This window comes from Heptranchias perlo, chromosome 5 (assembly GCF_035084215.1).
Source record: "Heptranchias perlo isolate sHepPer1 chromosome 5, sHepPer1.hap1, whole genome shotgun sequence".
NCBI lineage: Eukaryota > Metazoa > Chordata > Chondrichthyes > Hexanchiformes > Hexanchidae > Heptranchias > Heptranchias perlo.
The window spans coordinates 73,893,651-74,321,641 of NC_090329.1; the positions used below are offsets into that span (position 1 = coordinate 73,893,651).

The window sequence follows — 427,991 nt, forward strand, 5'->3', positions numbered from 1 at the left end:
CCATAGCTGCCGATGATCTGTAGCTGCCTACTTGGCAGACAATAGATTGATTGTGGGTGAACTTATATATTTGTTGGCTATATTGATGTTATGTATGTAAACTGTTCTGTTATGTGCCTGTTTTTTGCTGAGCTAAGCCACCTGAAGTGAGATTTATGTACGTGGAAAACTCTGAAGCTAAATAAACAAATAATTATTTAAATAAATCTATTCATTGGTGTGGTTAACCATACTCGAGCCTAAGGCACAAATCCCCTCTCCCTGGCTAGTGAACTGCAGTCTGGTTCACCAGACTAGCTTTCAAGAGAACAGCGTCCACGACGCCACACAACCCTGCCACGGTAACCTCTGCAAGACATGCCAGATCATCGACACAGATACCACCATCACACGAGAGGACACCACCCACCAGGTGCATGGTTCATACTCCTGTGACTCGGCCAACGTTGTCTACCTCATACGTTGCAGGAAAGGATGCCCCAGAGCATGGTACATTGGCGAGACCATGCAGACGCTGCGACAACGGATGAACGGACACCGCGCAACAATCGCCAAACAGGAGGGTTCCCTCCCAGTCGGGGAACACTTCAGCAGTCATGGACATTCATCCACCGACCTTCGGGTAAGCGTACTCCAAGGCGGCCTTCGAGACACACGACAACGCAAAATCGTCGAGCAGAAATTGATAGCCAAGTTCCGCACCCATGAGGACGGCCTCAACCGGGATCTTGGGTTCATGTCACGCTACACGTTACCCCACCAGCGAACAAATGTTATCTGTTTTTAATATAATGGGTCATTTGCTGGCTCTCTCTGCCTTCCGGATGTTTCTGCCTCTCTCTGTTTTTTTTCTCTGTTTTTTTTTCCCTGTTTGTTTTTTTGTTGAATGTGTATTCGGGGGTTCTGCAGGTGACACCTCTCTGTCTGAACACGGTGATTGCCTTGGCAACGGGCAGTTGCAGGGGCTGTCTGTAAACACCATGTATTGTTCTATATGTATAAATGCGTAGGCTTCAAGGAGCTCCTGAAACATTTACCTGAGGAAGGAGGAAGTCTCCGAAAGCTTGTGAATTTAAAATAAAATTGCTGGACTATAACTTGGTGTTGTAAAATTGTTTACAATGGTTCACCAGAGATAGCGGTCAGTAGAGAGATACTTGAGATAGAAGTTCTTAGATCCCAACACTATCCGTCATGACACACCAGAAGGGTGGAACTCTTTAACACATGTCATTCAGATTGGTCAATAGAATTGAGGAGTTTTATTTGGAAATTAAGGATATACAAGATGATATTTTGACACTAAGCTCAGTCTTCAGTTCTTAGATCTTAGTTTAGTTCTAGTTCTTTTAGTAGTTCTTGCAGTAATCTTTGACATAAACTTTATTTTATATATGTAGAAGGGTGTCTCTGTAAAATCGAAAAGGAGAGAGAGGGAGAGGTTACAGAAGTTAAGGCTTTATCAGCCAGATACAGGCAGAAGGTGTCACTTAGATATACAAGTTTCCCTGAGATCAAGGGAGGTGAGATTTAAGCCATCTGGTTCAGATACAGTTACCAGAGGGGAAGGTGAATTTATCCCGGAGCAGAAAATCCAAGAGGAATGGCTGGCACTTCTACTGACAGGTTCATCACTCTGACGTTTCAGAAGGCTAACACTATCCTCTAAGAGGAAAGCACGGCAACCAGTTCATCCACACCAGCTCATATAGATGAGGTTGTATAAACTTTGGAAACATTGCTAACTACGAGCATGTAGACTTTAAAGTATTCAATAGTCTGGCTATCTAAGGTTGTTAATTAGTAGCTCTCTAAGGAGTCTAATACCAATTTATATCAATCTCAGACACTGATCTCAACTATAAATTTATAATCAGCAAGCAGTTAATGGTGGATTACCGTGACCTAACTGAACTGTCTTTGGAACCTCTGATATTTATTTCATCAATTAACCCTATCTATGAATTGTTTGCATACTCAATGTTTAAGTGCTGCTAACTATGATTCTAATGTTAATGAACAGTCATTATTTCATAACTTTGTTGTCTGACTTCTTCTTTGATAATTAACAAGAAAGGATTAAATTCATTCAGTTAGTAGCTTGTGTGAATCCTGAAGGGAGGTTAGTAATGTAAATGCCAAAATAATCCAAGCTGGTTGATATAAAACAGCTCGGCGAGCCAAATTTAGGCGTTATTAACTCCTAGGCATAAACTGGGGGGTAAGTCCCAGATGGTCCCATGAAGAGGAGTTAAGGTGAAGGGTTAAAGATTCGTTTGGTGCCTTGGATGAATCTTCTTGTCTGGGTATCGATCCCAGTGTTTTTACAGTATATTCTTTAATGTAAGTGAAAATGCAGTTTACAGCAAACCTACCTAGTCCAGTTTATTTTCATTTATGCCAAAGTACAGTGTAAATACTTTCAACTTGGACCCAAGAAGGTTAAAACTCAAACCCAACTAAGAGATTATTTTTCGGGCTCAGTGTGGGCGTTGCCCTAATTGTTACTGCCAGAATGTTATTTCAAGACCTATCAATCAGCAATGCTTACATACGGTCCTGTAATGTGATACTATACATATTCTGACCAGCTTCACTTCACAGCCTTGCTTATGTCAGCAATTAATAGCAAAGTGGCATTGCTGCATTAATTCGTTATGACGTCTTCCTCCTGATGTCCAGCTAACCACGTATGTATTGCAAAAGCAGTGTTCTAAGTAAGCACCTTTATTGTCATCAGTTGTACATTCCTCAAATCGCAGCTAAGTGCTCTGCAGGCTGCCAATGCAGCCAAATAAGAACACAAGACTTACTTTGAGCAAAACATTAGCAACATGTGTCAGAGAATGGGCAGAAAATCTTCCTATCCCCTTAATTGTGCACATGGGAGTAGATCCAACCCACAGAGGAAGGAAAAATCAATGCAATGTTTCTGTTCAGTCATTTCCATTATAGGGAAAAAAAAACACATAGACATGGACTCAGGCCAGTTCAGCTACTGTAACATGTAAAAATTCACCTTAACCTCTTTCAGACATGCTGCCACTTACAATGAGCATGATGAATGCTAAAGTAGTTCTTTGTAATGACCTGTATCTCTACGAAACACACTTCACATCATAAATTTGTATCAGCTGTTTCCTGTAACTATAATATTTTTCAGTTTTGTCTTCTCTGAAAGACTATTTAATAAAGCCATACATCTATAAAGGCTTACCATAATTGCAGTTTGCTGTTGTTTCTTTGCCAGCAGTTTTCACAAAGCTAAATGTTCTCAGCGTGCATAATGTACAGTCAGTCTTTCTTTATTAACCAATTTAACCAGTTGTAAAATCGGAATAAGAAGAGTAATGGAGTTTGTCTGTGTCTGTCTGTCTAAATAACTACTCAGCAGGTTATACATTTAACTTTTGTTTAATTGTTAATAATGCACTGGATCTCACCAATAATACTCTGATGCAAATTTACACATAAGCTTTACAAGAAGACTGAATATTTATAAGACAATTCTATGTATCCAATTTAGCAATTGCAAGGAATGCATAAAAGAATATATTTTCTTGATAAGGTGAGCATAAGTTAAAATTCAACAACCATAATCCACTAAAGAGAAAGTGATTGCCTATCTTAAGAGATCCATCTCTAACTACATGGCCATTGGATGCACTATCTTTTCAATCATTTCCACCAGCAGTTTTTCACACCTCTATCTTACCAACCACCATTCTCCATCATCAAAGCAGTCATTGTTAAGTTTATCAGGAATGTTCCCAACATATATTCTCTGATTATACTTCTAATAAGGCCATAATACCGTAAGAGATAGGTGCAGGTGTAGGCCATTTGGCCCTTCAAGCCTGCTCTGCCATTTAATGAGATCATGGCTGATCTGATTTTTACCTCAACTCTACTTTCCCATCTTTTCCCTATATCCTTTGACTCCCTTGTTGATCAAAAATTTGTCTAACTCAGCCTTGAATGTATTCAATGACTCAGCCTCCACAGCTTTTTGGGGTAAAGAATTCCAAAGATTCACGACCCTCTGGGAGAAGAAATTCCTCTTCATTTCCGTCATAAACCGGCGACCCCTTATTCTGAGACTATGCCCCCTAGTTTTAGATTCCCCCAAAAGGGTAACATCCTCTCAGCATCTACCCTATTGAGTCCCCTCAGAATCTTGTATGTTTCAATAAGATCTCCTCTCATTCTTCTAAACTCCAATGAGTATAGACCCAACCTGTTCAATCTTTCCGCATAAGACAACCCTTCCATACCCGGAATCAACCTAGTGAACTTTCTCTGATCTGCCTCCAATGCAAGTATATCCTTCCTTAAATAAGGGCACCAGAACTGTACGCAGTACTCCAGGTGTGTGGTCTCACCAGCACCCTGTACAGTTGTAGCATGACTTCCCTGCTTTTATACTCCATCCCCCTAGAAATAAAGGCCAATCTTCCGGATTACCTGCTGCACCTGAATGTTGACTTCTTGTGTTTCATGTACGAGGACACCCAGATCCCTGTGTAACGCAGCATTTTGTAGTGTTTCTCCATTCAAATAATATTTTGCTTTTTTATTTTTCCTCCCAAAGTGGATGACTTCACATTTTCCCACATTATATTCCATCTGCCAAATTTTTGCCCATTCGCTTAACCTGTCAATATCCCTTTGCAGACACTTTGTGTCCTCATCGCAACTTGCTTTTCCACCTATCTTTGTATCATCAGCAAATTTGGCCACAATACACTCTGTTCCTTTATCCAAATCATTGATATATATTGTAAATAGTTGAGGCCCCAGCACTGAGCCCTGCGGCACCCCACTAGTTACAGATTGCCATTTTGAAAATGACCCTTTTATCCTGACTCTTTGTTTTGTGTTAGTTAGCCAATCCTCAATCCATGCCAGTATATTACTCCCAATACCATGAGCTCTTATCTTGTGCAGTAACCTTTTATGTCGCACCTTATCGAATGCCTTTTGGAAATCCAAATATACTGCATCCATTGATTCCCCTTTATCCATCCTGCCCATTACTTCCTCAAAGAATTCTAATAAATTTGTCAGACATGATTTCCCCTTCATAAAGCCATGCTGGCTCTCCTTGATTGTATTATGAGTCTCCAAATGTCCTACTACTACTTCCTTAATAATGGATTCTAGCATTTTCCCAATGACAGATGTTAGGCTAACTGGTCTATAGTTACTTGCTTTCTGTCTCACTCCCTTCTTGAATAGGGGTGTTACATTTGCAGTTTTCCAATCCGCTGGGACCTTTCCAGAATCTAGTGAATTCTGGAAGATAACAACCAATGCATCCATTATCTCTATAGTCACTTCCTTTAAGACCCTGGGATGCAAGCCATCAGGTCCAGGGGACTTGTCAGCCTTTAGACCCATTATTTTACCTAGTACTTTTTCTCTAGTGATAGTGATTGTTTTTAGTTCCTCCCTCCCCTTTGCCCCTTGATTATCTACTATTATTGGGATGTTATTAGTGTCTTCTACAGTGAAGACAGATACAAAATATCTGTTCAATTCCTCTGCCATTTCCTTGTTTTCCATTATTATTTCCCCAGTCTCATCCTCTAAGGGACCAATGTTTACTTCAGCTACCCTCTTCCTTTTTATATACTTATAGAAGCTTTTACTGTCAGTTTTAATATTTCTTGCTAGTTTACTCTCATAATTTATTTTCTCCCTCTTTATTATTCTTTTAGTCACCCTTTGCTGGTTTTTAAAGTTTTCCCAATTTTCGGGCTTACCAGTAATCTTTGCCATGTTGTATGCTTTTTCTTTTAACCTGATACCATCCTTGACTTCCTTAGTTAGCCATGGTTGGTTCACCCTTTATGTGGAGTCTTTCCTCCTCACAGGGATATATTTTTGATGTGAGTCATAAAATTGCTTTTTAAATGTTTGCCACTGCTTATCCACCATCATACCATCTAATCTGTTTACCCAGTCCACTTTAGCCAATTCCACCCTCATTCCTTTGTAATTGCCCTTATTTAAGTTTTCTAGATGCCTTGCAGCCATATTTCCAATCTTCTGCTGGATGAGTGCACAGTTCTTGGATAGATTAAGGAGTTTACTTCCTTTTTGCACAAACAATTGTCTTGAGTAAATTGTAGACTTCTTGATATTATATCTCCAAATAGTCCCTTAGAGTTGATTGCAGGTCTCATTCTTTCAGCAAGAAAGCCCTACATCAACTGATTATACCACTGCACATATCATGATTTTACAAGCATAGGATTACATTCACATCTTGACAGAAAGACAGGGATGAACTGTTTATAATAGTCTAAACAAAACTAAGAAACTGCAGCACAATTACAACAAAATAAGACATAAAATTAGAAATAAATGATACCACAGAATAAAAAGGATGAAAATTACAGTCTTAATAAACTAGTCACAAATACGGGAACATTGGAAGAATAATTGACAATACATGAACCTTTAAAAGAGTGTAGATTTCTTGATATTAATGGATATTGAGTGGGTTTTCAGCTTTATATAAAAATGAATGGAATTAATTATTTGTTCTACTGAAAGATGTTTAATTTGAGTCTGATTTTTTTTTAATAAGGCCAGTCAGGGTTGATAAAGTAGACTTTGATATTAGCTTGATATCCTGCAGTTTTTTCTTGAATACCTTTGGGCATAAGGGCACATTTCACTGATTTTGGAGCTGATTTTCCTGTTCACTTTCCTCCACTGCACCCCCCCCCACCACACGCACCCCCCGCCTACCCCCCGCCCCGGGTGCTGGACAGACGCAGTGGCCTATAAATTGGATTGCTCCTGAATTGGGGTGCGATTCTGGTGCAATGCACACTGCATGCACCTAATGAGGTCAGTGCCAGGACCACATGAAATTGCAATATGCAATACAATATTGGAAAATGTGAGGTTATGCACTTTGGCAGGAAAAATCAGAGAGCAAGTTATTATCTTAATGGCGAGAAACTGGAAAGTACTGCAGTACAAAGGGATCTGGGGGTCTTAGTGCAAGAAAATCAAAAGGTTAGTTTGCAGGTGCAGCAGGTGATCAAGAAGGCCAATGGAATGTTGGCTTTTATTGCTTGGGGGATAGAATATAAAAACAGGGAGGTATTGCTGCAGTTATATAAGGTATTGGTGAGACAGCACCTGGAATACTGCATACAGTTTTGGTGTCCATACTTAAGAAAAGACATACTTGCTCTCAAGGCAGTACAAAGAAGGTTCACTCGGTTAATCCCGGGGATGAGGGGGTGGACATATGAGGAGAGGTTAAGTAGATTGGGACTCTACTCATTGGAGTTCAGAAGAATGAGAGGCGATCTTATTGAAACATATAAGATTGTGAAGGGGCTTGATCGGGTGGATGCGGTAAGGATGTTCCCAAGGATGGGTGAAACTAGAATTAGGGGGCATAATCTTAGAATAAGGGGCTGCTCTTTCAAAACTGAGATAAGGAGAAACTTCTTCACTCAGAGGGTAGTAGGTCTGTGGAATTTGCTGCCCCAGGAAGCTGTGGAAGCTATATCATTAAATAAATTTAAAATAGAAATCGACAGTTTCCTAGAAGTAAAGGTAATTAGGGGTTACGGGGAGCGGGCAGGAAATTGGACATGAATTTAGATTTGAGGTTAGGATCAGATCAGCCATGATCTTATTGAATGGCGGAGCAGGCTCGAGGGGCCGATTGTCCTACTACTGCTCCTATTTCTTATGTTCTTATGTTCTTATGGTCCACTGGCCTCATTTGTTTTTTTACTGACGAGCTGCCTATCATTGCCTCAGATGCAGCTTGCCAGTCCAAGGAAGAACGAAAATCTGCCGGCTCTGACGCCAGCCGAGGTGGTAAGTAAAGTCCGGGGGGAGGGAGGGGAGATGGTAATCAGGAAACAAGTGAGTGGTAGCCGGCAGCGGCCCGCAAATTTAATGTGGTGCTGGGAGGAGCACTCCTGCTTCTTCCGGCTCCACAACAAGGAAAGTAAAAAAATAAGAACTTACCTTTCAAGAGGCAGCCTCCAGCAGTCCTTATAAGGACTGTTCGTTTGGCTGCCAAGTGCCTGAAATAGATGTTAGGCCACCTATTTGCAAATGAAAAGGGACTAACGCCTGGTTCAGGCTCCTGTTACAAAGGACCCTGCCATTCTGGACACTTGGGTGCTCGTTTTACGTCTATAAAACGGCGTGGAACCAACGAATTTCTATGCCAGCATGCCCAAAGTGCACTGCATTGTCCAAGCCTTAGAACATCCAAATGTGATAGACTAGTCATTTGAAAGGCCCAGTCTCACCCCCTGTATAGGCTCGCATCCTGGCAGGGCCTAGTGCCTGGAAGTAGGGGGAATGGTTGATCACTGCTGCAGGCCTGAAAGGTCCAAAGACAAAAGGCCTCCATATGATCTGTGGCCCAAATTCCCTGAAAATTGGGGCTGGGCACAAGGCCCTAAGGCCTACCACTTCAGGAGATTTTCCAATTGGACACTAGGCTGGTGATGGAACAGGAAAATGAAGCGGAGGCCCATGAGTGTCCCATCCTGCCTTATTTGAATGATTGCTCCAGTCTGTGCCAATTGTGGGTGCAAGCAGCCCACAACTCCCTTAGATAAAGGCCCCAAAATCCTCGAGTGACATCAAGGGGCTGGAAACTTAGCATCAAATGTCAGTCCTGTTTCCTGTGTTCAGTGCCCTAAAAATAACCATTTCTTGGTGCTGATTACAGGAAAATTGGCCCCTTATTCTCATGGAAATTTCCATATGGTTATTTACCTCCTGCAGTAAATTTTTTAAAAGTTGGTGAGAGTATATTGCAGTTGACTTTACTTCATCGGAAGAAGCAGGCTTGAAATGCCTTTTCCCATTCGCTTAGCTCTTATGCTCTATATGCTCTGTAGAACAGACTCAGTATTGAACCATAGAATTCATTTTCAACTGTGTATTAAAAAAACAACTGATAAATTCTCAATCCATATTCCCCCGTCGAGTAGCCTCTACACCGGGAGTAGAGCCATGCAAAACTTACCCTATAGTTTATGAGAAGAACAGATACATTAATGAAATCAAAAGCAAAATACTGAGGATGCTGGAAATCTGAAATAAAAACAGAAAATGCTGAAGAAGCTCAGCAAGTCAGGCAGCATGTGTGGAGAAAGAAACAGAGTTAATGCTTCAGGTCGAAGACCACTATTCAGAACATTACATTAATTAAATAGGGCACTGGGGCTCAGCATCAGGCGACTGGAGGGAATATGTAAAAATAGACAAAGTGCTAAAATAAAAGTTTTCAAAAAGCAAACTGTAAAGTTAAAACAAGAAATTTCACCAGAAATATATGATATATTCCACTTGAAACTTTGGGACTACAAACAGTAAAAGTAAAAAGCCGAGTTAATAAAGATGGACATTTTAACTGCATAGTGCAGAGGAAAAAATGAAGCAAGAGTAAGGAAAGAAAATCTGTCAGCTAGCCAAAGGCCTTGAGTCACTACAAAGAAGAAATATGTTCTCTGGACTGAATTTTAAATGGAACTTGATTGAACTGGGCCAACTGAACAGAATACTCCAAACAAAATTAAATTCCAAAGAATATTGCTTTCCTGAAACTAGTAAAATCCAAAGTACATTTCTAAACTACTTGCATATTGTTAAAAATATTTACATAATTACCACACAATGTTGCCTGATAAAATGAGTCTGATGATTCTTACTAACACCAGCAGGGAAAGAATTTGCTAAATCGTGGGTTATTTTTTTTTCTCCTATTTATTTTAACAAACTGCAAGTAAAGCACAAGGTTGTTCCATGTGCCTTTTCTGAATTCTACTGCTTTGCAAGTAAAGTGCAATTGAACAAGCATTCAGAAGCACTTTTGTCTATGATGGATTCTTTACCTGTTTCTTTCTTGCTGGGCACAGCATACACTGGATTAAAGTCAGTTAATGCTATCTATTTCACCCCACTAATTCAGATTATTAGAAAGTACTACAAGATGCCATATTTGCTTACAGGTCAGGAGAATGTTTATTTGAATCTACTATTATTCACTCACAGAACTGAAAGGACGAATTTACTGTCAGAATTTATTCGTTCAGCTTTGATAGTTATTCTAACGGTACTGCATTATATATAATTTGAGAATTATTCTCGAGATTTACTTTTTCACTCTGCAATGGAGGTGCTGCTCTCATTCCTTGCAGAATAAGCCTGTGTCCAACAGGTGAGAGATTCAGCAGACTGGTGGTGATATGCAGCAATTAAAACTCCTCAGCTGTTTCAACAAAGCCATTTAGGACATCCTAGAAAGTAAAGTTGTAGAATACCTAGTTATGGCAGCAATTGGAGACTGTGATTATGCTCCTGCTTTGTGCAATTGTGCTGGCATAGTTGAGGCTAAAATTGTAACATTGAACAGTTTGAAAATAGTGATTGAGAAGCACCGAGGTATATATCATGCGCACACACAATGTTCCACAATGTATACTAGTTATATGCCAAAACAAGAAGTTCAACACCATCCAGGGACAAAGCAGTCTGCTTGATTTTCATCCACTAGCCTAAGCATCTACCCCCCTTCACCACCAGCGTACCATGGTTGCAGTGTGTATTATCTACAGGATGCACTGCATCAACTCAGCAAAGCTTCTTCGACACCACCTCCCAAACCCATGACCTCCACCATCCAGGAGAACAAGGGCAGCTGGTGCATGGGAACACGATGGTCTCCAAGTTCCCCTCAAGCGTTAACATATTATTCTTTGTGATTACAGGGCATCTGCATGTTAAGAAAGTAATATCCTTTTCAATTTAGGAAGATTCATTTATTTTCTACAAGTGCATGAATTCATGCAGAATTATTTAGTAACAAAGACCCTGTACTATGAGGCTGCCACACTAATTGAAGAGTTATGTTTGCCTCTCCTGTTGATGCTGCCCTGTTTTGACAGGGACCTACCTTCTGGTGTGCCAAAATTGGGCAGCAGTGACTTCAGCAATGTAGCAATGCATCAGCATGTAGAAAACTGGCTAACACCTGTGATGTCTCCTGCACATGACTGAAGTAACATCTCCTGCTGGTGACATAAAAATTTGAAACAACCTGAACTTTCACTGCCAGCGGCAGGGCTGTTCTTAAACTACAGCAGCAACAACAACTTTATATTGCGCCTTTAATGTAGTAGAACGTCCCAAGGCACTTCACAGGAGTGTTATCAAACAAAATTTGAAACCGCTTCTTCCCACTACTTCTGGGATAGAGCTCTCCTACCAGTTCCCCTACTGAAGATTACCCTCCATAAATAGTGCTATGGCATGAGTTACAGGAAGGTGACTTGGTTCCAGTACCTACGCTACAACAATTAGGACCAAGTCCTAATGCCCTCTAACTTTGTGGACTCTCCTTTCCTACAGCTGCTGTTTGTCTTTATCTAAGGTTTACATCAACTAAGTGCTACTTTCCATGAGAATCAATGCTCCAAACCCAGTGCAGCAAGATCACTTACTTGTACTAAGGCCTGTGCAGTATCTGTAGCAGCTTCCTTCACTGTTTTACCCCTAGTTTTATTTCTGAGCAATTAATGCAAAATGTATGTAGAGTGAAGAATGAGTAATTTGGGGAAGAAAGTTCCAGATTTCCACTACCCTTTGTATGAAGAAGTGCTTCCTGACACAATCCCTGAATGGCCTAGCTCTAATTTTAAAGAGATGCCTCTTTGTTCTGGACTCCCCTACCAGAGGAAATAATTTTTCTTTATCTACCCTATCAACTCCTTTAATCATTCTAAGCACCCCAATTAAATCATCCTTTAATCCTCTATACTCAAGGGAATACAAGCCTAGTCTACGCAACCTGTCTTCATAATTTAACCCTTTTAGCCCAGGTATCATTCTGGTGAATCTGCGCTGCAAGGCCTCCAAGGCCAATATATCCTTCCTGAGGTGCGGTGCCCACAAGAAACTTTAACAATTAATAGCAAAAACACACATTAAACTGTTTCACACCTTCCCTCCTCCCCGAAGAAATTTCATCTACATTGACAAAATTATGGACAGTTTGGTTGCCATGAGGGCACAAAATTGCCAGACCTTAATGCACATTTAGCATATTTGCTACTATAATTTCTCCCTATAATATTTTAATTTATTTTCCCACATTTTGAAATCAGTAAAGAGGAATGAATTTCATTAAGTTGAAATGATAACATTTTGTCACCATATCGCATTAAAGTAAAGATTAATTTTAAGTTTAATAATGGCATATTGAATAGAGTTCTGTTCATTTTCTTCCATAAAATAAATAATGACTGTCTTCTATTTTAATTTGTAATACTTTTATTACTAGCGCCTTATACAAAATTTTGAATTAAAGGCAATGCTTAGTTTTCAGACTTGTATAACTGTACTTTGGCATTTAGACTCAGGTGCTACTTTTATCAGAATCATATAGAAAATGTGATCAGCAAGTTTATTTTTTTCAATCAAATTTACTGCAACTAGAAGTAGATAATATATAAGCGTGACTTAAATAATGGTCCATTCAAGTACTTTTCTGATGAAGTGTAGTTCACCAAAATCGCTCCAAATTACACAAATTGGCTATGGTGTGTTTACCAATCTGGGGATACTTAACCACAATCAACCACAGTATAATGGTTGATAATATAATTAAGGTTAATATTGAAGATATATATCATTTGCATCATGATAGGATCATCGGATAAATTTTATGAATTCGCACTCCTGATGCAGAGCATTACCTGCTGAAAGACGTATTGTGAATTCAGGTGCGGAGGTCTGTGAGCCACACAGGGTTTCTGTCCGTTTATTTTAATTTGGGAATTAATGTGATTTACATAAATGACTATAAAAGTAAGAAGGAATTTCCTTCACATTTCCAAAAATCCCACCATAAACCAGTAGGTTTTGTTTCTTCTGTAACTATAAATAGCCTTGCGGAGTCTATAAGCAGAATATTTCAGCATCTTGTAACTACATAAAACTCCAGGTCCTGGTGATTCATAAAGTTTGTTTAAAAATTATGATTGGAAAGGTTTTAATTTGTGCCTGGGACCCTGCACCAGGATATTGATATTACTTAAGTAGCCATTCTTCAAACACACATCTGTGTTATTAATGACTCAAGGAAGTAAGTTCAGCATCTGGTCAACTGCCCTTCCTTCTAAAATAAAAAAAAAATGTTTGCTATATCTAAATTAAGCTCTAATGCCAGTCATTGGGAGGATGCAGAAGGAAAGCTATTTCTTATTAAACTGAGAAAAATAATATATGTACAGAAACGATTCAATGACTAATCTACAGCACTTAACTCTCCAACTACCCTTTTACTATGTACTGAGGAAAAAATCAATTTAGAACTGAATGCCAAACTGATGCACTTAAATGCATTTTTATTTTCTTGTAGTGCTAGATAAAACTTGAGCAAGTCTGCCCTACTTTCATCATTTCCACATCGTTCACCTGAGGAAGGAGGTAGCCTCCGAAAGCTTGTGAATTTAAAATAAAATTGCTGGACTATAACTTGGTGTTGTAAAATTGTTTACTACTTTCATCAAGGCATTAGTAATATACTTAGTTCTCTGCTTAGGGCTTTTTTGATGGACCAATAAGAGTAACACTGGGTTGCCCCAGGGTCGCCAAACAAGAATCATCACAACAAGTGCCGCTTTTAGGGCACCACTAATATAGAAAGAACATATGGTCCAATCAAACTAAAGGAAGCCAAAATTAAGCAACAAAGTCCCAACATAAGCCAAGGGATACCTTCCCCCAACTAAATGAAAATGTTGTTATCAGTGTACACTCTATACCCTGTGGTGCCCTCTGGTTGCGGAAGGCATCAAGCATACCGGTAGACACTGCATGCTCCCTCTCGAGGGCCACCCGGGCATGGACAAGACCGCAGAAGATGGGCAGGCAACCAGAGCGACCTCCCCGCACCCCCCCCCCCGCCCCATGAGCCCCACCCATCCTGGACCTACAAATTGCTGTTTTAGCCAGGCCCAAGAGCAGATCCACGAGAAGATCCTCCGACTTACTCACCGCCCCCCCACTCCCACACCGGGCAGTCAAACATTAGGAGCGTGGGACTGAATTGTAACCAAATGTTGAGGAGCAACCCCTTCAGGTAACTATACAAGGGCTGCAAACTCTCACACTGCACGTATACATGGGCCATGGACTCCTCTAGGCCTCAAAAATCACATGCGGTCTAGGAGACTGTGAAGGTGCTTAAAGGCATTGCACTGAGCAGCAGTTAAGCAAAAGTCTAAAACAAAGTTAGGCAATAAGATTCTGTTATCATTATTTTAATTTGATGTGTCTTTTTATTTTATAAAAGATGTGTAGAATAAAACATGATTAAAACTGCAAAGATGCCTTAAAATTGTCTTTTAAATTCACAAGCTTTCGGAGATTTGCTCCTTCCTCAGGCAAATGTTTCAAGAGCTCCTTGAAGCCTACGCATTTATACATATAGAACAATACATGGTGTTTACAGACTGCCCCTGCAACTGCCCGTTGCCAAGGCAATCACCGTGTTCAGACAGAGAGGTGTCACCTGCAGAACCCCCGAATACACATTCAACAAAAAAACAAACAGGGAAAAAAAAACAGAGAAAAAAAACAGAGAGAGGCAGAAACATCCGGAAGGCAGAGAGAGCCAGCAAATGACCCATTATATTAAAAACAGATAACATTTGTTTTTTTTTCCCTGTTTGTTTTTTTGTTGAATGTGTATTCGGGGGTTCTGCAGGTGACACCTCTCTGTCTGAACACGGTGATTGCCTTGGCAACGGGCAGTTGCAGGGGCAGTCTGTAAACACCATGTATTGTTCTATATGTATAAATGCGTAGGCTTCAAGGAGCTCTTGAAACATTTGCCTGAGGAAGGAGAAAATCTCCGAAAGCTTGTGAATTTAAAATAAAATTGCTGGACTATAACTTGGTGTTGTAAAATTGTTTACAATTGTCAACCCCAGTCCATCACCGGCATCTCCACATCATTAAAATTGTCTGATTGTTTTGACAATGCGCATACCTTTATGACATATAATTTCAGATCCTCCACAGTACAGGTGCAGCTTTTTATATACACAAATAACAAAGGACTTTGACAAGTATTCAGTGGCTATAGACTAATTGTCGGTATACAAGAGAAACTACTGAAGCAAAATGTAAAAAAGAAAACCTGAATTTTATTTTTCTTAAGGTAGCAGAAGAAAATAATAATATCAGCGTGTGCACTAAACTGATAAGCTTTCATAAAGACAACAAAGTGATAAAAATGAATGTCCTGAAGCCAAGTTCTAGATTGGCCCAAATTATACTAAAGTTTGTATGATTTTGAAATCTGCATTTCAGTTCAGTTGTGGATCAGGATTAATTTAAATAAATACACAATGCACATATGGAATGGAAATGTTATTAATTTCATATTTATGTGCATGCACATCACAATTTTAGGTATCCGGGGAAGCCTGCTCTGGACTGATGTTGGTGGAGGATGGAAAGGAGTGAGCAGGAGTTGCTTTTTCTCCTTCATATTTTCCGACACTGGGGAGACATCTGCGTTTGAGGTCCCTATCACAATGCAAGACGGTCTATGCCTAAGTTCCTGGTAGTCATGATGTGGAGATGCCGGTGATGGACTGGGGTTGACAATTGTAAACAATTTTACAACACCAAGTTATAGTCCAGCAATTTTATTTTAAATTCACAAGCTTTCGGAGACTTCCTCCTTCCTCAGGTAAATGTTTCAGGAGCTCCTTGAAGCCTACGCATTTATACATATAGAACAATACATGGTGTTTACAGACTGCCCCTGCAACTGCCCGTTGCCAAGGCAATCACCGTGTTCAGACAGAGAGGTGTCACCTGCAGAACCCCCGAATACACATTCAACAAAAAAACAAACAGGGAAAAAAAACAGAGAAAAAAAACAGAGAGAGGCAGAAACATCCGGAAGGCAGAGAGAGCCAGCAAATGACCCATTATATTAAAAACAGATAACATTTGTTCGCTGGTGGGGTAACGTGTAGCGTGACATGAACCCAAGATCCCGGTTGAGGCCGTCCTCATGGGTGCGGAACTTGGCTATCAATTTCTGCTTGACGATTTTGCGTTGTCGTGTGTCTCGAAGGCCGCCTTGGAGTACGCTTACCCGAAGGTCGGTGGATGAATGTCCATGACTGCTGAAGTGTTCCCCGACTGGGAGGGAACCCTCCTGTTTGGCGATTGTTGCGCGGTGTCCGTTCATCCGTTGTCGCAGCGTCTGCATGGTCTCGCCAATGTACCATGCTCTGGGGCATCCTTTCCTGCAACGTATGAGGTAGACAACGTTGGCCGAGTCACAGGAGTATGAACCATGCACCTGGTGGGTGGTGTCCTCTCGTGTGATGGTGGTATCTGTGTCGATGATCTGGCATGTCTTGCAGAGGTTACCGTGGCAGGGTTGTGTGGCGTCGTGGACGCTGTTCTCTTGAAAGCTAGGTAGTTTGCTGCGAACGATGGTCTGTTTGAGGTTGGGTGGCTGTTTAAAGGCGAGTAGTGGAGGTGTGGGGATGGCCATAGCGAGGTGTTTGTCCTCATTGATGACATGTTGAAGGCTGCGGAGAACATGGCGTAGTTTCTCCGCTCCGGGGAAGTACTGGACGACAAAGGGTACTCTGTTGGTTGCGTCCCGTGTTAGTCTCCTGAGGAGGTCTATGCGATTTTTTGCTGTGGCCCGTCGGAACTGTCGATCGATGAGTCGAGCGTCATATCCCGTTCTTACTAGGGCGTCTTTCAGCGTCTGTAGGTGTCCATCGCGTTCCTCCTCGTCTGAGCAGACCCTGTGTATTCGCAGGGCCTGTCCATAGGGGATGGCCTCTTTGACGTGGTTAGGGTGGAAGCTGGAAAAGTGGAGCATCGTGAGGTTGTCCGTGGGCTTGCGGTAGAGTGAGGTGCTGAGGTGCCCGTCTTTGATGGAGATTCGTGTGTCCAAGAAAGAAACTGATTCTGAGGAGTAGTCCATGGTGAGCTTGATGGTGGGATGGAACTTGTTGATGTTATCGTGTAGTCTCTTTAGTGATTCCTTGCCGTGGGTCCATAGAAAGAAAATGTCGTCGATGTATCTGGTGTATAGTGTTGGTTGGAGGTCTTGTGCAGTGAAGAAGTCCTGCTCGAACTTGTGCATGAAAATGTTGGCGTATTGGGGTGCGAATTTGGTCCCCATGGCTGTTCTGTGTGTTTGGGTAAAGAACTGGTTATCGAAGGTGAAGACATTGTGATCCAGGATGAAGCGGATGAGTTGTAGGATGGCTTCCGGAGATTGGCTGTTGTTGGTGTTGAGTATTGATGCTGTCGCAGCGATGCCGTCATCGTGGGGGATACTGGTGTATAGTGCCGAGACGTCCATCGTGGTGAGAAGTGTTCCTGGTTCAACTGGTCCGTGGGTACTGAGTTTTTGTAGGAAGTCTGTAGTGTCGCGACAGAAGCTGGGGGTTCCCTGTACGATGGGTTTCAGGATGCCCTCGATGTATCCAGAGAGGTTCTCACACAGGGTTCCGTTGCCTGATACGATGGGACGTCCAGGTGTGTTGGCTTTGTGTATCTTTGGGAGGCAGTAGAAGTCTCCCACGCGGGGATTACGTGGGATGAGAGTGCGTAGGATGCTTTGAAGGTCTGGATCGAAGGTCTTGATCAGTTTGTTGAGCTGGTGGGTGTGTTCTTTGGTCGGATCTGCGGGTAACCGTCTGTAGTGTTCCTGGTTGTCCAGTTGTCGGTATGCTTCTTTGCAATAGTCTGTTCTGTTCTGTATGACTATGGCTCCTCCTTTGTCCGCTGGTTTGATGACGATGTTGCGGTTGGTCTTGAGAGCGTTGATGGCGTTGCGTTGTGCTCGGGTGACATTCTGGACTGTCTTCTGAGTGCGGCTGATGAATCTGGCATTGACGCATTTCCTGACAGCTTGAGCATACATGTCCAGCTGAGGGCAGCGACCCTCCGGAGGAGTCCAGTTTGACTCTTTCCTCTTCGGTTGCTGTACCGCGGATCCCTCTGTCTGCTGTTCCGGATCGTCGATTGTCTCATTGGGTTCGCTGCTGAAATCTTGGGGTTTGTGGTAGAATTCCCGGAGCCTCATTCTCCTGATGAATTCCTCTGTGTCCGCCGCGAGACTAGTGGGGTCCATTTTGGTAGTGGGGCAGAAATTGAGCCCTCGGCTGAGAACTTCGATTTCGTCTGGTTGAAGGGTGTGGTCGGATAAATTGACAATAGTTCCTGGTAGTGCAACAATGGGAGATGTGTCTGTTGCTTTATGTCCTAGAGGTTAGTAACGCACCAATGTTCTGTCTCTACACTTCCATGCTGTACTACTTTTCAGACTTCAATTTCTAATTTGGACCATTTGGGGTCCAGGAAGTCCAAGATATTAATTTTTCTGAATGCTGAAAGCACAGTGGATGGAGTAGTGGAAGGATGATGTCTAATTTATTTATTTATCTTTTCTTCATTTGTCTGTACTTTTTTCCATTTTTTCCCTCCATCTCCTATCCCCCACCTCAATGCACCAAACAAATTTGCCCTGTGCAGGAAAGTAACCTGCTCTCAAGTCTCTGCCAATGCTTGGTGCTCAAGTCTGGTAAGATTGAGTCACCCTTTGATTTTCCCTATTTGCTGAAATGTCTGACCTTTATTTGACCCTTCTCCTGATGATCATACTAAGATCCAGAGCTCATCCTCTAGGGAATTGCAGTTACAAACACACTAACCTCTTTACATTCTGAACCACAGCAGTTAGTACACAAAGCCGTTATGCCACAGGACAGCTCAAAGATTGTTATTTTGAGTTTAGGGTTGAAGTGACCTGTGGCAGAAACTACCTTTAATACTAGCATAGGGTACAGTGTAGAGGACAATTCTTTCTGCAGCTTTCCTTTTGCAACTTGTCTTATTCACTGCTAAAGACATCATGATATCATCTGCATTCCGAGGGAGAAGTCAGATGGTGTCTTTATGGCAGCTGTCCAGAGTACATGTTGAATGCAGCAAGCAACATCACTACGGAGTATGTAGGGAATGAGTTAATGAACACAAAACTCTTTAATAATAGGGAAGTTAATCTGTCACTCTTTGAAATATGTTGTTTCTTTACTTTTCAATGAAAGTTGGATCAGACATGAAACTGAATGAAGTTTAGTCTTTGTTTCAGTTTAAATTTATATGTATACGTTCATTTTATGGTCTTGCAAAGTAATGTGCTGTTTTAAACAACGGCCATTTGTTATACATTTGGCAAAATCATACGTATTAATGAATTCTCCAAATTACCAAGCTGTAGCTATTTAATCCATCTTCATTCGAATTGCCAGCGCCACTTACTATATTTGCACAATACCACATTTGTTCTACCATCCAAATGAGCTTGTGGACAGAGTGTTGATTTTTGCAAAGGGGATATTTGCCAAAGTATTTCAAAACAGTGCTAAATGAAAAAGAGGAAAACGTAAAGCTGGAAACTGATAGTTGAAAATTGAATCACTTTATTATTCTCTCAGGTGGAAATATATTAATTATGTATTCTCTGCTGCCAATGTCTAAAAATCTTGACTAAATATAAGATGACTACATCAGTCTTTATATCATAGTCTTTATATTGTTAGGGTACATTAGCCTGAGTAATGACTATTCTGAGTAATTTCATCGATTAAAATATAAAATTCTAACAAGACTAGACAGACTAGATGCAGGGAAGATGTTCCCGATGGCTGGGGAGTCCATAACCTGGGGTCACAGTCTCAGGATACGGGGTATGCCATTTAGAACTGAGATGAGGAGAAACTTCTTCACTCAGGGTGGTGAACCTGTGGAATTCTCTACCACAGAAGGCAGTGGAGGCCAAGTCATTAGATGTATTTAAGAAGGAGATAGATATATTTCTTCATGCTAAAGGGATCAAGGGATATGGGAAAAAAGCAGGAACAGAGAACTGAGTTAGACGATCAGCCATGATCCTATTTTTTATGTTTCTATGTCTATGTTTCTATTATAAGTTGGTTACAAACTGGTGAAATCTGTTAACCCAAAACAATAGAGAGAACACTGGATTACAAACACTTTAACATACTTCCTTTACCTTTGTAATGCTGCTGCTATTATTGTTACAATTGGTGACTTTTTTTCTGTAGCATGAGCACTTGTGCAACATGCAGTCTGTTTGGATTCTAAGTTATTATTTTCCAGGAACATGAATCCTTCGATATTAAAAAAAAACACAAAAGGACGAGTAGCCCATTAAAATGAATCAGACAAATTACTGGATAGCTTCAAATATGCTGTGGATTCTATTGACCATTTCCAACCAGAATGACATGAGCTTAAGTCACCTGGACTGTCTGTCACTTAAACATACTTGCCTCCACTAGATGATGCTCATCAGTCTTTACAGGGCAACTAAATGGAATACCATACAACTGAGAGATTTTTCACTTTGGGACAGGTAATATCCCTGACCACTTGCCCTCTCCATAGCAACCATTAATGATAGCCTGTGAATAGCTGGTTCCTGGCATTAATGGTTGCTATTTGGAAGTTTGTATCTCAGATGGTCCTGCCTTCAATGAAGGACTAGCAATGATAGCAAGGAGATAAAATGGCATGGTAGCACTCTCACATCTGGGTCAGAGATTGTGAGTTCAAGCTACTTATCAAGAGACTGAGCTCACAATCCAATCTGATTGTCCAGAATAGTACTGGAACAGGATCTTTTCTTAAGATAAGATGTTAAACCAAGGCCTTTTCTGCCTGTTCCAGTGATTCAGGTGACTATTAAGATAGAAAGAAGAAAGAAAGAACTTGCATTTTTATAGAGCCTTTTACGAGACACTTTTTTGAAGAGCAGCAGGGAGTTTCCTCACACAAAAAGATTATATTAATTAGGTCACTCATTGTTTTTATTTTCCTCCTCAGTTGATATACTTTTGATTTAGTCTCCTTACCATTTGCTTTCATCAGTAGAGTAGACTGCAAACTTATTCAGTTCCACTTAATGTGGCCCAATGGACTGATCAAAGTGTGGCATTTATCACAGACAGGGATTAGTGATATACCACTTTCTTTCCATATTGATCTACCTGGTGAAATGACAAAACTTCATTACACATATTTGGAAAATAGATTGAAGAGTCAGCTATTACTGGGAACTCAAGCTGTATCTTTGAAATATGTGGTAAAAGTTTAGTCACAGAAGAAAAAATGATTACAGGTCGTTCTAAATAGGGATCTGGATTCATATTCAGAGGATTAAGTTTTGAATCCCAGCCTCATCTGCCATTCAGACAATGCTACTGCTTCTTTTAAACATTGAAAATGCTGATCACCTTACGTATTAAATACTGGATATCTCATAATATTATTCCATGTATTAGAAACTGAGTTTCCCAAGTGTCCTCTACTGGCTGTACACAAATTTTATTCTGAAGTTCTTGGGATTGCCACAGTATCATGGGAATGAAAATATGTGGGAAGAATGATAAAGCCTAACAGCAAGAAGAGACCAAAGCCAAATGGAAAACTGGAATTTGCAGAGCAGCAACCACTGGATGACCAAATGGGTGTGACATTATTGGTACAAAAATAAACTTAACCACATCATGTTATGCTGACCGAATCCAGTTCAAGATAAAAATATCAGACAGGACATCTTACTCTCTGAGCTCCATGAAATACCTTATTGGTGGCAAAATGGCAGCACACTCCATAATGTGTGCAGGCAAACAAATCAGCCCAATGTGTCCTTTTAATATTTGTAAACAATTTTACAACACCAAGTTATAGTCCAGCAATTTTATTTTAAATTCACAAGCTTTCGGAGGCTTCCCCCTTCCTCAGGTAAATGTTCAGGAGCTCCTCGAAGCCTACGCATTTATACATATAGAACAATACATGGTGTTTACAGAATGCCCCTGCAACTGCCCGTTGCCAAGGCAATCACCGTGTTCAGACAGAGAGGTGTCACCTGCAGAACCCCCGAATACACATTCAACAAAAAAACAAACAGGAAAAATATCAAATGGCTTTACTGCAGTGTATCTAGATAACAGCTATTTCCGTAATTAATCCTCTCTGAAATCATTTTCCACAAGCGGAAAACTTTAGGAACTATCTTAATGAGCCTAGCTTTGATTTGTAACTATTCCACCCCATTAATGTTCGTATTTTGTATTGATATACTGCAGCTTAATTACTGATTTGACATTGTACTGCTTCTAACAAAGAGATTGAATAAACAAGTATTTTCTGGTTTATGGATAATCAATCTGCTATTTGTCTCTTTTTTGAGTTTAGCAATTTTGTATTTATAATTTTATATTGCTTTACAAGTGAAAGAAAAGCCCATCTTTTACTTTATATAATTTACCAATCATTCTCCACTCAATTCCCAAGGAAAATCTCACTTTTAGAGGGAAAGTATTGTTGCTGTTCGAATCTTGTAGTACCAGTTCAAGCTCCTTTCCTTAGAAAGTAAACAACACTTGAACTTTCAGAACAACCTCTTGCCAATTTCTGCTCAGACCATAAATATAACACAGCAGCATTGCATCAGAACTCACAGGAATGTGCACATACATGTTTACACTGTGTTGGAAAATCTAAATCAAGAAATTCTACTTGATTGAAGCAAATGGAAAGTGTGTCATTCACAGGAAGGAAATAATTGGAATCTCAATTGTGATTCAGTGAGGAGAAAACCTGCAACATAAACACAGAGTGCCTGTGAAATATTGTTTGTGCCACTTTGTACAGGGTTATGAAATAAAAATGGTTTATATTCTTAGAATAAATAACTTAGCAAAATATTTAACGTACAATTATGTGGCGCATAATTAAGAGGGTAGAAAGTAGGGTTGCAGAGTGTGAATTTAATATACTGACTTGTTAACGTTTAGACCATTATGATGTGTTTTGTTCTGTACACACTGAACATCCACTGACAAATATCAGTCCTGGATGGTAATTATATGGTACGCACACGCCATAAAACAAATGGAATGTATGGGTGGTATGAAAAAATGAAAGGTGCCATTTTGGACCAATGTGTATGTTAATTGTTTTACTGTATGCACAAATGTAAAAGTGTTGCAGACATGTAACTCCAATGTGTTAGACCGTCCAAGTATGTAAATTGCACTGTCAGCACCACAACATGCTAAAGTGCTTGCTTCTTTAATCATTTTTATTTTGCTAGCAACTAATCAGTTCCACATTTAAAACACTGCCCCTCTGTTGATTCTATCATTTAATTTGTTGCACAAGTTTTCAAACTGGCATCTACATTTAATCAAAAGAGTATAATTATCGAGAACATTATCTTCTAATAACAGCCCGCAAATGGAACCAATTCATCTGTCTCTGCCCAGCTCCAGTGCGCTGCAGATTTGTTAGCAGCAGGTCAAAGGCATAAAAATCAATCTGGTCAAAATCAGTGAGATTTTGTGTTATGTTTTAGATATAGTACAGTGTATTGCTTGTGAATGTTTATCAGATTTGTCAAGATTTATATACATTAGAGGACTGCAGTGGACTACAGAACTTATGGTACCCCAAATTAACACTTACAAAGATGAGAAAGTGGGGCTGATTTTCTTCTCCGTTGTGCTTCATGTGCACCTATTTCTAGGCTATAATGTAGGGGAAAAAGGGGTGAAGACTCTTACACCTGACCTTCATCTCCATTTGCACATCACACACACCTCTGGTCATGGTTTGGGCAGGGAACAACTCAAAGTACCTGAAGCAGGTGATACAGGGCTAATGAGGAGCACTACAATGTGGCATATGCCTGTATAAAATTGGTCATCAAGAGAACCATCAGAGTTTTAAAGGAACCCTTTTGATGCCTAGGCAGGTCAGTAGAGGTTCTGCAGTATGCTCCAGATCATGTGTCGCACATTGTTGTAGCCTGATTTGCCCTGCACAGCTTCACCACACAGAAAGAATTGGATTCTGGCATTGTTGGCGAGGTGGCCCTTGCTTTGTTGGAGCCAGAACTACATGGAAGAAAACATCACAGTGACCTGTACTCAGCAAAGTCCTCACGGACAGCTGCAAGGGACAGCAGAGCACATCTCATTACTCAAGTCTTCTCTTCTGTGTAATGCAATTTACCTTTGACACCAGAGCTTTATCTCCTTCTCCCCTACTTTCAAATAAAGGAACATTCCCTCACTCCAATACTTATTCAACAAATGGCAAAACGTCAGTCCTCTGCCCCTATATGAACATGCTAATAATCATCACCTGATTGAATGACGCAGCACTACATAAGAGCACCCTTTCCTGAATGACTCTAAATTCTATGAATAACAAAGCATGACAATATAAAGTCCACGGTGAATACAAGTTAACCTACTGTTTCCTTACACCATGCTTCCCCTGGTTGGTTATACGTGTTTTTCTTTCACTTATTCTGGTGCTTCACCTAGGTGCAACCTGAAGGGCAGTATCATGAGAGGGGGCTGGCTGCTCATGTTGTGCAAAAGGGCCGTGGACTGAGGAGGCTCTCCTTTCATGGCAGCTTGTTCCTGGCAGGGAGCTGCTGCTGACCGTATCTCTGGAGCTTGTTCCTTGGCAATCTGGTGTCACCAGACAAATTCCACTGGTGTGGTGCTCTGAGGTGGGTGGCCAAATGCATGGCATGTGCCCTGAGAAATGGCAGCATCAGGTTGGTGGTCTCCAGCCATCACCATTCCACTGGGCCCTGTATCTGTGGCCCCACTGATCATGGGGATGTCTGGTCTAATGGCAGCTATCAGATCTTGAAAGCCCTGAGAGACAGCATCACGCATCGCGGCAGATGTGGTCTGGAAGCTGGTATGCTGAGTCCTGTCTATTCTCTCCCCTATTGCCATCAGAACTGCAGTCTGTGCTTCCGTGGAGGTGGTCTCTGGATGCTTTTGAGGTTCAGATCTGTTGCAGATTCCAGTGAAGTTGCCATATGCTCCATTGGTGCATGCAATAAAGACAAAGCTTCCCCGATGTTACGGCAAATGACAGGTGTAGACTCAACACATCTTAGATACTGAGCTCAGAACCTTCACGTAGGTGTAATGCTCCTCGAACATCCTTCTTTTCAGGAGAGTACTCATGCATTCTGGATGACTCTGAAGCCATTGGTAGCCTTCTTCTCAGCCTCTGTTGGAAAGATGGCTCATCCTCAGCCATTTTCTCCTCCTCCAGTTCCCTCATGCCCTGTGAATCCCCAGTGGTACATGCCCACTAACGCTATCTAATACTTCCAGATGAAAGTTTCTGAGCTGATATGTGGGAGTGACAAATGCAGGGGATGATATTGAGGGAGTTGCAGTCGAGGAGCTGGTGTAGGATCGTGCCATATAATCGCTAACAGTATCTAATAACCCCAGGTGAAAGCATCCCAACTGGTGCGTGGAAATGAAGAAGCAAGTGACATGGGGGTGAGTTCAAGTGGGTTAGGGCAGAGGAACATGGAACAGGAGGTGTCTGCAGCAACTAATGGGTGGGTTTCAGTCCAAGTTCATCTCCTTCATCACCCTGTTCTTCATCATCCTCGTCCCCTCATCATAGTTCACAAGGAGATAGCTGTGGCTCTGTTCTTGCTCCTCCTCTGCTGCCCATTGCTGTGGTAGATCTGCAGGAAAGGAGCATAGAAGCTAAGAATAGGTGACCTTGGGGTAAAGGGTTGGACACTTGTGACAGTGGGTTGCTTCATAGGGATTCAAATGTTATTTTCAGCCACTAACCTGATGCAGGCAATATGGCCCCAATCTCGCCACCTTCCACAGCAAGAGCAGAGTGCCTTCCATGAGCTCCATGTCCTACTCCTCATTGTGCATAAAGAATTTAATCTTGGAGGTGCCCTTTTGGTGGCCTGTCTCTCACTGATATAGTAGCACCATTTTCTTTTGCAACAAAATTGAGTTAATTAGGAGAAGGCTAGCAGTTAAGTGGCATGGGAGAGCTGAAATAAGAGATGTGATGATTTCACCAGGTTAAATGGGGTTTTAAGGTGTAAGTAATTGTTGTTAGGGGAGATGGGTAGCCATAACGTAAGATGCCGAGTTAGTGCCCCCCTTAACCACAGTGCATTGTGATAGGATAGTTGTACAGCTGTTATTTTTAGAGGATGAACAGAGTGCTGGTGCCCAGGTTAGCCAAGTAAGAAAAGGGAGAGTTGTAGGTGTGTTACCTTGCCTGCCCTGGTCAGATAATTGAACTTCTTGGGCAGTGGGTGAAAGAGTGGGCAGTAAGTGCCAGTGCTACTTCTCTTCATGTGGTACGATTGACATTTTTGGCAGGTTTCCTGCCATAGAAACCCAGCAGTCTGCATCTCCTGAACTCAGTTTCATTGATGAGAGTTTGCAGGTCAGACTCAGTGGAATTTTGGCGTCTTCTTCTTTGCCTGTGCGTCAGGCCCTGGTCTCTTGTTTGGCTGCCTGTGTGTCAGTTCCCTGGTCTTTTGTTTGGCTGCCTGTGTGTCAGGCTCTGGTCTCTTGTTTGGCTGCCTGTGTGTCAAGCCCTGGTCTCTTGTTTGGCTGCCTGTGTGTCAGGCCCTGGTCTTTTGTTTGGCTGCCTTTGACACCAAGCCACGTAAGGAGTTATTAGCGCAGGAACTTGGTCAAAGAGATAGGTTTCAAGGAGCGTCTTAAAAGAAGAGAGAGGCGGAGAGGTTTAGGGAGGGGATTCCAGAGCTTAGGGCCTAGGCAACTGAAGGCACGGCCGCCAATGGTGGAGCAATTAAATCGGGAATGCGAACGAGGCCAGAATTGGAGGAGTGCAGAGATCTCGGACGGTTGTAGGGTTGGAGGAGGTTACAGAGATAGGGAGAGGTGAGGCCATGGAGGGGTTTGAAAACATGGATGTGAATTTTAAAATCGAGGCGTTCCCAGACCAGGAGCCAATGTAGGTCAACGAGCACGGGGTGATGGGTGAACGGGACTTGGTGCGAGTTAGGATACGGGCAGCACAGTTTTGGATGAGCTCAAGTTTATGAAGGGTGGAAGATGTGACGGCCAGGAGAGCATTGGAATAGTCAAGTCTAGAGGTAACAAAGGCATGGATGAGGGTTTCAGCAGCAAATAAGCTGAGGCGGGGCGGATACGGGTGATGTTATGGAGGTGGACGTAGATGGTCTTGGTAATGGAGCTGATATGTGGGTGGAAGTTCATCTCAGGGTCAAATAGGACACCAAGGTTGCAAACGGTTTGTTTCAGCCTCAGAGGATGGCCAGGGACAAGGATGGAGTCGGTGACGGGGACTGAAAACAATGGCTTTGGTCTTCCCAATATTTAATTGGAGGAAATTTTTGCTGCTCATCCACTGCTGGAGGTGGACAAGCAGTGTGACAAATCAGAGACAGTAGAGGGGTCGAGAGAGGTGGTGGTGAAGTAGAGCTGGGTGTCGTTAGCATACATGTGGAATCTGACGTGTTTTCAGATGATGTCGCTGAGGTGCAGCATGTAGATGAGAAATAGGAGGGGGCCAAGGATAGATCCTTGGGGGACTCCAGAGGTAACAGTGTGGGACCGGGAAGAGAAGCCAATGTAGGTGATTTTCTGGCTATGACCGGATAGATAAGAATGGAACCAGGCGAGCCCAGTCCCACCCAGCTTGACGACGGAGGAGAGGCGTTGGAGGAGGATGGTGTGGTCAACTGTGTCAAAGGCTGCAGACAGGTCAAGAAGGATGAGGAGGGATAGTTTACCATCATCACAGTCACATAGGATGTCATTTGTGACTTTGATAAGAGCCATTTCAATACTGTGGCAGAGGCAGAAACCTGATTGGAGAGAGTTGCGGGAAAAATGGGCACGGATTTGGGAGGCGACAACACGTTCAAGGACTTTGGAGAGGAAAGGGAGGTTGAAGATGGAGCTGTAGTTTGCAAGGGCAGTGGGGTCAAGGTTGGGTTTCTTGTGGAGAAGGGTGATGACGGCAGATTTGAAGGGGAGTGGGCAGTATCTGAGGAGAGGGAACTGTTAATAATATCAGCTATCATGGGGGCCAGGAAGGGAAGTTGGGTAGCCACATTAGTCAGGCTCTATGTGTTACTGAATATATTCCTTTTGGTGTGCAATCACAGTCTGGTAGGTGGTGATGTAGCTTACAACATGATTCTGCTCATAAGAATCACATGAATCAGACAGGTCTTGTATTTTGAAACTGGATGGCTGCACAATCTTCCTTTCGTTAATTTAATAAAGACGTTGAGACCTACTAAACTCTCCTGTTAAATGATCCTACATTGTTATAGTTAGAGTGTAAAATATACAAATGTACATCAAAGACAAAGTAAAGACATGTATCTTTCACTGAACTGCAAAAATGCAGCAGCAATGCGAGGTATTTGTTGGTTTTGGATTTCGAATGCATTCTTCTCACATAATAGACATAACAGACATTCGTGACAAGGACTGAACATTCTGTAATTGAAGGTTAATATAAAACAGAGATGTGGATCCGTCTGAACTTCATCAATTATAACAAAATAGAACTGGGACAGGATGGCATGCTGACTTATCTCAGTGGACAGTCATGATATTCATACATTATTTCATTTTGCTTTAAGAGTAATACCTCATCTGAGATAATGGGGACACTTTTAACCGAACCCATCCAGCAGGAAAGGGATGGCTCCGGGTTGCCCGCTGCTTTAAACCCTGCCCTATTCTACACTCCAGTGAAGTCAAGGGTGGTATGTAAAAGAGGCGTCCAACCCGGCCCGGCATATTCCTCACTCTATCATTACCAACAAGCCAGGGGGTCAACCCTGGTTCAATGAGGAGTGTAGAAGTGCATGCCAGGAGCAGCACCAGGCGTACCTAAAAATGAGGTGCCAACCTGGTGAAGCTACAACTCAGGACTACATGCATGCTAAACAGCGGAAGCAACATGCTATAGACAGAGCTAAGCAATTCCACAACCAACGGATCAGATCAAAGCTCTGCAGTCCTGCCACATCCAGTCGTGAATGGTGGTGGACAATTAAACAACTAACCGGAGGAGGAGGCTCTGCAAACATCCCCATCCTCAATGATGGTGGAGTCCAGCACCTGAGTGCAAAAGACAAGGCTGAAGCGTTTGCAACAATCTTCAGCCAGAAGTGCCGAGTGGATGATCCATCTCAGCCGCCTCCCGATATCCCCACCATCACAGAAGCCAGTCTTCAGCCAATTCGATTCACTCCACGTGAAATCAAGAAACGGCTGAGTGCACTGGATACAGCAAAGGCTATGGGCCCCGACAACATCCCAGCTGTAGTGCTGAAGACTTGTGCTCCAGAACTAGCTGCGCCTCTAGCCAAACTGTTCCAGTACAGCTACAACACTGACATCTATCCAACAATGTGGATAGATGTCCTGTCCACAAAAAGCAGGATAAATCCAATCTGGCCAATTACTGCCCCATCAGTCTACTCTCAATCATCAGCAAAGTGATGGAAGGTGTCGTCGACAGTGCTATCAAGCAGCATTTACTCACCAATAACCTGCTCACCGATGCTCAGTTTGGGTTCCGCCAGGACCACTCAGCTCCAGACCTCATTACAGCCTTGGTCCAAACATGGACAAAAGAGCTGAATTCCAGAAGTGAGGTGAGAGTGACTGCCCTTGACATCAAGGCAGCATTTGACCGAGTGTGGCACCAAGGAGCCCTAGTAAAATTGAAGTCAATGGGAATCAGGGGGAAAACTCTCCAGTGGCTTGAGTCATATCTAGCACAAAGGAAGATGGTAGTGGTTGTTGGAGGCCAGTCATCTCAGCCCCAGGCCATTGCTGCAGGAGTTCCTCAAGGCAGTGTCCTAGGCCCAACCATCTTCAACTGCTTCATCAATGACCTTCCCTCCATCAAACGGTCAGAAATGGGGATGTTCGCTAATGATTGCACAGTGTTCAGTTCCATTCGCAACCCCTCAAATAATGAAGCAGTCCGAGCCCGCATGCAGCAAGACCTGGACAACATCCAGGCTTGGGCTCATAAGTAGCAAGTAACATTCCCACCAGATAAGTGCCAGGCAATGACCATTTCCAACAAGAGTGAGTCTAACCACCTCCCCTTGACATTCAACAGCATTACCATCGCCGAATCCCCCACCATCAACATCCTGGGGGTCACCATTGACCAGAAACTTAACTGGACCAGCCATATAAATACTGTGGCTATGAGAGCAGGTCAGAGGCTGGGTATTCTGAGGTGAGTGACTCACCTCCTGACTCCCCAAAACCTTTCCACCATCTACAAGGCACAAGTCAGGAGTGTGATGGAATACTCTCCACTTGCTTGGATGAGTGCAGCTCCAACAACACTCAAGAAGCTCAACACCATCCAAGATAAAGCAGCCCGCTTGATTGGCACCCCATCCACCACCCTAAACATTCACTCCCTTCACCACTGGCGCACAGTGGCTGCAGTGTGTACCATCCACAGGATGCACTGCAGCAACTCGCCAAGGCTTCTTCAACAGCACCTCCCAAACCCGCGACCTCTACCACCTAGAAGGACAAGAGCAGCAGGCACATGGGAACAACACCACCTGCACGTTCCCCTCCAAGTCACACACCATCCGGACTTGGAAATATATCGCCGTTCCTTCATCGTCGCTGGGTCGAAATCCTGGAACTCCCTTCCTAACAGCACTGTGGGAGAACCGTCACCACACGGACTGCAGGGGTTCAAGAAGGCAGCTCACCACCACCTTCTCAAGGGCAATTGGGGATAGGCAATAAATGCCGGCCTCGCCAGCGACGCCCACATCCCATGAACGAATAAAAAAAAACGCATCCACCACTTTGCCACCCAGTGGGTTAGGTTAAAATTGTTCCCAATGACTTTCAACAGAGATCAATCTGATACATTGTCAATTAATAATTTTGGTTTCAATTTTCTTCCTTACTTGTGCTAGAATTATTTGTATAACACGTAAACTGTTGGCAGTTCAACTGCAAAATAATAAGCAAACAATTCAAAGAAGGTGCAGCATGATTTTCATATCTTGGCATTTGTGTTTTCTTTTATCTGTTAATTTGAATGTATGGAATATTCAAAAAGAAAGTTTCTTATTTTATAATTTTATTTGTTTAATATTCTAAAAAAAATCAATGCATTTGAAATTCAGGCCAGGTTTGTACTCCATGATGAAATAGGTCATTCTATCGTAACATACTTGTTTTGTGAATGCCCATTTGCTGAATTAAAGACATTTAGACAGGATATTGGCTTATTAGGGCCGATGTCCCGAATTTGTGTCGCTACAGGGAGATTCATCCATTGGCAGCTCATATTTGGAAATCGCAGGCATTCTGCCTACAATTTCCAAGTAAGTATTGATGAACTCGAAAAATTACCCCAGTTTGAATTTGTACTAGAATCGAGGATGTGAACGGTCTTTTAACCCATCCCTCTAGTACCCTAAATCTCCAGTCTTAGCATTCACGGATGACGCCTCTATTACCTTGCCTGGCAGGTTATTACAGACATTTACCAGTCTGGGTAAGGATAATACCTTCCTGAACTTCTATTTCCCAGGTAAAGAGGTTGAGAAAATGGAGGCTGAGACCCATTTCATCAGGTCTCTGATTCCTGAATTCCTTGGGCTTTCCCCAGGGACAAAGCAGAGCCTGTGCCTATAGTAGGCGCAGGCCCAGTATACTCAGACCATCCCAGCTTCCTGCCTTAATTTCCCCAGGGGCATCTAGACGCAGGAACAGACCATGAAGCTGGCTGTGGGGCCTGTGCTGGGACCCTCCTCAAATCAGAGCATCTGAGGGAAATTGGTAGCTAGCAGAAGACTGATAGTGAGACGGCTTTTTTTCCAACTTGCAGGACAATTTTCGGGCTCAGAGACGGTTTGGCTGCTGTTCTTACGATTGCTCTTTCAAACTGCTAACTGCCTTACCTTAGGCCTCCATTCGCCATGATACTTCTGCAGCTGTCAATTTGCTCAACCATTCCCTTAACTCCACTTTTAAAGCCCTTGCCCCCAGCAAAACTTTCACTGTCTCCAATCCCAATCATTCCTGCCCATCTTTATTTTCTCAACTCCAATGAGCTCAGACTTAAGCATTTCTGGCAAGAAACTGGCTTTGTTATCCATCACCGGATGTGGCTGGGTCACATTATTCTCTACCAGGTTTCACTCTCCTCTGCTGAAACCATCCACCACTCCAGGATTATCCTGGATAGCAAAGATAACGTCTAGCTTCTTTTTTCCACCATCAATCATCTTATTAAACCTCTGTGCTCTGCCCCCTCCACCCTTATCTCTAAGAACAAGTGTGAGGAGTTCATGGACTTCTTTGGCACCAAAATAGATCATTCAGCTGCATTCCCCCACCCCCCATGCTCTCTCCAAACTCATTTCATCCAAGACAACCACCTCACACTCCCTCAACCCCATTCTCACCACACTGCTGACCACCCAATTTCCCTTCCTGGCCTCCAAGCTAACTGACATTGTAAATGGATCCCCCTCCTCAGGCACTGTCCTGCTTTCTTTCAATACCATGGTGATCAGTACCTCTTTAAGAAACCCACCGTTGGCCTTTCTGTCCTTGCAAACTACGGCCTCAATTCCAACCTCCCTATTCTGTCCTTCAACATAGGAACATAGGAATTGCTAGACGAAAAAAGACCAAGGTCTATCTAGTTCGCCTTCTACCAACCTGGTAGTTGCATGATACAATGATACTGATCATTACAATACGATTATCATTAAATAGGTGGGCTGCCAGCCTGACACCCGCTGGTCTGGCTAGAAGACAGGACAGATTGAGGACGCAGAACCCCTTCCTGCTTTAAAATATGGCTGGGTCTCGTTGGGCATAATGCAGGACAATGTGCCGTCAATGAGGCCTTGCAAATGGAGAAACCCAGCGCTGCAGGAAAATCCAACAGCTCTCCCCTCCTGATCAGCAGCCTCCATTGGGAAAGTGATGTATTGCTCTCTCCTTGCAAATAGGGCATCTCTCACCTACTTGATGACTATATGGAGAGAAAACGACTGATGTTGCTGGTGTCACGTGTTGCGGCCTGGAGTAAGCCTGTGGCATAGAAGTTGAGGGCCACCGTTAATTTCACAGCCCCAGGCGGTGCTGCTCATGCCCCGGTGTTTGGCCCCAATTCCTGCTGCAACCGGTGGCAGAGGTCATTGATTGCCCACCTGCTGTAGCGCAGCCTCCTCATACACTGCTTCTCTGTCGTGTTAGAAACACTGAAAATTTACAGCACAGAAGGAGGCCATTCGGCCCACCGTGTCTGTGCCGGTCAAAATAGAGCTACCCAGCCTAATCCCACGTTCCAGCACTTGGTCCGTAGCCTTGTAGGTTATGGCACTTCAAGTGCCTATCCAAGTACATTTTAAATGTGATGAGGGTTTCTGCCTCTACCACCCTTTTAGGAAGTGAGTTCCAGACCCCAACCACCCTCTGGGTGAAAAATTCTTTCCTCAGCTCCCCTCTAATTCTTCTACCAATTACTTTAAATTTATGCCCCCTGGTTATTGACCTTTCTGCTAAGGGAAATAGTTCCTTCCTTTCCATTATATCTGAACCCCTCATAATTTTATACACTTCAATTAAATCACCCCTCAACCTCCTTTGTTCCAAAGAAAAGAACCCCAGCCTATCCAATCTTTCCCCATAGATAAAATTCTCCAGTTCTGGCAACATCCTCGTAAATCTCCTCTGTACCCTCTCTAGTGCAATCACATCTTTCCTGTAATGTCATGACCAGAACTGTACAGAAGCTGTGGCCTAACCAATGTTTTATACAGTTCTAGCTTAACCTCATTGCTCTTATATTCTATGTCTCAGCTAATTTTTTTTTTATTTGTTCATGGGATGTGGGCGTCGCTGGCGAGGCCAGCATTTATTGCCCATCAATAATTGCCCTTGAGAAGGTGGTGGTGAGCCGCCTTCTTGAACCGCTGCAGTCCGTTTGGTGAAGGTTCTCCCACAATGCTGTTAGGAAGGGAGTTCCAGGATTTTGACCCACGATGATGAAGGAACGGCGATATATTTCCAAGTCGGGATGCTGTGTGACTTGGAGGGGAACGTGCAGGTGGTGTTGTTCCCATGTGCCTGCTGCCCTTGTCCTTCTAGGTGGTAGAGATTGCGGGTTTGGGAGGTGCTGTCGAAGAAGCCTTGGTGAGTTGCTGTAGTGCATCCTGTGGATGGTACACACTGCAGCCACAGTGCACTGGTGGTGAAGGGAGTGAATGTTTAGGGTGGTGGATGGGCTGCCAATCAAGCGGGCTGCTTTGTCCTGGATGGTGTTGAGCTTCTTGAGTGTTGTTGGAGCTGCACTCATCCAAGCAAGTGGAGAGTATTCCATCACACTCCTGACTTGTGCCTTGTAGATGGTGGAAAGCTTTGGGGAGTCAGGAGGTGAGTCACTCGCGGCAGAATACCCAGCCTCTGACCTGCTCTTGTAGCCACGATATTTATATGGCTGGTCCAGTTAAGTTTCTGGTCAATGGTGACTCTCAGGATGTTGATGGTGGGGGATTCGGCGATGGTAATGCCGTTGAATTTCAAGGGGAGGTGGTTAGACTCTCTCTTGTTGGAGATAGTCATTGCCTGGCACTTGTCTGGCGCGAATGTTGTTAATAAAGGAAAGTATTCCGAATGCCTTTTTACTACCTTATCTACCTGTCCTGCTACCTTCAGGGATCTGTGGACATGCACTCCAAGGTCCCTCACTTCCTCTACACCTCTCAGTATCCACCCATTTATTATCTAATCCCTTGCCTCGTTTGACCTCCCTAAATGCATTACCTCACACTTATCCATATTTAATTCCATTTGCTACTCTTCTGCTCACCTGACCAGTCCATTGATATCTTCCTGCAGTCTACAGCTTTCCTCCTCACTATCAACCACACAGCCAATTTTTGTATCATCTGCAAACTTCTTCATCATGCCCGCTACATTTAAGTCTAAATTATTAATATATACCACAAAAAAGCAAGGGACCTAGTACTAAGTCCTGCAGAACCCCACTGGAAACGGTCTTCCAGTAACAAAAACACCCGTCAACCATTACCCTTTGCTTCCTGCCACTGAGCCAATTTTGGATCCAATTTTCCACTTTCCCTTGGATCCCATGGGCTTTTACTTTTTAGACCAATCTGCCATGTGAGACCTTGTCTAAAATCCATGTAGACTACATCAAATACACTACCCTCATCGACCCTCCTTGTAACCTCCTCAAAAAAGGTATGATGGTAGACAGGCAATGGCTAGCATTTAAAGAATTAATACATAATTTCCAACAAATAATATTCCTTTAAGCCACAAAAACCCAACAGGAAAAGTGGTCCAACTGTGGCTAACAAGAGAAATTAAAGATAGTATTAAATCAAAGGAAGAGGCATGTAATGTTGCCAGAAAAAGCAGTAAGCCTGAGGATTGGGAGCATTTTAGAATTCAGCAAAGGAGGACCAAGAAATTGATAAAGAAAGGGAAAATAGAATATGAGAGTAAACTAGCAAGAAACATAAAAACGGACTGTAAAAGCTTCTCTAGGTATGTAAAAAGGAAAAGACTGGCAAAGGCAAATGTGTCACTGTCACATTACTTGCTGCACCTGCATGTTAGCTTTCAGTGACTCATGTGGTTCAAGAAGGAGGCTCACTACCACCTTCTCAAGGGCAATTAAGGATGGGCACATCCCATCAACGAATAAAAAAAAAAGAAAACAGAGAATTGGAATAAACAGGTCTTTTCCAGGTTGGCAGACTGTGATTAGTGGGGTACCTCAGGGATCGGTGCTTGGGCCCCAGCTATTCACAATCTATATCAATGATTTGGATGAGGGGACCAAATGTAATATTTCCAAGTTTGCTGATGACACAAAACTAGCTGGGAATGTGAGTTGTGAGGAGGATGCAAAGAGGCTTCAAGGGGATGTAGACAGGCTAAGTGAGTGGGCAAGAACATGGCAGATGGAATATAATGTGGACAAATGTGAAGTCATCCACGTTGGTAGGAAAAACAGAAATGCAGAGTATTTATTAATTGTTGAGAGATTAGGAAATGTTGACGTTCAAAGGGTCCTGGGTGTCCTTGTACATGAGTCACTGAAAGCTAATACGCAGGTGCAGCAAACAATTAGGAAGGCAAATGGTATGTTGGCCTTTATTACAAAAGGATTTGAGTACAGGAGTAAAGACGTCTTACTGTAATTATATAGGGCCTTGGTGAGACCACACCTGGAGTATTGTGTACAATTTTGGTTTCCTTACCTAAGAAAGGATATACTTGCAATAGAGGGAATGCAACAAAGGTTCACCAGACTGATTCCTGGGATGGCGGGATTGTTATATGAGGAGAGATTGAGTAGACTAGGCCTGTATTCTTTAGAGTTTAGAAGAATGAGAGGTGATCTAATTGAAACATACAAAATTCTTACAGGGCTCGACAGGGTAGATGCAAGGAGAATGTTTCCCCTGGCTGGGGAGTCTAGAACCAGGGGTCACAGTCTCAGAATAAGAGGTAGGCCATTTAGGACTGAGATGAAGAGAAATTTCTTCACTCAGAGGGTGGTGAATCTTTGGAATTCTCTACCCCAGAGGGCTGTGGAGGCTCAGTCATTGAGTACATTCAAAGCAGAGATCGATAGATTTCTGGGTATTAAAGGCATCAAGGGTTATGGGGATAGGGCAGGAAAATGGCGTTGAGGTAGAAGATCAACATGAACTTGTTGAATGGCAGAGCAGGCTCGAGGGGCCGGATGGCCTACTCCTGCTCCTATTTCTTATGTTCTTAGGTTCTTATGTAAAAAATTCAACCAAGTTAGTCAGACCAGACCTTCCCTTGACAAATCCATGTTGACTGTCCTTGATTAACCCGTGCCTTTCTAAATGATGGTTTATACTTTCCCTCAGAATTGATTCCGATAATTTGCCCATCACCAAGGTTAGACTGACTGGCCTGTAATTACTCGGTCTATCCCTCTCTCCCTTTTTAAACAACGGTACAACGTTAGCAGTCCTCCAATCCTCCGGCACCACGCCTGTAGCCAGAGAAGATCGGAAAATGATGGTGAGAGCCTCCGTTATTTCCTCCCTTGCTTCTTTTAACAGCCTGGGATACATTTCATCCGGGCCTGGCGATTTATCTACTTTCAAAGATGCTAAACCCTTAATACTTCCTCTCTCAATATGTTTATCCCATCCAATATTTCACACTCCTCCTCATTAACTACAATGTCTGCATCGTCCCCTTCTTTTGTGAAGACAGACGCAAAGTATTCATTAAGAACCATACCCACATCTTCTGCCTCCACACACAGATTACCTTTTTGGTCTCGAATAGGCCCTACTCTTTCCTTAGTTATCCTCTTGCTCTTTATGTATTTATAAAACATCTTGGGGTTTTCCTTAATTTTACTTGCCACTATTTTTTTCATGCCCTCTCTTTGCTTTCTTAATTTCCTTTTTAATTTCACCCCTGCACTTATTATACTCCTCTAGGCTTTCTGCAGTATTGAGCTCTCGGTGTCTGACGTAAGTTCCCTTTTTTGCCTTATCTTACCCTGTATGCTCCTTGTCATCCAGGGGGCTCTAGATTTGGCAGTCCCACCCTTTTTCTTTGTGGGAACATGTTTGCTCTGAACCCCTTGAATCTTTCCCTTGAATGCCTCCCACTGCTCTGACACTGATTTACCTTCAAGTAGCTGTTTCCAGTCCACTTTTGCTAAATCATTTCTCAGCTTAGTAAAATTGGCCTTTCCCCAATTTACAACTTTTACTCCTGTTCTATCTTTGTCCTTTTCCATAACTATGCTTAATCTAACTGAATTATGATCACTACCACCAAAATGCTCTCCCACTGATACTCCTGTTAAGGTAAAACATCCTGTGGCGATACACCCGGATGCTGTAACGCCTCATTTGCCTTTGCCTCCTTCACCATCTTTTTTGACCCTCCATAGGTCAGTGCTGCTGTGCTTGCTGCTGCTGTTCTCCCTGGTGCGGCAACCTCAATGGCAATCCCAGCAACAATCCCATTTTCCTAGTAAACCTTCAGCCAGTCAAGTGACGTAATACATCTGCAGACAAAAGACAGCTTTGCATATTAAAGACTTTCCAAACTCAGCCAATGCCAAAAAATGGCTTCAAAAATCCCCGGCAGTCAAAAACATCTATCCATAGATTTACCTTAATGGAGTTGGGGAATATCTTTAAATATCGCTGCTTCAGCCTGCTTCCTAAGTGTTCGCACCATATTTTTCTGGGCGGGCTTAAGAATGATCGAATCAAACTATCCCAGGCACCAATTTCCCAAATGGGTCCCAATACAAGCACGGAACCCCTATTTAACTATTTTATTGGGGCCAGCATTCATTTCAGACAGCTATCAAGGACGCCTAAGGAGCTTCTTAACCTATATGGTAGCCATTGTATTTCATGTGCACTTCTGGCATGGGACGTCCCACCAAGAAATTGGTATGTGGAACACCGATTTACTGCCCAAAAACTGGATGAAACACAATCAAATTCCTACCCTTTATGTTTGGTAAAGGCTTACACATAATATATATATATATATATATTAATTGTATTCAGGAATGTTATTACAACAATAACATGAACTAATTCAGTATTGCACCATCCCTAAAAATAATGGCTCTGAAATTCAGTGGGGGTTCATCAGTCTTGCTCTGTAACTCGTGGGGAACCCCCAGGGAAATGGCATACATGGCCATTTTCAGCCATTTCCCAGGGGTTGGTCCGATCACCAGCCAGAGTTACAGCAGGAGACTGGGATAATCCCTGCAGAATTTCAGGGTCAATGTGATTTGTATTTTCCACTTCTATTACAGTACGTTATTGTAGTCCACGGACCTTTGCTGTCACTGGATTTTATACTGTTCTACTTTATTTTTATTTCAGAGAAATAAATTGTTGGAAAACACTTCACAGACATAGCCAGATTCATTTGTTCCTCAAAGGATCTTGCAATGCAATAGCAAAATACAAGCTTTAACTCTGAAACTTGATATTTTGTGATCTCGCAGTGCAGCAGGTGGCTGGGAGCCAAATTTCCCAATGATTCTTACAGTTACCATTACTTTGCTAGGCAGAGTTGAAGGTTTGAACACTTCAAAAATTGAATAATGTATCATTTTAGTTTATGTAACATGATGTGACTCTAGAATACGTATGTTTCTCTTACAACATGCCGAGTAATAAAGAAGTATTTACATTTCCTGCATCTAAGAGCACTTAGCCTTATCTTTAATTAAGGAAAGATTGTTGGACTATGTTTTATGCATTAACTAACATTTTAAACTGGTTTAAATTTAAACACTGTGATCATAGAGCCAAAACTTAATAAGGAATGACATCTGAATCAATTGAATATCCAAGTAAAGTTGTCATTATTATTAATATAAGTAGTTCATACTGTCAGCTAAACCTCTTGTTGTGTTACTACTTTTAATACGCTCCTTCCAATGTGTTACCCCATGTATAATAATGGTGTCAGGTCAGGTGTTAAAACCTGCTACTGTAATGACAGTAGACGGCACTACCTGTGACTGGTCAACACCGAGTGCTAGACGGTTATATAGCCCCGCCACCTCCAGAAAGTGTCAACAGCATCCATCGGATGAGCTCCTGGAGGAAGGCAGTGGGACCCTTGATGGAGGAAATGGCATCAAAAGGGGGATGTGCTAATCCTTCAATTAGCCATCGGCATCCACAACCTGCAAGCTGTGACACAGCTGCAGTAGATAACAAGTCAATGAAATAACAACCCTGGACAGTCTGAAGCACAACGTGTGGAGGACAGTCACAGGGACTTCAACGATAGTTGGCCGATGATGATGTATAATGTCGGAGAAACTGTAATAACATTTTGTTGAATAGAATAATTCTCCTCTACTTCATCAGTCATTGTAGGATCAGGAGAACTATGATTATTTGTGTAGACAATATAAAGACACTTTAAATCATCTTCAGTGCAAAATTGGGTAAATATCAATGTTCATATAATGAAAATGTTATGTCCTTAGAATCTTTTCAAGATCCTTTTTGTAGCATCAAAATTATTGAGACCTTTAGTATATTGAATTACTGCTTTATTTTGAGGGAGGGGAAATCTCTGGTATTGTGCATAACCACATGTCAGAACTGAAGGGATTCGCAAAATTTCACATGTCCCCCCACCCCCCGAAGATTTATTGGAGTTATTAAAGAAACCCTGGTGTGACTGTGTTTTAAAAAATCCAGGGTCTTTCAAAATGGCTGCGGTCAGACACATGGCCAAGGGCCTGCAGCATTTGAAATTGGATTCTCTGACAGCTTGGCAGGCTCCGTGTTTCAGACAGGTTTCTTTGAACAATGCAGTTGCATTCACGCCCTGAGGCAAGCCATCAACCTTGCTGGCCTACACAATCAAAATTCGAGCAGGAGTGATCCCAGGTCTAAAGTGACCCATTAAGGAACATTCGGAACAATGGAAAGCAGTTATGGAACAGATCAGTACAGGTACCGGCCATTAATGTAAATGGGCCAAGATCGGGGCCCTATTGTCTTACGTTTTCACGCCCAAATCGGATAATGGAGCAAACTAATGAGGCGTGAAAATAACCTGTTACCGGGAGGGTATAACTGGGGCGTCCCAGAACCTCTCTCTCTCTTTCTCTTCACCTCGGCCCGGCGTACTGCTTGCCTGCTAGCAACCAAGAAGGAAGGCTGTCCAGTAAACATCGCAACCACGTGTCGATGGCAGCAGCAGGACACAGGGGCCAGGCCTTTTCATCTGTTTCATCGGTGAGCATTATTTTTTTTTCTGGCCGCCACAAGACAACCTAGCTAGGTGTAAGGGTGGGAGTTAAAGGGGTATTGCTAAAATTGTGATTTTAGAATTTTCCCTTGATGTGTCCGTTTCTTCCACCCCGTTAAGTGTAAGACTGTATTGCATCCATAGTGATTCCTTTTATCTTCTGTATAATACTGTTTACCTTGTAGTTTTACTTTTCTTATTAATAAACATTGGTTTTCCTTGCACCAATCCACTGGTCTGTTCGTCTGTCCTTATTACCGCTCGATAAGTCCTGAGCTCAGAATCAGGAAGGGGAAGGCGATTCGAAACCGCACAGCGGGCAGGGCAGCTCAGGAAAACATAACTGGCTGACCTACAATAAGCCCCGGAAACAAAACCCCTTACAGAACATGCAGTAAGATATTCCTATATTTGTATTCCTCAGATGTACTATGCCATCACTGATTATTATAAGTTATTTGGACAACTGTGTATTCTACTCATTTTGACATAACAATAACCATGTTTTGAGAAGAGCATAAAGTAGCCTAAACAGGTGCGCATACCCGTTCATAAATCAATTAGTAGCTATGAACTCACAATGGGGCTGAAATTCCTTTAGGCCCGCTTTTGGGCCTGAAATGGGTGCCCCAACCGGGAGGCCCAAGGCTGGCTCGAAATTGGATTAATGGCATCATTAATATTGATTGGTCAAGCAGTTGGCACCTGTCGCGCCTCCACAAGCAGCTCGCCCATTTGCCACAAATGAATATCGGGCCGTTTGCCTTGCCGGCACCAGCCCGTATGTATGTCCCAGGACGGGCGTGGAGCGCAACAAGGGGGGGCACGATCAGGCTAATGTGAAGTCAAAGGAGCACGCCTGCTCCTCCTGACTCCACAGGAACATTTTTTTTAAATGTAAACTTACCTTTTGGTGGCGGTCGCTAGTTAGGTCGTAGCAACCGCTTAAGAATCTCAAGCGGAGCAGGCCCGGCCCTTAATCCAAACCAATTGCTGCAAAGTCACGTTTACTAATAAGACGATGCTCATAACACAGATGCAGGTTGGGCACGGGACGTTGCGTTCCAAAATTAGTCCTTTTTCCCCCTGTTCCACCCGGAAAACAGGCACAACGAGGAACAATTTTTACCCCAATATTCTATACGGTATACAGGCTAATCCATTTAAAAACAATTCTGCTAACAGCAAGTTCTTCTCAAAGGCAAATCTCAGGAAGTCAGTCAATGCTAGGCCTAAGTAGGGATGGACAGTAATCCAAACCAGATGGATGAGATCAGGAGCAATTGCAAGAGTGCTGGAAGGATACGCTGGTCTGTTTTGTTTGACTATTACCCAATCTTATTCAATTACTGATTGACTAGGTAAACTATAAAGGGTTTTCTTAGTGAGATTGTTTGTGATCAAATTAAAGTACCTGCGGTCGAAATTATTATGCATTGTGCCCATTTCTCGAGGGTGAAACTACTAAATTCATGTGGACCATTTTTTAGGCGTCCCGGGCATGTGCTAAGCCCCTTAAATATGTTAATGACAGGCCTAACATCTGGAGAAGGACTCCTGTACAAAATTTGTTCCCGATGAGCGGGAGTGGGTGTTGGGACTTCCCTAGTCAGGATTCTTCAGTGGCCCCAGTAGCCATTAACTAATGGTAATTTTTTTTAAAAAAACCTTTCTGTGGAGCCAGGAGGAGCAGGAGTGCTTCCCCCAACACCACAGTCCTGGCGATTGCCACCCCACCCCCCAATCATTTCCTGATCCAACCCCCTTCCTGGAACCTTAAGGCCACTGCCGGTGGCCCAAAATTAATTTTTCCCATGGGATGAGCTGCCTGTGGAGGGGCAGCAGGCGCTGGCAGCTCGCCCCAAAGATGTAGATTTGGCCCGACTAATTTCCACTTCCCTGAGTACAAATGCTTTTGTGCAACTTATGTTTGTGTACATTTAACTTACGCCAAAATGTCTCTCTCACAGATTGTGTAACCCCAAGAGGAATCACTGCTCCATAAATAAATTTCATCCTTCACTTCAGTTGGACTAGGTTCCTTCTGAAAATAATTACCAAATTTTGCTTTATTTCCATTCAGTGCATACACTGAAAGCAAGGAAGTGACAATCATCTGAGTAAAATGTTTAAACTTCAAATCAGTTAATTGAGCTTGCTGTACCTTTCCAATGGTTATTCTCCTCTACATTGTGGTTTTAATGGCTTACAGGAAGTCCTACAAACTATTTCTCATCCCAGCGTGAGCTCTTAGGGCATGATTTTTATCTGGAGCTGGGAAGAGAGTGGGCGGGAAGATTTTTGCGCTTGAAACCCGGAAGTGAAGTGAGTGTGTCGGAATCTGCGATCGCAACTTAATTGATGCCAATAATTTTTGCTTCCAGGTTTCCGTCTCCAAGCTGTGCAGCGGGCGTAATGCGCACCAGCATAATGTGATCTGAAGTCCACTATGTACAGGGCCAATACAAAAATGGAGTTTGGAGGAGAAAGGAGGAAATGAAGAAATGGCTTCCCGGGCAGCAATGTGCGTGGATGGTCTGGCGATGGGTGCCCCATCTTAATATTCCTCCTCCTCCTCTTCCTCTTCTTCAACATTGTCGCCATCAGAGGACGATGGACGAGCGCCTTTGTACTTCTCCGCCTCTAAACCTCTCTGCTGCGCTATGTTGTGCAGGACACATCACCCCACGATGATTCTGGACACCGTCGCTGGCGAGTTCTAAAGTGCGCCTCCAGACCTATCCAGGCACCTGAAGCACATCTTCAACATGTGGCTCTGGTTATAACGCTCTTGCGCCTCATTGGTGGGGTTCTTCAAAGGTGTCATGAGCTACGTTTGAAGCGGGTATCCCTTGTCTCCAAGAAGCCGGCCATTAAATTTGTCTCCAGTTTGGAAGGGGCCTAGAATTTTGGACTGGCGCAGTATAACTGCATCATGACAGCTGCCAGGGAATCTGGTGCACACCTGCATAAATCTCTTCTTGTGGTCGCACACCAGCTGTGCATCGATGGAGTGACAGCCCTTTTGGTTTTTGAAGACTCCTGGCTCATGTGGTGGTCCTCGGATTGCCACGTGTGTGCAATCGATTGCATCCTGCACCTGTGAGAAGCCAGCCAGAGAGGTAAAACCCACTGCCCGCGCATTCTAGTTATTGTCGTCACAGGGAAGCTCACGCAAGTGGACGTCCTGGCAAACAACCCATCCATCACCTGCCTCATACATTTATGTACAGACGACTGAGAGACCCTGGAGATGTCATCGGTGGCGCACTGGAAGGAACCAGAGGCAAAGAAATTGAGGGCAGTGGTGACTTCTACTGTGACAGGCAATGCGTGGCCACCAGGTCCAGCAGGAAGCAACTCTTCTTCAAGGAGGCTGCAGATGTCTGCGACCATCAGCCGACTCAAACTGAGCCTGTGTAGGCATTGCTGTTTAGAGAGGTCCAGGAAGCTCACCCTCGGCCTGTAAATCCTCTCATGTGGGTAGTGATTCCCGTGACCTCGGCCCCTCTGCTGCTGCCCTCTCTGCTGTAATCCAGATATTTGTTGTGAACCTCGTTCTTGTGCACCTGCAGATCCCAACACAGCAGGAAGTGGCTGCCATGGATGGTCATTTCCCTTCTCCTCAGATGTCCTCTCGAATACATCCATTGCTCCCCCCATCCTGATCTTGTCAGTTTGAAAGGCTCTAAAGTTTTGCAAAGGCTGTCTTAGCACAAGAACTCTCTGTCAAAAGTTTGCCAGAGGGAACTAAGACACCAGCTGCAATAACTGAGCTTTTATTCAGATGGCGCAATTAAAAGTTTAAATATCCCCATGAACTGCGGCTCAATCTCGCCTTCCTTTCACTGGTGAGATTGAGAAGCATCAGGAAACCCATGCTGGAGATGTTAAATTTGAATCTGGGTGACATTCAATTTAAAAACAGCTACCTGACATTTACTAACTACGTTAATTGCCCCGCTAACGACCTGCCCACCGGCACTAATTGGGGACGCGACCTTGGCTAGTATGTTGTGTGCAAGCATCCAAACGCACCCATGTTAAACCTGGAAGTGGGCACGTTGGAGCCGGGTTGTGGTCGCGACCAAAATAACAATGATTTTCACCTCCCACCCGCCCCCCAACCCACCCATTCTTGGGGATTAAAATTCCCCCCTTAGTGCCTGACTAAATTGTTTTTTTTACCTACTCTAGTGTTTCTTCAGAGTGCTCCCCCAGTGGCTGCAACATAAGATGAGGAAGGCTGCTTTGGTTCATGAGATGCTCGTGGTCAGTGACCTCTAGGAGCTCGGACCTGAGAGGGCTTTGCTGTAGACTCCAACTCAACATCTGCCAGGGTAATCTGCTCCAGCTGATTTTCTGGCACCAGGGTGGGCATTGGTTCAGGGTGCTCACAAAGATACAGATGTGTTGCCATCCAGAGACTTGAGTACAAAATCTAGGCTGACATTCCAATACAGTACTGAGGAAGTGCTGCACTATCAGAGGTGCCGTCTTTCAGATGAGACTTTAAACCAAGGCTCTCTCTGCCCTCTCAGGTGGACGTAAAAGTTCCCGTGGCACTATTTTGAAGAACAAAAGCGGAGTTCTCCCCGGTGTCCTGGCCAATATTTATCCCTCAACCAACATCACTAAAACAGATTATTTAATCATTATCACATTGCTGTTTGTGGGACCATGCTGTGTGCAAATTGGCTGCCGTGTTTCTTATATTACAACTGTGACTACACTTCAAAAAGTAATTCATTGGTTGTAAAGTGCTTTAGGATGTCCTGAGATCATGAAAGGCACTATATAAATGCAAGACTTTCTTTTAGTAGAAATGGCGTCATATTCCATTCCCATTCCACAACTGCCTCTGCGGCTCAACACAACTATTGATATGCAGGACAGCAGCATGTGGAAGATCACTGATTCAAGTGAGTTCCTATCCATTTGACCTCCTATCCTGTCCAAGGTGAAGGTGATGGTTGAGCCTAGATACCTACCTGCAACTTAACAATGTTGCTTCTCTGCTTTGACCATACAAAGAATACTGCTCCTCCTTAACTGCAGCAGTGGCCAAGTTTCCATCTCCTAATTGGCAAGCTGCCTATAGGAAGCACGTTTCATACCAGCAACTCGCCTATTGCATGCAAATGAGGGACAATCCGGAAACTAGGACGTGTCTCCAGCCAGGTTCCCTGGACAGCCATTGTTCTTGCCCTGCCCACCTCCCAGTGGTTTCAAGCTGCGGGATCAAAATTACCTCAAAGTCATCTATCAGTCATCTATTATCCTAAATGTATTTGTTTTAAAGCTACAGTTAAAGAAAAGGGAAACCAAAATGGATTGTTATATGTGTACATGTATGTGTACATCCAATTAAATTAGATTTTGGTTTCCAATAAACTTGACGCTAGTAGTATTAAACAATTCTCGTTACTGTGTTTTCATTGCTAATAAACAAGTAAAGTATATAGAATTTTTAAAATTCTATCTTTTCACATCTTTTAATAGGTCCTTCGGCTTTTGAAAACATGCAGTGACATGCTTAAAGACACAATGTTGATAAAAGGGTTTTAACATCTTCAGTATTCTTTGATTCCTACAGTAATTAGTTGCAGATCCATGGTTTACACTATGGATAAGAAATAGTTAGTTTTGAATCGAACTTTGGATCTTTATATGGCAGGTTCAGTGGAACTTAGTTTAATAAAAACTGCATCCTGTCAAACATGGAATAGGTTAGAATGCAGATTCTAACCTATTAGCACTAGATCAAAGACAGCAGATTTGAGTTCAAAATCCACATGTGGTCAAAAAATTTTTTTCAAACATATGCTTTGTGATGGTTTATGTAAAGGTTCAGATGACGAGTGTGGATGCAGAAAAGTGATACTCAATTAAGTGGATTGATTGATTCCTGTGTTCCAAAACCACATACAAGATTTTTAAGAACCGTAACAATTATTGTGGAACAGTTATTTGCAATCAACAGCAATGAACTAAAATATAATCAAATATATGACTTTCTATTAATATTGATACATTATATATTTCATCAAAATGACACTTATTGGTTGTTGGTTTGAAGTATAATAGCCTGTTGCAATATAGCTCACAGGCTTGTCAAACACAAACTGAAAGGATATCTGATTTGCAAAACTTGAAGAATTGCATTTTATGGTCATCATAAAACATTTCCATACAACATTCGCTTCTGTTTTTCTCCCGTTGGTCACTAAATGCTATCTATTTTATGCTGTGCTTATACTGTAGATACTGGTCTGAGACGAGTAGCTACAGAATCAGTTCCAGCCTGACAGAACTTGATTTATGCTGCCTAACTCAAAATCAAATTCTCAGGGTCTGGAGAGAGTTCTGCACTTGTTTACTTGCATGTATGTGCAGAGCTCCACTCCTGGCTGCTAAATTTTAAATGTTTTGGAAGCAAGAGCAGGATCATTGACATTCTCAAAACAATGCTTTGTAAGTTTATAAAGTAATCAGGAGATCCAAGCCATCTCACTTTTTAAAATCAGGTTTGACTTTCTACTGGAATTATAATTAGGTGATGTCAAACTTAAGCAGTGCAAAACTGCCTTCTTCACGTGATCTCACATTGTTTCTCTCCAGAGTCCGGGCAGGACTTGAGTCCAGAGTTATGCCCATTTTATGTCTCTGCAAAGTAGAAATTGCTTTGTAGCAACGTAAAAGTGGCAGTATAACTGCACTCTTAAATATGCACCTTCCTTTGTTGTAGTATTAGTCTACTAATATAAATAACGACTTTTAATTTAATTTTTTCAGCACTGTTATAAAATGCATGGCAGCATTCCAACATTTTTGTTAAAACTTAATATTGAATGACCTCTAAATTTCTAAAAGACTAAGAAGAACTTTTGTTTAAAATGTACTTTCATAGTGTTGAAATTTTGTCTAGCAGGGTGTCAAAAACAAAGAAAGCTGGACTATTAATTAAAAGGACACATTTGCCATTCAGACCCATAGTTTCCTCTTAAGAAAATTTGGGTGTAAATAGCAATCTATTTTTCTTTGTCTGTGGTGATGAATTCTTTAAATGCACTCAGCTAAAAGCAGCCAATTAGGATACATTATGCTGTCATTATGCTGATTTCATTTTTTGAGCAGCTAAACAAATTGTTTAACTAGTACAGAAGCAAAAGAAGAGTTATAGATAAGCAGGAAGGGTCAACAAAATGTAAGGGAATATAATATTGCCGGTAGGAAATTCTCATACATTCTGGTTGACTACTGAACACATGTATGTTCTCTTTCATGTAAATGTGTACAACCTTCATCCAAATTCCACTATGTACCCGCAACACAGTTGCCTATAACAGTCGTCAACAGAACCCTTGATGACAACCCTCAGCCAATCACCAATTAATGAAGTTATGCCTGGGTTGACAGTTATTTCATTTTTATGAGCGAGTCATTCATGGATCTCTTTCATTCCTATGTTTCCGAAACTAATACTTTTCAATAAATATTGTCAGCTCATCAACAAGTCAATCATTCTAAATATGGAGAGGTTGGTCGTACATGGGGGATGAGTATTATGTTTCTGAAACATATAAAAGGAAAGAAACTACTGGAAGTAGTGTACTTTTTCCCACTTAACATCTGGTCTTAGTTTACTGAAAGGAATATTATACCCTTGAAGCATGTAACACTACTTGGCAACTTGTAACACCTTTCAGCGTCATTGTGTTGTAAGCGCCATGTTAAGAAAATACACTGCAACTGCACCAATATGTAAACCAATGCACAATCTTTCCTTAAAGAATTTACAAAAGAAAACCATGCTTACATCTTAACTGTTAGTTGTTAAATGTTTGAATGTTTTCCTGTTTGGATTTGTGATTATTCTTTTCAGGAAATAAAATTATTAATCTAAATCAGCACAACTTGGACAAAATTTTACATTAACCAGGGAATAAGAGGCACTACCAAGCACTAACAAGATTATTTTTCTTATTTTGTCATTTTTCTGTTATTTGACTTTCACCTTTTAACACTTTGGGAGATTCCTGTGAATATTGCTAGCAGAACACTTCATGAATGATTCCTAACATGTACAAAAATGTAATTTGCCTCAATGCCATGAGGAAAATATGAGTCCCAGGTGTTTATAATATGTTTTACTGGCTGAAAACCATAATTTATCTTTAGAAGAGGCAAAAAAATATTATAAAAGAAAACCAGACCAAATGAGGAGATGTGAACAGGTTTTGAACCTCTCAATATCAAGATGTGAATCTCACACAAAAAAAACTGAGGGTTTGAACATCCTTAAAGTTGAAGTCATAAAACAAGATTGACAAAGAACCATTTAGGAAAATGTCACTTTATTGTTTTAAGTTATCAGGTTTTAATGATCAGGAGATTGCTCACATGCATGGTAACAACATTTGTATAGACTCAGTACAGGTGGGCTGCTTGTCAGTGATTTAACATGGAATGTTAAATGAGAAATTAGAAAACACCTTAAAATAATAGTTCAGGTAAGAGGGAACATCACTGTTTCATGTCCTTTTATTTATGGATAAATATCAGCTCCCCCTCCACCCCACCCCCACACAAAATGTTTACAAGTAGCACAGTGACTCTTTATAGATTGTTCTGTAGAGATGTGCCTGACAGCAAAAACAGGTATCAGGCAACAACTTCACCCTATGGCATTCTGAGCACAAATTAATGAGGTTTCCCAGTTATTTATGGAATGGTCACAAAATTTGGGGATTTTCTAATAATTACCTTTGAAGATAAATGCAACTGAAAATGGATCCATCTGTGGATAAGTTTTTTTTAAGTAATTTGGATAAGTTATTGAAAGGAGACATGTATCTCCTGCTGCAAAATAAATTAGTTGCATGCACACTACTTGACAACTTGTAACACCTTTCAGCGTCATTGTGCATTCTAAGCAAATATAAAATTTCAGTGCAAACGCCATTATAGCTAAAGTAATAAACAAAACTTGAATGCATGAGGACCAAGTCAAACCTTAGAGCTGTAGTTTTAGAACTGCTTATGTGACATTATGAATAAGCTATTTAAACGATCCAAATAATAGGGTTTGGTGAACGTGGATATTTGTGGTGCTATATTGGCGAATACCTTTATTATTTGTTGACTAAATATTAGTCCAGCACTAAGCACATTGACTATAGGTTTCTCATACTACTAATAACTTCACCTCAAAAGTACTAAAACAGTACTACAACCTCTATCACAGCAATGATTAAATATTTTAAAATTCTCATTCACACCAAGGATAAAGTTACTATTACTTAGCACAAAATAGCAATCATTCTTACCTTTCTCAAATAAACCACAGTATCCTCCCTGGATACAAATTGATTCATATTACATGATTAAGACAATGGAACTAGACATGCCATATTTGCACAGATATTTTAAGATATAAACACCAGATAGGCTCTACTGTCTCACAAATTCCCCAAAACATACAAATCCTTGGGGATACATCACCATGCAACATTTTTTTCCAGAATCTTTTACTTTTACTGTTCATTAGTTCTACATTAAATAAAGGATGTTTGAACAAAATAATTGATGATTTTGTTAAACGACTATAAAACTGCTGCGGTATTCATTTGATCTAATTGCACAAAGATCTTGTGTTTTATTCAATCCCCTAAGAATTAATCATGACATTAATTGTGCTAACTATATGAAGTTCCTCTTTATTCAGCTGAGCACGGTTTTTTTTTATAATCAAGTCAAAAAACATGGGCAAAGTATTGGTAAAGTGTTCAATCAAATTTGTGATTTGATACAAAGTTAGATAAAATATCAAACATTCACTTAGTCAAGAAATATATGAAAGTACATCTAAAATTATTTTACTGGATAAATAATTCCAGATGCAGATTGAAGAGTCTGATACACATGAATTGGAACAAATCTCCAAGGTTTCTAATTGTTCTTAAACTCTGCAAATTATTTTGAAGTATGTCCAGAATTTAAATATTTTATTGTGTTAAACCGTTGCTGCAAAAGAGGAATGGAGGAAAACTTCAAAGTGCAGGATGGTATCTTGGAATGTTATTACTGGGCATAGATATTACATAAAAGGTCAAATTTTAAAGGGACTTAGAAGGAATGCTTTGGCAAAACGCAAGAATGTGACAGAGAATGTATAAGGTTGGCAAAACTTCTTCATTGTAAGGATTTATGGCATTTTTCAGCTGGGCTTTTCTTAAATGATTTTACTGGAGTGCACATCCTCAAAAATAAGGTATTTTTTGTGCCTTAGCGTGGTTCCATTTAAAAAGTGATGCCACTGAATTGTTAGTTGATATTGAGCATACCTCATAACTACTTAGTACCAACATCTGGGGTGCACTCCCAGAAACATAATGTATCTATTCATAACTGTAGAAATGAGGCAGTGTCTTGAATGAATAGACCAGGCTAGACCTCAAGGTCATCAGGTCGCGGCCTGCTACTCCCTCTGCTGCTGGATCTACTGGGTGGTCTCTGCTCTGTGAGACCAATAGGCTGCAACTCATTTACTGATGGTAGCTTTTGTATGGTTGGACGTTCACCATGAAAATCAAATGCCTGCGCGTGGCAGTTGGAAATGGTGCTACCAGCCTGGCCCATCCTGTTTTGTTCTGTGCTGTAATTTGCCCAGTTCTGTTCATTAGCTTGCTTATTGTAGCTTCTGGAAGAGGACATATTCCTGTCCCCGGTAGCAAGCTTGTATCCAGGAGGGGACATGGGAGCTGTCGGTGGGGAGCAGCCATTATAATAGGCATACTTTGAAGAGGAGCAGTCTTTGAGAGGATTCAAGTTAATTTTTTGAGAGCCATGAAATAAATGACTATTTTGTTTAACACGATCTGCTAAATTTTTGAAGATAATGTAGAACAGCTCTGTCAAGTTCAGCATAGCTGACGCAACGGACACCACCAACATGAATATGATAAAGACGGTTTTCTCTGTGGGTCGCGAGAGGAAGCAGTCTACTTTGTGTGGGCATGGATACCTCTCACATGTGTAAATAGCATCCAGCATGAATTTGAAACCATAAATGCTCCATTGAATTAACATAAAGGTCACTTCAAAAATGATTTTAAAGATTATACTGACTGCATAAGTATGCAAGAGAGATCCTTTAATTTTAATTCTGCCTTGCTCCTCCAGACCATACTTGATTTTCTTTAGTTCTAATTGTTTCAAGGGAAGGCCCACATCTTCACCTTCTTCTTGGAGCATCTTTAAATGTTTTTCTTTCTTAGATATTCTTTTCTCTTTATGAGAGATAAGAAAGACATGGGCTAGGTAGATCAGAGTGGGTGTTGAGACAAAAATAATCTGAAGGACCCAGAGTCGAATGTGGGAGATGGGGAAGGATTTGTCATAGCAGACATTATCACAACCTGGTTGCATAGTGTTGCATTTGAATGCAGATTGTTCATCACTCCAGGCAGATTCTACTGCAGTCCCCAGCACTAGGAGACGAAAGATGAAGAGCACGGAGAGCCATAGTTTACCTCCCGGAGTCAAGTGAGACTGTGCTTTATCCAGTAGTTTTCCTAGAGCACTCCAGTCACCCATCCTGCTTTAACTTTAGCTGTAAAAATAAGACAACAATTGTGTAAGAAGAATTTAAAGTTGCTTAAGTTTTCACATGGATTTTTTGTGAATTTTAAAAGAAAACTTACTTTACCTTTATGTACTTTCTTTAATAATGCTCTTAGCTGAGAGTTATGTGTGTTACCAGTTCTTGACTACAACAGTGCTGTGTCTCCAAACCCCATTTATCATCTAGGATAGTCTATGTACAAAGCTGTTTTAATGCACTACAGTATAAAAATTATGGTTAAGTCTAATTAGGTGAGATCAAATAAATCAATATTTTAAGACAATAGTTTTAGTGCATGGTCTTTTATGACCAAATACCTTGCCCACTAGAATAATTTATAAATCACATCACACTGTAAATAGTTGGGAGACTCTTCAACATGTCAAATCAATTAACAATGAAATAAAAGGTAATAGGATAATGTTCCTAATGTTTTGATAAGTAATATGTAATGGCGTTAATGTCTAGACAACTGACAATGATTTAAAATGGTGCAGTACTCCAACAAGTTTTCCTGTTTGGGCCATTTCATATTCAGGAAGAATAAGAGCCAGGTGATGTAGTGATGAATTTTGGTATATATTGCTTTATGAAAGGGTTTGCAAAACGATTGCATAAAGGTGGCCCTCTTTTAATTTTTACAACTACTTCATTATTATTTCAAAACTGTTAGAATCAAATCAAGTTTCCTCTGATAAATAACCAGTCTTAAGATCTTTATTGTTAAAACAGCTAACTTGCTTTTCTATAAAGTTCAATATGCACAAGTAGTTCAGTTGAAACTTGTAGCATGTTGTAGTCAGTGTGCCAGTGTGGAGGCAGCAGCCCTTCCTAGTTTGATATAAAAACATGTCAGAAATTAACCTGACATATCAATCATTAGAGCACTGGCATTCAACTGAAAAATGTACCTTTGTCTTAAAATCAGCTCCAATCAGAAACAAGCTTTCCAGCATTGGGTCCCACTTTAGAAGGCATAGGAAATAAGGTAAGCAAGGTGTATTTAAGTTTGTGAAAAGAAAGGTGAGAAGGAATAATTGGAATATTAATGAGATATTGGGAAAAGTTAAAAAATAAAACTGCCGGAAAGTGGTCAAGAAATAATGAGGACAAAAGGATGCCAGGGTGATAATAAATTGTTATTTTAAAATTTAATATTGTTCAACTGTTTATTTTTGTGGTGTAATTACAGCACATAATAAAGCTACTCTTGATATTTGTTTTAAGAAATAGCATGCAATTTCTGCGGATGTGTTGTTAGTCTAAGGGTTAAATAGAATTACTTGGGCATGAAGCAGAATAAAATAATGAACTACTTTCCTGATGTATCAGCTGGCTAGTCCAGGGAGTAGATGACCCAGGCAACCCAGGGAAGGTCTTAGGTTCGATCCCATCTGCACCAAGTTGGCTGATCTCCGCTGAGCTGGGGACCGTAAAGTCACCACATTTAGCCTCAGCACCTGGGGGAAGGGGAGGGGGGGGTGGAATGATTTTTTAAAAATCTGCCAGATTTTAATTAACTTCTAATTACCTCAGTGACATCAGCTGGAAGTGCATGTGTTTGATATATAGGGTGAGGACAAAATGGCTCAGCCTAAGATGCTTCCCCCCTTCCCATGGTCAAATAGCCTGCTGTCATTCACCATCTAAGCTCACATATAAAGAATGTCTACTAGGGTGATGTGCTGAAGGGCGATCGTGCAAGTGGAACTTCACCCCAGTAAAGGGTCAACACCTTCAGAGAAGAGCAGGGAAGGGGACAAAGTTGGCAGAAAAAGGAGGAAATAAAAATGTTTAAAATAACTATCTGAACAATAAGTTTATTATGATCTTCAAGTATGTCATTGGGAAGATGGAATAAGTAGGTATTTTGGAAATATAACATGTTCCCTTAATGTAGATAACAGAGACAATACGAATTTTGGGATAATCACAGGAATTTAAGAATAGGTACGAATCGTGTTTATCAGGTCTTGTCTGGGCATGGTGACCTGATTGTATTAACAGAGGCAAACCATAAGGAGCAAGTGACAAGATTAAGACCGTGCATCATTATAATTAAGCCTAAATGTTAATATTGTCATATTTTATTACTCCACCTGATGTTCTGGAATTTTCACATCAAATGGGTAATGCAGTTTATTTGATTGTAGTTTTTAATGTGCATTAGTAGAATTAATGTTATGGACATTCAAACCAATGCATAAATGTAGCCCTATCACAAGAATCCATTCTCAGATTTTGACTGCTCAATCTAATAGCCTGGTAACATATGCAACTATGATATTACTGAGGACAATTTTGAAAGTGAAATAGTTCACTATTACATAAAATCATTTAGATAACCCAGATTTATATTAGCAAAAGTGTCAGCCTTGGCTCAGTGGTAGTACTCTCACTACTGAGTCAGAGATCTTGGGTTCAAGACCCTTTCCGTATACTTGAGCACATAAACTAGGCTAACACCTCAGTACAATACTGAGAGTGCTGCACTATCAGAGGTGCTGTCTTTCAGATGAAACATTAAACCAAGACTCTATCTGCCCTCTCAGGTAGATAGAAAAATAATCCCATTTCAAGAACAGCAGGGGAGTTCTCCGAGTGTCCTTGTCAACATTTATTCCTCAGCCAACACTGTTAAAATAGTATCGGGGGTCAGTTTAAACATCGGCAGGGCAGAAAATTGGCGATACAAAGTCGTATGTATAATGGGAGTCTGATCTGCTACCACCAGTTTCCTGCTCTTGCTGAAATTCAAAATTATCCCCATTATCTGGTTATTTATTTTATTGCTGCTTGTAGGATCTTGTTGTGAGCAAATTGGCTGCCACATTTGCCTGCTTTACAAAGTGACTACACTTCAGAAGTACTCAATTGGCTGTAACGCACTTTGGATGTCTCAAGGGCGTGAAAGGTGCTATATTAATGGAAATTTCTTTCTTTCTCTCTTTACTTTCAATAAAGCATGGTTGGTAAATTGTCTTTTCTCCTATAAGCTTACTTTGTCTTCCCAGAAATCTCCATTCATCTGTCTCCAGCTTCTTGTGCAGCCATCACTCCCTCCCTTTGCCCCACCATTGGTGGTTGTGCCTTCAACCGCCTAAGTCCTACTTCTTGAATTGCCTCTGTAAACCCCTTCAACTGTCTCTCCTCCTTTATGACTCCATCCGAAAATGTTTCACCAAGTTTTTTGCCATCTTTCCTAATCTCTCCTCCTTTGGTTTGATGTGTATTTCTCCTCTTGCCTCTGAGAAGCACTTTGGGACATTTTTCTATGTTAAAGACATTATTTAACTACAAGTTGTTGTTCTCTAAATTTATCCTGATGGCGCTGTTGGCTTGTGCTGAGTTAGAAGTGCTGGACACCCTCTGGGCTCCCATTCAAATGGCCATTTTTCAATTGTTAATTTAAACAGCAAGTCTAGCAGGCTATTTTGTAGGGGAGACATCGCAGTCAAAGTAGACCTTGTCCTCACTAATGTTAAGTGATCCCTGTTAGAAAGTGTGGACAGCAGCAGTCAGTAGTGAGAGCTCTGGCTCATTTATTCTTCTTTCTGGCCAGTAATGTTAACACCAATTGTACTACCGTACCATCACCCCAGTTGAGATCAATGAACTCAACTCAAGACCAGGGTCCTTTCCAGCCCAAATGACTGTTCTACACAATGAGACATACATTTGCCAATTGAGCCATTGGGGAAGTCTTAAGATGGTAATTTTCTAATTAAAATGTAACATCGGGAAATTAAACAAAACTAATCATTTGACTTGTAGAAAGATCAGCAAAACAATAATGATAATGTACTTTGGTGCTTTTTCTACATGTTACAGATAGTTTCCTAACAGCATGTAATATGGCAGATAAAGTCCAATCTATTTGGACTTGAGGAACTATAATACCCATGGAAATTCCTAACCAGAATAGGTTCAATAGACAAATATAAGTTTAGTAGAAATGTATAATCACAAATCATTTGGTGTAAATGTAATGTTCAAATGCAGAAAAATGATGGTCAGGAAGGGCGGTTGCTGTGTGTTCTTTACTGAAAGAATTTCATGTTAAGTGTCATTCATGCACAGTAACTATGAGGTGGCAGACTGACTAAGACATTTGGCTGAATTCATGATGCAAAAATGAAGGAATCATTGCAGAAAGTCTGTGGCTATTATAAAGTTACTTGTCACGATAGCCAAAATGTCCATCATGTAATTGAATGTGTTTTCTTAATCAAAGACTTTGTGCAATGATGTTTTTGGTTGTAAGTTCAAATATGAATTGGGAATAAATGATTGTATTTTCATAAACTGACAGTTTATGAACTGTTGGAACCCAGGGCTACAGGGAAAGAGCAGGGGAATGGGACCAACTGGATTGCTCTTACATAGAGCCAGCACAGGCTCGATTGGCCGAATGGCATCCTTCTCTGCTGTAACGATGCTATGATTTTATGTTTTTGGTTGTAAGTTCAATTATGAATTGGTAATAAATGTTTGTATTTTCATAAACTGACAGTGGAAACTTCTGGGCATCCTTTAACAGCAACATTGAAGGAAAAGGTGTGTGAAACTTAACACCCCTCCCTTTATTTGACAAACCAGGAATCTCTTCATATCATCAATGGCGCTTTAAAATAGGATGACAGTAAATCAGAGCTTTGGTTGGGGGGGGGGGTCAACTGACAGGACAAGTTGTGTTCTGTTGTATGGAGGTATAACATTCCTATGTACATAAAGGGCAATTGGGAGAGAATTATAAGGACTGCTATATAAATTATATAGAGTCATCAAAACTCTCTGGATTGCATTACAGCCTTTTATTTTGATTTTTACATACTTCGGGGATTTTTAGTTGAAATTTGTAATTCAGTGCTTTCTCTTGACCTCAGTCTTGACCTAATCTTGCTGCTGGTTTCTTCAATAATTATCGTTTTATGTCCTCTCGAACAAGCGACCATACTGTATCTGCCCTGAAAGATATTTTCAGTATGCCCCTGTGAAAAATATAATTCTAAAAGTCCTTCTTGGTTTTTTTGATATTCAATTACTATTGATGTGAAAAGATGCAAGTGTACAATGGCATAGGGCAGTGCCGTTATTAAAACCGAATGATCATGAGGCGGTGCCCGATACCCGATACTAATCGTTTAATTTATAAAATAAGTTACCAACATATATTGTATTTTTTTAAAGGATAACACCTTTTGAGTTCATACAAAAATAAGTTCAGCGACTTTGGTGTATTTTTCAAAAACAAAATGTGGAGTTTTACAATCTGCACCTAATCCCCAGTGAAGTGCCCATACCTCCCTCCTCCACACCTGCTTTAGTCTGTACTGGATTCTGAAGTTAAATCCGCGCTGGCCGGTTACTAAAATCAACCCATCCATGGCCTGTCTGTCACTACTGTTCATAATGTGCTTTGTATTCCTGTTGTGCCTTTGCAGGTAATATGTAGGTAACAAAATAAGTATATAATTATTTGGGTAATTTGAATACTGGTTATTTTTTATGAACATACTAAAATAACCAGGGCTTCATCAATATTCAGAGGTCAATTCTTTGAAAATGTATTTTTCTTCTTTGAATTTATCGCTTCACTGAAATGACGATACATTGAACTAATACACCTGCTGACCGCCCCTCCGCTGGGACCCGGAGAAGTTTCATTTCACTTCAGTTGCAAGTGACAAATTCGGCTTCGACTCACCGAGGTTTTCTTTTTTTGAGGTGGGGTGAGGTTAAGGGGTTGGTAGCATAGATAAGGCTGCCAGCTAATATTTTAGAGCTAAAATAAAGCGACTGGTTAGCTTTACAAGGTCAGGAATGGTAGTTTAAGATGAGAAAGCTGCGTTTTCAAAGTTTACAAACTGAATATCGCTCAGAGAGTTAAGCGAATTCATACTGATTTTACAAAACATTTCAGTTCATGTAACGATGCTGCAACATGGAGCTAACTGCTTAAAGATGACAGGAACTAGCACACTAAGTTTAGTTTTCAAACAGACACGTTAGTTGGGAAGAGTGAATACTGAAGTGTAAGTTTTGTATATTCAAGAGTGTGGGAAGACCAACAGTCTAAATTGAGATGCGTTACTCTCTCGATATGGGAAGATCCCCCTTGTACAGACGGAGTGCAATCTGTTGTACATTTCACTTCGACATCCCTTTACTGTCCCATGTGCAGAGCTGTGTTCAAACTATTAATCTCTATTAAAGAGAACGGTATCACTTTAAAATGCAAGCTACGTGGACTGGAAAGAGTTGCTTTCAATAGTTCTACACTTCGCCGTTCAAATCCACAGCGGTGGAGCTAAACTCTAGCAAATTGCTTTTTTCAAAAGAAAAGTTTTACAACTTACCACAGGGCCAGCAAAGTCTCGGGAGAAATGTGGAAGATGATTCAAATTGGTCAGTTCGGAAGGAGCAAAAAGTAATCAGCCGAGTCCTTGAAAGTTGCTCCACTTCTAGGTGAAGGGGGAACCTTTCTCGAGCCTCTTCAATCACTGCTGCTCGATTTAAAGCTATTTTAGCTCAAAAAAAGTTTTAGTCATCTGACTTTGACGTCACGGGTTCCGATGAAACTTTCAAGGATTCAAGGGCCGTTTGTCACTTACCTCACGGCTCATCCCGGAATTGGCCCCTGACAGACTTCGCCTGTACGGTTCGTCTAACTCAGATGTAGCCAAAGAACCTTTATATATGGCAGTCGTTACCAGTATATCCCACAGTGTGATCATGGAAGCTGTTAAGCATGTTTTTAAAACGTTATTGCTGTGATTCCTTAGGTGTACAATGTAAAAAAAAAGTGTATTAACTATTAAAGTACACGTGATTTATTTATTCCTATTTCTCATCAAGTGATTTAGAAAACTGCAAAACCACCTACTATAATAACACGGATGGATATGTTTAATAATGTTTACTAATACAATGTTTTCCAGCATTTTCTGTTTTTTTATTTCAGATTTCCAGCATCCGCAGTATTTTGCTTTTATTTTAATACAACAATTGCAATTTTAATCCACGGTGATAATTAAAGTGAGTCCCCCAGCAAAACACCGCACTGTAGGGGATACAAACTTTTAAGCATTATTCACTAGCATTCCCAATAAAAGGATTATGCCATTTAGAATCATTATTTAGATTGAATGGATAGCCGACACAGTACCGGGACAATCCAATCGTACTTTAAAATAGAAAACTTTAGGATATAGTTCAATATATAAACTGAATCCCTCGCGGATTTATCTTTAAGTCGATAATTTGCTGACAGAAATATAAATGTGGTTAACGTTAAACGGGATATTGGTGTGATCCGGGCCAGAACCCACTATAGTGTGTACAGGAGCGGACAGAGTCTACAAAGATAAATAGTTTAAGGAAAGACAAAACAAAGTCACCCATTTGATTTCACCAACGTAAGTTAGACTTTATCATCAAAAAAAATTTTCGACTCAGTTGTGTTCCTATTAAAATACAGACTTATCAAGAGTTTTTTTTTACAAAAGAAAAAATGTTTCAATTACACTCTGGAACATCACAAGTTGACTTTAATGCACTCTTACATATTTTGGTTTAAAATCTCCACGACAATAAGGGGACCTATAAATGCCAACTAACGATTGTAAAGTGTAACTAGGTGTGTGTAGCGCTTCTTATTCCAGATAAACTGGAGATAGCAAAAGAATAACAGACAAGTTATAATTCCAAGAATTCTTCAAGATGCACCCTCCCAAAATATTGTAAAGAATTACTTAAAGCTCTCGACGTCAATTATAGCATTCAATTGCGTCTTAGGATTGTTAAAAGGTTCTTGTTAAGACGATCAATAAGATTTCTAACTGATAAGTGAAGGAATTGCTCTGGTCGCTCGTTGTAACTACCATGGTAAATGCATTCTGAAAGAATATGCTTGCAAAGTCGCCATAACGACCAGAACGATTCACCTCCTTGTGCGCTGTGTGGGGCTGATTCCACCAAACACATGGAGACAAATAAATATTTCTTAAACCCGGATGAAGGTAATTAAATAATTTTAAAACTTTGTAAATGCTTTAGCTTACTTTCAATTATATTTGCCCTTCCTAAGCTCAGAACATGCCCAACTCTTTAATAACCCTTTGGCTGGTTTATTGGAAAGCACAGCTGGAATATCATCTGCTGGGGAAGGGAGGGATACTGATCATCGAAACGGTATTAAAATATCCATCCCAGTATATTCAGGGCTGTGATCTGTCTTGTTAAATCCTGCTTGTTGAGCTCCATATATTGTAAAGTTGCTGGGCGTATTTACCCGCTTAGGAAACACTTTTCCACCTTTCTGGGACGTCATCCCGAAAATGTATTAGGCCTCGGTAATGGATCGTGTCTTCTTGCTATTCGAAGATTGCCTGGAATAAGCATTAAACAGTTTATGCATTCGGAATACTCAGGTATTGAAATGGATGTGAAATGGACATTCTCACGAATTGTGGTGTTATTGCGCCCTCTCGTTTAAAACCTGTAAAAACGTTGGTTGATTTAAAAATCTCGTCTGGAGTCTCAGTTACAAGCTCAACATTTCCATCACACTGACACAAGGATTGTTTTATCTCTTAATGTGAAAGGTGTTATTCCCAGAGCAATAGTTTTTTTCGCACACGGTTTTAATATTGAAAAAATTGTTAAAGTTTGTGAAGTGAAAGTGAAGATATCAGGAAGGGACTTAACTAAAGTCCACTTAACTTTCGCCACGCCGCAGGTTCTGTAGTTACGTGGCATACAAAATAAATCAGCTTCGAAGATATGTCCTGATCTATGCTGGTGGAGCAAAGTCAGGAGGACTGAAGTCAACTTTAAAAAATCGTTCTGAATACTTCAATGATCAGCAGTGTGCATATCGTCCTAGCGTCTGTGGAGCGATCCAACATTAAGACTAATGTCTATCGCCATATTGGTGCACTCCGCTGTGACAAGCCCTCCCTACAATGTATAATATTACATTTTCTGGATCTACATATGGGTAGAATTACATTATATATGTGTGGAAGAACTATAATTAAGTACTCTGTTGGAAATAGCACCGATCAAAATATCTGTGCCATGAATATATTAATGTCCCAGGAACCACAGGATGACAGAGCATCACATTCCAGAAATGGTTGTACTGTAGTTACTCCTGGGGGGATAAACAGCCATTATTCTGAAGGGTCCAATCTACATATCAACAGGGACTGAAAGATGGTAAGAAAAGAGACACTGGAAACATAAGTGAGAAAAACAAACATCTCTTACTTTGACAACTGGAAAAATGTTAAATAGCAATAGGGAGAACAAAAGTTAAAAATGATTGACTGCAGTTATTTCTACTACAATGTTTTAATAATTGATAAATGGTGATGATGGAACTGTAATATCACTATTAATATAATTTTTAAGTATGCAGAACTAAACCTTAGTTATCCATAGCTATTGATATATGTAAGTAAATTGAAAGGGCTTTGGGAGAAGCTATCTGTCAAAGGGCCCTCCATGGTAGTGCTCTAAAAAGTGGAATGACTGCCTCAGCCACATGCTGACACCAGAATATCCATGCAAAGGTTTTCAGATGATTTAATGTAGCTCTGAACAATTACATCCCAGAGCAACATGGTGGGCAATTGTGGTCCTTGAATTATGTTGTAATAATTCACGTAGATGTTGACCTTTTTAAATTAACATTTTGCCACCATTCCTATGATAACATTTGTTTATTTTCCATCCCACTAAAAGTAACATTGCAACTGCAGAGTCTGAAGTTCCTTACATGGATACCCAGCATCTGAGGGAGAGGAGCTTTTAACTGTAGTTCTACCGCGAATACAGTTGGTGGAGCAAGATGAAACCTGTATTTTAGTATTAAAAATTAAGCTAGTTTAAAAATTGAAAGGACTATATATCAAGCAAATAAAGGAAAACAATCATGCCTTTGTTTTCAAACAACATAAAAGGAAAATACTGCAAAAGCTGAAAATATGAAATAAAAACAAAATGTTGGAAAGAGCATCTGAATGAAAAGAAAGGATAATGCTTTGGGTAGAACCTTACATTCAGCTCTGAATGAAGTGACACATCTGTAATGTGACCAAAATAACTCATGGCTCTTCTCACACCCAAACCTTTTTCTTCCCTTTAAAAAGCACTGATCCTTTAATGAAAAAGCAATTTGTTTTTGATATACATTAATGACTTGGATTTGGTGTACAGGGCACAATTTCAAGATTTGCAGATGACACAAAACTTGGAAGTGTAGTAAACAGTGAGGAGTATAGTAATAAACTTCAAGAGGACATAGACTGGTGAAATGGGCGGACACATGGCAGATAAAATTTAACACAGAGAAGCGCAACGTGATACATTTTGGCAGGAAGAATGAGAAGAGGCAATATAAACTAAATGGTACAATTCTAAAGACAGTGCAGGAACAGAGAGAACTGGGGGTATACGTGCAAACTAGTCAAGCAACAGCCTGACATAGCCATACTCACAGAATCATACCTTTCAGTCAATGTCCCAGACTCTTCCATCACCATCCCTGGGTATGTCCTGTCCCACCGGCAGGACAGACCCACCAGAGGTGGCGGTACAGTGATATACAGTCAGGAGGGAGTGGCCCTGGGAGTCCTCAACATTGAATCTGGACCCCATGAAATCTCATGGCATCAGGTCAAACATGGGCAAGGAAACCTCCTGCTGATTACCACCTGCTGCCCTCCCTCAGCTGATGAATCAGTCCTCCTCCATGTTGAGCACCACTTGGAAGGAAACACTGAGGGTAGCAAGGGCACAAAATGTACTCTGGGTGGGGGACTTCAATGTCAATCACCAAGAGTGGCTCGGTAGCACCACTACTGACCGAGCAGGCCGAGTCCTGAAGGACATAACTGCGAGACTAGGCCTGCGACAGGTGGTGAGTGAGCCAACACGAGGGAAAAACTTACTTGACCTCGTCCTCACCAATCTACCTGTCGCAAATGCATCTGTCCATGACAGTATTGGTAGGAATGACCACCGCACAGTCCTCGTGGAGATGAAGTCCCGTCTTCGCACTGAGGACACCATCCAACGTGTTGTGTGGCACTACCACCGTGCTAAATGGGATAGATTCAGAACAGATCTAGCAGCTCAAAACTGGGCATCCATGAGGCACTGTGGGCCATCAGCAGCAGCAGAATTGTATTCCACCACAATCTGTAACCTCATGGCCCAGCATATTCCTCACTCCACCATTACCAACAAGCCAGGGGATCAACCCTGATTCAATGAGGAGTGCAGAAGAGCACGCCAGGAGCAGCACCAAGCGTACCTAAAAATGAGGTGCCAACCTGGTGAAGCTACAACTCAGGACTACATGCATGCTAAACAGTGGAAGCAACATGCTACAGACAGAGCTAAGCAATTCCACAACCAACGGATCAGATCAAAGCTCTGCAGTCCTGCCACGTCCAGTCGTGAATGGTGGTGGACAATTAAACAACTAACGGGAGGAGGAGGCTCTGTAAACATCCCCATCCTTAAGGATGGCGGAGTCCAGCACGTGAGTGCAAAAGACAAGGCTGAAGCGTTTGCAGAAGTGCCGAGTGGATGATCCATCTCGGCCGCCTCCCGATATCCCCACCATCACAGAAGCCAGTCTTCAGCCAATTCGATTCACTCCACGTGATATCAAGAAACGGTTGAGTGCACTGGATACAGCAAAGGCTATGGGCCCCGACAACATCCCGGCTGTAGTGCTGAAGGCTTGTGCTCCAGAACTAGCTGCGCCTCTAGCCAAGCTGTTCCAGTACAGCTACAACACTGGCATCCACCCGACAATGTGGAAAATTGCCCAGGTATGTCCTGTCCACAAAAAGCAGGACAAATCCAATCCGGCCAATTACCGCCCCATCAGTCTACTCTCAATCATCAGCAAAGTGATGGAAGGTGTTGTCGACAGTGCTATCAAGCGGCACTTACTCCCCAATAACCTACTCACCGATGCTCATTTTGGGTTCCGCGAGGGCCACTCGGCTACAGATCTCATTACGGCCTTGGTCCAAACATGGACAAAAGAGCTGAATTCCAGAGGTGAGGTGAGAGTGACTGCCCTTGACATCAAGGCAGCATTTGACCGAGTGTGGCACAAAGGAGCCCTAGTAAAACTGAAATCAATGGGAATCAGGGGGAAAACTCTTCAGTGGCTGGAGTCATACCTAGCACAAAGGAAGATGGTAGTGGTTGTTGGAGGCCAATCATCTCAGCCCCAGGACATTGCTGCAGGAGTTCCTCAAGGCAGTGTCCTCGGCCCAATCATCTTCAGCTGCTTCATCAATGACCTTCCCTCTATCATAAGGTCAGAAATGGGGATGTTCGCTGATGATTGCACAGTGTTCAGTTCCATTCGCAACCCCTCAGATAATGAAGCAGTCCAAGCCCGCATGCAGCAAGACCTGGACAACATCGAAGCTTGGTCTTATAAGTGGCAAGTAACATTCATGCCAGACAATGACCATCTTCAACAAGAGAGAGTCTAACCACCGCCCCTTGACATTCAACGGCACTACCATCGCCGAATCCCCCACCATCAACATCCTGGGGCTCACCATTGACCAGAAACTTAACTGGACCAGCCATATAAATACTGTGGCTACAAGAGCAGGTCGGAGGCTAGGCATTTTGCAGCGAGTGACTCACCTCCTGACTCCCCAAAGCCTTTCCACCATCTACAAGGCACAAGTCAGAAGTGTGATGGAATACTCTCCACTTGCCTGGATGAGTGCTAGTCCAACAACACTCAAGAAACTCGACACCATCCAGGACAAAGCAGCCCGCTTGATTGGCACCCCATCCACCATCGTAAACATTCACTTCCTTCACCACCGGTATACAGTGGCTACAGTGTGTACCATCTACAGGATGCACTGCAGCAACTCGCCAAGGCTTCTTCGACAGCACCTCCCAAACCCGCGACTTCTACCACCTAGAAGGACAAGAGCAGCAGGTACATGGGAACAACACCACCTGCACATTTCCCTCCAAGTCACACACCATCCCGACTTGGAAATATATCGCCGTTCCTTCATCGTCGCTGGATCAAAATCTTGGAACTCCCTTCCTAACAGCATTGTGGGAGAACCTTCACCACACGGACTGCAGCAGTTCAAGAAGGCGGCTCACCACCACCTTCTCGAGGGCAATTGGGGATGGGCAATAAATGCCGGCCTCGCCAGCGAAGCCCACATACCATGAACGAATAATAAAAAAAAATTTGAAGGTGGCAAGACAGATTGAGAAAGTGGTTAAAAAACATTTGGGATTCTAGGCTTTATAAATAGATGCATAGAGTACAAAAGCAAGGAAGTTATGCTGAGCCTTTATAAAACACTGGTGTGGCCACAGCTGGAGTATTGTGTCCAATTCTGGGCACCACATTTTAGGAAGGATATGAAGGCCTTAGAGAGGGTGCAGAGAAGATTTACTGGAATAGTTCCAGGGATGAGGGACTTAAGTTATGTGGATAGTCTGGAGAAGCTGTGGTTGTTCTCTTTAGAGCAGAGAAGGTTAAGAGGAGATTTGATAGAAGTATTAAAAATTCTGAAGGGTTTAGATAAGGTAAATAAAGAGAAACTGTTCCCAGTGACGGGAGAGTGATCAACCGGAGGACACAGATTTAAGATGATTGGCAAAAGAACTAAAGACGACATGAGGAAAACCTTTTTTACGCTGCGAGTAGTTATGATCTGGAATGCGTTGCCTGAAAGGGTTGTGGAAGGAGATTCAATCATGACTTTCAAAAAGGAATTGGATAAATACTTGAAGGGAAAAAATTTGCAGGGCTACAGGGAAAGAATAGGGGAATGGGACTAACTGGATTGCTCTTACAAAGAGCCGGCACGGTCTCGCTGGGCCGAATGACCTCCTTTTTTGCTGGAACCATTCCATGTTTCTACGATTCTAACTATTCTTCCCTACATTATGACATTGACTCCACTTCATGAAAGTAATTAATAGGCTGTGAAGCATTTTGAGACATCCTGAGATCATAAAAGGTGCAAGTTCTTTCTACTTTTATTCGATAACCTTGAAGAGTTGATTCACTTACATTAATTCTAGTCTATCCAAATATTTATGTTAGGCACATTGTAAATCATGGGGGGGGGGGTGATTTCCTCTGTGTGCTAAATAGTTAATGTGTTCATTACAAAGAGGTTAATGATTCCGTTGCGCATGGCAGACAGAGGAAATCTCCCCCTCCCATATGTTTCCTCTGAACCTGCTATTTAATTTTACTTCCATAGGAGATGTATGCATCTGTAAGTAATGCAGAGCAGGAAGAAAGGAATTTGTCTTTGTACTCATCCAGGGATCTTTCCAATATACAAACTGAAACATTATTGGCAGTACCGATGATTACATTTCTCGGTTCTAATAGTGCTAAGTCTCTAAACGATCATCTATTAAAACTATGTGAGTCATAGAATCATAGAATCTTAGAAATTTATGGCAGAGAAGGAGGCCATTTGGCCCACCGTATCTGTGCCAGCCGAAAAAGAGCTACCCAGCCTAATCCCAATTACCAGCTCTTGGTCCGTAGCCTTGTAGATTATGGCGCTTCAGTGCATATCCAAGTGCTTTTTAAATGTGATGAGTGTTTCTGCCTCTACCACCCTTTCAGGCAGTGAGTTCCAGACCCCCACCACAAGCTAGGTGAAAACATTTCTTCTCCACTCCCCTGTAATCTTTCTACCAATTACTTTAAATCTATGTCCCTTGGTTATTGACCTCTCTGCTAAGGGAAATAGGTCCTTCCAAACCACTCTATCTGGGGCCCTCATAACTTTATGCACCTCAATTAAATCTCCCCTCAGCCTCCTCTATTCGAAAGAAAACAACCCCAGCCTATCCAATCTTTCCGCATAGCTAAAATTCTCCAGTCCTGGCAACATCCTCGTAAATCTTCTCTGTACCTTCGTTAGTGCAATCACAACTTTCCTGTAATGCGGTGAGCAGAACTGTACGCAGTCCTCTAGCTGAGACCTAACCAATGTTTTATACAGTTCTAGCATAACCTCCCTGCTCTTATATTCTATGCCTCGGCTAATAAAGGAAAGTATCCCATGTACCTTCTTAACCACCTTACCTACCTGTCCTGCTACCTTCAGAGATCTGTGGACATGTACTCCTAGGTCCCTCTGTTCCGCCTCACTTCTCAGTATCCTCTCATTTATTGTGTATTCCCTTGCCTTGTTTGCCCTTCCCACATGCATTACCTCACATTTCTCCGGATTGAATTCCATTTGCCACTTTTCTGCCCACCTGACCAGTCCATTGATATCTTCCTGCAGTCTACAGCTTTCCTCCTCACTATCAACCACACAGCCAACTTTTGTATCATTTGCAAACTTCTTAATCATGCCCCCCTACATTTAAGTCTGAATCATTGATATATACCACAAAAAGCAAGGGACCTGGTACTGAGCCCTGTGGAACCCCACTGGAAACAGCCTTCCAGTCACAAAAACACCCGTTTTCTTTACTTCCTGCCATTGAGCCAATTTTGGATCCAACTTGCCATTTTCCTTTGGATCCCATGGGCTTTTACTTTTCTGACCAGTCTGCCATGTGGGACCTTGTCAAAAGCCTTGCTAAAATCCATGTAGACTACATCAAACGGGTTACCCTCATCAACCGTCGTTGTTACCTCCACAAAAAATTCAAGTTCGTTAGACACGACCTTCCCTTAACAAATCCATGCTGACAGTCCTTGATTAATCCGTGCCTTTCTAAATGTCGATTAATACTGTCCCTCAGAATTTTTTCCAATTATTTGCCCACCGTCGAGGTTAGGCTGACGGCCTGTAATTTTTCGGTCTATCCCTTTCTCCCTTTTTAAAGGACGTGCTGTTCTCCGTGACTGGCCTGTTTGAACAACAACGACACCTTTTGATTGGTGTCATGCTGTCCCAGCCTAATATAAGATATGCGATTTGAGAACCTTCCACTCATTCACCTGACGAAGGGGATAATCTCCGAAAGCTTGTGATTTTAAAATAAAATTGTTGGACTATAACCTGGTGTTGTAAGATTCCTTACATTTCCCTTTTTAAAAATCATTTTAGATCTGATCTCTCAACAACTCTTCCAGAAATTGCTGGTAACTTAATTATTGAATTTATGGATCTTTTCTGACAGATATCCATTGCAATATTATGAACTGCCTTTCTTTAGCTCAATTGCAGGTTGACACTATGTAGGCAAACTCCAGAGTAATTCCAGCTACTCATTTTTAAAAGGTTCCCTGATATCCGCCTCCCAAGCGGTTTTCCTCTGCAGCTATATTGCACCAGTAGCTGCAGGATGTGAAATGCAACTGACGAGATGAGTGTTATATTGTGGATTGCGAATCGCACTGTCTGCTAGGAGAGAGCTCGGCCGCACTTCCTCAGTCAGTAAATTTTTAATATTTTGAGAGCACAAGCAAGAGCATCAGTTTTCTCAAAGCACTGAAAAAACGCACTGCTTTTCATTGCACTGGTATTATACGCCACATGATTTCAAGCCCACGCAATGTGAGATAGCCTCACTGAAAGTGGTTCAAACTATTTGATTGTTTTACAGATTGGTACAACTTTATATCAATGCAAAAGCAGGAGTATAATTGCAATCTTAATTAAAATAGGAATGTAAGTTTTTTTTCGGAACAGTAAAATCTAGTAGGCCTACAGACCTATTCCCTTTTGATAGATCTCAACCCCACCTACCCATCTTATCACCACCAACTTCATTCTGTTTTCTCTCCAGAAACACATCTAATTCTCTCATAATATCTTTCATACCGTCTGCTTCAAAGGTTTTTCCTGGTCACTTATTCCACAAATTTATTACTCTTAACTTCCTAATTGCATCAATTCAAAATTGCTTCTTTTCCAACGCGAACAACTTCCTTAATATTTTCCTCACATATAAGGGCACCACATCATATCAACAGAGACTATTTTATCTTTCAGAATGATTCTGGTTTACATCAGATTTACAAATGGAGCAAATATTAGCAAACTGTTTGTAACAAAAACTAGGATGAGCGTTGGGAGTATAAATACCAAAATGTTATTTTACACCTGCTTGGCATCTTTTTACTTAAAATAAAATGCTCATCAGAGTTTGTAGCGCTGTATTGTAATGTCCACAAAACCTACTCCTTAACATGTGAAGAAGTAGGCAGAAGAGTCTGACCCACCCATTCTCTATTTAGCAAGTTTTGCATTCGTCTGCTGTTTTTATGGAAGAAATGCTGCTTCTATATGTTGTGCTTATTAACAATTTTACATTTAAGTAGTTTACTAACAAACAAAATCATATGCCAAATGATTTGAACTATGTGCTATAGTTTTGTAGAAAAATTTAACTTGAAACCCAGTTTTCACCATTGGGGGGCGCCATTGCTTGTCCTTCAGCCTGTCATTCTGCCTGGTGTTGGACAGTAATGTTCAAGCTGCTTATTCTTCAATAACTTTCACAAAAGTTTTGTTCATAAAACTAACATATATTTTGACTAACAAAACTGTACACAATATTCCAATTGCAGTCTAACCAAGGTCTTGTTCAAGTTCAATATTGACACCTTGCTTATCTATTCTATGGGCATGATTTTAACTTGGAGCTGGGAACCCAGCCCATCCCTAGATATTCACGTGGGGAACCCGGAAGGCGAATGAGTGAGTCGCAATCTGTGATCGCAACTCAATTGAAGGTGAGTATTTGTGCTTCCGGGTTTCCCACACGCCAGGCAGCCAGATTGACATCAGAGGGTAGGTGGAAAAGAAAGTTGGTTTTGTATCCAGAGACATTGGGGGTAATTTTAACTTCCAAGAATGGGTGGGTTGGGAGCGGGTGGGAGGGTAGGCCTGTCAGGAGGGAAAGGAGCTGCGAATTAGAGAGGGGGAGGGAGGGAAAGAGATCGTGGGCCCTGGAAAAAAATCAGAGGTGGTGGTGAGGTGGGGGGACATGGACAAAATCGGGGGGTGGGGGATTGGGGTCCAGCCAGCATCAGGATCAGGGGTGGGGGGTCAGCCAGCATCGGGGTCAGGGAGTCCAGCACAGGGTGGGCGGCTGATCTCGGAGTCATGTCGCAACAGGTGAGCTTGTTGGGTCTGGATGAATCACTCCTGCTCCTCCGGGCCCACAAGCAATGCAATAAAGGCACTCACCTCATGGATCCAGCCCTTCTCACCTGCTTTCACTTGACGTGAATTGGAAGCGATGGGAAACCCGAACAGGTAAGGATAAATTCATTTTACTTTTGCAATACAAATAGAATTAAGTAACCTCAACTATTTCAATGAGGTATATTGCCTTTTTAAGTATTGGCCCGTCGGCTTTAAGTTTGGGCGGAACTTCCTGGTGTCTGTTGTCCGCATGCATCCTAACGCGCCTGAGTCAAACCCGGACGGTCCAGCTTCAAAAATCTGTTATTTTAACCTCCCGCCCACCCCCAACCCACCTGTTCATGGAAGTTAAAATTACGCCCAATGTGTCTGGATACAAAACCAACTTCCTTTTACTGCTATCCTTTGCTTTCTACTCTCTGACCATCTCTCTATCCATGTGGAGACATTCCCCTTAATTCCACGTGCCATTATCTTTGGCGTAAGCCTCATGTGCCAGAATTTGGGATGGGACCCAGTTCCAGCTGGTCTCAGCCTCTTCTTATCAATGAGGAAAAAAATCCTGATATTACTTCCGCTTCCTCTTCTATCCCACAGAGAGTATATGATGCAGATATATTTGCAATTAATTTAGCAGAAGTGAGGCCCACAATGCCATTTTTCTATCTGTAATCAAGAATGATCAATTGCCATTAGGAAAGTGACAAATTCCATATTGACGCCTCCATTAAATGTGCGATTCTTTTTAGCCTCAATGGCCTGCCCCATCCCCAAAGAAGCAGCAAGGTGGCTCTCCCATTTTCTTGGACCCCCACGGGGTAGACGTCCAGGGAATGGCATTAATGGCATCAGTCCGGTCCACTTTCTAACTTTATGCAAATGACCCAGTCCCTGGAACTGGGGACATAATCAATGCCAGAGGTCCAATCCCACAGCACGTCCAGCTGCAGAGTGGGCCTCAAGGAATTCACACCAAGTATTTATCAACAGCTGAAGTAAGGCCTGTCATTTCCTGAATTATCCCTGTTTCCTTTTTTGAAGAATGGGGCCATATTTGCCCTCCAATTGTCTTCTGATACAATTTTACTTCCTACAGTGTTTTGGACAATTTATAGTCAGAACTTGCACTATTCCTTCCCTAGCTTCCATCAGTATCATAGAATCATAGAATCATAGAAAATAGGAGCAAGAGTAGGCCATTCGGCCCTTCGGCCCTGCTCCGCCATTCAAAATGATCGTGGCTGATCGTCTAACTCAGTACCCTGTTCCTGCTTTTTCCGCATATCCCTTGATCCCTTTAGCATTAAGAAATATATCTATCTCCTTCTTGAATATATTTAATGACTTCGCCTCCACTGCCTTCTGTGGTAGAGAATTCCACAGGTTCACCACCTTCTGAGTGAAGAAATTTTTCCTCATCTCGGTTCTAAATGGCATACCCCGTATCCTGAGACTGTGACCCCTGGTTATGGATTCCCCATCCATCGGGAACATCTTCCCTGCATCTAGTCTGTCTAGTCCTGTTAGAATTTTATATGTTTCAATGAGATCACCTCTCATTCTTCTAAACTCAAGTGAATATAGGCCTAGTCAACCCAATCTCTCCTCATACATCAGTCCTGCCATCCCTGGAATTAGTCTGGTAAGGACATTCTTCCTCAGATAAGGAGACCAAAACTGCACACGATATTCCAGATGTGGTCTCACCAAGGCCCTGTACAACTGCAGTAAGACATCCCTGTTCCTGTACTCAAATCCTCTTGCAATGAAGGCCAACATACCATTCGCCTTCCTAACTGCTTGCTGCACCTGAATGCTCGCTTTCAGCGACTGGTGTACAAGGACACCCAGGTCTCGTTGCACCTCCCCTTTTCCCAATCTATCACCATTCAGATAATAATCTGCCTTTCTGTTTTTACAACCAAAGTGAATAACTTCACATTTATCCACGTTATACTGCATCTACCATGTTCTTGCCCACTCACCCAACTTGTCTAAATCACATTGGAGCCTCTTTGCATCCTCTCACAGCTCACATTCCACCCCAGCTTTGTGTCGTCTGCAAACTTGGAAATGTTACATTCAGTTCCCTCATCCAAATCATTGATATACATTGTGAATAGCTGGGGCCCAAGCACTGATCACTGCGATACCCCACTATTCACTGCCTGCCACCCGGAAAAAGACCTCAGAAGTAAACTAATAGATCCTAATGAATTTTCCACCTTTAGTCTGAATAACTTCATTACAATCATTTCTCTTTGAATAATGACCTCAACTAACTGCTTTACCACATCTCTGATGGTTCTACAATTCCAGTACATACCTCCTCTGTGAAAACTGAGGCAAAATACTTATTTAGTATCACTGCATCCCCTTGCCCTCCATTATAAGCTTGGCTCCTTCACTTTGTAGTGGTTCTATCCCTATCTTGACTATCTTCATATATCTAAACAAAGCCTTTTTATTATTTTTTGCTTATTTTCTCTCATACTCCTACATAGCTTTTCTAATCTTTCTTCTAATTTTCCCACATGTTTTATATATTAATCCTGCGTTTCTTTTTTATTGTCTGACCTTTGAGTTCTAAGTGCTTTTTTAGCTTCAAGTTTGATCTAATCTCCCCGTTCAACCATGGAACTCTAACTTTCGATGCACTCCTCTTCTTTTTCTTTTTTTCCAACCCTTTCAATCTCCTGTTTAAATATTTTCAATTGCCAGTCTATAGTTCTATTTGCCAGTTTTTTTTCCATTTAATCTGGACAAGGGTCTTTTTTAACTTACAAAGATTTTCACAATCATTGCACCAGACCATTTAAACATCTACACTAGAACTATTTAAATATGTACTTCAGGGTGTTTAAACATCGAGTCCAGAGTTTTAAACATCTAGTCCAGAGTGTTTATATATTTGTTGCAGAATGTTTGTCTGTGATAATTTTCTAGTTGTTCGAGTGAAAGAAGTTCATTCTTTTCACTATGGCTGTAGGGTCCTCTTTCTTCCTCCAGTTGTTTTAAACTTAGTTCAAATGTAGAACATGGTGACTGCACACCTTGCTGGGCAGAACAGCAACTGCTTCTGGCATGTTTGACCCCATTTGGTGCTCTTTTTTCCAGTTATTAAATTGCAATTATATGTACATATAGCACTTACATTAATTCATTCATTCATCCTTTCATTCAGTATGCATTGAAAATAGTGCACCACTAAAATGAGTTTGCAGTAAATAAAGCAGCACGCAGCTTTGTGTTTCCCATATGCATCAATATAGCATAACCACTGTTTCTCAATGAAACATTTTGCATGATGGTAAAAAGCAACTTTCGTTGCACCGACTTTCCTCACTCTGAGGCCTTAAGTGTGAATTATAACTCCAGATAAGTATGTCACATAGCATTATGGAAATTGCAATCTTGATGAATTTAATTTGATCCACATCAATAACTTACTTAATTGTTATATTTTGTCCATTGTCTTCAAAATTTTGCTGCCTACTTTACTGGCCTGTAAAGCCTATGCTATGAAATGCTAAGTGTCATTATTACCACTCATCTGCACTTTAACACCAAAATGGATATTATGCATGTGGCATCAGATAGGTATTAGAATTACTGCCAATGTTCAGAATGGATTGGGTTTTATTAGTGAATATTTTAGTCAAATGTTACTGTGATGGAAGCAAAGCATTGTCATGTGTCAAATGGGGAAAATTTCTATTTTATATCATTATTATATGACTTTAAATAAACATAACAATTTGAATTAAAGACTGGTGTTGGATTAGATGTATCTCTAAAAAAGTATCTTTGCCTGCTGCAGAGTATTTTGTGAGTGAAAACTAAAAGGTTTAAAATAGGTTTGGTTTAATCCAATAAAGACTGTAAAGTGTATTGCAACGCTTAATTTAATATCTTAAGCTGATAATAATTTAATAGTGTAGAGAGAAAGGAAGGATGGAAGAAAAATGAAATATCTTACAGGAAAAATGAGATTGCATTCGAGACGGTACAGAGGAGATTTACGAGGATGTTGCCAGGACTGGAGAATTTTAGCTACGTGGAAAGATTGGATAGGCTGGGGTTGTTCTCTTTGGAACAGAGCAGGCTGAGGGGAGATTTGATTACGGTGTATAACATTATGAGGGGCCTAGATAGAGTGGATAGCAGAGAGGTCAATAACCAGAGGGCATAGATTTAAAGTAATTGGTAGAAGGATTAGAGGGGAGCTGAGGAGAATTTTTTCACCCAAAGGGTGTTAGGAGTCTGGAAATCACTGCCTGAAATGGTGATAGAGGCAGAAACCATCGTCGCATTTAAAAAGTACTTGGATATGCACTTGAAGTGCCGCAACCTACAGCGCTAATTGCTGGAAAGTGGGATTAGGCTGGAAAGCTGTTTATTGGCCGGCACAGATGCGATAGGCTGAATGGCCTCCTCCTATGCCATAAATTTCTATGATTCTATGAAATAAAGAACTTACATTTATATAATGACTTATCATATCCTTAGGATGTCCCAGTGTGTTTTACATCCATTGAATTAGTTTTGGTGTAGTTACTGTTGGTATATAGGCAAACATTGCAGTCAAATTGAATACAGCAAGATGCTATAAACAACAAATGAAATGAACATCTAGGTAATTTGTTTTTGTTGAATTTGATTGAGGGAGAATTTTGTTAGAGGACACCAGGGAGATTCTCTACTCTTCTTCAAATAGTTTTGTGGGATCTGTTTCATCAATCTGAACAGACAGATAGGATCTCAATTTGACATGTCTCTCGAAAGATGCCATCTCCGTCAATGCAGCACTGCCTTAGTACTGCATTAAAGTGTCCATTTGGATTCTGTGCTGAAGACCTGGAGTGGGGCTTGAACCCCAACCATCTGACTCAGATGTGACCAACCGAGTCTATATGATGTTTTAAAGTACACAGTAATAGCAACACAGAATTATAATACCCAGAAAGTTAGCTAAGCAAGAGAAGAAGATGACTAAAGACAGAAGACAACAACCAGGGCTAACAACTTCCTGCAGACGTCTCCAGAAAAAAAGCCAGCACATTGCAGAAAAAAGCAAGAACTACCTGACATCTATACATAAATGATCTGGACTTAAGAATTGAGCAAATAATATCAAAATTGCTGTTAAGCTTATTTGGTGCATATGGCAAATTGTGACAAGGCAAAGTCCTTCACTCTCCTTTCAAGCTCACCTCCTTGATCTCTTGGCAGCAGTGGTTCAGTTCTATCTTGCCTATCTACTTACTACTAATGATCTTATAGAAAGTCTTTTTATATTGCCCTTTATATTTTAAGTTAATTCTCTCTCATAGTCCTCTTAGTCTTTCTACTATCTATTTTTCGTATGCTCTTTATATTTGTTCTGACTTTCATTTTTAATAGCGGTCCTGTAAGGACTAAATCCTTCTTTTTTTAGGTCCAAATTTTATCTAATCTCTTAATTCATCTATGGAACCCCAACCTTCAATGCACTCCCTTGGTCACCTTCCTCTTGCTTTCAAAAGCCTTCTTAAAAATCCTTCTCTTTGACCTTGCTTTTGCACCCTCCCCCACCCTTAATTTTCCATTGTCTTTTTCTCCTGTTCAATTTTCACCTTTCTCTGTCCTGTGAAGTGTTCACAGATGTTTTTATTTACATGAGATTAGCTGTTGTCCAATGTATTCTTCTTCTGTATCTTTCTCAAAACATGAATAAAAAGACATTTTTAATAAAAATTGAACATTTATTTATCTTTCATTCTCATTACCAGCATTGAAACATTATTTTAATGAACTTATAATAGTTCATTAAATAACATTAATTGACAATGACAATATTTGTGTGTTCTTAAGTTATGAATAAGGCTAGTAATATGACATGGAATACATCTCACAACAAATCCAGTGATTTTATAACCTACCATGACAAGCATGATTTTGCCTATAACTAGAATGATTCTTATAAATTTCAAGATCCAGCATGACTTCCATGCAAGCATTTGTTTCTGATATATTCAGATGGTAAAATTCAATCTAAAATACAGCTCTCCGAATCATATAAGTTGTCATTGTCACTTGTTTATGTGATTGTATAAGTGCACTGTCAGCTTGGCCAATGGGTAAACAGTGCACCAGTTTTAAAAATGCTCTCACTCCGGCCACCACCTATGTGCTGAATGATTTTTTGGCAAAATTTCCCATAACAAATTACTATGAGATCGTCAGGGATAACAGAGAAAAATTGACCTAGTTGTCAGAAAGTTATATATTTTGGTTCAGTTGTCTCCTGAAGTAACTCATCTAGAACTACTGCCCTCTTGTAGTGGCAGCAGAAATTGCTTTATGATAATTGACTGCAAATTATTTTATCCACTTGAAACATCTAAAACAAGAATGTAATAATTGTTATCTTTGTCTACCCTTGTTCCTGTGTCGAGTTCTTGACACTCTTTTGGCTACCTGTTCTCTGAAATGGAGTCGGATTAATCTTTTTTTTCCTAACATCATACTCTCATTCCTTCTTAGGAGTTTTTCCTAGATCATCCTTGTCTTTCCCTTCGCTCTTTTCAATCTTATAATTAATGCTGTTCTGAGAATTGGGATCCTGGCTCCTATATTGTTCAGGTGCATTCAATAGCTCCAATTTAGAGCCTGATGGAGTTGCATCTGCAGCCAGAACTGATTTATTGGAAGGGTCAAGGCCAAATCTGGGATTGATTTCATGCCGATACTTCTTACGTGTGGCAACAGTTATTTGGTTGCAAACAAGGTAAATTATTTCAATTAAATTTAGAATAAGTGACAGACAAGACACAGCCAACATGAAAATAATGAAGATGGTCTTTTCTGTTGGACGTGAAATATAGCAATCTACATGATGTGGACAGGGATTTCTGTTACATACATATACGGGCTCCAACGAGAAGCCATATAGATACCATTGACCCATAATGAAAGCAACTTCAAATATAATTTTACACAAAACATTTAGTAAGTAGCTGAATAATAGGATCCCTTGTATTTTTACTTTTCCATTATTTACAACATACTTTGTTTCCTTCTTGACCATTCTTAACATGGTTTTGGGTTCATCGGTTGCTCTTGTTTTTCTTTCTATGTGGATTACATGTAAAGCATGCCCAAGATAAACCAAGGTAGGGGCTGAGACAAAAATGATCTGAAGAACCCAAAAGCGAATGTGGGAGATCGGAAAAGCTTTATCATAGCAGACATTTTCACAACCAGGTTGGCGTGTGTTGCAAACAAAACCAGACTGTTCATCACCCCAAACCTTCTCTGCACCAGCCCCAAGTAGTAAGATCCTGAACACAAACAATACAGTGAGCCAGATTTTTCCAACCACTGTAGAATGTGACTGAACTTTATCCAGTAGTCTTCCAAGAAATGTCCAGTCTCCCATTCTTCAAAAATAATATCTGTCAAATTAAACACACACTGAATTATAAATTTGAAACAAATCACCTAAGTTATTATCTAAATGATAATGTTGTACTGCTTCTTATGGTCCTGGGGGGTGAATTTCTGCAGGAATTGTCTCACTCATCCGTCATAACTTCAGCAGTGGAGCTACGGAAACTCTGGAAAAATGGGATGAACAGAGAACCGAGAGGCTCTCTGTGAAAATTCATCCCCCGGAGTACTTTCCACACAAATGTAAACATGCCTTTGAATTCTTAAAACCTTTACAATTTATATGTAACCTTTAACGTAATATCAAAAGCAATTTTATAGAATTAAGAGATAAACAGTCAAAAAGTTTGATCTTAGGAGGAAACAAATACCATTAATGCATCAAAACAATCAACAAACAAAAAACAATTTAACGACAAATAGTTGTTGTTAAAATAAAAACACCCCTGATGTGAGGGAGACTTTCAATTGCTGGCCATCTGTTTCTCACCTGAAAAACAGTGGGAGATCAGGAGAACCCCCACAGAAAATCTACCCCAACATTGTTTTCTGATCTGTTTTTGACTGAACATTGTGTTTGTGCCATGATTTATGCTGTATCAAACTATCACCTCTCTTATACATTGTGCTATTTGTATTGAAGCAAAGGGATATGTTAAATGGAAGAAGCATTTATTATTAACATGACATAAGGTAATTTCCCTTCAGTATCTCAGAGCTAATCCCCACGATTAATAAAATTAAGTTTTGCCTGGTTTTAATACTGGCAGATATCTAAAAAGCAAGGGAGAAAAATTATGCCTGAGTGATACACAGTGATCAAAGAATAGTTGCATTCAAGGACAAAAGACAAAGACACTTTTTGCAAATTAATATTAAAAATGGGGCTATAAATTGGGCCATGTAACACCCATTTTGTAGGCGCTACATGGCCTCCACTCTTCTAGCGTGATGTGCGCCGGACACCATCTTGGTAAAGGTGTTTGCGCACATGCAAATAATGAATGCTGCCAGCATGTAAAGTAAGGAGAATATGCATTAGACCAGTGTGCAACACTGACTTAAAGGGACAGATGCAATTTTGGAAATCAACAATCCAGCCAATGCACTGTCTTAACTTTGCACAGCTGACCAGGTCGTAAGCAGCCTGGAGGACCCCCACCAACGCTTCTTTAAAGGGATCATGCAGGATTTACAGGTTTGTTGCTGGATTATTGCTTCTGGCTGCTGATGCATTTGTACTTTTTTTTGGAGGTCTCCTATACTTGAATGCTAGGACTAGGGGACATAGCCTAAAAATTAGAACAAGGACTTGCAGGAGTGAAGTTAGGAAACGTTTCTACTTGCAAAGGTTGGGAGAAGTTTGGAACGCTCTTCTGCAAACAGCACTTGATGCTAGCTCAATTGTTAATTTTAAATCTGAGATTGGTAGATTTTTGTTAACCAAAGGTATTAAGAGATATGGGGCTAAGGCGGATATATGGAGTTAGGTCACAGATCAGCCATGATCCCATTGAATGACGGAACAGTCTCAAGTCTAAATGTCCTACTCCTGTTCCTATCTCCCTATGTTCCTATAATAAAGATTCAATATTCTACACGGAGTGGGCTGGCTAGCAGGGGTGGGACAGGAATACTGTCATCCTGAGAGAGGACAGCAGGTTCATGTGCCATGGAGCCACTCCCACTTGCTGCCTCCTGTTTTGCGCCACTTTCTCCTGCAAGAAAGCGGGACGTGTGTCGGTGAGTCTCCTGCAGGATGTTTGGGTGATGTGGCTGTCATGATTGAATAGCTGCCAGTGTGTACAACCTGTGAGTTGTGGGTGTACAGCTTGCAACAGTGATGATGGGCTCCATTTTAGCACCCGCTATCGGGTGCGTTCCTGACGGGGGGGGGGCTCCGAAAATCGGGGATTCCCGGGGCGGGGCGGGAGCCCGGCTCCAACCCGCCCACTTCCGGGTTCCCCACAGACGCGCCGACCTGCGCGCGCAGCCCCCGCATGTGGGACTCCCGCAGGTAATTAAAGCCAGTGGGGTGCCACTTGAGAGTATTTACCTTGCTATTTCAGGTCATTAACAGACCTGATTAAGGGAATATGTCAGGAGGGGTGGGATTTTAGAAACAACTGGGACTGTTTCCTGTACTGGGGGAAACACTCCCAGTTGAAATGGACGTGCTGCAGCTGTCAGCCTGTGGCAGCTGCAAAGGTCTATTTGACAGGTGGGGGGGAGGGGAGACCCTCACTCATTGCAGGAGGCCACTCTGTCACTTGGGACAAAGTTTGGCCTCCACCACCCTCCTCCTGACAATCAAATTCACCAACTTGCACACTTACCCCAGGGTCCAGAGACATGTACCTACCTTGCCGACCTCCTCAGATGTACATCTTCCAGATAGGGGCCGCCGTAGCTGCAGTCATGACCTCCTCAGAGGGCGAACAGCATCACCGGCCACGCCGTCCACCTCTGACACGTGGAGCTCCACAACACAGTGCTGTGACACATCCACCTGCACAGCAGGAGGGAGGGCAACGGCAGAGAGAGATGCGTCGCAGGGGGCACTACCCTCGCCACAGGGTCCACAGACCGAGGCTCAGCTTCCTGGACCTCTCAGAGCAGCAGTGCACATGGAGGCTCAGAGTCACTCGACATATAGTCGTGGACATCTGCAGCCTCCTTCATGCCGAGCTGCTCCCGGCTAGCCCGAGCATCATCTTCTTACCTGTCGCTGTCAAAGTCACCACTGCCCTCAACAACTTCTCCTCCGCATCCTTCCAGGGTGCCACCGGGGACATCGCCGACGTCTCTCAGTCGTCTGCACAAAAGAGCCCTGCAAATACACCTACACCCACTCTGCAGTGACACAATGGGTGGCATCAGGTGTGGGTCTTCATTGTGATCCTCAGGAAAGGGCATTATTGCACAAACCAGACAAGATTCGCAAAGATGTGGCAGTAGTGGTGCCAATATAATATGTAATGTGAGTTGATCAGAAATTAAATATAAGTAAAAACCGTGACAAACCCTCAAACACCCTTGTGCATCCCCTTCATGCTCACAACACATTTGCCTTACGTTTCCTACTGCACATATGTCATGCATGCCCTGTGGCTGCAGCACAGGTACTGGCAGGTTGAGTGAGGCTGACTGTGAAAGAGATGCATGAGAGGGGGAGTATGAGATAGAGCCATGAGATTGTATGAGGATTGGGTTGAGTGGAAGTGGCGGGATGAGTACTGGTGAGGTGAGTAAGTGCAGGTAAGATTAGGATGAGATTTGAGTGGGTGTGAGGGGTGATGTGACAGAGTAGTGTTGGCAGTGCAGAAGGAGATGTGGGGTGGGGGCTGTGATGTGGCAGATGGAGTGTAGGGGAATGAGTAAGTGTACTCACTTTGGCTGACCTACTTAGGCCATTGCAGCGCCTCCTGCACTGTATGCAGGTGGGCGATATGTTGGTGGTGCAGGTGACCTCCTCTGCCACCTCAAGCCAGGCCTTCCTGGTGGCAGAGGCAGGCCGCTTCCTCCCGCCCGCCGGGGGTAAAATCTCTGTCCTCCCCCTCCTCCTCACCCCATCTAATGATACCTGGAGTGAGGTATCATTGAACCTGGAAGCAGCCTTCCCCCTAGGCTGCTCCATGCTGTATTTTTTCCTATTTGTTGCAGGGAGGGAGCGTCCGATAAAAGGCGGGATTTCAGAGCGCTGAGAACAGCTGAGAGGAGCCGAGCCGAGCGGAGGGAGCGTCCGATAAAAGGCGGGATTTCAGAGCGCTGAGAACAGCTGAGAGGAGCCGAGCCGAGCGGAGGGAGCGTCCGATAAAAGGCGGGATTTCAGAGCGCTGAGTGCAGCTGAGAGGAGCCGAGCCGAGCGGAGGGAGCGTCCGATAAAAGGCGGGATTTCAGAGCGCTGAGAACAGCTGAGAGGAGCCGAGCGGAGCTGCGACCGAGTTCGAAGTGACGTCAGGAATCAGATCGGGACGCGACACAGGGGAGGCACCTGATTGGTGAGTAGGTTCAGGTGAGTATTTCTACTTATCTACAGTAACTAAAGTAAAAGGAAAGGGAAGGTCTGCAGGTCTTATAGGAAGTAGCGTTTATTTTTTAGTGAATCAAGGTCCCTAGTGTAGTTAACATTCTCTAAATTGAGAACAATTTAAAGGAGTAAACTCCTTAAAGGGAGTGGTAAGTAGTTTTTCTTTCCTTTTTTTTTCTCTTGACACTGTCGTTGTTCTTAAGCTAATTTAAGGGTTAAGTCATGGCAGGAGATCCCAGCGCCGTGTCATGTTCCTCTTGTGGGATGTGGGAATTCAGGGATCCTTCCTGTATCCCTGATTCCTTCACCTGCGGGAAGTGTGTCCAGCTGCAGCTATTGTTTGACCGCTTGACGGCTCTGGAGCTGCGGATGGACTCACTTTGGAGCATCCGCGATGCTGAGAAAGTCGTGGATAGCACGTTCAGTGAGTTGGTCACACCGCAGATAAAAATTACTGAGGGAGATAGTGAATGGGTGACCAACAGACAGAGGAAGAGTAGGAAGGCAGTGCAGGGGTCCCCTGCGGTCATCTCCCTCCAAAACAGGTATACCGTTTTGGATACTGTTGGCGGAGATGGCTCACCAGGGGAAGGTGGCAGTGGCCAGGTTCATGGCACCGTGGCTGGCTCTGCTGCACAGGAGGGCAGGAAAAAGAGTGGCAGAGCTATAGTGATAGGGGACTCGATTGTAAGGGGAATAGACAGGCGTTTCTGCGGACGCAACCGAGACTCCAGGATGGTATGTTGCCTCCCTGGTGCAAGGGTCAAGGATGTCTCGGAGCGGCTGCAGGACATTCTGGAGGGGGAGGGTGAACAGCCAGTTGTCGTGGTGCATATAGGCACCAACGATATAGGTAAAAAACAGGATGAGGTCCTACAAGCTGAATTTAGGGAGTTAGGAGTTAAACTAAAGAGTAGGACCTCAAAGGTAGTAATCTCAGGATTGCTACCAGTGCCACGGGCTAGTCAGAGTAGGAATGACAGGATAGCTAAGATGAATACGTGGCTTGAGAGATGGTGCAAGAGGGAGGGATTCAAATTCCTGGGCCATTGGAACCGGTTCTGGGGGAGGTGGGACCAGTACAAATTGGACGGTCTGCATCTGGGCAGGACTGGAACCAATGTCCTAGGGGGAGTGTTTGCTAGTGCTGTTGGGGAGGGTTTAAACTAATGTGGCAGGGGGATGGGAACCGATGCAGGAAGTCAGTGGGAAATAAAGTGGTGACAGAAACAAAAGGCAGTAAGGGAGAGTGTACAGAACATGACCGGACAGATGGTCTGAGAAAGCAGGGCAAAGACCAAGGGAAGACTAGATTAAACTGCATTTATTTCAATGCAAGAAGTCTGATGGGCAAGGCAGATGAACTCAGGGCATGGATGGGTACATGGGACTGGGATGTTATAGCTATTACTGAAACATGGCTAAGGGAGGGGCAGGACTGGCAGCTCAATGTTCCAGGGTACAGATGCTATAGGAAAGATAGAGCAGGAGGTAAGAGAGGAGGGGGAGTTGCGTTCTTGATTAGGGAGAACATCACGGCAGTAGTGAGAGGGGATATATCCGAGGGTTCGCCCACTGAGTCCATATGGGTAGAACTGAAAAATAAGAAGGGAGAGATCACTTTGATAGGATTGTACTACAGACCCCCAAATAGTCAACGGGAAATTGAGGAGCAAATATGTAAGGAGATTACAGACAGCTGCAAGAAAAATAGGGTGGTAATAGTAGGGGACTTTAACTTTCCCAACATTGACTGGGACAGCCATAGCATTAGGGGCTTGGATGGAGAGAAATTTGTTGAGTGTATTCAGGAGGAATTTCTCATTCAGTATGTGGATGGCCCGACTAGAGAGGGGGCAAAACTTGACCTCCTCTTGGGAAATAAGGAAGGGCAGGTGACAGAAGTGTTAGTGAGGGATCACTTTGGGACCAGTGATCATAATTCCATTAGTTTTAAGATAGCTATGGAGAAGGATAGGTCTGGCCCAAAAGTTAAAATTCTAAATTGGGGAAAGGCCAATTTTGATGGTATTAGACAGGAACTTTCAGAAGTTGATTGGGAGAGTCTGTTGGCAGGCAAAGGGACGTCTGGTAAGTGGGAGGCTTTCAAAAGTGTGTTAACCAGGGTTCAGTGTAAGCACATTCCTTATAAAGTGAAGGGCAAGGCTGGTAGAAGTAGGGAACCTTGGATGACTCGGGAGATTGAGGCACTAGTCAAAAATAAGAAGGAGGCATATGACATGCATAGGCAGCTGGGATCAAGTGGATCCCTTGAAGAGTATAGAGATTGCCGGAGTAGAGTTAAGAGAGAAATCAGGAGGGCAAAAAGGGGATATGAGATTGCTTTGGCAGATCAGGCAAAGGTGAATCCAAAGAGCTTCTACAAATACATAAAGGGCAAAAGGGTAACAAGGGAGAGAGTAGGGCCTCTTAAGGATCAACAAGGTCATCTATGTGCGGAACCACAAGAGATGGGTGAGATCCTGAATGAATATTTCACATCGGTATTTACGGTTGAGAAAGGCATGGATGTTAGGGAACTTGGGGAAATAAATAGTGATGTCTTGAGGAGTGTACATATTACAGAGAGGGAGGTGCTGGAAGTCTTAACGCGCATCAAGGTAGATAAATCTCCGGGACCTGATGAAATGTATCCCAGGACGTTATGGGAGGTTAGGGAGGAAATTGCGGGTCCCCTAGCAGAGATATTTGAATCATCCACCGCTACAGGTGAGGTGCCTGAAGATTGGAGGGTAGCAAATGTTGTGCCTTTGTTTAAGAAGGGCGGCAGGGAAAAGCCTGGGAACTACAGACCAGTGAGCCTGACATCTGTAGTGGGTAAGTTGTTAGAGGGTATTCTGAGGGACAGAATCTACAGGCATTTGGAGAGGCAGGGACTAATTAGGAACAGTCAGCATGGTTTTGTGAGAGGAAAATCATGTCTCACGAATTTGATTGAGTTTTTTGAAGGGGTAACCAAGAAGATAGATGAGGGCTGTGCAGTAGACGTGGTCTACATGGACTTCAGCAAAGCATTTGACAAGGTACCGCATGGTAGGTTGTTACATAAGGTTAAATCTCATGGGATCCAAGGTGAGGTAGCCAATTGGATACAAAATTGGCTTGACGACAGAAGACAGAGGGTGGTTGTCGAGGGTTGTTTTTCAAACTGGATGCCTGTGTCCAGCGGTGTGCCTCAGGGATCGGTGCTGGGTCCGCTGTTATTTGTTATTTATATTAATGATTTGGATGAGAATTTAGGAGGCATGGTTAGTAAGTTTGCAGATGACACCAAGATTGGTGGCATTGTGGACAGTGAAGAAGGTTATCTAGGATTGCAACGGGATCTTGATAAATTGGGCCAGTGGGCCGATGAATGGCAGATGGAGTTTAATTTCGATAAATGTGAGGTGATGCATTTTGGTAGATCGAATCGGGCCAGGACCTACTCCGTTAATGGTAGGGCGTTGGGGAGAGTTATAGAACAAAGAGATCTAGGAGTACAGATTCATAGCTCCTTGAAAGTGGAGTCACAGGTGGATAGGGTGGTGAAGAAGGCATTCAGCATGCTTGGTTTCATTGGTCAGAACATTGAATGCAGGAGTTGGGATGTCTTGTTGAAGTTGTACAGGGCATTGGTGAGGCCACACTTGGAGTACTGTGTACAGTTCTGGTCACCCTATTATAGAAAGGATATTATTAAACTAGAAAGAGTGCAGAAAAGATTTACTAGGATGCTACCGGGACTTGATGGTTTGACTTACAGGGAGAGGTTAGACAGACTGGGACTTTATTCCCTGGAGAGTAGGAGGTTAAGGGGTGATCTTATAGAAGTCTATAAAATAATGAGGGGCATAGATAAGGTCGATAGTCAAAATCTTTTCCCAAAGGTAGGGGAGTCTATAACGAGGGGGCACAGATTTAAGGTGAGAGGGGAGAGATACAAAAGGATCCAGAGGGGCAATTTTTTCACTCAAAGGGTGGTGAGTGTCTGGAACGAGCTGCCAGAGGCAGTAGTAGAGGCGGGTACAATTTTGTCTTTTAAAAAGCATTTGGACAGTTACATGGGGAAGATGGGTATCGAGGGATATGGGCCAAATGCAGGCAATTGGGACTAGCTTAGTGGTATAAACTGGGCGACATGGACATGTTGGGCCGAAGGGCCTGTTTCCATGTTGTAACTTCTATGATTCTATGAAACCTTGATCACATTAAAAAAATCAACAACAGTAAAGCAATGTAATAAACCACTTAAAACAGTCTGCTACACTGCCCACTCACTATAACAGCAATTGTTTTGAACTCAATTTTGCATATTTTCTGATTTTTATTGTTTCTCTTTACAAGTGATACAGCACAAAAATCAAAGCACTTGTTCACAATGTCTGTATAAATAAGTAACTTAAATCACAACTTTATTCCACACCCATTAAGGCCCGAATGCTGTGTGTTGTAATGCTATTAACCACTGATTGTGCTGTTTTGCCATCAGCAGTAACCCAACACAGATGCATTTTCCATGTAATATTTAATTGAATCATAACAGAGCACCTCACATTGAATTAATCAACAATAATGTTAAGAATTAGTTGGCAGGAGGTGAAGATGAAAATCTGACCCTCATCTCAAAAGAAGTTGAATTGTATCTACGCAAAAACAAAAGGAAGCTCCTAATTTAAGCTCTGAACTATTTTAATAAACAAGAGAAATAAAAAAATCAGTAGAGCATCAAACAGGGAAGTCAAGACAAGAGTGCTGCAGGTGAGTTATTGTCAAGACATTTTAAATTGTGTGTTAAATGTCTGGCTAAACTAAATATGACAGAGGCTGATATCTCTGTAGCTCCTCCACTGAAATTGAATTTTTTCAAGCCTGAGGAATGGACAAACTTGAAAAAGCTTTGGGAATGTGTCAAGTATAGCAGATAGAGTGGAAAATTAGACAAGTATACACAATGATTTACTGCACAGATGATAAAGCAGACGATATTCTCACAGGAATCAACCAGACAGACAGTGACAGTGAAAACCATGACACGATGATGGGAAAGTTTAACGGACATTTCATCAGCAAGAAAAATGTGCTTTATGCAAGGGCTAAATTAAAGCAGCAATGTCCTTGCTCAAAACAGTCGATTCACCATGAGCACCACAAACTGCAGCATCATTGATACAAACACAGAGGGGGCAATTTTCAACTGTCGGACACACATTTTTTGCCTGGAAAAAGAGAGGCTAGCAGTTGAAAAAGCGCAGGAGCTGGCTGATTTCCCGCCCTCTCACAACCGGCGAGCAGCAGCGAAGTGCTTGTTTGGCACCCATGGTTTACCGGCTACATTCAAATGAGGCCCAAACCCGAAAATAGTTCGGGCCTCCTGGCGTCAGCTTTGGGTGGGTAATACAGCTGCATTACCGAGTTTGAACCCTTTTCGGATGCAACTTGAAAATCCACCCCTCTCCCCCTCCCCCCCCCCCCCCCCCCCCCGTAGACAAGAAAGTCCACAATTCAAGCGCAAGAAGAATTATAGTACATCTAGCAAATATAATAAATGCAGGTGACTGGCCCACAGCAGGGAGAAGTGACCAGCCATAAATTCTGGTCTCAATTTTATAAAAAGAATATAGAGGCACTGGCAAAGGCGCAAATAACATTCACAAAGATGATACCTTAACTGAGAGATTATATCTATCAGGAATGACTGACCAGGCTGGGGCTCTGTTCTCTAGAAAAGAGATGGCTGAGAGATGACCTGATAGAGGTCTTTAAAATTATGAAGTGGTTCGATAGGATAGTTGTAGACAAGGTATTTCCACTTGTGGGGGAGACCAGAACTGGGGGTCATAAATATAAGATAGTCACTAATAAATCCAATAAGGAATTCAGGAGAAATTTCTTTACTCAGATAGTTGTTAGAATGTGGAACTTGCCATCACAAGAAGTAAATGAGGCGAATAGCATGGATGCATTTAAGGAGGAGCTAGATAAACACATGAGGGAGAAAGGAATAGAAGGATACGCTGACAGGGTTAGATGAAGTAAGGTGGGTGGAGGCTCGTGTTGAGCATAAACACCAGCGTAGACCTGTTGGGCCAAATGGCCTGTTTCTGTGCTGTAAATACTATGTAATACTATGCAATAAATGCCACAAACGTGGAAAAGTTGGGCATTTCACAGCTGTATATTATTCAAGCAAATGATTAAAACAAAATGCCGCCAATTCTATCATTTGGCACAAAACGGGCAGTCAACGGGCAAAGCGGGGCTGGCAATGGGCCGGAGTATTTGTGTGGGGCCAGGAGGAGGATTCCAGCTCCTTACAGCTTCATAAATGAAAGATGGAAATGGTATTGGGCCGTTTTTGAGCAGCTTCCAGTGGTCACTCACTGCCTGGTACAAATGGGCGGATGTGCATGGCCATTTGCAATCGGGGTCTTATGTATCCATGATTTACACGTTAGAAGTGGCTTCCCTCCTGAAACAGCTGGATGATCCGGCTATCCATCTGAAGGCCCCTACCAAAATGGGAGCAGCTGGATCGCCAGTGTACTCGGGGCGGTAAGTGACCTGATCCCATTTTCATGGTGCTGCCACCCTGCTTACATCAAGATGGAAAATCAGCCAGGCTTACTTATCATCCACACTCGATTTTTCTCTATGCTCTGTACCCAGGCCATCCAATATGCCCAGGTGCAGAAATAGGCAAACAGAATGAGCAGTCACAGTGCAACAGCAGACTGTGAAATGAAACTCTAGTAATAGTGATGCAGGTGCACAAAACAACCAAGGTGTCAAACCTAGATCTAGAAAGATTAGATATTGCAAGATATTCTAAATAAGAGCTTATGTTCTAGCCCAAATGATTGGATGATTATGTTACAAGGGGATTTTGTAAGGTTGCAACTAAAGCTAAGAGTAGCAAACTTCCATCTTTAGACAATATGTATACAGTCTGTTATTACAGTGAGTGTTTAATATATTTACAGTATGATATTTTGGTGTTGTCGCTGCAGTTGTTTATGGCGAAAAGAGCTGAAATTTTGTGGGAACGTGCCTGCCCAGGACCTCTGCCACTAACCTAACCAACATTCGCAGGGTCAGGGATAGGTCCCTTGTTTTGTATGTGAATTGTGGGAGTTCATGCCATTAGGAGCGCATCGAGCGCATTTGCCTGACCCATATGCTGGAAAGTCTGGTGCAACTTATCCATTCCAGGATGGGGGTCCAGTCTCCCGGTAAATGTGCTCCACTGACCACCTTTGTAAGAGGCTGCTATAAAATATACAGGGGGAAAAATTGGATAGGGGCTGTTTTTGGGCGTTGGTAGCGTGATATGCTATTACCCCACGCCCAATGACCCCTGCACGGGCAGGACGCAAGTTTCGGCCCACCCGAGGACTTATGAGGCCTTGCAGGTGGAATCAATGCAATTCGCAGTTTCCACCACGAGTGGGAGCTCAATCTCTTAAAGGGAGGATGTTTCTTCGAAATATCTTAAAGGTAGCTGGTACCTGTTATTTGCTGAATATAACAGCCTGCTGTCTGCATAAAGTTTGAATGGAGATCAGACATCACACATGTAAAACACAGATGCAGGTCCCATCCCTATGTTTACACACTGTTGAGTTATGTTAAAAACATTGAATAAAGGTTGCACACTACTAAATCCCACATCCTCCAATCTGCACGCCAGACCTCACCAATCTACCGATCTGAGTTGGTACCAGGCCTGCGAGAGTGTGTGCACCAAGGTTCTCTGCTGATGGACTAGAGACCCGCCAGGCATATATCCAAAAGGCAGTGGGAGGCAGCGGGGGACGAATTCAGTGCCAGGCACACTGCATCATGAACATGGATGCAGTGCAGGAAGAAGTTCAATACTTTGACATAAGTGGTCAAGGTGAGTGAGGTCAACTGTCAAGTGGTGTCTCCTACCAACTGCACCACGCACTACACCCCCCATCACCCACATACCAACAAACTCTTTTCATAAGTACTCAACTCTTCCAACCAGATGCTTCCTCTCACCCTTACACATTACCACTGTTGCGAGCTGTCCACTCACAACTCACAGGCCACACACACTGGCAGCTATTCAACTGTGACAGGAACATCACCCAGACACACATCCCGCTTTCTTGCAGGAGAAGGTGGCGCATATCAGGAGGCAGTGGCATTTAGCCCCTCGAGCCTGTTCCACCATTCAATGAGATCATGGTGGACCTGTGAGCTAATTCCATATACTCGCCTTAGCCCCATATCCATTAATACCCTTGGTTCACAGAAATCTATCAATCTCAGATTTAACATTCACAAGTGAGCTAGCATCAACTGCCGTCTGCAGAAGAGCGTTCCAAACGTCTCCCACCCTTTGCGTGTAGAAGCGTTTCCTAACTTCACTCCTGCACGTCCTGGCTCTAAATGTTAGGCTATGTCCCTGCATCCTAGTATTCAAGTCTTGGAGACCTCCAAAAACAGTTACAAATGTCTCGGCAGCCAAAAGCAATAATCCAGCCACTAACCTGTAAATTCTGCATGGTCCCTTTAAATAGAGCTGGTGGGGGGTCCTCCAGGCACTCTGAGACACGTTCAGATGGTCGGGGTTAAGACTGCGTTAAGTTGAGCGTTAAGTCCCAAATTGGTGTCTGTCACTTTAAATCAGCGTTGCACACTGATTGAAGCCATTGGGCCCGATGTTACCAGGGCTGCGGGTTCTCGGCGGGGGGGATATCGGGCGCGTGGGTAACGCGCCCGGCGAAATCAGTCAGCTCCCCGCGCGATCGTAGCATAATTGGATGCACTTACCTGCTCCTCCGAGTTCCCCACTGCTGATCTGCGCGTCGGGCGGGCTGCACATGCGCAGTAAGATCTGTCAGCTGGAGGAGCTCTATTTAAAGGGGCAGTCCTCCACTGACTGATGCTGCAACAAACAGAATAAATCACAGCATGGAGCAGCCCAGGGGGAAGGCTGCTCCCAGTTTAATGATGCCTCACTCCAGGTATCAATACATGGGATGAGGAGGAGGGGGAGGACAGAGATCTTCGCCCTGGCGGGCGGGAGGAAGCGGCCTGCCTCTGCCACCAGGAAGGCCTGGCTCGAGGTGGCAGAGGAGGTCACCAGCACCACCAACATATCGCCCACCTGCATACAATGCAGGAGGCGCTCCAATGACCTCAGTAGGTCAGCCAAAGTGAGTACACTTACCCTTTCCCCTACACTCCGTCTGCCACATCACCGCCCCCACCCCACATCTCCTTCTGCACTGCCAACACTACTCTGTCACATCACCCCTCATACCCACTCAAACCTCATCCTCATCGTACCTGCACCTACTCACCTCGCCAGTACTCATCCCGCCATTACCACTCAACCCAATCCTCATACAATCTCATGGCTCTATCTCACACTCACCCTCTCGTGCGTCTCTTTCTCGGCCAGCCTCAATCAACCTGCCACTACCTGTGCTGCAGCCACAGGGCATGCATCACATATGTGCAGTAGGCAGCGTAAGGCAAACGTGTCGTGAGCATGAAGGGGATGCACATGGGTGTTTGAGGGTTTGTCATGGTTGTTACTTATATTGAATTTCTGACCAACTCACATCACATATTATATTGGCACCATTACTGCCACGTCTTTGCGAATCTTGTCTGGTCTGTGCAATAATGCCCTCTCCTGAGGATCACTATGAAGCCCCACAACTGATGCCACCCATTGTGTCACTGCAGAGTGGGTGTGGGTGTATGTGCAGGGCTCTTTTGTGCAGACGGCTGAGAGACGTTGGTGATGTTCCCGGTTACACCCTGGAAGGATGCGGAGGAGAAGTTGTTGAGGGCAGTGGTGACTTTGACAGCGACAGGTAAGAAGATGATACTCGGGCCAGCCGGGAGCAGCTTGGCATGAAGGAGGCTGCAGATGTCCACGACTACTTGTCGAGTGACTCTGAGCCTCCGTGTGCACTGCTGCTCAGAGAGGTCCAGGAAGCTGAGCCTCGGTCTGTGGACCCTGTGGCGAGGGTAGTGCCCTCTGCGACACATCTCTCTCTGCGGTAGCCCTCCCTCCTGCTGTACAGATGGATGTGTCACAGCACTCTGTTGTGGAGCTCCACGTGTCAGAGGTGGACGGCGTGGATGGCGAGGCTGGTAATGCTGGTGATGCTGTTCGCCCTCCGAGGAGGTCATGACTGCAGCTACGGCGGCCCCCATCCGCAAGATGTACATCTGAGGGGGTCCGCAAGGTAGGTACATGTCTCTGGACCCCGGGGTAAGTGTGCAAGTTGGTGACTTTGATTGTCAGGAGGAGGGTGGTGGAGGCCAAACTTTGTCCCAAGTGACAGAGTGGCTTCCTGCAATGAGTGAGGGTCTCCCCCCACCATCTGTCTAATGGACCTTTGCAGCTGCCACAGGCTGACAGCTGCAACAGGTCCATTCGAACTGGGAGTGTTTCGCCCAGTGTGGGAAACAGTCCCAGTTTGCTCTAAAATCCCACCCCTCCTCACATAATCCCTTAATCAGGTCAGTTAATGACCTGAACAACCCAAATAAATAGGTTCAAGTGGCATCCCGCTGGCTTTAATTGCCTGCGGGATTCCCACCAGCAGGGGCTGCGCGCGCACGCCGGCGCGTCAGCGGGGAACCCGGAAGTGTGCGGGTTCGAGGCGGGCTCCGGTCCCGCTCCGGGATTTCCCAATTTTCGGGGCCCCCCGTCAGGAACGCACCCGATAGCGGGTGCTGAAATGCTGCCCATTTTCTCCCTACTTTACATGATTCCAGCATTTGTTATCTGCGCCTGCGCTAACTCCTATACCAAGATGGCGTCCGGCACACGTCATGCTGGAAACGTGCGTGCACATCCAAGACGCCATCTTGGATGACAGAGAGGCCGTGTGACGCCGAAACAATGGGCGCTACATGGCCCAATTTAGCGCACATACTTTTTAAAACTCTATTTTTCATCACCATTTGATGGCATGGAACACCCGGTCCTGGGAAGCGGCAATAACAGCCCGGAAGTTTCCGTTATGTAGGGTAAAGGCCATATAGCTGCCTGCTCGCCCTCCAGTCTGGCCCGCAACACATACCCTTTAAAGGCACCAATCTCGGCCTTCAGTAGGATAGCTGGTCCAATCTTCAAGGTGCTTTTGCCCCTTTTAAGTCACTTGACGGTTCTTCTAGTACTGTAGTTGCGTCCTCACTGCAGCAACATTGAGATTTTCCTCTTCACACTGGTGGGCTCCTTCTTAGCAGTAGGAATCATGCCACGGAGGCCGTTGTGCATCTCTGATGAGCTCCAACCTTGAGTAATGGGTTGGAGTCACGGTGGATTCTGAGGGATTGGCAGAAGCCCTGCACCATGCAGCACTTTGCCCCAGTTTACTTTGCTTTCTTTGGTTGTTATTTCCTGCTGGTTTAAAGAGAAATTGCATTCTAACCATCTGGGTAATATTTCCTAAGTGAGATCATGGTTGCTTTAAATAGTGTTTCCAAAGTGTGTTGTAACAGGCTCATTTGCTGCTAAATGATGTTTGTCCAGTGAGATCTGGTACTGTGCTTTCATGGTATATTTTATGCATTATTTATTCTAGATCATTCATAGACAATATGGAGCAGGTGGGCCAAATCTGACCTAACAGACACCAATCTGCTGAGCAATTCAATCATTCCTAAAATCCCAGGCTGGTGTACACATGCTGATTCTGGGCACAGAGTCTTAATGGTGCTACAACCTGTGACACAGAGGAAGGTTGCTCCATTAATATCAGATGTGTGATTATACCTCAAATTACCTCGGTACGTCCTCACAACAGTCCGTAATCTTAAAACTCACCTGTTTTAAAACTGCCACAGATGCTCAGACATCAAAGAGGGTAGAAACTTAAAGAAAAACTACTGAGTTTAACACAATACAGTTGTGCTTTTATTTGTGCCTTTAGAATATTGATCGTGATATGAAGAGGTAGTAAAAAGCGCAAGCAAAATGTTTTGCTACAGAGTTGCTACTGCAGGGAACAGGATGCAGGGAGTGAAGCTGCACCACGTGACTTGAGATTTGAAGAGTGGTTGTTACACAAAATTAGTAACAGGGAGGAATTTAACGTTCGAGAAGACTATTATTTCATGGGTCTCACGCTAGAGGTTAGAGGAAAGTATTTGCAGCTTTGACTATTGAAAGGTACTTCAGTGAAACACAACTGCATGTATAAGCCAGACTATTTTTCTAATGTTTAAGGCAGTTTGGATACTTCTATATAAATTATTTAGATATTAATTTGTACAGGGGTGGTTTTATTTTTTTAAAATTTTTTAAATTGGACTTAAAAGAATATCCAATTAGGTAAGTGAATCTCTTATTATCGTCACTGTTATTTTGTCACCGGTGTCAAGCTGCAGATGTCTGTCGATGTCTAATTAGAATCTCCTCAGCCTGTTTAGGTACAAAATGATGATCATGTATTTGGAAGTAGAATTTCAGTATTAGCAATTCCAGCACATACAATACCAAATTAAAGCCGGCTAGTCTCAAGAGTCAAGCTACACAGTTCATGCTGAATTTATTATTCACTCTGAGCCCCATCTCATGCTAAATATTCTGCAATGTTAGCCTGTACTTTTAACCCATGAAACTCTGAAAACGAATTGGTACCTTACTAACAGCTGTTCATAAATTATGTTTGCCAAAAAAATAAATCTTTCCCAGGTAACATTTTCTTTTACCTAACCAAATATTTTCCTGCAATAAATTTGTCAGAGAATGTTTACTTCTCCCCAATATGAACTCTGATTCTCCTCACTTGCACGTGCCAGACAGTGTTATGCTGTGCATTTGAAAGATGATAATGTGGAAACAACTAGATTTTACGTTTGTTTATTTATGTATGCAGTCCATGGTATCATAGGTCAAGTTAGAGGTGACAGTTTTGCAACTGAATCATTATTTGAATTTGAAGAAACTTTCTGGTTTTCACAGTTTTGCAAAACATTGTCTCCTAGAGTGGATACTGTTGAAGGTGAGCGCAATTAATTTTAACCCTAGAAGGAGTACAGTAAATTTTTGAGCAAAATAAAATTGGAATTTTTGTAAAGAGACAGCCTTGCCCCCTGTAAAGTTGTTGGGACAATTTTTTTGCTTTTGTGTTAAAAAAAAGCAATATAAGAATAATCCACATGACATTACTGTGACATTAATGGCACCGAGTTCATTTTTCCCTCATTTTCTCCCATTCTTCTTTCTTTACTTTTGCTGGGTTACAGTTCCATGGATCCTTGTAGCCCTCCAGTAACTTCCCCAGCCATCCTTCTTTATGAGTGAGCCATGATAGTGTGTGTCAGAAGGCACTCAATTGTGGAGGGAATCACAAACGAACGCAGTCTGGTTCTTACCCGTTGTCCGCACACGCACATTATCCCGTGTAGGTCAACAGACATAAATCAGGAGTGGAAATCCTGGCTGATTTTGCCCCCGCCCTAAACCAGGCAATTAACCTATTTCCTACAGGCTTGTTCCCTCCACAAAACAGTGCCACCCTTCAATCTTCTCTTTGCAAATGTTTCCTAACTTACAGCCCTCCCCCGCCCCCGCCCCCATCTGCATCCATATTATGCTTCTTAATCAGAAGGATCCAGCCTTTGGACAACACTGTAAGATGGCCTCATCAATATTCACTGGTCAACCTGTCCGTTCTTCCTCTCTCTTCCAGGTAATTGGTAAACTCATCCCTTTAGGAAGCTTCATTGTAAATGAAAACACTACAATTTTAATCCAGATCACTTAGCTGGATGTCTGGCATTATAGTGCTTGGCAAGCCCTGTTCACTATAATTTATGCCAAAACAATGTTATATTCCACAGTGTTTATTATTTTAATATACAACAAAACATTTAATTTCCAATTGACACAGTGTATGACTTGTTGAAAACAGTGCTATGTTACAAACTAAACTCAGTATAACATTGCTAAATTGAATTGTTTGGAATAAAAACAAAAGCTAAGCTTGTCGTTGCTTGTGTCGGGAATGTGGCACAGCATTCTGAAAAATTACAATGCAATTGAAATGAATCACAATTGTAACTGTTAATTGGATCATGTGATTTTTATCAATTAGTGTTAATTGTATTCAGGTGGTGTGTGTCATTTGGGGACTCTCTCGTATCCTTTTTATATGAGAGCTTATCCAGGGTGTGGTGTGTGTGTAAGGGAAATCTCTGTGAATAAAGGCTTGGAAGCAACTGAAAACTGGGCTCTAGTATTCTATCCATCACCACCTAGCTGTCCAGTTTATTACAGTAACATCTACACAAAAATGATTGTATTCACTCAAAAACTTTATTTTTAATATTTGATTATTGTATATTGAATTAATAAGCATTCAATTCTTGAGTTGAAGGGGAGAAAGAGCAATACATTTCAAGGATCAAGGAGGTGGAATTAGAATGCGATTCTGGTGGAAGGATCTCAGTTGGGGCAGAACTTGGATCTGCCAGGGTTCCACCCCTTGTAATTTTCCAAATGAACTGTGCTTTAGGGGAGCTGGGCACTTCTGTCCACCCTGTTGTAACTAAAACCAACTCTGGACTCGTGTCTGGGAGTTTTCGTGGGCTATTCTCGGAATTCTGCCCAGCTTGACTCTGATAGGCCCAGCAAGACAGTCCTGTTCTGGGCCTTAAGAAAGCCCCATGAATGCAGAAGACAAAGGTATTCCACCCCTCAGTTCTGCCAAACCCAGTTCCCCCATGAAGTGCAGCCAAACTGCAGGACTCCCTCCATTAGTCCCAGGCACCAGGACACACTCTCTAGTGCTACAATACTACAATACTTAGAAAGCAATGGAAATGAAAATTGGGAGAGATCTATAACAGACAGCTGAAACAATATCGTCCGTTTTACACTATCACCCAAAGTTAAAATTTCCCTCATTAAATCTTCCCAATGCGTTTACAATGTTGCTAACACATAGCAAACAGAGGATCACTTTCCATTTACATTGCACGCATAACCTTTTTTAAAGATTGTATTTTAAAGGATGGCAAGAATCTGCAGCACTTTGGCACTTCAACATGTGTAGCGAGTCGCTCTCAGCCACTCTCGTGCACTGTGTAACAGCTGAAGCAACAATGGCAGTGACCTGGGGGCAGATTGTCTGCCACACTCTTAGCTGGTGAGGTAGTGCATGGAGTGAGGAGAGGATAGGAACATGAGTGGGACATTCAGCCCCTCGAGCCTATGCTGCCGTTCAGTTAGATCATGGCTGATCTGTATTTTAACTCCATTTACCGCCTTGGTTCCATATGCCGTAATACCACTACATAACAAAAATCTATCAATCTCAGTTGTGAAATTTTCAATTAATCTAGCCTCAACAGCTTTTTGAAGAAAAGGAACATATAAATAAACAACCTATTTTGAAAGGTACAGTGTGGTGCCAGTTTTTTCATTTATGCAACTATAGGGTTGCTATGGTACAGAGTCTGTGCTAATGCATATCAGGTCGGCCTAACGTCGGCTTAGCAAAATGTACAGTGTAATCTGACAGTAAGGTCATGCCATTTTGGCTTCACCCATGTTGCAATATAACTGCAGCTGGTGTAAAGCAAAGCTTAAATGTTACCACCTAAGAACCTTTTAAAGATGTTTGAATTTTTCTAATGTTGGCACAGAGCTGATGTTCCTGTCAACCCTCTGATAATAAATCCAATGTCCAGTGAGCCATCTGATAACATTTACTGTTCTGCCAACTCAGCCAACATTAGAATCCAACTGGCATTTGGATTCTGGTGAGCAGAACTCCGCATATAAGTGTGAATGCATAGCACTCCTCTTCCAGATGAGAGACTGACACTGTTTGACTCAGTGCTGATGGCCTTTCTCAGTAGGCACTAGTCTCAAACTAGGGCCTGTAGCATAATGGGATGTGCAGTACAATTTATATCAGGTTAATTTGAAAGTGATTATACAGAACAGATTTGATCCCCAGTCTATGCTGAGTTAGGTGATCTCATTTGGGGCAGTGATAGGAGCACCATAAGATGCTACAATTGGCCTCAGTGAGCCAGGGTTAGGGGAGGGGAAAACCGGCTAAGATTGATCAGTATCCAGAGACCATTATGGAAAAGGTGAACATGTGTGCTCCGGGCGAGGACAGGATTAGGGTCGGTTGTAGTGCCCCCACCATTGAGTGGCCTGCCGACACTCACAATCATGATTCACACGTGGAACAGTAAACCAGCAAGGGATCAACATCTTCAGGAGAGAGAAGAAAAATGAAAATGACTTGATTATGAATTTAGTAATATAATTAATACCCACAGTACTTTTAAAGATGCATGAATTGCCCTTACATTTAGAACAATGTCAAATTTTCCTTAGAGAGAATGTTGAAATTCAAAACGACCAAAATAATATTTTCCACTTACTAAATAAAAATCAAGTCAAAGAACATGGTTATTTTAATATTATCAAATTATAACTGAATCACTTACCTGTTTTAAATATCTCCGAGTAAAACAAGACAATCTGCTTACAACAGCATAGAATGATCTAAGCGGTGCAGGTGCTCAAATATAATGCGAGGAAAAACAGGGTATTACACAAGAAATTCAAATGTTTACTATTCCAAAATATTGTAATCACAAGGTTTATTTGCCTTTGCTCGACGGAAACCAAGGTTACATTCTTGGTCATCCATAGTGATAGAGCATCTGTTTCAATAAGTATGTAATAATAATCCTATTTAAGAATTATAAAATGCAACATCTGGATGATTTTAGTTTTGTTTATTGGGTGAAGAATATCGGTGACCATATAAAGCACTCCCAGTCACAGAGTGAGTAAACTTTCCTTTATACTGTTATAACATTTCCGAAGAGAAACCCCAACTACACCAGACTGACATTTTAATTTTAAACAGTAGCTAACCTTGAGACCTTTCTGGCAAACGGATAAATAGGAAGTCAAGAGTCATTTAAACTAGGAAGGAAGGGGACAGGGAAAATAAAAGCAATCAGATAGAACAAGTAGAGAAGGTTGAAATAAATAAGGTTGGTGTACAAATAAAAAAGAATTTAGCAAAAAGAATAGCATGCAGAAGAAATAATAGAAGAGGAAAATAAAATCGTCCAGTTATAAGCAAGGAAAAGACCAAGATAAAGGAATGAGGTGTTAGTGTATACAAAAAAAAAGAGTAGCATTAAACAAAAAATTTACTAGCACTAACAGAGACTTGGCTGCAAACTGGACAAGAGTGGAAAATAAACATCACAGGATGTTATGGCCCGGAATTTGAGAAAATACAAATATGAAGAAAGACCTGAAAAACTGGCTGTTTTCAATAGGAGGTTGTGGTATAATTTGATAGAGGTGTTTAAAATTATGAAGCATGGGACAGAATAACTAGAAACAGAATGTTTCCAATGATTGAAGGGACTAAAATGAGAGGACATAAAAATAAGAGATTTAGGACTGAGAGCAGGAGAAACTTTTTTTAAAGACACAAAAACCATTGAAATGTTGATTGATAAACACCACACATTAACTTGGCAGTAAAGTGACTGGCCCAGCTGTAGCATATCTCCATGGCTGGAATTCCGCACTGTTCTTTCTCCTCTCTCACTCTTAAGTAACAGCGTGTAAAAGAATGTTATTAGGGCCTATCCCAGGAATCACAGAGCATGTGAAACAGCTCCTTTAAATGTACAGGACCTACTTTTTTAATAGATTGATCAGTCCTGTATATTTTTTTCCCTTCCTTTAGTGAAGTGCCTGTCTTCAACTCAGCAAATGGCCATAATGGTGGGCTCGATTTTAAAGGATGGAGGGATGGCAGCTGGGGGGGGCGGGGTGGTCAATGGGAATGCGCAAACCTGAAAAATAAAAACTTACCATTCCCCACTCGATCGCAACATAATTGGTGCCGCTCAACCTTGATTCCGGGTTTGCTGTCCGAAAGCTGCACAGCGGGCGGGCTGCTCCCACATGACAGGCTATCAGCGGGAGCATCTAGATTTAAAGGGCCATTGCTCCAATGGATTTTGCTGGATCAAAGAGCCAGAAGACCCAATGAGCAGCACAGGGGCAAGGCTGCTCCAAGATTCAGCGATGCCTCACTTCAGGTGCTACTGGCCAGGGTGAGGAGGAGGAAGGAACTATTTTACCTGGCCGACAGGAGGAAGCATCCTGCCTCTGCCATCAAAAAGGCCTGGCCCAAGGTGGCAAAGAAGGTCACCAGCAGCAGCAACATCTGTCACACTTGGGTCCAGCGCAGGAAGCATTTCAGTGACCGAGGGCCCGATTTTACCAGGGGTGCGGGTTCTCGGCGGATGGGCAAGCGGGCGCGTTGGTAACGCGCCTGGTGAAATTAGTGGGTTTCCCGCGCGATCGCAGCAGGCAACGCACTAATTGGATCCACTTACCTGCTCCTCCGGGTTCCCCGCTGCTGATCTGCGCGTCGGGCGGGCTGCGCATGCGCAGTAAGATCTGTCAGCTGGAGGCGCTCAATTTAAAGGGGCAGTCCTTCACTGACAGATGCTGCAAGAAATAGCAAAGATGACTGCATGGAGCAGCCCAGGGGGACGGCTGCTCCCAGTTTAATGATGCCTCACCCCAGGTATCAATACATGGGGTGAGGTGGAGGGGGAGGACAGAGATCTTCCACGCGGCGGGCGGGAGGAAGCGGCCCGCCTCCGCCACCAGGAAGGCCTGGCTCGAGGTGGCAGAGGGGGTCACCTGCGCCACCAACATATCGCCCACCTGCACACAGCGCAGGAGGCGGTCCAATGACCTCAGTAGGTCAGCCACAGTGAGTACACGTAGTCTTTCCCCTACTCTCCGTCTGCCACATCACTGCCCCCACCCCACATCTCCTTCGGCACTGCCAACACTACTCTGTCACATCACCCCTCATACCCAATCAAAACCCATCCTCATCTTACCTGCACCTACTCACCTCGCCAGTACTCATCCCGCCACTACCACGCAACCCAATCCTCATACAATCTCATGGCTCTATCCCATACTCACCCTCTCGTGCATCTCTCTCACGGCCAGTCTCACTCAACCTGCCACCACCTGTGCTGCAGCCACAGGGCATGCATCACATATGTGCAGTAGGCAGCGTAAGGCAAACGTGTCGTGAGCATGAAAGGGATGCACAAGGGTGTTTGAGGGTTTGTCATGGTTCTTACTTCTATTGAATTTCAGAACAACTCACATCACACATTCTATTGGCACCACTACTGCCACGTCTTCGCGAATCCTGTCCGGTTTGTGCAATAATGCCCGCTCCTGGGTATCACTATGAGGACCCACCACTGATGCCACCCAGTTTGTCACTGCAGAGTGGGTGTAGGTGTATTTGCAGGGCTCTTCTGCGCAGACGACTGAGAGACATCGACGATGTCCCCGGTTACACCCTGGAAGGCTGTGGAGGAGAAGTTCGGGAGGGCAGTGGTGACTTTGACAGCGACAGGTAGGAAGATGGTGCACGGGCCAGCCAGGAGCAGCTCGGCATGAAAGAGGCTGCAGATGTCCACGGCTACATGTCGAGTGACTCTGAGCCTCCGTGTGCACTGCTGCTCAGAGAGGTCCAGGAGGCTGAGCCTCGGTATGTGGAACCTGTGGCGAGAGTAGTGCCCTCTGCGACGCATCTCTCTCTGCAGTAGCCGTCCCTCCTGCTGTACAGGTGGATGTGTCACAGCACTCTGTTGTGGAGCTCCACGTGTCAGAGGTGGACGGCGTGGATGGCGAGGCTGGTGAGGCTGGTGATGCTGTTCGCCCTCCGAGGAGGTCATGACTGCAGCTACGGCGGCCCCCATCCGCAAGATGTACATCTGAGGGGGTCCGCAAGGTAGGTACATGTCTCCGGACCCCGGGATAAGTGTGCAGGTTGGTGACTTTTCTTGTCAGGAGGAGGGTGGTGGAGGCCAAACTTTGTCCCAAGTGACAGAGTGGCCTCCTGCAATGGGTGAGGGTCTCCCCCCCCATCTGTCAAATGGATCTTTGCAGCTGCCACAGGCTGACAGCTGCAACACGTCCATTCGATCTGGGAGTGTTTCCCCCAGTGTGGGAAACAGTCCCATGTTGATCCAAAATCCCACATAGTCCCTTAATCAGGTCAGTTAATGACCTGAAATAGCTAAGTAAATACACTCAAGTGGCATCCCGCTGGCTTTAATTGCCTGCGGGATTCCCACCAGCGGGGGCTGCGCGCGCACACCGGCGCGTCAGCGGGGAACCCGCAAGTGGGCGGGATCGAGGCTGGATCTGTTCGGGATCCTGGATTTCGCTATTTTCGAGGCCCCCCCGCCGAGAACGCACCCGATAGCGGGTGCTAAAATCGGGCCCCTAATGTCAGCAAAGTGAGTACATTTACTGATTCTCCTGCATTCCAAGGTACACATCAACCATCCCCCTAGTTCATTCTGCACTGCCAAGACTACTCCATCACATCACTCCTCACACTCACTTAAGGCTCATCCTCAACTTACCTTCACTTCCTGAGCACTTCCTCATCTTCCCATTTGTGACCCCACCACAACCACTCACCCCAATCTTGATCCGAGGTGATGTCTCTGTCTCACACTCACCCTCTGGTGCACCTCTTTCACGGTCAGCCTCACCCAAACCAATGCATTCATTGGTTGGCCACTTCACCATCACTCACTCACACGTCTGTACTTTCTCCCCTTCTAGAAGAGAATGCAAAATGCACACGAGAGGATGAGAACTGGAGGGGGGCCACAACAAATGGTGGTCCTCACAGAGACGGAGGAGGAGGCCCTGGAGATCAGCTGCACCCTCGAATGCCTGACAATCGGGGATGCCGAATCTGGCACCCCACAAACGACTGGTGACACAATTTTAACACTCATCACATACAACATGAATTGATGTTAACAATGCTTGGCATGTTGAACACCTCAGTATGCTCATCGCAACATGACGCATCTGTGATGATGCTTAATATTGCCTTCTGTTCTCTTACAGGCCCTTCAAAGACCGCAGTGACGGCAGAGGGCGATTTCTCAGAGGAGCTCCCTGCCTCTGAGGGCGCACCATCACATCTTAGTGATCCATCCCACCAGCGCAGATACTCACACCTTGGTGGGTCCTAGTACTCAGTTAGTTGGGTTGACACCTGGTGAATCACCACACACAAGTGAACACGAGCAGACACTGGTGGCAGGGGCAGTTGTGGAGAGTCCGCATCGGTGGGCACACTCCTCTCCAGGGTCTGCTCATCTGGGCGCAGATGCTGAACCCCGAGGGCCATCTTTTAAAAGGAGAATTATCAAGGCACAGTAGCACATTTACGAGGTACTGGAACAGGTGCCACACACACTCTCCACAATAGCGCAGAGGTTGAAAGGTCCAACTCATGCAGTGGAATGGTGGCACAGGTACGTGAGGGAATCTCTGAGATAGAGTCACAGGGACGTGAGAGAATCTCTGAGATAATGTCACAGAGACGTGAGCAACTGTCTGAGAAAGTGTTGCAAGTAACTGCTGAAACGTCTGAGATAGTGTTGCAGGTAACTGTGGAAATGTCTGAGATAGTGTCGCAGGTAAGTGCGGGAATGTCTGCGATGGAGAGAAGGCTAGCCTCCATTGAGCTTCAAGCACGGTTCACAAATGAGTCCAATCAGGCCCTGACAACAGCCGTTTGGACTCAGGGTGAACAACATTCTGCCACCTTGAACAGGCAGACAGAAGCTTTACAACTGGGATTCCAAGGCATCAGACATGTCCTTCAAACTGTTCTCCAGCAGGGTGGTAGGAGTGATGTGGGTCTGGTCCAAGAGAGGAATAATGGTGAAAGGGGACATGGAAGTGGGGACACAACTTAAAACGCTCCTACGTCTCACCCGTTGCCCCCCCTCTCAACCAGTACCCGCAATGCTGCCTCCTCTCCAGGTGGCCAAGTCAGCCCTTGCACAGGTGCAGGTGGAGCAGTCTTTGGACGGGCCCTCACGGGCTCCCAAACCCAGAGGGCATAGGCCTAAAGATCTAAGCAGTCCGGCCATGGACATGAGCAACCTGCCACTACCTCTGCTACAGCCACCAGAGATGCACCTCGTAGAAGCAGCAGGAAGAGAAAGGCTAAGGATTTGTGATCACAAAGGGTATGTACAAGGATGTCTGACAGACTGTCACGTTTTTCATTTATATTTGGTTTTTGTTAAAGTCACATTAAATGTTATCATTCTCACCACTACTGCCATGTCTTGCCCATTCTTGTGATAGGGCCCTTTCACGTACTTCATCATGAATGGTGACACTTGATGCCACCCAGTGGATCACTTTACAGTTGGTGTATGTGTAGTTGCAGGACTGTTTCGTGCAGGAAGTGGGGGAGGGGTGGGTGTTGGTGTTGGCGCTGGTCTTTCTAGGTGGTGTGAGGACTGGACTCTTCTCACTTTCTGATCTTAAGAGAACCGTTCACAAAAGAGTGACTCCCTGGCCTCACAAGCAGCCAGGTGAGCCGTTGCTCTGCCCATGGGTTTGTCGTTCTCCTGCTCCTCCTCCTGCTCCTGCTCATGGTAAGCCCAATTTCTCAAATCATGACTTTCTTACAAAAATGAGTAAAATTGCAGTATCAACAAACTAGGGTTCATTTAAGTGGATCATTTATACAAATGTGGCCCCTTGCCTAAATTCCCAATTATTGGTGAGGGACTACCCACAGTGTGCAACTTGTCCATTTAACATGATGCATCAGAGATCCTGAGGCCTGGCAAGTTCATGTCCTGGTCATTTAAAGCTTTTCTGCTGAATGTTGCCCCAAGCCTTTGTTCTGTTTGCTGGGAACTCAGTATTTTTTCATTTTGGATTGTTTACTTTTGCTGCCAATGCTTTCATTCATGTTTTCCTGGTTGATGCAGTCATTTAAATGATACAATTCAAAGAGCTGAGCATGGGCATTCCTTACGGGATTCTGAACATGCTGGATGCTTCTGATGAGAAAGAGGAATTCATGAGGGACCACCAAATGTAGATGCAATGACACCTATGGCGATCTGCCACTCCACTCACTACCTGGGACCCACGTTTGAAGAACCCTCCATGTGTACCTGGTCATATTGGGGGTGAAATTGATTTTTAGCAGTAACGTAAAGTGGGATATAATGAATTGGCAGCCTGTTTTACACCTCATCCCGATTATCTTTTCCATTTCCAAGAAATTCGCTGTTACCTGTTTTACGCTACTGGTGAAGACTATTTTCACCCCCATTAGGTTATAGATGACCAGCAGACAACATTTGGAACAGGGATAGCTCTTTCCACAAAGTGAAGATTAGCACAGCTTGAATGTTTAACTGTCCATCAAAACAAGTCATCCCAGGCAGTCTACAGTGCACACCTATATCACGCAAGTGACAAATGTTGTGCTTGCAAGATGCAGCACCTTCATCACTTTCCCTGTGAAAGGAGACTTCATCTGGACTGGGTGCAGATTTCACTGGGTAGCAAGATGGTAAAGAGTGTAAAATGACACACATGGGCATTAGGGCTCTTTCTACCAGCAGTAATGGCCAATAGCTGAGGGGTTTTCAGGCTACTGTCCAAATCCAAGAAAGCAATGAGGAAAGAAAAAACACTTACCTTTTTAGGCCCCTGAAGGGACTGGGCAGAAGGGCTAGCAACATCTTCTTCAATAAACAACCAAGCAGTGTTCACAAAGGAAAATGAGAAAGGAAATGCTGTTAGGCCACTCTTCTCTCATTTGCATATCATTTCAATGCCTATGCCTGTTGTAAGTGCAAGTCCTTCAACTTCCCCTCAGGGAGCTCCAGAAATCCCTGGGCAACATAAAGAGTCGAGCAGAAATTGATAGCCAAGTTCCGCACCCATGAGGACGGCCTCAACCGGGATCTTGGGTTCATGTCACGCTACACGTTACCCCACCAGCGAACAAATGTTATCTGTTTTTAATATAATGGGTCATTTGCTGGCTCTCTCTGCCTTCCGGATGTTTCTGCCTCTCTCTGTGTTTTTTTTTTCTCTGTTTTTTTTCCCTGTTTGTTTTTTTGTTGAATGTGTATTCGGGGGTTCTGCAGGTAACACCTCTCTGTCTGAACACGGTGATTGCCTTGGCAACGGGCAGTTGCAGGGGCAGTCTGTAAACACCATGTATTGTTCAATATGTATAAATGCGTAGGCTTCAAGGAGATCTTGAAACATTTGCCTGAGGAAGGAGAAAATCTCCGAAAGCTTGTGAATTTAAAATAAAATTGCTGGACTATAACTTGGTGTTGTAAAATTGTTTACAATTGTCAACCCCAGTCCATCACCGGCATCTCCACATCACAACATAAAGAGGGCAGAGACCCAACAGCATGAGTCTCTGCCACTTTTTTCTTCTGCTTTGTACCTGAGAACTGAGTGTCCACCAGGTACATAGAAAAGGAATATCAGGGCCTATCTATTTAATAAAAGAGAAATGATAGACTATTGAGGGTGCATCTTATATTGATGCAGAACATAAAAGTGGAATATGGGAGTTGTGAACAGTGATTCAGCTGATAAGGTGGAAGTTCAGATGTGTTTCTAATGGTATATGGATGTTCTGGCACTGAAAGTCAGTTATAAGATTGTGAGGGATAATATTGTAAGAATAATTTGTTGGACCATATAAACAGTCTCACTGTTGTAAAAACGTAACACGAGATTGAATTACAGTAGGACAGTTTTATCTTATGATTTACTGGAATTGTCCATTATGTAATTTTCTGGGTGTTTTTTTTTCTGATAATAGTGAGTGATGCAAAATTATATAGTTCCTGCATTAAAATTTAGAGGTAATGGAAAAGAGTGTGGAGATAAGTGTCAGTCATTAGTATTTTAAAAGTGCTTTTTTTGTGGATGCACAACAGTGCGTATTCAGCTGGAACAGGTGTCGGTAATTCTACCGCTGTTACCAGGTATGCTGTAGTTATGTTCTGTAGATTCCTGTGTCCTACGATCTGCATCGGATGAGATGTTAAACCTAGACCATGTCTGCCCTCTCAGGTGGATGTAAAAGATCCCATGGCACTTTTTGAAGAAGAGCAGGGGAATTTTTTTGGTATCCTGACTAACATTTATCTCTCAACCAACACCACCAAAAATAGATTATCTGGTCATTCATCTCACTATTGTTTGTGGGACCTTGCTGTGCACAAATTGGATGCTGCAATTCCCTACATTAAAATAGTGACTACACTTCAAAAGTGCTTCATTGGCCATGAAGCACTCTGGGACATCCTGAAGTTGTGAAATGCTCTAAATAAAAGCAAGTTCTTTATTTCTTTAACTTGTGTCAGTGGGTTAGACCTCATTACTCTGCTGTTCTCTAGTTTACTCCTAACTCCTGGTTCCCTGGCTTCCTCACTGCTCTCCTGCACTCAACCTCTGCTTTTATCTTTAGTGATTTGGCTATATTTGCTTCTTCTTTGGTCTTCTGAACTCTGCCGCATCTTTCCCCTACTCCTGGGCTGGAATTGCTTCTGGTTTTATTGGGTGCCACTTCACTTCCCCATTGCATTTCTGCACCATTTTCTGCTCCATCACTGGCCTCCTTGATCAACCTCCATTTTTCCTCAATAAGCCCCTACTCCTCCATAGGCCTGTGGATCAACCTCAGTTGACTCCTGGCCCCTGTCAATGTTCATAGATGACTCTGGTTTACTCCCACTCCTCCTCCATTGGCTACGTCTGGATGTCATGATTTCCTGAGCTGGACTCTCGCTCGTCCTGAAATTTGTTTGCATTTCAGCATTGCTTTTCTTAGTGGGATGTTTAGCCACTAAGTTTTTGTATAAGATAATTCTGCACAGAGTGGCTTGTTGGTCTCTTTTATGTTAGGATGATTGCATTTTTATTATCTTTCTTAAGTATTGATCAGAATTCATCTCTTTTTGGCAATTTGTCCCATTGTTTTTCTTTTGAACCTCTATGTTCTCTGTGTACGTTATATATGGTTAGCAGATCATATTCAAGCTTCATTTTACTGCATGTTCTTTTCTGATGCTTCTGTGATTTTCATTGGTTCATGTTGTAAATGTGGTTTAATTATTCATGACAGATTGGAGCGAGTAAGAGTCAAGTAGTTTGTGTTGATAAAGTTGATCAATAACACCTTGAGACAGTTCATCTGCAGCATTGATTTTGTGCCTTTTCCAATTTGATTCAGCTGGTTTTGTTTTCTGTATAAATATCTTTAGCTTTTCATCTAATTGTTGTCATTTATTACATGGTTGATTTTCTTTGGGTATCTTTCCACACTGCATAAATTTCCTCTTTGGGGTAATTTGCTCATGATTAATTCCATTTTATTTTCTGATTTGAAGAAAAAGTTGTAATACTCTTTTCATGTGATAATTCCATTGCCATGTTCTCATTTAGTATTTGTGACTCCCTGGAATTTCCATGGGTGTTTTTTTGGGTCCGCAACTTAATGCATTGGGTCACCTGGACATGGTGTGTTTCAGAACATCGGCCAGGTCAGAGTGCATGCCTGTAAAGGAACTCATCAGATTTTCCCATTTGCGCTGCACCAGGTGATGACCAGCAGTTTGCAATGGTGTCAGCTAAATACCTCACGTGTTTTGCAGGCATGAGCACATTATATTGGCTGCAACATGACTGAGTTAATTTCAATTAACCACTATCTTCTGACATATATTCTATTTATACAATAATTATAACCTGAAGATGTTTACTGCAGTGATTTGATATTTTTTGGTTATTTTACTTGTCATTCAGAAGCATCCCTATGATTTAGACATGGAATGAGGTATGTAGGATAAGACATCTTCTGGTTGTTATGTGTAATGTCAATGCAGTTGAGAAGATTTCCTCAGCTCAGTATTACTGACAAAATTGTAAGCATGGGGGTTAAATTCAACATCAGCGGGGGCTCAAAATGGGTGATAGTGGATTGGCTGTCCATTATGCACCCTGTCAATGGAAAGTAAAATCGGATGGGGTGTGTAACGGGCAGCTGATCCGCCACCGCCCGTTTGAATTTCACCCCCATGTTCTCTTAGAATTTTTTTTGCTATAAATGCTGACCAGAAAAAACTTTATGAATACATTGATAATGTCACTACACATAGCTACCAGAGCAATTCTTCTCCCATGGTGACAGCCATGTTTTGTTTCTGAATGTGTTTTCATCATGAGTTGGAGGCTGCAGGTTGAAAGGTAAGAAGGTAGCAGGAGCAGACTGGGAGATTTCCTGATTGACCCTGTGAATGGTTCCATAGTACTGTATTATCAACACCATCTTTTTTCCATAAGAATCCCGAAGAATTCTGCGCCCTTTCAGGGGAGGCAGCCTATCCCTGGGTGGTAGAACAGAGAAGGGCACAGAAAAAATCAGGGCAATGGCATTTCATAGGCAGTTATTTCTGAGAAAAGATTTTTGGATTTTGATAATTTGATAAATAAATCTTAGTTTGAAATCATAGAACCTTACAGTGCAGAAGAAGGCCATGCGACCCATTGTGCCAGCTCTTTGAAAAAGCTATCCAATTAGTCCCATTCCCCTGCTCTTACCCCACAGCCCTGCAATTTTCTCTCCTTCAACTTTTTATCCAATTGACTTTAGAACATTACAATTGAATCTGCTTCGACGACCCTTTCAAGTAGTGCATTCCAGAACATAATAACTCACTGCTTAAAAAAAATTTTCCTCATCTCACCTCTGGCTCTTTTACCAATTACCTTAAATCTGTGTCCTCTGGTTACTGACCCTTCTGCCACTGGAAAAAGTTTTTCCTTATTTACTCTATCAAAACCCTTCATGATTTTGAACGCCTCTGTTAAATCTCCCCTTAACCTTCTCTGTTCCAAGGAGAACAACCCCTGCTTCTCCAGTCTCTCCACATAACTGAAGTCCCTCATCCCTGCTACCATTCTAGTAAATCTCTTCTGCACCCTCTCCAAGGCCTTGACGTCCTTTCTAAAGTGTGGTGCCCAGAACTGGTCCATTGGGGCACAAATTGCTCGGAGTGGCGAACCAACAGTGCTCACCGCTCTATAGATTTACACTAACCCACTAAGTTATCAGGTCTTTACTGGGTGCAATTCCTTGACTAGGAAGCAGAGTAGAGCCCAGCGTCAGTTCAAGTGAAGCTAGGACCTGTGGGAGAAGCGAGAAGATCACATGTTCCCCTTAACCAATCAGATTGCAGCATTTTTGACCAGCTGCGTAACTCTCTGCAGGCTTCGAACGTGAAATCCAGGAAGTGAAAGGTACAATAACAAATTTGTTGTAAAAACAGTTACAGACAGCGAAAAAAGAGAGTGTAAGAAATAATCGAATTAAATAAAAGAGACCGAAGGGAAAAGGAAAAAAAATTATTTTACATTTTTGAATTACATTTTTTTTTAATGGTCAAAAACTATTAAAATATGGAGTAATGAGAGTCCACATTTTTAAAAGTTAATTTTTAGTTGTTTGGTAGTCATTAAGACTTATCACATTGTTAAAACTTAGTTTAGACCTGGTATTTTTGAGGCGATATAAGTTACTTTCCCACTGGGCAGATAAGCAAGTTGGCGCTGGTTCAATGATTTCCCTGATTGCAGCCAGCGATGTCCCTTTAATTCAAAGCTGTCATATCACCGGCAAACCAGTAGGAGCAAGTTCCAGATTTCCATGTTTCACTGCGCATGTGCGAACGCTGAAACTTGCTCCACGATTTCGCCACTAACAATGGTGATAGCGCTCACCGTTATTTTCTGAGCGATTTCTACTCCAATACTTCAGTTTAGGCCTAACCAGTGATTTATAAAGATTTAGCATAACTTCCTTGCTTTTGTACTTTATGCCTCTATTTATAAAGCCAAGGATCCCGTATGTTTTTTTAACAGTCTTATCAACTTGTCCTGCCACCTTCAAAAATTTCTGTATGCAAGCCCCCAGGTGTCTGTTCTTGCACCCTCTTTAAAATTGTACCATTTAGTTTTTATTGTCTCTCCTCATTCTTCCTTCCAAAATGCATCACTTCACACTTCTCTGCGTTAAATTTCATCTGCCATGTGTCTGCCTGTTTCACCTGTCTGTCTAAATCCTCCTGAAGTCTGCCACTATCCTCCTCAATGTTTAAATAAGGTACAGAAGTTAATAGCATTTTCTTTCTTTTCTGGTTAACAAAAAAAGTATTGACAATTTTTGTTTTTTTTTCACTTTGTTGGTAGGTTTGTCATCTTTTAATGGGAAAGAATCCACATCTGCTTTTTTATGTGTGAGTGTGTGGTGTGAGTGGAGTGTTCTGTTTTGTAGGTCTTGAATTAAATGTTCCAGCAGTATTCCACAATTAGAAAAAACTATGCTGCTGGGTCAGTGGAGTTTATATCTTTGAAATATTTTGTGAAACTTTGATTTGTGATATATTGAGATAATCAGGAAAGTGTGCCCCAGATTTTCTTTCACTGGTTGTTACATATTTTGCTATATGAATTTATAGTGTCCAGTAACTTCACAAATTGATTTTTAAAAAAAAATATGAAGTGCTTGTGGGCTAAATGGTTTGTTAGCTTTTTGTTGGTATAGAATCATAGAATGATACAGCACAGAAGGAGGCCATTCGGCCCATCATGCCTTTATTCTAGAGTGCGCTATCATTGTTATTAGTAGGTTATTGATTTTGTTCAACCTTGTAGGTAGTATCTTACACTAACATTTAGCAATACGCATAGATTATCACTGAGATTTTGGTTGCATAGTGCTGGAGGTTTCACTGTTGTTACTGGGTCTCTAAGTTTATTTTCTATTCGGAATGTTTGTGGCTTGATTGCATGTGTGTATTTTGGATTTGAGCCACAGGTCAAAAAACTACCATGTCAGCTTAATTCAGCCACCCAAACATTTGTCCTGGAATCTGACTCAGTACATGGTGTACTGTTCAAGGTAATTCTCTCACCCACTTTGTTAACAGGTAGCTAATCAACCCTGTACGTGATAAGAACATAATAACAAAAGTTTGAAACCTGTACATTAGGGACACCTATGGGACTTGCATCACGTGTATTTTTTTGCAGGTGTCCTTATTTTCAAAATGGTCATTGTATGTGCAGTAAACTGGATGAGCCAAATATCCCGGGATTGGCTCTATCTCCTGCAGCGTTCCTTCATTTTCTCGCCCTCACCTGGGATCGTGCCTAATTCTGGAGCCCTGCCGGCAGGATGCGATTTCAGTTCATTTTCAGTTTGTTGGGTTTCCCAGTTCATTGCCATCCCAGGATCCTTTGAGGGAGGGATGTCATGATCCTGGGATCTGCTACATTGGCAGCTTGCACAGGGCGAGGTGGCTGCTGTAGGGCCAGAGTGCCTGGGAGATCCCAGCCAAATTGGAGGGATTAATGTCCTGCAGACTCCTGTCCAGGGCTTCCTCCCTCTGTGTGCTGTAGCTGCTAATGTTTGAAGTGCTGTAGGTGGGTAGGGGGATGTTAGCGGCTCATCAGTACCTGATGTACTGGTGGGGTGAGATGTGGTGTTGCCCAGTGCAGTTCCCGGCTTTTGTCGAATGGGGAGTTCTTTACCCAGCATCTATAATGGCAGAGAAACCTCTCTATTCCTGGGATTGAGCCTTGCAAGCATTCAATCCCAGAGATAGAGTGGTTTCTCTGCTGCTATGGATGCTGGGTAAAGAGCTCCCCATTCCACAATAGCCATTTCTTTCACCCGTTGCCACCTCACGCTGACCTGCATGTCCTGTCTGTTAAGTTGTAAACAGACTTGTGCATTGGAGGCAGTCCGTAGTTTGTAATTTGCAAGTGTTCATGGTTTCAAGATGCCGCTTGTATCCGTTACAATGTAAGTTATTTGGGACTGTCAATAAGTGTCCGTTTTTTGCAGGGTCTGTTTTTTGGAAATGTCCGTTTGCACGGGTTTCACTGTATATAGCACCTTCAACATAAAAGAATATCCCAAGAAGATTCACAGAGGTGTGAGGAAAGCAAATGCCGAGGCAATGAAGGAGAGGTAAGGCAAAAGCTTAGTTAAAGAGGTGGGTTTTAACGAGAATCTTAAAGGAGGAGGGGAGATGGAAAAGTGGAGGCATGAGTTTAGGGAAGGAAGTCCAATGAGTAGGATCCAGGCAGCTGAAGTCACGGCCGCCTTGGTGGCGCAAAGGGAGGGGGTGTGCACACGAGGCCGGAGTCAGAGGAATTAAGAATTCAGGAAGGGGCGCTGCAGGGGGTGAAAGAGGTTAAAGAAATAAGGCAGGACAAGGCCAAAAACAAGGAGGCATTGAATGAGACATATCCACTCTGCCCATAAAGCCCATTCCTTCCATGTACTACTTAAATTCATTATGTCTTGAACTCTGCACAACCTATTTAATCTCCTGAGGGAAGGTTCTGCAAAGTCTCTCCCTGGCCCCTAAATCAAACAAAGCTGGATCCCCCAAAAGTAAAGCAAGTAAAATTCCACAAGCTCTATCTACCCGTACATATTCATCCTTGACTGGTTGACATTGGAGAAATGGAGTTACAAGGTTATAAAGCTATGGAAAGCATTTCGGTAGCAGAAGGGAAGAGGCGGGGGTGGAGGTTGGTGATGTGGAGATGAAAGAAAGTAGCCTTTGTAATTTATCAGAGGTGGGGGAGAAAGCTGAGCTGTGGATTAAATGATACTACAAGGTTCTGCACTTAGTCTGAGGTAGCAATTGGGAAGGCTGATGGAGTTGAGTTTTTTGAGCGTACAGGGTAAGCAGGGTCTAATCTCTGCACCCCTGATATTGGGCATCAGACCACATTTCCATGAGTGAGAGGTTTAAACTAATGTGGCAGGGGGATGGGCACCAGGATGTAGCATTAGAAACAAGAAGCAATGTGCACAAAGGATTGGGAGAGTCAGACAGCACTAGAGTAAGAAATAGTACAGTATTAGGTGGGATCAGACTAATAGAGAATACGAGAAGGTCTGAGATAGGTTTAGAGTGCATGTGTGTAAACGCACGAAGCGTGGTAAATAAGGTTGGTGAACTGCAGGTGCAAACAGACACATGGGAATATGATGTGGTGGAGACAACGGAGACCTGGCTTAAAAAAGGGCAGGATTGGGAACTAAATATTCCTGGATACAAGGTGTTCAGGGAAGACATTTAAATTTATTAGAGTTCTTTGAGGAAGTAACAAGCGACATGGATAAAGGGGATCCTGTGGATGTGGTGTACTTGGATTTCCAGAAGGCTTTTGACAAGGTGCCACATCAAAGGCTACTACACAAAATAAGAGCTTATGGTGTAGGGGGTAACATATTAGCATGGATAAAGGATTGGTTAGATAACAGGAAACAAAGAGTAGGCATAAATGGGTCATTTTCAGGTTGGCAAGATGTAACGAGCGGAGTGCCACAGGGATCAGTGCTTGGGCCTCAACTATTTACAATCTATATCAATGACTTGGATGGAAGGACCGAATGTATGGTTGCTAAATTTGCTGATGACACAAAGGTAGGTAGGAAAGTAAGTTGTGAAGAGGACATAAGGAGTCTGCAAAGGGATATAGATAGGTGAAGTGAGTGGGCAAAAATTTGGCAGATAGAGTGTAATGTGGGAAAATGTGAACTTGTCCACTTTGGCAGGAGGAATAGAAAAGCAGTATATTATTTAAATGGAGAGAGGTTACAGAATTCTGAGGTACAGAGGAATCTGGGTTTCCTGGTACATGAATCACAAAAAGTTAGTATGCAGGTACAGCAAGTGATTAGGAAGGCAAATGGAATGTTGTCATTTATTGCAAGGGGAATGGAATATAAAAGTAGAGATGTTTTGCTACAGTTGTACAGGGCATTGGTGAGACCACATCTAGAATACTGTGTGCAGTTCTGGTCTCCTTATTTGAGAAAGGACATAAATGCTTTGGAGGCGGTTCAGAGAAGGTTCACTCGACTGATTCCTGGGATGAGGGAGTTATCTTATGAGGAAAGGTTGGACAAGTTGGGCCTGTATACACTGGAGTTTAGAAGAATGAGAGGTGATCTTATTGAAACATATAAGATCCTGAAGGGACTAGAAGGGGTAGATGCTGAGGGGATGTTTCCCCTTGTGGAAGAGACTAGAACAAGGGACTACAGTTTAAAAATAAGGAGTCTCCCATTTAAGATGGAGATGAGGAGAAATTTTTTCTCTCAGAGGGTCGTGAGTCTGTGGAACTCCCTTCCCCAGAGAGCGGTGGAGGCAGGGTCATTGAATATTTTTAAGGCTGAGTTAGATAGATTCCTGATTAACAAGGGAGTCAAAGGTTATAGTAGGTAGACGGGAAAGTAGGGTTGAGGTCACAATCGGATCAGCCATGATCTTATCAAATGGCAGAGCAGGCTCGAGGGGGCGAATGGCCTGCTCCTGCTCTTAATTCGTATGTTCATACATATGTTTGTACGATAGGGAAGGAAAAAAAAGAGAGGGGTGGCAGTATTTATTAAAGAGAATATAACAGTGCTTGAGAGAGAGGATCTCCTTGAGGGGTCAAAGACAGAATCCATTTGGTTAAAGTTAAGAAATAATAGAGGCGCCATTACACTACTGGGTATATTCTATAGACCACCAACTAGTGGGAAGGACACAAGCTTTCGGAGGCTTTCTCCTTCGTCAGGTGAGCAAGTGTGGGATTCCATGGAAGGTTGCCGCATTTATAGTCAGAGAACAATACCTGGTGATTACAGATAATCTTTCCAACTGCCCATTGTCAAGGCAATCAAAGTGTTCAGACAGAGTAATGTTACCTACAGGACCACCGAATACACAAACGGCCAGAACAAAAAAGACAGAGAGAGAGAGAGAGAGAGAGAAACATCCGAAAAGAAGAGAAAGACAGAGAATGACTCGTTGTGTTAAAAACAGATAACTTTTTTTCGCTGGTGGGGTTACGTGTAGCGTGACATGAACCCAAGATCCCGGTTGAGGCCGTCCTCATGGGTGCGGAACTTGGCTATCAATTTCTGTTCGACGATTTTGCGTTGTCGTGTGTCTCGAAGGCCGCCTTGGAGAACGCTTACCCGAAGATCGGTGGCTGAATGTCCTTGACTGCTGAAGTGTTCCCCGACTGGTAGGGAACCCTCCTGTCTGGCAATTGTTGCGCGGTGTCCGTTCATCCGTTGTCGCAGTGTCTGCATGGTCTCGCCAATGTACCATGCTCCGGGGCATCCTTTCCTGCAACGTATGAGGTAGACAACGTTGGCCGAGTCACAGGAGTATGAACCATGTACCTGGTGGGTGGTGTCCTCTCATGTGATGGTGGTGTCTGTGTCGATGATCTGGCATGTCTTGCAGAGGTTGCCGTGGCAGGGTTGTGTGGTGTCATGGACCCTGTTCTCCTAAAAGCTGGGTAATTTGCTGCGAACGATAGTCCGTTTGAGGTTGGGTGGCTGTTTGAAGGCGAGTAGTGGAGGTGTGGGGATGGCCATAGCGAGGTGTTCGTTGTCATCAATGACATGTTGAAGGCTGCGGAGAACATGGCGTAGTTTCTCCTCTCCGGGGAAGTACTGGACGACAAAGGGTACTCTGTTGGTTGCGTCCCGTGTTGGTTGCGTCCGATGGACGTCTCGGCACTCTACACCAGTATCCCCCACAATGACGGCATCGCTGCAACAGCATCAGTACTCAACACCAACAACAGCCAATCCCCAGACGCCATCCTACAACTCATCCGCTTCATCCTGGATCACAATGTCTTCACCTTCGACAACCAGTTCTTTACCCAAACACACGGAACAGCCATGGGGACCAAATTCGCACCCCAATACGCCAACATTTTCATGCACAAGTTCGAGCACGACACTGCGACAACGGATGAACGGACACCGCGCAACAATTGCCAGACAGGACAGTTCCCTCCCAGTCGGGGAACACTTCAGCAGTCAAGGACATTCAGCCACCGATCTTCGGGTAAGCGTTCTCCAAGGCGGCCTTCGAGACACATGACAACGCAAAATCGTCGAACAGAAATTGATAGCCAAGTTCCGCACCCATGAGGACGGCCTCAACCGGGATCTTGGGTTCATGTCACGCTACACGTAACCCCACCAGCGAAAAAAAGTTATCTGTTTTTAACACAACGGTTCATTCTCTGTCTTTCTCTTCCTTTCGGATGTTTCTCTCTCTCTCTCTCTCTGTCTTTTTTGTTCTGGCCGTTTGTATATTCGGTGGTCCTGTAGGTAACATTACTCTGTCTGAACACTTTGATTGCCTTGACAACGGGCAGTTGGAAAGATTATCTGTAATCACCAGGTATTGTTCTCTGATTATAAATGCGGCAACCTTCCATGGAATCCCACACTTGCTCACCTGACGAAGGAGAAAGCCTCCGAAAGCTTGTGATTTTCAAATAAAACAGTTGGACTATAACCTGGTGTTGTAAGATTCCTTACATTTGTCAACCCCAGTCCATCACCGGCATCTCCACACACATAGTGGGAAGGATATAGAGGAGCAAATTTGCAGGGAAATTACAAAGAGGCGCAAGAATTGTAGAGTAGAGATAATGTGTGACTTCAACTATCCTAATATAGACTGGGATAGTAATAGTATAAAGGGCAAAGAGGGGGAGGTATTTTTGAAGTGTGTTCAGGCGAACTTTCTTGGTCAGTATGTTTCCAGCCCAATGAGGAAGGAGGCATGCCTGAATCTAGTTCTGGGGAATGATGTGGGTGAAATGAAGCAAGTGTCAGTGGGTGAACATTTAGGGAACAGTGATCATAGTATCACAAGATTTAGATTAATTATGGAAAAGGACAAGGAGCAATCTACAGCAAAAATACTTAATTGGAGGAGAGCCAATTTCATTGGGTTGACAATGGATCTGGCCCGGGTAAATTGGAATCAAAGATTGATAGGCAAAACTGTAATCGAACAATGGGCGGCCTTTAAAGAGGAGATGGTTTGGGTACAATCTAGGTACATTCTCACGAGGGGGAAAGGTAGGGCAACGAAAGCCAGAGCTCCGTGGATGATGAAAGATCTAGAGAGTAAGATGAAGCAGAAAAAGGGGCATATGACAGATGTCAGGTTGACAATACAAGTGAGAACCAGGCTGAACATAAAAAGTACAGAGGAGAAGTGAAAAAGGAAATAAGAGGGACAAAGAGAGAGTATGAGAATAGACTGGCGGCTAACATAAAAGGGAATCCAAAAGTCTTCAACGGGCATATTAATAGGAAACGGGTAGTAGGAGGAGGGGTGGGGCCGATTAAGGACCAAAAAGGAGATTTATGCACGGAGGCAGAGGGCATAGCTGAGCTACTAAATGAGTACTTTACATCTGTCTTTATCAAAGAAGAAGATGCTGCCAAAGTCACAATAAAAGAGGAGGTAGTTGAGATACTGGATGAGCTAAAAATTGATAAAGAAGAGGTACTAGAAAAGCGGGCTGTACTTAAAGTAGATAAGTCACCTGGTCTGGAAGGGATGCATCCTAGGTTGCTGAGGGAAGTAAGGGTGGAAATTGTAGGAGTACTGGTCATAATCTTCCAAACATCCTTAGATATGGGGGTGGTGCCAGAGGACTGGAGAATTGCAAATGTTAAACCCTTGTTCAAAAAAGGGTGTAAGGATAAACCCGGCAACCACAGGCCAGTCAGTTTAACCTCGATAGTGGGGAAACTTTTAGAAATGATAATCTGGGACAAAATTAGTAGTCACTTGAACAAGCGTGGATTAATAAAGGAAAGCCAGCACAGATTTGTTATAGGCAAATCATGTCTAACTAACTTGAATGAGTTTTTTGATGAGGTAACAGAGAGGGTTGATGAGTGCAATGCAGTTGATGTTGTGTAAATGGAACTTCAAAAGGCATTTGATAAAATGCCACATAATAGGCTTGTCAGCAAAATTGAAGCCCATGGAATAACAGAGTCAGTGGCAGCATGGATACGAAATTAGCTAAGCGACAGGAATCAGAGAGTAGCGGTGAACGGTATACTAATGACTTGGACTTGGGTGTGCAGGACACAATTTCAAAATTTGCAGATGACACAAAACTTGGAAGTGTAGTAAATAGTGAGGAGAATAGTAATAGGCTTCAAGAGGACATGGATAGGCTGGTGGAATGGGTGGACACATGGCAGATGAAATTTAATGCAGAGAAGCGTGACGTGATACATTTTGGTAGGAAGAATGAGGAGAGCCAATATAAACTAAATGGTACATTTCTAAAGGGGGTGCAGGAACAGAGAGACCTGGGGGTATATGTACACAAATCTTTGAAGGTGGCAGGACAGGTTGAGAAAGCGGTTAAAAAAGCATACGGGATCCGTGGCTTTATAAAGCAAGGAAGTTATGTTGAACCTTCATAAAACACTGGTGTGGCCACAGCTAGAGTATTGTGTCCAATTCTGGGCACGGCACTTTAGGAAGGATGTGAAGACCTTAGAGAGGGTACAGAAAAGATTTACTAGAATAGTTCCAGGGATGAGGGACTTTAGTTACGTGGATAGACTGGAGAAGCTGGGGTTGTTCCCCTTAGAGCAGAGAACAGTAAGTGGATATTTGATAGAAGTGTTCAAAATCATGAAGGGATTAGATAAAGTAAATAAAGAGAAACTGTTCCCATTGGCGGAATGTCAAGAACCAGAGGACACAAATTTAAGATGATTGGCAAAAGAACCAAAGGCGACATGAGGAAAAACTTTTTTACGCAGCGAGTAGTTATGATCTGGAATGTGCTGCCTGAAAGGGTGGTGGAAGCAGATTCAATCGTGGCTTTCAAAAAGGAATTGGATAAGTACTTGAAGGGAAAAAATTTGCAGAGCTACGGGGAAAGAGCGGGGGAATGGGACTAACTGGATTGCTCTTATAAAGAATTGGCAGGGGCTTGGTGGGCCAAAAGGCCTCCCTCTGTGCTGTAGCCATTCTATGATTCTATGATAACTTTCCCGGCGAAGCGCGCTGAAGATTGGGCCGCCGCAGCACTAGCAGTGGCCCTCGCATAAGTGATGATGTTGGGTGACCAGGGGGAACGATCGCTGACGTAGTGGGGGGACGACTGCTGGCCAGGGGTGATCGCTTGCACCCTTGGCCCCCTCTTATTTCTCATCTACCTGCTGCCCCTCGTTGACATCATCCGAAAATACGTCAGGTTCCACATGTACGCTGACAACACCCAGCTCTACCTCACCACCACATCCCTCGACACTTCCACCGTCTCTGATTTGTTACACTGCTTGTCCGACATCCAGTACTGGATGAGCAAAAATTTCCCCCAACTAAATATTGGGAAGACCAAAGCCATTGTCTTCAGTCCCCGCCGCAAACTCCATTCCGTAGCACCTGACTCCATCCCTCTCCCTGGCCACTGTCTGAGGCTGAACCAGACTGTTCACAACCTTGGCGTCCTACTTGACCTTGAGATGAGCTTCCAACCAATATCTGCTTCATCGCCAAGACCCCCTACATCCACCTTCGTAACATCACCCATCTCCGCCCCTGCGTCAGCTCATCTGCTGCTGAAACCCTCATCCATGTCTTTGTTACCTCTAGACTGGACTATTTCAATGCTCTCCTGGCCGGCCTCCCATCTTCCACCCACCATTAACTTGAGTTCATCCAAAACTCTGCTGCCTGTATCCTAACTCGCACCAAGTCCCGTTCATCCATCACACCTGTGCTCGCTGACCTACGTTGGCTCCCGGTCTGCGAACACCTTAAATTTAAAATTCTCATCCTTGTTCTCAAATTCCTCCATGGTCTCGCCCCTTCAGCTGCCCAGGCCCTAAGCTCTGGAATTCCCTCCCTAAACCTCTCCGCCTCTCTACCTCTCTCTCCTCCTTTAAGACACTCCTTGAAACCTACCTCTTTGACCTCACCTGTGCTAATATCTTCTTATGTGACTCGGTGTCAAATTTTGTTTGATAACACTCCTGTGAAGCACCATGGGATGTTTTACTACATTAAAGGTGCTACATAAATGCGAGTTGTTGTTGTTGTTGGGGACGTCAGTGGAAATAATTTATTTAAATTAAGGTCTTGTGCTTCGAGCAGGACCCCGTTCACGATTTTTGAACACTCCAGCGCTTCATTCGCTGAACTCGCACAACATTTTGTGGCACTAACCGGCAGTAAGCCCCCCATACTTATCTGAATGTGCACAGGAGTGCTCCTCCCGACCCCACATTAAAAGAATGCGGGGCAACCCCCCACCCACCCCGCTCCGGTTACTGATCCCCCGACCCGGCCACCTATCATTTTCCCCCGCTTGAGGCTTGATCACTCCCCTTCCAGGCTAGCGAATCCTCCCCCAACCCCCCAAAAATTTGGGAGATTATTTGGGAATAAATACAGCAACCTCTTGTCATCGCTTCAGCATCCTCTTTACCCATCTGGGCACCATCAAGTCCTGGGGTTGTTGACTAGGTCTCTTGTTCAACAGCCATCTTCCATAAAATTACATCAACAATTAACCCAGTCACCTCATAGATAAACAGGCACATGATAGATGTGACCAGGTCAACATTTAATGTCTGGGCCTCAGTGGGCTAATAAATGGCCTCTTAAACAGTTTTCGGCCAATGAAATCCCCAAAAAGCTCACTTTTTTTAGGTTTAAAATTGCTGACAAATAATAGGATGGGCTAGATTAGGTAATAAACAGGAAGAAAAATAAGGCAGAGAGAGAAAAGGGCAATAGGGTTGACAGGGTGCGTCTAGATTGCGCACCTTATGCCAATGTGCGGGTGGCACACTTCCAGCTGGAAATGTGCACGTGCTTTCTGCCTGCCATATTGGAGACTTGGGAGGATGTTTAGTGCCTGAAAAACGGGTGCTGTATGGCTGGATTTCTAGGCCAATGTCTCTGAGAATTATGATGTTCAACGCAGCATTCACTCACAGCTATGTGTACTTATCTTTATAGCCCTCAATCCCACTCATAACTGGATAAAATCCGACTCTTTTCAAAGATGTGTATCAATACAACATTAATTGTTTTTGCTGGGAGTCCATTCCAGATACCTAAAGAAAAGTGAGGAAAACAAATCCACCTAACCTCAAGTCCTGCTTGAGGTGTGCTAATTTTATATTCATTTTCTCTATTTTTTGTGTTCATAGTAATAAAATAGGCTTTGGCCTTTCACATTTAAAAAATGTCACGTGTCTTTCTGAGACCAAAAGCTGTTGAAGTAATGAGTGTCATGTGTGTCATGCATACACTATGAATGTAAAGGTCAAGTTGAAAGGAACCGACTGTGATAATATATTCAGGACTTAGCTGATCTAATCATCTGGAGCACCAACAAATCAAGTGAATAGATTGCTGAAACATCTTGCTGAATCACTGGAGCGTATGTCTGCAAATGTCATGCTTGAAGTGTTTGGCGCACATGTCAAAAATCACCTTGAGATCTGTGTCCAATTTTGACCATCATATCATTAGAATCATTCAGACCATGGAGATGTGGCAGAGAAGAGCCACAAAGTTGACCCCTAGGGCACATGTTGTGGACTGGGGGAGGGGGGGGGGTGCGGGGGCAAAGAAAATCGTGTTTTTGAGGAGCAGGCAGAATCCCGGCTCCAACACGCTTAAGAACGTGCATGACCCAGAGCCATCTGGGTGCGCCGCCGTTCCCGAACCCAAAAGTCCCGCCAGCAATTAAAGCCAGCGGGACGATATTTAAAGCATCAATTCAACGAGTTAACCTCGATAAAAACCCAAAGGTACAATTAGGTATGAAGGCAAGCGATTTAACGTTGCCTCAGCATGTTTCCTGTGCTGTGTGAAACACACCATGGTGAAGGAGTCGTGTTTCAGCCGGCAGCCATTTGGACATTTAAATGCCTGTTTGACAGATGGGGATAAAAGGTCTGTTATTGCAGAAGGGCACTCACTTCTCTCAGACAAATTTTTAGCTGGGAGTTCTTTGTGTTTAGACTGAAAGTTCTTGGTTTCCACTCAGAATTGTTCTGTTCACACAAATTTACCAACTTTTCGGACACCCTCAACATGCCCTCATCCAGCATTCACATCTGCTATCCGCATTGAGGAGGAGCAGGAGCAGGAGCGGGAGGAGGAGGACGAACCCATGGGCAAAGCAATGGCTCACATAGCTGCTCGTGAGGCCAGGGAGTCACTTGTATGTGAACGGTTCTCATAAGATCAGAAAGTGAGAAGAATCCAGTCCTCACCCCACCTGGAAAGACCAGCGTCAACACCAGTGCACCCCCACCCTTCCTGCACAAAACAGTTCTGCAACTACACGTACACCAACTGTAAAGTGATCCATTGGGTGACATCAAGTGTCGCCGTTCATGATGAAGCACATGAAAGGACGCTATCACAAGAATGGGTAAGAAGTGGCCCTAGTGGTGAAAATGATAACATTTAATGTAACTTTAACAGAAACCAAATATAAATGAAAAACATGACAGTCTGTCAGTCAACCTTCTGCATACCTTTCATGATCACAAATCCTTAGCCTTTCTCTTCCTACCGCTTCTATGTGGTGCATCCCCCGTGGCTGCAGCAGAGGTAGTGGCAGGTTGCTCATGTCCATGGCCGGACTGCTTAGATGCTTTTGGCCTACGCCCTCCGGGGTTTGGAGCCCGTGAGGACCCCTCCAAAGACTGTTCCACCTGCACCTGTGCAGAGGCAGACTCGGCCACCTGGAGAGGAGGCAGCATTGTGGGTACTGGTTGAGAGGGGGGGCAACGGTTGAGACATGGGAGCGCTTTGAATGGGGACCCCACTTCCATGTCCCCTTTCACCATCATCCCTCTCCTGAATGAGGCCCACATCACTCCTACCACCCTGCTGGAGAACAGTTTGGAGGACTTGTATGATGCCTTGAAGCCCAGTTGTAAAGTTTCTGTCTGCCTGATTAGGGCGGCAGAATGTTGTTCACCCTGAGTCCGAACGGCCATTGTCAGGGCCTGACTGGACTCATTTATGAGCCGGGCTTGAAGCTCAACGGAGGCTAGCCTTCTCTTCATCGCAGACATTCCCGCACTTACCTGCGACACTTTCTCAGACATTTCCACAGTTACCTGCAACACTATCTCAGACAGTTGCTCACATCCCTATGACATTATCTCAGAGATTCCCTCATGTCCATGTGACACTATCTCAGAGATTCCCTCACGTCCCTGTGACACTATCTCAGAGATTCCTTCACCTACCTGTGCCGCCATTCCACTAATACAAGAGTTGGACTCTTCCATCCTCTGCGCTATTGTGGAGAGTTTCCGTAGAACCTGTTCCAGTACTTCACAAATGTGCTGCTATCCCTTGCTCATTCTCCTTTTAAAAGATGGCTCCCGGGATTCAGCATCTGCGTCCAGCTGAGCACAGCCTGGAGAGGAGTGCGCCCACCGACGCCAACTCTCCACAGCTGCCCCTGCCACCAGTGTCTGCTCATGTTCACTTGTGTATGGTGACTCACCAGTTGCCAACCTAACTAACCGACTACTAGGACTCACCGAGATGTGAGTATCTGCGCTTGTGGATAGCTCGCTAAGATGTGACAGTGTACCCTCAGAGGCCGCAGGTCCTCTGAGGAATCACCCTCTGCCGTCACTGCAGACGTTGAAGGGTCTGTAAGAGAACAGAAGACAATATTAAGCATCATCACAAGTGCATCATGTTGCGATGAGCATACTGAGGTGTTCAACATGCCAAGCATTGTTAACATCCATTCATGTTGTGTGTGATGAATGTTAAAGTTGTGTCACCAGATGTTTGTGGGGTGGCAGTCTCGGCGTCACCGACAGACAGGCACTCGAGGGTTCGGCTGATCTGCAGGGCCTCCTCCTCCATATCTGTGAGGACCACCATTTGTTATGGCCCCCCTCTAGTCCTCGCCCTCTCGCGGCATTTTGCGCTCTCTTCTCCCAGAAAGGGAGAAAGAGCAAACGTGTGAGTGAGTGATGGTGAAGTGGCCAACCGATGAATGCATTGCTTTGGGTGAGGCTGACCATGAAAGAGGTGCATCAGAGGGTGGGTATGAGACAGAGACATCACCTTGGATCAGGATTGGGTTGAGTCGTAGTGGTGGTCACAAATGGGGAGGTGAGGATGTGCTCAGGAAGTGAAGGTAAGTTGAGGATGAGCTTTAAGTGAGTGTGAGGTGTTATGTGATGGAGTAGTCTTAGCAGTGCAAAATGAGTTGGGGGGAGGGGGGCGCGTTGATGTGCACCACGGAATGCAGGAGAATCAGTAAGTCTACTCACTTTTGCTGACCGAGTTAGGTCATTGAAATGCTTTTTTTTTCATTAGTTCATGGGATGTGGGCGTCGCTGGCGAGGCCGGCATTTATTGTCCATTCCTAATAACCCTTGAGAAGGTGGTGGTGAGCAGCCTTCTTGAACCGCTGCAGTCCGTGTGGTGAAGGTTCTCCCACAGTGCTGTTAGGTAGGGAGTTCCAGGATTTTGACCCAGTGACGATGAAGGAACGGCGATATATTTCCAAGTCGGGATGGTGTGTGACTTGGAGGGGAACGTGCAGGTGGTGTTGTTCCCATGTACTTGCTGCTTTTATCCTTCTAGGTGGTAGAGATCGCGGGTTTGGGAGGTGCTGTCGAAGAAGCCTTGACGAGTTGCTGCAGTGCATCCTGTGGATGGTGCACACTGCAGCCACAGTGCGCCGGTGGTGAAGGGAGTGAATGTTTAGGGTGGTGGATGGGGTGCCAATCAAGCGGGCTTCTTGAGTGTTGTTGGAGCTGCACTCATCCAAGCAAGTAGAGAGTATTCCATCACACTCCTGACTTGTGCCTTGTAGATGGTGGAAAGGATCTGGGGAGTCAGGAGGTGAGTCACTCACCGCAGAATACCCCGCCTCTGACCGAGGAACATAGGAACATAGGAACAAGAGTAGGCCATTCAGCCCCTCGTGCCTGCTCCCCTATTTGATAAGATCATGGCTGATCTGTGAACTAACTCCATATACCTGCCTTTGGCCCATATGTCTTAATACCTTTGGTTGCCAAAAAGCTATCTATCTCAGATTTAAATTTAGCAATTGAGCTAGTATCAATTGCCATTTGCGGAAGAGAGTTCCAAACTTCTACAACCCTTTGTGTGTAGAAATGTTTTCTAATCTCGCTCCTGAAAGGTCTGGCTCTAATTTTTAGACTGTGCCCCCTACTCCTAAAATCCCCAACCAGCGGAAATAGTTTCTCTCTATCCACCCTATCTGTTCCCCTTAATATCTTATAAACTTCGATCAGATCACCCCTTAACCTTCGAAACTTGAGAGAATACAACCCCAATGTGTGTAATCTCTCCTCGTAACTTAACTCTTGAAGTCCGGCTATCATTCTAGTAAACCTTCGCTGCACTCCCTCCAAGGCCAATATGCCCTTCCGAAGGTGCGGTGCCCAGAACTGCTCACAGTACTCCAGGTGCGGTCTAACCAGGGTTTTGTATAGCTGCAGCATAACTTCTGCCACCTTGTACTCCAGTCCTCTAGATATAAAGGCCAACATTCCATTTGCCTTCTTGATTATTTTCTGCACCTGTTCATGACACTTCAATGATCGATGTACCTGAACCCCTAAGTCCCTTTGGACAGCCACTGTTTTTAACTTTTTACCATTTAGAAAGTACCCTGGTCTATCCTTTTTTGATCCAAAGTGGATGACCTCACATTTGTCTACATTGAATTCCATTTGCCACAATTTTGCCCATTCACCTACTCTATCAATATTGCTTTGTAATTTTATGTTTTCATCTACACTGCTTACAATGCCACCAATCTTTGTGTCATCGGCAAACTTAGATATGAGACTTTCTCTGCCTTCATCTAAGTCGTTAATAAATATTGTGAATAATTGAGGCCCCAAGACAGATCCTTGCGGGACTCCACTAGTCACATCCTGCCAATGTGAGTACCTTCCCATTATCCCTACTCTCTGTCGCCTTTCGCTCAGCCAACTTCCTAACCAAGTCCGTACTTTTCCCTCGATTCCATGGGCTTCTATCTTAGCTAACAGTCTCTTATGTGGGACCTTATCACATGCCTTCTGGAAGTCCATATAAATAACATCCAGTGACATTCCCCTGTCCACTACTTTAGTCACCTCTTCAAAAAATTCAATCAGGTTTGTCAGGCACGACCTACCTTTCACAAATCCATGCTGACTCTCTCTGATTAACTGAAAATTCTCGAGGTGTTCAGTCACCTTATCCTTAATTATAGACTCCAGCATTTTCCCCACAACAGATGTTAGGCTAACTGGTCTATAATTGCCCGGTTTCCCTCTCTCTCCTTTCTTAAAAAGCGGAGTGATATGTGCAATTTTCCAATCTAGAGGGACAGTTCCTGAATCTAGAGAACTTTGAAAGATTATAGTTGGGGCATCCGCAATGTGCTCACCTACTTCCTTTAAAACCCTGGGATGGAAACCATCTGGTCCTGGGGATTTGTCACTATTGCTATTATTTTCTTCATTACTGTTGCTTTACTTATGTTAATTTTATCGAGTCCCTGTCCCCGATTCAATATAAGTTTTCTTGGGATTTCCGGCATGCTATCCTCTTTTTCGACTGTAAATACTGACGCAAAGTAATTGTTCAACATGTCCGCCATTTCCCCATTGTCAATGACAATATCCCCACTTTCAGTTTTTAAGGGGCCAACACTGCTCCTGACCACCCTCTTTTTCCTGATATAACTATAAAAGTTCTTCGTATTGGTTTTGATGTCCCTTGCGAGTTTCTTTTCATACTCTCTTTTTGTAGCCCTTACTGTCTGTTTTGTGAACCTTTGTTGATCTTTGTATCTTTCCCATTCGCCAGGATCTGTGCCATTTTTTGCCTTTTTGTATTCCTTATGTCTTATACTGCCCCTTACCTCTTTAGTTGTCCATGGCTGTTTTTTTTGGCAAGTAGAGTTCTTGCCCCTCAGGGGTATAAACCGATTCTGTATCACATTAAATGTTTCTTTAAATATTTCCCACTGATCATCAGTCGTTTTACCCATTAACAGATTTGCCCAGTTTACTGTGGTAAACAATTTTACAACACCAAGTTATAGTCCAACGATTTTATTTTTAATCCCACAAGCTTTCGGGGGCTTTCCCCTTCCTCAGGCGGTGTGGAGGACCGCACCTTCCCGCCTGAGGAAGGGGAAAGCCCCCGAAAGCTTGTGGGATTAAAAATAAAATCGTTGGACTATAACTTGGTGTTGTAAAATTGTTTACAATTGTTAACCCCAGTCCATCACCGGCATCTCCACATCAGTTTACTGTGGACAGTCTCTGTCTCATCCCATTGAAGTCGGCCTTGCCCAAGTCTAGAATCTTAGTAGCTGATTCACTTTTTACCCTTTCAAACACTACATTGAACTTGATCATGTTATGATCACTATTGGATAGATGTTCACGCACAATTAAGCCGTTAACTAAATCTGGTTCATTACTCATTACTAAATCTAGTATGGCTTGCCCCCTTGTTGCCTCTAGGACAAACTGCTGCAGAAAACTATCCCAGACACACTCAAGAAATTCACTACCTTTCTGACAGTTGCTAGTCTGCTTTTCCCAATCTATGTGAAGGTTAAAGTCCCCCATTAAGACCACTATACCTTTCTTACACATTTGACTAATCTCTGCATTTATACAATCTAGCACTTCAGAGCTGCTGCCAGGGCTCCTATATACAACTCCCACTATAGTCTTATATCCTTTCCTATTTCTCAATTCAATCCATAAGGTCTCTGTTGGCTGCTTACCTCTCGTTATATCCCCCTTTATCATTGAAGTGATTTCATCTCTAATCATTAAGGCTACTCCTCCCCCTCTTCCATTTTCCCTATCTCTCCTGTAGACCTTATAACCTGATATAATTAGTTCCCAATCCTGACCATCCTGCAGCCAAGTCTCAGTAATAGCTATCATGTCATACCCTCCAGTTTGAATTTGAACCCGTAGTTCATTTAATTTATTCCTTATCCTCCGTGCATTTGTATATAGAAGTCTTAGTTGGGCCACACACCCAGCCTGACCTTCAGCTTTGATGCTGGGTTAATCGCCTTCCGCCTTCTAGTTTTTATTTTATCTGTCGTGCCTAAATTACACTTTCTTTCCGCTGCTCTATGCTTTTCCCTTTCACTTGTTCTTGAACAACTGTTTGTACTATTTGTACTGTAGATTTCCCTTGGGTCTTCCCCTCTCTTGCTGCTCTCAACTTTATTCCCTTCTGACTCCCCGCTCAGGTTCCCATGCCCCTGCCACTCTAGTTTAAACCTTCCCCAACAGCACTAGCAAACACCCCCGCGAGGACATTGGTCCCGGTCCTGCTCGGGTGTAACCCGTCCCGCTTATACAGGTCCCACCTTCCCCAGAACTGGTCCCAATGTCCCAGGAATCTAAATCCCTCCCTCCAACACCATTCCTGTAGCCACGCATTCATCCTGTCTATTCTCCTGTTCCTATACTCACTAGCACGTGGCACTGGTAGTAATCCTGAGATCACTACCTTTGAAGTCCTGCTTTTTAATTTACCTCCTAACTCCTTAAATTCACCTTGCAGGACCTCATCCCTTTTTTTACCTATGTTGTTGGTACCGGTATGGACCACGACTACTGGCTGTTCACCCTCCCCCTCCAGAATGCCCTACAGCCGCTCTGTGACATCCTTGACCCTAGCACCAGGGAGGCAACATACCATCCTGGAGTCACGTTTGCGGCCACCGAAACGCCTATCTGTTCCTTGTAGCCACAGTAGTTATATGGCTGGTGCAGTTAAGTTTCTGGTCAATGGTGCCCCCCAGGATGTTGATGGTGGGGGATTCGGCGATGGTAATGCCATTGAATGTCAAGGGGAGGTGGTTAGACTCTCTCTTGTTGGAGATGGTCATTGCCTGGCACTTGTCTGGCGCAAATGTTACTTGCCACTTATCAGCCCAAGCCTGGATGTTGTCCAGTTCTTGCTGCATGCGGGCTCGGACTACTTCATTATTTGAGGGGTTGTGAATGGAACTGAACACTGTGCAATCATCAGCGAACATCCCCATTTCTGACCTTATGATGGAGGGAAGGTCATTGATGAAGCAGCTGAAGATGGTTGGGCCTAGGACACTGCCCTGAGGAACTCCTGCAGCAATGCCCTGGGGCTGAGATGATTGGCCTCCAACAACCACTACCATCTTCCTTTGTGTTAGGTATGGCTCCAGCCACTGGAGAGTTTTCCCCCTGATTCCCATTGACTTCAATTTTACTCAGGCTCCTTGGTGCCACACTCGGTCAAATGCTGCCTTGATGTCAAGGGCAGTCACTCTCACCTCACCTCTGGAATTCAGCTCTTTTGTCCATGTTTGGACCAAGGCTGGAGCCGAGTGGTCCGGGTGGAACCTGGCGACCAGGTATGTTGAGCATCATGAGCAGTGGGAGATTCATGGCTTTGATGTGTGGCAATGCTGGCGGAGACATCACACAGGGTTTCTTCACTTCTTATCCTCTTTTTCTCTTATTCTCTGTTCTTCCTCTGCATTAAAAGCTAACCCTTGTCTCTGTCTTTCATTTCAGGTGCTGAAGATGTGGACATACCTTTGGCACCTGAGTAAGTTGAGGCCAGACTGCCTGATGCAGCGTCACTTGATCTCACCCCGCAAGCAGTAGCTCAGATACTGGCATTACGTGTACTTTAGAGGCTACGTATGAAGAGGGGTCTTCACACTGTGAATCATTGGGCACAAGTGTGCTGGAGCCAGGGCAGGTAGATAGAAGAAAGCTGATGGGCATCTATCAGGAAATGTTAGGTACACTGGGCAGCATGCATGTCAGTTTGCGCACAATGTCACAGAGCATGGAGAGGTTTGGCTCCAATTTGTGCCAAAGCTTCGCGCAGAGCATGGAGATATTTTGTCCAACATGGACCGAGCAGTCAACTCCATCAACATGAAAATGACACCCTCTGTGATTGGGTCTCTGCCGACAGCTCTGACATCGTGGCCATGGAAGCTCAGATGACTGCCTGCTTGGCTTTGGGGGTCAGTGTTGACAGGGGCTTCCACAGCACCACGTCACTCCCGCACTCTGTTCTCACACAGAACCATAGAAATGCTGAGGTGCAGTCCCAGGAGAGTGGCTTTGGCTCCATAGAAGAGGTATCTGCTGTTCTCCCTCAGGATGACTGCATGCCTGCTCCCTCACCACCCACTCTGCTTGTTAGTGCCACACAGCCAGCTGGGCCAGACGGCCCTGGCCCAGGCCCGAGATGCCGCAGTCTGCAGCCAAGCCCTCAAGGTCGCTCACCATGGCCATGGGAAGTCCTTAATGAAAACCCAGCAACCTTCCACCTCTCAAGCTGTAGCCATCGGGGGAACGTTTTGTAGGAACACTAGGCTTGGTAAGAGTTAAAAGACAGGCACTAAGGACTTGTACAAGGGTGATTCTTAATTATTTCTGTTAACTGTTGGATTGAGATGGAATTGAGTTGTTTGATAAATTTGTTTTTTGTTCTGGATTTGGTGTTGATTTTTATGTTTGTAGCAAAGTGAGGGCAAGACCCATAAGGCTGGACTGAAGGAACACAATTGGATGGTGGTAGTAAGGATTGTGGTATGGATTGTGGGACTGCTGGTGTTTTGGGGATGGGAGGGATGGTTTAGGTGAAGTGCCCTTCGATGAGCTGCTCTCTGACGGCTCTGGCAGCCATGAGCACAGGTGGTTGATACCTTTCCTGCTCTTCCTCCTCTTTATAATCCTTCTCCTGCTCCACCAGTTGGTGTTAAGGGATGGTCCTTCATTATTGCAAAAGTCATAGATGACCACAAATCTGGATACCCGCTCAGGGATGTACTGCAAAGCTCCTCCAGAACTGTCCAGGCTGCGGAAGCGTTGCTTGAGCATGCCATTTGTTTGTTTGATGATGTTTCTGGTGGCGGCATGGCTGTTGTTGTATGTCAGATCTGCAGCTGTTCCTGGGTTCCTGACAGGAGTCATGCGCCATGTCTGGATGGGATAGGTCTTGTCGCCCAGTAGCCAGCCTCTAACTTGATGGCCTTGCTGGAATAAAGGCGGCATAGAATGAATGAGTCATGACTGCTGCCAGGATACCAGGCACAGACCTGCATGATACGTTGCCTGTGGTCACAAACCAGCTGGACATTGAGGGAGTGGCATCACTTTTAATTGATAAAGATGCCAGGCTGGTGATTGGGAGAAATGTGGGTACTGTCTATGGCACCTTGCACCCTGGGGAAGCCTGCCATGCGGTCGAAGCCTCGTGCTCTCTCATCCTGCTTCGCTCTGTCCATGGGGAACAAGATGTAGGTGTTCGTCCTGATATAGAGAACCTCGGTGACCACCCTGATACGGCAGTGGACTGCAAACTGTGATATGTCACTGATGTTACCTGCTGCAGTCTGAAACGAGCCCATGGCATAAATGTTAAAGGCCACGGTGACCTTGATAGCCACAGGCAGTGTTGTTCATGCCCTGGTGTGAAGCTTGTGTTGTGGCTACAGCAGGTGACATAGCTCAGTGACATCCTCCTTTGTGAAGCGAAGGCGCCTTATTCATTGTTCCTCAGTGAAGTTCATGTTGGAGAAGTGGTTCCTGAATACCCACAATGGCTTCCTGAACAGTGCCCTCCTCCTCCCTCTTGTCGCAGCTGCTCCTACTCTCTGCTGTCTTCCTTGCTGCTCCCCCTCTTCCACCAGCCCTGAAGGCAGCCCTCTCAGTTGTTTAGAAGGCAGCCAAAAAACAGTGCAACACCAGAAAAATCTTTTTCCCAGCATCAAAGATAACTTTTCTGAGTCAGAAAACAGTTACCCACGTGGCAGGCTTCCCCGGGGTGCGAGGTGCCATAGACTGTACCCACATTTCTCCCACTGAAAGACAAACCGGCTACTAACCTGCAAGTACTATATGATCCCTTTAAATGCCACTGGTGAAAGGTCCTTCCTGCCTGTTAGTGCCATGAGTTGTTGGGTTTAGCCCATGGCGAGTCAGGCGCTGGGGCATACCAAAATCGGAAAAGGGTCCTCCAACAAGTGTAGGACTGTTATTTGTGTAAGTTATTCATTGGTTTAAATAATTCTGGAATGCACTCTTGTGGCGTCTATGGAGAAGCTCGATCCAATATGGCAAGTTGCGCACTTCTGGCTCGAAATGAGCACGCTTTTCCTGCCCGCCATATTGGAGGCTTATGCGCCCATTTAGTGCCTGAAAAACGGGCATGGCGCAATTAAATTTCCAGGCAGAAGTCTTCTGAATTTTTGCCAATTGTAATTCACTGTTGTTTTCCAAGTATCCATGCCCATTTTCAAAGGAATGATAAACCCAGTAGCTATGGACCAATTAGTCTAACTTCAGCTATGGGCAAACTCTTAAGCCCCAATTTTAACCTGGGGCGGAAGTGAGGTGTGCGGGGGCTGGGGCAGGAGGGAAATGCCCATGATGGAGTCAGCATGAGGACCGGACCATTTTAACTCCCGGGCCTAATTTGCATTTGGCAACGCTGACTCTCACCTGAAGCCAATGGGAATGATGACTGGTTAGCGGAAGTGAGCATCTGTCGCCAGAGAGCCAAGGAAATAGTGATAGGAGGGAGCGTCGAGGCAATCACGATGCTGGGAAGGAGAAGGAAAGCCCAAGGTAGGGGAGATCCAAGGTTTCCTTGTGGGGTGAAAAACCTTCTATTTAAATGAAAACCTTCTATTTAAAAGTGAGAATCCATGGAGAGAGAAAGCACGAGAAAACTTGCACATCTCAGCCAGATCAATTGTGAAAAAGAGAAAGAGGGAAAAACAATGATAGAGAACAAAAAATGCATTAATACCACTTTTCCCCCCAGACCATGTGACCTATAGTTTACCACTTTTAACCATGTTTATGATTTCTGTTGTGAATGGATGGCTCAAGTATGACCGATAATCTCATCTGGGATTTGTTTGGTGCTTGGCAGTTCTGAGAGTGAGACAGACTGCATACACATTTAAATAAATGGAGATATTTTGTTTCCAAAATGTATTAAAATAAGCTACATTTTTAAAGCAAAATGAATGAGTCTCTTTGAATAAATGAGACTTGGCAAGTCTGGACAATTGCAGCAGACAGAAGATTTTAGTTTTAATCTGATTCCCTAAGAGACAATAATTAATCACAAGACAAAAGCAAAACTAGAAGCATGTATATTTCAATGGAATTACATTAAATTGATAGAAATATTAATTACCCGAAATTTTCTACCATTTGTCATATCAAATAAAATTAATAGGTTAAAGGATTTTTTTTGTAAGGCATAGTATTGAACACCTAAATTCTGTAAGCTCCTCCTGAACACTCCAATAGGGGACCTTTAGAGGTCAGTGTATGCAACTTCCGAGCAGCAAGCAGTGTTCTGTCAGCTATTCAGTTACAGCAGGCCTGTGAGCTGTATTCAGGTAGAAAGTATTTCAGTAGTTCTGTAAAAGTGTGCAGTAGGAGCTGTTTAAAAGAATGAAGAAGCACACAGGTGCATTAACTGTCTAAGCCAAGTGCAAGCCATATCTGAGAATAAATCTTTGTAAACAATTTCTATACTCTGTAATAACCAGTCTTGTTTGTTTGCTTACAGCATATAAAGAGAACAGAAACTTTGCAAGAGGATTAAGATAGACTATCAAGGGCTGCAGCACGACAAAATACCATTCCAAAACTAACTGACAGTTTTTACATCTTAAAGTTTGTTACCTAGCTTGGTCTCAAAAGTGTTGGCATTTCCACTGCTGACAAATAGGAATTTCTTGTGTTGAGTGATTTTCCAACAAACTGTATTTGGCAGCCCATTCTGAAAGTCAGACAGTTGTCCTGGAACGCTTGCACGAGTTGCACTGAAGTGAAACCATAAATTCATGCTGTGACGGATTACTAAGGTGCCGCATAGTCCTTCTAGGATAGAGGTCGTCGTTACTGCACACCATGGCAGCGGTGGACAGCTTCCAACTACTGTACAGACAGATTGCCAGGACCTGTAATACCTACATAGATGCACTAGCCATTGTGGGAGCGTGGTACGTGACGAGGAAAAGCATCTGCCTTGTCTGTGATTTCTACAGCTTAGTTCGACTGCATTTCATCCCCAGACTGGTAAGCAGGAGAGACCTGCTCAAACACTATGGCAAATGGGCCTTGGTGACTGGTACGTTCCTTTTCTCTGTCTTTATGTGAATATCGCTAACTAGATACATTCACGCTATAAATGTTTACATTTGCACCAACGCTGCACTTATACTGTAAATACAGCTGCAACAACACTCGAAGCTCGACACCATCCAAGATAAAGCAATCCACTTGATCGGAACCCTATCCACCAGCTTAAACATCCAACCCTTTTTTTAAAATTTCAAAATATACTTTATTCATAAAATTTGTAACGGTTGATACAATGCAATTCAAGTCATGCTTCAAACAATTCAATACAAGTCATACAATTTGCAAAGGTACATACAGAACAATTCAACAGTCCCGGTACAATCAATATAGTTATGCACCATACATTGTACATACAGTTCATGCTATACAATACAAGGTGGGGTGGCCTTAAACGGCCTTTCCCAAAGGGCCTTTGCGTAGGTCGAACCTCGCTTCATTGCGTCCCGCAGCACGTACTGCACCTTGGAGTGTGCCAGTTGGTAACACTTGGTCGTAGACAGCTCCTTCAGCTGAAAGACCAGCATGTTTCGGGTGGACCAAAGGGCCTCCTTCACCAGTTGATGGTCTTCCAGCCGCAGGTGATATCTGTCTCGGTGTGCGTCCCGGGGTACAGCCCGTAGAGCACAGCATCCTGTGTCACTGAACTGTTTGGGATGAACCGGGATAGATACCAACGCATCTCTCTCCACACCCTCTGCACAAAGGGGCAGCCTATCAGGAGGTGGAAGACGGTCTCCCTCCCACGACAGCCTCGAGAGCAGCTTGTGGTGGCGCTGAGGTTCCGTGTGTGTTGGAAGGACCGCACTAAGAGGGCCTTTCTCACCACCATCCAAGTTACATCCTGGTGCCTGTTGGCCCGATGCGGCGAGGAGACGTTCTGCCAAATGACATCGACCATCTGGTCGGGGAAGAAACCAATCGAGTTCACCCTCTCAGTTCGTTGCAGGACTCTGAGAATGTTTTGTGTCAACCAGTGTCTGACGGCATTGTGGTCAAAGAGGTTCCTCCTTAACATTCAACCCCTCCACCATCGCTGTACCTTGGATGCAGTGTACTATCAACGGATGCACTGCAGCAAGTCGGCAAGGCTTCTTCTGCAGTACCTCAAACCCATGACTGCCACCACCTAGGACAGGGGCGGCAGGTGCATGGGAACACCATCACCTCCGAGTTACCCTCAAAATTCTTGAACCATCCGGACTTGGGCATAGTTCGCCATTCCATCATCGTCACAGAGTAAAATCCTGTAACTCCCTACCTAACAGCATTGTGGGAGTACCTTCACCACACGGACTGCAGCTTTTCAAGAAGGTAGCCTAACACCACCTTCTCAAGGGCAACCCTGGATGGGCAATAAATGCTGGCCTTGCCAGTGATGCCCATATCACCAGAATGAAGAGGAGTGAGATTCCCTGGAGGAGATGGTCTCGCTCTGTTTCAATTCAGAGTCAGTTTGAGTCTTGACATGTGATTTACACCCTGCAAATTTAGTGTTGGTGCAGAGTCAAAGCAGTCACACCGACATTAAACTTGTAATATGAATGCGCCATAAAAGAGGCAGCAGCTCCTGTTATTTTTCTTTTTTTTAAATGGTCTTTAATTAATATTCTATTTTCTGTGTGAGACAAAAATTGCCTTAGTGGTCTACTGCTCAAAATGCTTTTGTCAGACATAACCAAAATTTGGAGGGAATACACTGCCTGAAAGGGTGGTGGAAGCAGATTCAATAGTAACTTTCAAAAGGGAATTGGATAAATACTTGGTAATTTTAACCCCCAAGAACAGATGGGTTGGAGGCAGGTGTGCAGTAAAGGTGTGCGGGATCGTATCCCGGCTCCACGTACTCACTTCCGGGTTTAACCAGGTGCGTTTGGATGCGCGCGTGCAACAGAAACCCGCAAGTCCCATCCTCACTGAAAGCCGACGGGCCGATACCTAAAGGGGGCAATATACCTCATTACGATAGTTGAAGCACTTAATTTTTTTGTGTATTAGAAATTGGATAGCTGGATAGGTGGAAATTGGATAGCTCTTTCAAAGAGCTGGTACAGGCACAATCATCTGTAATTTCACTACTGGGTTTGTCAAATATGAAAATGTTACACACTCACCACAACTGAAATCCTAATAATACTGTTTACCACTTTTTAAAACTTTATTTTAAATAGTATACAACGTAGCAAACACAGTAATATCAAAGTGTCATTAAAAAATCAGGAGTATGATCAGTCTATAAAAGTTGGTAGCAACAGTTCAATATATGTGGGGGGAGGGGGAAAGCAGTCTGGCCGAATTGATCGAAAAGCAAATTTCTCCTGCAGAAATGATCCATCCTTTAGTTGCCACTTTCCTAGCAGCAGTCAATCGCTCTTTGATCAACTGTCATTGGGAAATAGCATTGTGGGCTTCACTTACGCTTCTTTACAGCAAGTACGTCTGCATCATGCAAGCTTACAGGATTAGTTGGCCACAAGGTAGGTGGAATTGGTGGGATCCTACCAATCCTTCCTCTTACAGTGATATCAGATCGGCAGGTGGAAGGCATATGGAATTCTGCAGTGGAATCAGAAAGAGGCAGAGACAAAGGAGGTATTCCTCCACCCACTCATACTGCATAATTTCTGTGCCAGAAAACCGGAGGAATTTTGCGACCCATAACTGCAGAAATATGACCAGATTTAACTGTGTAAGATTTTTAAAAAATATACATTATATGTTTTTAATCTTCTATTAAAAAGCAATAGTAAAGGGTGAATTTTGCTTACAGGCAGATTTGAAATGCAGATTTGTAACATCTTTATGACAAAGCAAACTTTTTTTTTATTTACAGACACTTGATTTAGTGATGTAACTTAGATTGACATACATCATTATTACCTCAATTTCAGGTGATATAGACAGCATAGAAACGTGGGTACATTTTGTGAGACCCTATGCTGTCAGTGGTGTGGGAGCTTGCAAGATTTACCTTGCGCTTTTTTGGCTTTTTTTTCTTGCCATATATTTTTGCCTGGAAACAGTGTCCTTTTAAATGGTCCTATCTATGGTCGGCATTGCTGATTAGCCCACTGGATGTATTGGTTGAAAATAAAAAAAAGCTAGGTTTGTTGTTGACCTAATAGATATCCAGTTTATTTTTTTCAGAAATTCTCGCTTTTTTGTATTTGTGAATGTCATTTTATTGATGAAGTTAGATGCAGCCTGCAAACCCCTCTATAACAGTAATGTACTTGCTGCTGCGGGCTCAGTACATCAGCAGCATTGTGCCATCTTACAATGTGAGCTTTGGGTTACTTTCTTCATTTTAATATTTTTTTCAAAAAAGAAAATGTTAATGGCAGACGCGATTATGTTGTCATTTCTTATGCGTTCCCTTAATTTCTTAAACTTGTGAATCCTTGTGCAGACAAACCCGATTTTGTAGATCAGTAACCAAACTTGGCAAGTTACGAATTTCATAGAAAGTTGTGGAAGTTTGATATTTTACTGGTGTAGGCCCATTCATGTTTGGTGAAAGAATACTCATCCTCTTGTTTGCGGTCGCTTAGACTGAACAAATGCAATTGTCTGTTAAGGACATTTATGAGCATTTTACACATGCTCTGGCTCTGTTGCCAGGTAGTGAGCTAAATTTAATATTGTGGCTATTCATTATCTATTTTTGTTATGTTTTCATATTACTGCAGTACATACTGTCTATCGAAACCTGTGGTCATGAATTTATTCCCTTTCGCCCGCCCCGTCCCGCCCCGCCCCGGCTTAGTGACATTGAAACCAATTGCACACCCCATCATTGGTCTGGCTAAGGTCTATTAACGTAGAATGAATAAGGGATGAAATCTGGGACCTTCTTCATTGATTTGGCTTATTTATACACTGAGTTATTGAGGGAGCTTGTATGTTGAAATGTTAAAGTATTCCTAGAGAATTCTTTTCATCAAGTGTTATAAAACAGATCAAATGAATAGTAAACTTTGGTGCAACGGGGGGAGCACTTGCATGGCCAGCATAAGTGAGTTGTATAAAACAACTTTGACTCATCCACAAAGCATTTAGAGTATGTTGTGCACTTCCAATGCATTTGCCAAAATTGCTAATTAAGTTTGTTTTATTTTACACTGTAGACAAAGTTTATACCAGCAGTGTTTTGAACAACTTAAGGCATCTACAACCAGAGTAATACCACTGTTGTGATGTGATAAATAACGTTATTTGCTTACCACGGAAACAGCACAAATTGGAACACATTTCCGGAATATTTTGAGCTGTACTCTGCTTTTGTGGAACCCAGTACCTGTACTAAACTTTAAAGAAATCATTGTACAGTAAAAGTCCTGAGACTTTCATTGTATTGAGCGAAGCCACAAGCCGTATTTTTGTCATGGGTAGTCTCTGGACACTTTAAGTAAGTTTTGTGGAAAGGTTTTAGAAGCATTCGTACTTTGCTGTTCACATGTTAATGGGTAACACTGAGTTAAACCTTGATGATTTCAGTCTCTATTGTATGGTAACTAAAATCATTTTGATAGTGATAGATTTATCATTGTTTCCTTAGGTGGAGCAGATGGGATTGGTAAGGCCTATGCCGAGGAGTTGGCGAGCCAAGGCATTGATCTGATTCTCATTAGCCATGACCGAAGCAAGCTGGAAGCCACAGCCACAGCCATTACAGAGATGTTTAATGTTGAAACCATTATTATAGAAGCTGACTTTACTAGAGGACGGGAGATTTACCAGCCAATCAGAGAAGCTTTGAAGGATAAGGAAATAGGCATTCTGGTGAATAGTATGGATGTGCCCTTTGAGCAGCCACAGTTTTTCTTAAACGTATCTGAGGACAAACTCTGGGATCTCATAAATGTAAATATTGCTGCAACCAACATGATGGTCCACATTGTGTTACCAGGAATGGTACAGAGGAAGAAGGGAGCTATTGTTAACATTTCGTCAGGGTCTTGCTGTAAGCCCACACCACAAATGACCGCATATTCAAGCACTAAGGTAACCTCTAATGACTTCTGCAATTATGATTTGCCCTATAACTGTGTTAGTGTGCCATCAGAAGAGTACATTACTTCAGGAAGCTCCAGAACGATGTAGTATAAAAACTGCCATGTTGATAGCCCTTCTGAAATTTTAACTCTAGATGTTATACCTAAAATTGTATGTATGCTCTCCATATAAATGAATATAACATCAGTTATAAGTCCTAATTGTTTAATTATATTGGGATTTTGCACAAGGAATGCTATAGTCATTGATGAGCTATTTCGGCTGTTCTGTGGGTCTGTGTCACCCACAGAATTACGTATTTTTAATGAGGGTGAATGTTAATTGCAAATTATCTTTCCTTTTTTAAAAAAATATTTTCCCTTTGCAATTAGCCTCCCAGGGCCTACATTGCTGCCTAGCTAAGAATGCAGGCAACAAACCTGGTGCAAATATCTGACAAACCATCACAGCAACTTTATGGCAGGGATGGGTGGGAGAAGACTCACTTGCTGAACTAACAGCTGCAAAATTAACTGTTTTTCATTAAAAGTCATGATGACACCCCTAGAATTAGTAGAAGCACTATAATTTCTAGCAGTTTATAGCTCTAGTCACCCTTAGTAGGGAAAAAATAGTGCTGGCAGAAGGTCAAGGTTGACAATAAGGCTCACTCTTATAAATTATTAGGGAGAAGTCTTTTTTTCAGGAATTATGTATTTTGCATTTTGAGATGTAACTTTGTTGTTTTTCAGACTTATTTGGACCATTTTAGCAGAGCTTTGCACTGTGAATATGCATCCAAGGGAATCTTTGTTCAGAGCTTGTTGCCATTTTACATAACAACCAACACAGCTACACACAGTGATGGTCTTCTCGTCTACTCCTGGCTAGCACCATCAGCTAATGTTTATGCACGCCATGCAATTTCAACCCTTGGAATATCCACCAGGACTCCAGGTTACTGGATGCATTCAATACAGGTGATTAGAGTGCGGAGTGTTGGAATTGTTGAGATTCGAAAATGACATTAGAAAGAGTAGAAAGAAAGGATTTGAATTTATATAGTGCCTTTCACAACCTCAGCACATCCTGAAGTGTTTAACAGCCAATGAAATACTTTTGAAGTATAGTCACTGTTACAATGTGGAGAAACACTGCAGCCAATTTGTGCACAGCAAGGTCCAACAAACAGATATAAATGAAATGAACAGATAATCTATTTTGGTGATGTTGGTTACATGGAATGTACAGCACAGAAACAGGCCATTCAGCCCAACTGCTCCATGTCGGTGTTTATGCTCCACATGAGCCTCCTCCCACCCTCTTCATCTAACCTTATCAGTGGATCCTGAATTCCCTATTGGATTTATGAGTGACTATCTTATATTTATGGCCCCTAGTTCTGGTCTCCCCCACAAGTGGAAACTTCTACTCTACCTCTACCTTATCAAACCTTTCATAATGTTAAAGACTGCTATCAGATCACCCCTCAGCCTTCTCTTTTCTAGAGAAAAGAGCCCCAGTCTGTTCAATCTTACCTGATAGCTATAACCTCTTAGTTCTCCTATCATCCTTGTAAATCCTTTTGGCACCTTCTTCAGTGCCTCCATATCCTTTTTATTATATGGACACCAGAATTGTGCACAGTACTCCAAGTGTGGTCTAACCAAGGTTCTATACATGTTTAACATAACTTCTCTGCTTTTCAGTTCTATTCCTCTAAAGTAGAATTTAAATTCTGGTTGAAGGATAAATGTTGGCCAGGGCTCCAGTGAACTCCCCTGCTCTTTTTTGAATAGTGCCCTGGGATCTTTTACGTCCACCTGAGAAGTCAGAAAGGGCCTCTGTTTAGTGTCTCATCCAAAAGACAATGCAGTACTCCCTTAGTATTCAACTGCAGCATCACCCTACACTATGTGCTCAAGTTTCTGGAATGAGAATGACACCTTAACGCAGTGGTAGCACTCTCGCTTCTTACATCACATAAATGTTTTTAGCCAGAGTGATGATAGCCATCTCCTGCTTTTCTGAAGGCAGTGACTCATTCTGGGGCAAAGTTCCCCGGACTAAGCAGCCCTCTGAGGAGCCATTCTTTATGTGGCAATTGGTCGTACTCTCATCTCTAGGTCAGAAGGCTATGGATCTGAGCCACACTAAGACCTGAAGTATACAGCCTAGATTGATACTGTAATGCACTACTAAGAAAGTGCTGCATTGTCAGAGGTGCTGTCTGGTAAAGAGGTGCTGAGGTAAAATGCTAAACCAAGGCCCTATATGATAGTTTAGGTGGGTGTTAAAGAGAAGGCAGTTTTTCTAAGGCCCTGGCCAATATCCTCCCTTCAACCACTACCATCAAAAAAAAATCAGATTATTTATTTATCTCATCAAAAGAAAGCAGCCAGGTAGTGAAGGATATCAGATGTGCTGATGTCAAATCCTTGGTAACAAGTACTACAGTTGTTAATAGATAGGCTGAATGCTGCAACAATGGATTATGGAATGAAGATCAATGTGAGTAAAACCAAAGTTATGAATGTTTCTAGGAATGCAGGTGTAAGTGTTAGCATTTTAATAAACAAACAGTTGGATCAGATGAGACAATTTAAATATCTGGGAAGTATATCTGAAGATGGCAGATGTGCCAAGAAGGTGAGAGCTAGGATTACAATGGGAAAAGTTGCATTTAATAGAAGTAAGAGGATATTGACTGGACAACTGCATAGAGATCTGGAGAAAAGATTAGCAAAGAGTTTGATATAGAGAGTGGTGCTGAGACATGGACGCTGAGGAAAGTGGATAGATAAGAAAAGTAATGAGAAGATATTAGCAATGATACAAGAAGAACATTGGCTGATGTCATCAGAAAAAGTCAAATGAATTGAATTGGGCTGAGAGGGGATGGGATGTTGGAAGAGGTGTTAGATGCAAGGAAGGATGGATGGCAAAAGATGAAGAGGGAGGAAAAGAAGGTTGCTCCTGGACCACATGAAGAATGGGCAATAGTATGGAGAATTGAAGAGGGAAGCACAAGACACAATGATTTGGAAAAGGGAGAATTGAGCCAGAACATGCCTTACGCAGACCACTCATGATGATAATTATTCACGTTCATAGTCAATGCTACATTTTCTTTCAAAAATATGAAATTATTTTCCTTAACGATCTTAAGCTTTTGCACTTAGGAGTCAGTTTATTAATACAACTAACTTTATTAGGCAGCTAGAAAGCGTTTTGCTACAGAGGTACAAAACATCTTTAAGTGAAAGGAATCTGTTGTATGAAATTAAAAAGGATTATTGATTGTGTGAAATTATTTTTATGTAACTTTCTTTCTTTTGCAGTTTTTATTTGCCCAGTACATGCCTGAATGGCTGTGGGTATCGGGAGCTACACTGATGAACAACAGATTGCGCAGACAGACAGCACACAAATCATAAACCAAAGACATTTCGGCTGGCAGAAAACCATGTTGGTGTACAATACTATCAACTCCCCATGAGCAGGATGAAATAATATTCAGTATTGTTTGTGGTTACTAAAAGATTTCTGTTGCACTCTGAAACTGACTTAACGGGAAGAGAAATGAATAAACTAAAAAAAAAACAAATTGCCTCACTGAGTTACTCCAGTAAACAGGTGAATCATACCCATTAATAAAGTCCCAGGTTCTAAGTAGTATACCTAATCAAAACATGAATTACTTTTGGGTCAGAAAACCCCCCAAAAGTTTTAACTATGCCCTGCCATAAAAGCAGTTCTGTATGGAATAACAGTAATCAAACGTCTCTGAAAAAAACAAAATGCCATGTATGACTATCAAGAAGATTGAAGCACACTCCATGCTTCCAATCATCTCAGTAATATCCAATTTAAAAGATATATTTTAAACTCGTGGTTTGAAAATACGAAGAATTACAGATTAGGATGTATATTCTGCTTGTGAAGAAACATGAATTCATGAATTTCATAAAATGTATTTCATAATTAACTATTGAGTATACTCTATAATGCAGATTTAAATACTTGTTACATTTATTTAACACTATTATGTAGCTACATATAGAACAAACAATGCCAAGAAATTAGTTTTTAGGCTGTAAACTATCAAAGCTTCACATAATATTTATTCACTGGCTTTATTTATAGGCTTATATGTGAACTTCAGTTTGTTTACAATCTACTAACTCACTTCTGGATATCATATGGTATGTATGGAATTTTATATATATTTTGAGTCTTTTTGCGAGTCAACTTTCTTGAATGGCAAAGCAGGCTCGAGGGGCCTTATGGCCTACTCCTCCTATTTCTTATATTCTTAAAATTTGGGGAATGTTTCAGTATTCAAGTGCAGCTGTATAGTGTTCACAGAAATGTATTGCACTACTATTGTCGTATTGTTATGGCAGGTTTTGAATATAAGCAGTTAATACTGCTGTGGGGCACTCGGTAAGCATTACATAATTTTAGCTTGTTATAGTTTATTACGTTATCACAACTGATTTGGATGAAGAATGCCCGTCAGCCCCTTTGATCAAATCCTTCCAGAGTACCAACCTTACTGGCTTCTCAAACAGCTTCTATCTTGTTGCCAAGTAAATACTTGTACGTGCCCCTTCAAGACTTACTAAATAGGCTTTGAGTGTTGATTTAAAAGTGAAGTGATGGTAAGATGCTCTAATTATGGTTTAAGGGTTTATTGTATGTGTGTGTTTTTTAATTGCTATGCTATTCTGAAAGGTTGGCTGCAACTCTTTATTAACTATTTATGCTGAAACAAGTCTTGTGTAGTATTTGTAGCAAATAGCTGGAATATATCAAAATATGCATTTTGAACGCAAAAGTGTGCAAATTTGGTAGTGTCTCAATTTGGTGATTTTTCCTATTTGTATAAGTCAATTGAAAAGACCTTAAAAGCCACAATGTTTTATTTTCAATAGTTTAAAAATAAATAAAGAGGAACACAAAATTGTAAAAACAAGGGGCCAATTTTCTTCTTACCCCATCACAAACCCATCCCCCCCCCCCCCATCCTGGGTGCTGGTCAGGCAGAACACGTCCGAAATTTGCCTCTTCTTTGTATTTCATCTTAGCTGATGACACAAAACTAGGTGCGAATGTGATTTGTGAGGAGGATGCAAAGAGGCTTCAAGGGGAGATAGACAGGCTAAGTGAGTGGGCAAGAACGTGGCAGATGGAATATAATGTGGAAAAATGTGAAGTTATCCACTTTGATAGGAAAAATAGAAATGCAGAGTATTTTTTAAATGGCAAGAGATTGGGAAATGTTGATGTTCAAAGGGGACCTGGATGTCCTTGTATGAGTCTCTGAAAGCTAACATGCAGGTGCAGCAAGCAATTAAAAAGGCAAATGGTATGTTGGCCTTTATTACAAGAGGATTTGAGTACAGGAGCAAAGATGTCTTACTGCAATTATATAGGGTCTTGGTGAGACCGCATCTGGAATATTGTGTACAATTTTGGTCTCCTTACCTAAGAAAGGATATACTTGCCATAGAGGGAGTGCAACAAAGGTTCACCTGCCTGATTCCTGGGATGGCAGGATTTTCATAGGAGGAGAGATTGAGTAGACTGGGCCTGTGGTCACTCAAGTTTAGAAGAATGAGAGGTGATCTTGTTGAAACATACAAAATTCTTACAGGGCTCAAAAGGGTAGATGCAGGGAAGATGTTTCCTCTGGTTGGGGAGTCTAGAACCAGGGGTCACAGTCTCAGAATAAGGGGTAGGGCATTTAGGACAGAGATGAGGAGAAATTTCTTCACTGAGGGTGGTGAATCTTTGGAATTCTTTACCCCAGAGGGCTGTGGAGGCTCAGTCATTGAGTACATTCAAAACAGAGATCGATACATTTCTAGATATTAAAGGCATCAAGGTATATGGGGATGGTGCAGGAAAACAGCGTTGAGGTAGAAGATCAGCCTTGATCTTGTTGAATGGCAGAGCAGGCTCGAGGGACCGGATGGCCAACTCCTGCTCCTATTTCTTATGTTCTTCACACCAGGCAGCATCTTAGTGAATCTGTGTTGTACCCTCTCTAGAGGCTCAATATGTTTCCGAGAGTGTGGTGCCCAATACTGCACACAGTATCTTAACCAAGGTATAATTAAGGTTATATATTCTAAACTTCATGATAAAACCCAGAATTCCATTAGCTTTTTTTTAATACAGTCCTATGGCCCTGAGGTGCTGCCTTTAACATATCCCCCCTAATTTGCCTGCTCTTCCACAGCACCAAACCTACTTTGATTCAGAATATAAATTACTTTTTTTTGGCCATTTTCCCATCTTATCAGTATGCTAATGCAGCTTCCTTTGGTCTTCTAAAGAATCAACTACATCTCCTATTTTGGTATTTCGTATCATCTGCAAATTTTGAGACCACTCTGGCCTATATTCAAATAATTGATGTATACAGTGAATAGAAGTGGCCCCAGAACTGAACCCCATGGGACACCATTACCAACTTCCAACCACTCTGAAAAGCTGCCCTTAATGCCTACTCTTCATTTTCTCCCTTCTAACCAATTTTTTAAAAAATCCAGTTTGCTATCCTCCCTGTAACTCCATACCCCTTAATCTTCTCTAGAAATCTCTCATGTGGTATCTTGTCAAAGGCTTTCCTAAAGTCCACCCACTGCATTTCCCCATCCACCATGTCTATAACCTCCTCAAAGAATTGTACCAGGTTTGTCAAATACCTTTCGAAATCCTTGCTGGCTGCTTCTGAACTATTTTCTCTTTATCTGGATAGGTGGTAAATTTCATCCTTAATAGGAGACACTAAATTTTTCCGAGCCACAAGTGTTAAACTAACTGCCACTACAATTACCTGAATTAGCTCTGTCTCCCATTTTAGAAAGGCGTTATATAAAAGCAAAGTTGTGGTCGTTGTAAACACAGCCCTTTCAATCCACCTCGCTCACGTTCAATGCGCATGTGCAGAGACGGCGAAACGGAGCGTGCCCGCGCATCCCTCCCCCCCTGCCTGCGCATCCCTCCCCCCGTGCCCGCGCATCCCTCTCCCCGTGCCTGCGCATCCCTCCCCCCGTGCATCCCTCCCCGCATCCCTCCCCCCCGTGCCCGCGCATCCCTCCCCCCGTGCCCGCGCATCCCTCCCCGTGCATCCCTCCCCCCCGTGCCCGTGCATCCCTCCCCCCCGTGCCCGTGCATCCCTCCCCTCGTGCATCCCTCCCCCGTGCCCGCGCCCGCGCATCCCTCCCCTCCCGTGCCCGCGCATCCCTCCCCTCGCGCATCCCTCCCCCGTGCCCGCGCATCCCTCCCCTCCCGTGCCCGCGCATCCCTCCCCTCCCGTGCCCGCGCTCTCTGCAGATCGCGGCCTGGTCGCTAGTTCAGGAGCGCTGCCGCCATCTTAGTTCGGTGCGGCACCTCCTGAAGTTTCGCTGCGAGTGCGCTCTCATCCGGGGGGAGGCCAACTAAAAAAATCTGTTTCTGTGCGTCCGATTTATGTTTGCAAAATCTGCCGGAATCGTTGTGCAGATTTTGTTTAAAACTTTCGCAGCTCTGCAGCAACTAGTGTTGGAACGCCGGTCTGGTTTCTATGGTTACCGTTACTCAGGCCGGGGGAAGAGCAGCGGAGAGCGAAAGCAGATGAGCGTCAGGTGAGGAGCGACTGAAACTGACACAACCCGGGGAACTGCAGCCGTCAAAGGGTTAATAGAATTACACCATCTGCTGGGAAAGTGGATGAACATCTGTTCAGGGCCATAAGGATAAGTAGAAGTGGAGCTAATTAAATGCTGTGCACAACCAGAGACCGTGAAAGTGGCACCTTGTCTGGGATCCAAATTGTGTGTGGTATTTAGACAAGTTTTTTTTTAATGTTCGGGAGCAAATCATTTGGCACTTGGAAAAATATGGGTTATTAAACGAAAGCCAGCACCAATTTGTTAAAGAATTGTTTTTCACTAACTTGGTTAAGTTCTTTGATGAAGGGTAGTGCGGCTGATGTGTACGTGGACTTTCAAAAGACGTTTGATAAAGTCATAGGACCATAGCAATTTACGGCACAGGAAGCGGCCCCTGTGAGCAGGGAATGACTAACGACCAACACAGACAACTGGCCATTGTCAAATAGAGCCAGGTAACAACAAATTGAACGATTTTAGAGGAAAGCATCTCTTTCCATTTCAGGCACCCAATGTCAGCATCGAGCACTTCCACGTGAGCTGTAATCAAGTTAGATACAGCGTAAAGCTCTAGCAGTATTTTTTTTATTCGTTCACAGGATGTGGGTGTCGCTGGCAAGGCCGGCATTTATTGCCCATCCCTAAGAGGGCAATTAAGAATCAACCATATTGCTGTGGGTCTGGAGTCACATATAGGCCAGACCGGGTAAGGACGGCAGGTTTCCTTCCCTAAAGGACATTAGTGAACCAGATGGGTTTTTACGACAATCCGGTAGTTTCATGGCTATCATTACTGATACTAGTATTTTAATTCCAGATTTTTATTTAATTAATTGATTTAAATTCGCCAGCCGCTGTGGCGGGATTTGAACTCGTGACTCTGGATTTTAGTCCAGGCCTCTGGATTACTAGCCCAGTAACATAACCACTACGCTACCGTACCCTAATGTATGCTCCAGGCACAATCTATGAAGCACATTCCCACTCCACCATTGTGACATTTTCCATTTCCTATACCAGCTATCCATCTTGTTGTTTCTATGATTGAGACTTTTTTTAATATTAATTCTTGGGACGTGGGCTTTGCTGCAAGGACTGCATTTATTGCCCATCCCCAGTTACCCTTGAGAAGGTGGTGGTGAGCCGCCTTCTTGAATTGCTGCAGTCTGTGCGATGATGATACTCACACAATGCTGTTAGGTAGGGAGTTCCAGGATTTTGTCCCAGCGACAATGAAGGACTGGGGATATATGTCCAAGTCAGGATGGTGTGTGACTTGGGGGGGAACTGGATGTGATAGTGTTCCCATGCACCTGCTTCCCTTTCCTTCTAGGTGGTGAAGTTTGTGGGTTTGGGAGATGTTGCTGAAGAAACCTTGGCTTTTTGCTGCTGTGCATCCTTTTAGATAGTGCACACTGCAGCTGCAAGATGCCGGTGGTAGAGGTATTGGATGATTAAGCTAGTGGACAAGGTACCGATCACATGACTCTTTTGTCCTGGATGGTGTGAAACTTCTTCAGTGTTGTAACAGCTGCACCCAAGCAGGCAGCTGGAGAGTATTCCATTACACTTCTGTCTTATGCTGTGTAGGTGGTGGAGAGACTTTGGGGAGTCAGAAGGTGAGCCATTCGCCACAGAGTATAGAGCTTCTTTCCCGCTCTAGTAGCCACAGGATTTATGTGACTGATCCAGTTAATTTTCTGGTCAATGGTGATCCCCAGGATGTTGATGGTGGGGACTGGGTGATGATAATGCCATTTGAATATCAAGGGGAGGTGGTTAAGCTCTCTTGTTGGAGATGGTCATTGCCTGACACTTGTGTGGCGCGAATGTTACTTCTGTTACAATTATCAGGGCACATAGCCTTTGCTGTGTCCAGTGCACTCAGATGTTTCTTAATGTCACATGGTGTGAATCGAGTTGGCTGCAGACTGGCTTCTGATGGTGGAGAACTCAGGAAGTTGCTACAAAGGATCATTACTCAGCACTGCTGACTGAAGATGGTTGCAAACGCTTCAGCCTCGCCTTTTGAACTCAGGTCTGGGCTCTGCCTCATTGAGGATGGGGATATTCGTGGATCCTCCTCCTTCCGTTAGTTGCTTAATTATTGACTGGATATGGCAGAGTTGCAGAGCTGTGACCTGATCTGTTGGTTGTGGGATCACTTAGCTCTGGCTATGGCATGCTGCTTTCACTGTTTAGCATAGATGTAGTCCTGTATTGCAGCTTCACCAGGTTGGTACCTCATTTTCAGGTATGCCTAATGCTGCTTCTGGCATGCTCTTCTGCACTCTTAATTGAACCAGGATTAGTGATTTAGCTTGATGGTGATGGAGGAGTGTGGGATATGCCAGGCTATGAGGTTACAGATTATAGAGGTATACAATTCTGCTGCTGCTAATAGCTCACAGCACCTTATGGATGCCCAGCTTCGAGCTGCTAGATCTGTTAATCTCTACCACTTAGTATGGTGGCAGCGCCACACAACACGATGGAGGGTGTCCTCAATGTGAAGCTAGTACTTGGTCACCACCAGGACTATGCAGTGATTGCTTCTACCAATGTTGTCATGGACAAATGCAACTGTGACAGGTAGATTGGTGAGGATCAGGTCAAGTAGTTATTCCCTTGTGTTCATTCTCTTAACACTTGCCTCAAACCCAGCCTGGCAACTATGTCCTTCAGGACTCAACAAGCTTGGTGAATGGTGATACTACCGAGCCACTCTTGATGATGGATATTTGAGACCCCCACCTGGAGTAAGTTCTGTGTCCTTGCTACCCCTAGTGCTTCCTCCGTGGTGTTCAACATGGAGGAGTACTGATTACCACCTACTGCCCTCCTTCAGTCGACGAATCAGCAGGAGGTTTCCTTACCCACGTTTGACCTGATGCCATGAGACTTAATGAGGCCCACAGTCAATGTTGAGGATTTCCAGGACCACATCACTCGACTGTACAGCACTGTGCCCCTACCTGTGGTGGGCAGGTCGTACCCAGGGATTGCGGTGGAGAAGTCTGAGATGTTAGTCATACTCACAGAATAATATCTAGTAGCTATCAGGCAGCTGCTTGACTAGTCATAGAATCATAGAAAGTTGCGGCACAGAAGGAGACTATTCAGCACATCGTGTCCATGCCGGCTGAAAAAGAGCTATCCAGCTTAATCCCGCTTTCCAGCACTTGGTCCGTAGCCCTGTAGGTTACGACACTTCAAGTGCACATCCAAGTACTTTTTAAATGAGTTGAGGGTTTCTGCCTCTACCACCCATTCAGGCAGTGAGTTCCAGACCCCACCACCCTCTTGGTGAAAAAATTTCTCCTCAGCTCCCCTCTAATCCTTCTACCAAATACTTTGAATCAATGCTTCCTGGTCACTGACCCCTCTACTAAGGGAAATAGGTCCTCCCTAACCACTCTATCTAGTCCCATCATAATTTTATAAACCTCAATTAAATCTCCCCTCAGCCTCCTTTGTTCCAAAGAAACCAACTCCAGCCTATTCAATCTTTTCTCATAGCTAAAATTCTCCAGCCCTGGCAACATCCTTGTAAATCTCCTCTGTACTGTCTCTAGTGCAATCACTTCTTTCCTGCAATCTGGTGACCAGAACTGTACGCAGTACTCAAGCAGTGGCCTAAACAATATTTTATGCAGTTCTAGCATAACCTCCCTGCTCTTATATTCTATGCCTCGGCTAATAAAGGGAAGTATCCTGTATGCCTTCTTAACCACCTTAAATACCTGTCCTGCTACCTTCACGGACCTGTGGACATGCACTCCAAGGTCTCTTTGTTCCTCTACACCTCCCAGTATCCTCCCATTTATTGTGTACTCCCTTGCCTTGTTTGCCCTCCCCAAATGCATTACCTCACGCTTCTCTGGATTGAATTCCATTTGCCACTTTTCTGCCCACCTGACCAGTCCATTGATATCTTCCTGCACTCTACAGCTTTCCTCCTCACTATCTATCATTTGCAAACTTCTTGATCCAGCCCCCCACATTCAAGTCCAAGTCATTAATATATACCACAAAAAGTAGGGGACCTAGTACTGAGCCTTGCAGAACCCCGCTGGAAACAGCCTTCCAGTCGCAAAAACACCCGTCAATCATTGCCCTTGGCCTCCTGCCACTGAGCCAATTTTGGATCCAACTAGCCACTTTCCCTTGGATCCCATGGACTTTTACTTTTTTGACCAATCTACCGTGTGGGACCTTGTCAAAAACCTTGCTAAAATCCATGCAGACTACATCAAATGTGTTACCCTCATCGACCCTCCTTGTTACCGCCTCAAAAAATTCAATCAAGTTAGTCAGACACTACCTTCCCTTAACAAATCCATGCTGACTGTCCTTGATTAACCCGTGCCTTTCTAAATGACGATTTATGCTGTCCCTCAGAATTGATTCCAGTAATTTGCCCACCACTGAGGTTAGACTGACTGACCTATAATTACTCAGTCTTTCTCTTTCTCCCTTTTTAAACAACGGTACAACATTAGCAATCCTCCAATCCTACGGCACCATGCCTGTAGCCAGGGAGGATCGGAAAATGATGGTCAGAGCCTCTGCTATTTCCTCCCTTGCTTCTCTTAACAGCCTGGGATACATTTCATCTGGTCCTGGCAATTTATCTACTTTCAAAGTTGCTAAACCTCTTAATACTTCCTCTCTCACTATGTTTATCCCATCCAATATTTCACACTCCTTCTCCTCCTTAACTACAATGTCTGCATCGTCCCCCTGTTTTGTGAAGACAGACACAAAGTATTCATTAAGAACCATAGCCACATGTTCCGTCTCCACAAATAGGTTACTCTTTTGGTCTCTAATAGGCCCTACTCTTTCCTTAGTTATCCTCTTGCTCTTGATGTATTTATAAAAACATTTTTGGGTTTTCCTTAATTTCACTTGCTATTTCACTTGTTCCAGTACAGCTACAACACTGGCATCTACCCGACAATGTGGAAAATTGCCCAGGTATGTCCTGTCCACAAAAAGCAAGACAAATCCAATCCGGACAATTACCGCCCCATCAGTCCACTCTCAATCATCAGCAAAGTGATGGAAGGTGTCGTCGACAGTGCTATCAAGCGACACTTACTCACCAATAACCTGCTCACCGATACTCAGTTTGGGTTCCGCCAGGACCACTCGGCTCCAGCCCTCATTACAGCCTTGGTCCAAACATGGACAAAAGAGCTGAATTCCAGAGGTGAGGTGAGAGTGACTGCCCTTGACATCAAGGCAGCATTTGACCGAGTGTGGCACCAAGGAGCCCTAATAAAATTGAAGTCAATGGGAATCAGGGGGAAAACTCTCCAGTGGCTGGCGTCATACCGAGCACAAAGGAAGATGGTAGTGGTTGTTGGAGGCCAATCATCTCAGCCCCAGGGCATTGCTGCAGGAGTTCCTCAGGGCAGTGTCCTAGGCCCAACCATCTTCAGCTGCTTCATCAATGACCTTCCCTCCATCATAAGGTCAGAAATAGGGCTGCTCGCTGATGATTGCATATTGTTCAGTTCCATTCTCAACCCCTCAAATAATGAAGCAGTCCGAGCCCACATGCAGCAAGACCTGGACAACATCCAGGCTTGGGCTGATAAGTGGCAAGTAACATTTGCGCCAGACAAGTGCCAGGCAATGACCATCCCCAACAAGAGAGCGTCTAACCACCTCCCCTTGACATTCAACGGCATTACCATCGCCGAATCCCCCACCATCAACATCCTGGGGGTCACCATTGACCAGAAACTTAACTGGACCAGCCATATAAATACTGTGACGACAAGAGCAGGTCAGAGGCTGGGTATCCTGCGGCGAGTGACTCACCTCCTGACTCGTCAAAGCCTTTCCACCATCTACAAGGCACAAGTCAGGAGTGTGATGGAATACTCTCCACTTGCTTGGATGAGTGCAGCTCCAACATCACTCAAGAAGCTCAACACCATCCAGGACAAAGCAGCCCACTTGATTAGCACCCCATCCACCACCCTAATCATTCACTTCCTTCAACACCGGCGCACTGCAGCAACTCGCCAAGGTTTCTTTGACAGCACCTCCCAAACCCGCGACCTCTACCACCTAGAAGGACAAGAGCAGCAGGCACGTGGAAACAACACCGCCTGCACGTTCCCCTCCAAGTCACACACCATCCCGACTTGGAAATATATCTCCGTTTCTTCTTCGTCGCTGGATCAAAATCCTGGAACTCCCTTCCTAACAGCACTGTGGGAGAACCTTCACCACACGGACTGCAGCGGTTCAAGAAGGCGGCTCACCACCACCTTCTCAAGGGCAATTAGGGATGGGCAATAAATGCCGGCGTCGCCAGTGACGCCCACATCCCATGAACGAATAAAAACAAAATATTTTTTCTTGCCTTCTCTTTGCTTTCCTAATTTCCTTTTTAATTTCACCCCTGCACTTTCGATACTCCTCTAGACTTTCTGCAGTATTGAGCTTTCAGGTCTGACATAGGCTTCCCTTTTTTGCCTTATCTTACCCTGTATGCTCCTATCGGATAACTCTCCCAACTTTGGCACCAATCCCCAGATGTTAGTGAGGAGGACTTTGTAGAGTCTACTGGGTTGGTTGTGCCTTTGTTGTGTCTTGATTCGATGACTGACTAGGTCACATCTGAGTGGTCCGGCCGGTTTTATTCTTTACATTTTTAGTGGTTTAATCTGACTGAGTTCTTTGCTAGGTGACTTCAGAGGGCAGTGAAGAATAATTCACGTTGGCGTGAGACTGGACTCACATATAGGCCAGACCCAGCAGGGAAAGCAGGTTTCCTGCCCTAAAAACATTAGCGAACCAGTTGGGTTTTTACGATAATCCAACAGCTTTATGGTTACTTTTATTGGTACCAGATTTTTATTTATAGATTTTTTTTTTGAAAACTGAATTCAAATTCTCCTGGCTGTCAGTGAGTTTTGCGCTGAAGTAAGAAGTCATGGTGTCTGACCCTGAGCTGACCTTCCTTCCCTACATCCAATCCACTATCAGGCTTGCTTCTTACATCTCTGAATTAAAGCCTCTGCTGTTACCTCTCTCCCACTACTGACAAGCTCCAAGGCCATGCGTTCATTATCTCAAAGCACAACTTCTCGAATATTCACCCTGCCAGTATCTCTGCCTTCACCCTCCAGAAACTACAGGTTATCCGTAATGCCCACATCCGTAATGCCCAAATATAGCCATATTTGCCAAGCTTTGTTGACTTCTTGTACCCTAATGGATTGACTCTAAGGTCTTGTCCTCATGTTCAAATCCCCCCACAGCCTTGCTGTATTCTACCTTTGTAACCTCCTCTTGCTGAATTTCCCTCCACTCGCCCTCCACTCCTTGGACGCAGGTGTACTTTTTATTTTTCCTCCTGCTGCAGTACCATTGGATCTTCTAAGCATTAAGTCCCTGTCCATTGGAATTCTCTCCCAAAATCTTTCCATCTTGTCACCTCACCCTCACTCTCACTCTCTGCTTTCAAAGGCCTCTTTAAAATCCTTTCCTTTGACCCCGTGCTGTTATTTCTGCTGCATATGTCTACCTTTTGCGAAGTGCGCAGAGACGCTGTCTAGATGAGAAGTGCTATATAAATATAAGTTTTTGGTTATCATAGATCATAGAATGATATACCACAGAAGGCGGCCATTTGGCCCATCGTGCTTATACTGCCTCTTTGAAAGAGCTATCCAATTAATCCCATTCCCCTGTCCTTTCCCTATAGCCCTGCAAATTTTTCCCTTCAAGTATTTATCGAATTCTCTTTTCAAAGTTATTATTGAATCTGCTACCACTCTTTCAGGCAGTGCATTCCAGATCATAACAACTCGCTGCGTTTAAAAAAAAAATTCTCCTCATCCCGCCTCTGGATCTTTTGCCAATTACCTTTTTTTAAAAAAAACCTTGTATGTTTTTTAAAAGGAATCCTGACGTTAGCAATCCTTATTCAACACCTTTGATGCTTTTTCTCTTTGAAAGGGTTATGGTCTTAGAAAGGAAGGTACAGGAACTTACAAGAGCAGACCAATGTAAGGGTATTATTGAGGCAAAGTGGATAATCCAAGATTCAATAAGTGTTTCACCACAGCTCAGTGAAACAATTGGGTTAGCTTTAGATTTTGAGAGTGAAGCATCAGGGATCGGAGTTGGAGAATGGTATAGCCGGGGTCGGGGATGTCGTGAAATGGAGAGTAACCATGGTAATAGGAATACTATTAAGATTGGTAAACATTGTGAAAAAGGTGAGGAAGCCTGTGAAGCTGCCCATGAGATTACATTAACTAATATATTTCAAGCACTGTCCAATAATGCAGTTGGAAATAAAGTCTCAGGAAAGAGGAAGTTGGAAATTCAGAGAAGGTAGCTTGGGTGAAGACACAGTCTACAAGTCACAGAGAGATTGTAATTGTGGAGGATTCCTTGCTGAGGAAAGTAGATAGCCATGTGTGTTGCAGACAATCCCTGAAGGATGATGAGTTGTCGACCTGGAGTGCACATATTGGGGAAAGGATAGAAGAGATATTGAAGGGGACAGGAAGAGACCGAGTCATCACTTACCTGAGGATTGCCTCAAAACTCATAGATGGAGGGTATGCGATGGTGGTCTCTAGTATATTTCTAATGTTTGAGAAAGGATTAGAATTCACCAAAAAAATTGAGGACATAAATGAATGACTGGCATGGTATAAAAACAACAGGATTGGTACAACAACAACAACTTGCATTTATATAGCGCCTTTAACATAGTAAAACATTCCCAAGGCGCTTCACAGGAGCGATTTTCAAATAAGATTTGACACTGAGCCACATGAGATATTAGGACAGGTGACTAAAAGCTTAGTCAAAGAGGTAGGTTTTAAGAGCGTCTTAAAGGAGGTAGAGAGGCTGAGAGGTTAAGGAAGGGAATTCCAGAGCTTAGTGCCTAGGCAGCTGAAGACACGGCCGCCAATGGTGGAGTGATTAAAATCGGGGATGCACAAGAGGCAAAAATTGGAGGAGTGCAGAGATCTCGGAGGGTTGTAGGGCTGGAGCCGATTACAGAGATAGGGAGGAATTTGAAAACGAAGGGAATTTTAAAAAATAGAAACATAGAAAATAGGAGCAAGAGTAGGCCATTCGGCCCTTCGAGCCTGCTTCGCTATTCAAAATGATTGTGGCTGATCGTCTAACTCAGTACCCTGTTCCCGCTTTTTCCCTATATCCTTTGATCCCTTTAGCATTAAGAAATATATCTATCTCCTTCTTGAATATGTTTAATAACTTGGCCTCCACTGCCTTCTGTGGTAGAGAATTCCACAGGTTCACGACCCTCTGAGTGAAGAAATTTCTCCTCATCTCTGTTCTAAATGGCATACCCCATATTCTGAGACTGTGACCCCTGGTTATGGATTCCCCGTCCATAGGGAACATCCTCCCTGCATCTAGTCTGTCTAGTCCTGTTAGAATTTTATGTTTTGATGAGATCACCTCTCATTCTTCTAAACTCTAGTAAATATAGGCCTAGTCAACCCAATCTCTCCTCATACGTCAGTCCTGCCATCCCAGGAATCAATCTGGTAAACCTTCGTTGCACTCCCTCCTTGGCAAGGACATCCTTCCTCAGATAAGGAGACCAAAACTGCACACAATACTCCAGATGTGGTCTCACCAAGGCCTGTACAACTGCAGTAAGACATCCCTGCTCCTGTACTCAAATCCTATTGCAATAAAAGCCAACATACCATTCGCCTTCCTAACTGCTTGCTGCACCTGAATGCTCGTTTTCAGCGACTGATGTACAAGGACACCCAGGTCTCGTTGCACCTCCCCTTTTCCCAACCTATCACCATTCAGATAATAATCTGGCTTTCTGTTTTTACAACCAAAGCGGATAACCTCACATTTATCCACGTTATACTGCATCTGCCATGTTCTTGCCCACTCACCAAATTGTCTAAATGTCATGTTGAGATCCTCTTTGCATCCTCCTCACAGCTCACATTCCACCCCAGCTTTGTGTCGTCTGCAAACTTGGAAATGTTATATTTAGTTCCCTCATCCAAATCATTGATATACATTGTGAATAGCTTGGGCCCAAGCACTGATCCCTGCGGTACCCCACTAGTCACTGCCTGCCACCCGGGAAAAGACCCATATATTGCTACTCTCTTCCTGTCTGTCAACCAATTCTCAATCCGTGCCAGTATATTCCCCCAATCCCAGGTGCTTTAATTTTGCACACTAACCTCTTGTGTGGGACCTTATCAAAAGCCTCTGAAAATCCAAATACACCACATCCACTAGTTCTTCCCTATCTATTTTACAAGTTACATCCTCAAAAAACTCCATTAGATTTGTTAAGCATGATTTCCTTTTCATAAACCCATGCTGACTTTATCCAAGTGTTCTGTTATCACATCTTTTATAATCGACTCTCGTATTTTCCCCGCTAGGCTAACCAGTTAGGCTAACTGGTCTGTAATTCTCTGTTTTTTCTCTTCCATCCTTTTTTAAACAGTGGGGTTACATTTGCCACCCTCCAATCTGTAGGAACTGTTCCAGAGTCTATAGAATTTTAGAAGATGATCACCAATGCATCCACTATTTCCAGGGCCACTTCCTTTAGTACTCTGGGATGTAGATTATCAGGCCCTGGGGATTTGTCAGCCTTTAGCCCCATTAATTTCCCTAGCACTTTTTTTTACTAATACTGGTTTCCTTCAGTTCCTCCCTCTCACTAGACCCTTGGTTCCCTAACATTTCTGGCAGGTTATTTGTGTCCTCCTTTGTGAAGACAGAACCAAAGTATGTGTTTAATTGTTCTGCCATTTCTTTGTTCCTCATTATAATTTCTCCCATTTCTGACTATAATGGACCTTCATTTGTCTTCACTAATCTTTTTCTCTTGACATATTTATAGAAGCTTTTACAGTCAATTTTTATGTTCTCTGCTAGTTTACTCTCACACTCTATTTTCCTCCTATTAATCAATCTCTTTGTCCTCCTTTGCTGAATTCTGAACTGCTCCCAATCCTCAGGCTTGCAGCTTTTTCTGGCAATTTTATATGTCTCCTCTTTGGATCCAGCACTATCCCTAATTTCTTTTGTAAGCCACGGTTGAGCCACCTTTCCTGTTTTATTTTTGCGCCAGACAGGAATGAATAATTGTTGTAATTCCTGCCCACGTTCTTTAAACATTAGCCATTGCCTGTCCACCGTCATCCCTTTTAGTAAAGTTCCCCAATCTATCATAGCTAACTCGCACCTCATACTTTCGTAATTTCCTTTATTTAGATTCAGGACCCTAGTTTCAGATTCAACTACTTCACTCTCCATCTTAATGTGGAATTCTATCATGTTATGGTCGCTCTTCCCTAAGGGACCCCGCACAACAAGATTGTTAATTAATCCTTTCTCATTGCACAATACCCAGCCTAGGATCGCCTGTTCTCTAGTTGGTTCCTCAACGTATTGGTCTAGAAAACCATCACGTACACACTCCAGGAATTTCTTCCCCACACTATTATTGCTAATTTGGTTTGACCAATCTATGTGTAGATTAAAGTCACCCATGATTATAGTTGTACCCTTCTTGCATGCGACTCTAATTTCCTGTTTAATGCCCTCCCCTACATCTCCACTACTGATTGGAGGCCCATAGACAACCCCCACCAATGTATTCTGCCCCTTGGTGTTTCTTAGCTCCACCCATACAGATTCCACATCGTGATTTTCCGACCAGTATCCTTCCTCACTATTGCATTGATTTCCTCCTTTACTAACAATGCTACCCCACCTCCTTTCCCTTTTTGCCTGTCCTTCCGAAATATTGAATACTTCTGGATGTTCAGTTCCCATCCTTGGTCACCCTGCAGCCGCATCTCCGTAATCGCAACTATATCATAACCGTTCATATCTATCTGCGCTGTTAATTCATTTACCTTATTGCGAATGCTCCGCGCAGTAAGACACAATGCCTTTAGACTTGTCTTTTTAAGATTGCTAATCATCTTAGGGCCATAGTGCAAAATAAAACTATTTGTTTTTCGCCCTTGTTTTCTCTGCCTTCCACGATTGCTTCTTCCCTTTTCTTTCTTTTGTTTCTATCCTTGTTTCCCCCTCCTTTGTCTCCCTGCTCAGGTCCCCATCCGCCTGCCATTTTAGTTTAAACCTTCCCCAACAGCACTAGACGTGCTCGGGTGTAACTCATCCTGCTTGAACAAGTCCCACCTTCCCCAGAACCGGTCCCAATGTCCCAGGAATCTAAATCCATCCCTCCTACACCATCCCTGCAGCCAAGCATTCATCTGGTCTATTCTGCTGTTCCTATACTTACTAGCACCTGGTACTGGTAGTAATCCTGAGATCGCTACCTTTGAGGTCCTGCTTTTTAATTTATCTCTTAACTCCTTAAATTCACCTTGCCGGACCCCTTCCCTTTTTTTACCTATGTCGTTGGTACCGATATGTACCACAACTACTGGCTGTTCACCCTCCCCCTCCAGAATGCCCTGCAGCCGCTCTGTGACATCCTTGACCCTAGCACCAGGGAGGCAACATACCATCCTGGAGTCACGTTTGCAGCCGCAGAAACACCTATCTGTTCCCCTTACAATTGAATCCCCTATCAATAAGCCCTGCTACTCATTCCTCCCCTCCTGTGCAGCAGAGCCACCCGTGGTGCCCCGAACTTGGCTCTTGCTGCTTTCCCCTGATAAGCCATCTCCCCCAACAGTATCCAAAGAGGTATATCTGTTTGAAAGGGAGATGGCCCCAGGTGACTCCTGCACTACCTGCCTAGTCTTTTTACTCTGCCTGGCGGTCACCCATTTCCATTCTGCCTGCGTAATCTTTACCTGTGGTGTGACCACCTCATTGAACGTGCTATCCACGATAATCTCAGCATCGCGGATGTTCTACAGTAAATTCACCTGCAGCTCTAGCTCTGAAATGCGGTTGGCCAGTAGCTGCAGCTGGACACACTTCCTGCACACATGGTCGCCAGGGACACCTGTAGTGTCCATGACTTCCCACATAGTGCAGGAGGAGCATATCATGGGTGCGAGCTCTGCTGCCACGAATTGCCTGAGGTTTACACTGCGCTCACCTCTCGGACTCTCTTCCCACTCTCGGGACTCTCCTTTTACACTGCGTTCACCTCTCTGAACTCTGCTTTTACACTGCGCTCACCTCTCGGACTCTCCTTTTACACTGCGCTCACCTCTCGGACTCTCCTCCCGCTCTAGGCTTTCCCAGACATGGAGCCAATGTAGGTCAGTGAACACAGGGGTGATGGTTGATCGGCACTTGGTGTCAGTTAGGATACGGGCAGCAGCGTTTTGGATGAGCTCAAGTTTATGGAGAATGGAAGATGGAAGGCCAGCCAGGAGAGCATTGGAATAGTCAAATCTAGAGGTAACAAAAGCATGGATGAGGGTTTCAGCAGCAAATAAGTTGGGGCGGAGACGGGCGATGTTGCGGATGTAGAAGTAGGCAGTCTTGGTGCTGGAGTGGGTATGTGTTTAGAAGCTCATCTCAGGTTCAAATGGATCGCCAAGATTGCGAACGGTCAGGTTCAGCCTCAGACAGTGGCCATTCAATGAGATCATGGCTGATCTGTGACCTAACTCCATATTCTTGCCTTAGCCCCATATCCCTTAATACCTTTGGCTAACAAAAATCTATCAGTCTCAGATTTAAATGAACAATTGAGCAGGCATCAACTGCAATTTGCAGAAGAGAGTTCCAAACTTCTACCACCCTTTGCATGCTCCAGAAAGTCCTGGCTCTAGTTTTTAGGCTATGTCCCCGAGTCCTAGATTCCCCAATCAGCGGAAATAGTTTCTCTCTATCTACTCCTATCAGTTCCCCTTAATATCTTGAAAACTTCGATCAAATTACCCCTTAATCTTCTAAATTCCAGGGAATACGTCCCTAGTTCGTGTAATCACTTCTCGTAATTTAACCCTTGAAGTCCAGTATCATTCTAGTAAATCTATGCTGCACACCCTCCAAGGCCAATATATCCTTCCTAAGGTGCGGTGCCCAGAACTGAACACAGTACTCCGGATGTGGTCCAACCAGAGCTTTGTATAGCTGTAGCATAACTTCTATTCACTTGTATTCTAGTCCTCTCGATAGAAAGGCCAGCATTCCATTAGAATTGGAGTTTGTGGCAGGGACCAAAGACAATGGCTTCGGTCTTCCCAATATTCAGTTGGAGGACATTTTTGCTCATCCAGTACTGGATGGTGGACAAGCAGTGTGACAAATCAGAGACAGTGGCAGGGTCGAGGGAGGTGGTGGTGTGGTAGAGCTGGATGTCTTCCGCGTACATGCGGAATCTGACATTGTGTTTTCGGATGATGTTGCTGGGGGGCAGCATGTTGATGAGAAATAAGAGCGGGCCAAGGATAGACCTTTGGGGGACTCCAGAGGTATCTGAACAGGAACAGAAGCTATTGCAGGTGATTCTCTGGCTACGACTAGATAAGAATTGAAAAGGGAAGAATTCTTAAATTGCATTCAGGAGAACTTTTGTAGCCAGTACGTAGGGGTCTTTTTCGGGGTGGCAGGCAGTGACTAGTGGGGCACCACAGGGATCAGTGCTTGGGCCCCGACTATTCACAATATATATCAATGATTTGGATGAGGGAACCAAATGTAATATTTCTAAGTTTGCTGACGCCACAAAACTAGGTGGGACCATGAGTTGTGAGGAGGCTGCAAAGAGGCTTCAAGGTGATTTAGACAAGTTGAGTGAGTGGGCAAATTCATGGCAGATGCAGTATAATGTGGATAAATGTGAAGTTATCCACTTCGGAAGGAAAAACGGAAAGGCAGACTATTATTTAAATGGTAATAGATTGGGAAATGTTGATGTACAAAGGGACCTGGGTGACCTTGTACACCAGTCACTGAAAGCAAACATGCAGGACTAACAAGCAGTTAGGAAGGCAAATTGTATGTTGGCCTTCATTGCAAGATTGTAAACAATTTTACAACACCAAGTTATAGTCCAGCAATTTTATTTTAAATTCACAAGCTTTCGGAGGCTTCCTCATTCATTGCAAGAGGATTTGAATACAGGAGCAAGGATGTATTGCTGCAGTTATACAGGGCCTTGATGAGACCACACCTGGAGTATTGTGTGCAGTTTTGGTCTCCTTTCCTAAGAAAGGATATACTTGCCATAGAGGGAGTGCAGCGAAGGTTCACCAGACTGATTCCTGGGATGGCAGGACTGTCGTATGAGGAGAGATTGGGTCGACTCGGCCTGTATTCACTCGAGTTTAGAAGAATGAGATGGGATCTCATTGAAACATATAAAATTCTGACAGGGCTAGACCGACTGGATGCAGGGAGGATGTTTCCCCGGGCTGGGGTGTCCAGAACGAGGGGGTCACAGTCTCAGGATATGGGGCAGGACATTTAGGACTGAGATGAGATATTTCTTCACTCAGAGGGTGGTAAACCTGTGGTATTCTCTACCACAGAAGGCTGTGGAGGCCAAGCCACTGAATATATCTCGGAAGGAGCTAGATAGATTTCTAGACACAAAAGGCATCAAGGGGTATGGTGAGAGAGCGGGAATATGGTATTGAGATAGAGGATCAGCCATGATCATATTAAATGGCGGAGCAGGCTCAAAGGGCTGAATGGCCTATTCCTGCACCTGTTTTCTATGTTACTATGTAGCAAGGCCAACAAGAGCAGGGACGGTTCTGGATTTAGTTTTAGGGAATGAAGCTGGGCAGATGGACGAGTATCATTGGGAGAGCATTTTGGTGGTGGTGGTGATCATAATTCAGTTAGATTTAGCATAGTTATGGAAAAGGACAAAGATAGAACAGGAGTAAAAGTTCTAAACTGGGGCAAGGCCAATTCCACTAAGCTGAGAAGTGATTTAGCAAAGGTGGACTGGAAACAGCTACTTGAAGGCAAATCACTGTCTGGACAGTGGGAAATGTAAGGAATCTTACAACACCAGGTTATAGTCCAACAGTTTTATTTGAAAATCACAAGCTTTCGGAGGCTTTCTCCTTCGTCAGGTGAGTGTCGCGATTCATTGAAAATTACCGCATATATAGTCATAGAACAATGCCTGGTGATTACAGATAATCTTTCCAACTGCCTGTTATCAAGGCCATCAAATGAATTGAATAGTGTTCAGCAGTCAAGGACATTCAGCCACCGATCCTCGGGTAAGCGTTCTCCAAGGCGGCCTTCGAGACACAAGACAATGCAAAATCGTCGAGCAGAAATTGATAGCCAAGTTCCGCACCCATGAGGACGGCCTCAACCGGGATCTTGGGTTCATGTCGCGCTACACGTAACCCCACCAGGGGAAAAAAAAGTTATCTGTTTTTAATACAGCTGGTCATTCTTTCTCTTTCTCTTCCTTTCGGATGTTTCTCTCTCTCTCTCTCCCTCTCTTTCTTTTGGTTCTGGCCGTTTGTATATTCAGTTGTCTGGGGTATCTAAGGTTTCTCTGTCTGAACACTATTCAATTCATTTGATGGCCTTGATAACAGGCAGTTGGAAAGATTATCTGTAATCACCAGGCATTGTTCTATGACTATATATGCGGTAATTTTCAATGAATCTCGACACTCACCTGACGAAGGAGAAAGCCTCCGAAAGCTTGTGATTTTCAAATAAAACTGTTGGACTATAACCTGGTGTTGTACGATTCCTTACATTTGTACACCCCAGTCCATCACCGGCATCTCCACATCATGAACAGTGAGAGGCATTCAAGGAGTTCAGAGTAAACATGTTCCCACAAAGAAAAAAGGTGGGACTGCGTAATCTTGAGCCCCCTGGATGACAAGGAGCATACAGGGTAAGATAAGGCAAAAAAGGGATGCTTATGTCAGACACCGAGAGCTCAATACTGCAGAAAGCCTAGAGGCATATAGAAAGTGCAGGGGTGAAATTAAAAAGGAAATTAGGAAAGCAAAGAGAGGGCATGAAAAATACTGGCAAGTAAAATTAAGGAAAACCCAAAAAAGTTTTATAAATACATAAAAAGCAAGAGGATGACTAAGGAAAGAGTTGGGCCTATGAGAGACCAAAAAGGTAACCTGTGTGTGGAGGGGAAAATGTGGGTATGGTTCTAAATGAATACTCTGCATCTGTCTTCACAAAAGAGGGGGGCGATGCAGAGATTGTAGTTGAGGAGGAGTGTGAAATATTGGATGGGATAAACATAGTGAGAGAGGAAGTATTAAGGGGTTTAGCATCTTTGAAAGTAGATAAATCACCAGGCCCAGATAACATGTATCCCAAGCAAGGGAGGAAATAGCAGAGGCTCTGACCATCATTTTCTGATCCTCCCTGGCTACAGGCATGGTGCTATAGGATTGGAGAACTGCTAATGTTGTACCGTTGTTTAAAAAGGGAGAAAAGGATAGACCTAGTAATTACGGGACAGTCAGTCTAACCTCAGTGATGGGCAAATTATTGGACTCAATTCTGAGACAGTATGAACCGTCATTTAGAAAGGCACGGCTAAATCAAGGACAATCAACATGGATTTGTTAAGAGAAGGTTGTGTCTGACTAACTTGATTGAATTTTTTGAGGCGGTAACAAGGAGGATCGATGAGGGTAACACATTTGATGTAGTCTACATGGATTTTTGTAAACAATTTTACAACACCAAGTTATAGTCCAGCAATTTTATTTTAAATTCACAAGCTTTCGGAGGCTTCCTCCTTCGTCAGGTGATCGTTCACCTGACGAAGGAGGAAGCCTCCGAAAGCTTGTGAATTTAAAATAAAACTGCTGGACTATAACTTGGTGTTGTAAAATTGTTTACAATTGTCAACCCCAGTCCATCACCGGCATCTCCACATCATGACTACATGGATTTTAGCAAGGCTTTTGACAAGGTCCCACATGGCAGATTGGTTTAAAAAAAAGTAAAAGCTCATGTGATCTAAGGGAAAGTGGCAAGTTGGATCCAAAATTGGCTCACTGGCAGTAAGCATAGGGTAATGGTTGACCGGTGTTTTTGCGACTGGAAGGCTGTTTCCAGTGGGGTTCTGCAAGGCTCAATACTAGGTCTCTTGCTTTTTGTGGTGTAGCTATTAATGATTTGAACTTGAATGTTGGGGGCTTGATCAAGAAGTTTGCAGATGATGCAAAAATTGGCCGTGTGGTTGATAGTGAAGAGGAAAGCTGTAGACTGCAGGAAGATATCAATGGACTAGTCAGGTGGAAAAGTGGCAAATGGAATTCAATCCAGAGGAGTGTGAGGTAATGCATTTGGGGAGGGCAAACAAGGCAAGGGAGTACACACTAAATGGGAGGATACTGAGAGGTGTAGAGGAACAAAGGGACCTTGGAGTGCATGTCTACAGATCCATGAAGGTAGCAGGACAGGTGGATAAGGTGGTTAAAAAGGTATACGGATACTTTCCTGTATTAGCCGAGGCATAGAATATAAGAACAGGGAGGTTATGCTAGAACTGTATAAAACATTGTTTAGGCCACAGCCTATACTGTGTACAGTTCTGGTCACCACGTTACAGGAAAAATGTGATTGCACTAGAGAGAGTACAGAGGAGATTTACGAGGATGTTGCCAGGGCTGGAGAATTTTATCTATGAGATAAGATTGGATAGGCTGTGGTGTTTTCTTTGGAGTAAAGGAGGCTGAGGGGAGATTTAATTGAGGTATATAAAATTATGACAGGACTAGATAGAGTGGATAGGGAGGACCTATTTCCCTTAGCAGAGGGGTCAGTGACCATGGGGCATAGATTTAAAGTATTTGGTAGAAGGATTAGAGGGGAGCTGCTGAGGAATTTTTTCACCCAGAGGGTGGTGGGGGTCTGGAACTCACTGCCTGAAAGGATGGTAGAGGCAGAAACCCTCAACTCATTTAAAAAGTACTTGGATATGCACTTGAAGTGCTGCAATCTACAGGGCTACGGACCAAATGCTGGAATGCGGGATTAAACTTGGTCGCTCTTCGGCTGGCACGGACACAATATGTAAGGAATCTTACAACACCAGGTTATAGTCAAACTGTTTTATTTGAAAATCACAAGCTTTCGGAGGCTTTCTCCTTCGTCAGGTTCACCGAAAGCTTGTGATTTTCAAATAAAACAGTTTGACTATAACCTGGTGTTGTAAGATTCCTTACATTTGTCAACCCCAGTCCATCACCGGCATCTCCACATCACGGACACAATAGGCCGAATGGCCTCCTTCTGTGCCATAACTTTCTGTGATTCTATGACTCTATGAACCAGGTGAGCGCAGTCCCACCATGTGAGCGCAATCCCACCTAGCTGGCCAATGGAGGAGAGGCGTTGGAAGAGGATGGTGCGGTCAACCATGTCAAAGGCTGCAGACAGGTCAAGAAGGATGAGGAGGGATAGTTTACCACGGTCACAGTCACATAAGATGTCGTTTGTGACATGAGACAGCTGCACCTAAACTAAATGGGGACAAAGGGATGTGTAAGTAACATTGCAGCAGCTATTGAGAATCATTTAAAGTAAATGGGTGGGGCAAGGAGGAAACAAGATCTCAGACAAGACTGAACATAGGGTAGAAAGTAGTCAGCAGATGAGCAAAGAGTCAGTGGGACATGTGCATGAACTGGCGACCAGGAAAAGGCAGATACCAGGAGCCGTGAAATCAGTATTAAGATGTTATATATGCAAATTCTAGAAGCATTAGACATACAATGCTGAAGCTTGGAGGCATCCTAAATATATTCAGGAATATAGAGTGTTCAGTAAAAGAGTTGGTGTAGTTACTCTGGGTAGACATGTCTAACTTTAAGAAAAATCCATGTTAATACTATAGGCCTCCAGGTAAGCAGAAGAATGCAGATAGTTTTTTTTTATTCGTTCGTGGGATGTGGGCGTCGCTGGCGAGGCCTGCATTTATTGCCCATCCCTAATTGCCCTTGAGAAGGTGGTGGTGAGCCGCCGCCTTGAACTGCTGCAGTCCGTGTGGTGAAGGTTCTCCCACAGTACTGTTAGGAAGGGAGTTCCAGGATTTTGACCCAGCGACGATGAAGGAACGGCGATATATTTCCAAGTCAGGATGGTGTGTGACTTGGAGGGCAACGTTCAGGTGGTGGTGTTCCCATGTGCCTGCTGCCCTTGTCCTTCTAGGTGGTAGAGGTCATAGGTTTGTGAGGTGCTGTTGAAGAAGCCTTGGCGAGTTGCTGCAGTGCATCCTGTGGGTGGTACACACTGCAGCCACAGTGCGCCGATGGTGAAGGGAGTGAATGTTTAAGGTGGTGGATGGGGTGCCAATCAAGAGGGCTGCTTTGTCCTGGATGGTGTCGAGCTTCTTGAGTGTTGTTGGAGCTGCACTCATCCAGGCAAGTGGAGAGTATTCCATCACACTCCTGACTTGTGCCTTGTAGATGGTGGAAAGGCTTTGGGGAGTCAGGAGGTGAGTCACTCACCGCAAAATACCCAGCCTCTGACCTGCTCTCGTAGCCACAGTATTTATGTTTGCTCTACGAATAGTAAATAAGAATAGAAACGTTATTTTAAGGATGACTTCAATCAACCTAATATAAATTGGGAAAATCCAACTCGTCCAGAGCTGTTAAATATAATTCATTACTGCTTCATGACCCAGTTTTTGGGAAGTCATGGGAGGTAATGCTTATCTTGACTTGGTATTCATAAGTGACCAAGAGAGAGGAGACTTTTTCATCCTGTCAATTTGGGCTGCATCTCAAACCGGGTTCAAGACGTGAAAAGCCTGTGTGCTAACCTACTGGGCTACTCTGTCCTCCATTTTAACTTTTTCCATTTTTAGCACTGACAGGCCATTCAGATATTGTTTTTTCAGTATTTATGATGGATGCAAATTCACCCCAAAGCCAGCCAGCTCATCTCCGCATGTGTATTCACACATAACTTCAATTTTAGACGATGAAAGTCCAGAGTTAATGTTCTAATACAAATGCTTCTACAGTGAGGGAAAATGCTTCATCTCTTGACCAAATAACATTAATATCAACTTACTGAAGGAAAGTAAAGGGCAATTTTGTGATCCTGGTAAAATGTAAATGTGAAAATCAAATCAAAGTCAAGGAATAAAAACTTGAAAGTGCAAAAGCCATGAAACACAAATATAAATCTTATTCCTTCTAACATTCTGTAGCTGAGAATGATGTTTTTGATTCTCCGACTTCAGTTCCTACTACAGACACAGAGGGCTCGATTTTACCACCCGCTATCGGGTGGGTTCTCGGCGGGGGGGCCCCGAAAATTGCGAAATCCAGGAGCGGGACCGGATCCCGCCTCGATCCCGCCCACTTCCGGGTTCCCCGCTGACGCGCCGGCGTGCGCACGCAGCCCCCGCTGGTGGGGATCCCGCAGGCAATTAAAGCCAGCGGGATGCCACTTGACAATATTTAGTTTGGTATTTCAGGTCATTAACTGACCTGATTAAGGGACTGTGTGTGATTTTTGATCAACATGGGACTGTTTCCCACACTGGGGGAAACACTCCCAGCTCGAATGGACGTGTTGCAGCTGTCAGCCTGTGGCAGCTGCAACGGTCCATTTGACAGGTGGTGGGGGGGAGACCCTCACCCATTGCAGGAGGCCACTCTGTCACTTGGGACAAAGTTTGGCCTCCACCACCCTCCTCCTGACGGTCAAAGTCACCAACCTGCACACCTACCCCAGGGTCCGGAGACATGTACCTACCTTGCGGACCCCCTCAGATGTACATCTTGCGGATGGGGGCCGCCGTAGCTGCAGTCATGACCTCCTCGGAGGGCGAACAGCATCACCAGCCTCGCCATCCACCTCTGACACGTGGAGCTCCACAACAGAGTGCTGTGACACATCCACCTGTACAGCAGGAGGGAGGGCTACCGCAGAGAGAGATGCGTCGCAGAGGGCACTACCCTCGCCACAGGTTCCACAGACCGTGGCTCAGCCTCCTGGACCTCTCTGAGCAGCAGTGCACACGGAGGCTCAGAGTCACTCGACATGTAGCCGTGGACATCTGCAGCCTCTTTCATGCCGAGCTGCTCCTGGCTGGCCCGTGCACCATCTTCCTACCTGTCGCTGTCAAAGTCCCCACTGCCCTCCCGAACTTCTCCTCCGCAGCCTTCCAGGGTGCAACCGGGGACATCGCCGATGTCTCTCAGTCGTCTGCGCAGAAGAGCCCTGCAAATACACCGACATCCACTCTGCAGTGACACAATGGGTGGCATCAGTTGTGGGTCCTCATAGTGATACCCAGGAGCGGGCATTATTGCACAAACCGGACAGGATTCGCGAAGACATGGCAGTAGTGGTGCCAATATAATGTGTGATGTGAGTTGTTCTGAAATTCAATATAAGTAACAGCCATGACAAACCCTCAAACACCCTTGTGCATCCCCTTCATGCTCACGACACGTTTGCCTTACGCTGCCTACTGCACATATGTGATGCATGCCCTGTGGCTGCAGCACAGGTGGTGGCAGGTTGAGAGAGGCTGGCCGTGAGAGAGATGCACGAGAGGGTGAGTATGGGATGGAGCCATGAGATTGTATGAGGATTGGGTTGCGTGGTAGTGGCGGGGTGAGTACTGGCGAGGTGAGTAGGTGCAGGTAAGATGAGGATGGGGTTTGAGTGGGTATGAGGGGTGATGTGACAGAGTAGTGTTGGCAGTGCCGAAGGAGATGTGGGGTGTGGGCAGTGATGTGGCAGACGGAGAGTAGGAGAAAGACTACGTGTACTCACTGTGGCTGACCCACTGAGGTCATTGGATCGCATCCTGCACTGTGTGCAGGTGGGCCCCTCTGCCACCTCGAGCCAGGCCTTCCTGGTGGCGGAGGCGGGCCGCTTCCTCCCTCCCGCCGGGTGGAAGATCTCTGTCCTCCCCCTCCTCCTCACCCCATGTATTGATTCCTGGGGTGAGGCATCATTAAACTGGGAGCAGCCTTCCCCCTGGGCTGCTCCAAGCAGTCATCTTTGCTATTGGTTGCAGCATCTGTCAGTGGAGGACTGCCCCTTTAAATAGAGCGCCTCCAGCTGACAGATCTTACTGCGCATGCGCAGCCTACCCGACGCGCAGATCAGCAGCGGGGAACCTGGAGGAGCAGGTAAGTGGCTCCAATTAGTGGTTTGCCTGCTACGATCGCGCGGGAAACCCACTAATTTCACCGGGCGCGTGACCCACGTGCCCGCTAGCCCATCCGCCGAGAACCCGCAGCCCTGCTAAAATCGGGCCCAGAGTGTCTGTTCCAGACATGTCTTTGTGATTTAAGAATGTCATCCCCATCACTGAAGGTTGCTTCAGATTGGTATGGGGTGGTATGAATATTTATAATATTAGTGATAGATAAATCAATGGTGAATTAGTATCAGAGAAGCTGTTCAGAAAAGTCTGAGGAATTAAATTGTCATCTTTTGTCAAGTAAAAAAAAACACATGCTCGATTTTGATCAAATTTGGAAACATGATATTTTTCCTCCCTTGCTGAACTCCAAGTTCGTTTTTGAAATGTACACACTGGGAGTTGTCTATCCATCCAGTATAAGTACTGTTGTCATCTCATTTAGTAGAAAACTGTGGGACTGAAATTCCCATCTCAGTTAATCATAGCAAAAGAGTAGATGTGAGTAAAAAGTGGTGAAATGCCACTTTTCAGTCTTGTGTACTCTCACTAAAATGAGCAAAGGTCGGATTTTCAGGATCCATGTGTTTTATTTAAATTGGAACCCGCACCAGCTCCGGGAAACCGGGAGCAGCAACAATGAGGAGATCCAACCGATCGAGGATCGCACGGGCTCTCCGCCCGACACCACACCGCCGATGTCACCCTGGCGGAACGACGATCCCTCTGAGGCAGAACAGGACTCGTACCTCGGCTCAGGGAGCGTGGAACACTTTGCACAGATCACCTGGATTTAGGGACACAGCCAAGAGCTGGAAACAGCAAACGGACTGTTGGGTGAAACTTTGAACTGTTGTTAAAATGGGTCTGAAAGTCGCATCCATTAATGTGCGTAGCGTTAAATGCATTACGCGATGTGTGTCAACCTTGAACTACCTGGCCAAGGTCAAGAGCGACCTGCTGTTCTTGCAGGAGTGTGGCCTGCCGCACCTCAACAATTACCGGCAGTGGTTGCAGCGGTGGGCCCACGGGCCGTCGATCTGGTCGGGTGGCAACGATTGCCGTGCCTCCGGCCTGGGGATTCTGCTGCGGGGAGGCAACTTCACTATCACCGAAGTAAAGGAGGTGGTAGGGGGTCGCCTCCTCGTGGCAGACGTTATGTACAAAAACGCTCCGCTCCGGTTGATCAACGTGTACGCCCTGGCTCTAAAGAACGACCGGCCGGCCATCTTCCAGCAGCTCCCACTGCTGCTGGCGACGTCCAGGCCGATCATTCTCGGCGGTGACTTCAACTGCATCATCGATGCTGCTGGACAATCCGGCAGAGCCGGCAGCAAACTGGACGCCACGTCCAAACTCCTGATGGAAGCGGTGAAAGACGCCAAGCTGTGCGACGTCTTCCGCAACCCTGTAGACGGAGCGGCGCGTCGATACACCTGGTCCAGACCAGACGGGTCCGTCCGTTCCAGGATAGACTTCCTGTTTGCGTCCACGAAGCTCTAGGTCAGATCCACCAAAGTCACACCGGTATTCTTCTCTGACCACTGCCTCCTCCTGGCTGACTGTCACCTACAGGACGATCAGAGAGTGGGCAGGGGGATATGGAAGCTGAATGTGAAACTGTTGACCCCGGGAAACATTGAGGAACTGAAGAGGGATTACAAAGGTTGGAGAACCGTAAAGCCCCTCTTTGATTCCCCGGTGCACCGGTGGGAAGCCATCAAGACGAACATCAAGAGGTTCTTCATCCTCAAAGGTGTTCAGAAGGCGAGAGAGAGGCACAGGGAAATGTCCCGACTCCAGAAAAGCATGCAGAATCTTCTCCTGCTGCAGTCGATGGGGATCGATGTCGGGGAGGAACTCAGAGAGGTGAAGGACCAGCAAGCCTCGCTCTTTGCCTCCGAGGCCTCCAAGATCATCTTCCGGTCTAGAGTCCGCTCCGTGGAGCAGGTCGAGACTTGCTCGCGTTTCTTCTTCCAAAAGGTGCAGAGAGAGAGCTCTGTGATCAGCAGCCTGAAGGAAGAGGACGGCTCGGTCACGTCCTCGCAGCCCGACATACTGAGGATCTGCAAGTCTGCAAATCCTTTTACGCCGGACTGTACGACGCGAAGTCCACGGACAGCGAGGCCTCCCAGTCCTTCTTGTTGTCTTATCGCCGAGGTTCTAGACGACAGCAAGCGGGAGAGTCTGGATCACCCGCTAACTCTGGACGAACTGACAAAGGCCGTCCGTTCCTTCGAGAAGATTGAGATTCCCGGAAGCGACGGCTCTGTGGGACTGGATAGGCCCAGACCTGCTGGAAGTGTACGGGGGAATGCTTCTGGCAGGCAGCATGTCAGACTCCATGAGGAAAGGCATTATCACCCTCATCTACAAGCAGAAGGGGGAGAGGGAAGAAATCAAAAATTGGCGACCCATCTCACTACTTAACGTGAACTACAAAATTCTGTCCAAGGTCATCGCCAATCGGGTCAAGTCAGCCCTGGAGGTGGTGATCCACCCCGATCAGACCTGTGCCATAACCGGCAGGAAGATCTCTGATAGCCTGGCGCTACTCAGGGATACGATCGCCTATGTACAGGACGGGGGGTGAACACCTGCCTGATCAGTCTGGACCAGGAGAAGGCCTTTGACAGAATATCCCACACATACATAATGGACGTGCTCTCCAAAATGGGGTTTGGGGAGGGAATCCGCAATTGGATCCAACTGCTCTACACAGACATCAGTAGCACAGTTTCAATCATCGGGTGGGAATCAGAAAGCTTTCCAATCAAATCTGGAGTCAGGCAGGGCTGTCCTCTCTCCTCTGTCTTGTACGTGTGTTGCATTGAACCCTTTGCCGAGTCCATCAGGAGGGATGCGGGCATAAGAGGGGTGACGATCCCAGGCAGTGGAGGCACTCCGATCAAGCCTCCCTGTACATGGACGTCTTTTGCTCTGATCAGCTGTTGGTCCGCAGATTGATGAGCATCCGCGACCAGTTCGAACTGGCCTTGGGGGCCAGGGTAAATCGTACCAAGAGCGAGGCCATGTTCTTTGGGAACTGGACCGACTGATCCTTTGTCCTCTTCACCGTCAGGTCGGATTACTTGAAGGTGCTGGGGATCTGGTTCGAGGGGACCGGGGCGTGCACCAAAAACTGGGAGGAGTGTATTGCCAAGGTCAAGCACAAACTGGGGCTGTGGGATCGATGATCCCTCTCGATCGTGGGCAAGAACCTGGTCATCAGGTGCGAGGTGCTCTCAGTGTTGCTGTACGTGGTGCAGGTCTGGCCCATACCTCGCTCCTGCACCGCGACAGTCACCTGAGCCATTTTCCATTTTATCTGGAGATCAAAAATGGACCGTGTCCGCAGGGACACAATGTACAAATCTCCAGAGAAAGGGGGGAAAGGCGTGCCCAACGTGGCCCTCATCCTGATGGCCACCTTTGTGTGTGGCTGCATCAAGCTGTGCGTAGACCCTCGGTATGCAAACACAAAGTGTCACTATGTGCTGAGGTTCTACCTGACCCTGGTGTTGAGAAGGATGGGCCTGGCCACGCTGCCACGGAACGCTCCATCCAGTTGGACCGTTCCGCCCCACCTGTCTTTCCTCGAAAAGTTTGTGCAGAAAAACACCTTTGACCACAAGGCGATCAGCAAGTGGTCTGCACGTAACGTCCTCAAGACCCTGCGGGAAAAGGAGATGGTGGATCCCCGAGCAGACTGTCAATGTCATTTGGCAGAACGCCTCATTGCCAGAGCTGTCAAACAAGCACCAAGACATAGCTTGGCTGGTGGTGAGAAGGGCCCTTCCCGTCAGATCCTTCATGCACTCCTGAAGTCTCAGCACCACCGCGCGCTGTCCCTGAGGAGGCTGCGGTGGAGACGAGACCGTCGCCCATCTCCTTCTGGAATGTGCCTTTGCAAAGAAGGTCTGGAGAGAGATGCAGTGGTATCTGTCCAGGTTCATCCCGAGCAGTTCCGTAACACAGGACTCTGTGCTCTACGGGCTGTTCCCGGGGACGCACACCGAGACAGACATCAGCTGCTGCTGGAAGACTATCAACTCGGTGAAAGACGCCCTTTGGTCTGCCTGAAACTTGCTGGTCTTCCAGTGCAAGGGGCTGTCCTCGACCAAGTGTTGCAGACTGGCACATTCCAAGGTCCAGGACTCTGGGATGCACCGAGGATGGGTGCAGCCGCCGCTAAGGCTCTGTGGGTAAAGGCAACCGTTTAGAGCCTTCCCGCCATTGTATACCCAGGGGCTGCAATCAGGGAAAAACCTCCTCGGGCAGAATGTAAAATTCAAATTGATGAAATGTACCTGTAATGAATCTATAATGTACCTTTAATGAATCTGTAACGTACCTGTAATCAATAATCTGTATTGAGTGTAATGCAGTGAGGCACCCTAGAGTGTCATGAACTGTAATTATGTACAATGTGTTAATTGAACTGTACTTGATGTAACCTGCAAATTGTATAATCTGTATTGTGTATGTTTGGAATGTGATATGACAACTGTATTGTTGCAAATTTTATGAATAAAGTATATTTTTTGAAAAAAATTGGAACCCACTTTCTTGCAACCAACTGTAGCATATTTTCTAGTGTATATTGTCATTTATATTATTTTTGCATGTTTGGTGTTTAATAATTCTGAAGTTTACATGCAATCTATTCCTCAATTCAAAGCTGTTTAATTCAAATTATCTGATCATTGAAAACTTTTTTAGGATTCAATTTTTTTTTTAGCACGAACGCAACTTTGAATTATCGGGAGTAGACTGTACTGCCACATTCTGAAGTTTAATTGTTATTATTTACAGCAAAATGTCCCATCTTTCTACCGAGGATGAGTCAGAGCTTCAATCTTTGCTTAGGCAGCTGCTGAAGAACATAAAGGAGAGAATCTTAGGAGCACCATCAGTCGAATGTGCGGAGGAGATCTTGCTACACTTGGAGGAAACTGATGAAAATTTTCACAAGTATGTTGAGAAAATGCCACTACTGAGTGATTTAGGCACTAAATTTATGTAGAGGTTGAACCTCAATTAGGAGGCCTGCAGTTGAATTCTAGTTACAACTGGCATTCACACTCTGGCTGACCTGGAATGAAATCGATCTAGCAGTTCCTCTGGGCAGGGGGTAAGGAATGACTAGTAACCTTCCCATGTTGCTTAAGTATGGCTTCTGGTAAGGGGACCCTAGTACAGAATTGTTGACTTCCATACTGACCTTTTCAGACTGGCCTCACCACCTCACCCTCCCAACTATGGAGGATAGCATGGATCAGGATAGGAGGTGTAAAATTACAAAAATAAAATGGAAGGACATTATCATAGAATATGGGGAAAGCCAAAAAGTTTTATAATGAAGATCAGTGTTATTCTAGGGTTTGAATAATGACATGATTGGAACCATTCTCATTCACTTTCTGCGCTGTCACGCACCACTGGAGTGACTTTGGCATTCAGTGTTGCATGTCAGAGAGAAAACTATAAAGGGTGACATTCCTATCTCCTCTGTAGAATTAAATTGAATGTAGTAATTACTTATCGTCTTGCAAAAGACCTTTTGTGATTAACTTAGACGATTTGTGTTTGTTCTATTGTCTGTCTGATCATTTGGTCTGTTTTTAAAAAAAAAATAATCTAGGCTTTAATGCAGTTTGAAACAATTATATTTTATATAATTATATTATATCAGCACTTCTGTGCAGAAACAGCCGTAACACTCAATATGTTGCATATTTTGATAATCGCTCCTGTGAAGCACCTTGGGAAGTTTTACCACGTTAAAGACACTATATAAATGCAAGTTGTTATTTCTCCGGTGAATTAGGGAGAGTGGAAGATAGATTTGGAAAGGTCTCTACAGCTTCAGTTACCTGGCCTATTAGTGATGTAAGTGTAGAGTTTTAGCAGAATACAAAGCTCTCCCATCAGAGAAACAAATGAAAAAATGCAAGAAAAACAGGACGAAAGTAATAGAAGCAAAAACCTAATCTAAATAATAATACAAATAAGATATATGAAACTTACAATGAAAGTGAAAGAAATTAAGAATGCAGTGAATCAATAAATTTGGCAGCATAAAAATATTCACAGCATATTTACATTAATTTCAAAATTATTTTTTGTCCTCCTCTGAATGTTCTCCACTCTATGCACCATTTCCCATTTGAGAAAAATGGCTGGTGGCACGGCTTGTATCTCTCAACAGTTCAGTGGGAGATCCTCAAAAGTTGCATTCCTCCTCCGATAAGGAACCACTTGGGTTTTGCTTTTCCTCTCTGGCATCCCTGGTGAGATCAGGAGCTCAACATGTTCTAATTCAAAGATATAAGTCTGTGTTGCTTTGGTTCTGCCTAAACTTAATTGACTGGTTTATATTTTTATGCCTAGTGAAGGATGGGGGAGATTTCTTCTATTTGTAGTGAAATTGTAAATATATTTGTTATAAATTGATTTATGATTCCATGGAAAATAAAGCACAGAGGAAATCTTTGATCCCAGATGTTTCCATTATCCCAGATGCACTGTAAGGTTTAGTCTTTAGCTGGGTGTATAGTTGAGCAATGAAATTGACTGCTACTTTATTCACTTGTGTTGACTCGGGGGGGTGGAAATCATGTTAAGAACTAAAGCTTACAGACTGCACTAGTTGCAGGAACAGCACAACTTTTTTGTTTTGATTGGAGTGAACAGATTTGTGAAGAAAAATTGACTGACAGATGGGACTTTTTTTATGTGATCTATTTTGTTCAGCTTATAATTTTAATCAAAAAACTTTTTCAGCAGACTCCTGTAAAATGACACAAATTAAATTGGAGAAAGCATCACTCTTGAGGTTAGAATGTTAATTTCTACCGTTTCAAATTTCTGTCTTTCTATGATTTTAGTTACGAGTTGGTGAAGTACCTACGGAACTATATAGACACTGCACTGGGCTCTGTGATTGAGGAGGAGACTGAGAGATGTACTTCTGCAGAGGGCTGGACTCTAGGTTCTGGCCAAAACACACTTGTTCAACAAATTACAAGAAAGGCTCGGGAATCCAAAGAGTAAGTTGTATGCAGTATGGCCCGGAGTTTCCTTGGCATTTGTGCCCAGAGAGACCTGCAATCTGGGCGCAAACAAGTTACGCAGCTTAAAAGATTGCAGATACTTGGGCCTAAGTAAGTTACGCGCGTAGACCTGCTCCGAGATGACCTGAAGCCTCGCTCCACAAGTGGAAATGAAGGTAAGCATGGCTCTCAACTTCTACAGGTGTGGATCATCCCAGGCAACCACGGGGGAACTCTGTTGGATCAGTCAAGGGGCAGTGAGGGACAGCATTTGATAGGTGGCTGATGCACTGTTCTGTAGGGCCAGAGCGTTGATCAGATTTGGACTCTCAGCAGTGGAGCAAAGGCAGAGGTCCCTGAGCTTCTATAGAATGGCTGGCTTTCCCAGAGTGATTGATGGGATGCATGTGACATTGAAGGCTCCCATTTAAAAACCCGCTGTTATATGAACAGAAAGGGATTCCCCTCCCTCAACGTGCAGATAGTCTGCATGTTAATGCGGAGCACGCAGGTGCCTGCCATGACAACTTCATCGTACGTAATTCAGTGATAGCACGCATACTGGGAGATGGATGATGGCAATGGACGGATAATTGATGACAAGGCCTGTCCCCTGCTTAGATGGCTGATGACACCCTTTCACGTGCCACAGAACGAGGCGGTGGAGAGGTTCAACGAGGCTCATGTTTCCACCAGGCAGGTCATCTAGAGAACCATTGGGGTGCTCGAGCTGCTTCATGTGCCTGGACAGGTCTGTGGGTGTACTTCAGTATTCTCTACAGAAACAGGCTAGGATTGTTGTAGTTTGCTGAGCCCTCCATAACTTCACCATGACTCAGGGTCAAGACCTTAACATCCCGGGAGAACAGTGCACAGGAGGCATGCTTCCAACAGGGCAGGGCCATTACTGCACGACTGGTGGCACAGTCTTTAACCCAATGAGCCCCCTCCCCCCGCAGAGGTCACAAGTAGAAAGATTCGGACTCTGAGACATCTTCAAATTCAATTGAGATTTATTACAAAACTTTTAAAGTGCAAAATAGTTAACAATAAACAGAACATTTATATAAAAAAGTTAAATCTTTATTGCAACTTTCAAGAACTTTTCAAGTATCGAAGCATAACAAACATCTTTAAATAACAAAATTGTTTAAATAAATTTTAAAACTCTAGAAATATCATAGTAGTTACAGCACAGAAGGAGGCCATTCGGCCCATCTTGCCTGTGCCGACTCTTTGAAAGAGCTATCCAATTAGTCCCATTCTCCTCTTTCCCCATGGCCCTGTAAATTTTTTCCCTTCAAGTATTTCTCTAATTTCCTTTTGAAAGTTACTATTGAATCTGCTTCCACCACTCCTTCAGGCAGTGCATTCCAGATCATTACAACTCGCTGCGTAATAAAATGTTTCCTCATGTCACCTCTGGCTGGTTTACCGATCACCGGTAAATCTGTGTCCTCTGGTTACTGACCCTACTGCCACTGGAAACAGTTTCTCCTTATTTACTTTATCAAAATCGTTGATGATTTTGAACACCTCTATCTCCCCTTAACCTTCTCTGTTCTAAGGAGAACAACCCCAGCTTCTCCAGTCTCTCCACATAACTGAAGTCCCTCATCCCTGGTACCATTCTGGTAAATCTTTTCTACACCCTCTCTAAGGCCTTGACAGCCTTCCAAAAGTGTGACAATATATTTTGAAATTATGACTATTAACAACTGCAAACATTTTAAGATTTGCAAAACTTAATGCAAACAATGTAAACATTTTTCAACTTTGTGCAAAATTTTTTTAACATTCAAAATTGTTAATAAACAGTAAATATTAATATGGTTGTTTTATAAAATTTAACAATAATGACACATTCCTTCCAGCCTAACATCTTCAACCTTGACCATAAAGGGGAGAAAGAGGAGGTAGTAGAGACAGGCTTGAAATTCCACCTACCCTCTCAAAGCACCTCTCTTGGCCCCCAAGCTCTTCTACCAGCTGCTCCCCTGTGTTGCCTACCAGCACTGTGGATGGAGCGGTTACTTGGGGTGTGATGAGTCTTATGCCTGCGCTTCATCGACTCACAGCCATCTGTTCCTTGATCAAGAATGCTGCTGCCTGCGTCCCAGGATTGAGATCCTAATCTGCCTCGTGCAGCGTTCCATGTGCGGGTAATGATGTGCCTGCTGCTGTAAGGCTTGGATATAGACTATCTTTATCAACTTGATTTTAAATTTAGGCCCCATAGATAGTGTTCCAACACATCGAGCCATCAGGATCAGCTTTGTAAAATTACTAAAAGATATTACAGAAGAGTATTGTCAGTTTAAGTAGTACAAGTTCATCACTTGGTGAGCTGTTATTTTGTCCCCTTTGTTACAGATACAAGGAGATGATGCAATCATTAAAAAATACTATGATGATTGTAGTTGAATCTCTGATTAATAAATTTGAAGAAGATCAACTAAAGAAAGAAGAACTACACAGAAAAAAACAGCATGAGCATGCTAGTTACTGCATGGACAATTGCTCTGATAGTGGATCCTCATTCAATCAGGTACATTACTTGCTACTTATTCTTTGGGGCTTTTCTTTGGCCTTATGAGTATTGAGCTGAGTGTTAACCTAGCAATCACACCACTGCTAGATCGTTGGATAGTTATCAAGTGCAGGAACGCTGGGGAGTTTTGTCTCTCCAACTGGGATGATAAAACAAAATTTAGTATTTGATCGTCAGCACATACTGATGGTTGAATTTGGGACGTTTTTGGGTGTATGTATTGACCGCATACTATACAGTGCACTGATCTGTTAAGTGATTAAGGAGATATTTTATTTAAAAAATCCTTTAATCCATTATTGTTATTCCATTTTATCTTTAAAGATTTTAAATTTTATTGTAAATCATCATGTTTCTCTTAATTAATGACACCTTTTCTTGAGTAAATATACTAACAAGGATTTTATATCATTCAACCTATCAGCTGTTAGCTGCAAAAATCTGCTCAGGAAAAAGGGAACTTTAACAGTAAGTTATAAAAATATAACTATCTTGAAAAGACCTCCATCCTGGGTGAATTAGTTTTCTTTTAATAAAATGTCTCCCAGTCATTTAGCAGGTCAGTATAATATGTGGTATGTCACCGAGCCATAAAGATTGTGGAGGTCCCAAATTCAAGTCTTGGTTTGTGCTGAGTTAGATACTTTCAGCTGGGTTGCAATGGGAACTACAGGTGATTTCTTCTATGTTAGTGAGGAGGAAATTTGCCTATTCCTGATAACTATTCAGCAGCTGTTGATAGAAGTGCACCATAGTTGATGCTGCGTGAGGGCATAATCTGCCTCAACCTGACATCCCAACAGTTAAATAACCTTCCAAACATCACTGTACAGGCTTATGTATAAACAATAGCCAACTGGGAAAGCTATTAAGGTTGTCCCTGCTTGTGAAACTGCAGTGGAACAGGGATTTTTGCTTTAGAAGAACAGTTAAGAAAATTGGAGAAAAATATAAGAGTGGGAGAAATTTTTGCATGCATGTGTTTTGTGTACCTCTATTAAATGGTTATAATTTTTCAAAAGTCTTGGATATTCCTGTTAGCTGACTCTATTTAGAGTAGAAGTTTTTACACCCTAATAAGTACCTGCAGTATTTGTTACTCCTATAGGTGCTGTGACCGGTCTTTTCATTTTTAAAGTGTCACACTGTATAGCACATAAAAGTTTGGGCTGTTAAGTGGCAAGTAACATTCGCACCAGACAAGTGACAGGCAATGACCATCTCCAACTAGAGAAAGTCTAACCACCTCCCCTTCATATTCAACGGCATTACCGTCACCGAATCCTCCACCATCAACATCCTGGGTCACCATTGACCAGAAACTAATCTGGACCAGCCACATAAATATGGTGACTACAAGAGCAGGTCAGAGGCTGGGTATTCTGCGGCGAGTGACTCGCGCCCTGACTCCCCCAAAGCCTTTCCACCATCTACAAGGCACAAGTCAGGAGTGTGATGGAATACTCTCCACTTGCCTGGATGAGTGCAGCTCCAACAACACTCAAGAAGCACGACACCACCCAGGACAAAGCAGCCCACTTGATTTGTACCCCATCCACCATCTTAAATATACACTCCCTCCACTACCGGCGCACCGTGGCTGCAGTGTGTACCATCCACAGGATGCACTGCAGCAACTCGCCAAGGCTTCTTCGACAGCACTTCCCAAACTCGCGACCTCTACCACCTAGAAGGATAAGGACAGCAGGTGCATGGGAACACCACCACCTGCACATTCCCCCTCCAAGTCACACACCATCCCGACTTGGAAATATATCGCCGTTCCTTCATCGTCACTAGGTCAAAATCCGGAACTCCCTACCTAACAGCAGTGTGGGAGAGCCCTCACCACACTGACTGCAGCGGTTCAAGAAGGCTCACCACCACCTTGTCAAGGGCAATTAGGGATGGCCTTGCCAGTAACGCCCACATCCCATGAATGAATTTTTAAAAAAAGCTGCTATTTTGTAGTTAAAGTATATCACCTTGTGGTCATCATCAAATGACAAGGGTTTCACTGAGATTTTCCACAAATTGCTTAACTAGTTCTCTGAATTTTTTTTCTTCATTTTCCATTTTTCTCAGTAACTGACATATTTACTGTCCAAAATCTTCCCTCAGCCTCCTTTTATTACAAAATAAAATTTGCAAGAAGTGATAAAATTTACTGGATACTTTCCTTTATTAGCCAAGGCATAGAATATAAGAGCAGGGAGGTTATGCTAGAACTGTATAAAACATTGGTTAGGCCACAGCTTGAATACTGTGTACAGTTCTGGTCACCACATTACAGGAAAGATGTGATTGCACTAGAGAGGGTACAGAGGAGATTTATGAGGATGTTGCGAGGGCTGGAGAATTTTAACTATGAGATAAGATTGGATAGGCTGTGGTTGTTTTCTTTGGAATAAAGGAGGCTGAGGAGAGATTTAATTGAGATATATAATTTTATAACAGGACTAGATAGAGTGGATAGGGAGGACCTATTTCCCTAAGCAGAGGGGTCAATGACCAGGGGGGCATAGATTTAAAGTAATTGGTAGAAGGATTAGAGGGGAGCTGAGGAGAAATGTTTCCACCCAGAGGGTGGTGGGGTGTCTGGAACTCCCTACTTGAAAGGGTGGTAGAGGCAGAAACCCTCAACTCATTTAAAAAGGAGTTGGATGTGCATTTGAAGTGCCGTAACCTACAGGGCTACGGACCAATTGCTAGAAAATGGGATTAAGCTGGATAGCTCTTTTTTGGCCGGCACGGACACGATGGGCCGAATGGCCTCCTTCTGTGCCATAGCTTTTTACGATTCTAAGTCAAAATTACATATTTCACAATAACGATTACATTTATCCACTGAATTGTCTATTCTGTCTTTTAATGTCTTTATTAAAAATTTTGCTTCTAGGCCTTATTTTTGCCCAGAGCTGTAACTCTGCGAGCTTAATTTGTATTCTACAGTCCAAGCATGTAGTGTGCCTAATCTCCCAGGATGCATCAGTACCTTTCAGGCAGCTGTACTGATGGGATATCTTTCATTAGTTTTTTCCACTTGCTACTCAGTAGCTTTTCATCAAATAATTTTGCAAAATAAGAGGACAAATTTTAAAAGGTTTTTTTTGAGGTAAAATTTATGTTGAATGCTTTTTTAAAGAAAAATAGAGGCTGTGTCTGTGTCAGAGAGTGAGGAAAAAGTGACAATTGTGATTACATGCCAGTGTATTAAGCTGAGAGAGAGGGAGAAAAATAGAGATACAGGGGTCAGGGGGTGTTGCGAGAGAGAGACTTTATATTAATGTTAAATCAATGTTCAAAAAAGGCACCCAGTTGAATTTTGAAGCCGATAACCTCACCTGTGTTTTGTTAACAGTTAGGAAAGATAATTGCTAATTCCTTACACCTGTGAAACAGAGTTCCAGTTGCGATAGAGATAGAAAGTCAGAAAGACCGACTGATGTAAATATGAGAAAAGCAAACAGGAAGTATTTTTATTCATTCTAATTTGATTTCTTTTTTAGAAAAAAAATTAAATTTTGAAAGCAACCAAGGCCTCTTAGGAAAGCAGATAGAAAGGGAGGTTAGGAAGGAGGTAAACAAGTTGAGAGCGAGGGGGCCTCTTGTCACGTGCTTTTGGGGGGAGCAATTGGTAGTGGAAGGAGGGAGTGGATGAATGATTAAGTGTGAGGTGTAACAGTGGAGCAAGGGGGAATGGGAGAATATAGGGGGTGAGCAGGTAGTTCAAAGGAAAGGAGGTGAGGGTAGTGATGGGAGTAAAGGGGTGATAGATAACACTCCTCTGAGAGTGTAATTCTAATGGAAGGGATATTCATCATAAGTAAGGATCTCTTATTATTTTCCTGTTCATAAAATATAAAAGTAGGAGAAGAAAATAAATGGTATTGGAGATATGTAAATCATTCCACATTATTAACTAAAGTGATTTCTCACTTTAGGAAACTTGGAAACTATCATCTACACTTAAAAAATAATTGAGAAATTAAGGTGGAAGGCCATTAGTGTAGGACACTACATAGTTTGAAAATAGTAAGAGAAGAGCAGCTAAATTAGGAAATAGCAATTAAATGATTTAAAAAGCCTGAAGGTTGGCTGTAGAAGCAAAACTGAAGGAGGTGAGGAATTCTATAGTTTGAAAATCCTGGGACAGAATTAATTACCAACAGAAGACTGTTTAATGAGTCTGGAATTCAATACAGTGGAAATGATTGGGGAGGGAGGAGAAGAAGAATGGAAGAAGTCTTTAGGCCAGTATACTGAACTGACCAGGATCATAGAAGAAACTATAATAATGTAATAAAATAGACAAAGGCTGTAATAGAGCATGGTTTATGGGTGAAAGAGGGAATGCTTATCAGAAAACAAGCTAGCATAGGCAGACAGGTGAAATGGGCAGGCACATGGCAGATTAAATTTAAGAGAAGTGTGAAGTGATGCATTTTGGGAGGGAGAATGAGGAGAGGCAATATAATCTAAATGGTATAATTTTAAAGGGGATGCAGGAACAGAAAGACCTGGGGCTTCACACACAAATCTTTGAAGGTGGTAGGACAAGGTAATAAAACTGCTAAAAAGCAGATGGGGTCCTTGGCTTTATAAATAAAGGCATAGAGTACGAAAGCAAAAAAGTTATGCTTTACCATTATAAATTATTACAGAAGTCATGTTCTGATAAAAAGGGAAAGATGCTATTGCAGAATGCTAATTACATATGAAAATTAGATCAGATTGACTTTAAAGCAAACATTTCCTTTAAAGCACCATGGAATTACTATGTTAAAGTTATATAATATAATTTAATCTGAAAATAGGGAATTTACACAATGCAGACATACACATATGTACAACATTTTTACAGCTTCATCAAAAAGCCACTTTTTTCCAGTCCTAAGACATAAGAAATTAATTTTAAATTCATTACAATAATTTTGTGATTCACTTTTTTGTTTCAGTGAGTAAAAGCAGTTAATTGCCTTTTTATGCTGACACAGAAAGGATGGAGTATTCATCGCACGGTGTCTGACTCTCCAGTCGTGCAAATGAGACAATATGCGTAAATGTAGGTGGCTACTTTCCGCAGACTCATTTAATCGTCTCAAGGGTAACTGTTTTATCCTTTTGGGTAATGAATGTTCTTTGCACCTTACAAAATAGGCACATTATGCATCATAGCACTGAAAATCATAAAGTATAATTATAAAAATGTAAAGTACTACAGAACATTTAAAAGTTCTGCAGTAGCACATAAATCTGGTAAATCTGCTGGACAATTTAGAACTGAGTTATATTATCAAAAATGTCAATTTTTAAATGCATTTCATTTTTAACTTATCTAATTTTATTTGTGATAAAGAGCCCTACCACATACATATAGTTTGGAAATTACAATCATATTGGTTTAGCAATTTCTGAAGAGATGTTTGTGGCCAGACCAATCCTTTGAGCTGTTTGGAAGATGGTACTATTCATTCTTGGGATGTGGGTGTTGCTGGAAAGGCTGGCATTTACTGCCCATCCCTAGTTGCCCTGAAAAGGTGGTGGCAGTCCTTCTTGAACCGTTGCAGGCTGTGTGATGAAGGCACTCCCACAATGCTGTTAGGTAGGGAGTTCTAAGATTTTGACCCAGCGATCGTGTCGGAACAGTGATATATGTCCAAGTGAGGATGGTGTGTGACTTGGGGGGAAATTTGGAGGTGACGGTTTTCCCAAGAACTGGCTGTCCTTGTCCTACTTGGTGGTGGAGGTTGCAGTTTGGGAGGTGCTGAGAAGAAGCCTTGGTGTGTAGGTAGTACACACTGCATCCATGTTACTCCGCTGATAGAGGGGGTAGATGTTTAGGCTAGTGCCAATCAAACGGACTGCTTTGTTCTGGATGATGTCGAACTTCTTAATGTTGTTGTAGTTGTACTCATTCAGGCAAGTGGAAAGTTTTTCATCACACTCCTGACTTGTGCCTTGTAGATGCTGGAGAGGCTTTGGGGAGTCAGGAGGTGAATACGCAGAATACATAGCCTCTGGTGTGCTCTAGTAACCAGGAACTGTTTTGTTATCTGAGGAATTACGAATGGTGCTGAACACTGCAACTATCAGTGAACATCCCACTTCTTCCCTCACATGGAGGGAAGCGATCAAAAAGAGGGTTCAAAAAAGTAGTTGTGATTAATTATGGACATTTTTGTACTGTGGCCTTGCACACATTAGAACTTGGTTTGGGACTGCCCAAATTAATTTAAGACAGGATACTTACAGCTACCAAAGAAAGAAGTCTTGGCTGCCTTCAACCCTAATTCCTAGAAGTGAAAAGATAATGTGCTAATCCACTGTAACACTTAGTCTCCCATATTTGCATCTATCTATCCAGGTATCCATCTGTTTGTCTATTCATGTATCCTTTACTTATGAACTTTACCATTTACTGTCCATCATAATTCAGATGTTACACGTCATTTACTGTTTAAATCAAATTTCTATGTCACACTTAAATTTAAAAAAATATAAAGCAACAAAGGCAGTCATTTGCAATGTACAGAAAAACTCTTCAGGAACACAAAATACTAGTGTCATAAGTCTGAAGCCTCTTAGTTCACTTTCTCTTAAACAAACTGGAGTTCTGACCTCCAGCCTAAATAGCAATTAATCTGTATGAATTCATTCAGTGTTTACTTAACTTAGGTTAGGCTTTGTAGCATTAAAGAGACGTGCACCTACACGTTAACAGCATAATAAGACATTTTGTTTGCATGATATAATGTTCCTGTCTTTTATAAAACAGTGTATCTTCTAACTTGCCATTAGCAGCACTAGTAATGAAAATGGCAATACTGTGCACATTTCCTGTTGTGCATCTTTCTTTTTGTGTCACAATTCAGTATCACACTACAACTCATTCAAATTTCTAACATACGTAAACTTGATTGGTTGGTTGAAATTTGAATTTCTATAACAGTGACTATTCACTACAGCACAGTACTGATAGAGTACTGCATTATTAGAGATGCCTTCCATTGGATGAGATGTTAAACCAAGGCATAGCCTCCCAGCCACGAGGTGACCTTTCCCTACTCCGCACTCAGCACCCTGGCACCCAACAAGCCTGAAGGTAGCCATTCTCTGCTGCCTCTGTGGTCCCTGTCGAAGTGCCCATACCTTTCCATCCCTGAGAAAAACGCAACAGTCATGTTCCATGACTTGAGAGTGGCTTTAATTTCTTTTACTACGATAGCAGTAGGTGCTTTAAGAAAGTTAAAACAGATTCTTGGGTCATGACCAGAAATGAGGCTAGTTACTTTTCCCTGTAGAGTGGAACAGGATTCCTAAATGGGAATACACCCATATTGCAGGAGTGCTGCACCCCCTTCCCCAATGTTCAAGCTTATTGTCTTGCTCACAAACCCCACCGTTCACCTCTCATTAATCCCAGATGCCTGACACACTACTTTCACTGTTATCAGACCCGGCAACCATCTGCCCACTGATTTTACCCCCAATATCATCCTCTCAGTACATCCCACAACCAGCAACCCCCCCATTCCCAATGCTTCCTCACCTTGCACTGCTATTCCAGTGCCCCCACTACTCCCCCACCGTGCTCCTAACATATCACTCCCAGACCCCAGAAGCCCTACTACTCCTTCAAAACCCAATGTTGCCCCCCCTCATTTCCCCCACACCATACCACGCACTTACACTGCCCCATGACTATCCACCCAACATTACCACACAATAGACCTCCACTACACTCTCCATACTGCTACACTCCCACTGCTTACCTGCATCCTTCATAATCTTCTCCTGTGTACCCTGGACCATAAACAAAGGTAAGGCACAACAGTGAATACACAGCTAAATAATAATCAAGGCCATTATATACAATTTTCACAAAATAAAGTTGATATAATCATATTATTTGAACTAGAAAGTACCTCTAACACTCCCATAACGACTTATGATAAAAACATAATTTGACTTATTCAATCTCCATAAATCAGTGACACTGTTAATATATTGCACCCTATCTAGCACTGGTCCAGCCCCATCTGGAGTACTGTTTACAGTTACGTAGCATAAAACGGCATTTCCTCTGACTGACCAAGAGCTACTTACCTCTAAATGGTACATCTTGCATACTATCTTGCTCTGTATTCTCATCTTTATAAATGGTGTAGGATAAAAATTAAGTACATATAAGTACAAGAATAGATAGAAAATAAAGGGCATTTGTTTACAGTTTTCACAGAATAATGGACAGAGTTGCAGAATTCAATCCCCATAGCACTTGTAAAAATCAATTTAACTTAGTCACCGTAAATCAGCAGCCCTGATCATATATTGTGTTACATGGCAAAACATACTTATTGTTATAAAACAGTGTATTCTATTCATTTTGAGCAATGCCATAGGAGATCTACTGGTAAAATATAGTGTGCAATTCCTGTATTTTCAGGAAGAGTCACTTGCGAAGTCATGCTGTGAAGCAGGCCGTGTACCCAAAAGCTGGCACAAGTGGGACCCATCTATCACATTTAAATTATATATGGATACTTGCCATGTCTGCGGTCCCCCATCATTCCTGCTCATCAATGATGGTTTGTGACCCTGGTCAGATCTCCTCCAGCCTCCAGTTGTCGACCAATGGTCCTGAATGGATCCCCTCCCTTGACCTGAAAGAATATATAAATAAAAGAGGAGAGAAAGATAAAGTAGGAGAACAATACAGAGAGGGGGAGAGAAGCAGAGGAAAATAAAGAAGCAGAAGGACATGAGAAGTGAGACCCCAAGTGGGAGGCATGAGGCTGGCCTGAATTTGGTCCTCATTATCATCGTTTGGGAGAGCTGCTGGCACCTGCACAGGCAGCTCTCCCCTTTTCTGAAGATGAATGTTGGGCCACTTGCCAGGGCAGTGGGCGATCGTGAGTGCTGTGGAGTCGGGGGAGCACGTCTGCTCCTCCTTGTTGTACAGCAACAATTTCTGAATTTTAAAAATTCTTAATGGTTTTAAACAAAATAAACTCGCCTTTCATTGGCAGCCGCTGAAGAATCCCGCTCATCGCCAACCAATTTTGGCAAGGAGACCTAACACAGGTGTTAGTCCCTTCATTTACATATGTAAGGGGCTTAACACCTGTTTAAGGTGGGTGGTAGTGATGCCTGAAAAATGAGCTTGAGGAATATGTCAGTGACCCGAACGTACGTGTAGATTGGATGTGGGCAGTCACACTGCTAAAAATAACGTGTATATATAGGTACAAATTAACAGATGGAAAGAGAGATTGGGACTGTGCTAGAGAGAAAGGGAGATCGGGGAACAGAGCGAGTGAGATTGAGTGACAGAACAAACGAGAGAGAGAGATCGGTGCAGAGTAAAAGCTAGCGAGAAACAGATATCGGGGGTTGAGAGAGAGAGATCAAGGAACAGAAAGATGTAGAGAGAGATCAAGGGACAAAGAGAGAGAATCGGGGATTGAAAGAGATTTAGGATTGTGCTAGAGAGAGCACGATCAGGGGACAGAGTGAGAGATTGGGGGATAGAGAGATTGGGGACAAAGCATGAGAAGCAGATCGGAGACAAAGAGAAAGATAGCGGAACTGTGCTGGAGTGAGAGCGAGTGAGAGTGATCGGAGGACAGAGCGAGAGAAATTGGAGGGAGAGCAAGAGAATGAGATCAAGGGTGTGTGAGAGAGAGAGATTGAAAGACAAAGTAAGAGAGAGAGATTGGGAGAAAGACAGATTGGGGGATGTGTGAGAGAGAGAGGGTAATTAGAATCATAGAAAGGTTACAGCACGGAAAGAGGACATGCGGCCCATCGAGTCCGAGCCGGCTCTATCCAAGAGCAATCCAGCTAGTCCCACTCCCCTGCCCTTTCCCCATAGCCCTGCAAATTTTTTCGTTTCAAGTACTTTTCCAGTTCCTTTTTGAAGGCCATGATTGAATCTGCCTCCACCACCCCCTCGGGCAGTGCATTCCAGATCCTAACCACTCGCTGTATAAAAAAAGTTTTTTCTCATGTCACCTTTGGATCTTTTACCAATCACCTTAAATCTATGTCCTCTGTTCCTTGACCCTTCCACCAATGGGAACAGTTTCTCTCTATCTACTCTGTCTAGACCCTTCATGATTTTGAATACCTCTATCAAATCTCTTCGCAACTGTCTCTGTTCCAAGGAGAACAACCCCAGCTTCTCCAGTCTATCCACGTAACTAAATCCCCTCATCCCTGGAATCATTCTAGTAAATCTCTTCTGCACACTCTCTAAGGCTTTCACATCTTTCCTAAAGTGTGGTGCCCAGAACTGGACACAATACTCCATTTGTAGCCGAACCAGTGTTTTATAAAGGTTCATCATGACTTCCATTCTTTTGTACTCTGTGCCTCTATTTATAAAGCCCAGGATCCCATATGCTTTTTTAACCACTTTCTCAACCTGTGCTGCCACCTCTAGTTTATATTGTCTCTCCTCGTTCTTCCTACCAAAATGTATCACTTTGCATTTTTCTGTATTAAATTTCATCTGCCATGTGTCCGCCATGCCACCAGCCAGTCTATATCCTCTTGAAGTCCATCACTATCCTCCTCACTGTTTACTACCCTTCCAAGTTTTGTGTCATCTGCAAATTTTGAATTTGTGCCCTGTACACCCAAGTCCAAGTCATTAATATATATCAAAAAAAGCAGTGGTCCCAGCATCGACCCCTGGGGAACACCACTGTACACCTCCCTCCAGTCCGAAAAACAACCGTTCAGCACTGCTCTCTGTTTCCTGTCCCTTAGCCAATTCTGTATCCATGTTGCTACTGTCCCCTTTATTCCATGGGCTGCAATCTTCATGATAAGCCTACTGTGTGGCACTTTATCAAATGTCTTTTGAAAGTCCCTTTAAACCACATCAACTGCATTGCCCTCATCTACCCTGTTACCTCATCAAAAAACTGTATTAGCTTAGTTAGACACGATTTGCCTTTAGGGAAAGCCAGCATGGATTTGTTAATCAATCCACTCTCGTCCAAGTGACTGTTAATTCTGTCCTGGATTATCATTTCTAGAAGTTTCCCCACCACTGAGGCTAAACTGACTGGCTTATAGTTGCTGGGATTATTCTTACATCCTTTTTTGAACAAGGGTGTAACATTTTCAATTCCGCAATTTCCACCCTTACTTCCCTCAGCAACATAGGATGCACCCCATCCGGACCGGGTGACTTTTCTTCTTTAAGTTCAGCTAGCCTTTCAAGTACCTCTTCTTTACCAATTTTTAGCCAACCTGTATTTCAACCATATCTTCCTTTACTGAGACTGTGGCAGCATCTTCTTCCTTGATAAAGACAGATGCAAAGGACAAGGGCAGCAGGCACATGGGAACAACACCACCAGCACATTCCCCTCCAAGTCACACACCATCCCAACTTGGAAATATATCGTCGTTCCTTCATCGTCGCTGGGTCAAAATCCTGGAACTCCCTATCTAACTGCACTGTGGGAGAACCTTCACCAAACGGACTGCAGCGGTTCAAGAAGGTGGCTCACCACCACCTTCTCAAGGGCAATTAGGAATGGGCAATAAATGCTGGCCTTGCCAGCGACGCCCACATCCCACGAACAAATTTTTTTAAAAAAGTACTCATTTAGTACCTCGGCCATCCCCTCTGCCTCCGTGAGTAGATCTCCTTTATGGTGCCTAATTGGCCCCACCCCTCCTCTTACTACCTATTTACTGTTTACATGCCTGTAGAAGATTTTTGGATTCCTTTTATGTTTGCCGTCAGTCTATTCTCATACTCTCTCTTTGTCCCTCTTATTTCCTTTTCACTTCCTCTTTGAACTTTCTACATTCTGCCTGGTTCTCACTCGTGTTATCAACCTAATTGAGGATAGGGAGAGAGAGAAACCAGGTGAACGAGCAGCTTTTGGAGCAGCTGGCTGGTGGGGTGGGTAAACTGATGACTTCACCCTGGAGGCCAGTCAGTCCAGGTAAGTTAGGGGGAGGCAATCCTCAGGGAGGTCTGTAGTGAGTTGGGCATCAGGGGACAGCAAGGCAGAGAGATTGTGGGCAGAGAAAGAGAGATCTTTGAAACTGAGAAATTGGGAAGAATAAAAGAGATTTGGGGACAGAGAAAAATTTTCAGCAACAATCAGTGATTGGGAAATGGAGAGAAAGAGAATGCGGGGCAGAGAGAGAGTTTGAGGGACAGAAAGCGAGAAATTGAGGACAGAAAGAAAAATTGGGTGATTGAATGAGATGGGGTAGAGAGAGAGACTGGGGCAGAGCCTTCCTCTCATCCTCCCAAACAGATATTCATGGATGCTATTCAGTTGCACTGTAGCAAGCAGACTACAATTTTTGGAATTCTTATGTCCCTTTTGCCATTCATGTTTAATGCAATTATCAGTGCTGTTTTCCAAACCTGAATTACCTTCGCAGTTCTTTAGATTGTCTTGCTGATTCTGAGCTTTTTAACTTCAAGGCGCGCCTCTCCACCATCACCCCCCAACGCCCCCATCTCTTTTTAAGAACCTCTCAGCAGTAATTATATACATGTGTGAGGCTTTTAGTCTCTATCTTTATTACTGTCTGTTCTACATCCAACAACATACTTTCTCCTGGGAGCCTGGTCTTGTCCCACAGAACTGACTTCTTCCTATCTCGACTCTATTTTCTCTCCCCTTGTCCAGTCTCTTCCGACTTACATCCGACACTCTTCCGAAGCCCCTCCGTCACTTTAACAGTTTCCAGTTCCCTGGCCTTAACCGTCTTCTTTTCACCATGGATATCCAGTCCCTCAACGGCTCCATCCCCCACCAAGACGGCCTGCAGGCTCTCCACTTCTTCCTTGAACAGAGGCCCAACCAGTCCCATCCACCACCACCCTCCTGGCTGAACTTGTTCTTACATTGAATAACTTACCCATTGACTCCACTCACTTCCTCCAAATAAAAGGCGACGCTATGGGAACCCATATGGATCCCAGCTGTGCCTGCCTTTTTGTGGGCTATGTGGAACATTCTTTGTTCAAGTCCTACTTGGGTCCCCTCTGTCACCTCTTTTTCCGGTACATTGATGACTGTATCGGTGCCATTTCCTGCTCTTGCCCCGAACTGGAAAATTTCATCAACTTTGCTTCCAATTTCCCGCGTCCCTTGCCTTCACATGGTCCATCTCTGACTCTTCCCTTCCCTTCCTCGACTTCTCTATTCCCTTTTCTGGGGATAGGCTGTCAACCAATATCTACAATAAGCCCACTGATTCCCACAGCTTGATTACACTTCCTCCCACCCCGCTTCCTGTAAGGACTCAATTCCATTCTCCCAGTTTCTCCATCTCTGTCGCATCTGTTCTGACGATACCACCTTCCATACCAGTGCTTCCGATATGTCTTCCTTTTTCCTCAACCGAGGATTCCCCTCCACTGTAGTTGACAGGGCCCTCGATTGTGTCCATCCCATTTCCTGAACTTCTGCTGTCACCCTTCCCCTCCCTCCCAAAACAACGATAGGGTCCCCCTTGTCTTCACCTTCCACCCCACCAGCCTCCACATTAAACATATTGTCCTTCGCCAATTCTGCCACCTCCAGCTCGATACCACCACCAGACACATCTTCCCCTCCCCTCCACTTTCAGCACTCCCTCTGCCACACCCTGGTCCACTCTTCCATCACCTCCAACACCCACTCTGCTCCCCATGGCACCTTCCTGTGCGAGCGCAGGAGATGCAAAACCTGCCTTTTTACCTCCTCCCTTTTCACCGTCCAGGGCCCAAACACTCCTTTCAGGTGAAACAACGATTTACTTATATTACTTTCAATTTAGTACACTGTATTCGCTGCTCACAATGCGGTATCCTCTACATTGGGGAGACCAAACGCAGATTGGATGATCGTTTTGCTGAACACCTCCGCTCAGTCCTCAAGCGTGACCCTGACCTGCCGGTCGCTTGCCATTTTAATTCCCCATCCCACTCCCACTCTGACCTCTCCGTCCTCGGCCTCTTACACTGTTCCAACGAAACTTGACGGAAACTTGAGGAACAGCACCTCATCTTTCAATCAGGCATTTTACAACCTTCCGGCCTCAACACTGATTTCAATAACTTCAGATCACAACCACTGCTCCCACTTTTTTCGGACAGCAGGTGCTGATAATGGTTCTGCTGTTGCCATTTACACCTCCTCTAGACCCATTTTTTGTTTGATGTGGAGATGCCGGTGATGGACTGGGGTGGACAAATGTAAGGAATCTTACAACACCAGGTTATAGTCCAACAGTTTTATTTGAAAATCACAAGCTTTCGGAGCTTTTGTCCTTCGTCAGGTGTGTGAAGGTTTCCATCAAAGCACCGCATATATAGTCACAGAACAATGCCTGGTGATTACAGATAATCTTTCCAACTGCCTGTTATCACACCTCTGCATGGATGGTGTTCAGACAGGGGAACATTACACCTAAGACCACTGAATACGCAAGCGGTCAGATTACAAGACAGAAAGAGAGAGAGACAAAGAATGGCCAGTTGTATTAAAAACAGATAACTTATTTTTCCCCCCCGGTGGGGTTACATGTAGCGTGACATGAACCCAAGATCCTGGTTGAGGCCGTCCTCATGAGTACGGAACTTGGCTATCAATTTCTGCTCAACGATTTTGCGTTGTCGTGTGTCTCGAAGGCCGCCTTCGAGAATGCTTACCCGAAGATCGGAGGCTGAGTGTCCTTGACTGCTGAAGTGTTCCCCGACTGGGAGGGAACCCGCCTGTCTGGTGATTGTTGTGCGGTGTCCGTTCATCCGTTGTCGCAGTGTCTGCATACTCCTCAGAATCAGTTTCTTTCTTGGACACACGAATCTCCATCAAAGACAGGCACCTCAGCACCTCACTCTACCGCAAGCCCACAGACAACCTCACGATGCTCCACTTTTCCAGCTTCCACCCTAACCACGTCAAAGAGGCCATCCCCTATGGACAGGCCCTGCGAATACACAGGGTCTGCTCAGACGAGGAGGCACGCGATGGACACCTACAGACGCTGAAAGACGCCCTCGTAAGAACGGGATACGATGCTCGACCCGCCGATCGACAGTTCCGATGGGCCACAGCGAAAAATCGCATAGACCTCCTCAGAAGACAAACACGGGACGCAACCAACAGAGTACCCTTCGATGTCCAGTACTTCCCCGGAGCGGAGAAACTACGCCATGTTCTCCGCAGCTTTCAACATGTCATTGATGACGACGAGCACCTCGCTAAGGCCATCCCCACGCCTCCACTACTCGCCTTCAAACAGCCACCCAACCTCAAACAGACCATCGATCACAGCAAATTACCCAGCTCTCAGGAGAACAGCGTCCACGACACCACACAACTCTGCCACAGCAACCTCTGCAAGACATGCCAGATCACCGACACAGATACCACCAAGAGACGAGAGGACACCACCCACCAGGTACATGGCTCATACTCCTGTGACTCGGCCAACGTTGTCTACCTCATACATTGCAGGAAAGGATGCCCCGGAGCGTGGTACATTGGCGAGACCATGCAGACACTGCGACAACGGATGAACGGACACCGCACAACAATCGCCAGACAGGAGGGTTCCCTCCCAGTCGGGCGAACACTTCAGCAGTCAAGGACACTCAGCCTCCGATCTTTGGGTAAGCATTCTCGAAGGCGGCCTTCGAGACACACGACAACGCAAAATCGTCGAGCAGAAATTGATAGCCAAGTTCCGTACCCATGAGGACGGGATCTTGGGTTCATGTCACGCTACATGTAACCCCACCGGGGGGGAAAAATAAGTTATCTGTTTTTAATACAACTGGCCATTCTTTGTGTGTCTCTCTCTCTCTCTCTCTCTCTGTCTTTGTAATCTGACCGCTTGTGTATTCAGTGGTCTTGGGTGTAATGTTCCCCCGTCTGAACACCATCCATGCAGAGGTGTGATAACAGGCAGTTGGAAAGATTATCTGTAATCACCAGGCATTGTTCTGTGACTATATATGCGGTGCTTTGATGGAAACCTTCACACACCTGACGAAGGACAAAAGCTCCGAAAGCTTGTGATTTTCAAATAAAACTGTTGGACTATAACCTGGTGTTGTAAGATTACTTACATTCATCTTTTGTTTCTTTACTTGATCCATTACCACCCTCCTTGTCTTGCACCATCATCCCTTTTGTCATTTAATCATTCTTGCCCTCCATCCTATCACAGACCTTCCCTTTTGTTCTTTTCTCCCCCCCCCACCCCCCCCCCCCACCCCCCCCACTTTCTCTGGCTCTGTACTTGCTTAAAAAACGGTTAAATCTTCAACTTCTTCCAGTTCTGACAAAGTGTCATCGACCTGAAATGTTAACTCTGTTTCTTTCTCCACAGATGCTGCCTGACTTGCTGAGTATTTCCAGCACCTTCTGTTTTTATTTCAGATTTCCAGTATCCACAGTATTTTGCTTTTGAAGATACTTTCTCTCTTCACTTCTCTTGCTGATTTAGCCAGCTCTTCAGGTAGCCCTGTAATATTTCATATCTTGATGTGGATCATAATCTGAAGAGTATCAGATGGGATTTTTAAAAATTCATTCTCGGGATGTGGGGATCACTGTTAAGGCCAGCAATTTATTGCCCATCCCTAGTTGCCTTTGAGAACTGCTGCACTGTAGCAGTTTGATGTAACTCAGTGGCTTGCTTGCCCACTTCACAGGGCAGTTAAGAGTCAACCACATTAGTGTGGAGCTGGAGTCACATATAGGCCAGACCGGGTAACGATGGCAAGTTACCTTCTCTAAAGGACATTGGTGAACCAGTTGGTTTTTTACAACAATCCAACAGCTTCATGGTCACTTTTAGAGTCATAGAGTCATAGAGTTATACAGCACGGATAGAGGCCCTTTGGCCCATCGTGTCCGCGCCGGCCATCAGCCCTGTCTACTCTAATCCCATATTCCAGCATTTGGTCCGTAGCCTTGTATGCTATGGCATTTCAAGTGCTCATCCAAATGCTTCTTGAATGTTGTGAGGGTTCCTGCCTCCACAACCCTTTCAGGCAGTGAGTTCCAGACTCCAACCACCCTCTGGGTGAAAAAGTTCTTTCTCAAATCCCCTCTAAACCTCCCACCTTTTACCTTGAATCTATGTCCCCTTGTTATAGTACCCTCAACGAAGGGAAAAAGCTCCTTAGTATCCATCCTATCTGTGCCCCTCATAATTTTGTACACCTCAATCATGTCCCCCCTCAGCCTCCTCTGCTCCAAGGAAAACAAACCCAATCTTCCCAGTCTCTCTTCATAGCTGAAGCGCTCCAGCCCTGGTAACATCCTGGTGAATCTCCTCTGCACCCTCTCCAAAGCGATCACATCCTTCCTGTAGTGTGGCGACCAGATATCAGTTTTTTATTTTCAGAATTTTAAAAACTGAATTCAAATACTCAATCTGATCTTCCAGTTCATGAGTTTCCTGAAACTCCTGGTGCCAGACACGCCTCCTCATACTTTTCTTTTCTGCCCTTGTCCTTTACTGGTTCCATTCCAGTGATTTTCCACTTCTCTTTTCAATTAGCTCACTTAAGAGTTGCAAAGTTTCTTGCTTGTCAGATTGTCTATTTGTCTTTTCCATTTTTACTGCCTTTCTCATCTGGAACTCTTCCATCATGTTACAAGTGCCTTGACAGTTGGCACGGTCTTGTCCAATTGAGCTTTTACAGTGTATAGGTTTTGGAATCACCTGTATAATGGTTGTTCAGACTACACAATAAATCAAAAACTTACTTGAGCTATTTTTCTTCTAGGGAGTGACAAATGCACCCATTATCTGAGTCAGCTGTAGATGTAATACAGATGAATTTCTAATTTTCTTTCTTTCCTGTTTGCTAACTCTTTTAATTAAAAGTAATAATCTTTGTCAATCTTTTAACACTTTTGTTAGTGGAAAGTAAAATTCTGAACAAAATGCTTTTGTCTGAATGGCTGAAAGTATAATGGCCCAAAGTAATGTTTCATGAATTGCTAAAGTCTGGAAATTGCTGTTTGTGCGCTATTAAGAGGTTCACTGAGGGTTCGTTTTGGTTTCTAAGGGCTACAAAGACTGATGCATGATTTTACTGTTTTCAGTATGTGGGTTAAAAGGTTGACGATAACCCTGCCACAGAGTGGGTCAGCCAATGAAAAGGAATTAGTAAAATCCAGCTTTCAACATTCACAAATCACACAGTAGTAAAATTAAATGCACTTCACTTCATTTAAACAGTGTTGACTATTTGTCATTGCCTGTAATAAAGCTGGAAATGGCAGTACATGGAATTGGAAGAATCGAGCCTGAAAGAGTAGGAGACAATGGTTTATGTTTTGTTTCTTTGCAGATGTGGTTTGCATCTCTGGCATACATTGGAAGTCATCATGAAGTAGTGCCTGCTGCACTCGTGTCATTTGTTGCATTGCTGGCTCCACAGCTAACTTCTTGTCAGCATTTTCAGCCTGTTGCTCTGCCATGCTGGTTGTTGACCTGCACGTTGAGGCCTCTTTTCAGGTTGAATTAAGGAGCACACAGATGGGGAGTTCTGCAGTAAGGTGTTAACTCCCTCCCACCACCGATTGGGCGCAACATCTGAATTTATGCTTCAAGCTACCAGTCGTATGTTTGATAATGATTCTGTTTGTAGCATGAATCTTGTTGTACCTATGTTCTGCATCTGTTCAGGTTGATGCAAAAATGCCTTGAGCGATGACTACATAGCATAACCTTGGTCTCTTAGGAGCCATGTTACTACTTGAGCTTCCCCTTCAAGTAAGAGAGGCAGACATGAAGACATTAATAGGAACCCTCAGGAAATGCACCATAGCTGCATGTGTTTCACCTACAAGATGCACTGCAGCAGCTCACCAAGGCTTCTTCGACAGCAACTCCCAAACCTGCTCCTCTACCACCAAGAAGGACAAGGGCAGCAGGTGCATGGCAACACCACCACCTGCACGTTCCCCTTCAAGTCACACACCATCCCGACTTGGAAATATATCGCCGTTCCATCATCGTTGCTGGGTCAAAATCTTGGAACTCCCTACCTAACATCACTGTGGGAGAACCTTCACCACATGGACTGCAGCAGTTCAAGAAGGCGGCTCACCACCACCTTCTCAAGGGCAATTAGGGATGGGCAATAAATGCTGGCCTTGCCAGTGACACCTACATCCCATGAATGAATTTTTAAAAAATCCACTGCATTATTCTATTCTGGTTGTATGCCAGCTGGAGATTAAGGCCCCAATATTAGAGTGGAGGCGGGATGGCAGCGGGGTTGGGGAGGGTGAATGGGCGCGCAGGTAACCCTCCCAATAAAAAAATGTCCGCTCCCCATGTGATCGCGATTCAATTGATGCCACTTAATGTGGCTTCCGGGTTTGCCATCCGAAAGCTGCGCAGTGGGCGGACTGCACACCCACATTACAGGCTGTCAGCTGGAGGAGCTCTATTTAAAGGGGCGGTCCTCCAATGGCTTTTCCTGGAGCAAGCACCCACATATCACAATGGAGCAACACAGGGGCAAGGCTGCTCTCCAAGATTCAATGATGCCTCACCCCAGGTACTACTGGATGGTGTGAGGAGGAGGAGGGATCTGTTTTACCCGGCGGACGGGAGGTAGTAGCCTGCCTCTGCCACCAAGGAGGCCTGGCTCGAGGTGGCAGAGCAGGTCACGAACAGCAGCAACATCTCCCGCACCAGGGTCCAGTGCAGGAAGCGCTTCAATGACCTAACTAGGTCAGCCAAAGTAAGTACACTTATTGATTCTCCTACATTCTGTCTTCCACATCACCGCTCACAGCCCCTAACTCATTCTGCACTGCCAACACTACTCTATCACATCACTCCTCATACCCACTTAAGGCTCATCCTCTACTAACTTGCACTTCCTCAGCAAATTCTCACCTCCCCATTAGTCACCCCATCACTACCACTCAACCCAATCCTCATCCAGTGTCATGGCTGTCTCATACTCACCCTCTAATGCATCTCTCTCACGGTCAGCCTTACCCAAAGCAATGCATTCATCGGTTGGCCACTTCACCATCACTCACTCACACGCCTGTTCTTTCTCCCCTTCTAGGAGAGCGCAAAATGCATGGGAGAGGGCGAGGACTGGAGGGGGGACTGCAACAAATCGTCATCCTTATGGACGCGGAGCAGAAGGCGCTGGAGCTCAGCCGCACCCTCGAGTGCCTGTCCGTCGGGGACGCCGAGACTGGCACCCCACAAACATCTGGTGACACAACTTTAATATTCGTCACGCACAGTATGAATTGATGTTAACATGCCTTGCCATCTTCAACACCTCAGTATGCTCATCGCAACATGACACGTCTGCGTTGATGCTTAATATTGCCTTCTGTTCTATTACAGGGCCTTCAGTGACCACTGTGGTGGCAAAGGCCGATTCCTCAGAGGACCTGCTGGCCTCTGAGGGTGCACCGTCACATCTGATTGAGTCATCCACCAGCACCGATACTCGCGCCTCAGTGAGTCCTCGTCTTCAGTTAGTTGGGTTGGTACCTGGTAAGATACCACACACATGAGCACGAGCAGACAGAGGTGTCGGGCAGCTGCGGAGAGTCTGCATCAGTAGGATCATTCAACTCCAGGCACTGCTCGGCCGGACGCAGATGCAGAACCCTGGGGGCCATCCTTTAAAAGGAGAATGATCGAGGGACAGCAGCACGTTTGCGAGGTGCTGGAACAGGTGCCACGCGCACGCTCCACAATAGCGCAGAGAATGGAGGAGTCCAGCTCCTGCATGAGTGAAATGGTGGCACAGGTACGGGAGGGAATCTCTGAGATAGTGTCACAGATAAGTGTGGGAATGTCTGCGATGGAGAGAAGGCTAGCCTCCATTGAGCTTCAAGCACAGCTCACAAATGAGTCCATACAGGCCCTGACAATGGCCGTTCGGACTCAGGCTGAACAACATTCTGCCGCCTTAAGCAGGCAGACAGATACACTAGCATTGGCCTTACAAGGCATCACACATGTCCTCCAAACTATTGTCCAGCAGAGTGGTAGTAGTGATGTAGCCCTGGCCCAGAGGAGGGATGATGGCGAAAGGGGACATGGAAGTGGGGACCCACTCAAAGCGCTTCCACATCTCACCCGTTGCCCCCCCTCTCAATCAGTACTTGCAATGCTGCCTCCTGTCCAGCTGGCCGAGTCTTCCTCTGCACAGGTGCAGGTGGAACAGTCTTTGGAGGGGCCCTCACGGGCTCCAGAACCCAGAGAGCGTAGGCCGAAAGCATCTAAGCAGTCAGGGTATGAACATAAGCAAGCTGCCACTACATCTGCTGCAGCCACAGGGGATGCACCACGTAGAAGTAGTCGTAAGAGAAAGACGAAGGTTTTGTGAGCACAAAGGGTATGCACAAGGGTGTTTGACAGACTGTCATGTTTTTCATTTATATTTAGTTTTTGTTATAGTGACATTAAATGTTATGATTGTCATCACTGCTGCCACGCCTTGCCCATTCTTGACTGTTTTTTATGATAGGGCCCTTTCATGAGGTTCACCATGAATGGCGACACTTGATGTTACTCATTGGGTCACTTTACAGTGGGTGTATGTGTAGTTGCAGGACTGTTTTGTGCAGGAATGGTTGGGCGGCTTGATGTGGGTGCTGCTCTTTCAGGTGGTATGAGGTCTGGATTGTTCACACTTTCTGATGTAAGGAGAACTGTTCACATATCAGTGACTCCCTGGCCTCACGAGCAGCCTGGTGAGCTACTGCTCTGCCCATGGGATCCTCCTCCTCCTCCTCTTCCTCCTCCATGTGGGTGGCAGATGTGCATGGGGCCTCCTCAAGCGTCACCTCTCTCTGTTGTTGCCCTCTGTGCTCTTGTGCAGGTGCCTGTGGCGCAGCACTGTGTTGTGGAGCTCCAAGTGGCGCAGGTGGATGCCGTGCCTGGCGAAGCTGGTGATGCCATGGCACCCCCCCCATCCTGACGGTGTGAGTTTGAGGGGATCAGCAAAGTAGTTAAATATGTGTGGATAGAAGAATTTTCAGTGAAAACACAAAGATCTTGCAGTCAAAACTTTATTTGAAAGAACTGAGTGCCCTTCTGCAATAAGCGACCTTTTCTCCCCATCTGTCAAATAAGCATTTGAATGTCCCACTGGCTGCTGGCTGAAACAAGTCTGTTGCAACATGGAGTGTTTCCCACAGCACGGGAAACATTCTGAGGATGCTTCAAAATCGCACCCCTGCCTCAGTGGAGAAAATTAAGTAGTTCAACTACTTAAACTAAACAACTGTGTCAAGTATCATCCCGCCGGCTTTAATTGCCGGTGGGACTTCCACATTTGGGAGTTTGCTGGTTGGAGCGAGGTTCCGAACCGGAACAGGATTTCCCCGATTTTCGGAGCCCCCCGCCCCCAATGCACCTGCAATTTCCCTGGAAAATTGAGCCCTAAGAGTTCAAAATCTATAATGTGCACAGTAATGTCCACCAGGGGCCAAATAGCAATGTTGGTGCAGTCAGTGACTCTCCTCAAACTCTGGGAAAGCCATCATGTCTTCAGAATTGTCTTGCTGTCTCGTGTTGCTGCTGTTGGTCAGTAACGAAAGTGATGAGGTTAAGTGTGGTCTTGGGGTCTTCCCGAAGGAGATGGCACAGACTACAATCTCTTCAGCAACACTGATTCAGTATGTGCTAGCCATGCATCACGTGCTCTGCTGCTAATGAGGCTTTCTGCTGAAAACAACAAGCTTAATTACTGTAATTGATGTAAAGGTGCTGTAGTGCTCACAAAAATAATTGCAGCCATTAGTAATTTCCAATGATATGCGAAACAGGCAGGGAGTGCATGGTGGCTGGCAGTCCCTGAATTACAGGTAATGCTTCATTTTCTTTAATCTAATCAGTGTTCCTTGAAAGAAGACTAGCTGAAGGCATCCTCATTAATTTTCTCACAAAGATTTCTTGGTTCTTAAAGAATACACTTCTCAGTCTATAACCACCTATAGCTAAGAAATCATCACTGTAATTAAGAAAAATATACAAATATATAAATAAAATATATATCAATCGCCTGTTGCATTGTACATGGGGAATTGAGACCAAATTCAGCATTCAGGTCAAACAGGGTTAGGGGAAAGCGAAGAGGGAGGAGAGACGAGGGAAAAGGATAGGGAGAGGAGAAAGGGGAGGGGGAAGAGTAGAGTTGGGATGGAGAGCAAGGAAGGGGTAGGGGAGAGAGAAGGAGTGAGGATGGAGGAAGGGGAGCAGGAAGATGGGGAGGGGACAGGAGAGATGGGTAGGGAGAGACGTGCAAATCCATCTAAGCTTTGAGAAAAAAAACATTGTGCTCGTAATATTTAAAACCCTACCAGCATCTTTTTGCCACGGTGTATGACGCAAGGCTGTGTGTGACAGGCAAGGTGTGACACCTTTGACATTGGAAACTCCTATTATGACAGCACCTACAGGGGTAGCCGGTACTACAGGCAGAATAATGGTTTGTCCATTGGTACAAGATTACCAAACAAAGTTTTTAAGGAAACAAGCCTTATATACCAAATTTATGTATTAAAACAGTAAGTAGCACACAACAGCCAATTGGTATTGCACCTGTAATTAGCATTGTAAGGGTCACGTTATGTGACTCATTTAGTAAGGAGAAAGTCCACATAATGATATGTGACCATAACTCAACTGATGTTGATCTGTTTATTGAACTTTAACTATAATTCCTAATGTTTGCTAGCATGCCACAACCCAACCCGCTTGGCTAAATTTTATGGTTGGGACTCCCGGCTTTGTAGTGAATTGGATCCTTTTGTCCCCCTACCTCCCACACCAATTAGTATTTTGCACATGGTGACTAGATGTTCACCAACCACCTCAAAACTCTTAGCTAGGGAGCGCATTTCTTGTTGTCTCCTCTCCTCCTCTTTCCTCCTTCACCCTTGCCCCTCCCCCTCTGAATCTATATAAAACCTTAGTAACACCACAGTTAGAGTACTGTGTGCAGTTTTGGGCTCCACACTATTAAAGGATGTCGAGGCAAGAGAGGGTACAGCACAAATTCACCGAGATGCTGCCTGGTGAGAGGAAATACAAAGAAAGACTAGAAAAATTGGTGCTGTTTTTGTTAAAACAGGGAAGATTATGGGATGATTTGATAGTGATGTTTAAAATTATGAAGGGATGGAACAGATTAGGTAGAAACATACTGTTTCCAGTGTTTGAGGGATCTAGAATGAAGGGACATGGATACAAGATTAATTGTAAGAGATTTAAGGCCGAGAACAGGAGAAACCTTTTTACACTGTGGGTTATGGGGATGCACCAGAGTTGGTAATTGAAGCAGGGATCATATCAACATTTTAAAAATAGATTAGATAGGAGGATGAAGGAGAGGAGGTAAAGGGCTATATTATATGGAAAATGAACAACAACATGGAGTGGTCAGGCCAAATGGCCTGTTTCCCAGTTGTAATTTCCATGTAACTCTCACCACCCCCCTTTCTCCTTTTCCTTTCTTCTTCTCTGCCCTCAGTCTCTCTCCCCACCTCTTTCCCTCTTAACCGTCTCCCTTTCTCCACCCCCACGTTAGTCCAATTATCCCTTTGCCATACAATGCTGTTTGACCTAAATACTGCACTTGGTTTTGACTCCCTCTGTGCAGCATTATGGAAGAATTCTTTTTGGGTGGGTGCTATGGCATGGTGTTGTGGGGAAAGGAGCCTCCAATAGCTGCAAGCTGCATTTGGGCTGGTGGTTGTAGTGAAGATGTGGTTTCAGTGTCTCCCTTCCCATCTCCTCTTCAATCATTCATGTTTTCTCCCATCCCCCTCACTCCCATGATGTCTGCTACCCCTCTACCTTCTCAATACTAATTCCCCTTCCTAGTGCCTCCTCCCTTCTCCTAACTCTTTTGGATGAGACGTTAAACCATCTGCCTTCTCAGGAAGATGTAAAAGATCCTATGGCCACCATTGGAAGAAGAGATTGGGGGGTTTCCCCAGTGTCCTGGGCCAATATTTGTGCCTCAAACAACTTCACTAAAAACAGATTATCTGGTCATTTATCACTGCTGTTTGTGGGACCTTGCTGTGCGCAAATTGACTGCCGCGTTTCCTACATTACAACAGTGACTACACTTCAAAAGTGCTTAGTTGGCTGTAAAGTGCTTTGGGACATCCTGAGATTGTGAAAGGCGCTATATAAATGCAAGTTCTTTCTTTTTCTTTTCTTCCTCTTTGACCCACTCAACCCCTTTATTCTTCTCTCCCCTTTGCTCCACTCACTTTCTCCTTACTAAATGAGTCACACAATGTGACCCTTACAATGCTAATTACAGGTGCAATACCAATTGGCTGTTGTGTGCTACTTACTGTTTTAATACATAAATTTGGTATATAAGGCTTGTTTCCTTAAAAACTTTGTTTGGTAATCTTGTACCAATGGACAAACCATTATTCTGCCTGTAGTACCGGTTACCCCTGTAGGTGCTGTCATAATAGGAGTTTCCACTCAGCTCACCCTTAATCCTCCATGCACTTTCACCCACTTCCTCCAAGGGTGGATGCCAAAGGCTAGAGAAGCTCCATCACCCCAAACTAGTTTCTCTCCTAGAATGAGGAAAAATATATACCGTGGTCTATCTTTCTCTGTATTTGTGCCTTTCACACAAACACAAACATTCTCTTTTCAAAAAAAAACTCAATAGGCAAGAAATTGCTGGTAAAATAATGAGGCATTAATGGCGCTTGTCATTATTAGTTCACAAAAAGTCCAGCAATTTGTGGCGAAGAAGATACACCATGAGTTCCGATTCTCTGCAAATTGCTGGACGATTATGCGCTGCTCCGCCGTTAGCATCAACAAAACCAAAAAAAAGTCACTGAAATTCATTGTGTGTCATGAAAATGCTGGATTTACGATGCTAATGCGAATTAATCTCGTTGCAGTCATTTAGGGCTGGTAATTTATGTTGTAAGGACCCTGTAAATGACGTAATTTATTGTCCTGGCATGACATTCAACCTTGGAAGCCCAGGATTTTCAGGATGCAAAGCTGTTTCGACACTCATAAGTGCAAATTTGATAGATTTCTTTCAGAAAATAACATTCTGGGATGCAGTATGTGAGTAATTTGAGACATGACATGATAAGTGTAGTGTGCTTGGGAGGAAAAAGATGGCTTTGGTCCTATGGTTCCCAAAGCTCCCCATCACTAAGGTTTTCCTTGTGTCATTTCTGTGTCTGTTGTAGACTAATTAATAGAGATTGATTGCTATGATTAGTCAACAACTCCATCATCATTGTATCATGCAACTACCAGGATGGTTGCTGGCGAACTAGATGGACCTTGGTCTTTATTCATATAGCAATTCCTATGTTCCTATGAAAGCAGTTCCAATGTTTGTAATCATGATGGATAGGGCCACTGGTTCTATACTTCATGGGTCATGAATGTTTTTATATTTTACACACCTACCCTGCCGTTCACTCATTAACTGCTCAAGGACCAATACAAAAATTCCTAAACACAACTGGGTTATAATGCCCTCTTCTTCTGCTTGTTCTTTTTAATCTTTTAATTACTTTTCCTTTCTGTCTCTTCCCTCTCTCTCTCTTAATCCACTCTCTTTCCCTCTCTTTATTTCTCTTTCTGTATCTAAATTGACTCTAATTCACCCTATTTCCTTCTACATTGTTCACTCTGTTTCTTTCTCTATCCTTTTCTTTAATTGGTTAAGGAGATAGACCATTGGGCATGACGTTCATGAGGTCCCAGATGCGACTTTGACATCTTTGGACCATTATTGTTTCGATGTTCCAACAATTTGCGGCGCAAATATAATGTGATGTGAACGGTGAGGTAAAAAGGCCAATTAACATGGTTCGCCATGAGATGCTCCATTGCAGCAATTTCTGGCCCATTATAAATATTACCTCATAGTTTTTGAAACTTGTTCTCTTTTTGAAAATTATTTGACAAGAAGCTACTGGGCAGAAAGTACTAGAAACTAAAGAGAAATATCCCATCAGTAGTGGTGACTGAACAATACTGATATGTCTCAAAATAGGGTGCACAAACTGCACAATTCAAATTGAGCTTTGAGTCACAACTCTGGGCAAAATTATTAGGTCCAAGCCCAGGCTTTTGAGAGAGGCTGGGGCCTTTTACTTATCAGTACAAATTATAATGAAGGCAATAAAAGACACAAAAGACTGTTCAAATGTAATAATATGTGAAACATTTAATTTTTAAAAGGTTGTTTAAATCTTACTTTGGATATTAGAAATTTCAATTACTGAGAAAAAATGGCAGCTGAATGACAGTATTTGAGTGATTTGTGGGTACCCGGTGGCCAGATTGCACAATTTTGGTGCAACGTACTCTAGCTTAAAAAATAGCAGTCAAAATGTATCTCACAGTGTGACACTTTTAATGTTGAAAGTCCTTATCATAGCACCATTTACAGGAGTAACGGATACTGCAGGTACTTATAAAGTGTTTTCGATTAAATGAGCACCTCACATACTGAATTAAATTTTTTATTTATTATATATGTATTTACTTATTTTTAAATAAGCACATTAAATCCTGATACTGCATTTATGCAAAATACTGTCCTGGCTAGATACCCAGTAAACAAGTATTACGAGACCCTTAAGGAACAAGAATCTGAAATGTCCAATAAATTTGATACCTATATAGATACTACAGAACCTTACAGCATATGAAAGTTGCCATAATGAGACCCCGGTGTAAAAGTATACACAAAGGGGTGATGTACTTTTACAAGTGTACTACTGGCTAAAAATTTTTATCAATATGAGCAAAGCATCTGGAAGGCCTTTACTGGTGAAGGAACCAATGGTTTCCATGTTTTTTGGAAGGTTTCTTTGATGCATCACGTAGTCAATAAAACTACTTTATAACATTAAGCACTTGCAAACTAAAGCCTTTAACATGTAATTGTAAGTAATAGAAAATGTTGTTAAGTATAATTTAATATTTTACTACAGAGCTACACATTTATGAATCAGGAACAGTTGCAGATTATAGTAGGACGAATGGATCCCAGCCAGCCGAAGGAGGTGAGTTCTTTTGTGGGATTTATTAAATGTCCACTATTTTATTGCAGGAGTCAATATTTCTTGAGTACTTTTCTGTTGTAGTGGCAGTTGAAGAATAGACTACATAAATTAATGTTTCAGCTGTCTTCAGCAAACAGAAAAAAAAACTAGCATTTCATAGCACTGGAATAAGCTGCCTTTTCTTAACAAGCTGCATCTATTCTCAGTCTGAATAAACGCTACTTTATTTACACAACCATTCAGTTGCACATATAAATGCATGCAAAGCTACTCTGTGAGATCTTAAGACTTTAGTTGTTAATATATACATACAGGTTTAATATTGGTTTGGTTTGTCTTCATGGTTAAAATTTCTAATACTTTATTTATCTTATCAGAAATTGTTAATTGAATTTCCCTTTGTTTTAGATTCGACGGGAGGCTTTACAAACTCTCTGCTGTGCTCCTCCATCTGATGTATTGAACTGTGAATGCTGGGTTACTCTCCGCAAATATCTTGCAACAGCTCTTTCAGATCCAGACCCTACGCTGAGTGTAATTAATTTTAAAAAATACTCCCAATTTACTAAACATTGATAAGTAACTATTAGATTTAGGAATGCAATAACATTTTTATAATTAAATCTTTGTCTTTATTGATCAATAACTCTCTTTATCATACTAAGATAACTCTAAATGTATTAGATTTATGCAGTCCTCCTGCATAGGCAATCCAACTATTAAAAACTTGGATGTTTCAGAAAAAAAATGTATCCCTGGCCACTCTTTCTTCCGTTCTTAAAGCAAGTCATCAGAAGAAGGAGGAAACTCTAGGATGAGAAAAGGCCGTTTGGCTCACTGAAGCTTGTCACTAAAGTATTCCAACTCCAGCTTAGCATCCATCCGCTTAAATGTCACTATAGTCTGTGCCTTTACTACACTGCCTGGTAGATTGTTCCAGACATTTATCACCTTTTGCATGGAGAAATTACTTTTACTATCTAATAAAAACATAGGAGAAAAAGCTTTGGCTGCATGCACATTTGAATATTTGCCTTAATGCAACGTTCAGTGATCTGTAGTAAAATGGAAGTTTAGAAATCTACAAGAATAAGTTGTCATTGTAGAGAATCCTGGAAAATTAAAGCATTTGGAAGAGGGCAAAAAAGAGATGCAATGGAATATGAAGGAAGCAACAGCAGTGTTAAATTGTAAAACAATGTTGGATTTAAGAAGAAATTTAGTTATTTTGTAATCCCATTTCCATGCTACATTAAAAAGAATTGGATATTGTGTACAGGGTCACAAATGTGCAGTGCCAAGCTTGGAGAGATGCATGTTCAAGACTTGCTTTTTGTTGAGTTACTGATCTCTGCCTTATGCTAGTAAAATAGTGAGTAGAGGCAATTGGGGTGGCAAAGAAAGCAAATTAGAAGAGTTGTTGCCACAGGCTTCTGTCATGTCACCTGGGCTAAGATCAAAATGGCTCAGGAATAAAGGTATTTGGAGTGACGGTGCATCAGGCCTAAGTGGAAAATTATTTACATTTAGCAGAGTTTTTATAATGATACTCGAAAGTGAGAAGAGTTGTCATTGTGTACACCATCAAAAAAGGATGAACTTGTAAAATGTATTGTTATATAAATAACGCTCATTAAACCTTCCAAATTATCTTACATTTGTCAAAATTCAAGTTTCTGCAAATTCTTGTGTGGTTGCTTATTGTTCAGAGCAAGTTTAGTTTATTAAAGAAAAAAATGCTTATGTCAAGAATTGTTCTTAATAGGAATTCTCTTTTGCACTGTAGCTGATTGATTTGAAATTGCTTTTAAACCACATACCTTTAAATTGAGAATTCAGTATTGCCCAGCTTTCATTGTTCAGTGTTGTGAAGTAAATTCAAAGTATTCATGTTTTACTGGCTAGCTAGTAAAATTCATATATGTAAGGAAAGGAGATGGAATATTAGATGATTTAAAAAGACAAACCTTTGATGCATTGTACTCATTTTCTTTAGGACAAAAGCCTACGATTCTATGCAAAAACATTTTCATCATCAACATTCAGCACTACAAGAGAAACCTACACAAGTCTGGGTATGGATTAAAAAAGCTTAAATTTTTAAATCGTTATTAGAATTATTAAGTTTGAATCTGTTCTTTGTAGCTTGATGATAAGAATGTGTCTTGCTGCAGTATTTTAAAGGGATATATCTAAACGTACAACAGCAAACTGTGGTGCCCAGGGTTATGAAAGAGCTGTTCATTTCCTTGATACACTGTTCTTAGAAATAAAATGAAATCCAATTAAATGTTAACAAGCTAATACAATAGCATCACAAAACTGGCACATCATTTGGTGCACATTTGAATTTTAGTGAACACTTAGAGTATTTATATTTATTCTTGTTTTATAGTTTCAATTTGATGGTTTACTTAAGCAGATTAATAATTTTGGATGGTTATAATAAATAGTTAATTTGTTCTACATGCAGCTAGTCTTTATATAAATTAATGGATAAATGAGTTGAAGCCATTGCACAGTGTGATTACAGCATGACTTGCTTTTCATAATCAGAAGAAATTTCTGTGACTAAAAAATACACATTGTAACATGGACTTTAACTGAATATGTGGGGATGATAACTTCCTCAGCTTCTTAAGTGTATTTGGGTAGGTTTTTGATTTATAGCTGTCACTTGATTTGTTCTTTAGCTAGGGAAGGGTATTTCAATAATCTTTCAGTTGTCACAATAGTTTTATTTGGAAGCCATACAATGCAACTCTGACTTACGGGCACCTCTCTTGCAGCCGCTTTTTGTGGCCCTGAATTTGTTTCAATTACAACCAATGTAAAATTTCTTCTATAAAATGATCATCTATATACTCCTTAGTTTGGCCAATTTGTTTGGTCACTTTATATATACTGCCTGTATAATGAACCTTTGTGCAAAGGTCAACCACATAAAAGAAGCATGCAAAATGGCAGCAGTGTTTACTGCACAGTGCTTTATATATGGCATTTTTAAAACATCTATTTTGATTTTATATGTTTTAACTTGCTCTTTTGAATCCTTTATTTGCTATGTGTGATTTTAGGCATTCTCAGTGACTGTTACCTTTTTAGAGTTGTTGCATTTGGTTAACTCACAGATTTTGATGACCTGCATTAGTTCCACTTGCTTTATTAACTTAGTTTGGCCTTCCTCAGTTTTGCCACTTCATTTGTTCAGGTTTTTAAACATGTCCAGGGTTTGAAGCATTTGATGTACATTTGTGTTGCTCTCAGTTTGGTGACAGCACACATGGAGTGCACTGTTCGTACAATAACTTCTGAAACTCTGGAAAAATGGCAAAGAGGTTTAATAGAGAACTAGTGATTGGTGAAGGCCAATGCAATCTGGAACTGACAGGAAGAGGAATAAGCGGATGTCTGGAAGGATGAAGACATTTGTTCTAAACATGATAAAAATGTGACATAGAAAAGAAAACTATCATATAGACAATATTTAGTAAGTGTCAGCTTCTCTTAATTGGCAGCATGGTCTCCTCAGAGTCAGAAGGTTGTGAGTTCAAATCTTGATCCAGGACTTGAGCACATAATCTGAAGTTTTCAGTGCTATACTGAGGGAGTGCTGCATTTTCGGAGGTGTCAACTTTTAGATGATGCATTAAACTGAGGCCTTACTTAGGTGGAAGTAAAAGATCCTGTGGTGCTATTTGAAGGGTAGGCAGACCTCCTGGTGTCTTGGTCAACATTCCTTCCTCAACCAGCACCATCAAAAAAAAATTAGCTGGCCATTCATCTCATTCACTGTTTGATTCGATGTGGAAATGGTTCAGCTTACTAGGTCCAAAAACATTCCATTGTCAAAGTCACATTCACTCAGCAAACTAATGCAAAACTGGTTAGATTCTTTTAAGAAATGCCATAATATTGAAAAGAAGTTGCATTTATACGGAGCCTTATCACATTCTCAGGATGTCCAAAGTGCTTCACAACCAACTATTTAGTTTTCAACTGAAGTCACTGTTCTTATGTAGTATAATGTGGTAGACAATTTTTGCATAGCAAGGTCCCACAGTGACAATGCCGCTCTCCATCACTAGCAGCCTTAAACATGAGGTAGTCTACATACTTTGGTTTGAAAATCCTCAAGCTCTGATGGCTTCAGTTTTTTAAATTATAGAATGTTAAATATACAGTACAGTTAAAGAAAAAAGTTGAACTTACCATTAAAATTAAGGTACACTATCATGAAGTTTCATTTTGAAGTTAGTTGTGTTGTTAAACACTGTTCTAGCATGATTTCTTTCCATTACCTGTTTATTCTAATATGATTGCATCTTTTCGGAGTATTATAGCCTATCAAGTTGTTCCCATGGATTATGGTTATAGATTAGTTATCCCCTGCCTTTACTAACTTGTGCCATATTTTAAAATGTTGTTGGGAGGGGGAGAGAAAGGAATTGTTGTTAATGAGATATTTTGCAAGTACTGGTATCTTGTTATTAGTACAGTATTGTTGAAGGTGGTTTGACACCAGTGTTACAATTTTGTAGGTCCCTATTAAAGTTAGTGCAGTGGGCCTGCGACCTAGCCTGCCCCTTTGCACTGTGTCATCTGGGACCCATGAAACACACACCATCACACACAAGTATCACTAGCAACCAAGCCAGTTAAAGAGAAATAAGCTCCAAGTAATTAAACAATTTAACTAAAAGTTGTAATGGCTGTGAGAGAATTTTACGAACACTAGATTAAGATGTAACCACCGTTGAAAACAACTACAGCACTTGAATGACAAAGATGCTAATTAGCTTTAGTTGGACTCCTTGCTACACAATTAACATTCCTTCTAGTTCTTCTGGGGCTTAATGTGCTGGAATTGAGCTACTTTCCCTGATTACCAGCAGATCACAACCCGAAACCCTAGGAACTGCAGCGCAATGCAGCTCCATTCCTACTTCTTAGACAATGCAGCAATGGCTTCTCTTTTTTTCCCCTTACCATTACCTTCTTGGTCCCTTCCACTTCCTTATCTACATACTGACCTTCAGTGACATTAACCGCAGGCACAGACTAGTTGTTTGACTTGAAGTCCTGGATGAGTTACAACTTCCTCCAGCTCAACATTGGGAATACTGAAGCTATTGTCTATGTCTCTTATCTACTCCTTTGCTACTGACTCCACCCCCCGGTCACTGTCAGGCTGAACCAAACTGTTTGCAATCTTGGCATCCTATTTTAATCAAGTTCTTTGAGGAAATGATCAAGCATATGGACAAAGGGAATGCAGTAGATGTGGCATATTTAGACTTTTGAGAAGCATCTGATAAAAGACTTGTTGCGAAGATTAGAGCCCAAGGTCTTAAATGTAACATGTTAGTATGGCAAGAGGAATGGCTGAAGATAGAAAGCAGAGATTAGAAGTAAATTGATGTTTTTCAGATTGGCAAGATGGAACTAGTATTGGGTTATCTTGTACTAAATATACATAAATGATTCGGGCATAGAGGAAATAATATCAAAATTTTGTATTACAGTCCCCATGGCTTATAGCAGGTGCATTGATGTCAACGCAATTTACCCGCTATATTCGGTGGCCGGTGTAACCTAATGACTGAGAACCTGGAGGTGACTGGCAACACAGTGTGGGATAACAAGAAACCCATAACAGTAGTTAAAATTTGCACATTTGGGGAGGATATAGAATAGACAGCGAAGATGGTGGTGACTGTGCACCTTAAAATTTTATTTCACTATAACTGGCTTCTTGTTACCTAAAAGAGCCACTGTCTTGCTGGATTGTATTTTAAGCATTATTCATACAGTTTCCCTTTTATCTTCCAGCATGGAAACAATCAATTACTTTAATACAATTATACAGTCAAGTTACAAAGAAAATCATAAGTTTCTAACAATAAAAACAGGAATGTCTACGCTTGGAACCTGGAAGGTTGAGACTTTCACAACTTAGTGACCCTGTTCAGATACTTACTCGCGGCTTGTTATTCGGGCAACAGAAAAGTTTGTAATGTAGGAACAACCAAATTTAAACCTGATTGTATAGCAGAGTGCAATTTGTGACAGGAAATAGGGAAAAACTGGGATTGTAAAGAAACCACACTTTAATGAGTTGCTAACAGCTGATTGTCGGCACGCTTAATACGGTTTAAGTGGTGCCTTTGTAATTGATGTCTATGGTAATGGAAAATGGTTAGCACCATTTGCTTGATATAGGCAGCTGTCCGGGATAAGCGGGGGCGGTGTAAATGGTGGTGAATATAATACCACATAAAGAGGTATGGCAGACTGATGAAAAATTTGTGAGACTGCAGGAGGACATAGATAGGTTTGGGCAAACATGCGGTAGATGGAGTTCTTTGTACATAAATGTGAAGTAGTACATTTTAGGAAAATGAACACCAAATATAAATATACCATAAACAGTAGAATTCTCAATGGAGTTAAGGAACAGAGATATCAAGGGGTGCAGAAACACAGACATTTCAAAGTAGGATTACAGATGGGAAAAGCCATAAATACATTGCTGGGTATTATACATAGGGCATTGAATACAAAAGCATAGAAGTGATCATTAATCTGTATAAGACATTGGTTAGACCACAGCTGAAATATTGTATGCAGTTTTGGGTGCACCCTTATAGAAAGGATATTGAAGCTGTGGAAAGGGTGCAACATAGATTCACTAGGGTTTTTTTTTGGGCAGCCAGGTTTAAGATTCTTCAAACCAAACTACTGAGAAATCTACGCACAGAATTTCCATTTACTTGAAATGGAGTAAACACTCTGTCCCAATAAGGATACCTCACTTACCTAAATCCAGAAAGCTAGGTGCAGGTTGGCATAGCCAAGGCTTCGGATTCCCAAGTGTGTGCAAGGCTGTTGCTGCAGCTTAAGCAGTTAAAACCACAAAGCTTCCCAATACAGATCTTTCTGCTACTTTGCTAGCCAGGATCACTTTACCCATTAGTGTATTGGCTTGCAAGGTTACCACACTTACATGTTACCAGTTACTTAATTTAGGTCCTTTGCTTTGGCAAGAAGACATGCCCAGCGTGAGGCTGACTTTCTCCTCCAGGTTTCTCAGTAACACGGCATGGGTCAGACCCCTCTCGCCCTTCTTGCATCTGCTTCCCCTCTTTTACCATAAATCTACGTTACATCATGGTCTTGGATCTTGCACAGGAACCAGAGGAAGCCCTTCCGTTGCATGACTCGGAGCTCTGAATTATGAAGGACACCTGTTTGGATAAATGTCTAATATGTCAGAAGCTTAACCTGCATTGCTACTTTTCTGTCAGAAAGATGAGAGAGTCTAAAGTGCCCTTCGGTCCTTCTCAGCGCGGTCCTAAAGGACAGTGTGCCGGCTAAAGCTGGCATTAAATAAGGCTCTTAGGTGCCGATACTAACCAACAATTGGAACAGAATCTTTTTGTATCTTCCAGTCAATACCTTTTGAGATTTCCTTTTGAGCTCTGCAAAGCCGTAATACCACACATGGGGGAACCCATCACTTTATCCAGTAGTTAGCTCATTGTTCAAGATGATGGGTAGGATGCACTTTAGCAGTGATTCTGCAATCCGTGCAATTCCAGCAAGGAGCCACACTCACAAAGACCATGCATTAGAGAATTGAGGCTACAATCCTGTTGCACTTTCTTCAATCTGAACTTCCTCTGAGTGCAACTTCCCCGCTGTAAGCACAGAATCACCCTATAGATCTCTAAATGAGCCCTGCCACCAACGCAATGTCATCTGCAAAAAAGAGTGGAGTAATACTTTCAAAAGGCCTAGAATGGATGCTCCATCTCTTACAATGTCACATCATTAATGAGCGCATGGATTTGGATTGGTAAGAGTGGGCAACCTTGCCTTTTTCAAGAAAGATGAATATGTACCTTTACAAGGATTTTGGAGGTTAAGTACACATCTTGAATAAAATCCAAGGTTTGACCATGTACTACCACACCTTCCAGCTTCACGAGGACTGCGTGGGACACTAGATAAAAAGACACTTGAAAGTCGACTAAAGTAATGTAAGTAGGTTTCCCCTGACCCTAATGATGCTTTGTTATCATGTATAAGACCACAACCTGTCCTACACATTCTTCATGAGCAAAATTTAGGCATTTCCTTTCTGATTACTCCATGAGCCTTCAGAGTATCTGATATGCATGCGGCAACAACCCAAAGAGCCACCTTAAGAGCTACTGATATCAGTAAGATTCCTCAGTAAATTTTGGGCTACTAAGGTCTTTTTTTGTGGACAGAAACCACAACTGGATTCTGGAATGCTGACGATATCATGAGTATGCATGTCTCAAACAGAACCCTATTCAGCAGTTGCAAAAAGGCAGGTGTAGTTCCTGGCACTCTTCCCCAAGATAATTATTGTTGCGCTCTTTCCCCCTCCCCCATTCAGAACAACTTTTAGTAACTCATAATGTAAACTGTCTACATTTGCTGCTCTACCATTGGCTCGGTGATGCAGTGCAGAGTCTGCTTCCATTGAATTGGTTCATTAAGGCTTTCAACCTGTGTTGCGTACTCCACTGACTTTTCCAACCTCTATGCCGATGGCTCTTTACTATGGTCCATTGAGCCAGACGTCAACTTGGTATAGTATTCTGTCCAGACCCTGAGGATAACCTCACTGATATTAGGAGAGCACTGGATTTGATAGTCATTTGCCAAGATGAACTATAATTGGCAACAGACTTTAACCAAAGGAAAAGCAATTTGTTATAATTTTTCTGTAATTGTGCACCATTACAGATGAACACAACTCTGATCTTGCTTCATCTTCCTAAAGGTGGTTCTGACCTCTCACTGCTCATAATCTACCTTTGCTGAAATTTTTATGATTCTGTAATTTAATAGACAAATAGGCAAGTTTTGGTTTAAGCAGGAGAAGGAAATTAAAATGAATGAAAATTCGGCAACAAAAACAACTTGCGACTAATAGTGGGAGGGGAAAAAACTTACATAAAAATATAATTAGCATTTTTATATTACACTACATGGAGCAAAGTGTCTTGCATTTCTTTGTGATTATGGGGCAGATATTCCTGGGCATATTGGATTGCCTAATGTTAATTGGGCGAGGCAGATTGTATACTTGGTAGGGAGCTTGCCCAATTTTCCGTCCAAGCATTGGCCAGAAAATCTGCCCTGTTTTAACTTGCACTATGGGGAGGAGGAGTGGGGCGGGGGGGGGGGGTGGGGTGTGGGGGGGGGGTGCGGGGGGGTGTGGAGACAGGAAGAGATAGCGAGAAGAAAACTTCACAGTGGCCAATAGCAGAACATGGTCATATTTAAAATAATTCTTGAGAGTTTTCATTTTAATTACTTAAGTAACATACTATAGAAACAAAATATATAATATGTAGATATGCAATACAATTTGTGTATCAACTGAGTGGCAAAATGACTAACTGTATCTTGCTTGTGAATTACTGAACCTGTCCACTTATAGCATTTTCATTATATATCTTGTATGTATGTTTTGTTTTGTTAGGGTGGGAGTAAGAAAAAAATGATTTGTAGTGATGTTGACAATTATGGACAGTCCCTTAGGTATTCATTTATAATAGTTGATGTTATGGGTCATTCTTGTAGGATAATTGTGACAGAAAAGAACTTAACTTTGTATAGGATTAGCTTTCCTTATAAATTAATTGAGTTTATAATAAGTTGCTGGCAGGAACCTTTTGTACCGAGCTAAACAAAAGGTTCAATTGCCAATAAGCACCTCCTGTTCATCCAGCTACAGGGTACTAACGTAGCTTCCTTTCGCTACCATTTTTGTATAATTATCAATATTTTAATCCTTTCTTTATAACTATAATCCCTTATTCCCAGTATCATTCTAGCGAGTTTTATTTTGGACTTGCACCAAGTATCACATAACATAAAAGCCCCAAAATTCCACAGGGACACGATCCTGGCACTTATACCAGGATTGTGCCCGCCGATGCCCTCCAGTGCTAACCCCATCAGGCTATACTGGGTCAGGGGAAGGACACCTAATTAGCATGTGACCACATTAAGCAATCAAAAAAGTCTTCAAGAGTCCAGGCCTCTGCCCTGGCCTGGATCCCCATGGTAGTCCTAACTTGCGCCACTGAAGAGGCTGGTTCATGTCTTCTCACTTGGCGTAATGGCCTCCAAAGCTACGAAGATCCCTTTCTTCCTCAGGACGTAGAAACTCCCAACGTGTGAAACGTCTGCCCCTCCCCTCCAGCAGGGGTACGCATGTATACTGGCATTGCTGGCCTGGACCCATTATATCCAGGTACCAGCCTGTTTTTTTGACTTGTGTGATGCATTCCAGCTGAAATTGCTAAATTTTAGGAACAGGAAAAGGTCATTAAGCCTAACAAGACCTTTTCTTTTAGATGGATGAGTCTCATCTACCCTCCTTTTCACCATATCACTTAATCCCTTCTATCTCCAGCAACTTACCTAATTGCTTCTTAAGCCCATTTACACAGTCCACTTTAGTGGCCTTTCTTGGTTCTGCCTGATTTCGCTTCTCATTCTTAATTTCCTAATTTAATGAAAATTTGGAATTTCTAACTATTTATTTACTTGTGTATATATTATATATTTAATTTTAATAATTTGCCTCAAATAACACATTGTAGTGCTGTTTTTATATTATCTGTTAATGTTACATCTGTTTTCTTGTAGCTAAGCATTTGGAGTCCTGCTTTACTTCCCAGCAAAGTCCAATTCCCAATCTTTTGGCTGGCTTGGATATAACAAGTCCTGATATTGTACGGTTACTTAAAAAGGTAGCCTTAATGCTTGTTGATGCACATTGTAATCTTTGTATTTTGCACAAGTAATTAATTTATTGTCAGCCTTTTTTTTAATTTAAAATCCTTAATATTGTTTACAGTTTCGCCTCCTTAATGAGTTTCAGAAAGAAGTTCCATCCTTTTGGATACGCCATCCAGAGAAGTATATTTTTAAACCTGTTGAGATTTTATGGATTAGAAATAACTTAAAACGCTATCCGTTATCACTAAAGTTTTAATCATTGTGTGGCTTATCATGCTGGGTAGCAGAATACTTAATCACATATATCTGAAAAAATTCAAATCACAAAAATTTTGACCGATGAAAAACTTTGAAATACTCTACTTGTGGAGCTTTTCCTGCAAAAGCAAAATATGTTGCTTAGCTTGTCACCTTAAAAAATAATACTGTATTGCATGTCTGAGAGTCACAGCTAAGAATTTGTCACAGTGTTAATAGTAGTTGTAAATCTTTGATTTTCAATTTTCTAAAGGTTTATGGAGGAGATAGTGGAGAGCACTCTGTCATTGCTGTCAGCAACTCATGAACGGACTCTCAGAGCCGATACCTCAGACCACGTACTGGAGCCTGTCTATTTCCTGGCATTGTTGGATATAAAAGCCTCCTGGTTCAAGAAGTGGATGGTAATAATAATGAGTATAGAAGAACCATAAGGATAGCAGATAGTAAACCTTAAAACAATATAGTAGAATTTTTTTTTAATACTATTGTGCAATGTTGACAAATCAACAGAATCATGTAATTTACACACACAAGTGAGGCCATTCAACCCAGGTGCTTTCTTGTCAACCAGAGCAGTCTACCATAATCTCATTTTTCTGCTCTTTTCCTGTATCCTTTTATATTCTTCCTTTTCAAATACTTACCCAAAAAGCTACATGTGGTAAAGCATTCCATGTTCTAATAACCAGTATGAGAAAAAACTTCTAATTTCTCCTTTGTTATTCTAGTAATACTCCTGAGTCTAGCTGCTGAAATTAGCTCATTTCCAGTCCAATACCTTTATCTTGGACTGCTCTTTTTATCCATTTTCAATGCAAGCCTAATTAGGTTTTAGTCACTATTTCCCAAGTGCTGTCTGGAGTTCAGGTCACTTACTTTTCCTGCTTTATTACCCAGAACTAGATCTAGTACTGCACCCTCCTTTTTGGATGCATTTTAAGAACCCCTCCCAATTTTAATCACAATTTTTTATATCTCAATCTACTATTAAGACATTTACAACTCTGTTACCACTGCAAACCTCTATAAATTGCGTACAAATCTCATTCTCGATTTTCTTTTGCACTATTCTGTGTTCTATACTGTACTAATAATATGGTAATACATCCTTTTTTATTTCTTACCTCTCTCCAAACAGATTTAGTCTGCACACCATCAATTAATGAAAACTTACCGTTCTATGTGTGTAACTATGTCTGTAATTGTAATAAGACCATGCCTTTTTTCTTTTCTATCTTTCCTAAAAATGGAATATTTAGTCTCTCTTAACATTGTCTTTCCATTCTAATTAGTGCTTCTGAATGCTTGTCTTTATTTCTAATACTGTGCACATTCACCTATAAATATTCAACACTGACACCTTCTGACTCCTGCATATCCTTTTCCTTTCTATTTTTCTTATTATTTCCTTCACTAATTCTCTCCTTAACCTCTGTCCTACCTGCCTAACATGTCTCTCCATAATTCCCTTTTGAGTTTCCTATACTTCTTAATCCCTTATATACTTTAAGATTAGCTCCTCTCCACTGCTCTAATTAGCATCTGTGCAAAACATTAGTAAATGTTTAGTTTAGTTGAAACCGATCCCGTCTGTAGATCTTTCCTGTGGCCCAGACCTTTGTCCTGTTCTTCTTTATATTGTATGTTCCAGCGTGAACCATGACTTCAGGCTGCTCACTCACCCTTTCCAGAATCTTCTCCATTGGCTGTTACCCTGGCACCTGGGAGGCAAAAGTCTACTCTGGACTCCTGCTGCTGAAAAACTTATCAATTCCTTTATCCACCACTTGTTTTTTCTCTATACTATCACTTCTTCCTTCGGATAATGATTTACTTGATGGTACCTTGTGATTTTCCTTGTGATTCACCATCCTCTTCTGTGTCATAGATAACCAGGATGTGGAGATGCCGGTGATGGACTGGGGTTGACAATTGTAAACAATTTTACAACACCAAGTTATAGTCCAGCAATTTTATTTTAAATTCACAAGCTTTCGGAGGCTACCTCCTTCCCTCCTTCCTCAGGTGAACGATGTTTTCCACATCGTTCACCTGAGGAAGGAGGTAGCCTCCGAAAGCTTGTGAATTTAAAATAAAATTGCTGGACTATAACTTGGTGTTGTAAAATTGTTTACAATAGATAACCAGCACAGTGTACCTGTCAGACAACTTCAAACTCCCAGGAGTTTCGGAAGCTTCTGCTCTGAGTCCTTTTTTTCTCCTAACAAATGGTCACCCACCTCCCTGTATCTGCCTTGTTTTTTTTCTCCATTATAATCACTGCTTCTTGGTGCCTGACTTTATTTCTAATGCTGGTCACAAGCGGATATTAATACTGCAACGTTGACACCTTCTGACTCCCCTTTAGTTTTCTCCTGTGGGGCGGCCATCTCCTGCAATGTGCGTTTCAGGAGCCCTTTCTCCTTCCGTATAATGTGGACTGTTTCCAACTGTTCCTGAAACTCACCACCTTTTGAGTTCTTCATCAACAGCAACAACAACTTGCATTTAAGTAACAGTTTTAACATAGGAAAATGTATCAAGGTGCTTCACAGAAGCATTAAGGAAACAAAATGGACACAAGCCAAAGAAAGAGATATTAGGAGGATGACAAAAGCTTAGTCAAAGAATTGGGTTTTAAGGGAGGGGCTTAAAGGAGGCAAGGGAGCTGGCGAGGTTTAGGGAAGAAATTCTCTTCAGAGAATGTCAAGAAAGGCACAGAGGGTAGCTTTCGGCTTATTCAAGGGGGAATTTAAGACTGGGATAGTAGCAAGACAGTAGGAAGGCAGAAGGCTAGAGATGGGTTGGGTGAGGGATGGGGGTGGGGGGGGGCGGGAAATACCTTGATGGGGAAAAATGAAAAGCGGTATGGATACATGAAGAGGAGGAGAGAGGAGACAAGGGCCTGATAGGAGCCAAGAGGAAAAAAGAAGATGGTAGTCATGGGCTCGGGTCCAGAGCAGCAGCCGAAATGCGGATACGGATGGCCACAAAGGAGCAAGTCCAACTGCAGACACTTCTTATATCTGCGCTTCTCCTGGACACTCTTGGTTTCCAGAAATTCCCACAAGTTCTGAACAACACTGTTTTCCACTGTCCTGCCACAATAAGTGACTCAAAGGACTCAGAAACTCAAATGACTGAAAATAGTTTTAAGTTAACTAAACTTCAGTGCCTAATTGCAATTCTTAGATCATATAGTGTTTCCTCACTGCCTTCTCTACTGACCTCTTGCAGCCTGACTGCTTTTGCTTATGGAATTTACTTAAATCCACTCAAGACAACAATCAGCACACACATTTAGTCAATTAAAACAAAGGCACTACTTTCAAAAAGGCCACTTTTTAATGAAAAATATCACACCCAGCTATCAGCTAATTAATACTTTAAGTAGTTTGTCAAGAAAGCTTATCTTTAGGAATTATTAAAGTTACTGGATGTTGCAGTGATTAGAATATTGTTCATTCAACTCTGGGATCAGGTTGGAACCCATCCTGCTGGGATGAAACTTGGGATACAAGAATCCTACATGAATTGAGTTTCGGCAGCCTCGGCCTTGTTCTTAATGGACACACGCCCATAATGAAAAAGTTGCCTTTCACTTGAGTCTCTATTTTGAATCTCATGCCAAGATGTCATAAGACTAGCTGCTGCAGAAAATAGAATTGTTACAATGGTGAAGTATGGAGTGTTGTACTTTGGTTGGGAATTTGGCTCATTGTTCGGGCAGTGTCATGGAAGTTTTTAATCAGCTTTAATGTTGACCCTGGTTCAGAAATAAGAAATGTTTCATTCCTCAGCACTGACACACTCCCTTGGTGAAGTCAAAGCTCACTAAAAATAACTAACACTTATTTTTTGAAGAATTAATCTTCTCACCTCTGCTGCTGAAGCTCCTATTCTTGCTTTTATCATTTCCAGATTCAGTTATTCCAGTGCTCTCCTTGCAAAACTCCCATCCTCCTCCCTCCATAATTGTCCAAAATTGCCCTGTTATGCCCTGTCTTGCCCCAATTCACCCCTCATCTTCATTGTCTTCATGTCCTCCAACATTTTAAATGTAAAATACGCATTTTAGTCTACTTATTCCTTCTCACATTTTTGCCCCACCGTATTTCTGCAAGTTCCACCAGTCCTGTAACTATTCCCGAATGTTTTGCTGCTTTGATTCCAACCTTTTCCTTCCCCATCCCTCTGCCCCACCATTGGAGATAGACCCTTCAGCTGTATAGGTTCTGTTCTTTAGGACCATCTCATAGACCTCTCCACCTCTTCTGCTTTCTCTACACCTTTAAAACACTTGTCAAAACACATCTCTTCAGCCATATTCCCAAATACCTCTTTCTTCACAGCTTGGCATCCATTTTCAGTGCCAATCTACGAAGCACCTCGGGACATTTTTACGTTAAAGGTTCTACACAAATTGAAGTTATAGTTTTTGTTATTGCAGTTGCACTGTGGATAGAAATTTTCCAATATATAGGGCCCGATATTACCAGGGCGGCGGGTTCGCGCGGGGTGGGGGGTGATTGGGCATGTGGGTAACGCGCCCGGTGAAATCAGTCTGCTTCGCGCGCAATCGCAGGCGAATTGGATCCACTTACCTCTTGTTCCGGGTTCCCCACTGCTGAGCTGTGCGTCGGGCGGACTGCGCACGTGCAGTAAGGTCTGTCAGCTGGAGGAGCTCTATTTAAAGGGGCAGTCCTCCACTGACTGATCCTGCAAGAAATAGGAAAAATTACAGCATTGAGCAGCCCAGGGGGAAGGCTGCTCCCAGGTTAATGATGCCTCACTCCAGGTATCATTGGATGGGGTGAGGAGGAGGGGGAGGACAGAGATCTTCCCCCCGGTGGGTGGGAGGAAGTGGCCTGCCTCTGCCACCAAGAAGGCTTGGCTCGAGGTGGCAGAGGAGGTCACCTGCACCACCAACATATCGCCCACCTGCATACAGTGCAGGAGGCGCTGCAATGACCTCATTAGGTCAGCCAAAGTGAGTACACTTACTCATTCCCCTACATTTCGTCTGCCACATCACCGCCCCCACCCCACATCTCCTTCTGCACTGCCAACACTACTCTGTCACATCACCCCTCACACCCACTCAAAGGTCATCCTCATCTTATCTGCACTTACTCACCTCGCCAGTACTCATCCCGCCACTACCACTCAACCCAATCCTCATACAATCTCATGGCTCTATCTCATACTCACCCTCTCATGCATCTCTTTCACGGTCAGCCACACCCAACCTGCCACTACCTGTGCTGCAGCCACAGGGCATGCATCACATATGTGCAGTAGGCAGCATAAGGCAAACGTGTCGTGAGCATGAAGGGGATGCACAAGGGTGTTTGAGGGTTTGTCATGGTTTTTACTTATATTTAATTTCTGATCAGCTCACATTACATATTATATTGGCACCACTACTGCCACGTCTTTGCGTATCTTGTCTGGTTTGTGCAATAAGGCCCTTTCCTGAGGATCACAATGAAGACCCACAACTGATGCCTCCCATTGTGTCACTGCAGAGTGGGTGTAGGTGTATTTGCAGGGCTCTTTTGTGCAGACGACTGAGAGACGTCGGCAATGTCCCCGGTGGCAACCAGGAAGGATGCGGAGGAGAAGTTGTTGAGGGCAGTGGTGACTTTGACAGCGACAGGTAAGAAGATGGTGCTCGGGCCAGCCAGGAGCAGCATGAAGGAGGCTGCAGATGTCCACGACTACATGTCGAGTGACTCTGTGCCTCCGTGTGCACTGCTGCTCAGAGAGGTCCAGGAAGCTGAGCCTCGGTTTGTGGACCCTGTAGCGAGGGTAGTGCCCTCTGCGACGCATCTCTCTCTGCCGTTGCCCTCCCTCCTGCTGTGCAGGTGGATGTGTCACAGCACTGTGTTGTGGAGCTCCACGTGTCAGTGGTGGACAGCGTGGTCGGCGAGGCTGGTGATGCTGTTCACCCTCCGAGGAGGTCATGACTGCAGCTACGGCGGCCCCTATCTGGATAATGTACATCTGAGGGGGTCCGCAAGGTAGGTACATGTGTCTGGACACCGGGGTAAGTGTGCAAGTTGGTGAACTTTATTGTTAGGAGGAGGGTGGTGGAGGCCAAACTTTGTCCAAAGTGACAGATTGGCCTCCTGCAATGAGTGAGGGTCTCCTCCCACCCGTCCTCCCCCCACCTATCAAATGGACCTATGCAGCTGCCACAGGCTGATGGCTGCAACACGTTCATTTGAACTGGGAGTGTTTCCCCCAGTACGGGAAACAGTCCCAGTTGTTTGTAAAATCCTAACCCTCCTAAAATATCACTTTAATCAGGTCAGTAAACGACCTGAAATACCTAAATAAATACTTTAAGTGGCACCCCGCCGGCTTTAATTGCCGGCGGGAGTCCCACATGCGGGGGCTGCGCGCGCATGTCAGCGCGTCTGTGGGAAACCCGGAAGTGGGCGGGTTGGAGCCGGGCTCCCGACCCGCCCCGGGAATCCCCGATTTTCGGAGCCCCCCCGCCAGGAACGCACCCGATCGCGGGTGCTAAAATAGAGCCCATAGTGTTTGTACCTCAGTCCATATAAAGTTACTTTGGCATCAAAAACTGAGTTGAAATTTGTTTCCATCAAGGTAAACATTGTCTGTGATGGTAAACAGAAGACTTTTGACATTCTGAGCCCGTTTCAGTTATTTCCAGACCTTGGAATTCATACATTAGATGTATGATATTGCTTCCTCTCCACTGATTCTCCAGTGTGGCATTTCAGTTTCCTGTGTCAGTCATCCTTATGGACAGTCTAAACAATATAAAAAGGAAGAGAGTAGCTAAAGTAAACATTAGAGGATGAGACTAGTGAAATAATAAGAAGGAAATGGCAGAGGAATTGAACAGATATTTTGTATCTGTTTTCACAGTAGAAGATACTAATAACATACTAATAGTAGATAATCAAGGGGCAAAAGGGAGGGAAGAACTAAAAACAACCACTATCACTAGAGAAAAAGTACTAGGTAAACTAATGGGTCTCAAGGCTGACAAGTCCCCTGGACCTGATGGCTTGCATCCAAGGGTCTTAAAGGAAGTGTCTACAGAGATAGTGGGATGCATTGGTTGTAGTCTTCCAGAATTCACTTGATTCTGGAAAGGCCCCAGCGGATTGGAAAATCGCAAACGTAACACCCCTATTCAAGAAGGGAGTGAGACAAAAAGCAGGTAACTATAGACCAGTTAGCCTAACATCTGTCATTGGGAAAATGCTAGAATCCATTATTAAGGAAGTAGTAGCAGGACATTTGGAGACTCATAATACAATCAGGGAGAGTCAGCATTATTTTACGAAGGGGGAAATCGTGTCTGACAAATTTGTTAGAGTTCTTTGAGGAAGTAACGGGCTGGGTAGTTAAAGGGGAACCAATGGATGCAGTATATTTGGATTTCCAAAAGGCATTCGGAAAGGTGCGACATAAAAGGTTACTACACAAGATAAGAGCTCATGGTGTTGGGGGTAATATACTGGCATGGATAGAGGATTGGCTAACTAACAGAAAACAAAGAGTCAGGATAAAAGGGTCATTTTCAAAATGGCAATCTGTAGCTAGTGGGGTGCTGCAGGGCTCAGTGCTGGGGCCTCAACTATTTACAATATATATCAATGACTTGGATAAAGGAACAGAGCGTATTGTGGCCAAATTTGCTGATGATACAAAGACAGGTGGAAAAGCAAGTTGTGAGGAGGACACAAAGTATCTGCAAAGGGATATTTATTGACAGGTTAAGCGAATGGGCAAAAATTTGGCAGATGGAATATAATGTGGGAAAATGTGAAGTCATCCACTTTGGGAGGAAAAATAAAAAAGCAAAATATTATTTGAATGGAGAAATACTACAAAATGCTGCGGTACAGAGGGATCTAAGTGTCCTACAAACATATGAATTAAGAGCAAGAGCAGGCTATTCGGCCCCTCGAGCTTGCTCTGCCATTGGATAAGATCATGGCTGATCTGATTGTGACCTCAACCCTACTTTCTTGTCTATCTACTATAACCTTTGACTCCCTTGTTAATCAGGAATCTATCTAACTCAGCCTTAAAAATATTCAAAGACCCTGCCTCCACCGCTCTCTGGGGAAGGGAGTTCCACAGACTCACGACCCTCAGAGTAAAAATTTCTCCTCATCTCCGTCTTAAATGGGAGACCCCTTATTTTTAAACTGTGGCCCCTAGTTCTAGTCTTTCCCACAAGGGGAAATATCCCCTCAGCATCTACCCCTTCTAGTCCTCTCAGGATCTTATATGTTTCAATAAATCACCTCTCATTCTTCTAACCTCCAGTGTATACAGGCTCAACTTGTCCAACCTTTCCTCATAAGATAACCCCCTCATCCCAGGAATCAGTCGAGTGAACCTTCTCTGAACCGCCTCCAAAGCAATTATGTCCTTTCTTAAATAAGGACACCAAAATACTGCACACAGTATTCTAGGTGTGGCCTCACCAATGCCCTGTACAACTGTAGCAAAACATCTCTACTTTTATGTTCCATTCCCCTTGCAATAAATGACAACATTCCATTTGCCTTCCCAATCACTTGCTGTACCTGCATACTAACTTTTTGTGATTCATGTATTTGGGAACCCAGATCCCTCTGTACCTCAGAGTTCTGCAATCTCTCTCCATTTAAATAATATACTGCTTTTCTATTCCTCCTGCCAATGTGGACAAATTCACATTTTCCCACATTATCCGCCATCTACCAAATTTTTGCCCACTCACTTAACCTATCTATATCCCTTTGCAGACTCCTTGGGCTCTATTTTAGCACCCGCGATCGGGTGCGTTCCTGGTGGGGGGGGCTGCGAAAATCAGGGATTCCCGGGGCGGGTCGGGAGCCTGGCTCCAATCTGCCCACTTCCGGGTTTCCCACAGACGCACTGACATGCGCGTGCAGCCCCCGCATGTGGGACTCCCGCAGTAATTAAAGCCGGCGGGGTGCCAATTAAGCTATTTATTTAGTATTTCAGGTCGTTTACAGACCTAATTAAGGAGATATTTTAGGAGGGTTGTGATTTTACAAACAACTGGGACTGTTTCCCGTACTGGGGGAAACACTCCCAGTTCAAATGGATGTGTTGCAGCCATCAGCCTGTGGCAGCTGCAAAGGGCCATTTGACAGGTTGTGGGGGGGAGACCCTCACTCATTGCAGGAGGCCACTCTGTCACTTTGGATAAAGTTTGGCCTCCACCACCCTCCTCCTAACAATTAAATTCACCAACTTGCACACTTACCCCGGTGTCCAGACACATGTACCTACCTTGCAGACCCCCTCAGATGTACATCTTCTGGATGGGGGCCGCCGTAGCTGCAGTCATGACCTCCTCGGAGGGCGAACTGCATCACCAGCCTCACCGGCCACGCCGTCCACCTCTGACACGTGGAGCTTCACGACACAGTGCTGTGACACATCCACCTGCACAGCAGGAGGGAGGGCAACGGCAGAGAGAGATGCGTCGCAGAGGGCACTACCCTCGCCACAGGGTCCACAGACCGAGGCTCAGCTTCCTGGACCTCTCTGAGCAGTAGTGCACACGGAATCTCAGAGTCACTCGACATGTAGTCGTGGACATCTGCAGCCTCCTTCATGCCGAGCTGCTCCCGGCTGGCCTGAGCACCATCTTCTTACCTATCGCTGTCAACAACTTCTCCTCCGCATCCTTCCAGGGTGCCACCGGGGACATCGCCGACGTCTCTCAGTCGTCCGCACAAAAGAGCCCTGCAAATACACCTACACCCACTCTGCAGTGACACAATGGGTGGTATCAGTTGTGGGTCTTCATTGTGATCCTCAGGAAAGGGCCTTATTGCACAAACCAGACAAGATTCGCAAAGACGTGGCAGTAGTGGTGCCAATATAATGTGTGATGTGAGTTGATCAGAAATTAAGTACAAGTAAAAACCATGATAAACCCTCAAACACCCTTGTGCATCCCCTTCATGCTCACGACATGTTTGCCTTACGCTTCCTACTGCACATATGTGATGCATGCCCTGTGGCTGCAGCACAGGTAGTGGCAGGTTGAGTGAGGCTGATTGTGAAAGAGATGCATGAGAGGGTGAGTATGAGATAGAGCCATGAGATTGTATGAGGATTGGGTTGAGTGGTACTGGCGAGGTGAGTAAGTGCAGGTAAGATGAGGATGAGGTTTGAGTGCGTATGAGGGGTGATGTGACAGAGTAGTGTTGGCAGTGCAGATGGAGATGTGGGGAGGGGGCGGTGATGTGGCAGACGGAGTGTAGGGGAATGAGTAGGTGTACTCACTTTGGCTGACCTACTTAGGTCATTGCAGCGCCTCCTGCACTGTATGCAGGTGGGCGATATGTTGGTGGTGCAGGTGACCTCCTCTGCCACCTCGAGCCAGGCCTTCTTGGTGGCAGAGGCAGGCCGCTTCCTCCCGCCCGCCGGTGGGAAGATCTCTGTGTTCCCCTCCTCCTCACCCCATCCAATAAGAGCTGGAGTGAGGCATCATTAAACTGGGAGCAGCCTTCCCCCTGGGCTGCTCCATGCTGTAATTTTTCCTATTTGTCACAGCATCTGTCAGTGGAGGACTGCCCCTTTAAATAGAGCTCCTCCAGCTGACAGACCTTACTGCGCATGCACAGTCTGCCCGCCGCGCAGCTTAGCAGCGGGGAACCCGGAACAAGAGGTAAGTGGATCCAATCAGCCTGCGATTGCGTTCGGGGCAGACTGATTTCACCGGGCGCGTTACCCACGTGCCCAATCGCGCCCCCCCCCCCCCCCGCCGCCGCGAACCCGCTGCCCTGGTAATATCGGGCCCATTGATTACATTCAAGGCTGAGTTAGACAAATTTTTGATCAGCAAGGGCGTCAAAGGATATGGGGAAATGGCGGGAAAGTGGAGTTGAGGTAAAAATCAGATCAGCCATGATCTCATTGAATGGCGGAGCAGCTCGAGGGGCCGAATGGCCTACTCTGGCTCCTATCTCTTGTGGGCAATCTGAGTGAGAGTACCAGATCTCAGCCATTTAGTTTTGTGCTGCAAATTCACACCTAATAAGGTACGGTTTGAAGCTTCTCAAATTTATTTGACATTGAAGCTTTCTAGTTTGCAGAAAATGGACTTTTTCATCCTATTATACTGGGCTGGATTTAAACTCAGATCTCAGATGATTTACTTTAGTCCCTGCACTAGAAGCCTTTAACTAAGTCTCCTGACATTAGAAGCCTTTAACTAACATGTCCAACATCTATGTGCAAACTTACACATACACATAGATACATACGCTCAGCAGCTTCTTGCAACTGTATTTCAGCAACCAATAGTGTTTAGTTGTTCGGAAACAAAATGATCTTTTACAGCAAAGTGTTAATGCGTAAAATCAGATTATGTAGGTGAAGCTAGAATGTATATTAAGTATAAATCACAATTTGCATTGCAAATGTGAATATTAGGAGAAATCATAATTAAATTGTCATAGTCCAGTTGTGAATTAATATGTAATAGGAAGTAATTTTGTGGATCAGAGTTGCTGGGAGCAATGGAAGTCAAATGTGTCTATCATTGTTGATAACCCAAAGTTGTCTTTCACTAATGATTTCTCATATGTAAAAAATTATTTACATAAAATAATTCATAGCAAGTAACATTGTCTTAAAGTAAATTGGTTTCTATAGGATCAGTTATAAGACCTTTCAGGAGATTAATACAATTTGTTCCCATTTCATAGCACGGTTACTACAGCAGAACAGTGGTTCTAAGACTTCTTGAAAATAAATACAAGTCCTTGGTAAGTGTTCCAGAATTAAGAATTGGATTTCTTCTCGCATCTGATATAAATTACAACTATTCCAGGTATACATTCAGCTGGTCCTTGTTCTTCTGTCAGACAAGATTACTGTCTTTTTTCTGTATTTTTTATTGGATTTATGCAATGAACAGAGTATTAAATTGGTTTATTTTATAAACAAGAAAATTAAACAAGTAAAAGGGGACCCATTGTATTAGGTTGGGCAATGCTAACTCTCTAAACATACAGGCATGCTCCAAGGGAGACTCGTAATAAGAATATTCATGAGCCTTCTCCCAAGCACTTCCAGTAAATGAGACATAAACTAAAACCAAAGCTAGCCTCCAATAACTTTCTGTTTTAGTATTCCACCAATTGTCCCTTGTGTCAGGACAATCACAGCAGTTTTTCAGCAAGTGTAGAGCTCTAAAATGCGCATGGAAACTAGGGAATGGCTGCAGCCATAGTGATACACATAACAGTCATTGGAATAGAAAATTTTGAGAAATTATGTAATCTACAAAAGGACCAGGAGAATCAAGAGGGAATGTTCAAAAAAAATAAAAGGCAATAACAGCTGTTTTTACATGAAAGAGAGAAGCATTATGGAGGGAGTGAGGCCACTCAAAAATGAGTATGATGAGATTATAATGGTAGATAAAGAAATGGGAGAGTTGTTTAAGGAATAATTTGCTTTAGTATTTACAGAGGGAAGTGAAGGGAGCCTTCAAAGGCTTGTGGATGTGGAAATAGAAGAGTAAGCAATAGACATATGCGTAATAAGGAAATAGTTCTTAAGGGGCTGAGAGCACTAAATATTGATAAGTCTCCTGCTCTAGCTGATATGCACCCCAGTATACTGCAGGAAGTTGTGAGGAAATAGCAGAGGGACTAACCATAATTATGCAAATATACCTCCTATGGCATTGCTCATAAATCAGAATAAAAATGGTGTCTCTTTGTCTTCCACTGACATACTTTCTTTCTGTCTAGGGCGACTGTGCTGTAACATGCATGGATGTAAGAGAAACTGGCAGGAAATTGGGACCTGGTCTGGGAAAGGAGTAGAATGGGGTACAGAGGATACTGGGATCTGGCTGGGGAGGGAGTGGTGGATGCTGACTTACAGTTTTGCCCCAGATGGTCTTCCTGTTAATGCTGTGGATCCAACATCGTTACCGTCATTGGTACTGGTGCACATGTGGTTCACGAAGAAACTAGGGCATGGGGAGTGGTGCTGAAGGCTGGGGTTGTGAAACTGTTTTTTCTGATGGTGAAGAGGGGATGGAGAAGGCTCCAGTGTTGGAAGGGATGAGGCCTTTGATATAACGGGAGGATATGAATCAGAGTGCGAGGCCTGAAATGGAGAAGGGAGCACAGTAGGCCCCAAAAGTTTGAAGGTGGAACAGGAAGTAATTAGAGTGAGGACCAAATGCCAAACGTGGAGGTAAGATGGAGTGAGAGGGAGCTTTAATGACGCTAGCCTCTTTTTGTTTAATACGAACATAAGATATAGGAGCAGGAGTAGGCCATATGGCCCCTTGAGCTTGCTCCACCATTTAATACGTTCATGGCTGATCTCCTATGTCAACTCCACTTTCCTGCCCTATATCCATATCCTTTGATTCCCTTTGTGTCCAAAAATCTATCAATCTCAGCCTTGAATATACTCAACGACTGAGAATCCACAGCCCTCTGGGGTAGAGAATTCCAAAGATTCACAACCCTCTGAGTGAAGAAATTTTTCCTCATCTGGGTCCTAAATGGCCGATGTCTTAATTTGAGTCTATAAGAACATAAGAAATAGGAGCAGGAGTAGGCCAATCGGCCCCTCGAGCCTGCTCTGCCATTCAATAAGATCATGGCTGATCTGATCCTAACCTTAAATCTAAATTCATGTCCAATTTCCTGCCCGCTCCCCGTAACCCCTAATTCCCTTTACTTCTAGGAAACTGTCGATTTCTGTTTTAAATTTATTTAATGATGTAGCTTCCACAGCTTCCTGGGGCAGCAAATTCCACAGACCCACCACCCTCTGAGTGAAGAAGTTTCTCCTCATCTCAGTTTTGAAAGAGCAGCCCCTTATTCTAAGATTATGCCCCCTAGTTCTAGTTTCACCCATCCTTGGGAACATCCTTACCGCATCCACCCGATCAAGCCCCTTCACAATCTTATATGTTTCAATAAGATCGCCTCTCATTCTTCTGAACTCCAATGAGTAGAGTCCCAATCTACTCAACCTCTCCTCATATGTCTGCCCCCTCATCCCCGGGATTAACCGAGTGAACCTTCTTTGTACTGCCTCGAGAGCAAGTATGTCTTTTCTTAAGTATGGACACCAAAACTGTATGCAGTATTCCAGGTGCGGTCTCACCAATACCTGCAGCAATACCTCCCTGTTTTTATATTCTATCCCCCTAGCAATAAAAGCCAACATTCCGTTGGCCTTCTTGATCACCTGCTGCACCTGCATACTAACTTTTTGATTTTCTTGCACTAGGACCCCCAGATCCCTTTGTACTGCAGTACTTTCCAGTTTCTCGCCATTAAGATAATAACTTGCTCTCTGATTTTTCCTGCCAAAGTGCATAACCTCACATTTTTCCAATATTGTATTGTATCTGCCAAATCTCCGCCCACTCACCCAGCCTGTCTATATCCCCTTGTAGGTTTTTTATGTCCTCCTCACTCTCTACTTTCCCTCCCATCTTTGTATCATCTGCAAACTTTGATATGTTACACTCGGTCCCCTCCTCCAAATCGTTAATATAGATTGTAAAGAGTTGGGGACCCAGCACCGACCCCTGCGGAACACCACTGGCTACTGGTTGCCAGTCCGAGAATGAACCATTTATCCCAACTCTCTGCTTCCTGTTAGATAACCAATCCTCCACCCATGCCAGAATATTACCCCCAATCCAGTGAAACCTATGAACCCTAGTTCTAGACTCTTCAGCCAGGGGAAACAGCCGCTCAGCATCTACCCTGTAAAGCCCTCTAAGATTGTTATACGTTTCAATAAGATCACCTCTCATTCTTCTAAACTCCAGAGAATATAGGCCCATTCTACTCCATCTCTCCTCATGGGACAACTCTCTCATCCCAGGAATCAATCTAGTGAACCTTCGTTGCACTCCCATTAAGGCAGGTATATCCTTCCTTAGGTAAGGAGACCAAAACTGTACACAGTACTCCAGGTGTGGTCTCACCAGAGCTCTATATAATTGCAGCAAGACCTCCTTACTCTTATACTCCAACCCCTGTGCAATAAAGGCTAACGTACCATTTGCCCTCCTAATTGCTTGCTGTACCTGCATGTTAACTTTCTGTAATTCGTGTAAAATGACACCCAAATTCCTTTGACTACCAATATTTCTTAGTCTCTCAATAAAAATATTCTGCTTTTCTGTCCTTCCTACCAAAGTGGATAATTTCACATTTCCCCACATTATACTCCATCTGCCATCTTCTTGCCCACTCATTTAACCATTCTATATCCCTGTGCAGCCCCTTTGCATCCTCCTCACTGCTTACTTTCCCACCTGGCTTTGTATCATCAACAAACTTGGGTACATTACACTCAGTCCCCTCATCTAAGTCATTGATATATATTGTAAACAGCTGAGGTCCAAGCACTAATCCTTGCGGCACCCCACTAGTTGCAACCTGCTAAGCCAAAAATGACCCGTTTGTTCCTACTCTGTTTTCTGTCCGTTAACCAATCCTCAATCCATGCTAATATATGACCCCCAATCCCATGAGCCCTAATCTTGTGTAACAACTTCTTGTATGGCACCTTATCAAATGCCTTTTGAAAATCCAAATATACTACATCATAGGAACATCGGAACAGGAGTAGTCCATTTAGCCCTTCGAGCCTGTTCCTCCATTCAATGAGATCATGGCTGATCTGTGACCTAACTCCATATACCCGCCTTAGCCCCATATCCCTTAATACCTTTGGTTAACAAAAACCTATCAATTTCAGATTTAAAATTAACAATTGAGCTAGTATCAACTGCTGTTTGCAGAAGAGAGTTCCAAACTTCTACCACCCTTTGCGTGTAGAAATGTTTCCTAACTTCACTCCTGAAAGTCGTGGCTCTAATTTTTAGGCTATATCCCCTGGTCCTAGACTCCCCACCAGCAGAAGTAGTTTCTCTCTAGCTATTCTATCAATTCCCCATAATATCTTGAAAACTTTGATCAAATCACCCCTTAATCTTCTAAATTCCAGGGAATACAACCCTAGTTTGTGTAATCTCCCCTCGTAATTTAACTCTTGGAGTCCAGGTATCATTCTAGTAAATCTACGCTGCATTCCCTCCAAGGCCAATATATCCTTCCTAAGGTGCGCTGCCCAGAACTGAACACAGTACTCTAGGTGTGGTCTTGACGATACCGGATTCTTTACTCTTAGTCTGGTTCAGCAAAAACTGAAAGCGAATACACTTGAAAGTTTTAACACAATTTATTAGCTGCAGCTGACCCTATCTATAGAATTGATTTCAACTCTTGACAGAGTCTGGTCAATCTCATAGAACAGGCAAATTACACAGTCAAAGTTCACACAATTATACATTTTCAGAGTGGGGAGGGACATGAGTAGCAAGGGGTTAAAACCAATCATAAGCTGAGTCTGGGCAAGCCATACTAACTGACATAATGACCGACCACTCACAGGTGATACCTGTTCATACGTAGGTCACAGGAAAGGGAGTCTCACTTATCTCAGGCCTGGGATGTTTTTCGACCTTGTCCGAAATAAGGATCCATTCATTAGGTAGCTGCAAAACAACACTCCCTACACCTGCTTACCCCAGAATTCAGCTTATCATATCGCTTTGCTTGATTCATAATAAAGCATACATTTTCATACAGGAAATTAATAACATAAACGAATGATCAAGGATAAACTCATTTGAAAAGCTCATTGTTCTAATTCTAGCTAGCAAAATGGGCCAGTTATATTAACCCTTGGTTTACCATACTGCCATTTTGTTATGGAGGCATCTTATTGAGCTACTGAAAGCTTACTACATATGCATTTCATTAGAGGGGCACCTCGTAGGTATTCTCAGTCTAACCAGAGCTTTGTATAGCTGTAGCATAACTTCTACCCCCCCCCACCCCCCCGTATTCTAGTCTTTGAGATATAAAGGCTGACATTCCATTAACCTTTTTGATTATTTTCTGCACCTGTTCATGACATTTTAATGATTTATGTACATGGACCTCCAAGTCTCTTTGTACCTCCACTGTTTCGAGCTATTCACCATTTTAAGAAGTACTTTGATCTATCCTTTTTAGGTCCAAAGTGGATCACTTCACACTTGCCTACATTGAAATCCATTCGCCTCAGTTTTGCTTAATCTATTAATATCTCTTTGAATTTTTATGCTTCCATCTATACTACTTACAATGCTGCCTATCTTTGTGTCGTCGACAAACCTGGAAATATGGTTCTTTATCCCGTCATCTAAGTCGTTAATAAATAAATAGTTGAGGCCCTAACACAGATCCCTGTGGGACACCACTAGTCACATCCCGCCAATTTGAGTATCTGCCCGTTATCCCTACTCTCTGTCTCCTGTCATTCAGCCAATTTACTAACCAGATCAATAATTGGCCTTCAATTCCATGAGCTTCAACTTTAGCTAACAGTCTCTTATGAGGGACTTTATTGAATGCCTTCTGGAAGTCTATATAAACAACATCCATAGACATTCCCCTGTCCACTACTTTCGTCACCACATCAAAAAATTCAAACAGGTTGGTCAAGCATGACCTACCCTTTACAAATCCATGCTGGCTCTCTCTGATCAGCTGAAAATTTTCAAGGTGTTCAGAAACTCTATCCTTAATTATAGACTCTAGTAATTTCCCGACAACAGGCTAACTGGCCTGTAATTCCCTGGTTTCCCCCTCTCACCTTTCTTAAATAGCGGATTGACGTGCAATTTTCCAACCTAAAGGAACAGTTCCTGAATCGAGAGAACGTTGGAAGATTATTGTTAGGTCTTCTGCAATTTTCTCACCTAGTTCCTTTGAAATCCTGGGATGGAAACTATCTGGTCCTGGGGATTTGTCACTCTTTAGTGCCATTATTTTCTTCATTATTGTTAATTTGCTGGTACCCCCTTATCTACCCTGTTAGTTACACCCTCAAAAAACTCTAATAGATTTGTCAAATACGATTTCCCTTTCATAAAACCGTGTTGACTCTGGCTAATCATGTTATGATTTTCTAAGTGCCCTGTTACTACGTCATTAATAATAGATTCTAGCATTTTCCGTACTACTGATGTCAGGCTAACTGGCCTTTAGTTCCCTGTTTTCTCTCTCCTTCCTTTCTTATTAATTTCAATATTAAACCTTCAAATTGTACTTAATTACAATTGTTAGACCAACAATTGTACAGGCTCAATGGGCCGAATGGCTTCCTTCTGCATTGTAATGATGCTCTGATTCTATAACTGGGAGAGAGGAGATGAGGGAAGGGAACCAATGACAAGAACCTAGTATGGGGCTTGAGTCAGGGAGAGGGGGAGGTTTGGTTTTGAGGGCAGGATGGTGTTTTAGGGTTTCTATCCGAACGGGGCCTGCAAGTTTTGAAGCCGGAGGTAGCTGGGTCAGGATTGAGGCTAAGAGGTAGCACCAAAGTGTGGGAATGCTGAGGGATTGAACGGAGAGATTATGGACGTCCAGGACCTGGGACCACACCATAGCTTCTGCAGGTTGTAATATGGTTACTTGGTTAGGTCACACCAGCCTCACAGTACAACTATGCTTTTCGTGCATGCTTTGTGATAGGGATGGAACCACATGGCTTAGGGGAGTGGTAGAGGTTTGGCTTAGAATGTCAGGGCTAAGCTGGGCAGGCTGGGCTATAAACTTTGGGAGGATGATCTATTTATTACGCTGCAAAGGTGCAGCGGCCATTTGTGAGGAGGAAGTTGTTGGAGCGTTTGGTAGATAGGATGGGTATGTTTTTGGGCAAGTTTGTGTTTTTTTAATTGTGTTACAAATTTTATTTTTAAGAGTATTTAGGGGGGAATTGTCATGGGAACTGTACCTTGGAGAATTTCTTTTGTTAGTATGTTATGTATATAATGTAATTGGGAAGAGAGGTTTGGCATTCATGATTGCTGATTAACATAGTGATCAATTGGAAAGTAGAAATATGAAACCTTCTTTTAAAAAAAAGGCCTATTTTCATTGGAGTATTAAAATAACTATGTTAAAATACAATTTTATAAAGAATCACTCCATTTCGTTCTCAAAAAGCTGGAGGCAGAGTATTGACTCATTTTGCAGCACTTTCTTTTCCAATTAGAGACCCAATTTGTCTCCCACACAAGCTACTGCTGGGAAAACTTGAAATGTAATGACATAAGTGCATCAGTGACATCCCTTTAACTGATGGAAGAGCCTTGATTTAGAAAATGTTTGTGTGGTACTATCACCTTAAATATTCTAGAAAGATTTCATTGAGATAGGAAAAACATCCACTTTTTTTTGTCTTCAAAAAATGTTCAGAATTAGGAAATGTGATGTGGTTCCAGTTATATTTGTATAATTTTGTTTTATAATTGGCATTAGAGAAGAAAATATCCTCATCACAGTTTAATATAAGTGTGTGTGTTATGATAGCCACAGAGGGAACATTCAGTACTGAAGTGGTAAAGTTAAAATGAAGTGTCATAGGAAAACTTAAAACTTTCATATATATTTTTGTACAGATAACTGCATCTGTTCACCAGTGCTTGGATTACTTTGATTCGCAAAATTTAGAGGATGATGGTACTGACAATTTATGTACCATGCTGTATCACCTAAGTAAGTAGCTTTGTTAGCTATACTCATATATTGAGAATAATGCAATAAAAAAGACTCAATCTAATAATTATGTATAGTTTTAAATTTATTAAGTCATGAGATAAAGCATAAGCTGGTAAAAAGATTGTTTTATAACTGGATTTTTTTCCAAACTTAATGACATTGAGAAAACTCATTCTCCTTCTTTGTGTACAGATTGCTTTACAGTAGTCCTAATTTTTCTTTTGTATCTAAAGACAGTAATCGGAGGACATACTATACAGGACATGAATTGCAATATATTTACTTTGTACATTCACTTTGCCTTCTGGGAAGACTGTTGATGTACACGCACGGTAGAAAACTATTTCCTGTAAAGGTGAAAAACAGAAAAGGTAACAAATATTCAAGTGTTTTACTGAAACCTGAATTGTATAAATATGACAGGATGGTCTCTTCTGAGCAGCTTCAGCACACTTTCCCTCCCTCATTATTCCTAGAGTTCAATTTCAGCAACATTAGCTTACCATTTTCTACTTTTTGTCTGATTTCTTCTGCTATAGCTCAATGTATTCAGTGCACACCTGTCTTGCCCACATACAGTTTTCTGTTTTTTAATATGCATATTTATCAATCTATATCTGAAATTTGAGATACAGAAATGTGCATATGGTTGTAGGATGGGCACTGAAGTGTGATATATAAAACTTGTACTACATGTAGAATTGTTACTATAGTAATAGGGTTGCTTATGGTAAGGCGGGAGGATTCACTGTTAAGGACAGGAACATTATGCAATTTAAAACACAATATATTATTGTAATACTAAAGCATAAGTGTGTCTCCCTTTACGGTTACACAATCTAATTTATAAATAAGATTGGGTGAGTTCACGCACAAGTCAATTAAGATGCTGTAGACATTGTAGCCTTGATCTGGGTGAAAAGTGCTCAGGGACATCATGTCCCCACCTCCTTGTGACTGTTCTCCCCAGTCCCCCCCCGCCACCCCCCCCCCAACAATTTCTCAGTGCCCTGGCCCAGCGATAGAGGGTACATATATATGGATGATCTTATTGCATTGAGAAGCAAATCCTCTGATGTATTTCTTTGATGCATCCTTTGAACAATGAATGCAAGGGATACTTTCTAGACTAGAGTGTCAAGCCTTCTCCTGATGCTGATGGGGGTCCCAATTTTTTTTTCCAGGGCACCATCTTTCTCTCCATGCAACCTAATCCAGCCCCCCTCCCCGCATGCTGCCAGACTGTGCCACTCTCCTCAATGTCCCCAGTTCCCAAGACCTGCTGAACACTGTGACACCTTTCCCTGCTCCCAGATCCCAGGACCCCTCCCCCAACGCTCCTGAATCTTCAGTGTGCTAGACATTGCTTTCCTGCATATCCTGGGTTTTTAAAAATAAAAAGTAAAATTGAAGATCTATTATGTATTAAAAATGGTAGGAAGGTGAACACCATTTCATTTCAAAATATGTATGAAACTTTTATGTCAACCATGTCCTATGGAAAATCCTATTATAAAAGTGCCGACATTTATCTGCAGTACATGTTATACCTGCAGATGGTGCTATGTTAGGGATTTTCACTTAAATTTTGCTACCATTAGAAGAAAGAATTTCAATTTATATAGTGCCTTTCACATCCTTAGGGCGTTCCAAAGAGTTTCACAGCCAATTTGTGATGCAGAGGATGTGGGGCCACAAGCTCAGTTTGGGCTCAAACAGGACGCAAGGTTGTGAACAGTCAGATTCAGCCGGAGATAATGGCTGGGGAGGAGTAATCGAATTAGTGGCAAGGGTACGGCGATTGTGCGGGGTTAAGTGTATTCACGCAAGTTTTTTTTAAAAAAGCAGAAATATAAGATGATTGAAATACTAATTGGCTAGGCATTGAAGTTGCTTCCCCAAACACTGTGAATAATAATCTGGCAGAATATAGAAAGTTCAGAGGGGAAGTGAAAAAGGAAATAAGAGGGGCAAAGAAAGAGTATGAGAATAGACTGGCGGCCAACATAAAAGGGAATCCAAAAGTCTTCTACAGGCATGTAAACAGTAAACAGGTGGTAAGAGGAGGGGTGGGGCCGATTAGTGACCATAAAGGAGATCTACTCATGGAGGCAGAGGGGATGGCCGAGGTACTAAATGAGTACTTTGCATCTGTCTTTACCAAGGAAGAAGATGCTGCCAGAGTCTCAGTAAAGGAAGATATAGTTGAGATACTGGATGGGCTAAAAATTGATAAAGAGGAGGTACTTGAAAAGCTAGCTGTACTTAAAGTAGATAAGTCACCCGGTTCGGATGGGATGCATCCTAGATTGTTGAGGGAAGTAAGGGCAGAAATTGTGGAGGTACTGGCCATAATCTTCCAAACATCCATAGATACGGGGGTGGTGCCAGAGGACTGGAGAATTGCAAATGTTAGACCCTTGTTCAAAAAAGGGTGTAAGGATAAACCCAGCAACTACAGGCCAGTCAATTTAACCTCGGTGATGGGGAAACTTTTAGAAACGATAATCCAGGATAGAATTAACAGTCACTTAGATGAATCTTGATTGATTAGGGAAAGCCAGCACGGATTTGTTAAAGGCAAATCGTGTTTAACTAACCTGATAGAGTTTTTTGATGAGGTAATAGAGAAAATAGATGAGGGCAATGCAGTTGATGTGGTGTATATGGACTTTCAAAAGGCGTTTGATAAAGTACTGCATGGTAGGCTTATCATCAAGATTGCAGCCCATGGAATAAAGGGGGCAGTAGCAACATGGATACAGAATTGGCTAAGGGATAGGAAACAGAGAGTAGTGGTGATGGGTTGTTTTTCGGACTGGAGGGAGCTGTACAGTGGTGTTCCCCAGAGGTCAATGTTGGGACCACTGCTTTTCTTGATATATATTAATGACTTGGACTTAGGTGTACAGGGCACAATTTCAAAATTTGCAGATGACAAAAAACTTGGAAGGGTAGTAAACAATGAGGAGGATAGTGATAGACTTCAAGAGGATATAGACAGGCTGGTGGCATGGGCGGACACATGGCAGGTGAAATTTAACGCAGAAAAATGCGAAGTGATACATTTCGGTAGGAAGAACAAGGAGAGACAATATAAACTAGAGGGCACAACTCTAAAAGAGGTAAAGGAACAGAGAGATCTAGAGGTATATGTGCACAAATCATTGAAGATGGCAGAGCAGGTTGAGAAAGCGGTTAAAAAGCATACGGGATCCTGGGCTTTATAAACAGAAACATGGGGTCGATTTTAGCACCCGCGATCGGGTGCGTTCCTGGCGGTGGGGTCTCCGAAAATCGGGGATTCCTGGGGCGGGGCGGGAGCCCGGCTCCAACCCGCCCACTTCCGGGTTTCCCACAGACGTGCTGACGTGCGCGCGCAGCCCCCGCATGTGGGACTCCCGCCGGCAATTAAGGCCAGTGGGGTGCCACTTAAAGTATGTATTTTGGTATTTCAGGTCATTTACAGACCTGATTAACAAGATATTTTAGGAGGGTTGGGATTTTACAAACAACTGGGACTGTTTCCCGTACTGGGGGAAACACTCCCAGTTCAAATGGACATGTTGCAGTCATCAGCCTGTGGCAGCTGCAAAGGTCCATTTGACAGGTGGGTGGGGGAGACCCTCACTCATTGCAGGAGGCCACTCTGTCACTTTGGACAAAGTTTGGCCTCCACCACCCTCCTCCTAACAATAAAATTCACCAACTTGCACACTTACACTGGTGTCCAGACACATGTACCTACCTTGCGGACCCCCTCAGATGTACATCTTCCAGATGGGGGCCGCCGTAGCTGCAGTCATGACCTCCTTGGAGTGCGAACAGCATCACCAGCCTCGCCGTCCACCTCTGACACGTGGAGCTCCACAACAGAGTGCTGTGACACATCCACCTGCACAGCAGGAGGGAGGGCTACCGCAGAGGGAGATGCGTCGCAGAGGGCACTACCCTCGCTACAGGGTCCACAAACCGAGGCTCAGCTTCCTGGACCTCTCTGAGCAGCAGTGCACACGGAGGCTCAGAGTCACTCGACATGTAGTCGTGGACATCTGCAGGCTTCTTCATGCCGAGCTGCTCCTGGCTGGCCCGAGCACCATCTTCTTACCTGTCGCTGTCAAAGTCACCACTGCCCTCAACAACTTCTCCTCCGCATCCTTCCAGGGTGCCACCGGGGACATCGACGACGTCTCTCAGTCGTCTGCACAAAAGAGCCCTGCAAATACACCTACACTCACTCTGCAGTGACACAATGGGTGGCATCAGTTGTGGGTCCTCATTGTGATCCTCAGAAAAGGGCATTATTGCACAAATCAGACAAGATTCACAAATACGTGGCAGTAGGAACATAGGAACATAGGAATATAGGAACAGCAGTAGGCCATTCAGCCCCTCATGCCTGCTCCGCCATTTGATAAGATCGTGGCTGATCTGTGATCAAGCTCCATATACCTGCATTTGGCCCATATCCCTTAATAACTTTGGTTGCCAAAAAGCTATCTATCTCAAATTTAAATTTAGCAATTGAGCTAGTATCAATTGCCGTTTGCGGAAGAGTTCCAAACTTCTACCACCCTTTGTGTGTAGAAATGTTTTCTGATCTCACTCCTGAAACGTCTTGCCAATAGTGGTGCCAATATAATATGTAATGTGAGTTGGTCAGAAATTAAATATAAGTAAAAACCATGACAAACCCTCAAACACCCTTGTGCATCCCCTTCATGCTCACGACACGTTTGCCTTACGCTGCCTACTGCACATATGTGATGCATGCCCTGTGGCTGCAGCACAGGTAGTGGCAGGTTGAGTGAGGCTGACTGTGAAAGAGATGCATGAGAGGGTGAGTATGAGATAGAGCCATGAGATTGTATGAGGATTGGGTTGAGTGGCAGTGGCGGGATGAGTACTGGCGAGGTGAATAAGTGCAGGTAAGATGAGGAGGAGGTTTGAGTGGGTGTGAGGGGTGATGTGACAGAGTAGTGTTGGCAGTGCAGAAGGAGGTGTGGGGTGGGGGCGGTGATGTGGCAGACGGAGTGTAGGGGAATGAGTAAGTGTACTCACTTTGGCTGACCTACTGAGGTCATTGCAGCGCCTCCTGCACTGTATGCAGGTGGGCGATATGTTGGTGGTGCAGGTGACCTCCTCTGCCACCTCAAGCCAGGCCTTCTTGGTGGCAGAGGCAGGCCGCTTCCTCCCGCCTGCCAGGGAGAAGATCTCTGTCCTCCCCCTCCTCCTCACCCCATGTATTGATACCTGGAGTGAGCCTCATTGAACCTGGAAGCAGCCTTCCCCCTGGCTGCTCCATGCTGTAATTTTTCCTATTTCTTGCAGCATCAGTCAGTGGAGGACTGCCTCTTTAAATAGAGCTCCTCCAGCTGACAGACCTTTCTGCGCATGCGCAGTCCGCTCGCCGCGCAGCTCAGCAGCGGGGAACCCGGAAGACCAGGTAAGTGGATCCAATTTGCCTGCGATTGTGTTCGGGGCAGACTGATTTCACTGGGCGCATTACCCACGCGCCCAATTGCCCCCCTGCCGCGAACCCGCCGCCCTGGTAATATCGGGCCCATGGGGTACAAAAGTATGGAAGTCACGATGAACCTTTATAAAACGATGGTTCAGCCACAACTGGAGTACTGTGTCCAGTTCTGGGCACCGCACTTCAGGAAAGATATTAAGGCCTTAGAGAGGGTGCAAAAGAGATTTACTGGAATGATTCCAGGGATGAAGGGACTATAGTTATGTGGATAGACTGGAGAAGCTGGGGTTGTTCTCCTTGGAACAGAGACAGTTGCAAGGAGATTTGATAGAGGTATTCAAAATCATGAAGAGTAGATAGAGAGAAACTGTTCCCATTGGCGGAAGGGTGAAGGAACAAAGGACATAGATTTAAGGTGATTGGTTCTTTTGCCAAAGTGGACATGAGGAAAAACTTTTATACAGCGAGTGGTTAGGATATGGAATGCACTGCCCGAGGGGGTGGTGGGGGCAGATTCAATCATGGCCTTCAGAAGGGAACTGAATAAGTACTTGAAAGGAAAAAACTTGCAGGGCTACGGGGAAAGGGCGGGGGAGTGGGACTGACTGGATTGCTCACGCATAGAGCCGGCGTGGACTCAATGGGCCGAATGTCCTCTTTCCGTGCTGTAACCTTTCTGTGATTCTATGATAAGGAATTTGTTAATCTGTTTCAGTAATTGATAAAAACTTCACAGCCACCACATTGGGAGATCCCTGGTCCCGGGTGCTCGCGGGTGATGTTTGGCATAGGTCCTCCCCTTGGGCTATGAGCACAGGGCGATAAAAATTGAGATAGAAACATTACTCTGTCATTGTGGCTTTAAAGCAGAAAATTGTGAGGGCGAGTTTTAGCATGGCTTAAAATGTTTTCTATGCTTCCCATCTCTCCCATTTTCTCGCATTTTTCTTAGGTTTCCCAGTGTCTTAGGTATTCACATGGCCCTTGTTTCATTAATGTCTTTCATTTGTTTAATGCTTCTTTTTCTTATTTCACTGAAATGAGCCATTACATCATCCAGCAATCATTCAACTGATAATTTCTCTTTGTGTTTGTTTGTTTCCCTCCCCTTTTCTGTTTTACTCATTTCATTAATGTGCCTGACCATCTCTCACTTTTCTGAAGAAGAGCACCAACCCGAAACATCCACTGTCTGTCCTTTCCACAGATGTTGATTGGCCTGCTGCATGTTTCCATCTTACTATGTTTTTGTTTCTGGAATATATGGTGTGTTTTTTGCTGTGCAGTCAAGGAGAAAAATGTTTTACTTGTATAAAATATAGTGCAAGGTAACTTTTTCAAATCAAAAAATATTGCAGATTTAATGGGTTTGAAAGAGTGTTTTTGACGTTTTTAGTTAGATTTGCAGAAAATCAGTCATGCTTGGCATATCTTTATGGACATGCCCCTAAAGGTGTTTGGGTTGAGGTACTGCATCTCAGTACACCAGCCCACATACTTTCCACGCCAGAGCTCCATTACCATGGGAAGCTTTGCTGTCTAGGTATGAATCAAAAAATCATGTTAGTATCAGTAAGCACCTGTTCAGTGAACCTGACTGAAAGTGCTCCAGGGCATAGAAATGTGTTAAGAAGTAAAAGACAGCAGCATCAAAACAATTACTCCCTAACAAAGCACATAAAGGTCTGAGCTCAAACTGGACATTATTATAGCTGACACCTCAGAAGTAGATATATTTCAGCAATGACATGCTGCTATTCTGTCAAATTTGTCCAAGTCTAAGCACAAAGCGAATGTTTTGAGCACTGAAGCTTTCTTTTTGTCTTGCATTCCTAAATGGCCAGATTGGAAAAATATTAGAGATAAAAAAAAACTTTAAAGGGAATAATGAAAGATGATTTTGTAGCCAGGCATCAACAGAGTAAGAAGTTAGCCAAAAGAAGTGAAACTTTGATACATACCACAATGAAAATATATTCCATTTTATTTTAAATTAAAATCAACAATTTTGCCAATTGATTACCAGAAAAAAGTAACTGTTAATATTAACTATGTAAAATATCTTGTTTATCTCCCCATTTCTCTTTCCTTTCCTCTCCTGCAGATGAATGTTGCTGTGACATCGTTATCAATTAACTGAATGATTTGAATCCCATATTATGTTAAAACACTGCAGTTCTTTTGCCTATCTGTAAAAATAATTAAGTACATCTGATATCTTAATTACGTACATAAATAATTAGCTCATAAAATGTTTTTATTTTGGACATTAGGTTCCCAGAAATTCTGATGTGTTAGAAATAATGGCCTAATTTTTCTCATTGTAACGCTGTTGGAAGCCATTTAAAATGAATGGCTTTCCATTGTCGTTACGATCAGAAAACCTGGATAAATGTGTTTGATTTTAAAAAAACTTTTGATTTTTTTTAAACTGTTTCTTTTCTCTTAACCTGAGAAACAGTATTTTTCACAACTGATGCATAGATATTTAGGTTCAAAATCCAAGCATTGCTAAGTAGATGTGTTATGGAAAATTTATAAAAAGTAGCGTCTTGTATTATGAAGTGTGTTGGAACGATATGGGATTGAAAAGAGAGGCAGTACTGAGGATAAATGTGTTTTAATATGTTAGAAAAGCCCAGGGCTGAACATAAACGATAAATGGTGTGTTTCTAATTTAGTAGTGACCTGTCCGAAAATTTTGTAATAGGCTAATGATTTTGTGTTAGTAAATGTCGCCTATTTGAAAGTAACATTATGGTTAAGAGCAGCTTTAAACAGTACCACTAACATCCCCTTGTATAGAGTCTTTACAGTCGTGGAACGTCCCAAGGTGCTTTACAACGGTGATGGAGGGTGAAATCAGACACCAAACAAGTGTTAAGGGGGTGATCAAAGGCACGATTGAAGAAATAGGTTTTGAGTTGAATTGAGACTGTACATCGTTGACACACAGGCGAGTTGAGAATATTCAAACCCATTCCACTGCCATAAGCACGGCAGAGAGCAGGACTTCTGCTATGCACTGATCTCTACTTCTGACTGTGCCGCAGTATTCGGGGTCAAGACAGGATGAGGCATTTTAAATACTGCTGGTGGGCACCTGCATCATTATGCATGTGAACTTTGTCACCTGCTGGGGAGGGGGTAGTGGGCAGGAAGATCAGGTGCTGGATGGCTACATGGAGATATCACTGATGGGCTCATACCAAAAGATGGTGCTATGCAGATAATCGGCCCACTTTACAAGAGTAAAAAAAGTGTAAAACTCAATTCTGGGGTCTTCCAGGCCATAACTGTGGCACAGAGACCTCGATGGGTCTGTTCCAAAGACCTGGGCTTCCAGATCGCGGGGTGCTCAGCAAGCAGGAGCCTTAAGGATTCCAGGGAGGGGGGAGGCCATTATGTCAGGCCTCCATCCGATATCATGGGCCGCCTTTGGAGTGGATTGAACTTTTGCCAACCCATGCCCCAGTAGGAATTCATGATTATTTGGGGAGGGAGAATGGGGGAAGAGACCTGGCTTTTCTGAGTTCTGTCTAATTTTCCATCCTCACTAGCCTCTTCTACTCCTTTTACCCCTGTATTGTGCACCAGGCCCTGAGGAAATTTTGGGCTGCTATCTTTTTTTGCATCCTTGCAGTTGTCTCTGCAGTGGCTAGGGAGAAGCAAAAATAAAGATAACTTCTAATTACTGCCTTAATACAGCATTGTTTTCCCTCTGAAATGGATAGGAAGTGAGCCTGATAAGCTGAATTGTAACAATGCCATGATAACATCACAACATAAAATACTACATTCAAGACTTTTCTAGGCAGCAGCAGCCTCCTTCTTTATCAAAGGGAGTTTAATGGAACAATTTAGTAGCTGTAATCAGGAAAAGAAAGGCTTTACATTCCTCTTCAGCTTTCATTTTGCTTCGTGCAGACTGCTTTACATTATAGCCTACGAATATGTTACTTCAGCCCATTTACCAGTGACACTTTTGTTAGTAAAATTTGATTTTGGCCTCTGAAATTGCATACCTCATCAGAGTCTGAGATTGTATTGACTTAAATACCATTCTGAGGCACAAATTAAACAAAGAGCCATGTGCTCCAGGTAAGGCTCCAATTAACAACATTCTATGCACTTTTTATGATAGATATCTCATTTATAATGAACTAAGGAATGAAGCCAAGAGCCATGTATTCAATCAAATTAATAATTATAAACTGACAGATCATTTGTTTTTTTTAAATTAGAACCAGTATCTCTGATGGATTTATTAGTACTGTTAATCCGCATGATGTACCAGCACCCAAACTCAGCACAGAATGGAAATGTTACAGAAACAGGTAATAACCAACCACTATGATATCTTCTTTACAAAAGGTCCGTACAGTCAAAAAGAAAAAGACTGCAACTGAAAATTGGAAATAAAAATAGAAAATGTTAGAAATCCACATGGGGCCTGTCAGTATTGGAAAAGAGAAGATATTTTAATGTTTTCGGTAACAATTCTGACAGAGGATCTCTACATCAAATGACAAGTTCATCACATTGATAGAAATCCATTTGCTAGAACTTTGTTAGAAATGACAACCTATTTCTTCCAATTTCAAATGCTACTGGGCCTGCTGTGGTTTTCCATCAAATTTTTAAAAGTCTGCAGTTGTTAAATTCAATATGTATCAAACATTTTTCTTTCAGAATCCTATGCCCCTGCAAATCTTGTGATGGAAGTATTGCGCATGTTATGTGGCCGAAAGGAATGTGCTACCGAATGCCTCTACAGAAGCATCGTTATTGATTCCCTTCTCTTTCCAATATCCACATTGCTAAAAGGAAAACAGGTGGGGTAATTTCAACAAATTTAATCAGTGCTTTTGCTTAGGAGCTTAGTTATAAGTATAACTTTTTCACTTATTATTTTAACTTGCATGTAGCCTGCACATTTTCAGACTAAGAGAAAGGCACTAAAATATTTTAAATTTTCAGGGGCTAAACGGCCTACTCCGTTTCCAATATGGCAAGCAGGAAGTGCGCACACATTTCTGGGCGGAAGTGCACCTACCACCATGTTGGATAAAGTCGATTCGCTGCTGGCAGGAGTGCCCGTTGGGAACATATTAAGTGCAGAAAATTTTATTTAAAGTGGGGTTCAGCTTGTCTTAGTGAATTCGTTTTCGAGTTTTGAATGCCCCTGCACTTAACTTGCCATGTGCTGAACTCGTACAACACGAGGCACTAATCAGTAAGAAGGCCGCAATACTTAATTGAATGTGGAGTTGAGAGGATCAGGAATACTCCTCCCAACCCCACATTAAAAGAGCGCTGGCCACTTCTCCCCCCGCCGCCAGCCACCGATTGCCACTCCTGGCCATCGTTACCTCCCCCACCATCAGCAACCCCCTCTGGCTTCTGACTGCCCCCTTGCCCCCCTCGGCCACCAGTCGCTCCGGCCCAAGGCCTGATCACCCACTCTACCTCACTTGCCTGAGGGCCGCTGCAATGCCAGCAGTGGCCCGATCTTCGCTGATGATTCGCCTGCAGCTCTGTGCAGCTTGCTGGCTACAGGGAAATTAGGTCTGAGGTGTCTCTAGCCTCACCATTCAGGCACGGGGATTGCACCCTGGCGCGCCCGAATTTCTAGGCTTATTGCAGCGAGGTCGGTATCTTTCGATATCGGTAAGGTATGTAATATTTTTAGTTCTAGTCAGTCATGATATAATGCTACAGTAAATTTGCTGTATTACAGAGGAGCATCCAATACAGAGTATAATACCCAAAAATGGTTTCCTTTATTTATATTTAATTTTGAAATAGAGGAATCCTGCTTGGTGCTGCGGTTTTCACTTCTGAGATGTGAAACCAATGGGATGAATGTTTCCTGTTTTTATCAGCTGTCAGAATCCTTTGTGAAAGGTGTTTAGGAAATTGCAACATAGTTCCATGCAGGTATGAGTATGGACAGCATAAAATTACCTGTAATTTGGTCAGTAATCTCACTAGATGCCACAAGAATAGCTCATGTAAGAAATGGAAAGTTACATCCACTCATATTATGTCAAACATGGCATTCCCAGCACTTGCATCCCTCATCTTGATAAGCACAGCAATTCAGTTATAAAAAGTCACAAAATGTTAGAGCAATATTTTCTTGGAAACAACACTTGGGAAAAAAATGTGTGAAAATGCTACACCAGTTTTTGTAAGATTAATTTTAATTTTGCGTTATCTTTTATTTATTTTGCTGTGAAAAGTGCAACAGTAGGAATGATTTTAATGTTGATTTATTTGTATTGAATAGGTGATAGTTCCCTGTAATGAAACAGTGCTGATAAACACAGCAGATATTTTGGCAAGGATAGCCTCTACAGACCGAGGGCTTAAACTGCTCCTTTTTGGTGAAAATAACAAAATTGCTGCAAGGAACTGGTAAGAACATACATAAAGCTGAGAGAAAATACAAATAGCATAATTAACCTGTGGTTAAAATATGTGCCTATTATCTCATGGACACAAATTCAAATTATCTTCTGACAGCTAAACTTCACAAGTGAAATTAGTCATGTGCTTTCAATCTAGTTCCTAAAAGACTGTAATCCTTCTTTAGATTTCTCCCATTTATTCTTGCCATTCATTTTAAACAAATAGAACATGTAGCTATGTGATACTCGTCGCCTTGCATGTAGCTTGGTGTCATCTGCAATTTTTAATATATAATCTGTACCCTCCTTCATGCCATTTGTATGAATAGTGGGAACTGAAGGATACCCAGAAAAATTCCCTGCAGAACTCTGCTGTTACCTTCCCCCAAGCAGAGTTTCCCTGTTCATCATTACATTATGCTTTCTATTGCTAAGTTAGTTTTCAGTCGAGGTAGTTAATTTGCCATTAATTCCATGAATTTAAATCTTCCTTAAAAGCTTCACAAGTAGAATATTAGGGAATGCCTTCTCAAAATTGTGTGGACCTATCAGTGACAGCCTAGGAATCGTACCAGGATGTCTTGGGTAATCTCAATTCAGTCAACCCTCTAAAGTCCTCCTCACCAACATTTGGTGGCTGGTGCGTAAATTGGGAGAACTGCCCCACAGATTATTCAAGCAACAACCTGACATACTCATTCACACAGAATTATATTTACCAGCCAACATCCCAGACTCCTCCATCACCGTCCATAGGTATGACCTGTCGCACTGGTAGGGTAGACCCACCAGCTGTGGGAGAACAGTAACATACAGTCATATGGGAGTGGCTGTGGGAGTCCTCAACATTTGACTCTGAACCCAAGGTCAAGGAAACCTGATCATCACCCATCTTTCCCCCTCAACTGAAGGATCATTACTACTCCATGTTGAACATTATTTGGAGGAAGTTCTGAGGAAAGCAGGGGCATAGAATGTACTCTGAGTGGAGGTCTTCAATATCTATCACCAAAAGCAGAATTGGCAGTATCAACGAGTTAGCCAAGCCCTGAAGGACATAGCTGCCACCACACAGTCCTTATGAAGACAAAGTCTTGTCATCACTATAAAGACATCCTCTATCGTATATTGTGGCACTACCACCGTGCTAAGTGGGCAAGGACAGATCGAGCATTCCAAAACTGGGCATCCATGAGGTGCTCTGGGCTATCAGCTTTAGCAGAATTGTATACCTCCGTATCTGTAACTAATGGCCCAGCACTTCCTCACTTTCTAATCACTATCAAGCCAGGAGACTAACCCTGGTTCAATGCAGAGTGTGAAAGGGCATGCCAGGAGTAGCACCAGGCATACATTAGAATGAGGTAGAAACCTAGTGAAGCTACTACACAGGGTTACCTGCGAAACACGAAAAGCAGCAGACTATATATACAGAGCTATGCGATCCCATAACCAGTGCATTAGAGCAAAACTCTGTAGCCCTACCACATCCAGTCAAGAATGGTGGTGGGCAAGCAGGCAACCAACAGAGGTTTAAGTTAATAACGCTTAACAAATTAAAAGATTAATTTTGAATAAGCCGTGTATCATAAGAGTTTTTTTTATCTTGCCAGTCTGTCTGCTGCACAAGTCATTGCTGAGTTTACCAAAAGGTTACTTGATGGGGAGCTTCCTACTTTAGCTTCAACTGAACCATCCTCAGCTCTGAAGGGGGCTTTCATTTTTGTCTGTCGTCAGATGTACAATACCTGTGAGGGTCTAGAGGTACTGATGCCTTATGGTTTACATGAATCCATCTCCAAAGCGTGGAAAAAGGTAACGATTAATGGCTGCACCTTACCTGGTTATGTTTTTTTTATTATTATTATGTCTAGGCCTTTTGGAAAACAGTAATGAAGAATTATGATTACTCTTTTTCACTTCATATTTTTTATTTTGTTTTGTTTAAACTGTGTTTAGACATTGTGGGAAAACTGGGATAAGCTACTGATCAGACTGTGGGAACTGAATTAACTTCAGTAGGTAGTCATTAAGCCAGGATTCTTTGGCATGTCATTCCCAACTCTGTGCACTATTTTTATTCTTCTGTGTGCTGGTTAATGCATTTGGAACAAAAACTTCCTGCAGGAGCTATAATAAAGTTGTGAACTAGCTAAGCTAAACAGGTTAACAACTTGTTAAAATAGCACACAGAAAAAAATGATGCAAGTGTATTATCCAGTGTGCCAAAATGGTGCAGAGGAACTCCAACCCCATATGTCTAATGGCCTTTTTTTTATTAAGTTGTTTGCAAAGTTTGTATTATCGCACCTTCTGTCTTGTCTATTGGTTGCAACAGTACAAAAGCCACTTCTGCAATTTTTACACCGGGTAAATGATAAAATATCTATATCTTACTTAAAATCTTATGCCTGCATGCAATTCTGTCTATAAAATCTTACTTCCTGTTGTCACTCTGACACACTTTTGTGTCAACTTTCTGCCATTATAAATTCCAATATTTTCCTATGTAAACTCATCACCCAGCAATTGCACAATCTGGACTTTTCCCCACAAATTGTTCGAAATACATCATTTTTTTCTCAGCAATTGAGATCTCTACTATCCAAAATAAGGTTTAAACAAAATAAAGAATTTTAAAAAATTACATATTTCATAATAACTTGATTACATTTATTATTTGTTTCTTTTCATTTTAATACCTTCATTTTTTTTTTATTTGAAGACCCTGGCCTCTCCTAAAAGCCTGGGCTTGGACTTGATATTTTTATCCAGAGTTGTGGCACTTTGAAATAGGATTGTGCAGTTTGAACGTGCGCAGTGTGCCTAATTTCCCAGGATGCATCAGTACTGTTCAGTCAGCTATAACGATGAAATATTTTCCTTTAGCTTCTACCACCTTCTGCTTGGTTGTTTTACAAACCATTTGAAAAGCTGGAGGTCAAATTTCAAAATCTTTATTGAGGGAAAGTTTAAATTGAGTTTTTTAAACTCATTGATTTGCTGGAGTGCCCTGGCATATGAGTTTAAGACTCTGGTGGTGCTCACTGCTGTCGGTCTTTACTTAATTTGCTGGTACCCACTATTATTATGAATTTGTTGATTGAATGCTTCGTGCCGCTCCATTAATTTATTTTACTAGTGTCTCTACTGAGCTTTGCTGTAATATTCAGCAGTATCATTTTGATGTCAGTGAGTTGTGAAGCATGCAGATTGTGTTGGTATTTGTGAATTCAATATTTCTGTTGCTATTGTATGGTGTCAAAAAAATATTTGGCTCTAACTTAGGTTCTCACTTTATTCTGTTTCTTTTTAATCTTCATGTTATTGTTGTAGCATTTTCTGTTATCCACTGTTTTAGGGTGTATGGTCATTATATTGTCTGTGAACATTGAGCTAAAATGTTTCCATACTGTACAGGTCTTGATTCCCCTTGTACAGTGCTACATCCAATTAACTAGTACATCATTAAAAATGTTTCATATGTGTGCAATTCTGTACACAAAACTTATTTCCTATTTTCATAATTTTTGGAGATAAGAACATAAGCAATAGGAGCAGGAATAGGCCATACGACCCCTCGAGCCTACTCCGCCATTCATTCAGATCGTGGCTGATCTTCAAACTCAACTCCACTTTCCTGTCCGATCCCCATATCCCTTGATTCACATTGAGTCCAAAAATCTATTGATCTCAGCCTTGAATATGCTCAACGACTCAGCATCCGCAGCCCTCTGGGGTAGAGAATTCCAAAGATTCACAACCCTCCGCATGAAGAAATTGTTCCTCATCTCAGTCTTAAATGGCCGACCCCATATCCTGAGAACATGCTGTCTAGTTCTAGACTTCCAGCCAGGGGAAACAACCTCTCAACATCTATCCCGTTAAGCCCCCTCAGAATCTTATATGTTTCAATGAGATCACCTCTCATTCTTCTAAACTCCAGAGAGAATATGCCCATTCTACTCAACCTCTCCTCACAGGCCAACCCTCTCATCCCAGGAATTAATCTGATGAAACTTTGTTGCACCACCTCTAAGGCAAGTATATCCTTCCTTAGATAAGGAGACCAAAACTGTACACAGCATTCCAGGTGAGGTCTCACCAAAGTCCTGAACAATTGTAGTAAGACTTCCTTACTATTGTACTCCAACCCCCTTACAATGAAGGCCAACATGCCATTTGCTTTCCTAATTGCCTGCTGAACCTGCATGTTAACTTTTTGTGTTTCTTGTACCACCCAAGTCTCTCTGGACACCAACATTTAATAGTTTCTCACCATTTAAAAAATATTCTGTTTTTCTATTCTTCCTACCAAAGTGAATAACCACATATTTTCCCACATTATAGTCCATCTGCCACCTTCTTGCCCACTCACTTAACCTGTCTATATCCTGCTTTTACATCAACATTTTATAATGGTGCTTCCCCAAGTAAACAGTTGTCATGATTTGTCGATCAACAAATCGAATCAAAGTGTTTTTTGAAAAGTTTTTGGCAACTATTTTTTCTTAGTAACTGAAATTTCTATTCTCCAAAATAAGGTTTTAAACAAAATTCAAAAAGTCTAAAATTGCTTATTGCACAATATCATGATTAAGTTTATCTATTGAATACTTTTATTTAAGTTTCTACTTAAAGGCCTCAGCCTTTCTCAAAAAGATGGGCTTGAATTTGATATGTTTTGCCCAGAGTGGGGATTCTATTTATTGAGGCAGATCCTACAGTCTGAGCATATGAGAAATTTCTCATGATGCATCAGTAGGATTTAACCTAGTTATGGAATGCTTCTCTTAGTTTCTGCTAAAATTTGTTTGGTTGTTTTTAAAAATTATTTGTAGAAAAGCTAAGGGTAAAATTTCAAAATCTTTATTCAGGTAAAATTTATGTTGTGTCGCTTTTTAAATAGGGAGTCTGTATATGTCTTTGAGAGAGGGAAACAGAAAAAAAGCAAACCATGTTGATTGAATACCTCTTATAGTTTTGGTTGATGTTCGAATTATAAACACACTTGAGAAAAATAGATGCGAAGCACATGCACAAGCACACACAGACTTTCCTTATCCTAATTTGATTCTTCTTTAAAGTTTAATTTTGAAAGCAAACCGAAAGCCTATAATGATCATTTGACTATTACCTGTGTTTTGTTGGTAGAAATGTAAACATTTTGTGTTTTGCAGATATCGCTAATTAGAAAGTAAGAGATGAGAGAGACAATGGGGGTAATTTTAACCTAACCCGCCCACCAGGAAACTGACTGGATCAGATCGGCCAATGAAAAATAAAATCAGGCAGCATGTAAAGGGGGTGGTCAATCCGATCCTGTCAGTTTCCCGCCATGCGGATTAGGATTAAATTATCCCCAGTATCTTGTGATTCTAATTCCTTTCCTATTTTCAAAGAAACAAATGAGTTAAATTTTGATAGCAAATAAAGTTTCTGATTCTCACCTACACTTTACTAATAGTTTAAAATGTACACATTCCAATTGCTGACACGTGTGTTACCTAGAGTTACATAGCGTCTGCAGCACTGAAACAGGCATTCAGCTCATCAGTGTGTGAGTAAGATGAAACGGAAAAAAGGGGCGTATGACAGGTGTCAGGTTACTAACACAAGTGAGAACCAGGCAGAATATAGAAAGTTCAGAGGGGAAGTGAAAAAGGAAATAAGAGGGGCAAAGAGCGAGTATGAGAATAGACTAGCGGCCAACATAAAAGGGAATCCTAAAGCCTTCTACAGGCATGTAAACAGTAAACGGGTATAAGGAATCTTACAACACCAGGTTATAGTCCAACTGTTTTATTTGAAAATCACAAGCTTTCGGAGGCTTTCTCCTTCATCAGGTGAGCGAGTGTGGGATTCCATGGAAGGTTGCCGCATTTATAGTCAGAGAACAATACCTGGTGATTACAGATAATCTTTCCAACTGCCCGTTGTCAAGGCAATCAAAGTGTTCAGACAGAGTGATGTTACCTACAGGACCACCGAATACACAAACGGCCAGAACACAAAACAGAGAGAGAGAGGGAGAGAAACATCCGAAAGGAAGAGAAAGACAGAGAATGACCCGTTGTGTTAAAAACAGATAACTTTTTTTCGCTGGTGGGGTTACGTGTAGCGTGACATGAACCCAAGATCCCGGTTGAGGCCGTCCTCATGGGTGCGGAACTTGGCTATCAATTTCTGTTCGACGATTTTGCGTTGTCGTGTGTCTCGAAGGCCGCCTTGGAGAACGCTTACCCGAAGATCGGTGGCTGAATGTCCTTGACTGCTGAAGTGTTCCCCGACTGGGAGGGAACCCTCCTGTCTGGCGATTGTTGCGCGGTGTCCGTTCATCCGTTGTCACAGTGTCTGCATGGTCTTGCCAATGTACCATGCTCCGGGGCATCTTTTCCTGCAATGTATGAGGTAGACAACGTTGGCCGAGTCACAGGAGTATGAACCATGTACCTGGTGGGTGGTGTCCTCTCGTGTGATGGTGGTGTCTGTGTCGATGATCTGGCATGTCTTGCAGAGGTTACCGTGGCAGGGTTGTGTGGTGTCGTGGACGCTGTTCTCCTGAAAACTGGGTAATTTGCTGCGAACGATGGTCTGTTTGAGGTTGGGTGGCTGTTTGAAGGCAAGTAGTGGAGGTGTGGGGATGGCCATAGCGAGGTGTTCGTCGTCATCAATGACATGTTGAAGGCTGCGGAGAACATGGCGCAGTTTCTCCGCTCCGGGGAAGTACTGGACGACGAAGGGTACTCTGTTGGTTGCGTCCCGTGTTAGTCTTCTGAGGAGGTCTATGCGATTTTTCACTGTGGCCCGTCGGAACTGTCGATCGACGAGTCGAGCATCATATCCCGTTCTTACGAGGGCGTCTTTCAGCGTCTGTAGGTGTCCATCGCGTTCCTCCTCGTCTGAGCAGATCCTGTGTATTCGCAGGGCCTGTCCATAGGGGATGGCCTCTTTGACGTGGTTAGGGTGGGAGCTGGAAAAGTGGAGCATCGTGAGGTTGTCCGTGGGCTTGCGGTAGAGTGAGGTGCTGAGGTGCCCGTCTTTGATGGAGATTCGTGTGTCCAAGAAAGAAACCGATTCTGAGGAGTAGTCCATGGTGAGCTTGATGGTGGGATGGAACTTGTTGATGTTACCGTGTAGTCTCTTCAGTGATTCTTCGCCATGGGTCCATAGGAAGAAAATGTCTTCGATGTATCTGGTGTATAGCGTTGGTTGGAGGTCCTGTGCAGTGAAGAAGTCCTGCTCGAACTTGTGCATGAAAATGTTGGCGTATTGGGGTGCGAATTTGGTCGCAATTGTTCCGTGTGTTTGGGTAAAGAACTGGTTGTCGAAGGTGAAGACATTGTGATCCAGGATGAAACGGATGAGTTGTAGGATGGCGTAAACAGGTAGTAAGAAAAGTGGTGGAGCCAATTCGTGACCATAACGGAAATGGCTGGAGTCATACCCAGCACAAAGGAAGATGGTAGTGGTTGTTGGAGGCCAATCATCTCAGCCCCAGGACATTGCTGCAGGAGTTCCTCAGGGCAGTGTCCTAGGCCCAACCATCTTCAGCTGCTTCATCAATGACCTTCCCTCCATCATAATGTCAGAAATGGGGATGTTCGCTAATGATCGCACAGTGTTCAGTTCCATTCGCAACCCCTCATAATGAAGCAGTCCGTGTCCGCAGGCAGCAAGACCTGGACAATATCCAGGCTTGGGCTCATAAGTGGCAAGTAACATTCGCGCCAGACAAGTGCCAGGCAATGACCATCTCCAACAAGAGAGAATCTAACCACCCCCCCTTGACATTCAACGGCATTACCATCGCTGAATCTCCCACCATTAACATCCTGGGGGTCACCGTTGACCAGAAACTTAACTGGACCAGCCACATAAATACTGCAGCTACAAGAGCAGGTCAGAGGCTGGGTATTCTGCGGCGAGTGACTCACCACTTGACCCCCCCCAAAGTCTTTCCACCATCTTCAAGGTACAAGTCAGGAGCGAGATGAAATACTCTCCACTTGCCTAGATGAGGTGGAGCTCCAACAACACTCAAGAAGCTCGACACCATCCAGGACAAAGCAGCCGCTTGATTGTTTCCCCATCCACCACCATAAACATTCACTCCCTTCACCACCGGTTCACCGTGGCTACAGGATGCACTGCAGCAACTTGCCAAGGCTTCTTCGACAGCAACTCCGAAACCCGCGACCTCTACCAGCTAGAACAAAACCACCTACACGTTCCCCACCAAGTCACGCACCATCCCGACTTGGAAATATATCGCCGTTCCTTCAATGTTGCTGGGTAAAAATCCTGGAACTCCCTACCTAACTCCCTCCCTGTGGGAGAACCTTCACCACACTGACTGCAGCGGTTCAAGAAGGTGGCTCACCACCACCTTCTCAAGGGCAATTAGGAATGGGCAATAAATGCTGGTCTTACCAGCGACGCCCACATCCCACGAAGGAATAAAAAAAAAATCTACTCATGGAGGCAGAGGAGATGGCCGAGGTACTAAATGAGTACTTTGCATCTGTGTTTATGAAGGAAGAAGATGCTGCCACAGTCTCAGTAAAGGAAGATATAGTTGAGGTACTGGATGGGCTAAAAATTGATAAAGAAGAGGCACTTGAAAGGCTAGCTGTACTTAAAGTAGATAAGTCATCCGTTCCGGATGGGGTGCATCCTTGGTTGCTGAGGGAAGTAAGGGTGGAAATTGCGGAGGCACTGGCCATAATCATCCAGACATCCGTAGATACGAGGATGGTGCCAGAGGACTGGAGAATTGTAAATGTTACACCTTTGTTCAAAAAAGGGTGTACGGATAAACCCAGCAATATAGGCCAGTCAGTTTAACCTCATTGGGGGGGAACTTTTAGAAACGATAATCCGGGCCAGAATTAACAGTCATTTGAACGAGTGTGGATTGATTAGGGAAAGCCAGCATGGATTTATTAACTGCAAATTGTGTTTAACTAACCTGGTAGAGACTTTTGATGAGGTAACAGAGAGGGTAGATGAGGGCAATGCAGTTGATGTGTATATGGACTTTCAAAAGGCGTTTGATAAAGTGCCATATGGTAGGCTTATTATCAAGATTGCGGCCCATGGAGTAAAGGGGGCCGTAGCAACATGGATACAGAATTGGCCAAGGGACAGGAAACAGAGAGCAGTGGTGAATGGTTGTTTTTCGGACTGGAGGGAGGTGTGCAATGGTGTTCCCTAGAGGTCGGTGCTGGGACCATTGCTATTTTTGATGTGTATTAATGACTTGGACTTGGGTGTACCGGGCACAATTTCAAAATTTGCAGATGACACAAAACTTGGAAAGGTGAGGAGGATAGTGATAGACTTCAAGAGGATATAGGCAGCCTGGTGGCATGGACGGACACGTGACAGGTGAAATTTAACGCAGAAAAATGCAAAGTGATACATTTAGGAAGGAAGAACGAGGAGAGGCAATATAAACTAGAGGGCACAATTCTAAAAAGGGTATAGGAACAGAGAGATCTGGGAGTGTATGTGCACAAATCATTGAAGGTGGCAGGGCAGGTTGAGAAAGCGAATAAAAAAGCACACGGAATCCTGGGCTTTATAAATAGAGGCATAGAGTATAAAAGTATGGAAGTCATGATGAACCTTTATAAAACACTGGTTCGCCCATAACTGGAGTATTGTGTCCAGTTCTGGACACCGTACTTCAGGAAAGATGCGAAGACCTTAGAGAGGGTGCAGAAGAGATTTACTAGAATGATTTCAGGGATGAGGGACTTTAGTTACGTGGATAGACTTGAGAAGCTGGGGTTTGGAACAGAGACGATTGTGAGGAGATTTGATAGAGGTATTCAAAATCATGAAGGGTTTAGACAGAGTAGATAGAGAGAAACTGTTCCCATTGGTGGAAGGGTCAAGGACCAAAGGACATAGATTTAAGCTGATTGGCAAAAGAACCAAAGGTGACATGTTGAAAAACTTTCTTACAGTGGTTAGGATCTGGAATTCTCTACCAGAGGGGGTGGCGGAGGCAGTTTCAGTCATGGCCTTCAAAAGGGAACCGGATAAGTACTTGACAGTAAAAAATTTGCAGGGCTACGGGGATAGGGCGGGGGAGTGGGACTAGCTGGATTGTTCTTGCATAGAGCCGGCATGGACTTGATGGACCGATTGGCCTCTTTCCATGTGTGATTCTATGATCAGGTCTATGCCAGCATAAGCCTCTTCTCACCATGCTTCATCTAACCTTATCAGCATGTCCTTCTATTCCTTTCTCTCTCATGTGCTTATCTAGCTTCCCCTTAAATGCATCTATGCTATTCACCTCTGTGATACACAGATAGAGAGAGAGGAAGGCAGGCAGGCAGACAGAGGGAGATATACAATAGAGATACACTTCCAGGAACTAATCACAAAATGCCAAATTTAATGTTTGGTGAGACCTTAGAGATTTACAAATCCACCAGTGAGCCAGACCCCACCTTTCACCCCTAATTCTGCTAAATCTCAGGTTCCCCCTCCATAGTTCTGCTAGACCAAAGTAGTCCCAGCCCATGCTGCCAAGCCCCCAGCAGCTCCACCCCAGTTTGAAACCCCATTTCCCTTACCCAGCACTGCTAAATACCAAATATCTAGCTCCAACTGGTACATTTTGCAAACCATCTTGCTGTGTATTATCTTTTAGACTGATAAAGGATAAAATTAAATACAGAGGTAATGAATACTAATATATGTCAAGGTCCCTCATTTACTGTTTTCACAGAATAATAGATGGAGTAGAGGAACTCAATTCCCAAAGCACAGGTTTAAAAAGAAAACCAGAATGCCATTTAATAAAAATGGAATTTGACTTATCCAGTCGCTGTAAAGCAGTGGGCCTGACCTTATCGCCTACATGACATAAACACCCCTATTGTTATTAAACAGTGTATCCTTTGACTCACTGGCAGCATTATCATGGGAGATCTGCTAGGAAAGAAAAATTTGCTTGTTGCCTACCAAATTTAAGCTAACAGTATATTTTATGGTCTCTCATTGGTGATTTTATTTCAAATTTAAAAAAAAACTTGTGCAGTTTTAAAACAACTAGAACACAAATATAGTTTTTTGTTTTCTGGGACATTGAGTTTTCACCCCTATCTGTCTTGTGGTGTTGAATATGACTTCAGATTAAAATCTGTTTTATGCAGTCTGTCCTTTTTTTCAATATAGATTAAACTCAATATTAATGTCATTATGTAATTGAGGAGCAGATTCTATTGCCATGGCTCAGTTTTAACTTTTTTTTGTGACCAGGCCAGTTTACTTTCAGAGCGAACACCTACTCCTGTAGCAGGAAGTGAATCAGGCTCTTCAACAGCTCAGGAATTGCAAAACACGTAGGTATTTTCTAATGATTTCTAAGCCCCGATTTTTATCTCGCAGCAGGCATGTCCAGGGTGTGGGGGGTGGGAGGAAAAGCCCTGCGGTGAGTTGAATGTGAGACCAGAGCCTTTTTAACTCCTGGACCTTATTTGAATTCCGCAGAACTGTGTCCTGCCCAAAAACGACGGGAGTGACATCAGGGCCAGCAGGTGGAAGCATAAATTCATCCATGAGTCCAACGCCGCCGGGTACGCCTGGGAACACTCCCTGACATAAGGATTACTGCTGAGAAGGGGTGTCTGATAGGAGCTGCTGGTTGTGGGAAGACCAGGGCTGAGGAGGCCCAAGGACTCCTTGCAGGCTCCAGGGGAGTACTGTTACTTCTCCGGGCCCACAAGGAATCCGCATCAAAAGTTAAAAAAGTTATTTATTTAGTTTCTTCTGGCCATGCTGCTACCTCTTGCCAGATTTCATTGGCGAGTTTGGCGCCGTGTTGGATTCCCGTTTTCCCCCATTAAAATGGAGTTATGGAGCCATCGGGCTGCAACATTAGTGTGTTAAGTAGGCCCATGCCTGCCTGGTGCATAGTGGCCCTCCAATGCCGGAAATGTCCCTGGTTAAAATGGTGGGTATGGGGAATGCAAATATGTCACACTGGCGCAATATGGGGAGAGCGCCAAACTATTGTTTTTGTGCGCAGCATAGATGTGTACCATGAGCCTCAGAGGCCAAGTACAGAGGGCAAGATTTGAACTGTGAAAAATGGGTGGATTTGGGGCAGGGGGGCATTGAAAATTGCAACAATTTCAGACCAGCCTCCAACCTGCCCATTTCTGGTTTTCACCAGGGAGGGACGAGAGGCGGGCGACCAGCCTACTCTCAGGAGGCTGCAAGCCTCCATTTTTTCAGGTTTTGCGATTTCATCCCCTGGGGGCCGGCATTTCCGGGCCTTCTCCTCCACGCCATATGAGAGGAGGCGAGAAGGCCCAAAACTACAGGTAAGTGCCTTTGTGACACAGTGAGTGGGCCCGGAGGAGCAGGAGTGCTTCCCCCAGGCCCAACAAGCGTACCTGCAGTACCCCCCAGCGATTGTGGACCCCCCTCAAGAATCATGGACCCCGCTTCCCCAAGCGATCGCGGACTACTGCAGTGACCACCCCCCCCTTGCCAGTAACTGACCCCTGATTCCCCCCCCCCACCGTGACTGACTCCCCCGGTGACTGACCTCCACCCCCACCCCCACCCCGATGACTGACTCTTGCCCCCCCACCCACATGCCCATCAATGCGCCCCCCCCCCCCCCCATCCATACAATCTAAAACTTACCTGAACACATCCTCTTCCTTGCTCGGCTCCTGTTCAACTGAGGCCGGCCTGTCAGAAGGCAAACTGACGAAAAAAATAAAAGATGTCCTTGCGTCAAAATCGTAAGGACGGCTGGGAAACCCGTACTTCTGGGTTTCTCGTCTGTGATTCGACCCCACCCCGGCCTCTTCCCGGCTTCAAGTCAAAATCCTGGCCATAAAGTTTGAATCCATGCTCCCATTAATGTACATACCTGTCAGGTTGCTGACACTAACAGATCTTGGGTGTTTTGATGTAGAATTAATCCACCAATAAGGCAAAAGCACTAAAAGTGAACACAAATTTCCGACAGGGTGGATTTTCAACTTCACTGCCTGAGCAGTAATCTTGCAGAGCTGATCGCCCGCCCGTTATAGCACTCGCCTGATTTTCATTTTCAGTGGAATGAAAATCCAGAAGCTGTGGTTGTTTTCCTCAGAGGAGCGAAAGTTGAGAGGAGATTTGATAGAGGTGTACAAAATCATGAGGGGTCTAGACAGAGTAGATAGAGAGAAATTCTTCCCATTGGCGGAAGGGTCGAGAACCAGAGGACATAGATTTAAGGTGATTGGCAAAAGAACCAAAGACGACATGAGGAAAAACTTTTTTTACGCAGCGAGTGGTTTTGATCTGGAATTCACTGCCCGAGGGGGTGGTGGAGGCAGATTCAATTGTGGCTTTCAAAAGGGAATTGGATAAGTACTTGAAGGGAAAAAATCTGCAGGGCTACGGGGAAAGTGCGGGGAGTGGGCCGCTGACGCTCACGGTACACATCCATGCTGCGCACAAAAACAATAGTTTGGCGCTCTCCCCACACTGCGGCAGTGTGACATATTTGCATTCCCCATACCCACCGTGGATTGCTCTTGCAGAGAGCTGGAATGGCCTCGATGGGCCGAATGGCCTCCTGTGCTGTAACCATTCTATGATTCTAATCAGGCAGGTTCTATAACTGGTGGTTACCACGCAGGTGATGAAGACAAAAATCGACTTCCACATAAAAAAAAATCAAATTCTATTTTTTAAATTTTTCCTGACCTTGGAATGTTGTGTGTTTCTGTGGAATCCTAAGGAATAATGCAGCAGAAAAAGTTTTTAAAAAATCCCTCAAAATTATCTAAATTTGTGAAAAAGGGCCTGCAGTAAAGGAAATCAGACCTATTTCTACTTAAACCTACTAGTTGGTGGTGCTGATACTTACTGGGAAAAGAGGTTTAGAAATTCATGGGCATGATTTTGACTTTGAGCCAGGAAAGGGGCAGGGGAGGTCAAATTGCGGACGGGAAACCCGGAAGTATGGGTTTCCCAGACGTCCTTATGATTTTGACGTAAGGACGTCTTTTTTTTGTCGGTTTGCCGTCAGACTGACCGGCCTGATTGACAGGCTGGTCTCAGTTGGACGGGAGACCAGCCAGGGAGAGACGTGTTCAGATAAGTCTTCAGGTAAGTCTTTGTTTGCATGGATGGGTGGGGTGGGGGGGGGTGAGCATGGGAGGTGGTCATAGGGGCATTGGTTGGCACGGGGGTCACCAGGGAGTAGTCAGTCATGGGGGGAGGGATCAAGGGTCAGTCACGGGGTGGGGGATGTCGAGATCGGGGGTCATTGTGGGGGTCATCACGGGGTCCACGATAGTTGGGGGGGTCGGAGATCGGGGACGGTGGGAGATTGGGGTGGGGGTAGTCCGCGATCTTTGGGGAGGTCACTGCAGGTAGGCTTGATGGATCTGGGGGAAGCACTCCTGCTCCTCCTGGCCCACAAGCTGTGCCAGAAAGGCACTTACCTGTTAGTCTCAGGCCTTCTCGTCTCCTTTCACGTGATGTGAAAAAGGCCCGGGAGTCCCGGCCCCCCGGGGTTGAAATCGGAAACTCTGCAAAAATGGAGGCCTGCATCCTCCTTGAAAGGTTTAAATCACCAACCCACCTCCTGGGAGCGGGTTGGTTACCCGCCCTCGTCCCGTCCCAGTGAAAACCGGAAATGGGCGGGCGGATCCGAACTGGTTGCGATTTTGAATGCCGCCCATCCCCAACCCACCCGTTTTTCCCTTTTGAAATTGTGCCCCATAAGTTTTATCCCTTTGTATGTTTTACTGTTTGGTCATTTTTTTGTTGTCTTCAATAGCCTAGTTAGGAGGAATCCTATTCCTGGTATGTTGCTTGTTGGAACTACTGTTGCATAACTTGCCATGATTTCTCAGCTACCATAAAAATGAAACCCTATAAATCTCTTGTCAGGATGATCTTGGAAGAAATGCTGCTTGACAATCTGCTAAACTTTGCTGCCACTCCAAAAGGATTGTTACTTCTGCAACAAACAGGAGCAATCAATGAGTGTGTGATTTACATGTTTAGCAGATTCACTAAAAAGCTCCAGGTATGTGTAGAAAGTGTGGCTATCAATATTGTTTTTCATAGATATTGATTATTTGGGAATGAAGGGATCTGTATTTCGTCCCTTTTTATAATAAACTATTATTGTATCAGCTCCTCTAGTTCGTGTCCAGGATTAGGGACAGTTGACCTTTGACCATTCTTCCCTGTATCACCCTGAACCCAATGTTAGCCCTAACCTTGGCATTTTATTTCTTCTTGTCTTCTTTAACTTCTCTGACATTTGACATGATTGACTACTCCAGCTTCACATGGCATCTTCTCCATGGTCCAACTCTGTGGAACCACCTCTGCATCTTTACATTCCTATCTGTCCCAATGTAGTTTGAAAATCTCTAGCAAAGGTTTCTTCTCCTTCCCTGCATGGTTATTGTGGGAGAGCCCCAATGTTTTAACCTTGGCCCCCTTCTCCTCCTCGTTTACATATTGCTTCTTGGCCGCGTTATCCATAGGCATGGTGTCAGCTTCCACGTGTGTGCTGATGACACCTAGCTCTATTTCTCTATCACTTTCGACTCTATAATCAACACTGTGTTATCAGGCTGCTTATTCAATATCAATTCATGAATGAGCCTGAACTTTCTCCAAATGTACATTGGTAAGACTAAACCCATTCTATTCAGCTCCTGTCATTATCTCAGCGCCCTTGCCTTGACTCCAGCTCTTTCCGCATCTGGTCACTTAAGATGAATCAGACGGTACACAACGTTGGTGCCCTGTTTGACCCTGAGTTGAGCTTCAAACTCTATATTCTGTCCATTATCATGAGCACATACAGTGCCATCCGATTCGTCTCTGACTTAAAAGGTTGTGGGATTAGGGTCCATTCCAGGTCTTGAACACATAATCTAGGCTTACACTTCAGTGCAGCACTGACAGAAAGCTGCATGGTCAGAGGTGCTGTCTTTCAGATGAGACATTAAACTAAAACCCCACCTGCCTGTTCCAGTGGTTTGGGTGGTTATTAATGTTCCCACAGCACTACATGAAGAAGAGCAGGGAATTTTCTCAGTCCAACATTTCTCACTCAGCCAACACCACCATAAAAAACAGATTCATGAGCCATCCGTCATCTTACTCATACACATGGGATATGCATGTGTGAAAAATGGCTGCCTCTTTTATTCACATAATAACAGTAACTGAACAATGCAATTCATTTGGAACATTTCTGAAATGTGATCAGGCAAGTGCATGAGATTTTTATTAAAGCTCATGCACCAGAGGCTGAGGACAGATGAGAGATGCTTATGTAATGTTATTTTTATTTCAATTATCTTTTGTTTCTGCCTGCCAAATTTATTCTCTTTTCCCCCCCCCCCACTTCCTCAAAAAGTGATGACTCATTGATGGGATATGGTCCTATGTGGCCTGTTCCTCACCCAAGTGGCCATGTTTCATGCTTAGACGGTGAGTATCAGCGGGGTATTCAAATACAAGAGGCACCAGAGCCGAGGCCAATTCTATCCTCAACCATCATCCACAAACAGGGATTCCAGCAGGATAACCTTGGCTGTTTCCCGCTCCCTCTGAACCCAGAGAAGCTGAGGCTAACTAGCATCCTTTTTGGCTACTGGTCTTCACGGACTAGTTATTCGCTCACTTAACCAGCTAAACAATTGGGAGAATATGGCAACCTCTTACTTTAAAGTCATTTTCGTTTTATGATCTCCTTACACATACAAGGGTAAATTTGTGTTTTTGTCTTGTCTCTATGTCTGCGGATGAGCAATATTTTGTCATCTTCCGATACCAGTTAACGGAGATTTCCCTGCCCCTGTAGCCATTATAATGGTTTGAAATTCCAGAATAATGACTGATAATTACTGGTTTGTAGTGCGCACCCTGAATTCTGGTACTAACATTCTTAAGCAGAAGTGCACTGGAATTCCAATTACAAATCAGCAGACCTGTTTTCTTCAAACAATCATAGATTAACATGACATAGTTAGATTCATCAATTTGGTAAGCGATATATGGCAAAACAGGAATAATATGCAGAGAGTTTACTTACTTTGTCTTTTCTTTTAACTTGGCAGGTCAGCAAATGTGAAAAGTTTGGATATGGAGTAATGGTTACGCAAGTAGCTGCAACAGCTCCTGGCATTGTGGCTCTGCAAAGTTCAGGTAAATAACGATTGAAGAAATGTCTACCAAATTAGATTTTCTACCTAATTGAAAATATATCACCATTTAGAACCACTGGATGTTTTAGTATATCACCTTTGCAACCCAAACTAAAATATACATTTACTGTAAATAATGTATTAATCTTTCATATTCGATCATAAATGTTTACATTTTCATTTTTAAAAAAAACCTTTCTCCTTTAGGTTATTTTCACGCCATTCCTTGGTCAAATAAGTGAGCCGAAGGTCTGTTTACACACTTCAGCCACTGTTTCTCTAACTTGCTGCTAGGAGTTTTGTGTGGCAGTAGAATAATAGAAATTACACCTCATTTGACCTGTCACACCTGTGCTGTTGCTAACTCTTCAACTAGAGCCATCAACTCTAAAATCATTTCCCTGTCCTTTCCCTCTATCCTTTTATATTCTTCCATTCTAAGTAGTTATCCATTTCCATTTCAACTGATGTTAGAATGTCTCTGGCTCAATGGCCACTTGTGGTAAAGTATTTCATATTCTAATAATTATTATAACTTCGTCCTTCATTTTTTCATGATAATTCTCAGCCTATGCTCTCTTGTGATCATCATGTCAATCAGTGGCAACAAACTTTCACTACTTACCCTCAGAAAACCTCTGTTAGATTCCCCCCATAACCTTCCAAGTTCAGTGAAGAAAATACAATTTTTTGAGCCTTTCTTCATAATTATAACTTCTAATTTCTATTATAATTTTAGTGAATCTTTACTGTACCCTTTTCATGGCTCTAATATCCTTCCTACAATGGAGTGCCCAAAAATCATACAATACTTCAAGTATGAATTCAACATCACTCTGTTGCGTTTATATGCAATGCCCCTCTTTATAGAAGCTAGAATCTCATTTGCTTTTTATGGCTTTTTCTACCTGCATGGGTGGAGAGGGGGGGGGGTTTAAAATCAGGGCCTCTGTGACTACAGAGAGAATACACTTTCTCTTACTCACTCAAATTTTTCCACACACCACAGAAGTAAGCCCAGGTTTCTGTGGTAGATCATTATAGATCGGACCCTTCTGAAACATTCTGACAACGTAACAACAGCCAGTATAAAGGCCACTACTTTAGCTAATGCTTAGGGTCTTTTCTCTGTTGGCAATGTGATAGCTGCATATGCCACTTAATGATTTCTCTTGCTTTTCCTTAGGAAAATGTTTGTGTTTGAAGCACATTTTGTGTCTTTTTTTCTATTATCATTTTACTTCATGATATGACAACATTTTCAGGACTCAAATAACAATGCTTTCACTGTGATAGACATCCATTCCTCATATCTGCAGTAGAATGATTCGTTGTCAACATACATGGGTTTATATGCAGATATATACGGGAAACAAAGGGTTGTGGTAAATGTGTGCTGCTTGGATTAGAGAAGGGTTGGAAGACCCAAAAGTCAGTGCTGGGTCTTTTTTTATATAGATAATTTGGATTTGGGTATAGGGAGCATGATATTCAAATCTGCGGATGACATAAAAATAGAGTGTTTGGCAAAGAGCGAGGAGAACCGTCAAAGACTTCAGAGGACATAGACAGGTTAGCAGATGGGCGACAGATTTGACTTAATGCGCAGAAATGTGCGGTAACATATTTTCAGTGGCAAAGCAATAAATGTATTGAGTATAGACTCAAAAGTAAGTTGCTGGAGCGTTGAACAGACCAGTTCAACTACATAATTTCCTGAAAGTGCAAATGAAGGCAGATAAAGTTGGGAAAAAGGCCTCTAGTTAGGGGCCTGTAGTACAAGAGCAAGGAGCTAATAATATTTTTACAGTGAAATAGTTAGGCCATAGTTAGAGTACTGTTTACAGTTCTGAGCACCCTATTACAGAAGGGCATTAAAACCATAAAAAATGTACAATGTAGATTCACCAGTATAAACTTGGTTATCAGGAGAGACTTGAGATACTGGAACTATTTCCACATTATGGAGAAGGAAATTTACTAGAGATTTTTAAACAGGATAAATAGTGGAAAACTATTTCCTATGGTTGCAGATTCGATGACAAGTGTTCATCAATTTAAAATTGTCACTGAAAGAGTGAGGAGCCCACTTCTCTAACTCTCATAGATCTTTCCCCTGTCTCTGGGTCTCCCACTGTTGGATGATTAATGGGCTGCTTTAAGCCCTTCTATCCCTTCTCTCACCTACTCCTGTTCCACCTCTCACCCCGTTGTCTGCACTTTACTGGGCTGCTTTAGGCCTGCTCCCCTTCTTCTCGCCCAATGCCACCCTTCAGTTTAGCTTTGACACTGCTCTTCAGCTTCCAGTGCCATTGTAAAAAAAAAAATTCCAGCAGCACTTATTTTGCCTCTCACCCCTGCTCTTTGGCCTATGGTTCTGCAGTGATCCTTCTCTTCAGCAGGGTAGGTGAAAAGGGAGCAGAGAATGGGAGAATGCAGTGGTTGAGGGATCATGTAAAGGGATGAAGCTGGCAATGGAAATGAAAGGGTGGTGGGAAGGGGTTGTGAAAGCGATCAGAGTGAGTGGGTTTTGACCGCTTCAAGCCCACACCCCAGGGCTTCCCAACCCCCTCAGCAGTTGTAGTTCCCATCTAAATTCTCTAACCTCACGGTTCCACATTGCTCCCACACCCCAGCCCACCCCACTTTTCCCATACAGCAGCTCCAACACCCCATTGTTCCCAGTCTCTCAGGCCCCTCCCTGACTGCCCACATACACCAGCAAACCCCCGCCCCTCCATCCCCACCACCAGTCTCCCAAAACCTAATCTATCAGTACTCCCATCTCCAGACTTCCTCTTACTACCTTCCAAATACAGGTGCCAGACTTTTCAACCCCCATGCTTCCAACAGATATTTCTACATCCCATAATTTATGGTTGCAGCTGAAGACTTGTCATACAACTTTTCCAATTAAAAATAATCTACAAATTTCCATTGTTATTCCTTTGAGCACATTTATGTGCCTCCTTAAATTAATGTTGCCAAACATTTCTTTCCTACTGTTGATGATATTAGATTTTCACACTTGAAAAATGTATGTTGTAGGTAGTGAGATTACTAGTCTTGGCTACAGGATGAATAAGTATACAAGGTAGTAAGTCATAAGTGACTAACTTCAGCTGTGCTGACAATCCATTTGATATGGAATATCTGATTAATCAATATGGTATATGCTAGCTGTCAGTTTTCAATGTACAGTATTTATTTTCTGCATGTCGTCATTTAATGTCTGAATAATAGAATCTATTTTTGCTGTTAGGTTTCATCAAAGCCATTGTAATGGAGCTGTGGTCTGTTCTGGAGTGTGGAAGAGATGATGCTAGAATGATCAACCCTAAACCAACACCGGTAGAGCCCATAGACAGAAGTTGTCAGAAGGTAAGAGGGGAAGTTTGAAACTGAACCCTGGATTTTAAGCCATCCAATGACGTCAGTGCTAAGGAATGGAACCCTGGATTTTAAGCCATCCAGTGACGTCAATGCTAAGGAATGGAATGTTTTACATATTAGGTGATCCATGTCAGTGCCAAAAAACTCACAAGTTACATATAGCACGGTAATAAGTTTCCTCTGGTCAGAAGAGCACCCCATACTATCCCAGTTTTCTGTATCTCAAACCAGCCATTTTGTGGCCTCTCAAATTGCCAATGTTGGATCAGGGAAATTTTCTGCTATATGCACCTGATTTAGACTGTCCAACCTCATTTCACAAAAAAACCCCGCAGCCAGATAAGGCTATCTACAGTTTTCTATTTCCTGTTTCTTATCGAAAGTACTTTATCTTCGTTAGTTTATCCCAATAATCATCGTGATTTGCAGCGAAAAATCTGTCACTGGTTTGCTTTCCTTTTTATTAAATATTTGTGTACAATCCTGGCCTCTGCTGCAAAATTGCAAGTCTTGCAGGTTGTGGGTTGTGCTTAAAATCAAGTAGCAAATAAGCAAAAGAGCAGTTATTCTTAAAGTAGGTAGAAATGTATATCCTCATCACCTAAAACAAAACAATGTTACAATGAAACATTTCCATAGCAGTTTGATTTATATTTTAAAGAAGTTCTGATGGTAAGTGACTCTAAGATCAACATTTTTAGGACCTAATTTTAGTTTTCACTTAAGAATACGTTTTTCCGAAGGCATTTTTGTGGCATGGAGGCTCACCTGCCAAGAGTGCAAATCATGGATTTATGATCATGCAGCCTTTTTTTTAATCCATTAATTTCCCAGTGGGTGAGAATCTGCACCAGGAGTGTGCAATCAGAAAGTTTACCCTTTAATATTGCATTGGCCTGTTCCTGTAACTTGTTCAGCAGATCACTGTGTGAATAGGGAACTTCATAGTTTAAATTTTAGCTATGAGAAAAGATTGGATAGGCTGGGGTTGTTTTCTTTGGAACAGAGGAGGCTGAGGGGTGATTGAGGTGTATAAAATTGAGGGGCCTAGATAGAGTGGACAGGAAGGACCTATTTTACTTAGCAGAGAGGTCAATAACCAAGGGGCATAGATTTAAAGTAATTCGTTAACATGTCATCCAAAAGACGGTACCTTCAACGGTAAAGTGCTCCCTCACCTAGATTATGTGTTCAAGTCTCTGGAGTGAGGCTTGAACCTACGACCATCTGACTCAGGTGTTGAATGTACTGTCAACAGTAAACAATTTTACAACACCAAGTTATAGTCCAGCAATTTTATTTTAAATTGCTGGACTATAACTTGGTGTTGTAAAATTGTTTTGCATAATAATGTTTTAAGATACATTTATTTACCTTAAACTTTAGCAGCTAGAGTTTTCTTTGACAAAGAGGAAAGTGCCAGTTTTTCTTTTTAATTCATTCTCGGGGTGTCGGCGTCACGGGCAAGGCCAGCATTTATTGCCCATCCCTAGTTGCCCTTGAGAATGTGGTGGTGGGCCACCTTATGCTACAGTCCATGTTGTAAAATTTTTTTTAAATACAAACTGTCAACAGTTTGTATTTAAAAAAAATACTATGTGCACTATGCCCCTTCTAATCACTGTACAAGTATTTATGGTTTCTTGTTCTGTGTTTTATGTTGGAAAATTTTTCTTCATTGTTACCATGAAACCCTTTTTAATTGTTATATATATTAATATAAATGTTTGTGTGCTTTAAGTCATTCCTAGCTCTGGTAAACCTGCTCTCATCTTACCATGCTGTGTATGAACTGATTGGCAATCTGCCACTGCCAAACAAGGCAGCATACTCCTTACGTGAAGTGCCTAGCTCGATTGTTGTAAGTGTAACTGCATTTTCTTACAAATAATTTACAGTTGTTGATTTATTGTTGCTATTAAAATTTGTTTTGCATAATAATGTTTTAAGATACATTTATTTACCTTAAACTTTAGCAGCTAGAGTTTTCTTTGACAAAGAGGAAAGTGCCAGTTTTTCTTTTTAATTCATTCTCGGGGTGTCGGCGTCACGGGCAAGGCCAGCATTTATTGCCCATCCCTAGTTGCCCTTGAGAATGTGGTGGTGGGCCACCTTATGCTACAGTCCATGTGGTGAAGATGCTCTCACAATGCTGTCAGATAGGGAGTTCCAGGATTTTGACCCAGTGATGACAAAGGAACGGTGATACATGTCCAAGTCAGGATAGTGTGTAACTTGGAGGGAAGCTTGGATGTGATGATGTTCCCATGCACCTGCTGCCCTTGTCCTTCTAGGTGGTGGAGATCACAGGCTCGGGAGCTGAAGAAGCCGTGGCGAGTTGCTGCAGTACATCCTATAGATAGTACACACTGCAGCCGATGGTGAATGGAGTGGATGTTTAAATCAGTGAATGGGGTGCTGACCAAGCGATTTCTTTGTCCTGGGTAGTGTCGAGCTTCTTGAGTGTTGTTGGAGCTGCACCCATCCAGGCAAGTGGAGAGTATTCCATCACACTCCTGACTTGTGCCTTGTAGGTTGTAGAAAGGCTTTGGAGAGACAGGAGCTGAGCCACTCGATGTGGAATACTCTGCCTCTGACTTGTTCTAGTAGTCACGGCATGTATATGGCTGATCCAGTTGATTTACTGGTCAATGGTGACCCTCAGGATGTTGATAATAGGGGACTCGATGATGGTGATGTAATTGAATGTCGTGGGGAGGTGGTTATGCTCTCTCTCGTTGGAGATGGTCATTGCCTGATGTGTGGCACGAATATTACTTGCCAATTATCTGCCCAAACCTGGATGTTATCCAGGTCTTGCTGCATATGGGCATGGATTGCTTCATTATCTGGGGAATTGCAAATGGAGCTGAACACTGAGCAATCATCAGCGAAAAGCCCCACTTCTGACCTAATGATGGAGGGAAGGTCATTGTTGCATCGATTCACTCCATGTGATATCAAGAAACGGCTAAGTGCACTGGATACAGGAAAGGCTATGGGCCCCGACAACATCCTGGCTATAGTGCTGAAGACCTGTGCTCCAGAACTAGCCGCGCCTCTAGCCAAACTGTTCCAGTACAGCTACAACACTGGCATCTACCCGACAATGTAGAAAATTGCCCAGGTACGTCCTGTCCACAAAAAGCAGGACAAATCCAATCTGGCCAATTACCACCCCATCAGTCTACTCTCAATCATCAGCAAAGTGATGGAAGGTGTCATCGACAGTGCTATCAAGCGGCACTTACTCACCAATAACCTGCTCACCGATGCTCAGTTTGGGTTCCACCAGGACCACTCGGCTCCAGACCTCATTACAGCCTTGGTCCAAACATGGACAAAAGAACTGAATTCCAGAGGTGAGGTGAGAGTGACTGCCCTTGACATCAAGGCAGCATTTGACCGAGTGTGGCACCAAGGCGTCCTAATAAAATTGAAGTCAGTGGGAATCAGGGGGAAACTCTCCAGTGGCTGGAGTCATACCTAGCACAAAGGAAGATGGTGGTGGTTGTTGGAGGCCAATCATCTCAGTCCCAGAATATTGCTGCAGGAGTTCCTCAAGGCAGTGTCCTAGGCCCAACCATCTTCAACTGCTTCATCAATGACCTTCCCTCCAACATAAGGTCAGAAATGGGGATGTTCGCTGATGATTGCACAGTGTTCAGTTCCATTCGCAACCCCTCAGATATTGAAGCAGTCGGTGCCCGCATGCAGCAAGACCTGGACATCATCCAGACTTGGGCTGATAAGTGGCAAGTAACATTCGTGCCAGGCAATGACCATCTTCAACAAGAGAGAGTCTAACCACCTCCCCTTGACATTCAACGGCGTTACCATGGCCGAATACCCCACCATCAACATCCTGGGGATCACCATTGACCAGAAACTTAACTGGACCAGCCATATAAATACTGCGGCTATAAGAGCAGGACAGAGGCTGGGTATTCTGCGGCAAGTGACTCACCTCCTGACTCCCCAAAGCCTTTCCACCATCTACAAGGCACAAGTCAGGAGTGTGATGGAACACTGTCCACTTGCCTGGATGAGTGCAGCTCCAACAACACTCAAGAAGCTCGACACCATCCAGGACAAAGCAGCCCGCATGATTGGCACCCCATCCACCACCCTAAACATTCACTCCCTTCTTCACCAGCGCACTGGGGCAGCTGTGTGTACCATCCACAGGATGCACTGCAACAACTCGCGAAGGCTTCTCCGACAGCACCTCCCAAACCCGCGACCTCTACCACCTAGAAGGACAAGGGCAGCAGGCACATGGGAACAACACCACCTGCACTTTCCCCACCAAGTAACACACCATCCCGACTTGGAAATATATCGCCGTTCCTTCATCGTCGCTGGGTCAAAGTCCTGGAACTCCCTTCCTAATAGCACTGTGGGAGAACCTTCACCACACGGACTGCAGTGGTTCAAGAAGGCGGCTCACCACCACCTTCTCGAGGGCAATTAGGGATGGTCAATAAATGCTTGCCTTGCCAGTGATGCCCACATCCCATAAACGAATAAAAAGAAAGAAGATAGTTGTGCTGAGAAACTCATGCAGTGATGTCGTGGGGCTCAGAATATTGACCTCCAATGACCAAAATCATCTTCCTTTGTACAAGGTATGACTCCAGCCACTGGAGAGCTTTTCCCCCTGATCCCCATTGACTTAAATTTTGCCAAGGCTCCTTAGTACTACACTTAGTTGAATGTTGCCTTGCTTCAAGGCAGCTCACCTCTGGAACTGAGCTCTTGTGTCCATGTTTAGACCAAGGCTGTAATGAGGTCTGGAGCTGAGTGCTCCAGGCGGAACCCAAACTGAGCATCGATGAGCAGGTTGTTGGTGAGTAAGTGCCACTTGATAGCACTGTTGATGACTCCTTCCATCACTTTGCTGATGATTGGGAATAGGCTGATGGGGCGGTAATTGGCCGGGTTGGATTTGTTCTGCTTTTTGTGGACAGGACATACCTGGCAATTTTCCACATTATTGAGTAGTGTAATAAATCTGACCCTGACACTTTATGGGTGGTGACGAGATTATTTATTGAGGTGATAAAACCAAGCACAAATTAAGACAATTACAATGCTTGAGCGATAGTTATAAGAACAGAACAATATTACCACATTATTGGCCTTCAGTGGAGTTGTAACCTGACCTGTATTTTCTTCTCCTCTGAAGCTTTACCTCCACACTGACCTCTTACAATCACCTGTACTTATACTGGTCTGGTAATCAATTCAAGCCCGACCCTTGCTCCTGGAGCCACGAAATGTTGACATTATTTTTCCAACATAACAAGGGCAGGGAAAATAAGGTTGATTGGTTATTGTCAGCTGGATGAGTTTAGACTGGAAGGAGACAAGGCCGATCAACCATGAGCAGCTTATCGCAACAAAGCACTCTTACTAAATTCTTCTAAAGACATTACGTAGGATTTCAGTAGCTATGCTAAGCACAGGTTATTTCATAATTTTAGTTTTAACTGTTTCATTGCCAGGCAGCATAATTAAAATTATGTGTACACCATATCTTCATGGACTCTTGCTCAATTCTTTCTTGATCTGACCATTCTCACTATAGATGCCAGTGTTGTACTGTATTGGAACAGGTCTTTAGCACTACAGCCAGGAGATTGTCGGGACCCGTAGTTTTTTACTGTGTCCAGTGCTTTCAGCCATTTCTCAATGTCACGTGGAGTGAATCGAACTGGCTGAAGACTGACATCTGTTGTGGTGAGGACCTCAGGAGGAGGCTGAGAAGGATCATCCACTTAGCACTTATGGCTGAAAATGGTTGCAAACATTTCAGCCTTTTCACCTTAATTTATAACCGACGAATGAAATTGCAAGGATGCACAGTTTTGAAATGTGTCCTTCTTGAGTGTGTAATTTTGTTAGGCAAGACAAAATGTTATGCTGACCTGCCAATCTTTCACAAACTAAAAGATACTGCCAGCAATGTAATTTTTATACATTTTAAATCTGTCGTTCCAAATGTAAATATATTGGGCCGGATTTTCCTGTGAGCAGCGAATGAACAGGGCCGCCATTTGTTAGACTTGCACTTGCCCATAGACTGTTCATGGGCTTTTGCACGGCAAGTTCCTCTCAAGGGGTCCTCAGTCCAGCGGCACCTTCTACAGAGCATCTGGGACCTGTGTGAACGGGGCAAGCAACTGTGTATCCCCTTGACCAATCAGATTGAAGCATTGTTAATGAGCAGTGCAGTCAGAATCAGGAAGTGTAAGTTAGAATAGTGAATTTAATGTCATATCAGATACAGAAAGCAAAATAAAGAGAGGGAAAGAAAGATTGAATAAAGAGACAGAAAGAAAAATTTTTAAAATAAAAACATTTTAAAAAAACATTTTTCAAACGTCCAACAACAATTAAAAGCTGAAAGAATGAGACTCCATACTTGTAAAAGTTAATTTTCAGTGCCAGAGAGATTGTTTGGCTGTCATTAAGACTTACCACGCCGTTAAAAGGGCGCTTAGACTTGAAAGGACTTGACTTTTTTTGGCGAGATTAGTTTGTATCCATCAGGTCAGTGCAGGAACTTCACGCCGTTCCATTCATTTGAAAGGGGACGAGATGCCCCCTTCGCAGAGCTTACAGAGGAGGGTCGCATCTGGTACAGCAACGTCCGTATTTCCCCGTTTAACTGCGCATGTGCGGTCTTACCATTTGCGCAGAAATAGCGGTGAGCCTTGTTAGCCTCGCTTTATTTTCACTGGAAAATGCGGCCCAGTGTGTGTGTGTTGCAAACTAATGGATTGACATTCCGATGACTTCATAAACTACAGGAGCAAAATTCAAGCAGGTTATAGTGAAAGGTTGCAGCACCGACAGTTGTTGTTTTTATAGTGAACATAATTTTGTATTTTGCCTTTCTATTTTTCCATTCCAAAAATGGTGCATCGTTCTGTAGAGCTTTGTTCCACAGGTTCACATCTTCTGCTACCACTGCAGAGTTTTGCTTTCTTTAGAAAGAAAGAAAGAACTTGCATTTATATGGCTCCTTTCACAACCATAGGACATCCCAAAGAGCTTCATAGCCAATGAAGTACTTTTGAAGTGCAGCTACTGTTGTAATGTAGGGAAACGTGGCAGCCAAAATGTACACAGCATGATCCCACAAACAGCAATGAGATAAATGACTAAATAATGTGCTTTTAATAATATTGGTTGAGGATTAAATATTAGCTAAGATACGAAGGCTGCTCTTCTTTGAATCGTGGCATGGGACTTTTTACGTCCACCTGAGAGGTTTAACATCTCATCCGAAAGACGGCACCTCCGACAATGCAGCACTCCCTTAGTACTGCACTGGTGTCAGCCTGGATTATGTGCTCAAGTTTCTGGAGTAGGGCTTGAACCCACAACTTTCTGACTTCGAGGCAAATTTGCCTCCACAAGTCAGGGCTGACACCTTCGGCATCTTCCATTACTATCACTGAGTTCTGCCATTTGAAGATGCTGATGGCTGATACCGACAGTTCTTCTGTGAAACATCTTTTTTTTTTATTCGTTCATGGGATGTGGGCGTCGCTGGCGAGGCCGGATTTATTGGCCATCCCTAATTGTCCTTGACAAGGTGGTGGTGAGCCGCCCTCTTGAACCGCTGCAGTCCGTGTGGTGACGGTTCTCCCACAGTGCTGTTAGGAAGGGAGTTCCAGGATTTTGACCCAGCGACAATGAAGGAACGGCGAAATATTTCCAAGTCGGGATGCTGTGTGACTTGGAGGGGAACGTGCAGGTGGTGTTGTTCCCATGTGCCTGCTGCTCTTGTCCTTCTAGGTGGTAGAGGTCACGGGTTTGGGAGGTGCTGTCAAAGAAGCCTTGGCGAGTTGCTGCAGTGCATCCTGTGGATGGTACACACTGCAGCCACAGTGCGCCGGTGATGAAGGGAGTGAATGTTTAGGGTGGTGGATGGGGTGCCAATTGAGTGGGCTGCTTTATCTTGGATGGTGTCGAGCTTCTTGAGTGTTGTTGGAGCCGCACTCATCCAAGCAAGTGGAGAGTATTCCATCACACTCCTGACTTGTGCCTTGTAGATGGTGGAAAAGCTTTGGGGAGTCAGGAGGTGAGTCACTCACCGCAGAATACCCAGCCTCTGACCTGCTCTCGTAGCCACAGTATTTATATGGCTGGTCCAGTTAAGTTTCTGGTCAATGGTGACCCCCAGGATGTTGATGGTGGGGCATTCGGCGATGGTAATGCCGTTGAATGTCAAGGGGAGGTGGTTGTAAGAGATGGTCATTGCCTGGCACTTATCTGGCGCGATTGTTACTTGCCACTTATGAGCCCAAGCCTGGATGTTGTCCAGGTCTTGCTGCATGTGGGCTCGGACTGCTTCATTATTTGAGGGGTTGCGAATGGAACTGAACACTGTGCAATCATCAGCGAACCTCCCCATTTCTGACCTTTTGATGGAGGGAAGGTCATTGATGAAGTAGCTGAAGATGGTTGGGCCTAGTACACTGCCCTGAGGAACTCCTGCAGCAATGTCCTGGGGCTGAGATGATTGGCCTCCAACAACCACTTCCATCTTCCTTTGTGTTAGGTATGACTCCAGCCACTGGAGAGTTTTCCCCCTGATTCCCATTGACTTCAATTTTACACTGGCTCCTTGGTGCCACACTCAGTCAAATGCTGCCTTGATGTCAAGGGCAGTAACTCTCACCTCACCTCTGGAATTCAGCTCTTTTGTCCATGTTTGGACCAAGGCTGTAATGAGGTCTGGAGCCGAGTGGTCCTGGCGGAACCCAAACTGAGCATCGGTGAGCAGGTTATTGGTGAGTAAGTGCCGCTTGATAGCACTTTCGACGACACCTTCCATCACTTTGCTGATGATTGAGAGTAGACTGATGGGGCGGTAATTGGCCGGATTTGATTTGTCCTGCTTTTTGTGGACAGGACATACCTGGGCAATTTTCCACATTGTCGGGTAGATGCCAGTGTTGTAGCTGTACTGGAACAGTTTGGCTAGAGGCGCGGCTAGTTCTGGAGCACAAGTCTTCAGCACTACAGCTGGGATGTTGTCGGGCCCATAGCCTTTGCTGTATCCAGTGCACTCAGCCATTTCTTGATATCACGTGGGGTGAATCGAATTGGCTGAAGACTGGCTTCTGTGATGGTGGGGATATCGGGAGGAGGCCGAGAAGGATCATCCAATCGGCACTCTGGCTGAAGATGGTTGCAAACGCTTCAGCCTTGTCTTTTGCACTCACGTGCTGGACTCCGCCATCATTGAGGATGGGGATGTTTGCAGAGCCTCCTCCTCCCGTTAGTTGTTTAATTGTCCACCACCATTCACGCCTGGATGTGGCAGGACTGCAGAGCTTTGATCTGATCCGTTGGTTGTGGAATTGCTTAGCTCTGTCTATAGCATGTTGCTTTCACTGTTTAGCATGCATGTAGTCCTGAGTTGTAGCTTCACCAGGTTGGCACCTCATTTTTAGGTATGCCTGGTGCTGCTCTTGGCATGCTCTTCTACACTCCTCATTGAACCAGGGTTGACCCCCTGGCTTGTTGGTAATGGTAGAGTGAGGAATATGCCGGGCCATGAGGCTACAGATTGTGCTGGAATACAATTCTGCTGCTGCTGATGGCCCACAGTGCCTGATGGATGCCCAGTTTTGAGCTGCTAGATCTGTTCTGAATCTATCCCATTTAGGGCGGTGGTAGTGCCACACAACACGTTGGATGGTGTCCTCAGTGCGAAGACGGGACTTCATCTCCACGAGGACTGTGCGGTGGTCACTCCTACCAATACTGTCATGGACAGATGCATTTGCGACAGGTAGATTGGTGAGGACGAGGTCAAGTAAGTTTTTCCCTCGTGTTGGTTCACTCAATACCTGCCGCAGGCCCAGTCTGGCAGCTATGTCCTTCAGGACTCGGCCTAGCTCGGTCAATGGTGGTGCTACCGAGCCACTCTTGGTGATGGACATTGAAGTCCCCCACCCAGAGTACATTTTGTGCCCTTGCTACCCTCAGTGCTTCCTCCAAGTGGTGTTCAACATGGAGGAGGACTGATTCATCAGCTGAGGGAGGACGGTAGGTGGTAATCAGCAGGAGGTTTCCTTGCCCATGTTTGACCTGATTCCATGAGATTTCATGGAGTCCAGATTCAATGTTGAGGACTCCCAGGGCCACTCCCTCCTGACTGTATATCACTGTACCGCCACCTCTGGTGGATCGGTCCTGCCAGTGGGACAGGACATAACCAGGGATGGTGATGGAAGAGTCTGGTATGTTGGCTGAAAGGTATGATTCTGTGAGTGTAGCTATGTCAGGCTGTTGATTGACTAGTCTGTGGGACAGCTCTCCCAATTTTGGCACAAGTCCCCAGATGTTAGTAAGGAGGACCTTGCAGGGTCGACTGGGCTTGGTTTGCCGTTGTCGTGTCTGGTGCCTAGTGGTCCGATGCCGGGTGGTCCGTCCGGTTTTATTCTTATTATGACTTTTCGTAGCGAGATTTTACAACTGAGTGGCTTGCTCGGCCATTTCAGAGGGCAATTAAGAATCAACCACATTGCTGTGGGTCTGGAGTCACATACAGGCCCGACCGGGTAAGGACGGCAGGTTTCCTTCCCTAAAGGACATTAGTGAACCAGATGGGTTTTTACGACAATCTGGTAGTTTCATGGCCATCATTACTGATACTAGTATTTTAACTCCAGATTTTTTAATTTAATTAATTTAATTTTAATTAATTAATTGAATTTAAATTCGCCAGCTGCCGTGGATTTTAGTCCAGGCCTCTGGATTACTAGTCCAGTAACATAACCACTATGCTACCATACCCTTATCACTGTTACTATCACTGAGTTCTGCCAATTGTTTTCCTATTTCACCACGGAGTTTTGGCAGCAGAATGAACATCTGGATGTAACGATTGTGATGTAGATAAATAAAGTACAGTTGCACCGTGTGAGAGGTACTAAAGTATTTCAGGCTTATTTTGAAGCATGTTAGAGCTTTTTTCTTATATTATGTATATATTTTTACTGTTAGTTTTGTGAACTAGATTTGACTTAAATGCAGCTTGTGTTCCATTTAAATGTTTTGACTTCTTCATCAGCGTTCATTCAGTGTGCGGCACATTTATTTAATTGTAAATGCCATACAGACGGATGTTCTCATATAATTCACCCTGTATCGATTGCTCTGATAGTGTTTATCTGCCAGAATACTTTTTTTTTTAAATTACAGTCCAGAAAACAGCTTGTATATTCTGTGGTAGTACATAGACTAATTGAAAGATTAATTGGTGTAGGTGTATATGTCTACAAAATACATAAAATAAACTTATAAACCTGGTTATTATTATCTGTCATTTATCTTTTTAAACCAAAGTCTGTCTCTACATAGTATTTACAACTGACATCATAATATGCTTTTTATTCTTTTAAAGGATGTAATTGATCGACTGATAATTATGAATTCAAATGCCAAAATACACTCGCTGTTCAACTATGAACATTCCCATATGTTTGGTGTTAGGTGAGTTGGAATCCTGCTCCTTAAAACTGGAAAATTCTTTTTCAAAAGCATTTTCTTGTTCATTTCAACTACGAAAAAATACTGTACCTGGAATTTCGGAATGACCATTTAAAACATAGCCTAAGTCCTTCAGAGTCCCTAGTTGTTATACCTCCCTAATTTCAGATGGGCACTGAAACTAATTGTCGTCTCTCTACCACCATCCCAGGAGTGATCAGCTAACTCGGGGCACTTCAGGGACCAAGCCTAGGACACTTGCGTATAGTTCAGCTACTTACTGGATAAAGTGACTAAACCATGGGGAGAAATACTGTTCAGTTTTGTGCAGCAGGCATTTTATTTCAAATGTTTATGAATTTCTGATTTGCTTAACCTTCGGTCTTGTGCCCTAGAGAACTATGTGAAACTGAAATTAGATTTATGACACTCCCTTAGACTACATCACTGATCCCAGCAGTATAGAACTGTCTTCTAATTTCAGACTGCCCTGACTGATAAAGAGACATGGTTATGACTTCATTTTATGTTTTATTATTTAAGATACCGCAACAAATTATTTTATTCTATTTTGATCACTAAAAGTTAAAGCTTTGCTTTATTATGAATTATATTTCAGCTGCTAAAATTTCTCAATGCAGAAGTAAAGCACAAACTTACATGCTCCTATATCATGTAGTAATGACATAGCTTATAATAAAAGCCTCAGTCTTAAAAACGTGCAGTACGTGGAAATTACGGCTAATTCAAGACTGGCTGTTGTTTCACTCAGGTGGTTTCTGCCTCATCTTAGGCCTCTGCAAGTTGAATGAGCAGTACAAGGTAGTTACTTCGCTTCAAATTATTTGGGCAGCATATCCATAGTTGCATTCAAATTCAAAGGTTACTATATGACAGTGTGTCTTGGTCATCAGAAATTTCTGTGGTTTCGTGTTCAGGGATGAAATTGCCAATATATAGAGCTCCCTTTTGGCCTCACAAGGTGTTGCCACCATTCTATTAAATTTCATCTACGATTGTGCTGCCCACTTACTGATTTTGTCCAATTCATTCTGTAGTTTCTGAGCTGCCTCCCCTGATTCCACTTTTTTTTAAATTCGTTCATGGGATGTGGGCGTCGCTGGTGAGGCCAGCATTTATTGCCCATCCCTAATTACCCTTGAGAAGGTGGTGGTGAGCCGCCTTCTTGAACTGCTGCAGTCCGTATGGTGAAGGTTCTCCCACAGTGCTGTTAGGAAGGGAGTTCCAGGATTTTGACCCAGCGACGATGAAGGAACGGCGATATATTTCCAAGTCGGGATGCTGTGTGACTTGGAGGAGAACGTGCAGGTGGTGTTGTTCCCACGTACCTGCTGCTCTTGTCCTTCTAGGTGGTAGAGGTCGCGGGTTTGGGAGGTGCTGTCAAAGAAGCCTTGGCGAGTTGCTGCAATGCATCCTGTGGATGGTACACACTGCAGTCACTGTGCGCCGGTGGTGAAGGGAGTGAATGTTTAGGGTGGTGGATGGGGTGCCAATCAAGTGGGCTGCTTTGTCCTGGATGGTGTCGAGCTTCTTGAGTGTTGTTGGAGCTCCACTCATCCAGGCAGGTGGAGAGTATTCCATCACACTCCTGACTTGTGCCTTGTAGATGGTGGAAAGGCTTTGGGGAGTCAGGAGGTGAGTCACTCACCGCAGAATACCCAGCCTCTGACCTGCTCTTGCAGCCACAGTATTTATATGGCTGGTCCAGTTAAGTTTCTGGTCAATGGTGACCCCCAGGATGTTGATGGTGGGGGATTCGGCGATGGTATTGCCGTTGAATGTTAAGGGGAGGTGGTTAGACTCTCTCTTGTTGGTGATGGTCATTGCCTGGCACTTGTCTGGCGCGAATGTTACTTGCCACTTATGAGCCCAAGCCTGGATGTTGTCCAGGTCTTGCTGCATGTGGGCTCAGACTGCTTCATTATTTGAGGGGTTGCGAATGGAACTGAACACTGTGCAATCATCAGCGAACATCCCCATTTCTGACCTTCTGATGGAGGGAAGGTCATTGATGAAGCAGCTGAAGATGGTTGGGCCTAGGACACTGCCCTGAGGAGCTCCTGCAGCAATGCCCTGGGGCTGAAATGATTGGCCTCCAACAACCACCACCATCTTCCTTTGTGCTAGGTATGACTCTCTTTGGTACCATCTGTAATTTGACCAATTTACTTTGAATATCTGAATCTAAGTCATTCACCTACTCAGCAAATGGTCTTCCTGCATAGTCCCTCTTTCTTATCCATTAAGGATCACAAAATCATGGCCCTTGACCTCACATGGCAATCACAGAGGACAACGTAGTATATGGCAGACCCTTGTGACAGTCTTCTCCACTGCTGAATGGAGTTACTGGGTGCCTCTAAAAGGATGAGTCACCAATCTGCAAGAGGCTGAACTCCAGTGGACAAAAGAGCAGTCCACCTGGCACATTAACTTATAGGGTTTCCAATCCTGATCATGATCCAGTAACTGCTGCTGCAATGTACATGTATGAATGTCAAGAAAGACAGCAATATATTGAGCTGTAATGCCCCAAATGGTCAGATAGCCTGCTTGTATTCATTGTTCAGATATGTGCATGTAGAATGGTCACTTAGGCAAGATACCAGTGTGCTGCCAGTGCCCATGGAATAGCTCCCTAGCATCATAGCTATCAGGAGAGAAGAAGAAAAAATTCAAAGAGGTAGACAAAGGAAGAATGTTGAATTTAAGGGTTATTGATTTTCATCAGCAGAACTCTCATCTGCCCATGAAGGAAGGTGCATAACCCATTCCAAATCCTATTTAAATCAATGGGCAGGTCACACCTGTAAGGCATTTTAGAGGGACCTACCGCAATGTGCCGCTTGTAGAGACCTGCAGCTGCTCTGCTGGGGGATGCCGAGGCCCTTCCCAGGCTGAAGACAAACATGAGTATTTTAAGGGAGCTATAATTCTTTTAAATAAAGGTAATCAAACCCTTCTAGGCTCGATTACTTTTATCTTGAAATCCTCTGTAGCCTTCTCAAGAGCCTCAATGGAACACCCGCCAGCTCTCAAGGGTATAATGGATGTAATTCCTGGGTAGCCTTTAAAACTGTAGACAAAATCATCAAACAATCTATTTTTGTTAATTGATCAACTTGATCGCAAAGTGACACATTTGTTTGAACAGAAGTTTTTTATCTGACTTTCTATGGGACAAATTATGCAATTTGGTATTCTTGACATAGAACTTTGCACAATGGGAGCACATTTTGAGAATTCAGGTGCAGCGGTCAGTTTTAATGGACAGAAAATTGTGGAGGCGACAAATTGGGCGAGCTGACCTCCACTCCTAATATGTGTTCCCACTTGGCACAGCTCTATTTTGTTGCACTATTTATTAACCTGATTTTCCCTCATCTGTATAAAGCTTTCACAAGTTGATTGGAAAGTCATGTATTTCATTTATACGAAATGAGCAAACCTTTGCTTTCTTATTACTGATCACTCTCTGTCTTTGTTTCTGTAGGCTACTGAGTGTTATGTGCTGCAATCTGGATATTCTTTTACTTTTAGAATCCCAGTACAATGTATCAGAAATTCTCTTGAATGCACAAAAAGAAAATGTTGGAGAAACCTTAGAAAATCCAGGGTAAGGAAGTGGCAATACCCTTGGCATACTATATGTTTTGTAGGTAAAAAGGAAGTAACTTTTTTAAACTAATCATAATACTATGTATTTCAGGGATTTTATAATTGATGGTCTCTCTGTGGAGAGGAATCATCTACTTGTCCGCATGAATCTGATTGGGGGAACATCAGAACGGGTCTTGCCTCCAAGAGTTTTGCAGAAGGTTAGAAAAATCTCCTTTTCTTCTAGATATTGTGCAGCTTCATTCTTATTTCAAATGGAAAAATATGTGTTTGTTTATTGATCACAGTGATGAGCTCATTGATTTCTTTGTCTCCAGCGTTTTTTTTCTTTTTTTTGCAGCATTGAAGGTATCTGTTCAGCTGCCTCCTCTTCTTCTACTGACTCTTTTGTCCTACCCAACACTCTGCAGCTTCGCCCACATCTAGTCCCCATAAGGTTCATCTCCATGACACGCACATCCTCCTCCCTCGAACCCTTCACTGATGTCATAAATGGCTACCTTTCCAGAGACATCATTCCCACCTACCCCACAAAGCTGCTATGATCACCCCCTCCTTAAAAATCCAACCCTTGACTCCCCTCCATCCTCTCTAACTACCACCGTGTCTCCAACCTCCCTTTCCTTAAATTTATCATTACCACTCAGCTCTCTACTGGTCTCTTACGCTACTTTCAGATTGAATCCATTCAGTTTGGATTCATTGCACTGAGGATAGTCAAAGTCACCAGGAGCATCCTTGTGACGGCTACCATTGCACTCTATCTTGTTCGACCTTCTTGGCCTTTGATATGTTCAATAACCCCAGCCTCCTCCACTGCCTTTCCAACAGTGGTCCACCTCTGCGGTGCTGCTTTCATTGTCTCCATACCTACCTGTCCCATTGTAAACAACACAGTTGCTGCACTGGCTTCTTTTCCTGTGCCTGCACAGTCACACCTGACATGCTCCAAAGTTCCATCCTTGGCCACTCCTATTGCTTATCTACATGCCGTCCCTTGGTAACATTATTTTTAAGCACGGGTCAACTTCTATATGTATGCTTGTGAAATGATCTTGCCGCATCCTGCTTCCTCAAGCTTCTCCAGTTCTAGCCTGTGCCTTTTGATCATCTGACTCTTGTTTCCTGTGATTCTCCATTCCCCCCCCCCCACCCATGTGCCGCCATCAGTGGCAGAACTTTCTGCCATTTCTGCCCTACCCTCTGGAACACCCTTCCTAATGCCTTTGGATGTTTTACTACGTTAAAGGTGCTATTCAAGTTACTGTTGCAGCATCAAATATTCTGTCTAGTATGACTTAATTCAGAAGCATTGCCCTGATAATATATTCAGCTTCTATTACTCCAGTATAATACTTTTATTTATGGTATGAAAATGTCCTTGTTTGGGTTTGTCATAGATACCTTCTTGGGTTCAGTGGCATCAGTTATTGCTGTAAGCGATCTCAATGGGAGTTGAATGTCACAGGTCCTATATCTACTTGTACGCCAGTTGGACCCAAAAGTGTAATGGTGAAACTCCCTTGTAATCTGGACTGGATCGCCATGACTTTTGCATGTGTATTTCTTCAGTCTCTCCAATGGCAGAGCATGTTAGCATTAGATGAGGCTACGTTTGGTTCAAATTATAAGATGCTTTATTCAACAGTAAGGTGAAACATGCAGAGGAATAAGTATGATAACAGTCACTGAGTCCAGTTGCTACAACTTATGTTTGTGTATTAATGCAAAATAAAGAACGTATGATGCTATCCCACTTAAGTGGAGCATCTTAATGAATCTCTCTGCATTCTATGCTACCACCCAGGGCAGAAACTCTCCCTATAGTATCCAGTCTTTTCAACCTTACCACAGCAATTCGCTGCCTGATTGACTTTTTGATGTCTGTTTCTTTTTTGAAAGCCTGATTCCCAAAACTGACTATCTCCCAAGAGCAGAGACCTCTAGTCTAAGTTGGCAATGACTACTGCTGAATTCAAATAAATAGAGTTATTGCAGCAACAATGAATAATGAGTGTGAGCAGTTGCTGGAGTGTCAAATTATTTTTCATTGTCTCCAGGATGTTAGGCTTCAACCGAGCAGTCGAAACCTACTACATGCCTGCCAGCCCTGCTGTCCTGTAAATTTAACCCCTTTAAAACAAACTTTAACTTAAAAGCACATTTTAAAATAACTCATATCTAGATCCTTTTGGTGGAAAAAGAATCAAAAATCCAAAAACGTGATAGTTCTCACAGACTGTAGTCCATAGCTGGAGCACTGTCTGATATCATAGTAGGTGCAGCACAGGAGGAGGCCATTCGGCCCATCGTGTCTGTGCCGGTTCTTTGAAAGAGCTATCCAATTAGTCCCATTCCCCTAATCTTTCCCCATTGCCCTGTAAATTTTTTCCCTTCAAATATTTATCCAATTCCCTTTTGAAAGTTACTATTGAATCTGCTTCCACCACCCTTTCAGGCAGTGCATTCCAGATCATTACAACTCATTGCGTAAAAAAATGTTTTCTCTTGTCACCTCTGGCTCTTTTGCCGATCGCCTTAAATCTGTGTCCTCTGGTTACAGACTCTTCTGCCACTGGAAACAGTTTCTCATTATTTACTCTATCAAAACCCTTCATGATTTTGGACACCTCTATCAAATCTCTCCTTAACCTTCTCTGTTCTAAGAAGAACAATTCCAGCTTCTCCAGTCTCTCCGCAAAACTGAAGTCCCTCATCCCTGGTACCTTTCTAGTAAATCTCTTCTGCACCCTTTCTAAGGTCTTGACATCCTTCCTAAAGTGTAGTGCCCAGAATTGAACACAATACAGCTGAGGCCTAACCAGTGTTTTATAAAGGTTTAGCATAATTTCCTTGCTTTTGTACTCAATGCCACTATTAATAAAGCCCAGGATCCCATATACCTTTTTAACAGCCTTCGCACTTGTCCTGCCACCTTCAAAGATACACCCCTAGGTCTCTCTGTTCCTGCACCCCCTTTAAAATTGTACCATTTAGTTTGTATTGTTTCTCCTCATTATTCCTACTAAAATGTATCACTTCACACTTCTCTGCGTTAAATTTCATCTGCCATGTGTCTGCCCATTCCACCAGTCTGTCTATGTCCTCCTGAAGTCTGTTACCGTCGTCCACATTGTTTACTACATTTCCGAGTTTCATGCCATCTGCAAACATTGAAATTATACCTCCATACCCAAGTCCAGGTCATTAATATATATCAAAAAGAGCAGTGGTCCTAATACTGACCCCTGGGGAACACCACTGTATACTTCCCTTCAGTCATAAAAACAACTGTTCACCACTACTCTGCTCTGTCCCTTAGTCAATTTTGTAACCACGCTGGTGCTGTCCCTTTTAATCCCATGGACTTTAATTTTGATAACAAGTCTATTATGTGGTACTTTATCAAATGCCTTTTGAAAGTCCATATGCATAACATCAACCGCACTACCCTCATCAACCCTCTCCGTTACTTCATCAAAGAACTCAATCAAGTTAGTCAAACATGATTCGCCTTTAACAATTCCGTGCTGACATTATTAGCCCATTCTGTTCCAAGTGCCAATTAATTTTGTCCCGAATTATTGTCTCTAAAAGTTTCCCCACCACTGACGTTAGGCTGTCTGGCCTATAATTGTCGGGTTTTTCCTCTCCCCTTTTTTGAACAGGGGTGTGACATTTGCACTCCTCCAGTTCTCTGGCACAGTCCCCATCTCTAAGGAGGATTGGAAGATTGTGGCCAGAGCCTCTGCAGGTTCCCCCCTTACTCCCTCAGTAGCCTAGGAAGCATCCCATCTGGGCCGTGTGACTTTTCTACTTTGAGTACTGCCAATCTTTTAAGTACTTCCCCTTTATCTATTTTTATCCTATCCAGTATCGTGACTACTTCCTCCTTTACTGCTACAATGGCAGCATCCTCTTCTCTAGCGAAGACGGATGCAAAGTATTCATTTAGTACCTCAACTATGCCCTCTGCCTTCGCAAGAAGATCTCCTTTTTTGTCCCTTATTAGACCCACCCTTCCTTTGACTAACCTTTTACTATTTATATGTTTTTAGAAGACTTTTGGTTTCCCTTTTATGTTAGCCGCTAATCTATTCTCAAACTCTCTCTTTGCCCCTCTTATTCCCTTTTTTAGGTTTCCCTTTTTTACTTTCTGTATTCAGCCTGGTTCTCTACTGTATTATGAACCCTATATTTGTCATAAGCCTCCTTTTTCTGTTTCATTTTAATCTCTATAACTTTAGTCATCCAGGGAGCTCTAGCTTTCCATGCCCTTCCTTTCCCCCACATAGGAATGTGACTACTCTGTACCCAAACCAACTCCTCCTTGAAGGCCTCCCATTGTTCAATTACTGTTTCTCTTGCCAATTTTTTATTCCAATCCACCTGGGCAAGATCCCTTTTTAACTCACTGAAATTAGCCCTCCTCCAGTTTAGTATTTTCACAATAGATTGCTCCTTGTCCTTTTCCATAACTATTCTTCACCTAATGATCACTGATCCCCAAATGTTCCCCCACCGAAATATGCTCCTCCTGCCTCACTCCATTCCCCAGAACTAGATCCAGCACTGTTTCCTTCCTCGTTGGGCTGGAAACACACTGTTCAAGAAAGTTCTCATGTACACATTTCAGGAATTCCTCCCCCTCCTTGGCCTTTACACTGTTACTGTCCCAGTCTATATTGGGGTAATTGAAGTCCCCCATTATCACACTATTGTTCTTGCACTGTCCTTTTTTTTTAGAACAAGTGGCAATGTAAACTTTTCTTCCACAGACAGAATCTATTTATTACAAATAAATTCTTTGGAAATCCTTCCCTTTCAAATTCATTACTTTTGAAAATGTGGTCTTCTCTTTTTTAAAAAAAATCTTTGAAATGGCCACCTTCAGCATCAACTTCAAGCACTGTTAAGCACACTCAGACCTTTACTGTGGCCGACAGCCATGACAATTGTCTCCAATGCCCCCTCAAAATATGAAACGTCTGTGAAAGCTTTGTTGTTTATACCAAGTGCATCTATCTCCTCAGACTACAGGGTACCTACAGCAGAAGATTAAAAAGTCCCATTGATTTACCGAGCAAAGGACAACTCCATCCCATTACTTGAATTTTAAAATTAAATTAGCGGTTCCTATTAAAGTGCTACCTTCTGGGATCACAGGGAAATATCACAACAAAAGAGTCACAATTACCTGTGAGCACTTTAGCATAAGAATCTGCATAGATTTAGGAACATTGTTCCCTAAATGGTCATAGTATCATAAGGTTTAGATTAGCTATAGAAAAAGACAAGGAACAATCCAGAGTAAAAATACTTAATTGGAGGCGGGCCAATTTCAGTGGGTTGAGAACGGATCTGGCCCAGGTAAATTGGAATCAAAGATTGTCAGGCAAAACTATAATTGAACAGTGGGTGGCCTTTAAAGAGGAGATGGTTCAGATACAGTGTAGGTACATTCCCATGAGGGGGAAAGGTAGGGCAACCAAAGCCAGAGCGGCCTGGATGACGAAAGAGATAGAGAGTAAGATGAAGCAGATAAAGGGGGCGTATGATAGATGTCAAGTTGATAATATAAGTGAGAACCTTGCTGAATATAGAAAGCTCAGAGGGGAAGTGATAAAGGAAATAAGAGGGGCAAAGAGAGAATATGAGAATAGACTGGCACTAACATAAAAGGGACCCCAAAAGTTTTCTATAGGCATATAAAAATAAATGGACCAGGTACATCACAAAGTTCCACATGAAAGGTTATTAATTAAACTCATAGTTGTGAGGATATAGGGTAAACCATTGGAATGAATAATAAACTGGTTGAAGGGTAGGAAATAATGGGGATGAAATTGGTCTTCGGCAGTCGTGCAGAATGGGCAATAACAAATTGGCAGCTCGCTTACCACCCCACTCAGTGACTTCTACTGACCTTGGAAAGGGCACAGTGCAGATTCATCAGAATGATACTGGGGCTTAAAATGATGAATTATGAGGACAGGTTGCATAAACTCGGCTTGCATTCTCTTGAGTTTAGAAGATTCTAGAGTGATCTAATTGAGGTGTTTAAAATGATAGAGGGATTCGATAAGGTAGAAAAATTATTTCCTCTGGTGGCGGAATCCAGAACAAGAGGACACAATCTTAAAATTAGAGCTGGACATTTAGTATGAAATCAGGACGCACTTTTTCACACCACACAGGGTAGTGGAACTGTCTCCAAAAGATTGTGGATGCTGGGTCAATTGACATGCGATCGCGTCGGAAACGGTAAGTTTTATTCATGCGGGTTTGCCACGCACACCTTCACCCCCCACTGCCAACCTGCCACCATTGCAAAATCAACCCCATAGAGTACTAAAGCAAGGAGATTATGATGAACCTTTATAAAACACTGGTTCAGCCACAATTGGAGTGTCTAATTCTGTGCATGCACCGCACTTTAGGAAGGATGTGAAGACCTTGGAGAAGGTGCAGAAAGGATTTACTAGAATGGTTCCAGGGAGGAGGGACTTCAGTTACGTGGATAGACTGGAGAAAGCTGGGGTTGCTCTCCTTAGAGCGGAGAAGGTTGAAAGGAGATTTGATAGAGGTGTTCAAAATCATGAGGGGAGTAGATAGAGAGAAACTGTTCCAATTGGTGGAAGGGTCGAGAACCAGAGGACACAGATTTAAGGTGATTGGCGAAAAGAACCTCCCCCCAACTGCTCTCCACGCGGTCGCGGCTCTGCGGGTGCGGCGGGAAATTTAAATCACTGATCTCCTGGGCTGCTGGATGTAGCGCTCGGGGGTAGAACCCCTGACTCCAGGACACTCCCGGTCATTTTGGGAGGGTTGGGAACCCTATGTCTGAAGCAAGGAAAAAAGACCAGGAGGAAAGATAGTCAGGAGAGTAAGAATTACAAGAAAGCTGTAAGAAAGTAAAACATTTTAAAATAGATTTAAATTCACAAGTAAAAGATCTTCCTTATCGCCTTTACTTGCATATACCAACATGGCTGATGCAAAGGCATCTCTGAGATTTAGCTGTGCCACTTGGTGGCCAGAGTATGCAGTTACATGCAAACGCGACCATAATTTTTTACGATAAATTCTCTGTATACTATAGCAGTTATTTTTTTAAATCACATTTCAAGTTGAAAATCCCTATCACGGGCATAACAGTACTGCAAGTAATTGTTGACATTTTTAAAATGAGTTTTCACATTGACAAAGTCTGACATTTTGGGATGGAATGTGCAACCCACTCAGCATTTTAATATGTATAGTATTATATTAAAAATATTATGCCTGCATGTATTTCCTGTCAACTTTTGTCATTATAAATTCTTGCAGCGCTATTACTGTCACAGCATGACAAGTTAATTTATACAGTTTCCATTATAAATATGTTCATAAGGATTTATAAATGTAATGATTTTATAAAGGGGGCTGAATATCGTCTGTGTGCAATGGTCCAATTATCCCTTGCCCTCTAACCCTACTCCACCTGTAGTCTACACTTGGTCTTTCTTTACTCTGTGTGGAATAAATAGACATGTGTAGAGAAGGAATGGCATATTGTAGATTTTTAGTAGTTATAGCTATTGCCCGAGCTCTGCCTGTCCCCAGAATACGCTGACTCTCCTGGCTCTCATTGAAGCAGGTTTCGATATCTCACCCCGTGTTACCCCATCTTCTGCCTTTTCGGCAGCAGCCATCGTCGATATATTTGATTGTCAGCTCTTTTTTAGTTTGATTTATTTGTCCTGATCACATTTGGAAAAGTATTTCTTAGACTATCCTGTTTAAATTACATAATCCTTCTAATGCCATCAGAGAGTTAAATAGGCCAGGGAAATTCTGTGGATGATAACCTTTATGTGGCAGTTTGTTGTTTAATATTCAAGGATCTTGTGTCTGGTCATATTTAGGGTAGCTGCTCAACTGTTAGTTAATTTCTATATTCCAAGGAAGTATAATTAAGCTGTAACTACGCAAAATCTACAATATGTCATTGCTTCTGCTCACATATCAAATTATTATTTGATAATTCCATTTGGCAGTTTATCGGCTGAGCATGGTCTAGTGAAGTGTTTATTCTACCAATTTCCAAAGTGAGGGTACATGATATAATCAGTAGCCATAGTACAGTAACTAAGGTTCTCTGCTCGATCCCTGGGCTTTCTACAAATTACCTATGTATTGGGCAGGTAAGGTCATGCTCTGAGTCATAGGGAGTCACTTATAGGAGTAGTCTGAGACGCTATGCGTCAGAAAAATATCTAAGCCCTAATTTTCCGATATTGAAAAGATTGGTGTTGAGCTGCCCACATCAGGCGTCCCCATACCAGTAACTCGGGGCAGGCTATGGGAGTCCCTTCCTGTAATTTGCATAATTTACTGGCATATGAAAAGCTTGCACAGAAAGCTTGGCTGCTGCCACCATTTCAGTCTTTAACATGTTTCAAAGATTCATCTAAATAGTCAGCTCCAAATACTTTTATCTCACACTGAAGTTATTCATGTTTTCTCTAAGCTCTGCTCGTGGTTCACGGTTTATCGCCTGACTTTTTCCCCATCAACTCACTGGTTTTGCAAGGCTCTGTATCTTGTCCCTATCAATAATCTCCTGCAGTCATTGTACAATCCTATCCACTTTTGCTGATGATTCCTCAAAAATTATGAAACTCAAGCTATACAATCTAGAAAAAAGGCAAGTGAGGGACCTCATTAAATGTAAAATATTAAGTAAGATAGACAAGATACGATCAAGAATATCATTTTGTAAGAGTAGAACATGGGGAAATAAATTTAAATTATTTTTTAAAAATCAGTATTAGGAAGAACTTCTTTACTGAAAGGCTAATAAATCCATCAAATGAATTGCCAAGCAGGATAGTGGAGGGAGAAACTTAAGGAACTTTCAAAATGCAGCTAGATGCTTTGGTTAAAGAGTTAAAGCAGTAGTGGGTGATATTAAAAGGAAAAAAACAGTCTTTCCTCATCCTTGATTTTTCTTGTGTTCAAAATTCAATGTCCTTCAGAGTATATAGCCATCTTTCCTCATGCAGTGCAATGGTAGATCACTACACATTGATCTTCTTTCTGTTCAGTAGACTGTGAAAATTATGTTTCTTTCACTTCTTCAAAGGCACAGCAGAGCTGATTTGCATTACTCTAATGCCTCAGGAGCGTCAGTATGAAAGATGCGGTAAACTAGAAACTTGGGTGAAGACTTGTAACGCTGGGTGTCTGCTCCCATTCTGAACTCCTAGTTGCATTTTTTGCCTAGTGCATGGCTGAAAGGCACTGCTATATAAATATGAAGTTTTCATCAAGGTTATGATACTATTATGACCCAACTTCATGGTTTTGCAACATTTGCCGCAAGTTAGGACAAGGCTGCACACATCTAAACACGGTGCCACAAAATCTATAATAGCACCCTGTGATACAAGAGTGGATTTACATAGAATTTACAAATACACTGACTTTTAATTTACAGCTTCTAACTCAATGCATTTTCCAGATATCTAGCATTTAAAAATACTTAGTGATCTTGTCACCTGCAACCTGTCAACGGCATAAAGTCACCTGAGGGTTAGCAGACCCCATTGTAGGAGTGACAAGGCATCTGGTCTGAGGGAGTGTGCAGAAAATGGCCCTTGGATCTGCCACCACTCCAAGGCTGTCTGTATGCTTTCAATTCTGTGCACCAGCACCCCACCATGCAGGATATGGACTCCTCCACACATTGCCATGTTTACAAGTTTAACATAACTTCTTTGCTTTTCAATTCTATCCCTCTAGAAATGAACCCTAGTGCTTGATTTGCCTTTTTTATGGCCTTATTAACCTGTGTACCTGTACCCCTAGGTCTCTTTGCTCCTCTATCCCGTTTAGACTCTTATTATGCAAGCATTATATGGCCTCTTTATTCTTCCTACCAAAATGCACCACCTCACACTTACTATAATGAAATTCATTTGCCAATTACATGCCCATTCTGCAAGTTTCTTAATGTCCTCTTGGATTTTGACACATTCTTCCTTTGTATTATCTACACCCCCAATTTGGTGTCATTCGCAAATTTTGAAATTGTACTTCTGATTCCCAAATGCAAATCGTTAATGTAAATGGTGGACAACAGTAGTCCCAGCACCGATCCCTGGGGTACATCACTTCCCACCTTTTGCCAGTCAGTGTAGCTACCCTTAATCCCTACTCTCTGTTTTCTGTTTTGTAGCCAGCTTGCTATCCATTCTGCTACCTGTTCTCTGACTCCACATGCTGTGACTTTAGCCATGAGTCCACAATGTGGTACCCTATCGAAAGCCTTTTGAAAATCGAAATATATTACATCTACTGCATTACCCTTGTTTACTCATTGTTACTTCTTCAAAGAATTCCACACTCAAGACAGGGCCTGGGCTGGCTCCTTGGAGACAAGGGATCCCCCTGCAGACGTGGCTCATGACACCAGTGAGTAACCCCACCAACGGCACAGCAGCAGTACAACCAGAGCCACATCACCACCAGATCTGTCATTGAGCAAGCCATAGGAATGCTGAAAATGTGCTTCAGGTGCCTGGATGGATCTGGGGGAGCCCTTCAGTACTAACCTGCAAGGGTGTGCAGAATAATAATCCTGTGTTGCATCCTGCACATCATCGCTCAGCAGAGAGGCTTACAGGTGGAGGAGCTGGAATGCACTCATGAAGCATCCTCATCTGCCAGCAACATTGAAGAAGAGGATGAGGAATTTGAGGACAAGGTGGAAAATGAAGATGGGGAACCCATCAGCAGAGCAGCGGCGCACATTGCTGCCCGTGGTGCCAGGGATTCACTCTTCTCATAATGAGATCTGCAAATTGAAGAATGTGAACTACTCAGACAGTCTGGAACAACCATCACCATCAACAACCCCCCCCCCCCCCCCCACCACCACCGTTTGCACAAGACAGTTCTTCAACCACGCATACATCCATTGGGTGGCATCATGGGCCCAATGTTAGCAGGGCTGCGGGTTCTCGGCGGGGGGGCTATCTGGTGCGTGGGTAACGCGCCCGGTGAAATTAGTCAGTTTCCCGCGCGATTGTAGGATCCAATCCACTAATTGGATGCACTTACCTGCTCCTCCGGGTTCCCCACTGCTGATCTGCGCGACGGGCGGGCTGCGCATGCGCAGTAAGATCTGTCAGCTGGAGGCGCTCTATTTAAAGGGGCAGTCCTCCACTGACAGATGCTGCAACAAATAGCAAAAATTACAGCATGGAGCAGCCCAGGGGGAAGGCTGCTCCCAGTTCAATGATGCCTCACTCCAGGTATCAATACATGGGGTGAGGAGGAGGGGGAGGACAGAGATGTTCCTCCCAGCGTACGGGAGGAAGCGGCCTGCCTCTGCCACCAGGAAGGCCTGGCTCGAGGTGGCAGAGGAAGTCACCAGCGCAACCAACATATCGCCCACCTGCATACAGTGCAGGAGGCGCTCCAACGACCTCAGTAGGTCAGCCAAAGTGAGTACACGTAGTCTTTCCCCTACACTCCGTCTGCCACATCACTGCCCCCGCCCCACATCTCCTTCAGCACTGCCAACACAACTCTGTCACATCACCCCTCATACCCACTCAAACCTCATCCTCATCTTACCTGCACCTACTCACCTCGCCAGTACTCATCCCGCCAATACCACTCAACCCAATCCTCATACAATCTCATGGCTCTCTCTCATACTCACCCTCTCGTGCATCTCTTTCACGGCCAGCCTCACTCAACCTGCCACTACCTGTGCTGCAGCCACAGGGCATGCATCACATATGTGCAGTAGGCAGCGTAAGGCAAACGTGTCGTGAGCATGAAAGGGATGCACAAGGGTGTCTGAGGGTTTGTCATGGGTGTTACTTCTATTGAATTTCTGAACAACTCACATTACATATTATATTGGCACCATTACTGCCATGTCTTCGCGAATCCTGTCTGGTTTGTGCAATAATGCCCTCTCCTGGGTATCACTATGAGGACCCACAACTGATGCCACCAATTGTGTCACTGCAGAGTGGGAGTAGGTGTATTTGCAGGGCTCTTTTGCGCAGACGACTGAGAGACATCGGCGATGTCCCCGATTGCACCCTGGAAGGATGTGGAGGAGAAGTTGTTGAGGGCAGTGGTGACTTTGACAGCGACAGGTAAGAAGATGGTGCTCAGGCCAGCCAGGAGCAGCTTGGCATGAAAGAGGCTGCAGATGTCCACGACTACATGTCGAATGACTCTGAGTCTCCGTGTGCACTGCTGCTCAGAGAGGTCCAGGAAGCTGAGCCTCGGTCTGTGGACCCTGTGGCAAGGGTAGTGCCCTCTGCGACGCATCTCTCTCTGCGGTAGCCCTCCCTCCTGCTGTACAGGTGGATGTGTCACAGCACTCTGTTGTGGAGCTCCGCGTGTCAGAGGTGGACGGCGAGGCTGGTGAGGCTGGTGATGCTGTTCGCCCTCCGAGGAGGTCATGACTGCAGTTATGGCGGCCCCCATCCGCAGGATGTTCATCTGAGGAGGTCCGCAAGGTAGGTACATGTCTCCGGACCCCGGGGTAAGTGCGGAGGTTGGTGACTTTGACTGTCAGGAGGAGGGTGGTGGAGGCCAAACTTTGTCCCAAGTGACAGAGTGGCCTCCTGCAATGGGTGAGGGTCTCCCCCCACCACCCCCACCCCGACCTGTCAAATGGACCTTTGCAGCTGCCACAGGCTGACAGCTGCAACACGTCCATTTGACCTGGGAGTGTTTCCCCCAGTGTGGGAAACAGTCCCAGTTTGCTCTAAAATCCCACATAATCCTTTAATCAGGTCAGTTAATGACCTGAAATACCTAAATAAATACCTTCAAGTGGAACCCCGCTGGCTTTAATTGCCTGCGGGATTCCCACCAGCGGGGGCTGCGCGCGCACGCCGGCGCGTCAGCAGGGAACCCGGAAGTGCGCGGGTTCGGGGCGGGCTCCGGTACCATGCCGGGATTCTCCGATTTTCGGAGCCCCCCCGCCAGGAACGCACCTGATAGCGGGTACTAAAATAGAGCCCCATGTCTTGGCATTCACGATGAAGCACATGAAAGGGCGATTTCACAAAAGGGACTCAAGAATGGGCAAGACGTTGCTGTGATGGTGAGAATGATAACATTTAATGTGGCATGAACAAAAAACAAATATAAATTAACAACATGACATACCGTCAAACACCCTTGTACGTACCCATGGTGAATTACAAAACCTTAGCCGCCTTCTTCCTAGCGCTTCTACGTGGTGCAATTCCTGTGGCTTCAGCCGGGGTAGTGGCAAATTGCTTAGATTCATGCCCCGACTGATGAGTTGCTCTTGGCCTACGCACTCTGGGGTTTGGAGCCCATAAGGGCCCTGCGAAAGACTGTTCCACCTATTCCTGTGCAGCTGCAGTCTCGACTATCGGGAGAGGTGGCAGCATTACAGGTACTGGTTTAGGTGGGGCAATGGATGAGAGGTGAGGGCACTTTGAGTGGAGTCCCCACTTCCATGACCACTTTTGCCATCATCCCTCTCCTGGGCCAGTGCAACATCACTCCCGCCGCATTCTAAGGCCATGGCTGTAGTATCTGTCTGCCTGTTTAAGGCGGCAGACATGTTGGCATCCAGAGTGTACACGGCCATTGTCATGGCTTGCATGGACATAAGAACATAAGAAATAGGAGCAAGAGTAGTCCATACGGCCCCTCGAGCCTGCTGCACCATTCGATAAGATCATAGCTGATCTTCGACCTCAACTCCACTTTCCCGCCCGATCCCCATTGCCCTTCATTCCCCTAGAGTCCAAAAATCTATTGATTTCAGTCTTGAATATACTCAACGACTGAGCATCCACAGCTCTCGGGTAGAGAATTCCAAAGATTCACAACCCTCTGAGTGAAGAAATTCCTCCTCATCTCAGTCTTAAATGGCCGACCCCTTATCCTGAGACTGTGACCCCCAGTTCTAGACTCCCCAGCCAGGGGAAACAACCTCTCAGCATCTACCCTGTCAAGGCCCCCTCAGAATCTTTTATGTTTCAATGAGATCACCTCTCATTCTTCGAAATTCCAGAGAGTATATGCCCATTCTACTCAATCTCTCCTCAAAGGACAACCCTCTCATCCCAGGAATCAATCTAATGAACCTTCGTTGTGCTGCCTCCAAGGCAAGTATATCCTTCCTTAGATAAGGAGACCAAAACTGTACACAGTACTCCAGGTGTGGTCTCACCAAAGCCCTGTACAATTGTAATAAGACTTCCTTAGTCTTGTACTCCAACGCCCTTGCAATAAAGGCCAACATACCATTTGCCTTCCTAATTGCTTGCTGTACCTGCATGCTAACTTTCTGTGTTTCTTGTACAAGGACACCCAAATCTCTCTGAACACCAACATTGAATAGTTTCTCACCATTTAAAAAATATTTTGTTCTCCTATTCTTCCCACCAAAGTAAATAACCTCACATTTCTCCACATTATACTCCATCTGCCACCTTCTTGCCCACTCACCTAACCTCTCCACATCCCATTGCAAACTCTATGGGCCCGAATTTAGCAGGCCTGCGGGTTCCCAGCGGGTGGTCCTCCGGGAGCGTGGTCAACACGCTCGGCGAAATTAGTGGGTTGCCCACGCGATCGTAGCAGGCAACCCACTAATAGGAATCAATTACCTGCTCCTCCGGGGTCCACGGCGCTGGCCTGCGCGTCGGTCGGGCTGCGCATGCGCAGTACGATCTGTCAGCTGGAGGCTCTCTAGTTAAAGGGGCAGTCCTCCACTGACAGATGCTGCAACCAATGGGACAAATTGCAGCATGGAGCAGTCCAGGGGAAGGCTGCTCCCAGTTTAATGATGCCTCACCCCAGGTATCATCAGATGGGGTGAGGAGGAGGGGGAGGACACAGATCTTCCCCCCGGCGGGCGGGAGGAAGCGGTCTGCCTCTGCCACCAAGAAGGCCTGGCTCGAGGTGGCAGAGGGGGTCACCTGCGCCACCAACATATCGCCCACCTGCATACAGTGCAGGAGGCGCTGCAATGACCGCAGTAGGTCAGCCGCAGTGAGAACACGAAGTCTTTCCCCTACACTCCGTCTGCCACAACACTGCCCCCACCCCACATCTCCTTCGGCACCGCCAACACTATTCTGTCACATCACCCTTCATACCCACTCACACCCCATCCTCATCTTACCTCCACCTACTCACCTCGCCAGTACTCACCCTGCCACTAACACGCAACCCACTCCTCATACAATCTCATTGCTCCATCCCATACTCACCCTCTCGTGCATCTCCCTCACGGCCAGCCTCACTCAACCTGCCACCACCTGTGCTGCAGCCACAGGGCATGCATAACATATGTGCAGTAGGCAGCGTAAGGCAAACGTCTCGTCAGCATGAAGGGGGTGCACAAGGGTGTGTGAGGGTTTGTCATGGGTGTTACCCATATTGAATTTCAGAGCAACAAACAGCACACATTATATTGACACCACCACTGCCATGTCTCCGCGAATCCTGTCCGTTGTGTCCAATAATGCCCGCTCCTGGGTATCACTATGAGGACCCACCACTGATGCCACCCATCGTGTTACTGCAGAGTAGGTGCAGGTGTATTTGCAGGGCTCGTCCGCGCAGACGACTGAGAGACATCGGTGGTGTAGCCGGCTGCACCCTGGAAGGATGCGGAGGAGAAGGTGTGGAGGGCAGTGGTGACTTTGCCAGCGACAGGTAAGCAGTTGGTGCTGGGGCCAGCCAGGAGCAGCTCGGCATGAAAGAGGCTGCAGATCTCCACGACTACATGTCGAGCGAATCTGCGCCTCCCTGTGCACTGCTGCTCGGAGAGGTCCGGGGAGCTGCGCCTCGGTCTGTGGACCCTGTGGCGAGGGTAGTGCCCTCTGCGATGCGTCTCTCTCTGCGGTAGCCCTCCCTCCTGCTGTGCAGGTGGGCGTGCAACAACACCGTGTTGGTGGGCTCCACGTCTCTGCGGCGGACGGCGTGGACTACGAGGCTGCTGGGGCTGGTCATGCTCTTCGTCCTCCGAGGGTCTCCACACACCACCCAACTGGCAGGTGTTGGTCTGAGGGGTTGTGCAGGGTAGGTGTGTGGTTCCTCGGACTGGGGCTGCGGTTTCGTGTCGGTCTGTCCTCTGGCTTGGCGGGGGGTGGTGGAGGGCAGGGGTTGCCCTATGTGACGCGGTGGCCTCCTGCGTGGGTGAGGGCTCTCCCCCGTGGAGCGCACCTTGGCACCTGCCACAGGCTGCTGGCTGCAACACGCCTGGTTGGAGGGAGACTGTTTCCCCCAGTGTGGGAAACTCACTGCCTTGAACCGAAAATCCCACACTTCCTCTTTTGACAGCTGCTTCAGCTCATTAACTGACCACAACGAGCAAGGTAAGTACTCTCAAGTGGAACCCCGCTGGCTTTAATTGCCTGCGGGATTCCCACCAGCGGGGCTAGCGTGCGCAGCCCCGCACGTCAGCGCGGTACCCGGAAGTGGCTGGGATTTCGTCGTGATCCAGTCACGTCACCGGAAATCGGGATTTTCGGGGCCACCCCGCTGGGAACCCGCCGGAAACACGATCCTAAAATCGAGCCCTATGTGTCCTCATCACAGCTTACTTTCCCACCTAGTTTTGTATCGTCAGCAAGCTTAGATACATTTCACTCAGTCCCTTCATCTAAATCATTAATATAGATTGTAAATAGCTGAGGCCTAAACACTGATCCTTGCAGCACCCCACTAATTACAGCCTGCCCACCTGAAAATGACCCGTTTATCCCTACTCTCTAAAAGCTTGTGATTTCAAATAAAGCTGTTGGACTATAACATGGTGTTGTGCGACTCCTTACATTTGTCCACCCCACTCCATCACCGGCATCTCCACATCATAATCATGTTATGATTTTCTAAGTGCCCTGTTACCACTTCCTTAATGGATTCCAAAATTTTCTTCGACGACTGATGTCAGGCTAACTGGCCTGTAGTTCCCTGTTTTCTCTCTCCCTACTTTCTAGAATAGTGGGGTTACATTTGCTTCCTTCCAATCCACTGGGACATAGGAACAGGAGTAGGCCATTCAGCCCCTCGTGCCTGCTTCGCCATTTGATAAGATCATGGCTGATCTGTGATCTCGCTCCATATACCTGCCTTTGGCCCATATCCCTTAATACCTCTGGTTGCCAAAAAGCTATCTATCTCAAATTTAAATTTAGCAATTGAGCTAGTATCAATTGCCGTTTGCGGAAGAGAGTTCCAAACTTCTATCATCCTTTGTGTGTAGAAATGTTTTCTAATCTCACTCCTGAAAGGTCTGGCTCTAATTTTTAGACTGTGCCCCCTACTCCTAGAATCCCCAACCAGCGGAAATAGTTTCTCTCTATCCACCCTATCTGTTCCTCTTAATATCTTATAAACTTCGATCAGATCACCCCTTAACCTTCTAAACTCCAGAGAATACAACCCCAATTTGTGTAATCTCTCCTCGTAACTTAACCCTTGAAGTCTGGGTATCATTCTAGTAAACCTACGCTGCACTCCCTCCAAGGCCAATATGTCCTTCCGAAGGTGCAGTGCCCAGAACTGCTCACAGTACTCCAGGTGCGGTCTAACCAGGGTTTTGTATAGCTGCAGCATAACCTTTCCCCCATTGTACTCCAGTCCTCAAGATATAAAGGCCAGCATTCCATTAGCCTTATTGATTATTTTATGCACCTGTTCATGACACTTCAATGATCTATGTACCTGAACCCCTAAGTCCCTTTGGACATCCACTGTTTTTAACTTTTTGCCATTTAGAAAGTACCCTGTTTTGTCCTTTTTTGATCCAAAGTGGATGACCTCACATTTATCTACATTGAATTCCATTTGCCACAGTTTTGCCCATTCACCTAATCAATCAATATCCCTTTGTAATTTTATGTTTCCATCTACACTGCTTACAATGCCACCAATCTTTGTGTCATCAGCAAACTTAGATATGAGACTTTCTATGCCTTCATCTAAGTCGTTAATAAATATTGTGAATAATTGAGGCCCCAAGACAGATCCCTGCAGGACTCCACTAGTCACATCCTGCCAATGTGAGTACTTACCCATTATCCCTCCTCCCTGTCGCCTTTCGCTCAGCCAATTTCCTAACCAAGTCTGTACTTTTCCCTCGATTCCATGGGCTTCTATCTTAGCTAACAGTCTCTTTTGTGGGACCTTATCAAATGCCTTCTGGAAGTCCATATAAATAACATCCATTGACATTCCCCTGTCCACTACTTTAGTCACCTCTTCAAAAAATTCAATCAGGTTTGTCAGGCACGACCTACCTTTCACAAATCCATGCTGGCTCTCTCTGATTAACTGAAAATTCTCCAGGTGTTCAGTCACCCTATCCTTAATTATAGACTCCAGCAATTTCCCCACAACAGATTTTAGGCTAACTGGTCTATAATTCCCTGGTTTCCCTCTCTCTCCTTTCTTAAAAAGCGGAGTGACATGTGCAATTTTCCAATCTAGAGGGACAGTTCCTGAATCTAGAGAACTTTGAAAGATCATAGTTAGGAGAACTGTGAAAGACCGTTCTAGAATCTAGGGAATTTTGGAAGATCATAACCAATGCATCCACTATCTCTGCAGCCACCTCTTTTAGAATCCTCGGATGTAGGTCATCAGGTCCAGGGGATTTGTTGGCTTTTAGTCCCATTAGTTTCTTTAGTACTTTTTCTTTACTGATATTAATTACTTATTTGAAACTCATTTGTGAGCTGTCTTGAAGCTCAATGGAGGCTGCCACTCTCTCCATCGAAGACATGCCCGCACTTACCTGCGCCACCAATCCACTAGCGATGGAGTTGGACTCCTCCATCCTCTGTGCTATTGTGGTGCATGTGCGTGACACGTTCTCCATTACCTTGGAAAAGTGGAGCTGTACCTCCATCATTCTCAATCTCAATGATGGCCCCGGGGGTTCAGCATCTGTGTCCAGCTGAGCAGAGCTTGGAGATGAGTGCGCCCCCCCACCCCCCGATGTGGACTCTCCACAGCTGCCCCTGCCACCAGTGTCTAATCGTGCACACTTGTGAGTGTTGAATCACCAGGTGACAACCCACCGAAGTGCCAGTATCTGTGCTGGTGCATGGCTGGATGTCATGTGACTGTGCATCCTCAGAAGAATTGAGCTCCTCTGAGGAATTGCCTTCTTCCATAGCAGCTGCCTCTTCATCAATCCATGAAGGCCCTGGAAAGCAACATAATCCAATATTAAATATTCATCGGAGAAGTGACAATCTTTCCAGTGACCATACCGAGGTGTGGAACAGGTCAATCATTGATAACATCAATTCATCATGTATGTGAAGGATATTAAAGTTCTGTCACCAGCCGTCTGCGGGTTGCCAGTCTCTCCATCTCTGATAGCCAAGCATGCAACCGTTCGACTGATGTCCATCGCCTCCTCTCCTTCTGTCAGTGGTACTATTTGTGGTGGCCTGCCTCCAGTTCTACTCCTCTGCCTTGCAACACAGAGTGAGAGGTGAGGTGGGGGTTCTTTTCATAGGATGTGGGTAAATCATCAAATGTACTCACTTTTCCTGACCTGGTTAGGTCATTAAAACACTTCCTGCATTTCACCCATGAACTGGGCACCGTGATCCTGCTGCTGAGCTCCTCTGCCACCTCCTGCCATGCCTTCTTAGTGGCAGAAGCAGGTTGCTTCATCCTGTCAGCTGGGTAGAGGACTTCCCTCCTGCTTCTGACACCAGCCAATAGCAACTCAAGGGACGTGTCGCTGAAACGGGGTGTTGCCTTGGCTCTATAATGCTGCATTTTCAATGCTCCTCCTTTCTCCCTCAAAATCCATTTTTGTACTGTCCCTTTAAATACCCTAATTCACAGCGTGTCATGCGGATGCTCAGTACGCCCTTGGAGATGCGAAACCCGGAAGTGAAATTAAGGGTCTTCAATTCAGTTGCAATCGCTCAAACCGATGCTCAAAAATTTATTCCAGGTTTCCCACCCAACTAATCACCCACCCGCTGACTTCCCGCCACCATGCTAAAATCATGCCCCATCTATCCCTGGGAATTCTTTGATTGCCCTCGCAAAGAGCTGGCACAGACATTACAGGCCGAATGGCCTCCTTCTGTGATATGAACTTTTAGAGTTTTATCATTCTGTGGTTCATACAGCAAGCCTGTAATGATGGAAGGGAATCATTTTCCTACCTCCTCCTCATGAGGTATTATTTGTTCAGCCTCCAGCAATGTGTGGAACATCCAATCTGTACAAAAAAGATTATCCACTTTGTAACGTCATCATAATTATTCCAAAGAGCACCTTGAACACAGAATGCATTCCCAAGCCTGGTAGGGAGTAAAAGTTATTAATATGTTTTCTATTTAAAGAAATGCATTGGCAAGGTGGGGGAAAGCAAATTGAAGCTGCAGAGTAAAGCGAGCCCTTATATGTTGTGTGATGGATGGTCACATGCAGATGCCTCTGATGTTATGATGTCACAAAACATCTTAAATAGCAATCATTGCTTATATGATTTTCTCAGTAAGAAGTAGCTCCTGCCTGGCCACTCAAATGGTACGTGGAGTGTGATAGTGTTGTGATTATGGTACTGGATCTACAACCCAGAAGTCATGAGTTCAAATTGCACCATGGCAAGTTGTGAAATTAATATCAATGAATCTGGTAACTTGTGGACTGGCACCAGAAAAGGATCACCATGAAAGCTGCTGAGCCTTTTTTAGAAAAACCCAACCTGTTCAATAATGTCTTTCAGGAAAGGGCACCTGTCATACCTATGGGTGTTTCCAGTTCCACATTGTGACCCTTCGTGTCCTCCGAAGTGGCTAGTTGTTATATAAAAAAATGCTTTAAGAAGGCAGCCCACCAGCTTAAAGATGAACAATAAATTTGGTTTTGGCAACGTTGCCACATCCCAAGAGAAAATTTTTATAAAGTAATCTTTGTTGTTACTTTTGTGTTAAAAGTAGAATATGCATTGGGGAACTATTGAATAAAGAAATATTCAACTCACGAGCAGGCTGACACAGCCCACGCACAACTTCATTACTCATGGATTACACGGTTAGGTCATAAATTTATTAACATCTTGCCTTAGCGAGCAGTATTGTCGAATTAATGCTGGTAAGTGCCACATCGGGGAGATTATGAGCTATGAATTTCTATTCACTGGGAATTTGATTAAAACTGTCCACACTCATTTTACTTAGAATCCGTAACAGCATCAGAGAGAGATGTTACAGAATTTGTTCAAACTGAGAAGGACAGTGTTCTAACAGAGCATGCCACTAAAGTATCCCTTCCCCTTTGGCTTGTTAATAAATTTGCTAAAATATTTGCCAGATAGCTTTTACTTTCTCCCTAATTACTATTTATGGTATTATTTATTATAAACTTTGTTTAATATCCATTTTAACAATTCAAAGGTTTTTAAAGAATTAATTTTACCTTAATCACAACATTCTATTGATATGATGCAAAAGCCACTAACTTAAGTCTTTGCTTACTAAGGGACATTTTCAGCTTTCAAATGCACCCATATTAACAGTGATGAATTTTCAGCTTGAGAAATTTGTAAGAACAAAAAATCAAATTAGTATCCTTAGAGTTCCACATAAGTATATATTTTTGATTTTGTTACAAAAATACTGCTGCAGTCTTCAAATGATAAATGGTCAATAATGACAATTTACAATTATTTGAATTCACTACATTTTTATATTACATAGTCATTGCAGAGTCTGGATTTTCAAAATACTAAATAATTTGAGCTGTGAAATTAATGATGGTTGCACTGTGATTTATAATCTTCCTACAGTAGTTGTTCTTTTTTCTAGTTTATTTTTCTCAGCCAAACGTGGCATGGTGATGTTCTGCTGAGTCCCATTTTGTGATAACCCTCATCAGTATGCTCAGGATGTCGTATTTGCTACAGTGTTTCCTTTGTATGCTACATGCTTCTATTAGCTGTCAACTTTATACAAAGGATGAGGAAATTACTGTCATAGAGAAATATTAGTAATCCTGCTGAAATTACAGTAGTTTTTCCCCCTTAGGGCTTCAACATCTTATGCATAGACATCAGTACAATCTAAGAATGGTGCCTTCATGGATAGCTAAGTTAGCTTTTGCACTGATGGAGATGGAAAAGGGATATCTGTCATTCTGCATTTTTTTCTAATTTAGTGACATTGCATTGCAATACACTGCCTTCAATGGGCAAGCAGTGAACCCTGAAAACATTATAGACCCAAGATGCTGTAAAAAATTAATAGATGCATAAGCTGTATCTTGTACAATGGGGAAACATTGCTTTACATCTGTTTTTCCAATTTCATTCTGTGCTCTTTTTTCAGGGAAAGGACCCATATCCTTGGCCACTATTTTCCTCTTACCCTTTGCCAAAGTGTTACCTTCGCGAACCATCGAAAAAACCTGCTCCAAAAGAAGGTAAAACACCAATAAATGAGTCCATTAGAAGCCAGTGGAGTTCACATTTCATTATGCTTTAATGTAATTTAAACAAGCTGCCATACACTTTAGCTAAAGATTACACATGACATTCTTTCCTACTTTTTACAAGTAACATGGTTTTCTCGTATTATTGAAAGAGAGTATTAGTTTGTGTACATCACTGTAGATGGAGTGAACGCCATTGACCAGACCTGCCACATCATGGCAATTGCCATTACAGAATACTTTATGACTACATGACGGTCCATAGCTGTAGAGCAAGAATTAAATAATCGCAAAGGTCGAGCTAGGCTATCTGTTTTCAAATATACGGGCCTCGATATTAACCCCCCATGACAGGCAGGGGAGGGAAGTGTTAAAAAGTGAAATGCGCGGAACCCGATCCCAACCCACTGCGCATGCGGTGGATATTGAGGCATCCAAGTGTCCCGCCGTGGAGAAGTGGGTCGCTTAATTGACATATTTAAATTGGGCTCCCACAGTGCAATTGGGTTTCCCAGCTGTCGGGAAACTCAGCAGTGAAGGGGAGGTGTGAGCTGCCTGTTCCCCAAAGTAAGTGCCTCTTTCAGCACTCTTCGTGGACCAGGAAGAGCAATAGTGCTCCACCTGGGCCCCTCAAGGAAGCCTTCAGCCTTCCCCAGCCCTGATCCCGATTGCCAAGCACCCCTCCCCCAGCCCTGATTGCAGGCCTCGCCCTTTTGAGTCATAGAGTAGGGATAATGGGTATCTTCTCAAATTAGCAGGTTGTGACTAGTGGTGTCCCCCAGGGAGCTGTACTGGGGCCACAGCTTTTCACTATACTTATAAATGACTTGGATGAAAGAATAGAGAGCTCTATATTTAAGTTTGCTGACGACACTAAGTTAGCTGGCAAAGTGAATAGTGTAAATGGGAGAAGAAAGTTGCAAAGGGACATTGATAGATTAAATCCGTGGGCAAAACTGATAGAGTTCAATATGGGAAAGTATGAGATCATCAACTTTGGACCTAAGAAAGATAGATCAGAACATTTTCTAAATGGCGAGAAGCTGGAAACTGTTGGTGAGCACAGAGATTTAGGGGTCCAAGTATAGAAATCACTAAAAGCTGGTGGACAGGTACAAAAAATAATTAAAAAGGCGAATGGAATGTTGGCCTTTATCTCAAGAGGGCTGGAATACGAAGGGGTGGAAGTTATGTTACAGCTGTACAGAGCTCTGGTTAGACCCCATCTGGTGTATTGCATTCAGTTCTGGGCACTGCACCTCAGGAAGGATATATTGGCCTTGGAGGGGATGCAGCGCAGATTCACCAGAACCTAAAAGGGTTGAATTATGAAGACAGGTTGCATAAACTAGGCTTGTATTCTCTTGAATATAGAAAATTAAGGGGTGATCTAATTGAGGTGTTTAAGTTGATTAAAGGCTATGTTAGGGTAGATAGCATAGTGGTTATGTTACTGGACTAGTAATCCAGAGGCCTGGACTAAAATCCAGAGTCATGAGTTCAAATCCCGCCACGGTAGCTGGCGAATTTAAATTCAATTAATTAAATAAATAAAAATCTGGAATTAAAATACGAGTATCAGTAATGATGGCCATGAAACTACTGGATTGTCGTAAAAACCCATCTGGTTCACTAATGTCCTTTAGGGAAGGAAACCTGCCGTCCTTACCCGGTGGGCCTATATGTGACTCCAGACCCACAGCAATGTGGTTGATTCTTAATTGCCCTCTGAAATGGCCTAGCAAGCCACTCAGTTGTAAAATCTCGCTACGAAAAGTCATAATAAGAATAAAACCGGACGGACCACTAGGCACCGGACACGACAACGGCAAACCAAGCCCAGTCGACCCTGCAAGGTCCTCCTTACTAACATCTGGGGACTTGTGCCAATATTGGGAGAGCTGTCCCACAGACGAGTCAATCAACAGCCTGACATAGCCATACTCACAGAATCATACCTTTCAGCCAACGTCCCAGACTCTTCCGTCATCATCCCTGGGTATGTCCTGTCCCACCGGCAGGACAGACCCACCAGAGGTGGCGGTACAGTGATATACAGTCAGGAGGGAGTGGCCCTGGGAGTCCTCACCATTGACTCTGGACCCCATGAAATCTCATGGCATCAGGTCAAACATGGGCAAGGAAACCTCCTGCTGATTACCACCTACCGTCCTCCCTCAGCTGATGAATCAGTCCTCCTCCATGTTGAGCACCACTTGGAGGAAGCACTGAGGGTACTCTGGGTGGGGGACTTCAATGTCCATCACCAAGAGTGGCTCGGTAGCACCACTACTGACCGAGCTGGCCGAGTCCTGAAGGACATAGCTGCTAGACTGGGCCTGCGGCAGTCAGCAGCAGAATTGTATTCCAGCATAATCTGTAGCCTCATGGCCCGGCATATTCCTCACTCTACCATTACCAACAAGCCAGGGGGTCAACCCTGGTTCAATGAGGAGTGTAGAAGAAGCATGCCAGGAGCAGCACCAGGTGTACCTAAAAATGAGGTGCCAACCTGGTGAAGCTACAACTCAGGACTACATGCATGCTAAACAGTGAAAGCAACATGCTATAGACAGAGCTAAGCGATTCCACAACCAACGGATCAGATCAAAGCTCTGCAGTCCTGCCACATCCAGTCGTGAATGGTGGTGGACAATTAAACAACTAACGGGAGGAGGAGGCTCTGCAAACATCCCCATCCTCAATGATGGCGGAGTCCAGCACCTGAGTGCAAAAGACAAGGCTGAAGCGTTTGCAACCATCTTCAGCCAGAAGTGCCGAGTGGATGATCCATCTCAGCCTCCTCTCGATATCCCCACCATCACGGAAGCCAGTCTTCGGCCAATTCGATTCACTCCACGTGATATCAAGAAACGGCTGAGTGCACGGGATACAGCAAAGGCTATGGGCCCCGACAACATCCCAGCTGTAGTGCTGAAGACTTGTGCTCCAGAACTAGCTGCGCCTCTAGCCAAGCTGTTCCAGTACAGCTACAACACTGGCATCTACCCGAAAGCAAGACAAATCAAATCCGGCCAATTACCGCCCCATCAGTCTACTCTCAATCATCAGCAAAGTGATGGAAGGTGTCGTCGACAGTGCTATCAAGCGGCACTTACTCACCAATAACCTGCTCACCGATGCTCAGTTTGGGTTCCGCCAGGACCACTCAGCTCCAGACCTCATTACAGCCTTGGTCCAAACATGGACAAAAGAGCTGAATTCCAGAGGTGAGAGTGACTGCCCTTGACATCAAGGCAGCATTTGACCGAGTGTGGCACCAAGGAGCCCTAGTAAAATTGAAGTCAATGGGAATCAGGGGGAAAATTCTCCAGTGGCTGGAGTCATACCTAGCACCAAGGAAGATGATAGTGGTTGTTGGAGACCAATCATCTCAGCCCCAGGACATTGCTGCAGGAGTTCCTCAGGGCAGTATCCTAGGCCCAATCATCTTCAGCTGCTTCATCAATGACCTTCCCTCCATCATAAGGTCAGAAATGGAGATGTTCGCTGATGACTGCACAGTGTTCAGTTCCATTCGCAACCCCTCAAATAATGAAGCAGTCCGAGCCCGCTTGCAGCAAGACCTGGACAACATCCAGGCTTGGGCTCATAAGTGGCAAGTAACAATCGCGCCAGATAGGTGCCAGGCAATGACCATCTCCAACAAGAGAGAGTCTAACCACCTCCCCTTGACATTCAACGGCATTACCATCGCCGAATCCCCCACCATCAACATCCTGGGGGTCACCATTGACCAGAAACTTAACTGGACCAGCCATATAAATACTGTGGCTACAAGAGCAGGTCAGAGGCTGGGTATTCTGCGGCGAGTGACTCACCTCCTGACTCCCAAAAGCCTTTCCACCATCTACAAGGCACAAGTCAGGAGTGTGATGGAATACTCTCCACTTGCTTGGATGAGTGGAGCTCCAACAACACTCAAGAAGCTCGACACCATCCATGATAAAGCAGCCCACTTGATTGGCACCCCATCCACCACCCTAAACATTCACTCCCTTCACCACCGGCGCACTGTGGCTGCAGTGTGTACCATCCACAGGATGCACTGCAGCAACTCGCCAAGGCTTCTTCGACAGCACCTCCCAAACCCGCGACCTCTACCACCTAGAAGGACAAGGGCAGCAGGCACATGGGAACAACACCACCTGCACGTTCCCCTCCAAGTCACACAGCATCCCGACTTGGAAATATATCGCCGTTCCTTCATTGTCGCTGGGTCAAAATCCTGGAACTGCCTTCTTAACAGAACTGTGGGAGAACCGTCACCACACGGACTGCAGCGGTTCAAGATGGCGGCTCATCACCACCTTCTCGAGGGCAATTAGGGATGGGCAATAAATGCAGGCCTCGCCAGCGACGCCCACATCCCGTGAACGAATAAAAAAAAAGATAGAGAGAAACTATTTCTTCTGGTGGGAGAGTCCACAACAAGGCAGCATAACCTTAAAATTAGAGCTCGGCCATCCAGGGGTAATGTCAGAAAGCACTTCTTCATACAAAGGGTATTGGAAATCTGGAACTCTCTTCCCCCAAAAAGCTATTGAGGCTAGGTCAATTGAAAATTTCAAAATTGAGATTTGTAGATTTTTGTTAGCCAAGGGTATTGAGGGTTACAGAACCAAGGCTGGTAGAAGGAGCTGAGATACAGATCGGCCTTGATCTTATTGAATGGCGAAGCAGGCACAAGGGGCCTTATGGCCTACTCCTGCTCCTATTTCTTATGTTCTTAAACTGTCTCCAGCAATCTTCATTTCTACTGTTACTAAAACATTTTACTTTATATTATTTATTACAATTTTTATACCTTACATTTTCCATATTTATTTTATATTTAAATTGTAAGTGCCCATTTTTCTGTGCTTCCAATGTCCTTTCATTCCTCTTGGACCTGGGACCCACCAAAATAAAATTTGGATCGTGATTGATTTGAAAACTGGTTCCAATCAGGCAAATGAAGCCTGAGCTGACCATATCATTGGAGCAATCCAAACAAGCTCTGATACTCCTCACAGAGCAACATTCAGAAACCCAAAGAAGCTAGAGATGATGTTAGCCAGTGAGTGAGCATAATGGAAGGATCAAGAGGCTGTTGTATCAATACATCTTGCTAATTCAAGCTGCTTCTCTGTGTTGTTTTTCAGATGAGTGTAAAGTTAATCATGTCTGGAAAAAGTGGAATTAAGTCTCTTATGTTTGGTTTTTACCCACGAACCCTGGCATTACGCTGTGGGATACTAGCATACAAATGCTTAATGCGTTTGTCTGAAATTTCTCTCTGCTATTTTAGTAGAGGTGTTAACCAATTTAGCATCTCCACTAAAATAACAGAGAGAAATTTCAAGACAAATACATTAAATGTTCATACACTAGTATCCATAGAACCATATAAGTTTACAGCACAGAGGGAGGCCATTCAGTCCATCTTCTCTGTGTCAACTCTTTGCTGGAGCAAAATTAATCTCACTGCACTAATCTCCCCATAGCCCTGGTTCATTATCTGCTTTAAACATTTACCTACTTTTCTCTTTAAAATATATAATAGTTTCTGTCTCAGTTACTCCCTGTGCAAAGCATCCCATGCTCTCTCAACTCTCTGAGTAAAGAAATTTGTCCTAACCACTCCCCTCAGTCTCTTATTGATGTCTCTCCGTCACTGAATCTCCAACTAGAGGAAATCGTTTTTCACTTCACCCTGTCAAAACATTTCATAATTTTAAAACCTCTATCAAATCATCTCTTATCCTTTTCTGCTCCAGTGAAAATAGTTCCAGTGAAAATAATCCCAGTATCTCACCACACTCCTCATAACTAGTTTCACATCCCTGGTATCTTCCAGGTGAACCTGAATTGTATGTTCTCTATGACTTTAATGTTCTTTCTATAACAATAATGTTAAGAAAATATTAGCATATTGTTTACTTTATATAACTAAAGATATCTTTTAAAATCTGGATTCCAAGAGTATTTTTCCATCTAAGATTTAGGTCATAGCTGGGGAGATGAGGTATTTCCTCAAAGAGATAGGGTGAAAGTCAAGAGAGTAAAGAATTCTGAGCTGCTGTCCTCTTCTAGTGGCTGGCTACAAAACAGTAAATAGTGCATGTTTATGATGCCCAGCTACTTTAATCAGCAATGGTGTATTCATTCATAGTCTCTTTTAATTCTGACAATATAACTTATTATGTTTCTTTTTAAACTCCCTACTTGAGGGAAGCCTTCTGGAGACCTCACAGTGACAACACAAACTATATCATGAACCTATCATGTGAGGAATGATGAGGGTAAACTTGATATTTTTTTGGACTAGGTTTAATATTTACAACTTTTTTGTAGCAATGTGGTACAGTATGTAAATTCTCTTCCTTGAAAACATCCACGGCAATAATTGCTACTTAATAGTGTTCTCCTTTAATGCACAGCATTATGTCCAGTGTGAATATTGCATATAAATTAGATTCTGAAAGGAAATTATTGTTTGAGCCATCAAACCAAGCTTAAAATCAGGGAGAATGACTGACATTTATGGCATCTATCTGATGAGTCATTCATTCCTCCTTGTTTTTATGCAAATTTTAATCTGCAAGCCTGTAAATTCTTGGCCTCAAACCGGTATGGCCTGTTTGACCATGTTTAGGAACCTCTTTGCCCTTATGCAGAAAGTGAGAAAAAAAGCATTTCCATAATTGTGGGCCAATATTTTGTATGCAAAGTCCCCTTAGAACTGACTTAAAAGAATGAAGTGCCATTTTTGATGATGGTGCTCGAAAATGCCCCAATTCAATGAGATGTAAACACCTTGTATTGACATCAACGTCACTATTAAATGGCTCAGAAATTAATATGGTAATCAAAAGCATCATAAACCAATATAAAATTCACTGATGTCAACGTAACTAGGTATTTAATTTAGTCCTTTAACCTTTTGGACTGATTACATCTGTAGTCATCTTAGATGTCAGCTTTGGCTCAGTGGTAGCACTCTTGCTTCTGAGTCAGAAGGTTGTGGGTTTAAGTCTCCCTCCAGAGACTTGAGCAAGTAATATAGGCTGACACTCTAGTGCAGTAGTACAGAGGGAGTGCTGCTCTGTCGGAGGTGAGACGTTAAACCGAGGACCTGTTTGTCCCCTCAGGTGGGCATTAAAGATCCCGTGGAACTATTCAAAGAGCGGGGGAGTTCTCCCTGGTGTCCTGGCCAATATTTATCCCTTAACCAACATCACTTTAAAAAAAAGATTATGTGGTCATTACCTCATTACTATTTGTGGGACCTTGCTGTGAGCAAATTGGCTGCCGTGTTTCTTATATCAGAATAGTTACTACTCTTCAAAAGTACTTAATTGGCTGTGAAGCTCTTTGGGATGTCCTGAGGTTGTGAAAGGCACTATATAAAAGCAAGTCTTTCTTTTTTCTACTATGAATGTACATTTTGCAGCAGCAATCTCCTTAACTCACATCCTTAAATACACTTCCTTCAAACAAATCCTTCCATGTAATGTAGCTGCATGATATATATATATATATATATATATGTGTGTGCATGCGCATTTGATGAGGTTCCGCACAAGAGATTATTAGGCGTGAAAGGCATTTCATAAATGCAAGTTCTTTCTTTATCTAGTTGTCCATTGTAAATATTGTTTGAAACCAGATGAAGAGAGATTTTTTTTTACATTTACATGATATTTTGCAATGTGAATAATAGCTGATATTATTATTTAGATAATGAATTTAACAAGTTACTGAAAAATTCGGAGAAGCAGACAGGCTGGCTGGAGAACTGTAAAAAGCAGTTCTGTAAAACCATGACAACCAAACCTGACATCATCAAGGGAAGCAGTAAGTACTCAGTTCTGGACAACTATCAAGGCATTGTGGGGCAACCAGCCTTATTAATCAAACACAAAATTTACTGCAAATATCAGCAGTTTTAATGGAAACTTTACAACATGATCTAAATATTTACTTTTCATTCTCCTTTTTTAACAATGTTTTGCTCAATTCTTTTTTTCTTGGGAAAACAGAATTATGATAAAATGGCATTATTTTGTTTTATAAATTGTAGGACTGGCAGAATTCTTCCCCTTTCATATGAAAAATTGAGCTGAGATACCTCCATTTTGTTTTAAAAAATGGCACTCAAATCCATTTGATGTAAAAGATATTACAACAAAGATGAACATAAAATAATGAATTAATGATTACTTTCTCCAGGTATTCACTAGAAATGACACCAGTAAGGCGCCCTCATAATTAAAGATAATCCAAGCTGAATTAAAGATTTTGACATCAATAAAAGTCCTAGCCAAACAAACAACCCCTCAAGAATGGATGGTATTTATCAGGGTCCTAAAAGTGGCACTGTATTGGATTTGCGAAGTACTGACAGTCATTATGAGGAAGTCGATGAATGCTGGGGAGGTTTCACTAGATTGGAAACAGTCTATGCATCCATTTTCAAAAAGGATTATAAAACAAACCCAGGCAATTACTGTAGCAGAAAGACGTTTGCCACTATTTCAATTGGTCTCAACAAGACCACTGAGTTCTACCATGACTCAGCAATCAATAGTTAATTTTCTGACAGCATGAAGCTATCTGTACAGCTCAACAATTTAGGAACATCTCCAGGTTTAGCACTGCCCTATAGACTTCTCCAGCTATAGCAGTACCGAGTACCTTGACTCTGACCCTAAGTCCTCAGCAATGACTAATACTAGGGGCATGATTTTAGCATGGAGGCGGGAAATCAGGGGGTGGGTAAATAATTGCGTGGGAAACCCTGAAGTAATTTGATCATGCCGAATCGTCCGATCGCAACTCAATTGAAGGCACTTAATTTTACTTCCGGGTTTCACGTCTCCAAGCTGCGCAGCCGCATGATGCAATTTAAAGCCCATTATTTAAAGGGCCAATGCAAAAATGGATTTTGAAGGAGAGAGGAGGAGAAACAGATATGGAAGGACATAAAGGAAAGACAGCACCCAGGTTCTTGGACGCATCCCTTGAGATACTACTGGCTGCTGTGAGAAGTGAGAGGGAGGTGTTATACCGAGGTGGTAAGAGGAACAAAGCTGCTTCTGCCACCAAGAAGGCACGGCTGGCAGTGGCAGAAGAGGTCAGCAGCAGGAGCTTGGCTGTGGTGCAGGAAGTGTTTTAATGACCTTAAATTGAGTACATTTGATGTTTCACCACATCCTGTGTTGTGCAATACCCTCCCACCCCCCTGTCGGCACGCCTACTCCATCACATCATTCCTCACACGTAGTTAAGTTTCAACATCAACCATTCTTCACTTTCTTTGTACTTCCTCACCTCCCCATTTATACACCCACCACTGCCACTCACCCAATCCTGATGCAATGTGATGCACCTGTCTGATAGTCACCCTCTGATGAATCTGTTTCATGGTCAGCCTCACCCAAAGCCATTGTTCATTGAGTGAATACGCCAGCTTCAATCACTCATAGGTCTGTTGTTACCCCCCTTGACGAGGACTGGAGGTGGTCCACCACAGTGCAGCTAACAGATGCAGAGGAGGAAGCCATGGAAATAAGTGGGACAGTTGCATGCCTACCCATCGGAGATGAAGAGACTAAGAATCCGCAGATGGCTGGTGACAGAACTTTAACATCTTTCACACACATGATGTGTTTATTTCATCAATGAGTAAACTGTGACAGACCTCAATATGGTCATTGGAAATATTGTCACATTTGTAATGAATAATTAATATTGCTTTCTGTTGTCTTCCAGGGTCTTCACGAGTTCAAGAAGAATTACGTGAGGTGGAAGACATTGATTCCTCAGAGGATCTCATTCCTTCTGAGGGTGCACCGTCACAGGACATACAGCCATGCACCAGCGCAGATACTGACACTTCAGTGTCCTGTCAGACATTTAGTTGGGTTGTCACCTGATGATTTACCACCCACAAGTAAGCACGAGCAGACACTGGTAGCAGGGGCAGATGTGGAGAGTCTGCGTCGGAAGGTGGACTCCTCTTCAAGCTCTGCTCAGCTGAGCACAGATGCTGAACCGCAGGGGCCATCGTTGAGAAGGAGAATGATTGAGGCACAGATTCAGCTTTGCGATGTACTGCAAAAATTGCCACGCACACTCCCCACGATAGCGGAAAGGATGGAGGAGTCTAACTCTATCACTAATGGATTGTTGTTGCAGGTAAGTGCAAGAATGTCTGCAATGGAGAGAGTGGCCACCACCTCCATGGAGCTTCAAGCTTGGCTTTGAAATGAGTCTATGCAGGCCCTGACCACGACCATGCAGACTCTGGATGCTAACATGTCTGCCGCCTTAAACAGGCTGATAGCCACCTTATCCGTGGCCTTACAAGGCGATACGTCTGTTCACCAACCTGTTGTCCAGCAGTGCGGTGGGAGTGATGTGGCACTGGCCCGGGTGAGGGATGACGGCGAAAGGGGACATGGAAGTGGGGACTCCACTCAAAGTGCTCCCATGTCTAGCTCATTGCCCCCACCCCTCGATCAGTACTCGAATTGCTATTCCTCTGCACAGGTGCTGGTGGAGCAGTCTTTGGCAGGGCCCTCAAGGGCTCCAAAACCCAGAGGGCTTAGGCCAAGAGTATCTCAGCAGTCAGGGCAGGTATCTGAGCAACCTTCCACTACCTCTGCTGAAGCCACAGAGGATGCACCACATAGAACCGATAGAAAGCATAAGATTAAGCAGTTGTCGTGCAATGGGGAGGGGGGTGGAATTTGGCAGTGGTGTTGCTGATGGTGGTTGTTCCAGGCAGCCTGAAAATCTCGAATTCTTTAATTTGCACATCTAATTATGAGAACCTGTTAGAAATGAGGACTTCCCTAGCGTCACAGGCAGCAATGAGCACAGCTGCTCTGGTGATGGGTTCCCCATCTTCATTTTCCTCCTCCTCCTCATCCTTAACTTCAATGTTGCCGCCAGCAGAGGATGCTTGATGAGCGCATTCGACGACCTCCACCTGTAACCCTCTCCACTGCGCTATGTTGTGCAGTACGCAGCACCCAACGATTATCCTGGACACCCTCTCTGGCGAGTACTGAAGGGCTCCCCCAGATCTATTCACGCACCTGAAGCGCATCTTCAACGTGCCTATGGCTTGTTAACTGACACACCTGGTGATGATGTGGTTCTGGTTGTTGTACCACTGCTGTGCCTCGGTGGCGGGGTTCCTTACAGGTGTCATGAGCCATGTTTGCAGGGTGTATCCCTTGTTTTCAACAAGCCAGCCCTTAAATCTGTCTCCTGTCTGGAAGAGGTTGGACTGGTGCAAAATGAATCATGACAGCCGCCAGGGTATCTGGCGCACACCTGTAGAAACCTCTTCTGGTGGTCGCACAACAGCTGTGCATTGATGGAGTGAAAGCCCTTTCGGTTTATGAAGACTCCTGGCTCATGTGGTGGTCCTCAGATTGCTACATTTGTACAGTCGATTGCGCCCTGCACGTGAGAAGCCAGCCAGAGAGTTGAAACCCACTGCCCGCTCATTCTGGCTGATGTCGTCATGGGGGAAGACCACGTAGTCTGATGCCCTAGCAAAGAAGCCATCCGTCACCTGTTGTATACATTTATGTACAGATGACTGACACACCCTGGAGACGTCACCGGTGGCGCTCTGGAAGGATTCGGAGGTGAAGAAATTGAGGGTAGTGGTGACTTTAACTGCGACAGGCAACGTGTGATCATCAGGTCCAGCAGGGAGCAGCTCTTCCTGAAGCAACCTGCAGATGTCTGCAACCATCTGCCGACTTAATCTCAGCTTGCGTAGGCACTGCCCCTCAGAGAGGTCCAGGAAGCTCAGCCTCGCACATAGGTAGTGCCTGCTGCGACGTCGGCCCTTCTGTTGGTCCCCTCTCTGCTCTTCTCCAGGTCCTTATTGCACATCTCTGTCACATCTTAGAACTGCACAACATGCCTGCCATGGATGGTGATGTTCCTCCTCAGATGTACTGTGGATTAAACCCATTGCGCCCCCCGCCATCCTGATCTTGTCAGTTTAAGGGTCTCCAAAATGTTGGTAAATTTGTCTGAACACAAGAATTCTCAGACTCAACAAAGAACTCCCAGCCAAATGTTTGCCTGAGAGAACTGAGTGACCAGCTGCAATACCTGACTTTTTATTGTGATGTGTCAATCACTAGTTTAAAGGGCCAACTGAGCTGCAGCTACATCTCGCCTCTGTTTCAATGGCGTGTTTCAGAAGCCATGGGAAACCTTTGCAGAAGAAGTTAAATCTGCTTCGGTTGCAAAATCCACAAAAAATTAAGTAGCTCAACTGTTTAAATTACCTACATTGCCCTTTTAACAAGCCGGCCGCCGACATTAAGTGGGGACGAGACTTCCGGGTTTTGGTTGCACGCGCGCATCCTAACGCGCTTGTGTTAAACCCAGAAGTGGGCATGTTGGAGCCGGATTGTGGCCCTGCAACGATTTTAGAAATCAACGATTTTTACTACCTATCTGCCCCCAGTCCACCCATTCTTGGGGGTTAAAATTATCCCCCAAATGTGGACTGATTCTCATTGTCATGCCATCTTTATTGCTACCCAGTATAAAACAATGCTTTGCTGTAGGGGTAGTGCCGAATGATGATTTGCTTTTGACAACCCAGCATAAAGCAAAAGCAGGACCATTTTTAAAGTTGGCATCCTCTTGGGCTAGCACGAAGGGCTTATTTACATCGTGGCCAGGATCGACAGCTAAATGCTTCCCTCCACCACCACCACCTGGCGAGGATGTTCCATCAGCGTGTAAATAGTGTGTGCACCTGCCAGGAGTATGCAAATGCATCTGACCTCGGAATTTGAGTCAGGGTTAGGGATCTATCTATGGGGCAGGTGAAAATTCTGTCTCCAGAAGGCTTCCACTCAAATTTGCCCCTTTAGTCTTCAAACACTTAACTCTATACAGCTTTTTATGCATTGAAGGTTCAAATGTGTTATCTTGCTCATACCTACTCAAAAACCTGCATTTTCAGTATATCCAAGACTTTTTATACAAAATTGTGGTACTCAGGCAGCTAATTGCATTACAACTACTAAGTAAAACAGATTGTGTGATTTGTGCTAATGCAAAATCACTTATCCTAATTGGTTCTAAATTAGCAATCTGACTCAGAGACGACAAGGATGCCTGATGAAAAATTCATATTGGTGCAATAGGAGATGCTTTTCTGAGGTTTGAGCCAGGGCACATTGGATCAGAATCGGGCCTATGCCAAACATAACCCTGGCGTGCTCAGTGCTCAGCGCTGAGAGTGGGTGACAAAATAGAAAAAGCATTTTCCATTTCCCAGCACCTAATTAAGAAGAGGAATTAGAATTTCAATTAGAACTTGATAGTGAATTTATGAAAGGAATTAGAACCTCTGTTTGAATTAAGGAAAAAAATTGAATTTGAATTGAGACAATAGGTTTCAATTTGAATTTGGAGAATAGAATGAATTGAAATTGAAGTTAGAATTGAGAAAAATAATTTAAATTAACAACTTTGATCTGACTGTCAGTTTGAATTGGGAAGGGAGTATAACATGTTACCAAATTGAAGAAGTATGGGTGTTATCGTTATCAAACACCTATAGCTTTGTAGAAAAAAAGATCAGTACACAGAGATCACACTTTTAATCCATTTTCCTTCCATACTGTTTTCATGATTGTTTTATATACTTGCTATTTATTCAGTTTTTCAAATGAGTAACTTTCTGGCTCTATTTCTAATGAACTTCTGATTGCCATTATCTAAATTACACAAAAATAGCAAAAGCCATATTCATCCTTTTCTTTTCCAACATTAAACAGATAAAATCCAACTTTGCATTGTCCTTCACTGATGCATCAGAACTTAGTTCAGCTGCCATCTCTCCACAAACTGATGTGGTCTTTTCACTGTTAACAAAGCTTTGAGGAAATCTTACACTTTTTTGGTACTGACACTACTATTCTTACAAGATAGGCCCCTACCATCATTAGCATTTTTTTTGTTGGAAATTCTCAAGTCTCAGTGAGGTAAATAGGGATTTTTGATAGAAAATTAAATTAGCACAGGAATGGAGGAACTAAATAGTTCACTGCCTTTTTCACTGAAACAATTCCCCAGGTCTCCTGACTTGTTCAAGTTCCCTCTTAGAAGTTTGCACTTTCTGGTGTGTTCTAAAAGTGTTGATCTCCCAGTCATTTATTCCTCACCTACAATGCATAAGGAACAATGTCCTTTGATTTATCCCGCTCCTCCTGAAAAATGGATCCCATCCTATTCTTTTGTATAATAATATAACAATAATATATTTGATAAATAAAGGATTAAAAAGATGAGGAAAATTAGGCAAAGGTAGGCAACTGAACAGTCTTACAAATTGTTTTTTTTTAAATGTTACTGACCATTAGACTACCCCTTTAAGGGAATTTGTCAAGAATTGGAGTCCTAGATTTCATAAATTCATGTTGGTAAGTGTATTAGTGTATTTTTCAAAATCATCCATAGTTGCTGTTCATGAAAAGCTTAATGTTATTTCACTACTTTTTAAAAGATCAGTTTTTTCCTTTGAAAGGATTGAAAGGAAAGCATTACTTAACTAATTTTATATCCTACAAGTGACCTCCAAAATTTTAAATATTTTCATGTTCTGGTAGTTGAGCCAGAGTTTTTTTTGAATAATAACGGATTTTATTTTGTTGTCCATTAATGTCTTATTTATTGCTTCAAACTTTAGTTCTTGTAGAATTGCTGGAAAAAGTTGTTGGTCATCTCTCTGACAATCCGTCAGAGTGTTTCTTCAGACCATATGAAGGTGAGTGGTTTTCATGTGTTGTCCAGGAGATAAAATGCTACATAACTTGTAATATTGATATCTGTCTTGGTTTACGAGAATACTTTGAGATTTAAATGCTAATTGTGCTGATGTAGAAATGTTTTTTCAAAAACTAATTTGCTGCAAAATATTGAAAATAGGATTTTTCCAGAATTGTTTTTTTGGGAATGGTAATTAGGAACTTAGTTTAATGAGGCAAGATTTGAAACCTGGATTTGGAAAATGCTGTGTAAGTAATGTGATCAGAATCAGAGGTCAGAGGTTGTTAGGTTTAAGTAATGGGTCAATAGATAATTAAAATATGCTTCACTCTGAGAAGAGTCTGATTGTTCAGAAGCCTTTCCAAAATCAATCTTGATATCCCAGTTGCTCTTATTATAAATCTGTGGATTAATACATTGAAGGAGTTGCACATTTGGAAAAGAGAGCACTCAGGGTGTCTCTATGGAGTAATTGCTGAGTAAACATTCTTTCCAAATGCTTTGAGTAATTTTCTGTAAAGGAGATTCATTTATAGGATGATCAGAAATGAGCCTATGGGCCCGATATTAGGAGGGAGGCGGGTTGCCACTGGAGGGGTCGACTGGGCGCGTGGGTAACTTGCCCAGTAAAATCAGTGGGTTCCCCAGGCGAGCGATCGTAAGTAAATTGAAGCCACTTACCTTGGCTTCCGGGTTTCGCGCTGGAAAGCTGCTCAGCGGGTGGACCGCGCACCCGCATCATAGGCTGTCAGCTGGAGGAGCCCTATTTAAAGAGGCAGTCCTCCACTGACTGATGCTGCAGAAAGGAGCCAAAATTACAGCATGGAGCAGCCCAGGGAGAAGGCTGCTCCCAGGTTTAATGATGCCTCACTCCAGGTCCTACTGGATGGGATGAGGAGGAGGGGGAAGACAGAGATCTTCTCCCCGGCGGACGGGAGGAAGTGGCCTGCCTCTGCCGCCAAGAAGGCCTGGCTCAAGGTGGCAGAGGAGGTCATCAGCACCACCAACATATCACGCACCTGCATACAGTGCAGGAGGCGCTGCAATGACCTAAGTAGGACAGCCGAAGTGAGTACACTTACTCATTCCCCTACACTCCGTCTGCCACATCACCGCCCCCACCCCACATCTCCTTCTGCATTTCCAACACTACTCTATCGCATCACTCCTCACACCCACTCAAAGCTCATCCTCATCATACCTGCACTTATTCACCTCGCTAGTAATCATCCCTTCACTACCACTCAACCCAATCCTCATACAATCTCATGGCTCTATCTCATACTCACCCTCTGATGCATCTCTTTCACGGTCAGCCTCACCCAACCTGCCACTACCTGTGCTGCAGCACATATGTACAGTAGGAAACGTAAGGCAAACGTGTCGTGAGCATGAAGGGGATGCACAAGGGTGTTTGAGGATTTGTCATGGTTGATTGATTTCAGATCAACTCACATTACATATTATATTGTCACCACTACTGCCACGTCTTGGTCATTCTTGACTGGCTTGTGCAATAATGCTCTTTCATGAGGCTCTCCATGAACACCCTTGATGCCACCCATTGGGTCACCCTACAGTGGGTGTATATGTAGTTGCACGATTAGATTGTACAGGTGCCTGTTGTGCAGCACCGTGTTGTGTAGCTCCACGTAGCGGAGGTAGACGGCATGCCTGGCGAGGCTGGTGATGTTACTTGTCCTCCAATGGAGTGATGAATGCAGCAATGGAACTCCCCCCCCATCCTGACAGTGTGAGTGTGAAGGGGTCCACAAAGTAGTTAAATGTGTTTGGACAGCAGAGTTTAGGGTACAATTTAATAATTTGGAGTGTGGAGACAACGATGTGGCAGGCAAAACTTTGTCTGAGGTGACAGATTGCCCTGCTGCAATGAATGAGCGTTTACCCTGCACCTGTTAGGAACAGAGGAACAGGAGTAGGCCATTTAGCCCCTCGTGCCTACTCCGCCATTTGATAAGATCATGGTTGATCTGTGATCTAACTCCATATACCTGCCTTTGGCTCATATCCCTTAATACCTTTGGTTGCCAAAAAGCTAGCTATCTCAGATTTAAATTTAGCAATTGAGCTAGTATCAATTGCCGTTTGCAGAAGAGAGTTCTAAACTTCAACCACCCTTTGTGTGTAGAAATGTTTTATAATCTCACTCCTGAAAGGTCTGGCTCTAATTTTTAGACTGTGCCCCCTACCCCTAGAATCCCCAACCAGCGGAAATAGTTTCTCTCTATCCACCCTATCCGTTCCCCTTAATATCTTATAAACTTGGATCAGATCACCCTTTAACCTTCTAAACTCTGGAGAATACAACTCCAATTTGAGGAATCTCTCCTCATAACTTAACCCTTGAAGTCCGGGTATCATTCTAGTAAACCTAGGCTGCACTCCCTCCAAGGCCAATATGTCCTTCCGAAGGTGCGGTGCCCAGAACTGCTCACAGTACTCCAGGTGCGGTCTAACCAGGGTTTTGTATAGCTGCAGCATAACTTCTGCCCCCTTGTACTCTAGTCCTCTAGATATAAAGGCCAGCATTCCATTAGCCTTATTGATTATTTTCTGCACTGTTTGTGACACTTCAATGACCTATGTACCTGAACCCCTAAGTCCCTTTGGACATCCACTGTTTTTAACTTTTTACCATTTAGAAAGTACCCTGTTCTATCCTTTTTTGATCCAAAGTGGATGACCTCACATTTATCTACATTGAATTCCATTTGCCACAGTTTTGCCCATTCACCTAATTATCAATATCTCTTTGTAATATTATGTTTTCATCTACACTGCTTACAATGCTACCAATCTTTGTGTCATCGGCAAACTTAGATATGAGACTTTCTATGCCTTCATCTAAGTCGTTAATAAAAATTGTGAATAATTGAGGCTCCAAGACAGATCCCTGCGGGACTCCACTAGTCACACCCTACCAATGTGAGTACCTTCCCATTATCTCTACTCTGTCGCCTTTCGCTCAGCCAATTTCCTAACCAAATCTGTACTTTTCCCTCGATTCTATGGGCTTCTATCTTAGCTAACAGTCTCTTATGTGGGATCTTATCAAATGCCTTCTGGAAGTCCATATAAATAACATCCATTGACATTCCCCTGTCCGCTACTTTAGTCATCTCTTCAAAAAATTCACTCAGGTTTGTCAGGCACGACCTACCTTTCACAAATCCATGCTGGCTCTCTCTAATTAACTGAAAATTCTCAAGGTGGTCAGTCACCCTATCTTTAATTATAGACTCCAGCATTTTCCCCACAACAGATGTAAGGCTAACTGGTCTATAATTCCCTGGTTTCCCTCTCTCTCCTTTCTTAAAAAGCGAAGTGAAATGTGCAACTTTCCAATCCAGAGGGACAGTTCCTGAATCTAGAGAACTTTGAAAGATTATAGTTAGGGCATCTGCAATGTGCTCACCTACTTCCTTTAAAACCCTGGGATGGAAACCATCTGGTCCTGGGGATTTGTAACTTTTTAGTGCTATTATTTTCTTCATTACTCTCTGTCGCCTTTCGCTCAGCCAACTTCCTAACCAAGTCCGTACTTTTCCCTTAATTCCATGGGTTTCTATCTTAGCTAACAGTCTCTTATGTGGGATCTTATCAAATGCCTTCTGGAAGTCCATATAAATAACATCCATTGACATTCCCCTGTCCACTACTTTAGTCACCTCTTCAAAAAATTCAATCAGGTTTGTCAGGCACGACCTACCTTTCACAAATCCATGCTGGCTCTCTCTGATTACTTATGTTAACTTTATTGAGTCCCTGTCCCCCATTCAATATTAGTTTTCTTGGGATTTCCGGCATGCTGTCCTCTTTTTCTACTGTAAATACTGACGCAAATTAATCATTCAACATGTCCGCTATTTCCCCATTGTCAATGACAATATCCCCACTTTCAGTTTTTAAGGGGCCAACACTGCTCCTGACCACCCTCTTTTTCCTAATGTAACTATAAAAGTTCTTTGTATTGGTTTTGATATCCCTTTCAAGTTTCTTTTCATACTCTCTCTTTTTGTAGCTCTTACTAACTGTTTTGTGACCCTTTGTTGATCTTTGTATCTTTCCCATTTGCCAGGATCTGTGCCATTTTTTGCCTTTTTGCATGCCCTTTCCTTATGTCTTATACTGTCCCTTACCTCTTTAGTTGTCCATGGCTGTTTTTTATGGCAAGTGGACCTTTGCGGCTGCTGCTGGCTGCTGGCTGCAACACATCTGTTTAAACAGGGAGTGTTTCCCCCAGCATGGGAAACAGCTCTGGGTAGTCCAAAATCTGAATCCTCCTAAACTCTCCAACTAATGAGGTCTGTAAATGACCTCAAGTACCCAGATAATGATCTTAAGTGGGATCCCGCCGACTTTGATTGCCGGTGGGAGTCCCGCATGCGGGCGCTGCGCGCGCACCGATCCCCATCATTGGGGAACCCGGAAGTGGGCAGGTTGGAGCCAGGCTCCGGACCCGCTCCGGGAATCCCCAATTTTTGAAGCCCCCGCCACGAACGCACCCGCTCGGCCATCCGAAAATTGACCCCTATATGTTTCTAAAGCAGTTCTTGTTAACGTGGCACTTGTAAACATGGTTGGACAGAGTATAAAATGTTCTGAAAGGTTAGCATTTTGAAGCAATTGATCTGATCAAAAATTTGGTACAATTCAGTAGTGCATTTTAAGTTAAATGTTTGTCTTTACTTTTCTTATGAAATTTTCCTGACCTGCTGAAGTAAACCAATGGGCCCAGTGAGTTATCCCTCATGAACTCCTCATGGTGTTTGCAAGTTGTGTTTCTTTTGTTGAGGGAGTGGCTAAATATTGTCAACATATTTTCAAAACTCTTCATTCAACAAATTCACCACCAGAAGATTACATGAGGTGATCAGAGCACCTGCGGAGCCCTATCATGTTAGTAGAATTGACGGTTGAGATTGACAAACTAGAACCATTCACAGGTGATAGAAACAGTTTACTACAATCAAGAGAGAACAAGGGCCGGACACTACTCTCTAGTCCCACCTAAAATGGAATGGGATAGCTGCAGTGAATGAGGCAAAATCTGGCGGAGAGGCCTACTGCAACCTCAGTTTCCTTCCCTCCACCCCACCATTGCTGCTGCTGGTCTGCCCTTCCATGCCGACCACATGCAAATGCTGAGGCGGGGAGGGTAGGAGGGCACAGGACAGGGTGTCCAGTCCATTCTCCCCATGTCCACCCCAAGATTCCTGGGATTGCCATGTGAAAGGTTACGGTAAGCCCAGAGTAGTGGACCAGAGGTCAGGGAATAAAGGGAAATTCATAGGTTAAGCTACTTAACCTGTGAATGTCTTGGACTCTGCCTACAAGGTTGAGGGGCAGGTACTTTCTGGGCTCTTCTTCCCCTTTAAATCATCACTGCCTCTGCCCAAGCTGAATCACCAGTCCCACTGCCACACCTGCAGAATTTTACTAACGGGCTCCCTCTTGGTGACAGGAATTTTGCTGCTCATATCCAATGACCTCAACCCAGGGCAAGTCCTGCTCCACTGCAACTCCGTCCCAAAAAATGAGAATCTCGCCCAGGTTTCTGATCCAGGTTTTTTGTAATCTAGATGAGCACACTAACTGATACCTGGCTCACCAGTGATAATTAGCAAAGCTGACAAGGATAAGTGCAGATCTGGGAACGCATTAAGCTCATCATTCCATACAAGCCCACGTTACAATCACTGAAACCACCACCCACTTCTGCACATTTCATTTCAACCTTATCCAACTGCCGTAGGCATCATCTTCAGAAAGCCTCGACCCCAGCAGGAATTTGCACACACAACACTGGAATGAGGGGTGGAGAAAAATCAGCCACAAACTCTCTTACCCACACACACTCTCGTCCCCTCTATCACTTGAGACTTCTCCAATTCTGAGGTAATTTCCAACCGCTTCCTACTCTCCTTGACCATTTACATCCCCTTGCCTGCCTCCATCCCTTTTACCTTCACTCTCTGCCCCTGAGGAAAAGCTCCTAGATCCCTCACCAGCTTCCTCTCCTCCGTTTTACTATCTGCCATCACAACTCTCTTGCCTTCACCGTTGAGGCACTCGTCCCCACCAGATCTCAAATATTCTCCCATCTTGGCCCTCCCAGCAGATATCATCGCAAACTCAAATCTAAGATCTGCAGACTTGAGCACACATGGTTTACAACTGGCCTGATCACTCATTGCCAGATCTGCCTTGACCACCTCAAGGAATATCGATAGTGTCTCTGCAGCCAAAACCTCCCACTAACATTCAGTTGTCTTGGAGGACAAGGATAATTACAAACTCCTCCACCACAAACCACCTTCTGTGATGCCTGATGTGAAGAGCTCATGGACTTTTCTATCTCCAAAATTGAGGCTATCTGCTTTACTGCATCTATCTCCTCCAACCCCACAGCTCCTACCCTCAATTCTGTAAGATTATGTAGCTTATCCCTCCAGTACTCACTGGATTAATTTTCTCTGCTCCCTCGATTTCTTCCTGATAAAGCCCTTTGCTCAACTACCATTCCTCAAGCCTAATGCTTACCAATATTAATAGAGCTTATAAAAAATTGAAAAAAGTATGCAGTTGTGTTCTAACTTGATTAATCCTATTTTGCGTGTTCTCCATATTCCAGAGTATTTTCAGCATGTGTTCTACATTGGTATAAAGCCGAGTTCTATAGGTTTATTTTGTGGCTATTTCAGTCTTTTATATTCCATTTGTATTTGAATGTTAGGGTACTGCCTACTGATATCCTGTTTACTTTAAACCTTTTGAAAATTATGTGTAGTTGGGCTCTTACTGATTCCCGAAAGGGACCTTAATTTAGTTGTTTACAAGTTAATGTATCATCAATTGAAACTCATTTAACTTTTGAATTTAAGTTGGTTATGTGAAAAACTGCACTGTTTGTTTTGGCACACGTAGTTGTGAAGAGGAAGTCCTTAAGTAGATCAGCCATGTTCTATTTGGCATTCTGATGTGGCGGTTTTGAGATTTAGCTGTAATTCTTATCCAAGGTCACTTCCCAGTTTTAAATATCATAGCAAGAAATTGTCCCATCACTTTACGTGCAGCCACACAAGTTGCAATTGTAATATTAGCCCTGAATTGGGGATGCAGGGGCTGAAGTGGGTAGTGATCCATCCGGACCCCTGGAGTGTGAGGCCTGGGAGATTTTAACCCCGGACCTAATTTGAATGCCCCGACATTGACTCCATTACGAAGCTGCAGGGAATGACGTCAACACTGGCAGGCGGGAGTGGAAATTCGCGAGAGTCAGGTCACCGCAGGGGACCCAGGGAAACAGTCCCCAGCCAGATAACATTGAAATCTGGAGGAGTGGGGGAAGTCTAGGGCAGCGGAGGCCCATGGTATCCATGTGGAGCCAGGAGGATCCCTTCTGTTCTTCCTGGCCTACAAGCAATCTTTAAAAAGTGTAAAAATAACACTTACCTGGGCCTCCTGTGGCCAGGTTGCTGCCTGCCACCAGCTTTTACTAGCGGGTCTGAGACCGTGCAGCCCTTAGTCGGCCCGCAGTTAAAATGGTGTATGTGCCCCAATGACATCATTAAGTTTAGATGGTGGGGGGCAGGAATAGGTCTGGAATGCGGCGCAACCCCTTCCCCACCACCTTAACACTCCCATACTGTTCCCACCCGGCTGGGTTGGAGGTTAAAATACCCCCATCACCTAAAAGTAGGCACTACTTACCCGCAATGCATGACATGTTCTTATGCATGGTCAGCATATGGTTTCCCCAAAAACTGACAAACTAAGCTGCACCCCCATGGTGCCTGAAGGATACAATAATTTGAAGAATGGAGAAGATCCTACTAGGCTGGTAATCGGTCGTCTTCCACTTCAGAAGTATTTTAGAATGATATACAATGGATACATTTTTCTTTTTCTCAAATATAATCATTGACTCAGCTATGAAAGTGAATTAAACACTAATTTGCAGTAATTTCTAAATTAATTTTAAATATCTGCTATTTTATACCACAATTAAACTTGACTAAATATGGAAGGGATACTTTGTATTAAAAGAGTATTTCTATACTTCTCATTTAAAGCTATTGAACAGGTCATTGTGGCATGTTGAACTGTCTTTACATCTCCCCTGTTCTCTCCTTATGAAGGCACTGATTTTGCTGGGGTACAGTTCTACAGCAGCACATCAGTGCTTAGCCAAGGAACTCTTCATATGTAAACCGAGACAGTGATTTCATCACAGACTAGAAATCAAACTTTCAATGACAAGCCAAATACTAATGGTGAGAATAGAGTTTCCCTCCTCGTCGCCACACTACAAGGTTCTCAGCAGACCACCAGAGGCAGTGAACGTCAGCCCACAACACTTTGTGAAACATTTCCTCTGTTCACTATTTGTAGCAATATCATAAATGCGTTCTTTATGAATGCTTTCAGGATCTCATTACAAATAGCGGACAGAGAAAATCTTCTCCCTTTTCTGCAAGATAGGCGTAAAATATTCTGCATTTGCTTGCAAGAAAGAATGAACAAATAGAAACAAAAAATGTGTTTTCATTTTTTTTCCTTATTGAAAAGGTTTGAAACTTAAGTATTTTTAATTCATGCATGAGATGCAATATTGTGAGCAAACTATTTTGAATTTTGAGTATTTAAAATTTTTTCAAGGTCACCCTCAATGGCTCAGTGAACTTAGCTGTGAGGAGCTCAACTATGCAGATCAACAGGGTCTAAGTTTCTGTTCCCAATCTGTGTTGAGTTAGCTGATCTCGTTGATTTGGCAGCAAGGGCACTACAGTTGGCCTAAGCTACCCAAGGAAGGGGAAAATTGACAAAAACCACTGCTGATTGCTGTCCACCAACCCCTGCAGGAAGTGGGGGCTTTGTGAGGCCTCCTGCTTCTAAGCAGCTTGCTGACACTCTTTGTCAAAGCTCATAGATGAAAAGTGGCCACTGCGCAAGGTATCGGAGGCAACTGGTGCATTGTAAAAGTGGAATCCAGCAAGGAGTCAATGCCATTATGAGAGGCGGGGAGGGGAGAAAATTGGCGAGAAGGAAAATAAATTAACATTTTCAAATCCAGTGTTGCACTATATTTCTTTTAGTCAAGTACATTAACAGATTTCATTTCCAACAAAATGCAACCCTGATGATGAATGCTTCAAATTTGTAAAATCGTTCATAAAATATGAAAAATGATCCTCAATTGGGCAAAATATTCGACCATGAAAAGGGCTAGGAGCAATATGAGTTTTGTCATATAAATCCTGATGCTACTGAATAAACATTTACGTGTTACACTTAAAGAGGAAACGCATTTTCACATTGTGTGCTGAAGTTATGACAAAAATTGTGAGAATTATTGATTACGGTCTTTATGGAATCACGAAGTATCTTAGAAGCAGCAAAAATGAGTCTTACTATGTTTGTTGTTGTACTATGTGTACCTCATTAAGGTTTTCATAATGGAGAAATATGAAATCAAAACAAATTATCAAGTGTTTTACATCATATACATGATAAAATCAAAAAGGACAAATTCACCCCTACATGATATAAATGCCTAGCAGCCAGTGACGTAGGCTGCCATCTCTGTTGTTATGTGCAAGAATTGATTCATTTTGTAACAGGATCCTAGACAATTTGCAAATCGATTAGTGATTACATTGTGTGGATCACAACCTACCTGCAAATTCACAGAAGGCAAACCTTTTCAAATTTTTATTTAGACATGAAATCTGTAATTTGGATACCACAAATAATAAAAATGTTGTCCTTTCACTGTTGGGACCTGTGTTTGAATCCAGCTTAGACTGATGGGGCATGATTTTAGCATGGAGGCCGGAAGGGAATGGGGGCGAAGATAATCGGATGCGAAACCCGGAAGTTAAGTTGGCGGGCCGCAATCTGTGATCACGACCTTAATGAGGGCAATAAATTTGATTGACAGGCTGGCTGTCTATCGGACGGGAAAGATGGGGATCAGAGAAGAGGGAGGATGGGATCATGGGCCATGGAGGACATCGGAGGGGTGGGGGGGAGCTGATGCTGAGAGATCAGGGCGGGAGTGGTCTGATGCCGGAGGTGGAGATCGTGGTCGGGGAGGGGGAGGCTGAGGCCAGGAAGGTGTCTGAGGTCGGGTGAAGAGGTCACAGATCGGGAGAAGAGATCAGAGGTCAGGTGAAGAGTTGGAGGTGGAGGGGGCCAGCATCTTGGTGGGGGGGTTCACCATGGTGGGGGGGAAGGGTGGTCGGCCAATGGCAAGGGTCCGATCACGCCAGGTTCAGACCGGGTACGGTAGCATAGTGGTTATGTTACTGGACTAGTAATCCAGAGGCCTGGACTAATAATCCGGAGTCATGAGTTCAAATCCCACCGTGGCAGCTGGGGAATTTAAATTCAATTAATTAAATAAAATCTGGAATAAAAAAAACTAGTATCAGTAATGGTGGCTATGAAACTACCGGATTGTCATAAAAATCCATCTGGTTCACTAATGTTCTTTAGGGAAGGAAACCTGCTGCCCTTACCTGGTCTGGCCTATATGTGACTCCAGACCCACAGCAATGTGGTTGATTCTTAATCGCTCTCTGAAATGGCCTAGCAAGCCACTCAGTCAAGAAGGCGGCTCACCATCACCTTCTCAAGGGCAGTTAGGGATGGGCAATAAATGCTGGCCTTGCCAGCGACGCCCACATCCCATGAACGAATAAAAAAAGGGTGAGCTTGTTGGGCCTGGATGAAGCTCTCCTGCAACTCTGGGCCCACAAGCAGTGCAATAAAAGCACTCACCTCATGGATCCAGCCCTTCCCGCCTGCTTTTACCTGACATGAATCAGAAACTATGGCAAACCTGAACAGGAAAGGAAAAATTCATTTAACATTTGTAATACACAAAAAATGAAGTGCTTCAACTATTTCAATGAGGTACATTGCCCCTTTAAGTATTGGCCACCCACCGTCTGTAAGTGGGGGCGAGACTTCCTGGTGTCTGTTGCGCGCACGCATCCTAACACACCTGGGTCAATCCCGGAAGTGGGGGCGTTGAAGCTGGGATGCGGTCCCATTCCAAGGGCTCAATTTTAGGGGGCAATTGCGGGTGCGTTAGGGGTGGGGGGGGCTCCGAAAAGAACGAAAATCCCGTTCAGGTTTGGAAGCCGGCTCCAACCTGCCGACTTCCGAGTTTCCCAGGGACCCATCTGTGTGTGCGCGGGTGACCCGAAAACAGAAGTCCCGCCGGCAATGAAAGCCGGCGGGATGACAGTTAAAGAGCCAAATGTACCTCATTGAGGTACTTAAGGCACTTTACCTGTCACAGATGAAGTAATTGTAACGATTTTTAACTTATCTGGGCGGCTTGCCCACCGCTTCTGATTCATGCCTGGTGAAACCAGACGTGAAGGGCTGGATCAGGGAAAAAGAAACTAAGTAAGTTAAATAAAACACCATAGAAGGAAGTTAAAACAGAAAACGTACCTACCTTTGCACCCTGCTCCGATGTCCAATGTCTCCCTCTCCGATGTCCCCCTCTTCACCCCCCCCCCCGATGTCCCCCTCTTCACCCTCCCGATCTTCCCCTTCCCCCCCCGATCTTGCCCTCTTCCCCCCCCCGATCTTGCCCTCTCCCCCCGATCTTTCCTCTCATCACCCCTGATCTTCCCTCTCATCTCCCCCGATCTTCCCCTCTCCTCCCCCGATCTTCCCCTCTCATCTCCCCCGATCTTCCCCTCTCATCACCCCCGATCTTCCCCTCTCTTCCCCCCCGATCTTCCCCTCTCTTCCCCCCCTCTCTTCCCCTCTCTTCCCCCCACCCCGATCTTCCCCTCTCTTCCCCCCTCCCGATCTTCCCCTCTCTTCCCCCCCCCGATCTTCCCCTCTCTTCCCCCCCCCCGATCTTCCCCTACCTTCCCGCCCCGATCTTCCCCTATCTTCCCCCCCGATCTTCCCCTATCTTCCCCCCCGATCTTCCCCTATCTTCCCCCCCGATCTTCCCCTATCTTCCCCCCCCCGATCTTCCTCTCTCTTCCCCCCCCGATCTTCCCCTCTCTTCCCCACCGATCTTCCCCTCTCTTCCCCCTCGATCTTCCCCTCTCTTCCCCCCCCGATCTTCCCCTCTCTTCCCCCCCCGATCTTCCCCTCTCTTCCCCCCCCGATCTTCCCCTCTCTTCCCCCCCCGATCTTCCCCTCTCTTCCCCCCCCCGATCTTCCCCTCTCTTCCCCCCCCCGATCTTCCCCTCTCTTCCCCCCCCGATCTTCCCCTCTCTTCCCCCCCCCGATCTTCCCCTCTCTCCCCCCCCCCGATCTTCCCCTCTCTTCCCCCCCCATCTTCCCCTCTCTTCCCCCCCCGATCTTCCCCTCTCTTCCCCCCCCGATCTTCCCCTCTCTTCCCCCCCCCGATCTTCCCCTCTCTTCCCCCCCCCCCCGATCTTCCCCTCTCTTCCCCCCCCGATCTTCCCCTCTCTTCCCCCCCGATCTTCCCCTCTCTTCCTCCCCCGATCTTCCCCTCTCTTCCCCCCCCGATCTTCCCCTCTCTTCCCCCCCCGATCTTCCCCTCTCTTCCCCCCCCGATCTTCCCCTCTCTTCCCCCCCGATCTTCCCCTCTCTTCCCCCTCGATCTTCCCCTCTCTTCCCCCCCCGATCTTCCCCTCTCTTCCCCCCCGATCTTCCCCTCTCTTCCCCCCCCCGATCTTCCCCTCTCTTCCCCCCCCCCGATCTTCCCCTCTCTTCCCCCCCCCGATCTTCCCCTCTCTTCCCCCCCCGATCTTCCTCTCTCTTCCCCCCCGATCTTCCCCTCTCTTCCCCCCCCGATCTTCCCCTCTCTTCCCCCCCCGATCTTCCCCTCTCTTCCCCCCCCCCGATCTTCCCCTCTCTTCCCCCCCCCGATCTTCCCCTCTCTTCCCCCCCCCGATCTTCCCCTCTCTTCCCCCCCCCCGATCTTCCCCTCTCTTCCCCCCCCGATCTTCCCCTCTCTATCCCCCCCCCCGATCTTCCTCTCTCTTTCCCACCCCCCGATCTTCCCCTCTCTTTCCCCCCCCCCGATCTTCCCCTCTCTTCCCCCCCCGATCTTCCCCTCTCTTCCCCCCCCCGATCTTCCCCTCTCTTCTCCCCCCCCCCGATCTTCCCCTCTCTTTCCCCCCCCCCGATCTTCCCCTCACTTCCCCCCCCGATCTTCCCCTCTCTTCCCCCCCCGATCTTCCCCTCTCTTCCCCTCCCCGATCTTCCCCTCTCTTCCCCCCCCCGATCTTCCCCTCTCTTCCCCTCCCCGATCTTCCCCTCTCTTCCCCCCCCCGATCTTCCCCTCTCTTCCCCCCCCCCCGATCTTCCCCTCTCTTCCCCCCCCCCGATCTTCCCCTATCTTCCCCCCCGATCTACCCCTCTCTTTCTCCCCCCCCCCCACCCCACCCAATCTTCTATTCTTCCATTCTCCCCCCGGATCTTCCAATCCATACGATGTCTCGCTCTCTTTCTTTCGCTCCCCCCCCCCCCCACCCCCGCTTCGCGTTGCAGCTCCTGACGGCAGCCAGACTGTCAATCAGACTATCAGGCTGGCTGCCGGGCGCGAAACCTGGAGAGGACATTAATCAACATGCGATCGCATCGGAAACGGTAAGATTTGTTCATCCGGGTTTGCCACGCGCACCTTCACCCACCCTCGCTGCCAACCCATCACCGTTGCAAAATCAAGCCCCAAATATCTACAATTTTGATTGCCCACCTGCCCCCAACCCACCCATTCTTCGGGGTTAAAATTACCCCCGTGAGATCAGGCGTTTGCTGTCTGCCACGTGTAAGGACCCTGAATAAAATGAGTTCACTGCAGTTCCTAGTGGCTGTGTTCCCACTGCACAAAACTACGTCATAATTAAGCACTAAATTAGTGGTCTTAGCTAGGCCACAATTTGGGTTGGTGTGGAACTGCAAATATTTGGGAGGTAGTCTTCTGATTTTGGGATTAAGGCATGTTGTTGGGACCCTACATATTGAAATTGGGAAGTGCTCCATACTTCACTACTGCTATCTCACTTTATTGATCACAAAAATTCACCACCAAAATAAATTCTGTGGGGGTGAATGCATTTATACATGAGATTCATTTATTACTGTTAAGGACCCATGTCACTAAAAGCAAAGTGACTTTTCATTTACTATTGGATTTTTGTTCATGAAGGCAAAATGACCTTTTTAAAAGCAGTGGCTGCATGTGGCTTTGATATGGGAGCTTGATTGTATGTTCGTTGATCTATGAGGCAAGAAATAAGAACATAATGAAAAGAAAAGACTGGATTCCTTCCAAGAATGACAATTCAACTTCTTTTACAATCTCCACAAATTCAGTTTCAGCAGGCCCAAATCAGCTTTCTTCAACTCTGACCAGGGTGGATAAAAGTTAAAGTCCCAATGGTCAACACTTCATTAACTGCTGTTTTCGATTCATTAATTTTAATCTCAGTACAAAGTATGTGATGTCCACTCACAGGATAAGAACCCTTTTGCCTCTGAGAGAAATATTGGCCCCGATATTTATGTGGAGGCGACCGGGAAACCCAGAAATACTGGGAAGGCGGAGGTCCTGCTGAATTTAACGGCAGGACTTCATTAGAATATCTCTACTCCTTTTCCTGCCCAGCAGCGGGCCAGATTGAGAGGCTGGCTGGCTGCCGGATGGGAAAGCCTGCGGTTCAAAGCAGCAGCCAGTGAGGACAGTCCCCTGCAATCCAGAGGATTGGGTGTCGGTTGCCGGGGGGGGTGGGGGTGGCGGTGCTCAGAGCCCGGCAGCGAGGAGGGAGGGAGAGATCGCAGGGTGTGGGGGGGCTGAATATTGCAAGGGCGGGTCGGGCGATTGTGGGAGGGGAGAGATCTTGGCAGAAGATGTGTTTGAGGGGCCGGGGGAAGCACTCCTGCTCCTCCTGGCGTACAAGCAGTGATGGAAAAGCACTTAACTGCTGGATCTGGCAGCTCCCGCCTTCCTTCAGCTGCCGGGTTTCCCGAGCTCTGGAAAACCTTGCCCGCAGTCGTTAAATTCAAATAGCTGCCAAAATCCGAGGAACAGAGCTTCATTTAAATATTAAAATCGCTGACCCGCCTCTCCAGAGCGGTTACTCAGACGCCCCCATGCCCACCATGGTAAAATCGGAAGTGGGAGAGTTTGCGGCAGGTTGGAGTGGGGTTTCACATTTTTAATAATTTTACCCCCCCTCAACCCACTCCCATTTGTCGTGGGGGGGTTAAAGATCCCCCCATTGAGGCTCTAATTTTTGTGTGTTGATAATTTTTACAACTAACTTAGTGCTAGGCAGGAAATAACATTCATGATGTTCTTAAAGCTCATTTTATGGTATTAGTGCCACTTTGCATTCTCTGACATAGTTGCATTCCTTCCATTGGTAGACAATAAAACAACAATTGAGCCATTTATTTAAGGTAGGATCCTATCAAGTTAAGTCTGTAATTTTCCAATATTTAAAGGCATTACTACTAGTGCTACAAGTCACACTGAATCACTTTTTATTACCGACTTGCGGATCTCCCTTGACATTGCTCATGATGTCAGGAATTGTTATTTTATAATGACAGAAGCATTATTCCATGTAATGTACAATATACTATAATTAGAATGGGTGATCTCTGTGGCATTGTGAGTTGAGGGAAAAGCTGTTTTATCATGGCAGGAGTGTTATAACATGTAACGCAATGTATTATAATATAGTTGATTTCATAGGAACACGAGTAGGCCATTCAGTCCCTCAAGTCTGTTCCGCCATTCAATTAGATCATGGCTGATCTGTACCTCAATTCCATTTACCTGCCTTTGCTCCATATCCCTTAATACTCTTACCTAACAAAAAATCTACCTCAGTTTTGAATTTTTCTATTAACCTAGCCTCAAGAGCTTTTTGAGGGAGAGAGTTCCAGATTTCCAATACCCTTTATATGAAGAAGTGCTTCCTGATGTCAACCCTGAATGGCTTAGCTCTATTTTTAAGGTTATGCCCCCTTGTTCTGAACTCCCTCACCAGAGGAAATAGTCTATGTATCTACCCTCTCAAATTCTTTAATCATCTTAAGCACCTCAATTAAATCACTCCTTAATCTTCTATACTCAAGGGAATACAAACCTAGTTTATGCAATCTGTCGTCATAATTTAACCCTTTTAGCCACGGTATCATTCTGGTGAATCTGCGATGCACCCCCTCCAGCTAATATATCCTTCCTAAGGTGCGTTGCCCAGAACTGAACGCAGTACTCTAAATGGGGTCGAACCAGTACTTTATATAACTAAAATAACTTCCACTCTGTTGTATTCCAGCCCCCTTGAGAGAAAGGCTAACCTTCTATTAGCCTTTCAAATTATTTTTTGTACCTGTCCACTAGCTTTTAGTGATTTCTGTACATGGTCCCCTAAATCTCTGCTCCTCCACAGTTCCTAGCTTCTTACCACTTAGAAAATACTCTGATTCTGTCTTTCTTAAGTCCAAAATGGAGGACATCACACTTTCTCACATTGAACTTCATCTGCCACATTTTTGCCCTCTCACTTAATCTATCAATGTCCCTTTGCAACTTTCTGCTCCCATCTACACTACTTAATGTGCCACCTAACTTAGATATACAACTCGCTATTCCTTCACCTCAGTCATAGATATATGCAGTGAAAAGCTGAGGCCCAGTACAGATCCCTCGGGGACACCACTAGTTACATCCTACCAATTTGAGTACATATCCATTATCCCTACTCTCAGTCTCCTATCTCCTAACCAATTCCCTACCCATGTCAATGGGTTGCCTCCAATTCCATAATCTTTCATTTTTGCTAACAGTTGCTTGTGTGGAACCTTCTCAAATGTCTTTTGGAAGTCCATATAAGTAACATCCATAGACACTCCCTTGGCTACCACGTTAGTAACCTCTTCAAAAAAGTCAACTAGGTTAGTTAGACATGGCTTACTCTTGAGGCTCTGATAGGTCCCATTAAACCAGCTATCCCACTGATCAGTGGGCCCACAGATCTAGGGTCCAGTACAATGGCAATGGCTAGAATCCATCTTCCTGATACTGCCGTCTCTCAGGTCAGCAGGATTTCCCAGGCCTCCAGCCTTCCCCATCAGAGCACCAATCAGTGGAATGTGGGAGCTGAGACAAGGCTACTCAAGAGCAAAGTTCAGAGATGCAGCCAGAAGCAGCTCCCTGCTAGAAGCAAGGTGCCATGATATAAGGGCTACCTCATCCCAATACCCTTTTGTAGAGTATGAACAGCCAGTCACCTCCCACAATCCTGGCCCTCACCTAGGAGAAGCACTAAAATAGGTGAAAGAAAGGCACGTGTAGCTACCCAGGGGAACCATGGTGTTAAAGTTTTGCTTGTATTCACTTTGGACTTCATTATATTAAAATAGAATGTGCACTGACATGACGCTTTGGGAATTGATGGAGGTTAAAGTCATACAGAAAAGTGCACTTATTGGGTGCTGTTTTATTCAGTCAGGTTATTGACACATTCATGTAGGGGCAAAGATGACTGATATGTTATCATCATGTTGTAGGATGTGTAATGGATTGAAGAAATATCTCTTAGAAAGTGGAGGTAAGGCATTGGTGTCAAAGGCAGACTGTGTTACACAGAAGAGAAGACTTGAGTGATGCCTCTTGCAGCAGTCACTGATATGGTCTCTGACTGTTGGTTTTCATGATGCTCTCTGCCGTGTAGTTCTAGCTCCAATTCCTCCTCACCAGCAATATCAAAGTCCAGCCCTTCATGAATGGTGAGGTTGTGAAGTGCACAGCAAGCTATAACTATCAGTGGCACACGATCTGGGGCATACTGTACACCTCCATCCAACCTGTCCAGGAAGTAACAATGTGTCGTAGAGGATCTTTTGCAATTTGCCACCCACAATTTGCACACTCAGGCTCTGGGGAGGGCGGGGGACAAAAGGCAGACAAAATTGAAGAGCAAGGAAATTCAAAGTGAAGACATGAAACGGAGTCTATAGGCAAATATTTTTCAACTGTGTCATCGATACCTAAAATTCCATTCCATTAAAATGTGGCCTCTGTGCCTGATCTGTGTTACTATTTCCTACTCTTCTACTACCACGAATGATAAACCTGCAGTTAAACAAACTTGCTCATAGCATTCTCTAATCAAACAAAATAGAGCATACTTAAATGCATGCGTAGAAGTATTGTTTACCAGCTTTCGCAAACTGGTGAATTTTTTTTAAATGAAAGAGGAGCTGACTATCCAGTTTTCCCTGCAACTCTGGCGGGAGAACAGCAGTGACCCAGTTATGACAGGTTTCCACCGTTTCCCTTTGCCTTTTAAAGAGTGGAACATCTGTCCACCCCTTGCAAGACAATTTATGAATATGGGTAGGGAATTATCACTCTTGGACCTGGATTGGATACTCGGCGTAGTAGAGGCAGTAAGCATGGCATCAAAGTGGAAGCTTAGCGGTCTCAACAGAGTAGGTTGTTAGGACCTTGTTTGGTGTTGGGAGGGCAGCCAGGGAAACCTCCCCCCTCCCTGGTTTACAGTTTAGTTTCCGTGCGTGACACACATTCATGGTGAAACTCAATCCTCGCACCAGCTTGGCAGAGATATCACCGTTTATTTTGGTCGCAACCTCTGCCCACAATTTTCACAATAAGTGCTGATTTTTGGCAAGCAGCTACCAGAGATGTGGCTGAAGTAGCGCTTGCTCCCACCTGACACGCTCAAAGTAGGTGCCCTCCCACTGACCCTGCAAACTCTGGCAGGATCAGTATTGGAGGGCACCATCGAGTTCAATCTCAGTGTAAACTGAGGGATTGACCCGAGAAATTTCAGAGCCTTAAAGTTTACTATTAAAGGAAGGCAGTTCATAAGACTGAAATTTCAAAATGTGGTTTTTCACCAGTTGCAGTTATATATATTAGCGAATACCTAGAAACATTTAATTACTGACATCTGTTTTCTCTTTGAACTTGGATGTATTCTACACCACTCTAGTTACCTGTTTGGTATATTTTCTAAAGTGAAAACTACCCTTAAAAATAATTTCAATAATCTGTTGTACAGCTAACCTTCCTTGCTATCTCTCTCACCTCATCCTTAGGGGCCCATTTGTTTCTTAATACTGTGCCTGCCATAAATGTACCCAAATAATCTGTTCATTTCCCCTTATGGCCATTGCAATTTACTTTTTCGATTTTCTTTCTTTACCCTTGGCTATCATTTTAGCATTTCTTACTTTGTTTCCAAGTAGTTTCCAATCTTCATCCTTTGCAACTTCCTGAAATGACTTAAAATATTGTTGTTTTTCCTTTATGTCTACTTTGACCTCTCTATTTAACCATTTATGTCCAGGTTTTGCTATCATCCTCCATTCTCTTATATTTCATTTGTACTTCTTCAGCATGGAAACATAACAAATAAGAGCGTCTTTCACTTTCAGTACTGCCAGAAAGGATGTGCTCACCACTTCATCTGTTTTGTCCGTGAACAAGATTAAAATGCATTTGTGTCATAAAAAGATTTCACATTTGTTGATTTTTCAAATTATAAGTTAATCGGCTAATCTGCTCACTCACGGGAGGATACATCCGTCCCACTAGTTCTGGGCTCACCCTGTCTCATTATATATAATTAAAGAAATAAATCTGTCATGTTTTCTCTGTAGTTGACTGCTGGAGCATGCATGTTTGTGCTTTGTACACAGTTAACCCTTATAGTGCTATGGATAAGTTATCTTGTCTGGGCATAATCGGGCTGCCAGCATCACTGGTCTAATATCTCACCCTGTGGCAGTCCTTCCTGGTTTGCCATTTAAAAACTCATTAAAGGTTGACCTAGTTGCATCAATTACGCAATCATATCAATCTTTAGACTTGTTGCACTCAATTAAAAGAATGACATTTGAAGTTGTCTATCAGCCAATCAGAGTTTTTTTTAGTGTGGGTCCACCTCCAAAATGTTGAACTTGTGAGAGTCAAAAAGAACTATAGAAGTTTACAACACAGAAGGAAGCCCATTCGACCCATTTACAGCGAATTTCCCTGGAGTTTTACGGCTCTGTCACCGTAACTTTACGTTGTAAACAGTGTTTCCGCCAAACTTTCACCAAAGTTACAGCGATGCAGCGGGAGAAGCCCTGAGGAAATTGCTGGTGATTGTGTCTGTGCGACTCTTTGTGAGAACAATTTAAAACTCATTCCACTGCCCAGCTCTCTCCCGATAGCCTTGTGTCGTCCTTGGTTTCAAATAATTATTTAATTTTCTCTTTAAAAAATGTTAAAATCATTAAAAAGATGCAATGATCTCTGCCTCAATTAGTCCCTGTGGCAAATCATTCTCCAACAAGCCACCACTAAAGAACTTTCTCTAAGCTCTTTCCTCACTTTCCTAGTGACTATTTTAAATTGATGATCTCTTGTCATTTTTTTATGTTCATTCTCGGGATCCGGGCATCGCTAGCAAGTCCAGCATTTATTACTCGTCCCTAATTGCCCTTGAGAAGGTGATGTTGAGTCTTCTTGAATCGGTGCAATCCGTGTGGTGAAGATATTTCCACAGTGCTAATAGGTAGGGAGTTCCAGAATTTTGACCAAGCGACGATGATGGAACGGTGGTATATTTCAAAGTCGGGATGGTGTGTGACTTGGAGAGGAACTTGGAGGTAATGGTGTTCCCATGCACCTGCTGCCCATGTCCTTCTAGGTGGTGGAGGTCTCTGGTTTAGGAGGTGCTGTTGAAGAAGCTTTGGCAAGCTGCAGCATTGCATCCTGTGGATAGTACACACTGCAGCCACGGTGCATCAGTCGTGGGGGTAGTTGATGTTCAAAATGGTGGATGGGCTGCCGACCAAGCGGACTGCTTGTCCTGGCTAGTGTCGAGCTTCTTGAGTGCTGTTGCAGCTCCACCCATCCAGGCAAGTGGAGAGTATTCCATCATATTCCTGATTTACACCTTGTAGGTGGTGGAGAGGCATTGGGGAGTCAGGAGATGAGCCAATCGCCACAGAATACTCAGCCTCTGACCTGCTCTAGTAGCCATGGTATTTATGTGACTGGTCCTGTTAAGTTTCTGGTCAACGGCCACCGCCCGGGATGCCAATGGTGGGGGATCCAGTGATGGTAATGCCATTGAATGTCAAGGGGAGGTGATTAGACTCTCTCTTGTTGGAGATGATCATTGCCCAGCACTTGTATGGCTCAAATGCTACTTGCCACTTATCAGCCCAAGTCTGGGTGTTGTGCAGATTTTGCTGCAGGCAGGTGTGGACTGCTTCAGTATCTGAGGAATTGGGAATGGAGCTAAACACTGTACAATCATCAGTATTGAAACAATGTAAAATTATGACTGTGTAAGGTCTTTGAACCAATGAATAATCTCATGTATGGCTGACTGTTTTGTCCCTCTAGTCACAGTTTAACAAATAGTGAGCTGGATTTGACTGAGAACTTCTATGTTTAACAAAGGAAATGCTTAAATAACCTTTTCATCTGCATCAAAATGTCTAACACAATTGTTGTTTTGTACAAAATATAATGACCAGAAGAAGTTACTCACTTGATTGTTGAAATTATTGAAAATTGATTTGTGTTTTGTTTATCAGCATAGCTAGATATAACTCTTTATGCTATCAACTTGTGTAGAGCTAATAGAATCATTGGGGGAGATTTAAACTCCCGGGCATGAACGCGGTAAATTGAGCCACGTGCACATCCAAGAGCGGCAGCAGGCAAATTCGGCCAATTTTAATGGCCGGGCCTCATTAACATGTCATTTGTCGATTTCCTGACCAAAAGGGCCGGGAAGTCGGCAGGAAGAGGCTGTCCAGCCGTTAATATCATCTGGCAGAAGGGCGCCACTGGGGATCCATGGAAGAAGTTCCTGCCACAAATTAAATGTTCCAGAAAGGGAATCTTGGTCGGGGGAGGGGAGGTGCTTGGGGCAGGGGAGACCCAAGGTTTCCTGTGAGGCCTGGAGGAGCACAGCTCCTCCTGTCCCACAAGGAAGTTAAAAATAGATTTTAAAAACTTGTCTTGCTGGTCCTCTTCTAACCCTGGCTCCTGTTCCCCATAGGTTTGGCCTGGCGGCCATCACTGCTCCCCTGCTCAGGCCTCAGGTTAAAATAGCTGATTGGGCCCTGATGACATCATCTTCAGGCGGGTGCAATTTAATACTGTAATCAACCAGATCGATGTAAATCCCCGCTCCATTTTAACTGCCCCCCTTTTAGTGTCTGCCAGGCAGGGGGGTGGGGGACCCTATTATCTACCACGCTGCTTTGATATTATGATGAAGAGTAATCCTCAGTCAAGTTTATGGAACTCTGCTGAATTGCATAAGACCTCAACTCAAAAATCTAATATTATTTTAGAGGAAAGCATTGCAAATAATTGCACATGTAAGAAATTTAATATAGAATAATATAGCACAGAAGGAGGCTTTTCAGCCCATCGTGTCTGTGCCAGCTCTTTGAAAGAGCTATCTAATTAGTCCCACTCCCCTGATCTTTCCCCATAGCCCTGCAAATTTTCCCTTTTCAAGTATTTATCTAATTCCCTTTTGAAAGTTACTATTCAATGTGCTTCCACCACCCTTTCAAGCAGTGCATTCCAGATCATCACAACACGTTGCATAAAAAAAAATTCTCCTCATTACCCCTCTGGTTCTTTTGTCAATAAATGACAGATTTAATGGAAGCATTATATGGTTGTAATAATATTAGTAAGACATTTAGTTGAACCAATATCTCTGCATTCTTAATACATTGTTGTTCGGATTTTGAAATTATACTGCAGCATTACTGCATAGAGATGATGGGCTTCCATCTGAATGTTGCACTGAACGTTTACTTTTTTTTTTCTTTTCATAGCCACTGATACCAGTGTCAAAAATCTCAGTCTTTCTCCAATTCAGCAGCTTGGAATAAAGATAGTTGTCAGGTATTTTGCATTTTATATACATCTTTTAAACTGTGTGTTAAACTTATGTCACTGTAAAACTTTTTTTCTATGCAATAGGTCATTAGATCAAACAGAAAAGTGTTTAGAATTCTAATTGTGAGATCAGGTGAGTGTAAGTAACTCTTAATAAACTGTAGAATGTTGAATTCCGTTAGGATCCGTTGATGTAATTTCCTTTTCTTACATTAGGTGGCACTAAAGCCATTACAAAAATATAAACGTTTGCTTCAAAAGTAGCAATGGTTAAAACTATTTCTTTTAACTAAATGTTTTTACATTGTGCTACTTGTCTTTCTGCTTCATAATAATATTGAGCATTGGCAGGTCAGTGGTATTACTACTGTACCTCTACCTATAAATATTCATTTGTGTAACAAAACAAACAAAACTAGTATATTTTGGTAGGTGTTCTTAACCAATGTATTCTACGCACAGAAACAATATCAGTACACAAGACTGTAGTCTCATTTCTTTAGAATGCTTAGATGGTACTGTAATAACTGAGTATGTTTCAAAATCTCTCTGTTCCAGATATGGCAGGTTCCTTGGTTTACTAAAGGATGATTCTGACCAGGAACTTGCAATTTTGCTGATGCACTGTGATAGATTTCTGAAACAGCAACAAACTACCATAAGCTCCTCACTTTGTATCCTTGCGTGTGGTTTGATACTTAGTGTTTTGGATACTTAATGCTTATGCAGAGCCATATGTTTGTTTTCATTACTGTGAATTACACATACTGTATAGATTTGATTACTGTGGATTCCCAAATTCTGCCTTCATGTCTTAGATCCCACTTTAATTCCCAGCAATACTATTTGTTTTTTTTCATAATTATTCATTTCTATTTTGATGTTACTTAATCAGAACAGTCCCAAGAATATAACTCAACCGGTGATTTTTTTTTTGGTCCCTGGAAGCCGAGTGTGGGGTAGTTTGCTCAGAGGAATAGTGATCAGCCATTCATTTAATTTTATCACTGGGGTTGTATTATGCTATATACCAAATGAAATTCTATCATCAAAATTATGATTTTATCTATTAGAGCTCATGCCCAATATATATCACAGTGCATTTTAGATGTACAATTTAATTTTGCTAGATAAAGCTCAAATAGTAATTTTTGGAAAGTGAAAGGTTCATTTAGCTAACTAACCCAAAAAAATCACCAAGCGACAAATAATTTAAGAACATAAGAACATAAGAAATAGGAGCACGAGTAGGCCATACTGCCCCTAAATCTTCCAAAATTCTCTCGAATCAGGAATCGTTCCTTTAGATTGGAAAATTGCACGTATCACTCCACTATTTAAGAAAGGTGAGAGAGGGAAACCAGGGAATTATAGACCAGTTAGCCTAACATCTGTTGTTGGGAAATTAGTAGAGTCGATAATTAAGGATAGAGTGACTGAACACCTTGAAAATTTTCAGCTGATCAGAGATCAGGCAATGACCATCTCCAATAAGAGAGAGTCTAACCACCTCCTCTTGACATTCAACGGCATTACCATCACCGAATCCCCCACTATCAACATCCTGGGGGGCACCATTGACCAGAAACTGAACTGGACCAGCCACATAAATACTGTGGCTACAAGAGCAGGTCAGAGGCTGGGTATTCTGCGGTGAGTGACTCACCTCCTGACTCCCCAAAGCCTTTCCACTATCTACAAGGCACAAGTCAAGAGTGTGATGGAATACTCTCCACTTGCCTGGATAAGTGCAGCTCCAACAACACTCGAGAAGCTTGACACCATCCAGGATAAAGCAGCCCTCTTGATTGGCACCCCATCCACCACCCTAAACATTCACTCCCTTCACCACCGGCGCACGTGGCTGCAGTGCGTACCATCTACAAGAGGCACTGCAGCAACTCGCCAAGGCTTCTTTGACAGCGCCTCCCAAACCCGCGACCTCTACCACCTAGAAGGACAAGAACAGCAGGCGCATGGGAACAACAGCACCTGCACGTTCCCCTCCAAGTCACACACCATCCCGAATTGGAAATATATCTCCATTCCTTCGGCGTTGCTGGGTCAAAATCCTGGAACTTCCTACCGAACAGCACCTTGGGAGAACCTTCACCACACGGACTGCAGTGGTTCAAGAAGGTGGCTCACCACCACCTTCTCAAGGGCAATTAGAGATGGGCAATAAATGCTGGCCTTCCCAGCGACGTCCACATCCCATGAATGAATTTTAAAAAAGAGAGCCAGCATGGATTTGTAAAGGGTAGGTGATGCCTGACGAAGCTGATCGAATTTTTTGAAGTGGTGACATAGAAACATAGAAAATAGGAGCAAGAGTAGGCCATTCGGCCCTTCGGGCCTGCTGCGCCATTCAAATGATCATGGCTGATTGTCTAACTCAGTACTCTGTTCCCGCTTTTTCCCCATATCCTTTGATCCCTTTAGCATTAAGAAATATATCTATCTCCTTCTTGAATATATTTAATAACTTGGCCTCCACTGCCTTCTGTGGTAGAGAATTCCACAGGTTCACTACCCTCTTGAGTGAAGAAATTTCTCCTCATCTCGGTTCTAAATGGCATACCCGTATCCTGAGACTGTGACCCCGGTTCTGGACTCCCCAGCCATCGGGAACATCCTCCCTGCATCTCGTCTGTCTAGTCCTGTTAGAATTTTATATGTTTCGATGAGATCAACTCTCATTCTTCGAAACTCTAGTGAATATAGGCCTAGTCGACCCAGTCTCTCCCCATACGTCGGTCCTGCCATCCCAGGAATCAGTCTGGTAAACCTTTGTTGCACTCCCTCCATGGCGAGGATATCCTTCCTCAGATAAGGAGACCAAAACTGCACACAATACTCCAGATGTGGTCTCACCAAGGCCCGTACAACTGCAGTAAGACATCTCTGCTCCTGTACTCAAATCCTATTGCAATGAAGGCCAACATACCATTCGCCTTCCTAACTGCTTGCTGCACCTGAATGCTCGCTTTCAGCGACTGGTGTACAAGGACACCCAGGTCTCGTTGCACCTCCCCTTTTCCCAACCTATCACCATTCAGATAATAATCTGGCTTTCTGTTTTTACAACCAAAGTGGATAACCTCACATCTATCCACGTCATACTGCATCTGCCATGTTCTTGCCCATTCACCCAACTTGTCTAAATCACATTGGAGCCTCTTTGCATCCTCCTCACAGCTCACATTTCACCCCAGCTTTGTGTCGTCTGCAAACTTGGAAATGTTACATTTAGTTCCCTCATCCAAATCATTGATATATATTGTGACTAGCTGGGGCCCAAGCACTGATCCCTGCGGTACCCCACTAGTCACTGCCTGCCACCCGGAAAAAGACCCATTTATTCCTACTCTCTGTTCCCCATCTGTCAACCAATTCTCAATCCATGCCAGTATATTCCCCCCAATCCCATGTGCTTCAATTTTGCACACTAACCTTTTGTGTGGGACCTTATCAAAAGCCTTCTGAAAATCCAACTATACCACATCCACTGGTTCTCCCTATCTATTCTACTAGTTACATCCTCAAAAAACTCCAATGGATTTGTTAAGCATGATTTCCCTTTCATAAACCCATGCTGACTTTGTCTAATCCCGTTAATGCCTTCCAAGTGTTCTGTTATCACATCTTTTATAATAGACTCTAGCATTTTCCCCACTACTGATGTTAGGCTAAGTAGTGGATAGGGGAATGTCTATGGATGTTGTTTATATGGGCTTCCAGAAGGCATTTGATAAAGTCCCTCAGAAGAGATTGTTAGCTAAAGTTGAAGCTCATGGAACTGAGGGCAAATTATTGACCTGGTTAGGAAATTGGCTGAGCAGGAGGAGACAGAGAGTAGGGATAATAGGTTGGTACTTAAATTGGCAGGATGTGACTATGGTGTCCCACAGGGATCTATGTTGGGGCCTCAACTATGTTGAGGTGAGAGTGATTGCCCTTGACATTAAGGCAGCATTTGACCGAGTGTGGCACCAAGGAGCCCTAGTAAAATTGAAGTCAATGGGAATCAGGGGGAAAACTCTCCAGTGGCTGGAGTCATACCTAGCACAAAGGAAGATGGTAGTGGTTGTTGGAGGCCAATCATCTCAGCCCCAGGACATTGCTGCAGGAGTTCCTCAGGGCAGTGTCCTAGGCCCAACTATCTTCAGCTGCTTCATCAATGACCTTCCCGCCATCATAAGGTCAGAAATGGGGAGGTTCGCTGATGATTCGCAAATGTTCAGTTCCATTCTCAACCCCTCAAATAATGAAGCAGTCTGAGCCCGCATGCAGCAAGACCTGGACAACATCCAGGCTTGGGCTGATAAGTGGCAAGTAACATTTGTGCCAGACAATGCCAGGCAATGACCATCTCCAACAAGAGAGAGTCTAACCACCTCCCCTTGACATTCAATGGCATTACCATCGCCGAATCCCCCACCATCAACATCCTGGGGGTCGCCATTGACCAGAAACTTAACTGGACCAGCCATATAAATACTGTGGCTACGAGAGCAGGTCAGAGGCTGGGTATTCTGCGGTGAGTGACTCCCCAAAGCCTTTCCACCATCTACAAGGCACAAGTCAGGAGTGTGATGGAATACTCTCCACTTGCTTCGATGAGTGCAGCTCCAACAACACTCAAGAAGCTCGACACCATCCAGGACAAAGCAGCCCACTCATTTGGCACCCCATCCACCACCCTAAACATTCACTCCCTTCACCACCGGCACACAGTGGCCACAGTGTGTACCATCCATAGGATGCACTGCAGCAACTCACCAAGGCTTCTTCGACAGCTCCTCCCAAACTCGCGACCTCTACCACCTAGAAGGACAAGAGCAGCGGGCACGTGGGAACAACACCACCTGCACGTTCCCCTCCAAGTCACACACCTTCCCGACTTGGAAATATATCGCCGTTCCTTCATCGTCGCTGGGTCAAAATCCTGGAACTCCCTTCCTAACAGCACTGTGGGAGAACCGTCACCACTCGGACTGCAGCGATTCAAGAAGGCGGCTCACCACCACCTTCTCAAGGGCAATTAGGGATGGGCAATAAATGCCGGCCTCGCCAGCGACGCCCACATCCCATGAACGAATAAAAAAAAACTATTCACTGTATTTATTAACGACTTAGATGACGGGATAGAGAGCCACATATTCAAGTTTGACGATGACCCAAAGATAGGCAGCATTGTAAGTACTGTCGATGGAAGCATAAAATTACAGAGATATTAATCGATTAAGTGAATGGGCAAAACTGTGGCAAATGGATTTCAATGTAGGCAAGTGTGATGTCATCCACCTTGGACCTAAAGAGGACAGATCAAAGTACTTTATAAATGTTGTAAAGCTAGAAATAGTGAAGGTCCAAAGAGACTTGGGGGTTCATGTACATTGATTATTAAAATGTCATGGACAATTACAATACAGAAAATAATCAAAAAGGCTAATGGAATGCTGGCCTTTATATCAAGAGGACTGGAATACAGGGGGGTAGAAGTTATGCCGCAGCTATATAAAGCCCTGGTTAGACCACACCTGGAGGTACTGTGTTCAGTTCTGGGCACCGCACCTTTGGAAGGATATATTGGCCCCAGAGGGAGTGCAGCGTAGATTTACTAGAATGATACCTGGACTCCAAGGGTCAAATTACGAGGAGAGATTACACAAACTAGGGTTGTATTCCCTGGAATTTAGAAGATTAAGGGATGATTTGATCAAAGTTTTCAAGATCTCATTGGTGGAACAGGCTCAAGGAGCTAAATGGCCTACTTCTGTTCCTATGTAACCCCCTTGCAATGAAGGCTAACATACCATTTGCCTTCCTAATTGCTTGCTGTACCTGCATGTTAACTTTCTGTGTACAAGGACACCCAAATCTCTCTTGGTCTCTCAGCTTTTAAAAATTATTCTGCTTTTCTATTCTTCCTGCTAAAGTTGATAATGTCACATTTCCTTACGTTATACTCCATCTGCCACCTTCTCATCCACTCACCTAACCTATCCATATCCCTTTGCAGCCTCCTTGCGTCCTCCTCACAGCTTACTTTCCCACCTAGCTTTGTATCGTTAGTAAACTTGAATACATTACACTCAGTCCCCTCACCTAAGTCATTGATATATATTGTAAACAACTGAGACCCAAGCACTGATCCTAGCGGCACCCCACCTCGTGACAACCTACCACCCCGAAAATGTCCCATTTATTCCTACTCTCTGTTTTCTGTCTGTTAACCAACCCTCAATCCATGCTAATATATAACCCCCAATCCCATGAGCCCTAATCTTGTGTAACAGCCTCTTGTGTGGCACCTCATCGAATGCCTTTTGAAAATCCAAATATACTACATCCACTGGTTTCCCCCTTATTTACCCTGCTAGTTACACCCTCAAAAACTCTAATAGATTTGTCAAACACGATTTCCCTTTCATAAAACTGTATTGACTCTGCCTAATTATAGTATGATTTTCTAAGTGCCATGTTACTACATCCTTATTAAAAGATTCTAGCATCTTCCCTACTACTGATGTCAGGCTAACTGGCCTATAGTTCCCTGTTTTCTCTGTCCCTCCTTTCTTGAATAGTGGGGATACATTTGCTACCTTCCAATCCACTGGGACCATTCTAGAATCTAGGGAATTCTGGAAGATCAAAACCAATGCAGTCACTATCTCTGCAGCCATCTCTTTTAAAACCCTAGGATGTGGGCCATCAGGTCCAAGGGATCTGTTGGCTTTTAGTCCCATGAATTTCTCCAGCACTTTTTCTTTACTTATCTTAATTACTTTAAGTTCCTCACTGTCAATAGACCCTTGATTCCCCACTATTTCCAGTATGTTTTTTGTGTCTTCTACTGTGAAGACAAATGCAAAATATTTGTTTAACATCTCTGCCATTTCCTTATTCCCCATTATAATTTCTCCTGTCTCTGCCTTTAAGGGACCTATGTTTACTTTTGCTAATCTCTTCCTTTTTATATACTTGTAGAAGCTCTTACGATCTGTTTTTATATTTCTTGCTCATTTGCTCTCACATTCAATTTTCTTCCTCTTTACCAATTTCTTGGTCATCCTTTGCTGATTTCTAAAACCCTCCCAATCCTCAGGCTTACTACTCTTTTTGGCAACATTGTAAGCCTGTTCTTTTAATCTAATAATTTCCTTAACTTCTCTAGTTAGCCATGGTTGGATCTTTGAGGCATTTTTATATGTCTTGATTCCTTGAGAAGGAGCTGCACATTTGTGTCTAAAAATCACTTTTCTCCATATTGGACCTTGTCCTTTATAAAATGGTGGGCTCACAACTCATCATCATATACCATTTCTTTGCAATTGTTACCGTTTCTTTGCAATTTCAATAGGTGCACAAAAAATGCACAATGGAAAGCATTTTAAAATTAAACTTCAACATTAAGATTTGTGGCTGGTCTCTGAACAGTGGTTTAGTGGTCAGATGCCATTTACAAAGCTGTTTTGGTTAGCCACGGAAATAAGAACATAAAATTCTGGAAATACTTCGCAGGCCTGTCAGTATCTGAAAAGAGAAAGGATGGACTCGCATTTCAGGTGGCGATCTTTCATCAAAACACCAGTTCTGACAAAAGAGCTCCCAACAAAAAGGTCACTTTCCTATTTCTTTTTGCAGATGCTGATGGACCTGCCATTTACTTCTAGCATTTTCTGTTTTTTTTACATTATCAGAGTTCTGGGAATGGCCTGGATAGCATGTTGATGACTCATTTACTTCATTAATCCACCACTTGTCTTAATTGCATTGGCCACATGTATACTTAGATTGTAAGGCATTAAAGGTACCAATTATCACAAAGGCAAGCACAAAGACAATGCAGTGCATGCTCAACTTCATGAGGCATAGCATCAGTTTCCTAAATATATCAAGTAAAACACCTTTTACACCAGTTGATTGTCACTTCCCCCTCATTCCAACCCAATTAAATTCTACACTGGATATTTTAGTTACGTGTAAATAATGTGTAAAGGAGAATATCAACAGCTGACAGTTTAACATTATCCATGATAGACCTGTAGGTACCAAACAAACTGAAAATCTTTAAGCCTTTCTCAGAAAGAAAAAAGCTGATTTAAAAAAAACACACGGAGCTGCAGTTCCTTTTCCAGGAAGTGGACAGATCTGCAATTCGGTCATAGAAAAATTGGTTAATTGAAATTTTCTCTTTTTTGCTAATTATCAAACATAACTTGAATTTTATGCATTGAAATGAAATCCTACAGCTAAATAAAATGTACTTTTGAATAGATTTGGAACCATTAAGTGAGGTAAGGAAGACCTCTAACAGACAAAAGAAAGCAGAGAAAGTAAAGACTGAGGGGAAACACAGTGATACCATCCACTAATCTTGCAAGTTATTTATTTTCTCAGTTCATCATAGTGGGTAAAGAAACTTGATGGAGCCTAGATAGAAAGTTCCATTCCCTAAACATGTGTTAAAAAATTATGGTATATAAGTACATTCTAATTAGGTTTTATGACTAGCTAGTAATTAATGCCTTAGCATAGTTGATCTTTTGTTACCATGCAGCTTTTAACCTGGATTTTACAATAATTTGAGGCATATTTGATGGGAAAAAAATTGTAATCCGCAAACTTTGTATGTGGTGTGCCAGGAGTTAGAAACATTGCAAATAAAAAAAAGACAATATTGGGATGAAAATGCTGAAAATGGTTAGGTGTGTATCCTAAGGGGTTTATCCCTGAATTCATCTGTATCAAGGTTTTCTTCAGAAAAATAGAGAAATGCAGTGTAGAGAGGTTTAGACAAGGACAAGACTGATATATTGCAGTGAGATACAAAAAATCTTATCATTCCTTGTTCTCCACATATGAGTGCATATTCCATCATCCAGAAGAAAAACATTTTTGACACCCAGAAGAAAAACATTCTCTTTTCAAAGATTCAGGCCATGTTAGGACCACCTTGGTCATGTGCTGATTCCCGCCCGTGTTGTTTAGAGTGTCTCTATTCTGAGCCACACATCAGTTCTTTTTCTCGCATGATTGGCAACAGTCCTTACAACAATCACTGTATACAAGTAAAACTTTTTGCAGTATTTTTTTTAATTAATGTATTTTTGACAGTTTCCTTCTGTACATAAAGTTTCATAAGGGTCGTCTTGGACTTACAGCAAACTTTCAATCTGCAAATCAGCAATGCTGCAAATCTGATTGAGATGTGTCTTGTTGTTTTTGTATTTTTGATATTGGTTGACCAAGACTACTAGGCTAAATTTCTGGTTATATGATTACAACTCTGGTTGTTGGCAGTACCCAGCCGTTTTCAGATCTCCATAGATTGATATAGATCCTCCACAGTCACCAACACTCACTGCTGTTGCCTGTTTTGTCTATTGTAGCTGCATAAATTCCAGAAGTGTGAAGTCTGCTCCAAGTAAAGAAAAAACACTTAATTCAGTGGAAGGAAATTCTTCCAGGCAAGGAGAGGCTGTCTCAATCATAGAATCATAGAATCATAGAAGTTACAACATGGAAACAGGCCCTTCGGCCCAACATGTCCATGTCGCCCAGTTTATACCACTAAGCTAGTCCCAATTGCCTGCACTTGGCCCATATCCCTCTATACCCATCTTCCCCATGTAACTGTCCAAATGCTTTTTAAAAGACAAAATTGTACCCGCCTCTACTACTGCCTCTGGCAGCTCGTTCCAGACACTCACCACCCTTTGAGTGAAAAAATTGCCCCTCTGGATCCTTTTGTATCTCTCCCCTCTCACCTTAAATCTGTGCCCCCTCGTTATAGACTCCCCTACCTTTGGGAAAAGATTTTGACTATCGACCTTATCTATGCCCCTCATTATTTTATAGACTTCTATAAGATCACCCCTTAACCTCCTACTCTCCAGGGAATAAAGTCCCAGTCTGTCTAACCTCTCCCTGTAAGTCAAACCATCAAGTCCCGGTAGCATCCTAGTAAATCTTTTCTGCACTCTTTCTAGTTTAATAATATCCTTTCTATAATAGGGTGACCAGAACTGTACACAGTACTCCAAGTGTGGCCTCACCAATGCCCTGTACAACTTCAACAAGACATCCCAACTCCTGCATTCAATGTTCTGACCAATGAAACCAAGCATGCTGAATGCCTTCTTCACCACCCTATCCACCTGTGACTCCACTTTCAAGGAGCTATGAATCTGTACTCCTAGATCTCTTTGTTCTATAACTCTCCCCAACGCCCTACCATTAACGGAGTAGGTCCTGGCCCGATTCGATCTACCAAAATGCATCACCTCACATTTATCTAAATTAAACTCCATCTGCCATTCATCGGCCCACTGGCCCAATTTATCAAGATCCCGTTGCAATCCTAGATAACCTTCTTCACTGTCCACAATGCCACCAATCTTGGTGTCATCTGCAAACTTACTAACCATGCCTCCTAAATTCTCATCCAAATCATTAATATAAATAACAAATAACAGCGGACCCAGCACCGATCCCTGAGGCACACCGCTGGACACAGGCATCCAGTTTGAAAAACAACCCTCGACAACCACCCTCTGTCTTCTGTCGTCAAGCCAATTTTGTATCCAATTGGCTACCTCACCTTGGATCCCATGAGATTTAACCTTATGTAACAACCTACCATGCGGTACCTTGTCAAATGCTTTGCTGAAGTCCATGTAGACCACGTCTACTGCACAGCCCTCATCTATCTTCTTGGTTACCCCTTCAAAAAACTCAATCAAATTCGTGAGACATGATTTTCCTCTCACAAAACCATGCTGACTGTTCCTAATTAGTCCCTGCCTCTCCAAATGCCTGTAGATTCTGTCCCTCAGAATACCCTCTAACAACTTACCCACTACAGATGTCAGGCTCACTGGTCTGTAGTTCCCAGGCTTTTCCCTGCCGCCCTTCTTAAACAAAGGCACAACATTTGCTACCCTCCAATCTTCAGGCACCTCACCTGTAGCGGTGGATGATTCAAATATCTCTGCTAGGGGACCCGCAATTTCCTCCCTAACCTCCCATAACGTCCTGGGATACATTTCATCAGGTCCCGGAGATTTATCTACCTTGATGCGCGTTAAGACTTCCAGCACCTCCCTCTCTGTAATATGTACACTCCTCAAGACATCACTATTTATTTCCCCAAGTTCCCTAACATCCATGCCTTTCTCAACCGTAAATACCGATGTGAAATATTCATTCAGGATCTCACCCATCTCTTGTGGTTCCGCACATAGATGACCTTGTTGATCCTTAAGAGGCCCTACTCTCTCCCTAGTTGCCCTTTTGCCCTTTATGTATTTGTAGAAGCTCTTTGGATTCACCTTTGCCTGATCTGCCAAAGCAATCTCATATCCCCTTTTTGCCCTCCTGATTTCTCTCTTAACTCTACTCCGGCAATCTCTATACTCTTCAAGGGATCCACTTGATCCCAGCTGCCTATGCATGTCATATGCCTCCTTCTTATTTTTGACTAGTGCCTCAATCTCCCGAGTCATCCAAGGTTCCCTACTTCTACCAGCCTTGCCCTTCACTTTATAAGGAATGTGCTTACACTGAACCCTGGTTAACACACTTTTGAAAGCCTCCCACTTACCAGACGTCCCTTTGCCTGCCAACAGACTCTCCCAATCAACTTCTGAAAGTTCCTGTCTAATACCATCAAAATTGGCCTTTCCCCAATTTAGAATTTTAACTTTTGGGCCAGACCTATCCTTCTCCATAGCTATCTTAAAACTAATGGAATTATGATCACTGGTCCCAAAGTGATCCCTCACTAACACTTCTGTCACCTGCCCTTCCTTATTTCCCAAGAGGAGGTCAAGTTTTGCCCCCTCTCTAGTCGGGCCATCCACATACTGAATGAGAAATTCCTCCTGAATACACTCAACAAATTTCTCTCCATCCAAGCCCCTAATGCTATGGCTGTCCCAGTCAATGTTGGGAAAGTTAAAGTCCCCTACTATTACCACCCTATTTTTCTTGCAGCTGTCTGTAATCTCCTTACATATTTGCTCCTCAATTTCCCGTTGACTATTTGGGGGTCTGTAGTACAATCCTATCAAAGTGATCTCTCCCTTCTTATTTTTCAGTTCTACCCATATGGACTCAGTGGGCGAACCCTCGGATATATCCCCTCTCACTACTGCCGTGATGTTCTCCCTAATCAAGAACGCAACTCCCCCTCCTCTCTTACCTCCTGCTCTATCTTTCCTATAGCATCTGTACCCTGGAACATTGAGCTGCCAGTCCTGCCCCTCCCTTAGCCATGTTTCAGTAATAGCTATAACATCCCAGTCCCATGTACCCATCCATGCCCTGAGTTCATCTGCCTTGCCCATCAGACTTCTTGCATTGAAATAAATGCAGTTTAATCTAGTCTTCCCTTGGTCTTTGCCCTGCTTTCTCAGACCATCTGTCCGGTCATGTTCTGTACACTCTCCCTTACTGCCTTTTGTTTCTGTCACCACTTTATTTCCCACTGACTTCCTGCATCGGTTCCCATCCCCCTGCCACATTAGTTTAAACCCTCCCCAACAGCACTAGCAAACACTCCCCCTAGGACATTGGTTCCAGTCCTGCCCAGATGCAGACCGTCCAATTTGTACTGGTCCCACCTCCCCCAGAACCGGTTCCAATGGCCCAGGAATTTGAATCCCTCCCTCTTGCACCATCTCTCAAGCCACGTATTCATCTTAGCTATCCTGTCATTCCTACTCTGACTAGCCCGTGGCACTGGTAGCAATCCTGAGATTACTACCTTTGAGGTCCTACTCTTTAGTTTAACTCCTAACTCCCTAAATTCAGCTTGTAGGACCTCATCCTGTTTTTTACCTATATCGTTGGTGCCTATATGCACCACGACAACTGGCTGTTCACCCTCCCCCTCCAGAATGTCCTGCAGCCGCTCCGAGACATCAATCTGCCACACAAAGAATTATTGAATTTTCGGTTTGTCTAAGGAGTTGAGCCCCATGTCAGAAAGAATTGAGTACAGATATGGGGCCTTTTTGCTTAAAATCTAAAATGATAAGACTGGGTGAGCCACATTCCACATTGGCTGAAAAAAATGAGGAGTTGGCATCGGGAACCTCTAGGGCTCACATTATTTCCTCTGGCTCAGCCTCCCAGTTCTATCGTCCCATTGATGCCACTTGACAGTAGAGCAAAGAAAATAATGAAAGCATCAATCTTTGATCAAATCATAGTCAATAGAAATATCAGCTGCAACATCTTCAAAAATGATTTTCTCATAGTTACAATTTGCGTCGTACATAAAAAATAACATAAATCCAGACTCAATGTTCAAACTAAAAAACTTGATTCACCACAATCTGGCTGTTTATAAGTAGAAATAATATCCTTTGCACAGGTCATTCATCCAAAATCCGCTTTGTTCTGCTGTGCAAAATGATCACATTAAATTCATAAATCTAGTTATATAAAGGAAATACTTGATTAATGGATGTGATACCATGTTTATCACACTTTTGATGCCTTTTGAGCTCCCTCACAAGTCATGAAACCAGCATCAAGAGTGTAATAAATATGCTATCGTGTTCATCAGTACTCCATTATGTTGCATACACAGATCATTCGTACATTAATTTGACTTTTTTATGTGCAACCTATGATATTACTTTAATGGCCATTTCTGTCGCAACACACAAAATTGTCCCTAGCTCCAAAAGGAATTCAGCTGTTTTACATGTAACTTTTAGAAATCCACACTATATCAGAACCCAATATGCCAAGTTTGAAATTACTTCCATTGAGAATCTAAAATTGTCCTAATCTCACTGGCACCTAATAATTTTCCATTTTCTTTTCTGTTTTAAATGGTTATAAAAGCTCTTCGTCACATTATAATTGTTACATAGTTCAGGGAGAACATAGTCAAGAGATCTGCTGTCGGGCCTCTGCTTGTGATGTTCTGAGTTAACAGAGAGGTGCACGCGAACAGCCAGGAATGCCTGTCTCATTTTTCCTTCCCAAGTAAAGCACTTGGCCTCCACTCCTAATGTTACTGTGATCAGGAATTGACCAGTGAGGAGTGCACAGGTTGGAACCTATGCCTTACCACTTCATAACATTGTGTGCTAGTTCTCCAGCACACAGAGGCACTGTGCAACATCCTCATCGTTCTTCAAACATAGTACTGGCGTATCAGTACATTGTAGGTTTATACTTTGAACCTATAACCTGATAAGATTAATAGGGTTAGATGAAGCAGTAATAAGGTTCGATGAAGGAGGGAGGGAGGAGGCTCGTGTGGAGCATAAACGCCGGCATAGACCAATTGGGCTGAATGGCCTGTTTCTGTGCTGTAGTTCCGATGTAAGAACCATAAAATGGGTGAGGGCACATTCTACTTCGGGTCAAAAAAAACATGCAGGTTATAATCAATGCATTATTTAATCAAACATTTATATTTTATGTACCCTAGTTATTTGAATGCTGTTGAATATTTACCAGATTTTTCACCACAGCTACCCGGTACATAAAGATGATTTAAAAATATACATTGTGTGGAGCTACATAACATAGTTGCTCTGCACTTCAGTAGATGTGAGACCTGAATTCAAATTCAGTGATGGAAACATAACAGGAAAAATGTGTTTTAAAAAAAATTGATTTATGCTGTCAGATTTCCTTGACTGCAGCTTACAGGCAGTCTACAGGGAGGTTATGTCGGGCATGACTGGTTTACATCCACTGCATTTTTGATAATGTCAGGGGATGGAGAGAGAGCTCTAAAATTTCTGCAACAATTTTCGAACCTTCTTGCTTCAGCCTTTCTCTGGTTGCCTCGTCTACATGCCTCTGTATGTTATTAAATCTGGTATTGACTACTGAAGTTTTTTTGGTATATTCCAGATGGCAAGTTTTTGAAGAGACAGTGGGGTAGATTCCACCGCCGCCCCCCCCACCCCGTCCCGAACAGACTTCGGGCAGCTGGCCGGGCTGGGCTCATTAGCACCATGCCGGTGGGCTGCAAGTGCAAATCGAGCGCGCCAAGGCAAGACAGGGGTACGGTAGTGTAGTGGTTATGTTAATGGACTAGTAATCCAGAGGTTTATAATGGCCATTCCCACCATTGCAGTTTGAGACTTTGAATTCAGTATAAAAAATTTTGGAAATGAAAAAAAGAGCTGGTATCAGTAAAAGTAACCATGAAGCTATCGATTGTTGTATAAAACCTAACTGGTTCACTAATGTTCTTTAAGGAAGCAAACCTACCTGGACTGGCCTATATGTGACTCCAGTCCTACACCAGCATGGCTGACTCTTAACTGACCTCCAAAGTTGCTTAGCAAGCCACTCAATTGTATCAGGGCTGGTGGCCCCACCTTCAGAAATTGGGCTTGCTGCACTTGGTAATTTGAAAGTCTGCTTCAGGTTCCTTGGTAGACCAGGGAAGCTCTACAGTACAGTTCGACCAGCTAAGGGAGTATCAGGAGCTGGGAGCTAAACCAAAAAGCAGGACGCCAAGAGTGATAATCTCCAAATTACTACCCGAGCCATGTGCTAATTGGCATAGGGATAAACAGATCAGGAAAGTAAATGTGTGGCTGAAAGACAGGCGTAGGAAAGAGGGGTTCCATTTCATGGGACACTGGCTCCAGTACTGGGACAGGAAAGAACTGTACTACTGGGACAAGCTGCACCTGAACCGAGCTTGGGACCAAGGTCGTAGCAGAAAGGATAAAAAGAGCAGTCAAGAGGACTTTAAACTAATAAAGGGCGGGTGGGGGGGGTTCGGGTAGAAGTAATAATAAAAATGATATTACCCTAGAAATAAGAAAAAGAAGGAATGAGATCAAAGGTCAGACTACAAAATGTGAAAAAGATAATATAAATACTGCAGGTTCAGAAAAAAATATATAAGAAGTAATAATAAAGTATCCGATGTAAATAAAACAAGAAAAAGTGTATTAAATCAAAAAATGTGAGAAAAACATCATCAGGACATATGTGCAGGGTAGGGACTGTTACCCAAATAAAAGTCTGTACACAAATGCACGGAGTAACACAAGCAAATTAGAAGCACAAATTCAGCTTAAAGGGTATGACATTGTAGCCATTACAGAGACCTGGCTACAAGCTGGGCATGACTGGGAGCTAAGTATTCTAGGCTACAAGATCTTTAGAAATTGGGAATGAAAGAGGAGTAGCAATATTGATAAAATAAACTATTACAACTGTTGAAAGAAGGAATATCCGTAAGAATGAGCAGGCAGTGGAAACTCTTTGGGTAGAATTAAGAAACAGCAAAGGATGCAAGACTCTGGTGGAAGTTCTCTGCAGATCTCTTGACAGCAGTGATGTGGTAGCAGAATGCATAAATACAGAGATCAGAGAAGCATGTAGCAAAAGCAAGGCGATTATTATGGGAGATTTTAATTTTTACATGGATTGAAAGAAGCAGAACAGCACAAGTTGTAAAGGCAGCGAATTTCTAGAGTGTATTCAGGACAATTCTGGAACAATATTTTTTAAAACTGACAAGGGATTTAGTGATGAGCAACGAGCCAGAATTAGTTAACAATCTAATGGTAAGGGAACATTTTGCAAACAATGGCCATAACATGATCGAATTTGATGTTAAGTTGCAGAGGGAGACAAGAGTGTCACAAACCAAAGTTGTAAACGTAAGTTAAACTGACTTCGAAGGGATGAGACATAAACTGACCATAGTAAACTGGGCTGAGCTATTAAAGGGCAAACCTACAGACAAATGGTGGGAGGTATTCAAAGCAGTTTTTAGTACAATTCAAGACCAGTGCATACCCCTAAAAGGCAAAAGCTTCACTTGTGTAGTTAGGCAACCATGGTCAACAACTGAGGTAAGATATAGAATAAACCTAAAAGAAGAGGCTTACACAAATGCAAAGGAAAGTGGCAATCCAGCCGACTGGGAGAGCTATAAAAAACAACAAAGGGATACAAAGTATTAAGAGCTGCAAAAAGTAATATGAAAAAAACTTGCAAGGGATATCAATGCTAATAGTAAAAGCTTTTATAAATATATTAAGAGAAAGAGTGTGGCTAAGGAAACTGTGGGCCCATTAAAGACAGATTCTGGTGATACTATAATTGACAATAAGGAATGGCAGACTTGTTAAATGAGTACTTTGCATCCGTCTTCACTGTAGAGTAAGAGGACAAAATACCAGCGGTAAAAGGGAAACAAAATTAATCAAGGGGAAAAACTTACTGGATTTAATATAAGTTATATAAAAAATGGTAATGGAGAAAATAATGAGAATTAAGATAGTCAAATCTCCAGGACCTGTTAGTTTCCAACCAAGGGTATTCAAAGAAGTAGGTGAGGAAATTGCAGATGGGTTAGTCATAATGTTCCAGAGCCCCCTCGATTTGGGAGTTGTGCCTTTGAATTGGAAAATTGCAAATGTCACTCCATTATTTAAGAAGGGTGGGAGAGAGAAACCAGGGGCTCGATGTTAGCAGGGCTGCGGGTTCTCGGTGGGGGGGGCTATCGGGCACATGGTTAACGCGCCCGGTGAAATTAGTCAGCTCCCCGCGCGATTGTAGCATAATTGGATCCACTTACCTGGTCTTCCGGGTTCCCCACTGCTGATCTGCACGTCGGGTGGGCTGCGCATGCGCAGTAAGATCTGTCAGCTGGAGGAGCTCTATTTAAAGGGGCAGTCCTCCACTGACAGATGCTGCAACAAACAGAAAAAATTACAGCATGGAGCAGCCGAGGGGGAAGGCTGCTCCCAGTTTAATGATGCCTCACTCCAGGTATCAATACATGGGGTGAGGAGGAGGGGGAGGACAGAGATCTTCCTCCCGGCGGGCGGGAGGAAGCGGCCTGCCTCTGCCACCAGGAAGGCCTGGCTCGAGGGGCAGAGGAGGTCACCAGCACCACCAACATATCGCCCACCTGCATACAGTGCAGGAGGCGCTCCAATGACCTCAGTAGGTCAGCCAAAGTGAGTACACTTACTCTTTCCCCGACACTCCGTCTGCCACATCACCGCCCCCAACCCACATCTCCTTCTGCACTGCCAACACTACTCTGTCACATCACCCCTCACACCCACTCAAACCTCATCCTCATCGTACCTGCACCTACTCACCTCGCCAGTACTCATCCCGCCTCTACCACTCAATCCAATCCTCATACAATCTCATGGCTCTATCTCGTACTCACCCTCTCATGCATCTCTTTCACGGCCAGCCTCACTCAACCTGCCACTACCTGTGCTGCAGCCACAGGGCATGCATCACATATGTGCAGTAGGCAGAGTAAGGCAAACGTGTCGTGAGCATGAAGGGGATACACATGGGTGTTTGAGGGTTTGTCATGGTTGTTACTTATATTGAATTTCTGACCAACTCACATCACATATTATATTGGCACCACTACTGCCATGTCTTCGCGAATCTTGTCTGGTCTGTGCAATAATGCCCTTTCCTGAGGATCACTATGAAGACCCACAACTGATGCCACCCATTGTGTCACTGCAGAGTGGGTGTAGGTGTATGTGCAGGGCTCTTTTGTGCAGACGGCTGAGAGACGTCGGCGATGTCCCCGGTTGCACCCTGGAAGGATGCGGAGGAGAGGTTGTTGAGGGCAGTGGTGACTTTGACAGCGACAGGTAAGAAGATGGTGCTCGGGCCAGCCAGGAGCAGCTTGGCATGAAGGAGGCTGCAGATGTCCATGACTACATGTCGAGTGACTCTGAGCCTCCGTGTGCACTGCTGCTCAGAGAGGTCCAGGAAGCTGAGCCTCGGTCTGTGGACCCTGTGGCGAGGGTAGTGCCCTCTGCGACGCATCTCTCTCTGCGGTAGCCCTCCCTCCTGCTGTACAGGTGGATGTGTCACAGCACTGTGTTGTGGAGCTCCACGTGTCAGAGGTGGACGGCGTGGATGGCGAGGCTGATGAGGCTGGTGATACTGTTCGCCCTCCGAGGAGGTCATGACTGCAGCTACGGCGGCCCCCATCCGGAAGATGTACATCTGAGGGGGTCCTCAACGTAGGTACATGTCTCTGGACACCAGGGTAAGTGTGCAAGTTGGTGACTTTGATTGTCAGGAGGAGGGTGGTGGAGGCCAAACTTTGTCCCAAGTGACAGAGTGGCCTCCTGCAATGAGTGAGGGTCTCCCACCCCACCTGTCAAATGGACCTTTGCAGCTGCCACAGGCTGACAGCTGCAACAGGTCCATTTGAACTGGGAGTGCTTCCCCCAGTGTGGGAAACAGTCCCAGTTTGCTCTAAAATCCCACCCCTCCTCACATAATCCCTTAATCAGGTCAGTTAATGACCTGAACAAGCCAAATAAATACCTTCAAGTGGCATCCCGCTGGCTTTAATTGCGTCAGCGGGGAACCCGGAAGTGTGCGGGTTTGAGGCGGGCTCCGGTCCCGCTCCGGGATTTCACGATTTTCGAGGCCCCCCCCCGCCAGGAACGCACCCGATAGCAGGTGCTAAAATGCTGCCCCAGGTAACTACAGACCTTTCAATCTAATGTCAGTTGTGGGAAAATTACTAGAATCTGTTATTAAGCACTTGGAGAAGTTTGAGCTGATCAGAAAGAGCATAGATTTATGAAGGGAAACTCATGTCTGACGAATTTAGTTGAATTTTTTTGAGGAGGTCACTGGTGGATACGGGCGTATCAATGGATGTTATCTATATGGTCTTCCAGAAGGCATTTGATAAGGTTCCACACAAGCGATTCTTAGCAAAAATGAAAGCGCACAGAATTGGAGGCAACCTTGCGGCACGGGCTGGAAATTGGTTGGAAGGAAGGAGACAGAGACTAGGGATAAAGGGTATGTACTCTGATTGGCGGGATGTGATGAGTGGTGTTCTGTGAGAATCTGTACTGGGACCTCTTTTTCACCATATTTATCAATGACTTGAATGAAGAAATAGAGAGTTGTATATCCAAGTTTACTGATGACACTAAGTTGGGAGGCACAATAAGTCGTGCAGATGGGAGCAAGTAGTTACAAATGGACATAGACAGATTAAGTGAGTGCCCAGGACTGTGGCAAATGGAGCTCAACGTGGGGAAGTGTGAGGTCATCCATTTTGGATCCAAGAAAGATAAATCAGGGTACTTTCTAAATCGTGAGGAACTAGGGGCTGTGGAGGAGCAAAGACATTTGGGTGTCCATGTACACAAATCACCAAAAGCTAGTGGACAGGTACAAAAAGCAATTAAAAAGGCTAATGGAATGTTGGCCTTTATCTCAAGAGGGTTGAAATACAAAAGGGAGGAAGTTATGCTTCAATTGTATTATGCCTTGGTCAGATCCCACCTGGAGTACTTCATTCAGTTCTGGGCACCGCACCTCAGGAAGGATATATGCCTTGGAGGGGGTACAGCGCAGATTCACCAGAACAATACCAGGGATTAAATTATGAGGACAGGTTGCATAAACTTAGTTTGCATTCCCTTGAGTATAGAAGATTGAGGAGTGATCTAATCGAGATGTTTAAAATGATAAAAGGATTCAATAGGGTAGATAAAGAGAAACTGTTTCCTCTGGTAAGAGAAGCCAGAACAAGGGGTCATAATCTTAAAATTAAAGCCATTCAGAAGTGAAATCAGGAAGCACTTCTTCACACAAACAGTAATAGAAATCTGGAGCTTGCTCCCCCAAAAGGCCGTGGATGAGACAGCTGTGAATGCTGGGTTAATTGAAACTTTCAAGATTGAGGTCAATACATTTTTGTTAGATAAGGATATCAAGGGATATGGATTAATGGCAGGTAAATGAGTTTGAGGTACAGATCAGCCATGATCCAACTGAATGGTGAAACAGGCTCGAGGGACTGAATGGGCTACTCCTATTCCTATGTAACCAAAGAGTTTTGAATTGTTGTAGCTTGCTACATGCCGCACAGTTTTACAATTCATAAAGGGCTCCTGATTGTCCTGGAGGAAGAAGAAGAAAGTGAACAGCAGGGAAAGCAGACAGTCAAGACCCCCCTATCTGGCAGAGATTGTATAGGAGAACCCACTTCTAGCTGTGAGACATCTGCAGGCAGAGCTCATAAGGGAAACCTTCCCCTAACTAACGCCTGTGTTACTGCAAAACCAGTCATAGAATCATAGAATCATAGAAGTTACAACATGGAAACAGGCCCTTCGGCCCAACATGTCCATGTCGCCCAGTTTATACCACTAAGCTAGTCCCAATTTCCTGCACTTGGCCCATATCCCTCTATACCCATCTTACCCATGTAACTGTCCAAATGCTTTTTAAAAGACAAAATTGTACCCGCCTCTACTACTGCCTCTGGCAGCTCGTTCCAGTCCTGCCCTCATAGTTCTCCATTTACAAATAAAATGAATATTGGGCAATTAAAGCCAACGGGACAATATTTAAAGAAGCAAATGTACCTGAGGTACTTAAGGTACTTTATTTGTTACATAGTGGGTAGTTACAACGATTTTCAACTTACCTGTGCAGCTTTCCCACGGCTTCCGATTCACGCCTGGTGAAACCAGACATGAAGGGCCGGATCAGGCAACAATAAACTAAATAAATTAAATAAAATAACATTTCACAAAGTTAAAAAAAGAAATAAAACTACCTTTCAAACGATGTCACCTGTACCCCCCTGCTCCGATGTCCGATGTCTCACCCACTGATGTCTCTTCTCCGATCTTTGTCCCCCCCACTCCGATCTTTGTCCCCCCCACTCCGATCTTTGTGCCCCCCACTCCGATCTTTGTGCCCCCCACTCCGATCTTTGTCCCCCCCACTCCGATCTTTGTCCCCCCCACTCCGATCTTTGTCCCCCCCACTCCGATCTTTGTCCCCCCCACTCCGATCCTTGTTCGCCCCCACTCTCCATTCCAGTGCCAGATGACGACTCTCTCTCTCTCCTCCCCCCACCCCCTCGGCGTTGCAGCTCCTGTCAGCAGCCAGCCTGTCAATCAGCTGCCATCCCACCACCCTTTTAAAATTGAGCCCATTGAATCTTTCATATGCTGACATTCAGCTCACCTCCAAAACTACCAAAGCTCCATTGTGGAAACATTCTGCAAATCATTCTTCCAAGCATTCCCTCACCCTGCCCCATGTTAATGTGTGCATATAAGGGAAGATTTTTTTAAAGTCTCACCTGGGCACAGTGAATATCTGGAAATTGACTTTGTTGAAGCACACGTGTGCGAAGGTCTCGGGAAGAAAATTGAGCAGGTTCCTTTACAGGCTTGCACTCCTACTTGCTCGATTCTACAGTGTTCATTGCATCCAGGTGACCCAATGTGCCTGGTCCCAAACCCAGGAAAATCTTCTCTTTAACATTGCTTCTAACCATTCTTTAATCAGTGGAATTATTGATACTCTCCTACTGTTTTTCTCACCATGCCTCCCCCTCGGTGCCTGAAATGCATGTGGCCAGGCCACTAGTACTGGACTTTGGCTCTGATTGAGCACTGATCCATATGAGGCAGACCAAATGGTACCAGTTATATCAATGAATCCCTGGCACCCAAGGCTTAGAATCATAGAATCTTACAGCACAGAAGGAGGCCATTCAGCCCGTTTTGCCTGTGCCGGCTCTTTGAAAGATCTGTCCAATTTAGACCTACACCCCAGCTTTTTTTTTTATTCGTTCATGGGATGTGGGCGTCGCTGGCAAGGCCGGCATTTATTGCCCATCCCTAATTGCCCTCGAGAAGCTTTTTCCCCATAACCCTGCAAATTAGTCCTCTTCAAGTACATGTCCACTGTATTTCCACCACCCTTTCAGTAAGTGCCTTGCAGATCCTGACAACCGTCTATGTGAAAAAATTTCTCCTAATTTCCCCTCTAATTCTTTTGCGAATTATTTTAAATCTATGACCTCTGGTTACCGACCCACTTGTCAGGAAACAGTTTCTCCATATTCGCTCTATCAGAACCCCTCATTATTTTGAATACCTCTATCAGGTCTCCCCTTGACTTTCTCTGCTCTAAGAAGAACAATCCCAGTTTCTCCAATCTTTTCACATAACTGAAGTCCCTCGACCCTGGTATGATCCTGGTAAACTTCCTCTGTTAAACCACGGCCTTGATATCCTTCCTAAAGTGCAGTGTGCCGAATTATACGCAATACTCCAGCTGAGGCCTAACCAGTGATTTGTAAAGGTTTAGCTTGACTTCCTTCTCTTTGTATTCAACGGCCCTATTTACAAAACCAAGTATCCCATACACTTTCTTAACTGCCTTATCAACTTGCCCTGCCACCTTCAAATATTTATGAATATGCACCCCCAGTCCCTCTGCTCATGCATCCCCCCCCACTCAAAATAGTACCATTTTAGATTTATACTGCCTCTTCATGGTGTTCCTCCCACAGTGCATCACTTAACACTTATCTGCATTAAATTGCAACTGCCATCTGTCGGCCCATTTCACCCGTCTGTCTTTGTCCTGAAGTCTGCTACTATCCTCATTATTTACTACGTTGCCAAGTTTTGTATCATCCGCAAACTTTGAAATTGTACTCCCTACACTCAAGTCCAGGACATTTATATATAACAAGATAAGCAATGGTCCTAATACCGATCCTTTGGCGACCCCACTGCATACTTCTCTCCAGTCAGAGAAACATCCGTTCACCACTACTGTTTGTCTCCTATCCCTTAGCCAATTACATACCCAAGTTACCACTGTCCCTTTCATCCCATGAGCTACTATTTTCCAAATAAGACTATTATGTGGTACTTTATCAAATGCCTTTTGAAAATCCATATATACAACATCTACTGCACTACCTTCATCAACCCTCTCTGATTCTTCATCAGAGAACTCAATCAGATTTGTCTTTAACAAATCCGTGCTGGCTGTCCCTTATTAACCCATGCTTCTCTAAGTGAGAATTAATTGTGTCCTTGACAATGGTCTCTAGAAGTTTTCCCACCACAGACGTTAGACTGACTGGCCTGTGGTTACCAGGTTAATTCCTCTCCCCTTTTTTGAATAGGGGTGTAACATTTGCAATCCTCCTGTCTTGGGAGTGGTCTTTGGCACCACTCCCATATCCAAGGAGGATTAAAAGATTGTGGTCAGAGCTTCTGCTATCTCCACCCTTGCTTCCCTCAGCAACCTAGAATGCATCCCATCTGGACTGGGTGACTTGTTAACTTTGAGTGATGCCAACCTTTTTAACACCTCTTCTATTTTTATCTTATCCAATATCTCTACTCCCTCGTCCTCCACTGCAACATTAACTTCATCCTCTTCTTTTGTGAAGACAGATGAAAGTACTTTTGTGGCAGCAGTTGTACCTGCCTTACCAGAAGCCACAACTGGCCTTAGTTGCTTTGGTGGGGGGTAGGGGAGGGCTATGCTGAAGCTGCCATGCACTCCAGAGTTGACTACATTCTGTACACACATTTATCATGGTGCTGCAGATGTGGTTACTGGACTCCTTTAACTAAGCCACCATCTACAGCACATTCTAGGACACTTCTTCTAGCGTATGATCGTAAGTTTGATGCTCTACAACCATCCTTCTTTTCAATACTGGACCCCTGAAATATGGGTCCCAAGGCTCCTCAACCAAGGCCTGATATCTCTTAACTCTTCAGCCAGCAACATACACCCTCATCTTCCAGCTGTAGTGCGCTTCCTTCAGGCGGTCGCTAGCCTGCTCCATTAAGCTGCCACAGCCACTTAAATGCTGCAATAGTGCTGATTTCCATCCAGGGCAGAGATGAGCTCCTAATAGCACTATTAAAGTTAATCTGACCTAAGAAACTGCAATGGAGTCAAAATGTAATCTGGACACACTTCCTCCAATGAATCTGCTATGGAGGAAAATCCAACCTTTACTTTCAAGACTCACACATGAATAATGGCTGCTTGGATGAGCGCCCATATCCCAGCAAGGAGTCAAAGGGGTGATTTTTACTTTGGGCGTGTTTCAGGTTGGCAGTCGGCAGGATTATCGGGCCGCCCACAGGAAGGCACTGGTGAGATTCCCAAGCCGTTTTGAGGGTCGGACCTCATTTGTTTAACGGTAGTGCACTACGAGCACTAATCCAGTCGGTATTTCAAAATTGCATCAGGGCCTTGCAATCAGCATTGGACATCAGCATTTGTATATTATAAATAGGCTCCTGCTTCTGTAGTTTTCAGAGTTTATCTATTAACCTGTCATTTAATGGTAGCACAGGAGGGATAGTAGGATTCTAGTGATCTTCCATCATTTTTATTTACTGGCTAAATAAAAGACTTTTGGCTGTCCATCAATGTTTTTTTCTTCCTTATAAATACTGTTACCTTGTAGTTTCCAGGTTGCCTGGGTTCTCCTTTGGAACCTCCGGATTATTGTCTGCCAAAATAACACAATTCTTCCTGACATATTTGCTTACTTACCACAAAGTTTCCTTTATTATCTTAAGACACAAGGCATAGTTCTGCCTGGTACATGCCCAAGTTGAGTCATATCAAAATTTAGAAGACGAGCAAGTGCTGATATGAGACAGATGTTGGGTAGGAGCGAAACAAAGTTATAAATTATAATGGTTTGGTCAGTAGATATTGTGGTGGTTTGATAATTAATTTTGCTGGTGATGGGGTTGCCTAGCTGAAGTAACTTTAAAAAGTATTTTTCTCCCTTTTCATTTTGATTCTTTCACATCAAACACCAAATCATGTCCCAGAGGAAGGCCAAACCACCTACTCCTAGTAAGCAGTACTACCTTGAAGGTGACACAGAAATCTCCCACAATGACCTTCTCTCCAATTAAATACGTGGGGATATTTTTTTCTAAATATCAGTTGGTTTTAAATGGTGGGGCAGTGAGGATAGTTGCTTCTTTGAAAAAAAATAAGCCCATTTAGGACTATGGGGTTTGCTTTTTAAAAATTGATGAAAGTGGGATATCAGTGCAGCAGAAATGTCTCATCATTTTTATAGGTTCATATATCTCAATGTTACTCCAAAATGATTACACTTAGACATTATTTTCCATTGATTTCCAAGTTTTAAGCTCACTGTAAGATAATTATTTCGGTCTGGAGGTCTCAAATATAAAATGTCCTGATTATATTAGGGCAGAACGAAGAATGTGAAAATTAATCAAGATATATTAGTGATTAATGTATATGATAGGTTGTCCGGCAGATGAATTTTTCTTCAAAGTTCACTCGTGTTCCTATTTTGTTTTTGCTGTCTACCTCGGCAGATCCATCTTTCTGTGGAAAGTGCAGACTCCGGTATCCATCCTGTGTATTCTTGCACAACTTACTACATTGAGATGTTACTGAAGACAGAGGTGCCACTTGTCTTCTCAGCATTCCGCATGTCAGGGTTCACTCCTTCACAGGTGAAATGTTAATTTGAAGAAAATGTATGTATGTGAAGAGCTTCATAGCTACAACTGGAAGGTTAATCAATGTAACCCTTTTTATGACCTGTGGGCTGTATTCGCATTTTCAGAAATAGACTAAAATTTTACTTTGCAGGTTAATGATATTTCTAAATATCTGTGTTTTGTGATAGTATTGATGTGTAGGTATTGGTATAAAATTAGTACATCTTTTAATCTATTTCTAGTGACATAAGAACATAAGAAATAGGAGCAGGAGTAGGCCATACGGCCCCTCGAGCCTGCTCCGCCATACAATAAGATCATGGCTGATCTTTGACCTCAACTCCACTTTCCCACCCAATCCCCGTATCCCTTGATTCCCCTAGAGTCCAAAAATCTGTCTATCTGAGCCTTGAACATACTCAACGACTCAGCATCCACAGCCACCTAGGGTAGAGAATTCCAAAGATTCACCACCCCCTGAGTGAACAAATTCCTCCTCATCTCAGTCTTAAATGGCTGACCCCTTATCCTGAGACTATGTCCCCTAGTTCTAGACTCCCCAGCCAGGGGAAACAACCTCTCAGCATCTACCATGTCAAGCCCCCTCAGAATCTATGTTTCAATGAGTTCACCTCTCATCCTACTAAACTCCAGAGAGTATATGCCCATTCTAATCAATCTCTCCTCATAGGACAACCCTCTCATCCCAGACATCAATCTAGTGAACTTTCGTTGCACCACCTCCAAGGCAAGTATATCCTTCCTTAGATAAGGAGATCAAAACTGTACACAATACTCCAGGTGAGGTCTCACCAAAGCCCTGTACAATTGTAGTAAGACTTCCTTACTCTTATACTTCAACCCCCTTGCAATGAAGGCCAACATACCATTTGCCTTCCTAATTGCTTGCTGTACCTGCATGCCAGCATTTTGTGTTTCTTGTACGAGGACGCCCGAATCTCTCTGACAATGATAATTTATAGAAGATATGATTGTTCTAATCTTAGAACTTTTTTCCTGAATTGAACACATTTTTTGAGATATTGATAATATTAATCCCAATTTTGTGAGGCCAGTGGGATAAATTTCCATCTTTTAAGGGGCAAACATTTGTTGTGGGTGGGAGGCGTGCCCAAAATTCCAATATGCATATCTAGCATGCGAGACTGTTAACCCCCCAAATATATTTGTCTCCATTCAAATCTTTTTCTGTTCTGACTGAGAAAACAATTGTATTTCAAGAGACAAACTTTGTGATTTGAACTATACATTTTATATTAACAGAAAAATAGAGATTGATTGCAAATTTTGAATAAAAATAATTGTCCCAATTTTGAGAGTCAGGCAAAGTGGGTGGTGTGGGGCCTCACAAAATCGGGGCTAATGTTTTTATCACTTTCTGGGACTGCACAGGTACTAAAATCAGGCATGTAAGGTCGCCCACTTTGCCTCCCACCGCCCCCTCCCCCAGCCTCAACGAATGTTTGTCCCTTAAAAGATGGAAACTTATCCCATTGTGTTTTTAAAAACAGTGGTTACAATTCAAACGTTTTTCAGCAGATAGAGAGATAATTGATTGATTGAATTTAGATAGCGCCTCTCATGAACTCAGGATGTCCCAAAGTGCTTCACAACCAGTGAAGTACTTTTAAAGTGTAGTCGCTGTTGTAATGTAGGAAACGCGGCAGCCAATTTGCGCACAGTAAGGTCCCACAAACAGCAATGAGATAATGACCAGATAATTTGTGCCCAACAACATCCCACGAACAGCAGTAGACAAATGACCTGTTATTTTACTTTTGGACTTATTGGTTAAAAAAGGAATGTTAGCCAGGATACCACTCTTCTTTGAATAGTGTTAAGTTAACATCCACCTGAACTACTATTTAGTTAGATAAGATTTCCGATCCATGTCTCATCTGAAATCCAACACCTCTTCCGATACAGTACTCCTTCAGTACTGCACTGAAGTGTCAGCCAAGATTGTGAGTTCAAACCCTGGTACAGGACTTGAACTCTCAACTTTTGGACACAGAGGTAAGGGCTCTGGCAGCTGAGCTCAGTTAACACAGATTAATTAAAATAAACAGAAATCAAACTCTACAGGACAGTGCAATACTTCTCAGAGGGGGCCAAATCAACAGTTGTGATAAATGCTGGAGTGCTGAATCTTGCACCATACTGTTATCTTTAACATGGTTCTTAAGGGGCTGTGGGTGCTAAAAATTGATAACTAACTAGGACCAGCTGATATTCAGAATACTGAAGGACATTTGTGAGGAAGTAGCAGAGGAGTTAACCATGAATTTTCAAAATTCATTAAAGGTGGGAGCTGCTCCAAAGGGAGGATGGCAAATATTACACCTTTATTCATTGAATTATAGTCTTATGACATTAGTAGGAAAATTACTAGAGTAATTACAGAATAAATTACAGTTAAAATTGTCTTCGGCCCCCACCACAAACTCTGTTCCCTCGCCACCAATTCCATCCCCCTCCCCAGCTACTGTCTCAGGTTGTAGCCAACTGTTCACAACCTCAACATCCTATTTGACCCCATGCTAAGCTAGCGACCCCATATGCTCTCTGACACAAAGACCACCGACTTTCACCTCTGTAACATTGCTCGTGTTTGCCTCTGCCTCATCCCATCTGCTGCCGAAACCTTCATCCATGCCTTTGTAACTTCCAGACTCGACCAGCCTCCCTTGCACCACCGTCCATAAACTTCAGCTCATCTAAAGCTCTGCTGCCCATATCGTAATCTGCATAAAGACCCACTCATCCACCACCCCTGTGCTCACTGACCTAACATTGGCTCCTGGACCCCCAACGCCTCCAATTTAAAAATGTTATTCTTGTGTTCAAACCCTTTCACACCCCTCCCTATCTCTGTAACCTCCTCCAGCCGTACAACCCTCCAAGAACTCTGTGGGGATTAAATTGGATAAGGCATGAAACCGGGCGTGGGTACCACGATCCGCGATTAACCCGCGTCCCGCGCTTCTGTTACAGGCAGGACGAGACATTCGTTCTGCCTGAACACTCACCTCAGCCAAGTGTTAAAAACCAGTGTTGACATGAGGATTCAAGGACATTTGAACTTTCCACCAGCAGGGGGAGCCCGAATCTCTTAAAGGCAGGCTGTCTCTCTGACAGCCAGCCAAATTCTCTTAAAGGTAGCCGGTACTTGTAATTTGCTAAAAATAACAGTCTGCTGTCTGTACGGAGTCTGAATGGAGATCAGACATCGCACACCTAAAGCACAGATGCAGGTCCCGTACCTATGTTTACAAACTGTAGAGTTATTTTAAAACATTGAATAATCCCACTAAATCCCACATCCTCCAATCCGCATGCCATGCCACACCTCACCAATCTGCCAGTCCAAGTTGGTACCAGGCCTGCGAGAACGCGTGCACCAAGATTCTCTGCTGATGCACTAGAAGCCTTGGTGCAAGAGGTGGGCAGAAGGAGGGACATCCTATATCAGCAGGGGAGGTGGGGGTGCGCAAGAGGCCCTCCAAACATATGCTTAAGAGGCAGTGGAAGGCAGCAGGGGATGCAGTCAATGCCAGGCGCATAGCACCACAAACATGGATGCAGCGCAGGAAGAAGTTCAATGCTTTGACATGAGTGGTCAAGGTGAGTGAGGTCAACTGTCAAGTGGCATCTCCTACCAACTACACCACTAGCCGCATCCACTGCTTCACACACTACACCTCCCATCACCCACATACCAAGTATGTGCAAGTTTGCTAATGATACCAGTTGGAAAGAATAACAAACTGCCAGAAAGAATGCAGGAGACTACAGGTGAATGTAAGTATAGTTCACCTTGGCTCTGATTACTCAAATGCCTTTGAGTCAAAAGGCTGTGGGTTCAAGCCCCACACCAAAACTTAGGTACGTAGTCTAGGCTGCCACTTCACTTGAGTATGTGAATGCTGCATTGTTGTAGGTGCTGTGCTTAGGGTGAGGTTCTGTAAAAGATCAACTTGTGGGTGAGTCCAGAACAAGGGGGCATAAGAATTTAGGAGGAATTTATTTACACAGAGAGTGGTGAGAATATGGAACTTGCTGCCACATGGAACAATGGTTACAGCACAGAAGGAGGCCATTCGGCCCATTGAGCCAGTACCAGCTCTTTGTAAAAGCAATCCCATTAGTCCCATTGCCCCACTCTTTGCCCTAGCCCTGCAATTTTTTTCCCTTCATGTATGTATTCAATTCCTTTTTGAAAGCCACCATTGAATCTGCTTCCACCACCCTTTCAGGTAGCATATTCCAGATCATAACTACACGCTGCGTAAAAAAGCTTTTCCTCAGGTTGCCTTTGGTTCTTTTGCCAATTACCTTAAATCTGTTTCCTCTGGTTCTCTGCCCTTCTGCCAATGGGAAGATGTATTGATGCATTTGAGGAGAGGCTTGATGCATATCTGAGGAAGAAGGGAATAGAGAGATAAGGAAGCAGGATGACAAGAAGTAATTAGAGTGGGAGGAGGTTCGTTTGGAGTATAAACACCAGCATAGACCAGTTGGGTTGATTGGCCTGTTTCTGTGCTGTATCTATATAATGATAATCGTCAGATAAGTGACAAATGCAGCTTAAAACAGAAAAATGTACGGTAATACATTTTGGAAACAGGAATAAAGATTAGAAATATACCTTAAATAGTAAATATCTCAATGCAGTCGAGGAGCAAAGTGATCCAGTTGTGCTGTTATATAAATTCTTAAAAATGTGTGGACAAGTTTGAAAAGCCATTAACGCGGCAAATAAGATTTTGGATTTTATTATTGAGATGGATAAAATACAAAAGCAAGGAGTTGCAAAATAATTTCTAGGCCACATCTGGGATACTGAGCAGTTTTAGACATCTCACTACAGAGGGTATATAGTAGCCCTGACAAAAGTGCAACACAAATTTGACAAGTTGATACCAGGGACGAGGGGGGTCTGAATTGGGGAGAAAGCAGGAAAATGTGTCTGTGTGAAATCAACCCCAAATTAGGGCCTAAACTCAGTGCAGTCAAAGAGGCCCAGATGGCCTTCTCTGTGCTTGCATATCTTTGCTTCTGTAGCCTAGATTTTCCAATTGACGTTATTTTAACATTGGCATTATCCCAAACGATTTTATGTGGGTTAAAATCAGCATTACAACCACAGCATTCAAAAATCTAGGCTTTTGTGTATTGAAATATCAGAGCAATTCTGTGCTTCCAGTGGAAAGCAACACTCACCGGAAGTACATTGTGGAATTACTGTTTCATGGGTCAATAATCATGTGCTGTGCACCTGCAATTTCCCACAGTGGCTACCTACTAGGAGAGCAGAATTAGCCCTGTTGTCTTTATACATTAAAATGTAATTTCAAATGAAATTGAGAATCAGGAAGTCCACCATACTTACATTTTTATTGCAAATGGTATCTCTGAATATAGTAAAATGCTGATTCTAACAATGTTTCATATTTTTGGAAAGGGTGCAAAACAATGTTGTATTCACTTGTAAGATTAAATACTTTCTCAGCATTATCTCTGCCAACCCTTGGTTAGATCAATATCAAATTAAAAAGCAGTGTAGAAGAGATTGCACATTGTCTGATCTGAGAGCTAGTAGTTCTATCAATAAATGCCCTGAATATCTAGCACAGTGCAATAGTACTTGGAGACTCTTCAATTAAATCTCCTAACATTTTTCTTCATTTCCATTCATTTTTAACCGTATATTGTATTGTATAGAAATATTTATTGAGTAGAAATCAACTCTAAGAGAAATTAATTATGCCTTGAATTCTTTATTGAGAGTTTTATATGTTGGATTCTTTTTATGTTTGTGCTTATTTTTTTCAATTAGTTTTCATTTCATTCCCCTCTCTCCTCCTATGTGTAGTGGTGCGAGCTAGACACTATCCATCTTTAATCTTGCCTTTGCTGAACATTTTGTTGTTCTTTGTGGTGCAATTGATTCATGTAAACTTGTGGTTCTATACCTACATAAGAAGTTGGAGATCTGCATAAATTAACCAAGTGATAGTATCTTTCAAAGAAAGAAATGTCAGTTGGCAGGTAAAATCTCAGGACTGTAATTCCCCAAGACAAGTAATACTTGGATATAGATTTTTAACAAAAGCAAAGGAGGTTCTGAATGAGATATGTTGGGTCCACCGCCAAATCTTTCTAACCTCGTGTACCAAATATAAGGGCTTGAAAATGAATTTTCAATTTAAGAAACCTGGGTTTATACCAACCATACATTCTAATGCCTCTGATATCAGTTTTCTCAGAACCAGATTCTGATCACAATTAGGAGTTGCAAGAGGAATGAAAAGCCTTACTTCCCAAGTGACTTTCATAATTCTAGGAACCATTGGATGTTCTCAAACTGTCATTCCTGCAGGTTATTAAAAGGAAATAATAAAAAGCTCAATGAGATAGGAGATAGTCTCTAGACTAGCAATATTTGGAAATAGATTAAAATTGTTAGGACTACTCTTGGATCAGTAGGATTGCTCTAGCTGTAAAACACAATATCATCGTGCATTGTGTTAATATGGTTTCCGAATGCATTTCCACATAAGATAAAGATATACTACTCAAGTCCTCTTACAGATTTCATCAGGGATCTGATTTTTCACAATGTGTTGCCTTGTCATGGTAAGAGAAATACAGGGTTGTGTTCACAAAATTTTGAACCCAGCAGGGAATCTCACCCATCAGGAGTACATATCGGGAATTCAGACACAAACATACACACCCCATAATTTTTTGTACATTAATTGGATGGAAAATCGTAATAATAGATGGAAAGTCATGGGGAGCATGTGTCAGAATTCCCAGCACTTGCTCCTAGTGGGTGAAGCTTTGTGCTGGTAACGTGATTTTGCAAAATTGGTCCGTATATCCTAACTTTAAAAAAAAGTAACTACACCAAAGGTGAGAAATTGTTTTCCTTGAATCGTAATCTGAGCATTAAAAAGTAATCTTGATTTATCCTGATCGCTTAACGAGTAAAAGGACCACCTTAAGCCATAGAGATGAGAAGGTCCTAGATTCAATTCCTGGTTTGTACTGAATTAGCTGATCTTAGATGGAGCCAGGCATGGGGAGTGGAAAAGTCAGCCAGGGTTCCGATTGCTGATTGCTATCCAGTCTCCCTTGCTGGAAACTAAAAGAACTGATTTAAATGTCAAGACTATTCTTATGTGGAATGTTTACTTTACATGAAAGACTGTGATCCGGAATCTGATCTGTTGTAGTATTTAAACTGAAACAAACACTTTTAAGAAATTCGACTAAAAGAATTAGTGCCCAGAGACTAAGGGCATTATCAATATGGGTACTGGTGTCCATTGACTAGAGATTCATTACACTGCTTATTGATTGAATTAGTGATTGGTGTTTCACTTTGATCAGTAGGAATATGTAAACCCTTTGTTTTTCTTTATACCACACAGATTTGTCAACACTGGCTGACTCAATGCTTCTGGAACTATTTAGACTGGACTGAGATTGGTCATTACATTGCCATCTGTATTATCTTGGGCCCTGATTATCAGGTTTACATGTGCATAGCTTTACTGAAGCACTTGCAGCAAGAGATTCTTCACCACATGCAGACTCAAGATCTCCAGGTTTTTCTCAAGGTAAGCGCAGAAATTATACATTTGAAAAATAAAGCCACTTGGGGCCTGCAAGCAATAAGCGGCACTCGACAAGTGCTTCATGTGTATATATTAAGCAAAGTTTGTCCATTCAGATTATTTAAGATTTTCTGACAGGATGATTGAATGAAATTGCTATATTAAAATAATAAAAATATAAAAAATTCATGTCTGCGGTCAATTCAGATTGATGGAGTTCTTTGCTGAAGATCAGTGAAGCATAAATGCTATTGTCAATAGAATTGGTTTCAGCTCAGTTTTCTATATTGATATAAATACTTCAGGTCCTCTGTATGACGTCATTTTACAAGCCAACTAAAAACTTTATTTTTTTTTATTCGTTCATGGGATGTGGGCTTCGCTGGTGAGGCCGGCATGTATTGCCCATCCCTAATTGCCCTTCAGAAGGTGGTGGTGAGGCAACTTCTTGAACTGCTGCAGTCCGTGTGATGAAGGTTCTCCCACAGTGCTGTTAGGAAGGGAGTTCCAGGATTTTGACCCAGCGACGATGAAGGAACGGTGAAATATTTCCAAGTCGGGATGGTGTGTGACTTGGAGGGGCACATGCAGGTGGTGTTGTTCCCATGTGCCTGCTGCTCGTCCTTCTTGGTGGTAGAGGTCGCGGGTTTGGGAGGTGCTGTCGAAGAAACCTTGGCGAATTGCTGCAGTGCATCCTGTGGATGGTACACACTGCAGCCACGGTGCGCCGGTGGTGAAGGGAGTGAATGTTTAAGGTGGTGGATGGGGTGCCAATCAAGTGGGCTGCTTTGTCCTGGGTGGTGTCGAGCTTCTTGAGTGTTGTTGGAGCTGCACTCATCCAGGCAAGTGGAGAGTATTCCATCACACTCCTGACTTGTGCCTTGTAGATGGTGGAAAGGCTTTGGGGAGTCAGGAGGTGAGTCACTCGCCGCAGAATACCCAGCCTCTGACCTGCTCTTGTAGCCACAGTATTTATATGGCTGGTCCAGTTAAGTTTCTGGTCAATGGTGACCCCCAGGATGTTGATGGTGGAGGATTCGGCGATGGTAATGCCATTGAATGTCAAGGGGAGGTGGTTAGACTCTCTCTTGTTGGAGATGGTCATTGCCTGGCACTTGTCTGGCGCAAATGTTACTTGCCACCTATGAGCCCAAGCCTGGATGTTGTCCATGTTTTGCAGCATGCAGGCTCGGACTGCTTCATTATTTGAGGGGTTGCAAATGGAACTGAACATTTGCGAATCATCAGTGAACATCCCCACTTCTGACATTATGATGGAGGGAAGGTCATTGATGAAGCAGCTGAAGATGGTTGGGCCCAGGACACTGCCCTGAGGAACTCCTGCAGCAATGTCCTGGGGCTGAGATGATTGGCCTCCAACAACCACTACCATCTTCCTTTGTGCTAGGTATGACTCCAGCCACTGGAGAGTTTTCCCCCTGATTCCCATTGACTTCAATTTTACTAGGGCTCCTTGGTGCCACACTCGGTCAAATGCTGCCTTAATATCAAGGGCAGTCACTCTCACCTCACCTCTGGAATTCAGCTCTTTTGTCCATGTTTGGACCAAGGCTGTAAAGAGGTCTGGAGCCGAGTGGTCCTGGCGGAACCCAAACTGAGCATCGGTGAGCAGGTTATTAGTGAGTAAGTGCCACTTGATAGCACTGTCGACGACAGCTTCCATCACTTTGCTGATGATCGAGAGTAGGCTGATGGGGCAGTAATTGGCCGGATTGGATTTGTCCTGCTTTTTGTGGACAGGACATACCTGGGCAATTTTCCACATTGTCGGGTAGATGCCAGTGTTGTAGCTGTATTGGAACAGCTTGGCTAGAGGCGCAGCTAGTTCTGGAGCACAAGTCTTCAGCATTACAGCCGGGATGTTGTCGGAGCCCATAGCCTTCGCTGTATCCAGTGCACTCAGCCGTTTGTTGATATCATGTGGAGTGAATCGAATTGTCTGAAGACTGGCTTTTGTGATGGTGGGGATATCGGGAGGAGGCCGAGATGGATCATCCACTCGGCACTTCTGGCTGAAGATGGTTGCAAACGCTTCAGCCTTGTCTTTTGCACTCACGTGAGGGACTCCGCCATTATTGAGGATGGGGATGTTTGCAGAGCCTCCTCCTCCCGTTAGTTGTTTAATTGTCCACCACCATTCACGACTGGATGTGGCAGGACTGCAGAGCTTTGATCTGATCTGTTGGTTGTGGAATCGCTTAGCTCTGTCTATAGCATGTTGCTTCCGCTGTTTAGCATGCATGTAGTCCTGAAATGTGGCTTCACCAGGTTGGCACCTCATTTTTAGGTATGCCTGGTGCTGCTCCTGGCATGCTTTTCTACACTCCTCATTGTACCAGGGTTGATCCCCTGGCTAATTGGTAATTGTAGAGTGAGGAATATGCCGGGCCGTGAGGTTACAGATTGTGCTGGAATACAATTCTGCTGCTGCTGATGGCCCACAGCACATGGATGCCCAGTTTTGAGCTGCTAGATCTGTTCTGAATCTATCCCATTTAGCACGGTGGTAGTGCCACACAACACGTTGGATGGTGTCCTCAGTGTGAAGACGGGGTACTGTGCAGTGGTCACTCCTACTAATACTGTCATGGACGGATGCATTTGCGACAGGTAGATTGGTGAGGATGAGGTCAAGTAAGTTTTTCCCTCGTGTTGGTTCACTCACCACCTGCCGCAGGCCCAGTCTGGCAGCTATGTACTAAGTGTGAAGGTATTTGAAAATGAATCAAGGCTGATGCAGTTGGTGGGCTTGATGGACCGAATAGCCCATTCCCGTGTTCTTAGTCCCATATTTTTGTAAGATATTCTACTTGCAGTGGCATTGAGGAGTCTATTGTCTCAGCTATCTTTCCCTTCCAGCTAAATGAGAAGGCTTGGCAGTTGGGACACTGAAGTGTATTGCAAATGTTTATAATATAGATTTATTTTTTGCTGTTAACTGAGGAGGAGACAGTGGAGGGTACGTTGAATACTTTTTATTTTTGGAGGCAAAGATATGAATGGGGATTAAACATAGGGACTATTTTCTAAATGTTCACTCCTGGTGCTTGGTGATAGATATTGGGAAATTGACCTTGGTGTGTTACGCATAGTCATCATTAACATATCTCTACATGCAAATAAACACTTAAAAACTCATTAATACTTGATCCCCATTAATGGGCCAGAATTTGCCTGAAGTTGCTGTACCATAAATGGTAGAGCAACTTCAGGCGAGAAGCAAATGTACGTTTAAATGCAAATATCCAAAAGTTGCTGTCCGGGACGCGCCGCTCCGTTGTGAGCTTCGCGAAAATGGCATATCGCTGTCTCCCTCACCATTGACATGCACTGAATGACTTGAAGTTGCTGTATTTGGGTGCTGGATGCAAACTAAACCCGCCACAGATATTTAGGACTAGTAATTAGTAGCGTAAGTACCCCTTTAAAGACATGATAATTGTTAATTACTGCCAATCAACCTCTCTGCCTCTGAAAATTAACCATTACAAGTGTGTAGTCTCATTCCTGCAGGTTTTGAATTTTTCAGGGAGATTTTAAAAATGTCAATTTGTTTTAAAAATTACTTTTCCTTGGCTCTTTTTTTTCTCCCTCTCCTAACCCAATCTTTCTTCTCCTCTCTTTATTTCTCTTTCAGTACCTGACTTGACATTGAATTCACCCCCTTTAATTCATCCTCCTTCTCAGTCCTTCCACGGTTTATATCCCAATCCTTAAATTTCATTGGTTAAGGAAAAGTAAGATTTTTTTTTTAAATTGACATTTTTAAAATCTGTCCGAAAAATTCAAAACCTGAAGGAATGAGACTCCACACTTGTAATAGTTAATTTTCAGTGCCAGAGGTTGATTGGCAGTAATTAACAATTATCACATCGACGAAAGGGTACTTACGCCACTAATTACTAGCCCTAAATATCTACGATGGGTTTAGTTCGTGTCTACCGTACAAATACAGCAACTTCACGACATTCAGTGCATGTCATTGGTGAGGGAGACAGTGAAATGCCATTATCGCGAAGCTAACAATGGAGTGGCGCAACTTAGACAGCAACTTTTGGATATTTGCATTTAAACGCACATCTGTTGGTTGCCCCATTCACTCAGGTCCTGGATTCCCTATTTCCCTTGCTGGGCCATTATCAGCTCGCACTTTCAGCAACCTTATGGGCAAAAAAATTTTTGAGCTGAAGGGCGCAGGGGCAAGTCTAACTAACGGCAGATGTCGTTTGATGCCCTACTACTGCAAAATCTGGCCCATTATGTATGGTGCACATTCCGATACAGTCCCTATTAACATTACATATTATCCTTCAACATCCTTGATATATATTTTCATAATATTTCTCCCTTTAATAAACTTAGTTATCATTAATGCAGGCTGATAAGAAATCTCATCCTGCTATTAGATGGCTAAATCACCCCACAAACTGATTTATTCCCATCAAACTTGGTATTTGCTTAATATTTTAGGTACATCTGATCCTTGAATATGTCAGCCCCCAGCCCCCTTGGATAAAAAGGCTCTCATTTAACATTATTCAATTACCTCATTGATCCACTTTTAATTTTGATAAAACCCCAATTTGAAAGAATTACGTAGCAATGAAAAAGCAGAAGAATTATTCTGTAATGACGGATAAAGAGAAACGACAATAGAACAAAGTGAATAGAGGGATTTTGAGGCACGGTAGGAAGAGGTAATTAGAGTGGGAGGGGGCTTGTGTGGAGTCTAAACACTCGCATACACTAATTCGGCGGAATAGCCCGTATTTGTGCTGTAGATTCTCTGTATTCTATGTAATCCCATGGCATAATTTAATGAAGAGAAGGGGAGGTGTCCTGGACAACCTTCTTCCCTTAACCAACGCTACCAACAGGTCATTTATCTCATTGCTGCTTGTGGGATTTTGCTGTGTTCAAATTGGCTGCCCCATTTTCCTGCATAACAACAGTTACTATAATAATAGTAATTCCTTGGTTATGAAATGTTTTGGGATATTCTTTGGATGTGAAAGGCGCTGTATAAATGCAAGCTCTTTTTTAATTTGTGGGCTGGTACAATGACCATAAAACTGTTGTTTTGTAAAAACTCAATTTGTTCACCAATGTCCCTAAGGGAAGGGAACATCCGGCCCACATCTCATTCTAGACCCACGCTGCACAGTTGACTCTTAATGCCCTTTTGAAGTGACCTAGCAAGCCACTTGATTGCAGAAACAATTACAAAAGAAGGCCCACTGTCACCTTATCAGGAGAGCTAGCGATGGGCAACAAATGTGACATTGCATTATTTCACCTACAATCTGGGAAATTTTAAAAACGAATGGACCACCTCTTCCCTTGCGGGATCCAAAGACATATGTCAGATACTGCCGTTAAAGCACCGGATCGCAAATCACACACGGTCAAGGCAGAACCGGCAGTGATCTCCAGATGAAGATTGTATAGCTCTGTGTCAGTTCCTGTAATGAAGAGCTATTTTTATGCTGTACTACTTTATTATCAATGATTCATTTGAGGCCAAAGTCCAGAAATATTAGTGGCTGCATGCTTAATGTCTTCAAATGACATTGTTTACTATTTTGATGGAGGTGTTAACTCATTTAAAATAAATGGATTAATAGCAGACAGAAGGATATCATACTAATACCACCAACATTAACTTGTAGTTTCAAAAAAGTATGATGGTAGAGCAAGAAACAAGGGTCAAGAAACAAATGAGCTATTTTGTTACTAAAGGACTACTACAGTGTACATGATTGACCATTATAGCTTTCGGTCCACTTTAGTGGTGCATATTCTCTGATGTGAAGTAGTATACAGATTAGAAAATATTTATGTATATATGAAAGGTGCATTTTGCTAGACCCCACGCTGCAAGTGAGGCCTCACGCAGTCAGCACATATCAGAAAATCATGCACACACTGCCTGTGCTTTTCCATCCATTCTATTTTTATAGGGCTGTTTCAGTTGCTGCATGCTACTCCTTCGCTGTTTTTTGCTGGAGAGATTTTCTGATTCTCGCTGGCCATGGATAAGACCCTGCCAGCATCGCTGGGCCTTACAAAATTTGCCCCAAAAAGTCTATGCCAAAGCTACCAAATAAAGTGTCAAAACTCATTATTTTCTGTGGGACTTGTTCCCAGATCCTCCTAGAAAATAAATCCCATAGATATACAGGGTACCGACTTCTACAATTGCCACTGTACTACCGCTGTCAACTACTGGTAAAATAAACCAGTAAAAATAGTTAAATAGTTTTTCTTCCCCAACTATCTGGGATGCTTCCATTATTTACTAACATAATTCTCTATCTTAAATGATGGTTTGCGATTGTTTGTAGTCTAGTTCATTTTAATGTACAAAAAAAATTCAACATGCATTTGAAAATTGAAATAATTAAACTTGAAAAGATAGAACAAAAGACACCAACAGTTGAAATGGTCTATTGGCTTTGTGTGTCCCTGATTGCTTTGAAAGTTTACTAGATCAAAGTAAAATAAAAATATTATTCATGCAGAGAATTCCATCATTGTCACACCGGCATGCTTTATCAGAGAAGCAGGTGAGCGGAGAAAGAATGGGAGGAGATTAGACAGCAGAACAAAACTGAGCCTAAAGCTTTAAAGGAGATCAAAAGATATTATCCTTGGGGTGCTTTTCCCACTGGAGGATTCCTCCAGGATAAGGTTATGTAATGGCCAACGGTCTTGCCCTAGACATTCCTTAAAAATGAACCATTAAAATAGACTCTTTAAAAAAAATTAAATACAGCTGGCCTCCCAGTTGATACTGTATGAAACATGAGCATAGGTTTTCCAATTGGAAAGAAGTTGGGTGGTACCTAATTAGAGTGCACCTGACGTTAATGTGCTGGCCTGGCTGAATTTCTGGTTTAGATCATGTGGGCGACCTCCCAGCATGAATAAGTCTTTAATGGCTTGCAGCAGTTTACAAGGGATTGTACATGCAGGAAGTTATATTGAACTTGCCAAATGTCTAAGGAGTGGACTGCCCCAGGACTCTCCATTTTTCAGATAGAATCACAGAAAATAGGAGCAAGAGTAGGCCATTCGGCCCTTCGGGCCTGCTCCGCCATTCAAAATGATCATGGCTGATCGTCTAACTCAGTATCCTGTTCCCACTTTTTCCCCATAGCCCTTGATCCCTTTAGCATTAAGAAATATATCTATCTCCTTCTTGAATATATTTAATGACTTGGCCTCCACTGCCTTCTGTGGCAGAGCATTCCACAGGTTCACCACCCTCCGAGTGAAGAAATTTCTTCTCATCTCGGTTCTAAATGGCATATCCCGTATCCTGAGACTGTGACCCCTGGTTCTGGATTCCCCATTCATCGGGAACATCCTCCCTGCATCTAGTCTGTCTAGTCCTGTTAAAATTTTATATGTTTCGATGAGATCACCTCTCATTCTTCTAAACTCTCGTGAATATAGGCCAAGTCGACCCAATCTCTCCTCATATGTCAGTCCTGCCATCCCAGTAATCAGTCTGGTAAACCTTTGTTGCACTCCCTCCATGGCAAGGACATCCTTCCTCAGATAAGGAGACCAAAACTGCACACAATACTCCAGATGTGGTCTCACCAAGGCCCTGTACAACTGCAGTAAGACATCCCTGCTCCTGTACTCAAATCCTCTTGCAATGAACACCAACATACCATTCGCCTTCCTAACTGCTTCCTGCACCTGAATGCTCGCTTTCAGCGACTGGTGTACAAGGACACCCAGGTCTCGTTGCACCTCCCCTTTTCCCAATCTATCATCATTCAGATAATAATCTGGCTTTCTGTTTTTACAACCAAAGTGGATAACCTCACATTTATCCACGTTATACTGCATCTGCAATGTTCTTGCCCACTCACCCAACTTGTCTAAATCACATTGGAGCCTCTTTGCATCCTCCTCACAGCTCTCATTCCATCCCAGCTTTGTGTCGTCTGCAAACTTGGAAATGTTACATTCAGTTCCCTGATCCAAATCATTGATATATATTGTGAATAGCTGGGGCCCAAGCATTGATCCCTGTGGTACCCCACTAGTCACTGCCTGCCACCCGGAAAAAGACCCGTTTATTCCTACTCTCTGTTTCCTGTCTGTCAACCAATTCTCAATCCATGCCAGTATATTCCCCCCAATCCCATGTACTTAAATTTTGCACACTAACCTCTTGTGTGGGACCTTATCAAAAGCCTTCTGAAAATCCAAGTACACCACATCCACTGGTTCTCCCTATCTATTCTACTAGTTACCTCCTCAAAAAACTCCAGTAGATTTGTTAAGCATGATTTCCCTTTCACAAACCCATGCTGACTTTGTCCAATCCCGTTAATGCCCTCCAAGTCTTCTGTTCTCACATCCTTTATAATAGACTCTAGCATTTTCCCCACTACTGATGTTAGGCCAACTGGTCTGTAATTCCCTGTTTTTTCTCTCCCTCCTTTTTTAAATAGTGAGGTTACATTTGCCACCCTCCAATCTGTAGGAACTGTTCCAGAGTCTATCGAGTCTTAAAAGATAAGGGTCATCAAAATGTTATTGGAGCAAATCTGCAGGATTTACTACCGCTGAGTACCCAAACTAGTTGCTCAGAGTGAATGGGAGGCTAACACCAATGTAAATGCATCAGCAGTCTTGGCTGCAGTGCCACAAAATGCTTAGTGACCTCAACAAGTTTCCATTACCTTATATTAATGCATGCATGTTCCACCTTTCAGATGAAATGTTAAATCGAGGCCCTGTCTGCCCTCTCAGGTGGACTTAAAAGATCCCATGGCACTATTTAAGGAAGAGCAAGGCCATTCTCTCCAGTGTCCTGGCCAATGTTTATCCCTCAACCAACACCTAAAAACAGATTATCTGGTCATTATCACATTGCTGTGTGAAAATTGGCTGCCGCTTTTCCTACATTACAACAGTGACTACTCTTAAAAAGTACTTTATTCGCTGTAAAGCGCTTTGGGATGCCCTGAGGTTGTGAAAGGCGCCAAATGAAAGCAAGTCTTTTTTTTTCTACTATGAATGTACATTTTGCTGCAGCAACCTCCTTAACTCACATCCTTAAATACACTTCCCTGAAACAAATCCTTCCATGTGATGTAGCTGCATGACATGCATGTAATCATACCCAGTATGGGTATCTTTGTATGTCCAGAAGGTATTTGATAAGTTTCCGCACAAGAGAGTATTAGCAAACATGAAAGCGCATGAAATTGAGGGTAAGGATAAAGAGTTCATTCTCTGATTGGTGAGATGTGATAAGTGGTGTTCCCTAAACATCTTTACTGGGGTCTCAGCTTTTCACCATATATATTAATGACTTGTATGAAGGAATAGAGAGTTGTATATCCAAGTTTACAGATGCTGCTAAGTTATTAGGCACAGTAAATTGTGTGGATGGGAGCAGGAAGTTACAATGGAAAATAAACAGACTAAGTGAATGGGCAAAACAATAGTAGATGAGATTCAATGTGTGGAAGTGTGAGGTGATCCACTTTGGATCTGAGAAAGACAAATCGGAATATTTTCTTCATGGTGAGAGATTAAATGCTGTGAAGGACCAAAGGGATTTAGATGTCTATATACACAAATCACTAAAAGCTAGTGCACAGGTAGAAAAAGTAATCAAATAGGCTAATGTTATCTCAAAAGGATTGGAATTCAAAAGTGAGGAAGTGATGCTTCAGTTGTACAGCCCCTTGGTGTAGGAAAAACCTGATTTTCCAGTGATTTTTCAACCTGGACAATAGTCAAGCAAAGAGAATCACCCTCACAGTAGTTTCGTTAATCAAGAGTAATTATTTAATTATATAATCCATACGAGCATTCATGAAGCAAAATCAAACCATACATATGACCTTCTTCTACCTCTACTTAGTAATTTGCAACGTTATTATTTAATGATTTAACAATTCATACACACATCAGGCAAATCATTAATACATATCACCTTATACCTATGATTTTTCATCAAGGCCTGAAGGGTTATCAGCCTTTCGGCACTTGAGGCTCTTTTCTTCTTCCTGTTGTTAGGTCTTCTTGTAAGTTCTTCGACTGCAGTGAGAGAGATTTCGGTGCAAAGTCTTCTTTTATATTGTTTTGGACCAGTAAGACGTAGGATTGAGGAGAAGTGTCATTCTTTTTGTCCAATCGCTCTCTATTTGATACTCAGACTGGGACTCTTTGGTGTAGTTAAACTAAGATCATGTGATCACTGAAATGCACAGGTTTCTTTTATCTTGTGTGGAGGTCCTTTTTTATAACCGTTGTGTCTCCAATTCTGTGTGGGGCCCTCATCAAATGCGTTCTAGTCCGTTAATGTCTTGTTTAACATGGTACTTATCCCTTTCTTATCAGTAATTTTTACAAGCCAAATACCTATTAGAATCTTCTGAAAGCTTTTTCAATGTTTCTATGTTTGCAGGCTTGTTTCAAACTTCTTATAGTTGCTTTCCCAAACCATAACTTTGTAAACAACCTTTGATGTATGCTGTGATAGCAACATGTTGCCTTGTAAATTTCAGCAATCCCCTTTTCTTACAATACCCCCTGCAGTGATGAAAAGCTTGTGTTTGCAGGCTTGAAAGCTTTTCCAATGTTATCAACATCATTGAGGGTAAAAGACAGAATTTGGAGAACACAGTTTAAACCAATTCTGCTTACATGACTGTGTTTGCAGTTTTCAAATGTAATGTTTAAAAGGGACACTTTTAACCCTTTCCTTTAAATGTCTTTTGTTCAGGGGTTTTTATCCCCACATTGGTCAGACCCCATCTGAAGTACTGTGTTTAGCTTTAGACACCAAACCTCAGGAAAGATATATTGGCCTTGGAGGGGGTATCGTGCAGATTCACAGAATTATATCAGTGCTTAAATGGTTAAATTATGAAGACAGGTTGCATAAACTAGGCTTGTATTCCCTTGAGTATAGAAGATTGAGGGGTAATCGAGGGATTTAAAATGATTAAGGGATTCAGTAGAATAGATACAGTATTTCCTCTGGTGGGGGAATCCAGAACAAAAGAACATAATCTTAAAATTAGAGCTAGGCCATTTAGGAGTGAAATGAGGAAGCACTTTTTCACACAAAGGGTAGTGCAAATCTAGAACTCGCTTCCCCAAAAGGCTGTGAATGCAAGATTAGTTGAAATTTACAAGACTGAGATCAATAGATTTTTGTTAGGTAAGGGTATCAAGGAATATGGGACAAAGGCAGATAGATGCAGTATTGTCATAGATCAGTCATCATCTATTGAATGATGGAACAGGCTCGAAGGGCTGAATGGTCTACTCCTGTTCCTATGTTCCTCCTGATAATTTGAATTTATTACCTCAGCACATAAACATGAGGGTAAGCTGTTGATGCATTGGATATATAGAAAATATCATCAGTGATAGCCCTGCAAAAAGCTCAAAAAGAAAATATGCTTCAGCAGCTGCAACTTCAACCACTTCCTGCTCATTTATGGAGTCTTCTGCTCCTCTGTGTTGCCTTCCTCCTCTGGGTGCCTATTGATGCCTTGTTGGATGGCAATGTTTTGCAGCATGTAGCAGACTACAATGATCTAGGAGACTTTGAGCCATATCGTAAGGCGCCTCCTGATCTAAGTATCTGGAAGTGCTGCTTTGACATGCCTGTGGTTTGTTCCGTGATGACTCTGTTGATACATGCACCCAATTGTATCTGTGCTTTGTGGATGTACAGGGCTGTCACAGTGGTGCTATCAGCCAGGCTGTAGAGGGTAACGTTGGTCTCTAAGTCTCTAAGGGGGCTGCAGTCGCTGGGCGGGATGGGTAAGGATTTGGGCCTCAGAGAAGACGTCGGGGATCAGGAGGGAGAATCAGGACCTCGGGTAAGACCATGGACCGGCGGGAGGGATTGAGGGTCCGCGGCCTTGGAAGTTGGGGGCCGGGATGATCGGGAGGGCTTGGAGGCCAGCGGGAGGGGCAAGGGCCTGGATGTCGGAGGTGGAGGTCTCGGGACCAAGAGCGGCGATTGTGGTAAGTACTTGCCATTTTTAATTATGCAATGTTTAGGGTTGGTTTTCTCTGAGGCAAACCAATGTTGCAGCAGGCCCCTTATTTGCATATGCAAATGCACTAATGCCTGATCAGGCGTGGATAAAGGACGCCTCTTGTTTGTCCTTACCCAATAAATGGGCATCACACTTCCGGTTGGAAGTGTGCACATGCTTCCTGCCATAGGAGGCCGTGTAGTGCCTGAAAAACAGGCTACATGGGCCAATTTAACCCCCTAGGCCTCTGTGATTGTCTTTGATCTCCAGAATTATCCTGGAGGAATGTGTGGTTTTAGCAGAAAAGAGCAAGGCTCGATAGTGCTCGATATGGTCCAGCTATATTTGGTCATGGATGGCTAAACCAGTTGTGCACCAGGTACGCTTATGTCTGTGCCCGTTGGCTGTCGAAACAATATTGTATTTGGCCCATTATTATATTAAGATGAAATTCCCACATCTTTACAGCAAGAGCTTCATGCCTCCACCAAAACCTCAACTGGAAATGCTTGTTATGGGCAGGGACCTGGTGTGAGTGATCTCCAGCTATGCCTCCTGTCGATATCAGGCACATTTATAAGATGTAAACAATCCAATGATGTGACTGATTCTCTATTGTTTTACCCGATTCGGTGGACTGCCCATCTGCCTCTGAGCTGTGCTTCTGTCAGGGCAGATATTAAATGGTGTTGTCATACCAAAGATACCAGTTTCAAACCAGTACCTGTATACTGTAGACCCAAGTTATGTTACACTCAGTTCAATGTCAGTGGAGCAGAGTTCCTGATTCTGGATGGTTCTGCCCTCAAGCTTCTACTAATTTTCTCTCTTTAGCTAGTCACCAGATACTAAGCAAGACGGATGCAGATTAGTGCATCTTCCAGTGTTTTTTTCCCTGGAGAATTGCACCTCCAGGCAATCTAATGAAAATCTGCAACTCACTTGGCCATGTTTTTCTCTGTTTTATTATTTTTCAAAAAAAGTAGACTTGGGTGAGAACAACAGTAATGTCAGTAGAAAATGTTAATAGAAAATGCCAGCAGACTATGTTTGTGTTGGTCCTTCTCAAAGGATCCCTACCCCATCAAAAATGAATTAATGAGAATTAGCAAACTTTCAGAAAAAGCTGATTTTTGCTTGTTTAAGCTTTGTTAAAGGCCAGTTATGAAAAATTCATGCAGAATTATGCAGCTGTGGAGGATAATCAAAAATTGAATATTGCACTCCAGATCAAATTTGAACTTAGTGGGCTTAACAAAGGGAAAGATTTTGAAGCAGCATCACCGTAGTGAGAGAAAGAGCATACGGCAGTGGCCGGGTATCTCCAAGTGTAGGAAGAGAAAGAGCACAGAACAGTCACAGAGCAGGAGTGCAGAGGGCATGGGAAGCACACAGCTGTAACAGCAGGTATTTCTGCAGGCAGTAGTTACATTGCAACAGAGTCAACTAGCTGCATATGACCGAGAAGCCATGCATGTTCCTAAAGGTTGGTTAACAGGTGGTAAATTTCAAAGAAAAAAATGGGCATTTCTTCCATTTTTTGAACAAATTAACCAACTTTTTTTTTATTCGTTCATGGGATGTGGGTGTTGCTGGCGAGGCCGACATTTATTGCCCATCCCTAATTGCCCTTGAGAAGGTGGTGGTGAGCCGCTGCAGTCCGTGTGGTGAAGGTTCTCCCACAGTGCTGTTAGGAAGGGAGTTCCAGGATTTTGACCCAGCGACGATGAAGGAACGACGATGTATTTCCAAGACAGGATGGTGTGTGTCTTGATGGGGAACGTGCAGGTGGTGTTGTTCCCATGTGCCTGTTGCTCTTGTCCTTCTAGGTGGTAGAGGTCGTGGGTTTGGGAGGTGCTGTCGAAGAAGCCTTGACGAGTTGCTGCAGTGCATCCTGTTCATGGTACACACTGCAGCCACTGTGCGCCGATGGTGAAGGGAGTGAATGTTTATGGTGGTGGATGGGGTACCAATCAAGCGGGCTGCTTTATCCTGGATGGTGTCAAGCTTCTTGAGTGTTGGAGCTGCACTCATCCAGGAAAGTGGAGAGTATTCCATCACACTCCTGACTTGTGTCTTGTAGATGGTGGGAAGGCTTTGGGGAGTCTGGAGGTGCGTCACTCGCCACAGAATACCCAGCCTCTGACCTGCTCTTGTAGCCACAGTATTTATATGGCTGGTCCAGTTAAGTTTCTGGTCAATGGTGACCCCCAGGATGTTGATGGTGGGGGATTCGGTGATGGTAATGCCATTGAATGTCAAGGGGAGGTGGTTAGACTCTCTCTTGTTGGAGATAGTCATGGCCTGGTACTTGTCTGGCGCAAATGCTACTTGCCACTTATCGGCCCAAACCTGGATGTTGTCCAGGTCTTGCTGCATGTGGGCACGGACTGCTTCATTATCTGAGGGGTTACGAATGGAATACTAAAGTTTTGTTGATGGCCACAACCCCAACCAAAATTTTCCTGGAATGCTAATCCCAGGAAATCTGCAACATGTTACCTTGAAAACCATGGTTCTATTTTAATAGAGCTTTTTTACTTGCTCTGTGGTATTCCTTGCCATCTTTTGCTGGAGAACAAGAGCCAGAGAGTTATAATGTTCCACATCAGTTTGGACAATATCATTCAGCCAAGCAATGAAGACCCAGCAGCTCTTAGAGCAAAAAGTCTGCCAAAGGCCACAGACAAGGAATATGTGGGCTGCAAATGACTCAGAACAGTATAGTACTATGGGTACCACAATTATAAGTGGAAATACAGAACAAGTCCAGAACTTAGCGCTCCATAGCACAATATTTAGACTGCGCCTCAACCACCTGTCTCGTGTGTCTTTAATGAATTATTAAAAACAATTGAAGTTTTACGCTGCTTCAGTGCAGTAAAATCATTGAATTTTGGAGCACAGGAAGCCATTCTGTCCATTGCGCCGTATCTGGTTCTCTGAAGGAACTATTCACTTAGTCCCATTCCAAAAACAGTTAACATTTATATGGTGCCCTCACTTAGAAGACTGTTTTGGACAATTTATGGAGGGGAAGGAAAACACAAAGAGGGAAATGGGGAAGATTGGAGAGGTCAAAAGTACAGGCAAAGAAATAGGCTTTTAAGATGATGTATTTAGTCTCTTGGTATGAAAGATTAGGAAAAAAGAGCTACTCCAAAAGTCTGGTTAATCTTTTTGTATACTTTCCTTTTACGTTTGATTTGTTAGTACAGTATGCTGTAAAATGGAGACATATCACATTTATTGTGACAGTTGTGAACTTCTGGGTTACTGTACTTGACATTTAGTGAGTTTAGGAGAAGTGAATGTGGTGCAGCATTTGGATTTATTAATGATAAAATAGTGAGGTGCAGAGTATCATAACTAGGCTGATGCTAACTATTTTGTGGATTTTAATTATATTTAGCATTGCCCTACCCATATAGCAGAATTAGGGGTATACATATCCATAAATCAAACACTAAGAGCAAAAAATATTATTAAAATCTTATTTAATTTCACAGCAGAATCTCAAATTGTAGAAATTTTCATTCTATGTCCATTTAGATCCAAGCAATGCAGGAAATGCTAACCTCATGGAACTTATAACATAAGTTGCCCAAATACCCACTGCACCACCACCATAAAAGTAGCTAATCATAACTGAACCAGAATGTCTCTTACCTGTAGCCCCTTTTATATGTTACTGACACATTTTCCAAGGGCATTGCCACTTTGCTCAGTAGTTGCACCACTATCTGCATCAAATCACAATGGTCATCAGAAGCAAGTTTAGTTGAGTGAAGTTGTGTTCATGATCTTGAGACCTCTGTGAACCTAGCAAGGATGCATGCACAGAATTTTAGTATTCCTTCCTAAGCATTTACTTGAAAATCTATCATGAGAAATTCACTCCCCTTGCTAAACTCTAACCTTCATTTTTCACATGTTGATCAAGTAATGCTGAGGTATGTATCAAAAGATAATTTAGATGCTGCATAGCAAAGAAAATACTTTCTGAAATTATGTTCTGCTTTTCTATCATCTGTGTTGCCAGCGCCCTTAAAGAAGGAAAATCATTTTTTTTATATCCTCCCTAGATTGCTGTAATTTTGTATTATTAGAACTAAAACTTTTACTGTGGCTTTGTCTTATGCTTTCATTGTTGCTGGTCATTCTATTTTAGTTAAATGCAGTGTTTGATGCAGTAAGTTGAACCAACCCAGGCAAAGATGATGTATGGAAACAAGTAGTATTCAAGTGTCTATAAATTATTTTCTCTCCACAATAGCAGAACTCTTTAAAAAAAAAAAAATTATTATATCATTTTAGGCAGACCAAGCTATGTATACAACATGCTTTTTCTGTACCTGTTGAGAAGAAAAGAATCTGCCTTTGGGAGGGCATCGACAAAAGATACTAAAATGTTATACTAGTTGCAGCACCTGTGTAGATGAAACATGAAATCTTATTTTTTTTTAGCAAATAGTTCCTGTTGTGTGTTTCCAATCAAATGGCTAGCCTTTGCAAATCTTAAGATAAACTAGATGAAAAATGTGTAAGCATTCATATACTGGAATGTAAGTGGATTATTATTCAGCAGTGCAATAGTTTTTTAATCAGAAAATAGAGTTGCAGTGACAAAAGATGAGGAATAGGTCAGATGCTGGAGCTTTGATGTGGCACTAACGGTAATTGAACAGCCGCAAACCAAGCATGTGAGCGGGAAAGTAAATATACTTCAGTATTTGCCTTAGATTCAGCAGTCATTGACCAGACTTTCTATTTAGAGATTTTGCTGTTTCTGCACTCTATGGTGAAACAAACTACCATTCAAGTAATTTAATCCTGAATGTTATTGATTTTGGCAGATGATATACAGTGCAGTATGATTGAAGTCGGATACCTTGTATTATTTTTTTATATCCAATGATTTATGTATTGATATTCATGCTGTTCTCAAGTAAGAATAAAAATGTAAGCATGTACTTAATGTGGACATGTAAAATTCATGTGAAAATATTTTCTAATTTTGTAATACTCTGACAATATGATAAACTTTTTAATCTATAAAATCATTCCATTCCTTGTAGATCACTGTACTTTCTATAGTATATAGATTACTCCTAGTTAGTTATCATTCCTTTGTCACTTAATTGAAATCTTGTTTTACTTTTCTAAATTAAGCCTGAATGCAACTAATTAAATATGAATGTAACTAATCTGTAAACATCTTGAAAGTCCTAACTCCATCTGTATTGATTGGTTGTGTGTAATGTCTATAAAGCCTTGTGTCTGTGTGTGATTTGTTCAATTTTAACTACATGTAGTTTGGAAACTATGGCTATATTTCTTGTATCTCCACATTAGTGATGTTGTAATTATTCAGTGGAATGGACAGGGATTATGATGTTTGTACTTGGCCTTCAGGTTGTGTAGCCCACCTCTTGCCTTCTGAAAGCTACAATAATTAGTGCTGTCTCTGCCTCAACTGTAACTTGATTTACATTGAGTTATGGAGCTAGTACAAAATATTTTACTCTGTATTTACAAAAATGTCAATACTGTTTGGAGTTTTCTATCACTCGCTATGGAGGTAAAGCCCGAGCAGAAAAAAAACCATCTAATGCAATGATACGACACTTGCAGTCTCTTGTATGGAGTTAAAGCAGTAAATGGTTTGTGTAATTTCTGCATGGTGACAGATTTTTTAATTAACAGATAGTTATTAAGCAAAAACGTCACATTAGCTCTATGACTCCATACTCGGGACTCAGGCGAATGTGTTTGAGGAATATTTAAGATGTAAGAAAAGATGTAAGGAAGTCATTTGACATAGCGGAGGGTATTAAAGAACCTCTCCACTTTTAATTCATTAAAAAGACCTAAATCTGTGGGATAAATAGAATTCTTTTGGCCAGCAGAATAAGTATGACAAAGACTGACCATAACTCACTTGTGGCTTCTGTAGTCATCGGTTATCATTTGTGGATTTATTTACTATATCTTGTAGATGGTTTTAGCATATTCTTTTGTATGTTACAGGTATATAGTGATATTTAAAACAGCAATATAATATACTGTACCCCTGAATTAAAGAGCAGTGGTGATGGAAAAAAGTATATTTGAAGCTATTTTTCTCATTTTCATAAACCTTTGCAATAGAGAAAATGCTGCTTTGATACTTTCAGAGAAAGCATCATGCTGTTTTAATCCCGAATGTCTGGTTCAGCATTTTGTCAGAATAATTTTTAATTTCTTTCATTTTTGTTTAAATAGGAGGAAGCAATCCATGGATTTCGGGTTAGCAGCTACTTGGAATATATGGGAAATTTGGAACAATCCTACAGAACTACTATACTGACAGAAATGGAAAACATTAAATCATAAGTAGTGAAAATAACTTTAAAATTAAGGATTTATTTACTTTCTAGTAGCACCACCATCTTTAATTCTTATTTGCGTAACCTTTTTTTTACCATAGTAATAACAGAATTGTTTCAAAATATCTTACTGGAACAATATAAAGAAATTGTGTGTACAAGTTTGCACTGGTAATATAATTACATGTGCAAATAATATAACTTCTTATTTAGGTGGCATACTGTGAATGAAAAGCATGTTAAACAGTAGTAATTCTGCAAAGGTTTGAATAAAATTACCACAATTTCACTAAAAATCATCTGCAGAGTATTAAATAAAAATATTTTTGGGAGGGTTATATGAATACCTCTTTTTCATAACTTTCTCTCCAGTATGTTATTGTGAGAGCAGATATGTTGGATACAGTGAGGCTAAATTTCCACAGGCCTCATGATCGTCCGCCGTAACTGTCTCTGGGGTTTCCGTAGATCTTCTGCCGAAATTACGACGGATGATTGGGAGAACTGCCATGAAAATTCAACCCTAGAATCTATAAATGTTGGCAATTTATACATGCTCAAGAGACTGTGGATGACAGAATTTCAATGAATCTATTTATTTGTAAATGGGCAAGAAATTGTACTTGTGTAAAATAATCAAGATTGGGTTTTTGGTCTGTTAAATAAAAAGTGTACGTGAGTTATGTTTCGATAAGTGTTTTTCTGAAATTGTGGCACTACAGTTTTTTTAAATCCATCATATTGAACAGAAGTAAACTTCAAAAACAAGTCTACATTGTCTAGAACTTTATGCCATAGTAAAAGATTTCAGAATATAGTACTGTTGCACACCTGTTTATAAACACAAAAAGGATTTTCTTCTGGAATTACAATAGCTCCCTGACCTAACTCCAGGGGATATGGACGGAAATTCTTTAGATGTTCCCACTTGCCCCCACCACTTCCAAAATTCAGACTGGAAGCCGCAGGGGATGTGGAATTCACCTGCCCATATAGGGTGCGTATTTAAAGAACATGCAATTGACAGAAATATATCATCCAATAGATTTTCCATCATTTGTACCTTAGCAATGATGGCCACTAGGAACGCCAGTGCAAATGGCTGTCAAAATATGTGATTAGTGTTTAATTAAATCAAATTTTGAATTGTTATTAATAGCTAATTAACGAATTGGGAAAACAATCTTGCTCTTTAATTTCACAATGTTGTATTTTTTATCTTGTTAGTGCAAAACTACTTTATGTACATTTTCATATACTGGTACCCGCGCAGTCAATTGGAACATTTTTAGAGCTGGACTTGAACACATTGGGCCGGAAATTGCTTTTAAAATAACAATGAGACTAACAGCGCTCACCGTTATTAAAGGCAAAATCGAAGACCAAATTCCAGTGGCCGCACATGCGCAGTCAAGCACGGAAATCCAGAACTTGCTCTTCCTGGTTTGCCAGCGATGTGAGAGCTCCGTGCGCGGACTGACAGCTCCCCAGCAGGTTCTGCATTGGAAATCAATGGAGGAGAGTGAACTTGCTGCTAGTAAGTACCAACTAAAAAAAGTACACTCAAATATATCAGATCTAAACCAAGTTTTAATAGCGTGGTAAGTCTTAATGACTGCCAAACTACCTCTCTAGCGTTGAAAATTAAATTTTTAAAACGTGGATTCTCATTCGTTGCGATTTGAATAGTTGTTGTACATTTTTTTAAAAATTAAAATGTTATTTTTTACTTTTTCTTTCCATCTCTTTTAATTCAATATTTCTTACTCTCTCGCTGTCAATAACTGTTTTTACAATGATTTTACTGTTGTAGCTTGCACTTTCTGATTTCTTCGTGGCTTATCAACGATGCTGCATTCTGATTGGTTGAGGAAGTTAACGCTGAACTCTTCAGGTGCACATTAGAGGAAGTTCCCGCAGTATAGACCGCGGATACAACATGGGTAAATTAGTATGTAAGGAGCAGTGAGCGCCAGTCGTTCACCGCTCACAGCAATTTCCGGCCCATTACTTGCTTATGATTTTCACATTTCTATATGCATTGTAATATGAAGTCTGCATTTCATACTATAATTGCAATAGTTAGCATTTTTATCAAAATGTATTCCATACTGGACTTTGCTGATGTAACATTCAAACCTCTGAAGGCAGATTTCCAAAGAATTAAATTTCTTTCAGAGCTCAGGGGATCACAGTCTCTCCAACATGAACTGCCTCCAATTTAATAGAATTTAAATTGCTGAAGAATATTCCCTCATAATCTCTGTTCCAACCACATTGAAGGGAGTGAGTTTATTATGTGTTGTTAGCCTTGCTCCATTTTGCGAATAGGTTTAACTGTTTAAATATACTAATAATATTAACATTTTGATCAAATGTCTAAAGTATTTTGTTGCAGTAGATTTCATATTTCATAAAGCTGTGGAACTTTCAGGTAATATGAGCAATAAATTGTGTCAGTACTGATGACAAGTTTTCCCGTATGTTCTGAACTTGAGTCCATTTAGTTGTACTAACATCACACTATTATATACTGTAGAAAAAACCTGCAAGGTTTATAGCTAACAAATCTAATTGTTTAAGAACATAATAAATAGGAGCAGGAATAGGCCATATGGCCCCTCGAGCCTGCTCCACCATTTAATAAGATCATGGCTGATCTTCGACCTCAACTCCACTTTCTCGCCCGATCCCCATATGTCTTGATTCCCCTTGAGTCCAAAAATCTATCCATCTCAACCTTGAATAAACTCAATGACTCAGCATCCACAGCCCTCTGGGGTAGAGAATTCCAAAGATTCACAACCCTCTGAGTGAAGAAATTTCTCTTCGTCTCAGTCCTAAATGGCCAACCACTTATCCTGAGACTATGTGCTCTAGTTCTAGACTCTCCAGCCTCCAGAGAGAGGAAACAGCCTTTCAGCATCTACCCTGTCAAGCCCTCTCAGAATCTTATATGTTTCAATGAGATCACCTCTTATTCTTCAAAACTCCAGAGAGTGTAGGCCCATTTTACTCAATCTCTCCCCATAGATTCCAGCATTTTCCCAACTACTCATGTCAGGCTAACTGGCCCATAGTTCCCTATTTTCTCTCTCCCTCCTTTCTTGAATAGCGGTGTTATATTTGCTACCTTCCAATCCACTGGGACCGTTCTAGAATCTAGGGAATTTTGGAAGATCACAACCATTGCATCCACTATCTCTGTAGCCACCTCTTTTAGAATCTTAGGATGTAGGGCATCAGGTCCAGGGGATTTATTGGCTTTTAGTCCCATTAATTGATCCAGTACTTTTTCTTTACTAATCTTAATTACTTTAAGTGCCTCACTCTCATTGGTTCCCCACCATTTCTGGTATGCTTTTTGTGTCTACTACTGTGAAGATAGATACAAAATATTTGTTTAACGTCTCTGCCATTTCCTTATTCCCCATTATAATTCCTCCTGTCTCAGCCTCTAAGGGACCCACGTTTACTTTCACTACCCTCTTCCTTTTTACATACTTGTGGAAGCTCTTCCAATCTGTCTTTATATTTCTTGCTAGTTTACTCTCACATTCTATTTCCACCCTCTTTTATCAATTTGTTGGTCATCCTTTGCTGGTTTCTAAAATTCTCCCAATCCTCAGGCTTACTACTCTTCTTCGCAATATTATAAGCCTCTTCTTTTAATCTAATACTATTCTTAACTCCTTTAGTTAGCCACGGATGGATCACTTTTCCCATGGAGTTTTTATTCCTCAATGGAATGTATATTCGTTGAGAATTATGAAATATTTCTTTAAATGTTCGTCATTGCTTATCTACCGTCATATCTTTTAGTCTAATTTCCCAATCAACCTTAGCCAACTCGCCTCTCATACCTGTGTAATTGGCTTTGTTTAAGTTTAAGACTCTACTTTCAGACTTAAGTTCGTCACTCTCGAACTCAATGTGAAATTCTATCATATTATGATCAGTCCTCCCCTGAGATTATTAATTAACCCTGTCATTACACAAGACAAGATCTAAAATAGCCTGATCCCTGGTTGGTTCCCCTACGTATTGTTCTAGGAAACTGTCTTGAATGCATTCCATGAACTCATCCTCCAAACTTGCCCAATCCATATGAAGATTAAAGTCCCCCATGATTTTTACATTACCTTTGTTACAAGTTCTTATTTCTTGATTAACACTCTGTCCAACAGTATAACTACTGTTAGGGGGCCTATAAACTACTCCCACCAGTGCTTTCTGCCCCTTATTATTTCTTATCTCCACCCATACTGATTCTACTTCCTGATCTTCCGAGCCAAGATTCTTTCTCACTACTATCTTTACGTCATCCTTTATTATCAGGGCTAACCCCCTCCTTTTCCATTTGTCTGTTTTTTCGAAAAGTCAAGTACCCTGGAATGTTTAGTTCCCAACCTTCGTCACCCTGCAACCAAATCTCAGTAATGGCTACTAGATCAAACACATTTATCTCTATTTGTGCCATTAATTTGTCTGTCTTGTTACGAATGCTTCATACATTCAGATGAAGTGCCTTTAATTCTAACATTTTACTATTGTTCCCTGATTTGACCTTATTCACTGATGCCCTATTGCCGTAAAACTCTCTGTCCCTTCCTGACACTCTGCTTATCTTTACCCAAATCGCTACATTGCTGTATGGCCTTGATTTTTCTCTTTAGATTTATAACTTTAGCCTTACCTGAACCCTGTCCCCGCCTTTTTAGTTTAAAGCCCTATCTACAGCCCTAGTTATTCGATTTGCCAGGACACTGGTCTCAGCCTGGTTTAAGTGGAGCGCGTCCCAATGGAACAGCTCCCTCTTTTCTCAGTACTGGTGCTAGTGCCCCATGAATTGAAACCCCTGTCTCCCACACCACTCTTTGAGCCACGCATTTAACTCTCTGATCTGTTTGTCCCTATGCCAATTTGCACTTGGCTCAGGTTGTAGTCCAGAGATTATTACCTTTGAGGTTCTGTTTATTAATTTGGACCCTAGCTCCTCAGACTCCATCAGCAGAACCTCATTCCTAGTTCTACCTATGTCGTTGGTTGCGATGTGGACCACAGCAACTGGATCCTCCCCCTCATGCTCCAAGTTCTTTTCCAGCCATGAGGAGGTATCCTTAATCCTGGCACTGGGCAGGCAACACAGCCTTCAGGACTCCTGGTCGTGGCTACAGAGAACAGTATCTATCTATCCCCCTGACTATACTATCCCCTACAATTACCACATTCCTTATTACTCCCCCCTCTTGAATGGCCTCCTGTACCACAGTTCTATGGTCAAATTGCCCATCCTCCCTGCAGTCTTTGTTCTCATCCACACAGGTAACAAGTACCTCGTACCTGCTGGACAAGGTCAAAGACTGAGACTCCTCCATCACTGCATCCAGGGACCCCCCTACCTGCCCAACTCGCAATCACATCCTTCTGTCCCTGACCATTGACCAAATCTAAACTACTACCTAGACTAAGGAGTGTGACTGCCTCCTGGATCGAAGCGTCCCAATAACTCTCCCCCTCCCTGATATATCGCAACGTCTGCAGCTCGGACTCCAGCTCAACAACTCCGAGCCAAAGCTCCCCAAGTTACAGATACTTACTGCAGATGTGGTTGCTCAAGATCTCGCTGGTCTCCACCAACTCCCACATGCTGCAGTTACGACATCACCTGCACTGCCATCCCTATCTAACCTTATTTTATATATTTAAATAGTTCAACTTTTTATTCACTCGATAGTTTTTAGTTTTATTAACTCATTAGTTTACCTTGTTTAAATTATTGATTCAATAAAGTAACAGCAAAGTTATAGCTTCTCGGCTCTCAGTTTAACCCACTGCCCTAACTTGGAAAGCAAAAAAAAACGGTAATATTCACCAACCAATCACCTACCTGCTGTCCTGTGACATCACTATTTGATTTTTTTTTGTTTCTTTATATTTGTTTTTGATTTCACCAAAACCTCCCGCTCAGGACCCCCCTCTCACCCCCCTTTTACAGGGAGTTGTTCCTGGGCCTCCCGCTCAGGACCCCCCTCTCACCCCCCTTTTACAGGGAGTGGTTCCTGGCCCTCCCGCTCAGGACCCCCCTCTCACCCCCCTTTTACAGGACGTGGTTCCTGGGCCTCCCGCTCAGGACCCCCCTCTCGCCCCCCTTTTACAGGGAGTTGTTCCTGGGCCTCCCGCTCAGGACCCCCCTCTCGCCCCCCTTTTACAGGGAGTGGTTCCTGGCCCTCCCGCTCAGGACCCCCCTCTCACCCCCCTTTTACAGGACGTGGTTCCTGGGCCTCCCGCTCAGGACCCCCCTCTCACCCCCCATTTACAGGGAGTGGTTCCTGGGCCTCCCGCTCAGGACCCCCCTCTCACCCCCCTTTTACAGGGAGTGGTTCCTGGCCCTCCCGCTCAGGACCCCCCTCTCGCCCCCCTTTTACAGGGCGTGGTTCCTGGGCCTCCCGCTCAGGACCCCCCTCTCACCCCCCTTTTACAGGGAGTGGTTCCTGGGCCTCCCGCTCAGGACCCCCCTCTCACCCCCCTTTTACAGGGAGTGGTTCCTGGGCCTCCCGCTCAGGACCCCCCTCTCGCCCCCCTTTTACAGGGAGTGGTTCCTGGGCCTCCCGTTCAGGACCCCCCCTCTCACCCCCCCTTTCACAGGGCGTGGTTCCTGGGCCTCCCGCTCAGGACCCCCCTCTCGCCCCCCTTTTACAGGGAGTGGTTCCTGGGCCTCCCGCTCAGGACCCCCCTCTCACCCCCCTTTTACAGGGAGTGGTTCCTGGGCCTCCCGCTCAGGACCCCCCTCTCACCCCCCTTTTACAGGGAGTGGTTCCTGGGCCTCCCACTCAGGACCCCCCTCTCACCCCCCTTTTACAGGGAGTGGTTCCTGGGCCTCCCACTCAGGACCCCCCTCTCACCCCCCTTTTACAGGGAGTGGTTCCTGGGCCTCCCACTCAGGACCCCCCTCTCACCCCCCTTTTACAGGGAGTGGTTCCTGGGCCTCCCGCTCAGGACCCCCCTCTCACCCCCCATTTACAGGGAGTGGTTCCTGGGCCTCCCGCTCAGGACCCCCCTCTCACCCCCCTTTTACAGGGAGTTGTTCCTGGGCCTCCCGCTCAGGACCCCCCTCTCGCCCCCCTTTTACAGGGCGTGGTTCCTGGGCCTCCCGCTCAGGACCCCCCTCTCACCCCCCTTTTACAGGGAGTGGTTCCTGGGCCTCCCGCTCAGGACCCCCCTCTCACCCCCCTTTTACAGGGAGTGGTTCCTGGGCCTCCCGCTCAGGACCCCCCTCTCACCCCCCTTTTACAGGGAGTGGTTCCTGGCCCTCCCGCTCAGGACCCCCCTCTCGCCCCCCTTTTACAGGGCGTGGTTCCTGGGCCTCCCGCTCAGGACCCCCCTCTCACCCCCCTTTTACAGGGAGTGGTTCCTGGGCCTCCCGCTCAGGACCCCCCTCTCACCCCCCTTTTACAGGGAGTGGTTCCTGGGCCTCCCGCTCAGGACCCCCCTCTCGCCCCCCTTTTACAGGGAGTGGTTCCTGGGCCTCCCGTTCAGGACCCCCCCTCTCACCCCCCCTTTCACAGGGCGTGGTTCCTGGGCCTCCCGCTCAGGACCCCCCTCTCGCCCCCCTTTTACAGGGAGTGGTTCCTGGGCCTCCCGCTCAGGACCCCCCTCTCACCCCCCTTTTACAGGGAGTGGTTCCTGGGCCTCCCGCTCAGGACCCCCCTCTCACCCCCCTTTTACAGGGAGTGGTTCCTGGGCCTCCCACTCAGGACCCCCCTCTCACCCCCCTTTTACAGGGAGTGGTTCCTGGGCCTCCCACTCAGGACCCCCCTCTCACCCCCCTTTTACAGGGAGTGGTTCCTGGGCCTCCCACTCAGGACCCCCCTCTCACCCCCCTTTTACAGGGAGTGGTTCCTGGGCCTCCCGCTCAGGACCCCCCTCTCACCCCCCATTTACAGGGAGTGGTTCCTGGGCCTCCCGCTCAGGACCCCCCTCTCACCCCCCTTTTACAGGGAGTTGTTCCTGGGCCTCCCGCTCAGGACCCCCCTCTCACCCCCCTTTTACAGGGAGTGGTTCCTGGGCCTCCCGCTCAGGACCCCCCTCTCACCCCCCTTTTACAGGGAGTGGTTCCTGGGCCTCCCGCTCAGGACCCCCCTCTCACCCCCCTTTTACAGGGAGTGGTTCCTGGGCCTCCCGCTCAGGACCCCCCTCTCACCCCCCCTTTTACAGGGAGTTGTTCCTGGGCCTCCCGCTCAGGACCCCCCTCTCGCCCCCCTTTTACAGGGAGTGGTTCCTGGGCCTCCCGCTCAGGACCCCCCTCTCGCCCCCCTTTTACAGGGAGTGGTTCCTGGGCCTCCCGCTCAGGACCCCCCTCTCACCCCCCTTTTACAGGGAGTGGTTCCTGGGCCTCCCGCTCAGGACCCACCTCTCGCCCCCCTTTTACAGGGAGTGGTTCCGGGGACTCCCGCTCAGGTCCGTCCTCTCACCCCCCTTTTACAGGGAGTGGTTCCTGGGCCTCCCGCTCAGGACCCCCCTCTCACCCCCCTTTTACAGGGAGTGGTTCCTGGGCCTCCCGCTCAGGACCCCCCTCTCACCCCCCTTTTACAGGGAGTGGTTCCTGGGCCTCCCGCTCAGGACCCCCCTCTCACCCCCCCTTTTACAGGGAGTGGTTCCTGGGCCTCCCGCTCAGGTCCACCCTCTGACCCCCCTTTTACAGGGAGTGGTTCCTGGGCCTCCCGCTCAGGACCCCCCTCTCACTCTCCTTTTACAGGGAGTGGTTCCTGGGCCTCCCGCTCAGGTCCGTCCTCTCACCCCCCTTTTACAGGGAGTGGTTCCTGTGCCTCCCGCTCAGGACCCCCCTCTGACCCCCTTTTACAGGGAGTTGTTCCTGGGCCTCCCGCTCAGGTCCACCCTCTCACCCCCCCTTTTACAGGGAGTTGTTCCTGGGCCTCCCGCTCAGGACCCCCCTCTCACCCCCCTTTTACAGGGAGTGGTTCCTGGGCCTCCCGCTCAGGACCCCCCTCTCGCCCCCCTTTTACAGGGAGTGTTTCCTGGGCATCCCGCTCAGGACCCCCCTCTCACCCCCCTTTTACAGGGAGTGGTTCCTGGGCCTCCCGCTCAGGACCCCCCTCTCACCCCCCTTTTACAGGGAGTGGTTCCTGGGCCTCCCGCTCAGGTCCGCCCTCTCACCCCCCTTTTACAGGGAGTGGTTCCTGGGCCTCCCGCTCAGGTCCGTCCTCTCACCCCCCTTTTACAGGGAGTGGTTCCTGTGCCTCCCGCTCAGGACCCCCCTCTGACCCCCTTTTACAGGGAGTTGTTCCTGGGCCTCCCGCTCAGGTCCACCCTCTCACCCCCCCTTTTACAGGGAGTTGTTCCTGGGCCTCCCGCTCAGGACCCCCCTCTCACCCCCCTTTTACAGGGCGTGGTTCCTGGGCCTCCCGCTCAGGTCCGTCCTCTCACCCCCCTTTTACAGGGAGTTGTTCCTGGGCCTCCCGCTCAGGACCCCCCTCTCACCCCCCTTTTACAGGGCGTGGTTCCTGGGCCTCCCGCTCAGGTCCGTCCTCTCACCCCCCTTTTACAGGGAGTGGTTCCTGGCCCTCCCGCTCAGGACCCCCCTCTCGCCCCCCCTTTTACAGGGAGTGGTTCCTGGGCCTCCCGCTCAGGACCCCCCTCTCACTCCCCCTTTTACAGGACGTGGTTCCTGGGCCTCCCGCTCAGGACCCCCCTCTCACCCCCCCCCCTTTTACAGGGAGTGGTTCCTGGGCCTCCCGCTTAGGACCCTGGTCTCACCCCCCTCCCCTTTTACAGGGAGTGGTTCCCGGGCCTCCCGTTCAGGACCCCCCTCTCACCCCCCATTTTACAGGGCGTGGTTCCTGGGATCCCGCTCAGGACCCCCCCTCTCACGCCCCTTTTACAGGGAGTGCTTCCTGGGCCTCCCGCTCAGGACCCCCCTCTCACCCCCCTTTTACAGGGAGTGGTTCCTGGGCCTCCCGCTCAGGACCCACCTCTCGCCCCCCTTTTACAGGGAGTGGTTCCTGGGCCTCCCGCTCAGGACCCCCCTCTCACCCCCCTTTTACAGGGACTTGTTCCTGGGCCTCCCGCTCAGGACCCCCCTCTCACCCCCCTTTTACAGGGAGTGGTTCCTGGGCCTCCCGCTCAGGTCCGCCCTCTCACCCCCCTTTTACAGGGAGTGGTTCCTGAGCCTCCCGCTCAGGACCCCCCTCTCACCCCCCTTTTACAGGGAGTTGTTCCAGGGCCTCCCGCTCAGGACCCCCCTCTCACCTCCCCTTTTGCAGGACGTGGTTCCTGGGCCTCCCGCTCAGGACCCCCCTCTCACCCCCCCCCTTTTACAGGGAGTGGTTCCTGGGCCTCCCGTTCAGGACCCCCCCTCTCACCCCCCCTTTCACAGGGCGTGGTTCCCGGGCCTCCCGCTCAGGAACCCCCCTCTCACCCCCCTTTTACAGGGAGTGGTTCCTGGGCCTCCCGCTCAGGACCCCCCTCTCACCCCCCTTTTACAGGGAGTGGTTCCTGGGCCTCCCGCTCAGGAACCCCCCTCTCACCCCCCTTTTACAGGGAGTGGTTCCTGGGCCTCCCGCTCAGGTCCGTCCTCTCACCCCCCTTTTACAGGGAGTGGTTCCTGGGCCTCCCGCTCAGGACCCCCCTCTCACCCCCCCTTTTACAGGGCGTGGTTCCTGGGCCTCCCGCTCAGGACCCCCCTCTCACCCCACTTTTACAGGGCATGGTTCCTGGGCCTCCCGCTCAGGACCCCCTCTCACCCCCCTTCTACAGGGAGTTGTTCCTGGGCCTCCCGCTCAGGACCCCCCTCTCACCCCCCCTTTTACAGGACGTGGTTCCTGGGCCTCCCGCTCAGGACCCCCCTCTCACCCCCCCCCCTTTTACAGGGAGTGGTTCCTGGGCCTCCCGCTTAGGACCCCGGTCTCACCCCCCCCCCCCCTTTTACAGGGAGTGGTTCCTGGGCCTCCCGTTCAGGACCCCCCTCTCACCCCCCTTTTACAGGGAGTTGTTCCTGGGCCTCCCGCTCAGGACCCCCCTCTCACCCCCCCTTTTACAGGACGTGGTTCCTGGGCCTCCCGCACAGGACCCCCCTCTCACCCCCCATTTTACAGGGAGTGGTTCCTGGGCCTCCCGCTCAGGTCCGCCCTCTCACCCCCCTTTTACAGGGAGTGGTTCCTGGGCCTCCCGCTCAGGACCCCCCTCTCACCCCCCTTTTACAGGGAGTGGTTCCTAGGCCTCCCGCTCAGGACCCCCCTCTCGCCCCCCTTTTACAGGGAGTGGTTCCTGGGCCTCCCGCTCAGGACCCCCCTCTCACCCCGCTTTTACAGGGAGTGGTTCCTGGGCCTCCCGCTCAGGACCCACCTCTCGCCCCCGTTTTACAGGGAGTGGTTCCTGGGCCTCCCGCTCAGGACCCCCCTCTCACCCCCCTTTTACAGGGAGTGGTTCCTGGGCCTCCCGCTCAGGACCCCCCTCTCACCCCCCTTTTACAGGGAGTGGTTCCTGGGCCTCCCTCTCAGGACCCCCCTCTCGCCCCCCTTTTACAGGGAGTGGTTCCTGGGCCTCCCGCTCAGGACCCCCCTCTCACCCCCCTTTTACAGGGAGTGGTTCCTGGGCCTCCCGCTCAGGACCCACCTCTCGCCCCCCTTTTACAGGGAGTGGTTCCTGGGCCTCCCGCTCAGGACCCCCCTCTCACCCCCCTTTTACAGGGAGTGGTTCCTGGGCCTCCCGCTCAGGACCCCCCTCTCACCCCCCCTTTTACAGGGAGTGGTTCCTGGGCCTCCCGCTCAGGTCCGCCCTCTCACCCCCCTTTTACAGGGAGTGGTTCCTGGGCCTCCCACTCAGGACCCCCCACTCACCCCCCCTTTTACAGGGAGTGGTTCCTGGGCCTCCCGCTCAGGACCCCCCTCTCACCCTCCTTTTACAGGGAGTGGTTCCTGGGCCTCCCGCTCAGGTCCACCCTCTCAACCCCCCTTTTACAGGGAGTTGTTCCTGGGCCTCCCACTCAGGACCCCCCTCTCACCCCCCTTTTACAGGGCGTGGTTCCTGGGCCTCCCGCTTAGGACCCTGGTCTCACCCCCCCCCCTTTTACAGGGAGTGGTTCCCGGGCCTCCCGTTCAGGACCCCCCTCTCACCCCCCTTTTACAGGGAGTGGTTCCTGGGCCTCCCGTTCAGGACCCCCCTCTCACCCCCCTTTTACAGGGAGTGGTTCCTGGGCCTCCCGCTCAGGACCCCCCTCTCACCCCCCTTTTACAGGGACTTGTTCCTGGGCCTCCCGCTCAGGACCCCCCTCTCACCACCCTTTTACAGGGAGTTGTTCCTGGGCCTCCCGCTCAGGACCCCCCTCTCACCCCCCCTTTTACAGGACGTGGTTCCTGGGCCTCCCGCTCAGGACCCCCCTCTCACCCCCCCCCCTTTTACAGGGACTGGTTCCTGGGCCTCCCGCTTAGGACCCCCCTCTCACCCCCCCCCCTTTTACAGGGAGTGGTTCCTGGGCCTCCCGCTCAGGACCCCCCTCTCACCCCCCTTTTACAGGGAGTGGTTCCTGGGCCTCCCGCTCAGGGCCCCCCTCTCACCCCCCTTTTACAAGGAGTGGTTCCTGGGCCTCCCGCTCAGGACCCCCCTCTCACCCCCCTTTTACAGGGAGTGGTTCCTGGGCCTCCCGCTCAGGACCCCCCTCTCACCCCCCTTTTACGGGGAGTGGTTCCTCGGCCTCCCGCTCAGGACCCCCCTCTCACCCCCCTCTTACAGGGCGTGGTTCCTGGGCCTCCCGCTCAGGTCCGTCCTCTCACCCCCCTTTTACAGCGAGTGGTTCCTGTGCCTCCCGCTCAGGACCCCCCTCTGACCCCCCTTTTACAGGGAGTTGTTCCTGGGCCTCCCGCTCAGGACCCCCCTCTGACCCCCCTTTTACAGGGAGTTGTTCCTGGGCCTCCCGCTCAGGACCCCCCTCTCACCCCCCCCCTTTCACAGGGCGTGGTTCCTGGGCCTCCCGCTCAGGTCCGTCCTCTCACCCCCCTTTTACAGGGAGTGGTTCCTGGGCCTCCCGCTCAGGACCCCCCTCTCACCCCCCTTTTACAGGGCGTGGTTCCTGGGCCTCCCGCTCAGGACCCCCCTCTCACCCCCCCCTTTTACAGGGAGTGGTTCCTGGGCCTCCCGCTTAGGACCCTGGTCTCACCCCCCCCCCCCCCTTTTACAGGGAGTGGTTCCCGGGCCTCCCGTTCAGGACCCCCCTCTCACCCCCCATTTTACAGGGCGTGGTTCCTGGGCCTCCCGCTCAGGACCCCCCTCTCACCCCCCTTTTACAGGGAGTTGTTCCTGGGCCTCCCGTTCAGGACCCCCCTCTCACCCCCCTTTTTACAGGGCGTGGTTCCTGGGCCTCCCGCTCAGGACCCCCCTCTCACCCCCCTTTTACAGGGAGTTGTTCCTGGGCCTCCCGCTCAGGACCGCCCTCTCACCCCCCCTTTTACAGGACGTGGTTCCTGGGCCTCCCGCTCAGGACCCCCCTCTCACCCTCCTTTTACAGGGAGTGGTTCCTGGGCCTCCCGCTCAGGACCCCCCTCTCACCCCCCCCCTTTTACAGGGAGTGGTTCCTGGGCCTCCCGCTTAGGACCCCCCTCTCACCCCCCCCCCCTTTTACAGGGAGTGGTTCCTGGGCCTCCCGCTCAGGACCCCCCTCTAACCCCCCTTTTACAGGGAGTGGTTCCTGGGCCTCCCGCTCAGGACCCCCCTCTCACCCCCCTTTTACAGGGAGTGGTTCCTGGGCCTCCTGCTCAGGACCCCCCTCTAACCCCCCTTTTACAGGGAGTGGTTCCTGGGCCTCCCGCTCAGGACCCCCCTCTCACCCCCCTTTTACAGGGAGTTGTTCCTGGGCCTCCCGCTCAGGACCCCCCTCTCACCCCCCCTTTTACAGGACGTGGTTCCTGGGCCTCCCGCTCAGGACCCCCCTCTCACCCCCCCCCCCCCCCCCCCCCCTTTTACAGGGAGTGGTTCCTGGGCCTCCCGCTTAGGACCCCCCTCTCACCCCCCCCCCTTTTACAGGGAGTGGTTCCTGGGCCTCCCGCTTAGGACCCCAGTCTCACCCCCCCCCCCTTTTACAGGGAGTGGTTCCTGGGCCTCCCGCTCAGGTCCGCCCTCTCACCCCCCTTTTACAGGGAGTGGTTCCTGGGCCTCCCGCTCAGGACCCCCCTCTCACCCCCCTTTTACAGGGAGTGGTTCCTGGGCCTCCCGCTCAGGACCCCCCTCTCACCCCCCCTTTTATAGCAGATCGTGTTTTTTTTAGTGAACCTAGGTCCCTAGTATAGTTAACATTTTCTAATTTCAACGTAATTTAAAAGGGGTAACTAAGCTAAGGCAAGTCATGGCAGCAGACCTCGCACCCGTGATATGCTCCTCCTGCAAGATGTGGGAAGTCATGGACACTACCAGTGTCCCTGCCGACCATGTGACTTACAGAAGCATTAAGACTTTAAAGAAATAAGGGACATGTGAATAACAAAGGAAGTGAAAATCCAGAGGCAAATGCAAGAAAATGAGAGAGATGGAAAACCTGGGGATCAGGTATGAAATTAAAACAGATTTGAAAATGAGGATGTAGCTAAAGTTACTGTAGTCAATGTTCAAACCAGAGGATTGCAGGATACCTAGGAGAAAGATGAGGTTTTCTTTGTGAAGTTTGCATTGAGCTTCATTAGAACATTGTAGAAGGCCAATGACAGGTCAGTGTGGGAATTGGGGGTGGGGGGCGGGAAGTGGGAGTTGCGCTAGTGGATAGAATGGAAGTGTTAGGCAAAGCAGTCACCTGATCTGCATTTGGTCTCCCCATTGTATTGGAGACCACACCGTGAGCAGCGAATAAAATTTTCTAGATTAGAGGAAGTCCATGAGCATTGCTGTCTCACCAGGAAGCGGTGTTTAGGGCCTTGGGCAATGAAATGGGAGAAGGTAAATGGACAGATGTTGCATCTCCTGCATTTGCATGGGAAGGTGCTGGAGAAGGGCAACTGGAAGTTAGGTGGCAGAAGAATGAACCAGGGTATCTTGGAAGAAATGGTCCCTCTGGAAAGCAGAGGGGGGAGGGAAGTCACGCAGCTAAATTTGTTTGAAGTATATTTTTTGGTGAAGCCCTTTACAGATGTCAGCGTGGCAATGGCACAGGCATAAGTTGCTGCTGGGAAATGTGCCCTACTATAGAATAGGCAAGCACGATAAGCATTTAAAGTGATTCAAGGTAAGTTGAGTGGGAGGAAAACTTTAACGAATGGATACTTTTCTCATCTACTTGATAAAAGGTCATGATGGATATTAACTTGGTTGATTGGTTGCAGTCTCTTCTGCATTTGCAGACGGGTCATCAACTTGGTGGCAACAGCTTTGACTTGGACCCTGAGCACCTCCCATGCACACTGTTTGGCTCAGCTGTGCAATGGTGCTCTGCAGCATTATAAACAAAGTTATTTCCCTCTGCCACATTTCTTCCAGCAGCATCTTTACAGTGTCAGCTGTGGCTCAGTGGTTGCACTTGTGACTCTGAGTCATAAGGTCATGGTTTCAAGTCCTGCTCCAGAGACTTGAGCACAAAATCCAGGCTGACACTTCAGTGCAGTACTGAGGGAATACTGCATTGTCGGAGGTGCCGTCTTTCGGATGAGACGTTAAACCGAGGCCACACCTAGTGGAAGTAAAAAGATCCCATGGCACTATTTCGAAGAAGAGCAGGGGAGTTTTCCCCAGTGTCCTGGCCAATACTTATCCCTCAGCCAACATTTCTAAAAACAGATTATCTGGTCATTATCTCATTGTTGTTTGTGAGACCTTGCTGTGTGCAAATTGGCTGCCGGGTTTCCTACATTACAACAGTGACTACGTTTCAAAAGTACTCCATTGGCTGTAAAGCGCTTTTGGACATCCTGAGGTCATAAAAGAAACTATACATATACAAGTCTTTCTCTCTGACTGTCTGTCTTTCTTTCCTTCCTGATGCAGTAGCATATCAGGGACTTGCAGATACTTCTGCTGCATTGTGGCAGTGTTTAATAACATCATGATACTTTTATCCAAGAAACACTTTTGCTTTAAATGTGCTGCAGGCCTTTGAATCCCTGCAACAGGACCAAATATCCTACCCCATCCCCCAAACAGCAAGCTTCTGGATGACGCATATTTTGGGGAATACATAATTAGGCCTGACACTAGAAGATTTAATGGGGTCAGATGAAACTGCAGTAGGAGCAAAGCTCGCTGCACTTGTTTCCTGTTCAACCTGCAAATATGGAAATCTGTGCTTAATTGTACAAGATTTGTACTTTGCATCGATAATTAAGTATGTATGAGACACATGAAAGCAGTACTGTGTCTATCTAATGTTAACCCCAATCCATAGTTTATAGGCTGGAAAATACGTTTTGGTGATATTGGCAGACAATTGCTCAATGCATTCATATGACATTACTCTATCCACTATTTCAGTTTAAAATAAACAAGTTAATATTGCCATTAATATTGCAAAGGAATGACATACAAATACATTAAACATTCATCCACTAGTATCAACAATCATTTCCAGATTTATATTTTTAATATGATTTTAAAAGTATATTCACCAAATGACGACGCATATTCCTTGCTATAATCCTTATATAAGTTTATATTGAAACATAACTTAAAACAAACTTTTAGGCCCAAATTTCCTCTCAGCCACAATGGCTGGTGGAAGTCCCCTCAGTAGCAGGGGACTTCCACCTGCCTGTTATTTGTGCACCTGACCAACCCCACTTTCCGGAGTCAGGGACATTTATATAGATCAGGTGGGCATTGGTGGAGGAGAGGGAATTCACTGCAGCGTCTTGCCGCAGCATGGTTAGGCCCTCGGGAAGGAATTAAATAATAAGAAAAAGCACCATAGGAGGAGTGTTTGCTAGTGCTGTTGGGGAGGGTTTAAACTAAAGTGGCAGGGGGTTGGGAACCTGAGCAGGGAGAGAGAGGAAAGCGTAACAGGAAGGGACAGAAGGTATGGAGTAATAGGTAAAGTGTTAAAAAAGGAAAAAGCAGGAACTAAGCGTCACAAAACATATTTGAAAGTTCTTTATCTGAATGCACGTAGCATTCGTAATAAAATGGACGAGTTAACGGCACAAATAACTACGTATGGGTATGATCTTGTGGCCATTACAGAAACATGGCTGCAGGGTGACAACGACTGGGAATTAAATATGCCAGGGTATTTAACAATCAGGAAGGACAGGCAGGAAGGAAGGGGAGGTGGGGTGGCTATGTTAATAAAGGAAGGAATCACTGTAATACAGAGAAATGATATTGGGACAAAGCATCAAGATAATGAAACAGTTTGGGTGGAGATAAGGAATAATAAGGGAAAAAAAACATTAGTGGGCGTAGTATATAGGCCTCCTAATAGTTGCAACTCTGCTGGAAGAAGTATTAATCAGGAAATAGTCGGGGCATGTAATAAGGGAACAGCCATAATTATGGGGGATTTTAATTATCATATTAACTGGACAAATCAAATTGGGCAGAGCAGCCTTGAGGACGAGTTCATTGAGTGCATCAGGGATGGATTTCTTGAGCAGTATGTCACTGATCCTACAAGGGGGCAGGCAACCTTGGACCTGGTCCTGTGTAATGAGTCAGGATTAATTAATAATGTCCTAGTTAAGGATCCCCTTGGAACGAGCGACCACAACATGGTTGAATTCCATATCCAATTAGAGGGTGAGAAGGTTGATTCTCAAACAAGCGTACTGAGCTTGAATAAAGGAGACTATGATGGTATGAGAGCGGAATTGATTAAAGTGGACTGGGAAAATAGATTAAAGGGTAAGACGGTACATGAGCAGTGGTGTTCATTTAGGGAGTTATTTTACAACTTTCAAAATAAATATATTCCACTGAGGAAAAAAGGGTGTAAAAGAAATGACAGCCATCCGTGGCTAAGTAAAGAAATCAAGGATAGTATCCGACTAAAAACAAGGACATATAAGGTAGCCAAACTTAGTGGGAGGATAGAAGATTGGGAATTCTTCAAAAGACAGCAAAAAGTAACTAAAGGATTGATTAAGAAAGGGAAGTTAGATTATGAAAAGAAATTAGCAAAAAATATAAAAACAGATAGCAAGAGTTTCTATAGTTATATAAAAAGAAAAAGGGTGGCTAAGGCAAACATAGGTCCCTTAGAGGATGAGACCGGGAAATTAATGGTGGGAAACACGGAGATGGCAAAAATGCTGAACAAATATTTTGTTTCAGTCTTTACAGTAGAGGACACTAAGAATATCCCAACACTGGACAAACAGGGGACTCTCGGGGGGGAGGAGCTAAATACGATTAAAATCACTCAGGAGATGGTACTCAGTAAAATAATGGGACTCAAGGCGGATAAATCCCCTGGACCTGATGGCTTCCATCCTAGGGTCTTGAGGGAAGTGGCAGTAGGGATTGTGGATGCTTTGGTGATAGTTTTCCAAAATTCCCTGGACTCAGGAGAGGTCCCGGCAGATTGGAAAACTGCTAATGTAACACCGTTATTTAAAAAGGGTAGTAGGCAGAAGGCTGGAAATTATAGGCCAGTTAGCTTAACATCTGTGGTGGGTAAAATTTTGGAGTCTATTATTAAGGAGACAGTAACGGAACATTTAGATAAGCATAATTTAATAGGACAAAGTCAGCATGGCTTTATGAAGGGGAAGTCATGTCTGACAAATTTGCTTGAGTTCTTTGAGGATATAGCGTATAGGGTGGATAAAGGGGAACCAGTGGACATAGTGTATTTAGACTTCCAGAAGGCATTCGACAAGGTGCCACATAAAAGATTATTACTTAAGATAAAAAATCACGGGATTGGGGGTAATATTCTGGCATGGGTGGAGGATTGGTTATCGAACAGGAAGCAGAGAGTTGGGATAAATGGTTCATTTTCGGACTGGCAACCAGTAACCAGTGGTGTTCCACAGGGGTCGGTGCTGGGTCCCCAACTCTTTACAATCTATATTAACGATTTGGAGGAGGGGACCGAGTGCAACATATCAAAATTTGCAGATGATACAAAGATGGGAGGGAAAGTAGAGAGTGAGGAGGACATAAAAAACCTGCAAGGGGATATAGACAGGCTGGGTGAGTGGGCGGAGATTTGGCAGATGCAATATAATATTGGAAAATGTGAGGTTATGCACTTTGGCAGGAAAAATCAGAGAGCGAGTTATTTTCTTAATGGCGAGAGACTGGAAAGTACTGCAGTACAAAGGGATCTGGGGGTCCTAGTGCAAGAAAATTAAAAAGTTGGTATGCAGGTGCAGCAGGTGATCAAGAAAGCCAACGGAATGTTGGCTTTTATTGCTAGGGGGATAGAATATAAAAACAAGGAGGTATTGCTGCAGTTATATAAGGTATTGGTGAGACCACACCTGGAATACTGCATACAGTTTTGGTCTCCATACTTAAGAAAAGACATACTTGCTCTCGAGGCAGTACAAAGAAGGTTCACTCGGTTAATCCCGGGGATGAGGGGGTGGACATATGAGGAGAGGTTGAGTAGATTGGGACTCTACTCATTGGAGTTCAGAAGAATGAGAGGCGATCTTATTGAAACATATAAGATTGTGAAGGGTCTTGATCGGGTGGATGCAGTAAGGATGTTCCCAAAGATGGGTGAAACTAGAACTAGGGGGCATAATCTTAGAATAAGGGGCTGCTCTTTCAAAACTGAGATGAGGAGAAACTTCTTCACTCAGAGGGTGGTAGGTCTGTGGAATTTGCTGCCCCAGGAAGCTGTGGAAGCTACATCATTAGATAAATTTAAAACAGAAATAGACAGTTTCCTAGAAGTAAAGGGAATTAGGGGTTATGGGGAGCGGGCAGGAAATTGGACATGAAGCTGAGTTCGGATCGGTCAATGCCCTGTGGGTGGCGGAGAGGGCCCAGGGGCTGTGTGGCCGGGTCCTGCTCCGACTTCTTGTGTTCTTTAGATTTGTGGTTGGGATCAGATCAGCCATGATCTTATTGAATGGCGGAGCAGGCTCGAAGGGCCGATTGGCCTACTCCTGCTCCAATTTCTTATGTTCTTATGTTCTTATGAAGGACTCTCCACCAGCGCTATTTAAAGAGATTATGAAGTACTTACAGGTTAGTTGCTGGATTACTTCTTCTGGCTGCTGGTGTAATTATATGCATTTTTGGAGGTTTCCTATACTTGGCTAAAGTTTCAATGCTCTTGAGGGAGTGGTCTGGCTGGTCTTTTAAATATTGTGACGAAGCAAGTTGCTTCCAGACATGGTTGGCCTGGTAGGGCTTCCTCAGGAAATTGAACATTACTGGAAGAATGAAGAGAGGCCAAGCAGAGCAGGACAAGCTGCTAGAAGAGGGAGGAAGAGGAAGGGGAGCAGGACCCTCAGCAGGAGGTCATATCCGCAGAGGATCTTCATGGAGCAATTCTCTTACCTCAACTTCAGCGACAACCAGTGCATCAGATGTCTTTGGATCACAAAAGTGATCGTGACTGAAATCTGTCAAAGCAGGGCAAGGACAGCATTGCCTGTGGCTGTCAAGGTGACCGTGGCCCTTAATTTTTATGCCTCTAGCTCCTTTCAAGCTGCTGCTGAAGAAGATATAAGCAACATCTTGCAGTTTACAGTTCACTGCAGTATAAGGGAGGTCACTGAGGCTCTCAATATGATGAGAAACACATTCATCTCATTCCCTCTTGCCAGAGACAAGCAGGGGGTGCGAACTCCAGGATTTGCTTGCATTGCAGGCTTCCCCATGGTGCAGGGTGCCATTGACTGCACCCACATTGTCTTGCCTTCATCTGAACTCGGACATATTTCATGAACAGAAAGGGATTTCACTCCCTCAATGTGCAGCTGGTGTGCAACCACAGGCAGTGCATCATGCAGGTGAACGCCCATTTCCTGGCAGCAGTCATGATTCATTCTGCAGCAGTCCTCTGTTCCACCTGTATTTGAACTAGCACGGCAAGTCAAAGGCTGGCTACTGGGTGACAAGGTTTATCCCCTCATGACGTGGCTCATGACTCCCGTCAGGAACCCATGTACTTGTGCACAGCAGGCCTACCAAGACAGCCATGCTGCCACAAGGAACATGATATTGCATACAATCTATATTAATGAGTTAGATGAAGGGACCGAGTGTAATGTATCCAAGTTTGCTGACAATACAAAGAAAGTAGGTGGGAAAGTAAGCTGTGAGGAGGACACAAAGAGTTGCAAAGGGATCTAGACAGGTTAGGTGATTGGGCAAGAAGGTGGTAGATGGAGTACAATATAGGGAAATGCAAGGTTATTCACTTTGGTAGGAAAAATGGAAAAACAGAATATTTTTTAATTGGTGAGAAATTATTAAATGTTGGTGTCCTTGTACAAGAAACACAAAAAGTTAGCATGTAAGTACAGCAAGCAATTAGAAAGGCAAATGGCATGATGGCCTTTATTGCAAGGGGCTTGGAGTACAAGAGTAAGGAAGTCTTACTACAATTGTCCAGGGCTTTTGGTGAGATCCCATCTGGAGTACTGTGTACAGTTTGGGTCTCCATATCTAAGGAAGGATATACTTGCCTTAGAGGCAGTGCAACAAAGATTTATTAGATTGATTCCTGGAATGAGAGGGTTGTCCTATGAGGAGAGATTGAGTAGAATGGGCATTTAGAAGAATAAGAGGTGATCTCATTGAAACATACAAGATTCTGAGGGGGCTTGACAGGGTAGATGATGAAAGGTTATTTCCCCTGGCTGGAGCGTCTAGAACTAGGGGGCATAGTCTCAGGATAAGGAGTCGGCCATTTAAGACTGAGATGAAGAATTTCTTCAATCAGAGGATGGTGAATCTTTGGAATTCTCTACCCCAGAGGGCTGTGGGTGCTGAGTTGTTGAGTATGTCCAAGGCTGAGAGAGATAGATTTTTGGACTCTAGGGGTATCGAGGGATATGGGATCAGGCGGGAAAAGTGGAGTTGAGGTCGAAGATCAGCCATGATCCTGTTGAATGGTGGGAGCAGGCTCGAGGGGCCATATGGCCTAGCCCTGCTCCTATTTCTTATGTTCTTATGTTCACACCATTCCCATCCTCAAGCAATGCTCCGTTGCCTGGACCGCTCTGGAGGAGCCATCTCTCCACCTCTTGTACCAAGACCTCCAGTGCAGCATCAGACAATCTTGGTGCACACTCTCTCGCAGGTTGAGACATCTCCATAAAACTTCTTTCAAAGAAATCCAATTCCTGACACCAATTCCATCAGCCACAGTGCATCTCCCCTTTAAGAGGTGCAGACTGCCTTTAAGTAGCGCTAGTCACTCGCGATTTCAGCCCCCTGCTGATGCGTGCAGCCAGTGAATAGCGCTGGGTGCACGCAGCAATCATGGAAATCAGCAGGCAGCACTAATTTAATGTACTGCCTGCAGCACAATGAACAGACACAGGTTAATCGCAGACCACGATCCCCTCGCCCATTTTCGGGGCTTATCCAATTTAACCCCCCTGGTGTCACTGGGTCTCCATCCCCAATTTCCACCCTACCTGCTCAGATCACAGTGTTATGCCAATTTGAAGGAGGAAATTTGGGGCTACATTGTTCAAGTATGAATTCCTGTGCAGTAACTTATTGTGGCCATTTTTTTTTCAAAACACCATACTTTTTCTATATTGTAGTAATTTATTTTAACAGGGGCCCTACCTTCCCCTCTAATTTTTCCGTGCAGTCTTACTCTCTGTTTATCTCCTACTGGGGTGTAGTTCCATTGATGCTGTCCCCTCCTTCCCTCATAGCTTATCAAAGTGGTTCTTCATCGAACATGCTTAGTGCTGATTATTAGCACGCTATCTAATTAGGACAGTTCAATCATCCTGTCTTTATCCTGGTGTCTACAGATGTGTACTTCCAGCAGGGGTCATTGATAGTGATCAGGAAAAGGAACCCTATCCTTTCTGCTATTTACCTAGCATGGGTACACACCGAGGTCAGTTGCAGCGCCCCACCACCCTTACCTCAGCTAAAATGAACCATAATCAACCTCAAGACATGCCTGGTCATTATGACTCAGTATCACATCACACTTTACATTTTTCTGCCAGGTTATCATTGAAGTCCAGTGCCCTACTTCTAAACTCAGTCTGAGTACTCAAGTCATTGGTTGATTTGGTGGAAATATTTATAATAATACTTATATTTATATAAAATTGTAATATCAAATTATGTCATAGCACTTCACACAATAAATTATTTTTGAAGTGTAGGGAGTGTTGATGTGTAGACAAATGTAATAGCAATTCTGTGCCAGCAAGATCCCACAAACAACAATAAGGTGAACGACAATTAATCTTTTTTGTTGTATTGGAAGAATGTTGGCCGGACCGCAAGAGAACTTTCTGCTCTTCTTTGAACATTGACGTAGGATCTTTAATTGTCTACTTGAATCACTAAGACAGGCAAACAGGACCTTTAGTTTAATGTTTCATCCAAAGGACTGTTCCTTTGAAATTGCAGCACTACCTCATTACTGCACTGGTGTGTCAGGCTAGATTATGAACTGATTTGCAGTGTGGAAGAGGGAGACAGCAGATTTTTTAAAATCTGCTATCAGCTTCCAATTAGAAAATCTATTACTCTAAGTTTATTTAAATTATTAGACTTTTATTGAAATATTAAAACATACCATGAAACAGGTGAATAATTATTAACCATTCATTGTATTTCTACATTAGTAGAATGCACTTTCAAATCATTTCACTATTTATGTACCGACATATATTTCTTAAGAAATTATACCTAAATCTCGGAAGGAATACTCCAGGATAGTTTTATACTTGCATACTCAATATAAAAATACATCCCATATTTGTTTCTATTTCTTGAAATCATTTTTAAAACATATAGCGACTAACCTTCCAATTGGAGGGGCTATTTCTGCACGGCTGAGGCACTGAGACACGACTTTTCAGTAGCTAGTCTCATGTTCCAACACCCCTCACTTCTTGCTGAGCCACTGAGCCACGCTTAGTTTTGAAGTGCAAACTCGCCATTCAACACCCACAGGGTGAAAGACAATGAGCCAAGTGCCACAGCTTCCATAAATTGTAATCTCTGCTCCTCTGATGACTTAATCAGTTTATATAATGAGTAGTTGAGCCATACAGACCATGAAAATCCTAGGTTTGATTACTGCCTGGTTAGTGGTAGTTAAAACTTGCCTCACAACTCAGCACGGCTAGGTTAAGGAGGGAATAATCTCATTGGGATCCCTCTTCTGCACATTGTCCAGCTGGAAGTGCATGTGTGGGGACATCAAGTGAGGAAAGCATTGTTGAGTTCTGCTGCTCTCACAGTTGAATAGCCTGCCAAGATCATCAAATGTCACATGTGTAACGGTGACTTGAGTGAGGACTGGAAGGCACCCTGCAGAATTGCACCCCAACAAGGGATTAATGCCTCAAGAGAGGGAGGTAGAAAGGTGCAAGAGGTTGGCAGTAAGTTTTGCTGAGAAGGTAAGGAAGCAAGTTAGGGATGAACATGAATTGGTGATGGTGCCTGTGTTGAATTGTGCTGATTGGGCTTTTTTTCAACTAAGTACATCAACTGCAAAGTTAATTAAATTAACTGGATTGTGCTGTTTGAATTGAGAGAATGGCTAAGAGAGCTGAGTAAATTTCTGAGTGAGTCATCAGGTAGATTCTTTCAGCTAAAAACTAAGATTTTTTTCTAGTCAGAGATAGACTAAGTGAGATGCTGACAGAGTAAGTTTTGCTGAGAGGATTTTGGCCTGAACAGGACTTGGCGATAGTGTCTGTGTTATAAATGTGCTGGTGTAATTGAGGGTGTGAGGATTGCCCTTTTCTTAATTAAAGAGATGAACTGCAAATTAAATTAACTGAATTACTAGATCACAAGATAATTATGGATGAAGAAGGCCATCTAAATTCATCCATCCAGAAAAACACTTCAGTCACTCCTAAGCAGCATCCAATTGTTTTTAAAAATATTCCCAGGGTGTTTGCCCCCACTACTCTAACCAAAACTTCATTCCATATATTGATCACCCCTTGGACAAAGAACTTCCATGTATTAGTCCTAAATTTGCCTTTTACTAGTTTGAAGCTGTTTTTTATGCTCATCTTGCAAATTAGTTTGCTGTGATTTTTAGATTTACCTTTTCCATACCATTTACTATTTAATAAACCTCAATAAGGTCACCTCTCCGATACCTTGGGGGTGAAATTGACCTTTGCCAGTAGTGTGAAAAGGACTCATAGCGAATCTTTTCCATTGATTTCAAGACTAGAAATAAGTCTTATCTCTGTAGTGCCTACAGAACTTAATTTTTATTTTGATTCCGCCTGCTTGAAGCACTTCTTTAAGTTAAAGGCGCTATAAAAATGCAAGTTGTTGTTGTTGGTGAACTTATCTCCTGTGTCTCAGTGACCAGAACCAAACGCCTTACTCAAAGTGTGGTCTGACCAAAATGCTATACAGTTTGAGGCTGACTTCCTCTGACTTACATTCTTGATAGCCAAGTTCCGCACCCATGAGGACGGCCTCAACCGGGATCTTGGGTTCATGTCACGCTACACGTAACCCCACCAGCAAAAAGGGGGGAAAAAAATTATATGTTTTTTAAAATTCTCTCTCTCTCTCTCTCTCTCTGCCATTTTGAGTTTCTTTCTGCCTGCCTGTGTAATAGACACAATGTATATCTAGTGTACTGGGACGTGCTGTTCTCCGTGACTGGCCTGTTTGAATAACAACAACACCTTTTGATTGGTGTGATGCTGTCCCAACATAGTATAAGATATGCGATTTGAGAACCTTTTCATTCATTCATCTGACGAAGGAGATAATCTCCGAAAGCTTGTGATTTTAAAATAAATTTGTTGGACTATAACCTGGTGTTGTAAGATTCCTTACATTTGTCCACCCCAGTCCATCACCGGCATCTCCACATCATTACATTCTTCTGTTTTGGCTATATAATTTGATATTCTTTTGACTTTGTTGATTGCTACTCTGCAGTGGTTAGACTTGTTAATCAAGTCCACTAAGACTTCTAGGTCTCTTTCAAAGTCATCCGTAGCCATTTCAGCACTGTTTATGGAGTACGCTTTTCCCATTTTCCTTCCTATGTGAGGCACTTTAAACTTTTCCATATTAAATTTCATCTGTTGTTATTCTACCCAGTTACATATTTTGTCCAACTCACTCTGTAATTTCTGAACTGCCTCCTCTGGTTGCACTGCCCCTCCTAGTTTGGTATCATGTGCAAATTTAACCAATTTGTATCAAGTTTCGAGCTGGATATTCCTCATCTGAACCCATGTTGACTGCAGTTTACTAGGTTATCATTGTATAGATGGGGGCTAAAAATGTGCAATCCCGCTATGCCACCATAACTGAGGAATCATGTCTCACCGGTAACTTGCGAGCCTGACCCCTCCAAGGGTTTCCAGAGTAGGGCAATTTACATGCTCCAAGCAGGTATCTGCACCAGCATAAGTGCATCTTGGGTGTCTGCTGGTTGGTTGGGGTGTGAAGGATGAGGCGCTAACTAGCTGATTGTGGAAGAAGCCAGTAAGTCCAGCTGTAGCTTCACTAAAAAGTTGCAATTGGTCCCTTTATAAGGGGGCAGGTATCACTGGGGCTGAAATATCTTTTTTCTGGAATATTCCTGTGGGCCCCATCTCCACCACTCCACTATATCTTTCTGGCATCTGGTAATATTTGGGGCACAGGCGCAGTGGGAATTCTGGGGGCTGATGGCATCTTATCAGTCCTGCTTTCTTTTGATATGCCAGGCTGCAAGTAACTACTGCCCTCTCCTACCCTCACAAGAAATCCCAGTGGATGCTACCAAAACCTGCTCCATTTCCCGTTCTGCCCCGTTTCCCATTCTCACCTGTCACTGCTTACCTCAACTGCACTGCAAGCCTGCCCAAGCCTTGAAATTTGGGGTCACAATCCTCAAGTTTCCTGCTAATCGATTAAATTACTTTTCATGATATTAGCTATTTGAATTGAGGAAGTGAGTAATCACATGAACCTTCAGGTAGACTCCAAAGCATCACAAGGCACCACTACCTTACCAAATGGAAGCAGTACAAATTAATCGCCTGCTTTTGCTCCCCAGTGCTGCTGCCCCTTTAAATCCTGCAGTAATAAGTTTCCTTCCCCTCAATATATCTTCCTCATGTAAAGTGAAAGTTGCATTTGTAACTCTCCTACCAATATACAGATAAGCTAACCATGAATTCAGGAGGGATAGGGAGGGAGAAAAGAAAGTGAAGGGGGTGGTTGGCAGTATTGAGCAAGGATAAAATGACATTTCTATAGACGGATGATATACTAGAGGGTTCAAAGACTAAATCTATTTGGTTAGAGTTAAAGAACAGAAATGGAGCTTTTCTGGGTGTTTACTACAGACCCCCAAAAAGTGAGAAGGAAATAGAGGAGCAAATCTGTAGGCAAATTTCAGAAAAATATAAAAATAATAGAGCAGTAATAGCAGGGGACTTCAATTACCCTAATATGGACTGGGAAAGAAACAGTGTAAAGGGCAAGAATGGGTGAAGAATTCCTAAAATGTGTACAGGGGAAGATTCTTAATCAGTATGTTTCTAGCCCAACGAGAAAGGAAGCAGTGCTAGAGCTTGTCCGAGGCAATGAAGTAGGGCAAGTGGAGTGTGTTTCAGTGGGAGAATATCTAGGTAATAGACAAAGAAAAATCAAAGCTGAAAATACCCAGCTGGAAGAGATCAGTTTCAGTGATTTGAGAAGGGATCGAGCACAGGTGGACTGGAAACAAAGATTGGCCAAGAAAACAGTAAATGAGCAGTGGCAGGCCTTCAAAGCAGAGATAGTTCTGGTACAAACCAAACACATTCCCATAAGGAGGAAAGATAGAGCATCCAAAGCTAGAGCTCCCTGGATGACAAGGGAAATAGAGGTTAAAATAAAACAGAAAAAGAGGGTTTGTGGCAAAAGTCAGGTACAGAATACAGCAGAAAACCAGGCAGAATACGGAGAGTGCAGGGGGAAATTGACAAAGGATATAAGAAGGGCAAAGAGAGAATATGAGAAAAGATTAACGGGTAACATAAAAGGGAACCCAAAAATCTTTTATAAACGTATAAAAAGTAAAAGGATAGTTAAAGGAATGGTGTGGCCAGTAAGGGAAAAAAGGAAATCTTCTTGTGGAGGCAGAGAGCATGACTGAGGTACTGAATGAGTACTTTGAATCTGCCTTCACAAAATAAGAGGATGAAGTTAATGTCGCAGTAGAGGAGGAGGGAGTAGAGATATTGAATAGGATAAAAATAGATAGAAAAGAGGTGCTAAAAAGGTTGGCATCACTCAAAGTTAACAAGTCACCCTGTCCAGATGGGATGCATCCTAGGTTGCTGAGGGAAGCAAGGGTGGAGATAGCAGAAGCTCTGACAACAATCTTTCAATCCTCCTTGGATATGGGAGTGGTGCCAGAGGTCTGGAGGATTGCAAATATTC

General features: G+C 43.7%; 4 protein-coding genes across 10 annotated transcripts; 2 read left to right on the plus strand and 2 right to left on the minus strand.

The window, feature by feature from the left end:
* Positions 1-49,160: 49,160 nt before the first annotated feature.
* gja1b (gap junction protein alpha 1b) lies at positions 49,161-58,973 on the minus strand. Its single transcript, XM_067984657.1, has 2 exons — positions 58,806-58,973; positions 49,161-52,434 (listed from the first exon to the last, which is right to left on the minus strand). Exon 2 carries the CDS (start codon positions 52,416-52,418, stop codon positions 51,270-51,272), a length of 1,149 nt encoding a protein of 382 aa, XP_067840758.1. The 5' UTR covers positions 52,419-52,434; positions 58,806-58,973; the 3' UTR covers positions 49,161-51,269.
* Positions 58,974-70,697: 11,724 nt separating this feature from the next.
* On the plus strand, positions 70,698-143,820 carry hsdl1 (hydroxysteroid dehydrogenase like 1). Of its 3 annotated transcripts, XM_067984660.1 has the most exons (6): positions 70,698-70,718; positions 112,902-113,027; positions 134,533-135,096; positions 139,666-140,111; positions 140,855-141,082; positions 143,444-143,820. In XM_067984660.1, exons 3-6 carry the CDS (start codon positions 134,877-134,879, stop codon positions 143,537-143,539), a joined length of 990 nt encoding a protein of 329 aa, XP_067840761.1. In that variant the 5' UTR covers positions 70,698-70,718; positions 112,902-113,027; positions 134,533-134,876; the 3' UTR covers positions 143,540-143,820. The 3 variants fall into 3 exon arrangements, with proteins under 3 accessions (XP_067840761.1, XP_067840760.1, XP_067840762.1); XM_067984659.1 differs by lacking the exons at positions 70,698-70,718; positions 112,902-113,027 and adding an exon at positions 134,265-134,359; XM_067984661.1 differs by lacking the exons at positions 70,698-70,718; positions 112,902-113,027 and adding an exon at positions 134,383-134,430.
* On the minus strand, positions 76,478-98,584 carry LOC137321862 (gap junction Cx32.2 protein-like). 2 transcript variants are annotated; one of them, XM_067984658.1, is made up of 2 exons: positions 98,542-98,584; positions 76,478-78,043 (listed from the first exon to the last, which is right to left on the minus strand). In XM_067984658.1, the coding sequence occupies exon 2, from the start codon at positions 78,025-78,027 to the stop codon at positions 77,119-77,121; it is 909 nt and encodes a 302-aa protein (XP_067840759.1). In that variant the 5' UTR covers positions 78,028-78,043; positions 98,542-98,584; the 3' UTR covers positions 76,478-77,118. The 2 variants fall into 2 exon arrangements, 1 of the variants encoding a protein (XP_067840759.1); XR_010962914.1 differs by lacking the exon at positions 76,478-78,043 and adding an exon at positions 93,401-93,466 and having other exon boundaries at positions 98,542-98,575.
* A 3,635-nt stretch (positions 143,821-147,455) lies between the features above and the next one.
* Positions 147,456-400,164, plus strand: tbc1d32 (TBC1 domain family, member 32). 4 transcript variants are annotated; one of them, XM_067984662.1, is made up of 34 exons: positions 147,460-147,739; positions 175,668-175,826; positions 177,743-177,904; positions 180,281-180,455; positions 208,463-208,534; positions 208,943-209,068; positions 210,531-210,609; positions 219,233-219,336; positions 219,444-219,505; positions 219,837-219,987; positions 231,313-231,372; positions 239,115-239,211; positions 239,448-239,585; positions 248,935-249,027; positions 249,383-249,525; positions 250,983-251,110; positions 252,717-252,918; positions 262,384-262,466; positions 266,029-266,167; positions 268,224-268,311; positions 271,573-271,691; positions 273,445-273,564; positions 283,135-283,223; positions 286,735-286,857; positions 286,951-287,059; positions 309,233-309,326; positions 317,079-317,195; positions 324,082-324,159; positions 347,037-347,106; positions 347,659-347,774; positions 361,786-361,940; positions 373,287-373,427; positions 380,876-381,064; positions 399,382-400,164. In XM_067984662.1, the coding sequence occupies exons 1-34, from the start codon at positions 147,585-147,587 to the stop codon at positions 399,490-399,492; spliced, it is 4,047 nt and encodes a 1,348-aa protein (XP_067840763.1). In that variant the 5' UTR covers positions 147,460-147,584; the 3' UTR covers positions 399,493-400,164. The 4 variants fall into 4 exon arrangements, 3 of the variants coding, with proteins under 3 accessions (XP_067840766.1, XP_067840765.1, XP_067840763.1); XR_010962915.1 differs by lacking the exons at positions 347,659-347,774; positions 361,786-361,940; positions 399,382-400,164 and having other exon boundaries at positions 147,456-147,739; positions 380,876-380,959; XM_067984665.1 differs by lacking the exons at positions 347,037-347,106; positions 347,659-347,774; positions 361,786-361,940; ... (1 more) ...; positions 380,876-381,064; positions 399,382-400,164 and adding an exon at positions 344,630-344,718 and having other exon boundaries at positions 147,456-147,739.
* The last annotated feature ends 27,827 nt before the right edge of the window (positions 400,165-427,991 follow it).

Excerpts from the sequence above, each read along its gene's own strand:
- LOC137321862 (XM_067984658.1), bottom strand. The coding sequence starts at position 78,027 with ATGGGAGACTGGACATTTCTTGGAAGACTACTGGATAAAGTTCAGTCA.
- tbc1d32 (XM_067984662.1), top strand. The coding sequence starts at position 147,585 with ATGTTTGCAAAATCTGCCGGAATCGTTGTGCAGATTTTGTTTAAAACT. Across the intron at positions 147,740-175,667 it reads CGAAAGCAGATGAGCGTCAG|CAAAATGTCCCATCTTTCTA; the intron begins GTGAGGAGCGAC and ends TATTATTTACAG. Across the intron at positions 209,069-210,530 it reads ATCCAGACCCTACGCTGAGT|GACAAAAGCCTACGATTCTA; the intron begins GTAATTAATTTT and ends CATTTTCTTTAG.
- gja1b (XM_067984657.1), bottom strand. The coding sequence starts at position 52,418 with ATGGGTGACTGGAGTGCTCTAGGAAAACTACTGGATAAAGCACAGTCT.
- hsdl1 (XM_067984660.1), top strand. The coding sequence starts at position 134,877 with ATGGCAGCGGTGGACAGCTTCCAACTACTGTACAGACAGATTGCCAGG. Across the intron at positions 135,097-139,665 it reads CAAATGGGCCTTGGTGACTG|GTGGAGCAGATGGGATTGGT; the intron begins GTACGTTCCTTT and ends TTGTTTCCTTAG. Across the intron at positions 141,083-143,443 it reads ACTGGATGCATTCAATACAG|TTTTTATTTGCCCAGTACAT; the intron begins GTGATTAGAGTG and ends TTTCTTTTGCAG.